Source organism: Balaenoptera ricei, chromosome 10 (assembly GCF_028023285.1).
Source record: "Balaenoptera ricei isolate mBalRic1 chromosome 10, mBalRic1.hap2, whole genome shotgun sequence".
In the NCBI taxonomy this organism is placed as follows: Eukaryota; Metazoa; Chordata; class Mammalia; order Artiodactyla; family Balaenopteridae; genus Balaenoptera; species Balaenoptera ricei.
This window is the reverse complement of record NC_082648.1, coordinates 88,768,889-89,299,344: the sequence shown is the minus strand read 5'-3', so window position 1 is coordinate 89,299,344 and position 530,456 is coordinate 88,768,889. Positions and strand designations below refer to the sequence as shown.

At 44.2% G+C, this 530,456-nt stretch overlaps 5 protein-coding genes, 1 non-coding gene and 1 pseudogene across 11 annotated transcripts; 3 read left to right on the top strand and 4 right to left on the bottom strand.

The window, feature by feature from the left end:
- Positions 1-46,454: 46,454 nt before the first annotated feature.
- CHST11 (carbohydrate sulfotransferase 11) lies at positions 46,455-326,324 on the bottom strand. 5 transcript variants are annotated; one of them, XM_059934806.1, is made up of 4 exons: positions 325,814-326,324; positions 190,215-190,300; positions 104,915-104,944; positions 46,455-47,847 (listed from the first exon to the last, which is right to left on the bottom strand). In XM_059934806.1, the coding sequence occupies exons 1-4, from the start codon at positions 325,929-325,931 to the stop codon at positions 46,993-46,995; spliced, it is 1,089 nt and encodes a 362-aa protein (XP_059790789.1). In that variant the 5' UTR covers positions 325,932-326,324; the 3' UTR covers positions 46,455-46,992. The 5 variants fall into 5 exon arrangements, with proteins under 5 accessions (XP_059790789.1, XP_059790791.1, XP_059790794.1 ...); XM_059934808.1 differs by having other exon boundaries at positions 325,829-326,324; XM_059934811.1 differs by lacking the exon at positions 325,814-326,324 and adding an exon at positions 238,279-238,353.
- On the top strand, positions 181,057-181,227 carry LOC132372680 (cytochrome b-c1 complex subunit 10-like). Its single transcript, XM_059934805.1, has one exon. The coding sequence runs from the start codon at positions 181,057-181,059 to the stop codon at positions 181,225-181,227; it is 171 nt and encodes a 56-aa protein (XP_059790788.1).
- LOC132372801 (prostacyclin synthase-like) lies at positions 212,824-320,168 on the top strand (annotated as a pseudogene).
- A 1,781-nt stretch (positions 326,325-328,105) lies between the features above and the next one.
- Positions 328,106-328,645, bottom strand: LOC132372679 (small ribosomal subunit protein uS10). Its single transcript, XM_059934804.1, has one exon. It carries the CDS (start codon positions 328,509-328,511, stop codon positions 328,152-328,154), a length of 360 nt encoding a protein of 119 aa, XP_059790787.1. The 5' UTR covers positions 328,512-328,645; the 3' UTR covers positions 328,106-328,151.
- An 88,117-nt stretch (positions 328,646-416,762) lies between these two features.
- Positions 416,763-477,782, bottom strand: TXNRD1 (thioredoxin reductase 1). Of its 2 annotated transcripts, XM_059936799.1 has the most exons (15): positions 477,659-477,782; positions 476,064-476,173; positions 456,285-456,407; positions 454,747-454,819; positions 452,752-452,871; positions 449,243-449,385; positions 448,714-448,829; positions 446,903-447,128; positions 444,537-444,629; positions 443,876-443,952; positions 442,421-442,577; positions 435,840-435,947; positions 430,276-430,371; positions 426,858-426,992; positions 416,763-417,567 (listed from the first exon to the last, which is right to left on the bottom strand). In XM_059936799.1, the coding sequence occupies exons 3-15, from the start codon at positions 456,369-456,371 to the stop codon at positions 417,505-417,507; spliced, it is 1,494 nt and encodes a 497-aa protein (XP_059792782.1). In that variant the 5' UTR covers positions 456,372-456,407; positions 476,064-476,173; positions 477,659-477,782; the 3' UTR covers positions 416,763-417,504. The 2 variants fall into 2 exon arrangements, with proteins under 2 accessions (XP_059792782.1, XP_059792783.1); XM_059936800.1 differs by lacking the exon at positions 476,064-476,173.
- Positions 464,543-465,989, bottom strand: EID3 (EP300 interacting inhibitor of differentiation 3). Its single transcript, XM_059934803.1, has one exon. The coding sequence runs from the start codon at positions 465,911-465,913 to the stop codon at positions 464,780-464,782; it is 1,134 nt and encodes a 377-aa protein (XP_059790786.1). The 5' UTR covers positions 465,914-465,989; the 3' UTR covers positions 464,543-464,779.
- Positions 477,783-485,254: 7,472 nt separating the features above from the next.
- Positions 485,255-485,326, top strand: TRNAA-UGC (transfer RNA alanine (anticodon UGC)). Its single transcript has one exon. It is a non-coding gene; the product is annotated as a tRNA-Ala (tRNA).
- The last annotated feature ends 45,130 nt before the right edge of the window (positions 485,327-530,456 follow it).

Genomic DNA, 530,456 nt, shown 5'->3' with positions numbered 1-530,456 from the left:
TATATGTTGTGTTTATGAGCATAATAAATTGGGCTTTGACCATACCTAGATCTCCACTCCATTGCTTTACCACTTTTTCACTGTTAGGGTCTCTCCTCATTATTCAGCTTAGGTTCCTTGGCCCATCAATCTGTACATCCTCAACTGCCTCCTTCATACTTACTGGACAGCTCTGGTTAAATACAGCTCTCTGCCTATCCTTTGCCTACATTTGAACAGCTGAATATGGTTCATGAAGAACCCATGACTGCTAGGACAGATCTTTACATTCATAACCTCAGACATCAAGTTAACCCTCAACTGCCCAGCAACCTCCTCTATTTCTCTAATCACTTCACTCTCTGGGAGATCAGGCTTTTGTCCCCACCACTCTACTGAAAGTACCCCGTCAGGGTCACCAGCAGTCTCCATGTTGCAAATCCAGAGATCAGTTCTCAGTAAAAATCCTCATCTTACTCAGCCTCTAAAGGTATATGACAGAGTCTCCTTCCTCCTTGAAATACTTTCTTCACTTGGCTTACAAAAAAGTCTGCCTTTTGCTTTCTTTTCTGCACCACTGGAAGCCTCCTCTCTGTCTTGCTGGTGGTTCCTCCACCTCTCAGTCTCTAAGTGTTGGAATGCCCTACAGCTCAGTTTTTTATTACCATTTCTCTATTTTTTATCCGTAGGTGACCTCACCTATCTCATTGTTTCAAATGCCATCTATACCTATTATTCCTAAATTTCTCAGTCTGGACTCTCACCCGAGTTCCACATTTGTATTTCCATACTAAACAACCAATGGATCACTGGAGAAATCACAGAGGAAATGCTTAGAGACAAATGAAAATGAAAACACAATGATCCAAAACCTATGGGATGCAGCAAAAGCAGTTCTAAAAGGAAAGTTTATAGCAATACAGTCTTACCTCTGGAAACAAGAAAAACATAACCTTACACCTAAAGCAACTACAGAAAGAAGAACAAACAAAACCCAAAGTTAGTAGAAGGAAAGAAATCATAAATATCAGCAAAAATAAATGAAATAGAAATGAAGAAAACAATAGAAAAGGTCAATGAAACTAAAAGCTGGTTCTTTGAAAAGATAAACTTGATAAACCTTTAGCCAGACTCATGAAAAAAAAAGGAGATGGCTTAAATCAATAAAATTAGAAATGAAAAAAGTTACAACTGAAACCACAGAAATACAAGGGATCATAAGAGACTACTGCAAGCAGCTATGTGCCAATAAAATGGACAACCTGGAAGAAACTGACAAATTCTTAGAAAGGTACAATCCTCCAAGACTGAACCAGGAAGAAATAGAAAACATGAACAGACCAATCACAAGCACTGAAATTGAAACTGATTTTAAAAACTTCCAACAAAAGTCCAGGACCAGATGGCTTCACAGGTGAATTCTATCAAACATTTAGAGAAGAGTTAACACCTATCCTTCTGAAACTATTGCAAAAAATTACAGGGGAACACTCCCAAACTCATTCTATGAGGCCACCATCACCCTGATACCAAAATCAGACAAAGATACCATAAAAAAAGAAAATTACAGGCCAATATCACTGATGAACATAGATGCAAAAATCCTCAACAAAATACTAGCAAACCGAATCCAACAATACATTAAAAGGATCATACACCATGATCAACTGGGATTTTATTTTAAAGACTTCTTTTAATGTGGACAATTTTTAAAGTTTTTATTGAATTTGTTACAATATTGCTTCTGTTTTATGTTTTGGGTTTTTGGCCGTGAGGCATGTGGGATCTTAGCTCACCAACCAGGGATCGAACCCACACCCCCTGCATTGAAAGGTGAAGTCTTAACCACTGGACCACCAAGGAAGTCCTGATGAAGTAGGATCAGTTCAAGTGGGATTTATCCCAGGGATGCAAGTATTCTTCAATATCAGCAAATCAATCAGTGCGATACACCACATTAACAAACTGAAGAATAAAAACCATATGATCATCTCAATAAATGCAGAAAAAGCTTTTGACAAAATTCAACACCCATTTATGATAAAAACTCTCCAGGTTTTATCATACCTCAACATAATAAAGGCCATATATGACAAACCCACAGCTAACATCATATGCAACAGTGAAAAGTTGAAAGCATTTCCTCTAAGAGCAGGAACAAGACAAGGATGTCTACTCTGCAGCACTTTTATTCAACATAGTTTTGGAAGTCCTAGCCACAGCAATCGGAGAAGAAAAAGGAATCCAAATTGAGAAAGAAGAAGTAAAACTGTCACTGTTTGCAGATGACATGATATTATACATAGAGAATCCTAAAGATGCTATCAGAAAACTACTAGAGCTCATCAATGTATTTGGTAAGGTTGCAGGATACAAAATTAACACACAGAAATTTCTTGCATTTCTATACACTAACAATGAAAGATCAGAAAGAGAAATTAAGGAAACACATTTGTATTTCCAAATGCCTGTTGAACAACTCCACTTGACTACTAGGTATCTTAAACATTTAAACAACAGTATCAACCTCTTTGACCTAATTGACATGTATAGACCACTGTTCCAACAACTACAGAATACGCATTAAGGGTTAATCTCCTTAATATATAAAGAACTTCTATAAATCAGGAAGAAAAAGACCAACAACCCGATAGTATAATAGCCAAAGACATAGTAAAACAAAATAGATGCTCAATAATTGCTCAAAATAAAAGAAGTGCTAATTAAAACCACACTGGGAATTCCCTGGCGGTCCAGTGGTTAAGACTGCACTTCCACTACAGGGGGCGTGGGTTCCATCCCTGGTCAGGGAAGATCCTGCATGACATGTAGCATGGCCAAAAAAATAAATAAATAAAATAAATAATAAAATAAATACATTTAAAAAAATTTCTTCAACTGGACAACCTCTTTACTTCCCCAGGGCATTTGCCTGTGCTGCACCCATATCTTTGAAGGCTCTTCCCCTCACTCTTCCCAAGCTAATCCCTTAAAAAGAAAAAAAAGAAAACCACACTGAGATACCACTTCTTACCTATCAAGTTGGCAAAAATACAAAGTCAGAACAGTCTCTTGGCAAAGCTGTAGGGAAACAGACAAAATTGCTAGTGGTAAATGATAATTTTACCATGATAAAATGATAATAACTCTGTACAGGGGAATCTGGCCATATCTACTAAAATTACAGATGCACTTACCATTTGATCCTATAGTCCCACCATCAGACCCAGCCAAGTGAAGCCCCTGCCCTGAGCCCTCTGCCACGTGCAGTGATTATAAAGGTATGGCCAGTGCGCTAAATCCAGTTCACTGCCTATTTTTGTAAATAGTTTTATTAGAATGTTGCCATGCCCATTTGCTTACATACTGTAACCAAATATTTTTGGCTGCTTTTTCTCTATAACAGCAGAATTGAGTAGCTGGCAGAGAGACCAAACAACCTGCAAAACCTAAAGTATTTACTCTCTGGGCCTTACACACAAAAAAGTTCACCCACCCCTGCTTCCTCAGATTTTACTTCTAAGTCCCCCTCCGGTACCTGGGACTAGCCAGGATCAGCAGTGCCATCCGGGTAGGCTGCCCAACCTGAATCTGGTCCTGTATGGGCTCCAGTTGCCAGAAGCAGACAGTCCTTGGACTTGAACCTCAGATCTCTTTCGTCAGCATTCTGATTGCAGCATCATTTCTGGCCTAGAGCATCCAAATGTGGGGAGGTGGTGGCAGGCATCCTTTACTCTCTGCCCCCACTGCTTGCAGCCGGGAGGGTCTCCCCACCCTCCTGCAGGCTCCACGCTGTATGTCAGGCAGTCCTCCAGGGGTGGCCACTGCTTTCTCCCCAGAAGCCTCCACAATTGGCCCTTCCAATGGATGTCCTTTCTTGCCTCCAGTTGATGTGGTAATGCCATGCTCTCCCAGGTCAGTCTTAAATTGTGCTGGACAGCCATTCACTGTGTGGATGGGACCATTCTTCTCAATATGCTCCTGGGCCCTCGCCTAGGCTCCCCACTGGTGACAGTGTGTGGAAGGCAGGGGTTGTTAACAAAATATCCAACGACACTTGTTAAAGATGGTAAGGCACCATCTTGACTCAGGACCATCGTGATAGATATAGGGACAGCTGCAGTGGGATTTTACAGTGTGGCAGAGAGGTGGGGCTCAACTCCAAATACAGCACAAGCAAAAGAGCAGGGTGGGTGTGAGTGGATGGAAAATTACTAAGAGGAAACATCAGGAATAAGAGCAATTCTGGCTAAACTGACATAACGGGATTCTTTGCTGAAGACAGGCCAGGGTGATCAAACATTGCCTGGGAGAAGGTGGAAGATGAAGAACCCATCAGATATCGAGAGTGATCAGATATCAGGGGTAAGGGGTTCTGGTTAAACTGACTTAGGGTTCTTGCTAAAACTGGATTTTACAAGGAAGTGCATAGATGGACCTAGGAGAAGTTTCCAGAGCCTGACTAAAATTTGAATCTTTGTCAGGGTGCAGTCAACACTGAAAGAAATCACACCTAGAAATGCAGTAACCACAGCCTAAGGGTTCAAGAGATGGCATGGTTGGAAAACGTGTTGCTCTGCATTTACACTATAGAATTCCAAATGGCAAATTTTATATGATCAGAAAACAAATTATCGTTCACGGTTTCCTGCACACCTCTGGTAAGACGAGTGTTTGTGGCTGCCATTAACAAAGCACCAGAACGACCTTTGAGAAAGCCGTTGGAAGTCCATATTCACTGGGGTAAGATGGATGATGTGGCAACACGAGTAATGTCGTAAACAGCAGTAAATAATTGGTATTAGGGAACTGCAGAGGCCAGAAAATCTATATTGTTTCCATACAAATAGGTTCTGAAGAGCCAGAGCATTGCAAGTAGTAACAGTTTTACTCTCTTTATCTTCACAGTGGGAGACATTAGCCAGGAATGGCACATTTGACGATAAAGAACACAGAAGATGGTGCCTGGACACTATGAAGAACCTTTGCATTCATTGAACAATCAACAAAGATGTAAGTACCTCTTTTCTACTCATTATACCAAATTTTCATCGATATATCTGTATACTTCACATGGGCCCAAGACTTTTGTAAAATATTTAAAATTCAAATTGCTTATGAGGTCCAGGGCCTTGCAAAGCTTTTCCTGGAGCCCCGCACACCCTAGAGGTCACTCGACATCCAATTTTTGGAATCTAAATACAGATATTCCCAAATATCTATGTAATGGTGTACTTCAAGGTTATTCATTGTAGCTTTGTTTATAATCGCAAAGGAAAACAACTCAGGGTCCTGGTGGAATAAATTGTGGTACAATCACACCATTGAACATAGCACAACTGGGAGACAAGAGGAGTGAGAAATATCTCTACAAACTGGTAGGGGGAGACATCCAGGAGAAAGAATGAGGTGAAAAAGGCAAGGCATGGAAAAGTGTGTAAAATATTCTCCTTTTTTGTAAGAATGAGGGAAATAAGGATAAATATTTGAGAAAGAAACACTGGAAAAAGGGGGGGGGGTGGAATTGTTACCTATGGGGACAAAGAGCAATAGGGTGCCCAGTGACAGGGACAGGAACAAGACTTGTCAGTGAGTACTTTTTACGTCATTTTGATTTTTGAACCGTGTGGGTATTACTTCTGCAAAAAATAATGCAAAATTTTTACCTGAAAAATATATTCTTTGACCTACTGATCCCACTTCTAGAAATCTGTTCTAAGAGAATAATCAGAATGTACATTGCAGCAATTTTCAGCTTGAAATTTCTCATTTGCAAACAGCCTAAAAGTTAAAAAAAAGATTAAATATTTAAAGATTAAATACAATATGTTATACAGTCAATGAATTCATATTTGAAAAATCCTTTGATGAGTTAGAAAAACATTTGTGACAATGTGTGACCAGCACTGTGTACAAAATGACTGATGGAATGATTCCAATTTTTTAAATCATCAAAATATTTTAAATGTTTTTTCCTCTGGATGATATGATTACAGATACTTTTTTCTTTTTAAAACTCTTCTGGATTGTTCAAATTTTCATTATTTTTTGAGTTCCTTCATAATTATTACTTTTCTAGACAATCAATCCCTATCTCTAATTAGCATTTAGTCATTGTTCAGCCTCTTAAAAAGAAAAAAAAGAAAGATCATGGGCTGTCAGGTGCAAAGAGGAAATGGCAAGGAAGAGGAGCAGCCTGCTGTCCAGAGAGTTGGCGATTCTGTCCCCTCTCCTGTCAAATTGCCAGGTCTCTGTACAGTAAGCTGTTCCTGCCCCCTCTTCCTCACCATTTCCTCTCTGCTTTGCACCTGACACCCCATGACCTTTTCTCTTTCCTCATCTTCTTTGACCTCTGGGCTACATCTCAGGTTTGCCAAGATTTTCTTACTTATGACTTTGGTTTCCTAGGTATAATGACAGGCAGGAATAAGCAGAGCTTACATCCCAGCTTTAGCCCTTCCTAGCTGTGTGTCAGTGGGCCACATCCCTCATCCTAGACTTTTAATTTGACAAATATTTGAATCTACCTAGCCGATTGATTCAATTTAACTCAAATATTTATTGAGCACCTCTTTTATGCTAGGCATTATTCTAGGAGCTGGGGCACATTGGTAAACAACTCAGATAATAAAGTCTGTATGGGAGCTATATTCTAGAGTGGAGATTGAAAATCAATCAGATGATGATGATATCAGTAGAGCAGAGGGAAGTAGAGTACCTTACATGAGATGTTCAGAGAAGAAGCCCTCTGTAGCGCTTTGAGCTACAATCTGTGTTTCTAGAAAGGGCCACATGTGAAAACCTATGGAGGCTTAGCATTTCAGACAAAGGAAATGCAAATGTAAAGTCCTTGAGGAGAGAATGAGCTTGATCTACTCTAGAAACTGATGGAAGGCTAGTGTCTAACTAGACACATGCTTCTTTTTTTTTTTTTTTTAAGTATTTTACATTTTATAATTTTTTTTCAAAATATTTCTATAACTTTTTTAAAATTAATTTTTATTGGAGTCTAGTTGCTTTATAATGTGTTAGCGTCTACTGCACAGCAAAATGAATCAGACATACATATACATTTATCCCCTCCCTTTTGGATTTCCCTCCTATTTAGGTCACCACAGTGCATTAAGTAGAGTTCCCTGTGCTACACAGTATGTTCCCCTCAGTTGTCTATTTTGTACATAGTATCAATAGTCTATATGTGTCAATCCCAATCTCCCGATTCCTCCCACCCCACCCCTTAACTCCTTGGTATCCATACATTTGTCCTCTACGTCTGTGTCTCTATTTCTGCTTGGCAAATAAGGTTAGATGACATGCTTCTTAAGAATAGGAACCATGTCGTACTTTTCCTTTATTCTCCAAAGCACAAATTGTGTATGAGTGCATACACAATTACATATTGTTTGGTAATGGTGAGCAATTTTCTAGCATGTTCAGAGCATATATGACTGATTCAGAAGAAATTCTTTTAACTATGGTGGATTTAAATTTCATTTAAATTCAAAGGTTGACTTACAACTAAAGTCTTCCATCACTTAGCTAACCCAGACTGAAAGATGGAGTGCTACATTTACCTGTGGATGTTGTTGACAGGGAGCATGGAAACGCCCTCTGGCCTGGGCTGTGTTGTCATGTTTCTCTTTTCAGTATATATCTGACATCAGAATCTCCATTTTAATAAACATTACACTAACTTTGGAGCCATATTGAGCTACTAATTTGGTATTCTATCCCTCAATAAACCTATTTTCGATGATTCAAATAGTTACCAAAAATGCATTTTTTTCAACAGAGGGGCTCTATCTATGTTGTATTACTTATTGGCCACCTCATTGTTATACAGGAGAATCATTACTCATCATTAAACTTATTTTTAATTTTTTAAATTTGTACACTTTTTTATTGTGGTAAAATATACATAACATAAAATTTAGCATTTTAACCATTTTTAGCGCACAGTTCTGTGGCATTAAGTACATTAAGTTCATTCACATTGTTGTACACCCGTCACCACTATCCATCTCCAGAACTTTTCCGTCATCCCCCATCATCAAATTTAAAAAAATGTTTTAACCCCGTTGTTACCATCCATAGAACATTTACCTAAAGATGCCCATGTAGAGGGAGAAGTTGGACTGTAAATCAATCACTGCAATTTGCCTTTATGACTTTTCACTTAGGATGTATATTTGGAGCCAACATACATTTTATCCATAGATCTTAATACCAGCAACTTCTAAATCTGCAGTCACACAGAGCCTCTGTTTGTCTCTAGTTTCAGCTGCTCTGGATGAAGATATCCTGTCTCTTTGAAGTATATTTTCCGGCATTTCCAAAAGGACTTTTGTGAACACCACATTTTAAGTCAGACCACTCCAAACACACTCTACACATGTGGAAAACTCTTCCAGGCATTTTCATGTAGTGCAGTGGCAAACACACCAGGAACTTCATTACATTCTGATGGATGATAAGGGCTCAGTGTGTCAACACAAATAATCAATAACCAAACAACAATAGAAACAGAAAAGAGTTTTATTTGAGCCAAACTGAGGACTATAGCCTGGGAGACAGCCTCTCAGATAACTCTGAGGAACTGCTCTAGAGAAGCATGGTTTTCAGCACAGTTTTATATCTTGTCAGAACAAAGAACATCAAACAAGTCAAGGATACCTTCCTTCAAGGTTTCAAAAAAAAAAAAAAATCAGCATGTACACAGTGAGTCAGTATGGCCTTGGCACAGGGAGGACCAGAATTGGCATCCCAGGAAGGGAGGCATTTAATCATTATTTTTAACATGGACATTCTTTACTTCTGGTCAATGCACCCTTTTCTTTAGTGATTAAAGCAGATGTACAATGTATGTTTGATAGGCCATAAACAGGCTGTTTTAGTTAGCATAAAATTCAAGTTAGCTCATATATAAGCCAGAATGACTTCCCCAGACTTCAATATGTGAACATTTCTCCCATTAAGTGTCTGGCATATAATTAGACCTCAATAAACAGTCACTATCAGTGAATTCACCAGAAAGCCAGCTGATTTACCAAAAAAGCACAGCTCTGAAACAACATGCACCTGGGTTCTAATCTCAGTTCCACCCTTATGCAACCATGGGCCTGACTTTAGGCAAATCAACCTCTTTGAGGATCAGTTTCCTTCTTCATAAAACAGTGATGATAACTACCTTACAGATTTCACAAAGATGAGGAATAAAGTATGTATATTATAAGGGCTGAATGAAGAGTAATTATTGGGAGACCATGTTTTCCACAATGTTTTCAGTTAAATAGATCCACTTCTGTTTGGTGTGTTCTAGAGATATGAATGCTGGGTTTGAATCCTGCCCCTGAATGAGCAGCTCAACCTCCGGCAGTTCATTTAACTTCCAAGACTCAAGTTTCTCATTCATCAGAAGGGGGTAGAATGTCAATCCCAATTTCCCAATTCATAGAGGAGAAATATTTTGCATTTTGGTTCACAAAAGAAGACTTGTACAACACTGAAGAGAGATATTTGTTATATTTGGATTTCAGTGGCTTTATTAATGCACCATTTTCATAAAAATAAATTGCACCTACTTAAAATATAAAAAAAAAAGAAGGGAGTAGTGATTCCTACCTCACGAGGTGGTAGGGAAAATTTAAAAGATCAAGTGTCTGGAACGAAATAGGCAGGTGGGATGTGCTTGACAAATATTAGTTTTTCTACCTTCCCCTAAACTATTTCTATAAGATTGAAATAATAACAGTAGAATCAAGAATTACAGACTGAAATATCTGTGAGAAAATCAAGTCCACCTGAGTTGTCCACCCAAATGCAGGAGAGTCCCCCCTCTGAAGGGTATGGCATCAACTCCAGGGGTAAGACACACACTGTCCATCCTTCTGAACTCAGGTATCAGTGACGGATATGATAACAGTTCACAACACTGAGTCAAGAGGTGTGGTCTTTAGTGCAGTCATTTGGTAGTTGCCGTTGCTGTTTTAATCGTAAGGTCAAAGAGTCTTTGGGAAACCAGAGACAGAAAAAAAATGGTTTTAAATATGGAAAACCTGCACAGTTACTACTGAATTTTGGGAAACTAAATTGCCAATCCATACACTGTGGTTTTGCAGGGGGCATTTGGCTGGTTATAGGAAGGAAAAATTGCTATTAAGGAGAAAGGAAAGAAACAACTCTATTGTTTCCACATTTTAGAGGGCAGACCAGTTTCAAGATGGCAGAATGGCCAACACTGAAATCTCACCCCTTCTCGCCAAATCCAGAAAAATGATAGATAAAAATGGAAAAAAAATTGTAAAGCCCCCCCAGCAAGAGCTGCCCCCTCCACCTCCACAGCTTCTTCTCACTTCTGCTAACGCGTTTGCAAGTTCTACTCCCTAATGCATGTTTCCTCTGAGAGCTGTGACAGGGGAGCCACAGTAGCTCAGAAAACAGCTGGGAGAATTCTGAGCTCGTGACAAGAATGACAGAGCACAGGAAGAAAGTCGACCTGATAAAAAGAGATTCATCAGATGTGTTCTGGGGGCGGGTGAGAGGTTGCGGGTGGAGGGAGCAGCCTGTTTGAGGTACTCCCTAGTGGGCATTTCTGGTAATGACAGGCAAGGTCGCTGGGCAGAGCTGGAAAGAGAATTTTTCTGCATGAGACTATTTGTCTATTTCTCCCATTTATTCAGTCATTTATTTATGTCAGTATGGACTCATGGACATTTCTTTTATACTTTGGCTTATAATCCAATACTATTTTATTATTTTGTAACATCTTTATTGGAGTATAATTGCTTTACAATGTTGTGTTAATTTCTGCTGTATAACAAAGTGAATCAGCTAGATGCATACATATATCCCCATAGCCCCTCCCTCTTGAGCCTCCCTCCCACCCTCCCTATCCCACCCCTCTAGGTCGTCACAAAGCACTGAGCTGATCTCCCTGTGCTATGCAGCTGCTTCCCACTAGCTATCTGTTTTACATTTGGTAGTGTATATATGTCCATGTCACACTCTCATTCGTTGCAGCTTACCCTTCCCCCTCCCCGTGTCCTCAGGTCCATTCGCTACATCTGCGTCTTTATTCCTGTCCTGTCCCTAGGTTCTTCAGAACCTTTTTTTTTTTTTTTGGATTCGATATATATGTGTTAGCATACGGTATTTGTTTTTCTCTTTCTGACTTACTTCACTCTGTATGACAGACTCTAGGTCCATCCACCTCACTACAAATACCTCAATTTCATTTCTTTTTATAGCTGAGTAATATTCTATTCTATATATGTGTCACATCTTCTTTATCCATTCTTCTGTCGATGGACACTTAGGTTGCTTCCATGTCCTGGCTATTGTAAATAGTGCTGCAGTGAACATTGTGGTACATGACTGTTTTTGAATTATGGTTTTCTCAGGGTATATGCCAATACTACTTTATTGCTCAAATTTTGCCCAGCTCTGGCCATTAGGAGCTCTTTTCTTTTCAGTAGCCTCCTGTATCACTTTGACACACCCCATTCTTGTGGGGTTTGTGTTCTGTTTTTTCTTTTTGTGTGCTTTCTTACGTTCTAGCACTACAAGATGCTCCCAGCTCATCCCTTTTTTTTTTCCTATAGTGCTTTGAATTAATAGAGTTCGATATGGATTTTTAATGTATATGTCCTCAATATTTGTAGTGTGTTATCGCAGGACTCCAGAGAATAGAAAAACTATTTTACTGCAGTTAGATTTTTTTCCAGGACTAATTCTTTCCCATATATTATGCATACATGGTGTCTGGAAAGGAGAACATCGTCCACCCTACCCTTGTATTGTTTCCTCTTGGTCTGAGAAAAGAAGCAATCTCCTGTGATGGATATAAACACTTACTAGCTTTGTGTGTCATAAGAGATGTTAGAATGTCTTTCTATTCCAGAGGCTATATCATGTTTCCTGAAAGTACTGTAGTACCAGCATCTTCAACTTACTGGGCTGTTTGTCTTTTGAGCAGTAAGAGTTCTTCATATATAAATTCTCTGTGAGATATGTGCTTTGCAAATTTTGGAGAACTTGCCTATTCACTTTTTTAAAATAAAATTTAAAATTTTTATTTTTTTACATATACTTGACATATAACATTCTATCAGTTTCAGTTGTACAACATAATAATTCCGTATATGTATATATTGTGAAATGATCACCCCAATAATTCTAGTTACCATCCATACCCACACTTAGTTACAATTTTTTTCCTTAAGACTAGAACTTTTAAGCCTCATCTTTTACATTTCCTGCCCCAGTCCTAGAATCAGCAATTTCTCCAAGGAGCCCTGATTCCTTTTATTGGAGAATTAGAAACCACGATCTGGGCAGTAGGTATATTCATTGCTGCTGGGGAGTTGTTCTTTCGCCTGGAAGAACAACTCCCCAGTAGCAATGCTGGGGACTATGTATGTATACACACATATGTTTCTCATCAAGGAAACATATGTGTGTATACTAACCTATGCATATACATATACCTATGAATATTTCTATATGTAACCATATATATCTATATTAGGATAAACATTAGTTCATACTGATGTCTTCAACTCTAATCCATTACCTCACAGATTATTCTAGCCTCTTTTTGCTTATCTGTAAACTCCCACTCCAACAATGAGAAGTCTGGCTCACCATCTGCCATATATTTATTTAATTGTTCAGTTCCAATACACATGTAACACGGTATCAGAATTGTTAACCTGTACCCCCATGGGATGGCCATAAAACTTTATTATGTCAAATGGTCAATTTGAAATTGTGTTCTGTGCTGTGACATTTTGCTTCATTGTCTCAAAGTTTTCAGTAAAAAGATTGTAACATATAACAGCTTTGTGGTAAAAGAAGAAAAGCCTTTCCGGGGCAGGAGGGAAAGGAATACAAAGCAAGGACAACGGCCCCCGAGGCATCAAGAATTCAAAAGGTACAGGAATTAAGGCAAAGAGGACTAGGAGAAGTCCTTTCTCCTGTCCTTGGAAATTTTCAGAAATATTTCTAAAGGTTTGGGAATTGTCATACTATGTGGGATGAGGCTTTTATTCTTCAAGATAAGCTAGGCTAGGATGGGGTAACAAGTAAACTCTGGAATCTCAGTGGCTTCACACAGTGAACCTTTTAGCCGGGTGTGGGTCATGAGGTTCCTCTCTATCTTAGAGCTACATCATCTTAAACACATGGCCTCTAAGGTAACTTCAGAAGAGAAAGAGAAAGCTGGGGAATTATGCATTTTTAAGGACCAGGTGTGGAAGTGGTGTACATCACTTCTACCTTAACTGAAAGGAGGCTGGGAAATGTGGTCTTCCTGTGTACCCAAGGAGAGAAAAAAGGAAATGAAATTTGGTTGAACACATGACATCTGTCTCCACCACAGCACTCATGACATTTTATTTGGATATTACACAACTCAGGAGGCTGAAGTGCTTGCAGCTATTTGGGGAACACAAGAAAGAGAAACACACAGCAAGCCAACTCAAGTCATGGAGTCACCACATTACCAACTCCTCAGGGCAGAAAACCTAATTGATTCATCTTGGGTCTGGCGTTCAATCAGCTGAGGCCAAGTAAGGTCAGGGGTCACTAGGTAATTGGATTGCCTCTTCTGGCACCGTGAGCTCTCTAAGAGAGAGGGCAGAGGGGAGGACTGGCATCTCTGGGGTGCACACCAAGCCAATCTGCACATCCCAGGCCAGGTGACCTGAAAGGCTCTTTTATCAGCTGCTAAGAATAGACCAGGAAACAACCTTTGCCTTATACATTATGTGTTACTGTAACCAGGCACTTTCAGAAGTAAAAGTTGCAAGGTAAAATTATATAACATAAATAGATCTAAAAGCCTACACACAGAATATGCATAGAAAACACTTGGATTTTTTTTTTTTGAATGGTAAATCTCCAATTTTCCCTAGATTGTTTAGGAAGGAGGACACCCTTAGATTGAATATGGCCAAATTTCTTTTCCTCATATCAAAATGAGTTTCTATCAGGTAAAACCACAGAGTATGGAAGTAGCTCCAAAACTCCTGCAAGAATGAGAGGTAAATGGATTCAGTCTCAATCTTGGTTAAGTTAACCTGTATTCTGTGAGCAACTCTGGGCCCAGGGCTGGGCAGATACTAAAATACCATTTGGGTTCAGTCTACTTTGTGGTGATGGTAAAACTAAAAAGGCTTTAAAGGTGATTTCCAGAAGTGTTTTGGTTTTTGTTATTCTGCTTTTCCCCAAAGGCAATAGTCAAGTAGCTTTGGGATGTAGGTTTCCTCTGTCTTGGTGTTCTACTTCTCTAGGTGAATTAACGGTTGATTGTCCTATCAGTACTGGGGCGTTACTGTTATACACAGAGTGTGAGTGTGTGTGCCTGTCTGCACGTGCATGTGTGTGCTGTTTGTACCTGACTATCAAACCTGGACTTGATGCTATGATTTGCATAAAATGGTATACATCATATATGATGATATACATCATATAAGGCACCAGGAAGGTAACCTAAACCTAGTACTGCCTAAGGTTTGTTAAATAGTTCCTCTTGAAAGGACATCCTTTGAATAGGGTTTTTTTTGCTGTAGCAGATGAATAAATATGCATGATATATACATTCATTGGAAAGTGTTTTATAAAAATTATTACTTGTGCTTTGATTCCCTAGTGCCTTAATGGTTTCTGCTAATAGCATTTCAGAAATTGAATATAACAAGATGTGAGATGCCTAGCTCATATAGATGCTAATTGGATTTGGCACAGTCTAGTGATTTCGTAAAACTTAATATTAAAGAGACAGTTTTTATAGGGATCCAATGCAAGCTGATCTAGACCATGAGTGAAGTTAATGAGTTTTTACTAAGCGCCGTATGTGACACCACTCCTGCTGTTAGTGCCCAGGAGAGTTCCAAGGATGAAATGAGGTACTTGCCGCTCTTAGTAAATACTCTCTGAAGGGGTCAAAGATTTACAGATGAGAAAATTCATAGCAGTTACTGATAAGAGTAAAAATTGTAAACAAACTAGGTGTCCAACAATAGAGGAATGATTAAAAAAACTATGGTACCTAATTTGCAAAATATATGTAAAATATATATCATCATGTACAATCATATTTTCCAAAAACATTTAATGACATGGGGGAAATTCTCACATTATAAGTGAAAAAATCAGGATATATGCAGGGTTTTTTTTAACATCTTTATATGAGTATAATTGCTGTACAATGTTGTGTTAGTTTCTGCTGTATAACAAAGTGAATCAGCTATATGTGTACATATATCCCCATAGTCCCTCCCTCTTGAGCCTCCCTCCCACCCCTCTAGGTGGTTACAAAGCACCGAGCTGATCTCCCTGTGCTATGCAGCTGCTTCCCACTAGCTATCTATTTTACATTTGGTAGTGTATATATGTCCATGCCACTCTCTCACTTCGTTGCAGCTTACCCTTCCCCCTCCCCGTGTCCTCAAGTCCATTTTCTATGTCTGCGTCTTTATTCCTGTCCTACCCCTAGGTTTATCAGAACCATTTTTTTTTTTTAGATTCTATATACATGTATTAGCCTACGGCATCTGTTTTTCTCTTTCTGACTTACTTCACTCTGTATGACAGACTCAAGGTCCATCCACCTCACTACAAATAACTCAATTTCATTAATTTTTATGGCTGAGTAATATTCCATTGTATATATGTGTCACATCTTCTTTATCCATTCATCTGTCAATGGACACTTAGGTTGCTTCCATGTCCTGGCTATCGTAAATAGTGCTGCAATGAACATTGTGGTACATGACTTTCTCTGAATTATGGTTTTCTCAGGGTATATGCCCAATAGTGGGATTGCTGGGTCATATGGTAGTTCTATTTTTAGTTTTTTAAGGAACCTCCATACTGTTCTCCATAGTGGCTGTATCAATTTACATTCCCACCAACAGTGGAAGAGGGTTCCCTTTTCTCCACACCCTCTCCAGCATTTATTGTTTGTAGAATTTTTTGATGATGGCCATTCTGACCGGTATGAGATGATACCTCATTGTAGTTTTGATTTGCAATTCTCTAATGATTAGTGATGTTGAGCATCCTTTCATGTGTTTGTTGGCAATCTGTATATCTTGTTTGGAGAAATGTCTCTTTAGGTCTTCTGCCCATTTTTGGATTGGACTGTTTGTTTTTCTGATATTGAGCTGCACGAGCTGCTTGAAATTTAAGCACACTGACCCTTTAAGCAAAAGTTTCCAACACTAGCTGACCATTGGAGTCACCTGAGAAGCTTTTATAAAATACGGCCACCTGGTTCCACACTCAGAGATTCTGATTTAATTGCTTGAGGTGGGGCCCAGGCACCCAAATGTTTTCAGTTTTCCAGGTGGTTCTAAAGTGCAGTCAGGTTAAGAACTACTCCTTCAGGGCAGGGCTTCACAGACTTCGATGTTTTTATAAATCAGGGGTGTTGGGAGTGGGGAGCTTTTGTTACAGGGAAGATTCTGATTCAGCAGGCTTGGGTGAGGCTTGACATTTTGCACCTCTAAAAGGTTCCCAGGTGATGCGGCTGCTGGTTTGCTGACTGCGCTGTGGATGGCAGGGTCAGACCTGTGAAGTTGGAACGGGACACAGACGACATGTTTTACATCCAAAAAGAAGGTGAGATAAAGCACGCCTGCTGTTATACTGAGTTTCTGGCGAATAGGATGGGGATGATGATGATAATTCGGAAGCTGGGTAAATATAATTCAAGTTTCCCCAGACCTCACCAACCTGTGAGCACAAATAAGGTCTCGTGTTTACAGTATGTTTGCAGTACTTACTCAGGTGTCTGCTTATCACCCTATTTGTACATCCCAGAACCTCCAGCTCCCTCTCTGTGTCTCACCCAGTGACTTCTAAGCGGCCCTGGGGGTCTCTCACTTTATTTCAACAATAATTCTCTCAGGCTTTTCAGCTCAGTTATCTCCTAGTTCATCCTGGAAGCTCAAGACACCACCTGGGGAGGGGTGGTCCTGCCGCTGGGGCCAGCACCTGCCCTGACAGCCCTGGTGTCCCCTTTAAGGGCACTGTCTCCCAGGGGTCCCAAAGCTGCAGAACCCAGAGAGGCCAGAGCAGGGTTCCCTGACAGAGCCGGCGCCCTGCCGTGGCCCCGCACCAGCGGCGTTACTCCTTTACTCCCAGGTGCGTTCAGCGTGGAGTCGGGCCCCGCTTGCTACCCGCTGTGTCAGCCGGAGTCTCTTCAGAAATGGCGTCAGCCGCTACCCGTGGCCCCGCTCCAGGCCCAGTCCACGCACTGGCAAAGACACAGGCATCGCATCTGTGTCGGTACAAGAGGGAAAATGTGAATTGGTTCTGAACCGTGAAATCTGCCACCTGCAATTGAGCTCCTTACCTGAAGACGTATGGCAGTAGGATGGCCAGTGCTCGTGAATGCTGTGGGGCAGTGGTTCCCCATTTCCCCAGCTTTTTGAGTGGGAGCTCACCCTTTTTGGATGTCTTTCAAGATGCATCTGGAAATTAAAATTCCAACAAGATGGAGATAAATTCTTGCTGCCCATGCCCAGCCCTACTGCTCAGAGGTAAGCCCTGTTGACTGTTTTGGTTTCTAAGTCTTTTCACGGCTACCTCCGCTGCTAAACTGTATGGTTTTACCTCTGCTTCGTGATTTCTTGGTTTTAAGCACTGTCTCTGAATTACCAGCGTGAAAAAATGTGAAATTTAATTCACTTATACCATCTCCTTTTCTGACACCCTCCTGATTTTGCTGGTTATATTTTTTAATGACTCGTTCTTATTTTGGTTACTTTTGCAGTTTTAAGTAATGTGCTTAAACTTGTTTCTTGGTCCATACTCTTTAGATATTGTGTCTTTACTTACTAATGTGTATGATAAAGGAATTTACATGCCTGCATATTCGTCCACTCCTCTCTTCTCTCCAAGTCCAGTTAGCTGTGTTGTTACTTTGTCTGTTTATCTAAGTGGAAGACAGAGTTTAGAAAGTTATGTTAAAATAAACATTGTTTCATTAAGAAGCCGGGCAAGTTGGCTGGATGAGCAAAATAGGAAATCTAATTTCATATCTGTGGGGATATCCCAAGAGTCAAAGTCAAATCCATTCTCTTCCCTTAAACTCCGTCAAATAGTCTGAATCGTGCAATGTGTAGTTTGTTTTGCTTTTGGAATTAATACTCTTGTACCGTTTTGTGCCCCTGGTGTTTTAAATTCTTTCTTGTTGAGAAGGTAAGTTTTTTTCCCTAATCACTAATATCTTCCAGCTGTTTAATACATTTTGAGGCCAGGAGTATGCACTGGCTTTTCCTTCTAGGCCGTGTGTGTAGACATTATCCTGGGAGTGCTTTTTGATACACTCTTGAGTTTCGCTGTCCTTAGAGCCCAAGTCATTGTCTTTCTTTGATTTATTTTTCCTTTTGCCACAGTAGATCCTCAAGTTACTTTTCCAGAAAAAAATAGATAGGTGTTTGCATGTCTGAAAATGAGTTTTTGCTTATCTGAGTTTTTGCATGTCTGAAAATGGGTCTTTGGATATCTGAGTTTTTGCATGTGTGAACATGTATTATGTTCCCCTAATACCTGGTTAATATTTTGGTTAATTTTACAATCAAAATCATTTTCCTTCAGAACCTTGAAGGCATTTCTCTACTGCCTTCTAGAATTTAGTGTCACTGAAAAAGTAATGGTTAAGAGCACTAAGCCAAACTACTGGTTTTGTTACCAAATTAAGGTTTAGCTGCTCATTGCTCAGGAATCCAATACTGAGAGACAAGTGTTGGGTAAAAGGAAAAATAGCTTTATAGAGGACGCTGGCAATCCTTGGGAGAAGGTAGACTCACATCCCGAAGAACCAACTCCCCAGGTTTTGTTCAGAGATTATATAGGGAAAAGAGGAAAGGGCTACATTCTGGGGAGGGGATAAACTTCTATTTTCAGAGACGATTGTCTCAATCACATGATTCCAAATAGTGCTCATGTCTCACTTGTGGCTGGAACATTATCTGAGCCACGAATCTCTGGTCAGCTCGTCCTTCTGGTTGCACATAGTCTGGGGTCTACGTGCTTGTGGGCAGCATACAGTTAACTTCTTCCACCTGGTGGGGATTTCAGTATCTGCAAAACAGCTCAAAGGATATGGCTCAGAATATTATCTATAGACCTTGAGGAGGAACTAAAGTCCTTGACTTTGTTTAATGGCTAAGCTATTATTATTTTGTCTTGCTTGACTGTTTTTCTTTCTTTCTTTATTTTCTCACTTCTCTGACTAAATTTATTCTTTGGATAAAGTTTTTCTACAGACAAGAGGCAGGTGGAGGACATGGGGCGGGGGGAGGGTCTGTCCTGGGAAGACCCCATGGGGTTCTGCTCAGTTACAGTTTGAATCCCAGTTCTGCCACCTGCTGGTTCTGTATCCATGGGCAAATTGCTCAGAATTTTCATGTGAAAAAAGATGATAATAATAACGGTGGTAGTAGTAGTAGTAGCTAACTCAGAGGACTATTGTGAGGATTGAATTACCTAATACATATAAAGTTAAAACAGCTGCTCACACACAGCAAGCCCTATAAAAGTGTTAGCTCTGTTTTGGAATCAATTTTATCATCATTATCTTTACCCTGAGTATTTTGAAATTTCATGGTACTAAAGCTCTGTGGGTCCTTTTGCACTCAATGAACTTGGTACTTGGAACACCCTTTCAAGTATCTTCCTTTAGTTCTGGAAATTTAAAAAATTGTTTTAAAGATACTTTCATGGCTTCCATTTCTCTCTTCTTTCTAGGATGTCTTAGTTAAATGTGGGCTGTTTTGGATTGAGATTATGTGTTTCTTCTTTCCTCAGATTTTCCATTTCTTTCTTTTCTATATTCTGGGAGATTTTCTCATCTATTTCTCTTCCACCTAATTTATTACATTTTAAATTTCTGCATCCATATCTTTATCATAAACTATTTCTTGTTCTTTGCTCCTTTTTGGAGTTTTTAATGAACATAATACCTATCCATATCCTGTGGCTTTTAGTTAGATTTGTTTTATAATCTCCAATTTCTGCTAAATTATCTTGGTTCCTTCAGAATGTGATGACAGTGGTCCTTTATAGATGCCTCACCTCTTTTGAACATTCTATATTTTAATATTTCTCCATGACATTAATGCAGATGTATTTTAAAAATCACATTTCCAACTCCCTGTAACTAGAACATAGACTTTGGTTCTGTTGATCAAAATATGTTTCTTTAAGAACTTTGATTCTAAAGTTGGTTATACAAGGAAACTGCTAGGACACCTGGCATCTATTTTGCACTGAGGGGACACAGGAGCAAATTCCTCTGAGATCTGCAGCAGCAGGGACCACAGCAGATCCTTTCAGACTAGTTCTGCAATATGGTTCTGGGAGATGTTCTTGGAGACTCCAGGTTGATTCCTCCTATTCTTTCAAGATTGTCTAAGATGCTGAATACCCAATAACATGCTTGCCTGATGATGACTCTCTAGCTGGATTTATCCCCGAAATTCCAGATTTTTTTCAAACTGCCCACATAACCTTGCCACATGGACACCCGATGAACCCCACTTCCTGGTATTCATGCCCTTGTATAATCCTCTTTCCTTTGAGTGTGGGCAGCCTGAGCATATTGACCTGCTTCTAATGAATAGAATATGGCAGACATGATGGGATGTCACATCTAAGATTAAGCAAATAAAAGACTGTGGCTTCCAACTTGGATGCTCATTCTTTCTAGCTCTCTCTTGGGTCATTCACCCTGGGGAAAGCCAACTGCCATGCCATAAGGCAGCCCTGCATAGAGGCCTATGTGGTCAGAGACCAAGGCCTGCTAAGAACCACATGAGTGAGCTGGGAAACAGATCCCCTCACTCTCAACTGGGCTTTCAAATGAACCCATAGCCCCAGTCAACAGCTTGACTGCAACTTCATGAGAGACCTTGACCTAGAGGCACCCAGCTGAACTACCTGATTTCTGGCTCACAGAAAGTGTGAGATACTAAATGTTTGGTGTTTCTCAGCCACTTCATTTCAGGGTAATTTGTTATGCAGCAATAGCTCACTAATACATATATCACAAATTTAACTTGTCTAAAACCAAGCACTGCCCACAGTGTGCTGCTCCTCTCATAGTCTTCCCCATCTCAATAAATGACTACCCTATCCTTTCAGTTGCTGAGTCCAAAATGTTGGAGTTATCCTTGACTTTTCTTTTTCTCTTGTAACTAATAGCCAAACCATCAGCAAATCCTGTCAGCTCTATCTTCAAAATATTTCTAAAATTTGACCATCTGTCATCACCTTCACTACTAGCACCCTGGACCACTTCTTGTTCCTGGAAACTCACTGAGATGATAAAGGTGGTAAACTTAACTGCTCAGTATGTCATCTTCAATCAGAAGATACTCCATTATATTGTAATTTTTATTTCTTATCATCCCCACTATATGGTAATGCCTTTATTTTTCTACTTGCCTTTATTATTTTTTTACCAGAAGCTTTTGTTTCTGGTGTTATGAAATTTTATAATGATATGTATGCCTCTGGGTGTGGGCATTTTTTATTCACTGTGCTGAACAGAGAAATTTACTTCTCCTTTACTTCTGGAAAATTTTTTACTATTTTTGGATAATTTTCTACTCACTGTCTTATCTCCCTGGAGCTCCTATTAGTTGGAAATTGTACCTTCTGGGTAGATTAACCACCTCTCTCATCTATCTTGTTTTCTATCTTTGTATTTTTTTTTTTAATCTCCTTTCTGTGAAGTTTCTTTATCTCCCTGTCCTTCAATTGAATTTATTTTGGCTCTCCTATTTTTAATTTCCAAGAGTGCTTTTTATTCTCTATTTGTTCCTTGTTCTTGGCATTTCTTGTCTTATGAATACAATATCCTCTCTTATCTCTTGGAAGATACCAGCTCTACTTGGTGGGTTTTGTTTGTTTTTATCTTCTCTATTTCCTCTGGATTTATTTCTTCTCTTTGCTTTGTGTTCTTTTGCTTTGGATGGCTTTTCCAAATATTTGGAGGTTCTTTGCTATATGCTTTGTTAAAAGATTAAATGAGGCATATTAAAAATTTTAAGAGTTTATTTGAGCAAAAGTACATTCGAAGCAGCGCCAAATAGGAAGTGGTTAGGAGTGCTGTACCCACAAGAGCCAGGTAAAGACTTATATGGAGAAAGTGCAGAAGCAAAGAAAGGAAATTATTTGATTGGCTATATTTTAAAGCCTAGTTGGCTGTTTGTGATTGGTTTTCCTTACTGTGTTGATCGCATAACCTTGAAGCAGTTACAGGCTTAGATTTTGCTGGCTCTAATGCCATACGGCTTACGTAAGCAAGCACCAGTCTAACGGTCTCCTTGTTTAATTATTTTAACAGCTTATAGTCAAGAGTAAGACCACGCATGGATTTAATTTGTTGACTAATGGATTTCACTTTAGAATAATTAGGGCAATAATTGGACATTTCTATGGAGGACATTGCTGTGGGATCCCGAGTAACATGTATATTGCAAAAGGGGTTATTCCCACATTGGGAGGCAAGGAATAGTAGCCAATCATAGAATAGCAAACATGAGTGCTAAAGTATTATTGTCTACACATGATTTCCCTGCAAGATATTGAACTAGTCCCTTACTATATTTTATTATTATTATGCTATAATCTGTGGCCAACTTTAGGACAAGGACTGTTATTTATTCATCTTGATGTTACTCAATGTTTCAATAAGTGCATGTGGAATGAATGAATGGATAAGCTAAGTGCGGTGGATATTTACTTAGAGCCTTGCCCAGAAATTCAAATAACACCAAACTAATGATGTTGGCCAGCTAACTGCTGACTGTGTCAGAGGTACCCGGCCAGGCCCTTGTTGATCCACCCCAGGTGAGGCAACTCAGATCTATGTGATGGAGACAAGGGTCTGCATTTGCTTAGCACACAGCAGGAGGGCCATCATATCCGCTGTGCTGTGTTGCTGCTTATGCTTAGCAACGAGGCTAGGTTCATTCTTGGGTCTTTTTGTCAAAACTAAACATGGAGATAATGGCTTCCAACTACAGTTGGCCCTAGAATAACATGGGGTTTGAATTGCCTGGGTCCATTTATATGAGGATTTTTTTCGATAAATATACAGTCAGTCCTTTGTATTTCTGGGTTTTACATCTGCAGATTCAACTAACTGCAGATGGAAATTTCCATCCCTGGTTGGTTGAATTTGCTGATGCAAAACCAGGTATACAGAGGGCCACTGGACTATGCCATTTTATATATGGGACTTGAACATCCATGTATTTTGGTATCTACAGGGGCTCTTGGAACCAGTTTCCTGTAGATACCAAGGGACGACTGTATATAGTGATCCCTTCTGTGTATTTGATTTGGATATTCTTCCCTCTTGTATTTTCCACATTAAAGTGCTATCAGTACTGTCAGCTCTGTTGTTTCGCCATTTCACTAAGCTGAAGAGCCACTTATCTGAAAATGTCCTCTCTTTGAGACCAATGGTGAACATTATATACTTTTCCATCTAGGAAAAGGAACATTATCCCTATTCTTTTTTCCCTCTTTAAGTCAGTCTGTGTCATATTTTCTCCAACATCAAGATAATAAACATTTTTAATAGGCTTTCTTAATACTTTTTGGAAGTATAAATAGATGATGCCTTTCCCACTGAAGCATGTATTATTCACGTACATCATACCAAGTACAATAATGGATAAAGAAAAGAAATTTTCCCTTCAGAATTTTACAATCTAGTGGAGGAAAAATACACAAACATAACTAATACAAGTTTGGCAAATATTATAGTAGTACTAACACCACAGAAACAGTATTTAGGGGATGGAGAATAAAGCAGTGGTCTCTCTGTGATCCTAGCTGGGTTTACACAGAGCTTCTAAATGATTCTCAGATACTTAAGTAAAATTTTAAATTGGTAAAATTACCTTGTGCTTTACTTTTATCACTTCCAATTCAGATTTGTAAATTAACAAATGGAAATCTGAAGTGACAGGCAGGTGTGAAAGAGAACCCACAGAAACAGCTGCTTTAAGGAATAATATTGAACATGTATAAAAGCTGTTAATAAATAAAAAGAAGCCCATATGTGTATTTTAAAAATCCAACACTTCTTTTCTGGCTTGCTTACAATTCCTAAGAATAAAGAGATTAAAAAGAAATTAACCAAATCTGCTCAGATTTGCAAAGACCCTCAAGGAATCATAAAGGATAAGACATGAGTTAATGTGAAAGATTAAGAAATGATGGTTGTTAAAAAGGAAAGAGGAGAGCCTGCGCGTCTGGAGCCTGTGCTCCGCAACAAGAGAGGCCGCAATAGTGAGAGGCCCGCGCACCACGATGAAGAGTGGCCCCCGCTTGCCACAACTAGAGAAAGCCCTCGCACAGAAACGAAGACCCAACACAGCCAATAAATAAATAAATAAATAAATAAAGAATAAAAATAAAATAAAATAAAAGACACGAAAAAGACATAATCAATATCAAAAAATGAACCTTGAATGAATCCAGGTTTGAAAGAGAAGTTATAAAAAAAAAAAAAAAGGAAAGAGGAGCAAGCATGAAAGACAGAACAAAGCCTCATGAATGTGGACAGGAAGTGAAACTGAGGTGAGAAGGTGGGTTTGACAAGCAAGAATGGCTTGAGTACAACTCCTCAAAGGAGCCCTTGGCTTCTCAGAGTTCCCTTGGGAAACCAAGAGGTTGAGAAGGCTCCAGACCTCCTCAGTCCCCTTCTCCCGTCACCAACAAAGACCAAAGCAGCTCTGGGTGTGTCTCTTTTTCAGACTGTTACCGAGTCCAAGCTCATACTGCTCACTGCACGGCAGACCAATAAATCGAGAGACAAGCTGTTGGGACAAGGAATAACAACTTTATTCAAAAAGCCAGCAGACCGAGAAGATGGTGGACTAGTGTTCCAAAGAACCATTGCCCAAGTTAGAATTCAGGCTTCTTTTATACTAAAAGGGAAGGAGGTGTGGCTGGTTGTTGCAGACTTCTTGGTGCCAGAATCCTTTGTTCTTGCAGCTGTCCACATAGGTCTGGACACAATGTTCCTATAAACCTCCAACAAGACAAATGGTATTCTCTGTTCTGCAACTTTTAATCTCTATATGAATGGAAAAGTGTTATACCTTTAAAGGTCAGAGCTGGAGAATGGGCTATCCTGTATATTTCAGGCTATAGGCAACATTCTTAACTTGTAGCAAAAGCAATGGAATACAAAGGTTAAAGTAAAAGAAACAGATCCAATATGGTGTCAGATTTGTTCTTTCCTATTCCAAGATTGGACTACTGCATAAGATTTCATTTGAACCCAGTGTTTGGAAGTTCATGAAAAATTTAAATGAAGGTTACTGCATTGGCACAGAGAGTCATTCAGTAAGGTGGAAGTGGTATCAGTACAGCAACCTGAATCAAGACCAAATCACAAAAGCAGGCAGTATAATGCAAGCCAAACGGACAGACTTCGGAAATCCTGGCAGGTACTCGATAAACTAAGTAGAAAAAGCAGATCCCAGTAGTGTCTAGTGTTCCATAGGAAAGGCCAGGATGAACAGAAATCATTAAAGATCAATATTCTGACCTGAATGGCAACCTCAATTCAGTCATGGGGAGGAAACATTATGGAAATCCACATAGGAGCAAAGCTCAAAGAAAGACAGCTGCCGGTTAAAGCTTGAAACAGACGATTTAAAGACAGGCTCTTCTAAGGATTTAAGAAGAAAAGAAACATTGAGAGATATAAAAACAAAACAAATTTGGAGTTTACCCCTTAAAACACTAGAGAATAAAAAAGGAAGTCTCTGGGGAAAATTTGCACAAAGCTAAGAGAAATGGGGTTGTCAGTATTCACAAAGCGTTGGCCAGGTTGACCTTTGCCTTGACCTTTAACAAAGACCAGGTTAACCTTTCTTTTAGAAGCCAAAGGGCATTTGTAAGACATACTGAAACAAATCCCACAGCTGCAAGAACTTTCATGAGGGGCTCTGCAGATTTGAATTGGATGAAGGCTCTTCTGAAAGGGAAGTTGCCCAGTACCTTCCCAGGAGGCATGGTTAATGAAGGAATGTTAATGTCTATCAATCAGACCACAAAAATATAACCACACGATAGATGCAGAAAAAGCTTTCGACAAAATTCAACACCCATTTATGATAAAAACTCTCCTGAAAGTAGGCATAGAGGGAACTTACCTCAACATAATAAAGGCCATATATGACAAACCCACGGCCAACATCGTTCTCAATGGTGAAAAACTGAAACCATTTCCTCTAAGATCAGGAAGAAGACAAGGTTGCCCATCCTCACCACTGTTATTCAACATAGTTTTGGAAGTTTTAGTCACAGCAATCAGAGATGAAAAAGAAATAAAAGGAATCCAAATAGGAAAAGAAGAAGTAAAGCTGTCACTGTTTGCAGATGACATGATACTATACATAGAGAATCCTAAAGACTCTACCAGAAAACTACTAGAGCTAATCAATGAATTTGGTAAAGTAGCAGGATACAAAATTAATGCACAGAAATCTCTTGCATTCCTATACACTGATGATGAAAAATCTGAAAGAGAAATTAAGGAAACACTCCCAGTTATCATTGCAACAAAAAGAATAAAATACCTAGGAATAAACCTACCTAAAGAGACAAAAGACCTGTATGCAGAAAACTATAAGACACTGATGAAAGAAATAAAGATGATACAACCAGATGGAGAGATATACCATGTTCTTGGATTGGAAGAATCAACATTGTGAAAATGACTCTACTACCCAAAGCAATCTGCACAGATTCAATGCAATCCCTATCAAACTACCCATGGCATTTTCATAGAACTAGAACAAAAAATTTCACAAGTTGTATGGAAACACAAAAGACCCCGAATAGCCAAAGCAATCTTGAGAAAGAAAAACGGAGCTGGAGGAATCAGGCTCCCTGACTTCAGACTATACTACAAAGCTACAGTAATCAAGACAATATGGTACTGGCACAAAAACAGAAATATAGGTCAATGGAACAGGATAGAAATCCCAGAGATAAACCCACGCACATATGATCACCTTATCTTTGATATAGGAGGCAAGAACATACAATGGAGAAAAGACAGGCTCTTCAATAAGTGGTGCTGGGAAAACTGGACAGCTACATGTAAAAGAATGAAATCAGAACACATCCCTAACACCATACACAAAAATAAACTCAAAATGGATTAAAGACCTAAATGTAATGCCAGACACTATAAAACTCTTAGAGGAAAACAGAGGCAGAACATTCTATGACATAAATCACAGCAAGATCCTTTTTGACCTACCTCCTAGAGAAATGGAAATAAAAACAAAAATAAACAAATGGGACCTAATGAAGCTTAAAAGCTTTTGCACAGCAAAGGAAACCATAAACAAGATGAAAAGACAACCCTTAGAATGGGAGAAAATATTTGCAAATGAAGCAATGACAAAGAATTAATCTCCAAAATATACAAGCAGCTCATGCAGCTCATAACAAAAAAACAACCCAATCCAGAAATGGGCAGAAGACCTAAATAGACATTTCTCCAAACAAGATATACAGATTGCCAACAGACACATGAAAGGATGCTCAACATCACTAATCATTAGAGAAATGCAATCAAAACTACAATGAGGTATCACCTCACACCAGTCAGAATGGCGATCATCAAAAAATCTACAAACAATAAATGCTGGAGAGGGTATGGAGGAAAGGGAACCCTCTTGCACTGCTGGTGGGAATGTAAATTGATACAGCCACTATGGAGAACAGTATGGAGGTTCCTTAAAAAACTAAAAATAGAACTACCATACAACCCAGCAATCCCACTTCTGGGCATATACCCTGAGAAAACCATAATTCAAAAAGAGTTATGTACCACAGTGTTCATTGCAACACTATTTACAATAGCCAGGACGTGGAAGTAACCTAAGTGTCCACTAACAGATGAATGGATAAAGAAGATGTGACACATATATACAATGGAATATTACTCAATCATAAAAAGAAACGAAATTGAGTTATTTGTAGTGAAGTGGATGGGCCTAGAGTCTGTCATAGAGAGTGAAGTAAGTGAGAAAGAGAAAAACAAATACCGTAGGCTAACACATATATATGGAATCTAAAAAAAAAAAAAAAAGGTTCTGAAGAACCTAGGGGCAAGACAGGAATAAAGATGCAGACGTAGAGAATGGACTTGAGGACACTGGGAGAGGGAAGTGTAAGCTGGGACGAAGTGAGAGAGTGGTATTGACATATATACACTACCAAATGTAAAATAGATAGCTAGTGTGAAGCAGCTGCATAGCACAGGGAGATCAGCTCGGTGCTTTGTGACCACCTAGAGGGGTGGGATAGGGAGGGTGGGAGGGAGATGCAAGAGGGAGGGGATATGGAGATATATATATATACGTATAGCTGATTCACTTTGTTATACAGCAGAAACTAACACAACAATGTAAAGCAATTATACTCCAATAAAGATCTTTTTAAAAAGTCCAATGCTGGCAATCAGGAGAAATATATATTCATATTACAATGCCTAGTGGCACTGTAAATGGGTTTTATCTTTTTAGGAACAGTAAGGAAATATTGCAACAAGAACTACAAAATTGTTCACATTGTTTGTTCTGATAAGTTCACTAAGTATCAAGGAAATATATTCTGAAGAAAATGCAAGGTTTTTTTTTTTAAACAACAACATTCATACTGGCACTGTTTATAATTTTTTTAAAAATTAAAGAAATAATCCAAATTCTCAATGTTAAAGGAGTAACAAGCTATGGGGTGTAGATTTTGCTATAGCTATTGAAACAACAAGCAGACATTTGTGTAGGACCATGAGGGATTAACACAGTCCAGATTTAAAAAAATAAAATAAAACGGACAAAATATAGGAAACAACTATTTTTGGATGTTGGGGACAACAGGCAGAAATGAATTGTGATCCTCAAGAAAAGGGAACAATTGAGATGAGGTCTCCCATTGTCAAGGCTTTTTGCTTAGAGGTAATTCCCAGACTGTAGCCCACTGAGAAAATTCCCAGACCCAGTCCACCAGTCTCTGATTTGAGGAGACAGATTGGAATTCTGCAAGGCCAAGGTGGCTAGAATTGGCAGAGTAAGGTATCCAAGTGATGAGAGATACATGAGAAAGAGCTTCAGAAATTTGGATTGTGGTCCCTTGAGTTTTGGACTGAATACCAGTGAGTGTATATCTAGAGTAAAATCCCATAAGGTCAGACTAACACAACTTCCAAGGAAAGGACAGTTGCTGGGAAGATCTATTAAAAAATAATTCTCAGAGGTTACACAGTGCCAGGAATGATTTGAGTTGCCTCCAGCCAGAGTTAAAGGTCTTATTGCATATTCGAGGTGCTAAGTAGGATCTTCAGGAAGGTCACACCTTACAAATGGAACTTAATTAACTCTATAATAATACACCTACCCTATATGAGTTTAAAATAGACCACAAAAGGATCAATCTAATCCACAAGTCAGGAAATGTCCAACATCCTGTAAAGGACTACAAAAAAAATCCAGCACTCAACAATGTAAAATTTAAAACATCAAGCATGCCAAAACAACCTGGAGGAAGAAGAACAAAGCTGGAGGTATCACACTTCCTGATTTCAAACTATACTACAAAGCTACAGTAATCAAAACAGTATGGTACTGGAACAAAAACAGATACATAGATCAGTGGAACAGAATAGAGAACCCAGAGATGGACCCACATTTTTATGGGTAATTAATCTCTGACAAAGGAGGCAAGAATACACAATGGGTAAAAGACAGCCTCTTCAATAAATGGAGTTAGGAAAACTGGACAGCTACATGCAAAAGAATTAAACTTGGACTACTCTCTCACACCATGCACAAAAATAAATTCAAAATGGATTAAAGACTTAAATGTAAGACCTGAAACCATAAAACTTCTAGAAGAAAACATAAGCAGTATGTTCTTTGACATCAGTTTTAGTAATAATTTTTTTTGATGTATCTCCTCAGGCAAGGGAAACAAAACAAATAAACAAATGGGACTACATCAGTCTAAAAACTTTTGCACAGAAAAGGAAACTATCAACCAAATGAAAAGGCCTCCTACTGAATGGGAGAAGATATTTGCAAACAATAAGGGGTTAATATCCAAAATATATAAGAACTCATACAACTCATCAAAAAAACAACCTGATTTAAAAAACGGGCAGAGAATCTTAATAGACATTTTCCAAAGAAGGCATACAGGTGGACAACAGGCACATGAAAAGATGCTCAGTGTCACTAATCATCAGGGAAATGCAAATCAAAATCACAATGAGATATCATGCCTGTCAGAATGGCTATTATCCCAAAACAGCAAATAACAAGTATTGGCCAGGATGTGGAAAAAAGGGAACCCTTGTGCATTGTTGGTGGGAATGTAAATTGGTGCAGCCACTATGGAAAACAGTATGGAGGTTCCTTAAAAAAACTAGAAATAGAACTACCACATGATCCAGCAATACCACTCCTAGGTATATACCCAGAGAAAACAAAACCCTAATTTGAAAAGATATATGCACCCCAATGTTTATAGCAGTATTATTTACAATAGCCAAGATATGGAAGCAACCTAAGTGTCCATCAATGGATGAATGGATAAAGCAGATGTGATACACACACACACACACACACATATATATATACACACACACACACATATATACATACACACACATACAGACAGCCACAATGGAATATGACTCAGCCATAAAAAGAATGAAATCTTGCCATTTGCAACAATGTGGATGGACTTAGAGGGTATTATGCTTAGTGAAATAAGTCAAATACTGTATAATTTCATTTATATGTGGAATTTAAAAAAAAAACAAATGAACAAACACTACATAACAGAAACAGAGTCATAGATGCAGAGAACAAACCAGTGGTTGCCAGAGAAGAGAGGAGTAGGGGGAGGAAAGAAATAGGTGAGGGAGATTAAGAGGTACAAACTTCCAGTTGCAAAATAAATGAGTCACAGGTGTGAAATGCACAGTGTAGGGAATATAGTCAATAACTATGTAATCTTTGTATGGTAACATATCATAATTAGACTTATTGTGGTGATCATTTTGAAATGTATAGAAATATCAAATCATTATGTTGTGTATCAGGAGCTAACATACTGTTGTAGGTCAACTATACTTTAAAACAAACAAAGAAGCTCACAGAAAAAAAAGAATCAGATTTGTGATCACCAGAGGCGGGGCATGGAGAAAGGGGAATTGGATGAAAGCAATCAAAAGGTACACACTTCCAGTTATAAGATAAATAAGTACTAGGGATATAATGTATAACATGATAAATATAATTAACACTGCTGTAGGTTATATATGAAAGTTGTTAAGAGTAAATCCCAAAAGTTTTTATCACAAGGCAAAATTTTTTCCTATTACTTTAATTTTGTATCTATATGAGAGGATGGATGTTCACTAAACCTATTGTGATAATCATTTCATGATGTATGTAAGTTAAATCATTGTGCTGTACACCTTAAACATAAACAGTGCTGTATGTTAATCATATCTCAATAAAACTGGAAGAAAAAAAGTAAAGATTATATAGAGAAAAAATATATAGCATCAAATTAAAAATTCATAGATATACAATAAGGCAAGAAAATGTGAAAAATCAGTCAATAGAAACAGACCAAGGACTTCTCTGGTGGTCCAGTCGTTAAGACTCCATGCTTCCAGTGCAGGAGCCGTGGGTTTGATCCCTGTTCGGGAACTAAGATCCCACGTGCTGCACAGTGCAGCCAAAAAAAAAGAGACCACAAAATGACAGATGATGGATTAACAGACAAGAACATTAAAGAGTCTAATATACATATTCCATTCTCAAGATGTAAATATGATCATAGTAAGGAAAAGAAATCGAAGATTTTAAAAGACCTAAGTGGAATTTATAGATATGAAAAATACAATGTCTGAAATGAAAATTTAACTGGGATTAGCATAAGAAAAGACACTGCAGAATTAAGAATTGCAGAACTTGAAGATAAAACAATAGAAACTATCCAACATGAAGCACACGGAGAAAACAAAAACTGAAAAAAAAAAAAAAAGAACAAAGCATTGGTGATGAATGGGACAACACCAAGTGGCCTAATGCACAAGTGGAGTCCTAGAAAGGGGGTGGAGGCCGAAAAGAGTATTTCAAGAAGTAATGGCCAGACTTATTCAAATTTGATCAAGAGTTTTTAGATGAATGAAAGATGAGAGAATTTACTACCAGGAGGTCTACATTACAAGAAATGTTAAGGAAGCTTTTCAGGCTGAAGGAAAATGAGACCAGATATTTACAGTTATGCAAAGGAATAATGAGTGCTAGAAATGGTAGATGTATGGGTAAATATTAAAATTTTTCCCCACTTTTTGTTTCTTTATAGGATAATTGACTGATAAAGCAAAAATAATAAGATATCATACAGTTTCTTACATGCAGAACAAAATGTATGACAAAAATAGCAAAAAGGAAAAGAGGAGTAAATGAAAGTAATCTCTTGTGGGGTTCTCACACAAAATGTACATACAGTATAATATTTTTTGAAGATAGACTGTAGTAGGTTTAAAGGTACATATTGTAAATCCTAAAGCAACCGCTAAAAACAAACAAGCAAAGGAATAGATAATAATTGAAGAGTAGAGAAAAAATGGAATCATTAAAAAAAATAAATCCAAGAAAAGAAAGGGAAAGACAATAAGAGGAAGAAAGAAAGATATGACAATTAAAAGCGAATGACAGATTGGTAGATTTAAACCCAGTAATATCCATATTTACATTAAATGTAAATTGTCTAAATAATTAAAAGGCAGGAGTTGTCAGATTAGATTAAATTAAATACTATTATTAAAAGGCAGGGATTATTAGATTAGATTGAAAAGATCCATTTATAACAAAGAACACTACTTTAAATATAAAGACACAGAGGTTAAAAGTAAAAGAACAGGAAAAGATATACAATGCAAACTGAAAAAAGCAAAGTGGAGTAGCTATATTAGTATCAAGACAAAGTATACTTCAGCACAAGGAATATTAATGGGGAAAAACAGGACTTTTCATGATGACAAAAGGTTAATTCAGCAAGAGAACATAATAATACTAAATGTGTATGCACCTAATTTTGAAAGCCTCAAAATACATGAAGCAAAAATTGATAGAACTTCAAGGAGAAATAGATAAATCCACAATTATAATAGGAGATTTCAACATTTTTCTCAATAATTGATGAAACAATGAAGATATAGAAGACTTGAACGACATTATCAGCCAGCTTGACCTAGTTTATGGTTATGGAATGACCCACCCAATAACAACAGAATACACGTTCTTTTCAAGTGCACAGAGAACATACAGCAAGATTGACCCTATTCAGGGCCATAAAACAAGTCTCAGTAAATTTAAAAGGATAGAAATGATACAATTATATCTTTCTGTCCATAATGGAATTAAACTAGAAATAAAAAACTTAAAAATATATGGAAAACTCCCATCATATATCTAAGTAATCCATGAGTCAAAGAAGAAATTACAAGAAAACTAGAAAGTACTTTGAATTGAATGAAGGTGGAAACACAACTTACCAAAATGTATGGAATGCGGCTAAAGTAGCACCTAGAAGGAATATTATAGTTTTAAGTGCTTATATTAGTAAAGAAGAATGGATGCAAATTAATGTACTGTGAAAGAACAAATTAATCCCAAGGCAAGAAGAAGAAAATAAAATAATAAAGATGAGAGCACAAATCAATGAAATTGAAAACAGAAAAAACAGCAGAGACACATCAATGAAACTAAAGCTTATTTTTAGAAAGAATCAATGAAATTGATAAATTTCTAGCCAGACTATTGAAGCAAAAAGAGAAGACACCAACAACCAACATAGAAGGGGATTTAATTACATATCCAACAAACATTAAAGTAATAAAGGAATATTATGAACAACTTCATGCCAATAAATTCAGCAGTTTAGAGGAAATGGATGTACTCCTTAAAGGACATAAACCACCAAAACTCAGTCAAGAAAAATTAGATAATTTAAGTATCCATATACCTATTAAATAAAATGAATTTGTAATTAAAGGTCTTCCCATAATGAAAATTCCAGGTTCAGATGGCTTCACAGGTGAGTTCTACTTAACATTTGAGGAAGAAATAATACAGTTTCTATACAAATTCATCCAGAAAATAGAAGAAGTCATGTTATGAGGTCAGCATAACACCAAACCACATGAAGACATTACAAGAAAAGAGAACTACAGAACAATATTTCCCATTACCATAAATGAAAAATCCCTAATAAAATAGCAAACTGGCCACCTCAATTTGCTGATAAAGGACATCTACAAAAGACCTACAGCTGGCATTGTACTTTATAGTCAAAATTGAATGCTTTCCTCCTAACCACTTCTATTAAACCTTGTATGAGAGGTCATAGCCAGGGCAAATAAAAAAACAAAAGCATACTGGAGGAAATTATACTTACATGATTTCAAGGCTTATTATGAAACTACAGTAATTAAGACAGTGTGATATCAGCATGAAGAAAGTCATACAGATCAGTGGAACGGAATAGAGAGGCCAGAAAGGTACCCATACATACGTACGTGGTCACTTGATTTTTGACAAAAGCACCAACGTGAGAAAAATACAGTTCTTTCAAAAAATGGTCAGAAAACTGGATATGTATACAGTCTTAACTATGACCCTTACTTCATACCATGTACAAAATTAACTCTAAGTAAATATAGATTTAAATGTATGAGCTAAAATTATAACAGACTCTATAAGAAAACATTGGAGAAAATCTTGGAGACTTTAGGTTGGGCTAAGATTTCCTACATAGGATATAACCTGCAATAAGATAAATATTGGTAAGTGGAACTTCAACAAAATTTAAAACTTTTGCTCTTTGAAAGACACCTTTTAGAAAATGAAAAGGCAAGTTACAGAGTGGGAGAAAATATTTGCAAAACACATTTCTGATAAAGAATTTTGATGCAAATTTTAGAAAGAATTCTTACAACTCAATAGTAAGACAAACAAGCCAATTTTTAAATGGACAATAGAGTTAAATAAACACTTTCCAGAAAAGAGATGTAAATGTGTTTATAAAATAACAAAGTGATAAATACACATACATGTATAATTCGTATATACCCAATGGAAAGAATCAGAAGTGATTTTGAGTTCAATATTCACCGAAATATTTTTAAAGGTTTTTTAAAAAGCAAATATTTTTATAAATATTTGCTTTTGTTTTAGATAGTGGATCATCTTTGCTTTTGGCGACAAGATACCAAATTTCCAATATTCACCTTGTGGCAACACCCAAACGTGCAAGCTCAAAAGTGAAGAATACAGCTGTGGATACATCACACGTATATAATTTTAGAGTTTGCAAAATTTCAGAGACTCTGGTACACTGACTCTTATCTGGTTGATAACTTATAGCTCCAGGCTGACTTCCATTGGAATAAAGTCTATTCTTTGTTGAAGCAGGGGAATGAGCAACCCTCGGTTCTGAAGAGATGACAGGCGCTATGGTCTCCAAAGCACACCAATGTCTTTTGAAGAAGGAACAGGCATTTGGATCCCTCTGCAGCTGCTGGAGACCTCCATCTGCAGAACAAGAATAGCACAACAGAACACCATCCCATGCTGTTTTGCTCTAGTCTGCTTGTCTCAATCACAGATCCAACAAGAATTCACTCGCTTTCATTCTTTTGTAATCTTGCTGGGATTCTGTGTCTGTCAATGAGGCTGAAGTTCATGGCTGCTTCTGGGGTGCATGGCTTTGGGCTAAGTGTTTTCAGAACATCTGGAGGTTTGTTTGGAAGTGTGCCACTCAAGTATGGGGACTGGCATTCTGTTACGGGAGACCCACACAAAAGGCAGGTCCTGGTGCCTCTTACCCATATTTCTGTCTGAAAATAGACTGTGAGTGCCTGTGAGGGAAGGGCCCGGACTGTGTACTGACCAGCGTCTTACTCAATAAGCTTCTTGGAACTAGTGTGATGCAGAAAGAGGAGAGGGTTTGAACCTTGGTTCCCCCGTGTACTTGACCTCTTTGTGTTTCAGTTTCCCCATCTGTAAAACTGGATTAGTACAAGTTCACAGTTCTTATCTGAAACCCTTGAATCAGATGTGTTTTATTTATTTATGTTTGGCTGCATTGGGTCCTCGTTGCTGCGCGTGGGCTTTCTCTAGTTGTGGTGAGCGGGGGCTACTCTCCGTTGCAGTGCGCGGGCTTCTCATTGCAGTGGCTTCTCTTGCTGCGGAGCAGGGGCTCTAGGCACGCGGGCTCAGTAGTTGTGGCACGCAGGCTCTAGAGCGCAGGCTCAGTAGTCGTGGCGCACAGGCTTAGTTGCTCCGCGGCATGTAGGATCTTCCTGTACCAGGGATTGAACGCATGTCCCCTGCATTGGCAGGCGGATTCTTAACCACTGTGCCACCAGGGAAGTCCCCAGATGTGTTTTAGAGCTCAGAATTTTTCAAAGTTCAGAAAAATAATGCTGTGTAAATAGCGTGTATTACCTCATGCTCCAGTAGTGTATGGAGCTGTACCCCATAAGAAAATTAATTTATATTTACATTAATATTTCTGTGGGAAAATGTAGAAATATTCACAGTAAGTGGGATAAATAAAGACTATAATTAGTCTCTTGTTAGTTAAGGTCAGGTTTTGCTGCCAAGTGAGCTTGCTGCAAATCTATGGAAAACCTTTTGGTTTTCAGGGTTCTGTAGATTTAAAAACTGCAGGTAAGGCAATGTGGATCTGTACTATATCTAGGCCACTGCTAGGCCATACGGCTCTTGTGCAAATTAGAACAGTACACCTTCTGGGTGGTCACAGCCCCTGCACAGGTAACTTGGCAATCAGGGTAGGAAAAACGCATCTCTTTCTTCAGGGTAAATGTCAAATATCAGCCCCATCCTCAACCAGGTGACTTTGTGCAGTGTACATCCTGTGCAACCAGACACAGTTGCTCTGATCATACTCATGCCTCAGAATTGCTGGAAGAATAAGCAATAATGTAAGATGACCCCTTCTCCCCCACAGCTACGGTTCTGTCTCAGACGGTCTCTGGTTCTCTAGACCAACGCTTCTCAAATGTGAACATGCATGTGAATCACCTGGCTTCTTAAAACGTAGGAGGGCTGGTGTGGGGCCTGAAACTGTGTTTCTAGCAAGCTCCCAAGTAAAATACAGCTTTTCCAGAAACGTGTTCCTGATCTCCATGAATGGCCCCGGTCTCCAGCGACTGTATGCCAAGCTGGGAACATGCCACTCTTCCTTGCCTCATTTTCCTCTTCCTCACCCACACATCCATTTAGCTACTAAAAACCATAGATTCTACCCCGTCCCCAGCAGTTAATATTTGTCCCATTCAGGGTTCCCCAATCTTGGCATTTTTGAGCCAGGCAGTTCTTTGTTGTGGATGTCTGTCCACTGGGGGACAAAATCACCACTGCTCTAATCCCTCACCTTTCTCTTTCTCCAGCAACGGACTTGGATCACTTCTTTCCCAGGGATAGTTTGATGTGTCATCTTCATGTATGTTTTGGCTATGTTGTAACTATCTGTTAACATTCCTGTGTTCTCCACTTGATTATGAGTTATAAGAATCCCCATATTCTCAGCGTCCTGCTGAGGGTCTCATATAGACAGATGCTTAACACGTTTGAATGAATGAATGAGTGTATCCCTGACAGCTGCAGGCTCTTAGAAGGGGTGGGGAAGCTCAGGACTCGGCTTACAGGAGATCTGCCCCGGGGTTAGAGTAACAGCGGGCACGTCTGCAGGGTGTCTAACCATGCAGACATCCAAAGCTGTTTCTGCCCCAAGACACTCCCACCTGCCCTTCAGCCTTTCTCTCTTGACCTGTTTTTGTCTAGCCTCTTTACGCTGCTCAGAAAGGTCATTCATCCTACTACTGCCCACCCAGGGTGCACTGTGCAGCGTTGCTATACAACATCTTTGTCCTGAATGGCTGCCCTTGAAACTTGACTTGGGGCTTATATTTGAAGCCCACGTTAGTCTGCCCAGACCATCAGAATACTTATGGCTCATGCGTTCCATGCATTAGACTCACAGACTCTTCTGAGACCTCGATTTGAATTTCACTTTTGCCATTTGGCTTTTATTTGAAGTCCAACCTTTCTAAATAGTTTGTCCAAATTTGTCGATACTTGGTCTAGCGTTCTGGTAAGATACTATAATAGACAACTGTGAGACGATAGAGAATATAAACATGGGTCTCTGCCCCGGTTGCTGGCACAGAGCTCCTGAAACATTTGGCATTCCTAAGTGATCAGAGCTCTAGGGGCACCCTTTATTCTAATAGTTGGTCTTTGACCCAGGTTCCTGACACAGAGCTCCTAAATCCCTTGGAATTTCCTGGGCGATAGCAGTGTCCTTCGTTCTAATGAGGTGACTCTTGGTGGGGGCACTGGTCCCCAGAAAGACCACGGTTAGAAGCTTGGGATTTTCAGCCCCATCCCTTGTTTTCCAGAGAGGGGAAAGGAGCTAGAAATGGACTTAATGATTGATCGTGCCTACGTGATGAAGCCTCCATAAAAAACTCCCGAAGTGTGGAGTTTGGAGAGCTTCTGGGTTGGTGAACACCTGGAGGTGGCACCCAGAGAGGCCGTGGAAGCTCCGAGCCCCTTCCCATACCTCGCCCTATGCATCTCCTGAATCTAGATGTTCATCTGTATCTTTTATCATATCCTTTTATGAGAAACTTATAAACAATAAGGAACCTGTTTTCTTGAGTTCTGTGAGCCGCTTTGGCCAATTAATTGAACCTGAGGGAAGGGGTGGTGGGAACCTCTTTTTTATAGCCAATCTGTCAGAAGCACAAGTGACAGCCTGGACTTGGGATTGGACGTGGGGCGGTGGGTGAGCAGTCTTGTAGGAGTGAGGCCTTAACCTGTGGGATCTGATGTTACCTCCAGGCAGATGGTGTCAGAATTGAGTGAAATCGTAGGACACCCCGCTGGTGTCACAGGGAATGGCTTGCTGTGGGGAAACCCACACACATCTGGTGTCAGAAGTGTTGTGAGTGTGACTAGTGGTGCAAGAGGAAAGGCGAAACAGGAGGGGACTGAGCTGTTCCCATCAAGAACACTGGCAGAAACTTAAGTTATCTGGGTAGCTCGTCTAGTTTTCTGTGACTATTTTAGTCTGAAGCTTACCCTTTTAGTCTTCCAGCTCTTTTGTTTTATCCCCTCTTTGCTTGTATTTAATCAGATTTTGCGCTTTGGCCAGAGTTGTAATGTCCCTTCATTAATGGCTGCTTGTAGCAGTATCATCCCCAGAATTTGGCCCCCTCCCCTGCTGGCCCATCGGTGTTACTAATTCCAGTGGGCTAGGTAGTCAACCAGACCTGGGTTTGAATCCTGGCTCTGCCACTTATTAGATGAGTAATTTGGGGCAAGTCATTTAAAGGATCCGTCTGCTTCCTTATCTGTAAAAAGAATAAAAATATCTACCTATGTACACCAGAAACTAACACAAGATTGTAAATCAACTATACTTCAATGAAAAAAAAAAACTATCTTAAAACAAAACAAAACAAAAAAGTATCTACCTTGCTGGTTGTTCTGAGGATTAAATGGAGACATTTAATGCATTACAAGTCATACAGTAAACTATATAAATTAATAAAAGTTCGCCGCTTTTGTGGTCAACTTTGTTTATGAAGCTACATATTTTTGGAAAAGATTACATGAAAAGCCAACAATTCCAAGCCACCCGCAGTTGAGTCTGTGCTCGTTGTACAGAGAAACTCAGCATACAGGCATCATTCCTAGTCAGAGGTCCTTCCTCCTCCTTCATTTCTTATTTAGGCATTTTTCCTTCATCCTGCTGCTAGTTTGGTTCCAGGCACAAAGTTGTGTCTGGCTTAGTCTATCAGGTAAAGTTCCAAGGCTGGATGCAGCCACAAAATAATCTTTCTCTAGCTGCTGGCTTTTCCAAACCAACGTGAAATCTGAAGCCCTTGCTATTCTCCCGTAACGTGACTCTCTATTATTTTTAAAAACAAACATTGAAAAATAAAAAGCAGATTAATAGACTGTTTGTCATTCCAGCATCTTGTATTTCAAATTAGTGGAGATTTGTAGGAATTTGGAGCCAGTGTTTTCTTGGTAGATCATTGAAAAAGAGGAGTGTAAACTTTGGTTCCCCATCTTAAATCTGGGTGTGAGCTATTTCTTTCCTGCAGCTGCTTCTACATTTCTATTTTTCTTTTCCCTTATTTCTTCCATCTTAATCTCATTTCAATGCTGTTGCCTTAACTCCCCTTTTGAAACAGTTTTTACTTCCACGGTACCATCTAATTGCTAACTGACCTCTTTGGCGGAAAGCCACAAAGAGCCACAGAGGAGCATTTGGGTAGATCATTAGAGAATGTCAACACTGGAAAGGATGAGGTCGTCTAACTTTGTGGTTCTCAAATGGTGTTCCTTAGAATCCTAGGGTTCCCTGGAGGTCCAAAGGCATTTTACAGAAAAGAAAAGGCTCAGCTGGGCCTCAAACCATTCAATCACAGTATCTCTGTTTCATCTGTTTTACATACTAGTGTTTAGCACACAACAAAGTTTTGAGGCTCTCTTTTTTTCCCAAAAAAACTGAAAAACCACAGATATAGCTCAATTTTGTCATTTTACAGGTGAGGAAACAGGCCCAAACAGGATGTGATTACCTCTAGATTATAAACAACTCCTTGGTGGATGAACTGGGGGCTAGCAACCTCAGGGGTTCTTATTTATCTCAACTTTGGCATAATTCAGATGTTGCTGTTTTTCTTGTTTCAAAGAGAAAGAGACTGAGGCACTGTGTTTGTGAACAGTTCTCAGCCAGCCACGTGTTCGGAATCAGCAGGCTGCTTCCATTCTGACTGTTCTATCTATGGGTTGTTACGATATGGGGATGAGGCTGGCTCTAGGAGAGGATTGTGGACCAGGGAAAAGGTTGGTTGTTTGGTTGGGTTTTTTTTCTCACGTCAGTCTTGCTAGAATGTCCCTTTTTTGTTTTATACTGGAAATGTCCATCACCCCAGACCCAAGGTATCTGATAAACTCCCTACAGGTGAATGTAGACCAGATCAGTCTTCAACTTCTTGTAAGTCATCCCAGGACCCCCGGGACCCACGGTGTGCCAGCAGGAGTCTGGGAACCAGCTGTGCAAAGCTCAGAATTGTCCCCAGGAAGGATTTCCCCAGAGTGCTGTTCTCCACTAAACTCTCTTGGGTTTCTGCCCCCTCAAATGCATTCTTGGCTAATGGTTCCTGGTCTTTTTGGATATCATGACTTTCTGAGAAAATATCTGAAATGACTTTGGGGGCTGACATGAAATTGCCAGTATTTGTATTTTCTAATGTCACTTAATATCTACCGTTATAAAAGTTATTTGAACACCAAAATGTAGGAAAGACATGACTTGAGAAAGGAGCGCTCTTCCCAGGAAAGGATACTTCGGCATTGGATACTCATGATTCTTCCTGACGCTATTTTTGTTCACTTGGTGGTGGATCCGTAATGACCTCTGGCCCTGGCAGTGTTCTGGGCCACAGGCCCCTTGGTTTCTGTAGCTTCTGCAGCGTCAGCCAGAGGGCACCTGTGGCACCATGAGAAATAATGATTAGCTGACCACTGACAAGAGGGCATTTCAGTCTTACTCCATGGGGAGTAAACTAAGGCTGGGGGTGTCCTCATCCAGCCTTGTTTCCCACTGACGTTTAGTGCATTTAGTGTCCCAAGTGAGACAGGGACAGGCCGTAACAGTCATAGCCACCCACCACATTAAGAAGTAAGAACATTTCCCATCCATTTCAGAAAACTAAGCTCCATGGTCTGGCCGTTTCCCAACCAGAGGGGACCAGAGCAAGGACAGTGATGACACCAGGAATGGGTGGGAGCCAGGCCACTGGTGGTGAGAACCAGCTGGTGAGTGGACATATCAGATACCATATCCGGCATGGTTGAAAAATGAGACATATCTTCGAATTCAGTATTCTCATGTCAAAATGTTTACATAATACATTTTTTAAACTTAGGGTACAATAAAATAGAGGTACAACTTTGAGATGATTTCTTCTTTGACAAATAAATAAATAGTTCTTATCAATAAAGCTAAAAATGTCCATCAGGGGAACTGAAAGAAGCTATATACGACATCAGAAAAAGAATGGATTCGGAATCAGAAAATTGGGGCTTTGAAGGGCAGGTCTACAACTTCGGAACCAAAGACAGGCACTTAAGAGAGGCGTGTCGTCGAGTGCCACAACTCTGAAGGCACATCAACCTAAGTGTGAATACCGCCTCTGCCACCAACGCCCTTTAGCCTTTCAGGGCCTGTTTCCTTATCTTTCACGGGGGTGGTAGCCTACATGATCAGGGTGGGCCTTCTAATGCATCGCTTTACAAAGAATTTACAGACAAAACAGGAATGAAGAAAGCTTCTCTTCATCCACTAAACAGAAAGGGCTCGGGTCTATGGAGGTCTTTGCCACGGCCAAGACTGCAATGGGGTCTGCATGTGCGTCTCTCCCACTCCATCCTCTGATACACGTGAGCAGGGCCCCGCACATGCTAAGGGACACAGCCCAGCCCAGCCCACCCCTGCAGTCTTCTGTCAGTGAGCCATGAACAAACCATACACAGAGAGAAGCTTCTTTTCTTTCTTCAATTTAATTGAAGTTACTTAGAAAAATAATCAGGCTTGAATGGCTTTTCCTGGAGGAAGGTTCATGAACATTTTCACGCTTTTGTTGGCAATGTGGAATTCAGCTTTCTTGAACAGTACAGTAAAATACAGGGAGAGTTTTCTACAACAGGCCCTCTACTGCACACAAATATGTAAAAAAAGAAAATCACACTCCACAAAGATGTTAAATTATATGTCCATATGCCATACTGAGCACGCTCCTAAGAAAATAGTACGGGCAGCCCCTTCTGTACCTGACAAAGGGTAACAGACTGAAATTCGCCCGTTAACGGCCGAAGGTCAAGCTGGTGTAGAAGATCCTGCTGCCTGTTCATAGGGTCCAGTTGGTTGTGATGGAAAAGGCTGGAGGAAATACTGGTTGTGGGAACATTGGGGGAGTGATGAGGTCAGTCCTGCTGACATGAGTGGGCAAGAGATTCTGGTTCCCAGGATCGTACAGAACGGGGCATCTCAGATTGCATGTGTGTGTGTAGGGGACGGTCAGGCTGTGAGAGATCTGCTCTGAGCCCCACCCACCAGGGTCAGAGTCCCTCGGCTTCTGGCCAGGTTGGAACAGGGACTTCTGCAGTCACTACCTCAGCACTGGTCCAGACCCCACCAGCTAAGGGTGCTAGGGACTCGCTTTTGTTCTGGGAATTTTCTACCCGTAGGGAATCAGACCCTGGTGCTTCCACACCTTTGCCACCAGGACACTGGTCCGACCGAAGTTTCCACTGCCCGTTGCTGTCCTGTGCCATACAGGTGGACGGGCAGGACAGTGAAACTCACCTGGTGGATAGGTGGGAAGGAAGGTCCCCTCTGAGACACCAACAGGTCAGCAGACTGCCCCTCTTCCCAGACCAGCTGGGGAGGCAGGCAAGGGGGAGGGTCTGAAGCAGCTGCAGGAATCCAAACCCTGTGGCTAATATTCTAGAGTTTTCCAACCAAAGGGACAGGTTAAGCAGGAATGTCCTTGTAAATACTACTCTGTACCTGGTTTTGAAAACACAGCAGCGCCTCTGAAAAGTGGCTCGGAGATGGGACACCTGCCTGTACTTTTCTCCAGCTAAGCATGCAGTAGAAAGCGTTTTCAAACAGTCTTGTTAAAAAAAAAAAAAAAAGAAAAGGAACGAAAGAACCAGGAAATTTTGTTTCCCAGGCACATTTTCACCCATGGATTCTTTTTAACCAAGGACACAGAGTTCTTTCTACTTTCTGCAAAAACAGTTGAATTGATTTTTTTAAAAAAAGGTTTTATGCCATTAGAAAATAAAATATGAACACAAAACAGGAGAAAGAGCCCCTCATGGCCAAACCATACCGCAGTATCGTCCCCTGAAGGACACCCTTTCCCACTAGAGCGAGAAGACGAATGAAAGAAGGCATCACAGCTGATCAAAGACGGATGAGATGTGGAAATGCAAAACGCGGGAAATCCACATGAATTTCCGCTTAAAGTACAAAAAGAACACTGAACAATTCCAAACTATAGAATCGAAGGAGCATTCAGCAAGGGTTGAGCTCTCTTGGCTTGCACTGAGCAACCTTGGGCTAGAGCACTAGGGGGACCAACTGAGGCTTTGTGCCCCTCCCCCATCCCTCCTTCTGTCAGCACCGCCCAAGACTCTTCAGCACTCCCTTTGGGAGGGAGGGAATCATGGCCCATGTAATATCCAGGATTAGAACCATTGCACTTAAGCAAAAGTTGAATTCATTTGATAAAGTACCTTCGTTGCTATAAACCGGGTGGAGACTGCGGTGCTGTTTTATTGTTGTTTTGTTTTGTTTTTGGAAGCGGAGTGTCAGGGAAGCGGTTTTTTATCCTTGAAGACCTCAGATGTGCTAAAGCAACCTAGCCAAAGAATATTCAGTGGAACGCTAGCTCTCTGAGATGATCTGCAAAAGAGAGTATCCCGCTCACAGAAGGTCAGGAAGTGCCACCGACTCCATCAGTGATGCTCTTGGGAATTCACAATGTACAGCACACATTCAAGGCTCTGAAAAGTCCTGCAGACAGGAAATGGACTTAGCTTTGTTTCCCAAGGATATCTGACTACAAAACCCTTATTTTGCATCACACCAACTTGTGTCTGGGGAGAACCTGTGTTCTCTGAAGCACATTATCAGGAAACGCCAGAAACCTCTTTCGTTAGCAGAAGCTTTGTTTCTGAGGACAGTGTCCCCTGCCTGGAAATAGGGTCCAGGAATAATTCCAAGGACAGATGAAGTCTGTCACTCTACTTGGTAAAACACATTGCATAAATCTCTATTCGTCAAGGGTACAGTTGACGTGCCCTTCGCAAAGGAGAGAGAGCTTGGAAGAAGGTACACAACATCTTATAAATAGCTTCGGCCACCCTCTCCAGTGCACACCTCACTCACATTCAATAAAATAATTTCCTCCGTGAGACATGGCAGCTGCTGCTCACTGAGCTGGCTGGGAGCTTTACAATACAATTTTAATAGTTTCTGTGAATAAGTTACTCATTTTTTGTTCGTTTAGAATATTCTTCTCCCCTCTGTGCTATACACTGCATCAAAAAACAAAAAGCAAAACTTACCCACACCCCATCCCACCCCACCCCCTATTATTAGAACTATTATTATTATTATATACAGTATCTGCTACCAACTCATACACTAGCTGTAAGAGGGATATGGCTCAAACTTCAACGGAGGCATCGGAAATGAGAAGCATGTGCAGACGTTAATTAGCAAGGAACAGGGAATGGAATGTTTCCAGCCTTCCAGAGGAAAAGGGCGTGGGTTACCATCACAGAAGGCTATCCTCGCTGCTCATTGCTGGTGGTTGCAAAGGCGCCGACGGTTTCTTGGCCTTTGGAGGAGCGGATATGCATAAGTGTACAAACAGTCCGCCTCTGACCTTCACAAGGAGTAGAAATGCCAGGCTATTGCAAATCCTCCAATGTCTGAGTCCTGCCACAAAATTTTAATCTTTTATATGGCAAACAGTAGAAAACAACACTTCTAGGTGGAGACCTTAAAGCTGGGCTGGAAATGACAGGAGGAGACGGTTGGCGAATATTTCCTTTCCCTCACCCAAGGCAGACATCACTAATCAATCACAGCACTCTTCCATGCTGTGCCTGGCAAATCTGTTCTGGGGCTTAAAGGCGGATACTACCAATAAATTGGAGTGGGCACATGACAGGAAACATTTTTGTCATCTCTTATGTTGGGCAATGAGCTTGGATTACTCACCAAGTTAAGTGGCCTGTTCCAAGCACGTGGTTTTCAAATTTGGGCCATAGAAAAATGCAAATTTGTAGGGATCCTGAACCTTCTGGGGTTGTTCGTGAATAGTCCAAACCTCATGTTAAGTCCATGAATATCAGGGGTTTGCTAATTGTCAAGCTGGATACTCTGCGTCCACGTAAAGCTTCTTGAGGGCCAAGACTATTGGTTTTGTTCAATGCTCTATCCGCAGGGTCTAGAATTAGGCCTAGCACATAGTAGTTGCTTAATAAATACTTGTTGAATATAAACCACCAGCCACTTCACCTTCATCACAACTGGCACTGCCAGTTAAAAAATTCTGTAGAAAAGCCTATTCTACCAGATTGCTAAGTCTCGTGGGGGGAAAAAAAAAAGCTACAATCAGCTCTCTCCTTGGGTTAAAAAAAAAAAAATCACTTTTCTTTCGTGTGAGGAACGTTTGGGTCGACTGAAATCAGTTTGGAATCAGTCCCTTGCAAAGGTGCCTCTTTCTATTTATTTCTAGCAGAATTTCAAGAATGGTGGTATCAACAGACAGCACAATGGTGGTTATCACAGTGACTCTCTGAGCGGTTAATAAGGAGAACATTCATGCCCCTGCACGAGCTGCTGCAAGCACAAAACGAAACATAGATCTCTTCTGCAAAGACGTCAGAATCTTGCTGCCACAAAAAGAAATCTATACAGAGACCATGTTTAAATAACTATAAATAACATTAATTAGAAGTTATGGGATGCACAATTCATGGAATTCACCAGAACACAAAGAAACCTCTGAAACAGTGTTGGGGGATTCATGTCTAAAAAACAAGGACACCCATCCTAGTCCCCTGCAAAGACAGCCGTCCTTCCCCACTAAGGATTTTAAATAATTCTCACTATGCTGCTCGCAGCATCATCCCCAAAGAAATATTAATTTACAAAATAACCCAATATCCATAGAATTCTTTTGACAAATAAAAATCTTAAATTAAAAAGCACGATTCTCGCCCCTCTCCCCACCTCCACCCTTCATTCCAATTTCAGGTAGCTTGGCACTGAGTAATTGAACATTAAAAAATCGAGTTTGTAGACTTCGTACAGCTGCGTCTGGTGCTCTGAGCTGATGTTCTGGAAGAACTCTGTGGTCATTTCATCAGTAGTTCTCGTGGACTTGGCGTAGGTGGGGAACTTCAGGTAGCTGCCCACGCCCGCCAGCTGCAGGACGTAATTGGAATCCTCCTCCAGCGTCTCGTACTTGCCCACGAGGTCATAGTGGATGTGGCACGGGTGGCAGAGGGAGTAGACGGTCTGCCAGTGCTCGTTGAAGGGTTCCTCGCGCTGGGTGTGCGGGTCTATGAGATAGGCCACGAACTCCTCGAACTTGACGTCGTCGCCCTTGCGCAGGGCCTCCTGCGTGGCGTTCTTGCGCTGCCGCTTGATGATCTTGGTGCCGTAGCGCTTGTGGAAGGAGGTGTTGTACTTCTGCGTGAACTTGTTCCGGTAGGCGGACACCAGCCTCTCGAAGGGCTCCCGCACGAACAGGAACTTCATGTAGCTTTTCAAGCGGTGGTTGATCTCGGGAATGCTGTACTGGTTCAGGGTCTTCAGGTTGGCCGAGACGTGCGCCTCGTTGGCCGGGATCTCCATAGGGTCGCTGTACTTGCCCCGCCCGGTCAGGACCATCATGAGCCGTTTCCAGTTGGTGCACGCCACCTTGGGCACGTAGCAGTAGATGAGCTCATGGTCCTCATCCACCACCAGGTGCTTCAGGTCGTTGGGGGTCAGCACCCGCCGCTTGCGGCTCACGGCGCTGTTGGCCCGGCACGTGTCTGTGACCTGGTCCCGCCGCATCTGGTGCAGGACGGCCGTGTTGGAGAGCTCCAGCTGCAGAGGGGACACAAGAAGGATAAGAACTCAGTACTTGTGTGGGATGTTTACACTGGGCCACATCCACAACACGATGGCCAATGCGGGCCACCAAGGCAGCCACTGACAACCTAAATGGCCTGTCTCCCTTTCCAATTCTCCATCAGCTGTCGGGACTATTTCGGTTCTGTGTTCCACCATGCTTCCTTTGGAGAGTAATGATAATGACCAACTCTATAACTTACCCATCACCCTCTACATGCCCGGCATTTTACTAGAGCTTCATATATACAGTTTTTCTTTTCTCCGTACAACAAACTTGAACCGTTATTGATTTATTTAACAATATCAAATACCTGCCGCTGTGCCAGGTAGCACGCTGCTAGGCACTGGGGGTGCACTAATGAAAAAGCGCAACAAGGTAACTGCCCTTATGGAGCTGAGAGTCCAGCTGGAAAGAAAAGGGAACTGACGTTCAGAGATGTCAAGTTACTAGCTTGAGCTCACACAGTGAGAGAGTCAGTATTCAAACTTAGGTCTGCCTGGCAACCAAAGCTGCCCACTTTCCACTCTAATCTGATGTCCAGTCCTCCAGCCTTCTTGATTAAAGCAGGAAGAAAGCACGGAGTTCCGGCATTTGATTGCTCTATTTGAAAGCAAGGGGATCCAATTTTTCTACAAGCCTGTCACTGTGGACATCTGTTGCTTTTTGCTTCCTGAGTACCAGTGCCTTGATTTTCATCTGGGAACCTGCTTTCCTTCATTTGCAGCTCCCTTTCCTCTCAAGCTGCTGAGCTGAGAGAATGCACCCTGGAGCTTGGGGACGGTTTTTTTTTTTTTTAATTTAATTTTTTCTTTTATACTGGAGTATAGTTGATTTATAATGTTGTATTAGTTTCAGATGTATGGTTCTTCTTTTAAATATCAAAGGTACCAATATTATGATTAAAGTTATAGAGAGACTGGGGCACCAGGGCTATGGAATAGCCACTCTGGGGCTGCAGATGACATGGCTGTGTCCCTGACCCCGGAATGAATGGGGTCCCCATCCTCATAATCGTCTTCTGAGGTCCTTCCCAGTCCAGCACCAACCTACTTCTCCCACCTCATTCCCGTTCCTCCGCCCCCTTTAGAACTGAAGGAAGCTCCAAAGAAACAAATGATTCACTCTTTTCCTGTTGGGCCCAGCCACTCCTATCTGGAATTCTTCCCTCTCCCTTTCTGCTGGTGTAAACTGGATAATCCACGAAGGCCTGACACACGCCCCTGCCACACAAGTGGAAGAACCATTCCCTCCTCTAAACACCCTCCCCACTGAGTATCCTTTACAGCACAGGTACCCCGTCTGTTTCATGCTTGGTTTTCTCAAGTCGGGCGACCCCTTGATTCACAGGGACCCAAAGCCACAGAGCCACTGCCTTCTCCAGGCTGGACTGCGGGTGGTCTAGGGTAGGGAATGCGGAGGGATCAGTGAAATCCCCCCACCCCTAAAACCACCTGCACAGGCAAGTCGGTAGAGCCAAGGGCCCGGGTGGGACCCAAGAAGCTGGCCTTGTGTTTCCAACTCTGAACCACAATCTGTACAATTCATTCTAGAATGTGCACAGGGCAGTTGGGATGGGCTTAAGTTAGGAACACTGATGAGTTTATGGGGGACCTGAGGGATATCCTGGTGGCCACTGGAGAGAAGTCATTACATCCTGCTTTAGGGCTCTGTGTCTGTCTTCTCTCGTGGTTCCCACGACGATGGTGGTGACGGTGATATCAGCCGGTATGAGACAACAGCAGACAGCTGGGGGAGCTACTCTGTGTCAGGCACCTTCACACCTTCAGGTTATTTAAATACATTATCTTTAATCTTCCCAGCAATTTTCTGAAGTAGATGCTATCACCACTGGAAATTTCCACACTCAAGGGAAGGAAGCAAACCAAGACAGAGTGATAATGTTCTGAAAGTTCCATGAGCAAACAGGAGATTCTCTTGCTACTTTAGTCTCATAAGCAACTGGGGGAAATCTGGAAGGAGTTGTCACTGCCCTCTTGATGGTCATTCCCCTTTACAATCCTACACTGTCACTCTTCCCTTCAAGAAGTCGAGTCTATTTCTCCAGCCCCTTGACTCTGGCTGTGACTCGCTCAGACTAGCAGAATGTGCTAGAAGTGAGGAGGAACCAGTTCTGGGGCCTATCATGGAGCCTTGTGGTGCCTGCCCTTGGCGGCCACACCTTCATACCACACCGGCCAAAGGCTCTCCCTGCCGAATGCAAGTACCATGAAGTGTGAACTTTGTCTTTCCAGGGCTGTAGCTCCAGTGCTTGCAAAAGTGCCAGTCATATAGTAGACGGTCACTAAGTATTCGTTGAGTGAATGAATGAATCAGCTAATAATCTCTTCAGGGAAACTGCATAGGAAAGGGGGAAGGCCCCTCTGTAGCTAAAGAAATTTCCCAATTGTTCATAGATGTCAGAGCGTTCTTTAACAGAGGCTGTAATAGTGATCCCCCAAAATTCATGGGGGAACCTCGGAATGTGACCTTATTTGGAAATACGGGGCTGTTTTTTGCAGATGCGATTAGTTAAACTGAAGTCATACTGAGTGAAGGTGGGTCCTAGTCCAATGACTAGTGTCATTATAAGGAGAGAATACAGAGACACAGAGACACACAGAGAGAAGGCCACGTGATGGCAGAGGCAGAGGTTGGAGTGACGCATCTACTAGCTAAGAGATGCCGAGGGTTGTCGGCAACAACCAGAAGCAGGGGAGGACGAGGAAGGGTGTACGCATGGAGCCGTCAGGGAGCGTGTGGCCCTGCTGACACCTTGATTTTAGACTTCCAGCCTCTGGAGCTGTAAGAGAATAAACTCCTGTTATTTTAAGCCACTGAGTTTATGATACTTTGTTATGGCAGTCCTAGGGAACTAATACAGGAACCAAGCCTTCAGCCCATACCTTTGAGCAAATTGTTAGAAAATATAAATGTATAAGAGAGGGTAACATTATATAAGATAATATTTTTACATAAAAGAGTAAGGAAAGGGTATTATTAGAGCACTCAATAGAAAGTGGGTAAGATCTGAAATCAGAAGACCTAGGCTTGGGCAAGACCCTTAACTTTTTAAGCCTCGGTTCTATTATTTGCAAAATGGGAATAGTGCCACCTACCCTGCAGGGGTGTTGATTAAATCAAATAAAAAGTATGGGTTGGCATTTAGACAATAAGATCAAGTCTAGTTCAGAATTTGGACAAGGTATGGTACACTGAAGGGAGTTAACATATATGCATTCTTTTTTTAATTAATTAATCAATCAATCAATCTTTGGCTGCGTTGTCTTGCTGAGAGCGGGCTTTCTCTAGTTGCGGCGAGCGGGGGCTACTCTTTGTTGTGGTGCGTGAGCTTCTCATTGCAGTGGCTTCTCCTGTTGCGGTGCACGGGCTCTAGGCACGCGGGCTTCAGTAGTTGTGGCTCATGGGCTCTAGAGCGCGGGCTCAGTAGCTGTGGTGCATGGGCTTAGTTGCTCCGCAGCATGTGGGATCTTCCCGGACCAGGGCTCGAACCCGTGTCCCCTGCATTGGCAGGAGGATTCTTAACCACTGCGCCACCAGGTAAGTCCCTATGCATTCTTCATGAAAGAAGAAAAAATAAATCCAAGAAAGAAGGCCAGAAAACTCAAAGACAAATTTCACCAGCTCTATAATTTTGTTGCAGGCCAGCCCTAGGTCATGGAGTTCAATTAATATTTAGTTTGAATGGTAAAACTCTGACTTTTGCATTTCCTGATTTCTGAACAGATGTATTCATCACCTTAAGAAGAGCATTCATGCCACTTAAAAAACCAAACCCAAACCAGAACTGTCCTAAAGGAAATAGGACTAGGAAGGAAAAAGGGCCCATCAATTTTGTCCATTTGAATCACTACTGGACAGTTTTGAAGGCAATAAATTGCTAAATGAGCAGAGAAGCAAGGGGTCTTTCTTCTTTCTCCCCAGCTTTTTTCAGTTGGAGACAATTTTCTGGCCGTTTGAATCCCCAGGGAGGTAGCATGTCAGATAATATTGCACTCAGGACCACAGAGCCATGAATAATGGAAACGATACCACAGCGTTGTTTTACATCCAATTGCAGAGACAGAAAATAACTCAAAGGGGCTTTGGAATGTGGTATTGTGGTTTCTTTCTCTTCCATTTCCTCCTTCTCCACGGCAGTTTAGGTGGCAAATGGTGCACCTGCTGCAATAAGGCAGCACAATTTCCCTCAGGAGGACTTTGGGGCACAGATCAAGAGAATAAGCATATTCTCAATCCTGAGACATATTCTCAATTCCTTCTCAGAGGAAGGAATTCACCCAGGCCTCTAGTGTTGATTTTTTTTTAACAAAATATTTTGTTTTTATTTTAACTTTTTATTTTAAAACAATTTCAGGCTAGTGTTGATTTAACTTATTAAAAGTATAATGGTACTAAAATATGCACAAATATAAAACTAGGTAGAGAAGACCAAAACAAATGGAAACATTCAAGTGAACAACATTAACCTGACAGATGATGATGTTTTACTGGAACCAAAGCCCTACTAGAAACGCACAGGGCACTTGCTGTCTGTGCCGGGAGAGGCTCTTTGCAGTGTGGCATTCCTCCTCTATGTGCTGCTCAACTTTCCCACCGCTTTCTCATTTCTAGTTACTATAAAATCCAGCACCCTGTAATATCACTTGACCTTTACTTGGTCCAAATGCATCATTTATATATTTTTTGTCTCTGCCCATTTCTAATGAGCCCAAGACAATAAAAATTGAGTTACACGTTACTACCAAGATGATCAATGAACACACGTGCCATAATTTCACATGGCAGGGCTAGGTGTGGCCCTGATAATCCAGAAATGCTTTATCGTTTCTTCAAAATACAAATAAGAATACAAAATAAAAATATAAAATTAATATAATTCTCAGAACTCAGATCCCTGGGAGCTATATCTGTGGACCCCTTGAACCTTGGTTTAAGAAACCTGGATTAAGGGGAGCCCTGGACCGGTCAGAGGGAAGAGAAGAATGCTTCACCATCATGGCCAGGATGGGGCAGGAAAGATTTCGGATGGCGGCCTGGGCTGTTGCAGATATCTCCATTTTTGATATTAGGACCAACTGCGTGTTAGAAATTGTAATCAGGTAAGCAGTGATTTCTAACCTTAAAGAGAATGCAGATCTGGTTATGTCACTTCCACACTTGTCCCCAGTCAGGGTTCACAGGAGCTTTTGTAATGGTCCCAACTCTTCAGCAACTAACAGGTTCCCTGAGTATCAGTTTGACATCTATCCAGGAAGAGGAGGGAGTGAAGAGCATTTCCTTGGTGAACAGCTTGCTCCCTTGTCACAGAAAGAAAACATCTGTCTTCTCCAACCATGTTGTATCAGTTTTACAAAGAGGGCTTGTTGTTCTGATAATTATCTGAGCTTGAGATCAGTCTCTTTCCTTTTGCACTCCCTTTCTCTCCCCTCTTCTTTCCTTTCTCAAAGGTGTCTGAAGAGACCATAACAAAGGACATATGTGTAGCATAAAACTGAAAGAGGAAAAAACAAATATACTAAAAGGGCTGTGACTGAGGATCTTCTCTGGTGGTGGGCTTCCTCATAGCAGGGACAAAAGGGGAAACGGGATTAAGTCTCCTTGCTTTTGTTCTCAGAAAGAAGTAGCATTCCAATTGCTTGGGACAGAAAATATACGCAGTGTTGGGGACTCAGAAATTTGAGTCGAGGAGGGAGATTCTTGGATTCAGTGTGCCCATGCTGGAATATTCAGAGGGTCGCTTTCTTCGTGGGAGACGAGTAGCACGCGTCATTATCACCTGTGTCCACAGGGCCCTTCAGCATTCACAGGGCACTTTCACACACCGTCCCACTTAAAGATCCCAGTGGGATTTCTCCGGAAACTACTAAAAGAAGTTTATTCAGCAGACCGGCCCGTACTTCCGACCACGTGTCATCTTTTTCTGGGCTGGCTCTGCCAGGTATTACCAATACCTCATGTGAATGGTTCTCAACCTTGAGCTTGCATGGCAATCACCTGGAGGGCTTGTTAAAACGCAGTTTGCTGGATCCACCCCAAGTTGCCAATTCAGTAGGTCTGGGACTGGGCCTGAGAATCTGTATTTTAAGCAAGTTCCCAGGTTGTCAGTTTGTTAGGGCTGCCATAACAAAATACTACAGACTGGGTGGCTTAAGCAGCAGAAACGGATTTTCTCAGAGTCCTGGAGGTGTGGGCAGGGTTGGTTTCCTCTGAGGTCTCTCTCCTTGGCTTGCGTATGTCTGCCTTCTTGCTGCCTTTTCATACAGTCAGCCCTCTGTGCATCTTTACCCCTGGTGTCTCTTCCTCTTCTTCTTTTTTTTAAAAATAAATTTATTTATTTTTTGGCTGTGTTGGGTCTTCGTTGCTGTGCGCGGGCTTTCTCTAGTTGCGGCGAGCAGGGGCTACTCTTTGTTGCGGTGCACGGGCTTCTCATTGTGGTGGCTTCTCATTGCGGAGCACGGGCTCTAGGCGTGCGGGCTTCAGTAGTTGTGGCACGCGGGCTCAGTAGTGGTGGCACACGGGCTTAGCTGCTCCGTGGCATGTGGGATCTTCCCTGGACCAGGGCTTGAACCTGTGTCCCCTGCACTGGCAGGCGGATTCTTAACCACTGCGCCACCAGGGAAGTCCTCTTCCTCTTCTTATAAGGACACCAGTCTTACTGGATTAGGCCCACCCTAATGGCCTCGATTTAATTCAGTCACCTCTTTAAAGGCCCTATCTCCAAAAACGGTTACGTTCTGAGGTACTGGGGGGTTGGGACTCCAATATATGAATACTGGGGGTGGGGCACAATTCAGCCCATTACAGCAGGTGATGCTGATGTGCTGGTCCGAGGACCACACTTTGAGAACCACATCTTTCCACTATGAGGAAAGGACTGTAATCTAACATCTTTCACCAATTCAAGCTATTCTTAATTATAGAACACAGAGCCAAGTTTGTCATCTGCTGCCAGGCAACTCCTAGGTCTACCTCCAGCTGCAACCTCGACTCCCCTCACCTCCCTTTGATCTCCCGAAAGTATAAATTAGGTCAGAGGAAGGCTGATTCTAGGAAACTGTGAACATGGCTACAGGCTCTGGGCTGTGTCCTGCGTTCTCACTTAGATGTCTATTTTTAATTTGGACATTTAAAAAAGGCAACTGTAATTAGCTGAAGTACCAAATTTAGGGACTGTTTGAGTCTTTAAAACTTCACTACGTTTCATCTTAAAAGGAAGGAAAGCACGTTTCCCTTAAATTAAAACGTCTTTTGCGGTGTTTACAGTTTCTTTCAGACACAAGGACCCAAACTGAAGGAGGAGCAGCTGGTCCATTTTACTGTCCCGGGTGGAGGAGATGCAGAGGAATGGAAACCCAGAGAAAAAGGTAAATGTAAAGGCATCAAGAGAGTGGGGTTGGCAGAATCTGTCATTAACAACTGCCTGCTTGGGCCCAGCCTCAGGTTCTCCACTTGCAAATCCTAATACAAGACCCCTTCGAGCATCTTGGCGGCACTGCCATCATCTTGCTGATTTCAGAATTGGGGGAGGGAGAGGAAAACCCGGGGATCTGATTTGCTATGATTCTATTATATTTCCTTCTGGTATAGTAATTCCTAAACTCTCACAAGAAAGGCTAGTCATGAGGAATCCCTGAAGAAACCACATCCACAGCAAAAAAGAGGCCCACGTTTATACTAGCTACCATTTCTTGAGCACTTACTATGTACCAGCCACTTTTAATCCTCCCAGTCTAGGGGATTGGTATCATTAGTGTTCCCAACTTATGAATGAGGAAACTGAGGCGCAGGGAGAATAAGTAACTTGCTCAAGACCAGGGAGCTAGGAACTGGGGCTGGGTTTTGAATCCAGGCAGCCTGTGCTCTGAGCCCCTGCACCGTGCAGCCTCCCAGGATCTGCAGCTCCCCCGGGAGTTACCGTCTCCAGGGCAGCTGCTGGAGCCATGCGTCTCCATCCTGGCAGCTCACAGGGGAGCTTTAAATACCACTGAGGGCTGGGGCCCAACCCCAGAGATCTGAGCCCAGAGTGATTGCTTTGGGTATGGCCAGCTCCCTGGGGATTCGAAAGCTGCCCAGGTGGGAACCATGTCTTAGAGGCTCCAATGTCAGCAGCTATATAAACTAAAGCATGGAGTGGACTTGAGCAATGACCTGTGTGTGATCTTGGGCAAATTTCACCTTCCTGGTCTTCAGATTTGAAATTAGGGGCTTTCCATCCTGTAGGGCCAGAGATCAAAGGTCTAGAAGGCCACAATTCTAACGTCTTTCCTGTATCCTTAGAGAACCACTAGGAATTCTATAATGCTTAAAAACTTTTATGTTTAGAAAAGAAAGGAGAAAAACATTGAGCCTTTAAAGAAAGAATCTAGTCTGAACCTGTTGCAAAACTTAAAAGGTTTAGGAAAGAATTGATTCCACATTAACTGACATTAGCATTGCCAGGGAAATTGGTTTATTTCTTTTTTTGAATTGAAGTATAGTTGATTTACAGTGTTGTGTTAATTACTGTTGTGCAGCAAAGTGATTCAGTTATACATATGTATATATACACATTCTTTTTTAAAATATTCTTTTCTATTATGGTTTATCATAGGATATTGAATATAATACCCTGTGCAATATAGTAGGACCTTGTTGTTTATCCATCCCATATATAAAAACTTACATCTGCCAACCCTAACCTCCCATTCCATGCCTCCCCCAACCCCCTCCCCCTTGGCAACCACCAGTCTGTTCTCTATGTCTGTAATTCTGTTTCATAGATATGTTCATTTGTGTCACATTTTAGAGTCCACATATAAGTGATATCATATGGTATTTGTCTTTCTCTTTCTGACTTATTTCACTTAGTATGATAATCTCTAGTTGCATCCATGTTGCTGCAAATGGCATTATTTCATTCTTTTTTAAGGCTGAATAGTATTCCATTGTACTGTATATATGTACCACACCTTATTTATTCATTCATCTGTCAATGGACATTTAGGTTGTTTCCATGTCTTGGCTATTGTGAATAGTGCCACTATGAACACAGGGGTGCAGGTATCTTTTTGAATTATAGTTTTGTCTGGATATATGCCCAGGAGTGGGATTGCTGGATCATATAGTAGTTCTATTTTTAGTTTTCTGAGGAACCTCCATACTGTTTTCCACAGTGGCTGCACCAACTTACATTCCCACCAACAGTGTATGAGGGTTCCCTTTTCTCCACACTCTTTCCAGGATTTGTTATTTTTAGACTTTTTAATGATGACCATTCTAACCGGTGTGAGGTGGTACCTCATTGTAGTTTTGAGTTGCATTTCTCTAATAATTAGCAATGCTGAGCATCTTTTCATGTGCCTATTGGCCATCTGTATTTCTTCCTTGGAGAAATGTCTCTTTAGGTCTTCTGGCATTTTTGGATTGGGTTGTTTGTTTTTTTGTTGTTGAGTTGTATGAGCTGTTTGTATATTTTGGAAATGAAGGCCTTGGTCACATCGTTGGCAAATATTTTCTCCCTTTCTGTAGGTTGTCTCTTTGTTTTGTTTATGGTTTCCTTTGCTGTGCAAAAGCTTGTAAGTTCGATTAGGTCCCATTTGTTTATTTTTGCTTTTATTTCTTTTGCCTTGGGAGACTGACCTAAGAAAACATTGGTACGATTTATGTCAGAATGTTTTGCCTATGTTCTCTTCTAGGAGTTTTATGGTATCATGTCTTAATGTTTAAGTCTTTAAGTCAGTTTGAGTTTATTTTTGTGCACGGTATGAGGGTGTGTTCTAACTTCATTGATTTACATGCGGCCACCCAACTTTCCCAGCACCACTTGCTGAACAGGCTGTCTTTTTCTCATTGTATATTTTTGCCTCAGAAAATTGGTTTCTTAGGATTTCAACTTGTCACTAGGGAATCAACTGTTTAATAATAAGGACTGAATCTCTACAGGAGCTTTTCCTACCTTTCCAAAGCAAAAAGAAGAAGGAAAAGGTGCAATGGATGGGAAGCATTTTGAGCCCTGGAAGGTGAGGCAGTGGTGTAGGAGACCCTCGGTGATGGAGGGCCCAGAGCTGGCCTCTGGATGCAGCCCCCAAGCCAGGCTCAGCTGACACGGCCACAGGTGAGCTAAGGCTCTGAGCTGCGTTTTAACCTTGGGTACTTTGAGGGCAGAAACAAGCAAGCAGAGGGTTAAGGTACTTCTTTTGTATCAGGGTTTAAATGTGGTGACCTGGGTTAGGGTCACAAACTCAAATGCCCTCTGGAGCCAGCAGGGAGTCCCTGAGCCACTGAAGGCGGGAGATGCCACTTAAATCTTGCTCATGTGGTCGTGAGGGAATGGGGACCTGGTCTTTTGGGATGGTTCAAATTCTCAAGAGAAGCCAGAAAACCCGATTTTACGTGTCATCTGCATTCTCAAATGTTAGCTACAATCAAAAAATAATTTTTGTAATGGTGTTTAAAATTGTTTTTTAACTTGTTTGGGCTGGATTTGCACGGGGGCCACCAGTTGGTGCCCTCCCCCAGGCACTGGACAGTGGGACTAGTAACGAGGTGCCCTCTTGGAAAGGGCTGTTCTGAGCTGTGCCCACCACTGCCTCCCACCCAGCTGCCCTGCTCAGTTAACCGAGCCGTAAGCAGTTGAGGGGGGAAAGAGTCAGGTGGAACAAGCCAGACTGCAGAAGTTCCCGAATGCAGTTAGGAGAGCTCACGATCAGCAGTGGTTACTAGGAGACGCCCCTGGGACCTCAGCTCTGCCCACCCACTCTTCTTTGTAATACCTCCTCCTAACACTGTCATCACAATCTACTTATTTTGCGTGTCTCTCCCTTCTAGAATGTAGACTCCAAGAAGGCAGGTACTTTTTACTTTGTGTTCATCCTCACGTCCTCGGTGCCCGGCACATACTAGACACTCAAAGCTTTGTTGAATGAACGAATGGATGCATGCATACATGAATGAATGACTTGGGGGTGACAGGGATTTTAAAGGCCACAAAATGGCTGAAGAGGCTGCATGGGCTTCCAGGTGCCTAAATCTGCAGCCCCAGCCCATCTTCCCATGGAGGGTTTCTGGCAAAGATCCTGCAGCTGCAAGGCAAGAGCTTAGTATCAGCCCAGAGGCCGGAGGCCAAGAGACAAGCAGCTGGGGTGCTCGGTGCCGGGTGGAAATGGGCTCAGGGTGCCTGCAGTAGCCTTTGACATGGGGGGCGTGGGAAGTGGCACTTTCCACCCGAAGGGTGAGGCCAGGAAGCAGGAGGAGAATCACTCGAGGGTGCTGGTGCCAAGGGCTCCCTTTCAGCCTGACCAGGTGTGGCTGTAGGGGCTCGTTGCCATCTCAGATCAGCTGTTCAGGCTTCCGGAGGCCTGGGCAGGGTGCGGGGGTGGGGGGGGGCGTGCAGGGATGGGGATGCTTGCCAAGCTGGACCGGCATCCGATGAATGGTGGCCCGGAACAGGGACAATGGCAGGGAAGGGATGTGCCTCCCACGTGCTCGGGAGGCTGGGTTTCCTGGGAGAGCAGAAGTCGGAGGGCAGGTGGAACGTGCACTGCTGACTGATGCTTTGGGACCCTCGGAAGTCACTGCTGGCAGGAGGCCGGGGGAGGGTTCCACTGTGCAGCCTCCAACGGCTCACCCCTCTCCCAGCCGAGGTGGCCGACGGCACCCCACCCACGTGGGCCTCCCAGAGGGCGATGCTCTTCTGAGGCAGGGGGTTATGACCCCCCCCCCCCCCCCAGTTTCTCCTTCTGGTCTCTCCCTCCTTGGGACCGACTGACTTCATTGGTTCTCTTCCTAGACTCACCAGAATGTTCTACTACTCATATTTTACCCAAATCACTTGACCTCCTCAGGTCTTAGTTACCCCATCTGTAAAATGGGCACAACAATAGTGTCTCCTCCTCAGGGTTGTTTAGAGGATTCAGTGAGAGCTTACAAGGAAAGCACTTAGCACTTCTCTTTATCACTATAAATATTACAGAGGGTAGCTTCCGAAGTGGCCGACAGTATAGCGAGCACATTACCCTGCCTCTCCCATAGCCTAACAGCACATCTCACTCCTTAGTGTATGTAAGAATCACAGTGTGCGCTTGGTGAAATATGGATTCCTAGACGCCACCTGGAGAAATTCTGACTCAGTGGGTCTGGTTGTTCTAGGTACCTGCTCTTGACGGCTGCCCCAGGATGATTCTACCAGGCCGATTCCAAGGTTGGTGATCCTGTGTCCCATTTTGAAAACTGCTGATCATACGTCACTTTTACATGAACAGGTTCTGCAGTTAACATCCAACACATTTGTCATCTATGCAAAACGCCTGGCTCACGGCGATTCAATATCTCACTGATGTCAGAGACAGAAGCAATTGGAGGCGACTTGGATTGGCAGCTGTTTGTTAAGCAAATTGGAGGTCTAAAGAGCCATTTTCTAGCTACAGAGAGATTAGCTATTAATAAGTATTAACAGACTGTACAGTGTGCCTGGGATTTCAGAGTCAGTGAACTATGGATTAGGAGACACCCCAGAGGTCAATTTATTTCTTAATCAAGTAGCATGTTTCAACAATATCCCATTTCCCTATTGTTCAAAGGGTACATTCTCTTAGGCTTTCAGGTCTGCATGTTGTGTGTTTCCTGGCGAGGGCAAGGCTGGTCTTTTACTAGGAGGGGAGGTGGAGCCAGCTCTGAGACGGGAGCTCAAAGCCCTGCTCCCACCCATGCCTAGGAAGCACCTCCTCCTCCCCCCCATCCACAGACCTGGGGCCCCAAAAGAGCCATTTTCACCACCTTCACCCAGACCCCTTTGTCTCAAGCTGCTCCATCCCAATTACGGTTATAGCGCCGTGAACAATGTGAGTTCAACTTATTTCCCTCCTCCAAGGCCATTAGGACAGGGCCTGGGTATCGCTGTGTCCCAAGGGCCGGGCACTCAGTGCCCAGTACTTGCAGGACTTAGAAAACAGTGATTAGCTTTGTGCCAACGTGTTAATGCCTTTCAAATACTAAAACTTTTTTGTCTGTCTCAGCTGCTTTACTACCTTTTCCCTTGTTCAACGATGGCCCATTTGGGAGGATAATGAAAGTGCCACAGGAAGGCCATCATTGAGTGCTACAGGGACAAGCATGTCTAAATTCACAGCTGTTTAGTGAGAAACTTAAGAACCTGGGCTGCTTCTCAGTCACTTCTGGGGACATACAAATACACATAATGGAGCCATACATGACGTCATGGATTTGGATCAGGGGCCCACAGATGAATAAGACCCTCAAGTTAATGGCATCAGAGGTGGGCATGTCCTGTTTGTAGAGTTGCAGAGTGATTTTACAGCCTTAGAGCCCTTGGAACACAGAGCTTCAGAGTCGGAAAATACCTTTGCAATCATCTGATACCACGTTCTGATTTTCAGATGGCAAAACTGAGGCCCAGAGATATTAACCCATCCACCTACTCCCAGGAAGTGGAAAAGCTGGGACCAGAAACTGAGTCTTCTTCCCCTTTGTGCTGCTGGACTGTATGGTGAAAAGAGGAACCTTCTTGTTCCATCCTCCCAGCAGCCCTTGTCCATGGCACAGGGATGGATCCAGGAACAGAGTGATGGGTGGGCCAGCCCAAGTGCCACCTACATCGTGCTAAAACATCTCTGTGAGATGTAGCAAACAACGCTGCTTCCAGCAACCTAAGGAGTATCATGTGAGTCATGATCAGTGGAATTTCTGAAACTGAACAGGAGCCAGTGACCTTTTTGATTAGCCAGTATAGGGAACATGGCAAAGGTCCCCCTGGGCTGGCTTGATTGAGGAATCCATTAAAGAAAAGTGAAGCAAGAACTGGGAAAAGTCTTGATGATTTTTTTAAAAGAACAGTGACTCTGCTGTTTGCAGATGACAGGATACTATCCATAGAAAATACTAAAGATGATACCAGAAAACTACTACAGCTCATCAATGAATTCAGTGAAGGTGCAGAATACAAAATTAATACGCAGAAGTTTCTTGCATTTCTATACAATAACAACAAAAGATCAGAAATAGAAATTAAGGAAACAATCCCATTTACCATCACATCATAAAGAATAAAATACCTAGGAATAATACCTAAGGAGACAAAAGACCTGGACTCTGAAAACTATAAGACGCTGATGAAAGAAATTAAAGACGACACAAACAGATGGAAAGATATACCATGTTCTTGAGTTGGAAGAATCAATACTGTCACCATGACTATACCATCCAAGGCAATCTACAGATTCAATGTAATCCCTATTAAATTCCCAATGGCATTTTCCACAGAACTAGAACAAAAAAATTTTTTAATTTGTATGGAAACACAAAAGGCCCTGAATAGCCAAAGCAATCCTGAGAAAGAAAAACGGAGCTGGAGGAATCAGGCTCCCTGCCTTCAGACTATACTACAAAGCTACAGTAATCAAAATAGTATGGTACTCAGTACCTCCCATCAGGAAGCTTGCAAAAACCTCTTAGATAGCCTCATCCACCGGAGGGCAGACAGCAGAAGCAAGAAGAACTACAGTCCTGCAGCCTGTGGAAAGAAAACCACATTCACAGAAACATAGACAAAATGAAAAGACAGACAAAATGAAAAGGCAGAGGACTATGTACCAGATGAAGGAACTAAAACCCCAGAAAAACAACTAAATGAAGTGGAGATAGGCAACCTTCCAGAAAAAGAATTCAGAATAATGATAGTGAAGATGATCCAGGACCTCAGAAAAAGAATGGAGGCAAACATCGAGAAGATGCAAGAAATGTTTAACAAAGACCTAGAAGAATTAAAGAACAAACACCTAGAAGAATTAAAGAACAAACAGAGATGAACAATACAATAACTGAAATGAAAAATACACTAGAAGGAATCAATAGCAGAATAACTGAGGCAGAAGAACGGATAAGTGACCTAGAAGACAGAATGATGGAATTCACTGCCATGGAACAGAATAAAGAAAAAAGAATGAAAAGAAATGAAGACAGCCTAAGAGACCTCTGGGACAACATTAAATGCACCAACATTCACATTATAGGGGTCCCAGAAGGAGAAGAGAGAAAGGACCCGAGAAAATATTTGAAGAGATTATAGTAGAAAACTTCCCTAACATGGGAAAGGAAATAGCCACCCAAGTCCAAGAAGTGCAGAGAGTCCCAGGCAGGATAAACCCACAGAGAAACAGGCTGAGACACATAGTAACAAAATTGACAAAAATTAAAGACAAAGAAAAATTATTAAAAGCAACAAGGGAAAAATGACAAATAACATACAAGGGAACTCCCATAAGGTTAACAGCTGATTTCTCAGCAGAAACTCTACAAGCCAGAAGGGAGTGGCATGATATATTTAAAGTGATGAAAGGGAAGAACCTACAACCAAGAATACTCTACCTGGCAAGGAACTCATTCAAATTTGACAGAGAAATCAAAAGCTTTATGGGCAAGAGAATTCAGCACCACCAAACCAGCTCTACAACAAATGCTAAAGGAACTTCTCTAAGTGGGAAACACAAGAGAAGAAAAGGACCTACAAAAACAAACCCAAAACAATTAAGAAAATGGTCATAGGAACATACATATCGATAATTACCTTAAACGTGAATGGATTAAATGCTCCAACCAAAAGACACAGGCTTGCTGAATGGATACAAAAACAAGACCCATATATATGCTGTCTACAAGAGACCCACTTCAGACCTAGGGACACATACAGACTGAAAGTGAGGGGATGGAAAAAGATATTCCATGCAAATAGAAATCAAAAGAAAGCTGGAGTAGCTATACTCATATCAGATAAAATAGACTTTAAAATAAAGAATGTTACAAGAGACAAGGAAGGACACTACATAATGATCAAGGGATCAATCCAAGAAGAAGATGTAACAATTATAAATATATATGCACCCAACATAGGAGCACCTCAATACATAAGGCAACTGCTAACAGCTATAAAAGAGGAAATCGACAGTAACACAATAATAGTGGGGGACTTTAACACCTCACTTACACCAATGGACAGATCATCCAAAATGAAAATAAATAAGGAAACAGAAGCTTTAAATGACACAACAGACCAGATAGATTTAACTGATATTTATAGGACATTCCATCCCAAAACAGCAGATTACACTTTCTTCTCAAGTGCGCACAGAACATTCTCCAGGATAGATCACATCTTGGGTCACAAATCAAGCCTCAGTAAATTTAAGAAAATTGAAATCATATCAAGCATCTTTTCTGACCACAATGCTATGAGATTAGAAATGAATTACAGGGAAAAAAACGTAAAAAGCACAAACACATGGAGGCTAAACAATACATTACTAAATAACCAAGAGATCACTGAAGGACTCAGAGAGGAAATCAAAAAATACCTAGAGACAAATGACAACGAAAACACGACGATCCAAAACCTATGGGATGGAAACGTATGGACACCAAGGGGGGAAAGCGGGGGGTGGTGGTGGGATGAATTGGGAGATTGGGATTGACATATATACACTAATATGTTTAAAATAGATAACTAATAAGAACCTGCTTATAAAAAAATAAAATTAAACAAACAAAAAACCAAAACCTATGTGATGCAAAAGCAGTTCTAAGAGGGAAGTTTATAGCTATACAAGCCTACCTAAAGAAACAAGAAAAATCTCAAATAAACAATCTAACGTTACACCTAAAGGAACTAGAGAGAGAAGAACAAACAAAACCCAAAGTTAGCAGAAGGAAAGAAATCATAAAGATCAGAGCAGAAACAAATGAAATAGAAACAAAGAAAACAATAGCAAAGATCAATAAAACTAAAACCTGGTTCTTTGAGAAGACAAACAAAACTGATAAACCTTTAGCCAGACTCATCAAGAAAAAGAGGGAGAGGCCTCAAATCAATAAAATCAGAAATGAAAAAGGCAAAGTTACAACAGACACCGCAGAAATACAAAGCACCGTAAGAGACTACTACAAGCAACACTAGGCCAATAAAATGGACAACCTGGAAGAAATGGACAAATTCTTAGAAAGGTATAACCTTCCAAGACTGAACCAGGAAGAAACAGAAAATATGAACAGACAAATCACAAGTAATGAAATTGGAACTGTGATTAAAAATCTTCCAACAAGCAGAAGTCCAGGACCAGATGGCTTCACAGGTGAATTCTATGAAACATTTAGAGAAGAGCTAACACCCATCCTTCTCAAACTCTTCCAAAAAATTGCAGAGGAAGGAACACTCCCAAACTCATTCTATGAGGCCACCATCACCCCGATAGCAAAACCAGACAAAGATACTACAAAAAAAGAAAATTACAGACCAATATCACTGATGAATATAGATGCAGAAATCCTCAACAAATTACTAGCAAACAGAATTCAACAACACATTGAAGGGATCATACACCATGACCAAGTGGGATTTATCCCAGGGATGCAAGGATTCTTCAATATACACGAATCAATGTGATACACCATATTAACAAATTGAAGAAGAAAAACCATATGATCATCTCAATAGATGCAGAAAAAGCTTTTGACAAAATTCATCACCCATTTATGATAAAAACTCTCCAGAAAGTGGGCACAGAGGGAACCTACCTCAGCATAATAAAGGCCATATATGACAAACCCACAGCAAACATCATTCTCAATCGTGAAAAACTGAAAGCATTTCCTCTAAGATCAGGAACAAGACAAGGATGTCCACTCTCGCCAGTCTTATTCAACATAGTTTTGGAAGTCCTAGCCACGGCAATCAGGGAAGAAAAAGAAATAAAAGGAATCCAAACTGGAAAAGAAAAAGTAAAACTGTCACTGTTTGCAGATGACATGATACTATACATAGGTAATCCTAAAGCTGCCACCAGAAAACTACTAGAGCTAATCAGTGAATTTGGTAAAGTTGCAGGATACAAAATTAATGCACAGAAATCTCTTCCATTCCTATACACTAACAACGAAAGATCAGAAAGAGAAATTAAGGAAACGATCCCATTTACCATTGCAACAAAAAGAATAAAATACCTAGGAATAAACCTACCTAAGGAGGTAAAAGACCTGTACTCAGAAAACTGTAAGACACTGATGAAAGAAATCAAAGATGACACAAACAGATGGAGAGATATACCATGTTCTTGGACTGGAAGAATCAATATTGTGAAAATGACTATTCTACCCAAAGCAATTACAGATTCAATGCAATCCCTATCAAATTACCAATGGCATTTTTTACAGAACTAGAACAAAAAATCTTAAAATTTGTATGGAGACACAAAAGACCTCAAATAGCCAAAGCAATCTCTAGGGAAAGAAACAGAGCTGGAGGAATCTGATCCCTGACTTCAGCCTATACTACAAAGCTACAGTAATCAAGACAATATGGTACTGGCACAAAAACAGAAATATAGATCAATGGAACAGGATAGAAAGCCCAGGGAAAAACCCACGCACCTATGGTCAACTAATCTATGACAAAGGAGGCAAGGATATATAATGGAGAAAAGACAGTCTCTTCAATAAGTGGTGCTGGGAAAACTGGACAGCTACATGTAAAAGAATGAAATCAGAACACTTCCTAACACCATACACAAAAATAAACTCAAAATGGATTAAAGACCAAAATGTAAGACTGGACACTATAAAACTCTTAGAGGAAAACATAGGGAGAACACTCTGACATAAATCACAGCAAGATTTCTTTTGACCCACCTCCTAGGGTAATGGAAATAAAAACAAAAATAAACAGATGGGACCTAATGAAACTTAAAAGCTTTTGCATAGCAAAGGAAACCATAAACAAGACGAAAAGACAACACTCAGAATGGGAGAAAATATTTGCAAATGCATCAACGGACAAAGGATTAATCTCCAAAATATATAAACAGCTCATGCAGCTCAATATTAGAAAAACAAACAACCCAATCCAAAAATGGGCAGAAGACATAAACAGACGTTTCTCCAAAGAAGATATACAGATGGCCAAGAGGCACATGAAAAGCTGCTCAACATCACTAATTATTAGAGAAATGCAAATCAAAACTACAATGAGGTATCACCTCACACTGGTTAGAATGGGCATCTCAGAAAATCTACAAACAACAAATGCTGGAGAGGGTGTGGAGAAAAGGGAACCCTCTTGCACTGTTGGTGGGAATGTAAATTGATACAGCCACTATGGAGAAAAGTATGGAGGTTCCTTAAAAAACTAAAAATAGAATTACCATATGACCCAGCAATCCCACTACTGGGCATATACCCCGAGAAAACCATAATTCAAAAAGAGTCATGTACCCCAGTGTTCATTGCAGCACTATTTACAATAGCCAGGTCATGGAAGCAACCTAAATGCCCACTGACAGACGAATGGATAAAGAAGATGTGATAGGGCTTCCCTGCTGGCGCAGTGGTTAAGAATCTGCCTGCCAATGCAGGGGACACAGGGTACAAGCCCTGGTCCGGGAAGAGCCACATGCCACTGAGCAACTAAGCCCGTGCGCCACAACTACTGAGCCTGCACTCTAGAGCCCATTAGCCACAACTACTGAAACCCGCGTGCCTAGAGCCCGTGCTCTGCAACAAGAGAAGCCACCACAATGAGAAGCCTGCACACCGCAAGGAAAGAGTAGCCCCGCTTGACACAACTAGATAAAGCCCACGCACAGCAATGAAGACCTAACATAGCCCCCCCCCCCAAAAAAGATGTGGTACATATATACAATGGAATATTACTCAGCCATAAAAAGGAATGAAACTGGGTCATTTGTAGAGACATGGATGGACCTAGAGACTGTCATACAGAGTGAAGTAAGTCAGAAAGAGAAAAACAAATATCATATATTAATGCATATATGTGGAATACAGAAAAATGGTACAGATGAACCAGTTTGCAAGGCAGAAATAGAGACACAGATGTAGAGAACAAATGTATGGACACCAAGGGGGGAAAGCAGGGTGGTGGTGGTGGTGAGATGAATTGGGATATTGGGATTGACATGTATACACTAATAATGTATAAAATGGATAACTAATAAGAACCTGCTGTATAAAAAATAAATAAAATTCAAAAACAAAACAAAACAAAAGACAGTATGGTACTAGCACAAAAACAGGAATATAGACCAATGGAACAGGATAGAAAGCCCAGAAATAAACCCACGCACCTGTGGTCAACTAATCTATGACAAAGGAGGCAAGGATATACAATGCAGAAAAGACAGTCTCTTCAATAAGTGGTGCTGGGAAAACTGGACATGTAAAAGAATGAAACTAGAACACTCTGTAACACCATACACAAAAATAAACTCAAAATGGATTAAAGACCTAAATGTAAGACCGGTTACTATAAAACTCTTAGAGGAAAACATAGGAAGAACACTCTTTGACATAAATCACAGCAATATCTTTTAGGATCCACCTCCTAGAGTAATGAAAATAAAAACAAAAATAAACAAATGGAACCTAATCAAACTTAAAAGCCTTTGCACAGCAAAGGAAACCATAAACAAAAGGAAAAGACAACCCACAGAATGGAAGAAAATATTTGCAAATGAGGTGACCGACAACTGATTAATTTCCAAAATACAGAAATAGCTTGTACAGCTCAATATCAAAACAAACAAATCCAATCGAAAAATGGGCAGAAGACCTAAGTAGACATTTCTCCAAAGAAGACATACAGATGGCCAAAAAGCACATGAAAAGATTCTCAACATTGCTAATTATTAGAGAAATGCAAATCAAAACCACTGTGAGGTATCACCTCACACTGGTCAGAATGGCCATCATCAAAATGTCTGCAAACAATAAATGCTAGAGAGGGTGTGGAGAAAAGGGAACCCTCTGACACTGTTGTGGGAATGTAAATTGGTACAACCACTATGGAGGTTCCTGAAAAAACTAGAAATATCAATAGAACTACTGTATATGATCCAGCAATCCCACTCCTGGGCATGTATCAGGAGAAAACTATAATTCGAACAGATACATGCACCCCCAGTGTTCACTGCAGCACTATTTACAATAGCCAAGACGTGGAAGCAACCTAAATGTCCAATGACAGAGGAATGTATAAAGAAGATGTGGGACATATATACAATGGAATACTACTCAGCCATAAAAAAGAATGAAATAATGCCATTTGCAGCAACATGGATGGATCTAGAGATTATATACTAAGTGAAGTAAGTCAGACAGAGAAAGACAAATATATGATATCACTTATATGTGGAATCTAAAAAGATGATACAAATGAACTTATTTATAAAACAGAAACAGACTCACAGACATAGAAAACAAACTTGCGGTTACCAAAGGGGAAAGGTTGGGGGGAGTGATAAATTAGGAGTTCTGGATTAACAGATACACAGTACTATATATAAAATAGATAAGCAACAAGGACCTGCTGTATAGCACAGGGAACTCCACTCAATAGTCTGTAATGACCTATATGGGAAAAGAATCTGAAAAAGAGTAGATATATGTATAACTGAACCACTTTGCTGTACACCTGAAACTAATACGATATTGCAAATCAACTATACTCCAATATAAAGTAAAAATTAAATTAAAAAATAGAAGAAGTTTTAAGAATGAAGAAAATTAAAAAAAAAAAAAAAGAACAGTGACTATTTGGGCCAGTGGAAGAAAATAAGTGACTCAATTTCAGGATACAATTTTTATAGAAAATCAGTGTCTTCCTGATCCCATTAAATAAATACTGAACAAATATTGAGAGTATTTGCTTTCTTACTCTGCCTAGGAAGTCTAGGATTCTGCTCAGTCAACCTGACACAGAGATCAGACATCAGACTCTGAAGTCAGGCAGACACATCTGGACATGGATCCTGGCAATGCCCCTGACAGTGCCATGACCCAGGGTTGGCATTTCCACCCTCCCAGCCTCAGTTTCCTCATCTGTAAAGTGGAAGTTGATGGCAGCACATACTTTACAGGCTGTCATGAGGTTTGAAGGGATAAAGTCGGCAAAGAACAAAGCATATCACCTGGCCCACGGCTGCTACTAATGAACATGCAATTAATATTCAAAGTTAAAACTGCTTTCCCATGGGGGAAAAAAAAGAGGTCTTCTTTGTAGCTGTTTCCATCAAGGGGCAGAATGGCTCCGAACACAGACTCTGCAGCTAGACAGCCTGGGCTTAAAATCTGGCTCCACCACCTACCAGCTATGGAAGTTGGGCAAGTTACTTGACATGGGCCTCAATATTCTCATCAGTAAAATGGGGCCTAGGACAGCACCGACCTCCTAAGGTTCTATGTGGCGGTGATAACAGCTCGCTGTTTGCCCAACGCACTGCGGGTGCACAGGGGACTATCTCAGAGGCATCACTCATGTTCTATTCAGGCCAATGCAACAACGAAAAGATGCGGAAATTCCCCACATCACCTTCCCCAGCTAGACCTCTGCCCTGAGGTGCCAACAAGGAGGGAAGAGTGGCTGATGTCATCTGTCCTTTCACTTCCCCTGTCTCTTTTGGGTGGAGGCCAAACAGTGGCGAGTCCAGGGCAGAGTGGGAGAGAAAGCTCGAGCTGCATGCGCCCAGACTCCTGGCCCAGGCTCCTGAGCGGGGCAGAAAAGGCTCTGACCCCTGACCTCTGGCAGGCACACTATTGGTACCCTAGCCTCCAAGCTGACCCAGTCTACAACCTGCAGGTCCCCCCACTTTACCCCTCGGTGGGCTTTGGATTGGTTGGCTCGCCCCTCTCCCACTGCCCAGCAGGTCACTGACCTCCCAGCCCTACTCTCCATGCCCAGGAGGGACACCGAACACCTGGCAGCTGCTCCATACTTCGTCTCAATCCCTCAGCTGGCACAGGCTAAGCAACCAAGCCCCAGGCTCAGGCACTGGCGGGTGGCCAGTGCAGAGCCAGATAAGGTATGTCTCTGGGGAGAAATCTCACGTTCTAACAACAGACATGGATGAGGAAAGGAAAACATAATGCAATGTGGCAGTTGACAAGTGCTCACCCAGGGGTTAGGAGTACACTGGTGTCAGACTCCCAGATCTAGTGCCTACGAGCCTAGAAGCGTAGGGCTTTCTTAACCTCCCCAAGCCTCTATCTCCCCATCTGTAAAATGGGCAAAACAACAGCCCCTCCCTCGAAGGTGGTGGAAAAGATCAGACGAGAAGAGCTATGTATGCCCTGGCACATAAGTACTCAATACCTGAGAGCTCTTTATGTCACAAGGTGGGCATGAGGATGAAGCAGGACAAGATAGCACAGGCAATGCCCTTTTTCTGGGGGAGGAAATGATTTCCCCGAGAAAGGAGTGTTCCTGGGAAGCTGGAGAGAGGAGCATTTGTGAGCTGGGCTAAAAGGCCACACAAGCCGGGGCTGGGGTGGGAACTGGAAGCACGAAGACTCAGCAAGAACAGAGAGCGGGGCTGTCCCTGCACAGGCCGTGCGCCCCAAGTGACAGGGACAGGCTGATCCGCCAAAGCTGAATGAGTCTACGGGGCCTATGGGAGGCTGCAGCACACCCCCATCCCAGCCTTCCGGAAAGGAAGCTTCACAGACATAATTACACTGGCGGGGCAAGGTGGGCTGCTGGGAATCTTTCTTTATAGACTAAGTGGCATTCTCTGAGCCAAAGCAATGAACAAGAGGTTCAGAAAAGCAAGTGGGGTCAGGGCCTGGGGGGACTGATTTTCACAACTGAATCTACTTCCTGTGGTTACTGAAGCCTCCAGGGGAGGCCCTTGAGCTCCAGGGACCAAAGGCACATGATGACAGCTGGGGACAGGCTACCACCCTGTTCCCAGGAGACAGAGCCTTGGTACTGCCCTCCCCCAGGGCTCACCTTTCACTTCCCCCTGCTCTGCAAATTCTCCAGGCTGGGCCCTGGGTGCAAAACCACCTCCTGGGGGATTCCTCCTCCCCTGTTTCTGTTTTCTTCTGAAAACCATAAAAACTGCAGTCACTCAAGAGAGGCAGGAATACCTCCACTCTTGTGTCTGCTGGACTGCCCTGAGGAAGGCGCTGGGCAAAGGGTCAGTGTGAGGTCTGGAGTGAAACAGAATGATCTAGAAGATTCTAGATCAACTGACCATTCGTTAACAAGTCTACGACCCCAAGGTGGCCAGACTACAAAAAACTACAAATTCACCTGCAGGCTTAGGTGGAAAAAGGAAGAAAACCAGGTGTTGCATTTACTGAGGTCAACGTTTAGCGAGTACTTGTCATGTGGCAGGTGAGGTTCTGAGTCCAGTCGGGATCAGATATGGTGGAGGGACAGGGATGGACCAGGAAGACCCCGGGTTGGGATGGGGGTTCTGCATGGCAATAGACTCTTGCCCGGGACCAAGAGGACTGAGAAATAAATGGGTCCATGAGGGCTCCTGCCCCTTTACTACCATGGGGAACGCTGCATCCTTAAATGAAGTCATGGGTCATCAGAGCCTGACTGACAGCAGGAGGCCCGTCTGTCAAATATGGAGTCACAATGATGGCCATGGCAGACCCAGACCTACTGTGCTGAGACTTTACCTAATTTCACCTCTGATTCTGATACCTCTGTGAGGTGTAAACTAACACCTCGTTTTATAGATAAGGAACCTGAGGCCCAGAAAGTTAAGCGTTTCTCCAAGATCGTCAACCTTCGCTCTTTGACGGAGAGGTCCACTGTGACCTGGACCTTTGTGCCTGGAGTGCAGTCCACTGTGTGGGAACTGTGCCTGCGTGCCACGAGGATAGTGCTGGCGGTGTCCGTCCAGTAATGGGACGGGAGGGCCAGGCACCTGCCATGTGCCAGGCATCCTACTAAGCACTCGACAGCCACCATCTCAGTCAATCCTCAGGATAACCTAGAAGTGCTATCCCCACTTTACAGATGAGTCAACTGAGGCTCAGGGAGCTTCAACACTTATGTCAAGGCCCACAGCTTGTAAGTCGTAGGGGCCAGATTTAACCCTGGTGACCCAGTTCTGGAGCAGGGGTCTCCGGCCTCGAGCCTAGTCACGCCCACGCTGACCTGTAGCTGATCCACCTTTATTTATGACCCTAAGTCATTCCCATCAGGAAGAGCCTGGAGCACACAGGCTCACCCACTGCCCAGATCTACCTTGGAGGGGCAGGCATGGCTTCTGCGGGCATTGAAAACACCAGGGCAGTGATTACTGAACCAAGCTCTTAGGAAGGAAGCGCTGATTAAATGCCCTTCCTGAAGTTGTTAAGAAGTTTCAACAATTCTCAGAATTTATCGCATAAAGATAATCGATAAATGGTGTTAAAGAGAAAACAGATTTTCTTCCCAAAGATACCACCAGTTTCAGTTCTGTAAGCCACACCATGTGGCTTTTGCCTTGTCTCCTGAAGCCGTGATTTGTTTCTATCGAGCCTGGCAATCAGCACGCCTCACAGGGCACAGGGACGGATGCCTTTCTCCACGGCTTTCATAAACCGGATTTTCTGGGTGGTTTACACACGACTTCTAGCACATCTACAGCTCTGTTCGTGGAACTTAAAGGGGCCCTGACTTCCATGGGCACCCGGGTGGAGAGCAGATCAGAGCCGAACCAGCCTCTATGAGGCCCTCACTCGGCCAGCTCTGGGCACAGCGGAGCGGTCACGTCCCCGGCGCCAGGACCTCGCGCAGGCGCACAGCCGTCCATGCGGCTACGGAGCAGCCCCCGATGAGGGTCCCAGGCCCCTGCCCGCCCTGCTTCTCCGGGCTCTGCTACAGCGCAGTCAGCCTGGGTGCGCTTCAAACAGGCCGGAATCCAGAAGGGCGGGGCATTTTCCTCGAGTTTTATAGGAATGTCTAACCAGAAACATCTGGAAATACAAGGGGCTAATTTGGACGCCTCAGGGGGCAGCTCCAGCTCCGCCAGGCCCGGCGTTCACCCTGCGAGCTTGTGCGTCTCCGGCCTCTTTCCCAGCATCCTCTGCTGCAAGATGGCCTCCCTCCTGCCTGCCTGCCTGCCTGCCTTTCGCCCTTCCTCCTGTTGCAGCAAAAGTAGAAATGAGACTTCTCTGATCAACAAGGAAGATAAACAATGAACAGGCTAGGGAAACAACATAAACAAGCCTGAAACAGTTAAGCAATTTTGGTTATTCTTTAGCTGTTACTACTAACAAACACTTAACAGCTAGACTTGTCCTTCACAAAGCTGATTACGCTCTGACTCCATACAAATTACCCTTTGCACCTGGCATATCTTCTCCCCCCCCCCCCACTCCCTTGTAGCACTCTTCATTTCAGAAAGAAGGTCACGGGGCCCATAACTTCAGGGACACCAGACCCGGTCTGAGCCGCCTGATGCCAGCTTTGGCCATGAATTTGCAGAAGAAAAGAAATGCAAGACCTTCACTACTTTGATCCTTATCACACACCCCGGACTGCGAGCCCCCCATATAAAATCTTCTCTGATTCCCCAAGGAGGGGGGCGCAGTTCTTGAGGAGTTAGCCTACTGTGTCTTCCCTTGGCCTGGCAAAGAAAAGAAAAAGCCTCTCTATTTCTTGTCTTCCAGTTTTCTGTCTCCGTATTTCTATTCGACATCGGTGCACAGGGAGCCAGATTTGGCAACACTCCCTCCCTCCTTCCCGTCCTCCGTCCTCCATCGTCCAGCCCGCTTCCTCCCTCCTTCCACTGAACCGGGTGCACTCATTTCATCTCAGGGTGGTTGAACTTCCCGTCGCTTCCGCGTGGAATGCTCCTTCCCCAGGCCTTTCAGGGACACAAGGGTTGCCGTTTTGTAGGGGCAGACTTCGGGGAAAGGCGGGATTCACGGGGAAGCTGGAAGCATGGTCTCACCTTCCCACGGGTGGTTGGCCCGGGAACGTCCCGCAGGAATCTCAACCTCCAAATATCTGAAGGTGGTTGTCACCTGCCTCTTCCGCGTCCTCGCCTCTGGGAACGGCACTGCTATGTGCCCAGTGCCCTGCCAGACGCCCGGACATCAGCTCCTCGCAGCCCAGCCCCGTCTCCCTACCCTGGCAGCCTTGGCGCAAACCACATCCCCTCTAGCCTGGATGGCTTCCGACGCTCCAAGCCCGGGGCCCATCCTGACCAGATCAGTCCCTCTGAACACAGCTCGGACTCCGCTGTTCCTGCGCTTTAAGCCCCCAACGAGTCTCTACTGCCTTCCTCGGGGAGTTCAGACTCCTGAGCCTGGACTCAGGACCCACGTGTCCCGGCCCTGTCGCCCGGTGGGCACGCCCGCCACTGCGGCTTCTCCGGAAGTGCTGCGTTTCCTTGCGCAGGGATCTGTGCAGACCCAAAGCCTCACTCCTTTCACCTCCTCCGATTTGCCACTCTTCCTGCTAACTGCTGTGGGCTTTCAGACCTCCCTTCCTCCAAAACGATGACCACCCTCACCCCCATCCCAGATCAGTTGGGTACCCCCTCTTCCTGGCGTCCCCCAGGGGCCCGGATTTACCTCTCTTACAGCACATAGGGTTACTATCGTCATCACCGTTGCTCTTGTTAACAGCAGAGCCAACAGCACCACCAGAAGAGCTGAGTTTTTTGAGTGCTGTTCTAACACAAGCACTGTTCTAAGCTCTTGTGTAACATGACACATTCGATCCCATGGGGTGAAGGGTGCAATGAGCCAACACCCTCACCCTTGCTCCTGGCAGAGTAAGAAATATGGGACTAGAGTACTGCAGTCCATCCCACTTTCCACCTACATCTGTACTCACGACCAGGGTAGAGGACCGAGCAGGTGCTTGGGTTGAACTCCCGGGTCTAAACCCTACCCCTTGTCTGCCACGTGACCTTGGACAAGTCAACCTCTCTGAGCCTCAGTTTCTGTTTCTGTCACATGGGTCCTGGGTGAAAGGGAAATGAGCGCCATCCACCACATGCCTACATAGGGCCTGGAATTACTGGCCCCTCAGCAGAGACCTCTCTCCTGGGCAGAACCAACATCAGATCCTGAGACCAACCACCCTCTTTCTGGATTTTGGGGCTGGATTTTCCTCCAGCAGTTAAGTATTTCCAACTGCTTTGAAATTAAAAAAAATTAAAATAATAGGAATAACAGAAAGGCACATCCACTTCTGTAGACAAGTGTGAAGTCATCGACGTCTCTGCCAGCCGGGTCTGAACAAGCACGCCCTGTGTCCCTCCTGACGGCAGCACTCACCAGGTGCCACTCTGCAGACAGGCCCTCCCAGCCCTCCCCTCCGTTTGTCTTGGGAGCTGCTGGCACAGGGAGAGCCCTGCAGCATTCTTCCCAGGAGCTGGGCCCAGCCAAAGGCTGCAGAGAGAGCTGGAGGGGCAGGGAGGGGCCAAGCCTACATTCCCACCCGCGAACATTTACTCAGTCCCTCATCCTCACCAGGGGTGGCGCTGGAGAGCAGCCACCTCGGCATCCCCAGCTCAAATCACCCCAGCTTGCTTTTCAAAGAACCTCCTTCCCCACTCCACCCCCAAGCCGGTCTCTCCTCCCCAAAGCCTGTCTCTCCTCCTAACTTCAAGTCTCAAAATGCAGAGTTCCTCCCCTCAGAGCCAGTGTAGATAAGAGCCAGTCTCCCTGGGTTTGAGTCATAGCTCTGCCACTTGGTTAGCTGTGTGACCCTGGGCAAGTTACTTTACCTCTCTGTGCCTCAGTTTCCTCATCTGTTAGGTGGGAATAGCAGTCGAACCAAGCTCACAGAATAGGTAAAGCGCTCAGAAGAATGCCTGAAACACAGCATGTGCTAATTACCACCTGCTATTACCACCAAGTGACCCCAGCTCAGGCTCAGTCCTGCTTGGTGGGCAGGCTTGGGGTGCAGGAGTGGGCACTGAGGAACTCTCTGGGTTTGAAGATGTCCCCACAGCAGGTAAGGCCCTTTCTTGACATCCACAGTCTGTGACATCCACAAAGGCTTTATAAATGTCCCCTTTCCTCTTTCTTCCATTCCACTAGGCAATCTTGAATCGATGTGGAGATCGTTTCCCTGTGTGATCTGGACATCTTACATCAAGCAAAAATCAAAGTCTGGCCTCGTGCCCTCTATACTTATGTGCAAGATACTTCTCACCTACATCACCTTCTAGTTAAAGAGCCTGATGACAGCACAGCATCGTGGAAGAGGCACACACTTTAGAGGGGCAGGGGTGGGAATCCCAGCTGTGTGACCCGGAACAAGTCACTTAACTGGTCTGGGCCTCAGTTTCCCCACCTCTAACGGGGGTGGAAACACCTACTACACAAGAGTGCACAAGGAGGATTAAACAAGATGGTACATGTCAAGTTCAAAGCACAGGGCTGATGCCCTCTTTGTGGACGATGTGTCCAGAAATAAGGGCTTAAAAAATGCTTAATAAATATTTCATTCTAGAAGGAAAGTTAGTTTCCAATTCTTCATGTCCCTGCAAAATAAATCACCATTTGTTCTGCCATCTGGTCTCGTAAATGATTAGCAAGCTGGGAAGGAGGCAGCCAAAGAGACGCTGGAGACCAAGGGTATTGATAGATGACATCAACCTCCTGGATTCAGCAAATGCCTCGGGGACACCGTGACACCGATATGAATGGGATTTACCTGACCGAGCTCAGGTTTGATCCCAACACCTTGACTTGAGGGACAATGGGACCGGGTGATTTCAGCCGGCACAACACCAAGAGGTGTTTTATTATCTAGTAACACAGGTGCCAGATACTCTTGCCCATCCCCCATCCTGGAGTCTCTCCCATCCCTGACCCCTTGGACGGTGGGTTTGGAGAACGGAAAAGAGATGGGGGGGAACTGAGAGATGGGGTAAGAGGGTTGATTTCAAATGTGAGAGGTGAATTTTTTTAAAGTAAGTGAAAGTCCAGTGATTTGGTTTTCAGGCCGCATACAAATGCCCCTGGGGTTAAAACAGCCATGAAAACATGCCATAGTCTAGATCTCCTTCCGGGACCCGGTCAGGGCTCGAAGGTCCTTAGAATAACAGGTATCATTGCTTTCCATTGTTCCACAGTCTGCACGTGTACAGGAAAAGCCCTGCTGGCTTCCAGCACGTGGGCCAACACAGAACATGCTATAGCCACAGCCTGGTCCACACCAGGAAGTCACTGATCCCAGGAGGCCATACAGGGCATGGATATGACCCAACACTCCCTGACCCCTGATACATGAGGTGCCACCAGAACACAACTTCTGGCCACCAGCAGTTCCATTATCTCCTTGAAGGGATGGAGCATAGCTGGGGAGCTGGCTCTCCCTTCTCCAGCCCTAGGCCAGAGCCAGGATGGAGAGGCAGACCTACAATCACCAAACACTCTAGCAAAGACCGTTGTACCTGCCTGGCTCTCAGACCACGGGGGCAGGCCCCACAGCTGGCTCCTCGTGCCCGCACAGCGCCAGGCCGCGCTCAAAACTACTTGGTGAGTGAACGCTCCTTGGGGAAAGCCACGGTTTCATTCAAAACCACATTCTGGAATCATTACACTCAGGCCGGGACATCATCCTAGAGAAGGGGAGGGGAGGGAACTAACATTTCAGAAATCTTTCCTTAGGGCTAGAAACCTGGTGTATTTCCCGAGTCCCTTCCTCAACCCTGAGAGGTGGGTAAGAGCATCTCTGATTGACAGATGAGAACACTGAAACTCAGAGAGGTCCAGTTCTGGGCCTGAGTCCTGGGGCCGGCAGGGAGGGATACAGGGGTTCACACCAGCTTGCTCGCTCTTCTATAATAAAATGTGGCCTCAGAGTGATAGCTTGAAAGCCCATTTACAGGACAGGAGGTACCAGATTCCCCCCATCCTCTGCTCCCCATCCCGCCCCAAACAAAACCAGGAAAAGCCTCCCTTTAGATCTGTTTTCTTGACACTTCTGACCCAAGCAGGGCTCACCCTCCAAGGTCTGAGTGTGGGAGAGAGCCACCGGCCCACACACACTGGGAAATAATGAAATCTCTTTAGCACACTCCTTCGGGCTTTGGTTTGCTTATGGATTGAACTTCCTGTTTGGTTTACTGGAGGGGGAGTAACTGTTTGGGCTGCACTTGTTTACAGGCGGGGGTCAGCTGAGTCTGGGTGACGGGTATGTCCACACTCCGCTCTTCCAAAGCCCATGAGAGCAGCAAACCAGTCCTCCAAAGAAGGTTCTGGTTAGTTTATGCTCTTTGGCTTGGAATGCTGGAGGAGATGGCCAAAGTCAAGGCACAAACAGGATGAAAGGGGGCAGGCAGCAAAAACTGGCCCCACGAAGACGGCTTGGAAGCGGACAGCAGAGGGCCACGCTCAGAAGGACGCTGAGAGCTGCCGCGGGTCAATGGCAGATGCTCATCCTTGTACTGGCATTAACGTTGGGACGCTGCGGAGGTGCTTCTGAGAGGCTAATTACCCCACGGCTGGGACGGGGTGCCTGCCAGGCTGGGACTCTTCTGGCAGCTATAACCCAGGAGCCAGGAGAGTCCTTCTAGGGAAGTGCTGCATCTTCTGCCTGCTCCAAGGTGGCCTTGGATGCAACTGTTGGCCTCTTGTGAGGCAGAGGGTAAGCGATCAAGAGGTCCTCCTGTCCCATTTCTTTGCAAGCAGAGCAGACAATGAGTGAGGATGTCACACCCTAGACGGGGCTTTTCACAGCTCTTCCCTCTCCGTGGGATGCTGCCCCCGCATTCTGCCCCCTTTTGTTTCAAGGCCAAATCCAAGTGTCTCCTCCTCTGGACCAATTGATGAGGCAGCTGCTTTGTGACACCTGTGTCCTGGACATGCTGCTATTATCTCACCGTGTCACAGGAAGCTGTTTCACACCTGTTCAGGCCCCAGACCATGAGCTCAGCTCCTGGTCCCTCCTCTGTACCTAGTATGGTAGATGCTCCATAAACGGTTATCGGGTGAACAGCTGATAACTCTTGTCAGTAGCTAACAGTCATGGAACCCTCCCTATGTGCCAAGCCCTGTGACAAGGCTTTCGTGAGGGTTATCTCAGTGAAAATCCTTATGACAGCCCTCTGAGACAAGAGGCTGCATGAACAGGGAGGTTACATAACTGGTCTCAGGTCACACAGCGAGCAAGCGAGCGGCAGAGACAGGATTCCAAGCCAGGCACGTGGCTCCTGGTGTGCTGGCCACGGCGCCATGCTGCCTCTCAAAGGAACGAGTGAAGGAACTGTAGGGGGAGCAGAGGAGTTTTCAGAGTCTACTGGGAGCAGACCAGTGCATCCAAGGCCCGAGAGGCAGGCCCTGGTGCTGCCTTTGTTTCTGGACTGGCCCTGCTGTCATCTGACACCAGCCAGCCCAGTGGGTTAGGGAACCAGGTGCCAGCTTGTACAGCCAGCCCAGTGCTACTTAGAGCCCCCAGTCATGGGGGCAGGTGGAGATCAGGGACCAGAGAGTGCAAAATCACCCCAGCAGCCTGATACACATATGCAGAGAGGAAGACCAGGAAAGGAGAGGACATCCCCACCTACCTCTGTGCCCCTGCTCCCCAGGCACCCCCCAGCCAGATGTCCCACGCCGCCTGTCCTCTTAGCCCTTCTGAATCTGACCTACCCTTTGTAGATCTCCCTTCCCCAGCGTCACGAGCTTCCTCTAAACGTACAAGCACACACTTTAATCATGCACACTGTATGGGCCTGCACATCCATTTCTCATGTTCCTGCTACGATGCTGTTTCCCTTAAACGCCTGGATCTCAAACTTCAACGAACACAAGAATCCGCAGGGCAGGTGAAGGGGCACGTACGTGCCTGTTAAAAATGCAAATTCCACCCCCGCCCCACTCCCCGTTCCCAGAGATTCAATCTGTGCCAGGGATCCAATCTTTGCCCAGGAATCTGCATTCTTAACAAATCATTCCAGTAAATCACCTGTGAAGAAACACTGTTTAAATCCTCAGCACCTAATTACTGGATAAAAGCAATCCTCTTCATGTACACAATCTCTCATAATTTACCAGGTCCCCTTTCATCTTCTCCCTTGAGCATCACAACAACTGATAAGATGGTCTAGACAGGAGTCACAGGCACGATTGCACAGAAGAGGAAGCTGAAGTTCAAAGAGCCGCTAGTTCAAGGTGACAGAGGAAGTCGGAGAGGAGGCAAGTTTAGACTGCCCTGGTCTAGTGGTCATTCCAGCCGTGTCTGTGTCTCTGCCACCTTGTCTTGGCCTCCATGTCTCTGTTTCAGTCTCTCTTTTTTTCTTTCTTGCTATAATATTTAAAACAATTCTAGAAACTAAAAGTAATAATTAGAGGTAAATGATAAGAGGAAAATAAAAATCCCCCAAACTCCCATTCACCAGAGATAATTATTTTTCATGTTTTGGTGTATTTTTCCAGCTTCGTCCTTACGTTTTAATTGTGATTCCACTGTTTTGTAAGCCACATTTTCCCTTCCAACAATCAACCAAAAATAAGGATGGTATTGCTTTAACTGGCCCTTGAGGGAGAAAGATGCTGGCTGTCTACCTTGTCCCTTTCTGCCCACCGCCTTCCTCAGTGGCCATTGCCCCTTTATCCTCTCCCCCATCCCCTCCAGCAAGTAGGGCAGGGGAGGGACCAGGAGGGGAGCAAGCTTTCCTGGGCAGGGATGGGGCCTCTGGATGTTCAAGTCACTGGGGACAGAACTTCAGGGGTCTCTAATGTTGAGTTGAACCAGGGGGACAGTAGCACACTGTAGCCAGCACTTGCCACAGGGACACTGCAAAATGCACAGCACTAAGACAGACTAGTTTTAAAGCACAGGTGAGGTGACCCTGAAATCTACGCTAACCTCAGAGGGATGGGTGGCTTGTGTCTGAGATTCCCATTCCAACTCCAACTCCTTGCTTCTTAAAGACAACAAACTCACAGCCGAGGCAAACTAACCTCAGGACTCTTCCCTTTTTTTTTTTTTTTTTTTTTAAAAGGAGTTTGGAGTTGAAGACCGTTTGATTATTCCAGAGGCTTCTGAACCGAGACTAAGAAATGGTGTGTGCTGGTGTGTCTGCTGACTGCAGGCACGTCTGACTTCCTCTTCTCTTTTAGTCTGAAATCCAGCATGGTTTCTCAGGGGCTTTGACTGACATGTCCTCACAGCTTTAGGGAAGTTTTAAGGCCAAGCCTGAAGAGACTTGCAAATGAGTTCCTGCAAGACTTCTGAGTAGTGACTGATTACAATCTCTAATTATTTCTAAAGGAACCACTCACCCACTTAAAGCCACAGCCTGTGAAAGGGAGGTAAAGATTCTCTTGATGGAGAGCAGTGAGAAATTGCAGCCATTATTATTATTGTTGTTGTTTTCTAAAATCATGCTATGTCTAGAGGCCATCATCAGCTCTTTCAATACTGGATTTTACCCGACCACCTGCCAGAAGGCACTGGATCCACTTCTCTCTCCCCTTTGCCAGCTGACCCCTAACTCACCTGTCAGGCAGAGGCTAAAATGTCGCTTCCTGGGAGGACTTTCCTGAGCAGGTGAGGGCCCCTGTGCTCCTCCTCCTTCCCAGCACTTCTCATGATTCTATGACCATCTGCTTGTCCTCTACAAGCTGTATGCGGTCAAGGAACTTGTTTGTGTGTTCACCGCTACACCTACACCCTGCCTGGCACGTAATAGATGCTCAATAAATACCTACTGAATGAGACTGAATGAAGGAGACTGGAGGACAAAAGATTTCCTCCTTGGGTTCTGAGTGTAGATTTCTGTTTAAACATGATTATAAAGGCACATCGGCTTCTTCATTCATTCAACAAGCACTGAGGAACATTGGGAGTGTGTTGGGTGGCGGACTGATCGGTCCAGTCTCATCACCTCCACTCCACCACCATCCAAGACACCACACCAGGGTGTGAGGAACCTGCTTCCTGAGAGCCCTGCGCTCCTGGAGCCCATCCACTCCCACACCAGCCCTCTTGTTGGCTCCAGAGCCCTGCATTGTTGGGCTTGGAGGAGCGAATTTCTGTTTGGATTGATGTAACTTCAGTCACCTGGGCAGAAAGACCATTTCCCCAGCCTTGAGGTCAACTGTCAGCTAGGTTAACCCACCTATTGCTCCTCAATGGGTTGAATGGGATGCACCAGGAGCAAGGTTGACCTTAAAGGGTCTGGAGTGTAGGACCCTGAGGGGTATAACACAAAATTTGATCAATCAAGATATTAGGAACCCCCAGTGATGGGCCAGGAGTAGGTACCATCCCTTTTAGAAGGTTCTGATCATGTAATTTGTCATTGCCATGACTACATCATCACTTGGGGGGAGACCAAATAAATACCTGTTTCCTCCTAGATTCCTAGAGACCTACCAGTTCAAAATTACAGTGGTGACCTACACCTACAGTGGTGGACTGGACAAAACTGCCAAATGGGCAAAATCATCCTTCCTAATTAAACTATCTGACATGTTCTAGACTTGTCCCTAATATCTTCCCTAATCCATCTACCCAGATTTATCTGTCCCATATCCTAGTCTTTCAGGGCCCTGAGTTCTGCTAGACAGCTGTGAGATTGTTCAGCTATCTCCAACCTGGCTCACGGGTTCATTAGGCAGTGGATTCTAATCACACATATCTAAGTCCAGTTAAAACACGTGTCTAGAAACATCTTGAGAGATTACACTCTAATGTCTCAGCCCCACAGCAGGTTTATAGTAGACTTTGAGGCACTTCAAATCCTAGCACACCCCACCCTAGACCATTACACCAGTATACCTGGATTGCCCTTTCCAGAAAAACCCATTCTGGAGCAGGGTTGCTGAACTCCTTTGTCTGGGGGGTGGGGTGGGGTATGTGGACATGGGAAGGCAGATGTATGCGGCCTCTCTTGTTTTCCAACTCCCAGTGACCCATCATCACTGGGATTCTCCCATTTGCTTTGCGGAAAGGGTCCATTTTTAGTTTCACAGCAGGTACCAAACCCTGGCCTCTGGTCTATACCACAGCCTTTTAATTAAAAGCCCCTTAGAATTCCATTTTAATCCAGCTGCCTTGGTTTTCTCCTAGAACACCCGGAGGGGCAGGTCCAGTGTCTACTTCAAGCTTGGATTCTGCACCCAAGGGACGTACAATATGGTCTCTGCTGGTTAGCAGAGACCACCCAAAACCTAACTTCTACATGGTTTGTCAGATAATGAAAAGGACAAAATCTCCTTTGAACTTTGAAGCTGGACCTAGAGCAAAGGATGAAACAGGGTCTGGTTACATATTTTGCTAAGGATTCTAGATGAGACACTAAGAACCCCTTATGAAATATGCAACTATTTCTCTCTGCCACGTGGGAAGGGGGCATATTTGTTTTCTGTCCTGTCCTCTGGGTGACAGAGGCCTCGCTGAGCAATGCCTTTATCACAGGCACTGTTCTCGCCAATCCTACTTCACTGGTTAAGGGATGGACAAAAGGGCTTGATGACTTAAAGGCTGAAGAGATCTCTGTTGGCCAGTTGCATCTTGATTATTCAAGATGGCGGCAGCAAAGCAGTAGGGAAGATAATCCATTCACCGGTTCTATGGGCCTCTGGGGACCACGCAGACTTGCCCCACCACCCTGAGGTGGTGCTCAGAAGACAAAGCCCCACTGGATGGGTGTGTCGGGAAGTCTGTTCGTAGAATTTGGGGGAGAGGATTCACCTAGATTAAAAAGAGGACTGATTTGGCAAAACTAAAGAAAATTTAAAGGGAGAGTCAGACAAACACCTTTGCATTCTCGGGTCAGATGCCCTTGGGCCACCTGCTGAGCCAGTGGGGTGTCTCCATCCCTCCCAGGGGAGCTGGGGCCCTGGAACCGTGCAGGTGCTCTAAGGAGGGAACTGCCCCCAAGCCCAAAGGGTCTGAACCCCACCTTGTTTGGTGGGAGATGAGCATTTCATCGACTAACAACCTTGGGTTTTGTAAACCAAGCACCTGTGTTTCAAACAACTGTAAACCGGTTCCCTCGGAAAGACCAGGCCCCAAGAGGCAGCAGAAATGCTCACCAGCTCACCTCCGCTGCAAAATCAGTCCCTTGCGCAGCCTGCTAAGGCCAAGGCTGGGTTTTTACAGAAGAAAAAAAAAAAAAATGAAGAGCAGAGGGTGGAAGGCAGTCAGAGAAAGAGGAACAAGGGGAGGTATTGACCGCCCTGTCGGCAGGTGTTATTCCACAAGGGAAACAGGCTGCTGGCCTCACGGTCCCTGGGGAAGGGCAGAGAAACCCACTGCATGCCGTGGTCTGAGCTAGTGCCTTCCACTCATCTTGGAGTCCTGCCTCTGCCATGTATTTGCTGTGTGACTCTGGGCAAATTGTTGACCTCTCTGTTTTCGCCTCAGCTGTTGAGACATTAATGAGTTAAAATACACAGAGTGCTTACCACTGCATTTGGGATATGGTGAGCATTCAAGAAGCATTACCTCGTATTCTCACACCCACGGTAAAGTCTTCTCCGAGTGCCAGCTGCCCTTGTTATCAGTGTTATTAACACTGCTGGCTGCTACCACAATTCCTGTGGGAGGTGACACTACCCTCATGTTACAGATGGGGAAACTGAGGTTCAGGGAGGTTGCAGAGGGCCGGAGTCAGGACTCAGGCCAGGTATGTCTGGCTCTTGTCTAGGGGAAGGGGAACTCTGGAAGCAATTAGAATCTTGTGTGAGATGTCCGACTGGGTACCCCAGCATCACCTCCCTTGAGAACTAGGGGACAAAATCCAAGAAAACCATTAGACTCCACCCAGACACACATCAACCCTTCCTGTAATACACTTTAGTTTGTTCGTGGCCAGTTTAAAATCTTTAAGGAGCTGACCCTGATTACAGCTCTGGAAAGATGCTGTCCCCATCTCAGCCTCAGAAAGGTCTCAGCTAACTTTTGACCATGTGTCACTGCCAGGGCCTTTGAGAAAAGCAGCCCCACACCCCCGCACCCCAGGTATCAGAGGGGAGCAGAGAGAGAGAGCCTGGGGAGGAGGAAGGGACCCTTTTTACTTTGGAAAGAGATGGGCAAAGACCCCTGACATGGAGGCTGGAAAAGAGACTCAAATCACAGGAAGGCAGAGGGTCCAGGCTACGTCCACCAGAACCTGTCCTCTCCCACAAACAAAAACCACAGTGTTCTAGAAGTTAAATTCATCCTCATCACTTTTGAATGCATTGGAGGACATGATTTATCTACTTGCAATAGATGCACGTATGCAAAAGCCAATCTACCATATCTAAGTACTGCACTTGATGACAATACAGTATAAGAAATATACTAACAACCATGGTTAGGAGAGTGCTGAATGTGGGCCTCACACTTAGCTTGAGCTTCCTAGCGGCCAAGGTATAAAGGGAAATATGATGTTTATGAAACCTTCCACCTCTGATAAAGTTGAAAACACACAGGATTTAGAGTTGAGACCGGATGTGAATTGAGGCTCTGTCACTCACAGACCACATACCTGCAGACAATACTGTAACCTCTCAACACCTCAGTTTCCTCCCTTACTGAACAGTCTTAACAAAACCACAGAATATTAGGGCAATCAAATGAAATGTGTACGTGGCAGTACTTTGAACGTTATAAAATATCTCACAAAGATCTTACTTATCAAGTACTCATATTAGTTCTTCAAGAGAAACAAACTTTTTCTATGCCGGTTGTTTTCTCTTTGAGACAGTTTGGAAAACATCTGACCACATGACTCTTTACACAAGGACCACTGAATAATAGAAAGGACAGCAGTAACAACCACAAGTTTTGAGCACTAATTATGTACCAGGTACAGAGTTATACTCATCTGAGTTTCAGTTAGGCAACACTAACTCGTTTCATCCTCACGGAAATTCTAGACATGGGTACTATTAGTATCCCTATCTTTACAGAAACTGAGGCACAGAGAGAGACATGGACCAACATATGCTCTGTCTCATGAATGTGGTGCTAAAGATCAGAGGGACCGGGTAAGCTGGTGGTGGGCAGTGGACCATATGGAAATGAAGGCTGTAGGCTGAAGGCACCCTTTTAAGGTGGCTACATGGTCTGTATATGAGAGAGAGAGAAGGAGGGAGGGAGGGAAGGAGGGAGAGTGGGAGGGGGGAGAGAGAGATGTAGAGACAAAGAAATCAGCAGTGGCAGAGACTCAAGGGCCAGAGAGCGCTGGAGAGTCACAGCCTAATCCTTGATCCCTTGATGCCCAGTGGGGTGGGGGCCAGGTGCAAACCTAAATGCCCTTCCTGCCCCAGGGTTTGCCGCTCCAATAAATTCCTTTTTTGTTTTAACAGCACCGGGTGGAGTTCTACCCTTTGCAAGCAAACATTTCCCAAGAAGACATGAGTAGGTGGATGGTACGACCAAGGAAGCAAAAGTGGCAGGAAGAGCAGAGGGCAGAAGATGTCGCCCCGCATCCCTGATGCTCAGCCCTGTTCTTCTGACCCCCGGAAAACTAAGCCTAAGAACCCAGGCTCATGAAGGGAGGCAAGAGGAGATGCACACTGGGTCTAGAACATGCACTGTCGTTTTAAAAAGCCACGAAGCAGCATCCGACCAGCTCACGGACACCCCACTTCCTGTTTGTGGAAACTGGTTCTGTTTTTTTTCCAATTAGATTTCTACTCACTGATCCTCTCCAGTTTTTTTTTCTTTCTTAATTGAATAGCAAATCAAAAGGAAGACGAAGGAGAGCTCGCAGTGTTCTCCTCCCTCAAAGGCCAAGCATCTGCTGGCTTTGTTCAGTCCTGGCGCTGACCATGGCACTTCATACTGTTCGAAATTAGAGGCTGTGACAATTCATCTTCAGGGCAAGTGGGTCCTGGGGAGACCAGGGGCAGACTCGCCCAGCCAATGGGGTGAGCGTAGCTGCTGCCCAGGCCCGGGACCCCGCGTCCTGATGGCTGGGGGAAGTGCAGGGCCGGCGAACCTGGCGAGGGGCCTGCACGACCAGAGTCTGAGTCACAGCCCTCGGGGAGCAATGGGGACAGAACTGAAGACAAACATCTCAAAAACAGGGCAGTGACGGCTGCCCAAGTCCCCAGAAACTTAGCTCAAGTGCTTGTCCTAGTTTGACATCATAAGTCCTGGCTCTGCCTCTCAGAATCGTGAAGCCACGGATGAGCTCACCAACCCTTCCTCGGTTCCGTCTTCCGTAGCAGAGAAAAGGGCAAAGTCATGTCATCCACTACGTAGAAGAGAATCAGATCGTGTGGGTAAAATGCCCGGCACACAGTAGGTCCTCAGGAAATGACAGCTGGTACGGTACTCTGAGTGCCATCCTGCCTGCTCTGGGGGTACGTTTCAGGAGGAAGTGTGTTTCCTGGGGCCCCGGATGCCTCCAGCAATGCTTACGGAACCAGGAAAGTCCACTCACTCAATTTACAAAAAGCGACATGTTTATAAAAACCAGCCTCAGACTCAAAAGCGTAGAAGAGCCTGGAAGGCAGAGGAGGTCTGGAGAGAGGGATTGCTTTCGAGAAGCTACGGAGCAGGGGACCAATTCCTAAACCATTTGCACTTTTACGCCAGGAAATGGGTGCCCGGCAAAGAAAGCTGTGACCGGCATTGCCGTGTAGCAAGTGGCTTGGGTGCCCCCGGTTCCTGGAGCTTCTGGAAAGAGCGGAGCCCGTGGATCAGCCCTGGCCGCCCACCTCCCTGAGCATCTCCCGGTGCCGGCCACTTCTCCGGGCAGCTCACCCTCTGTGCCCCCCGGGCCTGCTGGCCACTCAGTAACTCTTCACTCAGAAGAACACTTCAAAGAAATGAGGAGTCCCAGCTCAAAGGGGGTGTTTACAACTTGAAAAGTGCTGATATGCCAACCAGCCATTTGCCGTGAAGTAGGTATTAGCTAGAGCAGCATTTCTTGGAATTAAAAAAGAAATATGAATAGACTGTTATGCTGCGTCTGTAGTTAGGAGGCTCCAATTAATAGCAGGAAGACTATATTCCTGCCAGACTGCAGCCAGCAGTGTGTGTGTGTGTGTGTGTGTGTGTGTGTGTGTGTGTGTGTGTGTCAGAGAGAGACAGAAAGAGAGAGAGAGAGAATGAATGAATAATGGTGGGCAAGGAGTCACTGGATGAATGTATTTGTACAGCAAAAGTGACAGCTGGCATGTTGATTTCTAGAACAAATGCACTGGGCCACTTTGGATCTCAGGTTGTCATCCAGGGGGCCAAATGGAGGGTCTAGAAGACAGTGCATCGGCGGGGGGGTGGTCTGGCACCGGGGTCCCCCCATTCTGGAACCACGGCAGCCAAGTCAGAGTCCTGGGGCCAGGCCTGCAGCTCACCCTGGTGGAGCCAGAGGACAAGAAGACGAGGAGGCCGCAGGCACAGCTGTGCCCATTTTGTGCCCTCGACCTCAGTGGATGTTGATTCTCCAAGGGAGAAATGCGTTGGCATTCCATGCACCTTGGAAAGTCAGAGAACCTTTCCTGACAGGAGCGTACCTCCCGCAGCTTGTTCTTTCAGCCCGCAGTAACTTCTGCCTTTTTTCTCAAGAGCCTCCCTTGTCTTGTTTAATTTAGACACAGGTAGTAATGATGGCTGTGTCTGCTCCACTCTCGTCCACAGGATTGAAACTTTTCATTAAGGAGATCCTGGGAGACCAGCCGTGCATACTCTTTCAAGCGTCACATCTGCCTGCCTGTTGCAATCTTCAGACCAGCACTAAATGAAAGTCCTGGCTGGCAGGCGGGAAATGCCATCCATTTCTCCCTCTAAATAGCTGTGATTACTTACCTGTAGGGAGGAGGGGCGGGACTAAAAATAGCCAACACTCCTGAAAGGGACTAGGTGGGTGGAGAGTATTGTGAAAACATTCATTTTTCTAAATTAATTCTTTATCAGTAACACATGATGAGGCAGCCTGATGCGGAGAAACAGCCTAAGCAGGGCACTATGCAGCTGAGTAAGGCTGGGCTGGCCAGGCAATCATTCTTGGCCTCGGTTTCCTAATCTTAGCAATGGGGATTAAAAAGAAACCCTCCCCTCACGGGGCGGTTGTGCAACTGAAATGAGATGATGTGTGTGAACGTGAATGGTAGAGAAGCAGGAGAGCAAACCAGGGGAGAGCAGTGTTCTAGAGTCCAACTCTCTGGGTTCAGATCCCAGCTCTGCCACTGATGAGCTGTGTGACCTTGGGCAAATCACTAAACCTCTCTGTGCCATGGTTTCCTCATCTGTCAAGTGGGGATGACAACTACCCACCTACCTTAAGGGCCTGTCATGAGAACTCAGTGAGATAACGGGCATCCCATGCCTGGGAGAGTGCCTTTCCCATAGTAAGTGCTCATAAAGACTGGCTTAGAATAGCAGGAATGCGGCTAAGTGCAACTAATGCTGGCACACGGGAGGGGCTCCCTGAACATTTCCTGATTCTGATTCTGGGCTATGATCCTTTATTAAGGCTGGTTTTACTGGCACCTACCACCAGCTCCAGAGAATCACCACAGCACAGTCTGGAGTCATGAATTTCAGGAGGAGCTACTGTGAAAGAGGTGCTGATTCTAAGACCTTGATCCTCTAAAAATGGTTTCGGGCAGTTAGAGAGTCTCTACCTTAGCTTTCCCAGCCTCCTGAATAAATGAAAGTCCCTGTGGTAGGCAGAAGAATAGTCCCCTAAATGTCCACATCCTAATCCCTGGAACTTGTGACTATGTTTTGTTACCTGGCAAAGGGGGAAGAAATTAAGGTAGCTGGTGGAATTAAAGCTGCTAATCATCTGACTTTAAGGACAGTGTCCTGGATTATCCAGGTGGGCCCAATATAATCACAAGGGTCCTTTAAATGGGGAAGAGGTAAGAGTCAATATCGAGTCAATATCAGAGTTATGCAATGTGGGAAAGGCTTGTTGCTGGCTCTGAAGATGGCAGGGGGCCATGAGCCAAGGAATGCAGGGGGCCCTTAGAAGCTAAAATCCCCTCATTTAGCCAAGTGTAACCCACATCAGACTTCTGACGTCCAGAATTGTAAGATGTAAATTTGTGTTGTTTTAAGTCACTAAGTTTGTAAGTAATCTGCTGTAGCAGCCATAGGAAATTAATACAGTCACAGACATTTCCTTCTAGGCCTGTGAGCCCCTAAAGGGCTCAGGAGCATCCAGAGACCACTCTTACCATCCCACCCCCTATTACACTTGGAGCAGTATTGTTTACATGTATTCACTCACCCTTTTAGCAGGTACCTTCTGAGAACCTGCCGTATGTCAGACCTGGCACTAGGTCCTGGGGACACAGCAGTGAACAGGACAGACAGGCCCCCTGCCCTCATGGAGCTCAAAGACAAGAGTGGACACTGATCTCTAACAGGTATTTACAGAGGATGATCATAGAAACACTTTTATGGAGCCTAATATGTGCATGGCACTATGCCAGCCCTTTCCATATATTAACTCATTCAATCCTCACAAGCACTCATGAGGGAGGTACTGGGGCACTGGTTATCACCCCCATTTTACAGATGAGGGAATTGAGGCACAGAGCTGGGCGGTGGTGGACCAGATTTGGAATCCAAGCAGTTTTATATACTCTTCTAGTTTGCATTTAAAACGACAGGGGATGGGGATCGTCTCAGAGAAGATGTAGGTATGACCGTGGTCCCCAAGATGTCCCTCTGGCCTAGAGAATGACAAGCCCCCATTTAGAGCAGGTGCCGGTGATTTTGAGAAGGTGAGTGTGAAAGTAAATGCTAAATAGTGTCCCAGAGCCCTTGGCACCCCCTGTGCAAAATAAGCACCACCAGATCCACTGGAGCCTGGGGCTGGGGCCGCACCTTTCTCCAGGCTTGGCAGGGACTCCACGCCTGAGCCCGAGCAGGGCAAGCCAGCCGACAGGCAACAGGCCTTTACTGACTGTTCATTCTCAGCGCACACAGGCTGTCCATTTAAACGCTGATCCAATATTACTGTCCATTGGGTAAGCTCATCGAGAATTCATAGGCTGACGCTCACTCAGCAAGAGACAGGCACGACACACATGAGCTCATTTATTCCAGCAACAGCCTGCAATCCCACACCCATTCATCCCTGCGCAATATTCCCCAAGGGGTGGAGGCAGCAAGATGGCGAGGCTTTCTGCTGGGGGGAGGGGGAGGTGAGCCACAGGTGCCGCTGCAGAGTTGGGAGGGGGCTGCTGTGTATGGAGGCTGCCCTGGGAGCCTGGAGGGGCGGCAGCACCCCTCGATGTGCCCCTCCAACACCCCACTCCTTAACCTCTTGGGGCCTGAGTTTCCACATCCATAAAGTAAGGAACAATAATAGTACCTGCCGGGGTGGGGGGGAGGGGCGGGGGAGGGATAAATCGGAAGATTGGGCACTACTATATATAAAATACATAACTAATGGGGACCTGCTATATAGCACAGGGAACTCTTCTCCATACTCTGTAATGACCTATATGGGAAAAAAATCTAAAAAAGAGTGGATATATCTGTATGTAGAGCTGATTCACTTTGCTGTACAGCAGAAAATAACACATTGTAAATCAACTCTATTCCAATAAAAGTTTTAAAAAAATAAAATAAAAATAAAACCATGTTTTGTGGATTCAAAAAAAAAAGTACCTGCCTGATGGGATCAGGGAGGCTTACGTGAGACAATATGAAGTGTTTTGCTGGGCAGCTGGCACCTAATGACCACAGACTCAGCGTGAGCTGTGTTTACGTCAGGAAGAGTCCTATTTAAATCCCCACGATGGCTCTGAGAGAAGCGACCGGTACTGTCTCTATTTTACAGATGAGGACCCTAAGGCTCCCAGACGGCCCAGAACTCGCCCAGGGGCTGGCAAGCCAAGGGCCTGGGCAGGATTCACACCCAGGACTTCAGACTGGGCTCTTCTCACAACTCTGCCTCTAGCTCAGATACTCCGAGCTTATACATGGTCTGGATTTGAACACTAGGTCTCCAGTGCTAGCCCACGGTCTTTGAAACCGAGGACTCTACGAGGGAGGTACTGCCATCATGCCCATTTTACAGATGGAGAAACTCAGGCACAGAGAGAATGAGTGATGTGCCCCAGATCACAGAGCTGGGTGGTAGTGGATTCAGATTTGGAACCCAGGCAGCCTCCCTATCACTCTACTAGGCTGTATCTAAACTATGTGCTGTGCTATCATACAGACTATGTACTAGGTAGCACTCCTCACCACCACCAAAGCTCACTTTTGGATGCCGCTCCAGGTCAAATATCAAACAGTACCATGTCCGGCTGAGCTCAGGATCGTTGTCACCACCATCTGCATTATTATCACCATCATCATCAAAGCAAACCCGATGCCTGACATTTATCAAGCACCTTTTCTATCTTCACGCCCTTTACCATTCATCCCTCGGCCCCTCTGACTTCAGCCCAGCCCAGACAGGGAGCAAAGGCAGGGAAGATAGCCACCGTGTGCAGAGGGTGAAACTGCCCGAGGCCCAGAGTTATCCCGGAGCAGATGAGGCTTTGCACTCGGCTCTGCCACCTCCCAGGCTGGGGCCTTTCACCCGGGGCCCCAAAGTGCTCATCCTCTAGTATTTGTGGGCGAGGCAAGAGGAAGCGCCCCCCAAAAAGGAGGCTGCCTCGCAATGGGGACTTGGGTCAGTTTGCTCACAGGGATGGGGCTCCCCTGAGGGGTCCCTCTTTGAGCTCCTTCTTCGTGTGCTTGGTTTGACCTTTCAGAATGTATATAAACATCAGTGCGTGTGCACAGCCCCACGATACTGGACTGGGGACGGCCAAATCGCAATGTTCCGAGACATCCTTCGGGGGAGGCAGGGGGCCAAGGTGCTGCCCACTAGGCATCTTGTTGGCACATAACAGGTCGGGGAGACTTGGAAGCAGCTCTTTCTGCCCAGCTTCCCCAAACAGCACAGCGTCCTGACCCCAAGGAGAACCCGCTGCCAGAAGGACCACAAAGGGCCCACTCACGGCAGGCTGGCAAAAATGCACCCAACGTGTCTACCGTCCAGCCTCGCCCGCCGTTCCAACTGGGTTCTCCGGGCAGCCTCTGCTGAGGCAGAGGTGAGGGCGTGGAGGAAACCTGTTAGCCATCCCTGCGATGAGAGACCCCACACTGCAGCATCAAGGGGAGGTGGGGAAGAATGGCCTTGAACAGGAAACAAACGCCCCCAGTGAGACTAGTCCTCAGGGAATCAGCCACATGGGACAAACTGAGACGTGGTCCAGAGGATGTCCTTCATCTGCAGGGCTCCCCAGGGAGGAGGTCGCAGAACCAGGGGTCCACTTAGTCACATGCCCTTTACCTGCCATTAGACACCCTTGTAGAGTAAACCGCACAGAGTGTGGGTGCGGTTCTCTTATCCTCACGCACAATTGAACGGAAAAGTCCCTTTGCGTCTGGCCATGTGCACCTGGAGGAGGTGTCTCCTACCTGGGTTTGCAAGTTTACCTGTAGAGCTCAGAGTGGGCAAGAGCAGGTGAACAGCCACGTTCGCAGGATGCTGTCTTAGCCCGGCTGATTTCCACCTGGGAGGGCTCCACCTCACAGATACGCACACATTCACTGTCGTCTTGGGTAAAGAGTATGAGAAAGCCAGGCCGTGTCAAATGCCCAAGCAGAATAAATGCGGCTTGGCCACGTCCTCCAATACCTGCTGGAATTCCGAGGGGGCCTGGGTTGGAAGTAACCACAGTCTGGCCTGTGTTTGAAGAGGCTGAGCGCCCAGAACAGCGCGGCCAGGCTGGTTGACAAGGCACAATTTGAGCTCCGTGGCTCCCGGGAGAACCTAAGAATGCCTTCTCCCTGGGTCCTCACAGCTCAGCCGCAGGAATGAGGGGCTGGGGTCCTCTAGCGAGCGCACTTTCTTATTTATCTTGGGGTCCTATAGCAGGAGGTAGGAAGGGAATCAGGGCGTGCTTGCACAGAACAATAGAAGACTGTCCCCTAAAATAACAAACCCCTGCCCTCAGGGCTGATAAGAAGTACCCGGCCACGCTGCGCAGAGCTCAGATTCGCATCACCCCATAAAATGAGAGAAATGGCCCCCATCCATTCAGCCCAGGGGAAAAGGCCGTTTGTGCTGGTGAGGAGAGAGGAGAGGATTAAAGAATGATGACGTCAGCTTAAAGAATGTACATGCAGTGTCAGAGGGACTGCGGAGGGCACCAGGCTCTGGCTAACCAGGATTCCTCCGGGCCACGAGTTCTGAGGGTTAACAGCGGATCATTGTAGACTTGCCCAGCTATCTTCACACCAAAAACTTTTCCCCAGGCCTCCGGAATTCAGTGGCTCTGAGAGAAGGTGGCTGTGTGGGCTTTAGACCAGACAGACCTGGATTTTTATCTCAGCTCCACTACCTCCTAGCTGTGTGACCTTGGACATGTTACCTAACCTCTCTGGGTCCTAATTTCCTCATCTGTGAAGAGGAAGTAGAGATAAGAGGTGACGTTGGTGTGAGAGGCTTTATATCAGGCACACAGTAAATACACAATCAAAAGATATCATCTGTTCCTTTTGCTTCTTACCTCAACAGGGAAGGTGAGTAAAAGAGGGGCTGTGAAAGCAGCCTCCAAATCCTAGTTTTACCTCTCAGCTGGCTGTGGACCTTGGGGGAAGCTGGGCTCCTCTGTGCCTCAGTTTCCTCAGGTGTAAAATGAGAGTAATAACAGTACTGACCTCAAAGAAACCAGATGAGACCATTTGTGTAAAATGCTCACACAGTGCCTTATACAGAGTGAGCGCTTGATAAATAGAAGCTCTCGGTGTGACTTTTCCATCCTAACAACTCATTCCCGACCCCACCCAGCCCAACCTTCATTTACCCTCACATCCAATCAACACATTTCCAAGGAGACTCAGCTTTCCCTGAGATATTCCTTTCCTACCTACGTCTGGTGCCCACCATCCTGTCCCTCCCATAAAGTTAACTTTTTGGGGTCAGAGAAAGCACCAGGTAGACCTGGTGAAACTTCAGGTAGACCACGCTGAAGTTTCAAGGAAGATTTTTCCATCTATGGTGGCTTCTCATTTTTCCTTGTTGGAGAGAGACGGGTCAAACGGGTCAGATCCTGAGCCTAAGATGAACTCAGAACCAAGCGACGCAAGGTTTTTAACAAGGTTCTGCGTTTTAGTTGTTTCCTTTTAAAGTTGTTTCCAAAAGCATCCCTCATCTGCAAAGAGTCTGGATGCCAACTCGACTTTGCCCTCTGAAGTCCCTTTTAAATTCACCCTTGAAGGCACTGCTTAAAAAATGACACGTGGCTGAGAAGAGAATAAACTTCTTTCCCACTTCCGCCACCGCCCTCCACCCCCAAATTTGGATTCAATTATAAACTGGCTGATGTTGTCCTTGGGTCCTTCCCAAGATTAATTGTAAAATCAACACTAAGGGCGTTAAAAAAAAAATGAGCCTGGCTGTTTATTTACAGAGGAAGAAAAGGGAGGATAATTTCTAATACTGTTTTCTACTGTCTTCTTGTGACATCCTCGCCAGAAGCTTCAGGATAAACATGCCAGCAAACAGATCAAAACTCCAGTGTAATTCCGCAACATCAACTTTCTACTTTTCTTAAAAGCGTTTGCAATTTATTTGGATATATAACCTATTCAAATGGTGTCTCGGTGGGGCAAGAAAATACTGGGACCTCCTACAAAAGAAAGCTCATCCATAAACAAGTGAAAAAAATCAAATCCATTTGGAAACTTCAGGCACCGTTTGACAAGGAACATCTTTAAAAAGCATTTATGGGGCATCTCAGGAAATGTATGCAGTGGACAAGCTCAACTTGGCATGAATACGGTTTTACTGAACACGACACGGCTGCTCCAGGGAAGATGTGAGAATATGATCTCCCTCCCCTGCAAATATTTTATAATTGCATCAGGATATTGAAATGGAAGCTTCCAATGAAGCACGAAGCTACATGATACATAAGGTGGCTCAATACAAAGCACGTACCGGACTATAGGTAGACTTTGCAAAGGAGGCACCAAGTGCTGAGTGGCCCAACTCTTAACCCGACCCACAATCCCACCCAGCCTTGCCCACGTCAACACAAAAGAGTGGAGTTTTAGGAGATGGGAAAGGGATTTTAGAGTGGTTTACCGGAGAGAGCCGTTGAAGAGCCAAAATCCCACCTGCAAACACACCCAAGTGAGAGGGCTGGGAGGTTTCCCCCTTTATCTTAAATTGAGGGAGGGGGTCTTTGAAATCACCAAAGAATTTAATATATGTGCCTCCCCACCATTTATGGGACCACATCTACCCAATGTCTGAGGCTCAAATCTGCCACTTCCTAGCAGCTTTGACAACAAATAACGCTTGCTGAACTGGAGAGCAGCCCGCCCTCTCAGACTTCATCAGGGAAGAGATGGATGTGGCTTCCCAAGGACCAGATGGGGGTCCCACTCAAGGAGGGCCCTCAAGGCTCATCCCTTGCATGGTACCCATACCATGCATGGGCCACCTGCATGGTAACTATGGAATTCCCAATCCTGAGAAACGAGGTGGCAGCAACAAACTGGAATAGAGCCTCGTTATGGAAGATGAAGGTGAGAGATCCTTAGGGACAGAGAAGTCTCCAAACAACCCACGAAAGAGAGACCCTGCTGGAAGCATCTGCTGGGTCTAGAGAGAGACAAGGCCAACTCAAGACTGCGTAATTCGTGCAAGAATCTTCTTGCATCTTTCCCACTCCTCCCGCCCCCCTCACTTAAAAGCTCAAGGCAGAGAGAGAGCAGAACCTGACCCAGCTGTTCCCCAGCTGCAGGAGCAGGCCAGCTGAGTGGGAGGGAGAGGGCTCGACTTTAAATGAAAAATCGAAAACTCGCTCTTTTGAAATAAAATTCGCATGCCATACAACTCGCCCATTTCAAGTGTCCTGTTCAATGGGTTGCAATATTCACAGAGTTGGACATCCATCATCACGATTCATTTTAGGACCTTTTCATTACCTCAAAAGGAAACCCTGTACCTATCAGCGCTCTCCTTAGCTATCACCCCCCAGCCCCTGGCCCCCCCAGCCCTAAGCAATCATTCAACTACTTTCTGCCTCTATGGATTTGCCGATTCTGGACATTTCACACAAATGGAATCATAACAGTATGTGGTTCTCTGTGACTGGCTTCTAAGTGAAAGAACCATACACGCTGACCAGACATCCCAGCCCTGCAACTTCCTGGGTTCTTCGACAGCCCCTTCCTCCGAGGGAAGTGGTAAGGATTAAATGAGATGTGCCCAGTTAACCACTTTGTTTGAAGCAATTCACTCAGCCTCCCCAGCTCTGCCCTGAACTGGCAGAGAAACAAATCTCCCATGCCTGGCAGTGACAGGGCCCCGATTCCGATTCCATCTGAAAACCTCTGTGGGGGCGGTGCCTGTCTCCTTCACTTTCCCGTCCCCAAAGGCGCGTGGCGTGAGCCGGGCGTATCTCAGAGACTCAGCAAACGTTCATTTGTTGGCTGATGACAGAGGGAAGCAGAGAAGAGTATGCCGTGGAGCCCACGGGGGCGCGTGGCCGGTCTGTGGGCAGCGCAGTTCACGGGCTCCCCACACACGGACTTGGGCTTGGGACGGCCAGGAGGCAGTGCCAGGTGGCAGACAAACTCTGCTGCTTTCTGCTTACGTTTTATGCATTTCTTCGTTTTTCAGTTTCTTTGTCACTGACACCTGCTGCTCTGTATTGTTCTGGAGGCAAAATGTAAGGCAGAAAATATCTGGGATGCGTTGTTTCTCCCCATTCCGGCTGCTCTGTTGGGACGTGCCTTGTCCTTGGACCAGGACCGCCATCCCACTCCATCCTGGTGACCTTTCTCTTTCTCTACATTCACGACTCTTGTCATCTCCTCCCCTATGGCCAGAGGCCATGAAACTATGAAGGTGAAAATGACACAATCTTTTCAACTGATGTGCCCCAGGGAGACCCCAGGGGGCCTCGATGCAGGTAACATGGGATCTTCATACCAGAGCCTTCCGGAGATGGGGAAGCTCGTCTTTATGACGCAGGAGTGAGAGTGGATCCATTCCCAAAGTTACAGATGTTATTTCAAAGGAGGATCTTTAAATGGCAGAGAGAGTGGTTTTCCAGGGAGAGCCCAGCCTGGCTTCTGTGTGGTCTCAGAGGACAGCACGGGGTGGTGTGGGCTGGATGGGGGTACGGGGGAAGATGCAGCCTTGGGGGATAGAGTGTGTGACAAGCTTCGTCAGCCACTGTGCCCATATCCTCCTGCGGATCTTAGCTCCTCCTCTCAAGGATTCTGCCGGAGAGGCGATATCCCCTTGTTACAAAAGAAACATGGGCCAGGGAGCTGGTCCAACATCACACAGAGAGAGGGGCACAGCGGGTCCTGATGCTCGTGCTGGGACAGCTGGCGAGTACGCCATGCCCGCTCTCAGCTCGTTCCACTGCCTCCTGACCCCTGGGAAGTAGGTGTGACCTACCCCAGTCCCCAGGTGAGGGATCAAGCTCTGTGAGATGGAGGATTCTGACCCAGGTCACTCAGCCAGTCAGCGGGAGTTCAAATGCAAGTCTGTCCCTGCAAAGCCGGTGGACTCGCCCAGCCTGACTACCCGTGGACGCTGGTCAGGGGCAGGCTGGGCTCTGCGGGTGCCCCTGCCTGAGTGTCCGTCTGAAAATGGCCCGGGAGTCTCCACGGTGAAGGGGGGCACCGTGCACAAAATGGAAAAAGTAAGGATGTTCCTGTGTGGATATAAGTGTATGTGTGTGCACGCATGCGCATATTTATAACGGTGTCTGTTTATGTCGTTTCTGTGTCCGTGGACGCATGAATGGGTCTGTATCTGTGTGTCACTGTGTACATGTGTGTTTGTATCTATAGATATATATTTGTGAGTATTACTGTGTGTTCATGTCTGTGTGTACGAATGTGTGTTTGTGTGTGTATAGAGCGTGTATGTGTCTGGGTGCATGTGTGTATGTGTCGGTGTGTGCTTGTATGTTGTTGGGTGTGTATCTGCGTGACTGTGTATATGGGGTGTGCGAGTGTGTAAATAACCCCATGCATGTCAGGAGAGACTTAGGAGATTGGGTCCCCGCTACAGCAGAAAGTTATTCATTTTTTTCAGTTAATAGGAAACAAAGGAATCTTTTCTTAAAGTCCGACTCTGGGGCCCCAGAATGTAAACTTTATGTAACTACGTTTACAGTCTCTGAGGGAAGAATGTGCCTTTTGAAGATCGAGCCTGAGAAAACTTAGAATTCACTGCTGAGTTTCAAACTTTTCTGACTACTCCACAGTGAGAAATAAAGTATGTCATTGCATATATATGGGATATATGTACATGCATGTATATATTTTTCTTAAAACAATACTGACCCTTACCATGTGTAATGCACTCTGATATTTTAAATTCTTTTCTATTTCATTTTTTTAAACGCCAGCTAAACTGATGTCGCAACCCACTAATGGGACATAACCTGCAGTTTGAAAAACACTGGTCTACAGTGATTCCTCCCCCAGCTCTATATAAAGCAATTTCATCCATCCATTTACCAAACATAGAGCGGTTACTATGTGCCAACTACTTGTCTAGGTTCTTGGGAAACAAGTTTCCTGCCCTCCTGGCACTTTCATTCTAAAGGAGAAAATAAACCACAAACCCCAAAACACTTAAGATAATGTCAGGTGGCGACAATATCTCTGAAGGTAATTCAGTGGCTGCTCAGAGAGGACTTCCCGGAGGAGGTGACCTGAGTGATGAAAAGGAGCTGGCCATGGCAAGAGGCAGGGGAGAAAGGCTATCCTGTATTTTGTCTCCAGTCTCCACTGTCAAAGGTTAGAAACTGACCTTGATTCAGACACCAGTCACGATTCTGTCTGTCGCTCCCCAGCCCTGCTCTCCCCTCGCCTTTCAGCTGCATGTTGCCCCAAGTACTCCACATAAAAATTTGGCAGCCCTACACTGGCTCATAGTCATTCTTTCCCTGGAACATTTCAAAATAACATTTGGATTCCATATATATGTGTTAGCATACGGTATTTGTTTTTCTCTTTCTGACTTACACACAGACGTAGAGAATGGACTTGAGGACATGGGGAGGGGGAAGGGTAACTGGGACGAAGTGAGAGAGTGGCACGGACATATATACACTACCAAATGTAAAACAGATAGCTAGTGGGAAGCAGCTGCATAGCACAGGGAGATCAGCTCTGTGCTTTGTGACCACCTAGAGGGGTGGGATAGGGAGGGTGGGAGGGAGACACAAGAGGGAGGAGATATGGGGATATATGTATATGTATAGCTGATTCACTTTGTTATACAGCAGAAACTAACACACCATTGTAAAGCAACTATACTCCAATAAAGATGTTAAAAAAAAAAACGTTTGGTCTGATTAATTCTGTTATTAAGACAAACTCCCTGAAGACACAGTCAGTCTTGTGGAGGGTGGTTCGATCGCTCAATAAGGCTCAGAAATGAAGGGGCAGAAGGCCAGGCAATGGGGCTCAGAGAACACGTGCAGGAAAGCTCACGTCAAAAGCAGCAAAGATGGTGGGCAAGCCTCCCCCTCGAGGCTGGCATTGCTTCTCCAGGGCTGTCTGCGTGGTCAGCTCCCTCTCTGCCTTAGATTCTTGCTTAAATGCCATCTATTCAGCAAGCCTTCCCTGCCCACACTATTTAAAATGCAACTCTCCCTCCTGACTTACCTATTTGACTTGTTTATCTGGTTATCTGGCTCCTCATCTAGAATGTTAATTCTACAAGGGCCACTTTTATTCCCTAACTAGTACACAACTGGTGCTCAAAATAAATAGCTGTTGCATGGGTCAATGAATAACACTCCCATTTACTGAGCACCTGCTATGCTCTGGGCTCTGTACCAACATGGTCTCTAGTGCTCTCAGAAATTGTGCAAGGTGTGTATTATCATTCCCATTTTAGAGATGATAAGATGAAGGCTCAGAGAGACATAATAAATGCAGTGAGTAAGTGATGGATTTGGAGCTGAAACCTGGGTCTCCCTGACTTCAAACCCACCATGATGCTTTCACTCACAAAAGAAGAATGTTGCATACTAAGCGAAGTAAGTCAGAAAGAGAAAGACAAATACCATAGGATATCACTTATATGTGGAATCTAAACTACAACACAAATGAACATATCTACAAAACAAAAACAGACTCACAGACATAGAGAACAGACTTGTGGTTGCCAAGGGGGAGGTGAGAGGGGGAAGGGAAGGACTGCAAGTTTGGGACTAGCAGAGGCAAACTATTATCTATAGGATGGATAGATACCAAGGTCCTACTGTAGAGCACAGGGAACTATATTCAGTATCCTGTGATAAACCATAATGGAAAAGAATATGAACAAGAATGCATATATGTATAACTAAGTCACTTTGTTCCACAGCGGAAGTTAACACAACATTGTAGACCAACAATACTCCAATAAAATTTTTAAAAAAATAAGAATGTTGCATAAACCAGATGACCCAAACCAAGATCCTTCCAAAAGCAAGCTCCGTGGGCACAGAGCACTGTTCTTTGTTTTGCCTAAAAAGGGCGTGTTGTTCATCAGCAGCAGAGATGCTTCTCTGACAAACAGCTGGGTCAGCCCCTCCGAGTAGGAGGGTAGTTTCATGGTGTAGTTTTATTTATAAGCAGTTTCCATGCGTTTTGTTTTCCAACACACTGGGGCACATGGAACATAAACAGGCAGAAACTCTCATGCACTGAATACCCCCTACCGGGTGCCCCGCGGTTGAAGCTGGGCGTGCAGCTCTGCGTGCCTCTCGGGGTGGTCCTAGGGGACAAGGGGGCCCTGGGAGGGGACACAACAACCTTCCATTTCCCTCTGCACCTCAGGAACAAACAGCCAAGGTCGAATTAACCAGGGGAGACCTCCGAAGGCTGGCGTTCTGGGACACCAACAGAGTGGTTTTGCTTGGGGACAGCAGCTGCTTCAAATTAGAAGCTACTCTAAACAGAGAGCAGATTCACAAGGTTTTTCTGCCCTGGAGAGAGACCAAGAGAGACTCGGGCCACAGCCTTCATCTTCAGACTCTTTGGCGCAAAAGCTTCCAGTGGAGGGGTCAAGAAATGAAAGGCCAGAAGTGGTGACAGCTGAGGCAGAAGGTCCCAACGACCCCCCTTCCCTGACCAGCAGCAATTCCCAGAATGCTTGGGCAGAACCTGAGCGCCCAAGGTGAGGGCAGTGAAGCCCAGCACAAAGGGATCCTCTCTGCAGGGGAAGCCGCCTCCATCTGGTCACCTGCTCCCTCTCCCCACGGTCTCAGGCACCCCATAAGCTTGGTCAGGGGTTCAATTCCTGCCAGGAGAGCTTATCCCTGGCTTTCCTGATGTTTGAGCTTGGAGCCAGGAAGTAAGGGTTAGGCCCTGGGGAAGGGACCCAAGCAGGGGTAGTTCCCCAGGCTGGTGGAGCAGTGAGGGCAGGCAGGAGATTTTGCCTCAGAGGACACAGAAATGATGGGCTCCCAACTGTTTCTCAAACTGTTCAGTTCTCATGGGCTGTACCAGGCGGGGTGTGCACTGCCTCACCTCTACATTTTTAGTTCAACAAACCTTTGAGTTCCCACTTGGTGCCAGGCACTGGGCCAGGCCCTGGACATGTAGCCCATTGACCAACCTGAGCGTCTGCTATGAATTAGGCCCCGAAGATCCACGATAAGAACGCAGCAGTAACTAAAAGCTAATGAGCCAGGCACTGTCCTAAATGCTTTTCACATGTTAACTCATTAATCCTCAAAGCAACACAAGTGATTCCTCAGAAGCTAACCAGTGTATCTGGGGAAGCAAGACAAAGGCCAGTTGGGCGTGTGCCTGGCATGTTTGAGGAAGCACAGGGAGCCTGGAAGGAACGGGGTGGTGAGCGCCAGGCCTCCCAGGCCTCGGGGAGGACCTGGGCCTTCACAGTGAGGCGGAGGTGTGAGTGCAGGAGTGACGTGATCTGACTTACGTTCTAGAACAGCTCTGGCTAGAGCATTAGAATGTTCTTTGGTGGGGAAAAGGTTGGAAGCAAGGATAGTCCAGGCGAGACTGTAGGAAAGAGACAGCGCTGTCTGACAGCCACTGCCTTCCTGGTCTGTTTTGAAGGCAGAGCTGAGAGCAACTGTGTCTTGGCTGAACGTGTGGCATGAAAAAAGAGGGTGTCCACATGGGCTCTGAGGATTCTGCCCTGAGCAGCTGGAAGGAGGGGGCTACCAGGCGCCAAGGTGGGAGGTGTGAGCTGAGCGGCTTTCGGCAGCTCCTGGCATGTTAAATGTGCAATGTCCCATGAAGACATCCAAGAAGCAGATGGGGAGACAAGACTGGAGCCCCGGGGGCCCATGTGTCAGCCAAATAATGCTCTGAACAGGAACTACCGATGCTTCATTCAACAAATACCCTATCGTGCACCTACTATGGGCTGGCACTGTTGCAGTGAATGCAGCCAGGAACAAAAAGACAGCCCCAGCCCTGCGAGTTTCCAAGAACCAGCAGGCACGGGAGGGCACGTTGACAAGGGAAGACGCCGAGAGAGCCTGAGCGGCCAGGAGATCAGCCCTGACCACCCGCCTGCTGAGCCCCCCAGGCGCCCTGGGGCCCAGGCCCCTCCCTGGGGGCAGCGCCCAGCCGCTGCTAGTACACGAGGAGGAGGTGGACACCAGGCTCGCGTTCCATCTGAACGGTGTCCAATCTGCTGGAATCCATTATCGACTCTCACTGACCCGCTGTCTGCCCTTGGAAAGATATCTAAACTGCACTGTCTGAGCCAACGCCAGCGAGGTCGGATAGCAGGGGACCAGTTAATGTTTCCAACATGTTTTAAGACACTGCTGGGGGCAGGGACGATTCGGAGGAGGAGCTGAGGGAGAAGGGGCGGGAGATGACCCGCTGCAGTGGGCTGGAGGGCATTTGACCTCCTGGCACGAAGGGCTGTCTGAGTCCTTCCTGAAGCTTCCTGATGGACCCTGAGGAATCACCTGGGCTCAGTTCTCCAACACCCATCCCATAGGTCTGCAGCTTCGTGTCTGCGTTCAGAGCTCAGGTTCAGGGCCCCCTGGGTTTCTGACCTCGCTAACTGCGTGACTTTGGGCAAAGGACTCAACCTCTGTGTGCCTCAGTTTCCACCTCTATAAATCAGGACTGCTGTGAACTCTCACAGAATTGCTGAGAGGATTCAGTGAAATAGTACAGAGCATGATCTAGAACAATGTCTGTCACAGAGTGAAGCACTCCCCAACTGTTAGCAATTATTATTTATCGAGCGCCTAGAAGGTGCTGGCATTAGGGTGTCTTTGAAGTGGGCCACAGACAACTTGTAAATGGCAGGCAAAGGAGATGCTATCGTGACTTACCCAAGGTGGAGAAACTCTCTCCAAGGATCTCTGAAAATGGAAGAGAGAAGAATTTCTCAGCCTGCTTGTCGAACGAATAAAAGGTGGATGTTTTAGAATCCACGGTGAGCTTGGCACCCACGTGACCATGTGCTTGGTGCAGCACGTGAACCTGTGAGTCCTGCCCGCCCCAGGCCAGCCTGGCTACCAGCAGTGAGGGTCTGCTGAGTCCACCCTGACCCAACCCCGGGAGACGTCGGCCTGGAGAAGCACTGGAGCCCAGGGCTGGGGGAAGGAACCACAGGACAGTCTGTGGCCAGGGTCACATGGCTGTGCCCCTGCCATGTCCCAGCACCGCAGTGGGCGTCAGGCTCCACCTTCCCTGCCCACTCTCACCAGAACTGATCATGCAGACCGGGCCTGGGGCGGCCCAGGTCCCGGCTTCCTGTCTAATTTCCTGCTCCATCCCTGACTTCCCATCCTGAAGTCTCACCTGGAGGGACCTCGCCGGTCTCTCAAAATGCTGACCATTCCTGAATGCTGCACCTTGAGCCTCTGCTAGACTCCTGCATGATAGGGAGCTCCGTTCACCCAGGTAGCTCAGCCCACCATCCCAGCTTTAATCATCACCAGACCCCTCTTATTCTACAAGGACAGCCCACCCACGGAGTGCCTGAGGGGTACGCTTCACAGAAAGTGGCAGTCTTCTGGTTTCAACCTCAGTGATTTGTTTTTGCCTGGTTTTCAAGAATGTTGGGGAGGAAAATGTCTCATTATAGGAAAAGAAGGTTTTCAGACACATCAGAAGAAATGATCCCATCACTTGAATGGAGAGAACTGGAGGTGGTAGAAGCAGCAGAGGACTTGTGGGCAGAAAGACCTGAGTTTGGATTCACTTGGTGGTAGGTCAACCTTGGACTCGGCCTTTGAGACTCAGCTTCTCCATGTGTCAAATGGAGTCGTTATAAAGATGACATGAGACCACACGTGTAACGAACGTGTAATGGGACTAGACTATGGAAGGCATTTAGCATTATTATAACTATTGTTGTTGTTGTTCTTGTTACATTTTGCCTGGCCAGCTCCTCTGACTCTTCCTTTTTGAATCTCATGACTGCTTACCCCCTTAATCTTTTTGCTATGCCATCTTCCCTAAAAGCTGCTATAATGGGGGGAAAACTTTCTCTCTCTGGAATATGGGGCCATATCCCAATAATGTCTGGCCCAGCGTGGGTATGGAATAAAGGTTTTGCAAATGAAATCAACAGCATAATCATATATATATGAATTATGATATATAATTAATTATATACAATAATATATTACCAGGTGCCAGGTACTAATTGTGCTAATTGCTTTGCATACATTATTTTCATGTAACCCTCTCCATCTTACATGAGTTAATTATTAGCATTTTCCCCATTTTACAGATGAGGAAAATTAGGTACTGGGTTAACTTGCCCAAAGTTACATAACCAGTAAGATGCAGGGGGAGGGATTTGAACCTAGATGATCTGACTTTGTTAATTGCCCTTTTGACCACCACATGGCCGCATGAATATATAATTTTCAGTGCAAATGTAGGAGCGGGAAAACAACCTCACTGATGTTTAATCTGATAGTGCTAGAGTTGAGTCATCGATTATGTGTGATGGGATAAAAATGAATAATAAATTCCAGAAGTTATGTGGGGACAGCTGTAAGAAAGATGGGCATTGCAGCAAGACTATTCCTGGTTCTAAGTGAGACCAAGAGGCAATCTGGGAAGGGCTGCAATAGAAGATGAAATTATAGAGGGTTCCCAGTGAGGCTTCTCACCTCACCACTCAGTAAGCTGGGGACACCATTATTTCCTGCCCCCACTGAGCAATGTTTTGCAGTCCCTGGAAGTAGAGAACTAAAATCCTTTTTCCAAATCACTGAAGAGATCTAACTGGAAGCAGATAACAGGGCTCCGGTTACTCTGCTTATTTTACACATGAGAAAACTTGAGGCCCAGGGAAGTGAAACAGCTTGTCTGAGGTCCCACAGTAGATAAGAAGAAGCCACGTGTTAGTGATCAACCTCATTCATTCATTCATTCATCCATCCAACAGACACTTAATGAACACCGACTATCTGAAATTTACCGGGAGGCAAGCACCATGTTCTCCGTGACCCAACAATCCAGACCAGCGCCGTCCCACAGAGACGTAATGCAAGCCACGCTTGTACTTTACAGTGTTCTAGCAGCCACATCAAGAGTAAAAAGGAAACTGATTCACTTTGTTATAAAGCAGAAACTAACACACCATTGTAAAGCAATTATACGCCAATAAAGATGTTAAAAAAAAAAAAAAAAGAGTAAAAAGGAACAGGTGAAATCAACAATTTATTTAACTCAGTAGATCCAAAATATAATTGCTGTAATATGTCATTAATATTTGACAAATATTAACGAGGGATTTTCCTTTTCGAGGGTACCAAGTCTTTGAAATTCAGTGTGTATTTTACACTTACAGCACATCTCACTTTAGACCGACTACTGTGAGCTTCTAAAATGCAGCCTGGTCATTTATGGCGCCTAATAGGGATTGGCCAGATAGCAAGTGAGGACTCTTCTCTAATTCATAAGGACTAGGACGAGCTTGATCTGAATTAGCAAAATCTGAATTAAAGACAACGTTTGATAACATTCAGTAGAATTACTGTGAAAAACAGAGTAAACGCAAAAGAGTGCTTGCTTTAGATAAGATGTCCTGATTAAAAACAGTCATTGGCACACACTACGTTAAACTCTTTAAAAGCTAATTAATTTTCTTAAGATTAAACAAACCTTCAATCATGTCTCCGGCACTAATTTGCTCAACAGAAAACTTCCTTAACAAATAACGGACAGTTGGGTGGCAGTGGTACCTGTGCTGAACTGGTAAGTGCAGCAATGAAGGAGTTGGGAGACATTCATGAAAAGCTTTAATCAAGCACCTTCTGTATGCCAGACATGGCCCTCAGCCCTGAGGCTACAGAGGTGAATGAGGATGGGTCATGCTCTGGAAGAGGGTGCACAGTAGCTGGCAAGATAAGATGGGTAATGATGTGCAAAGCTCTATGGGAACATAGGAGGGAAAAGATCAGTTCTGCCTCAGAGCACTGGGAAAGCTCCTCAGACAGGAATTGAGCTGAGCCTCAAGCGACCACAAAGCGTTTAACAGGTGGAGACCAGGAACCTTGGCAGAGGGAGAGAGAACACTGTCATGAGTGTTCGGAGAACTGTGGGCAAGAGACTGGATGCCTGGGGTGGAGAAGGTGGAAAGGATGCTGGGGAAAGGGGCTGGAGCTGGGATGGAGAAATGCCTTGAAGGCCAGGCTAAGGCATTTGGATTCGGTCCAGCAGGTAACAGGAGCCATAACTGTAGTTACAGGGTTGCACATAGCAGGGCTTCAGTCAATGATGGATGAATAAATGGGTTGATAAATGATTGTAGGAAATGAACGGCAGTCTTAAAAGGGGGTGGGGCGGGTATTGAAGCCGGGAAGCCAGTGAGGTCGAGGGGCAGCTGTCCAGCTGAGAGGCGGGTAATGAGACTTGGACCAAGTGCTGACAGCAGATGGGAGATGAAGCACAGATGTTTTCAAATGACCCAGAGGAAGAAAATCCAGAGTTGGTGAAATTGCTGTAGGGAGTCACACTTCACTTGGCTAAAGCCAATATGCGATGTTGTTGTGCTAGAGGCTGAAAAGTCCCAGGGAAAAGAGAAGAGGCTCACGAAGCCAGAATGTCTAAGAGCCCCGCAGAAGGAAGATGCTGAATCCTGGGATTTACAAAGCATTCCTCTTCGTGGGCAGGCTGATGACACTTCTGCGCCAGCTCCTCAGTTTTTTCCTTATTTTACAATTTTTTCAATAGAGAGGCCATTCATTTGGTAAGAAATGCAACACATCTGCCAAAGCAAGTGGCTGGGAGGATACAGGGAAACAGGAGCCCTCGCCCACTGCTGGTGGGTGTCTTGACACACAGACTGCAGGGAAACTCTTGCACTCGTGCATCTGGAGGTGGACATGCACCAGAATGTCCAAATCAGTGCTGTTTCTAATGACGCAAAATTGGAAGCAACCCATGTTTCTATCTATAGAGAGACGGATAAATAAAATGTGGTATGGTCATATGAAGGATAACGATACAGCAATTAAACTAAGAGACCCATGGGGCTGAACCTCAAAACACAAGGTTGAGTGGAACAGGCAAACTGAAGAATAATATATTCAGGATGATAGTACCTATACGAACTGTGGACACACATAGCTATACTGTATATTGTATATGGCTACACACAGTAGAAGTTAAAGTGTGAAAACACAGACTGGGATTTACATAGTATATTCATAATATGAGGTTGAGAGGAGGGAGATGAAGAGGAAGTTCAAAAGAGATTTCTACGTTGACGACGATTTACTTCTATTATATGGCAGACCTATAAAAGAGCTGAAGCGAAGATGCCAAAATGCTATATTCATTAATTTGGGATGGTGAGTAAAAGAGTGTTTATTATATCATTTGCTTTATCTTCAAAGATTTTCCAAATTGAGAAAAAGAAAAGAAAGAAAGAGAGAGAGAGAGGGAGAGAGGGAAGGAGAAAAAAGGTAGAGTGGGTGGGAACCAAGCAGGAGACTTGAGAAACCGTTCTGTGAGCCCTACCAACTAGGGTCTTCACACAGCAAAGGGGGTGCAGATGGTGATTTAACATACCTAGAGGTGCCCCTGGGGTCTACTGTTTTGTATACACTCAGAATGACTGCTCTGGCAAAGGCAAAATAAACTCCTATCCCACGTGGCCCTTTCTCAGCCCTGCACCACTGCCAAAAGAGGGTGGGGGGGGGTTCACATCATTTATTTACACAAGGCCCTCCGTACATGTACACCTCCGCTAATGTTATTCATCCCGTCAGCTCCTCCCAGGCTCTCCCACTGTTCCCAGCAGTCCAGGAACATGACTGCACAGCCAAGTGTCACATCCAAGTCACCCCTGTATGTGGCAACACCGGGTGTGCACAAGAAAGGAGAACTGTGATGGGACACACGAGGGCTGCTTCTGCACAGTGGATGCCTTCCCCCACTTCTGGCCAAGTGCTCTGGGGGAAAAGAACTTTTAAAATGATTTAATAGTAAGTTAAAGCACAGGAGGGGTAGAATTGAGCGCAAGGAAGCGTTCTTATCACTAGTTCCGAAACAAGACTGAAGTAGCTGCCTGGAGCTCCCTTTTCTGCCAGGAACGGTGCCTTAGTCTCTTTTATGTCTCCAGGGCTTTGCAGAGTAGGTGCTCAGGAAATGCTTGCTCAAGAAGTGGAACTACATGTCCACATACACACACATACACATACGTGTGTTTGAGAACTGTGTTTCCGTTTTCATGAGTTTTCTCTCTCTTAATGGGGCAATGTCACCTAATGATTAAGGATGTTGATTCTGGAACAGAACTGCCTAGGTTCCTGGAGCAGACATGGCACCTCTCTGCTCAGTACCTTCACCTCATAGCACCTTGAAGAGTTGAGCCCTTAGCACAGTAGCTGGCACATAAGAAGCGCTCACTAACCGTTAGCAATTTTCACTAGTTAGTCCTCATGGCAAACCAGGTGGACAGGCCATACCATGTCCCTTTTACAGTTGGGCAAAACTGAGGTTCAAAGCAGTCCTGTTACCTGCTCAAGTTTACACAACTTACTGCTAAGTGACAATGCCAGGATCTGAGGGCAGCTCATCTATCTCCAAAGAACTCCCCATCCCCTTTGCTGTTGCAATTTCCCAAGAGCTGATTCAAGGACCAACAATTTCCAGAATCTTCTCTGGCTGCTTTGTCTCCCACCCAACAAAGGGTCTGGTGGGAACTCTCTCAGCCAAGTGGAAGCTCCCGACTTCTGCGGCGCGGGGGCCTGGAATCTGACTCAGGCCCGGGGAACTCTAATTCCCACATCAAAGCTGAGACCTGAAAAATCGTTCTGACTAAGTGCACATAGAGGGCAGAAAGTTCTGAGGCAAAAGGAAGACACCAGTGGGCTTTAATCACTCCCCACTCACCCCAGGACTGATGCCAGAGATGAAGGCTTTGGTGACATCTCAGTCTTTTTATCCCAGGAGTTCAAAGAACCTCACACCCATTCTGCCACATTCAGGCTTCATTTTATTGAAGTAAACATGAGCCCAGGTAGAATCCTGGCTGGCGACTCTGGTGAAGGCACATCCTACATCACATTCATTCCCTCCATCACGGCGGCCTCAGGACAGGGGCTTGTGCTCCTGACCACAGGTCCAGATTTTGCTCGGAAATGACCACCAAAAACAGACTCACAAAGTACCTGTGAATAGTGTCCTGGTTACCAGGTATAGCTCTGATCTCTCAGAGCCTGGGGCACTGCCTGGCACAGAATAAGTGTGTGATGAGTGCTGAATAAGAGGAAAGGGGATCTAACCAGTGGATTCTCACTGGGTCTTCAAAGCAGCCTTGGGAAGTAGGGGGTTATCATCTGTATTTTACAGGTTTAGGAAACTGAGATTCGGGGAGGGTTAGAGGCTTGTCAGAGCCTCACGGCTGCTGCATGGGTGCAGAGATGAGCTTGAACACAGGGCTGACGGGTCTTTAGATTTTTGTGTGTGTGTGTGTGTGTTTTTAATTTATTTATTTATGGCTGTGTTGGGTCTTCGTTTCTGTGCGAGGGCTTTCTCTAGTTGTGGCAAGCGGGGGCCACTCTTCATTGCGGTGTGCGGGCTGGTCTTTAGATTTTGAGCTGTGTCATGTCCTTGATACTACACCACCGTCTATATAATACACGGCAAAGCTTTCTGACAAATAGATATGCCAGTTAAACCTGGGCAAGACGGTAAATGTGGCATAACCACCCAGGGCCAAATCCAATCAGCTGCCCCTTTTCTTTGGTCCTAGGGCTAAGAATGATTTTCATATTTTAAATGATTACACTTACATGGTTACATAAGTTCCCACACAATATCCTCAATTTTGCCTCTTGGCCCACAGAGCCTACAATGTTTACTATCTGGACCTTTAAGAAAATGTCTCCAGACCCCTGATATAAACCACATCTTATTTTATTTGAGGTCCCAGAGCCTAGGGCTGTGCCTGAGGCCAGAGCCAGAGACGTCCTCTCTAGACCCAGGCCTTGCTATCCCTCCAAGGTCAGCTCTCACCACAACACACTAGGCTCTGCCTGGCGAACTCCTCATCCATCAGTATCAGCGGAGTTGCCCCTTCCTCCAGGAAGCCCTCTTTGATTCCCAGAGACCAAATAAGCGGCCTTACTCTGTGCCACCATTTTTCCCCCAGCCCTCTGTAACCCACACATGCTGGCACGTGGCATACTGCATTAGCGCTGCCACTTTCTCGTCTCCCACGCCCTGAGCCCCAGACTCTACGAGGGCAGGCGCCAGTCTGTCAGGGGCAAGAAACAGTGCCATTTAGGTGATCACACATCCCGGTTTGCCTGGGATGGCCCCAGCTCAGGCCTGTTGACCTGTATAAGTATGAATGATGCCCCTTTCATTCTCACAAGCATCCCAGTTTGGAGGATAAATCACATTGCCATCCTATGTACTGAATAGGAGCTTAAGTGTACAGCTCTGGGGTCAAGTCAGAGTTCTTCCACTTTCTAGCGGTGTGACAATGGATAAATCACTTAACTTCTCTGTGTCTCAATTTCCTCCTCTGTAAAACGGAAATAATAATAGTGTTTACATCATAGGTTTGTTGTGAGGATCCAATGAGCTAATATACATAAAACACTTAGAACAGTCCCTGACAAACTGCAGGTACTACATAAGGATTGAGCTGTTGTCATTGGTCACACTGAATCCCCGATGAGTAACACACGTCTTGTCCTGGTAGACTGCCACACACACTGCCTGGATGAACAACGCCCGACCTCAGAGGCGGGGCAAAGCCAACCCCAAGGTCCAGCTTCACAGAGCTGGTCAGGGAGCGTTCAGGCCAACAGCTTCGTCCTCCGGCTTGCAGCTCCAAGGACCAAGGAGGGTGTACCTCCATACGTCATTCCTGGTCCCCTCTTACCTTTCTAGATGTAGGCACTGCTTTCAGTTTGATTAAAGTCCTCCCAGACTATTTTCTGTACATTCCTATGCCTCTATCATAAGTGTGCCCACAGAAAATATACTGCAATTGTCTTATGGTATATGGTATTGGACTGAAAGAATTTTTTAGCTACTTGCTTTTTTTCTTCAACAGTAGGATATGACTTTTATTAGATTAGATCTACCTTGTTCTTCCCAGTTGTTGCATCGTAGTTCATAGTTTGCATAGAACACAGTTTATTTAGCTATCTGAACAATCCCCTATTATAAACGGTGCCTAGGACCACAATGAATATCTTGGTGAGGCCTCTTTATGCTTGGGGAAATTTTCCAAGATACTCCTCTCTCTTTCAAAGCAGGCTGTTTCTCACTGTTTGCTCCATGACTGGCCAGAAGAAGGCTTTGGATGTTGGTTTTAATACTTCCCTTTTTCACAAGTTAAAGGTCAACTTTTATTCCTACCCAAGAGGAAACAATAGTGAACATAAAGAAAAAAAAAAAAAAAAGTAACAATAGTTTTAGCTAATTGAAAAGAAAACTACAAATAAAGTGATTCAACCCTCAGAATGCACAAAAGATGTGACTAGAAAGGAATGTGTCGATTTTCAAGGCCCCCCATACATAATCTCTGGAATGCCAACTCCCCTTGAATAGAAAGCTATTAACCGATTCTCACCTTATTTATAGGCACCATGTTATTTTAATGAAAACTAAATCTTGCTTGCTCTTTCTTTCCAGTCCTCTCTCTGCTCAATTGATTTCCTGTGGCTACATGGGAATCATTTATATTTAAATCTTCACCTGAGTCCCCCAAGAGTTTGAGCCCACCTGAATGGGGAGGTAATCACTCTTAGCCAAATTAAAAATGCTCTCGAGAACTTCGAGCAGACTCATCCAGCTTCCCACACGGAATCTACCCAGTCGTGACCTAAATTGTGATTTCTGCACAGTGGTATTAAATCAGAAATATACAGTAGGATTTTGTGAAAGTGGTATGTATGGGGGTCGGGGGGGGGGATGGTAAAGAGAGGTGGAGAGAGAGAGACCTTCTCGGGAGAGAGGGCTGGGAAAGCCCGTGCAGGGGCAGAGCTGGGGGCAGGGACACAGCTGGACACAGACGGTGCCTCTGCTGGCCTGTGTCTTCCTGATGATGGTCTTCCTGGGGCTTTGCCTCTCCCAGGGTGGCCCAAACCTCTCCCCCATGTTACAGGCCGGGTGTCTCCCCAGCCCACTCCAGCCTTGGGATGTCTCGGGCACTGATGTTAGACAGCACTTATCACAGTGCCAAGCACAGAGAAGCATATCAAATAAATATAGTTACTGTTATTCATCACGTAATCAGAGCGAGTGCTCCAGAAAAGGTTGTTAAATGAATCATGAACGGACTAGGCCCACTTAGCTTCCTGGGGCTGAGTCTTGCCCCAGTCTTAAGCAGGACACAGCACAGAGACGAGGCTCTCACGGGTCTGCTCGACATGGGCTAGGACAGTCACCGGCCCCGCCTTCAGAAGCAGACGGAGCTTCCGCTGTGATGCTAGTTGAAGGAAGCATGTTTGCTGTAGGGGCAGCAACTGATTTGCGGCCCTGAGTTTGCAGGTTGGGGAGGGAGGAAGTTTGGCTGGGGCCAAATCAAGGACCAGGACGAGAGCGCCAGCAATTTCTCCGAACCCGCTTTTCTAACAGCAAACCGTTTCATCCACAGTTAAAGCCCAGCAGAATGAGTCACGTGAATGCTTGCATCTCATTTGCAAAATGGAAGGATGGGAGCCACGGCTCTCCAAGGTTCTCCTCTGCCGTGACAGCCTTAAAGCCACACAGGGTCCCCAGTTTACAGACACGGAGATAACCACACACCTTTGTGTTTTCCGAGAATTATAAGGCCCGTCAGACGCCATGCTGGGAAATGACACACAGAAAACATGACCACACTGTTGCCAAACTCAAGTGTGAACTCCTACCCCTCCACGTACTGGCTGCGAGCAGGAAATACAGAACGACAACCCCACCCCTATCCACCAGCAATAAACAGGAGGAAATGTGGTTGCGGTGTGATGACAGTGGCTCGTGGACCAGAAGACTGCATCTGAGTTATTTCTCAATCTCAAATCTAAAGCTGCGAAGAAAATTTTTCTTGGGTGCTGTCTGGCATATGACAGTTCTGGGCAGAAAAGTCCATTTCCTTGAAAGGAATTTTGAGCTCAACTGACCTTGGTATCCATCCTCCCATCTCACCTCAGAGCATCTGTCCACTTCCAGAAGTTGTCTAAAGACCACCCTGGGATCAAAGTCTTGCCCCTGCTTTCTAGCTGTGACTGTGGGTGAGTTCTGAAGCCAAAGTTCTCTTTGGCCTCAGCTTCTTCATCTGTAAAATGGGGATCTCACAGCATCTACTTAATGGGATGGTTGGAGGGTAAAATGAGATAATCCAAGTAAAGCATTTGGCATAGTGTGGTACACAGTAAGTGCCCAATAAGTGCAAGCCATTATTATGAGTCATGATTACTGCTGTGCTATCTAGGATTTATATACATTTACTTAGTACCTCTAATGTGCAAGGTGCTTTTGAGAATTCAGTCAGCAACCATTGGCTTGAACACCCAAGTGAGAAGATGACAAGTCATAAAACACTTGGTGTGAAAATGATGGCCCCAGAAGTGCTGGTGACTGGCCTGGGCCCTGCTGGCTTCCCAATGCAACTCCTGAACCCTAGGCTCTATCACAACCCCTCTTGGTACCTGGCAACATCCAGAGAGGTTGCTGCATTAACTGTAGCTTTGTGGCATCCGTATATGAGAAGGACCACGTGCCTTGTAAGTTGGGACCTACACACAAACAAGTCTCAATCCAACCCTACAGACAGACAGAGGGAAACCAATTCACAAAAGAAAGCCTTAAGATGTAGTAGTCTCCACAACTGCAAGCCTTGTCCAGAACCTAAAATTCTAAATCAAGAGCCCATAGAGTCAGACAAAGACAAATATCATATGATATCGCTTATATGTGGAATCTGAAAAAACAGTACAAATGAAATTATTTACAAAACAGAAAGAGAGACACAGATGTAGAAAACAAACTTATGGTTACCAAGGGGGAAAGGGGGGAGGGATAAATTGGGAGACTGGGGTTGACATATACCCACTACTATATATAAAATAGACAACTAATAAGAACCTACTGTATAGCACAGGGAACTCTACTCAGTACTCTGTAATGACCCATATGGGAAAAGAATCTAAAAAAGAGTGCATATATGTATATGTATAACTGATTCACTTTGCTGTACAGCAGAAACTAACACAACAGTGTAAATCAACTATACTCCAATAAAAATTAAAAAAAAAAAAAAAAGAGCCCATAGAGAGTGACATATAGGAAATGAATTTGTGTGGGCCTAGTATGTACCAGAATCAAGTTTCCTATACGTTATGACAGGAATCATCCATCAGCTACCTGGTCTTTAGGGTCTTCTGCCCCTGGGTGAGCTAGGAAATGCAGAGGACTGTCTCTTAGAGGATGGCTGTCCCACAGTCTGGCACCTGGGGAACGGCCAGCCAAGCCCCGGAGCATGGTGAGACAGGTTGAGCTGCTGTTCATTTGACTTTTAGGAAAAGTCAGGTCAACCCTATGGAATCGCTGTGTAGAAATGTTTTGAATGAATTTCTGCAGCCATCAGAAAACACCAGAGCATAAGTCTGAGAAATCCCCAGATAGCACAAGAGTAAGGGCGCAAATCAATTCAGGTTATCAGGGAATGAATACACAGACGGAGAGCAGGGGATTAGCACCAGGAACTGTTATTTTGACCTGACTTTTGCTCTAAAGGGAAGTCTGGGCCTGATCTCTCACCCAAAATCCTGCATCAGCACGACCACAACAATGGTGCTACCTAATAGCATTTACTAAGTGCTATTATATGCCAAGCGCCCCACATACAGTTTCACATTTAATCCTCAAAGTAGTCCTCCAAGCAGGTGTTCAATCGGAGCTCAGCTAGGCTGAGAGACTTGTCTGAGGTCACACAGCAAATTAGTGTTTGAATCCCTGGTAGCTGACTCAACGTAGTATGCCTTAATGATTAATGTTTAAAAATGGAAAAAGGGCATTCAGATTTTATCACTGGATGATAAATCACAGCTTAGTTTTTCTCAATACAAAGCACTCTAAGTGACTTGAGACAAGCCTACATATTAAGAGTCATAAAATAAGTTTTTTTATACCAAACGACCTAATTTGCTTATATATAAATATCAAGGGATAGAAAAGAAGAATTTCAAGCCAAACTGAATAACAAGCAGGCAGATCGCACCTCAGCTCTTTCAGAGACCATATATTAGGATTTTTTTTTTAGGTCTTACACCTGATGCTTCTAGAACAACAAGACAGATGAGGTTTTGCAGATTTATTTCAGCATAAATTAAAGCTAAGCATCTGCATGGATAAGATAGCCAAATAGCCATAAAAGCTTGGCAACCTCCAACATAAGAAAAGTAGCTTGGGAGCTGAGAGGAGGAAAGAAAAATCCACTCAGAGTTCGCTGGAGGGGTTCCAAAGTGATCACAGAGTTTACTAAGATTCTGACTTACTCTTGCATTTTAATCATAATATATTTGCAACGTGGGGGATGACAGGTAGTCTTTGGAGGGGAAGAGGTGACCCGGCTAATAATTCCTTACAGCTGCGGAGCACCAGGACTGAACAAAGGTGTCTGGCTTTTATTTTGAGCTTTCTGATGGCCCTTGGAGCTAGGGAGGGCCAGGGTTTACTGTTCTCTTTTTACAGATGACAGAATTGGGCCTGGGGAGGGAATAGGCTGTTAGCTTTGCCGGTCAAGACCAACGCTCTTTATAATGTCCCATGTTGATGCCCATCTACCCACCCACCCATTCATCCATCCATCCATCCACCCACCCACTCACCGGTCTATTTGTATTTCCTACCAATTCCTATTTATCCTATAATCCTTCAAGAAAGAAAGAAAACGAAGGGCTCCTTTGGAAGGGAGGCACACCCATGGGTCTGGACACAGTTTTGCAGAAAGAGTCCTCTCTTGCCAATAATGCCATCAGCTTGGGGATCTGCAGCCCTGCCCTCCTCTAGCTTCTGCCGCGTCTCCTGGCTTCTCCCTCGTTTCCACTGCTGACTGGTCTTCTGCCAGCAGTGTCCACTTACAGTCAAGTGCCAACCATTGTGGGAACATTCTTCCTCCTCTCTGGCCTTCTGCTAATCCACCAGATTGGCAGGACTCCAGGCCTCTCCAGGCTGCCTCTCCAGCTTGGGTTCCATGGCTAAGAAACACCAGCGTGATGGAACTGAATCCAGGGGTGAATATCCTATAGGAATGCATTTTCCCATAGATGTCAACGCATGCACTCACACATTCATTCATTCACTCACTTCTTCCTTCATTCATCCAACAAATGGCTACTAAGCTTCTACTAACTGTCCACCAATGTGCCAAGGGATACAGCAATGAAAGAGATTCAAATGTCAAATAAAACCATTCAAATAATAATTTAAAAAAATGTTCCCTTGGGGGTGGGGTGGTGATAGTGTGGTGTCAGCAAATCAAGGATGGACCCCACCGAAGTTATAAGGTCTGGGGTAGGTGGCAGAAGAACCTCACAGTATGTTACCACCTCCTGAGGAAAATGAGTCTGGGCCACATGTTCTGAGTGACTTACTTTGACTCCACTGAGTTGCTCCCAGCAGTTCCATGAAAATCGCTCAGTGCAGCCACAGCTGGATTTAGACCTCCAGCAGCCTTGAGTCCTGACAAAACCCACAGGCCCCCTCTCAAATATGACTGGGAGTGAAAACAAGGTTACACCATCACGTCCAACCCATTTCTGATTTTCCGCATGACGACTACACTGATGATTTTTTATAAATATCAAGAATTTCTCTCTCTCTCTCTCTTCTTGGGAAGTGGGGGTGCGGAACGCGTTCTCCGCTTTGCTGAAGCCTCAGTATGGGACCTGCCTGTCTGCTGAGTCATCCCTTGCCGGGCGGGCTCCACTTTGAGCCAGGAGGCGTCAACCCCTGCTCTTGAGGATGCTCTGCTGTCCCCCCTCAAGCCACCTCCATCCCTGCTTCTGCTCATGACCCTCCTCTCTCCCTCTTCCACTCCCTTCTTTCCTGCCAAAGGTCAGCTGCCCTTCCGCGGTACACAGCACATCCTTCAAGCGGATTCACACCTGTCCATGAAGGCAGGGGGCTTATCCCCGTTAGATCAATTTGGAGATGGAGGCACGGGGCGTGCCAGGCACTGGCCTGGTGGCGCTGGCGCAGGGTTGGTACTCAGGGACTGACCGCTGTGGCCCCAGCAGCCAGCTGGTTAGGGTCAGGAGCAGCATTCAAATCCAGAACCCGATTCTCCGCACTTTCGCTACATCACGCTGCTGCCGCTGGGATCACGCATCTAGGCCACGGGTCAGCTTTCGTTCCCTAACGAGGTGGCTTCACGTGAAAAATCAGAGAGCGTAAGGGTTAAACTTTTAGACCATAGAGAGGCCACCATTATTAACTCTAGTCTGTCTCTGTCTCTCCCTTTCTCAAAGTCACTGTGGTGAAAAACAAGACCATAAACTCCAGAGAGATGGCAACCTTTAGTACCAAGATCTGGGCCAAGACATCACTGGGGTTTCCAACATTGGGGTAAGCAGGAGTCTACTGGAATCACTGACCCACTTGTGTCTGGTGGTCAGCGAGGGTTTCTTGTCACCAGGGACAGAACTAAAACATATAACAAATGCTGCTGCCATACCTTTAGGCAGGGAAAAGCCAACAGGATATTATGGACGCTGCTACTTCAACCTAGACATCTCAGTCAGAGAAACACCTGTTTAGTCCTCAACATCCCTCTCAGGTGACATTTCCTTTAGGAAGCTTGTCTGATACTCTTGCTCCTTTACCCAATCCCACCCAGATGGAAACAGGGTTCCTTTCATTGCAGGACTTATCAGGACCTTTGGCATCCAAGGGTGCTCTTTGAATTACCAAGGACTATAGGAGGTAGTACTTCCCAACTCTTCCAGAAACTCTGGAGGGTGGCGGGATGTCTTGCTAGGCTGGTGTGATGATTAATTTTATGTGTCAACTTGACTAGGCCACAGGGTGCCTAGACATTCAGTCAAATGTTTTTCTAGGTGGGTCCATTAGGGTGCTTCTGGATGAGATTAACATTTGAATCAGTAGTCTGACTAAAGCAGCAGATTGCCTTCCCCAATGTGGGTGGGCCTCATTCAATCAGTTGAAGGCCTGAATAGCACAAAAAGGCTGACCCTCCCAGAAAGGATCATCAGATTTTTCTGGCCTTTCAAACTGAAACATCTTGGCTCTCCTGGGTTTCAAGCCTGCGGATCTTGGGCCTTGTCAGCCTTCATAATCACAGGACCCAATTCCTCGTAATAGATCTCTTTCCATATACATACATACAGACATCCTAGTGGTTCTGTTTCTCTGGACAACCCTGAATAGTACAGCTGGTATCCTGAGCGACACTGTTCAGGAAGTGTACCTGTATTTATAGGGCCACAGTGGATATCCTGGAAGAGAGCCACGGCGCCCATAACGAGTTGGCAAGGATTCTGGCTGCACTTCTGGAAGCTACGACTTTCCGCAGGGCGGGGCTCTGTTTCACCTTTTCCCGCGCTCTGTTGTCAATGATGCAAGGGTGGTTTCCATAGAGATGCAAGGTGCCCGCTCCCACTATGGCAGGTGTCAGTGCCGGATGTCCCTGCAGCCGGGCTCGGCTGCCACGCTCTGGCCAAGCCACGAATCCCACTCATCGTCCACGCAGGCCTGGCCTCACCATCCATGGAAAACCCCCAGGCAGGATGGCTTTGCTTTGAGGGCTCCCTCTATTCTCAACCCCTCCTCCCCGAGCCACGCACAGGGCAGAGGCCAGTGCAGAACACAGATCCCAGAGCTCCACTCAAAGGGGACCCAGCAGTGCTCCCGGGTGACTCTGGTCCTGAGTGGGCAGCTTCCCAGGGTGTCACAAGCTACACGTAGACTATCATCCCCCCTTGCCTCTAGACTGCAGAGGAGATGCTGTGGGTCCTGAACCCCATTCACGCAGGCTGCACTGGCTGGGAGTTGGAAATGTCTGGAATTGAATCTTCACTCATTGACTAGCTGGGTGACATTGACCTGAATCTCCCTGAATTTCAGTTTCCTTGTCTGGAAGATGAAGACAGTAATTTCAGTTTCCTCGTCCGCCCTCGCAGGTTGGTTGGTGTCCTTTCCCCCCTTCACTCATTCAGCCAACACTTATGGAGTATCTACCATGTCCGAAGTGCTCTGCTGTGGGGTAGAGACTTTATCTGGAGAATCTCGGGAGAAATAAAAATAGAACAGAGACCCTGTGGGCGTGAGGTATTCAGCCTCCCTCAGGTTTCTGTTTCCCAAACTGGACAAAACAGGGCAATGCTGTACTTCCCAGGACTTTGTGTACTTAAAAATAAAATGCACCCAACAATGGAGACTGAATCCCAGCAAATAAATAAAATAAGATAAAATGTAGCAGAATGCCTGACACAGGGTAGATGCTCAATTAATGTGCGCAGCAACTCTCTGAAAATATAAAATGCAGTCTCTAGCTCCCACTCTGTTCTTTATGTTCCTTGGCGCCCTTGACAATCATCAGGAAGAAATGGGGTGTTCTGTTACACAGAATGACTATCGAAAACTGATAGTTACTAAATTAATTCGGTCATACCTGGAATACGGCTGAAGTCAATTAATTTGACTTATTCCATTTATCAAACTATGTCTCAAGTTTCCTCATCTGTGAAATGGATGAGTTGAGAGGAATCAAATGAATTAGTTTCGAAAGGGATGAGGCATAAAATAAGTGCTACGTGTCAGCGATTATTATCATAAATACCCCTCCGTGTGTGCGGCAATGTCCCAGCACTGGGTGATGGCGGGAGATAACAGCCAAGGTCCCTGCTCCCTTAGAGATTATATTCCAGAGGCGGTGAGAGAGACACCAGACAAACAAATAAATGAGCAAGACCACTTCTGATGGTGATAAGTGCTGTGAAGACAACACAACAAGGCAATGAAACACGGAGTGATTGGAGGATGGAAGGCCTCTTGGGGGAGGTGAAATTTCATTTGAGACTTGACAAAAAGGAGCCAACCACATGGAGGTCCATGGGGATGTGTGCTCCAAGAGTGGAATGGCCACCGCCCGAGTCCCACGGTGGGAATAAGTTTGAGGGACGTGCCTAGTGGGCAGGGTGATATGAGATGAGGTTGGCAGAGAAAGAAGGCTCCTCAGGAAACACAGATTTCACTTTCCCTTTGCCTCCCAACCTCCAACTGCCCATCTTTTGGCAACACGGTACCCAAGGTGGCCACGCCCCATGTCTGAAATTCTGTGACAGCTCAGAGGGCCTGGACTTCCCTTGCTTTCTCTCTGTTTTACCCCCCTCAGATTCCCAGTGGTTCCTCCCACTTTCACATGGACACCTTGAAAGATTTATACCCAATCCCTCCTGGAAACATAATATAACCTGTGAAAGGCTGATCAAACAGGGTTGCTATTTAGGCTCTGGGCCTCGATAGGGGCCGTAAAATATCTTGTGCCTCTTTTAATATAAACGCTGTTACAAAAGACTGCCTTGATCTGCAGACTTCACAATAAAATACTGTTGGACAAGCTAATCCTGGCTCCCCGTCCCCTTCTGGTTCACACCTATCATCTGGTCAGCTGAATAACCCTTTTGTTCCCAACCGAGTCCAGTTCTGGTGAGTGGGAACCAGGCTGGGATTTTTTTCTGCTTTTTGTAGGCCATTATCAGGGACCCCTTGACCTGCATGCTAAGACCCTTGTTCATTTTTACCAGGACACTGGGCTCTGTTTGTTGCTACGAGAGCATTAAAAATAATTTGAAAGTAATCTTCATGAGAATAATGGTTCCCATTTTTGAGAGCCAATTAGGACCAGGCATTTTACACACATTACTTCATTTTGTGCTCTTACTGGCCCCGCAGAACGGGTGCTGAAGCTTTTATTTTTCAGATGAGGAAGGGAGAAGATGGGGCACAAAGAAATGAAACGCTTGGCCTGGGCTCACAGGTCAGTAAAGAGAGGGGCCGGGGATTAGGACTAAATCCACCGTGCCCTAAAGCCAACACCACACAGCAGCTCGAGAAAGGAGAACATGGCCAGGACGGAGGCAAGATGAGGAGCAGCATCTGTGGTAGGCAGAACGATGGCCCCCCAAAGAGTCCACGCCCTCATCCTGGGACCTGTGAGTGTGTGACCTCAGGTGGCAAAAAGAGACTCTGCCGATGTAAGCATCTTGAGTTGGAAAGATTATCCTGGATTATTCAGCTGATGATCACATGGGTCCTTATAAGATGGAGGCAGGAGGCTTAAGAGTCAGAGGAGATGTGACAGCAGAAGCAGAGGTTGGAATGATGCAGCCACCAGCCAAGGGACGCAGGCAGCCTCTAGAAGCTGGGAAACGCAAGGGACAGATTCTCCCCTAGATTCTCCAGAAGGAACTCAGAGTTGCTGACAACTTGATTTTAGCCCCATCAGACCCATTTCAGAATGTAAAATAATACGCCTGTATTGTTTTAAGCCCCTAATTTGTGATAATTTGGGACAGCAAGCTAATACACCATCCACAAACCAAAGCCCGGTCAGTCTCCTGCCCAAGTAAGATAATGGCTCAAAAATCAAACTGATGTAGAAACAGGAATCACTGAGCAGTTTCCCTCTTGTGCAGACAACACCACCCATGATGACAGGCTGAGATGTGTGAGGGTACAGGATGTGAGCCCCACCGCCGGAGGCAGAGCTGGGCTTGAGCCCGCCCCCCAACCCCCACTAATGTACACGTGACCCTGAGCCAGCCCCCAAGCCTCTCTGAGCCCGAGTTCCACAGCCACCTCCACCAGAAAGTTCTTTAAGGCATTAACGGTAATTAACATCACCAAGCGCTTACAGCTTGCCAGATAGCGTGCTACGTACAAAACACATATTATCCCACTTAAACCTCAAAACAACCCTGTCAGAAGTGTGATGTTATGAATGTCACTCTACAGGAGAGGAAGCCGAGGCACAGAGCAGTACCTTGCTCAGTCAAGTACATGGCTTAGGACCAGGAGTCTGATCTCAGAGCTGGCAGTTCTTCAGTCGCTAACGCAGGATGCCTGGCACTTAGTAAGCACTCAGCTCAGAATAAGCAGTTGTTCCCGTTAGTATTATTACTGCTACTATTACTCCTGGTCCCAGTCAACTGCTTGGATCCTGAAGGTAGTAATACATCCTACTGATACTACACAGCAAAGAGAAAAAGAGAGAAGAAAAACAAAGATTGGAAAGCCAGAACTCTTCATCATCCAGGTGGAAAAGGGCCAGGCTCCAAGCGAGGCAATTTGAGACCATGCTTCATGTTACAGAGGAAGCACGTGAACGTTCACAGCGCCCGCCGAGAAGCTGAAATAATTGATGTCTATTATCGTTTCTTAATTAGATCTACCTCAGTGGTAAATGATTCTGTTTCATACATAATGATGATTATCATCAGCCATTTCTCATTCAATTTTAAAAGTATTTCTTCATAAACTTTTTGGCCAGAATGTTCAATATACATAACGTTAGAGTGATCGCCACTAAAAACATATGCTATTATAATAGAGATATCTGTATAAGATTTATCTAAGCAAAGTATAGTTTAAAATACATCTTGAGAGCTATACAACACCTTCCTTCAGAAAAATGCAAAGTATTTTTTATTTTACTTTTCAAGTTACTGTATACTGAGACTTGATGTCGCGCCTGGCACTTTATATACATTAGCATATTTAATGTGTTAAATGTTATTAACCCCCAAAAACTAAGGCTCAGAGAGGTGATGTGGCTTGCCCAGGTCACACAGCATTCGAGACTGAAAAACCATACTTTTCAATATGCATCCTTTCATACCATGCACAAGTATGAAGACGAGGGCATTATAGTGTAGATGGGAAAACCAAAAAGAGAAAAATCTGCGCTACTCTCAAGCCAGGGGGGCAAAGAAAATGTTCTAGTTTGCTAGCAAAGACTGAGGTCCCTCAGTTAACAGGAAAAGCCATTCAACATTCAATTAATTCTATAAAACATTTATGGAACTCTGTGCCTCCTAGAAACTGTTGCAGACATTTAATGAGGGGCTCAAATCCAGCTGCTGAACTCCAAGGGCCTAGGTTCGAATTCCAGAAGTTACTGAAGTTACTGAAACTCTTTGGACCTCATTTCTTTTTTTTTTTTCTTTTAACAGCTTTATTGGAGTATAACTGCTTCACAATGGTGTGTTAGTTTCTGCTTTATAACAAAGTGAATCAGCTATACATATACATACATCCCCATGTCTCCTCCCTCTTGCGTCTCCCTCCCACCCTCCCTATCCCACCCCTTTCTTTCCTCATTTGTAAAATGGGGATCGTAACAGGACTTTCATCATTAGGATGGGAGGATGGAAAGTAAAGTGCTGAGGACAGTGCCTGACAGAGCCAGGGTGATGGAAGAGTGGTTGTACTATAGAAATATTAGCTCTTGTAGGATTTATGATCTGGTTCCTGCCCACTGTGACAGACCACTGAGGGGGACAATGCAGCATTTTCATGAAAGGTTAGGAGTTTCAGGCACACCAAGTTAGAATTTACCTGAAAATCTTTTAACGAATAGAACAGTTCTGATTTGCTTAGATATTGATGAACTTCCTCCCCAAATGTGCCGGCAAGAAACTGCTCAGGGACAGCAGCCTGGAATGCACAGCCTTACCTGTGCTGGAAACTGAAGAAAAATTAGGCTCAGAGGAGGAAACTGACTAAAACTAACTGCAAGCCATTCACTATAGGCTGGGGAGAGCCAACAGCAGAGAAAATCCAAGCAGCAGTAAAGACACAGGCAGGGAAGAAAGAAGCCACCAGTGTTTGTGAAGTAGCCGCAAACTGTACACATGCTGTTTTTTCACTGTTCAGCCAACGTGGATTGATGTAAACCATGTGTCACACGACTGACTGTTTTTAATCTTTTAGCAGCCTCGCCAGGGGGGGACGTTCTAACAGACTCAGAGAGATTAAGGAACTTGTCCAAGGTCACACAGCAACAAATTCCAAGAAGTGAGACATAAAAGGCCAGCACATTAGAAGAATACACTAAATGTAAAATGAGCAGTCTAGGGACTTCCCCGGTGGTCCAGTGGTTAAGACTTCACCTTCCAAGGCAGGGGGTGGGGGTTCGAGCCCTAGTCAGGGAGTTAAGATCCCACATGCCTCGGGGCCAAAAAACCAAAACATAAAACAGAAGCAGTATTGTAACAAACTTAATAAAGACTTTAAAAGTAAAATAAAACAAAATGAGCGGTCTAGGAAAGTCTCATTGTGTGATGTAGGTTCCAATAGTGATTACAATGCCATGATGATAATCACCGTAAAAATGGCTAATATTTAGACAGCACTTGCTATGCACCAGATGGCACTCAAAGCCTTGCACTTGTGTGAATTCATTTAATCCTCACAACAAGCCTATGGGTAGGGGCTATGATTATTATTCCCATTTTACAGGTGAAGAAACAGGTCCAAAGAGGTTAAGTAATCTGTCAAACAGCTGGAAATAGATATCACCAGATGTTTATTCTTGAGAAAATGCTTTAGGCGCATCATAGAAAACCTCAAGTCAGTGTTAATCCATATAACTAACCTTTCCATTAAGAGGTGACCTGCACTGAATGTGCCCCCCTCCAAAATATACCCACATTCAAATTCTTGGAACCTCTGCATGATTTGGAAAAAGGCTCTTTGCGATGTGATAAAGTTAAGGCTCTTGAGATGAGACCATCCTTGATCACCAGCGTGAACCCTAAATCCAATGATAAATGTCTTTGTAAGAGACAGAGCAGGAGGTGGCAACGTGAGGATGGACAGAGATGAGGCCCTAGGCCCCGGAAGCCAGGAACCACCAGCAGTTGGGAAAGGCAAAGTGAATTCTCCCCTAAAGCCTCCAGAGGGAGCATAGTTCTGGCCTCTAGAACTGACAGCGAATAAATTTCGGTTGTTTTAAGCCACCTGGTTTGTGGTCGCTGGTCACGGCAGCCTGAGGCAAGCAGCTGGGAAGGTAAGACTCCGCATCAGGAGTTGAGGCTCTGGTTCAGGCCTGGGTGTCTGGGTGGACGCAGTGGAGGGGACGGCGCCAAGTGAGGGGCATGGGAGAGCGGGGGAGGCTCCCCGTCTGGAAGCTGCAGGGGGAGACGCGCAGTCGATACAACGAGCCAGTTTCCCAGCCAGGAGAGCCGCTGGCAGTGCGTGCGCTCCCAGCCGTGCACGGAGCCGCCCATCACAGGGGGTCGTCTTGCCCGCTCGGGAGGTTATTCCTCCCGAGGTCTATTTGGAGGTAGCACGGGCGGACTAGGGTCTGAAGCCAACCCCACTCACACGTTCTCCTACTGAAGAAGGCCAGGGCCGGGCAGGCGGCCAGGTCGCAGAAACACTTGCTCACAGCATCCATGGACGCAAGTCACATGATAGCTCATAAAGTGTTTTTCCTTTAAAGTTTCTCATTCACCGTGGTATTTTAGCAGAATTTGCCAGGAGGCAGAAAGCAACAACCTTTTTATTCTCCATTTCCGGAGCGAGCTGCTCTTCCCCGCCTTTCTCCACACGGTCACCTGCAACAAGACAGCCGGACAGCGGGGATAGGGCGGAGTTGTACATGTCACTCCTATGAGCTGTTACTCCACGTGCTAGAGCCAACCTTAGAAACTGTTCCACGGCCCCCTTATTTCTGCAGTTTCCATCCCACTGTGTGGACCAGATGGGCCTTGGGGAGCCTGTAGGTACCATGCATGTGCCTTGTTCACCGTCCATCCGGAAACAACTGCCCTTGTACCGCCCTGGCAGTCTCACAGCCAAGATCAAAAACCTGGGCTGCCCTAAATGGTATCAAAATATCTCGAATCAGAGCAGAAATCTGAGCATTCTTTCCTCCAAGGCTGATAATTAAAATACTATTTTCTAACCAGTATGATACGGTCCCTGACCAATCAGAAGAGACGCTGGCAGTGACCCCAGTTACAGGGAGGAAATCGCTGAGTCACTGCCCAGTTGGCCAGCTTCAGGGTTCCCGCTGCCACACAACTATAAGGGACACAGGGGGCATCCTCTGGGCTGTTGAAAAGACTCCGCTTACTTTGTGCAATTTGGAAGAAAGAAAGGAGAGAGAAGAGAACAAAATTGTTTGAGTGAAATGTCTAAATATCAAATCATAAGTTAAAGGGAGGCTTTCTGGAAGTAAAGGAGTCTTCTGGAAACAAATTATCACCTTGCTTGTAACAGTGGCCTTTTCTCCATGACCACTGTTCCCTGGAGTTGAATAGGATACCGTTCTGGCTCTTAATTTGCTGCCAGACCCTCGGGGGAAGGAAGCAGATGAGTAAATCACTGATTACGGTCCAGTCTAATAAGTGCTTCTGTGATGAAAATCATGATAATAATAATAATAGTAATGATAGGTGGCCAGACAGTCTAAATATTTTATATGGATCGCCTCACTGAATATTCCTAACCACCCACGAAATAGGGGCTAATAATGGCTCCATTCTGCAAATGAGGAAGCCAAGGCAGAACAAATCACTTGCAGGGTCAAGATGTCAATCAAGCAGCCTGGCTGTGACCTGCCCCCCGGCCCCCCCTCCCCCCTGCATCCCTTGGTTAGGCTCCCGGCAGGACAAAACTGTAGTACCTGATCAGAGTGGAGATCACAGGAGGCTTCCAGGAGGAGGGGATGCAGAACAACAGACTATATGTAATGAAGCTGCAGAAGAAAGATCACCTGCCCCCACCCCGTGTTAATGAGAAAAGATACGACTCGCCATTTGCCTCTGTTTTAATTCAAACCTTCCAATCTGGTGATTATCTTTTCATCTCCATACATGGTCTTAGGGCTCACATTTGCCCATCACCTTCAGAAGGCAGGTCAGGAAAACCATTGTTGTTTTTTGGGTAATCCACACATGGGAAATCAAAGTAACTGAAAAGGAAGCAGCAGAAACACTAAGCCGGGAGTGTGGTGTGTGTGTGTGTGATCCATGAAGAGGGCTGAGTTGGGGACACGGGGGAGATGGAAGCAGTTCGTGGAGGGACATGAATGGAAAAGGGAGGAAGGAGGAAGGACACTCTGTCCGAGGGAGCAGACGTTCCTTGTAGATGTTGAGCCTTGGTTTTGAGCACCGTTTCTGCTGTGGGTCCCCTAGAGAGGGCCTCCCTTAGCATCTTAAGGACAGAGGGTAGTCAGCAGACCACGGGACTTTCTGTGGACTGTTCCGGCTAGAGTGCACCTGGGGAGGGGACACCCTTCTCCTTCCTCTTCCTATCAGGTGAGTAAGACCTTCAGGAAGCTGAGTGGAGAGTCCAGACTCTTCCAACTTCTTGGCAAACTTCTGCTGCTGTCCAGCTCTTGGCTGGCTCAGGTTTGAGGTAAGGAGGGAAGGAGAGAGTTAGATTTATCAAGTGCCTCTTGCTACGGAAGGGGGTGTGTGTGTGTGTGTGTGTGTGTGTGTGTGTGTGTGTGTTCCCTCTTTCTCTCTCAACCACCATTGGTTTCATCAAGCCCTTTCTAAGTACCAGGCACTAGCACTCTGTGTGCATTAACCCAGTTAGTTCTCGCTCCCTTTTGAGGATTCCCTGTTATTCCGAACTTAAAGTTAACTCACAAAATAGAGAGGCCTAGACCACAGCATGAGGAAGTGGCAGAGCTGGGATTTGAACCCAGGTTGTCCGACTTCCAGAGCAATAAGGCAGGCGCTGTTATCATACTCTTTCTACGCATGAAAAACAAAAGTTCTGGAGAAGCTGAGAACTGTGCCCAGGGTCACAGTGCTCTTTGGCAGAGCATGGCTTGACCTCAGGGTCAACCTGGATGCAAAGGTCAGGCATGCTCCCTGACCTCCAAGGTTGCTGTTGCATGTGCTGGAAACCCTCGAAGTCTGGCATGGAAACGGGGAGCAGTCTGCAAACAGGAGTCTGGCCTGGACCGGGGAGGCGCCTAGTGAATGTTTATGGCCAGCCTGCATGAAGAATGAACAAAACCTCAGCTAATGCACCCAGGTCTGGAGGCTGCATTCAGAATCCAGCCTCGGGGACAGTGGAAGGACCCAGAAGCATCCTTTTCAGAGAGAAAAAAAAAAAAAAAAAATCACTTGCACCATTTCTGAAAGCCAGAGGGGGAAAGGATTCAAAATAAGCAAAGTTCTCCAAATAGCGATAAATACCTTAAATTACCCAGCAAGTTTAAAAGCCTTCATGCTGCTCTTTCTCCCAGAACAGGAACAGGCTCCTGATTGTGGCTGTTTAGAATGGAACATTCAGGAGGGTTTGGAGCGAGAGGGGCAGGAGAAGTGGGAAGTGGGGAGGGGGGAGGGGGAAGGAAAAGGCTCGGGTGCCCAGGAACACTCAGCCCAGCTGGCTGGCAGGAGACAGCGGCAATTGTGCAGGTTTGCTGCTTGCAGAGGGCTGTGCGCCTAAGGCGCGCTGGAGCTGGGGACCCCCCTGGTTCCTGCGGGAAGTCATCCTCGCTCATGAAAATGGAAGAGAGAAATGGCAGGGCTGCCAGGGCTGTTTGAGGATGCCTTCATTTCTGGAACCCAGCGTTGCCTGGGGCTTCTCTGTTCTTACAGGAAGACAACTGTACTGGTTCCAAAAAGGAGGACAGTTCATGGAGGGCTAGAAATCCCCACAATCCACCACCCTCTGAAAAGCACAGGTTTGGGGTGAGCTTCTGCCTCTTCTGCCATGACCCATACTTCTCTGGGGGCTGCTGCCATCAGACTGGTACGAATTACTGCCGACCAACCCAGGCGCACAGTAAATGTTCCCAGGCAAGATACCGGGAAGGACCTGGGAAGCCTCTTCCCGGCTGCACCACACAGCTGATCTCTAGCCCCAGATAAGATAAACATCACTACGGAGAATGTACTGCCCCTACTCGTGTGGTCAGCTGCTGCTCCTGGACCAGGCAATCACAGGCCATCTAGCGGGATCCACTGGCTCGGCTGACAGCACATCACGAGCACGGCATCTTGGGAGTGGGTTCAAACACCTGTGAGCTTAGAGCAGTTACATAAATGCTCCGTGTATCTGTCTCCACATATGTAAAATGTGGGTAATAACAGTACCTACCACCTAGGGTTGTTATGAAGATTAAATGATTTAATATGTATAAAGTGCTTACCATTTACTGGGGTACTTATAAGACTGACATAATATTATCTCATTTAATCCCTATATGACCCTATGAGGGGTGCTAATATTGTCCTCTTTTCTTGAGTAAACTGACTTCCAGCAACGTTAAGTCACTGGCTCAAGGTCAATGGCAAATGGTTCTGGGGGGCAGAAGGAGGTGTGCTGGGGTTGGAACCCAAATATTCTGACTCTAGCTTCTATGAGAAGCTATACTGGCTACACCGCCTCCCGAAGAGAATACCCCATGAATCCAGCTCTTTTAGAATCAGTACTTTCAACTGTGGCTGAACACGCAAATGATCTCTGGGGATTTAAAAAAACACGAACTCCTGGGTTCTCACCTCCAGAGACTCTGATTCAGTAGGTCTGGGCATCTCAAGTGGTGGAAAGGCCCTCCAGGCAATCTGAATGTGTGACAACAATAACCAATATCACCTGGGCCCTCAGGCAGTGCTAAGAAGCTGACATGCCTCCTTCAATCCTCACAACCTTTAAGGGTAGGACCATTACTACCCCTGCTTTACAGATGAGGAAATTGAGGCCCAGGGGAGTTCATGGCTGCCCAAGGTGATAAATGAGTATAGGAAGCAGAGGCTGGCTGAATGCTAGAGTCCCTTCTAGTTTCTACATCCTGCTCTGTATGGAGACATGCATAAAGAGGTCAGGGCCACTGTCCCACGGTGCCCTGTCTCCACTGGGCCCCTTCCCAACAAAGGGCGAAATTCTGTCCTTAATTGAGATGCAAGGTAAGGGCTGGCATGAAACGCCAAGGGCCAGAGTTTTTGAGAGCATATGTGTTATTAACGTATAACATTTATCTAGAGCTAGACCCATGTTCTAGCAAAACCTATGGAAGACACAGCCTAGGCGTGCAACCTGAGAGCTGGAGGACCCATGGGAGATAGAACACCAAGTCGTGGGGGCTGAGGCTGCATGACTCTCACATTTTATTACAAAAATAGTGGCCAGGGAGGTGGACACCTGCAGACCTCCGTGGCACCAAGATGCTGTCAACATTTTATGAGAGAGGCTAGAAGAACCTTAATGTTTGCAGTCAACAGTTCAAGTCAAATGGCTATTAAGAACCGGAGTCTCTGCTGGACCAAATGCACTAAACCGAACGATTCTTGCAGACGAGTCAGGACCACTCACCTCTCAAAATACAGTTGCATCATTCAGTGCAAGTTCTGTAAATGGAAATGGCTATGTTCATTAAGTAGCCGTCAGGTTAATGGAATGTTTCATTCAACAAGTATTTTTAAGGCACCTACTATTTGCCAGGCAGGAGGAATATGACCAAGAGAGTCATATTGTCAGCTACCCTTGGCATAGTTTTGGAGAACAGGATGGGGCAACAACTTATCGTTCTGGCTCTCTCCAGACCCCACCACACATAGGACCGTAGAACTGTGGACACGGGGGTTATCACACCGCTCCCCACCTCTCTGACCCCAACCTACCTCTACACATTGGATGCTCCTATCTGCGCCTCCTTCTCTCCCTTCCCTCTCCTCCTCCTTTTCCTTTCTTTCCTTCTTTGTTTAATCAAGAAACATTTGTTGGCCATCCATTGTATTTCAGAGCAAAATCTGTATTTCAGGCGTGATGAGCCTTGAATACTGAATTTGAATACCAGTGTAGCAAGATGCCCCTATTATTCCATCCCATTTTATTTGTCCGTAATCACACCCTCTAGAATTCAACATGCAGACAGATGCAAATGGTTACAAAAATGCAGAGTCCCAAGAACAACAGAAGGAAATTGGATAGTCTCATCTTAATAAAATCTTGCTTTGGCAAGGCAGAACTCAAGGCAGAGGGGGCTGCAAGAGGCTGCCCATGTTTCACAATAGCCCCTGGTCTTCTGTATTGCCTTTTGGATAAAAGAAACCCCAAACTTCTTTTATTAAATTTCTCGATTCTTGCCTCCATCCAAAGTTCAATTGTTTGGAAAGTCTGAGGAAAATAGTTCAGGTGTTCTTCAGTGAGAGAGAAGCTACACTTGCCACAATTTCATAATACAAAATACATGTTTAACCCCTACTTAAACAGAACTTGAAACTGGTAGCTATTTAAAGTATCCCAATGTCAGTTCTACATATGTTGGTCTAAATATGCTAAGAAAGAAGGGAGGAAGGAAGGCTGGAAGGAAACAACGAAGGGGGGAAAAACACATAAAGTGGATATTTGCTCTGTATCCAGAGAAAAATTATAAATTTTTGTTTCAAATTTACAAGTGGAGATAGGCAGAAAAAAGTTAAAAATTAGGAATGCTACTCCTTACATCTATTGACCATACATGGGCCAGACACTATGCACAGCACTGCAGATTGATTACCTAAGCTAATGGTCAGAATGACTCCGTGAATAGTTACTCTTATTACCCCAAATTTACAGAGAGGAGATGGAGGCACAAAGAGGATACACAACTTGCCCAAAGCCACACACTGATACACTTGCCAAACACCTAGGCAGCATGACCCCAGAACCTGCGCTTGTAACTTCCACGCGCAACTACCTCCACGTTGATGGCACAGTTTGAAATGAGAGTCTTCCGGATGATGATACATTTTTAAATGATGGTAAGGTGGTATTATTTCCTTCTTTTCTTCCTATACTGCTTCTTGCTCCCCTCCCAAAGCTCCATTTTCCCCCAAATCCTGAGATGAATGTTATTATTACAGCCTTTTACAGATGTAAAAATAAGCCCAGTGGAGGACAGTAACTTAACCAAAGCCACACAGCTAACAAATTGGGCGGACAGAGCCAGACCTCAGACTCAGGCTATTCCCATACATCTGCAATCAACTCAAGAGTGGCCAGACTACCTAGAGAAACGACAGCAGGGAGGGGAAAGTGAAGATGAGAGGGCTTGTGGAGGAACTTCCTGCTCTATGCTAAGTGGAAGATATGTCTGCAGCACTCAGGCAGGGCCAGGAGCCACTGTCTGTTTCTTTCTCAATAGCAAGGGTGTCGACCACATTCGTTAATATAATTAACCTCCAAGGTTTGCCTCAGCGTTGGGGTTATTAAAAATATTTGGGTATCTTTAAAAAACCACACACAGTGTAGTTGCATAAATGTAATAAAGGGGCCTAGGTTGGTGACATGGAAATGTTTGCATGGAATGGTTCTAGCAATTTCATAAGTGGCACATGTAAAACTTAAGGATGTCACAAGGCCCACTGGAAGAATTATTTCCCTATAAATCTACGGCGGTCTTAGGAAGTGGAAATGGCATCATAAAAAAAAAAAACAACCCCACTTCCCTGGAAAAAACGCAGCCTACGCTGTCTGACGGGGGGAGTGGAGGCTGTTCACACTTGTACCATTTTACAGGAACTGCCGCCGGCGTCCAGCGAGGTACTTCCTCCTGCTGAATGCTGTTGCTGGGCTCTGAGGTATATTTTACTGGCAAAAATAAATTTTACCTTTTTACAGAAAGCCATGCTTCTCTAGAACACACAATGAGGGAGGGGAATATCGTCTAAATCTAAATAGAATAGCCTTGCTGTGTCTCCAAGACCTAAGAAGGCCACACTTAAAAAAAGAACACATGAAAGAATGCTCAACATCATTAATCATTATAGAAATGCAAATCAAAACTACAATGAGATATCATCTCACACCGGTCAGAATGGCCATCATCAAAAAATCTACAAACAATAAATGCCGGAGAGGGTGTGGAGAAAAGGGAACCCTCTTGCACTGTTGGTGGGAATGTAAATTGATATAGCCACTATGGAGAACAGTATGGAGGTTCCTTAAAAAACTAAAAATAAAACTACCGTACGACCCAGCAATCCCACTACTGGGCATATACCCTAAGAAAACCATAATTCAAAAAGAGTCATGTACCACAATGTTCATTGCAGCTCTATTTACAATAGCCAGGACATGGAAGCAACCTAAGTGTCCATCAACAGATGAATGGATAAAGAAGATGTGGCACATATATACAATGGAATATTACTCAGCCATAAAAAGGAACAAAACTGAGTTATTTGTAGTGAGGTGGATGGACCTAGAGACTGTCATACAGAGTGAAGTAAGTCAGAAAGAGAAAAACAAATACTGTATGCTAACACATATATATGGAATCTAAGAAAAAAAAAATGGTCAGAAGAACCTAGGTGCAAGACGGGAATAAAGATGCAGACCTGCTAGAGAATGGACTTGAGGATACGGGGAGTGGGAAGGGTAAGCTGGGACAAAGTGAGAGAGTGGCATGGACATATATACACTACCAAACGTAAAATAGATAGCTAGTGGGAAGCAGCCGCATAGCAGAGGGAGATCAGCTTGGTGCTTTGTGACCACCTAGAGGGGTGGGATAGGGAGGGTGGGAGGGAGGGAGATGTAAGAGGGAGGAGATATGGGGACATATGTATATGTATAACTGATTCACTTTGTTATAAAGCAGAAACTAACACACCATTGTAAAGCAATTATACTCTGATAAAGATGTTAAAATAAAAAAAGAATCAAAAATCCTCATTCTTCTTTGATATGAGATACATAATAGTCGTAGTGAGAAACGGTTTTTTAAAAATGTTGCTGCCACTTCAGTCTGCTCTAATATTCATCTTGTGGTCCCACTGAGTATTAGGCTATAGGTGTAGTCAGCATTTAGGGGTTTATAGAAAAGAAGCAATACAGAGTGGATACCGATAACTCCTGGTGGGCAGGGGCCTGGATCATACATCTCTGCATCCTTATTACCAAACACAATGCCTGGCACAGCCTAGTTGCTCAATACATTGGATGGATGGATGGATGGATAGAAGGAAGAAAGAAAGGGAACAAAATAAGTCACCCTTATGAACTTGTTAAGAATGGTACCTTAGGGACTTCCCTGGTGGCGCAGTGTATAAGACTCCACGCTCCCAGTGCAGGGGTCCCGGGTTCAATCCCTGGTCAGGGAACTAGATCCCACATGCACGCTGCAACTAAGAGTTTGCGTGCCACAAATAAGGAACCCGCGTGCCGCAACTAAGGAGCTGGAGAGCCACAACTAAGGAGCTTGTGAGCCGCAACTAAGGAGCTTGCCTGCCACAACTGAGGAGCCTGCCCGCCGCAACTAAGACCTCACACAACCAAATAAATAAATATTTAAAAAAAAAAAGAATGGTACCTTAAATGGGCTAAAGAAAGGGGGATGGGCTTCTGTACTATGTCAGTGCCCTCAATATGACACTGAAGCAACCCAAAGAGAAACGCATCGCTGCAGCCAATCTCACATTTCTGCAAGGGCACTTGGGCAAACGATTCCCAGCCAGATACCTGTTTATTAGGGTCAGTGTGAATAAGCTCCTTTGAACAGCAGTCTAAGAGAGGCCGTCACCTATTATGGAGGAAAACTGCTCAAAAAGGACCAAAAAAAAAAAAAAAAAAAAAAAAAAGGACCAGTGAATAAAACAGGTTACCAAGCAATGTAGGCTATGTGTGTCCATTTTTTAAAAATATACAGAGGTATACCAGAGAAAAAAGTGGAAGGGTATTTATCCAAACTGATAACAATGATTATCTCTAGATGATGGATTTGCTGGCAATTTCTAGTTTATTCATTTTGACTTGTATGTATTTTCTAAATTTTCTGTTATAAACAAGTATTTCTTTCATATCATAAAAAATACTCATTTAAAAAACTGCAGGGCTTCCCTGGTGGCGCAGCAGTTGAGAATCTGTCTGTCAATGCAGGGGACACGGGTTTGAGCCCTGGTCTGGGAAGATCCCACATGCCGCGGAGCAACTAGGCCCGTGAGCCACAACTACTGAGCCTGCGCGTCTGGAGCCTGTGCTCCGCAACAAGAGAGGCCGCGATAGTGAGAGGACCGTGCACCGCGATGAAGAGTGGCCCCCGCTTGCCACAACTAGAGAAAGCCCTCGCACAGAGACGAAGACCCAACACAGCCAAAAATAAATAAATAAATAAATAAAAATTAAAAAAAAAAAAAGGAATGTAAGTTACATGGATCAGTGGAAAGAGGTTATGATGTTATTGGTTCAACTGCGTGTTTCCCTTGTGTGTATTTTTCCACATCACATGAAAAAAAAAAAAAAAAAAAACCTGCAAAAAATCTCTGTGCCAGAGAAGAAGTAACAGCAAGACAAACCCACAGAAATCAGCCTCAGAAAAATCGCAGATTCAACAGAGAATCGTGAGGTCGGAAGAAACGCTAGAGGGATTCTACCCCAGCTGACAGAGGAGGGTCAATCTGTTTGTAGAAGTCCCATAGCTGCTCTGATATGATGTAAGGATCACGTGTCCATCTTCCCCTCCATCCATGTAGGTAAACCTCACTGGACTCACACAGAAGTGAGGGCAGAGTGGATTAAGAGAGGGAAGCCCACTCCTGCTGACCTAACCCAGACCAGACTGCCAGCCCCCATCGGATGCTCTCTAGAGGTCTCACCCCAATCCCTTGGGTACCCCCCCCCAACTGCTCTGCTGGCGGAACAGTTGATATTTGTTTTTCCTGTGACTTGGTGAGGAACAGCTGCAGAACACAGATCACGCTAAACAAATCTGTGACTCCAGAGTGGGTTCCACGGCACAATTTCTAATTCATACAATGCCTCCAGTTTTGCTATTTCAACTAAATCATTTATCAATCCCTTCACGGACGTCAGTAAATCCCAGCATCTGGGGACCTGCAAACATTAAAATAAGAAGCTATAAAAAATATTAGTAAACCAGTTGAAAACTCAAGTAGCAATAAACTCTACTTGCATTACACCTAAAAAACAAAACCAGCCACCTCCTCCTCTGAAATTAAATAAACATCCTATATCAGCAGTGTTTTCAAAGAGCTTTTTCTTTCTTTTCAAAAGCACTCCTGATCTCCCATCTGGTACCTTGGTGAGCAGGGGATTGCCTATGGATCAGGCAGAAAGGAATAAAAGATGAAAGACACCTAAGTTTCTGCCGCTAGAAAGCAAACGTGGTTGACAATTGGTTGGGAAATGGTCTAGAAACTGTATCATTTGAAAAAAATCTAGTTTGAATCAGGACTGGGAATTGACAAATATTTACCCAAATCAAATCAAAGAGGTACAAGTATTATCATTAACCACAATAATTAAGGATGGGGAACTAATATTCTGTGTTGCCATTACAGAATACTTTCATTTAGTTACTCAGTCTTCATAACCACTGCATGAAGTAGACAGAGTTGCAGTTATTCCCAGTTTTTAAGATGAAAATTCCCAGGGACTCAGAGATGGAAAGTGGCTTGCTCAAGGGCACACTGCTAATGAGAGTCTGTGCTGCCCCCTGAACCCAGGTCGAGGGCTCCAACCTTTTTCCTTTCCTTTACGACCTGCTTCAGGTACCACACCAAGGACAAGAAATCAACACACACTAAGATCCTACTACGTGCCGGCTGCCATCTAGGCAATGAAAAGCCTTCACTTTAATTAATAACCCCTGGGACCATCTGAGTTTATATTTCATGTAAAAATGACTTCCTGCTCCCCTTCTCCACCCAGATGGAGCTCACTGAGTCATTCCAAAATGGGAAATGAGGCTCAGGATGTTTAATCAAAAGCAACGTCTCCTCTTTGCCAAGATTCCTTGCTCTAATCCTGACACAAAGAGAAGGAACAGGTGGCTTCTGAAAAGCAAGGAGGTAGGAGTACTAATAATCTCCAACTTCCAGAATACCTCCTCCAAGTTTCCGATGTGCCACGGAAGAGAACTCTTCATTAGCGGCCATTCAGTTGGGGTGAAAATCCTGTGTGCGGTAGAGACCAGCCTTCACCGACTCTCACCTGCCCTGGTCAGAGGAAGCTGCCATGAATCAGGAGGCGGAGCAGGGAGAGATGGAAGAGCAAACCCTTAGGAACCAGTAGAGAAGGGTCGCTCATGTCTACCACGTTCTGGGCACTGCCTGCTGCTATTTACATACTATCTCATTTAACCTCAGCAACAAGCTGGGCAGGTGCTACTATTTCCATGTTAACAGAAGAAACCAACTCTCAGAGAAGTTGTCAGTTGCTCCAAAACACACGACTCCAACAAAGCTACATCAGGATTTGGGTACAGGGGAATCAATGTGCATATAAACTCTGTCACATCACCCTCAGAAGAGTGAATGAGAAAAGCCCGGGCTTGTGGCGGGAGGAGAAAGTGGACCAGGTCAAGCTCCGGACGAGGTCATGTGGGTTCACGTCTCCTGTGTGCCAAGCCCGCCCTAGCAGCAGAGATGTCATGGGAAGGATAAGAACCATGGAAATCCAAGATAGAAGAGACTGGACCTGTCCCTCAGACCCCTTCCAGCTCCAGCATTCTTTGACTGAAATTCCTCCCCTGGCTCGTTCACTCAGTAACCTCAAATCTTGGGATCTGTCAGGACCGTGGGTGGAGATAACATCAGTTCCCACAGATGTGAGGTCAGAGGGGAATGTCAGATACACACCCCTTATGAGGGCTGGCTTTGGGGTTCACTTTGTGAAGAAGGGGATGTGGAGGAGGGACAGAGTCAGAAAGACGAAATCTTCTATCTTCATAAGGCTCAATCTGAGATGCCAAGTCCAGGAGAGGACCTCAAACCTGGTGGAAATTTCCTTCAGGCCTTTCTCTCCTGCTCACTGTGTACAGTGACCTCTTTCATGGGCCTCCTTTGGCCGACAAAGTGAGCTTTCATGTCCTCTGTGCAAAATCGGTTTCTCTGAAAATAGAAGAGACTTCCACAGCCGTGTTTTCCCTTGGGCTGAATAGCGAGGCTACCTCACGAGAGGCGGAGGCCTGGCCATCAAACCTAGCCATTCAGTGGGAGGCCAGCTTGGGCAAGTCCAAGGGTGAGCTAGAAACTCCAGGCTACAGGGCTTCTCCAAGCTTTGGGAACTCAGGGTTTTCCCCATTCTGGGCTTGGTACCCTACAGACCTATCTGGTGCTAAGAACAGAACCTCTGTATAATCAAAACTGCATCAACAACCATATTTTTGAGCATCTCCTATAAGGCCAGGATCTGAGCAAGATGCTAGGATACAGCAGTAAACAAAACAGATGTGGCCCCTGGAGATTACAGTCTACGGTCTAGACCAATACTGTCCAACAGAAGTACAATGTGAGTGACACATGCCAGTTTACATTTTCTAGTAGCCGCATTAAAAAAGTAAAATAAAACAAATTATTTTTAATAATGTATTTTAGTTAACCCAATATATCTAAAACTGTATCACTTCAATGTATAATCAATATAGAATTGTTAATGAGATAACTTACATTAGGTGGGAGAGGTGCTGAACCTTCAAATTCTGTTGTGTATTTAACCCTTACAGCACATCTCGGTTCACACTAGCCATATTTCAAGCGCTCAATAACCACCTGGGGCTTGGGGCTACCATACTGCACAGCACTGCTCTGGACTGTAAAGACGGAGAACGAGGTGGGGAAATAATGTTATCATCAATAATAATAGTTATTAAGCAGTTACCATATGCCAGTCACTCACGTGATCTTCCCCAAACAACCCTATGAGAATGTCATCCCCATTTTACAGATGACAAAAGTCAGATACAGAGAGGTTCCATCACTTGCCAAAGTCACACTGCTGGTAAATAATGGCACACAGACGCAGAACCCAGAGCCTGTGCTCTCACCCATCACAATACCCCAATTCTTGAGCATGGAAGCTATGAAGGGCTTCATGTTGAATACTGAGTCTGTTAAGTAAAGTGGAAGTAGTTTATAGTGTACCTTCTGCAACCAAATGGCCTGGGTTCACATCTTGGCTCTACCACTGATTAGCTGTGTGACCTTGGGTAAGTTACTTGGCCTTCCTGTGCCTCAGTTCCCTTGTCTATACAGTGGGGATAACAGAGCCGACCTCAAGGGTCATCATGAGGATTACACGAGTTAATACAAAGTACCCAGCACCTTGCTTGGTACTTGAAGAAGCAATCAGTAAGGAGTAGCTCTAGTTCTTGCGGTATAAACAGGGCTCAGATGCTGGGGGTTTCTGACAGGTACGCCCGGAAGGAGGAAGATGGAAGAAGAAGGCAGAGAAAAAGGGCCAATCATCAATCCACAATGAAATGCCAGAGTAACGGGCCCCACAGCTGCTTCCCTATCTTCAGATAAACAAGATGGAATATAAGGTACATGCTGCTGTGGGTTGAATTGTGTGTGTTTTTCCAAAATTCATATGTTGGAGTCCTAACCCCCAGTACCTCAGAAAGTAATCTTATTTGGAGATAGGGTCTTTATAGAGGTAATCAAGTTAGAATGAGGTCATTAGGAAGTACCCTAATCCAATATGGTCGGTGTCTGTATAAGAAGAGGAAATTTGTGAACAGACAGCTGCACAGGGAGAACGCCGTGTGAACATGAAGAAGGTCATCTATCAACCAAGGAGAGAGCCTGGGACAGCTCCTGCTCTCACAGCCCTGACAAAGAACCAGCCCTGCCCACACCTTGATCTTGGACTTCTGGCCTCCAGAACTGGGAGACAATAATATCCATCATCTAAGCTGCCCCCTCTGGTACTTTGCCATGGCAGCTGCAGGAAACTAAATCACTCGCAGATACACATCTTCCTCATCCCCTTGACCAAGCAATGCTGCAGATGGGGGCGCTGCCAAAGGGCCTCCAGATCAGTGTGCAGCCCCAGTCCACACGGCGTGCTTGTAAAATCTCAGTCTCCTGGGCCAGCTTGCTTCGGTGGGGACGTGGCAGTGGAAAACTACCCAGGAAGGTGGGCTGCGTCCCTGAACACTGCTCACTCTGTTTCCCCTGCTACCTTCAAAATCCCCCTCTGTCAACTGAAAGGGAAATAAAGTGTGTCTTTATTCGGGCCCAGGCTCCCTTGGACACCGCACTCCCGCCTGAGCCAAGGCAGACACAGTGGCTCATTGAGCGACATTCTCCCTCCGCATGTTCCCAGCACACTCCAAAGGGGCCCTCGGACCCTCCAAAATGCACAGACGTCCATCCAAGGCCTGAGCTTGCAGCAACCGAGGGGGAAGGTGGCAGAAGCTGCTCAGGTGGCCAGCGCCACGATGCCCTGGTGATTCAAACATACGAGGCACTGGAATTTTCTCTCCTTCTTTTTCTTCCCAAAGCCCAGCAATTTGAGACAATTATTGCTAATTTTCCAAACTGTGAAATGCGACGTGCATTATTTCTCACATGCTGCTCGCAGACAGAACATGGGGTTGGGCGGCCAGCCTGCAAATGATTCTGAGGGGTTTTTCTCATCTGCCACGCAAGAAAGAAGGCACTGGGACTCCCGGATCAATTCTCCATCCTGAAAACTCCTGCGTGAGGGACGGGTTGCTAAAAGACCTCACGTTGCTCTCCATGAACAGCTTCTTAGTTCCTAATCAATCATGCCTTTCTCCTGGGAGAATTAACCAAACTTAGTGAGTCTTGTATTAGAAGAAAATGCAGATAACTGAAAATAATGTAAAATGTGGACGAATGGTCATTTTAGGTGAAGGATGTGAAACCCTCGAGGTTTACTCTTTTTGTTTCTCTCCCAGAGATGAGAAAGACCTGCAGATTGTGAATTATGGATGCTTCCTAGCACAGGGAACGTGGTCCACTAGATTGTTATGTAACTGGCAAAACAAATCAATGTGGTAGCACAGGGCCGGACTGACTATGCAGAGACCCAGGGCTGGGACTGGGCTCTAGAAGCTTCACAAGCTGTGTGGCCCTATGTAACTCACTTTCCCTGAGCCACACTTGCTTCCTTTCTTCATCAATTAAAAAAAAAAAAAAAGAAGAAGTTTGATTAGGCAATGTCTATAGGTCTTTCCCAGCATGCGGTCCTTTTGCAAAGAATTCCATATATCAGAAACAATGAAACCTTTTGTACGAACTTTTATGAGCAAGAGGCAGGGACTTGGGCTGGGTCACCTCTGTAGCCTCTAGAAAGGGTCAATAAACGCTTGTTGAACAGAAAGACAATAAATAAGGACTTGACCTTCCTTTCTCCTCTACTGTCTCCTCCTCCTCCATCCCCCCAAAACCCCCTGTGAGTATGAAGATGGTTTGTGGGTGTGTGTTACTCTATAACTCACTGGCTGGGGGCAACATTCCAATGCCCCCCGGAGCAAAGCTGGCAGGGACCACTTGTGCATCAGTCAGACTGACTGTAGTGAGCCTGGGGCTGAGGAGGTCCTGGAGTTCAAATTCCATGGAGGCCAAGGACGGGTCACAACGTGCACCCTGACTCTCAATGGTGGAGGTGGATCTAAACAGTGACTGTGGCCACTTGAGACAAACTGTCTGCTGTGATGACGTCAGGGTACATACTATCTTTGGTCTGAAGACAGACCCTGGACCTCAGTCCCAGACTGACCACTTGCGTCTCAGTGCTGGGGAGTCTCAGGCTTGACTTAGACAAAGGATAGGAGAGGAACAGAAAAAATGAGGAAAGTTGGGTGGAGGTTATTAAAAGGGGCAGGATTTGGTTTAATTCAAGAGAAGTACTATAGTAGGAATGCTAATTATTTACCCCTTCTCTGTTCCTTACCAAGGAGAACCTGATTTTTTTTTTTTTTTTGGCTGCATTGGGTCTTAGTTGAGGCATGCGGGACTTTTGTTGAGGCATACAGGATCATTTGTTGCAGCCTGGGCTCTTCGTTGTGGCACGCGGGCTTCTCTCTAGTTGTGGTGTGCGGGTTTTCTCTCTCTAGTTGTGGCGCATGGGCTCTCTAGTTGAGGTGCACGAGTTCAGTAGTTGTGGCGCACGGGCTTAGCTGCCCTGTGGCACGTGGGAATCTTAGTTCCCCGACCAGGGATCAAACCCACATCCCCTGCATTGGAAGGCAGATTCTTTACCACTGGACCACCAGGGAAGTCCCTAAAGAGTACCTGATTTTATTGGGAGTGGACAGTAAATTTCCTGACCTCCCTCGTGATGACCACCTGACATAGTTCTGCCCAATGAACTGTAACCAGAAATCTTCTGGACTTTATTCAGAAAGCTTTGCTTTCTAGCTCTAGGCACTGGTCTTGCATCCCCTCCTCCTTTCTGCTGCCTGGAATTCAGACGTGATAACTGGAGCTACAGCAGCCATCTTGCAACCACAAGGGAAATTTTCTGACCCGAGAGCAACTCTAACTCTGCACCTCTCATGACAAGGGACAAAAAAACCCTCTTAATTTATATAAGCCACTATAGTGAGGTCTCTGTAACTTATATCTGAATGGGCCCACAGTGATTTAACAGGTTTAACAGCATCCCCATTACACTCTGGAATTTTCTAACCCAATTGAGCTTCTAGGGTTCGAGACAATTACATTTCCACTCTTCTTTTTACCCAAATCTCTTATCCACTTCACAGAACAGTTTATCTGTGATGCTGATCCTCCAGTATATTCTATCTGAGCAACAAGAAGTGAGGCAAGGCAGCCTGATGTTTGCTAGTGACCTCTGGCTGTGGAAACTGAGAAGGAGTCCCCTGCCTGCCACACACCTGTCTCAGCCTCGGGAGGGGCTCCTGCTCCCCATGCACATCGTAGAGGAGTCACAAGAAGACAGTTTTCCCTTCTGTCCCGCCACAGGCACGGCCCCTCATCCTCCAGCCTGGGGTTCAGGGTAAAGGCTTGATGGGTCTTCAAGGGAGTGAAAACAGAAGGAATCCATCTTTCAACATCCTGCTGAGGCTGGAGGGGCAGAGCTGCCTCCACACTGACATCCCCTAAATCAATCAGGAAAGAATTAAAAGAAATGCCACAGAGTGGAAAATACCTTCTTGCTGCTCCAGCTCCAAGGGTGGGGGGATCTGTGCTGAGAGCTGGAAGTCTGCTCCAAGCTCTGCAAAGATGCTCACCCCACCACCACCCAAAGCAGGGCACGCAGAAACCTTTCCTGTCGACTCCACAAAGCCCCCTGCCATTTCCGTCAACTGTTAATGGGCATAACTGCAGCCTCCTCCTCGCAACTTCTGAGCATGTCCCAGAATTTCATGAAGGAGTAGACAGAGAGAAAGACCCAAAACACACGTGCTAGTAGGCAAAGGCCAAGAGAAATGAGAGCTAACGGCGGGTTCCTTATTTGCCAGACACTGTGTCAAATATTTCACATAGATTTCACTCAGTCCTCACAGGGGAGGTGCCGTGATCATCTCCATTCTGAAGAAGGAGGGGCTGGTGGTCCGATGATGAGGTCTACATCTGGGGGAAGCTAGCAGTGGAGATTAACAGGAAGTAAGGATGGAGGAGATGCATGGTTATCAAGTTCACCAGCATCCTTCTGGAAGGGACCTGTATCACCCAGTTTGGGCAACGTGCTGGGGTCATCTGGCACCAACTCCTTGCTCCTGGTGCGTGAACAGGCCAAAATCTCTAAAGAGCCTTGGGCTGGGGGCAGGAGGTACACAGGAGGTCTAGCCCCCACAGGAATGGTGAAGGAAGCTTCCCTGCCAGGTAGACCCCTCCTCTGTGCAGGGTGTCATGCCCGTGGGGAACCCGGGAGCCAGGACGCTGTACCCCAGCCGGGAGCGCACTGCGTTATCTCCCACCTTACGCTGCCGCATCCTGGGCCATTTCCCACTGAGCCTACGGGCATCTTGCTGTTGATCTCATCACCATCCTGTTGTGACAAGCAAGCAGCTTCTCTCACACTCCTGGCTTTTTAGAAAACTTGACAGGGAGGAGCCAATGGAAAAGGCTTTGGGTTCCACTAAGCGCCAGGATAAACCCGGAGCATTCTGAAGGCAGAGGGTTAGTTGTCCAATAATTTGTCCAGCGCTGCGGGCAGCCAGAGAGCTTCCTTCCTTTACAATTCCGGTCGCAGTCTTCAAAGAAGCTCCCTCCGTGAAGCCAGGGTCTTTGTCTTCTAGATTATCCTCGCATCCCCAGCCCTTAGCATATATTAGGTGCTCGATAATTATAAAATGAATGTCGCAAACCCGGCACCCCTTACCTTATCATATGAAGACAGCAAAAGGCTAAAGAAGAGGCCCAGCACACTGGGCGCCCCCTGGCCTCACAGGGCACCCCACTGCTTTCTGCCAACTGGGAAACCACCCCTCCGTGATTTGCTCCAGACCATGGGGCAGGGTGAGGGTGTGTTCACTGCCCTGGGAGCAGCACCGTGGCCCCCTGCAAGTGCAAGGGACATTGAGAGGTAAATACAGCACCCTCTTGAGGTTTTTCAGCAGGTCCCTGACACTCTTTTGGGGGAAGAGGGGTGGAGACAAGGGTCTGGGGTGACTGGTCAAGGTTATGCAGGGGAACTGCCCAGGAAGCTTTTTCGGGACACTCCTCACTGCTTGGGCCTGACTCCACAGTAAAACTATGCACCCACCACTTAGGAATTGCAGGTGCAGAGCCGTACGGCCTGGGTCCTAATCCTGTCGCTACCTGCAACATGGCCTTGGGTGTGTCCCCTCATCTCTCTGAGCCTGTTTCCTCCCTGGATATCATGGTAGTACCTAGTTTGTAAGGCTGTTGATATGATCAAAGGAGATGATGTAAAATGATGTCACAAATACAGACCCCAGACCAGGGCCTGGCACATAGTAGGGACTCGATAAACATGGGTCGTTACATTATAGGGCTACTGTGGTTGTGGTCCATATTTAGCTCTCACTTAAAGGGAGATGTAGTTTTCTTTCTTCTCAGGTACTGGACTTAGCTTACATACACTGTGCCTCCCATTTGTATACAGTTTGGCACATGGAAAAGGGGGTGCTGGGGGTGGCAGCTGACAGGGTACCTGCCACAAAGTAGGTGCTCAGGAAATCTTTGTTTAAAAAGTGTTAAATGCAGGTGGAAGCAACCCAAATATCCATTAATGGATGAATGGATAAGGAAAATGTGGCATATACATGTAATGGAATATTATTCAGCCTTCAGAAAGAAAGAAATCCTGTAGCATGCTACAACATGGATGCACCTTGAGGACATGAGGCTAAGTGAAATAAGCCAGTCACCAAAAGATAAATACTGTATGACTCTACTTACACAAGGTTTCTAATGTATTCAAACTCAGAAACAGGAGGCAGAAAGGTGGTTTGCCAGGGGCCGGGGGAGGGGGAAATGGGGAGCTGTTGTTTGAGGGGTACAGAGTGTCTGATGTGCAAGAAAAGAAGTTTGGAGATCTGTTGCACAACGATGTGAATATACTTAACACTACTGAACTGTAAACTTGGAAATGACTAAGAGGGTGAATTTTATGTTATGTGTTTTTTTACCACGATGTTTTGAAAAAGGAGGTAAACAACCTCCCTAGATGGAGTGGGCGGTCATCAGGCCCAGGGTGAAGTGGGTTGGCCCACAGCGTGGGTAGAAATCACCTTCGGAGCAGGGTGGCAGCCCCTGGCCCTTTGCACCTGCTTCCGAAAAGGAATACAGCTCAGGATCAAAACCAACAACAAGACTCACCAACTCACAGCCTCACTTCCACCTGGGAGCCATGTCGGGGCTTCCAAGATGAAGAGGGTAGCTCTTCCTGGACTGGCTTTGTAAATGATGTCTCTGTCTTGGGTCTTAGGAATTTAACAGTTTCCCCACCAGGACTGGGCTTGATTGAGTCAAGAGCAAACACAGCAGTCGTAAAATATTTTCTAAATTATCCTGAATGCTCCCTTCTGTTCTCCGGAGACAACCCAGCAGGGTACACAGCAGTGATCGTTTGCTCGCTACATGGCACCATTTCCTACTGCAGGCAGGCTGCCCCCCTTGCTGTCCCCTCACCTGTTTGGACCTCCCAGGCCTCTTGCAGCCCCCCAGGACGTGGGACCCGGCGGCAGCTGCTGCCTGCAGGCGCTGACAGGCCCCGCTCCCCAGCAGGCTGCTTCCTTTGTGTAAGGAGATCAATCATCCTGCTGTCGACAATTACTGTCATTGCCCAGTGCCATTTTTAGTTTATTTGGTGGTCATTCTTCTCCTCTCAATCAAACTGCAAGTTCGATTGCACCGAAAATGTAAATGACTGTTAAAATAACACTAAAGAAAAAAAAAAAAAACCCACCCCAAAAAACAAAACAAAACAAAAAAACCCACACCAACCTCTGCATTTTTCATGACTCTCTCAGAGTTGGGATAGGCAGGAAGGAGGCGACCTGACATTGTGTTGGGTTCGGCCACACTTCCTTTATGCCTCACAGCCTGGCTAAGCGGGTACGCTTATCCCTCCACTGCAGATAAAGAAACGGAGCCTGAGGGACATTACCGGCCTTGTCTAATGTCACCTAATCATTAAATCCAGAAATCAGTGGCCTTGCTCATGGATTTTAAGAGACAGGGGGATGAAGGATGGGGGGGGGGGGCAGGGGAGGGAGAGAGCGAGAGAGATTAATTTTGTACTGGGTAGAGGGAGCGTGGAGATATCACCCTCACCCCAACCCCCAAACACCTATCGGGAACTTCTGGATGCAAGATCCAATGCATAAGAAACTAGGTCAAGTTAGCAAGAGCTGGAATTGGGAGGAGTCAAGGGCAATAGGAACAACAAGTTTTTTTAAAAAATAAGGAGCAAAGACAAGAGGAAGGGGATATGGGGACATGTGTATGCATATGGCTGATTCGCTTTGTTGTGCAACAGAAACTAACACAGTACTGTGAAGTAATTATACTCCAATAAAGATCTATTAAAAAAAAAAAAAAAGGAGCAAAGAGCAATAAAAGGCTTAAGAAAAAAAAAAGAAGGCCACTGGGCTGGGAGTCATGGCCTCTGGGTTTATCTCATCAAAACCTCCCAGCATGGCCCTGGGTTGGGCACTTCCAGTCACTTTTCCCACCGGCACAAAGAAGCAGTGACCTGGGAGCGGGTGAGGCCGGGGAAGCCTGCACAGGACTGGTTCACAGGAGAAAGGCTGAGCAGGGGCCCAGGCTTCTCCCACCCCACCCCAAACTGGAACCATTCTCTTTATCTGAGGTCCCAAGGTCCCAAGTTAATATTTTTGTTTAAAGTGTTTCCCTTCTCAAAAATATTGGCGGGGGTGGGAGGTGGCCCTGTTGAGATATGTGACGATGAACAGCACAGCGCCCTGAACAGAGGAGATGTTTGATCATATAATTAAATTATATGTACCCGAACATCCTCCAGTTCAAACCGAACAAACCAGGGTGTCACTTTCTTGGCTCACGTTGAACTCTTTTCAGCGTGAACTCACAGACCATTTTCCCATGAACGGATGCCAAATTGTAAATCAGGGCTCTTACATTCAGTATTAATACTTTAGTGCAAATAAGCAATGAGCACAAAGCTTTAAGCCAATTTAGAAATTAATCTGATGGTGTCATGCTGGACAGCTTTGGACCAGGAGGTGAACTGGCAATGGGGCCACAAGTCAGGGGGTCCTGGAAAAATCCAGGTATAAAGGGCCATCTATTTGAAAATGGGGCTAAAAACTAGGAACAGTAATGACTAACACATACTATGTGTTGAGCTCTTCACAAGTACTAAGTCATTTAGCCCTTGTAACAACCCTACCAGCTAGGGCTACGGTGATCTGTGACTCACCCAGGATCACCGCGCGTGGGACGCAGACCAGGTGGTCTCGCTCCCAAGGCCCCCTTCTTATCCACCCTTACACTGTGAGGTTCTCAGCAATGCTGACTGAGGGAGCACCTACTGAGTGCAGGACCCTGGGTCACAGTTCGCCAAGCACTACTATGCTTTCCACATTGTAGGCTCAGATCAAATTCAATTTCATATTCCAGTCCATGAATTGTCCCACTGGCTGGCAAAGACTTGGATGGGAACCTGGTCCCCCTTTTTTGTTGGCCTGGAAACTTCATGAACACATGGGCTTCCCACCCCCATCAGCACCTCCTCCCCACTGCGACCCCCCACCCCATGCTGTGCCTACATCTCCAACGTGAGGAAGCAGAGTGTGCTGGTGACCCTTCCAGAGACCGCCCTGCATGAACTTGGATTCCAACTAGCAAGATTAACCGGGTGTCTCATGACCCCAGGGTTGATTAGGTATTTCAATCATGGCGCCTAGAGTCTGAAGTATAAATAGGAGATTCTCTCCTGGGAAGAGAAGTGCAAACCAAATCCCCCGAACCCACCAGGTTCTGGCTGCAGCCCCAGGACACCCTGACCAAAGTATTGGGCTCCCAAGAGCTCCAGCCCCTCCTCCACCTAGGTGACCTCCCCAGCACAACGTCACCACGGCCACTCTTCCTTTGCGGCAAGAACCCCAAGGATGTGCATGAAGACAAAGCAGGGAAGTTCCTGAATTTTTCTGATCACATGTCCAGCACTGAAGACAGAGTGGGTCATTTTCATTATCGCAAAATGCTGAGCGCGAAGTAATGCCATTACATCCTCTCTCTTCCTCACCGCCACCTCCACCCCTCTTCCCTCCAATTCTCCTCACACCTATCCATCTGCAGCATGGGGAAAATTTTCTTCTAAAACCAAGTAATTGTCGGAGTGCCTCCTGGGTGCCCAGGGACACCCTGGACGTGTCCAGGACGCTGTTTTCAGGGGATGCCAGTGCGCCTGGCCCAGCAGCAGCCTCAGCGCCGTAATGTACTAAGATCGCGAAGGCGACCTCTGTTAGGTCAGCTCCCATGCCGAGTGCTGCACTCCTCACTCCGTTATTCCAAGGGGGATCGTGACTACTCTGTATGCACGGGCGCAAAACTCATAATTTGCTAAACACACGATACTCCAGCTCCTGGGCAGCTGTCCAGATGAGATGGTGTGTTCAAAGGTTTATTCTTTTTTTAAAAAGTACTGCTCTGTTCTAGAAGAAGCCATGGAAGGCTTCTTGCAGAAACCACATCGGTCCACCCTGTGGGGCTGGCCTAGGCTGCTAGAGAGGAAGGCATTTGGAGTTTAGAGTAAAGCAGACTGGAGTCCAATCCCAGCCCTGCTACTCATCTTGTAACCTCAGGCAGGATCTTGAGCCTTTCCAAGCCCATTTTTCCTTGCCTGAAAAAGGCTCATAATAACATGTGCCCTACAGATTGGCTATAAGGATTAGAAATAGCGTGTGTAAAATGCCCTGTAATGTAATACATTGCCCTGGACATGGAAAATACTTAACACATTATGGCTAAACTGCTGTTATGATGATTAATAACAATAAAATTACCCCCGGGGCTTCCCTGGGGGTGCAGTGGTTAAGAATCCGCCTGCCAGTGCAGGAGACACTGGTTCGAGCCCTGGTCCGGGAAGATCCCACGTGCCGTGGGGCAACTAGGCCCGTGCGCCACGACTACTGAGCCTGTGCTCTAGAGCCCATAAGCCACAGCTGCTGAGCCCACGTGCCACAACTACTGAGGCCCGCACACCTAGGGCCCGTGCTCCGCAACAACAGAAGCCAACACAATGAGAAGCCCGCGAACCACAATGCAGAGTAGCAGCCAAAAATAAATTAATAAATAAATAAATTAATTTTAAAAAATTACCCCACATCTACACTATGGCAGGGTTAGCTACCTCTGTTCTGTACCCTACAGATGTTCCAAAAATACTAACAGTGAGTTGGTTATTCTTTGTTCCCTCTTCTCTCCATCCTCCCATCCATTTCCCATGCTTCTTTCTTTACCTGTAGGTTGACCCTATGGACCACATCAACAGGGCTCCATGCTGGCTATTGGTTGACCTCTGTTTCAGTTTGGCCAATAGGAGGAACCAGCAGAAGGAGAGAGAGGAAAGCGGAGGGGGGGGGGGCGGCGGAGCGGGGAGGGAGAGAGAGAGAGAGAGAGAAAAAGAGAAGCAGACGGAGACTGGAGAATGGACAGAGGAGACAGATTAGGGGAAGATATCCTTCCCTGCTTGCACCACAGTTCCGGCAGTTCTGTGGCCCCATCCCTTCAGGCCTCAGGGTGGCAGTGGTTTATCTCTGGTGGCCAGTCTCAGGATGCCTCTAATCTTATTAGTCTCCTTCCCTGCTCACATCTCTGTAAGTGCTTCCTTCATTAGAGCCTGAGTTGGATTCTCTTTCCTGCCAGACCTTGCTAATTCACTGAATTACCATGGCAATCCCCTCAGGGGATCGTCATCATGTCAATGCTTAAAGGGAGTGGTTCAAAGGGGGCCCAGCTTTGGGTAAGGCCCCAAATGACTTTGAAACCCTGACTGGACAAAGTGAAACCAAATGCAGATGAGGCACTTGTAAAATATCAGGTGCCTGAGGCTTTCAGGACTGTATGTTCCATATAATAGCAAAACAGTGGAAATAATATAGACGCCCAGCAACAGGGGATTGGTTAAGTAAGTGGAGGTTAGAGAAATAGGATGGTGTGGTAGTCAGTCAGTCTGATGGTGTCTCCCAGTGATCCTCCCTCCCGGTATTCATGTCCTCCAGTACGACAGGGCTGACCTGTATGACAAAGAGAATACTACCCAAATGACCCTGTGTGACCTCCAAGGCTAGGTCGTAGAAAAAACACGGCTTCTGCCTGGCCCATTCTCACTCTGGGACCATTCACTCTGGGGGGAAGCCAGCCGCCATGTTGTGAGGACACTCAAGCAGTCCAGCGGAAAAGCCATGAGGAAAGCGCCACCTGCCAGCATGAGAGTGACCCACCTTAGAAGCAGGTCCTCCAGCTCTAGTCCAGCCTTCTGATAACTGCAGGCCCAGCCAACACCTGACCGCAACCAAACCAGAGACCCCAAACCACAACTGCCCAGCCCAGCCACTCTCCAATTCCTGGCCCATGGAAATTGTAAGAGATAATGACTGTTATTGTTTTAAGCCACTAAGCTTTGGGGTGATCTCAATAGATAACCCGTAAATGGAAACATCATAGAGTAGGTAAAAATCTTATTTTGGAACAATATTTAGGTAACTAAAAAATGCTCACAATCTACTAAATGAAAAGAACAAGATATAAGATGTAATCCCATTTTTAAAAAAATGTGTGTTTATATATTCATCAAAAAAGACTGAAAGAAAATAATGTAAATGTAAATGTCTACAATGATTATCTTTGGGTAGATAAATTAAAGTCCTTCCAATTTTCTTTTAAGTTTTTCTGTGTTTTCCAAAATGATCACTTTTCATAATCTGTCCAAATAAAGTAAACGTTCAAAAAATAGTTCTCCTGGTATATTTTTTAAATGGAAATTTATTTTACATAAAGTGAAAACGTTTGGCTCCAGCTTTCAAGAGGAGCCTGTTTACTTCCACCAGGAAAACACGATGACAAAGTCTACCTTGCAGGCTGCCCAGGGCCCTTTTCTTGATCTCATTTTGCTTCCTCCCTATAGGTCCAGCCTGGCTGTGGCTTGACGCCTATACAACGGCAGCCAGCCCATGGTGTCCTTCAGAGAATCAAAGAAGTTTGGAGGTGAACGGGACCTTCAGGAGGCTCTACCTGCAGCATCATGACAATCGGTCACCCAGGTTCTTCTTGAATGCTTCCTGTGACAGGGAGCTCACCTCCACCCGAGGCAGCCAGTCCATTGGCTGGTAACTCTCCTTGTTGGAAGCGTCTCAGTGAGAATAAACAGATGTTCCTAACCACGGAATGTGTGGCTGATCAGCAAGCGCTATGACAGTGGGCACTTTGTGTTGTTTATTGCTGTATTCTTTGCACCTAGCATGGCACCCAGTATACAGTAGACACTCAAGGAATGTTTGTTGAATGAATAACTGAATAGGTGAATGGATGAATAGCTAAATAGTAATTGCCAGGCTTAGGGATTTAGGGTTGAGCGGGACCTATCGGCCCTGGCCTTCAAGGAGCTTAGAGTCTGGCAGACGAGATGGGCATGAAAGAAATCCCCAATTACCACTATGATGAGTGCTGTGAAGGAGGATTTCAAGAGGCCATGAGGAACCTAGTTTAGGCAGGTCAGGGAAAGCCTTCCAGAGAAGAGACATTTAAGACAAGGTCTAAAGAAAAAGTAGGAGTTGGGCAAGAAAACAGGTGGCAGGGGAAGAGCACTGTAGGTAGAGAAGAGCACAGGTGGAGGCCTTTAGAAGCTTGAGGTGACAGAGAAATGACAGTGGGGCAGGAGCAGAGAGGACGAACAGTGAGGCTAGAGAGATGCGCGGAGTGGGCCACCCACGGCCTTGGGACGTGGGATACAGAGGAGTAGGAAACGCAGCTTCTCCCCATGGAGGGGGTAAGATGTACAGAAGCCATTACCTGGGTCCATTCCCCAGGGAGACGCTTTCTATACGTGAGACCCAGAAAAGGGCCAAAAGGAGGGACAGACACGAGCAAGGTGCTAGAGACCACGGCCCCACCGCCCAGGCCCCTAGAGAACCACGTCTGCTGAAAGCACCGCACAGCCATCTTGACCACGGCCGACCTGCAGAGCTGGCGAGGGCGGGGAAGACAGGAGGTGGACGGTGCGTGGGGAGGTGTCCAGCCCTGGAGGATAAAGAACTGGGTTCTGTAAACTCATCTGCTCTGCTGCTGTTGCCTTTTCTCGTTGGGGATTTGTTTATCCTTTCATTTCCTAGTTTAATTTCCTTTTAATAAAGCCCTAATCTTGTCTTGGCTCACCTAATGGGACGAGGGATTAGTCTTCAGCTAAGCCAGGAGGAGGGCAGGGTGGAGGGCTGCAGGTCCTTGGAGGCCAGGTCCAGTTCGGGGAAAGCAGGGTCTGGGGACACACCTCCAGAGCTCGAGCAGACAGACAGCAAACTCGGGAGAGGCCAAAGCAAAAACAAGTGTGGTACCCACCCCTACCTGTGGGTCACTCCTCCCCCAGCTCAGGCCAAGTTTCCAAGGCAAATACCTCTTCCAAAGCAGAAGCCAGGAGGCCCTGAGCACTAGTCCTGGCCTAGCCCCTGGCTCTGTGCTGTGCAAGTTCCTTTAACTTTTCTGAGCCTCAGTTTCCTCACCTGTGTAATGGGGATGATAACCAGGGTACGTGCCCCAGAGGGTTACTGCAAGTACCTGGCACACAGTGAGGGCTCTCAAACCACAGTAACTACTATTATTCACTGGAAAGTACGATAAGCCCAGCTTCAATGGATCTGTCCTCGGGTATTCATGCAGATAAGCCAGGCTACTCCAACGCCCAGGCCCCGTCTCTGCAATTACTCCTCTCGGCTCTGACCCGAGACTGTCTCACAGACTCAGGCACCCAGGGGGTGCAGCCTTAACCCCACTTTCAAGGCAGGGACCTGGGTTGGGGTTCCCCAATGTTCTTCCCCACCCAACCCGGCCAGTCCTGCTGCTTCCCTTGGAGACGGAACTACCCTGTCCAGAGCGCCAGTGCCACGGGCAAGGTCCCGCTGCTTGCTGCCGAACGCTTGAACCAGGACTTCAACCCAGACTCCAAGCCTGTTCCCCAGAGCTGCTCCCTGGGCCTCCAAACCACGAAGCAGGAACACTCTTCCGGCAGGAAGGCAGACGCTGGCCGGATCCCCAGGCCGTGCCAGGCCAGCTGCAGGGATACAGGTGTGCCTTTCTGGCAGCTGTGCGAAGTTACTCTGCATTTGAAGGGAGATGACTGGCCACCCATTAGACACTGGAGGCAGGAAATAGAATCTGTCCTTGATGAAGGATGGAACCAAGAAAAAAAACCACTTAAAAGGGGACGGACGGAAAGACCTCAGCGGGAAGGTGATATGGTGATATCTGGGGAGGTCGTTGCATGTAATTTTAAGGGGTGGAGAGTCTAAAGGCAATCTGAGATGAAATACAGCAGGAGGATGCAGGAAATGCCCAGGTGTGTCAGGGACAGGGAGGGAACACCTGGGGATGTCTGGAAACTTCTCTGAACAGATACTCAGGAGCGTGTGCTCTGGTGAGTGTCGAGTGGAGGTTGCAGGACTCATTTCCCACCAGCCTCTCCTCAGCATCAGTAAGGGCTGAGATTAGTGAGAGGAAGCCTTCTCCTCTCAAGATGAAATGGTTCTCCATGCTGTGAGTCATTCCAAATTACACCAGACAACTCCCGTGCAGAAACCGTCCAAGAAAACCAGCCTCCTAGCAGGTGGCAAAGTTGAGGACATTTAAGGGTTCCCTTTCCTTGCTAATTGAGCTCCCAAACCCCAGGGGAAATAAGGAAACTCAAACTGCTTCCTCTCAGTACCAGGGGAATAAGGTATGAGTGTCTTGACTGTGAGATGACAGCCGGGGAACGTTGTGATGTGCTCCCTGCTCGCCGCGGGTTGGAACTGTGAAGTCTTTGCTTCATGGGAGCCAGTAAATACATTCAAGAGACTCAAACCCGACTCCTCGGCACAACTCACATTGCCATCCCTGATCTAGAATGAGCTATTCCAGACAAAGGAACTTTCCAAGAAAGAAAAAGCTCTCCAAGGGTCGTTAGCAAATAAAGAAAACAGTACTGAAAACTTTTTTCTATGTATGAATAGAAATTCTAGGAATGTTCTCTGAATTCTCAAAATGGAAATCCCCTACATGTGTTAGGGATTTTTAAAAACATAAAGAAGAACATCTAACATATTACTGATAATCCAACATCAGCACATTACCATGCACTGTGGCAGAGACCCTACTGTGGTAGAGCAGGAAAGGGATTTGGAAACCACAGGGCATAACCCCATTGCTGCCTACAACAGAGCTGAGGAACAACAACTCAACAGGATCTTTTGAGAAGTAAATGAGATGTATTGAAACCTGGCATGTAGTGGGCTCTTAATCGGTATGGGAGTTCATTCCTTAAAATACTTTCAAATGTAAGTCATAGTTGAAAATAAACCTTAAAACTTCAGCCAACTTGACTACATTTCCAGTTGCATAATTTTTTAATTTCAAAAAAAATGCACTTTTGCTTTATTGTTTTAATTAAAAAATAACTGTTCATTGTAAAAAAACAATCTAAATATCAAAAATAATTTTGGAGGGTCAAAATCACCTATATTGCAACCACCCAGACACAGGCTTGAGATTTTGGTAGGTATCTTCCCAGATGTTTTAAGAAATGCACAGACAGTGTGTCTTCACAATGACAGAATTATTCTCTGCGCGTTGCTCTGTAATCTTTTCTCATTTACAATGTCTCATGAACATTTTTTCATATTAAAATCATAGCTCCGCACTGCCGTTCTAAAGGCTGCACAGGATTCCACAGTATGAATACCACTGTCTTTTATTTAACTAATCTCTGCTGAATCATGTTTTGGGTATTTCTCATTTTTCACTACTGTGAACCACTGAGATGAGTATCTATGTCCCTGCCCACTTTCCCAATTGAGTTTCTCAGCAGCGGCACTAATGATATGTGGACTAGATAACCCTCTGTTGGGGGGTCTGTCCTGCGCAGGGAAGGATGTTTAGCAGCACCACCTGTTAGGTGCCTCTACCTGTTAGATACCAGTGGCAACTCCCCGTGACAACCAAAACTGTGTCCAGACATTAGGCAGCTGAGAACCACTGCTTTAAGACAAACTCCCAGAAGTGGAATAAGCCAGCTCAAGGCATTACATACTTTTCATTTTGTTACCCATTGCTAACATGCCCTCCAGAGGCTGAATGCCCTGGCCAGCACCGAGGAGCATCTATCCACCTTTTCATTTTTGCCAGTGTGAAGGTGAGTAAGGTCAGCCCACTGTTTTGTTTTTTAATTAAGTTAATAGACTTGAGGGGGGTGGGGGAAGCGTTGAGCAGTTTTAGGTTTGCAGGAAAAATGGAGCAAAAAGGACAGAGAGGTCTCATTTACCCCCTCACTCCTCACTCCCAGCTTCTCCTACAATTAACATCTTTCATGAGTGTGATACATTTGCTACAATTGAGAAGCTAATATTGATACATTATTATTAACCAATGTCTAGTTTACATTAGGGCTCACTCTCTGTGTAATGACATGTATCTACCATTACAATATCATACAGGATAGTTTCACTGCCCTGAAAATCCCTGTGCTCTGCCTATTCATCCCTCCCTCCCCCCAACCCCTGGCAACCATTCTTACTACTGTCTCCATAGTTTTGCCTTTTCCAGAAGGTCATATAGTTGGAATCATATAGTATACAGCCTTAGTAATATGCATGTAAGTTTCCTCCATGTGTTTCCATGGCTTGATAGCTTGTTTCTTATTAGCGCTAAATAATATTCCATTGTCTGTCTGTACCACAGTCTGTTTATCCATGCACCTGCTGAAGGACACATTGGTTGCTTCCAACTTTTGGCAATTATGAATAAGGCTGCTATAAACATCAATGTGCAGGTTTTTGTATGGACATAAGTTTTCAGCATATCTGGATAAATAACTAGAAGCACAACAGCTGGATCATACGGTAGGAGTATGTTTAGCTTTGTAAGAAACTTCCAAAGTAGCTGTACCATTCTGCATTCCCACCAGTAATGAATGAGAGGAATGAGAGTTCCTGTTGCTCCACATCCTCACCAGCATTTGGTGGTGTCAGTGTTACTGATCTTAGACATGCTAATAGGTGTGTTGTGCTATCTCTTTATTGTTTTAATCTGCAATTCCCTAATGATAGGATGTTGAGCATCTTTTCACATGCTTATTGAGTTGTATTCTTACTGTTGCATTTTAAGAGTTTTCTGCATATTTTGAAAACTAGTTCTTTATCAGATATGTGTTTTACAAATATTTTCTCCCAGTCTGTGGCTTGTCTTTTCATTCAGTGTCTTTTGAAGAGCAGAAATTTTTAATTTTAATGAGGTCCAACCTATCAATTTTTTCTTTCATGGATTGTGCTTTCGGTATTGTATCTAAAAGGTTATCATCACCAAACCCAAGTTCACCTAGATTTTCTCCAATGTTATCTTCTAGGAGTTATCTTCTATAGTTTTGCATTTAACATTTAGGCCTGTGATCCATTTTGAGTTAATTTTTGTGAAAGGCATAAGGTCTGTGTCCAGATTCATTGTTTAATTTCCCCTTTAAAAAAAATTAGTAGTGAGGTTGGACACCTTCATCTTTTCATTGACGTTTGTATTCTCTCCTGAAATGCCTTCGCGTGTCCTCTGCCCAATTTTTAGGTCATGTTGTTCATTCCAATTATATTTTTTGCCATTTAAAAATCATTTTTACCAATTTATTGAGCTGTAACTTACATACAATAAATTTTACCCATTTTAAGTGTACAGATTGATGTTTCAGTGAATGTAAATTACATTAAAAACTGCAAGGACAACCACATCCAAATTTTAAAATCCTCCCATCACCTCCAAAAACTTCCCCCCTGCCCCTTGCAGTCAATCATTGCCCCACCCCAGCCCCAAGCAACAACTGATCTGCTATCACCATAGCTTTGCTTTTTCTAGAATTTCGTATCAATGGAATTAGACAGTCTGTAGTCTTTTGAGTCCAGCTTCCTTCACTTGGCATAATGTTGTTGAGATTCATCCTTGTTATTGCATATATCAGTACTTGCTCCTTTTTTAATTGCCGAATAGTACTCCATTGCATGGATATACCACATTTTATATATCCATTCACACGTTTGTAGGCATTTGCATTGTGTCCAGTTTAAAGCCTTTATGAATAATGCTATGAACATTCAATCTCTGTGCTGTGACCAGCTGCTTTAAAATATTTTGTCATATTAATTTTCAAACTGTAATATACAAGTATATCCTACTATAGTCCAAACCGTGTCAACTGATACCAAAAATGGCGATATAGGATATGGGACTCCAAACCTGTATCTCAAAGTGCAAAAGTCAGAAGTTACTGCCGCATGTCCCAGTGACCCCAGGATGGCATAAAATTCCTACAAACGTCATGGGAAACCAGATGTAGCTCTGAGAACCCCGGTCCCTGAAAGTCACTGAGCCAAGGTGCATCTAGAGTAACAAGACCAGGAAATGCACTTTACACTGACATTTTCAAGCTTTCCACTCCCAGACTGACATTTCTAGAAAAGACATGCTCAGCTTGAGTGCCAGGAGAAAAGGCATGTACACAGCTCTTTGGATCTGTGCCTGCCGTTGATATTTGAGATTTGCTAAGCTCAAAGCCACCACTCTTTGAAGACTGCTGATACCTTTCTGGTTTTAGAAAAAAAGGGAGGAAAAAAGCTGAAAAATAAAGAAAATAACATTACAGGGAACAAAAGGAATTGCAGGACCTGGACCTGTGCAGATAAAGAAACTCTTCCCTCACATATTCAGTGGAGATTTCCATCACAGCAACACAGGTAAAGGAACTGGAGACAAATTCCCACAGCTCTTTCTCTGCAAACTGGCCAGGCCAATAGAAGGGGATTCCTGGCAGATGTGTCAGCTGGTTTTCTATGTCACCCCAACCCCAACTTCACACCATGCTCCACCCCATTCCAACCACCCCCCGCCCCAAGAGTGTCCCCAGAGTGGTAGGTGCTGGTAACTTGAGCAGCCATTGGGTGCTGATCACCCTTTCCCATCCCACCTCCGTTAGGGAGTATGGTAGTTCAAATCCAGGCATCTGGTTCACCTTCACTCCACACCTACTGCTAATATCACCATCATTCTACAGATGAAGAAAGTGAAGCACAGAGAGGTTAAGTAACTTGCCCAAGGTCACACAGCTGGTAAGTGGCAGAACCAAGATTCAGGTTCAGATTCTTATACAATGCCACTAATTAAATAAATGGCGCGCACACACACAAAACAAGTGTTAGAGAAGGAAAGAGGGTGCTCCTTCTTGCCTCTTTACCTGAATTGGCCATAAAAGGTGCCACAGAGATGGAGAATACTGGAGCATGCCCAAAGGGCCAAGGACTTTTAGAGGAGCACCTCAAGCTGGCAGAGAGAACACAGAGAACAAACGTGCAGAATTGTGCAAAGGGCTAAGACCCGGGATGTTCCTCTGGTTTGGTCTCCACTCTCCAGGCCTCCATTGTCCTCTGGAAAGGACGGGGTGGCCCGTGATGTTTAGTTGAGCCAGAGAGAAACTCAGTCTGGTTAAAGAAGAAGGTGGCAGGATTGGGTGGAGAAGTCAACACTGAGAACACTGAACAGCACAAAAATGAGGATATAGGATGGCCGACGACCTGGATTTGGATACCGACTTCACCAATGCTCTCTTGCACAACCCGAGATCAGTCACCAAGCTCCCTCGACCTCAGTGACTACATCTGTAAAATGGGGGTGATCACGGTTACAATCTGTAATAGAACTTCATGTAAAGCTCTTAGCACATAACCCACCGTCAGCATTAGCTATATTATTATTAGTTATTAAATTATATTTGGTCCAGCCCATCCTGCCTGGAATGAAAACCACCACGGGGCCAAATGGGAATGATGCTTGCCCAGGCCGTGTCACGTGTTAGCCTGGGATCTGTTGAACACAGAGGACTTGACCAGCAGCAGTTGCTTCTCCACTAGCGATTACTGAGCCATGACCCCACATCTGCAACCACTGGGCTCCCTACTTCACTTCTCAGATGAAACCCGCACTGATGAACTCTTCCCTGATTAGAAGTGAGAAATGGGATTCATAACACTCAGATAAGGTCTGCGACAGCAGACGTGGCCATAGACGTTTCCTATGGCTATATCAACCCACCAAATGTCTGGAAACGCGGAGCTGTCAACGCAGTCATTTTTTGTCTGGTTCAAAGACATTATCCAGCTGAATTGGATTTGCCAGGTGTTCGTGCCGTTGTTTGCCTCCTGAACTCTCTTCCCAAACCACCCTGTGATGAGATGATTGCTTGTAAGACAACTGGCAATTACAGTCCTTTTAAGAGTCTAGGCATGTATTAAAAGATGAGAAGCCTTGGACACGTGCCGCCAGGTGACCAAGTAGCATTTGCGATGGAAGGGGCCTGTAAATGATCATTTAAGAGGAAATATGTACTTTTTATTCCTGAAAAGGTGGAGATTCTGGCCCTCTCCCTTCTTTACACTGTCTTTCACAGGCTTTTGCAACATACAAAGCACAGACATGGTGGGGGGGGATCAGGAAAGGCTGTGTTAAGGCCCCTCAATGTGTTACCCTGGGCTCACATCTGGCGTCGGGATCACCTAATGAAAGGCTTTTGTGATCGGTGAAATCTACAAGGGGGTGGAGTTAGCTATAGAGACCAGGCAGGATTTCACTTCCACTGCTGCACCAGAGAGAAGGGCCTTCATGCCTTCATGCCTTCACTCACACCCACATACCCTCCTACTCTCCCTCCCAGGGCCAGATCTGTGCACCTGCACTTGCCCTGCACTTGCCCAGCCCTGACAGTCAACGCTGCCTGACCTTTTGCAACCCAGGAGCCTTGCTTGCCTCTGTCCAGTCCTGGCCCTGCCCCTTCCCTTACGTTATGAATGACTGCATAATGAACACGTGGTCACATAAACCGCCCCATGAGATAAATGGAGCAAACACATCTTGTTGAGGAAGGCGATGATGCATTTTTCAGTGGAAGTTTCCAGGTGGGCTTTTAGGAGGTTAATGCCTGAAGTGAAGACAGATCAGAAGGAAGCAGCCAGTCGTGGGTTCAAACCAAAGTTGCTGAAATAGACGTTGCCCAACCAACTCTAAAACACACCCCTCGTGACACCTGAATGAGGTGGCCTTGGGGCAAGTAAAGGGGCCGTCACAATCACCCAGCAAGTACAGATCTGCCATAAAATTCAGTGACCCCAAGAAGTTGTACAACTACACAGAAGCTAAATAGAGATTTCAAAATGGTGCAAGATTTGTGGGGTGCATCACAGAGGACAGACAGAGGAGACCCCCGGGGTTCTGGAAGACCCATGACTGAGCTGACTCCTCTTCCCTTACATTCCCTCTCATGGGTTGTAATCCACTCCTGAGAAGCTAATTCCACATGATGATGTCTGGATTCCAAGGGAAGACACCACCACCTTGGGGAGCCGAGATGATCAAAGGGCAGGCATCAGATCACAAGCCGCCTCGCGTTCCCCGAGATCCTACTGCATGTCTACATGGCCCTTGGCAGGATGAAGACTCTGGTCAAGGCAGATATGGCTCTGTCCTCATGGAGCTCCCAGGCTAGTGGGGAAGACACGTCAATAAACTAACTGCCAAATAATTATTCATCATCACAATCTCAATGAATTTAGAATACACAAGCTCCATGAGGACAGGGGTTTGTGTCTGTTTTGTTCACTGATCTGTCACTAGTGCCTAGAACAGAGCCTGCCACATAGTAGGTATTCAATAAAGATTTGTTGAATGAATGAAGTGCTATAAAAGAAGAGCAAAGGGCACAGTGAGAGCCTATGATGAGGGGACCTAAGCTAGTTGGGGGCACCAGAGAAAGCTTTCCTGAGGAAGCCACGGTAAGTGGATCTGAGACTGCGGAGGATGCCACAGGCAGAGGGAACAGTCAGATGACAGGAGGCACTGGAGTGTCAGAAGGGCTAGAAGAAACCTCCTGGGAGACAGGACCCTAAGATGTGGCCTGAGGCTGGCAGGGGCCCCACTGTGCACAGCCACGTTCAAGGATGCTTTTGAAGCCTCGGGAAAAAAAATAAATCCAAATTAAGACAGCAGAGGAAGAGAGGAAACCGTCAGGCTCTTCCCCTCACTGTTCTCTCCCTCTCCCAGCACCACTAAGTAATTAAAAACCATCTGATTATATATATCCATAAGAATAATCTGTGCCTTCTTTTAATTGCTTAATAGAAGGCAGTGAAGAAATTGTGAATTACTGCCCCAAATGGGACATTTGCCAAGGAAGAATCATGAGCCGTGATCACTGGATGCTCACATCGGAGCAACTAAATATTTCAAGTATTAGAAAGACAGCACAACATAAAGCAGAAGTCCCCACCTCCGCTTCCTGGCAAAGCCCCGTGGTTTTTATGGCATTTATGCCCTTATTCCCAGTGGGAGAGCTATCATCCGCCTTGCCCGTAGGCATGCTGTGAAAAATGAGGGATGGCCTCAGTCTGACAAAGTCGATGATAAAGAAAAGAGTTTCCCAGGGCCCCACAGAACCACGGGCATTTCAACACCACCTCCCCTTCCCGCCCTCCCTGGGAGGACCACAGCGAGTGCCTGCATTTCCCGGCTTCGGTGGTGGAGACTCCTTCATTTCAACAATTGCTTCAGTGTTCTGGGGAACTGGTAGGGTGTTTGTGGGCTCCCTGGAGAGGAGCAGGAAAGAGTGGGTGTTGTCTGCAGAGCACCAACCCCAGCCCAGGCTGGGATGCAGCTGACGGGCAACTCAGGGACCTGGAATCATTTCAAATAAGAGTTCAACAAACTTGGAAGAGGATTTAACACTTTCATCCGAGCAAACTGATGAGTTAGACTTAGGGAACCAAATTGAGTGGACTAGGCAACCAATTACATGGAGTAGTTTCCAGAGGCTTCCCCTCATCTCCCCCAAAATGAATCCCAACACCTTGTCAATTCCTGAGATTTCACGGTTAGGGAATATTTTCGTTGATGTGAATCTCTAGGACTCATAATGACTAATGGTAATTTCTTGGAAGACCAGACTCCTTCTCATAACTAGTACTTCCTCTCGCCCACTTCAGCTTAGCACTTCCCTTGCACAGAATTCAACTTGAGCTGATTGTAAGCATTTCTCAGGAGCAACCTGGGGGCAGGGATTGGGTCATTTTAAATTCAAACCTTCTGCACTGAGCACACAGACACAGTAGGCCCCTGCTCAATAAACAGAGGTCCTACTTCTACACCGTCGCTCACGCTGTGCCTCCTTTCTGAAGTCACCTCTTATCCCCTCTCCCACACCATCAACCCCAATTCTATCTGTCCAGCATTTGGGGCGCACAGCATGTTTCCAGGGCAGATGAAAGAATCCTGGCCTGGACCCAGGAGCCTTCATGAACTCACAGACAGCATTTTCCTCCCCACATGGCTCACTGTGGGTACCTCCAGGATCAGGCTTCGCCTCATGGTCTGACGTGTGATATAATGATCTGTGCCTTCATCTGTCTTCCCCCGGCTCCTCAAGGGAAGGCTTGGTGCCGTATGCATCTTAGAATCCATCCAGAGCAGAGCACGAGACAAGAATTCATGCGCAAGTGACTTAATAAGCGATGCTCCCAGGAAAGCGGAAGGAACAGGCAGGGCCAGCTACGCAGGTGTGTTACCTGTGAAGTCACACAGGGCCTGCCAATCACAAGGGTCTCATGCTGGGTGTAACGTTCTGCTGTCACCATCTTGAGATCTTGATTTTTTTTTAAATTAATTAATTAATTAATTAATTTTTGGCTGTGTTGGGTCTTCGTTTCTGTGCTAGGGCTTTCTCCAGTTGCGGCAAGCGGGGGCCACTCTTCATCGCGGTGCGCGGGCCTCTCACTATCGCGGCCTCTCTTGTTGCGGAGCACAGGCTCCAGACGCGCAGGCTCAGTAGCTGTGGCTCACGGGCCTAGCTGCTCCGCGGCATGTGGGATCCTCCCAGACCAGGGCTCGAACCCGTGTCCCCTGCATTGGCAGGCAGATTCTCAACCACTGCACCACCAGGGAAGCCCCAAGATCTTGATTTTTAATAATATTTTAACAAGGAGCCCTACAAATTATGTTGCCGGTCCTGGGAGTAGGACAGGGGAGTGAAGAAGCCCAGCAAGGATGTAATTTCAGGCTTAATGCCAGACTTAAACTGGATCCCATGGGGAGCTCAGGAGCATAACTTCACTCTTCTGAGTTTGTCGCACCTTGGGATGATGGAGCGGGGCTCAGGGCTGCCCAGGAAGAGGTAAATCCTGGATTCTTCCCTATCTCTGTGCATAGGAAGAAGCAACTTCAGGAGCCCAAATGCAGCCTCAGAAACAAGTCGCAGGTGCAGCCATTAGAAACAAAGCATGTAGGAACCTCCCTGGTGGTGCAGTGGTTGAGAATCTGCCTGCCAATGCAGGGGACACGGGTTCGAGCCCTGGTCCGGGAAGATCCCACATGCCGTGGATCAAGTAAGCGCGCAAGCCACAACTACTGAGCCTGCGCTCTAGAGCCCGCGAGCCACAACTACTGAGCCCGTGTGCCACAACTACTGAAGCCGGTGTGCCTAGAGCCCATGCTCCGCAGCAAGAGAAGCCACCGCAATGAGAAGCCCGTGCGCCGCAACGAAGAGTAGACCCCACTCGCCGCAACTAGAGAAAGTCCACGCGCAGCAACGAAGACCCAACACAGCCAAAAATAAATAAATAAATAAATTAAAAAAAAAAAAAAAAAAAGGAAACAAAGCACGTAGAAGTTGCAGGATGGGTGCCTGGAAACCATAAGGGGATGCGAGGGGGTCTCGGCAGAGTGCCAGAGGTGCCCACCACCACCGTCAATAGTACTTGAGTTGAATTATCAGATGTAAAGTACACAATCTAAAGAGAGTGAATGACTTGCCCTGCGTGACCCAACTGAGAGGGATTTCAGTGAAGTGACTTCCTTCCAAAGACAGAAGCTGCGTCATCTTCCTCTCCCTGCCCGCCGCTATGCATAAATATGCCACCGTGAACTTGCTTCATTGACTCACCTCGCTGCGTCTGCCCACATTTGGTTAACAGCATCCCAGACGGAGCAACAAATCAATTCTTAACGCTCCCCAGCAAATCGCAGGCATCACGGAGCAGGTTTCCGCAGCAGCCTCCCTCCAGCCCCATCTCACGATACCGGTTCACGTGGTGGTAGGTCTCACCAGGGTGACGAGGAACCCTTATTTTTAAACTGAACCAACTGGGATCCTGTTTCAGGAGAAAGCCTTCCTTTAGGTCAAACCTAAATTTGGGGGTGCAGCTGCTTACAAAAGTTGCCCAAATATCCAGTTATGTTCATCTATTCACATTCGGGGTGTCAGCCTTGATTAAATTCCTGATGTAGGGACTTCCCTGGTGGTCCAGTGGTTAAGACTTCACCTTCCAATGCAGGAGGTGCGTGTTCGATCCCTGGTCGGGGAGCTAAAATCCCATATGCCTCACAGCCAAAAAAAGAAAAAAACCAAAACATAAAACAGAAGCAATATTGTAACAAATTCAATAAAGACTTTAAAAAAAATTTTTTTTTTTTAATTCCTGATGTAAGGGATTTTAAGCTTTCTGGAATGGTAACATTGCTCTTTGTCTTGAGAAGAGATGCTTTAATGAAAGGAACTAAAATGGTGGGCACGTGCACCCACTTATATCCAATTTGCTTCAGTAATTTGATATAGCTTTCCATCTGCTTCACCCGTGTTCGCCCTGTGGCATGGAAGCTGTCAGCTTTCCTTTTAGCATGGCCTATTTACCAAGCTCATTGACAGTCTCCAGTCTCTTCTTTCCCCTTCGGCCTGGCTTCTCAGGTTTCATTTTCCAGCCAGTTGGTGGGTTGGATTTTTAACCTTGGATCCCACTGGCTTGGTTGAGGATTATCATCATCTTTATGGTTGTAACGGCTAACATTTACTGAATACTCACCACCTGCCAGGAATCGTTTTAAGCGTTTAACATAAATTAACTCATTTAATCTTCATAACAGGCCCTATGAAGTGGGTGCTACTATTATTCCTACTTTATAGATGATGCAACAGTGGCACAGAGAGGTTAAGCAACCTACTCAAGGCCACACAGCTAGATTAATAGTCAGAGTTCTAAGATGGTCCCTGTGATTTCTGGCTCCCTGATATAGATGCCCTCTATAATCCACTCCCCTTGAGCGCAGAAAGGACCTGGGAATACGATATCACTTCCATGATTACGTTACATTATAAGGCAAAAGGATTTTGCAGATGTTAAGGTCCTTAATCAGTTGACTGTGTGTTAATCTAAAAGGAAGTGATGCTGGATGGGCCTGACCTTATCGGGCCCCATCCTCTTTGAGCATTCTAAAGAGGGCTTAGACTTTCTCTAAACTCAGAGAGACTCTCCTGCTGGCCTAGAAAAACCAAGCGGCTGTGATTTCTACAGCTAAAAGAAAACGAATTCTGCCAATAACCACGAGAGCTTGGAAGGGGACCTGACCCTCACATGGACTGTAGCCCTGGCCGACACCTGGATTGCAGCCTGGTGAGACCCTGAGCAGAGCATCCAGCCGAGCCTGCCCAGACTCCTGTACCGTGGAAACTGGGATAATAAATGTGTGTTGCTGTAAAATGCTAACTTTGTGGTAATTTGTTACACAGCAATAGAAAAATATAGCTAGTAAGAGGCAAGGCTTGGATACAAACCCAGACAGCCTGAGTCTAGAGTTCTCATTTTAACCACTTCTCTATCGGCCATTCTAGATCTGGGATCTGGGATGGATGGAAAAGGAGTTACGGTATAGACTGACCAGAAGACCCAGATCTTTTGAAGACTGGGGCACCCCATTCTCACCCCATCTACCCAGTAGCCACCATGTTTCAGGAACTACATTAGCCAGAAAGCAGGCACAGAGGCAGCCAGCATGGACCTTAGCATCCAATGGGGAAGACGGCACTTACGTAACAAAAATAAAATAAAATAATTACAATAGGTAAAGGGCTTAAAAGGAGAAGTAAAGGAGCTAAGGGAACATGTAACAGGTCCTAGGGCTGAGCAGGAGTTAACCAAGTAGAGGTGAGGAGAGGAGAAAGCTTTCTAGGCAGTGGGAACAGCATGTGCAAAGGCCCAGTGGCAGGAAGAAGCAAGTACAACAGAGGAACTGAACCAGGTCCTGTAATGATGGGAAGGGAAAGAGGGGCCCAAGTTGAGACTAAAGAGGGAGGGAGAAGCCAGCTCAACTGAAACGGTGCTGCTCATTATAGCTGGTGCTGATCCTCTTCCATCAGAGGAACTCAACACATTACCCTTGATAACAAACTCATTTCACTGAGCACCGGTGGCCCAAAGTCAAATAACTGCTTTCTGAGAAGGAAACCAGAAATGCTTCCAAATTCAGCAAGCTTTGAGAGGCCCATGCTGTGACCCTGGCAGCTGAAAACAGAAATCTTTTGCCCTTTGTCTTTTCCTGAATGCAAAAAACTGAACCCTAAAGAGACTAGGCTCGTGTGGTCAGTTGGCTCTGTGAGGTGAGGGGCCACCTGTCAGCGCTTGTCAACTGAAGATAAGGCCCCCTAAAGGAAACACAGGAGAAATGGGACATTTGGACATTTGGTATTAAGCAAGAGAACTCCTGTCTCCTGTCTCCTGACCTCAGGCTTAATGTCGGGGCCCTGACACACGCTGCTCCCGGGCCTCTGAGTCACCATATGGGAGCAGCGTGTGTCCTGGGACTCGTTAAGAGCCTTGGCAGGTGGAGGCAGAGCACTAGGCCAGGAGGCAGTGAGAGGGCACGAGATGGCCAGGGTTAACTTCTCATTGCTGTCACTTGCCAGCTGTGTGACCTAAGGCGAGTTCTTAACCTCTCTGAGCCTTGTCATCATCATCTGTCAAACCGAGTTTCTACATTACAGGGTTGTGATGATTCAAGTAATGTGTGCAAAGCACCAGAACAGTGCCTGGTACACAGAGTGAGTGTGCAAGAAATGTTAACGACAACTACTACTGCTGCTATTACCACCACCACCGCCGCTATATCATCATCACCATCACCATCACCCTCATCATCCTACCAAGTACAGAACTGGCCTTACGAATAAGGGAATAACCCTTCATCTTCCACAATCTCCAAAATGGAGTTAAAGATGCATTAAATACCCAAGAAGGAGAGATTTAGAAGCCCCCCCAAATACTGGGAGTGCTCCACTCTTGTTGACCATGGCTGTGCAGAGAATTCCTCAAGTCCCAAGGCTAAGGAACACATTGTAATTTTGTCCACCTCACCGGTACTCTGAACCTGGGCTCACTAAATAATCTGTTGATTGCTGTCTGGTGCCCTAATTGGTCTGACTCCAGGGAGAGGACGTGCTGATGTGCTGGTGAGAACATTCCAGGCCTTGTGGCAGTTACAGTTTGATTTAAATTAATAAATAGGCATCTCATTTATTTGTTTAAATCCCATGGAAAAACAGCCCATTCCCTGGGGAATCTCCACAGAAATTCTGCCTTTACATCCACAAACGTATTTCGACCATTCTTTGGGGGGCTGCCCAGACCAGAGACGGCAATAAAGGAAAACATAAAGCATTTGTATATGCTTCCCAAATGTACAGAACCCTTTCACGTGCATTATTTCATTTGCTCTGCCCCAATCCTATAAAGTATTACACTTCTTGTTTCTCAGGGGTTCGGTGAATGCTGCTTTTAAGGTTAACATGAATAGACAAAAGTTCTGGCCTTTTAAAAAGAAGTTGTTAGTGACATAATTGTAAGAGGGAGTGTTGGTTAGAATGAATTGTACAGAAGCTTTTATGAGGTTTTTATAAAGCTTTTTCTTATTAAATAACTATAAAACCTCACCAAATAGCTCAAACTAACTTGGGAGAAGGCCAGTCATAATTAGTGGAAAACTTGAAATGCAGAATATTTTTTTAAATGTACTTTTAATATGTGAAGTCCATATAGTAAAAGGAACCCATAGTGGTAAAGCGCCTGTGTCCTTCACAAACAAACAAGACTCTGTGAATTAGGCTGGGGTCCTAAAGGAAGGGAAACAGTCCCACTGTGTGAGCTTGGAGGAGCCAGGTCTGCCTGCTGGGCCTCAATTCCTTCATCTGAAAAGAAAAAGCCACCAAGGGAAAGGACTAGATCACCTCCAGGTACCTCCCAGCTCTACACGACTCGTCTTTTCTAATTATGTTCACACAATTAATTTGCTTCACGAATTCCTACTTCATGGTGAACTTGGAGGAAATGTAACATATTCTAAATGAACAGGGTTCAAATTAATGAGCTTTCACTGTCTTCCAGGCATATTTGGAGACGAAAACGAAAATAGGAAAAGAAATGAGATCTAGTTAGTGCTCTCTCTAACACAGAATAGTGGGTTCACGAGGTCGATTTCCTCTCCCAGGGCACGTGTTTTACAGAAGCCTTAGAGAGAAAGTTCAGGTATTTCGCTTTTTTTAAGAAAAAAAAAGCATGAGTGAGTTGCCCATTTGTCTAACAGTGGGGAGTAAAAGGATGACTGCTGGGGTCTTTGAAGAGCACGAGACAGACACCCCTATGTGGAAGGACATACACTGTGGGAAATCCACCCAATTTTCCAGAACACTGGGACATTTCCAATTCCTCTTCCCAGGAAAAGATTATTCCAGTGTAGCTGCTTAGTGACAGGGTTAGGCAAAAGCAAGGTTTGATTCTTTACTGAGTGTTATAGAACTGTGCCCTCCCCAAATTCATATGTTGAAGCCCTAACTCCCCCCACCCAGTGTGACTATAATTGGAGACAAGGCTTTTAAGGAGATAATTAAGTTTAAATGAGGTCATAAGGGTGGGGCCCTAATCCAACAGGATTGGTGTCCTTAGAAGAAGAGGAAGAGACCCCAGAGATCTCTCTGAGAAGAGGCCACATGAGGACATAGCATGTAGGCGGCTGTCTGCATGGCAGGAAGAGAGATCTCACCAGACATCAACCTTGCCTGCACCTTAACCTTGGACTTCCAGAACTGAGAAATAAATGTCTGTTGTTTAAGCCACCCAGTCTGTGGCATCTTGTTATGGCTGTCCAAGCAGACTAATACACATGCGGAAACGTAATAACAGTACCAGCCGAAACTGAGTGCCTGCTACTGTCAGGCATTGTGCTGCAGGTTCAGATGCATTCTCCCATTTAATTCTCCCACCAGTCATACAATGGTAGGTACTATTATCATTTCATTTCATATGAAGTATTGGTTTATAAATTTGTTCATTCATTCCTTCCCTCCTTCATTCACTGATTTGACAATCATGTGGCCAGCACCAGTCATTCATTCATTCAATAAACATGCCCCAAGCACACTTGAAACTTTCTACAGAGCAAACCGCTTTGATTCCCAGAAGGCCTATTAAGGGCACCAAATGCATGGTCCACGTGGCCCGAGTGTGACCCTGAGACCACACACACTGAGTCTTGAGTGATCAACGTGCCTCTTCACATCCCTGTCTTCTTTGCTTCAACAGCCATTTAATCCCTATTGTTTCGAACCATCTCCCTTCTTTTTCTTCTCCTGCCAATTATGTGCTGACCGCTTTTCAAACCTCAAAATTGAGGTTTGCACATAATCGCTCTGACAATTCCCGTAGTATTGGGGCCAAAACTGAGGGCATCTTAATGAGATGCATAATTGCTCAGCACAATGCATTTATTCACCAACCGTCCTGTAATTCAGCTCGGCAATTCACTTTCCGCCCATCTTCCCCAGATAATGCCTCCAGGTTTCCCTTCTCCAGCCTGAGACATTGAGCCCGAGCATTGTGTTTCTCCCGAGCCCCCATTCATCACGAGCCCCCATTCATCACGGTCATTTTGCTCATTTGCAATTTCCAGAATGGAGATCAATTGGGGCTAAAATGAAAGCATTGTTTCTTGAGAAATATCTCATGGCAGGAAAGGGAAGCTTTGAGAGGCTGGTGCTCCTCTCATATCCCAAAAGAAGATGAATGTAATTGAAATCAAATAGCCCTTTCCTGATTTCATCATGCATTTGCAGACAGGAGAGCTGGTCGGCCAACACCCAACATTTTCTACCAAGTGCACGTGCATGCTTCATCCACCACAGGTGGCCTGGACCACGACTGTACATCAGCAACAAAATACTAATAACCAAATTAGGCTCAGCCCTCTACAGTTTACAAACGCTCTCATCGGCTCACCATTCTCTTGAAAGAATCACCACTGTGATTCCTATTTTTAGAGGTGAAGGATATGAGTCCTGGGAGTCTTCATGACTTGCTCCAGAACGCCCTTGTACGGTGGGAAGGCTGGGACTTGAACTTGGGATTTCTGGCTCTCAGCATTGTCTAAAGCAGCGGTCGCCCGTGGACCAAATCCAGCCGTGTCCATTCATTTACATATTGTCAACAGCTGCGTTCAGACTACAAGGGCGGAGTTGAGTCACTGCAACAGAGACCTAAAATTCTGACTGTCTGGAAAACGTTCGTGGACCTCTGGTCTAGAGCTTAAGGCACCAACTTAGTTTAGCACTTTGGAATGTTCAAGTAGAACGGGATGGTTTGGGATGCTTTTGGCTTGTAGTATGTGGGCAATCATGGAGTGTGGGCACTGAAATATGTAGTCGGCTGACTCTGGCTATGGTTGTGTAGCTGGTGCTGCGGCCGTTGAGACACAATCACACACCCTACTATGTGCCTGGCATCACTCTAAGCATTTTATGGCTTTATGATCACTTAGACCTCACAACAAACCTATGAGGTATGTACTATGATTATCCCTACACTGACGGATAGGAAACTGAAGCACAGAGAGGTCAAGTAACTTGCCTAAGGTCACCCAGCTAGTGACTGGCAGGACTGTCTGCTCTTAACCAGCATGATCTGCTCCCCTCTCTGGGCTAGATGTTCAAGTTTAGCCTCATCTCAGTCGTGTATTAAGAGCTTGCCTTTGGAGCTTCCTTCTCTTGGCATCTACAACACGGGAGATGATGCCTACCCTGCCGACCCTCAAAGAATTGTGAGTTTCAGTGAAGCTAGCCCCTGTGAAGGTACTTAGAGAACACGGGAAGTATGATATAATTGTGAAGGAAAATCGTGACAAATACAACACAAACTCCCAATATGTATTCAGTTCTTCTTCTTTTTTTTTTTTTTTTAATATATTGACTAAACACAGTGGTAGTAACTCCCACCTATGGGAACCCATCAACACAAATGTGCTCTGATGTGAATTTCAGGTGGTATATATGGTCATAAAAGAGACGCTTACAAACGTAAGGATCTGGGCTCTACCTGCTTGGCCTGTCCCTGAAGGGCCATGAGCCACGATGAGCCAGTGCCTCGGCCAATCAGGGTTGCTGGTTCACAACTTAGATTTACTGGGTATTTTCATGGTAGCTCACTTTATGCTCAAAACAACCTCTGAAGAAGGCAGCATCACAGCACCTTCATCATCACTACTGCCACTTTTCACACTCACACTACTGCTGCTAGATTCTGCTCTCCTGACATCAGCATCTCCCAGGCTTCCCTCGGACCCTGGACGTAGGTGGGAGCTTGTTAGTTTCCTATTGCTGCTGTAACAATCACCACAAAACCAGTGGCTTAAGACAACACCAATGTATTCTCTTACAGTTCTGGAGGTCACAGGTCCTAGAGTTAAGGTGTTGACAGTTTTTTCCAGAGGCTCTAAGGGAGAATCCATTCTCGTGCCTTTCCCAGCTTCTGGAGGCCACATGCATTCCTTGGCACGGAGCCCCATCCTCACAGCACCCTAACCTCTGCTTCTATCAGCATCCCATCTCCATCTGCCACTCTGTCTCTGATCCTCTTACCACCCTTGTGATTACCCTGGACTCACCCAGCTAATCTAGGATAATTTTCCCATCCGAAAATCCTTCACTTAACCACACCAGCAAAGTCCCTTCTGCCCTGTAAGGTAACACAGCCACAGGTTCCAGGGATTGGGATGTGGATGTCTTTTGTGGGGCCATTCTGCCTACCACAGTTTAGGAAGCGAGTGACTACAGACTCTGGGTTTTAAATGACCCTGGGTCAAGGGCAAGGGCAAGGACAGTACCAGAGAGGAAGAACAGATGTCTGCTCTGGTTCCCGTAAGTGGGTGTAGCAGCTCCTGCTGCACACTTCACCTCTGAGTCAGGCTTGGCTTTTATTCCCCAAATGGATCCTTTCCCTAGGCCTTGAGTAAGGTGCCCCCAAACTGTTGGCTGTGGTCTGTGGGGTTCCCCAGGATCCTACTGCATAAAGCTTGAGATCAGAAGCACCACCACCTCCCAAGGTTTGCAGTGGGTTTGGACATTGCTATTTCACAAGTTCAACTGGAACAACGCGCAACCGATAAAGACAAGCAGGGGTTCTTAGGCTCAGGAAAGACTGTACCTTGTGCATTAATCAGATAACAAATGGCAGCAATTGCCAGGGGCTGTTTTTGGCCAGGCTTTGTCTCAACAAGATACTTATCATTCCTTCCCCTCGGATTGAGTTATGCCCTAAAATCCTGGGGAAGGAGACTCAATTATCAATTGCAATTGACCCTCCTTCTCCTGGCTCCTGGTTTTTATTTCAAAGCGTTCTAGGCCTGAATCCCAATAATTTTTTTCTTTTTAGCAAAAAAGAAAATCACTGTGTTATATGCTGTTCTCCGATAAGACAACAATGAACAAACCAACCCACAGAAGAAGCTCATTTTGCCACTTGCTCAAGAAAAACGACACTTTACTCTGAGTGAAAAACAAAAACAGTAATAATAATACATTAAAAAAAAAAAAGAATTTCAGTTCCTCTCGATGCTCCTCGTTAAGAAAGGGGTTGGTAAATTATTTCTTTTGTACTGATCACTCAGGATCTCAGTTCTGAAGAGAGCCATGAATCAGCCCAAGAAGGTTAAAGGCATGGTGGAAGAGCAGGCTATTGATTAACAAGAGGTCTGGGTTACGTGTGGATTTCTATTTCTCATTCAACCCCTTTCCCTCATGACCGTGAATAATTGGGTATCAGCTGCCTCTGAACTCCTGTAGTATCTGCCAATTCCTTTCAAAAGTCACATTTCTTTTCAGGCACCAGCTCGTCTATCCTGTAAAATGAAGGAAAACCTACTGAGAGCGAAGGCCCAGAGGCTAAACTGAGACTAACCATCCTATGAATGAGAGAGACCCAACGTAGCACGTGGGAGAAAGCGGGGGTACCATTTGTGAGCCAGTCTATGTGGTGACAAAATACGTTTGAGGGACAGGTCCCAAGACAGCCTTCTCATTTCTAAATGTAATGCTAGCATGCAATTTCCCTACCAAATGAGATGAAATTTTCAAGTGGCTCCACCAGTCCTAGAATGAAGGTTCTTTGGGAATGATGATTACAGAATTACAAAGCTGCTGTGCTGAGGGGATGGCTGGGCTCACTTGTGAGCTGAGGGACTGGCTTCCTCTGATTCAAATTTGTTCCTCTGAAAGATTACACGTGTCCCTTGTTAATGGACTTCCAGGCTGCTCTTGAAAAGTCGAACCCAGAATGTTCCATCTGCAAAAACCACTGGCTTAGTGTGAGTCTACCTACTTCTTTACTCTTAGTGATCAAGGGGTTTGGGGATGAGTTAACCCTTGCCTATAATTCCCTCTGCCAACTACTGCCATGGTCTGTGCCAGGCTGTGGAACCAACTGACACAACAGAAGCCCAGTGGATCTACCAATCAGTGTGGCCAACCCCTCCCCAAATGGGCAGCCCTCACCCTGGCCTTACCAAGCTGACTGTTTACTTTCACTGGCTCTGTGCTTCCTGCTAATTAGGAAAGAGACCTGGAATCATCCTGATTCCTATTTGAACACTGATTCTTGGTCAGGGCTCTGGCAAGAGGACGGCAAGAGGATGGCAAGAGGCCGCCAAACAGTGTCTCCATTGGGCTCATAACACAGACCCGGGGGGATGAACGCAACAGGCCACTCCTGACAAGAATGAATGGAGGGCTTCCCTGGTGGCGCAGTGGCTAAGAATCCGCCTGCCAATGCAGGGGACACGGGTTCGAGCCCTGGTCTGGGAAGATCCCACATGCCGCGGAGCAACTAAGCCCGTGCGCCACAACTACTGAGCCTGCACTCTAGAGCCCGCGAGCCACAACTACTGAGCCCGCGTGCTACAACTACTGAAGCCCACGCGCCTAGAGCCCGTGCTCCACAACAAGAGAAGCCACCGCAATGAGAAGCCCGTGCACCGCAACGAAGAGTAGCCCCCGCTTGCCGCAACTAGAGAAAGTCCGTGCGCAGCAACGAAGACTCAACTCAGCCAAAGATAAATAAATAAATAAAATAAATTTATTTTAAAAAATAAAAGAAGAAGAATGAATGGAGGAGACAATTACAGATGGTCACTGTGCCTAGGCAGGGAAGAACTCAAAGAAGCAATCTTCCAACTCTTAAACCCTCAGAAGCACTTCCTGTAACTTGCCTATTTCAGGTACCACCTCTGGCCTGAGCAATCTTGCTCCTGGTTTAAAGATGCTCTGTCTGACTCGTGAGGGGTGAGTGAGTTTCTGGGGGAGACTGAGAAGCCAGGAGAGAAGTGGCCAGCACAGGAGGCCCCATCATCCTTGCTCCCCTTCACCACATCCTGCCCGCTGGGATAGAAGGGGCCCCAGGACCAAGCAGCGTCCTTCACCCAGGTGTGCCTGGAGCGCCGTGGTCACCACCTACCAAAGGCAGGCAGGAGCCAGCCCATTTACAAGTTCTCACGGGGAGCAGGGGGTTCCATCACTACTTTAAGGACCAATGAATTGAGAATCAAACGCGTTCGGGTCACCCATGTAGTCAACGAATCTCTATGCCAGCTGAGTTGGTGGAGGTGGCCTGGTCCCAAGAACAACAGGCTGAATTGTGGCTCTGCAACTCCTTGACTGGATCGGATGACCCTGCACGTGTTACTTTAAAAGCCAATAAGGCCTCTCTGTGCCTCAGTTTCCCCACCTGTAAAATGGGGACTGCTGCATTTGAAAAGCAACAACAGGTTGTTTGAATGTGAGGAACTATAAACGTCACTGGGCAAGAGAAGCTTCTCTTAAAAGTCAGTTACTAGAACCCGAACTGTGATAACAATTTTTTTTGAAAAGAACAGTGGAAAGTTTTAAATATGCAAATGTAAAGGTAAAAAAAGAATATTTACTAACATACTTGTCTCTGTGCCTCCAGCTACTGTTATAGGCACTTGACACAAATCAACTCATTAAATCTTCATAACAAGCCAAAGAGGTAGGGACTGCTGTTCTCCCCATTTTACAGATAAAGAAACTGAGGTACCCAGAGATTAGGTAAATGACCCAAGGTTACTCTGCCAGCAAGTATGGATTTGAACCCAGGAAGCCTGATTCCAAGAACCCCAGTTTTAACTGCTATACTATGTGGCCTCTTCAGCTAGAACTAAATAAATTATTTTCCACTCTGAGATACTTGACCAAGATCACACTGCTAGTAAGCAGAAAGAGGCAGAAATTTAAACTTAGGACTTTGGGCTCTGAATTCCATTCTCTTCCCGTTAAACTCCATTGCTTGAGATCTGCTGCGCCTGGCATTTCGAGGCAGTGGAGGGGGGGTGGTGGAATTGGGGTTGGGGGAGGGGAGAGGGTGACACCTCAAAATGTCATTTGGAGGTAAAGGCTGAAGTGGGGTAGGGGAGCACGGAGGGTCTACCTTGGGTGCCTCCTTCCTGTTTCCTGACAACGTGAGGTCAGGAACAGCCCAAACCGTGAGGAGAACAAACTCAGACTGCGGCCACCCAAGGGAGCTCAGCTCCTCACCCAGCAAATCCCCTTCACCCCAGGAACTCAGCACCCAGAAAGGACGAGGCCTTTTAAAGGCATCACAGTGGCCTTCGCTTCCAGGGTCCCCGTTCAAAGTCACGTTTTTTCCTCCAAGTTGAGCCAGTTATGAACATTCAGCGCATCCAGGGGACCCGAGAGGCTGCCCTTCCATCTAGCCCACCACGGGACTCCGGCTCCCTGCCCCTGACAAGCACCCTGTGCAGCATAAACACAGCATGTGTCTTCTAAGTTTCCAGAAAGCAACAGCGCGCCAGGCTCCACGAAAGGTAGGGACCTCTTCTTGGCCTCTGCCTCTGAAATCCATGCAGACTCTGTACCCCCTGTCCTTGGTCATCTAATACACGGACAGCTGCTGCTTCGAGGAGCCCCCAGGGAGTGGACTCTTCTCTCAGGATGCTGGAGACCACCTGGGACCCTGTTAAAATGCAGGTTTCCATTCAGCAGGCTGGGGTGGGAGCCAAGGCATTTCTAACAAGCTCCTAAGTGATGCCAAGGCTGCTGGTCCCCGGACCTGTCTTTGAGTAGGAAAAAAGCCAGAGCAAGTGGTTGTCAAACTGGGCTGCACACTGGAATCAACTGGGAGCTTTTAAAAAAGTACCGACACCCCCAGAAATTCTGATTTAGTGGGTTGAATGTGTGGATGTTTTAAATTTCCTTTTTTGCTTCCGAAGTGCAGCCAAAACAGAGGCCCTCTGCTCTAGAAGACGGAGTTCCCTTTTAACAGGTAGAAGACGAGTCAGCTACGTGGAGCCCTGCCTTCCAAGTGATCTGAACTTCAGCTTGCTCACGTGTCCCCAGGATCATTTCCTCCTTTCTGGCTTTTGTGCCTGAATAACAATAACAGCAAACAGCGAACACCTATGTCGGCCTCATTCTGTGGATTCAAATTCAATCCTCACAAGGACCCTGTGAGATAGATGCTAGTATGTATTATCCTCATTTTACAGGTGAAAAACCTGAGGCACAGAGAAGGTAAGCAGCTTCCCCAAGTCACAGCTGGCAGGCGGTGGCTATGGGGTTCCAGCTGGTTCTAAGGCCCGTGCTCTTAACCACGGCTAGGGAGGGCCTCAGACATGCCCCTTTCTCTCAGAACTTTTCCCCAAATACTGGGACAGGATGTGAGGCCTGGATCCAAGCAAGCAGTGAGCTGGCCGAGCTCTCCACAGCCAAGCCCTGCATCGGCGAGACGCCGTTACAGCTGTGGGCGTATCTGTGGACATCCCGTAGGGCACGGGCTGGAGATGGAACAGGCGGGCAGAGCGGTTTCCCCAAGAGTCCAAATGACTGCCAGAACTGTATGCTGGCCATTTTGTGGCTTTCAACCCCTGACAGAAGACAAAGGGGAGGAAACATTGCAACAGGCCATTTTAGGCAGCAGCGGAGTCGGCCTGGGCGTCCCACCCCTGTGGCCTGTTCCAGCTTCCTTCCAGAGCAGCTCTGCACCTGCCAAGGCTGGAGCAGGGCCAACCTGGCGGTGTCCTCTGGCGTGGTCATGTAGATAGTGAACAGCAGACTATCAGCTGGAGACACTGGAGCTGCAGACCTTTCTAGAAGTCAGGAGCTACGGTCAAACCGGTTTTCACGCGTCCCTGGGCTGCCGGTCCTCACCAGAGGGGCATGGATGGGGTGCCCGCCCAGGAGGGACGGTGCTCCAGTCCCTTGAGAGTCAGGACATCCTCTCCCCTTAGCTGGCGTTTATGCGGGGGAGGGCAGGACCAGATGGTCCTCTGTGTGTCACCTCCCGTGTCTTTGCTCAATCGGGGTGACAAAGGCTACACAAACACAGGAGCACATACTCCCACGTGCACATGCCTCGTCTAACTTCCTGGTCCATCTACGCTCCTCCAGCATCGAGTACCAAACTCAAATAGAACTTTGTTTTGTGATGGTCAGTTTACTGGCCTGAGTTGCCCACTAGAGTATGAACTAACAGAGGGCAAGGACTTGTCTTAAGTGCCCCAGCATCCAGCACAGCGCCATACACACAGCAGGTGTCACTGGTTGCACTGCGCCACCCCTCCCCTGCCCAATCCATATGTTGAAAACCTAGCCCCGGTACCTCAGAAGGTGACCTTATCTGGAAAGAGGGTCACTATAGACGTAATTAGTTAAGATGAACTCCTATTAGAGCAGGTGGGTCCTGATCCACTACGTTTGGAGTCCTTATAAAAGAGAGACTTGGACACAGACACACACACACACACACAGGGAGAACGTCATATGAAAACAAAGGCAGAGACTGGGGTGATACTTCTACGAACAAGGAAAGCCGAAGATCAGCAGCGACCTGCCAGAAGCTAGATAAGGGGCATGTAACAGATTCTTCCTCGGGCTCCCAGAAGGAACCAACCCTGCCAACACCTTGATCTCGGACCCGCAGCTTCCAGAAATGGGAAACGATACATTTTCGTGGTTTAAGCCGCCTAGTTTGTGGTCCTTTGTTAACGGCAGCCGTGGGAAATGAATACGGTAGGTATGTAATAAGGGAGGGAAGGAAAGATGGCATCCAGGAATTTCAGTTCCATTTCATTCAGTGCATTTTTACTGGGTTCCTACTTGTGCCACCTGCTCTGGAAGAAGGAGGGAAGGAGGGAGGAGGGGAGGGAAGGAGGGAGGAGGGGAGGGAAGGAGGAAACAGGGCTGAATGTGGGCTGTGTCCTGAGGAAGGGCGAGGTCTGGATTCAGCAGTCCCCTCCCCGACCCTCCCCCCATTCCTTCTGAGTCCGGGACTCACTTTCTCCAGTTCTTTCAAGCATCCAGTTCCCTGTGCCTGTTCTCTCCACGCTCCCCACACTGTCACACGCCCGTCTCAAGACAGAATCTTATGAAGCCGAAGCTGAGCAGTTAGGACAGCGCCGTGATGCTGAGCAACTTCCTGGGCCGTCACTACCGTGAGCTGGCCGGAAACTGGACGCCCACGGTGGGCGTGTGGGGCGCCATGGGCCCCGTGGGACTGGTGTGGGCCACCGGCTGGCGGCTGATTCTGGACTGGGTGCCCTACAACAATGGCAAGTTTAAGAAGGACAATTAATTAAACCGACGCCCCTCAGACCCCTCTGGAATCTGGTGGTGCTGCCTACTTCCATCCACATCCGAAACAGCCCACGCTCTTGGGATGGACCTCGAGGAAATACACAGTTAGACTTTCTATGCTTGTGAAAACAGCTTTGGTGTGTGAGTGCACACAGCATTAAACCTCTCTCTGAAAAACTAACAAACAAAACCTAAGTTGAGGTGTAAATGACCAGCATCTATCTAAGTGTCAGCCCTTCCATGGTCCTTGCACTTGGACTTTTGGAAGGATGTTTTTTAGGAGAAACATCAGGCCTCAGCCTGGAGTGGAGACGTCCTCTTCAGACCAAGGACCTACTGGGCCCCAGCAAGCCTCCCGCCCTGGTGGTTGGCTGCCTCAGCGTCTCTGGGGGCACGAAGCCCTGGTCGCCTCCTCAGCATGATCTCCACACACCGGGCTTGCTCAAGGCCCAGGGACAGGCGATTCGCTCAGTGCCAAGCACCTACTGAGCTCCTTTTCTGTGGCTGGCTGGAGTAGCCACAGGGTACCAAGATGAATGACGCAGCCCTTGCCCTCAAGAGGCTCAAAGCCTAGTGAGATCATTTCAAACACATAAGTGTCATGAACGAGGGAAACATCGGCATGGGGGTGAGGACAGACTTGCACTGTCCAGTATGACTGTCACCAGCCACGTGTGGCCATTGAGCATGTGACATATGGCCAGCCCCAAGTGAGATGTGCTGTGTCAAATACACAGGACTTCAAAGACTCAATACAAAAACAAGAGTGTAAAATATCTTAATATTTTTATTGATTACACGTAGCAAAGATCATACTTTGGTTATACTGGGTTAAATAAAGTATATTATTAAAATGAATTTCACCTGGTTTTTGTTCTACTTTTTTAAATGTGGTTGCTGGAAAATTTCGAATAGCATATACAAGTCACATTATATTGTGAGTAGGCAGCACCATTCTAGAAGGACATTTAACCTGAGTTTGAGGGGGGCGGGGGGGAATCAGGGGGAGCTTCCTGGAGGAGTTTTCATCTGAGCTAATATGAATTTAAAAAAACAGTATCGACTGAGCAGCTTGCCACATGCCCAGAACTTGCTATATATATTCTAATTTAATCCTTAATAACTGAACAGTTAGTATTTTATTCCTACTTTATAAACAAGGTCTGAAGGGTTTGAAAAGGTTCAGCTGTTGGCCCCAGAGTTCACAGTAATTTGTGGTGGAGGCAGGGTGGAAACCCTGCTCCCCACCAGACCTGCAGGTCAAGAGGGAGGCCGGATGGGGGTAAGCTGACGCCCACCCCACCCCATCCCCCCACCCCGTCTCTCCTACAGAGAATTTGAGAGCAAGCCAGGGCTTTGTCTCAGCTCTACCCATTCCAACAAGGTTAAAATCCAGTTGGCTGAGAAGCTCCCTGAGTTGTATAATTTACAGAAAAATCAAATTATGTAGAGACCTCTTATAATTGAGGGTAATTTAGGAAATAACTTTCCAAAAATGGCAGATTTTACAGCTGTGTTACCATTTGGAAATTGCTGAGGTTGTTTTGTCACTTGAGTGCCCTCCTCTCATTGAAATATGCCAGATTATATCCACACAGCCTGACACAGAAAAACCCCATTAGAGCACCGAGCTATCCAGATTTGAATATACTGGGTCAAATTAGGCTTCCAGAAACAGAAAAACTGCCTATAAAAACAGCCTGAATGAAATGTGGACCTCGCATTAACACGGCCCAGAGATGGTCTTATTTAACAACTATTAATGAGGCACTTAGCTACGTGCTGTGGGTATGACAGACACAACCACAGGAGACCTTTAAAACTTAACAGCTGAATCCGCCCATTTTCCAGGATGTGGGTTGAGTGTACACATACACACACACACACACACACACACACACACAGAGACACTCATGGCCTTAAAAATCAGCACAGCAAGCTTCCCTATAACTGAGTCTACCAGACACATAACATAAATCAAAATTTTTAGGTAGTGCTCATGATGAATAGCTAGTAGCTTCCAGGCAAGAGGAAATCATCTATCTTATTATTATTCAACAAAATAATCTTATTATTATTATTTCAAGTGCACACCTGCCAAATGTCTGAGCCTGCAGGACAGGGACCAAGCATGGTCCCAGACCCCCTAAGAGAAGTCCCAGGTGACCTAACTCAACCCAGATCACTGACAGCTACTGACTATCACCAACTCTGCCCTGGGCACCACCCTAGGTGCTTTTCATACACGATTTTAAATCTCACAAACCTGCAAGACAAGAGTGGTATCATGCTCCTATTTTACAGATAAGGAAATCGAGGCTTGGAGAGGTTAAGTAATTGCCCCACGTCATACACCTGGGCTGGGATCCCTCCCTTCCTTCCAGCATCCAATCATCTCTTCCAACCCGAATTGCGTCCGACTCTAGATTCGCCATCTGTCCAGGCTTGATTGGAAATCTGACCAGGGCACCTTCCCTGGTTCAAGAATAATGAAGCCACTGGCCACAGTGGAAAAGGCGGCCCATTGTCCCCGGGTTTTGCAATGGGCTCTGCTCATCTATTGTAATTTGCAATTAATAATGAAGCATTCTCCCAAGTTCTGTATGTAAGATCAAGTTGATGTAATATTTCATCTTTGCCAGCCAGCTGTCGTTCTGCTAGGCTGACAGTAAGTAATATCTTTGCATAAGGAAGCGGTCCACAACTAAATCAATTAATCCCTCTTCGGCTGGTAGACAGCTGTTGGGTCAATGCAAGATAATTAGAGGGACTCGTCATTTACCAGGTGGTTGGTAATGAAGGGATTAATTGACCAGAGTTGGGGGCTGTACAATGTCTGCTCTCTCTTGCCTTCCCCAGTGGACACGGCCATTCAGCATTGTTCTTCCTGAACGATTCTCAAGGCAGAGAGCCCTTTCTCCCTTTCATGCTTATTTGTGAGACTGAAGCTGATCTTTCAGAAGCGCCCACTTGATGTCTGGCTTGGAACAAGTCTAGGTTCTCCTTCTTATGGGATCAAGAGCTAAGTGGCTCAAGTTTCGTTTACACAGGGCCCCACCCAATATTCTGCCCTCGGGCTCCGCTTTTTGGGTTTGTTCACAGAACGAGTCTCCAACACTCAGGGCACTGACGCAACAACCTTCCGTCCCATGCAGCACAGGAAGGAACATGGTCTCCGTGTCCTGGTGGATGAGGCTGAGTGCAAATGATTCACACGGGCCTTCATATAGAAAGACAGCAGGAAAGATAGAGAGCAACCTCAATGCACATGCTGTGAGTTGCTTTTCATGTTATGGGTTATGCAAGAATCAGAGAATCGAAGGTTTTAAAACTGGAGGCGCCCTTACAGAACCTCCAACCCAGTGCTTCTGAGCTCTGGGTGCCCATCAGAATCACCTAGGGAACTCTGAAAAATACTGACACCCCAGCCCTATCCCAGACCAACAAATAAAATCAGAATTTCTGGGGGTCTGGGCACTGGTCATTTTTTCAAAGCTCCTGAGTGCAGGAGGTGTTGAGAAGCACGGGTCCAGTCCAACCCCTTCATGTTACAGATGAGGAGGCTGCGGCCAGGAGGGGCCAGACCTCCTTAGAGAAGCCCCGGAGCTAACAAGTGGCCAAGTGAGAAGCAACAGCTGGTTTGTAAGGTGCACACCATCTCCAGGGGGCTCCTCGGGACCACCAACCTGCCGGTGGCTGAAGACTAAACCCTCCAGAAGGGCGAATGAGCCTTATCCAGCTGGTACCAACCTGCCTTGCCTGCCTTCTCTCCAATCAGCTTCCAACATGCTCTTTCACGCCAGCTACAAACCCCTCACCATTCTCTGAACGTGCCATGGACCGTCGCACCTGTGCACCTCACTCCTGCTGTTCCTTCGCTCTGGGAGGCTGTCCCCTCTTCTCTGTCCAGTGAAGTCTGATGTGTCCTCAGAGGCCTGGCTCAAATGCCACCTCCTCTAGAAAGCCTCGCACTGTGTCCTGTGCCTCAAAGGGTTAATTGCTCACTCCTGATTCTCCCATAACCTTTCAGAATGCTTCGATCACACAGCACTTGTCATGTTCTATTACCTACATGCCTCTCTTCCTGACGTCTTTTTCCTCTGTTTATCCTATGAACATCTGTAGACAAAACGAATCTTGGCAAGCCTTGCTCAGAAAACTATTTAGATTGGAGCTAGAAGAGTTTCCCACCCTCCCTTGGACAACTCAAGCTTTTTTCAATCTAAAACTTAATCAAAGACCCCAACTTCCAAATGTCACCAAGCTGTGCTATCCTACAGCAGAGTTCTTGGGGGTGACTCCTGCTTAGTCTGGCTCCAGCCAGGAGACAAAGGCCTCTCCAAAAATATCATGTTCAGTGAGAAGAAAAAATCTGCAACTGTTTATTGGACATCTACTGTGCATTCCATACCATTCCATGAGCCTTGGCCCCTGCCTTTGGGAATTTTACAACTATCCTGAGCATGTCCCTGATCTCAGCTTGAGTCACCATGAAAAAGAACCTCAAGGGAGCCTTTTTCCCCCTGGGAAAGATAACGGGATAGGCTCTTTCCCTCCCACTATCTCGCCAGGTCAGATAGACCCGGCACTACCATTTAGGGACTGTGGGATCTTGGCAAATTGCTCAGTCCTTCTGAGCTTCAGTTAACTTACCTGAAAAATGGGGCTATCAGATTTTAGGATTGTTGTGAAGATACCATTAGATACGTGTGGAAAACACCTAGAAGAGTCACACCTAGAAGAGTCACTGACGTGTATTATACATTCACTGAACAGTAACTTTCTTCCTTTCTTTCTCCCTTCCTTCTTTCCTTCCTACCTCCCTTCTCTCCCTCTCTCCATCCTTCCTCCTCGAGCCTACCTTACGGAGAAGTAAATTTACTTTTAACACATTGAAGATTGCACCAATAAAGATCCAATTTTATTATTATAATAAAATGTTGACTGGTCAAAATATTATATTGACTGGTCCTCAGAGGCCCCTAGGAAGGCCCGCACGCCCCTGGTACATGAGTGAAGACCGCCTAGACTCAGCACTTAGAGGAGTTCCTGGTCAGCCCCTGGGCTGAGTATCTGTATTCTCAGAACATGGTAATCACAGAGCAAGTATAAACGCTAAAGAAAGAACCAGGCAGGGCAGGGCTGAACCACATGAGTGATGCTGGGAAGATTTCAGGGAACCCACGGGAGGACCGGGAGGTGGGTGAGGCAGGACTCACCCTCGCTGGCATTTTAGGGGCAATTATGCCCTATTAATGGCTAACGGCACAGCTCTACCCTGCAGTCTGAGCTGAGCCGGGCGGCCCACAGATGTGCTCGGCCCACAAATATGCAGCTGGCAACTCTTGAACTTACGGTGACTTGACGCCAGCTGATCTGATCAGCAATTACGTTTTATTTTGGGGCCAGGAAGACAGCAGAGAACCAGGAAAATTATAAGACATCAGAGTGCAGTTTTTCTAAGAATATCAACTACAAACTTCTTTTTCACCAATTGTTGTTTTAATGGTTAGGGGTTTGTGAGGCACTAAAATAAGAAAACCTTGGACACTAAAATCAGATTATAGCCAATTTTCCTAAGGGAGCTTTTAAGAGTTTGTCCAGTGAAAATCTGGATAAGATTTTTCTCTCTCTCTCTCTTCTGTTTTTTGTATGGGGTAATTCCTGCCAAGAGAACTTTGCTGGTGCCAGTGAATACAGCATGGAGATAAATGCATCTGTAGTTCGTCCTGGATCTGAATCTTTACTCGGCTTCTTACAAGCTGTGTGACAACCTCCTCAGCCTCAGTTCTCCCATACATAAAATGGGGGTGCACTACCTAGCACGGGGCTTAATACAAGCACTCCACGAGATGTTTGTAGGCATCTAGATAGCATCTGGCCTACAGTACCAGTTCCTGGTAACTAAGATGGTGCTTCTCGCCATTGTGTTGGTTTTCTTATCATCTAAAATAAACGGTTCCTATTTTCACCATTATATATCAAACCCAAACCACCAATCAACATAAAATGGGGAAACGGCATCTCCGGGAGCAGTTCAGTTTCTAGCAATTACAGGGCTTGTCATCTGCCTCTGTGATAACATCAATCCAGGCTTAGCGGCTTCCACAGCTTGGCTGGTAGGGGAACACGAGAAACCACAACCAAGCCCCAACGGATGCAATGTTTGCTAACGTCTCAGGGACACAAAACCCTACTCAACTCAACAGAAACTCCTGCTCCCTTCTCTGCTCTGAACTCCCCGGCTCACGGCAGCCCCAAAGATCACCAAGACGGTTTCTCTGAGAAGCGTCACCGACGGAACGTGCGTGGGAAGAGAACATAATTGCAGCTTGTAAAGGAAACCAGCCTAAGAAAAAACATCCCGGGACAACATCCCGAGGAAACGGGGAGATCCTCCTGCAGGGACATTTTCCTGGTTACCAGCAAAAGGGGCCAGACAGCTTGCCCGTGAGTGCTTGACAGAGGCTGATGACTCACCCACCTAGGCTCTCACAAATGGCTCCCAGAGCTGCCTCTCCAGCCCCATCTTCCCTCCCGGGTCCTAGGCTTCTAAGTGAGCATCTGAACCCAACACCACCAGATGGAAGGGATGAGCTCTACCCAGGAAGGTTCTCTCTCCTCTGATTGGTTTACAAATGGACCAAGCAGGGTCCCCCCCCTCACCAGATAACCCACTCAAGCCAGCTCTGGGATAACAAGAAGAACCAGACACGGAAGGCTAACCACACACAGGCCCTTGCTCACCCTTCTGTGGCCAGTGCCTGGCACTGTGCTACACATAGTGGGCACTCGTAAGAGTGCGTGAAGAAATGAACGAGTGAATGCATGAATGAACCTGGGAATGAGCAAACTCCACAAAAGGCACTGAGCAAGGCATATCTTTTCACGGAAGGCTGCAAGGCAGGAATTGTCAGCACCGCGTTATAAAGGAGAGAGGCAGTCTCAGAGGGGTTACATGTCTTGTGCTCACTCACACAGCTGATAAATGAGACCAGGCTTCGAATCCAGGTCTGACTCTAAAATCAAGGTTTCCACGAGTGAAGCCATTCTCATGACCGTGGTGATGACGGATCATGTTTACATAGCCCCTGACACATCAGAATTATTTCATCCTCCCAACGTTCCAGAGAGATGGGAGAGCTGACCCCTACAGAGGACTCATCATGTATGCAAGGTTGCACAACCAGCTGGAGCTGAAGTAGGAATTTAAACCTGGACTTTCGTTCTTTCAGTCACAGATATTTGGGGCCACCCACTACAGGGACACAAGAGTGACAGGCGCAGACCCAGTCCATGGAATTCCTGCCCAGAGGGGCATCTACTTCAGAAATAGCTCCTCCCATGACACCCATATGCTGCCTGTAAAATTTCCTCAGGAAAGCAGGAGCACTTCAATGGTTTGGTTTTGGAATAGATAATGATCTGAGAACAGAGGACGTCAACAGAAGAGAGGGATGCTTTGCATCTCAATAGCGTGTGTTGTTTTCAAAGGCCTTCCAGAAATCCTCTTCCCTAAAACCAATGCGTGAACAGGCTGGGAGACTGGCCTGCAATAATCAGATTATTTGGGCACCAAACAAAACCCAAATAAAAAATAACCAACAAGGAACTACTGTGTATAGCACAGGGAACTATACTCGATATCTTGTAATAATCTATAATGGAAGAGAATGTAAAAAAAAGGATATATATTTTTATATATATATATATATATATATATGTATAACCGAATCACTTTACGGTATTCCTGAAACTAACACAACATTGTAAATCAACTACACGTCAATATAAATTAAAAAAAAAACAAAAGCAAAACAAAATACAAATTCCCTGCTGCGTCACCAGAGAACCCAGTAAAGGAGGCCTCAGGCAATCTGAGTTTGCAATTACCTGGTGAATCTGGCCTCATCCCACTGAGCTCCAAAGCGGTGGGCTGATAGGGGAGTAAACTAACATGGTTAGGCCACCCATTTTGCACAAACTCAGGAGTCCATTTTTCCAGACGGGAGTACGGGTGAAAGACAGGATGGAGATGTGGAATCAGAAAGTTCTCAGGCTCATCCCTTTGCAAGACTTCTGGGAATTCATCACTTTTGGGGAACCAAGCAGTTTCTTCCTCTAACAAGCACCTTGGTCCCCAGAAATACTAAATCAAGAATTTGATACAAAATAAACCTCAAAGATTACAGCCAAAGCAGTACATTTTCCCCCCCTTTCTCACCAGCTGTCAAAGGTCAGCTAATGGGCCACTAGTTGTTCATTCACCAGTTCTTGGCATCACAAGCTAATTCATGTTCCCGCAAAAGGACCAGCCTTGGAGTCTCCACGTCAAGACCCACACACACCAACAAGGCCATCACCGTGGCAACCAGGCCTCCTCCCTTTGCTCCTAGCTTTCCATGGAGGGCACTTTGCCTTGGCTGGAGCTTATTTTGCTCAGAGAGGAACTCTTTTCATAATCAAGTCCAACTTACTGTGACAGTCACTTAAGCAAAAAGTCTCCCCACCCAAGGGAGTCTTGTCAAACTGACGCAGTGAGGTGCAACTCCTGGGGACATCGTTGGGCTCTAATAACCAGACGTGGGAGCTGGGTGGTGAGTTCACCCCCATGTGAGCCTTCTTTGGGGGTGTCAAGGGGGAGACCGCACAGCCTGGCAGGCTCTGCAACTTCAGAGCCCCCTTGCTGGCACCTGCAACTGTATGGCTCTCAGGGATCCAAAACCTGGGCAGGTCTGAAAGCTCAGCCCCGCACTCTACCAAGCTGTTCCTCTCATTCTAAATACCTCTCACTAGAATTTCAGAGCCATACTATAGCAAAAGGGTGACCAAGAAAGCAACCACTGAAGGTAAAATGCCAGGCAGGGGAGGGAAGTTTCAAATACCCAAAGACCAGAATTTGGGAGTCTTTCAATCCCTCTCCACCCCCCAAAAAACTGACACATGGAGACCAAGCTGAGAAGCAAGGACGTTTCCAGGGCTTACCTGGGTCGGGTTGTAGAGTTCCTGCAGGGGGCTTCGGGACCCCTTCCGGCAGCAGATGTCCACACCGAAGGGGTTCCTCCGCATGACTGAGGAGAGAAAGTGAAGGCTCATCAGAAATGAGCAACAAACGTTTGCTGTCTGACCAAGAAAAGGGCACAGAGGAGGGAAGAAGAAACAGTTGGGGAAGGAAGAGAGAGAACAGGCTTCCGGCTGAGCTGATCCTTTGCCTGGTGCCATGGGGGCCCATGGGTCTTCCCTGGCCTTCAGGCTTGTCCACACCCAGAAGGACATAAATAATGCTGAAAATTCTGCCCAGCAAATCCTTCAGAAAACAAGACAGGCATCTAAAACCCTGAACTTTTGCAGACGACATTGTAACGGTTGTCCCAAGAGAGCGAGTTCTACCAACTAGCCAAGTTCTAGCCAGACTTGGTGCTATTTTTAAAATTCGGCAGCCTTCTCCCTCCACAATCAGTTATGACCTCTTATTCCTGGTTCCCGAGCTGGGTGGTGAGTTCACCCCTGTGGGAGCCTTCTTTCGGGGTGTCGAGGGGGAGAATGGCACAGGGCCTTCCCCAGGCGGGCTCTTCCCACTGGGTAAGTCAGAGGGCCAGCCTCCCCAAAGCCTCTTGTACATTAGGTTATTGTTAATGACAATATCAGCTTGAGGCAGAAAGGATGCGGGTTTATGGTTCTGGATGAGATTTACGGTTTATGGTTCTCATTGTAAGGATGAGCACTTACAATGAATAAAAGAGGAGGAATTAAGTGAACTTCTCAAAAACCCAACAGCTTTGAGGATACCAAGAAATGTTTTTCAAAGGAAAAAAGATTCTTTTTTCATTCCTCTTGTTCACAAAACACCCTCACTCGTGAAGCCCCTTGCACAGAGTTTAATACATAGTCACCCGCCTGACAATTATTTGTTGAAGGGAGGGAGGGAGAAGGAGGAGGGAGGGAGGGATGAATTAACGAAGCAACGAGTGCTTCCTTCTCATATAGGAGGCCGTTTTCCTGTGGAATGACATTGTAGGGGCGGGGGGTGGGGGTGGGGACAAGGAAAGCAGATCCTTTCACAGGCCTAAAGAATCCCCCCAGTGTAGTGGCAGTAGGCAGGACACTCCTGAGCAGACAGCCTGGGTTTGGATCCTGGCTCTACCTCACACCTGCTGTATGACCTTAAGCAATACCTAACCTTTCTGTGCCTGTTTCTTCCTCTGTAAAATGGGGGTGAGAAGAAGACCTCACTCCCTGCGTTGGTTGTGAGGATTAAATGAGTTACTACTATATGCAGAATGCTTAAGCCTGGGGCTGGCCAAAAAGTGTCTGTTACAAATTTCTGAAGCTACTGGAGATCATCAACTAGGTCTGCACAGAACTTATGACAAAAAGCGCTTGCCTCCTGGGAGGGAAGGTGGAAACTTCTTTATTCTCGAACCATCAAGGGAGCTGATGAGAAGTTACCAGACCTCAAGCCGGGCTTCGGGAGTCTTACAGGAAAGCCAGGCAGATGGGGAGGGCTGGCCGGAGGGGGATAACTCAGGCCCCTCTGCTCAGAAGCCAACCTGAGGTCAGAATAGCGAGGAGAGCCATCTCCACAAGCAGCCGATTCCTCTGGAAGGTCTCCAGGAGAACTGACTCCTTTTCATGCAATCCTCCTTTGACTCGTCACTTTGAGCCCCATGGAAACCCTGAGAATAAATCATCAATTCCAAGAAACTTGAAGCTGTTTTCTCTCACTTCCTTTGCCTCCTAGAGCAGGGTCAGCCAACCTTTTCCATAAAGGGCAAGGGAGTATTTGGCTTTGCACCACACAGTATATGGAAACTTCTCAGCTCAGCTGGGGCAGGGCAGAAGCAGCTCCAGACAACACACAAACAAACAGGCGGGATTATGTGCCAATACAGCTCCATTTCTGGCACTGAAAGCTGAAGTCCATGTAATTCTTACGTGTCAGGAAATCTTCTTTGGATATTTTTCTTTTCCCAATCATTTCACAAAAACAGGCGGTGGGCTGGATGTGGCCCCTGGGCTGTCGTTCGCTGACCCCTGCCCTGGGGAAGGCAGTTCAAGCCCCAAACAGACCCGACGTGCCCTGCGGCCCTCTCTGGGGAGGAGGGGATCCTGTGGGCAAATGTCTACACATAAAAGCCATTAGAATCTGAGTAAGTGGTCCGGGAAGACACGGGTTCTTTGTTCTTCCACGGGTGTCTCCACAAGAGGGGAAAAATCCACGTTGTGTTTTTTTTTAATTTATTACTTCATTTTTCATTTCCACCCAAAACGAGGTAAACTGTTAACTGCACGCAGGTTGCCCTCAGCGCACAAGGACACAGCAACACTTCAGGGGAGACATAACAGCCGTAAAACTTGTAAAATTATGCCCACACCGTGCAAGATTAAACTCTCCCCATAGAGGCAGACAGTCTCCCCAAGACCTATGGCTACGAGACCGCCACGGAGAAAACCCCACCACAGAACCCATTAAAAGTCAGCTTTTATGGGGGGGCAGTATTATCTAATTGTTTTCTTTCTCTAATACAAGGCCTTTAAAATGCTTTGACCTTGTGGGCCCTTTCCCAAGGCCGGCCGCCCTCGGGGCCTCCTGCAGGCCTAGCCCGTGACTTCAGTGGGTGCCCCACGAACCAGCTCCGGCACCCCAGGCCACAAAAGCCAGGTCCTTGGGTGCTTTTTATGGGGCTGATAACAATCCCTCCATTTATGGAGTACGCCTTGTGTGCCGGGCACTTGGCTCAGCATAATCCTTCACACAGTAAAGGAAGTACCTGTATTTTCCAGATAACCTCTCTGAGCCTCCCTTAACCTCAGGAACTTGACCAAGGTCAAGGTCACGCAGGGAGAAAGTTGCCAAGCTGAGACTCCAACCTGATGACTGAGCTCTTTCATACCCAAATGATAGCAGTGAGGACCTACTTGCTAGGGCCTGGGAGGCAAAGGAAGGGCCAGCGATCACGCACATGGGTTTATTTACCCTGTGTGCCTAATGCATCACAGGAGGTCGAGTGACCACCACACGCACAGGGTGGCAGCTAACATTTGGAGGGCACCCACAGTGCACCAAGCAGAGCACACATTTAATCCACATAACAACCCTATGGGGTGGGCCCACTACTGTACCCACTTTACAGATGGGAACACTGCGGCACAGTAAGGTTAGGGAACTCGCCTAGGTCTCGTGACTAGGAAGAGATGAAGACAGGATTCTGACATAGGCAGCCCATGCTCTCGGCTGCTATGCTGGACCAACGGCAGGTGTCAAGTCCACCATCTCAATAGTTTCCTCCTGGCCCCAGACCTGGTTGGCTGACCGTTTCTAGGACAGGTGATTTAAAATGTAACCCAGTGTTATACAAGTCATCAAAATGATGTGATGTGACAGCCAAACTATTAACTAACAGTTATTGCCCATATTAATTTTCTTACTAAAATTTTTATTAAGCACCTAGGATATGCCAGACATTAAGTAAGGGGGGGGGGGGGTAAAAACCCTCTCCATCTTATCCATGTTGTTTCTCTGATGCTTGGCACACAGTAGGTACTCAAAGAGGTTCATGAATGATCTAGGATTTAAGGCTTCCTTTACACTCATCAGACAGATTGTTTCCTGCTATGTAAAAAGGAAACTGCCAGTATCAACAGGCTGCTGTTATTTTTTTCCTTTGAAAATGAAAGGTCTGATGATCAAAAGCCCTAAGAAAGGAGTCCCTGAGGACATTTAACGGTGGCCTTCCGCTGCCCACCTGCCACCACAAGTATTATTTAGCTACAGCACTTGTTTCCTCCTTTCTAAACTCAAATCAATGAAATGCAAGACCATTTTATAAGAATCTAATAGGTTCAATTCACAGTATGATTTCTTGGACCCAGAAACAGTTGGGTATACAGATCTTCCTTGACTTAGGATGAGATTACGTCTCAATAAACCCATCGTAAGTTGAAAATATTGTCAAGCTGAAAATGCATTTAATACACCTAACCTACCAAACAGCATGGCTTAGCTTAGCGTACTTAAAACATGCTCAGAACACTTACATTAGCCTGCAGTTGGGCAAAATCATCTAACACAAAGCCTATTTTATAGTCAAGTGTTGAATAGCTCATGTAATTTATTGAATACGGTACTGAAAGCGAAAAACGGAGCGGCTGTCTGGGTGCAGGATGGCTATGAGCGTATCGGTTGTTTATCCTGGTGATCGCGTGCTCACCAGAATCTGTGGGCCCCCGCAGCTCCCCAGCAGCCCAAGAGAGGATCAGATCACATATCCTAGCCTGGGGAAAAGATCAAAATTCAAAGTACAGTTTCCACTGAATATGTATCGATTTCACACCATCGTAAAGTTAAAAAATCGTAGGTCAGATCATTGTACGTCAGGAACCGTCACTTTTCCAACATACATGAATGAAGCTAAAATTAAAACCAAGCCACCCACGCTTGCCGCTTCACGCTATGATGAAGAGAATGCTCGTAAGTGGACGCTCCACTCCCAGTCGGCTGAGAACAGGGGCCAGAAGGCTACCGAGTGACAAAGGAGGGAAGCCCATCTCATTCCCTGAGTGGTTTCCTGTGACCCTGCCTGTGCAGTTAATTTGTGTCTAAAGACATAAAACTAAAACGCTGTGGGATCCGGGGTGGAAACTTGCTTTTGCTGCACCGGAATTCTCAGCTGGATTACAGTCCAGCTCCTTCAATTCACAGAAGAAACTCAGAGAGCTGAAGCATTTGCCAAGGTCCCCAGAGCACCCAGCGGCAGAGCCTGGGCTGGAACTCAGGTCTTATAAAATACAGCACTAGCTAATAATAATAATCATGAGAACTAGCATTTATCGAGAATTTACCAAGTATCTGATGCCTGACTTGAGGCGAAGCCTTTTTTTTTACATTGCTTCATTTAATTCTCATCAAAACCCTATAAGTTAGAAATACTGAATAATAGCATTTATTCCCATTTGACTGTTGAGGAAACAGAAGCCCAGAGAGATTAAGTAACTTGCCCGAGGTCACACAGCCGGCAAATGGCAGAGCAGGTAGTAAATTCAAACCTAGGTTGTTTCCGGAACCAGAGGTCTTCATCACCTTATCATGCTATCGCTAAAGGCAGGCAAAGATGTATTTACACTTAGAGCTCCCACCACAAAAATCAGTGCTCTCACTTCCCTCAAGATTCGAGGTGAGGCACTTCTGTACTAAATCACCCAAGTCCAGATGGGTCTCCACTCCTCCCGCTGGCCAAACAGCCCTAACACTCAGCAGACTCCGGACGCTTTTCAAATCCCCTCATTTGCTAACAGCCTGGGCATGCTTCCTCTGTCACTGCACACTCTAAGCGCACAGCAGTGATGCAGTTACAGAGGTGTTTTCTCCCAATGCACCAATTCGTGCTGGTGCCCTGGTCCAGTACGGTCCAGCCCGTCTGTCAAAAGGACGTTGGAATGGGGCAGTGTCTGAGTCAATCTCATCAAGTCAGGAGAAGGGCAAGCGATACCCGACTCCCCGAGAGGGAGCCAATTCCGTCAGGACGGGCTATGCTGCTTTCAGCTGTGGGACCCACAGCTCGCCCTGAAAGGCCCTACATCACAGCTCTCCCCCATCCGCTTCAGACGTCACTGTGCCAAAGGCACACCGGGATGAGATGGTCACCCAGCTGCACCCTGTGGAATGAGAAGGTTCAGGCACTGGAGTCCACTGGAACCGGATTCAAGTTCTAGGTTAGTCTTGGGACACTGGGTCAATGTCCTCATCTCTGAAACTCAGTGTTAAAATGCAGCAATAATGCCTAAATCTTAGGGTGGTTGTGGGAATTAAATGAAAACGTAAAATTACCTGGGACCTGGCACCCAGAACCGTCCATGGGAAAAGTCAGAGGCCTGATCTCCTAGCTCTGCCACTACACGAAGCGTCTCCCTTTGAACACGGTCTCCCTGGGCCTCAGATTTCTCCTTGGTCAGGTGAAGAGGTCAAACCAGAAGATGTCTGAGTCCCTTCTGACTCAAAGTTCCTAATTTCTAAGCACAGGACAGCAGGAGGTCTCCCTGGAGAACCTCAGGTTAAAAAAGCCCTAGAGAAGACCTGGGTATAAGGGGCAAGGGTGGAGGAACAGAGGACCCGAGTGGAGGTTAAGCAGGATTGAGGGAAGGAGGGAGAGAAGAGTATGTGTCCAGGAGAGGCTGGGAAAGGAAAAGCAGTACTTGGCTGTGAAACAGGTGTTCCATCAATTTCTTCCCAGTTTACAACCCACTACCAAAGGTTGGGATGAAGAGGTTTTTCAAGTGGAAAATACCTTCTACAAATAATAGTAATAGTAAAAATAATCATTATTATAAATGGGGACCCCCTCCCCCCAAAAAGCCCTATATGGAAGCAGAGCTGGGTGGTCTCCAGCACGGGCCTCAGGGGCAAGCTCTCAGAACAAAACCCTCTCATTCCAGTCTCCCAAGGGCTCTGGCCTGAAATTCCACTGGGGGGGAATCAGGTTAGGAAATCCCAGAGCGGGAAGAAGCCAACCTTGTACCAGATGCACACGTGAACCTCGCCTTCAGGGATTAACTCACATCCTTCGGAGTTCAGCATCGACCTTGGGACCACCACTCTCCTTTTAAAATGCAAAGGAAGAAACCCCCTTTGAGGCACTCGCTCACACTAGAACTTGAATGTGGTTTGTGGCTGGATCTCTGGAAGGAATACTCAGAACTGGAGAACAGAGGAGGAGAGAGCAAAATAAAGGGAAGGGCGGGGAGGGGTGGGAGAGCAATGAAGCTCCAAGGGCTATTCTACATCACACTCCGGCTCAGAACTGGCTCCAGCCTAAGGAGTTCTCTGAGAGGTAAAGAGAGGTAAGCAAGACCCTGTAAACACTATGGTACGGTCTGCTAAAATTTTTTTAAATGCTCAGGAGGAATCTGCAGGTCTGTGTGATGTAGTTTTATCTCAAGGACTCTGAGCCACTTTGAACCCATGGGCCCAGACCTCAGCATTCATTGTCTGCAAAGAATTAAGAATCAAAACTCTCCAGCAATCCCACTCCTGGGCCTATATCCAGAGAAAACCATAATTCGAAAAGATACATGCACCCCAATGTTCATTGCAGCACTATTTACAACAGCCAGGACACGGAAGCAACCTAAATGTCCATTGACAGAAGAGTGGATAAAGAAGATGTGGTACATAATAAACAATGGAATATTACTCAGCCATAAAAAAGAATGAAATAATGCCATTTGCAGCAACATGGATGGACCTAGAGATTGTCATACTGAGTGAAGTAAGTCAGACACAGAAAGACAAATATCATACAATATCGCTTATATGTGGAATCTAAAAAAAGGGTACAAGTGAACTTATCTACAAAACAGAAATAGAGACACAGATATAGAAAACAAACTTTACATGGTAAGATACATGAATTGTTTTTTGAATGCTTAACTTTCCTTGCATTCTTGGCGTAATGCCATGATGTATATTATTCTTTATATATTTCTTTAGTGCCTATGTGCTAATATTTTATTTAGCATTTTTGCTTTCTTTTGTACTTCTTCTTTCTTGTAATGCCAGTATAAACTTTTGATAAAAAGATTGTGCTACCGTCTTAAAAATAAAATGGAAGCTATTTTCTTTTCAAAAAAAAAAAAAAAAAGAGTGAGGAAACAATTCAATGAGGAAAGAATAGACTTTTCAACAAATTGATATCCACGTGCAAAAGAATGAACTTGGACCTATAATTAACTCAAATGGATCAAAGACCTAAATGTAAGAACTAAAATTTTAAAACTCTTTATTTAAAAAAAAAAAAAAAAAAAGAAAACAAACTTATGGTTACTGGGGGTAAGGGGGAGGGAGAGATAAATTGGAAGACTGGGACTGACATATACACACTACTATGTACAAAATAAAAAACTAATAAGAACCTACTGTATAGCACAGGGAACTTTACTCAATACTCTGTAATGGCCTATATGGGAAAAGAATCTAAAAAAGAGTGGATATATGTATATGTGTAACTGATTCACTTTGTTGTACACCTGAAACTAACACAACATTGTAAACCAACTATACTCCAATAAAAATTAAAAAAAAAAAATCAAAACTCATGTTTAGAGACTGAGGGGTTCTTAGCCCCATCTGACCACCCCTGTTCATTTTCAGAGGAAAAAACTGGGCCCCAGGAGGGCACAGAACGGCCAAGGGTCCCACAGCAGGGCTGGGAGAGCAGGGCCAGGCTTGCCCTCCCCTAGGCTAGCTGGTCCCCTCCAACTCGGGTCCCTGGCGGCCAAGCCCCACGCTACCTCATTTGCCCCTCTCTATTCCCCTCTAAGGGAGTGCTTAGTGCATAGTAGATACTCACACATTTGTGTCAAATGAATGAAAATAAACCAACAGGTCAAGTGACCTGAGGGTTTCACCAAAGAGATTTTTTTCAGCTAAAAGGTATCAGGCCAATCCACTTACTAATAACAGAAGAACAAAGAAAAGAAGTTGGCATGTTCTTTCCTAGCAAACTTCCTCAACATTCTTTCATTGGCCTTCTTAGTCAAAGAGGTTAAAACAAACAAACAAACAAAAACATAAAGCAAAATGAATGATGTGTTCTCGTGGATCTGTCGTGTGCCTGAAATGAGTTCGACAAGCACTCACTCCATAAACGTTAGCCTGTCTTACTGTCTCTCCTTTACTCCTCACAACCACCCTGGAGGTAGGTGGAATCACATCCATTTTGACGACCAGGAAACTGAGGCTCAGAGAGATTGAAGAATCTACCAGATGACACAGCTAGTGAGTAGCTCAGTTGGGATCCAATCCCCGCAGGCTTCCCCTACTCCTCTGAAATGAGACACGTTACAGCTCACAGACGTTCAGGACAGGAAGAGGCCAGGCAAAAAGGCAGTCCTGAATATTGACCCGGTGTTCTCCAGCTAACCAGGACCTTCAGGTGTTTTATAGACACTCAGCACACTTGTGTTCACAGGTGACCTTTCAGGAGCCCCAAACACTGAAGTGGGAGCCGGGTTCAGCCTAAGCTGCCATTAATACCTAATTAATAAACTTCAATTTTCCAGCTTCCTATTCCTTCCTTCTCACAGTCCCTCCAACAGGGACATCCCAGAGCCATTCAAAAACATCTCCAGATCTGCTTCTCCTTATTGGACACCCTACAAGCAGTTAGAATAATGAGGGATCTGGGGTTTTGACTTGGGACTAATCTGAACCCTTACTATAGCTAATTCCCATGTCAATCTTCCCTCCTACTCACTGTAAGCTCCTCAAAGCTCCTGATGTCTAACCTGTGGCTGTAGAACTAAAATGAATTAAACTTTCCGGAGATGAAGGTCAAGGGTATAAATCTAAGAATTAGGTGAATGCGCTTGGTATAACACAAGAAGAGAAAGAACACAGCTTCATCTAAAAGCCAGGAGATTTACTACATAGAAACCTTCCACTGAGGGACTCTGACACTCGGCTTTGAAGAATATACTGTATACATTACAATACTTACCTGCCGGGAGAAGAACTCAGCTATCACATACACTCACCAAAATCCATGGCAATCAAACCACCCCCTCTTTTAGATGATCCTGGCCCTTCTGTGAAAACGTGCCCAGAGCAGAGGGTTGTGCCAACTTCCAAAAAGCACAAGGTCCCTGCCCAAGTGCAGCCAGCTGTCGACCAGATAGGTTAGTACAGACAGAGGCACATCTAGGACAAGCAGGGTCTTTAGAGACCAGCTGGTGCTATGACTCCCACACCAGTGAAGGGCCTGGGTATGTACAGCTGGGGAAAAGCACCCTCAGAATTGGTTCTGACTGAACAACAGACATGGCAGGAAGCAAAGCTCAATAATGACCTTTCTGGCCAGTACGGTTTGTGGTCCGCCTACTGAGAGAGCATGGAAGAGTCGAAGGAGAGAAAAGGGGGGAGGATGGGGTGAATCCAGTGGAGCCCTCCTCACCCCAGCCCCATTTCACAGGTGAGGCAATGGACACAGGGCCATAAGGGACTCGCTCCAGGCCCCATGGCTCATTAGAGGCAGAGGTATGGCCAGAACAAGGGTCTCCTGACTCCTGTTCCTCGTCCCTTTCTCCTTTTGAACCCAGTTTACACGTGATGCTCTGATATTTTCTATTCTCTTCTATTTTTCTTTAATATTAGTACAACTCATTAAATTGATTTTACAACCTACCGATGGGTCGTGAGACACGGTTTAAAACTCCCCAACTTAGACATCTTGAAAGAATCAGGTCAGGGATAAGAGTGCTCGTTTAGGTTCAACTTGGGGTTGCTGAACACAATAAACACTGATAAGGAGAACTCATGACTTCCACCCCTAAAACGTCCCTCTCCCCGATGTTCCCCATTGTGGTAAACACCACCACTATGCACCTAGCTGGGCAGACTCAACAGCCAGGAGTCATTCTTAATTCCTGTGCCTTACCTGCCATCACCCCCTCCCCCCATCAGCTCATCTTGGTCCCTAACACCTGGTCCGAGCCATCATCACCGCCCCTGGGGCTAGGACGAAGTCCTCTTAACTGGTCTCCCTGCTGCCATCTTGGCCTCCCTACCCTACTCCCTATCAGCAGCCAGAATAACCTTCTCAAAATATAAACCAGTTCACAACATCCTCTCTGCTCCAAAGTCTTCCCACCATCTTAGAACAAAATCCAGAGTCCTTTCTATGGCCCAGGAAGCCCCACGTGACCCACCTGCCCGCTTATCACCTCTCCTCTAGCAACCACCATTCTATGGTACCTTCTGTCTTTATGAGTTTGACTCCTCTACGGACTTCATATAAGTGGAATCAAACAGTATTTGTCCTTTATGTGTCTGGCTTATGTCACTTAGCGTAATGTCTTCAAGGTTCTTCCATGGTGTAGCACGTCAGAATCTCCCTCTAAGGCTGAATGAAATTCCACCGTATGTATATCCACATTTTTGTTTAGCCATCCAGCCACTGATGAACACCTGGGTTGCCTCCGCCTTTTGGCTGCTGTGAATAATGCTGCTATGAACGTGGAGGTACAAATATCTGGTTGAGTCCCTGCCGGGGTTTTGCTTTCTAAGCTGTCTCACTGGGACATGGAGCGTGAACCCGAGATAGGCCAAGAGGCTGCTGGGTGAGTGCCTTGACTGGTGGCCTATGAGTGGGATGTGAGGACGTTAGGTGGTCACAGGAGCGTGGCTCGCCGGGCGTGACCTCAGAACCGTGGCCTTGGCATGAGACACCACGGTCTGCAGTCAGCTGCCACTTTCACTGGGTCTTAGAGCAGTGAGCCCAGTGGGCGGGCAGGGAATCAGAATGGAATGAAGCCCCCAGGTGGGGTTTGGTCTTCCGTGGGGAGACATTTGAATCAGGCAGTAAGTGACTTGAGTCTGGGTCATGGGTTACAAGAGCGCCCACTCGGAGGCAGAGCTCAGCTCCCCAGCCGGGGGTCAGCTCACAAAGACACTTCCAGCCACGGAGGCAGTAACCCCAAAAATGGCTGGAGGTGACCCCAAAATTGTTTGAGACATCAAAATTGCTTCCTTAAAAACCCAGCATGATTTCAAATTAAGTACCAAAAAAGTCCAAAACAGGCAAATATAAAGACACAGAAAGTAGGCTAGTGGTTTTGTGTAAGGCCGGGCATAGGGAGGCAAGGAACAGTAAATAGATGCAAAAGTTCTTTTTAGGGTGATGGAAATGTTCTAAAATTAGATTGTGGTGATGGTTGTAGAACTCTGCAAACATACTAAAATTCACTGACTTCTACACTTAAAGTAAGTGAATTTTATATGTAAATTATATCTCAATAAGGCTATTATTTTAAATAAGTACAGAAATGTTTAAGAAGAAAACCCATAAGATTAATATTGTTAAGATTTTGACCTACTCAAGTAGGAGGAGTTACCCTGCCTTACCAATGTGGAGGATTTAATTGAACAATTTATTTGACTTGAGATTTTAAGTTGAAATCTTCTACGTTTACATATAACATTTGGAGCATTTAAGAAACTTAATGTTTATCATTGAGGTATTAGATTTATATTATTTAAGTATTTGTTTGTTAATCAGACATCTGAAGTACTCAAAAAGGACATTAAGTATATGAGATTTTAAGTGCAATTTAAAACGTTAAAAGAAGGTGAAGTTTGTCCAAGGGTCAATGATTAATCAGAGGCTATCCTAAATGTAACTTAAAATTTACTAGATTTATGAGTTGCAGAGTAAGATTCTTAACTTAAAGGCTAGCTTGCTAGATTTATAACTTAAAGTTCTTTAAAAGCTTCTCTTGTACACGACTGTCACACTCAGTGACATGAAAACGCTCACATTAACAGAGGATTAACAGGAATTGGCACCTTCGGGCTGGTCTCAGGGTGGAGACACTGAGCATCTGAGGTGAAGAGAAGCAGCCCCCAACCCAAACCTCACCACACATTCCTGAAAGCCCCTACAGCGGTGGATGAATTTTACTGTTGAGAAACCTAAGAGCCTGTGGAAAAACACAGTCCAAGGAATTAAATTGGCAGTTAACCTAGGAAAGCCCTTATAAATTACCTTTTATGGTCACCTAAATAAAACAAGAGAGACAGCACGGCGGTCCGCATCATATTAATTACATTCTACACACCTGGGAGGAATAATTAATGGGCATGGTACAGTTAATTTTCATTTACCTTTCCTTGCCTGCTGGAGAATTTCTACATTCTCCCCTGCAGTTTTCTTGGAATGGTTATGAATTTATTTTGCAGTGATGCAGATAATATGCCAAAATACTTTCTTCCCTGTGGCTGGTGCTCCAAGTCTGATTTTACGACTGGAGACATTTATGTCTGCCTCTGGGCTTCCCCCACAGCTTCAGAGACACGGTGTAATGAATAACTCGGCTGCTTGAGAAGGGAACTATTCTAGGTAACCTTTCCTCAAGCTCCTCAAGCATGGCAGGGCATTAACCCCAAACCTACTCCTTAAAGCCATCCCCACAAAGCTAGCTGGCTCCGGGCAGGATCATTTCACGCTGATACAGCCGGGCTGTGCCGGGCACCCCCATCTCTTGCACAGGGTTCCTCCACTCGCTCCCAGCCACACAGCCTCTTCAAAGGCCCAAGGGGATTCTCGCCCATCCTGTGTCTCTCTCAGGGCCATCTGGTCAAACCTTGCTCCTGCCTGGGCTCCTGCTTTCTTTCCCTTTTCTCCACCCTGCCCATAGTGTCGTAGGCTGAATACTGTCCCCCTCAGAACCTCAGAATGGAATCTTATTTAGAAATAGGGTCTTTGCAGATGTTATTAAATTAAGAGAGGTTGTCCTGGATTAGAGTGGGTCCTAAATCCAATGACTGGTCCTTATAAGAAGGGAGGACACAGACAGACGCACACAGTGGTCCTTCTGTTATGGCAGCTCTAGGAAACGAATACACGTGGGTTCATGTCCTGTGTGACCCTGACAAGATAACCTCTTGGCCTCAGTTACCCCATCTGTGAAATGGGGATAATGATATGCCTACTTAGTAGGGATGTTTTGAGGACTAAATAAATTCATCCATGTCAAGCGTTTGGAACAGCACCTGGTCTGAGATAAGTCCTCAATAAGCTATAATTAGCTAACCATTCCTGACGTCCAGTACCTTCTTTTTCTCTCTCCCAAAAGAGCACCTCAAAATCCTCGTCTATTCCAACCCAAAATCTCACTGCTGTACACATGATATACACATATTAATCTGTGGACACTAGGTTATTTCACGAATGGGAGAGGAACTCTCGTCACAGTTGGTGACGTATGATGGAGGTCTAACCATTCCGCTCCAAATGAGCGTAAGGCAGGTTCAGGATGCTGAAGCGGGGGTGTTGAACAGACAGCGTGCACACCTTTTCTCCAGAAGCACAAGACAGCTAGAGATCGTCTCCCACAGTGAAAGACACAGTCACAGTAATAAAGAGCTGGAGCCTTCCAAGGCAGCCAGCCACCCATCTACGCAAACCCACATTTTCATTTCCATATGTCTAGATGAGTTGAAGATGGAAATTATCTTTTTAATTGTTCACTTGTATTATTTTCTTCTGACATGTTTCTGGCACAAGACGCTAGCAGAGAGAACACTGATTTTTAAAAATATCCCCATATGCGCTGCATCACTGGAACTGTGAAGATGTTTACTGCCTTCAACTCCAGCAATTTCCCTCTTGGGAAATTACACCAAGGGAACAATTCAACAGAAGCTAACAGGTTTATGCACAAAGATGTTTACTATAATATTTCCCTTCTGATGGGAAAAAACTGTAAACACTCTAAGACGTCCAAGATCAGAGGAATAATTTCATAAATCATAGTTCACTTAGGTACATCATTAACAAATCACAGTATATTCACTACTCAAAAAAACGATACTGTTATTAAAAGCAATAATGAAGATATGGAAAAGAGGTTGAAGTGAAAGCAGCAGAATTCATAATATTATGAGGATCAGGATCTTGGCTAGGTAAATGTACACACATATAAAAATGAAAACAATTGTCAGAGTGCCTCGTGCCTTTCTTCTATGTTGTATATCATTTTTCCCACTTAAAAATGATGGCTTCAATATAATACTAGATCCAGATCAGCTCTCAGTGTTAAAGGTGCTACTGGAAAGCCAGAGACATTCCAAACAAAAAGCTGGAATTTTCTCAAAGAGGACACCAAAATTATCTGCAGCCACTGATGTGGACAGTCTTCCCCAATAGATCTTTGAAAAATGAGAGCACTTAATTTTTGGATGTCTCAGGGCCATAAGTTGCTGAAGTGTAATTTATGTTGCCACCACCAAGTAGTGGAGGGATGAGGCAGGTGCAGGAGAAGATCCAAAAATGAGTGAAGGGGAGGCTCAGGATGGGGGCAGAAAAGGCACATGTGGCCTTTGGGGGAAGCTAGGCTGTGCTTCAAATGTTATTCTTGAAATATGGTCAGAGGGAAAAGACCACTGCAGCTGTATCCTATTACACACTCCCACACTTCCCATCTCCCTCCCTCCCTCCCTCCCTCCCTCTTAGGGAATCCAAGATGCAAGGCTGAACCTCACTCCACAGTCCCTCCGAAGACATGCAATGGGATGGGAATGAACCCAAGGAGGGGCAAGAAAGGACCTGAGCTACCGCAGCGATTTTCCCCACGAAAATGTTCCCCATTTTGAGACTTTTTTTTTTTTTCAAACAAAAAAAAACCTTTCTGACAATATGGAGAGACAGAGTCCCATCTTTCTCCGAAAAGTAAGGAAGTCATGCACGAGATCCTTGCTGGCATGATAAGCAGGAAGGCATGCCCTCCTGGGGTGCAGCACACACGTCCAGGCTGCATTTAGATATTAAAATTCCTTCAAAGTCAGCCAGGCAGGCTCTATTTGTGCAGGCAAATTAAAAAGCTGTAAAACAATAATAAGGTGTTTGCAAATGATTCCAGCTACAAGGGGATGTGAGAGCCACTTGCTTGTCTATATGTATGAGACATGGCCAGGTGTGTTAGAAAGGGTTCTGGTTCAGGGCTTGTGGCCACCTACTATCCAGTGACCCAGGGAGAAGGGGGACAGGAACAAGCTGAACATATTTTGAGTTCCTATTATACACCATGCCGAATGCCAGGTACTTCAGTAAACGTTATTTAACCTTCCCTTCCTCACTACCATCCTGAAACGTTAAGTGTTGTCATTCCTATTTTACAGACGAGGAAGCAAGTGCAGAGAGGTATCTGCAAAGAGTCACACAGCCAGTAACTAACAGATTGTCTAGACTAGTATAGCAGGTAAGTGTTTATTATCTGAATGTTACCAACAGAGATCTACCTGATGTAGGAGAGGGGGAGGAGCAGAGCAGACATGAAACACACCGAAAGCAGCATTTCACAACCCTGGGTCCAGCCCTTATTAAGAATAATAATGTGAAAACATGTCAATGAGATTTAAGTTACTTACTAAAAGTAATGTAACAGAGTTAACATATCTGTCTGACACAGCTGGGTCAAAATGTTGACATCAAAGTGTTCAAACACCACGGACTTCATTGCCAGGGGGTAGAGCAAAGTGGCTAAAGATGTTAGCCCTAAGGGTGGTAGAATACCTCCTTCAATCTCAGCTCCTCCACTAGCCAGCTGAGTGATCTTCTGCAAGTTCTGTGTCCCAGTTTTCTCACCGATAAGATGGGAACGAGAGAACTTGCCTTTTAAGATTAAGAGGATTACGTGAGATGAAAGCACCAACATTGCCAACCATGATTCATGTCATTTTCATGTTTTTTAACTTCTCTGAAATCGAGGGGCATCTTACAATCATAGCCTTTTTCGACTGGATAAGATAGGATAGGATGATGATGATGGTGGTGACAATCCCTGACTCCCTCCACAGACCTGTGGGCCTCCCCTCATCCCTATCCCCATCCCCACGCCTCATCTTAAAGTCTAAACCCCTGGAAGGAATGTGTCCCTCCCTGCCTTTCTCCCTTCCTCTCTCCTCTCTCTCCCGACTGCAAACTTAATGCTTTCTTTTCCAAGCCAAGATAAATATCCTCAAGTCCAAACGACACAGTGCTGCAGCATCAAAATGCCCTGTACCCTCTGAGGGTGACCCCAAAGAGAAGGCTCGCTCAGGTGCAGGCAGGAAGCTCCAGGATAAGCAGCCCCCTGAGATAGCCCGGTACCCGAGCCATTCATCACAACGCCAAGGTCCCTGCACCAGTGGCCTGAATAACACTGGAAGCCACCACACCCTGTGAGTGTCAGGGCAGAGCGGGGTAGTGGTCTTTAGCAGAACCAAGAAAGACCCCCTTATTATAAGACCCAACCCTCCTCCAAATAACTGCCCGGACTTCACGGCCAGAGGGTAGAGCAAAGTGGCTAAAGATGTTAGCCCTAAGGGTGATAGAATTTTTGAGGCCAGAAATCCCAGACAGCGTCTCCAATGTTAAGCCACTAAATCAAATAACAACCAGCTTTCTAAACGTTTGAAAAACCACAACATCAAAAGCAAACAAATAGGGGTCGAATTTTCTCTATTATCAAGCTTTTCTCCCATAAACTTTGACACAGTTATGCTTGACATATACATGACTAGATATATACATACATTGACATATATTAATAGAGCACGGTGATTTCCAGGTGGTCCTCCATCTGACCAAGTCTGAGGTTATTCCTCCAGCAGAAGGTCAAGGAGGTCAGCATCCTGGGAGCAGGACCCAAGTCCATAAGAGTGAGGATGCAGGAAGCACCTGCTTCTAAGAGGTCCTGATGGGAGAAGTAAGCTCCTGGATGTCCAAGGTCACGGGTGAGTGACTTCACGGAGAGGGAAATCAGGACAGACGTGGGAGGGCCATAGAAACAGAAGCACTTTGGCCTTTCACTTCCCTCTGATCTCAATAAACATCAACACATGCTTTTCACGATGAGCATAATTGAGCTTCAGGGTATTTGGAAACAGGCAGCCCAATGTCGAATTTAAACTTAAGTAATTAAACTTTTTTGTAATTAAACTTTTTTGTTTTAACATCCTGACCTTTACTATGCTGGCTCGTGCATGTAGTCAAAGCTTTTGGCTTTACTGTACTGGAAACTTTAGTCAAATCGAGAAACCAATTTTTAGTTTCAATTTTCTTTTATACTCTTGCTTAAGCCTAGACTCTTCCTTCTTGTTAACAGAAATCCCAAAAGATATTTTATCCCCAAAATCTATAATGTATGGGGGAAAAGTCACAAATGATTTCTGGCTTCAGTCCCTTAATGAAATAACTGAAGGGCCGTGACAGCAAAAAGCAAATGGTTTTATTCAATGTTCAAGCCTTTTCTTCAAATGTCTATCGGAAATAAAAGGGACTGGGCTTCCCTGGTGGCGCAGTGGTTAAGAATCCGCCTGCCAATGCAAGGGACACGGGTTCGAGCCCTGGTCCGGGAAGATCCCACATGCCGCGGAGCAACTGGGCCCGTGAGCCACAACTACTGAGCCTGCACTGTAGTGTCCGCAAACCACAACTACTGAGCCCGCGTGCTACAACTACTGAAGCCCACGCACCCTAGAGCCCATACTCCACAACAAGCCAAGTCACTGCAATGAGAAGCCCGCGCACCGCAACGAAGAGTAGCCCCTGCTCGATGCAACTAGAGAAAGCCCGCGCACAGCAATGAAGACCCAACGCAGCCATAAATAAATAAATAAATAAAATTTTAAAAACAGAAGAAATAAAAGGGACTGATTACTTAGGGTTGACCTTATGTGACCATTATCGGTGGTCTATCAATTACAAATAACCATTTGTAAATAACCATTCCATGTGCCTCTCAATTATCACTGCCGGTGATAATTGAGGGTGTGGTGACCCAAGCCATTCAGAAGCAGTAGGTGATCCAAAATGTCGCTTCTGGTCGGTTGGGACTGCTAAGCAGGATCCTTGAACGTTTAGATTTTACCTCCAGTTACATTTGGCCTCAAAAGTTACTCAAACGACCTTGCGTCTTGTGAGCACGGCAGCAGAATCGGGGCTGGGTGGGCAGGGACGCAGCCCAGGGGATTCACCAACACACTGGCAATCGGAAGTTACCTGTGTTGGAATGGAAGTATTCCCTTGAAACTCCATTGGAGATGAAAGAGTAAAACAGCCCATTCCTGACACGGGATGAATAACAATGAATACCTGTTTAGCTGTCTGCCTATTCCAGTGGCCTTCCACACGCATCCTCACTGCCTCTTGTTTTAAAAAGGAGAAATCCCCGATCAGAGAGCTTCAGTGATGCACCCACAGTCCCAAGATGAACCATGGCGTCTCCATTCTATCAATGAGGAAACGGAGGCTCGGGGACGTAAGTGACTTGCTCAGGGGCACAGAGCTCAGTGGTGGAAGAGAGACTCAAACCCAGGTAATACAGGCCCAGGTTCAGTCTTATCCCTCTGCACAAAAGGTGCCTCCTTTATGGAAGTTTGTTTTAAGAAGGCGGGGGAGGGGTTGTGCATGGAAAGAGATATTCTTTGAGCATCCACACACTGTCCTGGGACCACAGAGGCGAAAGAGAATAGATCAGCCCTCACTGAGCTTCAAGGCTCAATAGTGCCCTTTGTTGTTCTTCTAGCAACTTTCTCTGATTCTTTAAGGCTAACAAGAAAACAGAAGCATGTAATAAAGCCCCTTAAGAGATACCGGGGCACCAACTCATGGCTTCTTCCTTATGTCAGAGACCATGTTAAATTCCTTTTTGTACCTCCTACTTTGAGTGGGGTCAGTACAAAATAAGTCCTCCATAAACACAATATTTAGTCAATCAATTCATCTGATTTTGCAGCTGAGACGATTATACATCACAAGAGCCCAGAATCTTCCTAGAAGTTTTTACTGGGGAATGTGAGGGGTCTGGCTCTCGAGCGATGGTCGGTGTCCAAACAATAGAGCCAGCTTTCCACGTCTCCTCGAGAACCCCTATCACAGAGGGCTCTGCTGAGTTCTTTGTGTAGCTTATATCTGAATCATTTCCCAGACTGAAAGGACAGTGACTAAATAACATCAGATGGGACTTCAGAATTCTGGGAAAGGATAAGCCACGCCAGAAAGCTGATGACTCAATATTCCACTTTTCAAACCAGCTGTGCTGCCATCCTGGAAGGAGAGCCACGGCACCCAGGGCTCTCATCAGAACAGAGGCAGGGGGTTCCAAAATGTAATCAGGAAGATAAAGATCTTAGGAAAGAAACTGAAGCGTCTGCCCAGGAGCAAAGATTGATTCTACCCTAGTACAGGAAAAGGCAAATGGAGAAGGCACATGATCTATAAATGATTTTGGAAAGACTTCTCAATTCAGGAAAACTTATCTTCAGGTTTTGTTTTTTTTTTTTAATATTGCAAGCCAACCGGTCAATGGAAGCCAGAGTTCAAGAACTAGAAAGGTCTGATGCAGTGGAAAGTCAGTGGGCTGGGGACCAGGAGGCCCGTGTTGGGCTGGGTTCCTCACCAGCAGGGTGACCTCGGGTAAGCACCCACCCCCTTCTCTGGGTCTCAGTTTCCTCATCTTTAAATCAGGGGGGTTACTCTACAGAAGATCCCTTCCAGCTGCAAAATTCAATCCTTCTGCAACTCAGTCCACGTGCTGATCCAACGCCCTCCCCTCCGCTGCTGTGAGGCTCACCAAATTCCACTGGCACCACGCTCCACCACCGAACAGCCCAGCTTTTGTAGGCCTCCTCAGAGTGGTAACCACAGAAATGAACCCAAATGCACCAAAAAATGTAAATGGGTCGTGAGCGCTCTCATACGTATGAAGTCAGCAGTGTGAAATTTATAACAAGATGATCTACAGATCTTTTGTTGACACACGGTAAAAAAAAAAAAAAAAAAAAAAAAAAAATCTCCTCTTAAATATAAAAAGGCCCATTTGTTTGGTTCTCAACTCAATCAGTCTTGAGTCGGCAGCATTTGAAACCCTAGTCCCAGTCGTGACCGTGGGTTGCCTCTTAGCGACACACACATAGGAGGGAAACTTGGATTCTTTACAGAGATAGCCTCTATTCTGCTGGGGAACTGGGGGAGGCAGGGGAAGTTGCCTTTGGCATCGACCAGCCCTTGGCATTGACCAGACAATGAACTCATCATCCTGCCTGGCCCAGAAATAGAAATTGAACGTTAAACATAGCTCACCAGCATCTCAGACGGAGGTTAAGTGGCTCACAAGAAAGTCTGAAGCGGGGATGCTTACTTAATGCTTAAGAATTTACCCCATCACCCCAATAACCCCCGCTGCTCCACTGTCATCTGAAAGAAATTATTAAGCACCTAATGTGTACACAGCCTTTTCCTCCTAGACTGTTCCAAAAGGAACCCTCTGGATTGGGCTGCATGCCCAACAATGTGAATGTACTTCATGCCATTGAACTGTACACCTAAAGATGGTTAAAATGGTCACTTTTATGATACGTATATTTTACCACAATGTCTTTTAAAGATACCAAAAAAAAAAAAAAAAACTTAGACTGCAGCCCCCAGACACACCTAATCATACTGATGCAAAACAGAAACACTCAGCCAGCGAGCTATTTCCAGCCTGTCCCCAAAATGTCTGGGGCTGATGATAATAGCCTCTCGCCTGGCCAAAGTAACCACGAAATTTGTTTAAGCATCATGCCTAGAGCCTTAGAGTAAATCCACAGCCATTTCCACCCTTCCCAGAGGGCTCAGTACTGAGACCTAGACTAGTGGTTCTCCAACCTGAACGCCCCTCAGGACTGCCTGGGGGAAGGTCAATGCAGATTCCAGGGTCCCATGACCAAGATCCTGATTCAACAGGCCTCTCTCAAAGCCCAGGAATGTGCCCTTTAAAAAATGTCCCAGGTGATTTGGAGGCACTTGGGGTGTATTAAAGGGTTGAGCAGGGGGGTAGGTGGACCAGATGCAGCCCTTACGTGGGCTTTAGAATCAGCCAAAGGGGTGTGGCCACGGGGACTGCTCCCCAGTGGAGGCTGCCAGGGGCTCTTTCCCAACTTCAAGGAGGCCCTTGGCTTTGAATCCTTGAATAAGTCTGGGCAAAGTATAGAGTGTGCGGTTCCCACCTTCCCCACGGCTAGTGGACCTTCCGCCAGAACCAGAACACCCAGATTCCAGGCCCGACTCTCTTCCACACCCTTTTCATGACCATGCCTCAGTCTTCTCCCTCTGTAAAATGGGCCTGATAGTACCTGCCCTGGCTGACTCCTCGGGCTGTTGCATCAGGGGTTCCAGGCCCTGTTCTCCCAACTGTGTGGCCTTGGGCTCTTTACATTTCACCTCTCTAGACCTCAGCTTCCATATCATTCAAACGGGAATAAAAAGAGTACTAAGCTCACAGAGCTCTCATGAGGACTAAAGGGACTAATGCAAGAAAAGCTCTCAACCCACTGGAACACAGACAAGGAGCACTTAAGAAATATTAACTCTTATTGTATTTATTAATACGCTGCACGTGGGGTGCTTGGTAGGGAACAAGTCTAACAGATGACTGTTTTCACACTTCTATTATTTAAGAAAAGACCAGAACTTGTGCGTGCCATCCACCCTGTGATTACAAATCACGGCCCTTTGGCTTAGAGGTGACAAGCATGACTTTGAGAAGCCAACCCTTTTATTTCAAACGTGAGTTTCTCCACTCTATCAGAAAGCCCTCCAACCCTGCTGCTCCCAGCGCGGCCTCCCTCAGAAGGGAGCCACGTGGGGACTCCGTGCCTCAGGCAGGACAGTCTGCAGACTGCATCCCACCTCACCCACTGATGTCACCTTCCAGCCCCACGGAACCACTCAGAGATCTCAGAACACACCCAGGAATTTCTGTTCCTTCCTACGGTCAAGCTGTTCCTGCTTCCAGAACTTTCTATGCTTCAGCCAAGACCCTCTTCACCCAGATTGTCACTCGGGCTGCAGCTCCGTTGCCCCGCCTGAGGGAGGCCTTCTCCAGCATCCCTTTCATCCCATTATCCTGTGTGTCTTCCTCAGAGCACTGACCCCCGACCTGAAGGGACCTCACCACGGTCCCCTCCCTCCTGAACGTCAAGCTCTAAGAGACCCCCTGCCCTGCTCACTGCAACAACAGTGCCTGGCACACTGGAAAATACTTGATGCCTGAATCGTACATCTCAGCCAGGGTGAACATGGAACCCAGGTACCCTGAGACGGTCCCATTCATGCCTGTGGGCCTGGAGCCAAGTTTGAAAGCTCTTCCTTTCATTCTAACAAGTGGCTGGTTTGATGGTGAACCTTGCACTGCTCTAATGAGAGGTGATACCGCCCAGGGGCTAGGAGCCTGGAAGTTCTAGAATCAGACCAACTTTGGTATCAGTCCCAAGCTGCCACTTCCTACCGTGTTGTCCTCAGCAAGTCATGACTGTCTGATAAAACCATCCTCGGAGTATTTCAGAGAGACTGAAAGACAGCACGTATGTAGGCACCTGATACATGGCACGTGGTAGATATTCAGTAAATGTTATTATGAATAATAATAATAATAGCATTTTTTCTCCTCTGAAGACAGAGGACCGAGTCCACCACCTACCAGTCATGTGACCTTGGCCAATTTACCTACTATCCCTGCCATTTCTCATCTCTAAAATGAGAAGACAGTGCTCCGCAGCCGCAGCCTGGTCGCCGGCCCTGCCACGTCCTGGGCCGTGGTCTTCGGTCTTCTGGCCGCGCTGCTGCTGACCCGCCGGCCCACGCGGTGAGGAAGCAGGCGTAGGGAAGCAAAGTCACACGGCCAGCGAGAAGCATGGCTGGGATCTGAAGCCAGGAGGTGTGGTGCTAAAGTCAGGCTCGTAACCATCCTGCCCTCCTGCCTCTTGTGTGAAAACCGCCGCTCCCGTGTCCTGTCTGTGGGCTCAGACCTGGGCTGGGAGAGGGCTGGTGCACAATGGGCTCCTCCAGCCCTGGGCTGTGCCAGCCTTTAAACGGAGCCTTCGGGAGAAGCTGGCTCACAGAGAGGCGACCTGGCGAGCCTCCGCCGGACCTGGGCAGTATCCCCCGGTTGGGCTATGCTTTGGAGTTTGGAAAAGATGCCGCCAGCTTCCTCACTAGGATGAAGGAGAAGCACGGTGATATCTTTACTGTGCTGGTGGGGGGAGGTATGCCACTGTCCTCCTGGACCCACACTCCTATGACATGGTGGTGTGGGAGCCTCGCACCAGGTTGGGACTTCCACGCCTCTGCCGTCTTCCTCATGGAGAGGATTTTCGACGTGCAACTTCTCATTACAGCCCCAGCGATGAAAAGCCCAAAATGAAACTGACTCTCCTCCACAAAGAACTCCAGGCGCGCACGGAAGCCGTGTATACCAACCTCCACCCGGTCCTGCTGGGTGACACCAGGGAAGCAGGCAGTGGCTGGCATGAGACGGGACTCCTCGAATTCTCCTACAGCCGCCCGCTCAGAGCCGGCTGCCTGACTCTGCACCGCGTCGAGGCAGCGCGCACGCCCGGGAGAGCCAGACCCAGGACCGCATCCACTCAGCCGACGGCTTCCACGCCTTCCGCCAGCTCGACCTGCTGCTCCCCAAACTGGCACGTGGCTCCCTGTCACTGGGGGATAAGGACCAGGTGTGCAGGGTCGAAGGTCGCCTGGGGAAGCTGCTGTCCCCAGCCAGGCTGGCCACTCGGGCCCACCAGAGCAAATGGCTGGAGGAGACGGGCGTGTCAGAGGAGATGCAGGCACGGGCTGGTGCTGCAGCTCTGGGCCACGCAGGGGAACGTGGATCCTGCTGCCTTCCGGCTCCCGCTCTTCCTCCTCAAGAACCCCGAGGCCCTGGCTGCTGTCCGTGGAGAGCTGGAGCCTCTTCTCCTGCGAGCAGAGCAGCCCATTTTGCAGATGACCGCCCTCCCACAGAAGGTTTTGGACAGCGTGCCTGTGCTGGACAGCGTGCTGAGTGACAGCCTCAGGCTCACCGCCGCACCCGTCATCACCGCGAGGTCGTGGTGGACCTGGCCTTGCCCGTGGCAGAGGGGCGGGACTTCACCCTGCGATGTGGCGACCGCCTCCCCCTCTTCCCCTTCCTGAGTCCCCAGAAGGACCCGGAGATCTACACAGACCCAGAGGTATTTAAATACGACCGATGCCTGAGCCCTGATGGATCAGAGAAGAAAGACTTTTGCAAGGATGGGAAGCGACTGAAGAACTACAGCATAACGTGGGGAGCAGGGCACAACCAGTGCCTGGGGAGGGGTTACGCCACCAGCAGCACCAAACAACTCGTGCTCTTTGTGCTGGCGCACTTTGACCTGGAGCTGATCAGCCCGGACGTGGAGATGCCCGAGTCTGACCTCAGCAGGTACGGCTTCGGGCTGATGCAGCCGGAACGTGACGTGCCTGTCCATTACCGCATCCGGCCTTGGGCTCCGGGGCGTATGGGACTCCATGCACCCAGCCTGTCCCTAGTCGCCCAACGTTCTGTGCCTACGTTCGGCCTGGGTACAGAGCTTTGCACACCCAACGGTGCCAAGCATTATCCCTTCCCTACTGTTTTTCCTAGAAGGCTGTGTCTGGGGAAGGGGAAAGAAGGGGAGCGAAGAAAAGACACCAAAAGCTCTGCAGATTATCTGCTGCAAAGGTTAAGTTCCAAAATGAGGCTCTTTCCGTCCCCAGCCCCTCTTGCTTCTCTCACCTTAATGATATCCACTCAAGCTCGGGCAGACGGGGCACAACGAGGAGACCCCACTGCTCTGCCCCCAACCCCCATGGGCTGCCGTCCAAGGCCCTGACAATGGTGTGGTCCAGACCCTAACCAGTCAAAGCAGATGCTGGCCATAAAAAGGCCATTTGGGGCCTAGCAGTGCATCTGTTGAAATAAATTCTGTCCCCAAATTTTTATTAAACTACCTAAAGCCAAAAAAACAAAAATAAAAATAAAAAATAAAATAAAATGAGAAGACTTCCTAAGCTCACAAGGTTGTTGTGAGGATCAGATGAGATCATCTGGGTAAAGTACGGTGCGTCGTACATCCTGAGCACTCAATAAACTGCAGCAATTAGTAACACGCATATTGTTGCCTTTCCTCCTAAAAGCATGAGCTCCTTGAGGGCAGAAACCCTGTGTACTCACTTCTCTATCCCTAACACTAAATGCCTGGCACATTTTTCTAGAAGGAAGGAAATGAGTGGGATTTTTTTTGAGGTCATCCCACGCCCATCACCCTCCAGCTTGATCCCTGGTGTGAGAGAGGGGGTAGATGGGACACAGAGAAGGCACGGAGCTTGGGTTGGTTGCACCGCGCCACAAAGGTAGAAAGAGAATTTGCTGGAAGTGTGGAGGATCACAGATGGTAAAGCCCCCAGCTGCTCACACACCTACTAGTGGGAGGGGGAGGCTGGTTTAAATGTTACAAATGAGTCAACTTTCTCTTAGACAATAAGATCAACAAGGAAGACAGTGATGGGGAGAGGAACAAACAGGGTGAGAAGGAGAGAAACAGGCACCTGGGCCCCGCTCTTGTGTAACTTAACCCTTTGGGAGGAAGGGGTGGGGTGGGGGGCACACGGGACTGGAAAGCAGTCGAGTAGGGGGACGGCAGGGGAGCCACAGATTTAATTTAGATCCTCCCCAATGGGCTGCATCACAGCCTGGCTCGCATGCTCATTTCATGCTCCTCTGACACAGATGGGAAGATCAAACCCAGGACATGTCGGTTTTGTAGGTTATCAGATATGTCAAAACTGTTAACCGTTTCTGAATTTAGCAATTTGGCAGAATGTGGAGCGGAGCTGCTGGGATGGCCAAGCGCGCTGACTGCGAAGAGTTTCTTTCGCAATCCTGTCCTCTTCTGCCAACTGTAAACTAAGATTATGAAGCAGAATCAACATGGCTACGTGGAGTGTCGGCCTTCAAGAGGGAAAGCCAGGTGTTGGGGGCTCCCAGCACCGCATGGTCAATGGCACCACCCCAATACTACCTGCACCACCATCACTGACAATGCTGTAATTTATCCCCCAATGGTCCACGAGTGGGAGAATAGATGGATAAGGTATAGCCTGGGTACCCTGGAGGCACCCAAAAAATGTGGTCCCTAAATACCTAGCCTGGAATCTCCCCACTTCATTATCTTCTAATCCCACACATAACACTTCAACTTTCAATCAATCCAGCATGTGCACTCTGCTCCCAAGTGCCTATGATGTGCTCAGCTGCGGGCAACGAGTTAGGAAGATTACAAAATGCAATCAGACATCCTCTGAGTTCTTCTCTAAATTTTAAAAGCAACTTGCTCATAACAGAATATTGAGAACATAAGGGAGACTGGTTTTTAAGTAAACCGCCCACAAATCCTAATGATTGTTCCTTTAAGTAAATTTGACGGGTTGTATTTGTCATGTGCTTTTTTTTTTTTTCTTTCATTCAGAATATAAAACATTCTGAAAAATGAGGGGTCTCATAGACTGAGCTGTAGTAACTAATATGGCAACTCCCGGAGGGTTTTCTATCCCTCTCTATCCCTAGAACTTCTTCCCCCACAATCACCAAGTCAAGAAGTTTGCCTTATTTTGTTTTATAAACTAGTAGTTTTACTTATGTGTGTAGAATATGGAATCAGACTACTGGGTTCCAATTCGGGCTCTGTCACATCCTGGCTCTATGACCTTGGACTGGTTACTGAATCTCCACCTGCCTCAATTTTCTCATCTCTAAAATGGGAATAATAGTAATACTTCTCAGGACTGTTGTGGGGATTAATGAGCTATGATAAGAACACTTAAAAGAGTGCCTAGCACAGTTTTAAGTACTTACTTTATTAACTACTTAATAAATGTAGCTATATACATAAGGCAGCACTGCCTTTAAAAGTAGGTCATTAGCTTTTTAAAATCTCCTAGGGTGGGTTTCAACTTTTATAAGTAGAAAGGCAGTATAGAATACTGGTTAAGAACACAAACTATAAAACCACACTGCCTGGGATTGAATCCCAGTTCTGCTTTTACTTGCTGTGTGATCTTGGCTGTTACTCAACCTCTCTGAGATTTAGTTTCTGTAAAATGGAACTAATATTGCCTTCACGCTTAAGTGAATACAAACACATAGTAAGTAATAACAAAGCATGACAGTGTGCGGCTGTCACTGTATTTCTAGGGGAGGTCCCATCAGCAACAAAGAGTCACATTTGTAAAACGTCAAGATGACATTCAAAGTCCCAGGAAGCAACTAGGCAACCAGCCATTAGCCACTCTCACCCCATCTTAGCTCTGTTCAAAGTTGCTAATGTACAGATCATTAGTGAAGGCGTAGCAAGCAGAATTCAATTAAAATTGGCCCAGCTTGCTGCTCCAGGTCCTTCCATCCCCATCCTGCAGCAGGACTGAGAGCTAAGGGGGACAGACAGCAGGGCTGATGCACAAACAGTGGGAGGGGCCCACTGGCGCGGTACCTTTGGCTGTTGCATGGCAACGGGAGCTGCCAAGACAGAAGAGCATCAGTAAACTGCAATGAGAGAGGAGAGCCTGTCCCCTGCATGCAGTCAGCATCAAAGCATCCATGAGGCTGGAAGGCAAGGAGACCCCAGCCCTAAATAGCAGCCCTGGTGATAGGGCCCAGCCCCAGCCTGTGAATCCTGGTGTGGAAAGGAACAGACACATTGGTCCTTCCCTATAGTGACCTGCCCTGGGGAGCCACAAATGCATGGACCAGCTTAGCCTCTAAACCTTCCACACAGCTCAAGGTGGGCCTGGAACCGCTCTCCATACCTCAGGAAGGGAGGCAGATCCGCAAGAGAGCTCGTGCCCAACTGGAGCTTGGGAATGTCTCACTGAGGACAGAACAACAGAACACAAGACAGTGTATCTCAGCAGGAATGTAACTAGAGGTGCCGTCAAGAGAGGGAAAGTTTCCCGGAGAAGGAAGCTGGATCTTAAGAGACACAAGGAAGTGGAAGAGGCAGGGAAAGAAGGGCAGTGACACAAGTCCCACGCACCCAAGGAACACCTTTCTACCCAAAGAGAAACTCACCATTTAAAACAAACCTTTCTCTGCCTTCTAAAAAAGGATTGAATTTTCTGCCAGATCTGATTGAAGCTCAAAGGTATTTTGTAACTGCACTTCCCTGCCTATCTAAAAATGTCCCGACTTGTCAGTCACCCTCAACCTCAGATGCATTTCGCCTGTTCCACAAAATGTGGTCCGTCTGACCCACGAGGCTCAATTTCCTAAAGATTCTTGCAGCTTTAATGTGGCTGACTGAAGTGGCTATGATATTTTATCGGAGTGACGGTACACTTTATTCTTTAGGGACGTCAGCAAATTTTGCCTCTGGTGAATCGGTCCTCAGATTTAAAGAACTAGGGGGAGAAGTTTTATGTATATATTATTATACACACACACACACACACACACACACACATACATGTGCGTTTATACATTATGAAAGCTGCTTATATAAACTTTATATGCGTATAAACTTTATGTGTGTATGAACATTGTGTGTGTGTATGTTTTAGCCCACCTAACAAGGAGATCTGCCTTGAGCTGGATATGTAAGGCTCTGGGTCTCAATTTCTATAACTGCAAAGGCATAGGATAGGGTTTCTCAGTCTTGGACACTGTGGGGCGAGGATCCCAAGGCTCCATTCTAGTTCAGTGTGGAGAAAAGTGCTAGGATCTACTGGTGATGTCTGCTGTGGTCACACTAAGGAGAGATGGGAGGTGTGTTTGCTGGTACCTGGATTAGCTCAAAGGACCCTCCTGATAGATGATTTTCAGGATCTTAGAACTGAGTCCCAAACAGAGGGTTCTTTTAGAATCTCTAAAGGCCTATTGGTTCGAACACTCTGAGCATTGAGTTATAAAGGCCACACTCATGGGTTCAAAGCCATCCCCTTGCTGCAAATAGAGAAAAAAGTGCTGTTTGTGTTGGGAAGATCCCTCCCAAACCCACTCCTACAAGCTCCCTGTGAGCACAGGCCCCCAAGGTGCGGTCACAAGTTTCTCCTCCACTGGGACCCAGTGGGACAAGGGGAATGGTTTCCCAGCATTTCTGCACAGCTGTTGAGTCACGATAATAACTTCTGTGAGGGTCTAAAATGATTTCCATTATGAGCAGCTTTCACTTTATAGAAAGACCCTCACTCCCCTCAATGCAACTAAGGAAAAAGAGAACGGCGACACAGGTGACAATAATGATGTCTATGGATTTTGAGACAGACCTTGGGAGAGGCAACGGAGAAAGAATAATTTACGGGGACCCTGAAGCCGCATGACCTGTCTGTGCGGGACATTCTAGATTCCCATACAGCAGTGACACCGAGGCCCAGAGTCGTGATGTTTAACTCCATGGGACGGGCACACAGCCAGCGAACGGCTTCCAAGCCCTGTCCTTTCCACGCTGTAGTAACACAGACTAGACACCTCTAGGGGCTGCAGTGGGGCAGGGCCGGAGGATCTGGAATGTTGACAGGCCCTAGGGAGTGAAGACAAAGAGGAGGCACGAGGAAAGGAGAAGGTGGTTTCCACGTGGCCCATCCCATGGCTCAGAGAAACTCAGTAAACATCGTCTGGGTGTCTCCATCCCAACTTCTCAGCCTCCGTTTCCGTTTCCCGCCAGCTTGCCCGGCTGAGAGAGATGCGACGGTTGCTGAAGAAAGAACACTACGCTCTGCTCCTTTATCTCTGAAAAGATCTGGAGACCAGCCCGATCTCAAGGGGCCGCTGACAAGAACAAGAAATCACCAAGTGCAGAATGCCTTCATTAGTCAGGCTTCTAACCGCCGGTAGGTGATGTCAGGACCACACGGTTCCTCCCCTGGGCCCTGGCATCCTCACGCGTTCACATCTCCCCACCCCTGCCACGCTGCCTGCAGACTCCTAGAATACCGAATATCAGTCCAATACAGAAAGCAAGTTACTAATGTCCTAAAAAATATGGGGGCTGCACAAGGTGGTCTCTGGAGTCTCTTCCAGGATGGCAGCTCAGAGACAGCTGTAGCTGGTTCTGACTTTTATCACCATGTGCAGCCAGGAACCTTCAAGTCCCACCATCAGAGGCCCCTGGAGGTAAAAGGCAAATGTCTTATTGGGGGAAAAATAGTACATTGGCAAATGATCATTGAGTCTCATCTTGGACAGACTTGGGGAGAAAAAGAGATATGATGGGGAGTGAATGTGGAAAGGAAACTAGGCTCTGAAAGCCTTGAGCAGTCAGGGACGACGGGAACAACGTCATAAAAATAGCAGTTATGTTTTCTGCACACCTGCTACACACTGGGCACAGCGACTCAGACTCCTATCATAAGCACTGTCTCATTTAATCCTCTGTTATCCCTGCTTTATAGATGAGAAACTGAGACACCAGGAGATTCAGTGACTTGCCCAAAGCAACACGCTGTTCACCCGTTCCTTCAACATCTATGTATTTCACATGTGGCTCCAGGCACTGCACCAGATCGGGAGCTACAGAGTGGCTGGGCTGGGATCCAAGCCTAAGCATCCGGATGCTAGATTTAATACCCAAGATGGACCAATCCGCAAAGGGGAACGTTGTGATGCTGAAACACGCAGACACACGCAGGAGGCCCACCGGGGGAAACCCAGGCCCCAGCCCACTTTGGCGTGTGCCACCCACTGGAGCTGCAGGGAGGAGGGTAGGCTGGAGGGAGGGAGCCTGAGTCCTGCGGGACAGAGCTTCTGGAAGGCAGAGACTCCTTCCTCTGAGTCTGCCTTGTCCTTGATGCCGCCTCAGTGTCTCCCCGTAGTAGTAGGATCTCAAATAACTGTTCTTGAGAACATATGGCCCCCAAGGGGCCACCCCACAAAGCCGTTTCTACCAATGGATTCTATTCTGTGTAGACAACATGGAAGACTGCCAGGAAACCCCCAGGGTCATCCTCTGCGTCAACAGACTTCCTGGAAATGAAGCCAACCTTGACCTTGAAGAGCCTGCATGATCTAGCCCTTGCCTAGCTCTCCCACTCCACTCCAGCCACCATTCCCCTAACCTGCCAAGCTCATCCCCACCTCTGGGCCTTCATCCTCGGTGTTCCCTCTGCCACCAACACTCTTCCCTTAGAATTTCACCTGGCTCACCCCTTCACATCCCTTAAGTGCCTACCCAAAAGTCACCTCTTCAGAGAGGCCTTCCTCAACCATCCCTTCCAAAATAGCTTTCCCACTCTCTGTTCCCTAACCCTGCTTGAATGGCATTCCTCATCACCCCAAATCATGTCATTTGTCCCACGTGTTCATTCATGGATAGTGTGTCTTGCCCACAGGAATGGAGGCTCCGTGAGAGCAGGCTTTGTCTATCTGGTTCACTGCTCTTATCTCTAGAGCCTGGAAGGGAGGCTGGCACATAGCAGGTGCTCAGTAAGTATTTGCAAAATGCCTTGGATACATTAATCTGTATCCACCAACATTTATTGTATACTTACTACATGAGGCTCTGAGCATACAGAGATTTAAAAACAAGCAAGGCAATGTTCCTATCCCTGCGTTCACAGCTGAGAGAGGGAGATGCTAGAGGGAGGTGTCTCAGTCGAGCAGTGCTAGAGGAGAGGGTGCCAACGGTGTTCTGGGAGCACCGCCCCACCCCACTGCGTGACACTGAGGAACCACAAGCCCTGGCTCCCAGTGGGGGGGGGCCCAAACCTGTGTGACATAAGCTCTGCCCTCAGATGCATAGCCTCTTCCGCTTACAGGAGACAAGGGTTCCGCACTGACCCCAGACGGAAAATCGAACCACAGCGTTTCTTTATGCCGTGTAGGTGAGGATTCTGCTTCAAAAGTAGTCACCTACACAGAAGCTTAAAACCATTTTTAAAATTTTTCCATTTTTAAACTGACATGACTAGTTTCTATTTTTTAAACTGAGATATAACATTAGTTTCAGGTGTACAGCATAAGGATTCAATATTTTTCTATGTTGCAAAATGATCACCACAATAAGTCAACATCCGTCCCCACACACAGTCACAGATATTTTTTCTTGTGATGAGAACTTTGAAAATCTACTCTCTCAGCAACTGTCAAATATGCAATACAGTACTGTCAACTACAGTCGCCATGCTATTCACAACATCCCCATGACTTACTTGTTTTTTAATTAGAAGCCTGTAGCTTCGAAGCCCCTCCACTCATTTCACCTACTGCCCACCCCCGCCTCTGACAACCAGTTAAAACCATTTCTGGGGACTTCCCTGGCAGTCCAGTGGTTAAGACTCTGAGCTCCCAATGCAGGGGGCCCGGGGTGGATCCCTGGTCAGGGAACTAGATCCCGCATGCATGCCGCAACTAAGACCCGGAGCAGCCAAAACAAAAGAAAACAAAAACTAGATAATGTCAATTAAATTTTAATTAAAAAAAAAATTTCTGAAAAGTCTCTAAGGTCTCTACTCGAGGTGATCCCAGTGTCTGAGGGCTTGGGATGAAGAGTTTCTGTCTGAAGGGAGAGAAGGAGGATGGCACAACAGAATTAATTTTACACCCGTGGGGAGGGGAGTTGAGGAACGGGGTCGGGGGGGGGACAAGCATGACAGCCTCCAGTTTGCAGGTGAAGGGACCGGGGGCTCAGTTTCCAGAAGTCTCATTTGTCTCCAATCACAAACAAACGCAAAGGCTTCAAGGGCCCGGGAAGCCCCTCTGTTGTCGGGCCCACCGGCTGGGCCGGCGGCGCTTCTTCCTTTTATTTACTGAGGCCGCTGACAAAGGTGAAAGGCAGAGGGAAGAGCTCTGTGAAAGCGGAGACTGAAATATTGATGAGGGACAGTAATTGCACGTCCCGAGACAGGAGGACAGGCCCTGCTGCTGCCCGGGGTCATCAAAGCACTCAGCTCGGCTCTGGGCCTCAGTGTCAGCCGTCCCCACCCCTGAAACGCCCTCCACATCCTCCCCCAAGTCAAGACCCCCTCCCCCACGAAGCCTCCTCTGATAGCCGCAGCCTGCACTGGTTCAGAATCACAGAAACCTCGGAATGTGAGAGCCGGAAGGCACCTTTCAGATGAACCAGGCCAGGTTCCACATTCTCTGGGAGCTGAATCCGAGGCCCACGAGGTGGAGTGGCCAGGCTTCCGTGCCTCTCCTGCGTGCTTTTCCTCCCGTCATGCTCTCTGCTCCTTCTAGGGCAAGTCCACCCTCCTCGACTGACTCCTTCAAATCACTCGACAGACACTCCCTCCTCTCCTGCCCTTTGCCTTCAAGATCGAGCCCTGCCCACTTGGCCACCTCAATTCCCAGTCACCCCCCACCCCTCCTCTCTCACCCTTCCATCCACGCCTGGGTTCAGGCCCTGCTCGTCTCTCCCAGAGGGGTTTTACAGAAGACTCGTGATGGCCCCCAGATCACACCCTTCTTGTCCTCGTCCCATGCACCCTCCTCCCAGCGCTCACCACGCCCACCTGACCATACACACCCACACTCCATGCCCCCCACCCTGCCCAGTGCCTAGTCCGGGACTAAGTCCAAAGTCCTCAGCAGGGTCCAAAAGCCCTTGTGAGCTGGCCTCTCCAGCTTCAGGGGTCCCAGCTACGCGTGAGCCCTACCCCTCGCTTTCTGCCTATTCTCGCCTTAAAGGCATCCCCACAATTGTGGGTTCAGCTGTGTCCCCCAAAAAGATCGGTCCAAATCCTAACCGCCAGGTGCCTGTCTGTGAATGTGACCTGACTTAGAACCCCTTTTTGCATCCCTCTTATGATATTTTCACTGGGGGCAATGGAAAGAGGGGGGGCTTTGAAACCAAACCTGGCTCCCAGTCTCAGCTCCATCACTTCCCAGCTGAGTCACCTGGGCCAGGTCCCTTGAGCTCTCAGAGCCTGTTTCCTTCTGTAAAATGGGGCACCACGTCATCCCCGGTATTATTGATAGTGTACGTAACTATCTTGCACAGACAGAAGACTCAGGAAAGCATCAGCTGATATTACTACAATTCCTATTCCTGGGAGGTCTTTCTTGTCCTTCCAGAGCTCATCCCAGGATTGTCCTCCACCTCTGTCAAGTGTTCCAGGGTCTGCCTCTGGGAGCACTTCCCCCCCTCCCCGGCTCAGTAACCCCTTCTCCCAGAGGGCAGGGCCCCTCTCCCGCCCCTCAGGCTGTGACAGGGCCCAGAGCCCCTGCCCAGGGAGCAGCAGGGAGGCTGGACCTCCCCGGAGACTTCCTTTGTCAGCCAGCCAAGCACCCAACCTGTTGCTTTTAAGGACAGTCCCCCTGCCAGCTCCATCTGCCTCAGGGACGAGCTGTTTAATGGAGCGACAGTTGGCTCCCGGGAAGGCAATGAATTTTAACGCTTCTGGACACAGCAATCAGATAGAAGCCTACCTACCAGGCAAGGTCAGGAGGGGCTTCAAAATCATGCAGCCCAACCTCCACCTGGGCCCAGGGCGGCTGGGCAGCTGGTCCGAGGTCCCACAGCTGGTTAGTAGCAGTTAGTTCCTAAACCAGGACCCACTGTGGCTTAGAAACTGGTCTTCCAATAATTCAGTAACCCACCTCCCCACCCACCCCAGTGCAGCCTCAGGTCCCTCTTTCCCGTAATTCTGGATGGGAGAATGATGCCAATGTCATTAACTGGCTCAGGGTCTACAGTTCTGGTCTTGGCGCAAGCCACTATGAACCCTAAGAGAACCACATGGGGCCAGCAGAAGAGGGCCCTCCGAGGGCAGCTGGTGCAAATGGTTCCAACCTGATTTTAAGTCGTGGAAGTCTCTGTTCAAAGAAAACCTTGGACAGAAGAGCCAATCTCGAACACAGGTGGAAGCCAAGCTGCTCTGATGGGGAGGGAATGTACACCTCCCGACTCCTCTATCCTCCCCAGCAGCCCCTGAGACGCCTCCGTGGAGCCCCAGCTTCCCTGGCACCCAAGTGAAAATGCCTCAGCTCACTGTGTGCTGCAGAGGAAATGGAAGGCTAGAGCAAGGGACAGACCCTCGTTCACTGCCAGGAGCAGCGGCGCCAGCACCAGAGCCCACGCATCCTTGCTCCCAGTCTTGCTCCCTCTTGTTGCCTTTGGTGGAGAGACTCTAAGATGACTACCAATGATCCCCAAATCCTGACAGTCATAGCCTTGTGTAATCTCCCTTCCCCCTTGAGTAGGGCTAGCCTAGCAACTTCCTACTAATTAATAGAATACAGTAAAAATGTCACTTTTGTGATTACATCACACAAAATTACAACTTTTATTTGGCCATCACTCTCTCCCTTGATGGCTTTGATGGAGCAAGTTGCCACACTGTGAGCTGCCCAACGGAGATGCCCGCTGGCAAGGAACTGAGGGAGGCCTCCAACCAACAGATGGAAGGAACTGAGGCCCTGAATCCAACAGGCTGCAAGGGACTGAATCCTGCCTGCAACCATGTGAGCTTGGAAGTGGATCCTTCCCCAGTTGTGCCTTCTGATGACACCACAGCCCTGGCTGGCATCTTCACCATGACCTGAAAGAAACCCTGAAGCAGAAGACCCATCTAAGCCATGCCCATACTCCTGACCCACAGAAGCTAGGAGATAATAAATGTGTGTTGTTTTAAGCTGCTGAATTTGTGACAACTGGTTACATGGCACTGGTATCTAATATACTGCCCTAAAGAATTACTACTTGCCTTTTGAAAGAGAGCTCAAAGGGCACTTTGAAAAGTGAAAAGTCAGGCTTTCCCTCCATAACCACCACCTTCACCATTTTCATCATCACAACTGGTATTGCTTCAGGCTCTACTCTATGCCAGGTACTGGGGTTTCAGTGTTTTATATCTATTATCTCTTTTAATCCTACAACAAATGTATGTGGGAGGTACTGCTACTTAAGCTCATTTTACTGATGAGAAACTGAGGCCCAGAGAGATTTTTTAAAGACACACTACTCTATACCGATAACTCTTTCCCTACACTCTTTCTTAACACCAGAGACACAACTAGTTACTGACTTTTCTGTCTCTCCATCTAGCCGGTGGGATCCTTAAAGACGGCACTTCTGATCTTTCATGCAACAAATTTTACTGAGCATCTACTATCTGCCAGGCATTCTGCTAGCACAGCTGAGGATGGGAGGACGAGACAGGAGTCAACAAAACAGCCAAGTGCACATACTTGGCTCTCCTAGAGCTCATTTTCTCACAGAGACAGACAGAAAAGACATATGAAACAAGATAATCTCAGAGAAATGTAAGAGGTAAATTAGAGATGGGGAGCTACTTTAGATTTGGGCCATCAAGGGAAACAAGTCTCTCCAAGGTGGTGACACTGCTGCTGAGACTTGAATGAAAGGAAGAAGACAGCCAGGCAGAGACCCAGGGAAGGAGCATCTGGGTGGGTGGGTGGGAAAGTAAGACACCGAGGCGGGAAGAAGCTTGTTTTCATCTTGTCATATGTCACCAAAATGACACAGAGCTTTGGCCTCGCGAGTCAGGTGTGGTGCCTGCACCAGCATCAACCAGGAACTTGTTAGAGATGCAGAATCTCAGCCCAACCTCAGACCTACTGAATCAGACCTACTGAGTCAGGATCTGCATTTTAACAAGATCACCCGGTAAGCTGAATGCACATGAAAATTGGAGAAACTGGTCTACAGCACTCGACAAATAATTGTTGACTGAATAAATGCCCTGCAGATCAAGTTTCTGACTCCAGCTGTACCCATAACAGCACCCAGACAGCCTCACCATCCCAAACAACAGGGAGGGTGTCAATTTCACACCCTATAAAGCAGACCAACTGACAACTGTCATCAGAGCGTGGAAGGAGACCACCAACCCACTTCAGGATCAAATCACCCAACGGCTGTCCACATGCAAGTCTTCCACAGCCTCAGTCCCCCTCCACCTCCCACTGCTTCCCCACAGCCTCACATGAAGCTCCAAATTCCATAACTCACCTGCAAATGGTTATCAAACCCACATGGCTGGGTTAAAAATACTCTTCACACTCATGAAGCCTCCCCACTGTTAAATCACCTGTAAATCACTCTGTTAAATCAGCTGTAATTAGCAAAAGATGTTAATCCAGCATTTTCACAGAGAGGGCACCCACCTAAGTTACAATGGCACAGTGTAAGCCAGAAAAGAGGGGGTAAGGTTATGTTATTTCTTCTTGCAAGACCTCAAAGTGATTGAAACTGGATGGTTCCAGCAACATGAGGAGGGCTTTTGTCGCTTGAAGCTGAACTACTCCTAACAATCTATAACCAATACATGCGTACAAAAGCAAGCAGACACAAGGTACAAGACCAGCCAACCTCCCTGCACCCCACCACATGGAACTGTGCTGCCAGCATTTGAACATTTTAACACTGAATGTGTAGGTCTATGAGGCATCAGCCTGACCCCAGTGTACCTCCTCTGGGTCTTCATGTGAAAATAGATTCGTGCAGTGTGCAACTGTGTGTTAATTTTTCCTGTTGGAAGTCTATCAAGGAAATCACATTTATAAAACTGGAAACTGCTTTCCTTTCTTCAGCCATCCCCCATCCGGAAGGAAAAGCCAGTGAATCCCAACCCACACTTCAAGATGGCAGAGTAGGTTGCCTTTGAAATAAGACTAAAGCCTGAAAATTGCAGAGAACTAAACTACCATATGTGTCAAGTCGTCAGCACTCACCTTATTTTCCTCTTTATCTAGACTATTAGAAGGATGAAGGAAATAAGAGAAGGAAGGTCTTAGCAAAGTCCTAGGCAGAAAGTTAAATGGTGGCCAACCAGCCAGCCAACACAAAACACACTAACACCATCGCATTGCAAGCCCTGGCGGCTCACCATCCAGACAAGAGCAGTGACATCATTAAAGTGGCCTGAAGATGTTCTCTGCCTCCACACCCCTTGATTAGCCACATCAGCATCAATGGGACAAGAAGGGAGGGTCTACTGTCCCCTTTTCATTCCCCACTCTCATCTCAAGTGGGGAAGGGTCTTGTAGCATAATAACGCATTGACATTTGCAATGCAGTGTCATCCATATTGGCAAGAGAGAGGCTTCCACTCCATCTAAGACGCCCCATAGAGCAGGGGGAGTAGAGCAGGCAAACAATGGCCCACAGACCAAACCCTTCCTGCTGCCTGTTTTGGTAAATACGCAGTTTTACTGGAAGACGGCCACACCCATTCATTCACTTAGCACCTACAGATGGCTTTTGCTCTATAACTGCACAGTTGAGAAGTTGTGACAGACACCATATGGTTCACAAAGCCTAAGATGATGTTTAATACCTGGACCTTTAAGAAGTTAGCCAGCCTCTGCTTTAGAAGGACGAGGCAATGCGCGTAGCAGGGTAAACGTACAACGTATTTTCCATTCTGCTTAAAGAAAGGTCAAAATAGTTGGCGGATGACCAATTCCCCAGATCCTGATGTCTAATTTATAGGAATTCTGCCTTTATAACACAACAGGATGGACCTCATGAGAGGATGCCAGCCAACCCAGGAAAAACACTATAAATAACAAAGAACCAACACTGCTCCTCTGCTGTGGTTGTAGGTTCAACACTGGAAAAGCCCCAAAAGACTGATACCTCCTCCAAGGTTCCCCTGGAACAAAGGGGTCAGGTAGGGATCAACCCTGACTCCCAGTGTACAGTCTGCAGGCTGCTGAGAAATCACAGCCTCTTTGAACTCTGCTCTTCTAGACGTTTCTTCCAGCTGAAGTTAGTCCTCATTGCAAAGCACAGTCTGGTGATACCTCACTGTAGTTTTGATTTGCATTTCTCTAATAATTAGTAATGTTGAGTATCTTTTCATGTGCCTCTTGGCCATCCATAGGTCTTCCTTGGTGAAATGTCTATTTAGGTCTTTTGCTCATTTTTTTAACAGGACTGTTTGTTTCTTGGATATGAGTTACCTGTAGTGAGGTGGATGGACCTAAAGTCTGTCATACAGAATGAAGTAAGTCAGAAAGAGAAAAACAGATCTACAAGAGGGCATACAAGTAGAAGCAAGAAGAACACCAATTCTGAAGCCTGTTGAATGAAAACCACATTCACAAAAAGATGGACAAAATGAAAAAGGCAGAGGACTATGTACCAGATAAAGGAACAAGACAAAACCCCAGAAAAACAACTAAATGAAGTAGAGATAGGCAACCTTCCAGAAAAAGAATTCAGAATAATGATAGTGAAGATGATCCAGGACCTCAGAAAAAGAATGGAGGCAAAGATCAAGAAGATGCAAGAAATGCTTAACAAAGACCTAGAAGAATTAAAGAACAAACAAACAGAGATGAACAATACAATAACTGAAATGAAAAATACACTAGAAGGAATCAATGGCAGAATAACGGAGGCAGAAGAAGGGATAAGTGACCTGGAAAACAGAACGGTGGAATTCACTGCCGCAGAATAGAATAAAGAAAAAAGAATGAAAAGAAATGAAGACAGCCTAAGAGACGTCTGGGACAACATTAAATGCAACAACATTCGCATTATAGGGGTCCCAGAAGGAGAAGAGAGAGAGAAAGGACTTGAGAAAATATATGAAGAGATTATAGTTGAAAACTTCCCTAATGTGGGAAAGGAAATAGCCACCCAAGTCCAGGAAGCACAGAGAGTCCAAAGCAGGATAACCCAAGGAGAAACACACCGAGACACATAGTAATCAAATTGACAAAAATTAAAGACAAAGAAAAACTACTGAAAGCAACAAGGGAAAAATGACAAATAACATACAAGGGAACTCCCATAAGGTTAACAGCTGATTTCTCAGCAGAAACTCTACAAGCCAGAAGGGAGTGGCATGATATATTTAAAGTGAGGAAAGGGAAGCACCTACAACCAAGAATACTCTACCCGGCAAGGAACTCATTCACATTCGATGGAGAAATCAAAAGCTTTACGGGCAAGAGAATTCAGCACCACCAAACCAGCTTTACAACAGATGCTAAAGGAACTTCTCTAAGTGGGAAACACAAGAGAAGAAAAGGACCTACAAAAACAAACCCATAACAATTAAGAAAATGGTAATAGGAACATACATATCGATAATTACCTTAAATGTGAATGGATTAAATGCTCCAACCAAAAGACACAGGCTTGCTGAATGGATACAAAAACAAGACCCATATATATGCTGTCTACAAGAGACCCACTTCAGACCTAGGGACACATACAGACTGACAGTGAGGGGATGGAAAAAGACATTCCATGCAAATGGAAATCAAAAGAAGGCTGGAGTAGCAATACTCATATCAGATAAAATAGACTTTAAAATAAAGAATGTTACAAGAGACAAGGAAGGACACTACATAATGACCAAGGGATCAAACCAAGAAGAAGATATTACAATTATAAATATATATGCACCCAACATAGGAGCACCTCAATACACAAGGCAAATGCTAACAACTATAAAAGAGCAAATAAAAAGTAACACAATATTAGTGGGGGACTTTAACACCTCACTTACACTAATGGACAGATCATCCAGACAGAAAATTAATAAGGAAACACAAGCTTTAAATGACACAATAGACCAGATAGATCTAATTGATATTTATAGGACATTCCATCCGAAAACAGCAGATTACACTTTCTTCTCAAGTGTACAGGGAACATTCTACAGGGTAGATCACATCTTGGGTCACAAATCAAGCCTTGGTCAATGTAAGAAAATTGAAATCATATCAAGCATCTTTTCCGACCACAGCGCTAATTAGAAATCCATTACAGGGGAAAAAACATGAAAAACACAAACACATGGAGGTTAAACAATACGTTACTAAATAACCAAGAGATCACTGAAGAATCAAAGAGGAAATCAAAAAATACATAGAGACAAATGACAATGAAAACACGATGATCCAAAACCTATGGAATGCAGCAAAAGCAGTTCTAAGAGGGAATTTTATAGCAATATAATCCTACCTCAAGAAACAAGAAAAAGCTCAAATAAACAATCTAACGTTACACCTAAAGGAACAAGAGAAAGAAGAACAAACAAAACCCAAAGTTAGTAGAAGGAAAGAAATCATAAAGACCAGAGCAGAAATAAATGAAATAGAAACAAAGAAAACAATAGTAAAGGTAAATAAAATTAAAAGCTGGTTCTTTGAGAAGATAAACAAAATTGACAAACCTTTAGCCAGACTCATCAAGAAAAAGAGGAAGAGGACTCAAATCAATAGAATTAGAAATGAAAAAAGGAGAAGTTACAACGGACACTGCAGAAATACAAAGCATCCTAAGAGTTTATTACAAGCAACTCTATGCCAATAAAATGGACAACCTGGAAGAAATGGACAAATTCTTAGAAAGGTATAACCTTCCAAGACTGAACCAGGAAGAAATAGAAAATATGAACAGACCAATCACAAGTAATGAAACTGAAAATGTGATTAAAAATCTCCCAACAAACAAAAGCCCAGGACCAGATGGCTTCATAGGTGAATTCTATGAAACATTCAGAGAAGAGCTAACACCCATCCTTCTCAAACTCTTCCAAAAAACTGCAGAGGAAGGAACACTCCCAAACTCATTCTACGAGGCAACCATCACCCTGATACCAAAACCAGACAAAGATATTACAAAAAAAATAAAATTACAGACCACTATCACTGATGAATATAGATGCAAAAATCCTCAACAAAATACCAGCAAACAGAAACCAACAACGTATTAAAAGGATCATACACCATGATCAAGTGGGATTTATCCCAGGGATGCAAGGATTCTTCAATATATGCAAATCAATCAATGTGATACACCATATTAAAAAATTGAAGAATAAAAACCATGTGATCATCTCAATAGATGCAGAAAAAGCTTTCGACAAAATTCATCACCCATTTATGATAAAAACCCTCCAGAAAGTGGGCATAGAGGGAACCTACCTCAACATAATAAAGGCCATATACGACAAACCCACAGCAAACATCATTCTCAATGGTGAAAAACTGAAAGCATTTCCTCTAAGATCAGGAACAAGACAAGGATGTCCACTCTCGCCACTCTTATTCAACATAGTTTTGGAAGTCCTAGCCATGGCAATCAGGGAAGAAAAAGAAATAAAAGGAATCCAAACTGGAAAAGAAAAAGTAAAACTGTCACTGTTTGCAGATGACATGATACCATACATAGGTAATCCTAAAGATGCCACCAGAAAACTACTAGAGCTAATCAATGAATTTGGTAAAGTTGCAGGATACAAAATTAATGCACAGAAATCTCTTGCATTCCTATACACTAACAACAAAAGATCAGAAAGAGAAATTAAGGAAACAATCCCACTCACCACTGCAACAAAAAGAATAAAATACCTAGGAATAAACCTACCTAAGGATGTAAAAGAAAACTGTATTTTCTGTACTCAGAAAACTATAAGGCACTGATGAAAGAAATCAAAGATGACACAAATAGATGGAGAGATATACCATGTTCTTGGATTGGAAGAATCAATATTGTGAAAATGACTATACTACCTAAAGCAATCTACAGATTCAATGCATCCCTATCAAATTACCAATGACATTTTTTACAGAACTAGAACAAAATAATCTTAAAATTTGTAGGGAGACACAAAAGACCCCGAATAGCCAAAGCAGTCTTGAGGGAAAAAAAACAGAGCTGGAGGAATCAGACTCCCTGACTTCAGACTATACTACAAAGCTACAGTAATCAAGACAATATGGTACTGACACAAAAACAAATACAGATAAATGGAACAGGATAGAAAGCCCAGAGATAAACACACGCACCTATGGTCAACTAATCTGTGACAAAGGAGGCAAGGATATACAGTAGAGAAAAGACAGCCTCTTCAGTAAGTGGTGCTGGGAAAACTGGACAGCTACATGTAAAAGAATGAAATTAGAGCACTCCCTAACACCATACACAAAAATAAACTCAAAATGGATTAAAGACCTAAATGTAAGACCGGTTACTATAAAACTCTTAGAGGAAAACACAGAAAGAACACTCTTTGACATAAATCATAGCAAGATCTTTTTTGACCCACCTCCTTGAGTAATGGAAATAAAAAAAATAAACAAATGGGACCTAATGAAACTTAAAAGCTTTTACACAGCAAAGGAAACTATAAACAAAACGAAAAGACAACCCTCAGAATGGGAGAAAATATTTGCAAATGAATCAATGGACAAAGGATTAATCTTCAAAATATATAAACAGCCCATGCAGCTCAATATCAAAAAACAAAGAACCCAATCAAAAAATGGGCAGAAGACCTAAATAGACATCTCTCCAAAGAAGACATACAGATGGCCACGAGGCACATGAAAAGCTGCTCAACATCACTAATTATTAGAGAAATGCAAATCAAAACTACAATGAGGTACCACCTCACACCGGTCAGAATGGGCATCATCAGAAAATCTACAAACAACAAATGCTGGAGAGGGTGTGGAGGAAAAGGAACCCTCTTGCATTGTTGGTGGGAATGTAAATTGATATAGACACTATGGAGAGCAGTATGGAGGTTCTTTAAAAAACTAAAAATAGAATTACCATATGACCCAGCAATCCCACTACTGGGCATATTCCCAGAGAAAACCATAATTCAAAAAGACACATGCACCCCAATGTTCACTGCAGCACTATTTACAATAGCCAGGTCATGGAAGCAACCTAAATGTCCACTGACAGACGAATGGATAAAGAAGATGTGGTACATATATAAAATGGAATATTACTCAGCCGTAAAAAGGAACAAAATTGGGTCATTTGTAGATACGTGGATGGACCTAGAGACTCATCATACAGAGTGAAGTAAGTCAGAAAGAGAAAAACAAATACTGTATGTTTACACATATATGTGGAATCTTAAAAAAAAATGGTACTGATGAACCTGGTTGCAGGGCAGGAATAAAGATGTAGACATAGAGAATGGACTTGAGGACACGGGGTGGGAGGGGGAAGCTGGGGCGAAGTGAGGGTAGCATCGACATATACACACTTCCGAATGTAAAATAGTTAGCTACTGGGAAGCAGCAGCATAGCACAGGGAGATCAGCTTGGTGCTTTGCAATGACCTAGAGGGGTGGGAGAGGGAGAATGGGAAGTAGGCTCAAGAGGGAGGCGATATAGGGACATATGTATGCATATGGCTGACTCACTTTGTTGTACAACAGAAACTAACGCAGTATTGTGAAGCAATTATACTCCAATAAAGATCTATTAAAAAAAAAAAAAAAAAAAAAAAGCACGGTCTGGTCTTTGAGCGCTTCATCATTCTCACGTTCACTAGATACACAGCAGAGCCTAAGCTCACAAGAAGTCCTCCAAGCAGAATCATTCATCTCCTCCCATCTCTTCCCTCCCCGCCTTTGCTCACCCTCTCTGGGCCTCTGATGAGGTGGAACCGATAAATCACTTGTAATTCTTTTTTTTTAAGAAACTGACACCTAGATATAAAATCTGCAAAAATCCTGAAGACAGTACAGGAATATCCTTTAGTTCTTGCCTTTTTCCCCCCCAACAATAACCCCAATGTTGGCATTTTCCTTTATATTTTCTACCTGCCAGAGGACAGTGATAACTCTGGAGTCTGATATGAGCAGTCTGCCCAGAGAATGTATAAAGGAGGAAGCTGATCCCATAGGAAGGAATTCTGCAGTAGGAACCCCAATCATTCTCGTCACTTCGCTCTGGCCATAGCTGGTCCCCACCCCAAACCCACGCAGGACTTCACAGCCCAAATGAAATGCAGCGAGTCAGCACATCAGAAGCACTTGTTTTCTCTTCTGGATGTTTTATTGCAATCGTGTTTTGACGATCCACATGTTATCTTTTTTCTTCCCACCTCATTTATCACTGGTGTTGGTACCTGTTTGGTTGAGAAAACCAACTGTTCTACTGTGAAGGACAAGGTCAGTTTATGATGTCTGGAGTAGTAACCAGAGGTGGAGGAAGGCAGGGGAGAACTTTATAATTCTGATGATAATGGAGCTAGTTAACTTTGCAGAAAAGGCAGTTTTGAAGTTTGAAAAATATCCCATTCTGCTTGGAAAGTCTTGCCTTTTGGACACTCTTGGCTGCCCATCTGAGAGCTGTCCCTTATCACTGACAGATGCCTACCTGCGTTCAGAGAGGCAAGCAGCCCACCTCTAGAGAATGACACATGAATGGTCTAAGCCATTTATAGCAGGGGTCCCCATCCCCGGGGCCTTGGACCAGTACCGGTCCACAGCTTGTTAGGAACTGGGCCGCACAGCAGGAGGTGAGCGGCGGGTGAGCGAGCAAAGCTTCATCTGCCGCTGCCCATCGCTCCCCATCGCTCGCATTACCGCCTGAACCTTCTCCCCCAACCCCGCCTCCCCCGTGGAAAAACTGTCTTCCACGAAACCAGTCCCTGGTGCCAAAAAGGTTGGGGACCGTTGATTTATAGCATTGCCCACTCCCCTGTGTTCTTTCTTCTCTGCCTCTCTTGTAGCTGGAAAAGATCATGTGACTCTGCTCAGGACAAGGAGGAGAAAGAAGACCCCTGGGAGCGACTCAGAGCAGAACCTGGCACAGAGTAAATCCTCAGTCAATTTGAGGTGCTATTATTATTACCATTATTACTATTATCAATTTTAATAAAACCTTTCCTTCCCTTTTCTCTCTCCCTCCTTTTTCCCCTCTGTCCCTCTAGTGGTGAGCTGGGGCTGGTTTGTACCAGCTCACAAGAGCTGATCACACGTGTCTCTCTCCCCATCACTGAGTTCAAGCTACATTGGTAGCTTGAAATCAGCCATGATGGAAATATTTACACCACGGAAACTGACGAATGCTACAAATCAGGACCTTTTTCCCCCAGAGAGCTAACAGTTAAACATTTACCAGCATACCGCTTCAACCAGCCTCCTTCCCCTCTTTCCAACCATCTATCTTCCTCATAAACCACTCAGTACCTACTGTATGCAGGGTATTATGTTAGATTCTCCTTGAGAACTCAAAGGTGATTACGTCATTGCCCTGCCTTCAGTGAATTTCCAGTCTCGTAATACATTTGTATGAATTAAGATACATTTGGCTACAAACAACAGAAACCTCAACCAGCAGTGGTTCATTCTTAAATGGAGAGAGTCCAGAGTCTGGAGGTAGGCATTGGTCTGGTTGCCCAGCAGGGTCATTAATGATCCCAACGTTATCAACTTTCTCCCTCATGCTCATCGCCTCACGTGTACGAGAGAGCTGCTGCAGTTCTAGGTATCGAGCCTGTGTTCAAAAGCAAGAAGCAGGGGTAAGTGGCCTTTTTCTTTTTATCCAGGAAGAAAATCATTTAATCCTCAAAACAACTTCATGAGGTAGCTACTAGAACTATTCTCATTTTATAGATAGGGAAATTGACACCCCCAAAGATGAACTAATTTGCTCAAGGCCACGCAGCCTGGGTAGCCAGAATATAAACCCAAACATTCTGACTCCAGAGCCTGTGCTGTGTCAGGTATACCACTAACTAGAGATGCCAGCACTTGGGAGCAAAGCACGCAATCTACTGCTTAATTATCTGCCTTGGACTGTTCTCCATTGCTGCATGTATTTATCTTTCAGCCCAAGACTTTCTGTTGCTCAGGAACAGAAATCCTGTTTGCTCATTCCTCTATGATCCCCGCTCCCAATCATGAACATAATATCAGGCGCTTGCATTTGTTAACTGATATGCACCCATCTCAGCTCTAAGACTATCCAACCTGAACGGAAAATCTTGCTGTTCCAGGCGCCAGCAGGCCTGCGTTTGGCTCCTTCCTCTGCTAATTACCTACTTGAAAACCTTTAGACTTGGGCTCCAATCCACTTGGCAATCAGACCATCCCCTTGGCCCATCTGCCTGTAACTGCACACCCCCTTTGCTAGGGTTGCATTCCTTTTTACAGATCTTACGATTTGTACTATTCCAATTACTCCCCCATCACAGAAAATTCTAACCCCACTGGCATCCCCACCACAAACTATTCTCCCTAGACACAGCAGGAGAAAAAAACATCAGTATTTGCTAGAGTGGCCAAAAGACTTGAGTCCTTTATTAGCAATAAATTTTTAAATAGAAAATGTAAGTTCTCTACTTGGTTGCTCTGGTGTCTCTATGACATACGCCAGCTTTAGAAATCCTGATCTGCAAAGAAAAGCATCTATCTGGTTTGGAAATCTAAGCACCGCTTAACTAGTGCTTTAGAGGATGTTGTTAGAAAAGGCACAGCCTGGGGCTGTTATTTGTCATGGCAAGTTTGGGCTCAATCCCTGAGCAAGTGCCAACTATCCAAAGGGAACATGGCTAGTCCAATCACCACTTCTCTCTGGACTTTTTGTTTTGCTTTGTTTTGGTTTTGTCCAGGAGAGAAAAGAAGTGCTTGGAGTGAAGCAGCTGTAGGGACTTGACGTGATAGAACTGTTCCCCATCCTGGAAAAAAGGATCTCCAAGTGCTGCACACGCCTCTTTCTTGGGTGGCCTTGCAATTCCTTTTTCAATATGCATTGAAGCAAAACCTGAGCTTTCTAAATGGGCACCCTGGGTGGCTCAGAGTATCCCCATTATGCTAATGCTAGCCAAGAAGACCTTGGGAAGGAAAGCGAAACTTTTCACTACCCCTGATCAATCACAAATAATGAGAAATAAAACAGATCACTTATAGTCCGATGACCTCGGGCAAGTCACATGTGGCTCCTCATCCCTAGGGAAGCGGGTAAGTTCAGGCTTGGGCTCTGGAGCCAGAACACCTGGGTTTGAATCCCGGCTCTGTCACTTACCAAGCGTAATCTTAAACAAGTCACTTAACCTTGATGTGTCTCAGCATCCTGAGTTCTTGCATCTACCCTCAGAACACTGTTGAAAGGAGTAATCTGTAAATTTTACACACAAAATACTTAGAAGAGAGCCTGACACATAGTTTTGTTTGTAATTAATGTTACTCATTATTATCTGCCTCCCTAGATCTTGGGAGAACTATGCAAAAAATTCTGTTTAGAACACTGAGTTTCCACTCAACAAATATTAGTTTCCCTCTCAAAAAAAAAAAAAAATCTTAATATCCATTTGTTCTATATTTAAGCCCAGGTTTCTAGATTTTCAATCAATCAACCAAGCGTGTACCCAGCAGACAGAGACAAGGACTGTTATTCTCAAAAACCTGACTCAGGGTGGTTTTTCTCCCTCTGCCCTTCTTCGGAACACAGTCCGCATTCATTCAGCGAAGGAAACCTGGACCAGCTCCACAAAGCAACACTGACATGATGGATACATTCCAAGGGTCACAACACCAGAGCTCAGGAGAGCCGAGAGACCGCCCCCTACCCTCGAGGGGCCAGTGGCGCATAGTCCTTAAACCTCACATGCATGCACAACACGGCAGAGGAGTTAAGAAGGCAATAAATGGATTTCTTTTTCCAATTTGTAACAAAATCTGCCTTGGTCCCTCTCACCCTGCGGGGTAACAGCAAGGATACTCAGCCAGGATCTGTGCCTCTCTCTAGGGATTTCCGCTTTCCAGACAGACCATCCAGACAAGGACCCTGTACCACTGCCGACACCTCCCGCTTCTCAGAACAAGGATTCTGCATCCGGATCTAACCAAACAGCACTTCCTCATGTTCCAGCCACAGGGCAAACTGACAGTGAACTTCTAAACCGCACGGCTGCTGTGAGAAGGCCAGCATCCACCCCATATAAATTTACTGTAGTGATTCAGATGGGGTTGGAAAGGCCTTTATTATTATTTTGAAAAACCCAAAAGACAGTACCTAATTTGTTATCTCCAGGGAAGGATTCTGACCACCACAGTTCATTGTTTCAGCTCAAACTTCTGATTTCTACAACAGCAGAACAAATTTTCTCCCCTTCCCTCCCCCCAAAAGCTGTCCATTTTTCCATGCTGACATGGGGCACATTCCCAACAGTTTACACTTTTCTCTAATATCCTTAACTCTGCTCATTACTTTCTGAGAAACTAGCCCAGAGAGGCTAGCTGGCCAACACCTTCTTCAGAATCAGGAAAGTTCTTTTCAGAAATCCTACATATGGACATTCTTTTCATACTTCTTAACTGGTGCCTGCAGTAAGCGAAGGGAAGAAGATCAATAATCAGCCCAGGTGAGTGGAATCTGTAGGTTACTAGAGCGGGGGAGGGAGAGGTAGAGGTGGCAGGGGGAAGTATCAGATGACTTTGGTGACTGTCACTGTGCGTCTCAGGAGGCCACACACAGATAAAGGACATCAGGCAGGAGTCAACCAAATGTACTAATTTCTCTCGATTTACACTTCTGGGCTCCTGCAAGACCGGGCCAATTCCAGAGTAGGAAGGAGGGAAGGGAGGGTAGGGGGAAAGACCACATTCCTCTGCAGAAAAAATTTAAAGGCATCCAGGGCTAGAAGAGATCACCACGCCCCTCCCCCCCATCCAGGAACAAATGAAAACACATGAACTATGACATATTGAGAAGAACACCTGTCCCACTCACATAAAAACTGAAACACAGAGCTATCCTCCCCTGCCCAGCCCTCTGTCCCTGACGACCTCTCAGAGGCTGAGTGCCATCGTCAACTGTTCTACAAGGCAATGACCCTTCCATGGCCCCAAAATGTTCTCAGGTGAACTTACATCTCCCTGGACCACCCTCACTGCCACTGGATCTGAGGGGTGAATTTATTTTTTGAATAAGTAATGAAGCCGCACAGTACCCAAAAATTCCAAAAGGCGTGAAAGGATACCTGTGATGAAAATACGTCTTCCCTCCTCCCCTCCACCCGCCCTAGGCAACCACGGTCTGTTCGAAAGAATTCACAGAACATACACTGTGTGCCAGAACACTGTGCTTCTAGGCCCTGGCCTGTTTTATATAATCACTGGACCAGTTTCCAGTGTGTCCTCCCCAAAAGGCAAGTGGGTACATGTGCTGGTATGTGTGGAATATTTTTTTACATACCCTGGTAAAGCAGACCTAATATAAAATGTACCATTTTAATCATTTTAAAGTTCAGGGCATTTAAGTACATCCACATTGTTGTGCAACCACAGCCAGCCATCTGCAGACCCTTCTCAACTTCCCAAAGAGAAACCGTCCCTATTAAACACTAACGCCCTGTTTCCTCTTCCTCCCCCAAGCCCCAGGTAGCCAACATTCTATGTTCTGTCTCTATGAATCTGGCTACTCTAGGTACTTCACATAAGGGGAATCATATGGTATCTGTCCTTTTGTAACCGACATTTCATTTATCGGAATATCTTCAAGGTTCATCCATGCTACAGCATGTGTCAGAATTTCCTTCCTCTTAAAGGGTAAATAATACTCCATTACACACAGATACACCACATTTTGCTTATCCATTCATTTGTCAATGGACATTTGGGTTGTTTCCAGTATTTGGCTATTGTATATAATGCTGCTATAAATATCGGTGTACAAATATCTGTTTGAATCCCTGCTTCCAATTCTTTTGAGTATATACCCAGAAGTGAACTCCACTGGTAATTCTACATCAAAGTTTTGAGGTTCCGCCATACTGTTTTTCATGGCAGCTGCATGTGGATTATCTTAAGACAAATGTTAGTATATTCTCCACGATGTTCTATACTACCATTTTAAAATGCAGTCCTCACTTTTCTCAGTTAAGGAAAAATGAAATTACTTGTTATCCCAACTTGATCCTTCACATCCAAGATCTCGAATGATAGACATGAGAATTGCTAGGAATTAAAATGCATTATTATCCAATGATTAGTTATGGTCTAACAACAGGTTGTCTGATGGTCTTTACTCCTAAGATACTTCTTTCCCTTCAGATTAGCTATCCTGAAATAACTTTCACTGCCCTTTTCTCAGCTGTTTTCCCAATTCCCCCAGGAAATGGAGCAAAGAGGAAGAGTGTCTCCAAAATGTTGAGCACATGCATTCTGAGTAAATACCCCATCCTCAGCAGAGGGATTCAAAAGGAAGAGGCAATGGCCAAAATTCTATTTCAGAACACCCACTGGGCCAGCATGGAAATTTTTTAAATGTTAAAGAGAACTGCCTCATGAATGTCAGACAAGGAGGTTTAAGAAATCAAAGAGAGAACACTACCATTATTTTTGCTTCAGTGAAAGGAAAGAACTGCCCAGAACTTATATGCAAGCTGAACATGGACCACTTCTTTTTTTTTAACATCTTTATTGGAGTATAATTGCTTTGCAATGTTGTGTTAGTTTCTGCTGTATAACAAAGTGAATCAGCTATATGTATACATATATCACCATACCCCTTCCTCTTGCGTCTTTCTCCCACCCTCCTTATCCCACCCCTCTAGGTGGTCACAAAGCACCGAGCTGATCTCCTTGCCATGCAGCTGCTTCCCACTAGCTATCTATTTTACATTTGGTAGCGTATATATGTCCATGCCACTCTCTCACTTCGTCCCAGCTTACCCTTCCCCTCCCCGTGTCCTCAAGTCCATTCTCTACGTCTGTGTCTTTATTCCTGTCCTGCCCCTACGTTCGTCAGAACCTTTTTTTTTTTTTTTTAGATTCCATATATATGTGTTAGCATACGGTATTTGTTTTTCTCTTTCTGACTTACTTCACTCTGTATGACAGACTCTAGGTCCATCCACCTCACTACAAATAACTCAATTTCGTTTCTTTTTATGGCTGAGTAACATTCCATTGTATATATGTGCCACATCTTCTTTATCCGTTCATCTGTCAGTGGACACTTAGGTTGCTTCCATGTCCTGGCTATTGTAAATAGTGCTGCAGTGAACATTGTGGTACATGCTTTTTTTTGAATTATGGTTTTCTCAGGGTATATGCCCAGTAGTGGGATTGCTGGGTCATATGGTAGTTCTATTTTTAGTTTTTTAAGGAACCTCCATACTGTTCTCCAAAGTGGCTGTATCAATTTACATTCCCACCTGAACATGGACCACTTTGAATGGGAAGGGTCTTGCAGACACTGAGAAGAAACTCCCAAAAGGGATGTTAAGACAGATTGTCATTTAAGATGTTAACTTCTCAGTCTTGTGAGGAATCACTCTGTAGGTTGATACCACTCCGTGTACGTCACCTTCAAGAGCTTTGGCGTCTATAGAACAAAGCCAAAGACTCACAATTAATCATCAAATGAGGACAGCATGACCAGGGCAGATGAAAACTTTTTAAGTGTGTGTGTGTGTGTGTGTGTGTGTGTGTGTGTGTGTGTGTGTGTGTGTTTAAAACAAAACAAAACCGAAAAGGGCTGCTGGATATAATCCCAGAGCCTTTTCTTACTCTGAAAACATTCTGTGGAACAAAAATTTGTGTGTCTCATTTTGATCCTTGTTCTTACAAGCTAGTGTATTGGATACTTCAGGGATGCCAGGTCTTCCTTTAAAAGTCATTCAGAAGCTCTGCCACTGACTCTTTGCTTTTGCTCTCAAAACATGGCAGATGAAAAGTATTTTTCTGACCTGATTTCAACCTTAACTCAGGAAGCAGCATCTTAGAGGTACAGTTCAATTTCCATTCCACTGCTTCAATCCAACACACACACGAATAGATAAGACCATGTTTCCAGGATGAAAACATGTGCCATTTTAGGGCATCAAAATTCTTCCTGGCCCACTGCAGGCCATCTGCAGCCCTTGCCTCCAATTCTCATTAGCTTTGTAATTAGAGAGGATGGAGACTTGGCATTCCCAGACCAAACACTGTGGTTTACCCATTTGCAACGTTCCCCAAAGGTCCTTGACATGTCGACATGTCAATTGTTTCTGATTTTCCTGAGGCACGAATCTGAGTCAAGAGCATCCAGGTGACAGTGGAAAAGGCCAGGAGTGTGGCCTCCGGTCACCTGGCGATGGCATGGGGTTTCTTATCTCTGACACATTCTCTCTTCCTTTCATTCTTTCTTTGCAAAAATATGGCTCTCCCCGAAAAGCTGCCTGCCAGAGCTATTGATAGAAGCAAAGTTAAAATTTAAAAGTCTAGGAACTGATGGTCCTTAGCTTAAAAATGGTGACTTTCCCTAAATCTGAGATGCTACCTATCTATATTCCTCTTATGGATCTTAAATTGCAATAACATTTTAAAACATAGGTCACTTTAACGACAAGCTTTACTTATTAATGTTATTTGTGACCTTTACTCCTGTATTTAGATAATTGTTAAGAGTCTGAAAAGATAACTTAAGTTTTTCAGTTTATGCTTTACTATGTATTATGCTATTATGGCTGACAATTTTGGGGTATATGAGATGGTCTTGAGATACGTCCCTCCCAAACGACGCAGGTCCTGCCTTGTCCCAGCTTCTCAGTCGCTTCCACCATTGAGCTCCTCCACCTTCTTTGTGAGTATCTTATAATTCCACTGGGCAGCCATCCTACTTTTAGGAGATGATCCCTATTTTAAATAGTTCATCTATCGTCCCTAAACTGACACAGTTTTTCATCTGTGTTTCCCTACTTTTAATTCAGAAAACATGGCAGTTGTATTTGTAATATATGCTAAATGCTAGGTTTGGTGCTTTACTTGCATTATCTTATCAAAGCTCTCAGGGAGGTACCAATATTATTATTATCTGCATTTTATGAATGCAGAGACAGAGAAGGGAAATAACTTGCCCAAGGTCACACAGCGGGTAGGTGCTGGAGCCAGGAATAAACGCAGGGCTGTTCTGCTCCAAAGCCTGCACTCTCTGCTGTCACAGGAGGAAAGGGATACTGGAGTTATTGGCTAGTGTGGATAGCAGGGAAGGACAGTTAGCAAACACACAGATAACTTTTTGCTCTCCAAATTCCATTGCCCAGCTCTGTAGTTTACTAGCTGTACAACCTGGGGCAATATTTCTCTGACTACAATTCTCTGTGTCTCACTTTTTTCATCTGTAAAATGAGGACATTAATAGCGGCTGCTTTATAGGGTAAAAAAGTTAGCATGTGTTAAAGGCTAAAACTGTGTCTGGCACATAAGAAGTATGTGTAGGTGTGAGCTTTTATTGATATTATTGTGAAATCCTTAGGCCTCAACTATTCAAAAATCAGCATTTCTCAAAATGCAGACGGTAAAGAGTCCCAATGATGGATACCATAATACTGAACTGGGGTAATATTATATAATATATATAATATTATATAAGCTAAAGTTATCAGGACTGCTATCTCTCACTCAAACCGAATTTTCCAAAGACCAAGGATTGGAAATCAGGAAATCCCAAATGTCAAGTAATCTGGCCAACTGACCTATAATGTTTATACAAATCAGCCATGTTTCTTTCCATAAAGGAAATTACAACCTAGTGGCGGAAAGAAATAGGGTGGATTTTAATAAGATGTGGGATGTAGAAAGTGCTGGATAAAGGTATGGGAAAAATTTAAAAAAAAAAAAAAAAAAAACTTCTCTTGAACATACTCCTAAGTATAGGCTACAGATAATGACTCCCTGTCAGAGAACACAGTATGGAAAGGCAGGTGAGCGGAGACAACTCTCTAATGGAGAAACTTGAACTTGACAAACATTAGCTCGGCCAGGTGCTCAAGGTCAACATCCACAGTTATGAGTCATGCTGAGTGTATGTACCCTTGATATGATGTGAGGACAATGGCACTTTACCTCTGGGGTCTTCCTCCCCAAATCCCAAAACCCCAGTCAATTCATGAGAAAAACATCAGACAAATCCCAACTGAGGGATATTCTACAAAATATCAGTAGTCCTCAAAATGGTCAGGATCACCAAAAACAAGGAATGTCTGAGAAACTGTCACAGTCACATGCCTAAGAAGACACGACAACTAAATGTAATGTGATCTCATGAACGGGATCCTGGACCAGGAAAACAACATGAGGCAAAAACTAAGGAAATCGAAATAAAATATGGACTTCAGTTAATGATAATGTACTGATATAGGTTCATTGGTTATAACAAGTGTACCACACTAATATAAGATGTTAATAGGGGAAACTGGGTCAGGGGTATATGGAAACTCTGTACTATCTTCACTATCTGTACTAACTATTCTCTAAATCTAAAGCTACTCCAAAATTAAAAATGCCTTTAAAAGGTTTTTTATTCAAGTATAGTTGATTTACAATATTGTGTTAAGTTCAGGTATACAGCAAAGTGGTTCAGCTATACATATAGATATTTTTTAATAATTCTTTTCCATTATAGTTTATTACAAGGTATTGAATATAGTTCCTTGTGCTATACAGTATATCCTTGTTATCTATTTCATATATGGTAGTGTGCATCTGTTAACCCCATACTGCCAATCTATCCCCCACCCCATCCCCTTTGGAAACCATAAGTTTGTTTTCTATATCTGTGAGTCTATTTCTGTTTTGTAAATAAGTTCATTTGCATTTATTATTTTTTAGATTCCACATATAAGTGGTATCATATGGTATCTTTCTCTGTCTGACTTACTTCACTTAGTATGAAAATCTCTAGGTCCATCCATGTTACCGCAAATGGCATTATTTCATTCTTTTTTATGTCTGAGTAATATTCCATTGTATATATGTACCACATCTTCTTTATCCATTCATCTGTCAATGGATATTTAGGTTGTTTCCATGTCTTGGCTATTGTAAATAGTGCTGCTATGAACATTGGGGTGCATGTATCTTTTCAAATTAGAGCTTTCGTCTTTCCCGTATATATACCCAGGAGTGGGATTGCTGGGTCATACGGTAGCTCTATTTTTAGTTTTTTAAGGAACCTCCATACTGTTCTCCATAGTGGCTGCACCAATTTACATTCCCACCAACAGTGCAAGAGGGTTCCCTTTTCTCCACACCCTCTCCAGCATTTATGGTTTGTAGACTTTTTGATGATAGCCATTCTTAAAGATTTCTTTAAATGTCTATTGATCAGCCAACTCAAAACCTCGGGGACCAGGCAGGGCATAAATTCATCTATTTAGTGAGACTCAGTGATCCGGCTGCTAGAAGACAGAGCTAAGATTTCAAGCCGGGTCATCAGACCTCAGAACCCAACCAGTTAATACTTGACCTCATTATCCCCTAATATGATGAAAAGCCCATGTGACTATTGCAAGACCAGTGCTAATTCAATGCTGGGCCCTCGGGATGCCTGTGATTAAAAGTCCCACCTGATTGGTTGGCTGTGTCCATGGTCAACCCTAGCCCACCATGCTAGGATCTGTTGTTTTAGAGCTTCTGTGTCTCACAACCACACCCCATTCCAAGATGACATTTTCCCAAGTTGATATGCAATTTAAGCCCATTTAAAATGTATTCAGGCTCTTCATTTTCCATCTCATTCCAAAGTGACATGATGATGGAAACTGTGAGCTGGCCTTTTCTCAGCAACGACTCCTTTTCGTTCCACACACCTGTGTGCAATGTGGTATGCACCCAAAGAGCAGTCGTGGACTTGCCCGAACCTGACACCAAAGGAGCTGTCTCATAATAGGTAGCCTTCTAGAATGCTCCCCGTGGAGTTAAAGTTATCAGGACTGCCATCTCTCACTCAAACTGAATTTTCCAAAGACCAAGGATTTTAATGCTAGTGCTAGACAACAACTCCATCATCCATCAAATAGGTTCCAGGTACAGAGAAGGGGCACGGAAGAAAACAAAGATGAAGCAGACGGGAAGCCTCTTTCAAAGGCATGTACGTACCATCAGCAAGGGAAATATGACATGAATATCACCATTGCTGCACTAATAACCACCACGTACTATCTGCCTGGCTCTTGGATGAGTATTTTACAAATATTCTCTTCTTAATGCTTGAAAAATCCCTATGAGGTCGTTGCTGCTCTCTCCGCTTTATAGATGAGGAAAGCAAGGCAGAGAGACGTGACATGACTTTCAAGCAGCAAAGCCAAGATAAGTGCAGTTGTCATGATCCCAAATCTGGACTCCTTGCCATCCAAGGAAGAAAGTGATCCATGGTGGGCTACTGTGGATAACAGGGAAGGACGGCGAAGCAAAGGTGCAGGCAATTTATACAAGGACACGACATGGGCAGGTGAGGCCTGAGATTCTGCATTTCTAATACCTGACAACGGTGATGCTGGTGGTCCTCAGAACACATGTCTGAGTAGGAGCGCTTACCAAGCCACAAAGGCCATAAACTCACAGACCGCTCTGTGTGAAGGAGAGATTGGCCTCATTAGACTTACATCCTGGGTTTATGGACACCAACACCAGACTTAAATTAAATGGTCTTACTCTGGCCCAAAAGGATGTGAGAAAGTACCCACTATCATTTTTCATGAACCCCAAGGCATCATTTCTCAGCCTTTCAGAACCTATGTCCCTAAGATGCCTTCCCAGCCCATCTGGTCCCTACTGCGCCAGAAGACTTGTCCAGCTTTACTCTCTGCATCATATATATATATATATATATATATATATATATATATATATATAAGAAATTTTTTTTTTTTTTTTTTTTAAACAACAAACATTTATTTCTCACAGTTCTGAAAGCTGGTAAGTTCAAGATCAAGACACTGCAGATTCAGCGTTTGGTGAAGGCTCACTTCCTGGTTTATACATGGCCATCTTCTGTTTATGTCCTCAAATAATGAAAAAAAAGGCAAGAGAGCTCTCTGGAGTTCTTTTTATAAGGGCACTAATTCCAATAATGAGAGCTCCACCTTCAAGACATGGTCACCTCTCCAATACCATCACATTGGGGTTAGGATTTCAACATATGGATGGGGGGGACAGAAACATTCATTCCATAACATCCCCAAAGGATACATAGCTAACAGATCCCAGTTTCTCCTGGGAATGAATCCCAGGGCTAGACTTAGGCAAGATAATTATACACAGTCACCTTTAGGCTGAGCCTAGTTCAAAAGCAAAGTCTGGGCTTCCCTGGTGGCGCAGTGGTTGAGAATCTGCCTGCCAATGCAGAGGACACGGGTTCGAGCCCTGGTCCGGGAAGATCCCACATGCCGCGGAGCAACCGGGCCCATGAGCCACAACTACTGAGCCTGCGCGTCTGGAGCCCGCGCTCCGCAACAAGAGAGGCCGCGATAGTGAGAGGCCTGCGCACCGCGATTAAGAGTGGCCCCAGCTTGCCACAACTAGAGAAAGCCCCTGCACAGAAACGAAGACCCAACACAGCCATCAATCAATCAATCAATCAATCAATCAATAAATAAAAGCAAAATCTCCCACAGCAACAGAAGACAGCAGCCAGGCTTTTCCAAATTTTTCATGGTCTTAGTTAAAAGCAAAAGGGAGTTGCAGGGTTGGTTTAACCTCCTTATTAATATAATAAAGTATTAAAAACCACATGATCATTTCAACAGATGCAGAAAAGTATTTGACAAAATCCAATGCCTTTTTATGATAAAATAAATATAAAACTTATTACAAAGTAATCAAGACAGGGTGGTACTGGCATAAGGACAGATATATAGATCAGTGGAACAGAACTGAGAATCCAAAAATAAACTATCACATTTATGGTCAAATGATTTTAGACAAACATGCCAAGACAATTCAATGGAGAAAAAATAGTCTTTCAAGAAATAGTGCTAGGACAACTGGATATCCAACTTGGATCCCTACTTCACACCATCAACAAAAATTGACTCAAAATGCATCATAAACCTATACGTAGGAGCTAAAAATGCAAAACTCCCAGGAGAAAATATAGGAATAAATCTTCATGACCTTGGGTTATACTTAAATACCTTAAATAAGGCACCAAAAACAAAAGCAACGAAAAATGTACAAATAAATTGGACTTCATCAAAATTAAAAACGTTTGTGCTTCAAATGATACAATCAAGAAAGTGAAAAGATATCCCAGAAAATGGGAGAAAATATTTGCAAGAAATATATCTGACAATATATATATGATATATCCAGAACACTTACAACTCACCAATAAAAAGACAATCCAGATTTTAAATGGGTAAAGAATGTGAACAGATACTTCTCCAAAAAAGATATCAATAATCACATAAACAGGAGCTCAACTTCATCAATCGTTAGTGAAACGTAAACCAAAACCACAATGAGATGCCACTTCACATGCACTAGGATGGTTATGATCAAAAAGAGAGATAATAACCGGTGTTGGTGAAGATATGGAGAAACTGGAGCCCTTATACAGTATTGGTAAAATTGGGACTGTAAAATGGTGCAATCATGATGGAAAAAAGGTTGGCAATTCTTCAAAAGGTTAAAGCATATAATTACCATATAACCCAGCAAATCCACTACAAGATACATACACAAGAGAAATACTGACGTCCACACAAAAACTTGTATACAAATGTTCATAGCAGCATTATTCACAATAGTCAAAAAGTGGAAACAAGCCAAACGTCCATCAAATTATAAACAGATAAACAAAATGTGGCATACCCATACAATACAACGTGATTTGGCAATCAAAGAGAATAAAGCGCTGATAGATGCTATGACCCAGAGGAAACCTGAAAACATTATGCTAAATGAAAGAAGCCAGACACACTGAAACCACATACTGTATGATTCCATTTACCTGCAATGTCCAGAATAAGCAAATCCACAGAAACAGAAAGTAGATCAGTGCCTGGAAATGGGTCAGAACAGTGTGGCAAGGGAGCAAGAATAAAGAGCGACTATCAATGCGTATGGAGTTTCTTCTGGGGGCTTGTTGAAAATGCTCTAAAATCAGATTGTGATGACGGTTTTAATGTAAGAAAAATGCAAAACTGAGGATGGAAACCTAAGAAAAGTGATTGAGGATAGCATGCTAAAGTTTAGGTTTCTCCACCAGATTGAAGACTAGGAACTAGATAAAATATGCAAAAAGAAGTCTACCATTTTACATTTAAGCCCCATATAAAGGTATATGGATCCATCCTACATAATCATAGGTTTTCCAAAACCGACAGGATAGCAAACCAACTTGGCTCCATCAGAAATCTGGAATTTAATCTCACCTCTATCAGTAGTTTGCTATGGAATTTGTTCATATCAAACCTGCATATCACTTCCTCACTAGTATTTCATCCCTGTCCTCTGTGCCTGCACAAGTATCAAATAAGTGGATATGGGGAAAAATGTGGAAACCTTTCATGTGTTCTGAATACCCTAGGATAAACCCATCTAAATGTGTCTGAAGAGCTGGTGAAAGAGCCACCAGGGTGTACTTGCCCAAAAGACCTGAGTGCAATGGTGTGCTGGAGCAGGCTCATTCCGCCTCTCAAGAGCCAATCCTGGGGACTTCCCTGGCGGTTCAGTGGTTAAGACTCCGTGCTCCCAATGCAGTGGGCATGGGTTTGATCCCTGGTCGGGGAACCAAGATCCCGCATGCCACCTTGTGCGGCTGCAAAAAAAAAAAACCAAAAAAGAGCCAATCCTGTTCCTCCCTTCCCTACTCTATGTTCAATCACATCACATTGGTAGTTTGAAATCAACCATAGTGGAGGTTAGAATGATACCCATTTTCTTGTCTTACTTAGTCCAAGACGCCTCTTTGCTTGGGCCATTTCCTTTCTGAAGACCTTACAGCTGGGGATCTTGTGAGTTCATGTGAGGGTTTTAGGAGTGAGTGGGGCAGTGCAGTGATTAAAAGCACCTGCTTTGGAATCCAAGTGACAGAGGCTCTAGTCCTGGCTCTGCCATTTGCTACTTAACCTCTTTTCTGGAGAGCTGTGGTTTTTGTTTTTTGGTCTTTTTTTTTACGTTGGAGCATAGTTGATTAACAATGTTGTCTTAGTTTCAGGTGTACAGCAAAGTGATTCAGTTATACATATACATGTATCTATTCTCTTTTCAAATTCTTTTCCAGTTTAGGTTATTACAGAAATTGAGCGAAGTTCCCTGCAGTATATGGTAAGTCCTTGTGGGTTACTTATTTTAAATATAGTAGTGTGTATATGTCAATCCCAAACTCTCAATCTATCCCACCGCATGGCTTGCAGGATCTCAGTTCCCCGACCAGGGATCGAACCTGGGCCCTGGCAGGGAAAGCCCAGAACCCTAACCATCAGGCCACCAGGGAACACCTGGGAGAGCTGGTTTATGGGCACAGTCCTAGCAGCTTCCAGGGAAGCCTCTCATTCTAATGGTATAATGGCTCACAACTTGATTTAAGAACCATGGGTCAAAGGGGCCATCTTGAAAACAAAACAGTGTCTATCACTTAAAATTGTCCTCCAGCAGAAACTGAGTCCTAGAGAAAGAGGGGCTATAATAAGAGCAGGTGAAACCTGAAGGAGATGCTTTATAAGATCTCTGAGCCACATGGGGCAAGAGCCCAGGGGAGCCCTGGGGCTCCTTCACTTGGGGGCAGCTAGCAGGAGCTGGGGGGACTTGAGCACTCCGCACAGGTGAACCCCACCTAAGCTGCATCTGTTCCAGCCCACATTTGGAATAAATGGGAAGAAAAAGGAGACGGCCGTTTGCAGACTTGTGAATTGGTTTGCACACACACAATTAATTACTAACATGAACAACCTGCTTTAAGGGTCTATTGCTAATTCTTATTCTCTGCATCCTCTCCTCCAGAGCCCGGGAGACCCTTAAACCTTTAGGTCAGGTGGTTGACTCTTAATAACAGCTCTATTGGGACATAATTCACATACCATACAATTCAGCCTTTTAAAGTATATAATTTGATGCGCTTTAGTATATTCACAAATACAACCATCACCAATATTTAATTTTAGAACATTTTCATCACCTCGAAAAGAAACCTCGTATACACCGGCAATCACTCCCCACTCCTCCCTCCCCCACGCCCTGGCAACTACTAACCTATTTTCTGTCTCTATCGACCTGCCCAATCTGAACGTTTTATATAAACAGAATTATTCAACATGTGACCTTTTACGACTGGGTTCTCTCACTTAGCACAATGTGTCCAAGGTTCACACTGTAGCATGTTCTGGTACTTCATTCCTTTTTACTGCCAAATGACATTCCACTATATAGATATACCACATGCTGTTCATCTACTCACCAGTTGATGGACACTTGGGTTGTTTCCACCCTCTAGCCACAATGAATAATGCTGCTATGAACATTCATGTTTAAGTTGGTGCCCAACTCTTCAGGCATTTGAATTTCTCTCCTGGCTGTGCTCCTGGCCAGATGAATGGACCTGGAATAACAGGTCTCCCAGGCTCCCCCAGCACTGCTTTCTCCACTCTGTACTTTTTCAAAGAGACAGGCTCACATTCACTCCTAGCTGGTCTCTCTGCCTCCAAGTTCTTTCCAACTCCAGTTCTCCACACATTTTGACACCAGGTTTACTTTTCTTGGCATTGATCTTCATGGTTTCCATTCCATGCTCAAGAGCCTTGGCTAAGGCCTTGCCACTCAGGTGTGGCATCCTCATTATACCCTATATATAAGAAATTGAATTGATATGCTTTATCAAATTACAGTCTCTCCCCCATTTCTAATGTACATCCCCTCTAAATATGCTGACCTACCACTGAAAATAGCTGAACTAATAGATGTCATAAAGGAAAGTTAATGTAATATAATAAAAAGAATTGTCCTTCACCATCTAACTGTATGTGGGATTCTAAAATGAATCTGATTATTAACAGTGAATCCAGAGCTAAGATCTCTTTCATATGTATATGTATAAATTAAATTTTCTATAGCACCATAAATGAAGACATGATCCTGTTTAGGCAATAATGCCCCGGTTTATAACTCTGAGGTTTCCTCTGGGTAAATGAGTGTCATCACAGATACATAAGGCAGTGTACTTTCCAACCCCTCCAAAGCTCCCCATCTGCTCAGCGTACCCATATGGATGTAATTTTAGTGCACATTGAGCCACCTTGGCAATAGGAGAGGAGAAGATATTTTCAAATGCTTCCATCCCACAATGTAAGGTTTATGTTCCTCTAGGTAAGAAACATTCCACATGGTTTCTGGAATGCAGCACAGAGTCAGTGTGAGATCTGGCCCTGAGGTTTAAGGACATGCAGGCCTCGTTGGGATGGGCAGATTAGAACACCCAGACATTAAGATCCTATTGTGCTGAGACAGTTTGCAGTTCAGACCCAGTGCAGGATGACCCATGGAGTGCCAAGGACAGACACTCCCAAAGACAAGCTGCCACCTGAACAGGAGAGAGTGTCACACTCTGACATCGTTAGACTCCTGTCTTCCTACCCCCAATCCACCCCGAAGTCCAGGAGGATGAGGGAGTCTCTATGGGGATGTCAAGGAGAGAGCCCCTGGGCTGTAAGAGCCCACAGACTCCGAAGGGCAGTGAAGTCTCTGAAAAGAGGCTGAAAAGGCATAACGTGCTATCTTTTCACATTTACAAGTTTTCTTACAAAAAGAAATAGCTCCCACCAGAAGTGGTGGGAGCCATTTACAACTCAGTACGGTGTAGTCTTCTCGCTTCTTCTTTGCTGCAGAAAGATGTTTTATGGAAATGCAAAGGCGTCAGGTTTTACCCTAATTAGCTACTCTCTAAAAAGTGTATAATTCACATCTTAAATTGCCTAATGAAGATGGGTGGCTTCTATGAACAAAGAATAATTGAGCTCCTTAATAAAATAAAAATAAAAAATCTTAGGCCTTATGTGCCGGCACTTAATAAGCCAGTATGCAAATAATCAAAACAAAAGCTCCCAAGAAATCAATCGACACATTCATCCCATTCTTTAATCTGGCAGACTGGAGATGAGCACTGCAGAAACCACGCAAAGCCAATACTGGACTACCCCCCCGGAAGCCTTCCTTCCTGGAAGGAAACACAAAGATGACAACAGTTTCTCTCATATCCTCCACGCGATCAGCTGAAATCCACCCACCCCGCAACCCTCAGGTATGTGTTTCTAATGTGATCAAAACGAATTTAAAAGTCACTCCATGCTAAGCAAAAAGTTCAGCGAAATGCAAATTACTAAAGAGAAGCCGTGAGCGCAAACTGACTAATTGCCACTTGGAAAAATATTGTCGGAAATGTGTTCCTGCTCGATTTCCCTGGCTCTGAGGGAAGAAGAGTTAAGAAGCTAAATCTTGAGAATCGCTAGGGAAACCACACACTGTTTCAGGGCCGATGTCTTCGTGTGTGGTGTCTATTATGCCATCAAAGAAAACGGGAATGAAAGGAACAGCCCTGGACCCTCATTTTGCTGTTCTTCCTCCTTAATAAGATACTCTCAACTAAGAAACCCAACTGGTCACAGAAATTTTTAATAACTTGATTGGCTCAATAAGTTTATTTGCCCTTAAAACGTTATATCATAGGACTCCCCTGGTGGCGCAGTGGTTAAGAATCCGGCTGCCAATGCAGGGGACACGGGTTCGAGCCCTGGTCCGGGAAGATCTCACATGCCGTGGAGCAGCTAAGCCCATGCACCACAACTACTGAGCCCGCGCTCTAGAGCCCACGAGCCACAACTACTGAGCCCACGTGCTACAACTACTGAGCCCATGTGCCTAGAGCCCAAGCTCCGCAACAAGAGAAGCCACCGCAATGAGAAGCCCGAGCACCGTAATGATGAGTAGCCCCACTCGCCGCCACTAGAGAAAGCCCGCGTGCAGCAACAAAGACCCAACGCAGCCAAAATAAATAAATAAATAAAATAAATTTATTAACAAAAGAGTTATATCACTATTACATTAATAATTCTGAAGGAAAAGAGAACTCAGCTCTTCAAAATGAACCCTGCCAAATGCCAAGAAAACCACATTTTAGGATTTTGGGGTTTTCGTTTTGTTTTTTTAAAGAGCATTTCTACTAACCCAAGACCTTCCTTTTATTATGGGGTAACTTTAATCCCATTTAAAGGGTTGGGGGGAGAGTACATTTTAGTTTCATTCTAAAGAAATGCCTTGGGCGGGGTGGGGGGGTGTACTGGAGGAAGGTGGTCCAAAGGTACAAACTTGCAGTTATAAGTAAGTACTAGGGATGTAACATGACTATGGCTAACACTGCTGTAGAACACACAGGAAAGTTGTTAAGAGAACAGATCCTAAAAGTTCTCATCACAAGGAGAAATTTTTTTTCTTTTTCTTTATTCTGTCTCTATGGGATGATGGGTGTTAACTAAACCTGTCGTGGTAATCGTTTCACAATATATGTAAATCAAACCATCCTGCTGTACAACTTAAACTTATACAGTAACGTATGTCAATGATTTCTCAATAAAACTAGGAAAAAACTGCTGCACAATTAAAATCAAAAAATAAATAAAAGAAGAAAGCAAGCAAAAGAAATGCCTTCATATTGCCAGCCTTAGGCCAATCCGATGAAGATTTATATAAACAGGACGTGAGCTAGACCCAAAAAAAGGCTTATTCTGGAAAAGCTGCATGTGACTTGCAGGCCATTTCAGAGCACTTTCATGTCACTGCATATTTTTCGGCATTTGCCGCTGGCTCCTGCGTTTCCATTCTCCCCACCAAGCCTTACTGATCCACAAGCCACCACTTCAGTGTCTTAGGGGAGCACACCTGGGAAGGAACCCTGTTAAGAATCCTTTCGTAATGCCAGTAACCCTCCCCCTTGTTTATTTATTCTATTTATTCTGTTTTTGTTGGCCAACCGGATAAAAGAGGGGGCGGGACACACACAACCATCAAAATAAGACTTGATGAAAAGTGCTCTAAATTTTAGCCATCCTTCCTACTCAATGTATTTCCAATGGTCATTACTTCTTCTGAATCAGGGAAAATTAAACTCATGAGACCTACCCCTACTATTTCACAAAATACCGACACTTTTATACTGGACGTCAAGGTGAAGTGTGATTAAGTGCAAAACAATAAATGGGTCTATAATGATGGGAAAGCGCGATCATGTTCACGGGTGAAACTTCTTTCAGTTCTGAACTCAGGGCCCCTAGGCTCCCTTGATTCCTGGTCTGTGATGCATGGCCAACTGGGGCAGGACGCAATGAGTACGGTAACGGAGGCAGGTTCCAAAAATATGATGGGAACTCATAAAAGAGTGATCAAATCTTTTGGGGGTGTAGCGGTTCAAGTGATTTGGGGGCTGATCAAGGAAAAAGATATAAACACGAGAGACCCACGACAAGCTTTACTGGGAAGGGGTGTCCCTCACAGCAGGAGACCAACCAGAGGCTTGGCTCAGGGTCCACCATTCAGAAGGGGAGGGGGACTAGGGAACTCCCGGGGGAGAGGAACTGCAGAGGAGGCTTGTCTAAGGGATGTCATTCAGCAGCAGTGGGGGGAGTCTTAGAGTCACAGAGTTCCAAAGGGCAGTAGCAGCTTGGGGTTTCAGAACCACATAGCTCCGTCTTAAGTAACGACCAACAGATGCTGGGTGCAGTTTCACGGGGTATGCAAAGCAGGCAGACAGACCCTAAATGGCTGAAAATCTGCTTGTCTGGCCTATTTTTAAAGCAATTGGATGTGTAGAAGTTTGCATTTGGCACCAGCAGGTTTTTGAGCTCATGGGTCTCAGCCTGCAGTGGAGAAATAAAAACCTTGGGGCCAATACACAGTGGCCATCTTTGGCTCATTTACATAACAGGAGGGGGAGGGGTGAATCCTCAGAGAGGAGGCTGTGAACTAGACCCTGAAGGAAAACTCTGCTGGTCAAAAAGGCAAGGGAAGGCACTCTTGGCAGAAGGAACTGCAAAGGCAAAGGCAAAGACACGGTGACATGGCCAATATCCAGGGCTTGCTGTTCAAGGCAACAAGACAGGCGTGAAAGGCGATTAGTGGGGCTGGAAGCCAGGGCATGAGGAAAGGAAGTGGCCAGAGAAAGGCCAGAAAGAAATGAGTCCAACACATGATGTGAAGCTTGAGCACCAGTTCTGGAGACCAATTCTGATTTCACTACTTTTTAGCAAGCGTCATGAGATAAGTTACCTAAACTCCCTAGCCTCCATTTCTTCTGCTGTAAAAGAGGATTATGCAGAAATACCTACCGGGCTTTCCTGGTGACGCAGTGGTTAAGAATCCGCCGGCTAATACAGAGGACACAGGTTCGAGCCCTGGTCCGGGAAGATCCCACATGCCACAGATCAAATGAGCCACAACTACTGAGCCTGCGCTCTAGAGCCCACGAGCCACAACTACTGAAGCCCGCATGCCTAGAGCCTGTGCTCTGCAACAAGAGAAGCCACCGCAATGAGAAGCCCACGCACCGCAACGAAGAGTAGCCCCCGCTCGCCGCAACTAGAGAAAGCCCGCACCCAGCAACGAAGACCCAACTCAGCCAAAAATAAATAAATAAATAAATTTATATTAAAAAAAAAAAAGAATACCTACCATCATGCTAACTATTCTGCCTGTTACTGACACGCTAGCAGACAACCATAGTAATGGCCTGGCCTTGGACCCCATGCCAAGGAAGGCTGACTCCCTGCCACTGATTGCAATGGAAAGAAGTGACTATCTATAACCAAGAACGTGACCCAGCCAGATCTATGCTGGGAGAACACACATGGGATGGGGGAGAGGCAGGAAGCAGGGAAACTGGGAGACTATTGCAACAGCCCTGGTAAGGGATGCTGAAGGCCTGACTAGAACAGTAACAGAAGGAATATAATGGAGAGGAATTACCAAGAGATTTCTCAGGGAGCATCAACGGGGGCTGAGAAGAGAAAAGGATGAGCGAGAGTAAAAAAATGATGACGACATCAATTCTTCTGTCCAAAGATATCCCAGTCCCTTGTCTCCATGGCCCATCATCTTTAAAGATAAGTGACTTGGTAGAAAGAAGCAAGGTTATAATCTTGGCACAATTCCTCCTAGGAGAAAAAATGTCACTTTCTGACACAGTACTTTTTAAAGGAGGAGACAAATGATGGAGGTGAGATGTGGCTCATGGAAACCATGAAGGCTAGCTAGAGCTCCATTAAATTAGCCTCACTGGGATTTATAGCAGGAAAGTGGCATCCGTCTTCCTCAAGGCTGTAATGAGTCCAAAGTCCATGTGATTTCTCAATGAACCATCTCTACCAGAAAAGACTATTGCAGAGCATTTAAATCATGAATAAGGGTCTATGGAACAAATCCCCTCATTTATTTCAAGTGCTTCTGAATTAAAAGAAACTCGGCTTCCACATCCTTCCAGGGACAAGGATTTTGAGCTTGTTGCATCTTGAAATCCCCAAAGGAGAGTCAGGAGGCTGGATAGCCAGACTAATGCCATGAGAAGAACTCCGTGGATATTCAAGGCATCTTCAGTACAGGCCCACAAACATGTGAGTGGAAGTGGTTAAAAATAAAACAAATTCTTAACCTACATTTAAAGGTAGCTGGACTTTTTTCTTCGTTTCGTCAACTTTTCCTGCAATATTTTAATTAAGCTGCCAAATGGATTATTAAGATTTTATGCTCTAGTCTCCCCTATTCCTAAATCGTCAATGTCTTCACCAGCTTTAATATCAATTTGTCACACAGATATTGGAGGGCTGTGGTTACATTGCCAACCTCTAGGTATAAAAAGGGGTCAGAAGTACATGCACAGGGAACAAATTGTGCAATGGAACAAAGTACAAGCTAAGATGGTCTAAAATGGAAAATAAGGGGCAAATTAGTACATGAGTTCATGGAGGATGATCTTATAGGCTAAGATCAGAAATGATGACCGTGATGACTGTGGTAATGACGGTGGTGGTGGTGATAATAACTAACATTTATTGAACACCTAACTCTTGAACAGAAACTGCCAGTCGTTCCCTAATATCCAATCTCTCTTTTTTACATAGTAATAGAGCTTTTAGTTAGGTACCAGCTAAAAACTAAAATTTCCCTAGCTCACTTTTGAATAATGTGGTCATATGACTAAGCTCTCACCAATGGGATGAGACAGTGGGCAAACTTCAGACCACACCCTCCACTTCCCTTTTCCCCTTCCTGGCTGGAATGTAGAAAATGATGGCAGGAACTAAAGCAGCCATCTTGGACCATGCGATAGAAGGCACATATTAAGGATAGCAATGCAACAAGGTAAAAGGAGCTTAGTCCCTGATCATTGTGGGACTTCTATAAGCCTCCTGGGCCCCTCTACCCTGGCCATATTTCAGAGAGAAATTAACTTTCATTTTTTTGAAGCAATTATTATTTTGAGCCTCTCAAAATAGCTGAACTGATAAAACACAAATATATAAAACTGAATCACTTTGCTGCACACCTGAAACTAACACAACATTGTAAACTATACTTCAATAAAAAAGAAAAAAAAATACATATATATAACACCTCCCTGCCACAAAACCAGTCAACCTGAACCAAGGAAGGGATCTGACCAACTTCCAAAGATTGAGGCCAGCCTTAAGCTCTCCAGCCACGGGGGAGTGGCCACAACTCCTTGGCTGCCCTTGGCCATTTCAGTCTCTGGGGGAATCAGCCTGCCCTTTGTCTCCTTCCCCAGATTCAAGGAAGCTCAGTTAGAGACTCTGCCACCTCTCCGTTTAAATCTCATTTCCTCTGCAGGGCTGATCTGAGCACTACAGTGAAACAGGAATGCTGCTGAAGTGCTGCAGACACAGCTATTTCTTCACCTAAGTTGGGTCTCTCAATGCTAGACTGAGGTCCTCTAAGCCCAGCGACAGGCTTATTGCATTTCTACACTTCTTTAATCTTCTCACTTCCCTTCCAAAAGGTACGTGCGGTTCTCCTCAGTGGTACAATTCAGAAAGAATTGCAAAGTCGGTCCCGGGGACACAGCAGCACAAGGAAATGCTGTCAAGTGCGCTCAATCGAAAAACAGCTAAGTCGTCATTCTTCTTTCACCAGTTTTCAAAGTCAAGTACAACTAAAAAGTTCCAAGAGTACCAAGAGTGAGGAGTGAATTTAAAATTCTATCTGAAAGGAAAAGCAGCACAGAAGCTGGTTCACTCACTAACTTTTCTTAGGACCTGACAAAGTCTCAGAAATTTCTCCAGGTCTCAGTTTCCACATCCAAAAAGTGGCAGGGGGAAGAAGAGCCAGCTCCCAAGCGGCAGGGCGCCCAGGGAATTAATGACAGTTCTAGTGAACAGAGCTTTCACTGAAAGCAATTCCTCCCTACATTTTCAAATGAAGAGTGAGTTAAAGCAGGTTTCACTTTCTCACCAGTTTCACTGAAATTTTGCTATGCGATTGAGCATTTTCAGAAAATTCTGCTTTGGGTATCAAGGCCTGCCAGGAAGGACCTGGAAGCCTTTAACATTCGGATCTTCTTGCTCACAGCTAAGGCTACACCATCCTCTAGGGAAAGTTGGCTCAAGTTTATCCAAAGATAAGCTTACTTGAAAGGGTGTCAGGATGGTTAGATGAGGTACATGCTCATCTGGCATACAGAACGTGCACGATCAACACGAGCTAAAATCACTGATTTTATCATTGCCACCTGGGGACACACCTGTGGGGAGCCAGCAACACTCCGTAGAGAATCAAGGTTTATCAACTCTTCTAACACAGTACAAAGGCTGGGGAACGAGGGCTTCCTAAGAAAATGGTATGTCTTAACTGATTCAGTAAATGTTGACTAACTACCAGGCTCAGAGCTGCGTGTTAGGGTGAAGAGATAAACAAAATCCGTACCCTCAAGGTTCTCAGAATCTAATGTGGGAAAGAGACAAAACAACAGACAAGTATAGAATGATTGATAAAGCTGTAGCTGAGGTAAGTGCTGGTGCTGCAGGAGTACTGGGGGGAGATCCAAGTGTGCGGGGACAGAGAGGGGTGGGCTAAGAGGGTCTCACAGGGCAGGTAGCCCTTGAATTTAGCTGAAGGATCTATAGTTCATCAGGCAGGGGAGAATGGCGGACAGAAGCCAGAAAACAAAGGACCTCCTGTGACATTCCTTGGGGCTGGAAATTTATCCCCGAGTCAAAGGTAGCCGGTGTGTATGAGTTTGGTAGGGCTGCCATAACAAAATACCAACTGGATGGCTTATACCACAGAATTGTATTGTCTCACAGTTCTGCAGGCTAAAAATCCAAGATCTAGGTCGTGGCAGGGTTGGTTTCTCCTGAGGCCTCTCTCCTTGGCTTGTAGACGGCTGCTTTCTCCCTGTGCGTTCACACGGCCTTACCTCTTCGAGCATGCATGTCTGTGTCCTAATCTCTTATTAGGACACCAGTCAGATTGGATTAGGGCCCACCTGTATGCCCTCCTTTTATCTTAATCACCTTTTTAAAGACTCCATCTCCAAATACAGTCACATTCTGAGGTCCTGCGGGTTAGGACTTCAGCATGTGAATTTCGGGAGGTCCCAATTCAACCCCTAACACCATGAAAGGAGCTGCAAGGGGAGAGTGACATAAACAGGTTTTCACAGGATGAAGAGTACTCTGCTGGTGATGAAGAGAATGGAATTTGGGGAGAGCCTCGAGGCAGGCAGGCCACCAAAGAGACAATGCAGGGACCAACCCCGGGCATGTGTTTAGCTGGAACTTGGCTGTTTTGTTCAAGACACAATCTCTTCTTACCCAGGGTAAATCCCTGCTGTCCTCTGCTGGGAGGAGTTTTCCCATCCATGTGGATTCGATTCTCTTCTTGGACCCACTCTTCCAGCATGTTCCCAGACTGGGCCTGATCACCCAGCACCAATACCTGCCAGGGTCTGGGGGGCCCCAGAAGCTAAACAAACAGTGGTCTGGGGAACAGGAATAAAAACAATGCTGCAGTGTCTTCCAAACACAAGCTGGGAGCCTGGGGACCCAATGCCTGAAAGTGAACCCTTCAGAAGAACAAGAACTCTGGTGTCCCCAGCTGCCCCTCTGAGGCCCCCATAACAAGCGCCCCTTACAAATAAAGCCCTGGCAGGAAACCCATTAACACCTCACAGGGGCAAACATCAGGGCCCATAGGAGAAACTTCAAAAGACATCCCAGCAGCACAAAATGCCAGAAACTCATCAATCAAGTACGCCATCCCAGGAAGTAGCCAGCTGATTTGGGGGAAGAAGTCAAGCACATAAATTAAGGGTCCCTGAGCCGCCATATGGCTCTTGATTTATTACCATGGAGGCCAATTGTGCTCCTTAAAGTTTAAAAAGGATCAAGGCCTCTATAAACAGTATATAGAACTACCTTCCATGGGAAAAAAAACAAAACAAAACAAAACACCAAGAGAAACCCCCCTCCTCTCTCTCTTTTTTTTTTTTTTTAAGAAAACTATCCTTTTGTGAAAACAGTTTCCACTACACCGAACCCTTTGCCTCAAGTGTTACTATAAAATCCAACTTTCTAGTTGGCCCTTTAAAAAATGTCAGCTACAATTACCAATTGCCTTTTGATTTGTTGAAATTAATTTCAGAAATTTCACCTGAGTAGGTGACCCACCTGAATGATACACTAAGAGCTCAGGCCTGTTGGCTGAAAATCTATGACACTGCTCAGAGGCTTAAAGCTCTCTCACCTCCCTGCTCTCTCTACATGCACAAACACTCACCAACCCTTTAGCTGCAAAAAGAGCTAGCTCACCATTCATGCCCGTCACACCAAAGATGCAAAAAGGGGCTATAGGAGAAGCATTACATTAATATTTCTCAGGGGATTGTTAGCTGTGTAAAACCAAAAGGCATCACGTATCTCATTTCCACCGCTAAAACCTCAAGTTGCCCAGATTTATATATACATATTTGGAACGACCCCAATCCCTTTTCTCCTAATAATCATCAAAATAGCTAGACTTTCCAGGGCATTTACTACAGGCCAGGCCTGTGCTAAGCACTTGGCAAATCTCTGCTCTCACTTCAGCCTCATAATAATTCTCTCAGGTGAATACTGTCGCTATTCCCATTTTACAAAGAGGGAAACTGAGGCTCAGAGAGATTAAGAAACTTGCCCAAGGTCACACAGGTAGACAGCAGCAAAATGGAGATCCAAATCCAGGTTGGTCAGATTCCAAATCTATGCTCTGAATCACTAATGGTAATGGTATGTCTCTGTGCTAATTTGAAAGACGGAACTCTCTGCCACCCAACTGGCCTTCTAGTTTAATATATTTAGAAGATGTTTTGCACTTAAGTTTACCCAAGACTGAAAAAGCAATTTTGAATATTATACATGATGAGGCTTTTTAAAAAGCTTTTAAGAATTCCAGTGGGTACCTTAATACATTTTTGCTGTCCTAAGATTTGATCTTTTTTTTCTGGATTATGATTTCTTCCCTCTTTTTGTGTTTAATAATATAAGCACTTACACTATGCTTAGAGTTATGCAAAACATGAAATCCAACCAGAACTTGGGTTTACAAAAACAAGTGAGAATGTCACAATGGTTACATGCCGTTCTTTGTTCAAAAGAGATGAGAACCAAAACAATACAAAAATAGGTATGTGTCGAATAAGAATTTGACTTAAAATTTAGGAAAACATCCTGCACCCAAACTGCTGGTTCCTTGAAGACAGGGATCATGTCTTATGTCACTTCTTATCCCCAGAGTCTAGCACAGACTCGCACAGAGTAATGCTTAAAAACCATTTGCCAAAATGGAGGATGGATGGATGGATGGATCGATGGATGGATGGATGGATGGATGCGTGGGTGGACGGACGAAGAGATGCTTATTCCAATGCTTAAAAATGAAAATTATCTGTAAGGAACTTATTCTCCCTCTGTTTGTATGTTTAAGATTGTTTCTGGCCAAATATATATTTTTCAACCGTCCCCCTGGACTCAGATAAACAAATGACCCAGCTTCAGAGCCCACTAGCACAGTGACAGTAGGACCAAACGTGGGCTGCTTCCGATCTATGACCTTCCCCAAGGACAGGCAGACAGATGCCAGCAACTGCACTCTATAACTGCCCATTAACTAAACACATGCTGAATGCAAATAACTTTTCTGGAAGGCAGCCCCATTTGTCGGCACCAAAGCATATTCGTCATCTTCTCCCTGTGTCCTTCCCATTCATCAGTCACCATAGTGGGAAGCAACAATTAGTAACAAGAAAGACACTTTGGGTCAATAACTACTCCAGAAAACAAGTCCTGCAGTGCCACTTGATTCTGATTGAGGAACAAAGAGAAAGAAACAATCCTCTGGCTTCTGTGAACACCGCAGCTCTGAGGCCGCTGGTCAGAGCCAGGGCTCACAGGCATCTATCCTCTCTCTCCAGCAACACAGCACAGGAGATGGACTTATAAAGATAGCCAGGGTGGGGGTGGGGACCCATGTGAGATTCCCAGAACACCCTTCTTCAAAGTGCCTGGGTGCAGCAGGGTTCCCAGGGCACTAGAAAGCAAAAAAAAAAAAAAAAAAAGAAACATACAAATAATTTGCCATGTTAAACATAGAAATAAGAGGCAAACAATCAGCAAAAATTCTGAGTAAATGCCAGTGTTCTAACAAGCAACGAAACATTCCTTACATTCCTTATACGAGGTGACACGGCTCTGTGGTTTTATAAAACATCTTTACATACTATTTCATTTGGGAAAGCTAAGGACAGGAATGTGAACACCCCTTTTAACCAGGAAGAGAACCATAGCTCACTTGATTAGGTTCAATTTCTTGTCTCAGGTCATAGCACCAGGAAAGGGAAAGGGGCACGTTTTACATCCAACCATGATATATTTCTCATTGCTCAACAGAAACATTTCAAGGTCTCACGATAAGTGCCAGGCCATACTCAGGTTAAGTTCCAAGCTGGGAAGAGTTCCCATCTTTATGAAGTTTCCAGCCATTTAAGGGTTGGAGCCAGAACTTAAGCTGGCTTCCTTGACTCCACAAGCACCAGGGTCCTGCAGGAGGTGATTAAGAGTTCTCCCAGCACCCAGCCAGCCAGAGGAGGAGGGAGAGAAGGAGTGGGGGGTGGGGGGGAGGCGCAAGGGAGACAGAGGAGAAACTCCACCCACACATCTCAACACAGATAGGAAACTGCAAGCTGACTGACCCCATCTTAAAGTTTTTATCTCAGAGACAAACCTCTGTGTCTAGCAAGTGAACCCAGGTGCACCAGAATAGAGACAATCCAGTTGACTTTCATGTTATGAAAAAGGCCTTTTTAGGAGCAAATTATCCATTTCCAATTAGTCAAGCATCACATCTTCTCTTACTAGACAATTTCTTATAATTGTCCCATTTCCCACCCAACGCGTCCCAACCCATCGAAATAACCTGCTATGAAAAACAGAGCCCAAATCTAACACCAATACATGGCCAGAATATTTAAACCCTCATATCATTTATACCACACCACCACATAGCCTTGGTCAAAGATGATTAGAAAAAAACCCACCCTGCAGAGGTTCCCAAACATGGCTGAGGGTCAAAAGAAGCACTAGGGGGCCTTTTTAAATGACGGAATGCAGGGCCCACCTCTAGAAATTTGAATGAGTGGGTGGTCTAGAGGGGCCCAGGTATCTGGTGCTGGGGGTGCTAGTGTCTGAAAGCACCCCGGTAACTGATGACCAGCCTGCTTGAAAACCCCTGCAAGACGCCTACACAGATCACTCTGGAGTGAAGGCTCTCTGGACAGCACCCACCGCAATGTGTAGACCCACCAAGCACCAAACACCGAGGGAGACATATTCCACACAAAGTATAATGTCAAGTCATCTTTACGACATCTTCAAGACTGGCACAAGACACCCATTTACAGATAAGAAAACTGGGCCTCACCGTAATACAGTCGTCTCTCGGTTTCTGAGGCAATTGCTTCCAGAGCACCCCTACCCACGCCCATGGATGTCAAAATCCCCAGATGCTCAAGTGCCTTACAGTCGGCCTATGTATCCGCGGGTTCTGTACCTGCGGATTCACCCACCCGCAGATTCGATCCGGAACCTGCAAATATATACTGATTTGCCCAGGAGGTATGAATTCCCAGGCTTTCCCAAGAAAGCCTGCTCTGTGCTCCTACGATGCAGAGAAAAATCTTCTGAGGAAAAGAGCCAGGGAGAGTATTAGAACATAGAGCCCATAAAAGTATTCGAGAGGCTAGTGCGGAGTCAGGGAACTTCTTGATTTAATTTCCTATTATTGATTAATAAAACTGAGAAAGCAACGCTAGTGGAGACAGACATCCCAATTTTATCAGCTTCAGTAGAGTCAAATTTTCTGGGCGTAGGGAGGGTGTGAAGATCCTATCTGGGATTTTACCACCAAGCAGGAACTGGGCCAAACAAGTCCATTCGCCTGCAGGGCAGCTCTGCAGGCCACAGCCTGGGCGTCCCACGCAGCAGCCAGGAGAGGGATAAAGGCAGAAAATGCCCACCGGCAGGGAAACAGGATACCATTCCCCAGGTTGGGGGAGGGACAGCCGCATCTTAATCAGACGGTAGAGAAGACCCAAGCCCATTTCCCCTCAGTGTCCAAAGGATCAGAGTCACCCAGGTCCCCAAGAGGGGCAGAGTGGGGTACTCTGACACCCCCATGCAGGACATCGCCCTCCAGGATATCATCTCTGCCGGACCTTCCGGGGCAGAAGTCACAGCCTGCTTTCTCGGAATTAGGCCAGGGCTAGGAGGAGTCAGGAGACAAAGGTTTCTATCTGGCCGCCCCACTAACTCAATGTTCTTGGGCAAGTCACTTCACTTTGGGCCTGAGTTTCCAAAATGCAAAGGTGGTATGAGACCATCTTTGAATCCCCTGTCAGCTCTGACAACATATGAAACCCAGACCACAGTAGCCACCAGGCCGGCAGGACAGTCGGGAGGTGGGGGGGTGTTCCCAAGATTCTGAGCACAGGAAAGCTGTAGGAGGGAGAAAACCACCCTGCTTGAAATCGGATTGCGGTGCTCACCGGTGGGAGATATGTACTGCCGTATGCATGTGGATAAGAAGAAAGTGGTTACATAGGAAAAGGAAAGGGTAGAAATCCAGAGAAAAAGAACGTCTGCCTTACAGATGGCCAAGGCCATGAAAAAATGCTCAACATCACTAATTATTAGAGAAATGCAAATCAAAACTACAATGAGTAGTTACCACCTCACACCAGTCAGAATGGCCATCATTAAAAACTACAAACAACAAATGCTGGAAAGGATGTGGAGAAAAGGGAACCCTCCCATGCTGTTGGTGGAAATGTAAGTTGGTGCAGCCACTGTGGAAAACAGTATGGAGGTTCCTCAAAAAACTAAAAATAGAGTTACCATATGATCCAGCAATCTCACTCCTGGGCATATATCCAGACAAAACTCTAATTCAAAAAGACACATGCACCCCAATCTTCATAGCAGTACTATTCACAATAGCCAAGACAGGGAAACAACCTAAATGTCAACTGACAGATGAATGGATAAAGAAGATGTGGTACATATATACAATGGAATACTACTCAGCCATAAAAAGAGAATGAAATAATGCCATTTGCAGCAACATGGATGGACCTAGAGATGATCATACTAAGTGAAGTAAGTCAGAAAGAGAAAGACAAATACCATATGATATCACCTACACGTGGAATCTAAAATATGACACAAATGAACCTATCTACGAAACAGAAACAGACTCACGGACATAGAGAACAGACTGTGGTTGCCAAGGGGGAGGGGGTGGGGGAGGGATGGATTGGGAGCTTGGGATTAGCAGACACAAACTTATAGAATGGATAAACAACAAGGTTCTACTGTATAGCACAGGGAACTATACGCAATATCCAGTGATAAATCATAATGGAAAAGAATATTTAAAAAAAGAATGTATAGGGCTTCCCTGGTGGCACAGTGGTTAAAAATCTGCCTGCCAATGCAGGGGACACAGGTTCGAGCCCTGGCCCAGGAAGATCCCACATGCCGTGGAGCAACTAAGCCCGTGCGCCACAACTACTGAGCCTGAGCTCTAGAGCCTGCGAGCCACAACTACTGAAGCCCGCGCACCTAGAGCCCCTGCTCTGCAACAAGAGAAGTCACTGCAATGAGAAGCCCGTGCACCGGAACAAAGAGTAGCCCCCGCTCACTGCAACTAGAGAAAGCCCGTGCACAGCAACGAAGACCCAACACAGCCAAAAATAAAATTAATTAATTAATTATTTTTTTAAAAAGCCTTTCTTGGAAAGCATCCTGGGGCTTAATAACTTTAAAAAAAAGAAGAAGAATGTACATATATATATGTATATGTATAACTGAATCACTTGGCTGTATACAGCAGAAATTAACACAACATTGTAAAACAACTATACTTCAATTAAAAAAAAAAAAAATGTTTGCCTTAAAGTCTCCCCAGACTTGAAGCTAATGGTAAATCTCCAAATCTTCCTCTGTAGGTCTCCAAGTCCAACTGCTCACTGAATATATGAGCAACTACACTGGGGGTAGGGGACACTGAGATCAACTATGATCAATATTATTATCATTATTATTATTATGACTACTATTATTTAATCAAATCAACTGGGGGGGAAAAGATGTCTAATTAAGTGATGCCAAGATTCCTTTAATAGATGAAAAAAGTCCACCAGCAAGATTCGGAACATGTCCAACTCTTTCCCCCTCGACTCACATATTCCAAAGGAATATCAGGCAGTTGACTTCAAAACAAAAGGCCCACAGCCTCCAAGGCCAGAAAACACAAGGGGAGACGCATGTACCAGGGGCAGTAGATTGTCTGACTTCCTGAGCAGAGACAAGCCAAGGTCAAGGGCTCTCAAGGGAATTCAAAACCTCCCCCTCTGATGCTCAGAGCCCAGGACAGATTTAGCTCCAGCCACAGAAGACTTTGCCACACTGGCTCGATGCATACAGCTGTCCACTGCCAGGGCCATGCCGCGGGAAAAAGATCCTATCTCGGAACAAAACTAGTACACCCTAACTAAGAACCTCCTTCAAGTGCTTTGGAATGTCAGGCGACAGAACCATCTGTCTTACAGTAAACTCAGAGTTTAAAAAAAAAAAAAAAAAAAAAAGCAAAAAACCCCACAATTGGCTAAGTAGTAGCAGCGGTAGTACTCCTCCTAACTACCAGCCATGAACTAACTAGCTCTTCTTATTACTCACAACTACTACAACTACTCTGCTGACGTTATCTCCACTAACCATCAGGCTATACTGCCTCTCACTGAACAGACCCATATCTATTCCTTCTTGGTTTATAAAGCATTTACTTGTTGGTATCTTACAGGATGTTTAAGACCATGTGAGATAAGCAGAGCAGGTATTATTAGACCCACTTAACAGATTAAAGAAACTGATGCTCAGCACTTCAGAGACTACTCTAAGGGCTTACAGCTGATAAGCAATAAGGTTTTTTGGGTTTTTTTGCTACTACATCCCCCTCACTGCCTGTTGCATGGCTGTGCAAAGACAAGTGACTCTGAAGACAAATCCCTTGTCCTGTTCTGATGCCAGCAGCTAGGAAGGACAGAAGGAGCTCCTATACTCTGACAGAGTCCCCTTCTCTCCTAGTGGGGGCCTCTTATACTAAATGCACACACACACACACACACACACACACACACACACACACACACACACACACACACACACTGCAAGTAGTCTCCCAGGAAAACCAGACTATCATCCTTCAGAAGTCAACCCCACACCTGCCGAAGAACCTTCAATGCAACCAACTGGGAAGGCTTTGCCGAAACAGCTCTCAGGACAGCTGTCCTGGTCCGGCTACAGCACAGGAAATGTTCACATCTTGGCAAACCCCACTGCAACCGTGCTTCCACGCCGCAGCCTCACATGAATGGAAATATCAACTTGAGCCAAGCAAATCCAACAGGCTATCACGCAAAATGCTGGTGTCAAACCAAACCTCATAACCAGTAATTATCCATCAAGCCAGGACCGTAACAATGGGCTCCTTGGGGTCACTTCACTGGAGGGCAGGGAGATAGTTACTAAAGAGAGAGTTGCAATTGGACAAGTGTGATGACAGCCTTAAGAGAAAGGCGGTCCACTCACTGTTCTGCATATATCCCCAGCCCTGATCTCCAAAAAAACAATCCTCTCCTCCAAGGTCAAAAACACATCACGTGACTGCCCCCAGGCACGCGTGAATGTGAGCAGGCTAGGGCAGATTTCCATCTATCATGCTGTGCCCTCCTCTAATTTTAAAGGAAGCTGGCTTTAGATAATGGTCTGAAAGGTGCTTCCTTTCGAAACTGCTGTAATTAAACTAGAAAAACATTAATTTGTAACTTCATGGTAAGTGAGTTTCCTGGAAACTCCTTAAAGGAAGTCTGTAATTGATAGACTGGCTAAGCGTCATACACAGGCACAAAAACCCAAATTGAGTACAATTTGTGAAGGCTCAAATCCCCTGGTAGAGACACAGTGCTTTTGTCCACAAAAGGTATCGTGCCACACTTCTCTGTATGGCTGGTACTGTTATGAAGAAAGAAACACACACACACCCCTCAAGATTTGCAGCTCTGGGCCTCAAAGCTCCTACAGTATTAGCTCCAACTCTATGATTTGATTGAAGAGAGAAGAAAGCATTTTAAAAAAAGAAAAGACTTTTAAGAAAACAATAGTTTCTATTAAAATGCATAGCACCATCTTTTAAAAGATGAAAGGACTTAGTAGAAACACCATAAGCCTCAGAATTACACCATAAATTACTTCTTTTGTTTAAGGCAAATTAATATCAGATCACAGATAAAAGAATAAACCCACCCGACCTCTCCAGCTGGATGCTACATTCATGAGGCAGCTTGGCAGACAGCATGTTAACTATTTTGTAGAGAAGGAATGAAGGGTTGGCTATAGTCACCTGCCCACTCAAATCCTCAAGTCCTCAAATCCCGTCTCATTACCTGAAGTGTTTATCCTGCAAGTGACACGTAAATGATTTTCTAGTCTCCCATTTTCTTCACACAAGCCACCATATACAGAGCGAGGGGAAAGCCCGGGGTAGAGTGATAGTGACGGCATCTCTGCCCAGGCTCTCCTAAGTGCTGCCCAGATCACCAGGCACAGACGTTACGGGGTCTGAGAGTGAAGGCCTTTCCAGGGGCTTTATGAGAATCTAAGTGAATCCGGCACAGAGGCAATTGACAAAGCTCCCTAACATTCCTTACTGGGCCTCCAAGAAGCCAGCTCCCTCAGAACCCATATAACGAATGAAGGAAATACAGCATGAAAATGTGCGTAAAACCTAAATCTTACCCACGGGCTCCTGGCGTGCAAATCGATGGCAGGCTTGCTGACTCAAAGCTGGAGCTTATTAGAAATGAGTTGCATTTCTCATTGCCAAAGGGACCTTAGGTCCAGGGATCCAGTGTGCTACTCAGTGGAAAAAAGTAAAAGCACATAGTAGGTATTCAGAAAATGCTAGCTACTCTCTTAAGAGAAGGGACCAATTATAAAATGTCTGGTTTAATTTCACCAGGTTCATCAGTAGTCAACTTAAGTAACACCACATCACGTTGACTCCATGTGCCGCTAAAAGATGGAACTCTTCCTGGAGCCTGGTTCCTGAGTCTCTTCTGGGCCAAAACTCCTAAGAATTTGGCTCAGCCTCTGCAGTAGGGGCAAGAGCACCATCATCTATTGATATATCTGGCTACCCAGTGTGAGCGGTGGACCGCAGCCTCAACATCACCCTGGAGCTTATTTGTAACGCAGACTCAAGCCCCAGGGCAGGCCTACAAAGGAATCACAATCTGCTTTTTAAACCAGATCCCTCGGGGGGGGGGGGGGGGGATTCTCCCACATCCAGGCGTGCTCTATAAAGGATGACGACAGGGACAGGGGTCAGGAAGGCTCCCTCATGCACGCCGGTTCTCCTAACTAACCTTAAATCTGACAAGCTTCAGAAGGAAGAGGATGGGCAGAAGGAAGAAGACACTATGATACTATTAAAAATAACTCCCCAGAAGGATGTCAATCCATTGTGGGTCCATCACCGAGACGGACTTCAAGGGGCTCATCCACATGCATACTGAAAAGTGTATTCAATGACAGGTGAAAGGCTTTGAGGGTGGAGCCCAGGAATCCCACCAGGCACCGAGCTTCGGTGTACAATTTTAATTTCTTTGGAGAATCGTCAACCTCCCCTTCTGTTGCGTCCAAGATTTTGTGAAAGAAAAAAATCATGGGGATCAAATTCCAGCTTCTCCAAATTACTTAACTGCTGAGCCCAGGAAAGTTACTTAACCTCCTGGGAACTCTCTTCCGGGTCTCTGAGTGGAGATAAGAGCCCTGATGGGGAGGAGTAAGAGGGTGAAACAAGATAATGCACAGAGAGCACTTCCCAGCACATCGTAAGTGCTCAAAACATTAGTCATCCTTCCTTGGCCATCTAACAGTCTAGAAGGAAGCACCAACAGGAACTCTGTCCCGTGACCAGCACAGGCACGGGTGAGGAGGTGCAGGGGAGGAAATAAGCCCAAATGAGTCCAACACGGACACGGATTCACAGAGGCACATCCTTCAGGCTCTCCCCACGTGCCCCTTCTAGGTGCCCTGAGCAGACTGGGAGATAAAAATGCCAGGTTGCCTAGTGTCCGCCGATTCCCCTGGCTGCCGTTCCTCTTTACAGCAGGTGTCTCTTTCATTCTATAGGAGGGCCAAGGGTGACATGCGTCAGCCAGCGTGTCCTGGGGGCTCCCTGGTGCAAAGAAGCCCTTTTAAACGGATGTGTTAACAGCAGAGCCACAGAGGAATAGTGCAAAGGCTTCTCCCTTTTCCTAACTGCACAACCGGCCTCCCCTTTCACACCCCATTGGCCAGGCAACCCAGAGCCCGATGACCAATGACCGTGAGCTAGGGCTTCTCGCCCTTCGACTCGGGGACCTCGGGCATGTTCCTTGGCTCGGAGGCCCTCCATTTCTGACCACTGCTAAAAGTGGAAGAAATCGTGTCCACCTCATTGCATCACAGGTCAATTTAGAAGTTGTCAAATGGCAGCCACACAGGAGGGATGGTGATTATTAAAGGAAAAAAAGCACAAAAGATGACATTTTGCTGGCTTGTACTTTAACACAAGGATCTGAGCCAATCACATAAATCATATAAATACACTTCTCACTAGGCCATGGGTAGACAATGTGCTCTCGGCTGAAGAACAAGGTGAATGAGAGAAAAGTGAGAGCCAGGGTCTGTGCTCTCCCAGCTAACATCTGTCAACGGCCTGGGCCACACCAAGCACCACGCTGTGCTGGGTGCATTCCCCTTTTAACCATCTCAACAGCCCTAGGATGGCAGGTGGAGGTATTACCTTCACTCTACAGATGATACAACTGAGGCCCAGAGAGGGTAAGTAACTTGTCAAAAGTCACACAGCTGGTAAGCAACCTAACCCCAGAGCAGTTGTTCTCAATGGGGGTGATTTTGCCCCCAGTGGACGTGTGATATTGTTTGGAGACATTTTTGGTTGTCACGACTGGGGGATTACTACTGGGATCTGGTAGGTAGAGGCCAGGAATACTGCTAACCATCCCACAGTGCACAGGACAGCAAAGAATTATTTGGCTCTCAGTGTCAACAGTGCAGAGGTTAAGAAGCCCCGCCCCAGAACTTCCAATCTTATCCACTGTACTATATCGTCTCCTTTCTTGTTTTCTAATGTGCCTGAAGAGGACAACAGATACTATTTTAACATGACCATAAATCAGATTACCAAGCTCTGTGGCCAATGGTGAAAATAAACACACAACCCCACTGTGCATACCATACTTTGCTTGACTTTCCCCAGTGCTTCCATCCCAAGGCTTTGCAGCTTGCTTTTCCCTCTTTCTGGGCAGTTCGCCCTCATTGCCCCCAACCCATCATGTGTGTTCAGGGCTCACACCTCACCTCTTTCACATTTCCTGACCATCCAAGCCTTCCCCCAGAGCAGTGTTCACCCCCTGACGTGACAGGTACTTTTACCCGTGTAGTATCTAATTCCTCCCATTAGATTGTAAGCTCTATGAGGGCAGGGATCTTTTTCTGTGTCACTTAACTGCTTTTCCCTCACCACCCAAAAGGGTGTCTGGCACATGGCAGGCACTCAAGAGATATTTGGTGAAACAATGAATGAATGAACAAACAAACAAACAAACAAACAATCTAGCTTAGAGTCCTTCCTGAGGAAGTTGGGGGCTTCATCTTTCCCCAAGCTTTAGCATTATCAGGGGAAAAGATCTCTGTGCAGAACCTGGTTCATCCTGCTACGAGAACCATTGTTCTAGGCTGGGGTTGGCACACTTTTTCCTGTAAAGGGCCAGGCAAACATTTTCAGCTTTGCAGACCATTCTGTCTCTGGAGCAACTATTCAACCCTGCCACAGTCATGCAAAATTTTGCAGCCACAGAAGATCCGTAAACAAATGATCAGGACTTAGTTCCAGTGACATTTTATTTAAGAACACTGGCAATTTGAATTTCATGGAATTTTCATGTATCAGGAAATATTATTCTTTGATTTTTTTCCCAACTATTTTAAAATGTGAAAAGGATCTTGGCTCGAGGGCTATGCGAAAAGAGGAGACGGGCTAGATTTGGCATGTGGGCCACAGTTTGCTCATCCTTGTTCTAGGTCTTTGTGAATTTTGGTGATTTATTCATTAAAACATTACACCCTTGAGATGGCCCAGAGTCCTTTCACGATCATCATCTCATTCATCCTCACGACAACCTTGGGAGGGGTGGTTCTTCACATCCTTCTCTACCTCAGTTTACCTTCAGGAAACTGAGGCCTGAAGTCACAGAACGTAGCTTTCTGACTCCACTGCCAGGATTCTTTCCGCATGGAACAGACTGTCACAAATCCTTGCCAATATGGATACAAAAACCTCAACCCATTATTGATTTTTTTTAATTAAAGTATAGTTGATTTACAACATTGTGTTAGTTTCAGGTGTACAGCAAAGTGATTCAGTTATACGTTATATACATATATACATACTTTTTCATTATAGGTTATTACAAGATATTAAATATAGTTCCCTGTGCTATATAGTAGGTCCTTGTTGTTTATCTATTTTATGTATGGTAGTGTGCATCTGTTAATCCCCAACTCCTAATTTATCCCTCCCTCCATGCCCTTTTCCCTTTGGTAACCATGAATTTGTTCTCTGTGTCTGTAAGTCTGCTTCTGTTTTGTAAATATGTTCATTTGTATATATTTTTTTAGATTCCACATATAAGTGATATCATATGATATCTGTCTTTGACTTACTTCACTTAGTATGACCATCTCTAGGTCCATCCATATTGCTGCAAAAGGCATTATTTCATTCTCTTTTATGGCTGAGTAATATTCCACTGTGTATGTGACCACATCTTTATCCAGTCTTCTGTCGATAAACATTTAGGTTGCTCCCATGTCTTGGCTATTGTAAACAGCACTGCAATGAACACTGGGGTACATGTATCTTTTCAAACCAGGGTTATCTCCAGATATATGCCCAGGAGTGGGATTGCTGGATCATACGGTAACTATTTTTAGTTTTTAAGGAACCTCCATACTGTTTTCCATAGTGGCTGCCATTATTGGTTTCAGAGTATTAGCAGGAGCATTCCAATGAAGTAAGCACCAGAATCAGCAAAGATTCGTGTATCAAAACACAAATACCAAATCAAGAGGGCAGCCCATCTCACAGCACTGATGGTTGTTCAACTTGCCTCAGAGAAAGAAAATGTGGATACCAGCAGCCTCCTGCCCTTTGGTGTTACAGGAAAAAGTTAACGACACAGAAAATTGGTTGTGCTGCCCAGGATGGCAAATAGGAATTCTAAAGGTGAAGCCTCCACAAAAAACACATAGTGTTATACTGTAATACCTAAGCCAGCCGTGACTCTATTTCCACCTTAATTTCCTAAAGGTTCCCTGAACAGTAATTAAGACACTCAAACCAAAGGCAAACACTCGGGGGAAAAAAAATTCACATCCAAAATCCAAAAAGTCTGAACTGCATTCCACATGATTATTGCCTTAGAAATAACCTCTGGACAGATGGATATATCACCTTATAATGCTTCTCAAATCTATTGCAACCAATGTTTTCTCAGTGTATGTGAGACGTGGCACAAACAAACCAAAGCCCTCCAATTTCAAACACTGTGTCAAGGAAGGGTTAACTACCTTGCCCCCCCTCCACTCAGGAACCAGGTTATTTTGAATCCCTGGTGGAAATGCAAAACTAACCCTGGGCTTCACCTCTCAAGACCTGAGTACCTACCTAGAATCAGAAAGGAAATGGCCATAAAAACCAGGGCAATAACTCAGCGTAGCTCAGCATCTGAAGGACAGGCAGTAGATGTCCTTCCCTCCTTTTGTTAGGGAATTCTTTAAGCAAAAGTTAAAGCTTAATGGTCAAGGTCTCCACGAAAAAATATGGGGACCTGCTGATGGATGAAACCTAAACAAAAAAAAAGCCTGAGCATCTGAGGCTGGTTCTTCACACTCCGGAATTCGATTCGATTGGGTTTGGCGTCTCCAGTTGGGTTTCTGTTAATCCCACTGGTAGCGCTTAATCTAGCTCCAAAATGCCTTCCCTCTGTCACCTCCTCTCTGGTTCTACCTCTAGCCTGAGTTCAACTCACGGAGGAACAGCTTTCACTGTGCTCCTTCCTGTTCAGTACTTCAATAGTCCTCTTCTCAAGCAACTCCCTCTGTCTCAATAACTGACTATATTAGTGACCATATAATTGACTTCCCAAAACAGGACACTTTTGAAATGAAAGGGGCACTATTAATAATTATGCCAAGACAACCACAGTAAACCAGGACTGTCCATGGCAAACTGGGGCATAGAGTCATTCCAACTATAAGGTCTTAGAGGGAGAGCACTTATCTTACCTTGTTGACTCTGTCCCACCTTTTTAACCGAACAGTTCCCAGCATAGCACTGAAACACCATAGGTGCTAAATAATAAACATTTGTGGAATTGAATCTGTAAATAATAGGTACCAAAGGTACCAGCTACTATGGATTTGTCTCTGCAAAGGATGCTGTAGATTATTACAAAATACAATCATACCAGAAAAATCCCTGCTTCTGATATTCTATTTCATTTCCACCATGGCTAATTTTAAATCTCTCACCAATAGTGATTTTGTGTAAAATAATAATTAATAGTAGTTATCACTGAGTCCTATGTATGTTAATTACAGTTGAGGAACCATAGATACATTCTCCCAACAACCCTAACAAGGAAAGCATTTGTAGACCTAGTCTCTAAATGAAGCAACTGAGGCTCAGTGAGGATAAATAATTCCCATAAGGTCACAGACTCTGGCCAAGCTCATTCCCTTCCATTGACTAGAAGACTTACCAACCATAACATATTAGTTCCAGAGTGTTACTTTTCAAAACCATTTCACCATTGAGACAAGGTGCCATAACATTCAGCAAGCTATGCAAAGCCATGAAATCGATGATGCGTGGCCCAACTATACCACTGACTGTCTACTGTACTTCCTCTAACGTGATGTGGATTCAAACTAACTGAAAAAGAGGAGACCTGGAAGAACGCTGGCAAGACCCTATGATAACATACAGCACAGCCCTTCTTTGAGAAAAAGCAGGAAGGCAGAAACTGGCATCTTGATATTCAAATGTCAAATAAGCTTTGCTGGCCAGTCCCACAAATGGGACCCACAAACAGAATTTCCTAAGCGATAAAAAGAAGTGAGCACCTGCTTTTCTGAGGCGAGGTGAGGGGAACAGTGGGAGGAGGGGAAAGAGATGTTATTACTAAACAGGAGCGATGAAAATTGCTTTTACGGAGGGAAGGGAATTTAAGCTGTAAACTCCATGAGGGTGGAGACTGATGGAATCGAGCGTTCTCTGGCACTTTGTCCAACTTCTTGTCAGTGAAATTCCACACACAAAGCCTAGAAAATTCATCTCCCATAATGCTTTGATTGATGGCAGTTTCACATCTAACACAAGAGGTTCTTCCAAGTGAGATGTCCGTGTTTAACGTTTCCCCTCCACCCCACCTATTTTAAAGTGTGTACAAATTTCCCAAATCCGTAAAACTAGGGACTCGCGTGGGTACATTCCTCAAATTACAAGCTACCAAAATACTTTCCAAGAGCACAATGGGTTGTTGACTTTTCCTTAAAAAAAAAAAAAAATACAGGAACCTCACGTATACACTTGCAAGAATCACAAACCACCTTCTTTCTCATAAATACACTCCCAGGAAATTAGCTGAGCATCTCAATCCCAACAAAGAGAAAGCTTTGTCTGCTGAACAAGAGACTCTCATTAATGCCTCGCTTAGATTGATTATGGAAGACATGCTGTACAAACGATGTTTCCACGACGAGGAGAAAGAAGCTGCAGTCACTAAATTCAATAGTCACCAACTAACTCCCTGCAGACTAAATTCTGCTCCCTAAAGCACATTCAGCTATCACTGATCTCAAAGGTTTTAAACCAAGCAAGTTGGGCACTGTGTCCCTGCAGCTGCCAGCCAGCAATACCACACATATAAACATTTAGCCTAAAAATTAACTGTGTTCTGGGAAAGGCACAGAGCAACAATCATAAATCATAAACAGCAGCTCACATCTCCAACCCCTCCTTCCTGGTTCCAAGATCCTCATTTCGTCACAGGGCTGCAGACCAAGACCCAGTGTTACATGAAATGGAAGTAGGATTTGGTTAAGATTGGCTTAACAGTGAAGAGGTGTTAAAAAAAAAAAAAAAAAGAATGCTGCACATCTCTTACATAAACACTGTCATGGGAGGTCTTGCTAAACAGACAATGAACATATAGCTAGCTACATTTCTCTGCCCCATGGAGACCAAGCTCTGGCCAGCAGAATGGGAGCCAAAGTGATGGGAGCCGATTCCAGGCCTGGTTCAGTAAACTCAATGTCCTTATCCCTCTGCCTGGTTGCCTATAAAAAGGAGATGACCTTCAGAATGACCTTGGGAGCCTTGGGTTGAAAATGGCTGATCAACAAGATGGAAGGAGGCTGGGTCCCTGAAACACCAAATGGAGGAGAGCTGTCCCAGCAGGAACTCCTACTCTAGACTTCTGCGTGAGAAATTTTTCTTGGGTTCATTTACTGAGACTTCGTGATTTCTGTTACAGAAGCTAGTGTTACCTTATATAATACAGGCAGTCATGAAGAGTCCATTTACAAGCATCAAGAGCCCCTACTTGCTCTGGGGCTTCCTAAAATGTGCCTATCCACAGAACCCAGTGTCCTGTGTCACCTGTGAATGCTACTCTTATTATGTGCCTCTGAAACCATAGCAGCATGGGGGCCTTCTCCCACAGTCTTTGGTCTTAGAACAAGGGTATCACAAGAGTGATGTAAAACTCCTCTGTCAATAGTTCCTCAACTGGTATTAACTGATAGCATATGAAAGGTTCTCTTCTAGATACTAAGGCACAGAGACATGTTTTCTACCCTCTTAAAGAGGGGCAAAGAGACACCCATCAACAAATACTGGACTTCAAACACACTATGATAGAATAGAAGCATGTAGAAAACACAAAATAGTAGAGTACTATTACTTGTGTGGGGGAAGCTGGTTAGGAACGTTAGCCAAGAGGAGATGATCTGGCAAAGAGCAGAAAGGATGACAACGATAATTCTGGTTGTGCCTTAGGTGGTGGTGGTGATGATGGTAGGTCAGCTATTCGAAGGACTGTCCCATCAAATGAACAATCACAGGAGATACTTTCCACTGCCACCCTCACATTTTCTCACATGATCATCATATCCACACACACACACACACACACACACACACACAAATCATACATCCTACGTCATAAGAATGATAATTGGGTGAGCGAGGGTTTGCCTGTATCAGAAACTGTGAGGTTAGTAATTGTGGTAAGTCACTAAAATGGCCCCGTTTCTTCACCCCACCCTGAGGTACTCCTTTGGCCATGGAAGTCTGCATGCCATTCTGGGCAGCACATTCTGCCCGACGTTCTGACTCTGAGCTTGGCCAGGGGACTTGCTTTGGTCAATGGGATGTGAGCTAACATTCCACAGTGGATTTAAAAGCACTTGCATGACTGGCTCACCGTCTCTTGCACCTCTGTCACATCCATGAGAACTTGCCTTGGCAACCCTGCCAGGGGATGAGAGACACGTGTGGAGCTGAGTCCAACCACCTCACTCATCCCAGCCAAGGCCATTCTGGATCAGTGACCCTCAGACATGTGAGCAAGGCCAGCTATGATCACAGAGCCCTCTGAACCACCAGATGCGTGAACAATAAACAGTTATTACCGTGTGCTACTGAGGCTTAGTGGTTGTTTGCTAGGCAGCATTATTACAGCAATAACTGGTGGAGTACTACTGTCATCATCCCCATTTTACAGATGGAGAAACAGGGGCAAAAAGAAGTGAAGTAACTTCATCAAGGTTACACAGCTGGTATGTGGCAAAACCGGAATTTGAAGGCAGGCAATGGCTCTATAGTCTTTGCTCTTATCCATTTCATTCACCATAACTTCTCTCCATAAAGCAGTGAGAGTTGAATCTTTATCAGAAGGCAAAGTGCTCTGCCTGGGCTCCAGGTGGGGCCTCCAGGCTGGGAGGAGGGATCCTGGGTATCCTGCTAATTGGTGGCATTCACCTCCCTCTAGTCATTGATTTAGTGCTGGCATGATGGGGACCATCTGCTCTCCCCGGGAGCTCTGCAACACCTGAGCTCTCCCTACCTTTCCCTGCATCGCATTGTCACAGCTCAGATCCTTTTCCTCCAAAGATGCCTCCTCGGGGCCAGTGAAAGCGAGTCCCCCTAAAACCGAGTTCCCCTGCTGAGTTTATGATTAACCTCTCTATCCAAAACTTTATTCCCTTTCTTGTCCATCCCTGTTCCCCTCAGGATTGAGGAGTATCAAAGAAAAGGGGGGAATGAAACCAAGTAGGACCCTGCAGGGCCTTCCTGGGTACAAAAGCCGCTCCATGGCGCCCCGCTTTTTGTTTGGCCATCTGAGTTCCAAAAAGCAGACTCAAGCAGTTAATGATCAGGACAAGAGAGAGTCACAGTTCCTCCTGAAGGGATATAGATAAGAATCTGATGCATATCTTTGAGTTGTTCTGCAGAAACTAAGACCCCTACGTGGTGGAAGATGATGACTACTTGCTGACCGAAAGCATGGAGACCCCAGACTGGTTGGAACCAGAAGGTTGATGATGGAGATTCCCGAAACATCACCCTGTTACCTCACCACCAATCAATCAGAAGAAGGTCCACAAGCTGCAGCCCTCACCCTAAATGTTGCCTTTAAAAACCCTTCCCTGAAAGCCATCAGGGAACTCGAGTCTTGGAGCACAAGCTGCCCATTCTCCTTTCTTGGCACCCTGCCGTAAACACTGTGTTTTCCTTCACCACCACCAGTGTCAGCAGATTGGCTTTGCTGTGTGTCGAGCAAGCAGATCCAAGTTTGAGTTCGGTAACACCCACACCTGGAGCCAACAGGGGCTTCCTCTCCACTCACCCTCCTCCCCATGCTCACCCCCTGCCAGGCTTTCCAGCATCATCTTTTCACCTTTACCAGGAAATCTGCAGAAATGCCTCCAGCACCTGCCTCTGCTCTCACCTCCCTCACCTCCACTTCTTGCTTCTGGAGTGCTTAAGCCTGGCTTTGAGGTTATCCCATTTGGAAGTCAACTGTTCTGACAGCCAGCTGTATTTGTCCCCTCTTCCCTCCCCACTCTGCCTCCTCTTTCCAAGTAATGAATGATGGCTTGGCAAAGAAAGATAACCCTCTGCCAAAATAAAAAGTCTGTCAGAACAACTCGCAAGAGTTACTGTGTCCTCTTACCCCTCCGCCTGGCCAGGTTTCCTGTGTGTTTTCCATCTCTGCCGAACACCATGGTACCAAAGGTGACCACTCTAACCTCAGTACTAGGACTACGTTTCTCAAAGTGGCACACCAGTACAGAATCCTCTGGGCTGCTTATTTGAAATGCAGGTTCCTGAGCTTGGCCCTAATGAATTAGACTACCTGAGGGAGGCCCTAGAAGCTGTATTCATACATAGTAAGTTTCCCACATGATTCTAATGCATTGACTCTTGAAAACAGTCTTCCTAGTGACAACCTTCAGTTGCAGGCCTAGAACAATACTGGTCCACAGTCAGCAGGTAATTTATGCTTCATCTCACATCAGCCTCATTTCAACTCTAGAAGTGGGTACAATTTTTCTCCCATTTTAGAGATGAGGAAACTGAGGCTTTGAGATATTAAATAACTCCCAGGTCACATGGCTAATACATGGTAATGTTGGCTTTGAACAAAGATCAACCCCATGCTCTAAACCTGCTCTGAAATCCTCATACGCTAGATGACTTCGGTATTTCCAAAAGCTGATGATACTGGGTATCTATGTTCACTTGTGATGTTTCCCTATTACCCATAAAACCGTCATTAGAATGAAAACTCAGAAAACAAGCACCTTATTTTTAGGAAATTCTCTCCATACTCACTTTTGATGAGCAAGTGTAGTATAACTGTGTTCCATGGATGTGAAGAACACTGTTGATTTTACATTTATTCCAGCCTCAATTTCCCACCCAGTGCCAGAGGGTGGAGTGACTTACAAGGAAAATTGACACTAGTTGTCTTTATAATTCACCATCACAGACATAATCATTTGTGCCTCCTTCCAACTAATCCTATTTTAGCAAAGCATTAGGCACAAAGTAGGTAAATAATGAAATGCTGGAAAAATAAAGCTGAATTGCTAAGCAAATAATAACAACGGTAATAATGAAAATAACAGCTGCACTTATTGACTGCTTGCCAAGGCCAACTTCTTTACAGATACCATCTCATTTGAGCCCAAGTAATATTTCTCCCCAATTTACAGACGGATAAACCTAAATGTATAGAGGCTAAGTAACTTGCCCAAGGTCACACAGCTAATTAAGTAGCAGAGCTGTGATTCCAACCCACATCAGTGTCACCCTGAAATCAACTGCTGTAAAAACACTTTCTATACAAAGAGTGGTCCCCAGAAGGGCAGCATCAACATCGACCAGGAGCTTATTAGAAATGCACAATCTGGGCTTCCCTGGTGGCGCAGTGGTTGAGAATCCGCCTGCCAATGCAGGGGACACGGGTTCGAGCCCTGGTCTGGGAAGATCCCACGTGCCGCGGAGCGACTGGGCCCGTGAGCCACAACTACTGAGCATGCGCGTCTGGAGCCTGTGCTCCGCAACAAGAGAGGCCGCGACAGTGAGAGGCCCGCGCACCGCAATGAAGAGTGGCCCCCGCTCGCCGCAACTAGAGAAAGCCCTCGCACAGAAACGAAGACCCAACACAGCTATAAATAAATAATTAATTAATTTTAAAAAATAAAAAAATAAAAGAAATGCACAATCTCAGGCCGCTCCCCAGACCTACTAAATCAGGACTGAGTACACAGTTAAGTCAGAGAAGCAGCTGTCTAAACCACGGTTTCTCAGCCTCAGCGCTCCTGACATCTGGGGCTGAATAATTCTTTGCTGTGGGGGTCCGTCCTGTGCAGTGTAGGATGTTTAGCAGCATCCCTGGTTTCTACCCACTAGATGCCAATAATAACCCCCCTTCCTCCCCAAGTCATGATGACCAAAAATATCTACAGCTGTATCCAATGTCCCCTGGGAGAGCAAAAGAGCCCCCAGCTGAGAACCACTGGCTAGATGAGAATGCTTTTCTGCTGGGCTGAATTTCTGGCACGGAGTAGAAGTTTGTATGCACAAATGAGAGGCCTGTCTGTCTCCTAGGGGTCTGTAAGCCAAAAAAGAACCTCTGGGTTCCAAGGACTGGGTTCTAGGTCTGTCACTGCCTGCCCTGTGAAGCTGGGAGTGACAGAATCAGGTCTGCACCTCTGCATACAGCCCCACCACCAAAAAGGCTGACCTAGAGCAGGGCTCCTCCAAACCTCGCTGCGTATGAGAATCACCCGGAAGTTGTTTTGAAAAATACAGATTAGGGTCTTCCCTGGTGGCGCAGTGGTTAAGAATCCGCCTGCCAGTGCAGGGCACATGGGTTCAAGCCCTGGTCGGGGAAGATCCCACATGCCGCGGAGCAACTAAGCCCGTGTGCCACAACTACTGAGCCTGCGCTCTAGAGCCCACGAGCCACAGCTACTGAGCCCGTGAGTCACAGCTACTGAAGCCCACGCGCCTAGAGCCCGTGCTCCGCAACAAGAGAAGCCACCGCAATGAGAAGCCCACGCACCGCAACGAAGAGTAGCCCCCGCTCGCCGCAACTAGAGAAAGCCCGCGCGCAGCAACGAAGACCGAACGCAGCCAAAAATAAATTTATAAAAAAATAAATAAAAATACAGATTAGGTGGTGCCCTCCCCACAAGGCCCCCCACCCCCGCCGGGCCCCGTAATCAGCTTCTCTAATAAGCTTCTCAAGATATTCTTATGCACTTCATCCCTGAACTGGTTTTTAGGAAGCAGTAGACCAGAACATTTCAAAAGGCCCCCAATTCTAGGATTTTACCCTCTTCGTCAGTGACTCAGGCCCCCTCCCCACCCAGAGGTGCTACTGACTCAAAGAAACCAAATCCTACCGAGAGTCCTCAGGCTGTCCCGTGCGATCCAACCAGCATGAACCACACACCGGGCCCCAGCATGGGCTCCGGGCCCACCGCGGCCGCATCCCACCTCCAGCGTGGCACTCGGCAGGAATGAAGGCAGCGCGCGCGGGGCCTGACTGTCTTAAGTGCTGCGGAAACCTGCCGCTAATTACGTTAGCACAGTCAGATGGAGTCGGGTGAGGCGGGGCTGCTCCAGCCAGGGGCAGTCGTGGGAAATGAGACGCACACGTGAGGCTCTTTCCACAGCTGCAGAACTGCATGCGGTGCGAGCGCAGGCCCGTTGGAGAGGTTCCTTCCCAGCCGCGGACTCTCCGGCAGCGAGACACTGATTGCGAGGTCGCTGCCCTGAGTGCATCGGGTATCCCCAGGGAAGACAGCCGGAGGGCCGGAACCGTTTCCTGACGACGGCTCGCTCAGTCGAAGGTACTCAAAAGAGCCAGAAAGACACAGCTGACATTTACGGAGAGCATCCAACACGCGTGCACCACCTCCTTCACCCCAGCACAAGCCACGCTGCAAGGAAGCCTGACGGACTCTATCTTACAGATGAGGAAACTGAGGCTCAGAGCTCAAGAGTAATTTGCTCCAGGACACCCAGCACTTACGGTGGGACGGGAAGTGGGCTCATTTTTAAGAACCCCAGAGGCCCTATCTTGTTGCTTTTTTATTTCCTGTATCTGAAGGGAACTTTCCTGAACCAACTTTAATATTCAGCCAACACCCCCAAGGGTGTAAGTAGAAGCCGGGACTGCTGGGGCACCTGGCCCCAGGAACAGACCTGCAATTCCTAGAGTTAAACACCAAGTTACTATGACCAAGTCTCTGCCCTACAGCAAAGCAACCGAGGGGCTTTCTGAGCTCAAAAACACTAGGTCGAGCCCAAAAGCGTTTTACCACTTTTAATTCATGAATCTGCCCAATGATATTTTTTCTCTCTTCTTACAAGGATTTTCTTTTTCTTCCCATAAATCCTTGTCCATTCAGTCACAGCCCTTCTTTTTGGCTTTTCCCATCAGTACCTGAAACAGAGAAAGGGGTTAGAGGTCCTAACGGGTCCCATGTGCTGATGGTGGCCAGAATCCCCAGGAGGGATCAAGGTAGCCCTGCCATGAACCAGGTGAGAGGAGGCCAGCTTCCCAGTCCTGAAATACGTGCTGGGGACAGAAGGCCACAGGCCGAAAGTCTCACTGGTCGAGTCCAATTAAGTAGAGGTGCTCCCAGATGAGAGGATGGAAAGAACCTTGTTGGCTACTTTGTATGGGCCAGGAGCTGTTGTAAGCATTTACACAGATTTGCTCTTGTATTCCTAAATGCACACACACTTTTAAAGGTGGGTTACTCAGCCATAACAAAGAATGAAATAATGCCATTTGTGGCAACATGGATGGACCTAGAGATTATCATACTAAGTGAAGTGTCAGACAAATATCATTTGATATCACTTATATGTGGAATCTAAAAAAAACAAATGATACAAATGAACTTATTTACAAAACAGAAATAGATCCACAGACATAGAAAACAAATGTATGGTTACCAAAGGGGAAATCGGGGGAGGGGATAAATTAGGAGTTTGGGATTAACAGATACACACTACTATATATAAAATAGATAAAACAACAAGGACCTATTGTATAGCACAGGGAACGACAGTCAATATCTTGTAATAACCTATAATAGAAAAGAATCTGAAAATAATATATATACTTCCATTTTTAAAAATTTAATAGATAAATAAAGGTGGGTACTAATTACCATCCCCAATTTGCAGGTGGGCAATGAGACTCTGAGAGGGTTAATGACTGCCCAAGTTTTATGGTGTGAATGTTTGTTTCCCTCCAAAATTCATTATATTGAAATACTAACTCCCAAAGATGATGGTATTAGGAGGTGGGGCCTTTAGAGGTGCCTAAATCATACGGTGGAACTCTCAGGAATAGAATTAGCGCCCTCATAAAAGGGGCTCCAGAAAGATCCCCAGCCCCTTCCATCAGATGAGAACATCAGGTGAGGAAAGATCCCCAGCCCCTTCCATCAGATGAGGGCCCTCATCTGACCATGCTGGTACCCTGATCTCAGACTTCCAGCCTCCAAAACTATGAGAAATAAAGTTGCTGTGTAAAAGCTACCCAGTCTGTGGTGTTCTGTGAGAGCGGCCCAAACAGACTAAGACACCAAAGTCGCACACCTAGGAAGCGACAGAGGTGGGGTTTGAACACAGCCCATGCAATGCCACTACACCACCGCGGGGAACGTTTGGCAAGGCGTTTGTATTAGTCCCGTGCGCCCACAGCTCCTTCTCCCTTGTAACTAACACCTTTAGTCACATGATACAGATCTGTAGGTAATGCCTAATCTATCATCTAAGACCTGGCCACACCAAGGGTGGTCCTCAGACCAGCAGCAGGAGCACCACCGGGGAGCTTGTTAGAAAGAAAGACTCCTCAGCCCTGCCCCAGACCTCCTGAATCCAGTTTGAGAAGCGCTGATAAGATCCTTATCTTCCTGATTCAATATAAGGAGCTGCTCTCCTGGGGTCTGGGCCTCAGGAGTTTTTGGAGTCTAACAGAAGATTTTTTCATTTGCGTTGCTGTACTCCCTTCAAACTCTTTCCCAATGGCTCCCCTTGCTCTCTCCCTTCTCCACCTCATCGGCGCATGTGATGGTTTGAATTGCACAACGTCTGTCAGCTGCCCAATTTAGCACCGGCCGCTGCCTTCCAGAGAGCTCGCATGTTAATTGTCTCACACACACAGCGGGTGGTGGCTAAAAAGTTCAAAGACTGATTGCAGGGCAGATGGAAATTACCACTCACTAATCAAATGATCTCCATCCAATTAAATGACTAGCAATCTGGGGAGAAGACATGAGCTCTGTTTGGGGGCTCATGTCTTTGTCTGTTTTGCTGCATAGCGATCAACAGGTACAAGTGTATCTCCATTAACTGAATTATCTGGCCAATCCAGTCTGTTGTAAAAACCATGCGTGTAGAAGGAATAGGAAAGAGCAGCTGAGGTCCTGGAGGTGCTGTCAGGGGAAGAGGGGAAGGTCACGTGTTTGCTCACAGCTGTGCCTTACCCAAACCGGCATTAATACATTCCTCAGTGACTGACACCAGGGTTTGGTGGAAGGCACTTAAGACTCGCCCTGGGGACTTCCCTGGCGGTCCAGTGGTTAAGACTCCATGCTCCGTGCTTCCACTGCAGGGGACGTGGGTTCAATCCCTGGTCCAGGGAACTAAGACCCCGCACGGCCAAAAACAAAAGACTTGCCCTGTGTTCTGAGGGGGAGGTTGACTCCTTCCTCCTGCATCTGGGGGCACCTGAAGGAGCTCGACACGTGCAAACTATAACTACAAGTTCACTCCCTCCTGGCTGATGTTACGGCCGGCCCTGAGGCTGAGCGCTTTTCCTGCATGAGCTGATTTAATCCCCACAAATGCCCACGAGGGTGCACCCCAACCCAACCTGAGCCCATTTTGCAGGTCAGTTGAGTATCTGCAAGCTTAAATGACTTGCTCAAGGTCAAGGATCTAGTTGTGGTTGGGCAAGGACTGGAACTGAGGATTTGACCATCAAACGCTAGACCACATTCCCCAAGAGGGAGAAAGGTACTCTGAGCCCAGCACCTTCCATTCGGTGCCTCCACAAGACTACCTAGCAAAATTAGGGTGTTTGCCTCCAGGGACCTGGTGTTTGCCCTTTCGTTACTTCCTGGATCCCAGGGTCCCACTATGTATCCACCCAGGATGCACTCTAACACCTGTCCTTCCCTGGTAACTCCTAGGTGCAGGCTTTACAGTCAAGGACAGGAAACCTGCAAAAGACAGATGGACTCATGGTCCAGCTATGAATGCCAGTGGGAGGGGTCCTATCTCGAGCATCTTTCTACTCCATACCCAGAACCTGGTCCCATCTCTTATTCCAGAATGCTCTGAAAAGCTGCTCCACTTTTCTGCCCCTCTCTCTCTAAGACTGAGAAGCCCAGAGCCCTTGCAATCCTCAAGGACTCCAAGAGGAATGAAGCGTCCTTACCAACAGGCCCTTGTCTGCAATGAATGCCGGCCCTGTGCTAGGGATGGAATCAAAGGGCTCTATTCAACCCCCTTGATCAAACCTACCTTCCCGTCCGGGACCCTACACAGACCAGAACCTGAGGAACCTCCCCCCATTTTATTCCCTAATGTCCCAGACTAGCCAGCCAGCCTGCTGCAATAGTTCAATTCCTCTCCTTCCTTACTGCAGAGAATCACATGCATTGAAACTAAAAGCATGTGGATGAGTGAGTCCCACACCAACCTAGGGTGAAAAATGACTGGCAGCTTTGTCATCCAACTGAAAACTCACAATGCAAGGGATTTGTAATTCTTCTACCAAAGTAGGTCTTGTGGGGAAAAGTATACCTGCAACTTCAATAAATCCAGCGTCATAATCATCATGGCATTTTATTCCTCTACCCCTTTCCTGTTGAACGCTCCTCTCTTAGCTCATGTAATCCTTTCTATCCCTTCACAGAGAAACACCACGCCAAACACAAATGAGTCTTGTATGAGTAAGACAACAAAGGAAGACATCAGAAGTTCATTCACCTTCTTCCTCTCTCATCCATTTCTGGATCCTTGGTTCATTTTGCCCCTGCTAATCATGTGGCTTAAAACAAACATTTAAAATTCTCTGTGCCGCCTATCACTAAGCTAGGACTGATAAATCCAAACCCTTACCTCCCAATGTAAAAAAAAAGAGGCCAATAAACCCTTAGCAAGCACCAGGCCCTCCGAAAGGGAGGCAATATTACACATTAAGGAAATAAAAGGAGAGCTCAGATGTAAACTGCCAGGTATTAATGCAAAGTAATAAACCAGGAAAAGGCCCAACAGCAATGTTTTATGGAGACAAAGCAAGAACTTCTCCCAAGGAGAGGGGAGGTCAAGAACGGAGCTTCTAATCTAATAAATCAAAGCGGAAAAAACAAACTATTAATAAGGCCTGGCAAATGTATCTCAGAAGATAGCTACAGGGAAAAACAGTAGGAGCTTAAGGGTCACCTGGGGTGTTGGATTAAAAGTCCACAATCAAATCCTGCAAAGCCATATGAATCTTACTTAGCTCTATCAAAAAATACTGATGGAGGGCTTCCCCACTGGGCCCCAGGCTGCCTGTACCAGGCACAGGGGGCTCAGAGAATGCCCTAGACCCTACGGTGGCAGCCTCGTGGCCAGGGAGGATGCCCAGAAAATGATAACAAGAGAAAAGGGGGGGTAGAATGAGAGGAGGGGGCCGCTGAGGACCTAGACCATGGCAGGAGGCAGTCGGAGGCCCCGGAGAACCCATGCTTATTTTTGATGATTCCTCTTCCTGTCTTTTTTTTTTTTTTTTTGGTCTGAATTCTCCAATATTGAGCTACCTGCTGTCCAGACTTAAGTGTATATTTGATTTATACAATAACGACTACGTTATACTCACAAAGCTGTCATGACCCACCAGCATGGTTCTGTATCCATTTGTCAGGGCACATTTTCTCCAAATCTTCCCTCTTGACGTTTTCTTGCTGAAGCCAAGGTTAAAGAATGCAGAGTCTGGCCCCAGAGCTGCATAAAGTTAATGACCCAACAAGCAATTGCTGTTCCAGGCTTTGGGGCGGTGCGGGGTCGAAGAACAGTCCAGGCACCTGGACACGGGGTTCCCCCAATTTCTCCCTTCCCACCCCATTCAGGTGAGGAACCGGAAGTAGGCTACAGGTGTTTCTACCTCAACTGTTGAGGCTCCAATGGCTGGTTACAGGCCTCACCCCAGCTCTGATTGAGGCTCAGAGATACCCACCCCCGCCCCTCACCCTCACCCCCACCCCAGTGGCCTCTACAGAAAGCCCCGGTGCAGAGGAATACATCAAAACTGCCTGCTTCTCCATAGGAAACAAACTTACGGTTACCAAAGGTGAAAGGGAGAGGGGGAAGGATAAGTTAGGAGTTAGGGATTAACAGATACAAACTACTATACGTAAAATAGATAAGCAAGAAGGATTTACTATATAACACAAGGAATTATATTAAATATCTTACAATAATCTATAATGAAAAATAATCTGAAAATATATATATAACTGAATCACTTTGCTGTACACCTGAAACTAACATAATATTGTAAATCAACTGCACTTCAATGAAAAAAAGAATGAGAAAAAAAACTGTCTGCTTCTCTAACAGCCTCTAAGAAAAGGATAAAAAACCTAACACTCCTTCCCTCCCCACAGAAAAGATTCACCAATAAGCATTTGTTAAGTGCTTGCTCTATTCTTTGGGATCCAGGTGAATTGAAAAACAAGAACCATGGACCAGACAGAGAGACCTAAATTAAGCTAATCCTGGGGGAAAAAAAAGGATGAGGACTGGCAATAGTGAGCCATTGAAGGCTGCGGAGCAATAGAGTGGCGGCCATGTTGAAAAGGGGTTAAAAAGATAAAGACACCATGAGAAGAAATTCAAAACTCAATCACCTCTTTCTTCTTACTGCTGGTAAAGAATATTAACAAAAATAACCCCTTCCTCCAGCCACCTAAAAACTATTAAAAGTTTTCTCAAAGAAAATTTTCACCATGTTATCAGCTGCAAAAGACTATTAAAATCAATAGCTAACTCAAGCATTCAGCCCTTTGAACTGAATCCTCCCCACATCCGCTTGAATGGGCTCTTGGAAATCATTAAGACTTGCACAAATAACCAAGAAGACCCCTTCCCGACAAGTCAGATAACCCAGAAGTGAAACTTGCTGAAATCTTCAATGAAAAGGGTCTCTTAGGGAAGTTTCCAACAAAAGCATCTTTGAAGGCCTGGCCCTCCTGTGAACTCCGCAGTAGATTACTGCGGTCATGAGACACTAACACTATCCCTATTCTCCATGTGTACATTCCTTTGTTCTTCTGGCTTTTTATTGGGCTGAAGTGAAGCTCACCCTGGCAGTTGAAGATTTCCCTAAAATCTAGTCACTCTTCATTCTATCTGCTTGTCTCCCAGTAATGGTTGGCAGTAAAGCCTTTTAAATAAAAATGGACACATATGCTTAGGGAAACATTTTACATCTTACATCTTACCCATGCACAGACCAGGAGGGAGAGAGGGCACCCCTCCGCCGACAAAGATGGAGACGTTACTAAGGTGAAACGTGATGTCCAACATCCCTGGAGCCACAGGATGGCACGAAGTAGGGGACAGGAAGAATGACCCAGGAAATGCCCACCAGCAGCTCATGCAGGGCAGAGTGGCCGCGGACAAAGTAAACGGCTTGTCAAGGAGCAGCTGGCTTCAGCACGCTTGCTGTCACCTGGCCCTCCTCCTCTCCATGCCATCTTACCCCGTCACTGATCCAGGGCCTCAGAAAGAGTGGGACAAAGAAGACAGAAATCAACATACAGGAGGAAAGGTTAGTGGAGGCCAACAGACTTCGGGCCCTCTTAGAAAAACACAGAAAACAACCAAAGAAGAAAACTCCAAGGAAACTATTTGTAGAAAAAATAGTATGTGAACCTTTTTTTAATTCACAAGGTACTCAAGAAGTTGTGACAACATCAGAGGAATGAACTCATGTAGGAGCTTGCTAGGACTGCCATAAAAAAATACCACTGACTGGGGGGCTTAAACAACAGACATTTATTGTCTCACTGTTCTGGAGGCTAGAAGTCTAAGATCAAGGTGTCAGGGAAGGGTTGATTTCTTCTGAGGCCTCTCTCTTCAGCTTGCAGACGGCCACCTTCTCCCTGTGTCCTTACATGGTCTTTCCTCTATGAGCACGGACCTCTGGCTGACTCTTTGTGTGTCCAAATTTCCTCTTACAAAGACACTAGTCTGACTGGATTAGGGCCCACCCATATGACCTCATTTTAACTCAATCACCTCTTTAAAGATCCTGTCTCAATTCAGCCCGTAACAACTGTTAATGACAGTAACTGTCCTTTAAGGCATATGACAATCGTATTATGCCAGGTCCTTGATGCACCTCGGCTTGTTAAATCTTTGCAGAGGTCCCATGAGGGCAGATATTCTCCTTTATAAGTCATGGATAAGGGTTCCAAGTGTCACACAGTTAGAAGGTGGCTAAATTATCCACAGCATAAGTATAAAGATAGGTCTGAGCCCAGGATGGGGATGAGGAGGCCTGCCTTCCCCAGCTCCAGTGGAAAGGCTGTTTCTAGACGGCAAATTCTCTCAGACTCTCCAGTTCAATGATCTTCAGAACACACCATAAAACTCATCCTTCAAACTCTGTGTAGGATTTTGTGATAGGAAACGACACATTATGGGTTTTTCTGTCTTGTTTAAAACAAAAAAAAAAAGTTTTAGGGGAGGAGTCTGTGAGTTGAGTTCTTAATGGAGACTTGATTTTATGGTGCCAAAATAAGACAACTGTAAACAAAACATCTCAAAGAGTGAGGAGTGGGCCTGCAAATTTCATTGGCCCTGCGCCATTATTTACTGATAGGATTAGCAGATGTGAGGTGGAATTGCTCCCCTGGCTTGAAATAACGTAATGTATTTTTCCTAATGTAATTTGAAGCGTTTGTTAACACAATAATCCAACACAAACATGAGAACTGATATGGGGAATTGTGGCCAGCAGTCACTTCAATAACACCCTAAAGGAAAATTGACTAATATTAGTCCTGATCAAAAAACACAATTAAAGAAGATAAAGATTAACAAAAAATAAACCAAGTACGGTCGGCCCTCTGTATCTGCAGGTTCCACAGCCGCGGATTCAACCAAACACGGAACAAAAAAAAATTTTTTTTAATTTTCTAGTCTCTCACCTTCTGAGAGGGACTACTTTCTGCCTATGGAATACACTCGCTTCCACTTAAAAAAAAAAAAAAACGTCCAGAAAGTTCCAAAAAGCAAAACTTGAATTTGCCATGCACTGGCAACTATTCATACAGCATTCACATTGTATTTACAACTATTTACACACGATTTACATTGTATTAGGTATTATAAGTAATCTAGGGACGATTTAAAGTGTACAGGAGGATGTGCATAGGTTATATGCAAATACTACGCCATTTTATTCAAGGGACTTGAGCATCCGAGGATTCTCGTATCTGCGGGAGATCCTGGAACCAATCCCCCGAGAATATCAAGGGAAGACTGTACTTGACATTTATTTTTAAGTTGGCAGGCATTCCAATGCTTCCATGGCTTTCTAGAAAATCCAGGGGCTCTAAGAATAAACCCTCTAATGCAATAATAGCTCATTAACTCAACATCCCCCTCCCCCTAACACATGCACACACAGAAGAGAAACCAAATTCAGGAGTTGAATAGTGTCATGAAAAAATATTCAAAATTATGTGTCTCTTTCCTCACTTTTTCTATTATTTACTCAAGACTTAGGGGAATTCAGGCCAAAAAAGCACAGAGTCTTTTACAAGCCAAGGGCTTAAAGAGACTTGGCCACTATTTGCAGAGTCCTGGCTTTGGGCTTTACACACTTCCATAACGACTGAGGCATGGGCCTTATTCTGGAATCTTCAACTCCTGAGCCCATGAAGGAACTCTATTCTCAAGGAAGGATCTCATTATCTATTATACCTTTTGTGATATGGGTCAGCTCAGGATGTGAATTTTAAACAGCTTAGTTAGTTAGGAAAAAGGAGGCAGAGAATTCTCTGGAAGCCAGACAGCCAGGTTCAAATCCAGATGTAAGCCTTTACTAGTTGTATGACCTTGGATAAGTTACTCAAAGTCTCCGAGCCTCAATTTCCTCATCTGTAAAATGGGGTAAAATGGAACCTTCCTCAGGGATTTCCCTGGTGGCGCAGTGGTTAAGAATCCTCCTGCCAATGCAGGGGACATGGGTTCGAGCCCTGGTCTGGGAAGATCCCACATGCTGCAGAGCAACTAAGCCCGTGTGCCACAACTACTGAAGCCCACGTGCCTAGAGCCTGTGCTCCGCAACAAGAGAAGCCACCACAATGAGAAGCCTGCGCACTGCAATGAAGAGTGGCCCCCGCTTGCCGCCACTAAAGAAAGCCCAAGCAGGGCAACAAAGACCCAATGCAGCCAAAAATAAATAAATAAATAAATTTATTAAAAAAAAGAAAAATGGAACCTTCCTCATAGAGTGGTAGTGAGAGTTAAGTCATGCAAGGTACAATATTTGGAAGACTTAATCAACAGTTGTTATTAGTTTGGATTAGTACCAATTTATATATTGATTACAACATAAAGTATAAAGTAATAAAACTGCATTGTTCAACTATAATGAGATACCACCTCACATCCACAAGGATGGTTACTATCAAAAAAACAGAAAATAACAAGTGCCAGCGTGGATGTAGAGAAATCGAAACCCTCGTGCACTGTTTGTGAGAATATAAAATGGTGCAGCTGCTACAGAAAACAGTACAGTGGTTCCTCAAAAAATTAAAAATAGAATGACCATATGACCCAGCAATCCCACTTCTGGATATAAATCCAAAAGAAGTGAAAGCAGGATCTCAAAGAGATATTTGCATACCCATGTTTAACACCACTGTTCACAATAGCCAAGAGGTAGAAGCAACCCACATGTCCACTGATGGATGAACGGATAAAGAAAATGTGGTATATACATACAATGGAATATTATCCAGCCTTTAAAAAGGAAGGAACTTCTGACACATACTACAACATGGATGAACGTTCAGGACATTATGTTAAGGGAAATAAGCCAGTCACAAGACTGATACTACTTTATGACACTTAAGTAGTCAAATTCAAAGAGACAGAAAGTAAAAGGGTGGTTGCCAGGGGTTGAGAGGAGGCACAATGGGGGAATTGTTTAATGGATACAGTTTTGCAAGTTGCAAAGAGTTCTCGACATCGGTTGCACAATGATGTGAATACACTTAACATTACTGAACTGCACACCTAAAAATGTTTAAAATGGTAAATTTTATGTTATTTTTACAATCAAATTTTTTAAAAAATCCACCCAGAAAAGCAACTGCATCGTTTACATGCTTTTTAAAAATGACCTCTAGATGCCTCCAAGTCAGTCAGCTAGCCTCCATCCCACCCCACCCCAGAGTTATTATTCAGAATTCATGGCAATTTGCAGAACGCCTATGCTTGCCTACAAGATTGCTCCCAGAAGTGGTAGAGCACTCGTCGTGGGAGTCTGCTGCTAGCAAGAGGCTCAGGAGTGGAGGAGTTTGAGAAGGTAACTTTAAAAGAAGTATTCTGGGGCTTCCCTGGTGGCGCAGTGGTTAGGAATCCGCCTGCCAATGCAGGGGACACGGGTTCGTGCCCCGGTCCGGGAAGATCCCACATGCCGCGGAGCAACTAGGCCCGTGAGCCACAACTACTGAGCCTGCGCGTCCGGAGCCTGTGCTCCGCAACAAGAGAGGTCGCGATAGTGAGAGGCCCGCGCAAAGCGATGAAGAGTGGCCCCCCCTTGCCGCAGCTAGAGAAAGCCCTCGCACAGAAACAAAGATCCAACACGGCCAAAAATAAATTAATTAATTTAAATAGATATATATATATTTTTTTTTTTTTTTTTTTTTCATGCTCTGAGACAAAATCCTTCCCCTGGGAAATTGCCTCGAACTCACTTATCACATCCTCCTAAGTGGAGACCCTACTTTTCACTTTGGAGATGTTATCTCCGAACCATTCAAATAAGAGCCTTGATAAGGAACATTTAACATGTGAAGCGATGGCTCCAAGGCAGTGAGGGCTCAGAGATACCAGTGAGGCCGCAGCCAGAGGGGCCAGCCAGCAGGCTACCAAGTTCCAGGGCTCTGGTTGGTAGTGCAGGCTCTATCTTTCGTCTCCCGGGCATGCCTTCAGAGGGACTCCTGTGGGAGATCGGGGGAAATGAGCCCAATTCTATCCACCGGCCTCTAGCCCCAAATCCTCATACAGCCGCTGGGTCATAAATAACAAAAAGCTCATCTCTGCGCATGTCAGACCCCAGGGAGCATCGCACCAACTGATGAAATGCTTCAGAAGGGACTGCCCTCCACAGACCTTAAACCCATCTTCTTATGTACAAGTCCCTCTTGTCCTTCCCTTCCTCCCAGGGTGAGTCACTGCCAGCGTGAGTCTGAACCAGAGTCAGGGAAGGGAAAAAGACAGCGGGAGGGAGCTTTGCTGGCTGCTCACACCCTCAGGCCTTCAAATGGTCCCTCCATTGCCAACCTGATGTCTGCTTTCCTGGCACAACTCCCACGTAAGTAAAAAAACGCCTTTACCATTTATGAAGCATTTGACATATCTGCATATATTATTTCCACCTCTCTCACACAGGACAGGTCCAAAGCCACCAGATTACAAGCCGGCATGTCTGTATTATTCACCAATGTACACCCTGCACCTCACATCTAATAGGTGGTATTCAATAGCTGTTAAGGGAATGCCTGGGGCCCTCTGAAAATACCTGTGTCTACTAAAGAGCCAATTAAATGTCCCAAGGCCTACCTGGTTCCAGGTAAAAATGTTCTCTTCTACATCCATCATCTGATGAGAAAGCAGTAAAGATCTTGAGACGTCAATAGACACCAGTTCCCAAGTACACACAGATCAGAAACTACCCCCATGCATGTGAATAGCCTGTACGTCGTGTTGCCAGCAAACCACTGAGCTGTAACACACCATTTAGATTACTGTCTTATTTCACTTTCTGATCTTTTTTTTCTGGTCAAGAAAATCTAACTTGGCTGAAAGCAGGAAAGAGAAATATGGGTAAGTGTGGCATAGGATTTCAACTCAAAATTTTCCTCAGCTACATCCTGGGTGCTTGTTAATAAAACCCTAATCAGCGCAACTGATGTCATACCCCATGGTGGTATCTCCAAGCTGAGTCTTGTTCCAGAAGCACCATTCAACAGCCAAAAGTATAATTTTAAACAGGAATTCCATTCTTCATTCACAGCTTCCAAAGGGCATTAACAGGGATTTATTCATTCAGTGAGTCAACAATAATATTTACTGAGCTCTTACTTTGGAGGCGGCAGTTAAGTATATGCCAGGGATACCCAGGGAGGAATGAAAAGACAAAGGCTCTGCCCTCAGGCAGCCTCTGTGCTGACTGGGGGAAAAAGGCAAGAATAAGGAAAAAGAAGAAAGAAACAAATTTCAGAGAGTGATACATGCTTTGAAGGAAATAAAAGAGAGTGATGTAATAAGGGGGAATTCTTTATAACAGATGGTCAGGGAAGGTGTCTCCAAGGGGGGTAACATGTAAGCGGAGACTGATTCATGGAAATCAGGCAGTCTTCGGGAAGAACAGCATTTCGGTAGCGGGAATAGCAAGCACAAAGACCCTGAGGCAGTTTTTGAGATAGGAAGAAGATCCATGGAACTGAAGCACAGCCGGTGAGGCTGTGGGTAGTAGGAAACAGTCAAAAAGGTGGGCAAGGGCTGGGTCTTGAATAGCCTGTAGACCCTAGTAAGTGGTGGTCAGAATTTCATCCTAAGTACAACAGGAAGCTCTGGATTTTTGTTTTTAACTCTCTTTCAGACTACTGTGTAAAGAACAGATCTTGGGGATAAGGGGCGAGTCTTCATTACGCAGATTTTACTTAGATGCTCTTGCTAAATTCTCCTGTCCGTCCTACCCCAGGTCACTCTCAGAAAACTCTGGATCAAATGAAGTGGGTATGGTGGATAGGGCTGGCAATGCCCGGATTCTCTCTGATGGTCACGAGAGGACATATCTGGAGAAAATCTAACAGGATGTGCATTTGCTATGTACCCAGTGAGCGAATACTTGAAAGCTTGGAACCATGCCTAAACGCAACAGGCTCTCAGAAATGCCTGTTGGATAAATGATTCAGTATACTGTCTCCCCTAAGCTGCATGCGAAGACAGAGATCAAAAAGAGTCAGAGACTTCCCCTGACATGCAGCAAAGGACCTGGTCCACAGCAGGGGCTCACAACAAGTTAGAGAAACGAGTGAAATGTAAGCAAAATGACAAGCTTTGCCAAAGATCACCCTGTATGTTTCTCTTTGAACGATGGTCAATATTTTATTATTTCTCAAATCTTGTTCTAGATTTTGGAAACAGTTCAAAAATAGGCACTCCTGAGATCTGTTGTCTCTTCAGACTCATCACACATACTAAAGCATTTTTTTTTGGGGGGGGGGGCTGTGTTGGCTCTTCGTTGCTGCGCGTGGGCTTTCTCTAGCTGCGGTGAGCGGGGGCTACTCTTCACTGCAGTGCGTGGGCTTCTCATTGCGGTGGCTTCTCTTTCTGCAGAGCCCGGGCTCTAGGCACACGGGCTCAGTAGTTGTGGCTCACAGGCTCTAGAGCACAGGATCAGCAGTTGCAGCTCACAGGCTCTAGAGCACAGGCTCAGTAGTTGCGGCTCACGGGCTTAGTTGCTCCGCGGCATGTGGGATCTTCCTGGACCAGGGCTCGAACCCGTGTCCCCTGAGTTACGAGGTGGATTCTTAACCACTGCACCGCCAGGGATATCCCTAAAGCATTTTTTTTTTAAATGTCCGTTCTTCCAATGAATCTATCCTCTCTTTTCAAAGGCTGAGAGAAGGCCCATCTCTACTTCTCCAATTCCCCTAACCAATGTTCAGCAAAAAGTTTCAAGACTTAATAAAAATGCAGCATCAAATCCAATCTCCCTCTTGATTTTGTTGAAATGTTCAAGGAAGGAAATAAATCACTGTGCTTCTGTCTTGATCTGGGAACAGGGCAGGCTCAAGACACCATGTTGATATGGTAAAGTTTTCTGACAAACCCTTATATTGTCTGCAATTTACTTTAAAACACTTTGGCACCAGCTGTGTGACATAGGGTATGTCTATTTTAATCTAGGTGCAGTCAGGTAACATCTAAGGTCCCTAAACAGGAAACACACACTGCTGGGGATGGTCAGTATTTGACAGATGACCATCAGAATCCCACTCCCCATTGTCTGTCTAATAGCACGTCTGCCATCTTTATTCCCCATAGGCACCAGAAGGTAGGAAATGTAGCTTAGTGAATGTTAGAACTAATTCTGCATCCATGAAGTGAGGGGTGTACAAGATGTGTGGTTTGGCTAAACTTATCTACTTTTCCTCAACAAACTGTAGGCCAAGACCCACATATTTCAGAGTACACTCTGGCCCAGAGCATCACCTGCTCTGTGAGCAGATGTTTGCAGAGGATGCTGTTGCCTGATTCAATTAAAAAGTGAGCTGGGGCTTCCCTGGTGGCGCAGTGGTTGGGAATCTGCCTGCCAATGCAGGGGACACGGGTTCGAGCCCTGGCCTGGGAAGATCCCACATGCCGTGGAGCAACTAAGCCCGTGAGCCACAACTACTGAGCCTGCACGTCTGGAGCCTGTGCTCCGCAACGGGAGAGGCCGCGATGGTGAGAGGCCCGCGCACCGCGATGAAGAGTGGCTCCCGCTCACCGCAACTGGAGAAAGCCCTCGCACAGAAACGAAGACCCAACACAGCCAAAAATTAATTAATTAATTAATTAATTAATTTAAAAAAAAAAAAAAAGTGAGCTGAATGCTGCCCCAGAGCTTTCTCACCTGCCCTGAGGGAAACGTCCATGCAGGATGCAGTCAGACAGCCTAAAAGTACAGACAACTGGACTTCACCAGATTCCAAGGACAAGCTGTAAATGAATGTTTATGTGGCTGCTTTCTGGAAATGTACATGAGGCAGAATTTGGTCTAAGACTCAATTTCGTCCTCACACTCCCGCGACAGATTGTATGGGAAGCCCGGTGGCCCTCGGCTCCCTTGAAATGCTGGAGGCACAGATCGCTGCCACAGTATGCCAGTAATGGTTGTTGAGGGTTGAACCGCATCTCTCCAAAAGTCATATGTTGAAGTCCTAACCGCTAGGACCTCAGGATGTGACTGTATTTGGAGACTGGGCCTTTCAAGAGGTAACTGAAGTTTTAAAAAGGCCATTAGGGTGGGTACTAATCCAATCTGACTGGTGTCCTTATAAGAAGAGGAAATTTGCACACAAAAAGAGACTCCAGGGATGCATGTGCACAAAAGGAAAGACCATGTGAGAATACAGGGAGAAGACGGCCATCTACATGCCAAGGAGAAAGGCCTCAGAGGAAACCAAACCTGCCGACACCTTGATCTTGGGCTTCCAGCCTCTAGAACGGTGAGAAAACTTCTGTTGTTGAAGCCACCTAGTCTGTGGTATTTTATTATGGAAGCCCAAGCAGACTAATACAACAGTGAAAAAGCAGCAGGCTTAGGTGTATACACACACACACACACACACACACACACACACACACACACACACTACTCCACTCTGCGGATGCTCTAGCTGGTGCAGCAAATCCTCAGTCTCCCGGGTGTCTTGACCTGGACCTGCCTCTTGGGACAGAACAAGCCTCTTTCTCCTCCTTCCCTCAAGCACTATTCCCACATGCACAGCCTGATTCCTAGAAGTCCTGGCCCCTCCCTAGCTAACTTAACAAAAAAGAAAAAAATCATCCACATCAAAAGTTTAGTTGTCAGATAATACGTCTTTTTTAAACGTTTACCGGTATGCAAAGAATACATACAAGGAGGCAGAAACAATAAAATGACCTACCTTCCACCCAGGAAGATTTACTTACGTTTTTAACAAAAAGAGATACATACTGTTCCATGTGCATTTTTAACAGGTTTCTTAACGCAAAAGGAACCAGCAATCTAAGTTCCACGGGTGACCTTGAAAAAAATTTCCCTACCTCTCCAAGCCCAACTTCCTCATCTGTGAGGACCTCTCCAAAGCTGTGTAAGACAAGGCTGCTTCTAAAGTACCTGGCATCGCGTGTAGAAGGCACTCAAGAAGAGGCGCCACTATTATGAGCCTAGTAACTGTTGGGAACAATGGGTCATTACAAGCAAGAATTTTTGACAAAGTCACGGGATAGGGAGAAGACTATTTTTAGGCAAAGAGAAATGAAAATCACCCAAGGCTGGGTCCTTCGTTTACCTAGTCTAACGCATCCATCAGTGGATTCACCAAAAGCAAGGTGAGACTTGAAAACAGCTCAGACCAGAAATATGGTTGGCTTGTGTTTAGTCTTAACTCCGTCTGGGTCTGCCTCTTTTTAAAAACCTAGCTCTACCAGATTGCTAAATTGGACCATTATTAATTTGTGTAACAAAAGTAGGAAGCTGGCAAGTCCTCTGGTGCTTCTAAACATGTTCCTCCATCAGAAATCCGGGAGTGGAATCGGAGCCCCGAGCCGGGGTCTCCCTGGTCCTGTGGAAGGTCTGTCTCCTCCCTCAGATTTGCTCAGGGGCTCTTTCCAGCTCTGAAATTCCATGATTCGGTTTGTCCTAGGGGCGGCCCTGGCAGTCAGGCCTTTCATGTGTGGTCATTAAATACACACCACAGCGAAGCCTGACTGAAAGTTCCGGGAACACACCCTCTAGACACTCTCACCATCCAGAGGAATGAAGCAGAACAGGCAGCCCACGAACTCGGCCTGGCTCTCCCCAACTCCCCGGCACACACGGCTACGGGGCCCAGGATCAGACTCTGGCCAACCAATCGTAGAGTCCAGCCACACTGTGTCCCCAGCAGGCCAAAATCCAGACCCCCGAAAAGCTGAAGTCATCATCTCCAAAAGCGGGCACGCCCTTCTGAATAGCCATTAGCCACAGAGTGGTCCTCTCATGAATATTCATTTCTGTAACTCTGTTCAATATTCTGTAATAACCTAAATGGGAAAAGAATTTGAAAAAGAACAGATACATGTACATGTACAACGGAATCACTTTGCTGTACACCTGAAACTAACACAACATCGTTAATCAACGATACTCCCATATAAAATAAAAAACTTTTTAAAATGTGCATGGACTTTAAAACACTTTTCTTCCATGGGTGTGAAATGAGGTGGGAAGACGGCCTGTGATTCAAATCCATCTGCTGGGGAATACAGACTAAGGATCATATTTTCCCTAAAGAGAAAAAATCTAAAGGTCAAGCAGGAATGACTAGCGGCGGCACCGTGGCCTGGAAGCAACCCAGCAAATTGAGACTCGTGGGGCAGGAAAAGCACTGAAGCCCCAGCAGAGCAGAGGAGGCAGTGAGGAGTAGAGGGGAGACACACACACACACACACACACACACACACACAGAGCTGCGTGATCATTTATGCTCCAGCTGTAAACCAAGGCAAGCTGTGCAAAGCCCCAATTCACCTTAGATTGCCGCGCCACCTAAAAACGGCGTGTCGGTCATTACAACCCGAGGAGCACCCCGCGTGGAGGAGGAAGGCGGCCAGCAGGAAGTCTGTGGTCAGAGGCCTTTTCATTCTCCCACTGTTTCCATTTTCAGCTCAAGCGCTACGATGAGCCCCGCTGATCAGAAAACCGCTGTGCAACGTTAAAGACCAACCTCTGGACCTGAATTCAAGGCTCCCCGTGACCCGGCTCCCAAGTCTGACAATGGATGGGAACATGAAGAGGAGCCTGTGTCGGTCTGCCCTTTGCAGGGAAAATGGAAACTCAGTCATTTTACTGTTGTCACAGCTGCACAGAAGCCGAACGACCCTGGGTGTTAGATGTGCTGTGTCCACCCTCTGGGGTGAGGTGAAGGCCAGAGAGGGCGGAGTCCCCAGTGGCCATGGAAACCTTCAAGAAGGTTTCAACGGCCAATTCCAAGCCTCCTATTTCTGCTGCAAGATAAGTCTTGGAAGCTCTTACCTGAACTCTTCCATCAGGGCATCATGAAGTTAGAGGATTCCAGGATCCGGCTAGAATTCCTGCTGGCCCGGTTATCAGGCTTATACTCAGTAGTCACCTTGGTTTTGCCTCGTGGCTCCCCCAGTGCTCTCATATGGGCCTGATAGCCTTGGTACAGCTCAACTCAAACGCTGGGTGATTTCTGTCTAGCATCCAATGCCGCATCTTGGGAATCAGCACCCCCAGTTTGCTTTGGGATCCATCCTCCCCCGCTCCCAGCCCAACTCTTGGACTAGACATCTGACCCCAGCAACACCAAAGAGATTTATTCATTGAACACATATTAAGCCGAGCATTGTTCTAGGAGCTGGGGATGTGACAGTAAATAAAATATAAAAATCCCTGGACTTCCCTGGTGGAGCAGTGGTTAAGAATTCGCCTGCCAATGCAGGGGACATGGGATCGAGCCCTGGTCCGGGAAGATCCCACATGCCATGGAACAACTAAGCTCGTGTGCCAAAACTACTGAGCCTGCGCTCTAGAGCCCGAGAGCCACAACTACTGAGCCCGTGTGCCATAACTACTGAAGCCCGCGCACCTAGAGCCCGTGCTCCACAACAAGAGAAGCCACCGCAATGAGAAGCCCACGCACCTCAAGGAAGAGTAGCCCCCGCTCGCCACAACTAGAGAAAGACTGCGTGCAGCAACGAAGACCCAACGCAGCCAAAAATAAATAAACAAATAAATAAATTTATTTTAAAAAAAAATCCTTGCCCTCATGGAGTTTCTATTCCTGGACTTCTGTGGAAACTAGTGGGAAAGAGAAGTACCCTTTCTTTGTACTGGGATTGCTGAGAGGATGGGATGGAGGCTGGAAGTGCAGACAGCTATCCTGCCACCACAAGGAGAGATAAGGCATAAAAGACCAGATCCTAGAGTCCCTGAATCCTGCCCTACTGACGCTCAGTTCCCTGAGCCAAAACAAAGTCCCTTTTTGGCTTGAACCAATTCGACTGGGGTTAGGAGGAAGAAGATTTGCATCTAAAAGACTCCTGGGGCTTCCCTGGTGGCGCAGTGGTTGAGAATCTGCCTGCCAATGCAGGGGACACGGATTCGAGCCCTGGTCTGGGAAGATCCCACATGCCGCGGAGCAACTGGGCCCGTGAGCCACAACTACTGAGCCTGCGTGTCTGGAGCCTGTGCTCCGCAACAAGAGAGGCCGTGACAGTGAGAGGCCCGCGCACTGCGATGAAGAGTGGCCCCCACTCGCCGCAACTAGAGAAAGCCCTCGCACAGAAACGAAGACCCAACACAGCCAAAAATAAATAAATAAATAAATAAATTTTAAAAATAAAAATAAAAAAATAAAAAAAATAAAAGACTCCTGACCCATATATATATACACAATGGAATATTACTCAGTCATAAAAAAAAATCCGCAGCAACATGGATGGACCTAGAGAAGATCATACTCAGTGAAGTAAGTCAGACAAAGAAAGACAAATATCATATGATATTGCTTATGTGGAATCTAAAAAAAACGACATAAATGAACTTATTTACAAAACAGAAATAGACTCACAGACATAGAAAACAAATTTACAGTTACCAAAGAGGAAAGGGCGGGGGGGATAAATTAGGAGTTTGGGATTAAAATATACACGTTACTAAATATAAAATAGATGAACAACAAGGACCTACTGTACAGCATAGGGAACTCTACTCAATATCTTGTAATAACCTATAATGGAAAAGAATGCTAAAAGGAATATATATGTATCATATATATAAAGAATATATATATACATATGCATATGTATAACTGAATCACTTTGCTGTACACCTGAAACTAACACAACACTGTAAATCAACTATATTTCAATAAAAATTAAAAAAAAAAAAAAAAAAGACTCCTGACCAATCCCTTAAGACTTCTTCAGATATCTGAGGCAAGTTTGGAAATGCCATAAAGACAGGTAACTTTTCTGAAACTGGCCCTTGAACATTCCTCACCCCAGGCACTCACCCTCCTCCCTCCATGTGGTCATTTACAGTTTGAAAAAAACCTCCCTCCAATAACCTCCTGGAACAGAGGGTCCAGTTCACGGCCTCTCCCACTGTGCGTTAGGAACCAGACCATGTCAACAGCCCCAAAACGACCAGAGACTAGATGATTCCAGCCACCTCCTGGAGCTCTTGAAATTGCCTGCTACTGCTGACAGCTACAGGGAACATCGCCTTCATTTCCCAAAGAGCTAAATCACAGTGGCTTTTCCAAGGTGGCTACTGGGTCCCTGTGCTGCTTAAATTGCTTTCAGCCCAGGCAGGACGCTCCGGGGCCCTCTGTACACGCACTGTTGCACGAGGGCCTGAACTAGACACACAGATAACCGAAGTTAATTCACCACATCCTATTTAACAGGAAACCTAATAGCCAGCTATTTTAGACTCATCTCACTTCCCCATCATCCACTTCTACCACAGCGCTAGGTTGATGGAGAGTCAGGGTGTGCGTAGAAAGAATATGGGAAGGGGGAAGGTGATGACTCCAGACTTCAGAGATGAAAAGCCTTTGGGGAGACTGTCTCGAGGAAGGGAGGTGCCAGGTACTACGTCTGCATAGCAGACATTGCATTTTTCCCTAGTGTGTATTTTGGGGCGATCCAGTGCAGGCTGGTGGAAATTATGGGGGCGGCTACAGTCTGCCCTAAAACACCCCTTGCTGCTGCCACCAGAGTGGCTTATATCCAGTCTCACTCTAATATCAAGAATAAGTTACTTTCCATTCTTGTTTCAAAGAAATAATACAAAGATGAACGTATAAAAATGATTATTGGGCTTCCCTGGTGGCGCAGTGGTTGAGAGTCCGCCTGCCAATGCAGGGGACACGGGTTCGAGCCCTGGTCCGGGAAGATCCCACATGCCGCGGAGCAACTGGGCCCGTGCGCCACAACTACTGAGCCTGCGCACCGCAACTACTGAAGCCTGTGCACCTAGAGCCTGTGCTCCACAGCAAGAGAAGCCACCACAATGAGAAGCCCGCTCGCCGCAACTAGAGAAAGCCTGTGTGCATCAATGAAGACCCAATGCAGCCAAAAATAAAATAAATAATTAAAAAAAAAAAAAAAAGATTATTGTGGCTTTTTTTTTAAAGGGAAAATCTTGTTTTAAAATACCCAAGAAAAGAGAATGATTAAATATATCCAGGCCTCCCCTTTGAAGGCAGAGGCAATGCAGAGAGCACACAGGAAACCCCCATCTGGTGTGTGTGTGTGTGTGTGTGTGTGTGTGTGTGTGTGTCTCTTTCACTTTTGCAAAAGGAAAGACATAGTCATGAGCTGGGTTTGGTTTTGGTTTTCTCTCCCCACCCCCTCTACTCCTGCTTCCTGTTTAGGGGAGCCTGATCCCCCAACCCTGAGAGCATCAAGGCACAGCTGCCCAGGAAGAGGCTTCCTTCTCAGGGCACTGCTAACTGTCACCCTTCTGGGAATGGCGCAAGGCGTGTAAAGAATGGCTCCATGGTGCCATAATACCTAGGTCCTGGTCACTACACAAACACCCTCTCATCTGAATTCCTTCTTCACGTTGGTTGAGGACCATTGAGTGCACAATGCCTCCTAGAGCTATTATTATGTCTTATCAACCGTTGAGCAGTTGTCCATTCTCCTTCCAGCTCAGGGATCGCCCTGCTATCCATTTTTCCTCCTCAATCACAGAAAGGAGGTTTTCACACAGACACTAGCCCATGTTTGCACACAGAAGTTAAGAGCATCTGAAGTCCAACAGACCTGGGAATCCCAGCTCTACCACTTACCAGCTGTGTGTCTTCGGGCAGCCGCAACAAAATCCCGCAGACTGGGGGGCTCATAAACGACAGAAAATCAATTTTGCACAGTTCTGGAGGCTGGAAATCCAAGATCAGGGTGCCAGCGTGATCTTCCTGCTTCATAGCTGGCACCTTCTCTCTGTGCCCGTACCTGGTGGAAGGGGCTGGGAGCTCCCTGGAGCCTCTTTTATAAGGCACTATTCTCATTCCTGAGGGCTCCATCCTCATGACCAAAGCACCTCCCAAGTTCCCTCCTCCTGATACCATCACCTTTGGGAGTTAGGATTTCAACATACGAATTTTGAGAGGACACAAATATTTAGACCATAGTGCTGTGTTACCTTAAGTTACTTACAGAACTTCTCTGAGTCCCACCTAAAAGTGAGTGCTACCTTCACCAGGCTGTTGAGATGACTAAATGATTTAACAAAGATAAAGGACGCCCAAGGAGTCAGCAGTCAACACATATCTTTTAAGTGAATTTCAACCCTGTGGATGATCAACAGGCCTCTCGGACATGCATGGAGATTGTGGAGGTGGCTTTCAGATAAGCACTTGTGTACTGATGGGTTTCCCTCTTCCTGAAAGTCCATTGATAAGGTGATTTGGGACAAGGACGGGAGTTCTCTTCTCTTCCCAGTTGTCAAGTGAAACTTCCCTCCTACCCTTTGTGGCTCACTCGTTCAGACACAAAAGCATGTATTCAACAAACCTTCATTTTATTGCAAGTCTGTGACAGGGCAGGCACTGGGGACTCACTTGGTGCTCTCTGGAAGCCTGTTATCTAGTATGGACCAAAAACTAAACAAGACCATCCATGCTGAGTTTGAGGGAGGTTCTGTTAGGAATCTGGACAGCAGCCAAATCAAACTGGCTGCCATCAGTACGACCGACACTCTCATACACTGCAGTTGGAACATAAATAGATACAACCACCTAGATAACACTCTGGCCACACCAATCAAGAACCTTCGATAGTTTATAACCTGTGCATTCCCCTTCTGAAAATTTATTTCAAAGAGACATTAAGAAACTCAGACAAAGGTTTAGGTACAGAAAGGTGTACTGTGGCAATTTTTTAAGAGGGAAAATCATTTTCAAAAATGTTCAACAAAAGAGAATGACTAAATTACATCCATATGATGACATATCCATACAATGGAATATTATGACATCCATATGATGGAATATTACAGTGTTTTCAAAGAAAATTGGATGACATGAGAAAAATGCCTATGATTCAGTACAAAGCAGCAAAAGCAAGACACACTGTAATATATGCATGATAACTTCTATGCATCTATACAAATACATATGTTTGTATAGATGCATAAATATATGCATTTGTATGGATGCATAGGAAAACAGACTAGAGGTTAACAGAGATCCTTCCTGGGCGGTAGGATCAGCGGTGACATTTTTGGAAGTGGGTTGCATTTTTTCCAAAATTCTCCATAATATGCCTGAATTAAGTTTATAATCTGAAAAAGAGAAAAAATATATATATATACAAACCATTGCTTTACTTTGATATTGCAGGGCAGGGGTGGGGTGATGATGGAAAGGAGCCAGAGGTGTTGCCAACCTTGCCACTTGATAGATTGTATGCCAAGAAATGTCAGCTCCATTGAGACAGGGATCTTGTCTGCTTCGTCCCCTGCTGTTTCCTTAGCACTTGGTAGGGTCCTGGCACACACTGAAGGCATTCAATAAATGCTTGTTGAATAACTGAATGAATGACTGCAGTCCAGCTCAAATGTTCTTCCTCTGTGAAGTTCCCTGACCTCCCCTAAACTAACTACTCCTCTTTTTCTAGAGGCCCAGAGCCGTTTTTACAAAGTTTTACAGCTCACAATTATGGGTCTGTCACCACTCGCTAAATTGCAAGTTATCTGAATGCAGGAACTAAGTCTTATTTAGATTTGTCTCTGTAGTCAGATGAATGTTTGGTCAATAAATGTTTGAGTGAAGGATGGAGGGGTGTAGAGATGTCAGCCTGTTCATACTGGATTAACAGTAATTATTCACTTCAACTGAGATTTAACTGTAAATGTGTATCAATTTTGAGAATTGCTAACAGAATAAAATCTGAGTGGGGAGAAACAGTCTTAGAAATAGTCTCAGCAGTCAACTGCAAAGTTGTTGATGGTTTTAGCCTTGAAACACTTTCTTCTAACAAAATTTTACTCAGAACCCCAAAATATAAAACAGGCACAGAGCCACTCTGAGATGGGTGGGGTCTGGAACCCTCCTTTACATTAAGTTATCTGCTCTGGACCCTGTGGGATTGAAGCAGCAGTTTAAAAACTGCCAACGTTGACATCCGTTAGTAACAGGTGAGAGGGTCCCCAGAAGGAAGTGGAAGAACCAGGACCAGGACCCTTGTTTCCTGACCCCTCACCCAATGCCCTTTCAACTTAACTGCACCTCCTCTTCCAGTCAGGGTTACCCTTGTTTTAGAACAAATCAAACCCTCAGCTATGGCAGCCAAGGCTTACATGCTGAGAACTCAGTGCTCTGAATTCATGGCTCTTTTATTTCCTATGAAAATATAGGAGGAATGTCGCTGTGACTTTCCAATGACAACATCCTTCACGTTGCTTGAATGCCACTTTCAGGAAGGCACTTGCTATCAGACCTATATTTATTTTTAAATTCTCAATTTGCTTTTACAGACACAGGAAACAAAAGTCGGCACAAGCCTCAAAAGAATTCTTTCCAGAATCCTGTAGAAAAGAACCCTGAACCACTCCCCTCCTGAGTTAAATGGATTATGCTAAAATGAGCAAGGCCACCATTACTAGTTAATATTTTTAAGCACATAATTGTCTTTCATGGGTGGCCCACACTCTCCCAATAAAAGCTGTTTTATTACAGGTGACTAAAAAATTGCCTGTTCAGTTTCTGATTTCAAACCTGTACTTCTATTTTTGAACAGCAAAATTATACAGAGAGCCCTACATACCGTAAAACCTTGGCTCCTAAAAGGATTCACGACCTACCTCTTCCATTTTCAAAATAATCTCCATTCCAGTACTTTGGCATAGACTCCCAATAATAAGTACTGTCTTAAATTAGACCTTCCAATCCCTAATCCCTAAATCCTTACAAGTCTGCAAGTATAAATCCCAAAACCACTGTAGTTTGCACAGCCACACACCCCCTTAAAAAGTGCTGCACGTCTGTAATGACATTGTATTGCTTTTTCTTTCTTCCTTTTTTTTAATTAAGCACTTGGGAGAGTTCTCCCTGTGGGTTGTTATTTTATGGGGAAAAAAAGGAGATCAAAGGTGATGAGATACCCCAATGAGGAAACCAGCTCTGAGGATATTTACCAATGGATGTCAAGTGCCACTGGCTAGCAGAGAAAATGAAGGGGGCCCTCAGTTTCCTACCAAGCACAATGACCCTCAGAAGTGATTCTGAAAGCGAGAGATGGCTTCTTCTGTGGTGCAAGAGCTCTACAGTTAACCCACCCTCTCTCCCACAGCCCAGGAGTGGGGACTCAAAAGAGGCGGCCTTTTGATATGAAGATTACACAGGGCAGCATCTTTCAGGGAGACAAAGAGATCAGACCCCACACACAGCGCACAGGGCGAGTCTCTACGGGGCCTTAAAGCCTGGGGTCTTGGTTCCCAGGAGGAAGGGTCTGACTTCGGTCCAGCCTACACTGCTCACCTCCGGGGCAGCCCACAGCCGCAACCTGACAACCCCAGACAGACCCAAGAGCCCACAATGAAGCAAGAAATTCTCCGCCCTGCAACTATTTACACACTTTCCCTTTCTCCTGTCACTTCTCCCAGGGCCCTCCCAGGGTGAACGGAGGGCACCATTAGCAACTAACTGAGCGACTGAAACGTAACCTCCGTGGCCTCTGATTTCGGCAGGAGCAATGCAAACAGCGGAGTTTTCAATCCCGTCCCAGAGCGCTTTTAAGCTATTACTTACTTTGCACTTTAGACATTCATGAATAATCTTCTTCCACCCCTCCCCCATTAAATAATAATAATAGAAACTCTTTCAAAATGGCTCCAAGTTCATTTTGAGAAAGTGAGTTGAAAACCTCTGCCCTTCTAATGAAACAAGAGAGCTTCATTCAAACAACCCAATCGAAAAACGGGCGGAAGACCTAAATAGACATTTCTTCAAAGACAGTTTCATTCAACTGAACTTAAATTTCATCATCTGAAAAACAGGAGACCCTAAACCTTCTATAGCTCCCGGGTCCCAAGAATAAAATTCAAACTTCAGAGCCTTCAGGGCCCTCCAGGTTGGTGGCCGACCCACCTCTCCAGCCTGGAGCTTCTTGTGTCCCCAGACATCGCTCTCCTTCCCACCCCACCCTGGTTCTGGCAGGTACCCTCACCTGAAGTGTCCATTCTCTCCTCTTAAATCTCCCCAGCAAATCTCCAGTCGTCCTCCAGGGCCCAGTGCAGAAACATCACCTCTCCTCTGAAGTCTTCCTCAACACCCCTCTCTAAATCAATCACCCCTCCCTTCCTTAGCTGTTTCTCTCTCTCTTCGTAACCCCAATCACATTTGGCCCCATCGGACAGTTAATCATGTGTGCTTCTGTCCACCTCGATAGAATGACTCTTCCTTGGACCAGTCTCTGCACGCAAACGTTTGCTTTAGAACCCATTTTAAACCAAATTTAAGCAGTTCCCTGAACCCCTCTGAGTTTCCACTACATCTGTAGAATGAAGTTGACAGACTCTCTAGGTTACAGAGTTTGTTAGGCTCTCATTAGGAGAGTCAAGCTTCAGATGGCGATTGATTAGCTAACAAGACTGAAGATTCCTTAGAGGCCTGAAATTACTTCAGCTATACATATGCGACTCCACAACATATATCTCTTATTTAACACCTAGAGTCCTAAGAGAATCAATAGTCTTCCCAAAGGGTACAGCTTAAACCCAGGAAGGAAAACATCCCCTTAGAAAAGGGGGGAAGGGGCAAAAAAAAAGAGAAAAAAATAAACAAAAAAACTTAAATCCAATGCATTGAAAGTTCTCCAACACTTCAGAGCTGCACTATTCAGTATGCAGCACTTGAAATGTGGTGAATCTGAATTGAGATGTGCTGTAAATGTAAAATATACACTGAGTTTCTGAAGACTTGGTACAAAAAAAGAAATGCAAAATATCTCAATGATTTTTAATATGTATTGCCTCTTAAAATGATACTACTTTGCTTGTTTATGGCTGCGTTGGGTCTTCATTGCTGTGTGCGGGCTTTCTCTAGTTGCAGCGAGCAGGGGCTACTCTTCATTGCGGTGCGTGGGCTTCTCATTGCGGTGGCTTCTCTTGCTGCGGGGCACAGGCTCTAGAGCGCAGGCTCAGTAGTCATGGCGCGCGGGCTTGGTTGCTCCGCGGCACGTGGGATCTTCCCAGACCAGCGATCGATCCAGTGTCCCCTGCATTGGCGGGCGGATTCCTAACCACTGCGCCACCAGGGAAGTCCCAATGCTACTTTAGATATTAATTTCACCTGTTACTTCTTACCTTTTTAATGCAACTACTAGAAAGTTTAGAGTGACATATGCAGCTAACAGCATCTTCTATTGGGCAGCGCTGCCCTAGCAGGGTACTCCGAGCTGCATCTGCAGATCCCGGCACACACTGCTTACAGCATTATAATAACCGTATCTCTGAGAACTGTTCACTTTTTGGCTGTGTCTACATCTAACCAGGGTGTTAAGTGATTTGCTCTTTGCTCTCTTACCTGGCAGCTCATTGTAGAATCACACTCGAAATCAAATCAGCAGTGAAATTGCTGAAAATTCCATACCTGCCATCCCAATAAAGGATTTTCTTCTTGGCCACCAATTACTATCAATGTATTCGTCCTTTCAATCAATATTTACTACGTGACTACTGCTATGGTCTAAATGTTTGTGTCCCCCCAAAATTCATACTGTGAAAACCTAATGCCCAAGGTGATAATATTAGGAGGCGTGGCCTTTAGGAGGTGGTTAGGTCATGAGGGCAGAGCTCTCATGAATGGGATTAGTGCCCTTCAAAAAGAGGCCCCAGGGCTTCCCTGGTGGCACAGCGGTTGAGAATCTGCCTGCCAATGCAGGGGACACGGCTTCGAGCCCTGGTCTGGGAAGATCCCACATGCCGTGGAGCAACTAGGCCCGTGAGCCACAACTACTGAGCCTGCGCGTCTGGAGCCTGTGCTCTGCAACAAGAGAGGCCACGATAGGGAGAGGCCCGCGCACCGCGATGAAGAGTGGCCCCCGCTTGCCACAACTAGAGAAAGCCCTCGTACAGAAACGAAGACCCAACACAGCCAAAAATAAATAAATAAATTAATTAATTAATTAAAAAAAAAAAAAGAGGCCCGAGACTGCTCCCTCACCCCTTCCGCCCTGTGGCGATGCAAATGAGAGGTCAAATGTCTTGTTTATAAGCCACCCGGTCTGTGGGATTTTGTTGCAGCAGCCCAAACAGAGTAAGACAACTACCATTACCAGGCTCTATTCTAGGTGCTGGGATACCGTGGCACACAAGACACGGCCTGCTCGTGATGAGCCAATGCACCAGCGCACGTAATGACAGAGGCGTGCACATAGGAAGTACCCTGGGACACAGGGGAAGGACACCCATCCGCTTACCTGGCCAAGAGGAGATGGATGTTGGTTTCACACAGGAGGTAACATATGAACTGGAATTTTACCTCAAGACGCAACCAAGTTGAAGAGAGGTGAGTGTCATCTGAACACAGGTGATAGCACTGGCCCCAAGAGGGGATGTGCTCACCCAGGATAGAGTGTAGGTAAGAAGAGAAGGGGCTATCACTGAATGCCCCACAGAGAATCTACAGCTGTGCTTAAGGCCCTTATAAAATAATTACTTCTTGACCTAATTAGCTAAAACCAAGAACATGTAGATGCGATACACTGGTGAGGTGAAGAGAACAGTCTCCGGTGTCAGTTAGACCTAAGCCAGGATCTTGTCCCAACTTTCCAGCTCTATGACCTCAGGCAAGCTTCTTAACCTCTCGAAGCCTCAGTTTCCTCATCTGTACAATGGGATTGGTAAACGCCCATCTCACCAGGTTGTGGTGAAGAGTGAATGTGATTATCCAAGTACAGCAGTTGGCATACTGTCTGATACATAGTATCACTAAGTGATCATCTCATTAGTGTTATTTTAGTAAAGCATCAGCAACATATGGAATCTAAATAAGGATTTCCCAACTACTGATATTTTGGGCTGGAGTATTCCTTGTGGAAGGCTGTGCTGTGTGTTATAGGATGTTTAGCAGCATCCCTGGCCTCTACCCACTAGATGCCAGTAGGACCCACCTCCCCAGCTGTGACAACCAAATTGTCTCCAGACACTGCCGAATGTCCCTGCGCTGGGGAGGAGAAGGGAGCAAAACTGTCCCCGGTTGAGAACCACTGGTCTAAATCAGTTAGATGAGGTGGGAAGTTCATCCGGAGCGCCACGTGCTTAAAAAGATAAAGTTCTTGTAAAGAACTGGGAGCACTGACAGACTCCCACCCTCCCTTAAGCACTAAGCCCAGCAGGAACTGTCTGAAGGGCCAGAGGCGGAGTGGAAGAGCATCAGATAGGCCCTCCGTCTCAGGCTGAAGAACCCTGGGCCTCGCGCAAATCAGGATTAGTCTTTCAACTAAACTTCAGTACCTGCTCTGGTGATGACGGGCAGAAATGGGCCTCTGCCCCTGCTAGGAGTGCCAGCCAGCAGAGGAAGCCCCACCAGGCCCGCAGTTAAGAGGCGGGGGGGGGGGGGTGACTGGCCCCAGTGCAAGAAGAACTCAGAAAGTCCTCCTCCGCACACCACAGGCTCGAATGTGGAGACCCAGGCCATTCGGTCCTGGCCTGTGCAATGCACCCAACCACGGCTCCTGTAAGGGCTGCCGTTCCTCAATGGCTATTCTTCTGAAACGACTTGCATCCTCCTCAGAGTTCCGCTGCAGAAATGGCACTGACGGGTGCCCTGTGTTGTATTTTTTCAAGTGTCACTTCTTAAAGCTAACGGGAACCTGAGGGGTAATTTATGTGCATAACTGGGGGGAAAACCCATGTCCTTTGCATTCAGCATGGAACCGCAAGCTGATCTTTCACAGGGTAAACTCAGCTTTTGCAAAACACTACACAGAGGCACAGCTAAGCTTTGGCCTTGGCATGGGAGGTGCGACAGCACAGCAGACAGAGGGTCAGGGCATCCAGAAAGACGATATCATAGGAGTCTAGACAGAGGACCCTTTCGGTAAACCTCACAGGGTAGGTCACACCCACGAAACGGATAAACATGAAAACATTTGCTCAGGATTCCAGCAGAATGAAACACAACAGCGCTGTTGTCAACACAAAGATTAAAATCTTAGAATGAGGAAACACAGTGCATTTATTTTAACAATATGCATACACTGTTTTTGCGTCCATTTTCAATGTATTTTCACATCTCATTTCTCATTTAATCCTCACCACCACCGCGGAAGAGAGATAATATTACTACCTTCCCTTGGCAAACAAGGAGAGTAAATCTCTTGCGTTTGTGACTTGTATTCAATCAATTATTAAGCCCCTACAATGAGCCGGGCACCCTCCCAAGTCATCGAGTATGGCCAGGTACCATACCAGATGTCGCTGAAACGTGTAGGGTCTTGAGGTATTTCTCCAGGACGAGTATCATTGGCCCTTGGTTAGGATGACTATCTGATGGGCACAAAGATCCCACCCCGTGCGAGATGTCTAGCATCCTTGGCCCTGCCCACTAAATTGATGTCCTCAATCCTTGGGACAAACAAGCATGGCGAGACACATTTCCAAATGTGGGGGCCAGGGGGGAGCCCCCAACTGAGAGCCCCTACTAGACATTCAGAGCAACAGTCAGACAGCCATGGTTTAACTCTCGTGTCATCAGTTCCTCTCTGTGTGACCTCAGTCTCCCCACCTCGCCTTGTAAAATGGTGACTGTAATAGGTGAACCTTGTAAGATTCCTGTAAGGAATAACACATGTTAAGCACGTGACCCATGTCAGCCTCCAGGAAATAATACCCAATAAATATCTGAATTTCTTTATCAGCTCATCCCCCTTATACCCGCATCTCCTTCAATCTTAAAACCCCCTTCTCAGGGAGCCTTCCCGGACCCCTCCATTTAAAAGCGTAGTCCCCTCACTGCTTCCATGTCACATCCTCCTTCCCGGCTTTATTTTTTCTCTGCAGCACTTGTCACCATCACACACACACTATGGTTTAAACATGCATTTGTTTATGTCTCCGTCCATTGAAGGTACCATGAGGACATGAACCATGTCTGTTTGGGTCCCTGCTGTATCTCCAGCACCGAGCACAGAGCCTAACTCTTAACAAGTATTCAACAAAAATATCTTGAGTGATGTCGAATGGATACAGTGGACAGCCAGGGCCTGAACGCTGGTCCTGGGCTGCAAATTCTGTGCTTTTTTCCACCATAGTGAACGATCATGAACAACAGTATTGGAAGTAAAATATGTCCACTGTTAAGAAATGTAAAGTGTTAACAACACTACCTTAGAGGGGCCTTTGTGTTTTCCCTCTTCTGGGATCCTGTGAAGTTAACAGTTTCTAACAGAAACCCATCCACCAGCCTATTGCACTGGCGTTGCCTTTGTGGGTTTTTTTTCACAAGGCTTTTAAGATAAGCACTCAAGCCAGAGATTGATTAGGATTTCAACGCTTACATTACCGAGTTTCTTTATTTCTATCCATACCTATCTGAGTGGGACCTGAACTCCAGTGATACTGGAAATATCATTCCTGCCCATACTATGTATCCAAAGCCGAACTCGGACTCACCACTGCCAGAACGAGCTCCAGGTGAACACTGTACTTTTACCCACACTTGACTGTGGCAGGTCTGACAATCAGCAACTATATTCAAGACCAGTTTACACCTGGGGTCCCAAAGTCCAGTGGACATTCGATCTAGCACAAAGGGGCCTGGGAAGGAAACATCAGGCCTTCCATTTTCATTGACTCTAGAAAAAGAAATTTAATGTTAAAAATATGAATTCATGTTAAATATTAATCGAAACAAACACCCCCATCTAAACTGTCATAGCAAGTTACATGCCATTTACGAAACTCAGGCATCCTGAGGAGGGAGACGGAAGAAGGACAAAGGAACTCAGTCACCCCACTGCTCTCAGCATATTTTGATGGATCACCATTTATAACTGAATCGTAAGTAGATTTACAGATTATATTATCTACTTTCACCTAAACTAATCCTCATAAAATGGAATAGAGGCTTAAAGAGATCCCAGTCAAGAAACTACAGCCTGGAGGGCATTCCCTGGCAGTCCAGTGGTTAGGACGTGGTGCTTTCACTGCCGAGGCGCAGGTTCAATCCCTGATCAGGGAACTAAGATCCCGCAAGCCGCTCGGCGTGGCCAAGTTAAAAAAAAAAAGAAAGAAAGAAAGAAACTACAGCTTGGAGATAATACTCACAATGCACGCACACAGGAAAATGGCATTCCTCTCTCTCCCAGAGTCTTGTATGCCATATCACAAGGCAAAAAGGATGAGAGACTTGGAGTTGACTGGGAGTTAGATAACAGAACTTCCCAGATGGTAATGAACATGTGGATTTACGATCACTATTGTTAGAAACTTAGAAATATCCTTATCCTACATATTTAGATAATGGGAGTGATATGTATACACTTGCTATAAACAAAATATGTGGGGGATGGCTGCTCACATATGTTTTACCAACAGGGTGTGGTGAGTACTCTGGATGTCGGCTCACCATCCATTCCACCCCCTTCTAGAAGGTCTTTCTATACCGCAGCGGCTATTGATTTAAAAGCTGTGTTTCCCAGGCTTCCTTGAAGCTAGGGTTCTGAATGTGAGTCTGACTCCCCCAAATAGAAGCACTCACTTCAGATTTAGAAAGAGGACACCTTCCTGCCTTTTGGGTTGTTTTCACCCTCCCGGGGACGGGGATGTGAGGGTTTTTTCTGCAACAGCATGGAAGGGACCACCCTATGGCTTTCTGGGTGTCGAGAGGTGGCTGCAGTGGGGGAAGCACCCCGATTCTGCAACTGAGATTTCTGATCCCAGGTTCTCAGTGTCATTAGTTTGTTCTTGGATTCAGTAGTTCCAGAGACAGTCTCAGAAGTGGTAGCACACTTAGTGGGTCAGTTTTTTTGAGCAGCCGTGCCAATATATGTTTGCCTATATGTTGTTACGTATACTACTACTATTAGCTGAGACTCATTCATGGAGGTCCAGCCGACAGCTCTATGTCTCCAGCCTTCCCAACAATTTGGTAAGGACCAGATTCCCTCCATTAAATACTTTTCTGCTTAAAATACCTAGACCGCTTTCTAGTTCCTGCCCCGAAGCCTGACTGAATCCTAGCAAACCAGGAGCAAAGAGGTTTGGGAGACAAATAAAACAAGACCGCACCAGAAGCTATTTGGATACAGCAAACCAACCTGGCTCTTCCCTCTGGGCCACACGCATATTGGTGAGGTGGGCAACGGGGCAGAAGAGACGTCTTTGCCAATCACTTATTTACTCTTTAAATGCTTCCTAAGCACCTCTGGGCCGACCTTAGAGGCTATAAAGAGGAACCTGGTAGAGGTTCCTCAAAATGTGGAGATGTACAAGTAAACAAATAACTACTACCCATTTCTAAAAGGGCTAGAGAAGAGAAATGACGAAGGCCATGGGCGTTCAGTGGCCTCGAAAGAAAGTAAAAATCCACATCAGTGACATTTTCCTCAAGAAACATCACGAGGTCTATTTCTCTGTGAACTTCCAGGTTTGAGCCCCACATTAAATAACTCACTCCCCCACGTCCCCATTCTGACTCTTACCAACCTCATCAGTTAACCAGAGAGACATGCTAACTGCAAGCCCTGAGGCTCTGAAAATAGGTGCAAATTTCCCAGGCACAGCAGAAAAGACTCAAAGGCCTGCACGCCGGCAAAGCCTGTATGAAGCAGGTGATCAGGGCTAATCAGGTACCTCCAGGCCCTCAGTTGCAGCCTGAGTGCCATTTTTCATCACCTGACTGAGGTTATGGAGTGCACCATGGGTTACAAAAAGTACTTTCACGATTTACAGAGGTGGGTCCGAAGCCATCAACTGTAAGACACTGCCACTTTATGTTCCTCCGAGAAAAAAAAAGGCTCTCCGTTAAAGGTCAGCACAGTGCTAAGATACTATCAATTACAACACATCAAATTTCATAAAAAGGAAAATGTGGGGAAAAAAATGAGTGTTTTAGAATTGATAAAACATAATAATTCATAGGGTTAGGCAGAATGCCCACAGTAGGACCTGGGTCTTTCACTCCCAAATCATCAATCCATTCAATCTCTACTTTTCCTGAGTGCTTCCATAAGTCAGCGGCTGTTGATGGCTGTTCTCATCTATGAATGCCGTAGATCACACCCGGAACATTTTAAGAATTTCCCAACACAAGCTCAGTTAAAATTCCTGTCAAATCTTTTTTTTTTTTTTTCTGATTTGTACTGCTTTAAAAAAATTGACAACGGGGTGGTCTAGTTTGTGGGGGGGTGGTGGAGGGGAAGTGGGATTTACATGGTAACCACTTCACCCAAGTGCACCCAAGGGCTGCTGAAGATAAACACAGAAGCGCAAGCAAGAGGCCTCGGTTCATCCACCCCTGTTGTGCCCCATCCCCCAAGAGTCCTCGGCCCAAACTCTTCCAGGGCTTCCCATCCTGTCCCCAGTCACGGCCAAGGCCCACACAATCTCTCTCCACCTCCTAGTCTCAGCTTCTTCCTCCCTCTGCTCCAGACACTCAGAGCTGCCTGTCAGGCATGGTCCTGCCGCAGGGCACAGACCTGTGCTGCTCTCTGCCCGGAACATTCTGCCTGGGACTGGGCGGACACGTGGTCAGCTCCTTCACTTCCTTCCAGTCTCTGTGGTCCAGTCGTCTTGTCAGCGACATCCCGTAACGTCCTCTATATTAAATTGCAAGCCTGGCCTCTCACATCCCTCATTCATCTCCCCTGCTTTGTTTTTCTCTCTTCACACCATCTGATGTGGCACCTATGTGACTTCTGCATTTCCTTAAAGCCTGCCTATCCCACTAGAATGTAAGTTTCATGAGGGCAAAAATAATATTTCATTGCATCCCCAGTGCCTAGAACAATACCCCACACAGAGTAGAGGAGAGACAGAGAGAAAGAAAAAGCAACTCCACTCTTACTTTCTGATCAATCACATCTGGTGTGAGATGCATCAAATTACAAATTCTAGGAATTTTTAATGGACAGATCAGATTATTCAATGATGTCAGAGGCAGAACTGCCTCCCTCTTCACCAGTGATAAAGATGGGGTCTCAAAAGTCAAGAGAAGAAAAACTAAAAAGTGAAAATGAGTATGTAAAACAACTTCTGTTTTGTCTCAGACTCTGACCTTACAAGCAGCCGTGACTTTCACGAAAGTCTTTCCACTCACCGTCCCCAGATTAAGAAGAGCTTTGTCCTTTTCGTGGGTTTAAGAAGGGAAAGGGTGGTACCCATGCTTGTAAGCCTTTGATTTCCTGTTTTTAAATGGCTGTTGCCCACAGAGCTCGTCATAAGCAAAATGACTTTTCATCCAGATAAATACAAACAGCAGCCTCTGCTGGAGGGTGGATTCTCCCACCCCTCACCCATCGGAAGTACCCCAACCACTCTTTTTCTGGTGCCCAATCACCACTTTTATTTCAGAGGCAACGAAATGAAGACTCCTGGACAGCAGCTATAACTGTGGAAGGAAACTGCCTAAGTGTATCTGTCTTATCTTTGTGCAACTATGAAATTCCCCATTGAGGTGCAAACATTTAAACCACCAAGGGGAGACCCCATGCTAGAAACATCTTATCTTTCAGTCATTTAATGCTGTTTCCAGGATTTAAAACAGTGTCATATTTGAGACCTTCTTGACAACTTTTCAAAGGATAAAGATGTCAGATATAAAAGAACAGTCCCTATGAACTGGTATAACTCCAAATTCATTTCATGTATCAGCAAAAAGATTCTTTAAAATTAAATACATGCAGGGGAAAAAAAAAAAAAAAAAGACATGATACCAAACTGACATCCTGCAAAGGGGTGGGGATGGAAGGTGAGAGGTATATGCAACTCTATAAATTTAAAAGTTTGTGGTTAAATTTTCTGTCTTTAAACTTAATAACTGGTCACCATAATGACCATAATGATGTATTTGTCTAAAATACATATTATCTATCAAACAAGGTACAAAATCCAGGATGTGATCTCAAATTTTTTTTAATATATATATTCCATAATATACAGAAAAAAAGTACCCATTGCCTCTGGGTCGTAGATTAATGGATGATTGTTTTTCTTCTGTACTTCCTAAATTTTCTCAAATGAGCACATATTACGTTTATAATTAAATTAAAATTATAACCCAAGAGCATTTCACATCCAATCTAATCAAGTGAACTACAAAGGGGTAACCCAAGAACTCTTTAAATAAAGGGTATAATCTTTCAATACATTCAAGCAAGGCAAAGAAATCCCAAGCGACAATGAAAGTAAACATATCGCAAAAGGAAAAAAAAAAAGAGAGAGAGGAAGAGCAAGAGAGAAAAAAAGGCTTTCTCCGCAGGCTTCTCTCCTATGAACAGGAGCTTTCAAACAAAACCACAACCCTACGGAGTAACACAAAGGGAAGGTTCAGAGGAGCTGCCTTCACACACTCAGCACAAATGCAGCCTGGCGGCCTCTCAGCTCTGCCTGGCCCAACGCAGCTCCATCAGAGGCCAGCCATCTGGGGCAGGTATGGTCTCGGCAGGTATGCAAGCCACGTCAATGCTCGGGAGGCACTTTCACAGGACATGATCGCTGATGGAGTCAAACCTGTGCAGAAACCACAGGCATGGAGCTCCATTCTCACCGACATCAGGAGCGGTTCACGCCCACAGAAGGTGTCCCCTGCAGATGGGGTTCTATAGGTCAGTGGCTAAATGAGGCCAAGCCTCCCCAGTACCCAGGACACCCAAGCAGTGTCTCACCGCCTCACACTTCAGGGCAGCAAATCTAGGCCATGGGGAATGCTCCTGTCTGGCGCATGATGAGCTTAAACCTGATCCATGACTCGGGGGATCTCAGAGGCCAGGAGGGCAGAGAAGTGTCCAGACCTTGTCCCCGGTGTTCCACATTCCTCCTAGAGAGCCAGACTTACTGACCAGGTATTCTTGGCAAGGTTTAATGTAACCTTCCCAGAAACTGGAGAAGCAGGTCTCCTAGAGTCTAGCCACTTCATGCATTCATCCAGCAAATATTTTATTGAGAAACTATTATGTACCAGGCACTGTGCCAAACACTGGGGTTAGAATGGGGTCTAAAACCCAGTCCCTGCCCTAAGACTATTAACTCAGAGTGTCAAAGCTCTAAAGAAAACTGCCTTTACTGACAAGGCCCACTTCTGCTGAACCCTCCAACCAAATTAAAGATCAATTACTCAAGTTTATATATTAGAAAAGTACAGAAGACAATGAACCCTAGATTAGAATCAGAGGGAGAGACAGCCAGCGCCACGCCCCCCCCACCCTGCCAGCTGTCTCCTTTTATTCTTTCTCTCTCTCCTCACACATTCCAGGTATTCTCTAGCCATCAACGAAGCCAGGAATCCATTTCTTTTTTGAATACTACTTTGCTATTTCAGATAGAAATAGAAATAGCCCTCCTGCCAGAGGGCTCCAAATTTTTAGCAACACAATCTGTGCCATGCTGTGGTCCCTTCTGCCTCTCCCTGAGTGATCTGGAGAAACAGAAACTGCAGAGCCAGGCTAAAGGATCAGCTATCATTACCCTAAATCCTTCGGAGAACCAAAGAGCAGCTAACTTTTAAGGAAATGCAAAGCGGTAGGAAAAAGATATAGCATCAGCTGTCATCAACAGTGTAGTTTAATAAAATGGGGGGGGGGTAAATGTTTAATATGAATTTCAAAGCATATTTTTATGTCCCATTGACACTGACATGGAGTTTTCATGGAACCATATGTAATTCAAAATAAGGAAAACCTTTCGGGACTTCCCTGGCGGTCCCGTGGTTAAGATTCCACGCTTCCACTGCAGGGGGCGCAGGTTCGATCCCTGGTTGGGGAACTAAGATCCCACATGCCTGTCACGTGGCCAAAAAAAAAATAAGGAAGACCTTTCAATTGAATTACCTGCAGTTCTACATTCAATAGCATGTATTGAAAGTAGTCTTTGCTATGGACTGGGGGAAAGTATCAGAAGAACATGTTCATATAGACACAAATAATCAACAAATGCTATTTTTGGGGGAGGAAGTGGGACCCGGAAGGGAAGCCAAGGTTGAGAGCAGAGGATCCTTATCAGCATAGCCTTGGAAAAGGTTCTGTCCCTGGTTCCAAAAGGCCAGACTGAAAGGAGCTAACACCACTGCTTTCAAGTCAACTTAATGTTCCAACTGGAGCTGGAAATTTTCACAAAGTGCAAATTACAAGTTGGGAATTTCTTCCTGGTATCTCTGGCTAGACAGTTATTTCCTAATTCTCACAGAGGATAAGAAAAGCCCAGGATGCATGAAAACCATGGATAGTAGCAGTCTTTCTAGTTAGTATCTCACCGGACAATTAACAGGTACAGAGAAGTTAAAGTACATTCCTGCCGGAGACTAATATTCATCCCTGTTCCAGGCATTTCTGCAGAGAATTACCTGGCATGTTCGGTCCAGGCAAAACTTTAAGTGGCCTAAACACATCTGTAGTGTCTAGACCAAATCATTCGGCCCTTTGTTTAAACTGCTGGAGCACCAGTGTATTTGTACACCACCCAGTCTCCAGCCCCCGCCCCCCCACCCCGCCCCAGGGGAATCTGGCCCGGGATGGCACTGTCTGTCTGGTCCTGCCCATCGCAACCATCGCCTGGCAGCCGGCAGGCAAGCCAGGTCCATTTTTAAATTCCCTTAGAAGTTTCACAACCACCGGTTTGGGTGAGGAGACAAACACCGCTGTAGTTTGCTGACATGAAACTAAAAATACCCAGCTGCAAACAAAAGCCACCCTTTACAAGGCTGGCTTGGTGTCCTGAGGTTACATGTGGTAGTGCCAGGCCATATGACCATATTCTTGGCAAAGTGGCCGCCTTAACAACTGCTCCAGGCCCAGCAGGGCAGAGAGGCCATTCTGCCCTGAGCTGTCAAGGAATCCCGCACCGGGCAGCCCTGCCTGTTTGACGGAAAGAACAGCTTTATGCCGTCGACCCAAATGCAGGTTAGATGAATTCGGGGCTGCGTCTGGGTTAGACACACACTGAAAGGAGAATGCGGGAGGCAAAAAGAAAACACCAACCCTACAGCCCTGGAAGGAAATGTGTTTGCACCTCCCTCCTTGCAATTATAAAAGCAAGTTACTGCTGTGACTATACTGAGAAAGGCAACTCGGAGGCGTGAAAAATGGATCTGGGAGCCGATGTGGCCCAGTGGGGGCCTGCTGGGGTGGAGGACCATGGCTCCACGGGGAGACTCCCGTTGCCCCGGAAGCTTCTTTGTAAGGTTTTACCTGTTGGGCTCCAGAGCGGAGCTGCGAACCCGGGGCCGCCACGGTCGAGGTCGTCCCTCCCTCCCCAGGTCTCAAACTTTCCTTCGCGCCCCTCGGAAGGAGCAAGCCTTGTCCCTTCCCGAGTGCAGATTTCAGGTGTGGAACTTGTCTAAGCCACCGGGGACTGCGGGGAGGGGGCTCATTCCCACACGGCCCGGCGGGCCCGGGGGGGTTCGGAACGCAGGAGGTGGGGGATGCAACCTGACGGTCAGCCCAGGACCCGGCCAAAGTTTCCTCCCAAACTGCGGTGGCGCGCGCGACCCAGGAGCTCTGAGTCCCCCAGCACAGGGTCGGGAGCGGGGTTGCGGGGAGGGAGCAGGCCCCGGGGCACAAGCCGCAAGGTCAATGCGGAGCCGGAGCCGAACCCCGGGGCAAACAGCTGGCGCCGGACCCCATCCGCAGCCTGGTGGAGGGGCAGTGCCGGGCACCCAACCTCTCCCTACACCTGCTCAGCGCGGTGCCGAGCCCCGGACACGTGGGAGCCTAGCTCCGGGCTCCCCAGCTCGCGGAGGGGACTGGCAACCTCGCCGGGGCGCGCACCCTTCGCCCCCGGCCCCCCAACCAGGAAGAGGCAGCGCGCTGGGGCGCCGGGCGGCTGGCTCCCGGCGCCTTTTTCATCCTCGGACCTCGGCAGAAGCCGGGAAGGAGTTTCGTTCTCTTCAAACCCACCCTCCACCCTCAGCAGCTTCCCACAACCTCTACCTTGCCCTGCTACCTCGCAGACAGACGGACAAGAGACACAAAGAAGAAAACAGAACAAAACAAAACTACCGCCCCTCGGGTCTCATCCTCCAGCCTGGAGCCGGGAGGAAGAAGAAGAGAGAGCACATCTTTCCTCCTCCTCCTCCCCATCCCGACTCGGGTTTCCGGGCGGACTCGGTCAGCAAGGAACCCCGAGGTGGCCCACAGAGAAGAGGTAAGGTTGGAAGAGGCAGAAGGCAGGCGGAGCGAGCGAGGGAGCAAAAGCGCGAGAGAGCAGAAAATATCCAACAAAACCACGCTAACGCGCCCCCTACCTGGGTGCAACATACTTTGGAAATAGAAGATAACCAGGATAAAGGATCCCAAGCAAGTGGCCAGCACCATCCGGCAAATTCTGTTCATCCTCATCACTTCCAGCAGCCCCGGCTTCATGGCTTTGTCCTGGCTGCGGGGACCCGGGCGTCCGGGAGGCGCGCCCGGAGCGCAGGAGCGGGAAACCCGCCGCGCGGAGCGGAGCCCGGGAGGCGCAGGGCAGGGCTGGGCAGGGTTCGCAGGGAGGATAGGGTTGGCTTCGCGGCCGCTCTCGGAGCCCCCAGCCCCGGGCAGGGGTGTGGAAGGCGCCGGAGTTGCTCTGGAAGTGCTGAGATGCGTGGACCCGCCGGCTGCGCGCTCTTGCTCCTCCCGCTGCTCCTCCTCGCCTCTCCGCCGCCGCCTCCGCCCCCGCCAGCGGCCGCCGCTGCCTCCTCGCGGGCCGGGCGGCTGGGGGGCGAGCAGTGGTGGTGCCGCCGCCGCTGCCGCTTTTCTGGCCGCTGTGGCTGTCGGACGGGCCCCCTCCCTCCTCTCCAAAGGCTACTTCATTGCGCTCCAAAGATCCACATATTCCGGGGCTGGGTTTTACCAAATGCAACTCACAGCCCCCGGCGAGGGGAGGGCGCCTGCGGAGAGCCGGGCGGAGGGAGGGACCCGAGCGCCGGGGCGGAGCGTCGCGCTCCCCCCGCCCCTACCGGGGATTTGGTCGCGTCCAGCTGTTTCCCGGGGAGCGCGGAGTGCGCGCCGCGCTCCCGCAGGGTCCCAAAAGCCCTGAGTCCCCCGCCGGGCCGGCCGCAGTCTGGTGGTTGTGTGTCAGCGTTTCTATGACAAAACCCGGAGGAAAAAAATACGAATAAAATCGCCTCGGTGCTGCCACCCCCTCCTGCCGGCCTGTGAAGAGGGAGGTGGCGGGGTGCGGGTCGGGCACTGGAAGCGCGAAGGGGTCTGGCGGTACGCGATTATTTAAAATCCCTGGGCAGGGTAGCCGGGAAGTTGTCCCCAGCCCCCAGGGAGCGAGTGCCCTTTTCCCGAGTCTCAGAATAGGGCGGTTTTTGGGGGGGGGGTTTGTTTTGTTTTTTAGGGTTTTGTTTGTTTGTTTGTTTTGTTTTGTTTTTTCTTTCCAACGACAGCCCACCACGAGCGACGTTTTGGAAAGGAATTAAAGACGTCTGACTTCAGGTCAAGGTTAGGAAAACTGCGTAATTCTCAGGGGTCAGGAGACAGCTGAGCTTTCCCCGGGATTTATGCAGTCTGACACTCACCCCACCTCAACAGGGCAAAAGGGGTTTTGTGGATTTTCGAAGCCTGATTTCCCAAAGGGTAGAGCTCCCTCCAAATCCTCCAAAGGGCAGAGTCTTAGAAGGGTGGATGGGAGAGGATGCCCCCACTAAGTCACTCCTCCCAGTACAACCAACTGCTGGAAAAAACCAAGCCCGCCTTAGCGTTGGCAGGTAAATGGAAAGATGGCGTTGCTTTCTTGTGTTGAGTGAGGTGACTTAAAAATTCCAGTTCCATGTGTTTAGATTGTTTAGCAGTCAAACTGGATGCAGGTAAACAGTGCAGAGATCACTGTCTCACCTACCTAGTACTAGCTGGAGAAAATCGGTTCCTATAGTCCACTTATCAAGCTACCTAGAATGGAAGATCTAAAGGGTTATTTAAATTCCAACGATAATATATACCAGGAAAAAAAGTTACTGTAAAGACTACAATAAGTTTTGCACACATTATCAGATCTTTACTACTATTAACGCAATTAGTGATGAAATAAGATAATGGGTCTTTCTATACCTCTCACACAGCAGGCATTTGATACTTATTGAATCTGAATGTAATGGGCCTTATCCTCTCAATACATCAGAGACACAATTTGCAAACAGATACCTGCAGCAAAAACCACCTCAACAACCTCAGTTCCCTTCCACGCAAAGTCTTCCTCCAGCAGTTGCTAAGCAGGGAAAGTAACAAAGTCAGCAGCCTTGCCTTTGATTACAGAAGACAATCAATTATAGCACGATATTTATGTAGCCGGTTTGTACTGTATTAATTTGTGCTCACTTGTGAATGAGCTGCTTACTAAAGCAGCCGAGCTGAACAAGATCCAGTACAAAGTCATTCTCCAGTGATTCCCCCCCACGGGAGATCAGGGATGGGAGCTGCCCTTACCCACCTACCTGTCCATCCTTGACCAAGGCAGGGATTCCCCGCAGGGAGCATGACTAGATGGGCACTTGCAGTGTTTGGCCTAGAACAGCAGGCTCTCATTTAACTCCTAGTTTTTTTTTTTTTTTGTTTTTTTTTTTTTTTTTTTTTGCCGATTATCAATTTATTAGAGCCGCTGGCTCAAGCATCTGCGATGGTGACTTCCACCTCGACTCCCGGCTCAATGCTGATGGAAGTGATCTGCTTGACGATCTCGGAAGGGCTGTGCAGGTCGATGAGGCGCTTGTGGATCCTCATCTGGAAACGGTCCCAAGTCTTAGAACCTTCCCCGCAGGGCGTTTTCCTCGTCGTTATTCTCAGGGTCTTGGTGGGCATCCGCACCGGCCCCTTCACCTTGAGATTCTTCTCCTTCGCGCCTCTGATCAGGTCGGCACACACCTTCTCCAGCGACTTCACGTTGCGACTGGTGAGAGTGATCCTAATCCGGTGGATCGCCACCTCGGGCTCCACGGGAGTCTTTCCGGTGTCCTTAAAAGCCATGGCTGCGGTGCGGCTTCCTGACCGACTTGTTCCTCCGCGAGAGCGAACAGCGGTGAGTCAGGAGCGGGAGCGGGAAGCCCAAGGCTCCGCAGCAACAGCGACCGCGTCTTCCTCCAAGAGCTTAACTCCTAGTTTTATAGAGCAGGCTGGGATTTGCTCCCAGGTCACCCAACTGGTCCCTCGCCTGCCAGGGCAGAGACCACACTGTACCTGGACAAAAGCCTGGACACGCATAAGGCAGTCTGGGAAGTCTCAGGGCCAAGGGAGAGGTCAGAAGCCTAATCCCTGGTGGGTCATGGTGAGTTGAGTTGGCCCACCTGGTGAGGAAGGATGGTGAACCATGCCCAGCATACCTTTCTGCATTCTCACAGTCAGGAATGGGCCCAAACATACAGTGAGGGATAAGGTTCTGACAAGTGAACTACCACCTCTTCCAAGAAGCCTTCCCTGATTTCTCACCAGAAGTGGCCTCTTTCCTCCTCTGTGTTCTGAGCACTAGGTCCAAACCCCTCCTGGGTCACTGTACCTACTAAGCTGAGTTTTATTCATCTCTGTTTCTCTCTAGTGCTCAGCAGAGCGACTGGCACCTGGTAGGTAAAAATAAATCTGAGATGGAGAGGTGATGCCTTCTTGGGCTAGGAAGTTAAATTAGATCCCCTCTAAAATCTACGGTCACCGTCAGTGGTAGTGGTCTGCGATTCTGTTGTTCTGTGCCCCTTAGGGGTGAGAGAAAAGTTCTATTTCTTGTCTCCTCATCACACAGTAATAAACTTCCCAACCACAAGTACAGTCATTGCTTTCTTTCCATTCTTATCCTAACAAAACTTTGTTGTATCTTTTATGCATGCTACATGATAAATATCGACCAGATAAAGGACAGTGTTGACTGATAAGACTGAGGAGAAAGGAGATTTGATATTTTGAATTTTGAAGAGAGGTCAATGGAAGGCTGCCTCTCAAATCAAGTTTTTTGTTTTCCAAGTGTAGCAGTCAGGACAGGTGAGGTTATGCTGCAATAACAAACAAGCCCTAACTTCAGTGTCTTAAAACAACCAGGGATTAGGTCTCGCTCCACCACATGCCTGCCGTGGGTCAGCAGAGGAGCTGAACATGTGGAATACCATGTACAGGATGAGGCCGAAGCAGCCCCCACCTAGAACTTGGCCGGTTGCAGTGCCTGAGGAAAGAGGGTCTCTCGCAGGTCTGACCCCAACAATTCAGTGATCCAACCTAGAAAGAGCACGTGTCACTTCTGCTCATCATGTATCAACCAGAACTACTCACCCACTGTTCCACATCCCATCCAGGCCAGGAAGTCAGAGAGCCCAAAGCATTTGGGAAATAGTCTTCCTGGGGCTTCCCTGGTGGCGCAGTGGTTAAGAATCCACCTGCCAACGCAGGGCACACAGGTTCAAGCCCTGGTCCAGAAAGATCCCACATTCCACAGAGCAACTAAGCCCGTGTGTCACAACTACTGAGCCTGCGCTCTAGAACCCGCGAGCCACAACTACTAAAGCCCATGTGCCACAACTACTGAAGCCCGCGCACCCTAGAGCCCGTGCTCCGCAACAAGAGAAGCCACCGCAATGAGAAGCCCACGCACCACAACCAAGAGTAGCCCCCGCTCACCACAACTAGAGAAAGCTCGCGCGCAGCAACGAAGACCCAAGACAGCCATAAATAAATAAATAAATACATTTATAAAAAAAAAAGAAATAGTCTTCCTGGCTGCAACCCTTCATCCCTCCTCAGACCTTATTTTCCTTCATTTTTCTAAATTCCCTTTTACCCCAAGAGTTTCTGCACATCAACACCAGGCTCATCGTGGGGCCTGGCTAATAAACCTTGGTTGATTGTGAGGCATGAATCTTACTCTCCAAGTGAAACAACATACAAATGAATCTGGGGTCTATTTCAAAACCTGGCGTGGCCCCTGAACACGGTGTTGAGGAGAAAGTTCTATGTGTGTGGATGATCTTGGAAAATTCAGAGGAGAGGAAGAGACTGATGCAAAATCAGAATTCCGGCTTGTGTCTGCCATCAGCAGTGAACCGACAGATATTTACCAAGCCCGCCAATACCTGCAGGCTGAGCTCTACCTCGTTCCTGTAGATGATGCCTTCAATGTACTGTCTTGTTCAGATCTTGCAGAACTGGCGCCAGTTTCTGCACTTTGTTGGAGAGAGATATGGGCCTAGGGCACTGGTAGACAGAGAGCTCTTTTGCATCCTTGGGGAAGGGGGGGCATGTCTTGGGCCAACATCAGCCAGGGGCACCAGACTGACTCCTCCCAGGATGGGCTTTGCCTGTTTGCATCTCTCTGGCACCTCCAGCACAAAGTACACTCAGTTAACCAGAGCACAGTAAATATTTGTGGAGTTGAATCAGAAACCATGTGCCCACAGCATGTGGAGATCTTAGGGTACAACTCTTCTTCAGGTAGGTAAACCACAAGGACACAAGTGGGTTACTCATGACATGGCTCTGAGCGAGGCTCTTCTTCCCTGGCCTTTCAGAACAAGGTGGGGACGAAAGAAAGGACAGAAGAAGCAATAGAGAAAGAGGGAGGAAAGGAGAGAGGGAGGGAAGAAAATAGGGGAGGAAGGAGAGGAAGGAGGGAAGAAAGAGGCGCTATTATTCTGTTTCACTTTCTGATGCTGCCTTTGCCCTTCCACCCAGTTCAGGCCCAAGAGACTCCTCTCCCTCCCTTACTGAGGAAGGAGGTCTGTCAGACCCTCGGACCCTTGGGCACTACCCCAAGCCCCCTCCGACTGCCCTCTAGGTGGCCTCAACCACCCTCCCCGTCTCCACGCGCAGCCCAGAAATCAGCTCCCCAAACTTCTCATCCCTCTCCAGGATTTCTTAACTGGGGGTCCCTGGTCACCACCCAAACTCCTATCCAGATGACCCAAAGCCCTCCAGCCCCAGTCAGATGGTCTCGTCCACCCCCCTGCCCACCCTGCACCCCTGTTCCAGCATGGTCACAGAGGGAGCCATCGTTCACATGGTGTCTAAAATGCTTTATGCATTTCCCCTCACCACAAGCCTCCAGGTGGGGGCCATTCTTATCTTCATTTACAGAGGAGAAAACTGAGGCAGAGAAAAGTGACATACCCAGGGTCACGGGGCTGGTGCTGGCAGATCCAAGGTTGAAAAGCCAGAAGCCAGGCAGTGGCGGTGGGTCCAGGGTCCCCTCTCTTCTCTTCCCAGACTGCCAGTTGGACTGAGGGCTCAGACAGACCCGGTGGACCTGTGTGACCTGCGGCAGGTCACTTCACCCCTCTGAGCCCTACTTTCTCCACCTATAAAATGAAGGCAGCTGCAGCTGCCTCGAAGGACAGAACACCGAAGAGGATGACATGGCACTCAGTGACTGTTGGGTGCCTTCCCTGTTTTCTTCTTCCCTTTTCACCTCTACTAGTCCCTCCTTGTGCCCCTCCTCAGTGACAACAGTAGCATTTCTTAAGCACACTTTGACATTAACGGCATGGTAATTTATTGAAATATTCATTGTGCTTGTTCTGGTATTCTTTACTTCTTCGCTCCTCCATTTCAAGCAGGCTTTGTGCTACCTTGCCTGAGGGATTTAATAAAGACATTCTTGGGGAAAAATTTAAAACTCTGGAAGAAATAATGCTGAGCAGTATTCCATGATAATCAATTTCCTACAATTTATCTATCCATTGGTTGATGGACATTGGCACTCTTTCCAATTTTTAACTAATCTGAATGATGCTGCAATGAATATTTGCATATAAGTCTTTGTATGAACAAATGTTTTCATTTATCTTGGAAAACTACCTAAGACACTCTATGAGACTGTGTCTTCTTCAAAGTGACTGTTCCCTTTTGCATTCCCACCAGCAAAGTAGGAGAGTCCCACATCCTTGTCAGAACTTAGTGCTGTGGGTCTTTTTGATTTTAGCCATTCTACTGAGTGTGCAGTAATATCTCATTGTAGTCTTAATTACATTTCCCTGATGATTAGTGATGTTGAGCATCTTTTCATGCATTTCTTGATCATTCAGAAATTTTCCTTTCTGAAATATCTGATCAAATCTTTTGCTGTTTTTTTTTCATTATTTCTTTTTTTTTTTTTTTTCATTAGTTGTAATACTATTAAATTCTTTATGTATTCTGGATACCAGCCTTTCTTCAGATATATGTTTTTATATATTTTTTCTCAGTCTGCTTGCCTTTTTGTTTCTCTTAACTGTGCCTTTTGAAGAGCAAAAGTTTTGAAAACTGCCGCAGTCCATTTTATTAATTGTTTCTTTGATGGTTCATGTTTTCTGTGTTCTGTTAAAGAAATCTTGGCCTAACTCAGTGCCACAAAGATTTTTTTCTTGTGGCTTCTTGAAGAAAGTGTCATACTTTTGGCACTTAGGTTTAGGTCTTTGATCCATTTTGAGTGGATTTTGGTGTACGGTATGAGGTAAACATGGGGGTCTTTTTTTTTTTTTTTTTAATACAGATATCCAGTTGTTCCAGCACCTTTTAATATTATTATTATTTTATCCCATGTTGTACAATTAAAGTATGCCACCTCAGAATATAAATCCCCATAGGCAGGTGCAGTCCTCAAGACATTAATAATAGGACTCCAAGGATGCTGTAGAAAAGCATGATTGAGTTCATCTTCCTCCCCTGAATCCCTGGGATGTCCTGTACTGTCTCCCTACCATCTGTGTCCTTACGTGAGTTAACAGAGGCAGAAAAGAACAGCCACCTCCTTGGTCCACTGTTAGACATGAGGTTACATCACTGAAAAACCTCACTGGGCACTTATTCAACGTGTCTATTTCCAGTGGTCTCTGAGCTCTGGGACCACTGGGACCATTCCTGTATCATGTCTAACATGACAGCGTAGACGCTAGGCAGTGTAGAAATACATATTAAATGAATGATATCATTTTTACCTATCAGCCTGGCGAAGATTATAAAATATTGACGATAACCACTGCTGGGAAGGGTATGGAGAAAAGAGAAGCCATAAATACTGATGGTGGAAGTGATTTTTTTAAATTAATTAATTTATTTATTTATTCATTTTAATTTTTGGCTATGTTGGGTCTTCGTTTCTGTGCGAGGGCTTTCTCTAGTTGCGGCGAGCGGGGGCCACTCTTTATCGCGGTGCACGGGCCTCTCACTATCGCGGCCTCTCTTGTTGCGGAGCACAGGCTCCAGACGCGCAGGCTCAGTAGTTGTGGCTCACGGACCCAGTTGCTCTGCGGCATGTGGGATCTTCCCGGACCAGGGCTCAAACCCGTGTCCCCTGCATTAGCAGGCAGATTCTCAACCACTGCGACACTAGGGAAGCCCTCTAACTATTTTTTAAAGAGTACATATTATTTTTAAAAAGGAAAACTGTACAGCTATTTTCATTTTCAGAGGGAAAAATATTCTGTCGAAAAAAAGAGAATATGTTTCTTAAATCACCAAAACCCAGGTAAACCCCTACCTCCACCATGATGCTTTCGCTACTTACTTCAGCTTACAGAGATCTCTTCCCGCTTGTAAGAGTTGGACCCTTCCTCTACAATTTAGCATGTCTACACTGTCATACAGGTGCGAGTCATTTGGTGAGCTATGCCCCATCTCCTGGGACACACTGCATAAGCTCAGGGAGGGTGACATTGGGACCTGTTGCCACAGACCTGTTGCAATGCCGGACACATAGCAGATGACCCTCGAGGACTGCCAGTTAATTTCCTGATATGTTACAATGGGCTCCTGTTGCTACCTGCCGCGGGCCAGACACTGCTAACACGTGACACCCACCACCATTAACCCTCATCTCAGTCACACAAGGACAGTGTGAGCATCCCATTACACAGATGACAAAACTGAGCCTCAGAAAGATTAAGGGACTTGCTCACATTTGCGCAGCTGTTATGTGCAGGTGGGAGGTGGGATTTGAACCACGGTTATGTGGCACCAAGACCCATGCTTCAGAGTGAATCAACCACGTCTATCCGTTCTTCAAACATCGAACAGCACCTCGCCTAGACTTCTCATCAAGGTCATGCCTAATCAAGATCAACCCTTTGAGGAGCTTGGGGACAGAGGTCATATAAGCGCACGGGAGTTGGGGGACAGGCAATCAGGAGTTAACAGAGAGATTTTTCCACTAGTCATCTGGATTTTCCCCTTTGCACTCACAGACATGCTCACTTTCAGAGCCTTTCCTAGTGCAGGTCAAACCTCAGTGACTTTTAAACCAGGGTTTAACATTCTCTCTTGCCCCCCTCTCCTCTCTCCCTTCAACAGTTGTTTAGATGGGAGGATAAGATGAGTCTGTCTAAAAGATTGGCTCAAACAATAGTCACCTTCATCTTTTTTTTTTTTTTGCCCTGGGGTGTAGTGAAAAACCATGCCTCTCAGAGTTGTTTATGACCCTCTCTGGAGATGAAAGGGCTCTCTACAAAACGACTGACCCAAACGTGTTGTGAGGTGGCAGGACACAAAAAAAGAATTATCTAAATATTCAGGGTTAGAGATGTTTTTCCATTAAACAATCTCTTGGGTTATGTGGGCAGCCTGAGAAATAGTTGTCAAATATTCATCTCCAAAATATAAAACTCCTATATGTCAGAGGAAAAGGAACAAAGGTAAACAGCAAGTAAAAATGTGATGGAAATATTCATTGAAAAAGAGAGAGAGAGAGAGAGGAAGGGAAGGAGGGAGGAAGGAAGGAAGGAAGGAAGGGAGGAAGGAAGGAGGAAAGAAAAATGAAGTATGAAACTACTATATATAAAAAGCTCATGTGAGCAACTAATAACACCACCAAGACCCCAATAGACACATGAACAAAAAACATGGACGGAATTCTTCATATAGACAGGCAGGAAATATAACTCGATAATAGAACATGGGGAAAGTTACAACCTCAATAATTTAAGCCAAGCAAACCAAAACAGACAACACCATTTTAGTGTATCAAAGTAGCAAAGGTTTGTGTGAAATGATACATTTTCCTTGAAGCAACTGGAACAACCCCTTTGGGAGTACAGGTGTCCTTTATCCCAGCAGTGGGGCTGAGGCACCGAGTGTGGTTACCTATAACCTATAAAGTATGACGGCCACCAGCCATCCGCTACAACCCACTACAGACAGCAACAGGGATGTCTTTACTGGAGCAGACCCTGAGGGGCTTGTTTGCAGCTGAGTGGGCACCTAGTTGTTTCTCTGACCCTCCTGGATTTCTGTGAGCTACTGAACAGCCTTTAAAATATTCACGATCCTCTTAAGCTAGCAGAGTAGTTGCCTTTAACCAAGAACTCTGAGTGATACATACTTGACTTTCCAAAGCTTACTTTCCCCACAGGAAAATGCAAGGAATGATGCATATTTCTAAGTGAAAAAAGCCAATCACTGTATGATTCCAACTATATGACATTCTGAAATTGGCAAAACTACGGAAACAGTAAAATGATCAGCGGTCGCCAGGGGTTGGGGGGAGGGAGGAATGAAGAGTTGGAGCACACAGGATTTTTTAGGGCAGTGAAAATACTCTGTATGATACCATAATGGGAGATACATGTCACTATACATTTGTCTAAACCCATAGAATGTACAACAACAAGAGCGAACCCTAATGGAAACTATAGACTTGGGGTGATTATGATGTATCAGTGCAGCTTCATCAGTGGTGATAAACGTCCTGCTCTGGTGTGGGTGTGGATAATGGGGAGGTGATGCATGAGTGGGGGCAGGTATACGGGACGTCTCTGTACTTTCCACTCAGTTTTGCTGTGAACCTTGAATTGCTCTAAAAAATTGTCTTAATTTTAAAAGGACACCTTTATTTATTTTTTAATTAGTTTGTTTTTTTTTTTTGTTTTTTTGTTTTTGGCTGTGCCACGGCTTGCGGAATTCTCAGTTCCCTGACCGGGGACTGAACCTGGGCCATGGCAGGGAAAGCCCAGAGTCCTAACCACTAGGCCACCAGGGAACTCCCTAAAAGGACGTCTTTAAATCATAGGAAAAAATTATGATTCAGAGAATTGCAAACATGGGACTACGTAAACTTTAAGATGCTGGGGTGATTCTAGAATTGAAAGCTGATAATTCTAGGTTCCTGTAGATGAGTCAGAGCAATGCCATCGATATTAGGAACTCAAACAGAGATCCTTTTGAACATGACCTCTACTGAGAGTGGGGGAGGTGGCGGGCGACTTACCCTCAAAGTGACGTTTCTCAAAAGAGAGCAGGCTGAATGTTGGGGGCTGGTAAACAACAATCACCTTGGAACACAAACCTTATTTTGCGGAGTCAAATTTTTAATATTCAAGATGTGAAATAATCTTATCATGATAATGACAAACCCAGGGCTCTGAAAATGAAATTAAGACTGCTTCTCAGCAAGGGAGAGCAGCAAGGACTAATTGTACACAGTAGGGTGTGAATTTTCAGAGCCGTGGGAGCGGGAGGGATTATGCTCACATGAGATGCTTCAGAGGGAGCGCGGTGCCGGGACTCAGAGGCAGGAGTTCTGATCCGAGGTCGGCCAGCTGCCGATCATGTGGCTTGAAGCAAGTCATTCTCCTTCCCTGGGTCTCAGTAGCCACCTGAGATAAAGCCAGAGAAATGCAATATCCAGATACCTAAGTGTTTGTTAGGCTCTGTTAAGTAAAAGGACTCAGGTAGTAATACTCAGCGGTAACATTCTCTGGGCGGAAAGGATCCATCTCTTCTCCATGGTTTTAATTGCAAGGTCAGTGCCATTTGGACAAGAACACGCCTCCTCTTGAGTAGTACTAGGCTATGCTCAATAGTGTTGAACTTCAACAAAATCAGTCATCCAATGCTACCATTTAGATGACCTCTGACCAAGCAACTCTATTACCCAGCGACATTTGGGTTCAGAAATCCAACTCCAACTCGGGTGAACCAAAAGGGACCTTTACTGGCTCCTGTAATTGGGAGCTTCAAGGGTCAAAGCCGCCTTTAGGCATGACTGGATTCAAGGTTTCAAGCACTGTCTTGAGGACAATGTCTCTTTCCAGAGCTCTGCTCCCCTACGTGTCGTCCTTATTCTCAGGTGGCTGCCACCTGCTCCAGGCTTACCTGCTTCAGCTCTGCACCCACGGTGGCAATTGCCTGCCTCCTTCCCAACGGCTCCAGCAAGAGTCCAGCGCTTCATTCTGCTGGGCCCAGCTGTGGTCATGTGCTCATGCCCTCACCTGTCACTGGGACAGAGCATGTGGTATTCTCATTGGCCAGGCCTGGATAACATGTTCGTCCTGGAGCCAGATGTGGGGTCAGCCCCACCCACATCACAGGAAGCAAGGGTGGGGGCAGGGTGGCTCTCCAGAGGCAACCACCCCAAGAGGCTGAGACGGATTCTGCTACAAGAAGGGATGCTAGATGTATTCGTCTCCTATTGCTTCTGTAACAAATGTCCACAAACTTAGTGGCTCAGAGTAACACAAGTTTGTCATCGTACAGCTCTGGAGGTCAGAAATCCAAAAGCAGTCTCAGTGGGCTAAAATCAAGGTATCATCAGGGCTGTGTCACTTCCGCAGGCTCTGGGAAGAATCTGTCTCCTTGCCTTCTTCTAGCTTCTGGAGGCCACTTGCATTCCTTAGCTTGTAGCCTGTCCTCCATCTTCAAAGCCATTGCACAGCATCTTCCAGTCTCTCTCTCTGACTCTCACTCTTCCGTCTCCCTCTTAATAAGGACCCTAGTGATTAAACTGAATCCACCCAGATAATCAGAATACTCTTCCCATCTCAAAATCCTTAACTCAGTCACACCTGTAAATATGTTACCTTCAATGGCAACATATTTACAGGTTCCATAGATTAGGATTGGACATCTTTGGGGGCCATTACTCAGACTACCGCGCTGGATGGGAAAGAACAGATTTTTTTTTTTTTTTTTTTTTTTTTTTTTTTTTTTTTACCACATCTGTCCATAGAGTACAAAAGTCAATAAAGATTTCTGGCCAGCAATGAATGTCAGAAGTTTCCTGGACATCAAGTCTGATGACATCAATTCAAGTCCAACCTCTGCCATGAACCAGCCCTCTTTTAGTCTCAGTTTATCTGCACGATGAATATGCTTACCTCAACGGCTGAGTTGTTGTGACAATGTTCGTAAAAGCACATTTACATCGTGATGCATCATACAAATGCAAATGATCATTTCTGGAATGAAATGCGGGGATGTTAAATTTCACCCACCTTTGCAGCCAGCCATGCCTTGTGTACCACGAGGCTTCTCTCCCCGTGGAAGGAAAGGCCTCATCTAAAGCAAAAAGGTCATTCATCAGCTTTGAGTCATGAAGTAGTACTGGAAGCCAGGATTTGCCAAGAGAGAAAAGGACTGTCTATATTTCTTTAGCTCCCATTAACCCGTTAGCAACAACCAGGCCAGGTGGCCCAGATGCCAGAGTTTACTCCACATATGATGTTGTGACCCAGAAGACATGGGAAGCCACCTGTTCCCACCGCAGTGGACTGTGGGAAGAAGAGAAAAGAAGGCAGGGGGAGTAGTTCAAATGCCAGGACCTTGTACCGCCTTCCACCTCTGCCTTGGGACCCAGCCAGAGATGAATGATCAGACCCAAGGGGCATATCGGACTCTAGCAGGAGGGGGGTCATGCCATATTTTCCCATAAGTAACTTGGAGCGGAGGGGTGGAAAGGAGTCCAGCACAGGGTGGCAGACACAGTAGAAGGATGTGTCTGACAGGCGAGGTGGCCTGCCACACCACTCCTAGCTTCCTGTGGCCTGTGTGGGATATGCATGGCTTCAGAAAGCAAGTCGCCTCCAACGGAACCTAGAACCTATTGTGATGCAGTGGTCACTGATCCAGAAAAGACACATGTGGATCCGAGGCCTTGTGCAGAAAAGAGTTAATGTAGCTGACCTGAGAGTATCTGCAAGGGTAGCCCTTGGCTGGCATCTGAGAATTTGGATTTGGAGAGGGCTCTCACCATCCCCAGAACAGAAAACAGTGGCTCGCTAGGCCAAAACTCTTTGTATTAACAGTATGGTTTATGCAGACCCCTGCCTTCCTTCTGGAAGTCTGAAAATTTGGTACATGCTAGGCAAAGGGTCCCTACATGACTGGCCTCAGTAAAGTCCCTGGACTCCTAGGCTCAGTGGAGCTTCCCTGATAGACACCGTTTCACACGTGTTGTCACAACTCACTGCTAAAGCAGTTAAGAGTATCCTGTGTGACTCCACCGGGAGAAGGCTCTGGACTCTTTTTTTTTAATAAATATTTATTTTTTATGTATTTATTTTTGACTGCATTGGCTCTTCGTTGCTGCGTGTGGGCTTCCTCTAGTTGCGGTGAGTGGGGGCTACTCTTCGTTGCGGTGCATGGGCTTCTCATTGCGGTGGCTTCTCTTGTTGCGGAGCACGGGATCTAGGCGCGTGGGCTTCAGTAGTTATGGCACGCGGGCTCAGTAGTTGTGGCTCAAGAGCTCTAGAGCGCAGGCTCAGTAGTTGTGGCTCACGGGCTTAGTTGCTCCACGGCATGTGGGATCTTCCCAGACCAGGGCTCGAACCCATGTCCCCTGCATTGGCAGGCAGATTCTTAACCACTGAGCCACCAGGGAAGTCCCAAGTTAGGAATTTTTTATTAAGCTTTCCTTTTTTATTCATTATCCTTAATAAAACCCTACAAATCTTCATAGGGAAATTATATTTACAGATAGGTCCATAAAAAATTCAGTTTTGGCTTGACCATGGAGAGTCAAGTTTGTCTTTATCCATCTGTGTCCAGGTGAGTCAAACGTAAATACCTTCAGATTTTAAAGTTTTATAAGTAGGAAAAAATTCCCTGAAATCCAAGGCCATCCCATAAATCAGTGCCTGAGGAATATTGGCCTAGTAGACCTAAGAAGTCCCTGCCAGCTCTAACGTGCTGTGATTTTTCATATGGAATTCACTCAAGACAGGTGTCTGGATCAGAAAGTTCCTTTCCAATGCTATAATTTCATGTTTCTTAGATTGTATAAATCCCTCTTTAACACTCTCATTTTTACATATATACACACATACACATATATATGCTTTTAAATTTAAATGCTTTTAAATTCTTCTTTCATATTTTAAGGGAAAATGCAAGAATGAAATACTTGAAGAAAAGCCAAAATACCAAAATTTGGACAAACTAAATAAATAAAAGAAGGAAAAGTATGGGAAAAAAAAAAAAACGAAAACTTTTTTTTGTACCTCCCATCTCAAAAACATAAACTCCATCCAGGCAAGGGCCTCAACTGCCTTGTTTAGAATTAGTTCTCCACACTGCCAGAGTAGGTACTCAATAAATATCTGTTAAATAAATGAATGAATTTATCAATTCATTTTATCATCAACACATCTGGAATTGAACTTATGAATTCATTATCATTAGTTTTCCCTGTGCTTCCCATACACACAAGCTGCTACTATGTTAAGGCAGTTGTTTCTTTGTGACAGAGACACAGAGGCAACAATTCATTTTTCCTGAGGCCTCATCAAGAAAGACAGGGGAACAGTTTGGACTTTCAAAGGAAGCTGTGTTTGGCCGCGACTTTACTGCCAGGAACTGGCTCTAGGTGAACAGGGGAAGAGCTTGTGCTAACATGCTCTATGGAAGTTTCTGTAATGAGTCTCTAGGGTGGCAGCCACAGCCCCAGGCAGGGTGGTCTGTAGTGGTCAAGATCACAGTCTCCTTGCCAGGTCTGCTACTTGCTGGCTGTGTCAGTGTAGCCTTAGGAAAATTCTCCAAACCCCTTGTGCCTTGGTTTCCTTGTCTATAAATTGACAATTATCATAGCCCCTCCCTCGAGGGTGTTGAGATGATTAAATGAGTTAAAATAATATAAAGCACCTTTTAAGCTGGTGTGGACAAAAAAAATGTTGCCTGCCAAACCAGTAAACAATGAAGGTTGCCTGCCATCAAGCCATCAACCACTGCAGCTGTCCCCCAATGGTGTGCCCTCAGGGGAACTCAGGGTGGATTAAAACAGGATACTGGTCCTAGATTTTTAAGATGCATGCTTAAGGAATAATTTCAATGAGCCTAGATTCTTGCATCTTCCCATACACAGAGAAGCACTAAAATCATTAACTGGAGATGTCTGTTTTGGGGGATTAGCAGTAATCTTTCAATGTTTGACCACATAGTTTTTTCTTTTTTTTTTTTTTCAGCAGAAACTCCTAAATATCCTGGCTCCTCCCTTACCTCTTCAGAACAGTTCCTTAGAGCTCCCTGAGAGGCTGTCTCCCAGGCTATAGTCCTCGGTAAGGTCCCCAAATAAAACGTAACTTGGAACTTTTATGTTGTGCATTTTTCTTCAGTCGACACTGGATATATGTAAAGGCAGCTCTTGTTCTTCCCATTTAACAGATGAGAGACAGAGGCTTGGAGAAGGCAAGTTCTTGACCCAGACCCCCATAATATGGCTGAATCCCTTGCAACCTACCTGGACTAAATTCTGGTTTCTGAGGGCAGTACTGACGTCCTTGGAGTGCTGATGACTCAACAGATGTGCCCTGAGTGTCCATCACACTGTATTATTTGGCCACCTGTGCAAGAAAAGTTATATTTAACTTATACTGAGATTGTACCATAAGCCAAGCCCTGTAACAGGCACCGAGGATACAAAAGTGCAGGGAATCTGGTCCTTGCCCTGGGGAAGCTCATAGGTGATGGGGAGACAATTGTGGAGACTGAGCTCCCCAGCATTTCAGTAAACAGTGGCCAGTGCTCTGTTGGATGGCTCCTAGGGTAAAGGACATCAGATCTGAGCGTAGAAGCATGAGGAGGCAATAGCTAGGCAAATATGTGGAGGTCGGGGGAGAGGAAGAGGGTAGATTCAGGGGGAGAAAGCTTCTCAGAAAAGGGAACTGAACGGTGTGGGTGAGGGGGAATTGGACGAAGGTGGTCAGAGGTACAAACTCCCAGTTATAAGATAAATAAGTACCAGGGAATATAATATACAACATGATAAATATAATTCACACTGCTGTACGTTGTATGTGAAAGTTATTAAGAAAGTAAATCCCTAGAGTTCTCAACACAGGGGAAAATTTGTTTCTTTTTCTTTAATTTTGTATCTCTCTGAGGATGGATGTTCACGAAACTTATTGTGGTGATCATGGCATGATGTATATAAGTGAAATCATTATGCTGCACACCTTAAGCTTATACAGTGCCGTATGTCAATTATATCTCAGTAAAACTGGAAGAAAAAAGGGGGCAGGACTGAAGAGACAAAGGCACAAAACAACACTGGGATCTTTGTGCTATTGGCTCCTTAATCTCCTAGAACAGTGCCTGGCATGTGGTAGATGCTTGACAAATACGTGTTGATTGAATAGGAAACTGAGGTAAGTTAGGCACTATTCCTTCCAGAGGAGAATGAGGCCCAGAGAGGCTGAGTAATTTTCTCAAGGGTCACAGAGCTAGGAAGTACTGTATCCAGGACTTCTGACTGAGAGTTGAGTATGGAATAGTAACATGTGTTTGGGATTTGGTGAATAGAATATGATCCAATAGCTTTTGGCTTGATGTGAGCCAAAGGGTGGGAGTCTTCACTACTCAGCTATCAGTCTTGATGAGCAGATTATTTTAGTTTAGAATATAAACTGTAGGGGAGCAGAATTTACCACCCCAAAGTGTGTCTTTTTGGAATAAGGATTATTTTAAATTGGTTATTTTTAAGAAACGGCAGACGTGGGAGAAGCTCTGAAAATCAAGTAGAAGTTACCCTTCCTAAGAGATGTTTCCGTGTATAAGGAAATCTCCATTTGTAAGGGTGTCTCTCTGCTGCACCAGGAAAAGGAGGATGACTCAGCTTCTAGAAACTCTTATCAGTGGAGAAAGCAAGGACTTAAATCTGCATCACAACCTTACCCTTGTTCACTGTGCTTTTTCCTGGTCACCTCCCATAACTGACTCTCCACCCCTGACATCTTCTCCCGTCTTTAGCTGAAGATGGTATTTAAGGTGAGGACTTCCACCTTTTCAGAGTAGAACCTAGAAGGGAAGAAGCCCCTTCTCCCCTACAAAATAGGGTCTGGAACAGATGACTCAGTGCAGGAGGTAGTGGTCAGATCACTCTTGCCTCCATGTCTTCAGGAGCCCTGATGGGCCAAGCTCCCTATGACTCAGCTTGACTCTAGGTAATAACAACATGAATAATGCCCCCCATGTGCTTAGCACAAAGACAGGCAGAGACTTAGAGTGGGCCAGAGGTCAAATCCTCTACTTGCCAACTGTAGCCTTGAGCAAGCTACTTCTCTTTGACCCTCAGCTTTCTCATCTATAAAATAGGGATAAATAATACCCACTTTCTGGGACTGTTAGGAAGATCAGATGAGATGATGCCTATGGAAGGAGGAGGAGGGCAGAAAGGGAAATGTTGACCACTGACCTCCCAAAAGCCCAGAAAAACCCATAGGTCACGCAACTTCATCGGACTTACTGCAATAAGGGAGAACATCACCATGACAACATCTGAGTGATGTCTCAGAAGAAGGATGTCTAGGAGGACAGTTACAGGGTTTAGGGCTGGAGATGGTTGGTTTCAAAGTGGGTCTTGCATAGCTGGAGACTGTTGAGATTTGGGGACAAATCTATACTTTGTATACTATACTTTGTATAGTATAGTAATCTATACTTTGCTTCAAATATAGTGATACAATAGCTTTTGATTTGGTGTGAATCACGGGGTGAGATTCTTCACGACCAAGCTGTCAGTCTTGATGAGCAAACTATTTGGTTAGTGTACAGTCTTATATTTGTTAAGAAGCGAAATTCGAGCACGTAAATTTGAAGGTCTCATTGGCTTTATTAGGTAATTCACGAATGGGCCAGCATCCCTGGTGCTCTGAGGGGGTTGAACAAATTGGAAGGTTTATATAGAAGAAGGATGGGGCAAGGGAGCTCTTAGTAAAAGAAACAAAAGGATTATTTTTAGGCCAGGACATCTTTTGTGGGGGAGGGAACTACAAAGGTTTTATCATGCAGATTGCGTCTTCTTGGGGAAAGAGGGGGACAGCAGGAATAGATAGTCCCCTTGAAAATCACTTCATTTGTGCTGACTGGAAAATTTCAGACTGGTTGATTAAGATTACATTTCTGGTGAACGTTGAAACTACAATTAGGTTAGGTATTAAATCTAAGTTTGGTATCATGGGCCTTAGCACAAGTGACACCATTTGGAGTCTGTGGTTTTTCTCTTTAATATAATCCAGGAACAAATACTTCTTTTTTTTCTTTTCCCAGCATTAACACAAGGACAGGGAAATGTGTTGGCACAGTTCTGAGGATGTCACCAAGCACATGAGAGGAATGACCTCATTTAAGTCCACAACAGTCCCAGGAGGAATCAAGGAAAGGCCTTATCTTATCCATCCTTCCCTGTAGTCCTAGGAAGTAGATTTTATTCATTCCTACTGAAAGATGAGGAAACTAAAGTCAGCAGGCATTATTATTCGTTCCAGAGGGGGAAAAAAAATGAGACTCAGACAGGTTAAGGACTTTTCCTGAAGTTCACAGAACTAGTAAGTAGTGTATCCAGGATGTGAATCTAGCACTTTTGACTGTGAGTTGAATATGGACATATCATAATATTTCCTTAAACCAAACAAGGAAAAGTGGAGCTATCTAAGCATTATTTGTAATAGCCCAAGCCAGAAAAAAAAAAAAATCTGTTAACAACAGAGTGGATAAATAAAACGCAATGTAGTCACACAATGGAATGCTATACAGCAAAGAAAACGAAGGAGACACTGCCAGATGCTCCTGCATACATGCATCTCACAGACACACATCAAGGGAAAGAAGCTGGACACAAGAAACTACCTGTGTGGTTCAATTCATAGAAAGTTTATGAACCTAGGGGTTAGAGGAAAGGACAGCAATTCCTTTGGGAAGGAAGCAGGGTAAGCGGTTCCTTCCACTTCTGCGAGGGCCGGGGGAGGGGTCTGGGAAGGAGGCAAAGCTCTATTTCTTTACCTGGAGGCTGGTTACACAGCTGTGCTCACCTGTGCTAACTCATTGAGGTGCACGCTGGTGGACTGTGCATCTTCCTATATGTTATATTTTTATTTAAAACTTTTAAGCAGAGATAATCTATACTTTGCTTTAAATGTTAATTTCAGGATCGCTATTCCAGAAGATGTCTGTGATCTTCCAAGTTGAAATTAAATGAGTAAATGCCCCCAAAGCACTCAACGCAGTGTCTGGAAGGGAGAGCTACGCTCTATAAATTCTAGCAAGTGTTATTATTACTTTTATTATGTCTTTCACTTTCCAAACGGCAGTGAAGAATTTTTGAAAAGCACACCACAACTAATTCCCAGCTCGACTGCCAGGAGTTCGTTTAAAGGGGGCCAGGGGCGGTACCAAACAAGGTGAAATCCCCAGCGTCCAGGCCGTTGACGAGCGTGGCCGCGGGCCACAGAGGGCTGGCAGGGAGCCGTGGGCGCCTCGGGAGGGCCCAGCCGCCTGCCAAGCTCCAGCGCAGCCCAGATCCCCTCCCAGGTCCACGTGGTTTTCTTTGCCCTTTTTCCATCACCCGCACAGGACACCTTTTTATAACGTGAGCTTCTGGACTCAGACGGAGCACAGGAGCATGTGCTTGTAGGAAAAACAGAGCAGCTGCTGGGCGCTGGCGGCCACCAGGACCAGCAGCCACTGCCATCAAGTTAACTGGGTGGGACCCACCCTGCCATCAAGTTAACTGGGTGGGACCCAGACCCACCCCAAAGGTCTTCTCTTCCTCCCGAGGGCACCTACACCCCTTCCCTGGCTTGCCCCTCGCACACGCGGCCGCCCGACCCTGTGTCCTACCCGGGGTCTAGTACCTTCCGCGCACGCTCACGGTGCTGGGTTGACACACACGTTATCACACGTCCCTGCTCACTCACACATGCTCGCCTGCTGACAGTCACACGCTCACACACACACGCGCACACGCACGTGCACACTGTCACTCATCCAGAACAACTCGTGACAGAGAAATGCCCCTTGTCCACCAGGAGAACCTTGGGAACCCAGGGCGGAGTTTCTCAAAACACGGTTCCCATGACAGCCTATACACAATCACCCGCTATGTAAAAATATGCATCCTGAAGCCAAATCTGCAGCATCGTGGGCCAGGAGTCTGCATTTTAACAAGTCACATAGGTGTGTTTTTTCTTGCAACAAACCTGAGAGCCACAGATCTTTCTAGAGAAAAGGCAGAGAGAGGGATGTTGGGGCACGAGGGAAAATACTTCCGAAGCAGGAGTGCCTAGGGGAATATGAGTCCACAGCTCTGACCCACAGACCCCCCTGCTCTGGGCACAGTGGTGGTAGGTCTGGCTGAGCTCGGAGGAGGCTGGGGACCAGCTGCAGAGGCAGAGGTTGAGTTTTGCCCTTCTTCAGTAGTGGAAGCACATTCCCAAAGGCTGGAAGAGAGCAGATGTCATACTCTACAGCAGGGTTATCTTCTCAACCCCGGAAGCTTCACTGGGGACCTTTATACTAGATTGCTTGACTATCTATTGCCAGGTAATATACTATACCAACATTTAATGGCTAAAACAACAACCATTTTAGTAACTCACAAAATTCTCTGCATTGACCAGATGGTTCATTTTGTAACCACAGAACCAGCCCCAAACGGGCCCTATCCTGTTTTTAACAAGATACTGAGTTGTTTTTCAGAGACAATGGAACAAAACTGCAAGTCATGCAGCCGAAGCATGCTCAGAGGAGAAGATTTTGACCTCAAACCACACCTAGAACCAAAGGACAGGGACATGACCGGAATCTGAAGGCCAGAGCCCTTTCAGAAGCACAGGGTCCATTGTCCAGGAAGATCCGGTGCTGAAGCCCCTATACCACACCTTATCATAAAAGGCCAAGTTCCAAGGCCCTCCAATTGAAACCTGCCCACCAGCACTTGCACATCCCAACCTTCCTCCCCTAATTCATAGAAGTTTGACCAAACCCCAGATCGGAGAGACAGATTTGAGCCTTGCCTCCTGTCTCCTTGCTGGTCAGCCTCGTAACACAGCTCTTTCTTTTCTCAAAAACCGGTGCCGTGACATTGGCTTCCATGTAGGCTGGGCACTGAGCTCTTTGCTTGGTAACAGTGTCTGCTGGTCTCACTTGAGGTCTCTCTTGTGGCTTCAGTAAGATGGCAGCTGGGGCTGGAACACTCAAAATGGCTTTGCTCAAACATCTGGCACCGCAGCAGCAGAAGGTTGGACCTCTCTCTTTCTCTCTCCCATGGTCACGTACCCAGCTTGGGTTTCTTTACATGGCAGCTGGATCACAAGAGTGAGTGTTCCAAGAGAAAATAAGTCCTTCTTCCTCACCCCAGATTTTCACACCATTTTTAAACAATCTTGAATGAATTTGTCTTTCTTTAATAAAGTTAACTATTGTTGTAGCATCAACTAGAACTTTTTCAGTTAATCACCAAGAGTTTTTCATACCATCAGGTGTCAAGGAAGAAAGCAGTATGTTTTGACAACATCCAGATTTTCTGTTTTATAAGAGAGGCAAAACCTTTCCTGGAGTCAACCAAGGATGGAGCACCATCCCTACAGATGCCAAATAATTCCTTCAAGACAGACCATTTGTTTTCAAACATGAAAAGACATTAAATATATTAAATTTCTAAACAAAAACATTAGAAAAAAATCTTAGTGACCTTGGGCTTAGCAAAGATTTCTTAAATAGGGCACACAAAAAAACATGAACTATGAAAGGAAAAAAAATCAACGAATTGGACTTCATCAAAATTTAAAATTTTGCTCTTTAAAAGACAGCTCTGAAAATTAAAATGCAAGTCCACCTGGAAAGAAAATATTTGCAAAACATATAGCTGACAAAGGCTTATATCTAGAATATAAAGAGTACTAACAGCTCAATAAGAATAAACAACCTAATAAAAAAAAAAATGGGCAAGACATTTGAACAACACTTCACCAAAGAAGTGATATAGGTGGCAAGTAGACACGTGAAAGCATGCTCAACATATTGGTAATTAAAGAAATGAAAACTAAAACCACAATGAGATAGTACTACCCACTACTAGAATGGCTAAAATTAAAAAGACTGGCCATATCAAATACTGGTGAAGGTGTAGAGCAACTGGAACTCTTACAGTCTTCAGGTAATACATATACTATGGTACAACCACTTTATAAAGCAGTTCGGTAATTTCTTATAAAGTTGAACATATACCTACCATGTGACCCAGCCATTCCGCTTCGAGGTAGGTATTTACTCAAAATAAATGAAAGCATATGTTTACATAAATACTTACATGAATGTTCTTAGCAGCTTTGTCAAAAGAAACAAATCAAATGTCTATCCATACGATGAAATGCAACTCAGCAATAAAAAGGAACAAATTACAGATACACACAACGGGATGATTCTGTGGTGTCTCAAAATAACTGTGCTGAGTGAAAGAAGCCAGACACCAAAGAATACATACCATATGATTGCATTATATTAAATTCTGGACAATGCAAACTATACTAGCAGTGAGATCAATATTTTCACCTGGGCCCAGGAGTAGAGAGAAACGGATTACACACAGAGGCATGAGGAAGCTTTGGGGTTCCTGAGTGCGTTCATTATTTTGATTGTGGTGATGGTTTCACAGGTGTACAAATATGTCAAAACTCATCAAATTAGACAGTTTATCGTATGGCAATTATACCTTAACAATGAACAATCAAATCAAATAATGCAAAAAAAACCTTAATAAAAAATACATGTTGGGGGACTTCCCTGGTGGCGCAGTGGTTAAGAATCCGCCTGTGAAAGCAGGGGACGCGGGATCGAGCCCTGGTCCGGGAAGATCCCACATGCCGCAGAGCAACTAAGCCTGCGTGCCACAACTACTGAAGCCCTCGCGGCTAGAGCCTGTGCTCCGCAACAAGAGAAGCCACCGCAACGAGAAGCCCGTGCATGGCAACGAAGAGTAGCCCCAACTAGAGAAATGTGCAGCAACGAAGACCCAACACAGCCAAAAATAAAAATAAATAAATTAAATGAAAAAAAATACATGTTGGTCTTTATTTATTTGGGGCAACTCCTTCCAGCAGAAAAAGTATTCTGGTTTTTTTAAATAATAATCTTTTATTTATTTATTTATTTTTATATTTATTTTTGGCTGTGTTGGGTCTTCGTTTCTGTGCGAGGGCTTTCTCTAGTTGCCGCAAGCGGGGGCCACTCTTCATCGCGGTGCGCGGGCCTCTTCACTATCCCGGCCTCTCTTGTTGCGGAGCACAGGCTCCAGACACGCAGGCTCAGTAGTTGGGGCTCACGGGCCTAGTTGCTCCACGGAATGTGGGATCTTCCCAGACCAGGGCTCGAACCTGTGTCCCCTGCATTAGCAGGCAGATTCTCAACCACTGCGCCACCAGGGAAGCCCCAGAAAAAGTATTCTTGAATGTCATCATTTATAAATTTTACAAATGCTACACCATGACATGTATTGGTGAAATCTGTTGACATATCAGCTTGGATACAGAAGGTATTGTTTTTCACTTTATTATAGAAACCTCTTCAGCATCATGTGACATGTCATCATTATGTTGATTATACTCTTTGAGAGAAAAACCTTTCCAACTCCTCATCCTGCATCTTGTCCTGGCACTTTACTCGCCACAATTTTACTGGTACTATTAGGTTTTCAGCAACTGTGTGGCCTTTATTTTTCTGGGCACTAAGTTCTGCTGCTGGATAATTTGCTTCCTGTGCCTGAGCATGAGTTTTTCTCCAAAGCTTTACACTGTTTGTTTGAGATTCCAATTGCTGTTTAAAATGACTAGCTCTTTCCTTATCCAATGGCCATGGCCTGTAGCTCAGCATCTTTTCAGTGGGCCAGGCCATGGCTGCACTTTCGAGTTTTTTGTCACACCAACACACGGTGGGACAGGACCTCGTGGGTCACCAGCCTGTGGAAGCACGTTCATGACTTTCATTGTAAAGAACAGCGTCGCTTGTGTCCCTTAATTGAGTAGCACAGCGCAGTGTCTCAGAGGCTGTAATTTCTCATCACTGACTTCTGGTGTCAGATTCCACCTGTTATCCCTCATCGCTAACCATATCAGGACTGTCCGTAGACCTAGCCCTAGAACTCTCCTCTTCCACTTCATTCCTCACCTTCGAAACTCACCACATTACCCTCAGAAGAGTTTGCAAAACACAAAAAAGAAAAGCTACAAAATACAAGGGCACAATAAATAACTAAACAGGAAAATGGAACAAATGCAAGAACTTTACAATACAATTCTCTTCTAACCTACACAATCTATGTTTTGCACTGTTTCCAAGGATAGCAAAGAGGCAGGGTGGGGCAGCTCAGGCACAATGGGCGGACATTCCTCTTTTGGTTTTAATATTTCTCTCTGATTTATATTATACCTATACAGCTTGTTTGCTCCTGTAAGCCAGTCAGCCAGTCAGCAAGTAAGGAAGATTGGGAGAGGTCGTTTGGGAGGAAGAAACTGATGTCATCAACCTACTACTGTCTCCCCTTCATGTAATTCAGAGCTCTCTCGCTTTCTACAGCCTTCCCTGTCCTGAGTCAACAGACTCAAGTGAGAATGAACTCAACGGATGAACATGCTCTATTGTATATTTCCATAGGGGCTGTGATGGTGAATTTCACGTGCCAGCTTGGTTAGGCTGTAGTTCCCAGTTATTCAATCCAACACTCATCTTGGTGTTGCTGGGACAGTATTTTATAAATGTGATTAAAGTCTATAACCTGTTTACTTTAAGGAAGGAAGATTATCCTAGATAATCTGAATGGGCCTGATTCAATCAGTTGAAAGGCTTTCAGAGCAGCACGGAGGCTTTTCTGATGAAGAATAAATTTTGCCTGTGAGCAGCAGCTTCAGCTCAAGGCCAAGAAGTCAGCCTGCCCTTCATCACGGCCGCCCCACTGATTTCAGACTTGCCTAGACTGTCCCCACAGTTGCTTCGGCCAGTTCCTTGCAATCAATCAATCTCTCCATTTATAACCAGTAGGAAATATTATATATATATATATATATATATATATATATATATATATATGAATTTTACTGGTTCAGCTTCTCTGGTAGAACCCTCACTGATATAGGGGCTGAAGGACTTTTAACAAAATTTCAAACAGGGCTGCTCCGTCCTAGCAATACGCTAGCATAGCATTATTGCAAATGCTAGCACAATGCAGACATAAAATTTTAAATATGATGTGGGCTTTTTTTCAGTTATGGCCTCTCACCAACCTGGGTTCAAAGTCTTAGTTCTGAACTACCACCCTAGACTTCCTCCATTCAGATCCAATACTCTTTCTGACACTGTGCACTTGCTCACTTTTAGTTCTATATCTGAGCCATGCTCTGCAGGTTGTCTTAGATAAGCAGCCCCCGCCCCCCAGCTCTACTCCATCCAGGGACCCTTCTACCCCACTGCCCTGTCCCCACCAACTCTTGTAAGCCAATTCCCAAGAAGCTACCCATGGACCCAAGTAGAAAATAAAACTCTCCTTTCCTCATGTGGAAAATGAAGATAATGATACTTTTCCTACCCAACTTCGTAGGACTATCATGAGAATCAAATGTGATAAAGGATTACTTTGAAAACTGAAAATCATAAAGATGGAAGAATCATTATCTTTGTAATTATCTTAATTATTATTATCACTCTGCTAAGCCCACCAATTATTCACTTCCTGCCCCACACCCCTTTCTAAGAGAATTTGCCTTTATCCACAAACCAAGGCAGGACTAAGCCACTAAATTTGTACCAGGTGCCGTGGAGAAGACAGATGACTAAAGAATCTGGATTCCTTCAAGAACTGGCTATATAGTTCCGCACTCAATATCCTTGAAGAAGTTAGTTCATATCAGTTAGGGTTCTTGGATTGTAAATTTCAGAAAACCCAAGCATACTGACTTAAGAAGAATAACTTACCAGCCCATAAACTGAAAATTCGCAGTCGACTATCACCACTAATGATTACATAGTACTACAGATCAGAGCCAAGGCTATAAAGAAAGAAGGAAATGGTGTAAAAATTGGAAGGTAAGAGATAAAACTGTCATCATTTACCTAGAAACACCAAAAGGATCAACAGACAAAATATTAGAATTTATAAGCAGTGTTGCCAGATACAAGATTAGCCCATAAAAATCAATAGCATTTCTCTACACCAGCAATACATCAATAGAAAAAAGTAACTTTAAGACAAATTTTTTCCACATTTTAATGTCTGTGAAATTGGGATGCATCTTACATTGATGGCATCTTAGATTTGAATAAATACAGAACTGAAAATATGACACCATTCATAATAGTCACAGATATTTTAAAGTGTCTCGGGAACAATTTACCAAAGAATACACAAGACCTCTATGGAGAAAACTTTCAAACTCTGGGGAAGGATACAGAAGATGATCCAAATAAGTGAAGTGACTTTCTAAGTTCTTGGTGGGATGATTTAATATTTTAAGGTTGTCAGTTCCCCCCCAGATTCAATGCAGTCACAATAAAAATCCCATATGGATTTCTTTTAGAGGAACTCAGTAAGATTTTACATAGATTAAAAACCTCAATATGAAAGATAGAACCATAAAGTTAAGTTTTTGAACTATAGACTATCATTGTGACATGGGTCAATGTTTCTCAAGCTTTTTCTATTATCACCTCTCAAGGAGCTTTTTTAGACATTTTCCCCCTAATTGTAACCCCTGATCCTCACCCCAGGGAAATTTTAATACCACAGTTATACTGATTTTCTGTTTACATATTGTATGTATCTCTGTGCTTTACACGTAGAAGGAGTTAAGATTCCTTTCACCTCCCCGCAAAAGTAATTTTCACCTTCTGGACGTGATCACCCCACCCACTGGCAATGTTGCACACATATAGGTTAGGAGAGACTTTTTTTTTTTTTTTTTTTAACTCAAAAGCAGGCACAGATCATAAAGCAAAAGACTGATAAATTTGATGACTATTCTAATTCCTATTGTTGCCATAACAAATTACCACAATTTTTTTGATTTCAAACAACATTTATTTATTATCTCACAGTTCTGTAGGTCCCAAGTCCAGTGGACTCAGCTGGGAGCTTGGCCTAGGTTCCCAGCAGGCTGGCCTGGATTCTTGTCTGGAGGCTGTGGAGGAGAATCCATGTCCAGGCTCATTCGGGGTGTCAGCAGAGTTGAGTTCCGTGCAGTTGTGGGTCTGAGCTCCCCGTTTGCCTGCTGGCTGTCAGCCCAGGGATCCTTCTCAGCTTCTAGAGGCCGCACCCATTCCTTGGCTAGTGGCTTCCTTCCTCTCTCTCTCAAGCCAGCAGGATACAGTCAAGTTCTCCTCCGATTCCAGTCTTTCTGACCTCCTTTCTCCTGGATTTCTCCTCTTGCATCTCACTGATGTCAGCCAGACAAATGTCTGCTTTTAAGGACCCAAGTGCTTGGCATGGGCACACCCAGATAATCCAGGATAATCTCCCTATTTTGAGGTGTGAACGTTTGTGTCCTTTAAAATTCGTAAGTTGAAACCTAAGCCCCAAAGTGATGGCATTGGGAGGTAGGGCCACTGCAAGGTGATTAGGTCATGAGGGCAGAGTCTCATGAATGGGATTAGTGCCCTTATGAAAGAGGCCCTACAGAGCTCCCTTGCCTCTTCCTCCATGTGAGGTTACAGCTAGAAGGTGCCATCTATGAATCAGACACTGAATCTGCCAACACCTTGATCTTCAGAACTATGAGAAATAAATTTTTGTTTAAAACAAAACAAATTTATAAGCCACTCAGTCTCTGGTGTTTTGCTATAGCAGCCAGAACGGACTATCACAGCCCATAACTTTAATTACATCTGCAATGTCCCTTCACTGCAGTACCTTGATTAGTGTTTGATTGGATGATCGGGGATCGAGAATCTTGGGGGGACATCTTTAGATTTCTACCTACCACGATGACATTAAAATTAAAGATCTCTGGTCCACAAAGGACGCTATGGGCAAAGTTCATGGACAGATGAAAGACAGAGGGAAATATTTCCATTTCTAAAACCGACAAGGGTTAATCATTATAATATATAAGGAATCCTTGCAAATCAACAAAAGGAACTGGACAAGGGGAATGAACAGGCAGTTGAAAGAAGTTTACAGAAGGCGGTTTGTAGAAGTGGTGACTCAAAATACTTATAGCTATACGAAGAGATGCTCAAAACCATTAGTAATCAGAGAAATGCCAATTTTAAAAACATGAGCTATTACCTTATTTTTACTTGGCTGGCAGAAACAAGAAAGCTGGAAAATGCCAAGTGCTGGGGGAACCCTCAGACATTGTTGTTGGGAGTGTAGACTGGGATACTACCCAGAGAAATCAGGCAACTTAGTCAGATGAAGTGCTCGCAGGACCCAGCAATCCTAATGCGAGTGTTATGATCCTTGGAAATTCTTACACAGCTCTATCAGGGGACACTTACGGTATGTTCATGCAGTGTATTTTGTGGCAGGGGAATGGATATATAAAATATAGTAAATGTACACCGGGGAGAAGTATGAACTAATAAGAATAATGGATAGCATGGTAGTCGTAGTCTCATGTATGGACCTTAAAAACATGGTACTCGGGAATTCCCTGGCAGTCCAGTGGTTAAGACTCCTTGTTCTCACTGCCGAGGGCCTGGGTTCAATCCATGGACGGGGAACTAAGATCTCACAAACCATGCGGTGCGGCCAAAAAATAAACAAACATACAAAACCAAAAAAAACCATGTTACTCAGTGAAAAAAATAAAAGGAAGAATGAGACACGACAAAATAATTTGTGTAAATTAAAAATACATACAACAAAGCATACAAACACAAAGTTACATGTTAGACACATCAGAAAGATTGCCCATAGGAAGGGAGGGGAAAAAGGAGTAAGCACTAAGAGTTATTGGAAATAAAGAAGTAAATAGGAGATTTTGCATAAAGTGCCACGATATGAGGATTATGATTAACTCGGCCTTCTCCACTGCTGTTCAATTTTTTTTAAAAAAAGGCAGTAGGCAGAGATGGCTTCAGGCACAGCTTCATCTAGGCCTCAGGCAATGTCACCAGGATCCACCTCTCTGCTCTGTATCATCTGGGCTTGGCTCTATCCCTAGGCTGGCTTGGACAGAAGTGAAACTTGATTAACTACAATTTTCAAGGCAAATACATATATGTTCTGCTTGATTGCATATTCTTATTTACTAAGCCATACCCAGACCTGCGGTTGAGAATACAGCATTTATTAGTGGCCTTTCCTGCCTGAGTAATCTGAGCCCCGTGGACCCATGCCATTTTGAACAGCTGTGGTCACTGTTCTTGAGACCAACAGTGTACATGTGAATCTGCGGATAAAAACATCTGTGTGTGGTTATGATTACCCTTGGACATGGTTATGGGTTTTTTTTAAGTTTTTTTTTTTTTTTTTTTTTTCCAGCTGCGTTGGGTCTTTGTTGCTGCACGCGGGCTTTCTCTAGTTGCGGCGAGCGGGGGCTACTCTTCGTTGCGGTGCGCGGGCTTCTCATTGCGGTGGCTTCTCGTTGCAGAGCACGGGCTCTAGGCACACGGGCTTCAGTAGTTGCAGCACACGGGCTCAGTAGTTGTGGCTTGCGGGCTCTAGAGCGCAGGCTCAGTAGTTGTGGCTTGCGGGCTCTAGAGCGCAGGCTTAGTAGTTTTGGAGCCCAGGCTTAGTTGCTCTGCAGCATGTGGGATCTTCCCCGACCAGGGATCAAACCTGTGTCCCCTGCATTGGCAGGCGGATTCTTAACCACTGCGCCACCAGGGAAGTCCCTGGTTGTGTTTTGATTTAGTACTTGAGATAAGCTTGTTTATTTTTCTGACAAGTAAAGAGAGAGGAAAAAATGAAAGTTCACCAGGTCAGGGCTCTAGCTGAACGCAAGGCTCAGTTAAGGCTCTGCTCCACTGGGGTGAAGTCTATTGGTGGTGCTGGGAGAGACACTTCTCATCTTGCTTCCAGTCTCCGCGTGAATGAGCACCACTAGGGTCTCACTCCTGGCTCTCCCTCCAACCCCAAATGTGACTTCTTTTCCTGGTGAGTTGGGAGAGAACCAGGGCATTCTCGGCTCTGTCCCTCCTGCATCTTTCACTCTGTACCCTGCCTAGAACATCACTGTGCTGGACCGTTGTGTTAATTTGCTAGGGCTGCCATAGCAAAGTACCACAAACCAGGTGGCTTAAAACAACAGAAATTCATTCTCTCACAGTTCACGAGGCTAAAAGTCTGAAATCAAGGTGTTGTCAGGATTGTTTCCTTCTGGAGGCTCTGAGGGAGAATCTTTTCCCTGCCTCTCTCTTAGCTTCTGGTGGTTGCCAGCAATCCTTGGTGTCCTTGACTTGTAGCTGCATCCCTCTAATCTCTGGCTCTGTCTTCAGAGTGTCTTCTCTCTGTGTGTCTCTCTGTGTCCTCTCCTCTTCTTATAAGGACACCAGTCATTGGATTTGGGGCCCCCTCTAATCCAGTAAGACCTCATCTTAACCAGTTACATCCGCAAAGATCCTATGTCTAATAAGGACACAATTTGAGGTCCTGGGTGGACGTGAATTTTGGGGGGACACTATTCAACCCACTATAGTGGTCTAGCCCTGCACTTGCCACGCCTGGGTAGGTGAATTGGCCTAATGCAGAGTGAGGGAGGGCACGTATGGATCCGTAAGCCACTGCGTCTGACCTAGGCCATGCAATCAATCATAAAGGTCAGAGGGAGTTCTGATAACACCCCACCTTCTGTAGGCAGCAAAACACCTTCCGCTCTGGTGGGAAGAAGTGGCAAAGAGCAGCAGTGGGCTCCGAGGTCCTAGGATTCCTCCCTAGCCATCCATCCGAAGGCAGTCATCTTTCTCCAGCTTCCTTGGGTGGCTCTTTTTCGTTTAATTATGCAGCTACCAACCCCGGCATGTGAGCAGAATTCCTAACCGAAACCATACCCTGCAACTGAGAGGCGTATCCAAGGAGACTGACAGGTAGATGTGAACGTTATAAATCAAGATCTTGGTGTTGCATTCTTAATGCCTTTTTCCTCTGAAAGGGCTTCTGTGCTCTCCCCTCAGCCTTCTTGTTAGGGATGTAATCGAACCTTGGGTTGCCCCTGAATGAGAATGTCACCCTGTGTGATGCCAGAACTGGGTGGGAAATGATCCTCCCACCCTGGAAACCCAATTCCAGCTCCCTGCTCAGGATTTAGCCTGGGGGTAGGGGCGGGGGTGGGAATAGATACTGCAGCAGAGTGAACTCTGAGATCTTCCTTTCCAAGTAGCTTCAACTCACAAAGCCTGTGTCAATACCTCCATCCAGTCCAGCCATTCAGAGTGAAGTGGCCATTCCTGAAGGTTTTTACTTTTCAGTTGGTTGTTACAAGGTGCAAATGCAGCTGGGGCATTAGTCATTTGTAAAGACGTCATCCTTCACGGCCCTTGTGAAGATGCTTCATAAGCTTTAAAATGATCTGTGGGTGAAACGTGCAAGAATCTTTTAAAGAGCAGATTGTTTCCTCTCTTTAAATCCTGATGGTTTATTTACTTAGTCATTCCCTGAATAATTTTTTGAGCCTTTTTTTTTTTTTTACCTGTTGCTGCATAACTAATCACCCCCAACTTAGTGGCTTAAACAACAATAACCATTTCATTTGTTCACACATCTGCAATTTGAGCAGGACTCTGCTGGACAGCGTGTCACATGTCCACTCAGCGTCAGCTGGGGCAGCTCGACTAGGGCTGGACGACCCACTTCTAAGCCGGCTCTCTCCCATGGCTGTCTGCTTGGCATTGGCTGTCAGGTCCTCTCCATGGGGGCCTCTCCATGGGGCCACTTGGGCTTCCTCCCAGCATGGTGGCTGGGCTTTGAGAACCAGTGTCCCAAGAGACAGGAAGTAGAAGCTGTCAGTTTCTTAAGACCTGGGCCTCAAAACTGGCACAGTGTCACTTCCACCGTATTCTATTGGTTGAGCAATCTCATAGCCCAGATTCAAGAGAGGGGACATAGATTCCACATCTCAATGGCAGGAGTAGCTATGACAAGAACCTGCTATGTGCCAGGCACTGAGGAAACAGAGATGATAACCAACATTTATTGAGCACTTGCTATGTACCAGTATACATGTACTATCTCATTTAAACATTAAAACAAATAAACAAACAAAACCCCTTATGATATGGTGTGGAATAATAGATTCCCAAAGATGCCTAGAACCTGTGCATATGTTACATCACTTGTGACTATATTATGTTACATGACAAGGGGCATTCAAGTTGCAGATGGAATGAAGGTTGTTAATTGGCTGAGCTTGGAATAAGGGCAATATTCAGGGAAGCCCAATGGAATACTTTAAATGGGGAAGAGGGAGGCTGAAGAGTCGGTGTCAGAGAAGGAGAACTGACGACGGAAGCAAAGTCAGAGTGATGAGAAGTGAGAAAGACTTGACCCGCCAGTGCTGGCTTTGAAGATGCAAAAAGGGAGTCACAAAGCAAGGAAAGCAAGCTGCCTCTAGAAGCTAGAAAAGACAAGGGAACGATTTCTCCCCTAGAGGCTCCAGGAAGAATGCAGCCCTGCCCACATCTTGATTCTGTCCAGTGAGACCTGTCTCATTTCTGACTTCCAACCTACAGAACTGTAAGGTTAAAATAAAACTGTGGGTTTTTTCTTTTTTTTTGGTCGTGCCCTGAAACTTGCGGCACCTTAGTTCCGTGACCGGGATTGAACCTGGGCCTTGGCAGTGAAAGTGCCAAGTCCTAACCACTGGACCGCCAGGGAACTCCCATGTTGTTTTGTGAATGAAATAATGCCATTTGCAGCAACATGGATGGACCTAGAGATTATCATACTAAGTGAAGTAAGTCAGAAAAAAAAAAACAAATACCATGTGATATCACTTACATGTGGAATCTAAAATATGACACAAATGAATCTATATACGAAACAGAAACAGAATCAGGGACATAGAGAACAGACTGGTGGTTGCCAAGGGGGAGGGGGTTGGGGGAGGGATGGAGTGGGAGGCTGGGGTGAGCAGATGTAAGCTATTATACATGGAATGGATAAACAACAAGGTCCTACTGTATAGTACAGAGAACTATATTCAGTATCCTATGATAAACCATATGGAAAAGAATCTTAAAAAAAAGAATGTGCATATATGTATAACTGAATCACTTTGCTGCACAGCAGAAATTAACACAACATTGTAAATCAACTATACTTCAATTTAAAAAAATATTGATTAAAAAATCTGTGTTGTCAGGACTTCCCTGGCGGTCCAGTGGTTAAGACTCCGTGCTTCCACTGCAGGGGCCATGGGTTCAATCCCTGGTCAGGGAACTAAGATCCCACATGCTGTGCGGCATGGCCAAAAAAAATTGTGTTGTTTTAAGCCACTAAATTTGTGGTAACTTGTTACAGCAGCTAAAGGAAATTAATACATGCAGTGCCAATATCGTCCCCATTTTACAGATGAGAAAGCCGAGGCTTGGAGAAGTTAAACAACTTGACTGGAGCAGTCACACCAGGAAGAGGCAGAGCCAGGATTCAGCCCCTGTGCTCTTAGCTACTATGGTCCATGCCACAAGAAGCTTCACAACCTAGTGGGAGAGACAGGTGCATACATAAAGGAAAAAACAATGCTGGGCACTGAGAGGGTGACCACGGAGCTTAGCTCAGGTCAGTGGGGGCAAAAATGAAAGAGTGAGTCACGCTCCCTCAGGAGGTCAGGTAAGTTTCACTTAGAAGGTAACTGAGGGCTCTTTCTGTGACAATAGACAAACCTCCCACAAACTCGTATAAGCAAAAGGACAATGATGGCTTGTGTGTGCCAAAATCAAGGAGACGAGGCACAGCTGGAATCAGGCGTTCACACAATGTTGGCAGCAACCTCTTTTTCTAATTCCTGTCTTGCTTTCCTCTTGAGATGGCCAAGGCTCACGTCCTACCAGCAGCCCCCAAAGAAACCTAATTGTTTCAAACAGCTACCCAAAATCCCCTAGGACTGAGGCTCATGAACTAGACTGGGCCAGGTGTCCAACCCCGAAACAATCACTGTGGACTGAAGGTGGATGGAGCGGATCAGCCAGGGTCACCGGACCCCTAGGAGTCTCGATCCACTGCACGTGTTCCAGGAGCCCACAAGAGACGACTCACCAAAGGCAAATCAAGGTTTGGTCATTAGAAGAAAGAGGAACTAATGTCGGGCAGACAGAATCAGGTGCCCACTACTCAACCTCAACTTCCTCACAAAGTCAAATTTAACATATGAAGGTCATACATGTGACATTTATTTATTATAGGTGGCATATACTGCTCTACCACCTCCACACCCCCATCTCTTGCTAACAGAACCTAGAACTTGAATTTTGCTCTGGTAGATGATAAAGAGCCCTTGAGCTCAGGGACTGAGGACTCCTCCCAAAGCTCCAGGCAATAAATCATGATTGGGCTAAACCAACATGATGATACCACTGCTCTTTGCCAGATGCTGTCTCTCCTATCCTCCCTTACTGCTAGGCATGGCCATGTGCCTGAGTTCTGGCCAATGAGCTTCGAGGAGAAGTCAGCTTGGGGGCTTCTAAGAAAAGTCATGAGAGGAGAGTTCCCTAAAGCCATCCCCTCCCCTCTTCTTGCTTTGAACATGGTGGTGTAAGGACAAGATGCTTGGAGCTGCAGCAGCCATCTTGCAGCCATGAGGCAACAAGCCTAAGAACAAAGGCAGCGCATGGAGGATGAAGAGAGAAAGTCATCACGGAGCCACTGCACCAACCTGGAACCGCCTATCACTAGACATCTTGTTACGAGAGATAATTAAATGTCTTTATTGCTCCAGTCATCGTTACGTATTCTGTAATGTGTAGCCAGACACATCCTGACACTTTATTATAAAAATGAAAGATTATTACACCCCTAGTCTGTTTTTCTTTAAGGATCAAAAGAGACATTCCAGAAGCTCTCACCAAAACCATTATCTCAGATGCTCCCTCTGCCAGATTTTCAGCAGCTGCCCATTAATACAACTTCTGGAGGCTGGCAGGGCATCTGCGGGTAGTGTTGCTAATCTATAAAGCTGTTTTGACAGCATCATGTACTATATTATTAGCGGCATAGAGCAGGCAAGTTAATTTCCATTCCCTCTGAAATACACTAAGGAATAAGGTATAATTCAGTCTTTTCTAGGTATTAAAGAGAAAATCATAAGGGACACTTTTCATGCTTTCAGCAGTGTTTTTTTGAATCATGAAAAGCCAAAAGATTTGTTTTTTAAGATGACAAAGTCATGAAAGTCCAACAGTACACTAGCAGGATGCTGTTGAAGCAATTGTAGAACTATCTTTTGCTAAATGGAAGTGAATAAAATCCTACCTATTAATAAAAGGCTCATATGCAGCAAAATAACTATACATGACCCACCTCTCTGGCAATCTGTAGAAATCCACAACTTAATAGGAGCTCTAGAGGAAGTATTCTGTTTGTTTGTTTTGGCTTAATTCATTAAATACTAATCAGGTACTTGTAAACTATAACAACAATCACAACAATTATTTGTTGAATGCACATTCTATTATACATATGGGTACCCTGGCCAATGCTGTCAATGTATCAACTTATTTAATATTCATACCCACCCCAGGCAGTAGTTACTATTATTATTCCATTTTGCAGATGAGAAAACAGTCTGAAGACGTTAAGTAAACTGACAAAGGTCACACAGCTCCAGTGGGGTGCCAATCGCTAAATTTTCAGGAATTTTGTGAGCCAGTTGTCAAAAATAGGTAGCTTGAAATTGGTATGATGGGAATATTAACACCATAGTAATTGGCAAACTACAAATTCTCCTCCCCATTAACTAGTACACTACTGCATAGCTAATTACTGGTATAGTTTAAATATTAACATTTAACCAAAACAAATACATGAGTCTATTGATGGGAAATCGTAGACCAGGTATGTTGTTGACGGACTGGAAAATGGATGGGATTAGTGAATATTCCAGAAATAAGAAGCCCCCAGATAGATCTAGGCAGTGAAGTGTATGTGTGTAATGAGAGGATTTTAAGGATACAGCAAGAATCATCTCTGTGCTTCAGTAAGTCTCCAAATAGAAAAATGTAAATTCCTCAAAGCTTAATCAGTGTCATGGCCCCCAGCTCAGACATCTGAGTTATGTAAATATCACAGACTCCAGGGCTGGGTAGTGTAGAATAAATCTGCAAAAATATAACTATTTTAAACATATTTGCAGAGGCCTTAGCTTTTGGGTAGTTGAAAAGATTCCACCCAGCCAAGAACTAGAATTGAATCCACTTATGAACCCAGAAAACAAAAATGATGGCAATATTTTTAGTGTTTAAAATTAGAAAAATGTAGCTGACTGTGTCTATCAGGCAGAGTAAAGTTCACATTTGAACTAATATTAAAAGAAAAAAATATTCCTTGGCCCTCAGCTCTTATGGTAGGTCTTGGATCATTTCCTGATATTTCCTGTACCACACTCTATGGTCTGGTCACTCTGACTGCTTACCTGGCCTTTGCATATGCTTTCCTCTCTGTCCTTCTCTTGGCTTAACAAACTCTTATGCAACCATTGAGACCCAGATCAAATACCACCTCCTCTGGGCAGCCTTCTCTGACTCCTCTAGGCAGTATCAGCCACACTGTTCTCTGAAGGCTTTCAGCTCCCTGGTAGATACCTCTATTTTGCCATAACTCACCCAGTCACACAATGATCTTTCCCACTTGATGGCGAGCCCCAAGGACAGCTGTATCTAATTCTTATCCGTATCCCCAGCACAGTCCCTGCCTCTTCCCCTACCATTCTGCCTTTATGCCCCACCTAAGTCACTCTGCCTTCTTTCTACTTCTTGAACTTGGCCGGGCTACTATCCACCTTAAGGCTTTTGCATGAGTTCTACAAGGAATGCTCTACACATGCACACACACACACACACGGACACACCCTTCACCTGCTAGGAGCCATTCCTGATGTTTGATTCAATCTTCAGGCCTCAACTTAAATGTCACCTCCTCAGGGAAGTTTTCCCTGATCTCCCAGGCTAGGTAAGACGCCACCCCTCCTCCTGTTTTATGTTTTCATGTTATCCTCCTTTTCCTCCTTAACATTTATTATGATTAGAATTACATGCTAATTTGTGTAATTACATCTAGTATGTGTCTGTTGTCTGTCTCTCCCACCAGTCTAAGATCCATGAGACCTTAATTCTCCTGTTCTTTACATACCCCAACACCTAGCACAGGAACTGGGGCACTGTAGGAAGTAAAAATCATGTGTCAAATGAATGAGTGGATGGTTGGATGGATGAGCTTGCTGGTCTACAATTTCTGTTTCGGGATGAGCAAAGTGTTTATTGAGGTGATGTGGACTGGATTCCTACTCATCTCCCTCCTCTTCCCCTTCCCTTATAACTTACAGATGCATCAGTGTATTATTTTCTTTCACCCTAGTCTTGTGATTGCTACTTGGTTTTATACAACAGGATTACTGGTAAAAGGAAAGAATTAGTTTGGACTATGATCCATTCCTGATAAAATCTTGTGTTTTTTCCAAGTAAGACTCAAAGAGATTTTTCTTCATCCCCAGTGAAGCCCAATACAGCAAGGAGGGCAGACACAGCACTCTCACATTCGGCTCTCCCTGACCACCATCGCCCCCTTCTCAGGATTCATTTCCCTCTGGAGGAGCATTTAGGGAAGCCCTGCTGGCTGTTTGCTAAGACTGGAATCATCCCAACAAAGCAAGAATTGTTCACATTAGCTGCGTAGGGAAGCAGCCAAGTCAAATAGACCCTCTCTCTGGGGCCATTAGACCCTGACCTCCTCTCATCCCCTCCAGGCTAATTATCTAAACATCCATCGGGTAATTAACTCAAAGCTCCACCCACTTTGCTCTGACTGGTCTCGCATCTGTATCCTAAATCCGTCTCTTGTAAAGTACTGGTGGTGGTGTAGATGATGTTAGATTGACAGAACTCTTGAAAATTTGTGTCATTGTTGCAAAATGACCTAAGCCAATATGGTCATGCACAATCTCTTGGGTTCTTTTTGGTAGCTGTAAGAATTTTCCAGAACGTTTGAAGTGGGCAAGGGTTAACTTCTCTTGCAACCTCTTGCTACCAGTTAGACTGAAAGTGAGCCTCAGATTAAATTCCACCACACTTCACAGACTTTACCTTTAACAAGCATACAGTTAACAAATGGTTTATACCACACAACTATAAACTTGGTAAAGTTCCAGCTCTCCAACTTTTTACCTGATCTGTTCACACGTTAGAGGGAAAGTTTTCTTGAGGATTAGACAGCAAGGTTTCAGAGGCAGGATCCTGTTATCCCTATGGTTGACGTTAGGCAAACAGCTAACCTCCAACGAGGTGGCCGGACACAGGCACCATCCCTGAGGGTGTAGGACCAGCCTTGTTTGATTCTTCCGCCCCATTCAACCAAGCACGGAGAGTGTCTCAGAAACATTTCAGCCAATCACCTAATCTTGAATACCACTGATTTTACTAACGAGAGCCCATTTCTAACATTTGTTAGCCGCAGATTCCACCAGTAAACCTCCCCCCTTTTTGCTATTCTCTGTACTAATTAGTAAGACACCAGGCATTGATCAGAGATACAGAACACAGAGGAGCTGGCTGCAGATGCCTTGAGGTGGGAGCCTTCTGATCTAATGTTATCTGTCACCCCAGGAGTGTGGATTCCTGCCTGGCTTAACCATCTAGAACTAAACATCTTAAAGTAGATGACAGACATTATAATACCGAGGCTTATTTTTTTTAAACCTGAGGTCCACAGACCCCCTGGGCTTCCATGCAGAGAATTCAGGGGGTCCATGGTTGTGCGTAGGGGAAAATGACATCTTGACTTCTGTTGACCTCGGTATTTGCAAACCCTGTAATTTCTCATCAACAGAAGTCAGATCTTTTCATATCACACTACAGCTGCCATATACATCTTGAGATATCAACACTCACTGTTTTTCTAGATTATTAGACCCACTGATACATCTTTCGTTAACTATATTACGGTATCGTAATACCTTCTATATGGCTGTATCATATATTAATAGGCATAGCCTTATTTTTGTAACAGTTTGATAACTATGTTTCGATAAAATTCGTTTAGTTTGCAATCCTATGTATTTGTTTTACGTGTTTATAAACATTAATCTAAGAAGGGTTCAATAGCACAAAAAAGAATTTCTGACATGCGTGAGAAGCCCCTTGACCCACAGGCCAGGCCTCTTTCTCAGCTTCTGAAGGTTTACAGACTAGTGTCTAAGATTCTGCCCAGCTAGTAACACCCGATATTCTAGTGGTTTAAAATCATTGTGCCAAGATAATACCATCATCCATCGAAAGTTGGGTTCCCCAGGAAGCAGACTCAGAGATGGGGATTTACATACAGGAAGTTTACTGGGGAGTGTACTTGGGAATAAACCCTGTCCTGTGGGGTAAGAAAGGAAGCAGGATTAGACAGAGGGAGAGGCTGGGCTGTGGTGCCGTCACAACAAAGCTTAGCTCATCCCACTGGGAGCTCTGGCGCTAGGCTGGTGCTTCAGACTTGTCCCAGCTTGGCGGGGAGCTGAGCCTTTGGACCCGACATCCACCCGTCCCTGGATGTGGCTGACCTGGGGCGAGTCAGGGCTCTCTGTCACCCATCAGCCACCAACATGCCCAGCAACTGGGGAAATAAATGCTTCTGTCCTGGAGGAGTTCCGGCCGGCACAGCACGACGCGCACTCCCCTGCGTCCTCCCATGAACGCTCACCTACGTGTGCTGTCTCAAAACCTCCCAACGGTTCTACAAGGCATGCTTATCACCCCCATTCTAGATCGCAGACACTGACGTTCAGAACAAGAAGGTGATGCACCCCCCGCTTTGGCTGTCAGTAGCGCAGGTATACACTTTCATTAAGTTCGGAAGTTCATGTTATATAACTCTATCCGTCCTCCAAACTAGAATCAGCGAACCAAGGAATGACTCTAATTTCACTCAGAATCTGCCCCTCCCTTTAACCTCTCCATTTCTAATCGGAGCATCACCCTTGTTGGGCACACGTCCCTGGTCCCTTACCCTGACTCAATCACTAAGTCTTGTGTTTCCCGTCACCCTCCTCACCTGCCTTCTCATCTATTCCATTCCTCCCTTCCAGCGCCACCTCCACTTTCACCTGAACTGCCTTAAGAGCTTTCTGGCAATGACTGGAGCCCCATTCCCAGCCCCCGTTCTCCCTCTCCCCCTTCCCACCGGCCAGAGGGATTGCTGCTTGAGCTGGTCTGTGATCAGATCTGATCACGGTGCCCATCACCTACCGGCTCTGCCTCTGGAGCACTCTCTGCGGAATGGTCCCAGCCCTCCTTCCCATCTCTCGCCTCCTCTACGTGCTCTACCCAGGCTCCAGCTCAACCGGGGGACTCATTTCATTCCCCACTTTTGCCCATGATCCTCCCTTTGCCGCAAGTGTCCTTCCTGCTTCCTGTCTCACTCCACACACACGTGCAATTCATTCGGGGAATATTTGCTGAGCACCTGCCACGTGTCTGAGAGAGCCGTGAGTGAGATGAACAGGTTCTGCCTTTCAGGCAGATGGTGAACTACTCAACTTGATCACTGCAGATTCTAGTAACTGCTAAGAAAGCTTCCAGGCCACGTGCCAAGAACGGACTACCGAGGTGAGAGATACGGAGCCCCTCCACATTTCCCTCATCCATTTAGGCCGGTGAGCCCTGCAAGTATCATTTTCTGCTTTAGCAGCGGGCGATGTGAAACAAGCTTGAAAATAGCGAGTGCTGGGGAAGCACCATGTGAAACAGGCAAGGATGCTGATGGCCTGCTGAGGTGTGGACCTGTGAGGGGAGATTGGAGAGAAGCACGCCCGCCACTGCAGGAAAGAGCAATCAGGCAAAGGTCCAGTGGGTTGCAGGCCTTGAGGCAGGTCAGAGCTGGGTGAGCTCCCAGGACACAAAGGAGCCTTGAAGGCTGAGCAGAGGGGCCACGTAGAGGCTGCTGTGAGGTGAGGCTGGAGGAATGGGCAAGAGCCTTCCCTTCCCTCCTCAAAGAGCAGCCCACCTCACCTGGGAACTCATTATAAACGCAGGAACTTGTCCCCACCCCAGACCTACTGAATTATAATTTGCATTTTAGTAAGATCTCCAGGCCATTCATATGCACATGAATATGTGGTTCAAAACTAGGCCATGGAGGACCTTTTAGATCCTGAAAAGGAATTTTAAGCCCTTTCTCCCTCTCCTTCAAGGTCAATGTCAAATGCTTATCCCTCTGGGAAGCTGTCCTGATACCCATAAACTGTTGGAATTACACCCCTGTAGATGACAAAAACGCACTTGGCCGCAATTACTGGATCACAGGCTCCCTGAGATCAAGGAATACGTCTAAGTCATCTTGCAATCTCCAAATCCCTTTGCAACATCTTTCCCATAGTGGATAAATTATCAGAAAAACCAAAACCAAAAAACATCACACAGTCATGTACTGGTGCATGTCAGGTGGAGTGATACCATATCAGACAGGACTCTGAACTCTTTCAGGGGAAAGTAATAGAATCTAATTCTACTGGCTTAAGCCAAAAAGGAGGAATTTATGATCTCCTATAGCTGAAAAGTAAAGGAGAGTAGCTTTAGGCATGGCTGGATCCAGGTGTTCAAACAATGTACTCATGAGTCTGTTTTTCTTCATTTCTCTATTTTGCTTTCCTCTAGACCAGCTTTGTTCTTAGGATCAAGTCCAAGTACTGAAAAAAATGGCCTCCAGCAGTCCTGAACCTAGACCTATCTTGTGCCAGCCTATAAACCTAAAGAAAAGAAAACCCTCTTTCTTGATATTTACAACTTTTGTCTATCCTTTGGCTCAAGAGGTAGGACTTAGCACCACCTGAGCCAAATGCTGTTATCAGACAAAAAAAGAGAAAGGATGTTGAGCAGGAGGGGAAGCCATTCATTACAGCCATCATGAGACAGACCTCAGTATGGAGAAGAATATTTATTAACCTGGGGAAAAATTCATAGGGTCTTGCTAAAAAAAAAAAAAAAAAGGGTGTTGCCAGACATTACTGTGAAATGACACCATGCAGGGGTATGAAAACACACTGTTATACTGTTTGCATGCCCAGAATGAAGATAGTAAGGAATATCCATCCTAATAGACCCTGGCAGGACTCAGAGTTTTTTCTTTTTTATATTTTTCGCAATTTTCTTACTTCTATGTTGAATATGGCCTACCCTTGCTATCATTAAGAAATGTACTTTAAAATGAACATGTGATGGTTATTTTAGTGTGTCAACTTGGCTGGGCCACGGTGCCCAGATATTTGGTCAAACATTATTCTGGATGTTTCTGTGAAGGTGTTTTTGAATGAGGTTAACATTGAAATCAGTGGACTTTGAGGAAAGCACATTACTCTCCATAAAGTGGGTGGGCCTCATCCAATCATTTGAAGGTCTGAATAGAACAAAGACTGACCTCCCCTCAGTAAGAAGGAATTCTGCCAGCACATGGCCTTTGGACTTAAACTGCAACTCTTCCCTGAGCCTCCAGCCTGCTGGCCTAACCTGCAGGTTTTGGATTTGCCAAGCCTCTATAATTCTGTGAGCCAATTCCTTACAATAAATTCTCTCTCTCTAAATATATACGTATATACATCCTGTTGGTTCTGTTTCTCTGGAGAACCCCGACTGTACAGCATGGTTCCTGCCTTCTATTATGAACTCCCCTGTCAAAAGTCTTAGAGCCAGCTGCCCCTTACCAGAAGGCTGGTCTCAGGTAAATCCATTCACCTTCTTGAGCCTGGTTTCCCGGTTTCTCACACAGAGATGACCATTCCAGCCTTGATCGCAGGGTGTGGGGGACAGAGTCAATGATTACTGCTGTGACAGTCCAACCTGAGCTGCCAGTTACCTATTTCTGAAGATTAGGTCCTGCTGTGAATTTCTTTACTTTAGAAGTCAGTGTGAAAAAAATAAAATAAAATAGTACAACAAAATCTCTTGAGCTGGGAGACTTGTCACCGATAAATAGATAAAAAGAGCCGTCTGTTTTATCTTCACACTTAAAACACCTGCACTGTCAATATATTTCCCAATCTCATTATCAGCATAGAGCACACTGATTTGTGTTTAAACCTGGCAAGACTTTGCTCCCTCAAGAAAGGGACCCTCACTTCTCGGGTCACCTCTCTGACTTTGTACTTTCTTTGTGTGCTGAACATCAAATACGGCTTGAAGTGAGAAACTCACTTCAAGCCCCCACTGTCTGAATCATTGCACAGGTTCTAAAAGCGCTGGAAATGAAACGGTTTTCCCTCTTGATTCCAACTCATGCTCATCGGGGATGCCCAGAAAGGAAGGCCTGCCTTTGTGCCCGATGTGGGTGTCACTGAAGACCCCGGTGAAGTTTCCCAAGGTCCCCAGAGCTGCCCTCGGCCTGCCCAAGTTCTCTTACAGCCTCCGAGATGCTCAAGGTGACCCCCAGGGGCTGTTAGTAACTGGAAAGTAACTGAGGCTCATTCTGTCCAGCCCAGGAATTCTCACACCTGTCAGACCCAACAACCACTTCACAGAACAAAAGATTGTAATGCCTCCTCCACAGCGCTGAAATGAAATTCATAGATAATTTTACCTCCCTTCCCACACAATTGGAGAAAGAAAATAAGTAGAATGCCCTATCTATAATGTATGAAGGAGAAATAAAAATAAATTTAGAATAAAAATAAAAGTCAATTAGAATGAAACAATGTTCATGCTTTCAATCATTCAACAAATGTTTATGAGTGCCTGTTCCCAGGCAATTCTGTAGGTGCTGAACGGTGAGCAAAACCGGCAGAAAGAGGGTTTTAAAATGTTGAGGGTGTGCGTTAACAGCTCAGGCCAGACCTTGCTGGAAGTCTTAATGAACTAATTAGATGCTTGCATCTTCTTGTGTTAATTAACTCAATATTTACTGAATGCTGAACAGGGGGCAGGAGACAAGGCAGTTTTATGGGAGATGGGAAATCAGCAGTGAACAAATTCTTCCCTGCAGAGCGCCATTCCAGGCAGGGGGCATAAGTCTGAACATAAGAGGGACGCAGAGATCAGGAGCCATCTACTTGAGGAAACTGAAGGAGCTGGAGGCACGGTAGACATGAGAATAAAAGCTAGGATATCACACATCCCGAAGGAGAGCCTCTGCACTTGGGTGGGAGAGAGAGAGTTGTGGGTCAACCCCAGTCTCGACCCTTGCCTATATTTAGGGCGAGAATGCTTCACTGGAGCATGAATAGCCAGAAATACATCTGTGTCCTAGAAGATAGCCCCAGGCTTCCCACATCTCAGGCCCTTCGGAAACACAGACCAAACACAACCCCCCAGGCACCGTCCCCACTCCCACGTCATCGACTCTGCCCTTGTTTTTCCCTCTCCCTAGAATGTTCTTTCCCCAGGCATCCTTCTGGACTCACTCCTTCACTTCATTGAACCTGTGCTTGTGACACCCGTCAGAGAGGCCCTCCCCATCCACTGTACACAAAAGCACTCTGTCCCCACTCTGTCACAACCCTCCCTCTTACTCTGCCTCATGTTTCACTCATTGCTCCTCGAAGGTATGTTACATGTTCACTAGTTAGCTTGTTTGGTTTTTTTTGAATTTTATTTTATTTATTTTTTTATACAGCAGGTTCTTATTAGTCATCCATTTTAAACACATCATGTTTAAATGTATACATGTCAATCCCAATCTCCCAATTCATCACACCACCACCACCACCACCCCCTGCCACTTCCCCCCTTGGTGTCCATACGTTTGTTCTCTACATCTGTGTCTCAGTTACTGCCCTGCAAACCGGTTCATCTGTACCATTTTTCTAGGTTCCACATATATGCGTTAATATATGATATTTGTTTTTCTCTTTCTGACTTACTTCACTCTGTATGACAGACTCTAGATCCATCCACGTCTCTACAAATGTAGCTTGTTTGTTGATCATCTGTCTCTTACTCAATCTTAGGGCAGGAACTTTGCCTATTTGGTTCATTGCTGTGACTTCAGCACCTAGGACAGTGCTTCACACATAGTAGGGTCTCAATAAATGTGTCAGATGTGACTTATATCCAGTGATGTGCTGGAGCCAGTCACAGCTTGTGAGAGTCAATTATACACATCTCGACCCAAACGCAAGTTCAATGATATCGTGTTGGTATCTTAAAATCTGCCATGAAGGGAATATTTACACCATAGAAATTGGCCAGTGCTACATATATGGGGACTTCCTCTCCGTGGAAAGCTGGTTGTTGAGCATTTGCCAGTATATCATTAAACATAAGTGAACATGTGCTATTAGAATATGCCTCTGTGGTTAAGAGAGGTAGTTCCCATACAACTCCAAGGAAAACTAACTCATTCGAGGATTCCAGGGGCAGTTTCAACCCCAAGTTACTTTTCTGTCATAGGCCGAACAGCTGGATGCTATGCTGCAAGGCTCAAATGTCATATATATATATGTGTGTGTGTATATATATATATTTTTTCTCTGCACAGTTACTGATATAAATGTGCAAATGTGTTCTTAATGACATTAGAGCCCTCTCATCCAAGGGGTAACATTTTCCTTTTTGCCCTAGTAATTAAAAAATGCCAATTGCTATTCATTAAAATAGGAAAGTAGATAAATAGTTGTGATAATTACCGCATTTTTCTTTTCAGAGAAAACAGCAATACTGTATGCAGTCATTTTCGATAAATATAGAAAATAAGCAATTATTGCTGGAGCTATTCATTATGAATCTCTATTCCCAGCCTCACTTCTGTAAACACCATTCATTGTTTAAAATAATCATTTTGAAAGGGCAGGCCAAACTTGTCATTACTGACTGATGGGCCCCTCAGATGGAGACACACAGGTCAGCCTGGGTAGGTAGTTAGCTGGTTGTCTCAATGCTGATTGTGAAAACAAGTTTGAAAAGATTACCTTTTCCACCATGGAAAAAGCCAAAAAGAGCAAGAAAAATCTAGCATGTCTCTCTGTGTACCAACCAGAGGCAGCTGCAGTTTTGGAGATTTAATTAAGAAATGTGCAGTGGATGAATGTTTGCGGGTTGACTTTGTGTCCATTCAGCCCACAAGTGCTTCTTTCATGTCTAACCTTGATTGAACCACGCTTCTCAGAAAGTCTGGCCCTGATGGAAAATAAATTCCACTGGATTCGAATGGAGCCATTAACATCTCCCTTCTCGGGTCCTGAAACATTTGCTTTAAAACACACACACTCATCTCAGTTCTATCAGGAGGCAGCGCCAGCTTTTATCTCAGAGGGAGATACATCTGCCCCACTCTCCCCACTCCTGCATGCAGGGCTGAGCTGCTGGGAAACAGGAGAAAGGACAAGGGGACAGGGGAGGGGAGTCCCATGGGCTCCGCTCCTCATGAGCTGGTGGCAGGAGCCCTAACACCACCTTGGGGTACTAAGGCATGACTAACCCCAAACCCCTGCTCCCTCCCGGAACTCACTTTTTGATCTGAACTTTCATACTATCAATGATTGGAGAAAGATTACTGGCGCAATATCAGAGATTTGTGTCTAAACCCTGGCTCAGTCATTTGGACAAGTCATTCTCCTTTTCTCAGTCTTCATGCCTCTGGGACCAGTAGTTCCCAGTTGGGGTACTCTTCCTTATGGGGTGTTCTGGAGATCTGTGAGAGCATATTTGATGATCACAATGACGGGGGACACCATTAGCATGAGTGGGCATTGGCAAGGATACTAGATGTCCCGCCATGCTCAGGACAGTCTTATATAATGAAGAATTATTCCACATCCCATGGGACTTTCAAAGGCCCCACTGCATATTCCTGTGTCTGTGTGATCTCTTAGGTTGACTTTGCTTCTCCAGACCTTACTTCCCTCATCTATAGTGAGAAGTACTGTTCTCGAGGTTCAGGCCCGTGTGGACGGTGTAGGAGTCTGCGAGAATGATTAAAATAAGTATGTTCATTTACAACAAATCTTTCCTGAGCACCAACGATGTACCAGCTGCTGTGTTGCGTGCTGGGACCCAGCACTGAGTCAGACATGGGCCTTGTCTGTGTGGGGTTCATAGTCCAGTGTATTCAAATCTGTAATCCTAGTAAGGATGTTATGCCCCCAGATTATCAACATTCAATCTCCATTTATCAGTTTCCCATTAGGTGCTGGGCACTGAGCTAGTACTAGAGATTCTGTGAGAGGGAAGACAGATCCCCATCCCTAAGGCGCTCACCGTTAGCAGGGGTGATAAGCAAGTAAACAATAAGCCAGGCACATGATGCATATGATAAATCCTACGATACAGGCTTCCGAGCTACAAGATAAGAGCTACCATTTATCACACACTTACTATGTGCCAGGCCTAGGAGAGGTACTTTGCATACATTTTGTCCTTTTAGCCACACAACCGCCTCACAAAGTAAGCCCGTGTGTGTGTGCCACCATTACCATTTTTACCATTTTCACCTAACACCTGTTTTGCATTTACTCGATATTTTTAACCTTCTCAATTTATTAAATCAACCTTTGTCTCGAGTAATAATATCTCTGAAATCATAAGACTTGTGAGCTAGTTTTCTGTGCATGTCTATATTTTTTCTAATACCTATAAAATAAATGGGTAACAATTTAAAGTTTATAATCATTTAGGTACCATCTAAATCATCTTGATTATCAGATACTGGGTATGTGAGTCAGGGCAGGGAATGCTGGGTAGGTGAATCAGGGTAGGGAACGCTAGTTGCTATAGAAACAACACGGTCTAGGTTTATTCCTTGTTCATGTCACAGTTTTGTGTAGGTTGGGAGGTGGGGATTCTCCACCAAGTCACTCAGGGACCCAGGCTTCTTCCATCTAAAGGTCCCGTCATTCCCTGGAGCCTCAGGGCCTCCCCTGGATCCTTTGCATCCAGCTGGCAGATGCGGGAAGGGAGAGCATCACATCCCATTGGCCAGAATTCCTCCATATGACCCCACCTAATAGCATGGAACCCTGAGATATGAGGTTTGCCCATGGATCCAGGGGGAAAGGAAAACAGGTTTAGTGAAGATCTAGCATGGTCTCTGCTACAGTACAGTAAGATTCTTTCTTGGGAAGCACTGAGGTAAGCATTTCCACTTTACAAATGAGAAAATGAAACGTTAAGTTCCCTGACCCAGCTTACACAGGTATCAAGAGGTAAAGCGTGGACTCAAGCCCAAGCCAAGGCTGTGATAAAGCCACAACCTCTGTGCTACACGAGGATTCTCACAGCTCTCCTTCGGCTCAGAGCTCGCTCCTGACCTGCAGGACCACACATCGGAACTTCCACAGATGTCCTCACCTTGCTGTCCCACAGGTACCGCTAATAAATGTATCCTGAACCCAGGCCATCATTTCTCTCCACGCCCCCAGCCTTGGCACCTTCTCCTTCTGAATTTCCTGTTTCAGTAAATGAGTCTGCTGACCAAGCCAGAAAACTAGAACTTATCCTAGAATTCTCCTCTCTCAGAATGCTTTCAGCTGCAGGTAACAGAAAACCCAACTCACTGCCTTAAACCATTAGGAAATAGTCCATTTCATATAAAAACAAGCCCCCAAATGCAGCAGCTCTAGGACTGGTTAATGTGGTGGAGCAAACACAGCACCGAGGACCCAAGTTCCTCTGTCTTTCCACTGGGCCACCCTCGGCCTGTTGACTCAGTCTCTTAGCCTGACTCCCCTCATGCTCCCAAGATGGCTTCCCGGGTTCCAGGTCACACGAGCAGACAACAATGTCCACAGGCAGAAAAGGAAAGTTTCCCCTCAGCATTCTCTTCTTTTTTTTTTTTTTTTTAATTTTATTTATTTTTGGCTGCACTGGGTCTTCGTTGCTGCGCGTGGGTTTTCTCTAGTTGTGGCAAGTGGGGGCTACTCTTCATTGCAGTGCGCGGGCTTCTCATTGCAGCAGCTTCTCTTGTTGTGAAGCACAGGCTCTAGGCATGCGGGCTTCAGTAGTTGTGGCTCGCGGGCTCTAGAGCGCAGGCTCAGCAGTTGTGGTGCACAGGCTTAGTTGTTCTGCAACATGTGGGATCTTCCCAGACCAGGGCTCGAACCTGTGTCCCCTGCATCGGCAGGCAGATTCTTAACCACTGTGCCACCAGGGAAGTCCCCAGCATTCTCTTCTAAAGAGCAAAGAAACACTTCACAGAGGTGCCCCAGTGGAGATCTCCTTCACATCCCACTGGTCAGGATTTCGTCGTATGTCCATTCCTAAGCCAGTCATGGGCAAAGGGAATGGAATCATCAGAATGGCTGAGATTAACAACGATTCACCTTCTGGGGTCCTATAGAGACCCAGTCTCTCTGGTCGCACTGGCCACCTATTACCAGAACCAAAATGGTGCTCTTTGGGCAAGAAAGATGAGGGAGTGGATAAGCAGTATACAATGTCTGCACAGTTCCTTTTTCCTAACCCCAGCGCCCTACCAATCACCACCACCTGCCAGTTTTACCTCCTTCATTTCTCTTGGTTCCATGCCTTACTTCTGGTCATCATCTAGGCTGTCATAATTCAAAGCGTCAGTAGGCTGGCAATCTTCTACTGACAGGGAATAACTTCGTTAACATATAAATAAGTACTTCTCAAATGCTAAAAATTAAAGATTCTTTCTGTTAAATGGTTTGTACTGTCAATTTCTTCCAGCAAATCTTTTCCTTATAGAGATAAAAAGATGAAATTATCCCAGTTTTTGCATAAACTTAAAAAAAAAAAACTTCAAAAATGAGACACCAGAATTAATAGGTTGGTACTGGATGTGATGTTCTCAGTTTCTAGAAATAATTGTGACTAAAATTATTATAGAATCCGATTTCTGAAGCTGCATTAACATTTTTTAAAGTGGTTCATGGGAGAGCATTTAGATCATAGATACTGGTAGCTAACTACCATTTGAAACATGATCACAGAAACAGAAATATGGGTGTATTGTACATATCCAAAACCAAATTGACTATTTCCCAACCAGAAAACTCTTCTATCTACACTCATCTTATGATATGATTAGTGATCATTTTTTTCTTCCAGTTGCCCAGACCAAAACCCTTGTGTATTAGTTATACATTGCTGCATAATCAATTATCCCCAAACATGACAATTTAAAACATACATGTAGGGCTTCCCTGGTGGCGCACTGGTTGAGAGTCTGCCTGCCAATGCAGGGGACACGGGTTCGAGCCCTGGTCTGGGAAGATCCCACATGCCGCAGAGCGACTGGGCCCGTGAGCCACAATTGCTGAGCCTGCGCGTCTGGAGCCTGTGCTCCGCAACGGGAGGGGCCGCGATGGTGAGGGGCCCGCGCACGGCGATGAGGAGTGGTCCCCACTTGCCGCAACTGGAGAAAGCCCTCGCACAGAGACGAAGACTCAACACAGTCATAAATAAATAAATAAATAAATAAAAGAACGTGAATTTCTTAAAAAAATAAAAAAATAAAACATACGTGTATTATCTCTCAGTTTCTGTGGGTGAGGAACCTGGACATGGATTAGCTGGGCCCTCAGCTTTAGGGTTTCTCGCAGGATGTAATCACAGTATCAGCAGGCACTGCGGTCTCATCTCAAAGCTCAAAAGGGGAAGGACCCGCCCTGAGCTCACATGGTTGTTGGCAGGATTTGGTTCTTCACGGGTTGCCGGACTAAGGGCTTCAATTCCTTGCTGGCTGTTGGCCAGGGGCTGCCCTCAGATCCTTGCCATGTGGACCTTGCTTCACTGAAGCGCGCAAGCTGAGAGGGCAACAGAGAGAATATGCCAGCAAGAGGAAATCATAATCTTTTGTAGCCTAATCACAGAAGTGCCATTCCATCAACTTTGCCATATTCTAGTCATTAGAAACAAGTCACTAGGTCCAACCCAGACTCAAGAGGAACAGAATTACACAGAGACATGACTACCAAGAGGCGGGGATCGTAAGGAGCCGTGTCAGAAGCTGCCTGTCTCACCTTGCAATACGCCCCAGTTTTTCTCCTTCTCTCACACCCTATATCCAATTCATCAGGCAACCCAACAGGCTGTCCCTTCAAAACAACACACCCAGAATCCCTCAATTGTTTGCTCAAATGTCACCTGTTAAGTGATATTCGATATCTGACTTAATATCGCAACCAACCCATTAATACACACATACTCTCATCCTCTTCCTTTATGTTTCTTTATAGATCACCATCAGATATTCTAGATATCTTAGTGATTTTTAAAATTCTCTCTCTCCCCACCTTAGTACGTAAGCTACCTGAGAGCAGGGATTTTTATCCGTTTTGTTTGCCGCTATATTCCTCATGCCTAAAGCAGTACAAAAATATTGTTGAATGAATGAATATCAGAATACATGGAAATGTGTTATCTTCTTTTAAAAGCTCAGTACCATAAGAAAAACTTATTTAAAGATTTGCAAAGATTCCATCCTCTCTATGCACAGAGATGTGGATTCTGTTGGTTTTCCAAAGTGCTCTGGTTGTTTCACTAGGCTCCCAAATAGAGCCCGTCACAGCTCTGACTCCCTACCAAAGCCAGACGGGACAGAGAGAGGAAAAGGCCTCAGTTCAGCCCCCAAATTCTAGAGTGGTCTCTAATTTAACCTTGAAAACCGCACTACATGGGCTCCTGGGCTAAAACTACAGGGGACATTCTACCGAGAGAGCCTTCAACTCCGAAGACCCTGCCCATCAACGGGCAGACCATGGTCATGCGTGCACAGCAATGGAAAGCAGCCTAGGACCGAAGGAACTGGCTGTACTTTTCTGCCTAACGATCAATGGCCATGAGGCTCAAGGGGACTCTTTGTAAAGTGGAGCTTCTCAAACTTTTCCACATCAGTATCCCTCAGGGGAGCTGAAAATGAATGCTCAACCCTGGGGGCTTCGGGGGCGGGGTTGGGAGGGTGTCTAGTCTGAAGCTGACCAGGAAGCCGGAAATGGATCTAATTTTAATTTTCTCTTTAAAATTCATGTAGATTTCACATTTTCCTCAATAACACAGTCGCATTTAATTTTTTTTTTTTGCATTTGATTCTTAATACAAAACTAATGCTTTAAATTACTTATAAGTTTCCTAAAAATTTCTGCCTTTTTTTTTTTTTTTTTTTTGGTCAATGCTAAATTACCAAGACTGTACATTTCAGAAAATTCAGGCTGAACTGAAGGGAGTGCCTGCTGCATAGCAGATTCAGGACCCAGGCAATTTCTTTTCCTGGTTTTTGAGAATTCAGATGCGCATAAAGATGTGGGTTGTAGAAGTCAGATGGCAGATGGCGGCAGGGAAGTCACAGGAGACAGTGCTGCCGGCGGCGGGCGGCGGGGAGCGAAGAAGCCTCTTGCACCTCTTCGGGGCTCCTGTCCTGAGACAGTCTACGAGTATCCTCTTGCTGAGAGGGCAGGAAGCCTGGGTCAGACAATGGGCTTTAAGGTCTCTGATCCCAGTCTCTTTTTTTGATGGTTGTTTTTACCTTGGAAAAACAACAGGTTTCAAAAGAAATTTTCCATGAACAAAGACGACTGGTTCTTTTGTTCTTGTTTTATCACCGAGGTTGTAACTTTTGTCACCTGTAAATGAACTAATCCTTCAAAGATTCAGTCTTCGTGATCAACTGCAGGTACCCATCTCTCAAATTTCATTGTCATCCTATCAATCTTGTCATGTGTGTAAAAGCAGTAAAATAAAATTTGCCCTAATTCAGGGCAAAAAAATCTGCTAAGTAAAGTAAACTTAGGAGGTAGCCTTTACCATCAGGTCAAATACTGAATCCACATTTTTACTCTTTGTCCTCATGTCTACTTAATCCTTTGCAAAGAAGAATAATTCAACCCCGAATTTGATCCCTGAACACTGGGACTGTCTCTTTCTTTGACAAAGGCAGCAAATATCTGTGCAAAAGTCTTCATTAAAGTCACTCCCGGGGCTTCCGTGGTGGTGCAGTGGTTAAGAATCCGCCTGCCAATGCAGGGGACACGGGTTCGAGCCCTGGTCTGGGAAGATCCCATGTGCTGCGGAGCAACTAAGCCCGTGCTCCACAACTACTGAGCCTGCGCTCTGGAGCCCGCAAGCCACAACTACTGAAGCCCATGCACCTAGAGCCCATGCTCCGCAACAAAGAGAAGTCACTGCAATGAGAAGCCCGTGCACCGCAACGAAGAGTAGCCCCCGCTCGCCGCAACTAGAGAAAGCCCACACACAGCAACAAAGACCCAACACAGCCATAAGTAAAATAAATAAATTTATTTTTAAAAAAAGTCACTCCCCATTTCCATGTCATGTGGAAAAAGATGAGCAGCCAAACAGCTTTTGTTCCTGCTCTTTTCAATGTTCACTGGATGCAAGGAGAAAACCGAGAGAAACTCTCTGATGTGAGGTGCTTGTGGTAAAATGAGGCAGTGCTTGCTGGGGAGTTCAGGGTGAGAAATAACCTTGATGTAGGCTACCTCTACTGCCCTTTTGCCTGTCACACACTTGACCTTGTCTTTGCAACATATTTGCACCTTTTTTCCCTAATTAATTCTATGCTCCCTCAAATGCTAAAAAACCAATCCAGTTGAAAACACTTCACCAGTTACTAACTGACACATTGTATATTTACACCCTTCTACGCGAGATCCTGCGGTGCAGCATCTGAGCCTGGACCCTGGAGCTGACTGCCTGGGTGGGAACCCCACCCAGCTTTACCAATCTCTAGTCGTGTGACCTTATCTCCCAAGTGCCTCAGTTTGCTTATCTGTAAAACAGACTAAAAATCAGGAGGATTTGAATGAGTTAGTGGGTATAAATTTTTTTTTTAAAGATTGGAGCGTTTTATCTATCATCTATCTATCCATCTATTTATTTTTGGCTGCGTTGGGTCTTGTTGCTGTGCGCGGGCTTTCTCTAGTTGCGGAGAGCGGGGGCTACTTTTCGTTGTGGGGCGCATGCTTCGCTTCTCTTGTTGCAGAGCAGGGGCTCTAGGCGCGCGGGCTTCAGTGGTTGTGGCTCGCGGGCTCTAGAGCGCAGGCTCAGTAGTTGTGGCGCACGGGCTTAGTTGCTCCGCGGCATGTGGGATCTTCCCGGACCAGGGCTCGAACCCGTGTCCCCTGCACTGGCAGGCGGATTCTTAACCCCTGCACCACCAGGGAAGCCCGGGTATAAAATGTTAATGTCTGGCAAGCAGGGAGTGCTGTGTGTGAGGTGTTCCTTCATGTCATTGTATCTAAGATGCCATCAGTTGTAAGAAGCACCACTGTTTTATGTACAACTAAGAAAGAAAAAACAATGCTGCCAATTAAGCTATGATGCAATGCTTTAGCTCTTTAACATTTTTATTTCAGGTTTATCAAAAGTACTTGTTTAGGTATATCACATGTCGCCCTTGGGCACACCTAAATAGGAAGGTATAAGTGAAAAAAAATTGGTTAAGTTATTCTCAAAAACTTCTTCACAGAGACCAAATCTTCTTAGTGATTTTCAACCCAAGGCTGTCAGGGCGCATATTTTCAACCTGAAGTAGGCTTCCAGGCAATCAGTGGCATCGATGAGGGAGTGTTTCTTTTAAGGGTGCTACTCTCTGGATATGTCAGGCAATGACAACCATGTTATGACTTGACACATTGATCATAAGACATCTCAATTACACAGCTGCTAAAAGTGTGTGTACAGGGGGGCAGGGGTTGTATCTTAGAATCAATGAGAATATGTTAATAGTATTGCATTCTCATTATAAATAGAACAAAGTGTATAAAAATGGTTGAATCATCAAAGTCCACACCTTCATCTAATTGTAAAGAACTGTTAAACTCCGTCAGAATCTCAACCAGTTGCTTAAATGCATCTTTTGAGCACATGCAATTTGTCATTCCACGAGGGCACAATTTTCAGCTCGGCTGCTTAATTTTGACCCCAGTCAGGTGCATGTACATCTTTACCAAAGTTTCTTCTGGATTTGCAGGTCACAAGTCATTTTTTAAATTGAGATATAATTGACATGTAACATTATATTAGCATCAGGTTACAATATAATGATTCAATATTTGTGAAATATATTGTATTTCATAATACAGTGTATATATTGTGAAATGATCACCACAATAATTCTAGTTAACATAAAATTTTTTTTCTTACGATGAGAACTTTTAAGATTACTCTCATAGCAGCTTTCAAATATACGTACATTACATCCCCATGACTTACTTATTTTACAACTGGAAATTTGTATCTTTTGATCCATTTCACCCATTTCTCCCTCCCATCCCCACACCCACCTCCGGCCTCTGAGCTCCGTGTTTTGTTGTGTTTTTTAGATTCCACGTATAAGTGAGATCATACCATGTTTGTCTTTCTCTGTCGGACTTATTCACTTGGCATGCTGCCCTCCAATCCATCCATGTTATTGCAAATGGGAAAGATTTCATTCTTTTTTATGGCGGAACAATATTTCATTGTGTATATATACAAGAATTTCTTAATCTGTTCATCCATCACTCAGGCTGCTTCCGTGTCTTGGCTATTATAAATAATGCTGCAATGAATGTGGGGATGCATACATCTTTTTGAATTAGTGTTTTCATTTCCTTCAGATAAATATCCAAAAGTGGAATTGTTAGATCATATGGTAGTTCTATTGTTAATTTTTTGAGGAAACTCCATACTGTTTTCCGTAGGGGTTGAACCAATTTACATTCCCACCAACAGTGCACAAGGGTCCTCTACACCTTCTCTAACACATTATCTCTTGTCTTTTTGATAATAGCCACATTCACCTCTAGGTATGAGGTGATATCTCGTTGTGTGTGTTTTTTTTTTTTAAATAACCCATTAACTTTAATTAATTTATTTATTTATTTATTTATTTATGGCTGTGTTGGGTCTTCGTTTCTGTGCGAGGGCTTTCTCTAGTTGCGGCAAGCGGGGGCCACTCTTCATCGCGGTGCGCGGGCCTCTCACTATCGTGGCCTCTCTTGTTGCGGAGCACAGGCTCCAGACGCGCAGGCTCAGTAGTTGTGGCTCACGGGCCTAGTTGCTCCGCGGCATGTGGGATCTTCCCAGAGCTCGAACCCATGTCCCCTGCATTAGCAGGCAGATTCTCAACCACTGCGCCACCAGGGAAGCCCTCATTGTGGTTTTTATTTGCATTTCCCTGATGATTAGTGATGTTGAATACCTTTTCATGTACCTGTTGCCCATTTGTATTCAGATCCTCTGCCCATTTTTTAATAGGATTGTTTGGGTTTTTTCGCTATTGAGTTGTTCGGGTTCTTTATATATTTTGGAAGTTAACCCTGCATCGGATATATAATTTGCAAATATCACTGTCATTTTTCATTTGGATGTTTGATCACGTATCTGAAGGAGAAGGAAGCAAGCATGGTATTGCTTCTCTTCAGATGGTCTCTTCTCTTTATCCCCTCTAGGTCTGCCCACAATTCCAGGGCACACCCCTAAAATGTAGCCAAACACTGGTTCTGAAATCTAGTGCCTATACAGTCACCTGGAGAGCTTGGTAAAAATGTACCTACAAAGACCACACTCGGGAACTGGACTAAAGCAGACTCTGAAAGTGAGATCCAAGAATTTATATTTAAAAAACTGGCTCCTCCCCATGATTCTGACATGACCTAAGTTTGAGGGTCACAGTTCTAGAAAAAAAGACGGTAGGAAAAGATGGGCAAAAGATGGGACAAAGGACATGGGGGGGAGGGGAGCATAAGGAAAGTTGTTTCTACAGAACACAGTTTCCAAAAGTTGCTCTTTTTTTTTTTTTAATTGGAGTGTAGTTGCTTTACAATGTTGTGTTAGTTTCTGCTGTACAGCAAAGTGAATCAGTTATACGTATACATATATCTCCTCTTTTGTAGATTTCCTTCCCATTTAGGTCACCACAGAGCATTAAGTAGAGCTTCCTGTGCTGTACAGCATGTTCCCCTCAGTTGTCTATTTTATACATAGTATCAACAGTGTATATATGTCAATCCCAGTCTCCCGATTCATCCCACCCCCTCTTCCCCCCTCCTCCCACCCATAAGTCTGTTCTCTACATCTGTGTCTCTATTTCTGCTTTGCAAATAAGTTCATCTGTACCATTTTTCTAGAGTCCACATAGAAGTGGTACTATATGATACTTGTTTTTCTCTTTCTGACTTACTTCACTCTGTATGACAGTCTCTAGGTCTATCCACATCTCTGCAAACGGCACTATTTCATTCCTTTTTATGGCTGAGTAATATTCCATTGTATATATGTACCACATCTTCTGTATCCATTCCTCTGCTGATGGACATTTAGGTTGCCTCCATGTCCTGGCTATTGTAAATAGTGCTGCAATGAACACTGAGATGTATCAAAAGTGGCTCTTTTTTTTAAATTGGGGTATAGTTACTTTACAATGTTGTGTTAGTTTCTGCTGTACAATGAAGTGAATCAGCTATATCCCCTCCCTCATGGACCTCCCTCCCACCCCACCCCCCCATCCCACCCATCTAGGTCACCACAGAGCACTGAGCTGAGCTCCCTGTGCTACACAGCAGGTTCCCACTAGCTATCTTTTTTAAACATGGCAGTGCACATACATCAATCCCAATCTCCCAATTCATCCCACCCTCCACTCCCCACCACACTGTGTCCACATGTCTGTTCTCTACGTCTGCGTCTCTATTCCTGCCCTGCAAATAGGTTCATCTGTACCATTTTTCTAGATTCCACATATATGCGTTAATATACAATATTTAAAGTAGTATGTTGACTTTATAGTGTTGTTAAAATGAGATGAAAGCTGTGGAGAAGTCATGGAAAGGGTTGAGGTTAAGATGCTTTCTGTCTCCATCAAAAGCCCAATCCCAGCCGTGTTAAACAATTGGGAAATATGTTGGCCCCCCCAGGAGGAGGGCAGGAGTTCGGGCCAGCACCTCGCTGAGATCCTGAGGGATCTTGTCCCTTTCCGTCCCTCCACTCTGCCATACGTAGCGCCCCTCTGAAGGCTGGGACCCTCGAGAGCGGAGGGTGACTGCCAGGGAAATCGGGATAATGTGCTCACCAAGCATGCCCTGGAAAATGGCAACCAATTGGTTCGCCTGTTCAGAAATTACTGCAGGGGGGTCTTTAGAGAAAATAAAATATATAGAGGCCACTGTAGAATAGTTTAAAGTGTATTTTTAACTACTCAAAATCCCAGCAGCCCTACAAAGTAATTATTTCCATTTATTAATAATGGCCTTCTAATTTTAATTCTTATAAATCCATATAATGTTTACATAGTTATAATCACAGCATATATATATATATATATATACACACACACACACAGAGTTTTGTGCATAATTTTTTTCTCTTAATATTATTCTCTAAACCTTTCTTCATGTTTTATAGTTACCATATAATTTTAAGTAAGAGCAGGGCATTTTTTTATCGATACACCAGCACGTACTTAACCAAATTCTACAGTTTCTTCGAGTTGTTCACTGTTACAGGTAATGCTGTGATGAAAATCTTCCGCATATGGCATTTTTACACACCTACTGCTTAAGTGATTTTCATTTTCATTCCTGTCCTGTGGAAGAGAGAACTTTCCCTGGAGTCTCTCACAAACTGCTCCTCTCCTCACTAGGTGACATCATTAAGGTACAGAGTTTGAGATGGGAAAATTATCCTGGAGTATCTGAATGGGTCCAAGGTAAAAAGGATCCTTAAAAGAGGGAGGAAAGGGACTTCCCTGGCGGTCCCGTGGTTAAGACTCCACGCTTCCATTGCAGGAAGCAGTGGAGTCTGCAGGGCATGAGTTCAATCCCCGGTCGAGGAACTAAGATCCCACAAGCTGTGCAGACAAAAAAAAAAAAAAAAAAAGAGGGAGGAAAGAGGATGGGAGTTAGAAGCAAGAGGTTGGAGGGATGTGAGAATGGGGTCATGAGTCAAGGAATGTGGGTGGCCTCTGGAAGCCAGGGAAACAAATTCTCCACAGAAGTTTCCAGAGAGAATGCTGCCAACACCTTGATCATAGGCTTCTGGCCACTAGAACTGTAAGAGAATAAATCTGCACTGTTTGAAGCCACAAAGTTTGTCGTCATTTGTTACAGCAGCAGCAGAAAACAGATACATCCACTGCTTGGGCTGGGGTGGGAAAGGCACAAAAACTAGTAATAAGAGTGACAATAAAAATAACCGCTAACAGCCGCCGAGGGCTTACACTGTCCTGCACGTCAACCCAGATTAAAGTGCCACAGCACTATGACATGGGTGCCAGCATCTCCACGCGGCAGACGTGAACCTGAGGCTCACGAAGGTTAAGGAGCTGTGCAAGGTGGCACAGCCTGTGAGTGGTAGTCAGGATTTGGACTTAGTCCAGAATCTAGAAAAGATGCTGCAGAAGACTTGCCCAAGGTGCACGGTTAGTGGCCGAGGCAGGAACAACCTCAGCGTCCCGACGGATTCCAGAGGACCAGAGGACTCTTTCCTCAGGGGTTGAAAAAAAAAAAGGGACTTCCCTGTGGTCTAGTGGTTAAGACTCCGCGTTTCCAGTGCAGGGGGCATGGGTTTGATCCCTGGTCGAGGAATTAGGATGGGAGGGGGGACGCTGAGTAGCCAGGCCTGGAAGGAGACCGGGGTAGATTCTTCAGGATTCTGCTCCAGGACTGGCTGGGGGTGGGTCACTGCTTCCTAACCAGATAGAGGCTTCCGGTGGACGTTCTCCTCTCCGCGGCTGCTCTTTGGTGCTTCTGACACCTCAAAGCCAGCTCCACCCTCTCAAGCTTTAGCACCTTTGTCTGCAGGGAAATCTGAGGAAGTGCTGCAAACTCCACCAGCCCAGTGCTCCTGAGGTCTCTGCAGGCTCTGGACTCTAGAGCTCATCTCACTGAAAGAACAAAACACCCCACAGCCCTGTCTTGCTAAGCTGAGCATCTTGGGCGCCACCACTGGCCACTGCAAGCAAGTGTGCATTCTGAGCGCCACCTAGTGGTGCCCAGGGTCCCCAGCGTTTCTTCTGAAACCTGGTCAGAGGAAGGGGCTCCAACTATCTCCCTTCCTCTGAGGTCGCTCTAGGGAGTCTTGGAGGACTTAGAGGATCTCCAGCCCTCTCGGATCCCAGGACACTTTAGAGAAGCCCAAGGTCAGCTGCTTCCCTGAAACTCTGCGAGCTTACATTGGGACTGTCGCATCCTGGGCTCTGCCTGAGGGTCCAGGATGCTGGTTCTGGGTTGACACTCAGGATAATGCTTTTTGTCATTTATCAGCTCTGTGACCTGAATGAGGGTAGGGAAGGTGTGTCGGGGAATCAGCATCTCATTTCAATGTGAGAGGAACTAATAGAGGAAAGTGAATTTTAAAAAGCCATTGAGAATTCACATTATTTAACAACTTAGATAAAATGGGCCAATTCCTTGAAAAACACAAATGACTACAACTCATTCAATATGAACTAGATAATTTGAATATGCCTACAACTGTTAAGGAAATTGAATTTGTAATTTAAAAGCTCCCCCCAAAAGAAGTCTCTAGACCCAGATGCTTTCACTGGAAGGTTCTATCAAATGCTTAAAGAAAAAATAACACTATATATATTCTTTATCAAAAAAAATACAAGGACTTCCCTGGTGGCACAGTGGTTAAGAATCCGCCTGCCAGTGCAGGGGACACAGGTTCAATCCCCAGTCTGGGAAGATCCCACATGCCGCGGGGCAGCTAAGCCCATGTGCCACAACTACTGAGCCTGTGCTCTAGAACCCATGAGCCACAACTACTGAGCCCGTGTGCCACAACTACTGAAGCCCGCGTGCCTAGAGCCTGTGCTCCACAACAAGAGAAGCCATCACAATGAGAAGCCCGCGCACTGCAATGAAGAGTAGCCCCCACTCGCCACAACTAGAAAAAGCCCGTGTGCAGCAACAAATACCCAATGCAGCCAAAAATAAATAAATTAATTAATTCTTAAAAATACAAGAGGAGGGAACACTTTCCAATTCACTTTATGAAGCTAGTATTATCCTAGTATTACCCTGATATCAAAACCAGACAAAGGGAGTACAAAATAAGAAACTACAGATCAATACTCCTCATGAATTTAGATTCAAAAACCCTTAATGAAATATTAGCAAGAGGAACTCAGAAATACATACAAAGAACTGTACACTGTGACCAAGTGTGGTTTATCCCAAGGATGCAAGTCTGATTCAATATTTGAAAATCAATTAGTGGAATCTATTAACAGGCTAAAGGAGAAAAATCACATGATCATATAAGTTGATGCAGAAAAAGCATTTGACAAAATTCAATGCCCATTAATGATTAAAAAAAACTCAGAAAAATGAGAATAGAGGAATATTTTCTTAATAAAGAATATCTACCAAAAAACCCATAAAACTCTACTTAATGGTGAAAGACTGAATGCTTTCCACTTAAGATTGGGAACAAGACAAAGACATCTACTCTTACCACTCTTATAATAGTGCTGTAAGTTCTAGCCAGTGAAGTAAGGCAAGAAAAGGAAATAAAAGGCATGCAGACCAGAAAGAAAGATGTGTTTGCAGATGACATGATTATCCAGGTAGAAAATCGCCAAGGAATCTACAAAAATATCCTCAAACTAATAAGTGGGCTTAGAAAAGACACAGATTACAAGATAAATATATAAAAATCAGTTGTATTTCTATATACTAGTAAGGAACACATGGACATCAAAATTTTAAAAACAATACCATTTACAGTTGTTCACAAAAAGATGGAATACTTAGGTGTAAATCTAACAAAACATGTATAGGGCTCCTCTGCTGAAAACCACAAAATATTTAGGAAAGAAATCAAAGAAGATCTAAATACATGAAGAGACATACTATGTTCATGGATTGGCAAGCTCCATATAGTAAAGGTGTCAATTCTCCCCAATTTGATATACAGGTTTAACCCAATTCCTGTCAAACTCTTAGCAAGATTTTTGTAGATATAGACAAGATTATTCTAAACTTTATATGAGAAAGCAAAGGAACTAGAATACCTAAAACAATTTTGAAAGAGAAGAATAGAGTGTAGGAATCAGTCTACTCAGATTTAAGACTTAAAAAGCAAAAGTAATCAAGAGTGTGTAGTGTTGGTGGAGGAACAGACACATAGATCAATGGAATAGGATAGAGAGCCCCAAAATAGATCCATACGAAGATGCTCAACTGATTTTTGGCAGGTGCAAAAGTAATTCAAGAGAGGAAAGATAGCCTTTTCAATACATAGTGGTAGTGGAATTGGGCTTCCATAGACAAACAAACCTAAAACACAACCAAAAGAAAAAATACCCCTCAACCTAAACTATACACTTAATACAAAAATAACTCTAAATGGATCACGGATTTAAATGCAAAACATAAAACTGTAAAACTTTCAGGAAAAGACAGGAGAAAATCTTCGGGATTGGGTTTAGGCTAATTTAATTTAATTTTTAAAAATACAAAACATGAAAAAAACAAAACAAAACAAAACATGGGACTTCCCTGGTGGCACAGTGGTTAAGAATCTGCCTGCCAATGCAGGGGACACAGGTTAGATCCCTGGTCCAGGAGCAATTTAGTTGCCGTGGAGATACTAAGCCCGTGCGCCACAACTACTACGCTTACGCTCTAGAGCCTGCAAGCCACAACTACTGAAGCCCGCACACCTAGAGCCCGTGCTCCACAACAAGAGAAGCCACCGCAATGAGAAGTCCATGCACCGCAACGAAGAGTAGCCCCCGCTCGCCGCAACTAGAGAAAGCCCACGCACAGCAACGAAGACCCAATGCAGCCAAAAATAAATAAATTTATTTAAAAAAATATAAAACACACCCACACAATAACCTATTTCAAATAAAGTAGAAAGCATTTTATTTTCTTCACCTTCCCATTTGCTGCTCATCCCTACAGTGATGATGAAATCACATGAGAAACTTTTTTAAACTACCAAAGCCCAAGTTCCATTCCCAGAGATTTGATTCACTCAATCCAGGGGAGGGCCTGAGCATCTGTATTTTGGAAAGCTCCCCAGGTGATGCTACGTGCAGCCAGGTTGAGAACCGCTTTGTGAAATGAAGAGCTCTCCCCTTGCTTCTCCAAGGACGGGCCAACCAACCAGCAGTATCAGCCTCATCTGGGAGCTTGTTAGAAATGCACATTCTCAGGCCCCACCCCATACCTGCTGGATCAGAGACAGCCATCTGTGTTTTAAGAAGCCCTCCCTCCATGCGGTTCTGATGTCCACTCAAGTTTGAGAGCCTCTGCCTCAGTAGACAAATTCTGGTAATAGGAGCCACTGATTCACAGACAAGTAGATACAACTGGTTAAAAAGCATCGAAAGCATCGTTCAACCTCCCTGATGATCAAAAGAAAGGCAACATAAAAACAGCAGTCAAGGGAGTTCTCTGGTGGCCTAGTGGTTAGGATTCTGGGCTTTCACTGCCGTGGCCTGGGTTCAATCCCTGGTCAGGGAGCTGAGATCTCGCAAGCCACGTGGCACAGCCAAAAAAAAAAAAAAAAAGTCAAATGAGCAAATTTACAAGTAAATCAAACGGAAGTTAATAATTCATGCTTCCCCTTTCACACAGCTAGGGTAACCAAAATAACCAACCATCCCAGTTTGCCCAGGACTGAGGGGGTTCCCAGAATTGGGGACTTTGTGTGCTAAAGCCAGGACGATTTGATAACCCTACACAAGACTCATGGGATCAGTATAATTATTGCTTACTCTCTGCTTTCCCCATTAGACAGTGATCCACAGGGACAGGACCCTGTATGTCCTGTAGCCTGGTCCGTATCTTTGTATATCATAGATGCTCAATCAATATTTGGAGATGGAAGACAGAAAGGCAGGAACAGAGGGAAAGAGGGAAGGAAGGGGGGAGAGGAAGGAAGATAGACAAGTGTTGGGCAGTCACCCCTCAGCACTTCTCCACCACCAGACACAGACCATGATCACAGTTCAGACTGCATCGCGTTATAGCTACTTATTTATAGGCCTGTCTCCCTTGATAAGCCCTGAGCTCCTCCTGTGTGTGGACTGTATCCTATGCACCGTCATATAATCAAAGGTGTCAGAGCCTAGGGGTTAGGAGAATGGGTGCTGAGTTCAGTCTGCCTGGGTTCATATCCTAACTCTATGGATTATCAGCTGGGACCTTGGACAAGCTATTTCACCTTTCTCTACCTCAGCATCCTCATCTGAAAAACGGATATAAAAAGAATAACACAGGACCTACCTTCATGGAGTTGTGAGAATTTTACATGCGTTACTGCATGTAAACCATCTAGAATGGCGCCTGGTATATCCAGAGCGCTCAATACCATTAGGCGTAATTATTATTAAAGGAAGGGAACCCACAAACCCCGGTTAAGGGATTGAAGTGACCTCACGGTGATCAGGGAGCTGCAGGTGGCTGTATTTTCTGGTTGGTGGACAGACATCAGTCTCTCTGACTGCCTCCGAAAGGTCAAGAGGGAACTTTCCAGGGTTGGGAAGATGATGCAGGAAGGCTCCAGGCTGACACGGGGCTTCCCTTGCCCAACGTCCCCCTTCACGTGTCCCCTACTCATTTCCCCATGAAGGACAGATACCCCAGTGCCTTTGGGTTCTCAGAGCTTCTGGCCTACAATTGCACTTTCACGTGCATTGTCGCTTGAAGGGGCAAGGGGCTCTCTCTGGAAAGTCAGATCTATGTGAGTGGATCCTTCAGTTCATCGCTGAATCCCCAGAACCTGGTTTCTAGCACAGAGCAGGCACTCTGGAACTACTTGTTAAGTGACTGATTTTAATGAGCATAAATACTTATTTTTTAAATTAAGCAGATAACATTTATCAAGTGCCTCCATGCAGTGGCAAAATGGCTATTGCACAAATATAAAACCTCAAGCCTCAGAGTATCATGCTTTACACTTTACCAAGCATTCTTACATCCATTTTTCATTTGACACCCCTCTCCCCCACAATTCTATGAAGTAGGCAATGCTGGTATTATCCTTGATTTACAGACTTTTAAAATTCCCAGTTGTCTATCGGTGCCCAGATCCACCCCACCTCTGGCCCTGCCCTTGACTGTGCATCTCCTAGCCAGGTCCTTCCTGTTGGGTCATGAACCAGGAAGCAGAATGGCCATGAACCAAGTTACTCCATCGGTATTTACCTAAAGGAGTTGAAAACTCACGTCCACATGAAAACGTGCATGCTGATGTTTATAGTGGCTTTGTTCATAACTGCCAGAACTTGGAAGCAACCAAGATGCCCTTCAGCAGGTGAAGGAATAAATAAATTGTGGTACAGCCAGACAATGGAATATTATTCAGCGCTAAAAAGAAACAAGCTATCAAACCATGAAAAGACATGGAGGAACCTTAAATGCATATTATTAAGTGAAGGAAGCCCGTGTGAAAAGGCTACGTCCTGTAGGATTCCAGTTGTATGACATTCTGGAGAAGGCAAAACTATGGAGACGTACAAAGATCAGTGGTTGTCCGTGGTTGGGGGGAGGGAGGGATAAGCAGATCACAAGGCATTTTTAGGGCAGGGAAACTATTCTGAAAAATAAAACAGCTCCACCTGTGAATTCCCCCAGGACTCCACCCCTCCCCATGGCCCCCATGACTTGAGAGATCAAAGAGGAAAAGAGCCCCCTGGGTTAAACAGGCAGGAGCCTGAATTGTCTTCTTTGTCACCATCCTTTATTAGCGATGTAACATGAGGGCCCCTTTGTCCCAGCACCTCGAAGGCATTTACCCTCTTTGCTCCAAGGCACCGAATAAGCTTGTTCATTGCACTGGCGCTGGCGTTAACCATGCGGTTAGGCATAATGAGATCATCCATCCAGAGAGAGTGCTTGTGAAACCAATAAAGGCTGAATTAGCACCAGCCTTCCCCTCCCCCTGTCCCCTCAGAATAAATCTTCCCTCTTGTGTATGTCCCCCCCCACCCCCGCCCGGGACATGCCACCAACCGCACTTTATCAAGCGTATTTCTTCATCTGCTTCCCTTCCCTAGACCATGACAGGGACCCTGTTCATCCGTCATTCGTCTGGCCAGCCCCACCTAGGACATGGCAGGTCCCATGCTAAACATGGCAGACAGAGATGAATAGACACAGCCACAGCCGCTGGGCAGCGTACAGTTCAGGAGCCTCCTGTCTTATTCATTTCCACACCCTTGGCATTGAGCACAGTGCCCAGCAAAGAAAAGACATGTTTGTTGAAGGAATGGGTGAAAAAATCCCTAAATGACCCCACATCAGTTTACAGAAAGTGCCCAATTAAAATCTGTTTTGGCCCTTTGGCCACCTATGCCCAGGTCCCCTCACTCGGGAGAGCAGTGATGAAGACAGGAAGGGTCCTAGTGACATAAGGACAGATGGTGTCCTTTATCATCACAGATCAACAGCCAGTTCAGCCTGCTCAGCGCTCTGATGGCCCAGGGCTGCCCTTTGTCTAAGAGAAATGCAAAGCAGACAATGGTTCTTCCAGGAGTGGAAATGTGCTGACACTGTTCTTTCTTGTCATTTTATCTTTTTTTTTTTTTCCCTTTTCACAAAACTGGGACCATATAGTACGTACCATTTTGTAAATTTGGGTTTCCCGCACCCCAGGCCACTTAACAGCACATAATGAGTATTTTTCCATATTACTAAATTTACAAGTCAAGCAGCGATTTTAATGGTTGCATAGCATTCCACTGTATGAATGTATTAGCCCTTATTTAAACTGTTTCCCTAGTTTGGGATGTTTAGGCTGTTTCCAGATTTTTGCTGGGATGAATATCCTTATTCCTAAATCCTTAGAAGAAATTCCTAGAAGAGGAACTGTTGAGTCAAAGGGCATGTACATGTCAACTTTTGACATTTATGACCAAGTTGCCTACATCTGTCGAGATCCTGCAGGGAATGGGTGAGCAGGGGGGCCCTGTGAGGTGAGTGGGCAGCTTTATACAGGTCCACGGCTCTTATCTGAATCCCCTGGGACCAGATGTATTTCAGAATTCAGAATTTTCCAGGTTCTAGAGAAGTACCATAGTGTACATTCTATGCACCGTATTGTATCTCCAGCAGATTCCAGGACAGACCCACAATCCAAGTCATCATTAAGGTTTCCTCTGTGGCCTAAATGGGAACAGAATCTAAAAAAAAGAGTGGATATATGTATAACTGAGTCACTTTGTTGTGCACCTGAAACTAACACAACGTTGTAAATCAACTATACTCCAATAAAAATTTGAAAAAAAAAAAAAAAGATTTCCTCAGTAAAACACATGAATGTTCACAATAAGTGAGATAAATCAAGATCACAAAGAGCCTTGTGGCAGCTCAGGGCAGGTTTTGCCAGTAGATAAGTTTTGGAGCTAGAAGTATGTTTAAGAAAGAAAAAGCAACTTTCAGAGGTCAGAATTTTTGCAGTGTAGATTTATGGAGAAGGGAACGTGGTCTATATATCATTCTGCCGCTTTGTGAGGGATACTGGCTTAGCGGGACAGGAGGACGGAGCACAGAGTGGGGATGAAGTCATCAGCTTGGGAGGAAAACCCATCTGTGTTTGGATCCTGCCTTCACCAGCTGCAAGCTGGGCATCCCTGGGCCAGTAGCTTGCCCTTTCTGGGCCTCATCTCTGAAGAGTACACATACCCCAGAGCTGTGGAGAGGATTACAGAGGATGGAGCATACAAAACACTGAGCACATCCCTAACTGGCACTGCATAGATGACAGCAGTTATGAAACTTGCCCTAGTAAATGGCAGCACTGGGAAATACAAGAGAAATGAAAGCCTTTACTTGTCCTGTGATGTCAGGTGGGACCAGATAAACACTAAGACGCTTCTAATCTGTCAGCCCCTAAAGCTGACCTTCAGGGTTCTGCTCTAACTCACCCAAGTGGAAGGCCCAGAAATTTGGGTAAGAGGAAGGGGCCACCAGGAGATGCGGTGGAATTTCGTCCAGTGGCCCCGCTTGGCTTGTGCCCACCGTGGTGGTGCTGGGGCCCTCTGTCTTGCTGGCACGCCGGCTGGGGGGGCAGAGCCCAGGCCAGCCCCACCTGGACCTCCTCAGAGACCTACTTCGCTGTCCCAGGGTGCAGTTGTTGGAAATGAAGCCCTGGATAGTTCGAAGCTGCAGTTCCAGAGGCAAGTTACCCCAGTGCTTGGGCAGGACCCCAGCAGGTCCCACACAGAGTCAAGCTGTGGCATTAAGGACACGGGCGGTCCAGCGGGAGGAGGTGCGAGGGCGGGCGCAGGTTGGCTTTCCGTGAGTGCTGGGGTCCTCTGGGAGACCACAGGCGGGTGCCGGGGTGGGAGGGGTGGATGAGGGCAGCCGGAGGAGTGGCTGGGGGGACAGAGGTCTGGGCTGGGCTGCAGGGGCAGAGGCGGGGGGGTGGAGTCAGGACAAGGCATCCTTCCCTGTGTCCCAACCACGTGGACCTGGAGGAACGCAGGACTACACCCCTGGGTTGTTTACCAAAATTGAAAAACAGAAAAGGAGAAGGAACAGACTTGTAAAGAAAAGCCTGAAAAGCCCTCTGTCAAATCCCCGCTCTGGACCAAGTTTTACCAGCACAGATTATAGCACCTTGGTTGCTGGAAGCTCTTTGCGCTGAGGACTCAGACAGATTACATTTGCCAAGAATAACTTTGCCAGGTCCGAACTGCTTTGCACCAGGAGGTGGGGAGATGGAAATTTTCAGAAGCCCCCTATCCACTGGGGCCTTTCACAGCTTACCAAATAGACCCTGGAAAACAGCAAACAACTGGTTCATCTGTTTAGAAAGTACTGCTGGGGTTTCTTTAAAAGATTTTTAGAAAATATTCTAGAATCCACTGTGAGACTTCATCAAAAGTGTTTCTTCATTGTTCATAAGCCCACTAATTTTACACAATAATTTACTTCTAAATGTGCCTTCCTATCTTAATCCGTATAAATTTCATATTGTTCATATTGTTTTAATCACAGTATTATTAAATTTCATTTATATCCTTTTCCTTTCTATTCCATAAACAGTTTTTCATGTTTTTTATAGTCCTCATGTTGATTCTAATAATAGCATCCATTTCATTGTATTCAATACACAGATTTCCTCACCAGACTATAAAAAAATCGTTTTTCGTTATTATAAATAATGCTGCAACAAACATCTTTGTACATTGGGTATATTCACAGACTCACTACTTAAATTGATTTTCAGTTATTTATTCAACAGATGTTTATTGGATTCCTATTATGTTAGGCCCAGGGGATAAGTGAACGAAACAGACACAGCCTCTGCCCCAAAGGCGAAACAGTCTATCCTTTAATAATTTTCAGATCTTCCTGAGTGAGTCTCAAATACAAAAAGGACCCTCTGAATGAAAAATTGTAGCATTTGCAGCCAAGACGCATCAACTGGGGACTGTAGAAGTGACACACAGAGTTGGGGGGAATCGGGATACCCCTCTCTTACCCACCCCTCACCAGAGCCTGCAGGAGTCACAGGATGGAGAGCAAAACAGCAGCCCATTTCATTCGTCTTTTTGTTGAAGTACGATGTTGACTTACGATGTTGTATTAGTGTACAGCAAAGTGATACCTATATATATGTACGTATGTATAGGCACCACTTTTTCACATTCTTTTTCATTATGGTTTTTTTGGCCAGGCCACTCGGCTTGTGGGATCTTAGTTCCCCAACCAGGGATCGAACCCTGGTCCTCAGGAGTGAAAGCGCAGAGTCCTAACCAGTGGACCGCCAGGGAATTCCCTCATTATGGTTTATTACAGGATATTGAATATAATTCCTTGTACTATATAGTAGGACCTTGTTGTTTATCTATTTTATATGTAGTAGTTTGTATCTGCTGATCCAAAACTCCTAATCTATCCCTCCCTCCGTTCCCCTCTAGTAACCATCAGTTTGTTTTCCATTAACAGCAGCTCATTTCTACACGAGCCAGGCTGGAGGCCAGGAGACCAGGGACCATGCACAAGGTGCCTTAAGAGGCCACTGCAGCATGAACTTGCACCCCATCATGGGGGCAGGTCTGGGCCTCTGCAGGCCTCTCCCCACCCCCTGGGCCTGCACCTATAAACTGTTAGGATGTGGGGTGCAGGGTTGGTGGAAAGTATTCTTCCTGAGGACAGGCTGCTCTCAGAGGGGAAAGGATGTGCCGAACATGCTTAGCGCCTTCCCCTGAGCGCCCGGATTGGATAACTCGCTTCTCTCCCGACGGAGGGAAGGATGCGATTGCATCCGGAGCCACTCTCCCCGCTCCCACGCTGCATGGAAACAGGAATGGGGACTCCAGAGGCGGTGGGGAGGTTGTCCAGTCTCTTCTGCTTACAGCCCCCTTCCCCATCCAACACCAGCTCCTGACACCCACCTCCCCTCAAAGCCCAGCCACTGGGACTGGCCCTCCAGGGTTCCGGGACCTTGTCAGCAGGCTGAGGGGTGATTCGAAATGAGCGGAGTGGGAAAATGGCAGCATTCCACCCAGAGCCAGGACCTAAGCAATACTTCCACCTGCACTTGGTCTGGGTCTGCCGTTTGGTGGGATGAAAGATTACGGGGCAGAAAATCGGGAGGCAAATCCCTCGGCCACAGGCTGCTTTTGACTGAATTATCGTTACTAAACTAACCTACGGAACCCTTATTGTGTGCCAGGCATGGTGCCAACCTTTTTACATCATTGTCCTATTGAATCTTCTGAGCAGCCCCCCCTGACCCAGGAGCATTTACCAGCTCTCCTTTACACATGAGGGTAGATAACTTCCCCAGGACCGTGCTAGTGAGTAGCAGCGACTGAGTTCAAACCAAAACGTGTCTGATGGCAAAGCTTGGATTCCTAGCCTTTGGGCTATGCCATTGATCAGCACCTGGTTACCCCTGTCTCTTGTGCCTTCCTTCTTGAAAATGCATGATTGCTTGCAAAATCACTGCTCTGGTTACCAAAGAGGAAAGAAAGAAAAAACGTGTCTTTGGACTGATTACATGCGACATTCATGGGCGTGGCTGGGGAAAAGCCAGTGTCTCCTGACGGCCAGATCTGCCATCTGCCAATGGTTCACATATAATAACAATCACTAACACCAACGGAGCACTTTCTAGGGGCAAGCTCCGTTGTCAGTACCCTACTGACCAAAGTTAACTGATCTAGTCCTCATGACAACCGTGAGAGGGAGGTACTGATGTTTTCACCTCATTTTATAGCTGAGGAGATTGAGGCACAGAGAGGTTAAATGACAAGCCCAAAGTCACACAGTACGTGGTAAGCTAGGTTTGAGCCCAGCTTGTCCAATTTAAGAAGCTACTGGTTCAGCCACCCTCCCCTAAATCCTTTTCGACTGAAGAGGAACAAAGCAGCCAATCCATTTCAGAACACAGGACACTGTGGTGATTCGTAGAGGTGGTTCTCCCCGAGGTCCTTTTGGCATAAACACCTCTAGATTTTTCCACAGAATTGTTCCTGGGAAATGCCCGTTATTTCTTCAAATGGGGACGTGGGGCAGTGGGGAGGGGTAGGTCACAAAGTCTCATTTTATTTCTCAGCCAGTAGACTTGTCTGTGCCTTACTCTTATGCACAAGTACTTAACCCTGCGAGCCTCTGCGTTGACCCTCTCTGATTCTAAAATGTCTCTCTGCACAAAACATTCCATTTCCATAATGTGGCCTTTCTTATTTGTGGAGACTTCTCTTCTCTGCAAATATTGACAGAGTTTTTTTTTCCCGCTGATGAATTAACACACCCCAGCCCAGTCGGCATTCTCTGCGCTATATATGCCTTGAAGCGTACACGGAAGTTTTCTCACTGATTTTATTTGCAGAGAGAACTGACCGGCCCCTGTTGCACCGAGAACAAAGAATGAACAGAACAAGGAGGGATCACAAGAGGGGAGGTTTTCAAGCAAATGCTGAAACTGTTTAATGATGATTTAACTCAAATCCAAACCTTCTAACAAGTAAACGGGGGAAAAGCAGACTGTTTTAGGATGGTTAGTTTTGCTTTCCCTCCTGGCAGCTCTGATATTCTGAGTGATGACTATAACTTTACAAAGCTCTTTCATGCACACAATCTGTTTTGAGTCCTACAACAACTGTGAGGGGGAGTGATGGAGGCTGTAGGAGGAGGATGACATGAAACAAAGATTAGTTTCTGCTCTGCCTCCCTCCACTACCCAAGGTTGTCTCTGCTTTACATGCTAATCCACTCACTAGACTAGAAAAGCTAAAAAAAAAAAACAAAAGAAAACCTCACTTCCCCAGACTCCCTTGCAGCTACGGGTGGCCATGGACACAGCTCTGGCCAAGGAGATAAAAGCAAAAGTCTGCTGGAGAATGTTGGGGCAGCTGAATTAAAAGTAAAGAGGCAGTTCCACCCTTTTTTGCCCCTTCTTCTTACTGCCTTGACTATGGACTTGATGCCTGGAGCTGCAGCAGCCATCCTTTGACCATGAGGGAAAGGACAAGAGAATTGCAAAAAAGCATACTTGGAACCCTGACATCACTGAGCTGCTGCTCCAGTAGCCAAAACCACTTGCCTTGGGACTTCTCTTTATGTGAGAAAAATAAACATTCCTTTAAGCTCCTGTTACTGAGTGCTTGTTACTTGCAGCCAAAACTGCTCCTAAACAATACCCTTGGGTGTTATTATCTCCATTACTCAGATGAGGAAAGCAAGGCCAGAGACACAGAGTGTCTTGTTTACAGTCCCATTGCTAATCAACAGAACATGAACTAAAGTTTTCTCATGCCTTTTCCTAGCCTCTCCCCACTGTTTCACAGCTGCCTCCACAGTGGTGGCAGAAATTCCATGTAGCAGAAAAATCTATTGGCCATGAATGTCTAGTACTTCATTCAAGCAATTGATATGTCTTCCTGGGTCAGTGGTCCAGGTTTGTGTGCAGCAAGAGGGCATTCTCAATTAATTTCAGACATTAACCAGTAGGGACTTTAGTCACAGAAAGGAAAAGTAAACTGTCTTAGCTGTCAGAAGTCTGGTTTAAGTAATACTGAGCAAACTTTCCCTCCCATCTTAGAGGTATGGTTGAATGCAGTCCCTGGTACCCTTGGGTCCTGGCCACCACCTTCTTGGATGATGTCAGGAAAAATGGACACTTGCTATGTGCACAAAGGGACATAATGACCCTCAGCCTCCATCTGCCTGTGTAAACACTCGTGTGGTCCCATCCAGTTCCCATGTCCCCACCCCCCCAGACTATAGTGGTTCACCCTGTTCAAATACTCAGGTTCTCTTCAAATACTCATTGTATGTTGTATCACTTATTGCAATGTAATTAAATAATTATTTATGCAATTATTTGTTTAAGGTCTGTTCCCCCCACTGGACTGGAATCTCCACATGGGCAGGTACCCTGTTGGTCTTACCTACAGATGTGCCCTCAAGTCTAGCACAGAGCCTGGGCATCAGAGGCCCCTGATGATGGTCTCTGAGTGAATAAATGAACAGATAACTAAACGGCTTCAGTGGCTCTTTCTCCTTCCTATAATTCAGAACCCTAGTCTTTCCACCTAGCTCGGGAAGTTTCTCTTGGCAGATGCAATTTTCCCTCCTCTTATAATCTGGCTTCTATCCTAGGCCTTGAAAGTATAGAGGTGACTCAACCCAATACCAAATGCCTGGGTCCCTTTAGAGTCCCGTGGGGTTTTTCGTGTGGAGACTTGGAAACAGCTTGGAAAGATATTCTAAGTAGCCCTGAGCTGGGTTTCTCAACCTTGACAAGGTTGGTCATCTGGACTGGATAATTCTTTGTGGCAGGAACTGTCCTGTGCATGACAGGATGTTTCTCAGCATCCTGGCCTCCTCCCACTAGATGCCTGTAGCACTCCCTCCCTACCTCCTCCCCAAACTGGCTCCAGACTCGGCTGAATGTCCCCTCTTGGGGACATTCAGGAGTTGGGAACTACTGCTCTAGAACTATCGGGTTAGAAATTCCAAAACAGCCAACACATCCGTTAATCAAAGGAAGGATCCTTCAACCTCGCATAAGACCTGAGGCTGTGAACTAACTCGCGGCCAAAACATAGTCCTGCGGCTCCGCTTTCTAGGGGAGAGACAACCTCAAAAATTACGGAGGAATTAGGCCGGATGCACATTCCAGTCTTTGAATCATCTTAACAGTTGGGAAGGAACACAACCTGAACGGCAGAGGTGCCCTGGAGCACACCTCATCAGCGCCTTATCTGTCATCAGCGCCTTCTCAGTTGGTGATGTCAGAAATTCCCATTTTCCCGTGGTCACGGCGGAGCGTCCCACACTCAGGTTGCTTTGCTTTGCATAAGTGTGACATTCGACCACTGTGTAAATGCTGGAGCCATTAGCATCCTCAAAGCTACTTCTCTGGACCTCCATGCCTCCTTTGGAAATTGAGGCTGGGAAGCCCTCACCTGCTCCGAGGCAGAGTGCTGAACAAAATGGGTCCTTGCAGGTTAGAGATCTAGGACCACTCCCCACACCCATGACCTCACTAACGTGTCCCACAAGAGTTTGCTGACAGACGCCAACTGTGGTGGGTCTGATGGGCATGAGCTGCTCGTCCTTGGATGAGTCACTCCTTTCTGAGCTTCAGTTTCTGCTTCTGCAAAGTGAGCAGCTTTGAAGCCACAAACCTCTTTGAGAATCTGACGAAGACCAGGCACCATCTCCCTAGGAAATACACGTGAGCATAAAATGTTGCATAAAGTTTCAGGAGTTCACAGGGCCCCTTTGAGGATGCCTGGACCAGGGCAGGAATATTCGGTTAGAGGCCTCTAGGGCTGCTTTCAGTTCCTACTTCCTGGGGCCTGGAAGCAACACCGGAGCAACGCGCTGACGACCCTAAGTCAGCGCCAGGATGCAGCGACCTGGGGACAGGATGACTGAGGGCGGAAAGGAAGGTGGAGTGAATAACAGCGTGGGAAAGATAGCCTCTTACTATGCTGGGTCCTTTCATCGCATCAAAGAGAAAGTCTCAGCTGGATGCGTACCACATCCTTACCACCTCCCTGAGCTGCTAAACCTCTTTATCAGGGAGAGGCCTCCAGCTTGTCGTCTTTAGGAAGCAACGTATCTAGCCAGAATTTAATGCCAATGTTTTGCTTTCATTGCATTTTTCCAAACCGTTTGTTTTTATTTAATTCCCAAAGCAGAAAGTATCAATGGGAATATACAGGAAGAGTCACTAAACGTTGTCCCCACCTCCATCCCCAGCCACCAGCTCTTCTCTCCATAGGAGATCCATATGCCTTCCTTCCGGAAATATTTTATGTGTATGTAAGCATATGCAAATATGCTTTTGCATGTATTTAAAAAATTAATACCTATTTATGGCAAATAAAGCTGGTTCCCATTTATGATTTTGATATATATTTTCTTTTCAAATAACTGTGTTTACATTTAAAAGAAGGGGAGTCACTTTAAGGAATAGTGCTAAGTAAATACACAGAGGTGACAAAAAGTACGAATCGGGTATGGGATGACACACACAGGAAGTCCACGGGGATCTCTGCAGGGGAGGGGGCTGGGGGGCAGAGTCTTCACCCCCTCCTCCTCCTCCCCCCAGCGAGAGAGGCTGGAAGGTGCTTTGTTGAGGTTCAAGAGAAGCCCTTCCCCAGGACCCGTTCTCCTCTGAAGGAAGGGGAGCCCAGGCGGAGGGCACAGACCCTACTGAGAAGGCTCCCAGCCACAGAGGGCATCTCTTGGTAGGACCTGGGCCTCCTGTCTCTCACAGAACGTCAGACCATTTGGGGTCTCTCTGTTTCTACGGTTACATCCAAGTAATGGAGGTTCCATTAGATCACGCCTGACATGTATTTGCTTCCAGAAGGGATGAGTCCCCTGGACACCGTCCTTCTTCCTGCTGCGCAAGGGGCCTCGGTGCAGACGTGTACACTCGTGCCTGCGTAAGTACCTCTGGGTCCCCGTGTGTCTGAACAAAGGAGCAGGGAAGCTGCAGAAATGCAGCAATAGCTCAAAACTCCTTGTACCCACCACAGTGCTGGCCTGCCTCACAGCCCTTAATCGTTATGAATAAAATATTAATGCACTTTATTTATGCACTAATGAATTTCATTATAAATACAATTAACACTCTCATTCTTCTCAGATACAACACCTCGTGGATCTAATGCACAAAGTTTAGAGAGAGTCAAATACTGTCATTATCCATAACTGAATTCAGATTTCACAAGATATCCGCAGACTCTCAAAATCGGCCCTTATAACTCGAAGCGTGTGCTTCTTAGAAATAGTTTAAGGAGCTGTGTTGAATTCAAAAGAGGTGGGGCATGCTTACCATTGCACAGAACAATGTTAAGATTGATTTCAAAAGGATCAGATGAAAACATGCTCAGAAATGCCTACAACTGTCATAAATAGTCACTTCATGATATGCCACGTGTCATGCCATTATGGTCCCTTACATAGTAACAGGCTTGATTTTCTTGTGATCACTGGATTCTTGCTCATTCACTGGTTGGAGGGATGCTGAGACCCTCAGGCCCAGCTGAGCCTACCTGAGCATCTTACATAGAGAGTTATTCACTGGAACACAAAACCCCAAGTCCCAGGCACTGCCTTCAATAAACATGTGGGCCTCTCAAGTGAGCTGTGGGAAGGCTGAGGCCACACCCCAGAAAAACGTGTGGGTCTTCTATATTTGGTGTACACCTATGTAGCTGGGGTTTTTAAAAACTAGATTTTTTATAGCAGTTTTAGGTTCACAGTAAAATGGAGAAGGTATAGAGATTTCCCACATAACTCCCTGACCCTACACACACGCGCGCACACACACATGCACGCACACACATGCACGCACACACACGCACGCACACGTACATGCACACACGCGCGTGCACGCGCACTGCACACACATGCACACACTCACACACGCACACACACGCAGCCTCCCCATCAACATACCCACCAGAACGCTACATATGTTACAGTTCATGAACCTACATTGATTGACACATCGTGATCACGCAAAGTCCATAGTTTACATTAGGGATCACTCTTGGTGTTGTACATGCTATGGGTTTGGACAAATGTATAATGACATGTATCCACAATTATAGTATCATACAGAGTAGTTTCACTGCCCTAAGCATCTCCTTTAATATACTGACTTTTCCCCCGATCTACAATCTATAAGCTTTTTCTCATATCATTATTTTCTGGAAAAAAAATTTTAATGGCTGCATTAGTTGAAGTACACGCTAAGCTGCTATATCAAAGAGTGGTCCAAATACGACACGTGTCTTTCTCTCTCATCCAGCAGATGGAGGGTCCTTGAAGGAACCCTGGTTCCTTCCATCTTGTTGTTCCCCCTTTTGTACTTTATCTGCTGAAGAAACCATGTGTTACCTTTCTGCGCATGTGTTACCACCCAGAGGTTCTTCTGGAAAGTGAGATGATAATGCCCAGCTCTTGGGTCCATCTGGGAGCTGAATGAGATGATGCATGAAAGTGCCTCAGATGGTGTGCAGAGAGGGGGTGCTTTTCTTAGAGTATCCTTATTTCATAGATTCAGGGGAGAGTAGAGTTTATAACAGTGACAGTGAACTAAGCCCTTGTGAAGCACAGCTCTTGAAATTCTGCATGTGGCAGTGGGGGAGTCCCACCCCAGTCTTCCAGAGCTGCCTGACACCACACCTACCAAGAAATGACCCCTGGCAGGCCCAGCCCTGATCAGCTGCTGATGGCCTTTGCTTCCCTTCCTTTGCTTAATGGCCCTGAATGTGGACTCCGGCAGAATGCCACAAGAATCATAAAAAGAAATTTAGAACAAGGCAGTCATTAAGCTGTGCGAGCCACACAGCAGGCAAGGTAATTGAATTCCTAATCACGTTCCTGTCTCCTCACTTCACCATGAGAAATTCATTTCACCAACTATTAGGCTCAAATTCACTACAGCAGGAAAGGGGCCGGGGAAGGGAGGTGCCTATGACAAAGGCAATCACCACCCCACACCCTAGAGTGGGGACTCGTCCCACAAAATCCCCTTTCCACGCTAGGGCTTTGGGGTAGGGCTGGGGGGTACTGGCTCCTGATAACACCCACCATCAAGTTACCTTGCAGGGTTCCTAAATGGGAAGGCACAATGCAAGGCTGTGCTCTTGTTTAATTTTGTAACTACTCTCAGATGAGGCCTATGTGGGTTCCCGCTGGCTGATGTGGGCCAGAGTGTGGAGGGGCCTTTTCTTCCCTGGCCTCTGTGCTTGTCCCCAAGGCAGAGACAGGCCTTTCCTTCTGGTCTCCCTCCTGCTGGCCCCGCGCTCGCCCTGGGGTCACCCTCACATCGTTGAGCCATCAGTGGAGGCTCTGAGACACACCCCACGTCAACTGGGCTCAGGGTCCCCCGGGAAGGTATTTAAAAATGTGTAGTGCTCTCTCAATTCCCAACAGACTCCCTGGCTTGGGGCCCAGGAATGACAGACATCTGGAGGCTTTAGTCGTAGGTGGGAGTGAGTGGGGCTGGAGTAGAGAGAGACAAGGAATTGTCCTGAACTTGAATCTCAGTGCTGCCCCTTCACATTTTTGGACCTCATCTGCTGAGAGCTGAGTTACTCATAACTCAACTGATAAGAATAATAAATAATAATAACAATGGCATCCACTCACCCAGCACTGCCAGCTTTGTGCCCCCTATTCTAAGCGCTTGATCACGTGCGAAACTAACTTGATCCTCGAGGCAACTCTGGGAGGTGAGGACTGTTATTATCCCCATTTAATGGGGAAGAAAAGAGAGACCCTGAGAGGCTCTCTTTTTCTTCAACTTCCCTGTAGTGCCATAGCTCCACAGTCGGCTGCTCTGATCTGCTCGATGTGTGCTGTCTGCGGGGGTCCTTGCAAGACTCGGGCCATGGCGGTATGTGCCTGCATCTTTAATGTACACAGGCAGTTGTAGGGCTCATTCTCTTTCTTGTTTTGCTTTTTTTCACCCACCGCATGGTACATCCCGCAATATTGTTGCATCCTCCTGCCTCTGCCTCCCCCTGGCCTACTCGTTCATCCCTTAGTAAGAGATATCAGGATTGGCTCCAACTTCCCAACATCACACACGATGCTACAACAGACATCTTTATGGGTGTTCCCTTATGGACACATGTGAGATGTCTGTCCAGTTCTCCGGGGCTGATGGCCAGGAGCAGGACTGCTGGGTCATGGCGTACATGGTGCATGATCTGTCTAAACACCAAGAAGCCAACGGTCTGTTCTCGCACCGGCAGAGCCTGGGAGTCCCCTCACTCGGCGTTAATCAGCTTTCTGTCTCAGGTCTGATGAGTATAAGGCGTTCTCTCGTTATTAACATTCACCTCTTAATCACTCATGAGTGTGCACATCTCTCAACTCTTGTTAGACTTTGGGGTTTCCTCTTCCAGGAATAACCAAGTCAGTGTCCTTTGCCTGCTTTCCTTTGGGGTTCCTGTCTTCTTATTGATGAGCCAGAATTCCTTGTTGTCATCTGGGTCTAAGTCTCTTGTCAGTTTTAGACACTGAAACTATCTTCTCCCAATGTTGTTGCCTCTCTAAGAACTCTTTTCCGTGGTGGTCTTTGTGGGTCAGATCTTTTGATGCAGTCGTTTTGCCTTATGGTTTGTGCTTTTGTTTTTGGCCGCACCTCTCAGCTTGTGGGATCTTAGTTCCCCAACCAGGGACTGAACCCGGCCGGGCCCACGGGAGTGAGAGCGCAGAGTCCTACCACTGGACCGCCAGGGAATTCCCTATGGTTTGTGCCTTGAGGGCACGGTGCATGAAGTCCTTCTCCACCTCTAGATCACAGAGATATTTTCTGTATTTGTCATATAAACTTTATGGTTGTACCATATACATTTAGGTCTTTACTGTTTGAAGCCTAGCTTTGTTATATGGTGCTTGATGAGGATGCAGTTTTATAGTTATACATACAGTGATCGAGTTTCTCCAGTATTATCTGCTAAGGTATTTGTCCTTTTCTTTTGATTTGCAAGCCCTGCAACTTTTTAGCTCTGCGGCTTTATTTATTCAAGAGGGTAGTTTGTGTTCCAAGCAAAATAACGGAGGGCTGCGAAGCAGAAGCGGCAGCCTGCTGTTCACAGAGGTGGACACTAGGGGGCATACCTTCTCTTTCTGCTCCACACAAGCCGTGTGAGCTTGGACAAGACTAGGTAACTCCCAACCTCATTTTGCTCACTTGGAAAATGGGTACCACAGTTCTAAGGGTTCTTACAGAGATGAAAACAGAACCACTCACTGCACAGAAAGTGGCCTGGAGGTGCAGTTCTTTCTCCTTGTCTGCAGCCCCCATTAGTAGTGCATCTTCTCTTCATAGTTCCTCTTGGGGCCAATTTCAAGGCCTTTGTTCCCCCCATGCCCTTGTACTTGCAGAGCTACCCACACGTCATTCCAAACATAGTGAACTGCAGCCCTTCCTGTCTTAAATATAACGTTTACAAATATATGGGCATTGGATCCAACGGCAGTTGATTGGCTGAAATAATATTACGGAGGCATTTAAAGACTCGTCCATTGCAATTTTTGCTGCACCAATTTTTTTTTCCTTCATATTTTGAAGCATTTTGTAAAAGGTCTCAAATGTCTTTATAAACACTAGGTCTTTTGCTCATAGTACTTAGTGGATAAAACAGCCCAGCGTTCTCTGCCTCAGCAGCACTAACTCACCTTGTGGCTGTCGATAGCCCTGCTGTATAGGTACTGGCTCAAACCCGGCACCTCCCCTGCCTCCTGAGCCTGAGACCCACCTACCCATCTTCCACTCAATCGACCCCACTAAGTCCACTCGAGGATGTGCGGTATTTGTTTCTAGTGCAGGAGCCAAGAACGCAGGCCCTGGGCCAGGCCAAGTGCAAATTCTCGTTCTGCCATTTTCTAGCTGTGATCTTGGGCAAGTTCATTAGCCTCTCTATGCTCACTTCCTAATTTGTAAAATGGGATATTAATGACACTGACCTCAGAAAGGCAGTTGTGAGGATTATAGAAAAGGAGTCATGTGTGCAAAGTACCTGGACAAGTACTAAATTCCCTTTTTATTACTACTGCTCTGTTCAGAGAAGTTGTCTTCTCCACAGGATGTACCCTAGTGTCTCCAAGATGGGCTTGCTCATAAAACTCACCTGGAGTACTTGATAAAAATACAGATCCCCAGGTTGGTTGATTCCCTTGAAGATCTGATTCTGTTGGTCTAGGGTGAGACCCTGGAATCTGTATTTTACCAAGTGCTCAAAACCTAGATTCAATCTCGATTTTGTAATGTAAGAATCATACACTGTTAGGCAAATTACAGAATCTCTCTAAGCCTCAGTTTCCTCCTATGAAAGATGGGAATAAGACCTATGTAGATTATTGTGAAAATTAAAAAAATAAAGCCTGTATCATGCTGCATAATGCCTGGTGCATAGCTTCCTTTCCTTTTTCTCATCTTAGTCACTCTGCATAAAAACAATAGCTTCTTGAACTATTTCTTTCTATATTTTCTTTATTTCATTTTTTTGAAAATTGTTTTTATCAACTAATTTTTCTGGGTTTGTTGTTTTTTTTTTTGAAATAAAAAAGCTCTAAATATTCCTCTGAGTACAACTTCAACTGTATCCCATAAGTATTCTTTCTGTTGTTTTCAGTTATCATAGTTTTAATCACCTCTTTGATCCAGTTTTTGAAGAATGTTTCTCAATTTCCAGGTGGGTAAGTTTCCTGAATTTATATTTTTGCTTTTGATTTATGTAATCAGGTATTATACTTGTTATATTACATCTCTGTGAAATGGACTCAGGTTTCTTTTGTGGTTTCTACAAATGTTTCATGGACATAAAAGAAAAATGTGTATTTTCTATTTGTAAGGGCAGAGTTATACAAACTCAATGATCATGTCAGTCAAATAGTCTGTGTTCTCACTTCTATTTTGGTCTTTTTCAGTGTTTTCTAAACTGGAGCCATTAAAAAACTCACCTTTGTGATTTTTCCTGTATCCATGTATCAGCTATACTGCTATTTAATACATTTATTTCAAAGGGAAACCAATGTCATTTGTCCTTTTAGCTCAACATGAATATGGGTCTAGCACAGGGCACTGTAGGCTCTGAAATGTTTGAGAATGAACGTGTTACAGGCTGAACTGTGTCCCTCACCACCTCCAAATCCCTACGTTGAAGCCGTAAGTTCCAAATGTGGCTGTATTTGGAGATGCGGTCTTTAGAGAAGTGATTAAAGTCAAAAGAGGGCATGTGGTGGGGTCCTCAGACAACATGGTTGGTGTCCTAAAAGAAGAGGAAATTTGGACACAGACACGGCGATGCATGCACAGAGAGGAAAGGCCATGTGAAGACACAAGGAGAAGGTGACCGTCTACACGCCAAGGAGAGAGGCCTCAAAAGAAACCAAACCTGCCAACACCTTGCTCTTGGAGTTCTGGCTTCCAGACTCTGTTGTTTAATCTGCACAGTCTGCAGTATTCTGATACGGCAGCCTGGACAAACTAATACACAGTGATGGAATGGGTAGTTCCCTTCTCAGGTGAGACCCGTCACGGAGACCAGAAGTACTACCTATGACCCAACCTCCACTTCAGCCTGCCCATTGTGGGTTTGGGGCCTCGCTTGGGACTCACAGAGCAAGTGGACTTGCCTTGGAGCTCATGGGGCTCAGACCTTGCTCTTTGCTGAGGGACCCATGCATGGGTCAGGCCCCCTTGGGCAGTAGCGGTTAAGTGTTGCCCCAGGCCCTGCTGGAGACTCAAACCTTCCTCCTGTTTCGAGACCCACAGCCCCTAAATCACCTGGGATTCCCTTTAGCCCGTTTTTAGGCTTGTTTTGCTGAACTGCCCAGCTGGAAGTTTGGGGATTGAGCTGAGGCCACTTGTCTCCTTCTGTCCCTCAAGAGTCTTTTTTGGAAGACTAGACTTTCCCTTGCTTTCCAATCAACCAGCTCTCAGAACAACTCCAAGTTCACAGTAGTAACTTTACACATAATTGTGGAATGCAAGCACACCGCTGGGTCCCACTGATTTTACCATTCTTCATAACATCCATCACCTCACCTTTTCAGGACAAGTTCCCTCTTTAGGCTCCCTTTATCTCTTACTCTGACCTGCAATTGCCTACAAATTTATCTCTCCGACCCTCCTTCCATTCTTTATTCTGACCAAACAGTGTGACAATAACAGTCGACTTTACCATATGCTTCCTCTCAGTGCTTTACGTGTATCGACTCATTTAACCCTCGCAGCCACCCTAGGAAGGTACGATTAATGTTCTCGTTTTGAAGATGAGGAAACGAGGCAGAGTGAGGTTAAGCATGGATAACTTGGCCAAGAGGTGGCAGAGCTGTGATTCTAGCCTACGTTGCATTGGTCTGGAGTAGGGTAGGGAGGGCACTGATCTGCCCCAAACCTGGCTACTCATCATCTATGCAGGGCCGGGATTAGGGTGAGGGAGGAGCCGAGGGTGCGGAATCTGATTCTCAGAGCTGTGCAGGGGTCGCTCCTGCTCTTACGTGACCCTGAGTGTGCCTGCCTCACTTTCCTCACCCCAGTCCCGGCCCCGCAGTTGTATACTTTCTTCGCTTCCCAGAGCCCCAGAATGATGCCCCAAAGCGTTGGCCTGCTGTTTGAGGCAACTTACAACTCATCTCTCCATCTTTCTCTCATTTTCTATTTCCATGTCTTGACTGCTTGTCTGTGTGGAACATCCTTTTTCTACCCCTTGAATCTTTTCCCACCCCTTGTGGATCTAAAACCTGCCACCTGGCATTCACAGGAAGGGTCCCCAGGAGATCCCCTTGAAACAGGAGGGAAAGGGGGCAGGGCACGACATTTTAAAGGAATGACATAGCCACAGGACGTGACAAAAACTGGTTAGAACCAACTAGGTCCAAGATGGCAGAAGATTCGACTTCCAGTAGACCTTGAGCCTCATTATATGCTCATTGCAATACATTAGCTAAATGACACACCCACAGGCGCCATGACAGTCCTGACCCTAAAAGGTCAAAGTGGGCATGTCCTGATTCCTGGAAACCCCCGCCCCTTCCCCAAAATAGTTGGAATGATCCTCCCACTCATTAGCCTATGAAATTACCCACCCCGTAAAAACTAACCACCCCATATTTTAGGGCCTCTCGCCTTCTGAGACGGCCCACACTCTGTCTGTGGAGAGTGTTTCCCTCTAAATAAATCCACTTCTTACCTATCACCTTGTCTCTCACTGAATTCTTTCTGCAAGGAGACATCAATAACCTGAGCTTCATTAAGTCCTGAAACCAGGTGTGTGATCTCAATTAAAAGGCCTTGGGTTCAAGTCCCAATCTGGGTTCCGGCTGGGTTTGAGTCCCAGCATGTGGGTTCCAGTGTCAATCTGAGTTGCACAGTCTCACCCTAGTCCTGCTCTGTTCTCCTGGCATGGGGTCCCTTCCTTTGGGGTAGCTGCTGGTTTCTAGCAGAGCTTTTCTCCTTTTCATCTGCACTCATGCCCTTGGGGCCTCATCTTGCTCAGGACTTTAAATATCCTCTCTGGGCTGATGCTCTGACATTTAACTCTCTATCTTGAACTTCTTTCTGGAACTCCAGACTCATGTGTCCAGCTAACCGTCCAAAACCTCTACTCGGATGTCTACAAGGCATCTCAACCTCGGCACCTAAAACTCGAGCTTCTGATATTCCTCTCGAAACCTGCCCCTCCTCCGTAGTTTTCCCATCTCGGTGAAATGGCACCTCCAGCCTCAATCCTTCCAGTGTTGAAGCCCAAAATGTAGGAGTCATCCTTGAACCTCTCTCCCTCATCCCACATCCAATCCAACACTAAGTCCTATTGGTTCTCCTCTCAAATTATGTCAGACTGGGATTTACTCACCATACCTACTGCTACCACCTTGGACTAAGACATCATCTTCTCACCCCTGATCACTGCAGCAGCCTCCAACCGGCCCAAAGCCTCAGGCTGCCCTCAGACCAGCCACCCGAGTGCTCCTGATCACCTGGAAGTGGGGTCACACCCCTCCTCCGTTCAGAGCCCTCCAATGGCTCCCAATGCTGCAGCTTCTTACTACAACCAACAAGACCCTACCTATCTGTTCTCTCTCTGACCTTGACTTTTAATTCTTCCCCCCCTTGCTTGCTGGACTCCACCCACCATGCTGGACTTAGAGTCATTCCCCCAACATCCCAGTCATTCTCTGCCTCAGGGCCTTTACACTTGCTGACCTCCCTGCCTGGAATGTTCCTTCCCCCAGGATCTCCTTCACCTCCTCCAAGTGTTCAGTCAAATGTCACCTTCTCTATGAGGTCTTCCCTGACCGCCTTAATTAAAATTCCACTCCCCACGCCCCACATACCTCTCCCCTTCCCTGCTTAGATTTTTCTCCGTGGCACTTATCACCACTTATTCAATATAATGACTTATTTATGTTATTTTTGCCTATTTCCCTCAACTATAATGTAAACCCCTTGAGGACAAGGATTATGGATGTTTCTGTTCACTGCTGAACTCTCCTGCCTAGAACAGTACCTGGTACATAGTATTTGTTGAAAAAATGAGGGAGTAACTGTGTACATTCACCCACCCTACCTGACTGCACACACCTTCAGAGTGAGGTCTGCGTTTGTTTTGGTCAAAGTTCTCTAGAGAAAGTGGACCAGTAGGAGACAGGTAAGATGACAGATAGATAGATTCATTTATTATAAAGAATTGGCTCATGCAGATACGGAGGCTGGAAGTCCCACTATCTGCCATCTGCCAAGATGGAGACCCAGGAAAGCAGTGGAGTAGTTCAGTCTGAGTCCAAAGGTCTGAGAACCAGGACTGCCGAGGGTCAGTGTTCCAGCTCAAGCAATCAGGTAGAAAGAGCCAAATTCTTCCTTCCTTTTATTAAGGCCCTCAATGGATTGGGTGATACCCACCCACACTGGGGAGGGCAAACCATTTTACTGAGTCCACTGATGAATGCAATTTCATTCAGAAACATCCTCAAGACACACTCAGAAATAATGGTTAACCATCTGTCTGGGCATCCCTGTGATCCAGTCAAGCTGACACATAAATTAACCATCAGTGTTCATTCACTTTGTATCCACTGTGCCTTGATGTACAGCACATGCCATGAAGTTTGTTTCTTGTCTCTTCACTCCTTTAGCAACTGCTCTTCCAAGGTGCTGATTTTGCAATTATGAGGCAGGCTCTACCTCATTTTCCTGACAGACAAGAAGGTGTCCCCATCACACACGCAGGAAAGCCAACACGGAGGGCTCTGATGCCTCCCTTCAGGTCAGTCTGCCTGCATTTCCTGCACACCTACTGTGTGCTGACCACAGGGCCAAGGACCTACCTATTGGCTTTTTCAGAGTCAACACACGCTCCCATGCCCTTCATCTTCACAGCAATCAGAGTGTGCTGACATGGCTGGGTGTTTTTAAGCACGTAGGAGAACTTACAAAGGAGATGGTGGCAGGAACTAAGTAGTATCATGTCATAGAAAAGCACAGAGTTGGAAGCCAGATGGCTTCCGGTCTCAGATCTGTGTTTAGCTGTTTAACCTTGACCTTGATGTTGATCAGTCAGCTTCACCTGTCTAGCCCTCAGTTTCTGCATCTGTAGACGGACTTGGAGAAGCTGACCTCCCTTTCCAATCTCAAAGCCTATGAAATAGCGCCTGAGAAACGAACAGCTGTAGTAAGGTTGTTCAGTGGTGGGATCACGCTCAGAGATAGCCAGGGATCCAGAAAACCCTGTTCTGCTCAGCTCCTCCGGAGATTCTTAGGAGTGCCCAGAGGGCAACGTACCGTATCAGTGATATAGGGCATCCGTAGGAAAGGGTCTGCAGGAAAAACCTTGGTTCCTTAGGAGTGAATTTCAGATTAAAAAAAAAAAAAATTTTAAGCTCTTTTCTTTTTCTAAATAAAATCTTTTGAAATGTTAAAAGTTGAGTGCTCTGATTTAAAGTGGGTTTAAGAAAGAGGACCTGGCCTGCTTGTTGTGCGACCTCTCCAACTCCCATGTATTCATTATCGATTGCTGTGTCACAATTACTCCCAAACCTAGTGCATGTTTAGCCCATTCCCAGACCTCATATCAAGGATGGACTCATAGATGGTCAGGAAAGGCCTTCTGCTGTATTCTCTGTCTTTAGAGTCTGGTCTCCTAGCTCCTGTGTGAGACCTTGATGGACACATTCCTGCTCCTGGCATTCTAATACTCCCAGCTGCCCCCTCCCCACCTTTTAAAGCTATTTGAATGAACTACTGAGTAGATACAAAGGAACATTTGTAACAAACATAAATAATGATGCAACAAATGCACAAGTCCTCCACTTGGGTTAGGAAAGAAGTCTTTAGGTCCTGGGTGCCCCTTCCTGACTCCAGCCTCTGCTCTGACCTTCAGCTTAAACTCCATATTCTTCATTTTGAATTGCTGTTTCCCTTGTGGTTCTACTCCAACTGTCCATCTAAACACACACACATATCGTTTAGTTTTGCCTGTTTATGTATATAATGGAATCACACTGTACATATGCCTTTGACCTTTTCACTCACTGATCCACTGTTTATAATATGTATCTTGCTGTTACTTGCCTTCTGTTTTATGGATACACCACAGTTGACTTCTCCATTCTTCTTCTGATGAATATTTGGGTTGCTTCCATGTTTCGTTTTTTGCTACTGCTAACAGTGTCGTGTCTTTTGGTGCACAGATACACCTGTGCTGGGTACACACCTAGAGTATGCACAGGATTTTGACTTTACTGGGTCATGTCAAATCATTTTCCAAAGTGATTGTACCAATTTACACTCCTCACAGCAATAAATGTGTTCCATTTGCACCACATCTTTGCCAACATTTGATACTGTCAAACTCTCTACACTGTGCCACAGAATGGGTCAGAAATGGTATTTCACAGCAGTTTAATTGTATTTCCTCAATGAGGGAGGCTGGCCATTTTTATGTTTATGCCCTTTCTACTTTCATTAACATTTGGATCAAAGGTTCCTGACACGAGAGATTAACGGTATCCTGAAGTGGTCATCTCTGATGGGTACTGATCCAAGTGGTTAAGGCTCTACCTGCCCACCCAATTACACAGTTTTGTGCGCCTCTGTAGCGCACTTGTAGGCTTCGTGCTGGAAGCTACGCAGCACACAGAGGTAAAGAACCCTAATTATCTAGAAGTGGCTTCGTGCAGGGTAACCTGAAGTGCTCTAGAGAAAGTACAGAGTCCTGTGGAGTACATGCAGAAAGAGTTCTGGCTGGAGGCAATCCAGCGCAGGGGGGTTAGGAGCGGTGTCTTTGGGGCAGAGGTCAGAGGTGCAGGTGACTGGCCCAGAGTCTGACAGAGGGCCCAGAGCCTATTTACAGGGCTTTGGAAGACCCTGGGGACTCGGGGCAAGGGAAGCCTGAGGAATAAGATCCTGGCAGTAGTGTGGAAATACACCGGCAGTGTTAAGACCAGTTAGAAAAAGCACTACAACATCTCAGACAAGGTGTTTGTTAATTGTGCGGACAACACTGCTCGAGGGCATGTGAAAAAAACGATGGGACCCCAGGCTTCGGCTCAGTCGCCCTTCATGAAAGTTCCCATCCGTCAGAGATGAATGAAGGCAGACTGCAAGGTGGTCGAGAGCTCTGGGCCTTTGAAGTCACAGACGTCTCTGGCTTCAAAAATGTGCTATACCACTAACTAGCTGTGTGACCCTGAGCAAGGATTCCTACCTCTGAGCCTGCTCTTCCACCTGTAAGTGGGCACAGGAGCGTCCTGAGAGGGCTGTTATGTGCCTGGTACATGCTGCAGTAACAAGCACGAAGTGGTACTGTTAGCACTCTGCAAATTACTCAGGACACAGAGGAATTCTGGGAAGGTTTTTGGTAAGGATTACCACAAGATAGGAGTTTCTGCTCAACAACTGATGCGTTAAGAAAATTAAGTGCATATGAGTGAATAACCTGAGCATGACAATAAACATCAATGTAAACACTTACTGATCCAGTTCAGAGAGAAAGGAAGGCTCATGCACCCGCACAGTGCTGCTGTCAGGTGGGGCGGTTTTGCCACCTTAAAAACTAAGATTGACAGATCAAGTGGGGATAAGCTGAAAATGGATCTGGAATGCCAACACGGCTAAAATGTGAGCCTCAGCACACCAACCAGCCCCGCAGCACAGCACCGATGAAACTTACTCAGCACCTAGTGCCCACCATCGCCAACAGGAGCCCTGAAGTCCACTGGGCTCTCAGTTGAACAATCCCAAGACCACCATTCAACAAGAAGCCACACAGGGTGGATATTAACAGCTTTTAAGGTTTCACATTGTTTCTTTTCAGAAGATTTATAACAAAAATACATGGAATTTAATATGAGTTCTGATACACTGGGCAATTACACAGACAAGTCTATAAAGTGGAATCCTTCTCGTGGGGGCAGAACATTCTATTCCACAAAGAAGACAGAATCACAACATGATTAGGCATGATCACCCCGTACTGCCTACGTTCTAATTTCAGAGATTGGCAGACTTGGAGAAAAAAACAAATGAGAAAAAAAAAATTTTTAAATAAATAAAGAAAACTGAACACAGTCGGCTGTCTCAATTCCCCTCTCCTCTTTTCCTTTTCCCATTGTCTCCACACAACCAGATGGGACGGAGGGTGAGGCAGGGCTGTGAGGCAGACAGGGTTAGGGGATCTGCTGACTAAATGCTGGGCAGATGCTGAGTTCCCTGAGGTGACCGAGAAACATACTTTCAATCAACCACTCAGTGCTGTAGCCGAGAAACACACACAGAGGGGAGGAAACGAAAAAGGAGCTATAAGAACTGCTGGTGGGAGGTCTGACGTCCACAACATGTTTAAAACCCAACTTCTGTAGTGGGAAAACGGCCTAAATAAGATCCGTCGTCAGTACATTTAGCCAGACATCTGTAACTGTAGGGTTAATACCTCTTTGTGATAATACGAGTTGGAACGCTAATGGAGCAGAAACACTTCTGCCCAAATTCCACCAAGTACAGTCAACAGAAAAAGCCAAAACCATGTGGTTTTTACATGAAAATCCTTCACATCCACCTGTGTTCAAACATAATAAATTATGATATTAACAGCTTTCTTTAAAAAAGTAATTACCACAAGAGTTAAATTGTTAAGTGTGGAAAGACTTATTTTTCCCATGAATATAGTTCTTAGGAAGGGATACATGCATAACACACATGAAAAATAAAGCTGTAGTATTTTGTGATTTTAGCTTAAAACAAAAGCTACCCCCCAAAAAGTCTTAAACAAGTGCTAAATGTTTCCCATTGCAAAAGATCTCAGCTCACTCAGACCAGCACACAACGGACTAAATAAAGACATTTATTGTTTTTCCCCATTTCAGCTGTGCATCTGCCTCCATGATGAAGAACAGTGGAGATCACGCTGTACGACCAAGTTCCCTGCAGTGGAATATTCCTCCAACAGGCTGGCCAGGTAGCCATTTCATCATCGGTGGTATAGTGCCTGGGAGCACACCTGGCCAGTGGTGACCACTTGTTTTGGGGAGACGCTCTCTCCCCGGGACAAGCCTAGGAGCCACAGCGTGCCGTCCCAGCAACGAGCCGCCTTATTTGCACACGGTGGCCACGACTTGCTTTTGGATAACGACTTGCTTTTGGATAAAAATTGTCTGCTATCATCTCTACTTTCACTAACACGGCGGAGAAAAAAAAAAAAATAACCAACATGAGAAAGGTTGACAGTGAGAATAAGAAAACCTACAAAGGAAAGGCCATGCAAAAACTGCTTCGACGGTTCCATCACCACCCACCGCGCGGGCTTGAGGCTGGTGACTTCATGGACGCCCCTCTGCGAAGCTCTGCCGAAAGTCAGTTTCGAGTGCGTCATGCTGACCCCAGTGCGATGCTGCCTGCCACCCACACGTCACCTCCGGCCCATGAGATCCAAGGGGGCCTCGGGGCTATAAGCACAGGACACGTGGCTGCTGAAGCCCGAGAGCCTTCCACAAACTTCGCCTTGGACTTGGGCAAGAAATACGTCAGTGGTTTGGAGTCCTGGCAGCAGCACCCACACTGGGGCTTAACCTCAGCAACCGGTCTGGAGGATGTTTCCCCCCGAGCGCTTGGTCACCGACAGTGTCGTGAATACCTGCAGGGGAGGAGACAGCATGAGACTCGGACACCGGCGCAGAAGTTAACTGGGCGCAGCTCAGGTAACACCACGGGACTAAGAATGACCTGGGTGACTACTTACAACAGAGATGTAATATGACCAAGGTAAGCATTTCAAAACCAAGGTGAAAGAGAAAAAAATGTAGCTTATATCTAATAAAGCACTTATTTGCATGAGGGTGATTAAAATAATACCCTGGTTGTTTATCAGTTCTCTAAAAGAAATATACCATGAAATATTCTGGACACATAGAAAGAAGTGAAGTGTACTATCACAAACACCGTTGTGCCCACCCAACTCAGGGAGCTTCATAACACATGGTTCGAGCCCCATGTGTATCCCCTTCCTGATAACTTTCTCCCTCCCTGCCCCGACTGGTGCTTTTCTTTTGCAGGTTTTTAAAAACTTAATATGCAAATGGCAAGATGGTATATACATCCTCTTCTGCTACCTGCTTTCTTGGCTCAATACTTTATTTCTATTATTCATGCATATGGACACAGATAGCTCTAATTCTTCCACTTCTCACTGAAGAGTATTCAATTACTATAGTATACGACATCATATTAGAGTATAGTATATATACTATAGTAGTGGTCCCCAACCGTTTCGGCACAAGGGACCGGTTTCGTGGAAGACAATTTTTCCATGGATGGAGCGGGGCGGGCAGGAAGGGGGTGATGGTTCAGGGAGTAATGCAAGCGATGGGGAGTGGGAGATGAAGCGTCTCTCGCTCACCTCCTGCTGTGTGGCCTGGTTCCTAACAGGCCATGCCCAGGGGTTGGGGATCCCTGTACTATAATATTCAATTACTCAAATAGTGAGTATATTACAAATTACATACCCAGGCTCCTTTTGCTGGCCACTCAAGCTACAACCAATATGCTATCTGCAATGTGCTGTGACATTCTGGTACATCTCCCTGTGCCTGGAGCTAGAGGTACAATTGCTGGGTGGGAGGGCAGGTGCAACTCTGACTTGGCTAGACTTCCAAAGTGCCTGACCAACTGATGCTCTCATTTGCAGTGACTGACAAGTTCTCCTGGTTTCACATCCTTGAAACATTGGTCCTTGTGGACTTAGAGCCTAAGATCTTTAGGTGGCTTTGATTTGCTACTACTCAGGATTGCCCATACAAAAAAAACAAGGCCTCTCAAACCTTAAAGCCTGTTCACGCTGATTAAAATACACGGAAATTACAGATTCTAATTTGGCAGGTCTAGGGTGGGGCCCAGGAATCTCATTTTTAGCAAGAGTCCCAAGTGATTCTAATGCAGGTTGCCTAAAGACCACAGACTAGAACTTCTTCAGGAACACCAGTGTAGGCAACGCACTGAGAATTTAACGCAAAGTCCAAAGCCTAGAAGCCCACTGCATGGTAAACTAACCATTGGTTGCTTAACTTTGTAAGTTTCCCCAATCAGGAAACCTGCAGCTCTCCTACAGTCTATCTGTAACAGTAACTCTCTAAATTGCCAAATCCAGAGGACATCTTGCCACTTTCATTTCTCAGCCTCTCTGGAGCATTTCTTGTTGTCAATCTCACTGACCTTCTAACAATTCTTTCTTCTTTTTGTTTCCGTGAAAGCACTCTTTCCTGTTTCCTTCTTTTGTGGCTATTCCTCAGCCATGGCTTAGAGGTGTGCTGCTGAAACACTGATTTTTTTTTTTAAATAAATTTATTTATTTATTTATTTTTGGCTGCATTGGGTCTTGGTTGCTGCACGCGGGCTTTCTCTAGTTGTGGCGAGTGGGAGCTACTCTTCGTTGCACAGGCTTCTCATTGCGGTGGCTTCTCTTGTTGCGCAGCACGGGCTCCAGGCACGCAGGCTCAGTAGTTGTGGCTCACGGGCTCTAGAGCACAGGCTCAGTAGTTTCGGCGCATGGGCTTAGTTGCTCCGCCGCATGTGGGATCTTCCCCCCGGACCAGGGCTTGAACCCATGTCCCCTGCAGGCGGATTCTTAACCACCGTGCCACCAGGGACGTCCCTAAAACACTGATTTCCCCCAGCCCTTAGGGTGGTCAGAGCCCCAGGGCAGGTGGGCTGCAGAACCAGGTGCCTGATCTGCTTATTCCAGTGTGCTGCCCAAACAATGCCACCGTCCACACGTGCACGTGCATGAACAAGGCCAGGCAGCATGGCCCTAGGGGTCCTTCCTCAGCTCTCTCCCCTTTAGATGCTTTCGTCATGGTCTCATTCAGGCAACTACTCCCTTTTAGGCAGATGGCTCCCGGTGAATGGCAGCGCCACTACTTGATTGACCAGGCCACGTGCCACGCATCTAGAATTGACCCTTAATTCCTCTATTTCCATTACTGCTGATGTATCATCAATTAATAAGTCTTAGATATTTTGCTTCTTTTCTGTCAAATCTGATCCCTCTTCATGTTAACCCTGACTGAACTGTGAGATTTTTGTTAGTTTCCAAAACATATGGTGCCTTCACCTCCCTGTGATGACACTGTGTGGACCGCACATTATACATTCCCGCCCTACTGGACACGGACATGGGGGGCCGGGGCTTGCTCTGGCCAAGGACACACGTGGAAGTGGGAAGCATCACTCCTGAACAGAAGCCTCGGGCACCAAGGTGCTTTTCCTATGCCTCCTGTCCCTCTGCCATTCAGCCAGCTGTGCCCCCAGGAGAGGCTGCCCCATCAGCTGGGCCCTGGAGTGATGATGGAATTGGAGCTGAGCTGCAGCTGCTCCGTGATGACCTTAGCACCCAACAAGGAATAAACCTCTGTTTTTACAGGCCAAAAAACCCCAAAGAAAATCGCCACCCAAACTGATCATCTCTACTGCCCAGGCATGAAGACATAAAAGGACTTGGTGTAAAATCAATTAAACTTAGAAACTTATTTGGCTACTGAATACAATTAAGATTTCAATCCAAATCTTTTCGGTCACACCAAGTAAGACGAAAGGTAACTCTAGTAAGATTCTGCAGAGTCCATTTGTCCTACTCTAACCCAGACCGACCTTTGAGAACCACTGAGTAAGTGTCATACTGAGACAGGAGGCCATGGCTGATGTGGGAGAGAGCCCAGTGGAAGCGAGACTCATCAAGTGCTTGTACCACTGTCAGCACACCTGGACACGCTTTCTGGTCAGCTGCATTCTCTGATTCCTGAGAAACAACTGGTCTCCTGACTTTTAATACAAAGAGGAAAGAGCACAAGAAATCGAGGCCACTTTGACTTATATAGGTCAAAGCAACAGGAATCAGCATCAAAAATACTTGTGAATAAAAGGGGAAAATACTTTTGTGTAAAGGAGGAACAAGACTGAGAAAAACCCGTGGTCTATTTTAGCCTTAAAAGCAGCAACAAAGCCTTTTGTCTTCCTGTGTATCAGCAGCACCTCAAAAAAGTCAGACCCAAGTAATAATGGCTAGTAAAACATTTAAAGTATGAACCCAGAAGAAAAATGTGTGAACAACTCGCATCCAAAAAAACAGTAATTATAACAACAAAAGGTTCATCCTTATTAATAAAGATATGTGGAAATCCTTGTAATAGTTATCTTTCATACTTACTAAAGAAAAAGTTACACTGAATTTTGCAACATTTTCATTAGCACTCAAATTCAACGCTGATGACACTGTAAACTAGTACAATTCTTTTTTGAAAAGCAATACAACTCCTTTGTTTAAAAAATGTGTGACTAAAAAAACAAAAAAATGTGTGACTGTGGATGAGGACAGAAAGATAATATGCGATAATGAAAATAGCTATGTTCGGATGATGGTATCACGGGCAATTTAAAATACCATCAAACATGCTCTCTTTCCAATTTTTATAAAGGAAGAAAAATAATGAGGCAGGGAATACATTAAAGCAAATTCCAGGCTTGTGAATTTGCAAGCTTATGTTTTATTTCTCAGGAATTCATTTAGAAATAGAACTTGTAGGACATGTGGTTAAAAAACTAAACCCATCAAAAATGGAAACAAATTAAGGGGGGAAAAAAGAGCTCTTACCAATAGCCAGGACATGGAAGCAACCTAAATGTTCATAGACAGATGAATGGATAAAGATGTGGCACATACATACTATGGAATATTACTCAGCCATAAAAAGGAACGAAATTGAGTTATTTGTAATGAGGTGGATGGACCTAGAGTCTGTCATACAGAGTGAAGTAAGTCAGAAAGAGAAAAACAAATAACCGTATGCTAACGCACATATATGGAATCAAGTTACTGATGAACCTAGTGGCAGGGCAGGAATAAAGACACAGACATAGAGAACGGACTCGAGGACACGAGGACACGGGGGCGAGGCGGGGGAAGGGGAAGCTGGGACGAAGTGAGAGAGTGGCGTGGACATACATATGTTACCAAATGTAAAATGGATGGCTAGTGGGAAGCAGCTGCATAGCACAGGGAGATCAGCTCGGTGCTTTGTGACCACCTAGAGGGGTGGGATAGGGAGGGAGGCTCAAGAGGGAGGGGATATGGGGATATATGTATGCATATAGCTGATTCATTTTGTTGCACAGCAGAAACTAACAACATTGTAAAGCAATTATGCGCTAATAAAGATATTTAAAAAAAAAAAGAGTTCTTATCTATTTTTCTTATACTGGAAAACATGCTGACGTTAAAGAGATGGGGGAAGCCGAACTGCTGTTGTTGGTTAGTCTAAACGGAAAAACTGATGGGGTCAGTTCTTACACAGATTTTATACGTGCAGAGCTGCTTTAGAATTTTCATAAAAATACATTTTAAAAAAATGAGCAGAGGCAGCTTTTCGATCCCAGCACAAAGAACACTCACAAAAGGGCAAATGCGGTAGGCATGTACCTCACACATTTCTTATCTGGCCAACACCTCCCAGCCTCACAAGACTCCCTTCACTGAAGACTGTGATTATGCTGACTATTAATAAAACAAAACTTCTGATGTCTGGCACTAAAAGTCATTTTAAGACATTTCACAGGGTCCTCTCTCTGATGCTCCTTCTTCTTGAGCCATTTTTTTTTCTCTACAAATAAACTTAAGTTGAAATTATTACTCAAAATGATGTGTAATCAGTTTCCTATTCAACTATTACTGCTCAGATGTCCAGAATAAATTATCACCACACCGTCCTCACACTGAATAACGCTTGTGCCATCACTGACGCCCCAGGCCTTAAGACCCCCTCTCGTACTGACACCAAGGGGCCTTCAGTCAAAACAAGAGTAGTGTCTCCTCCTCCTCCAGCAATTCCAGAAGGAAACCCTTTGGAAACTATTTTGCTCCAAAAAGCAAAGCCTCCACTGAGGAATTCATCAACTTTTGTAAACAATTACTTCTGAGAGCCAAAGGTTGTGCAACGGCCCAGGTTATTTTATCGAAATGGTACAGAAGAGTTCATTCAATGAATCATTCTGCAAACCACCCACAGCTGGCACGGGAGCCGGGCTAGTTCTAAACACTTGAAAGCAATGCCCAGGAGCAATTTTCAAATTATTACTGTTTCTAATCCATCCAATGGACTGACATTTGTGGAGTTTGATAAAAATTATTAGGAAACAAACTTTTAAAAGGCATATAAAATTACAACCCCAATTTTCTATTATATTAGATACTGTCAAATTACCCTTTAAGTTTCTAAACCTTTTTCTTCATTTCCATCCTGACCTCATTATGGACTAGTAACAAACATTCTGTGGACTGCATTTTGAGTGGCACTCCTCTACAGCACATGGCTGTTTGCTAAAAAACAAACAGAAAAAACAACCAGTGGGTCCAATAGCAAATCCAATTACATACTATGCCAGCCAGAACTCAGCATTTAGCAAGAGTGTCCCTAAAAATCCCCTACTGATCAAATTTTACTTTCCCTCAATCAAGAAGCTTTAAGAAAGATTTCCACAGTCAGGATTTTGTCACAAGTGTTTGGTTTTTCAAAATCTAGTTTCTAAGCAAGTTGCTCAAAACCAGAGGTAAAAGAAATCACCAGAGGAGCTTTCTCGAAATATACCTCCTTCCTCCAACTCCCCTCTCCCCAGAATACAGTAATGATGACTTTTTAGTCAAGCCACATCTTCTGTAATGAAATACCCTGGGGAAAACCAGCTAACACACGCAGTTACTGAGTATCTGCCGAATGCCAGGGACTCCCCTAGACACTTTCCGCACAGCACGGCCCACTGGCCCTGTGAGTTACAGCATCTCCACGTCAAATGCTGTGGGAAGGTGTGCAGAGCATCGTCTGCACTGCGTGGTGCCTCGGAAGCCAGCCAGCCTGAGCTTGGATCTCGGTTCTGCCACTTCCAAGCTGCCAGGTCACTCAACCGCTCTGTCCTCAATTCCCTTGGGTGTCAAATGGAGGCACTCCTGCCACCCACCCCGTGGGGTTCCTGTAAGGACTAATAAGTGAGTCAGCATGCGGAGGGCAGGGTCCTGACAGTCAGTAAGCCCTCAGGAACCTCCGCGCTTCCGCAGTGGGATTCCCCGGGAAGCTGCTCTTTCTACGGCTGCTCCCGACTGCAAGCCGCGACCGCTCCCGACTGCAAGCCGCGACCGCTCCCTACTGCAAGCCGCGACCGCTCCCTACTGCAAGCCGCAAATGTGAACCACCCCCAGTTCTTCCCATTTCCAAACAGTGGGCTAGTGAGATCAACTCCATCTCCTATTCCCTCTCGCCTGGACCGTGTCTTCTGACACACGCTGCCACGACCCCGGTTCAGGGCCCTGCCCCCACCCGCCTCCAGACGTGCCTCGGGGGACCTCTCCCCACAGCGCAGCCGGAGGAATTTCTCTCAGTAAGGTGTCTGATCACGTTCCCCCCACCCCCCAACCCCGACCCAGCTTTAAACCTCTCTCAGCTGAACTGCAATGGCCCCCGGATAAAGTCGAAATATCCTGCCTTGGTTTTTGAGGCCATGACCTTCCTACCTACTTCTCCAGCCTAATTTTATTATTATTTTTTTTACCCCTCTCTGAGCTCTTCAAGCTACAGCAGTACTGAGGGCCTTTCAGGTCCCTGAATAAGCCATGATCTCTCCCACAGAGTTCTCTTATTTGGTGTTCCCTCTTGACTGACTAACACCAATGCATTCTCTTCCTCTTAGGCAAGGACCACCCCGCAACCTGTCCCAAACCCCACTTGACACGAGCCCTGACCCCAGGACTCGTCACACTGGACTGTCACTGGCACTTCCCTCACCCGCCTCCCTGCTCTGACTCACATCCTAAATCCTTGCTGCTCCCCAGTGCCCGGCACAGTGCCAGGCACATGGCTGCACAACAGATGTGCTCAGGGAGTGACAAAATAGCATCCAGGGTTTTCATCTCGTTAATCAGCCGCCAGCTTGGAAAAAAGGAAAAGAAAAAAGCCCTATCAGAGGAGTAGAACATTCACCTCTGAGCTTCAACGTCATAAGAGAACCAACAGGTGGAGAGGCACAGTGGCAAACATCAAGACTTAAAAAGGGTTCCCATGGTGCCAGGTGTACTGCGGGAGCAGGCCTTTGGCTGATCTCCCTGCGGGCCCGGGCTTCAGGAGGACACCTGCGTCTTCACTGCACCTCTCTGCCCAGCTGGCAGTCATCCTGCGAAGATGCTGCCGCACTCTCACTGCTGCTGGGTCACAACACAACACGACACGACACGATACAACACAACCAAGTGAGGCGGCAGGAGGCAAGCACACGTCAGCCTTTTCAACCAGCCCACTGAAAACCGAATTCAGATTAAAAAATTAGACACTCGCATAACCAAGTTGGGAAGTTACGTCTTTATCCCTGTTGGAGATGACTGTTGTTATTTTTAAGTATCTTAGACTTTTAAATATACTCACTGTCGTGGGTTGAATTAAGTCTCCCAGAAAGATGTTCAAGTCCTAAGCCCTGGTACTGTGCACATGACCTTATTTGGAAACAGGGTCTTTGCAGATGTAACCAAGTTAAAATGAAATCATGCTGGATCTGCGTGGGCCCTAATCCAGTGACTAATTATCCTTACAATAGGAGGGAAGTTTGGCCTAGATACACAGGAGATAAGATCACTTGAAAAGCGGAGGCAGAGACGGGAGTGATGCATCTACAAGCCAAGAAATGTCAAGGCTTGTCGGCAACCCCAGAAGCTGAAGCGGCAAAGAAGGCATCCTCTCTAGAGCGCCTTTGAAGGGAGCACAGCCCTGCTGACACCCTCATTTCAGACTCTAGCCTCCAAAACTCTGAGAGAATAGATTTCTGTTGTCTTCAAATGCCAGTTTGTGGTGGTTTGTTACATCAGCCCCAGGAAACTAACACACTAAGTGTTCTTGAAAAAAAAAAAAAAATTAAGTTAATTGGCTCCTTCCCTAGACAGTCTCAGTCATTACACTGAATAAAAGACATACTGCCTGTTCTTTAAGAGCTTTTAAAATCTATTCTCTTTTCAATTTTTATTTATAATTTTTGAAATTTAGTTTTCCTTCACAAGAACAACAGTTTTCAAAAAAAAGAAAAAAAAAAACCACACAGAACAGAAACACAGAACAAAACAACACACACACAAAGTTTTCTATGAATAATACCACTAAACAGGTGCATATTAATACAGAGGAAGACACTATCCCTACTCAGGGAAAAGGCAAAGAAAAAGGAAATGAGAACATTTTTCCAGGCTGCAATTCTCAGCTCCGTACCTAAGCCTCTTTATGAGATAACCTCTCCCCACCTCCAAGTTCTCCAGCTAGACGCTTTTTTGGTTTCCAGGCCCTACTTAGTGGTATCACAATATTCGACTCTTGGAATGAGCACTGACAGGCATGAAGAAACACTGACACCCAGAGGCCCACACTGGTCAATTTCCAGTTCTACTGCCATTTGCTTGATCTTTTACAAGCCTCACTTTCATTCTCATTCTTCGATGTCAAAAGCTCACAAGGTAGACATCATTTAGCCTCCAGGTAGCTCAGGGATAACTAGGATTGATGCTCTTTCTGGGTACGAACGGCATTATTAGCTGACTGCCATGAAAATAATTTAGGACACATGATAAATAAAAGATTTGAGGCACATCTCTAGAAAGCACTCTCACCATTTTTACCATTTAGCATGACGGTACTATCCGGTTACCAGGAATGAAAAACACATGAAAGAGAAAAAATCATTTCTAGAGACAAGGCTTCCTTTTGAGATATTCTCCATCACTAATAAGCTCTAAAGAGGTAAAAGTAGCTCGAGTACATTAGAAAGAACACTAGCTGCAGAGTCCTAGATCTGCCCCCTGTAAGCCAGGTGACGGTCACTTTGAAACAGAGCCTTTAAAACGTAGCGACCCACCTCTGCGCAGACGGGGTGGATTCCGATGGTGCCGTCCAGCTGGTCTTTGGTCAGCCCGCACTTGAGAGCTGCTGCGAAGCCCTGGGTAACTTCTCCAGCATTTGGACCCAGTATGTGGAAGCCCACAACACGTTCCTAAGGTACAAAAAAGTAATACAATTATGCGGCTTTCCCCCCGCTTAACAGACTGGAATATTTCCCCAGTCTAATCTAAAACCCCCATTCAGAAATGGCCAAGGCTTATACTAATGCTTGCTGCTAAAAGCTGTCTAGGCTGAAGATACTCCAACATGGGCCAATACAGAGTGTGTGGTGACATCAAGCAAGAAGGAAAAGACAGGAATCGGCCATGGATGATGATGAGGAAAAACAAGAAAAGCAAAAATGTGTGCAACCCCATAAGCACCAATATGTTCTGGAAAATGTTTTCAAAGGGCTGCTCCATTGTGCCCTCATCTCCTCTATCTGATTGTCTCAAAGCTCCAGATAAATGACCTGTGGTAGCTGAAACATTTAAGAGCAATCATTCAAATTAAAAAATCATTTACACTAAAGTTTTGGGGGTAGATAGCACAGACTTAAGATCCTTCCAATGTGAAAACATTTTTAAAAAAAATTTTTTATTGGAGTATAGTGGTTTACAACGTTATATTAGTTTCACGTGTACAGCAAAGTGAATCAGTTATGCATATACATATATGCACTTTTCTAGATTCTTTTCCCATATAGGCCATTACAGAGTATTGAGTAGAGTTCCCTGTGCTATACAGTAGGTCCTTATTAGTTATCTATTTTACATATAGTAGCGTGTATTACGTCAATCCCAATCTCCCAGTTTATCACCCCCCCCCCTTACCCCCTGGTAACCACAAGTTTGTTTTTTTCTACATCTGTGACTCTATTTCTGTTCTGTAAATAAGTTCATTTGTACCCTTTTTTTTAGCTTCCACATATAAGCAATATCATATGATATTTGTCAATCTCTATGAATGAAAGCAAGGAAAAAAAATATTTGGCAACTCTGGGAATTACTTTGGATAAATTCTAAATCCCAAACTCAGGCTACCTCTGCCAAGAGCAGGGAAGCAAGCCTGTTGCGTTCTACTGCACAGACTTTCCGAGCCAGCTCGGGGCTACTGCATCCAGTCCAGCACCCTCACAACAGACCAGGTAGCTCAGGCGGTGAGGTGCAGAGCCTTATCTAAGGTGCAGTGCTCCTGGAAACAAACAGGAAGGGCATTCTGTATGTGATACATTCCATGTTAGACTCTTACATTATTCATCCCGACAGTCAGGGGCTGTGTATATGGATAAATAAAGCACAAAATATACTAGGCTCTTAAAATATGCTAGATTTACATGTAATAATATGGATAAATCTCAAACTGAGATTCAAAAAAAAAAAAAAAAGTGCAGGCTTCTAGTTAGCTGAGGATACCACTCTTCTTTAAACCACATTGTATAACATTTATGGTAAGTAATAGGCAGCAAACATATAAAAATATGAACAGGTGAGAGAGTCCAACTTGAGGACTGTGCTGCCTCTGGAATAGGGAAGGAGTGAGGGGTAGAGGATCAAGAAAGAATATGAAAGACAGCACCGGCACCAGCTAGTGGTTAACAGCATGGATTCTACGTTGCCTGGGACTGAATTCCAGCTCTGCCATTAACTAGTAAGTACCCTGGCACAACTACTTAACTTCCACGCTTCAGTTTCCTTGTCTATGAATGCGGATAACAATAGCACATACCTCATAGGGTTATGTAAGGATTAAATAAGTTCATACATGTGGACCATTAAGTAGTCCCTGGCACATTTCAAGTGTTCAATTACATATAGGCTATTATAAACTGCCTCTGTGATGGTTTATCTCTGATAAGAGAAAAGCTCTGAAGCAAATACACCAAAATGTTAATATTCATTTGAGTCTGGATGGTAGGTACATTCCCCATCCCTTTCTGTAAATTTTAAATATTTCGTGTAAAAAAAGAGTAGCACACAAAAGGCATAAAAGCCTGGTAAGCAAGTATTATCTAAAACCAAGCACATTTAGGTGGTGTGAAGTGACCGACTCAAAATAAATAAAGCAAGCCCCAAGGATGGTCAAGTTCCAGAAGCAAGCTTTTGTATGAGACGGCTCATGACAAAAGAGCAATGACAAGTATTCGTCTCTTCTAATACTATCTTTTTTAATGAAAATAACTGACAACAATGTCATCCTATTTATCGCCTCAGTCATTTTAATTAAGGTGAGTTTACCGGTAATGAAAATTATTTTTCACATTATATAAAAAATTCCATTATTAAAAAATAATATGCCATTATATAAAAAATGCTATTATTTTTCACATTACATAAAAAAATGCCATTATATAAAAAATGACATGGCAGTTCAAAAAAAAAAAAGGACAAAACAACTGGATACAGTTAAAATTAAAGACTTGCTTGGTGTGAAAGAAACTTTTGAGGTTTCATTGATTGCCTTGTGCAAATGAAGTATCTCTTGCTAGACATGAGGCTGCCAATGAGAACGTCTGACATTTTCTCCTTTTCTCCTTTCTCTTCTACAGTAGCATGGTATCTAATGTATACTCATACAAATGAGTTTTTTAAAACTTATGTCTAAAAAGATAAAACTCTACATGAAATTGTTCTCTATGTCAACTCTGTATAGCTTGTTAGAGGTTATCCTAGTATGTCCATTTTTTAAATGCATCTATGATGATCTTTTTTGTAGAGGATCCAGGTTTTCCTAGAACCTTGGGTTCTACAAAAAGCTATCTGCAACTGTGCTACTGTGTACATTGGCAGTTTCTAAACAGGATATATCAGTTAATTATACTCAAATCCCAAGATAAGAAAATGAGTTTATTAGCCTTTTAACACATGGATTCTTTAGCACTGTTTATAGTTTTACTGGGGACACTTTTTTTAAAAGTAAGATCTCAGCTAAGTTAAAAATACCAATTCTCAAAAAGATTCAATCCACATAGGTGAGGGATATCAGGAGGTACAAACTTCCAGTTACAAAATAAATCAGTCACCAGTATGAAATGTACAGTGTGGGGAATATAGTCAGTAATTATGTAATATCTTTGAATGGTGATACATAGGATACAAACTTGGGTTATTACTGTTCTTTTTTGTTTTGTCATTATTTGTAGACAGTCGATGGCTTCATTGGTCCCCTCTAATAAACACAAGCAGTTCTCAAGTTGTCCCTCTGGTTCCTTCCTCCAGAAAGTTCTGACTGCCTGCCCACTACATCCACTGCAGAGGGGAGTCAAGCAGTGTCATCATGGGCCTCGCCCTGGGATAATGTCCCAACAGGAGACCTACAGGTTGAACACTAAAGGAATGCAATGTGTGTACCATGTGAAAAATTAGTAGAAAGGAGTAAATAAGATTAGCACTTACACTGTCTTTGATATTGCAGACTATTTTTGCATAACATTTGTTGTTATCTCTTGATGGAATCGTCCATTCCAATGGCCAAAAGTAACTATGGAAAACCTAAGAAGAGGGAAGCACAATTTAGACCCATCATCTTAATAAGTATGTCTGTCAAACATGAGTTGTGGTGTGAAGACGGTGGAGGCTCTTTAATGTTTAATTATTAGACTTTCATTAAACAATAAAATTCATGGAATACATAGGAACCTGGTCAGAAGGTAAATAACTTTAAACTCATAGTTGACAAGCCCTTTTGCTATAAGCTCATCCCTTAATTACATTTAATTACATTTCAACCTCATGTAACAACAACAAGAGCAAACAAATGAGAGAAAGAAGCCATGTAATTACTTGCTGTCTTGCATTAGGAAAAAAACAAAACAAAAAAACACCATCTAGCTACCTCATAGGAATGACAACTTTGGGCAAGAAACAAGTAAGGTGCCAGGAACAATTATAGCAATTATCTAGTTCTTACTTAATACCTCCAAAAACATTTTCTCCGCTGAAATTATTCACCAAAAGTACTGAAGGAGAGAAGGAAGGAGGGAGGGAAGATGGTAGATAGAAGGACAAACAGACATCCTTACTGATATTTCATAAACTTAAGTCTTGGATGACTAAAGGGATTTTTTCCTCCTCCAACTGCTAGCCTCAATTCAAAACATATATGGTTGGCAGGACCTTTTAAAAAGTACTGATTATGTAAACATTATATAACATTCTTTCATCTTGTAATATGATGTGATTTTTTTTTAAATGTGGGTTACAATACTGAATGTGTAGTACTGCAACAATTACACCCAGAAAAAATTGATTAAAGCAATTACCCCCAAAGGCTAACAACTGCTGCGTTGTAAACATAAGCCTATGAGTAACTGTTTCCTATTTCCCTTGCATTTCACAAGATTTCAACTCAAATGCATTGTTTTTATAATAAAAAAAAATGCAAATTCTAATAAAACGAATGCCAAAGATTATCTGTGAAGAAATACAGAATATATGTATTAAGAACCTTAAAATTTAAATACCTTCTGATAACAATCTATCCTCAGCAAAAAATCAGAGTAACAGACAATGAGTAGCAAAGAGATTCAAAATTCTATTTATAACAGTGAAAAACTGTAATCTAATAAAAGAAAGGCTTACCAAGTTACCGTACAGTACCCCTAAAAGGAAATATTGCACAAGTCATTTTTAAAAGCGGTGTTTTTAGAGGGAAATTGCTTGTGACTTAACATTAACTATAAAGTACGACAGAAAACTGCACATAACTTAATCATGCTTAAACTAAAATATATATACCTACACAAAATTATACACACGCACAATATATAACATATAAATACTTAGAAATTAGAATATGCAAAAATATTAATAGCAGTTACCTTTTCATGAATTTAAATTTCTGTTTTCATATTTTCCTAATTTTTCAAATTTCCTATGAGGATATACTATTTTTTACAATCAGAAATGAAGTGTGTTTTTGTTTTTTTTATATATAGTTTTAAATTTCACTTGATAACAATACTTTCATTCACTGTACAATCACTAATAGACACAATATCTAGAAATATTACAGACAGGCAAACAAGTGAAAATTTGATATTTTAGGCTGAAAATCAGAAAGAGGTTTGGCTGTCACATGTAGAAAGCTCCTATTTAATACAGTCAACTCATGTTTAGCATTCCTAATGGAAAAGATGAACATAACAAATTATATCATTTTATTATTTTTCAATCCAAAAACTAACTTTCCTAATTTTAGAATGCAACGTGTGATTTTATTAAAAAAAAAAAAAAATGATAAGAAGAAGGATTGCCTTCCAAAGCACGTTGGCTTTAGGATAATATTTTTTTTTTTTTGAATTTTTGAATTTTTTTTGTTTGTTTTTTTATACTTCAGGTTCTTATTAGTCATCAGTTTTATACACATCAGTGTATACATGTCAATCCCAATCGCCCAATTCAGCACACCACCATCCCCACCCCACCGCAGTTTTCTCCCCTTGGTGTCCATATGTCTGTTCTCTACATCTGTGTCTCAACTTCTGTCCTGCAAACCGGCTCATCTGTACCATTTTTCTAGGTTCCACATACATGCGTTAATATACGATATTTGTTTTTCTCTTTCTGACTTACTTCACTCTGTATGACAGTCTCTAGATCCATCCACGTCTCAACAAATGACTCAATTTTGTTCCTTTTTATGGCTGAGTAATATTCCATTGTATATATGTACCACCTCTTCTTTATCCATTTGTCTGTCGATGGGCATTTAGGTTGCTTCCATGACCTGGCTATTGTAAATAGCACAGCAATGAACATTGGGGTGCATGTGTCTTTTTGAATTATGGTTCTCTCTGGGTATACGCCCAGTAGTGGGATTGCTGGATCATATGGTAAATCTATTTTTAGTTTTTTAAGGAACCTCCATACTGTTCTCCATAGTGGCTGTATCAACTTACATTCCCACCAACAGTGCAAGAGGGTTCCCTTTTCTCCACACCCTCTCCAGCATTTGTTGTTTGTAGATTTTCTGATGATGCCCATTCTAACTGGTGTGAGGTGATACCTCACTGTAGTTTTGATTTGCATTTCTCTAATAATTAGTGATGTTGAGCATCTTTTCATGTGCTTCTTGGCCATCTGTATGTCTTCTTTGGAGAAATGTCTATTTAGGTCTTCTGCCCATTTTTGCATTGGGTTGTTTGTTTCTTTAATATTGAGCTGAATGAGCTGTTTATATATTTTGGAGATTAATCCTTTGTCTGTTGATTCGTTTGCAAATATTTTTTCCCATTCTGAGGGTTGTCTTTTCGTCTTGTTTATGGTTTCCTTTGCTGTGCAAAAGCTTTGAAGTTTCATTAGGTCCCATTTGTTTATTTTTGTTTTTATTTCCATTACTCTAGGAGGTGGATCAAAAAAGATCTTGCTGTGATTCATGTCAAAGAGTGTTCTTCCTATGTTTTCCTCTAAGAGTTTTATAGTGTCCGGTCTTACATTTAGGTCTCGAATCCATTTTGAGTTTATTTTTGTGTATGGTGTTAGGGAGTATTCTAATTTCATTCTTTTACATGTAGCTGTCCAGTTTTCCCAGCACCACTTATTGAAGAGACTGTCTTTTCTCCATTGTATATCTTTGCCTCCTTTGTCATAGATTAGTTGGACCATAGGTGCGTGGGTTTATCTCTGGGCTTTCCTATCTTGTTCCATTGATCTGTGTTTCTGTTTTTGTGCCAGTACCATATTGTCTTGATTCTTTGTAGTATAGTCTGAAGTCAGGGAGTCTGATTCCTCCAGCTCCGTTTTTTTTCCCTCAAGACTGCTTTGGCTATTTGGGGTCTTTTGTGTCTCCATACAAATTTTAAGATGATTTGTTCTAGTTCCGTAAAAAATGCCATTGGTAATTTGATAGGGATTGCATTGAATCTGTAGATTGCTTTGGGTAGTATAGTCATTTTCACAATATTAATTCTTCCAATCCAAGAACATGGTATATCTCTCCACTTGTTGGTATCATCTTTGTTTCATCAGTGTCTTACAGTTTTCTGCATACAGGTCTTTTGTCTCCCTAGGTAGGTTTATTCCTAGGTATTTTATTCTTTTTGTTGAGTGGTAAATGGGAGTGTTTCCTTAATTTCTCTTTCAGATTTTTCATCATTATTGTATAGGAATGCAAGAGATTTCTGTGCATTTTTTATCCTGCAACTTTACCAAATTCATTGATTAGCTCTAGTAGTTTTCTGGTGGCATCTTTAGGATTCCCTATGTATAATATCATGTCATCTGCAAACAGTGAGTTTTACTTCTTCTTTTCCAATTTGTATTCCTTTTATTTCTTTTTCTTCTCTGATTGCCATGGCTAGGACTTCCAAAACTATGTTGAATAATAGTGGTGAGAGTGGACATCCTTGTCTCATTCCTGATCTTAGAGGAAATGCTTCCAGTTTTTCACCATTGAGAATAATGTTTGCTGTGGGTTTGTCGTATATGGTCTTTATTATGTTGAGGTAGGTTCCCTCTATGCCCACTTTCTGGAGAGTTTTTATCATAAATGGGTGTTGAGTTTTGCCAAAAGCTTTTTCTGCATCTATTGAGATGATCATATGGTTTTTATTCTTCAATTTGTTAATACGGTGTATCACATTGATTGATTTGCGTATACTGAAGAATCCTTGCATCCCTGGGATATATCCCACTTGATTGTGGTGTATGATCCTTTTAATGTGTTGTTGGATACTGTTTGCTAGTGTTTTGTTGAGGATTTTTGCATCTATGTTCATTTTGCATCTATGTTTTTAATTTTTTTATACAGCAGGTTCTTTTTTTTTTTTTAATGAAAGCTTCTTTATTTATTTATTTATTTTTGGCTGTGTTGGGTGTTTGTTTCTGTGCGAGGGCTTTCTCTAGTTGCGGCGAGCGGGGGCCACTCTTCATCGCAGTGCGTGGGCCTCTCACTGTCGCGGCCTCTCTTGTTGCGGAGCACAAGCTCCAGACGCGCAGGCTCAGTAGTTGTGGCTCACAGGCCTAGTTGCTCCGCGGCATGTGGGATCTTCCCAGACCAGGGCTCGAACCCGTGTCCCCTGCATTGGCAGGCAGATTCTCAACCACTGCGCCATCAGGGAAGCCCTATACAGCAGGTGCTTATTAGTTATCCATTTAATACGTATTAGTGTAATATGTCAATCCCAATCTACCAATTCATCAAGAAAAGAAGTGTTAATAATGTGTTACTGATAGACTGATATTACCTGCTACTACTAAAGCATATAATAAAGAAAAGATTAAGAAATTTAAAATAGACTTTTATATTACAAAATTTACTCTGATTCACAAATCTGGTCTTTTAGAAGTTTTTACTGGAAACTTTTTTCCCAAGTGATTTAAAACAGCAGACCCTTTGTGCAGCATTATTTGTATATATAAAAGTAGTTATTTCGTGTGCATTTTCCTTGACTATATACAGGATAAAAGGTGACTGGCAAAGTTAGTATAAATTAGAGGGTAATGGTAGAAAAAAAAAGTTAGTAAGACAGTAGAAATGTAGGTACTTTTTAGTTTCCTTCCTTGTATTTTTAACCATATAAATAATAAAAAGAAACCAGTAAAAGTGGTTTTAAAAAGTAGAACTAAGTATTACTGGGTCAACTGATAAAACTGATAAATGGAAGGCAGGTCAGATAAAAGTATTGTATCAACATTACATTGTCTAAAAAACAGTAACCACTGTGTGGTTATACAGGAAAATGTCCTAGTTCATAGGAAATACACATTAAAGTATTCAGGGGTAAAGGGGCACTCAACTTACTCTCAAATGGTTCAGGAAAAAGAAATACACACAGATGCACAAAGACAGAGGAAGAGAACATGCAAAAAAGTATAAAACAAATGGGCAAAGTGTTAATAATACATGAATCTGGATAATGGGTATACAGAAATTCTTTGGGCTATTTTTCAATTTCTCGGTATGCTGAAAGTTATTTTAAATTTTGGGGGGAAAAGTAGTAGTAAAGAGTAGAACTTACCTCAATATTTTCTTCCCCGAATTTCTCCACAGCTTTCTCTTCAGAAAGACCACAAGCACCATATTCCAAAGGAGTGAAAATGGTCGTTGGAACATTTTCATAGTCACACTGTTTCAAAATGGAGGTAAAGAGTTATGACAGAAGGAATTATAACTCAAAAGAGCATATACTTCAAAAAGGTTCAAATTTAGGAGAGGAAAGCAGACTAATAAAAACCTACTATGCTGACAACCATTAACTGATGTGATAAAATTTCAGCAGAGGTTTAAAGTCTGTTAATACTAGTCATGAACAAACGATTTGCATGGCTTCTCCACCCATCTACCAACAGATATTACAAGGACATACTTTCTCTCCCTTAAATAAAGCAGCCAAAAACAACACCAGTGCACCCAGTGCTGAAAGTCTCCTATTATTAGTGGCAGAAGTTAACAGACTTTATTGGAAAATCAATCAGGCAATACAAATCAAGAGCCGTAAAAACATTTAATAATTTTTGGCCCAATAACACCACTTTTAGAAATCTATAATAATAATTTAATATATAGCAAAAGCCACATGCATTAATTGAGCAATGCCGCAGTTCTCATCAATAGTGGCAATATTGGAGTGGCTTTAAAATGCAAATAAGGAAGTGATTCTGTAGTACTTATTTTCCATGCAATCTTATGCAGCCATTAAAATGGTAATGAAGACCACAGCAACAAAAAAGTTCATGATTATGACAGTATTTCCAAAGCACATTTTAATAGGCATAGATGACGGAAGGGTTCTGAAGTCAAACAAGTTTGTAAAATGCTTTATTAAGCAAATAAACAGGTTTCTCAACTATCAGATTCCTCAGAGCCTTTGATATGTTGATGTGAATTGTGAAAAATGTAATTATATACGTGCCAAATATGTTTACCAATGTTATTTGGTAAAAACCTACCCAGTCACATTTGGACATAGAGGTCAAGCCTAAATTTAAGGTAAGCACTTAAAATATGAAAAATACAACTCTCCCTCTCTAACAGAGTAGGGTGAAATTTTTTAAATGTGCCTCCCTCTAGAAATAGCATATATAGTCTTTTTTCTCTCAACAGAGCACAAATCCTTGGAATTCCGATTCAAAAGTAAAGGCAGACATCCACTTACAGCCATAATGGACCAGGTTTACTTCCTGTTTTAAACAACTAAAAAACGGGACAAATATGAAATACTTTTTAAGACACTGGCTGGTAGGGTGTGCAGCACTGTGGTCCCTGTGAGAAGGGAAACAAATGAGGTGAGACCAGCGATTGCTCTATTCTCCTGCCCAGAGCAGTTTCCAGGGCTTGGTGCAAAGAGAGGGAACAGAGTGCAGGGTCTTTCTGAGTTATGGAGACAGAGATCCAAGTTCAGGGAAGCCAATGTGGCCCGAAGCTGCAGGGCAGAACACCAAAGTGGGTGGAGCTGCACAAAGAGAACTTAAGATCTGCAGAGAGGGCCTCCTGAGATTTGGGCTGAGTACTGATCTGTAAATGGATGCCAGAGGAAAGCACTCAAGGGTGAGGAAAGAACCACTGGAAATCAGTGAGCCCCCAAATGACCAGAGCTCTTACAGGACGGGAATCAGTTTCTGTTCCCACAGGCCAGAGTAGAGAAAGAGTTCGTAGTAAGACAAACGGGGCAGGGTCCTTGGAAGGGTAACAACTGAGTAGTGGAACTAAATTGGGCCTAAATGAAAGGCTGCTGTTGACAAACCCTAAAAAAGCTGAAAAGCAAGCTACACAAGGATAAAATTAATCCCTTGTAACATAACGGGCCACCAGAACAAAGTCCAACACTATATAAAGGAATTCAACAAAACCCAGCCCCCAACAGTGTAAAATGCACAAAGTGCGCATCCATCCAAAGTAACACGACATGCAAATGAGCAAGAACACACAAACTAATACCAAGAGGAAAATCAATCAAAAGAAACAGACATTGCAAAAGAGATAAGGGGATTAACAGAAGACATTAAAAGAGCTATTATAGGGACTTCCCTGGTGGCGCGGTGGTTGGGAGCCTGCCTGCCAATTCAGGGGACACGGGTTTGATCCCTGGTCCGGGAGGATCCCACATGCCATGGAGCAGCTGAGCCTGTGTGCCACAGCTACTGAGCCTGTGCTCTAGAGTCCGCGAGCCACGGCTACTGAGCGCGCGTGCAGGAATTACTGAAGCCCATGCACCTAGAGCCCGTGCTCCGCAACAACAGAAGCCACCGCAATGAGAAGCCCGCGCGCCGCAACGAAGAGCAGCCCCCGCTCGCTGCACTAGAGGGAGCCTGCGCACAGCGGCGGGGACCCAACACAGCCAAAGATAAATAAATAAATAAATAGTTTATAAAAAAAAAAAAAGGAGCTATATAAAATGTGTTCTGTAGACTCAAGAAACTAGAGAAAAACAGGAATCCGCTGAGGAGAGAAAAGGAAAATATATTTTAAATAAGTAAAACTCGTAGAGATGACAGAAACTGCTGGAAATGCAAACTACACAGAATGGGATTTATATCCCAAGACAGTGCAAAACAAAAGATCAGTGGACTTGAAGACATTGCAATAGGCTCTCTAAAAAAATAAAGCACAGAAACAGGGAGAAAAAACATGAACAGAGCATTAGAGACCCATTGAGGGAACCAACATTCATTAATGTGAGGCTGAGGGGGAAAGCAGAAAAATTAATTGAATGGCTAAAAAATTTCCAAATTTGATGAAAACTACAAACAGATAAACCCCAAATCTCTACATACCACCAGCAGAATGCCAAAACATGCAATGATCAAAATGCTAAAAAACAGTGATAAAAAGAAAATCTTAAGAGGAACAAAGATAAAAATGATGGCATATTCTTTTAGAATCTATGCAACCAGAAGACAATGGGCAAATATTTAAATAAACACTGTACATCTAGAATTCTATATTCAGCAAAAATATCTTCAAAAAAAATAAAGGCAAAATAAACTTAAAAAAAAAAAAAAGCCAAGGAATTCCCCTTGAGCAGACATGCACTAAACAATTGTTAAAGGAAGTTCTTCAGGCAGAAAACAGTGTATCAGACGGAAATCTGGATCCACATAAAAGACATTTTTTCTCCTTGGTCTAAAAACTCAGTTTCCAATTGGCTTAAATAGACTATTGTGGCCTAGCCTGAGAAATGTAATCCTTTTTTTTTTTTTAAAAGATGGATGGTTTTCTTTCTTTTTTTTTTTATTAATTTATTTATTTATGGCTGTGTTGGGTCTTCGTTTCTGTGTGAGGGCTTTCTCTGGTTGCGGCAAGTGGGAGCCAGGAGCCACTCTTCATCGCGGTGCGTGGGCCTCTCACTATTGCGGCCTCTCTTGTTGCGGAGCACAGGCTCCAGACGCGCAGACTCAGTAATTCTGGCTCATGGGCCCAGTTGCTCCGCAGCATGTGGGATCCTCCCAGAACAGGGCTCGAACCCGTGTCCCCTGCACTGGCAGGCAGATTCTCAACCACTGTGCCACCAGGGAAGCCCTAATCCTTCTTTTTAATACTTTATTTGGATAAAACACTTTGCAGTTTTCACAATAAACAACTTAATAAGCTTCTAGAACACAACCCATTCTCAAGTTGCAGATATGTGTACCGTGGTTTCTCTATAGTTTCCACATCAAATAGTTTTACGTTTACTGTAAAATTGAACTAATTTACAAAGCACCACTTTAAGTAATAATAAAGATGCTAACATTTGCTATTTGTGAAAATAAAAGTAATTCAAGTGTTTGAGAGCAATTCTAAAACGATCCAAGAGACAACTACTGGTCCTTGGAGATGACAGCTGGAGTGCCCATCACACTGGGTTCTGAAGCTGGTACATGTGCCTTATCATCTGGCTTTTTAAAGAGCTTAGTGGAATGTCCATCATCTACAGGCTGACTCAGCTTTATGATCTGTTCTGTTTTTGAAATGATAAAAACATTTTTTTTATTCCTTCATTTATGTATGTTCCCAAAATAACAGAATATTTAGTGGCAAATATTTTTAGCAGCTTTGAAAATGACTTTAATCATTGTTGTTAAAAAGACTCATTTAAATTTTTCCAATATATTTTCCACTTCATTTTTTTTTTAATTTATTTTTTATTTATTTTTATGGCTGTGTTGGGTCTTCATTTCTGTGTGAGGGCTTTCTCTAGTTGTGGCAAGCGGGGGCCACTCTTCATCACGGTGCGCGGGCCTCTCACTATCGCGGCCTCTCTTGTTGCGGAGCACAGGCTCCAGACGCGCAGGCTCAGCAATTGTGGCTCACGGGCCTAGTTGCTCCGCGGCATGTGGGATCTTCCCAGACCAGGGCTCAAACCCGTGTCCCCTGCATTGGCAGGCAGATTCTCAACCACTGCGCCACCAGGGAAGCCCTCCACTTCATTTTATTTAGTAGAAGCACCTCTGTACTTGGTGGTGGATTCTTTAAGTCTTGAGACATCTGCTCTATCCTCAGCACGCTTTATAATCCATACTTCCCAAATCTTCCTTATTTCTTAGATGATACATTTTCATCGTTAAGACAGCAGTACCTACAATCAGATGTAGACTGGATTTATGCCTTGGCTGCCTCCAAGCATTGTGACCTTGGACAATTACCTAATTTCCTGTAAGATGGCAGCATTTTCCACAGCTGCCCTAAGGTGGAACGAGGTATGTGTATACAGCAGTTGTTAGCACAGTGCCAAGCACGTCAAACATAGCCGCTCTCTGTCGCCTTTCCTCCCAACACTCTTACGAAGCAATGAATATGTTATCAATTTTGAGGGAAGGCACAAACATCCATGATTCAATTTGGGTTCTCTTAAAATCCCAGAACAGATTTAATTTAGGCAGGTGTTTATGTTAAGCTGAATTTTTCAACAGAGAGCTGCTCCTTTAAAAGGAAGGAAGGAAGGCAGATGTGGATCCTCTGACGTTCTCAGATATGTGGGAATGTTCTAATTAATGCATACTGGGCAAAATTAAAAGGATTAAAAAAAGAATTAAAAGGATTACGCAGTTCTTTAAAAACAAAACAAAAATGTGTAATTTCCCCAAATACAATTAACCTAGATATCTATTAGCATTTCAGCTTTGTTTACTATATTTGAAGGACAGACTGGTGAGATTTCAAACTCAGGGACTTAGCACCACCTGTTTACTTTCCTGTTCGGTAAAGCACTTGTCATATTAGTTAGACTAAAAACGGGGGGAAAAAAACGAACAACAAAAAAAGAGTCCTTTAATTTCAATTTCCATTAAATTCTGATGCTGATAAAAGCCTAAGGCACTTTAAGAAAGAATTTGCTCTACCTGGCCAATGCTAGAATACAGTACTATGCTCACACATAGAAGGATATGTCCAAAGTAAGTGGATTCACTAGGGTTTTTTTTTTTAAGGAATTTTGTGCTACAATAATTTTAAATTTATTTAGTACCAAATTTTTGTATATTTGCCCTCTGGTTATTACTGGTATAAAAAAATCTCTTTCCGTTTTAGGAAATCACAAAGACTCAAGGTCAAAAACAAATTAAATGCACCTCACATTTTATTTCTGAATACCCCTTTCTTGGTTCACCATTACTCAAAAACTCCAACAGTTAAAGAGGTAGTTAAGTTTATTTCAAATAGTGATATGAACCAACTACTATTCCCTGGATGATCAGACAACCTTGGATTAAAAACCCTTTTTTAACCTCAATCCTGTTATCCTCAAAACATATGTTACAATCCAAACCAACTCCAGGTACATTCAAAATGCTTGTCACAAATTCTACTAGCAGTATTCTTTGAAGTCTCAGTTGCTGTAACCAAACTAAATCAACCCATGATAATTTATGCACAAGGAAAATGGGTAGTGACTAAATTCTTTACAATCGATATTTCTAGAATCCTTTTAAAAAAATATTTAGGGAAGGAACGTTGGTAATGGGCAGGGGATATAAGGGAAACCTCTATACCTTCCTCTAAATTTTGCTGTGAACCTAAAACTGTTCTTTAAAAAGTCTTAAAAAACTAATTAGAGCATATTTATTCTTTTCTTGCCATCTAGTCCCATGAGACACACAACCAAGAGTTTCCATTTCCTGCAGTGACTTTTAAAATCACTTACACATTCAACACTCCAAGAGCAGAAGATCTGTTTTTAGAAAGGACAGGGGAATAAAGCCTGAATGTTGGTTTAAATAGCTCTGCACATTGACATTACTACCTAGATCCCCAAATCCTTTTGCAGCCTAGACAGGGGCCATAAAAAGATTTAGAAAATTATAACTCAAATTGGTAATAATGAAATTGATGTAAAATGCAACTATTAGGAGTATATGGAACATAATAGTGCTGAAACTTGATTAACCAGGCTCATTTTATTCTTAGTGTGATTCTAAGAGTGACAATTTCCACGATAAATCACAAAGGTACAGTGGTCTTAACAATGTCTTGTCTGGAATAGAGTTAATAAAGCACATCTAGGATGCCATCATCAAAATAACTAAATTATTCAAGACCTGGAAAACTTCACAACCACCCTACACAGAGCACCGGGAGGTACCATTACAACAGCATGTCCGTGGTGACAGCCCCAACACTCACCTTGACAGCGGAGCCCCCATACAGCCTCTGCACCAGCAACCTTCCTGCCTGGATTGCCACTGGGGTGAGCTCCAGCTTCCCCTCTAACACATCGCCAATGGCATAGATGTAAGGCACGCTGGTCTGCTCTTCATCTGTGACAGGTATTTTTCCAGTCCTGCAAATTCATTCAGTTAAAATCATCATCAATTACCACTATTAAGTAAGTAGATCAAAATCCCCTTTCTCCCAAAGAAGCCCAAAACTGTGGCTCTAACTGAGGGCAATGTTCTCATGTGTTACCAAAACAACAACAAAACTCAGAGGAACCAAAAGCTTAGAGATTCTAGCTATTCTGAAAATCAAAGGAATAAGAAAACTGTAAGAAACCCTGGAATGGGAAAAGTAGAACACAGTGGTTAAGAATGAATGAGGATTCTAAAGTGTGATAACCAGGTCTGTTAGTTATTACCTCTGTGATCTTGGGAGGGCTATTTAACATCTCTAAGCCTCATTTTCCCACCTATCAATGGGAATAATGATAATGGGAATAATTGTGAGAAGAAAAAGAATACCATCATTTACCTTAAGGAGTTGTGAGGACTGAATGAGAATGTGTATAAAACATTAAGCACAATAGTCCATGGACCCCAGTAAGTACAGAATAAATGTTAGCTGTTAACATTATACAAAATCTAAACCTTGGCCCCAGTTGGAAACAGGCGAGTAGGTTATTAAAATGGTGGAACACTTGGTCTGCTAAATCTTATCAGACCTCCTCAACTCCCTTGTCTATCCAACCCAAAGGGGAAAGAAAATAATAAAGCAAAAATGCTCACACTAAGATTAAGAAATCTCTTCTGTATAAATGTTATTCCTGGAAGGAGGTAGAGGGGGCACCCTGTATTTTCAATTTCCAAGGCAGCTAGCCTCTCAGAGCACTTGTTTTTACTTGGATATAAGAAGGGTGATACTGGGAAATACCCCATGCTACTCCTGTAAGCAGACAACAGAGTCTCAATTACCCAGTGCAGTGGTATAGTCCAAAGGGATTTTAACTTATAAAACATCAAAGTTTTCAGACTGGTAGCTGTCACTAGAAATGTAGCGACCACTCTAGTGATCCTAAAACTTGGTAGCTTTGAACATGGTTCAGATCTGCATATTCAATGAAGCTTTCAAAGCACATACCAGCAATTCACTGGGAAGCTGGATCTTTTTCTGTACACATATACATTAAAGAAACAAAATGCAAGCCAGTGTATCTCTCACTTAGATTTTGAAAAGGAAAAAAAAAAAAAAAGACAAACAGGAAATATCATGATTGGCACTGAAAGAAGAGTCTTCTAAGCTTAAAAAGGGAACGTTCCAACTATGGTTAAAAACTAACTTTAAAATCTAAAACTCCAGTATTAATCGATCTTATAAATAACTGAAATAGTACTTAACAAAACATAATAAAGATTTTTTTCTTACTGTTCATTTAACTTTACCCCCACGTTTTCTAAGCCAATTTCCCTTGTGCAAGCATCTCTTCCTATTGCCAGCAATACCTGAAAAATTATTAATATATAGTGACTGTTAATAGAAAGGCCTTGCATGAGTTATTTAATCATATTTTTTTGTTTATTAAGGCGATGTGATTCATTTTCTAGACCTGGAAAGACATATTCTATTAAGATAATAATGCAAGAGTTTAAACAAATCAAAATCATTTAAATTAAATCTTCTAAACATGATATAGTAAAAAGCCTTACCTATTTCTTGTTAAGAAAAAGGGAGTTAACAATTCCTTAATAAATCTAGCCAAGTATAGCGACAAAGACAGCATAGCCTATGACTGAAGTAAGTTATTTTTTTAAAGTGGTGGGCTGGGAAAATGAAAGAACATGGAGCAGAGAAATTCTAGCTCATTTTTAAATGTTGATACCTTTTAATAGCCATCTGATAAACAATATTTAAGTTATAGAGGAGAAAATTTGAATCCATCCCTGTACCAAAACAAATTATAATATCATAAGTAATAAAGCTGTCTTAGAATAGGAACAGAACCAAGGGTTTTGGAACTAGCAACCCAGCAAACATCCAGTGAGCACACTTATTTTCTAATGAAGTAGGACCGAGGTCCATTCCTTACCGTATTATACTCTCCTTCGATGGTTACGTCACTATCAGTGGACTTAGCTACCACCCTGAGTCGGCCTGGTGTCCCTGCTTCAATTTGTTCAACCTACAAAAGTGATAAAATTTTACTCCATGATAAAGACATGTATCAATATCAAGATGGCTAATTATGTCCTCTCCTTCTATCTGGTTAACCCAAACTTAAAACATGAAATTTGGCTTGTAAGGTCTTTTATGTCCCATCTCCCTCGCATTAACATCTTTAGGATGACATGTGGTTCTTTTATGTATTTCCTTCTTTCTCACTGCTTAATGTTTGCTAGAGGGGCTTTCCTTCAAATAGTTCTCAAATGGAATAAAATTCAGACAGAAAGCACAGGAAAGGAGAAAGCCAGAGAAAGTACACTACAATCTCTAAAATTAAACCAATGACTTACTGCTTCTGCCAGGCTCCTATCTTATGACTTACCCAGAACCATTAATCCCATGCTGCTCACATTCGTAGATTCTCTTTTGACTACATATGTTCAGGTTTGTCAACAAAGAATAGGCATGGAAATAGATCAATCACGATACAGATAAGAGCTAGAAAGCCCTAAAAAGCCCTAAAAATCATAGTGGGTGAGGAGGTATGTGGGCTTGTCATAACTAGGGGTTGTCTTCAGGTGAGGATGTAGGAATGGTGAGCAAGCCCTGCTACCTGTGCTCTGGCAAAAGAGTCTGAACATATTAACCTACTACACATAGATGTCAACAGCCAAATCATGGGTTTCTGTACAATACTTACTGAAGAGACCCATAAAATCAACTGCAATTTCTACCCTACCTTTAAAATACAATACACTCTGTATGGGAAAACTGTGAAGCGTCATTTTATTTTCAACATCAACAAATAGTAAAGATTCCCTTCTAATATGCCCTTCCTTTCTTACGTAGTTAAGCCCCTTTGAACATACTGGAAATGTCTTTCCGTTTAAATTAAAATATTCTAATTTTTGGAGAAGAGTTGAATTGGTCCATGGCTTAGATTTGCTTAAAAATATTAAAGGCTTCATCCCTCCCTCAAATTCCTTTCTGCCTCACTCACTTCTGTGTTCCAGTCAGGCCTTTCCTGTAACTAGCACATTTTCTGCCTTTAGAACAATTTCATTCCCCATGGCCTTTTTGCACATGCTATATTCTTGCCTAAAATGCATTCTCTCTCCCTCCTCTCCACAGAAGGCTTCGTCCACTGGGTCACTTTATAATACAGCCAGCATTCACCACCTGCCTACGGGGATCAGGGACACCCTGGTAACCCCAGCAAGATATTATGTACACAGACACAAGCTTATTTCACTAGGGATAGTCCACCACATTCTCAAAGGGCCTACAATGCCCAAAATGTTAAGATATTATAAAGGAAGATGCCACTTTTCTATCAGTATAGCATATACATACAGCTGTCGTTTTCTAATCATCGTCGTAATGCTAACGCAATCTTCATGAGAACTCTAAGATAGGTGCTATCAATTATCATCATTTTACAGAAGAAACTGAGGCCCAGAGAAGTTAAGTAATTCTCCCAGAGTCATAATAGCAAGAAACTGGGAGAACAGCATTTGAACCCAAGTCATTCTGATCCCCATGCTCATCAAGAGATAATCAGCATCAAGAGATTCATGGTCCCACAAAAAACCTAAGTTATTAACCCATGAAGCAATTTTTTAAATGACAGCTAAAATTCCTTAATTTTAACAAAACAGTCCCATCCTTACTTGCCCTAAAGGAAACTGTTACTTTGAGATATGCAAAGTGATCGATTTTGCCACTCTTATGTATCAAAACATTTGTGGTAATGTTAACAAGTCTCAAATATAACTTGGCATATTATTCAGCATTTTCAAAATAAGATTAAATGAGCAAAAAAGACCAGCCCACATAACAAAATTAGATAATCATTTCCAGGGAGGCCAGAATAATATAGTGCATCTGTGGACTATACTGTATACAAAGTAGAAATGTCTTTTGAAAGAAAAAAAAAAAAATCAGTCATCTTAAACTCTTATTTAAATAACTGGTATGTAGAAAGAAACAAGTATAATAGACCAAAGATAATAAAATAATGGAATGCATAAAGGAAAGCATTAAACAGAAGAGAACTAATAAAGGTGGTAAAGTTGAGAAGGGAAGGAAATTATTAATCTGCAAACAAGAACAAAGCTATTTAGGTGGTAGGAAGGTACCAGTTTATACACCTAAATCACACAAGTTGAGGAATTACAGCATTCCCAATGGTTTATAATGCTGAAAGGAGGCTTCTATCACTCACCCCAACTCTCTTCTCTTGCCTTTTAACATGAGTATAGAATCAACAAACATATAGGCAACCCCACTTACTTTTATTGGTACAAACTGTCTTATAAACTTGATACCATGTTCTTCCATATGTTCACCAATTTTGTTGGCCATGTCCTGGTCAAATCCTCTTAGGAGAATGGACCGTACCATAACAGTGACATCTAAACCAATGCCAGCAAGAAATCCAGCACATTCCAAAGCAACGTAGGATGCTCCAACCACCAGGGTCTTACCCGGGCAATAGGGTAAAGAGAACAGATCATCACTGAAAAAAAAAAATTTTTTTTAAAAAGGAAGAAAAGAAAGAAGAGAAAAATATTCATATGTGAATAATGACCATATCAAAGTAGACCTTTTTACTTTCCTAAGAACAAGACACTTTTAAGATTAAAAACATTCAATTAGCTACACACATAATATTTGAGACGTTTTTATAAGGTCTTAGACACTCTCCTGTCTTGCCACTCAGCTGCTCTGGGAGCAGCTCGAGCTACCGTGGCTGAGCACAGTAAACCATACAACTCTGACATTAGCCCAACTCCCAGTCAAACAGATTTATTCTGTACTATCCAGAATAATTCTCCACTTACATGTTTACAACCATACATTTGCAAACCCAAACTCCCACCCTCCTCCCACCACTCAGCTCTCCCTGAGGTGCAAACCCGGTGTTACTTCCCCTCACCTACAACACCAATTATCAAGGGGGAGAGAGAGGGACTTCCCTGCTGGTCCAGCGGTTAAGACTCCGCACTCCCAATGCAGGGGGCCCAGGTTCGATCCCTGGTCACGGAACTAGCTCCCGCATGCCGCATCTAAAAGATCCCACGTGCAGCAACTAAGACCCAGCACAGCCAAATAAATAAAAAGTATTAAAAAAAAAAAAAAAGAGTGGGGAGAGGGGCGGGGAAAAACTTTCAACATATGGGTTTTATAATATAAAAACGTAAAACCTGACAGAATCTTCTAGCAGAGTGAGGAAGATACAAGACATAAGAGATCATAAAAGCATTGTTGGGAGATGAGTTTTTTAAAATATGAGAAGGGAGCCCATCCAAGACAGCAATGACAAGAGTTGTCAGGTGAGCTGCCCCCGATGAGGCTCAAAGGATAAACTCCTATTACAAAAAAAAGAAAAAGAAAAAAAAAAGCCTGAAAACAAATAATTTATAACACCATCAGAAAACCAGAAACTCCTGGGCAAAAAGCATCCAAGAAGACATACTTAACAACAATGTCTTAATGACTTCATAATTCAAAACTCCTGAACAATAATGTCACCAGTATTATCACTTGATGGACAAAAATAAACCACACAGCAAAACCTTCTTGCTTGACTCACTGATTTCAGAAGGTCCCTCTACACTGACAATGCAACCATACAAATGGCAAAGAGTAAGGAAAAACTAGGATTTGAGAAACCTAAATGGCCTGCTATCCTCTAATTTTTTTAGTATCTACATAAAGGTAATATGTGATTCTAGTTTTGAAAAAACAAAAACAAACGTATCTATCAATTATTTTATAAAATGTGAATATCCATATGGTTTTATATAGTATACACGTATAACATATACTCAAATATAAATTTCAAATATAAATATTGTAAGCATGTATCTATATGTTAGCAACGATATTAACTCTTCGTGATAAGATGACCAATGTTTATAGTTCTGAATTTTTTAAATGTTCTCCGGTTTAAAATAGTTTTTCCTTTCTCTTTTTCCTAATTCCCTGTCCCTCTGGACAAAAATGTGGTGGAAAAACTAAGTTTCAGGAAAAGGATTAAATGGGTTTGAAGAAAAAAGAAAAAGCATAAATCCCCTTTTCTCCCTGCAATTTGTCCTTACCTGCTGATGCAGTATTCTTTGTCACCAGGGATACCCAAATAACGTGGCCTTTCACCAGTGGCAATGAGAAATCTCTCTGCAGAATAAATCTTCTCTTTGCCTTTGTTGTTTGTTGCCTACGAAGGAACCAATATATCGATTTTTAATAAATTATTATCCTTTAGAATTGTAAACGTTATAATTAAAAAGGCTGTTTTACCACATTGCCCAATTTGATCCTCATAAAAATTTGCTAATGCAGTAAGAAAGAGATACTAAGACTCTGAGTAGTTAAGGGATCGCTCAAAGTCCCAATGCTAGGAAGTGACAGAGGCAAGACTCAAATCCAGCTAATGTGTCCCCAGATCCAGATTACCCTTTACTACACCACAAGAGAAAGTCCCTAAGAAGTGACTGCAAAATCACCAAACTGGACGGTCTGGGTCACAGTGGCTATCACTTTTATTAGGATAATCACCTTCTCTTTTCCTCCCCCAACAAAAGCTTAAAAACACACCAAAAACAGCTACTTACGCTGTCACATGGTTACCTTAATCCTATGAGGCCCAACAAACTGGCCGTACGCGTTCTCGTAGGTGACCTTTTTCTCCCGCAGAGCCACACGGTAGCCCCAGTTCAGAGAGCCAATGTGATTCTGGATAGCTTCTGTCATTCTCTCCCAGTCATGTTTCACTGCACGGGAAGGTAAGACAAAATGTTTAGCTTTTCTGCTGCCACCTGGTAAATATCATTTCCCGGTAACTATTTAGTCTAAAAGGGCAAGTCCTTCATTTCAAGCACATAAACAACCTTTTCAACTTCAAATATTTTTCCCTTTTAGAAAACTACCATACAATTAAATAGTGCAGAATTCCTGGCAGTTCTTAAGACTAAAATAACCATACCCAAAGTTTTTTCTTCTTTATCTAGAAACGAATGGGAATTGTACCTTGGATTGCGAACACTGACTGCTGGGGTAACAAGGTACTTAGGTAAAGGCCTAAGATTCTGAATGTGTAACAATCTCTAAGAGATTCTGATGTGCCTCGGCACACGCCTATACTTATCTCTTAAAGATTCTAAGTACCCATTATATGTACTTCCCTACATTTCTAACCAAACTAAGTATTCTGTTCCACCTACTTCATTTTTCGTAAGAGTTGACAGTTTAAAGCTAACATCCACTACTTCTACATACCAATTTGAGTACTAGACCTTATATGAATGAATAACATTTTCATGACTCTGAGTTATAGCTCTCCAGAGCTGTTACTGATTGAGATTTAAGGGCCAGTGGCATTCACTATATGGAAATTATTACCGCACAAGTCAAAATTTGCTTGGAACGACCTTACTTTTCCCAACAAATACTAGACTTTTTCAGATTAGTATTCTTGTTACATGTCCTTCTCTTTAAGAGGGAAATAAACTGTTCAAATATACAACTTCCTGTAAGATCCACAAATGTTTTCTACAACCCATTAAACAAAGAGCCAAGAAAAGTGCTTGGCGGAGTCTGCTCCAATTTACTGACGCTCCGAATATGGAAGAGTTACAAGAAGCAAGTCCAGGAGGAAGGGACAGAAACTAACATTCACTGAGTGGCAGGTTATTTTAATCACACTGTTGAATTTAATCCTCACCACACAGTAGTACATAGCAGAGTCAGCACTAGTGCCCAAGTCTGTCTACGCTAACAACCTACACTTTAATGGGGCAAAGGAAGGATCTTAACCCTAGGTGCCCTGGGGAAAGAAGTCTCACTGAGAATACTGGTAAAAAGAGTATGTGTGGAACGATGGGGCTGGGAGGGATCACAGATCTTATAAGAGTGGTTAGAAAATAAAATGAGTGGTTCTTAGGTTTTCCTCCCAAAGACCCAGAGGAGTATGGCCTACAGACCACATATAGAACTTGCCCCTTTTGTGGGGACCATGGTGAGGAGAGGTAAACACAGAGCCATGTCAAAAGCTCTGAAAGTACCTGCCCCTACAACAGCTCCTAAAACTCTGGTCCTACAAAGGAGTTGCCACTGAAGCCACGAGGGCTTAAAGAACACCACTTGTGCACACTCCACCTGCTGTGAAGTCAGAAAGGCTTCAGTCTAAACCTTAGTGCTGCCAATTTCTCAGCTATGACATGGGCGTACTACTCCACCCCCTAGAGCTTCAGTCTCCTTGTCTGCCAAATGGAACAACGGGATCTCCCTCCAGGGACAGCAGGCTTACATATGTACTGGAATAAGATGGAATGGAGAATAAAGAGGAAAATGAGATGATCTGACTTTAATCACGACTGCTGTCCTGCAGGACCTCGATGAATCCATAAGGCTGGCAGGAGGCTGAGGTGGGTAGTGGGGAAAGATGGTAGCTTCCTTCCTGCTACAGCTATGGTCTTTATCTCCTCTTCCCATTTTCTTCCCGCTACTACCCCAACAATCACAAAACATCTGTTCCAACTTGCTCTCAGCACAACTGTGCAGCCCCCTAAGCTGGTCCACGGTCCTCCTCCTACCCTTGTCCCAAACCACCCAGGGTGTTCAGCCCACAGCAAATGTCCTCGCTTATGTTCCCCACATGCTCCCTGCTCTAGAGATGCCAGGGTATTTACTATTCTTCAAATATGTACCTCGTTCCTTCACTGTCTAAATGAACTGACCTTCCCCTCCTCTGCTGGCTGTCAAGGACACAACATCTAAAAAATCAGCTCCAGTCACCCCTTAAATCATTTACCGATCCCACCTCCGGGCTCCCAGGGTACTTAGTTGGTACATCAATGATAACAAAACCTGTGTACCTACAGATTTGTGTTATTTATCTCTGTATTTCCCCAGCACAGACTCAAGTACAAAGCGTGAGCACTCGATAGTAATATTATATAACTTCACTAGTAGGATTTCTAAAAAGTCTACTAAAAAATCTAATACATTAACGGAAGGGAGATTCTGTTGTTAACTGGGTAGTACATTGATAGTAGGCTCCCAGGAAGCGAAAGAGTGGATTAACGGCAGACTCAGTTGGGCATTCAGACATGGGAGTGAATAACTTGGGAGGTGGGGGGGTAGAGGTGAAAAAAACAGAGGTGGACCATCAGCAGATGACGTGTTAAATTCATGTTCCATAGGTCAAGAGTCTGCTCAACTGCCTTATTTGTTGGGCAAGGGAAAAGGACATGGAGCATGGCACCTTAGAACCAAATAACAAAACTCTCAGTACCAGCCTCGGGCCTCCAAAGGTCACAGACAGAAAGCAGCCTTCTAAGGGTCGGAGGAAAGAGATATGACCCCAGCATAAGAAAACTTCAAGTAAAAGCATCAACAAAGGAAGCATGACTAGTTTTGAATAACAGCAAAAATTTTCAAAGCATGTGTTTATACCTTTTACATATGGGTATCTAATAACTGTTAATTAAAACTCAGAAAAAGCCACAATACAATTTACCCTAGCTGCTGGTTAGAAGATTTTCCCTCAAATGTCCCTCAGAACTAAAATCAGATTAAGGGTTGGAGTCTCACTCTTCAAGGACATAGTGACCTACGTAATTAATTAGCCAGGAAGCTGTGCCAGACCTCTTTTTATTCTTCTACAGATAATGTCATCTATACCTTCTAAAGTCAACAGATTCCTCTTCAACTTTTCTAGGGTTTCTGTGGTAGTTTAAATATTTTTAATCCAACAAAACCCCCTTCTCAACAAACAATCCCCCCAAATATCAGCTCATGGAACAGACTTTTTTGGTGAGAGAGAAATGTAATAGCTTCAAAGGAAAGCAAATGTAGTTTGCACTTCCTTAGGAAACTCTATATAATTATGAGAATTTATCTGAAAGAATTCTGGTTTTCTATTATAAAAAGGTACTCCAAGTGCAATATCTGTTCTTACCATACATAATAATAGCTACAGAGCTAACACGACACAGGATAACCACAGTGATTTTATCCATTAAAAAAACAAACAACAGAAACAACTTCCGGGTTACTTGCTAGATGGATGGCGCATTGCAAGATCCCAGCTTGAACCCCTCAGAAGCACAAACGGAAGAGCAGCTTCCCCCACATACCTATCTCCTCGACGTTCCACCCATAGTTTCGGGAGTCTCGGAGAGCTTGTCCTAACAAAGCTGCTTGGTGCATCAGTTTTTTAGGTATGCAACCCACATTCACACATGTTCCTCCGAGACCTGCAACAGCATTGAGAAATCAGTTTACAGCCTGTATTACAATCCTCCAAAGAAAAAGGGCAACGATTATTACTAACATCACAGAGGAGGAGATTTCCCTTCTATCCCTCTTGAGTTCTTGTGGTTGGACTAATAATAAATTTGACATAACAGATCCCCAGGAGAAAAAGAAAGAAATTTTAATTTGTGCACATGAAGGTTTCATAGAAATGGGACCTAAGAAGTAGCCAAAGCAGGCAGCTTTTATACTTTTTAGACAAAGAAACAATACATTTGAGAGAAATTGACAGGACAAAGAAACTTAGGTTTTGGGTGCCCAATTATTTAAGAATCTAAAGAGTTTAGGCTTGGGATTAATTAAAGAGGTGACAGGTTTGTGTACAATAGGCTCCTCAGCCCCAAATTCCCTATCTTTTGTGATAAGGCTGTCTCTCTACCTCCAGATGCAGGAAGTGCACCTTTCACGTGACTTATTTCCTGCTTTCAGAGACAAAAAGGAGAGCCAGAGTGTCCCTCTTGCACTGGCCATTTCTTAAGTAACTTTAATTCAAAATAATCAATATGCCACTGTGCGTATTTTGGGGTGGCCTGCCCCAAGCACCAGTGCTATTCTACTAAACATCATAATTTACTTGCTTAATGTAGCCAATACTGTTTATATGAGTTTATTACTAAGTCTCGTGACTTAGATTTCTAAGTTCAGAGAGCCTTACAGACCAAAGACAGCAACATTACCCTAAAATGAAAATGAGCAGGTTTCCACAACTTCCACATACTTCAAAGATTCAAAATTAATTGACTGCTGATAAAAATGCCAGAAACTGAAGCCTTACTTTGTGCACAACCTTACACTTGCCACCAGCCCTAGGAGTAGAACTGATCAAGGGGTTGTTGAGCTGGGCGTGGCTGGACTGCAGTGGGCCTGGGACCACACAGAAAGTTTGGTGTATACGAGCATCTCTTTACGGAGGCGGTCTACAGCCTTCGCCGATTCTCACCAAAGGATTCATGACACCACCCCCCCACCCCCACCCCAAAAAGGATTTAGTGTCCCTGAGTTTAAAGAACATGGTGATAACTTGTCTCCGTTAGACAGGTGGGGAGGCAGCCAAAATGGCGTAAGACTGCAAGATGGCAGTGGACTCCACAGCGAGGAAATCGAAGCCCTCTCAGGAGAATGCTAGCCGAGTGTCACTACGGAGTGCGAGCTCCACAGGCCAGAGGGACTACACCCAGCACCAGAACAGTGCCCGACACAGAAGTGACACCTTCACAAATATTTGATGAATGAATTAGAAATTGTGACACTGTTTTATCCAGACTTCCTGCTTCTTCTTGCCTCCTTCTAATTTGAAGCAGCTGAGTCATCTTGATAAAACTTACCTATTTCAACATTTAACTGGAGTCCATTTTAACTTAGCACAAGTGAAAGAAGTACATGTTTTGGGTTATTTTTTTTTTAATTAATTAATTAATTAATTAATTAATTTATGGCTGTGTTGGGTCTTCGTTTCTGTGCGAGGGCTTTCTCTAGTTGCGGCAAGCGGTGGCCTCTCTTCATCGCGGTGCGCGGGCCTCTCACTATCGCGGCCTCTCTTGTTGCGGAGCACAGGCTCCAGACGCGCAGGCTCAGTAGCTGTGGCTCACGGGCCCAGCCGCTCCGCGGCATGTGGGATCTTCCCAGACCAGGGCTCGAACCCGTGTCCCCTGCATTAGCAGGCAGATTCTCAACCACTGCGCCACCAGGGAAGCCCCGGTTATTTTTTTTTCTTATTTAATTTTTAATTTTAAAATTGGACTTTAGGGGCCATTTAAACCATGCCAGGGAAAAACCTGCTCCTACAAGGTCACTTTTAAGGTATTTTAAAAGCCTACCCCACGTTGTTCCAAGAGGGGTTGGAGTGACAAAATCCAGGACCATCACTTTCTTGTTATATTTGGCTGCCTCCTGGAAAATAAAATTATTAAAATGAGTTGGAATGGCTAACATGATGGACTGGAAATGGGCTGTTGAAAACCCATGCTATTTTTACTAAGCTATAATGCCTAAAGCATAACCAATCATTAATACCTGAGAATTTCATATACCAAAACGATTAGTTCAACTCCAAGGTAAAAGTTAAGCAATACTTAGTCATAAGGTAGCTTCAAAGAATATGCAGATTACAATTGTAGAACTGTCAGTCAGCTGGAATCTCTAGAATCCTCTTATGTAATTCCAGCCAAACGATAACAAATTAAGCAATAATCTGAAAAATATGTGGCCATTTCTAAGCAAGTGGTAAACAGGCAGTAAAACAGATATACTGATAGTCTACAATCCTTGATTCAACCTGTGTCCAGTAAGACAATATTTTTATAAGTACTTCGAAGTTTTATCTACTTCAGTTTCTAAACAGAATACTGGAAAAGTTTTTCTTCTGAAATTGTCAGATTTCCTAAAATGTTCATGTGAAGAGCCAATGGAGAAGTTGATGATCTCTATAAGGTTTCCGAATCTATTTTAGGGGAGTGACGACAACCATCACAAGTTCATTCTGCAGAGTATCCTTTATCTTTCTCAGAGAATAAGCTTTGTGTATTTGCAACTAGACCTCCAAAGGTTATTTGAAAGGACTGAGTCTATGTGTCCTTCAAAGCCACCACCACTAGAATAAAAAAAATCTGAGATTACTCCTGAATCATTTACAGCAAAGCAATGCTTGCTGCCAGACATTAGCCTGCTCCCAATTTGGACAGCTTCATTTGAATCTACCTTTACTGATTCACAAGATACACCTTAGAGGAGGACAACTACCTCATCTTTTAAAACAAGGTGATGGGGAACAATGACAGGCACAAGGGCCCCTCACACATGGAAAATGTATCTCAATTCAGGGCCAGGAGCCGTACTCCTAATCTCCTGTATTTATACTTCCTGTACTCCATCACCTCCAGGCCACAGAGTGAGTGGATACACTCTTACCTCATTTCATACACAGGGGAGGCAAAAACTTTTAGTGATTAAGCTTAAGAAATCCAACTGCTCTCCATCTTTCTACTGGGGAGGAGGTTCTGTGATTAGGGAAATCATCAAAGTGAAAACAACAAATAATTATCGTATTTATAAAGAATAAAAATATATTTATTTCTTTTCAAGCCATTTGCATACAAACCCCTTATTATCTTAAAAAAAAAAAAAATCAACCAAACTTAAAATGAATGAAAATATGTCCCAAAATACTGGCCCCAGTATTTTTATACAAAGAATATACAGCTGAACCTGGAAAAATGTCCTTAACGTTCCCTGCCCAAGTTAACGTATGAAACGTCACAAGAGTAGCTCCAACAAATTCCACAGGGAACCTGGAGAATGCTGTCGGGGGCGTGACTGTTCTATCCACATCCCAGAACACACAAGAAGCCTTCCTTGCCTTAGCAGCCGCCAGTCCTCCTGAGCCCCCTCCCACGATGATGAGGTCATAGTCATAGGACTCGGGGAGATCCTCGGAGCCATTCATTTTCAGTAGATTTTGAAGTCCGCCCTCCTGATAAGCCTAAAGAAGAAAAACAATGGAAGTAAAAATAACTTAAAAGCAGCAACGTCTGAAAAGTTTTGTGAAAAACCTTTCTTCAAAGAAAAGCAAAGGAAAAATATTGTTTTACATCATAGCATGCAACTGGAAATGTTCAACCTTCCTTCAAGTGGTCATCAGTTACCTGCTTTCTGTTAGGACTGTCCTAATGCATCTCCACATCACAGATAGCTACTCTGAAGTGTCCTCATAGTACACAAAACTAAGGCCCTGATGGTCCGACAAAATCAACTTAGACCTAAATTAAGTTTGATCAGCTCTTTTTTCCTAGAATTTTTAAACTAGGCTTTAAATTAGGTTTTAAGAACATCTGTACTATATGTTTTTAATAGACCCAATACAATTTGGCAATCATTTTCACTTTCTAGTCAAAGGTAGAATAATGAGTAGGCTAAGGTCATAGATTAAGATAGGGACCTGGTAAATAGCAACTGAAACAGGTTAGCCAAATATTTTAAAGTTTTTCTACATTGTTTAGGTAAAGCGTAAAATCTAGAAATTCAGAACAAAATCACTAATTGACACTGTGACCTGAACAAAAAGTTAAAAGTCCCTGCTTTCATAAGACATTTTAAATAAATGGGGAAAAAAGGTTAAATAAATAAACAAGTGACCCTTAAAGCTCATTTCTTTAATCTGCTTATGTATGAAGCCTCCTATATTTAGTAGTTTCCGTGTACTTGGCATTTATAATCTAAACATTAGACTTTTAATTTTAAAATATCCTTTGATTCCACTAGTTTTAAAACACATTAGTTACATTTCGTATTAGCATGGAACACTGTTTCGGTGAATATTTAAAATTATTTCTTATTTAAAAAATCTGCTAACATGAGAGTATGATTGGAAAAGTTGTTAACAAGCACACAAAAATGTTTTTCTTTTTTTTTTTTAAGTCAAGTTTTAACCTTGGTAATCAAAAAAGCCCCCAAATTTACCAGCCCAGACTGCACATTTTTCTCCTGCCTACCATCAGATGTGGGGGACAAAAGGAAGAGCGTAGGATCAGTAGAACTGGATGCTCGGGATGTAGAAGGGGGTGCAGTATGGAAAGGCGGAGGAGGCGCGGCACCGCGGCTGCCCCCGGGCAGCACGGCAGGTACACACCATGGCTCAGGGATTGAAGGGAGAGCACCTGGAAACCAGCAACAGCAGGGGCAAGACTGTATCACCCTGACCGTCTGTACAAAAGGTCTAACATGAGAGGCTGGTAAACAGAGCCAGTATTCATCAACTGGCATTATGGCCGAGGCTCCTCCTCCAGTGCAAGGCACTGTGGGGAGAAAGACAATTTGGTAATGACAGCCCTTCAGAGCAAAGGAGCCATGTAAGCCTCAGGTCACAAGCGTTCCTCTCTCTAGCTATCTCAGAGTGGAAGGGCTGACTTGCTGTTTGAAAAGAATTAACAAATAGATGCAGCTAGATGTTCTTCTGGAAAAATAACCATTTTTAATCTCAGCCTCATTTTATCTGCATGTACTTTAACACAGATGGTGCCAAAACACAATCACTGGCTGCCTAAATAAAAACCACCCGTTCTTATAACCACCTCCCCCAACACATCTACTGAAACAAAAGAAGGAAAATGCGCTGTCATGCTGGAAAGCTACATACTCCCTCTACCAATGTTTATAAAAATCTGTTCTGTACTGAAATTTTGTATCAGACCTGGGTTCTTATGGTTCAAGTTTAAGTCAAATTATATCAACCAGGCACACAGATTTTACAAAGAAAGCTCTGAGTGAGCCTGAACATTTTTAGTTCTGTAAAGTAAAATCAGCAAGACAGGCAACTGAGGCATTCAGCTGACCCCAGAACTAAACATGATGTTTTAAAATTTTAATCCAACTTAAAACTGAAGTTGCTGTCATTTAACTGCAAGGAAGTGGTTGCCCACCTGAGATAAAAGTAAGATAGACAATATAAGACAGCTCTCTCCTCCACAGTGTAAGGAAGGCGCACACAGATGGGGTAAAGAGACACAAGAGAAAAAAATGCCCCCCATTCTCCAATTACGACTGCTAGAAATATTGGTTACTACTGACCAGAGAAGCTGATAAAGAACAGGAGTTCTCAAACTTTTAGTCTCAGGATCCCTTTAGAACCTTAAATTATTTAGAGCTTTGGTTAATGTGGGGCTTAGTATATTGGTAACTAAAACTAAGAAAAAAATTTTAATATCTTAAATATTAAAATATTTTAAGTTCTTAAAATATCTTTAAATTTTAAATATCAAACATCATTGTTAAACATAAACAATTGATTAAAACATTTTTAATTAGTGAGAAGAGTGGCATTATTTTATATCTCTGTAATTCTCTGTGATAACTATCTTGATAAAAGACAGTTCATGCCTTTTCTGTGTTCAGTCTGTTGCACCACTCTGCCTGCCATGTAGCCTCTGGAAAACTCCATGGTAGACGTGCAAGAGAATGAGTGAAAAAGGCAAAGAGTATCTTAGTATTAAGATAATTCTGACCTCAAGGACTTCCTGAAGGGGGTGGGCAGAATGAAGACCACATTTTGAGAACCAAGGACAGCAGTGTAAACATACACACCGCCCCCCCCAGCAGCTGTTTGTGAGGTTTAACAGATTGTATATTCTTCCATCTGCCTCTCAACACCTTTCCTCCACCCCACCCCCAGCAAAAACAGTGCTCCAGACTCCCCCAGAAAGGCACAACGCTGAAAGCAATTCAGATTTCTTTAAAATCTGAGTAAGTCATCTTTATTTTTCCCCCAAACATGACTCCTATCCTTTGGGCACAGGTTTTTGTTTTTTTAACTATTACACATGAGCTCTGGTGTGGAAGTGACCTAGGTGAAAATACTTGCTCTCACTCTCAAGGCTAGGTGACTTGGGCTAATCACCTAATCCTTGGGAGTCTGTTTTTTCCTTTTGTAAAATCAACATTCCCCCCAACCCCACCCCCGCCCCCAACTGCTGAGCGTGAGATAAAGCATATTGGCACTGTGGTTGGTAGGAAAAATCCCTTCAGTCACTAATTCTCTCTTTCCTACAAAAGGGAACCTGCCTGCCCAAGGGGCTAAGTCAAAAAGCTCTGGCATGTTTTACAGATGTCGTCCCCTGCACTTACCTGCACCGCCTCTCACCTGAAATGCCCTCTTCCCATCAAATTCTGATCCAGTATATCAACTGCACGATGTTTTATTATTTTTATTCAATGTACACAAACATGTCACCCTTTCTAAAGCATTCCTTTAGGCTCTTTTACCAACATCCTAAGACACCAACGTAAGGCCCGTTTGTTCCATTGTTTCCCTAAGGTTCCCAAACAACATTCTCCTGTTTCTTGCAACTGCATTAACACAGATTCTCAGAGCACTTAGTGAAGACTGTTCCGCCCCTTCCTGTCCTTCAAGATTTAGCTGGAAGCCTTTACTTGACTGTGCCCAGCAGGCTGGATCCTCCTCTGATGCCCCTGCTGGCATCTTCACACAATCCCATCAACTCTACAAGGACAAGCATCTTGTCTCATTTCTGCATCACCAGTGCCAACTCCACATGCATGTGATGTTCAAAAATATTCTTAGAATAAAACACCTGGGTGCTAGTTCCTACTCTGTTATGTACACTGAGAGGCTGAGCTTCAGTTCAGCTTTCTCATCCCTGAGAATAAAACTGTGGGAAAACACTGAAAATGTACCAGGGGTGTAGCATAATAGGTTAGGAGCTTGGATTTAGTCCAAATCTGAACCTGACTTTGTCACTTATGTGATCCTGGGCAAACTGCTTAAATTCTCCTGCCTGGGTTCCTTGTCTGCAGTGATTATATAAATGATACGAGCTGCTGACTGCTTGTTTCCTTTGAAATCTGACTGCTGTTGCCAGCACGCTGCAGCATCCACTAGGCGATATACCTCAAGCCTCTGCTTTGGAGGATTATGGGCCACGAAAGAAATAAAACTAAATGATGGTTTAAGTGCTACAGGCTTTCTATAAGAGCCTGGGCCCCAGGTCTATAACAGGAACTGGCAGACTACAGCCTGAGGGGCAAACCCAGCAGGCCTGTAGTTTGTTTTCATTTTTTTTTTTTCACAGCCCCTGAGCTAACAATGGTTCTTCTTAACATTTTTAAATGATAAAGGAAAAAAAAAAATCAAGAGCAATACTTATATGAAACCCGAATTTCAGTATCCATAAATAAAATTTTATTGGAAAACAGCCACGCCCACTTGTTTCAATATTGTCTAGAGCTGCTGTTCTTGCAACAAGAGCACAGTTGACTAGTTTCAACAGAGGCCATATGGCTCACAAAGCTTAAAATATTTACTACCTGGCTTTTTGCAGAAAAAACATTGCCAACTCCTGGCCTAGGGAAAATTTCAATCAATGCTGACAGGTGGTGCTGGGTGAAAACTATCAAACAGTAATACTGAGGTGAGTACAAATCAGAGAATTGTCTTTGTGCCCAGTGAAGTAGAGATGCTTGCTACACTACCTTCCTCCTAGGAGAACCAGGGAAGCTGATTCTCCATGACCAATTAACCATCTAGACCTGCCAGCTATCATGTGCCTAAAATGTCTAGAGCCACAGTCATAGTTAACATTCACTCTGTACCAAGTATTCTGGCAAATGGCTTAGAACAAACAGACTCCATTTCAATGCCTCCTCCCAGGGCCCACCCCGACCCAGCCTCTCAGCCACTCTCCAAGCAGTTTTTCTCCAGAGCAGTCATCACTGACAGAATTACCGTGGTCTCCCACTCTGTGACAGGCTCAACAATGGTCCCCTAACACTGAAGTCCAAACCCCAGATCCTGTGAATACATTACCTGTAAAAGAGTTTCTGGAGATGTAATTTAAGAATCCGGGGATGGGGAGATTTTCCAGGATTATCCCACGGGCCCAACTTATTCACAAGTATCCTTATAAGAGGGAGGCAGAGGGAGACTTCATTGCAGTGATCAATGCAAAGACAGAGAGGCTGCACTGGCAGCTTTGAAAACGGAGGACTAGTGCATCAAGGAACACATGTGGCCTCCGAAAAGGCAAAACAGATTTCTCTCCTCAGAGCCTCCACAGGAACCGGCCGTGCTGATACCTTGAGAAACCGATTTCAGACTTCCAACCTCCAGAACCGTAAGAAAATTAATTTGTGTTGTTTCTGAGCCACTAAATGGTAGTTCGTTACAACAGCAATAGGAAACTAATACAGCCATTAGAATATAAACTCCATGAGAGACAGGCAATTTTCAGTTCACCACTTTCCACCCCCCACCCGCCATGCCTAGAGCTGTGCCTGGCACAGTTGTTGAGTGAACTAACAAAGTGCCAATTCTAATCACTTGGTAATGGTTTCCCCACAACAAACGCAAGAATATGAGAAAGTCACGACATCTAGACTTAAAGCAAAGTGTACGAACCGTGACAGAGATGTCACCATGGAAAGAGGCAGCAGCATGGACTTTCTGACTTTGATCTACTACTGAGTGAGGGACTAACATGAGTGCTCACAGCGAGCCCAACCTTGGGCTAGATGTTTGGTATATATCATCCCATTTAATCACATGCCATTCCCATTTCAGAAATGACAATAAGAAAACCCTTAGAGGGCTTCCCTGCTGGCGCAATGGTTAAGAATCCGCCTGCCAATGCAGGGGACACGGGTTCGAGCCCTGGTCCAGGAAGATCCCACATGCCGTGGAGCAACTAAGCCCGTGCGCCACGAATACTGAGCCTGCGTTCTAGAGCCCATGAGCCACAACTACTGAAGCCCTTGCACCTAGAGCCCATGCTCTGCAACAAGAGAAGCCACCGCAACAAAGCGTAGCCCCCGCTCACCACAACTAGAGAAAGCCCGCGTGAAGCAACGAAGACCCAACGCAGCCAAAGATAAAGAAAGACAATAAATTAAAAAAAAAAAAAAGAAACCCTTAGAGATTAAGAAACTTGCCCATGAGTCAATAATTATACCCAGATCTAAATGATTACAAATCTCTTGCTTTTCTCACTATACCACATCCATTAATTCAAAGTACTTGTCACATACATTTTCTCATTTTATCCTTACTGTAAATTTAAGAGAACAGGTAATTATTCCCACTTAGCAAATAAAAAACCTAAAGGTCTGCTGGTTTACTAATTTGCCCAAAGTCTCCAACTAGAACATTACAGAGGATCTGATCCCACGTCCTTTGACCAGAGAGTGGTTCTGTCAAACAACAAAATCCTAGTTTAAAAGATTTCCATAATATTCTCCTGAAGTTCAGCTGATTTTACTGAACCTGCGAAATATAAGGCACTCTAACTATATTAGTGGGAAACCAGCAGACTTGCAGCTTGGTTCACATCTAATCTCTATAAATGAGTTATCTATTGGTCAATTTTCCTTTTTTCTTCAAGGTAAACAATCGCTTTAATTTCCAAGTGATGAGGCAATCTATGTGTCATGACAACCAATTAAAAGTAGAAACAAGTGGTCAACCTGATTTATATGTTAACAGCTATTACTTTAGAGAAGACCCAGAAGATTACTTTCCTCCCAAACCTCCACATTCTCTGTTTAATGCTTTTAGTCATCACTAAGTTTCAAATACTCCTAGTAAAGGCACTTGGCGTTTAAAGACAGAACTGGTGGTGAGTAGACCTGAGGCAAGATCTTTTTGCTATCACTAAGATTATCTTTTCCCCAAACAGCAAAGCTCTGGAAAACCTAAGGAACCCGGTTGGTAGAGGCATGCTAAAGGGAGGATCTGAGACCAAATGATGCTTCCACAATCGCTAGATCAAAGGGTGGTAGACACTGGGAAGGGTGAGCATCCCTTCATATAAAAAAGGGGAAAAATTGACTACTTTAGAAAATAATTGGCCCAGTTTCATGAGAAATTTGTTTTTGCTAAAAACCTCCACTATTACTGAAGAACCTCTCAATCTCAATCTTCTCTTGATCTCAAAGTCATTCATTTAGTCTTTGGATTTCCCTTCCCTGTACTACATTTAGACTTAGTGGGAAAGTTTATCATTACTGCCATGCAAAGCAGATACTTATCCACTTGCCAAATAAGATTTAATGGCAAGACCCCCTGCTACCAAAGATTTAGTTTCTATAGGGATCAAGGAAAGCACAGGCATGCTCACTGCACCTTCAAAACTTGTTTTCTTAAAGACCCAAATTTTCAGCAGTAGCATCCAAATAAGGTGGTAATTTATATTCTTAAAACAATTACAAGCAACAACACTAAAAAGCCTTTATAGCTTTATCCTAAGTGAAGAAAATGAAGAAAACTTAGATTAATTAATCACATATTTCAGTTTAAACAGGAAGTTTCCAGGCATTTAAAGCCCTACTTAAGAAATCAAAATGGAGTTGGGAACAAATATTCAAAGCTGTTACCATGATGAAACATCACTGATTCTGAGGGACACTCTGTATCAGCAGAAATTACAAAGGGAAGCTAGGGGCCAGAGAAGAAATGAAGCCAGTACATAAAGACTATGTAACTGGATGTTAAAAGATTTTGTTTGAAATAATCTGGCAAAGGTTACCTGCTACTCCTGAGGACACTAACAGATGAGGTATGCCAATTTTTGCCCAGGATAACATTCAAATGGAGTAGTCTTCCAAAAAATCTTACAGGTCTCTCTGGAGCCATAACTTCTCACAATTCCACGTATTTGGCCTCCATATTTCTCTGCGAGACTACCTTCCTTACCTTTGACCAATTTACTCGCCTTCCAGCATTTAGTTGATGGCTCACCTACTACAGTAGAGATATTCTACTTTTGTTGAGTCCGATCACATGAGAAATTATTTAGAATATGGATACCCACTCATTAATATAACTGAGTCTTCTTTGCAACGAAGCATGGCATCTGAATTTTTTTTTTTTTTTAACAGTATTAACGTCACTTAGGCTCTGCCCTACAGATAGTCTTCCTTGACCATTTTTTCCACCCACTCTTCCCCCCAACCTGGTCAAGAGCCCCATTTGGGATTCCTGTGGTTCCCTGGAGCAGAGGAAGCAAGGCAGTAAGTATCACAGAGCACCATAACTAATTTTTTTTGGAAAATTATCAAATACCTTTTAATTTATGGAATTCAGAACTTTTATTATTAAAGTCTTAAGGAGCATTCAAAAAAACTTTCCCATGAACATGTCAGTGAATTTTTTTTAGCAACAGAAAATCATGACAACTTTATAAACTACCAAGAAAAATACACTGCACAGTAAAACAATTTCTGATGTTCTTGAAAATACTTTTTCACTTTACAAGAGATACAATATGTGCTTCTGTTTAGATTTTACTCTCCATTTTGAGATGCTTAAGAAAAACCACAAAATGTCTCCTACACTAAGAACAAAAATCTTTAGTACGAGTTTCTGATCATGGCCTCTGAAATTTCAAAAGTTGCCACAATATTTTTCCAGTCCTGTAAACTCAAAGATATAACTCCTTGTTTCCTGCCATGGGAACTGGAATCATTCCCCTCACCCACATGGTTAATATTAATGGGCTCCAATATTGGCAGCCTGTCTTGGTCAAGCCTTATTCTTGCAAAACCATCCCTTACAATGAAAGAAACATAAAATATATTCTCCACAGTACGAGAGAAAGAGTTTGGGTCAATCACAAACTCAAAATAGGACACGGGAGTATCAGGATACTTTCGAAAGTACGTTTGCAACAATCCCAAGATTCTTTCTACTTCTTTTTCTGTCGCTTCTTGATTACTACTCAGGTCCAGCTTCCTCAGCTTTGTAGGCATATCCCCGTTTTCTTCCATTCTGTGAACTTTTTTCCGGTGCTCAAGTCGCGGCTTCCGCGCGGGTGTCTCTGATTTGCATGAACCGAAAATAAAGTGGAATGTTTCAGCTTGCAGCATCCACGACGTTGCTTCCTTTTGTACTGTCTCCCAAAAAGAGCGAGATATATTATCATCACAGTCACTCAGCGCATCACGTCCATCATCTTCCATCCAGTTTAGACCCACAAATATAAGCAGAAAATCACAAAATGCCACATGATTAAAAAGGCTCATGTCAGAGTTTAGCTGCTTTGCTTTTTCTTTACCCAAATCAGAAGCCAAAACAAGAAACTGAGCGTCGAGGGCCGCTTCTCTCGTTCGACTCACTGCATCAAACAGGACATTGGCTTCTTCGAGAGCCTCGGTTAAGGACTCGCTCGCCGTGTTCACTATGTCATCACGGTTCTGCTGGACGTTACAGATGAGCTGCCGGTACTGCTTGCGGATACTCCGGCATTTCTCCTCATCCACCAGCTCCAGCAGGCTTGGGTCGATGTCGGCCTCCCCACAGCTAAGGTCTTCAGAGCAGGCATCAGTCCCCACCGCCGCTTCCACCTTCATCGGCTCCTCCGCCGCCGCCGCCGCCGCCTCCTCCTCCGCCGCCTGCTTCCCAGAGTACGCACCACCGGTAATGGTCACCACCGGCTCCTCGCCCATCTCTACGTCTCCACTCAGGCAATCTTTTTCCTCAGCCATGTCGGCGACCGGTAGCGCTCAGATAACGACCTTCGCAGTGTTTCGGCCAACGGCGGAAACAAGGGGTCAGCCGGCGCGGAGGAGGACGCCTGCGCATGCGCACTAGCGCAGCCCGGCGGTCCCGCGCCCGGCTCGCCCCGCCTCCCGGCGGCCCCGCCCCGCGGAGGCCAGACCCCTCAGTGTTCGTTAACAAGCCCCCGGCCGGCGCAGAAGGCGCGCGAGAATGGGTCCCACCCCCACCCTAGAGTAACACCGCTCGGTTCAAGCGATAGCTACTATTTTGGCGTTTACTGGCAGTGTCATCTAGCTTTCAAAGAAACGCTTGGACAATCTTATGACAAAATTATGGGGGACCAAACGTCCCGTGCTTTAAAACATTTGCTGTCACATGTTGCGGCACCGTTTTTTCGCTCTGTGATTAAAAGACTTTTTAGGGGGGGAAACTAAATCTGGCTAAATTATAAACTGCTCACAAAGCCAAGGATCGTGGCCTGCGGTATCTCCATTACAGACAAACTGAACTCTCAGGGTCCATTTGCAAGGTGGTTGCTTGGAACTCTGTAATTATACTAATGTAAATTGTGCTAATTACCTAGGCGGGCCCTCAAAACCTTCAAAAGCCAAATCCTCTCTAACCTACCCCAGTGGGGGGCGGGGTCATCGGGTAAGCCAGGTCCGGACTGGCGCATGCGGGAAGGTGCGCTACCTTACCCCACTCCCACCCCCGGCGCCCCCCCCCCCCGGCCCCAAGCGTTACGCAAGCGATCTCTGGTGCTGCGCCAGCCAAGGGTACAAGAATAAAGTGGACAGGGTCTCCGCCAAAGAGCTGTTTGGAAGCTTGCCAAAAGTGAGGGTCACAGACTCCGAGTGGATAGTAAATCTGAACCCTAAAAGGTGAGAAATCTGTGAAGATTTTAAACACAATCTGTTATAAGGATATGAACGTGAATGCTGTAAGTCGGGTGACTAATCTATGTTGGAAAAATACACCCCCTAGTTCACTAGGAAATCACGTACAGTTGGAGAAAGGGCTCAGCTCATCAGTTACAAGAGGGGAAGGAGAGAGGGAAAGAGAGAGAGAGAGACCACCACATTGCATCTGAAGCTCCGGTTTCAAGGCACCAGGAAGTATATTGGCCCTACCTTCCTTCCTATGCATCTACACTGGTTCATTTTTCTTTGACATTAGCATAAAGTTTCTTGCAAATACATGAACAGCCAAGCCTCATGTTAAGTTACTTCAAAATAGTTACATTACTATTCGTTCACCATTATTCTTTTTAAGTAGGGGCAAAATTCAGAAAGAAACATGCATTTTTCAAAAACAGCATGCAGTACTGTTACTTGTGCATATACATTACCCTGCCCTATTAGACTGTTAGCTTCCCTAAAGCAAGAATTTGGTTATAATCTTCCAAGCAAAGCTATTTTCACATGGAGGCATTTGAGTATGCACACTTGAACGTGTAAGCGTAGATGAAAACCTTTGTTCCAGCACCTACTGCCAACTTATTTGGAGCAAAATATTTCACAGATTAATGGAAGAAATATATCTTACACATTGACAATAAAAGTTGGGACTTCCCTGGTGGTGCAGTGGTTAAGAATCTGCCTGCCAATGCAGTGGACATGGGTTCGAGCCCTGGTCCAGGAAGATCTCACATGCCGCGGAGCAACTAAGCCCATGCGCCACAACTACTGAGCCTGTGCTCTAGAGCCCGTGGGCCACAACTACCGAGCCCACGTGCCTAGAGCCTGTGCTCCACAAGAGAAGCCACCGCAACAAGAAGCCCGTGCATCGCAACGAAGAGTAGCCTCCGCTCACCACAACTAGAGAAAGCCCTCGCGCAGCAATGAAGACCCAACGCAGCCAAAAATAAATAATTTAAAAAAAAAAAAAAAAAGGTAAAGTTGACTGCTTTTCAGAAAGTCAGCCTTATCGCTTCTCTGAAATGAAGAAAAAGAAAGAGAAAAAGTTGGGGACCAGGATCATCAAAGGGCCATATTTTACCCCCAAGTCTGGCCAATTACAAACTAACACTTACCCATTTTAAATCTTTGATGAAAACACATAGTTCCAAGTTCAAAAAAGTTTGCTTTTATAGTTAACCATATTCTTGGGAGCTTCTGATATCCATTTCAAATTCAATAAAAACGATTTATAAAAGAACTCCAAAAGATAAGCCAACCTTCCCACCCTAAGGTGCCTATTTTCTCCTGGCTCAGAGGATGGAAAACAGACCGACACCAATTTGCTCCATACAGAGCCTTTCATCAAACAATTTTTAAATGCCTTAGAAAAATAAATTAATTCTCCCAACTTACTTATAAAGTATTACTAATATATCATTTATAGGGATGTCACAGGAGATAACAGCCCACACAACTTGCTCGGAGCAACAGCACACATCAAGACCAGCATCATATTACTAAGTTGTGACTTTCAGTGCTGAATTTATTCTCTGCTAGATCCCTGCTCGTAAGAACCTTGGTAACATGTAACTTAGGTCATCCTCAGAAAGTCATACTTGCATTATACTCTGCCTTTTAAAATCTGCCTTTAAAGCGCAAAGTTTAGATGTGGCTACAAAATACAAATCTCAAATCTAATGATTTTCCCTGATCATTTGAAGAACGGGATTTCTACACTTGTGAATCCTTAAGTTACTAAATGGTGATTTTCTAACCCGAGGTCCAATTACTAGTAATAATTATATAAATGCAGCTTAAAAAGAATGCACAGCAATACCTAATTTGTTATACCAGTAAACTTCTCTGTGACTCTTAACAGAAGGCAAAAAGTGCGAGTACTTTAAAGAAATCACTGAAGTCTACCTTCTTCTTGCGGTAAGACTAGTTCAGGTCCCTTAACACACAACTTGGCCTCCAAAATAATTTAGCTTCCCTCTTACCCCTTTTTCTCTTTCAGGAGTTGCTGCTAAAGGCTCCATAGGGCCTCCATTTCCTTTCTTCTTTTCTTCACTTTTTTCCTCCAGTATTATTATTCAGTCCCTTTGCTAGAAGTCCAGATTCATTCATTCCAAGCATTCTTAAGCTCCTTCCCACAACCCCTAGTGTTCAACACAAACATGGTGGTACGGATGAATGTGATAGGTTATAGGTCTCTCTATGGTCAAATTTTAAAAGTCACATAGGACCCACTATCTTTTCCAGTAGGGTTTTATTGCCTGATTAATCTACAACCAACAGATATTTAAGAGACCTCTGAGCCAAAGCCAAGAACCAGTCAGGTTTGAGTCCCGCACTCTAAAAGATATGCTTATCCTGCTGTTAGCTACCTCCTGACACTTTTCTGTTCCTCCTTTCACAGCAGTTTTTCTCCCCTCATCCTGCCAGGGTATTGATTTAATACTGAGCTGTGAAGAGATGTGGTGAAGGCCTAGCTTGATTTGCTGGAGTAGCTGGATGTTAGGTATATGTTCTCTTTCATCTGAATTTCCTTTAAGGTTATGTTTGTGTGTGTATATTTTTGCTTTGTTTAGCTTTTCAGTATTAAAGGTAAACTTTCCAATGATCAAGGCAGATATCTGTGTTTTTTAAATGAGTTTCTGAAAAGACCATGGACAGTGGAAGGAGGCAAACCTGGGTTCCATTCATGACCTATTAGCTATTAGCACTACCTTAGGTTGCTTAACCTGTCAGCCTCCAGTCTCCTCATTTGTAAGATGAGAATACTACTACTTACATCATAAAGTTACTGTAAGTATTGAATGAACGAGAATTACGTGATAGATCTGACAATATTTTCAACTATTGAGCAGGTACTTAAATCTTCAGTTATCCCAAAGATAGCAAGTGTTTAATAAACATTAGACACTAAATAGGAAAAAAAAAAAGTGTATACAAACCAGTAGCTTCACTCCTGGGATGTTGTTTTAGGAACAGAAAAATATTTTAAAGGCTAAATATCCATAAGGAAGACAGGGAAATATATCTCACTGTAATAATACCAGTGAAAAGAAATTTGTCATATAATAAAATTTAAAAACCTACTAAGGCTTCAACTAATGGAACTGTGTATAGCACTTTGAAGGGTAAACCACTCTACTAGAAATTCTGAATCAGGGCCATGAAGAGTCTGAGATTATATGCAAAATTCCTTTTTTTTGGGAAAATTTATTAAATTTAATCAGTGTGGGTTTATTTAAATTCTAATGTCAGTTAAATGGCATATAATTTTTTTTTTTTTTGGGCTGTGCCTCGTGGCACGTGGGATCTTAATTCCTCGACCAGGGATCGAACCTGTGCCCGCTGCAGTGCAAGCCCAGAGTCCTAACTACTGGACTGCCGGGGAATTCCCGCACAATTCTTTATGTATATTTTTCTCATAAATGGCTCCTTGGACTTCAGCAGATTCTTTGAAAAAACCTGGTATCTAAAAGAGGCTTTGAATAACTGTTCTATTCAAATAAGAAGGCTTTACTGTTAGTTGAAGTAGAAGATAAAATGACAATCAAGCCCCACAAAATAATTTGGACCTGCCCACTGAAATACTTTAGAATATATAAAACTTACACCCTTGCTCTGTGGTTGAAAGTCATATATTTAACTGACACTTCAGAAAACCAAGTGCTGGCTGACTTGCCAAGCCTGAAGAACTAACATAAACAAGGGTGTGAGATGAGAATAGAACCTTTCCTGTTGTAAGAGCCACTATCAACTCTCTTGGGACACCTCAGAAGTCAGCAATGACCAGGAGCATCATTCTGATAGACTAAGGGTAGGAAAGCACTGGGTATTTGGCTTCTAAAGGAGGCAGCCTTGAAAAAACTCAGCTCTGGAGCCCTGGGTTAAAATCAAAACTAGTGCTTTCTTTGGAGTTTGAGTTTCCTCTTCTGTAAATGTCTTCTATCCGATGTCTTCTCTGTCATATACAGAGCAGCCACGACTCTTTGTAAAAAATCATATACAAACATCTGTTGACAAAGGTATTTTAAAATATATACATTGCCCTACAGGCTTGAGTTAGAGATAACAAAGACAGAGCCTAGCTCAACATCGAGAACACAGGGGCTCAATAAACAGTAGCTAAATAGACATAATGTGACTTTCTTCTCAACTGACCTGGACACAGCTACATAAACTGAAGATGGACAATGCCGCTATCATACAGCTCTTTTAAAAGTCTGGGGCTTCCCTGGTGGCGCAGTGGTAGAGAGTCTGCCTGCCAATGCAGGGGACACGGGTTCGAGCCCTGGTCTGGGAGGATCCCACATGCTGCGGAGCGACCGGGCCCGTGAGCCGCAACTGCTGAGCCTGCGCATCTGGAGCCTGTGCTCCGCAGCAAGAGAGGCCGCGACAGTGAGAGGCCCACGCACCGCGATGAAGAGTGGCCCCCGCTCGCCGCAATTGGAGAAGGCCCTCGCACAGAAACGAAGACCCAACACACCCAAAAATAAATTAATTAATAAATAAATTTATTTAAAAAAAAAAAAGTCTGAACTGCTTTATATGCTGCCTAGAACCTCTCCTGAACTATTATACTTGGGGCTTAATCACTAACAGAGACAGTCCACTTTCACCAAATCAGACACCTTGTAGCTAAATCCCTCACTGAAGTCAGTCCTCCGGCCCTACCATCAACCATTCATTCCACAGGTTATTTACTGACTGCATACTAGGTGTTAAAATAATACATGGAAGATACAAAGATAAATCATTTTCACCCTAAAGGAGGGTATAATTTAGCAGGCACAGAGGAATGCAGTTCCACTCAGCAAGCATGCTATGCACAAAGGCCAATTTGCCAGAGCTATGCTAGGAATACCAAGATTTGCATGGGCTCAGCCATGAATCATGAGCGCACAATCACACCAGGGAGATCAGGCACGCATCCCAATAGCAGTAACACAGAGCCAAGTGCCAGAAGTGTGAGAACACCAGAGTGAACTTTACAGACAGGCCTGCGCTCCATCCTGGCTCTGCTGCTTTACTAGCTGTGTCATCTGGGCATACTCCTTAAGATCTGAGGGCCTCCATTTGCTCATCTGTAAAAATGGATCACACCACCTCCTTCACAGGACTACTACTGGAAGGATTTCAATCAACTAGGTACCACAGCATTTAGAGGCTAGCACACAGTAGACGTTCAATAAATGGTAGCTGCTATCATTGACAGACATTCATTTAAATATCTGATGAGCTCTAAGGCAGATCTAGCATCATAGGCACAAGGAATAAGTCTAACTCTTCACTTCTGATATTGGCAGGACTCCTCCTTTCCCAGAGACAGAGATTTGTGGGAGTGCTGCGGGAGCAGAGGAGGGAGAGAACAGGCAAATCTGGCCTTGTACTCTGACACAGGTAGGCAGTTGGAAAAGTGGGTCTGAGCAGGAAGAAAAGTCAGGAAAGAAAATGAAGAACAGAACAAAGGAGGGAAATTTTAGGGACCACAGCTCCAACAGTATTCCCACAAGCTTCCAGTAGAGGTAAAAGGGGGCAGAGCACGAGATCACCAGAAAAGCAGGTTGGGGCCAGACCCTGGAGGACATGGAAAACCAAGTTAAGAAATACATACTCATCCTGGATGCAGATCTGGGGGCAGCAAAGAAGCAATCAGGAAGATGGTTCTGCAGCAGATGGACTGCAAGGGCAGGGAGATCAGAAGTGGGCAGCCAGTTAGCAACCGTTCAGGTAGGAGGCAACAGTACCTCAAGTAGCCTGGGCAAAAAGTTAATAGAAGAAGTGGGCACCTGTGTGGGAAACAGGCCCTGGTAAATGAACAGACAGGAAAGGTGAGAGGAAATCTGAAGCCTGGACCAGAACAGTGACACCACTGTACAAGGACTGACAGACAGCAAAGAAGAGGTTTGTGTTGTCACCTGGTTAAAGCGGGAGGAAAAGGCACTGGGTCTCACCATGCATTCACAGCTAGCAAAAATTTTACTATATAATCAGCACCAAATAAATTTATTTGCTGCACTAACAATCTATGCCTCTTGTAAACACTGTTAGTCCTTACTCTTACCTTCTTAAATAAACCAGAGTCAAAGCAGTCCTTCAATTCTCCTTAGGCCTCAACCTTAACTAGGCCAAAAAGCACATACACTACTCATCTCCCCGGAAGGGATTATCTGAGGAGAGAATCAAGTTTTCTGCCTGTTTTGGTAGAGTATTAAGAAAGAAAGGGAATGGTCAGAGAGTTATTAAATTACCACTCATTTCCCGATGTCTATTCAGTTAGGAGTCTGATTTCTGGTAACTTTTAGAAGTTAGGCTTGAGAGGAGACCTGCCTGTTTCAGTGCCTACCCCGGGCCCAGAATGTGGGGGGCCCCCAGCCTGACCACAACACCATCACCTCTGAGCTCCTCCCACACTGGCTCCATAATTCCCTTGGATGTTAATCATGCACCGCTTTGTGTCCCTGTTCTCTCCTATTATTGCCTGGAAGAAATTAAGTCCCATGTTGCAAGTTTTAGTCTTAATCTCCCAAGATTATTATCTCAAACTACTGAAGTCTTAACTATGTCTGGCACTTTGTATTCCAGTAAGCACTTTTTCACTCACTTTGCTTTACCTCTCAATACCACCGACAGGCATTCATTTTATATGAGTGGTTTCAAAACTCTGGAATCCTGGAGACACTGATTTACATATAAGAAAGAGTCCCTGTAGGAAAATTTGCAAGCTTGCTCTTAAGAACTAAAATGTTTATGAAAGCCGTATGTCTTTGTGCAACAGGAACTATATTCATAGTTCTTAGAATTTAGTAGCTAGCTAGTGCTAATTTCACACATGCACATACAGGCCCTGACCACAGATAGCATAGTTCCCCATTTTTCTATTCAGGTAGAAAGTGTTACTTGCCTGTTAAGTTACTCTTTGCCATCTTCAAACACCTTTTAGATATTAAACAGTAATCTTTTGTTTGGTTTTCCTCGATTCTAATTATTTAGCAACTAATCATGACCAAACTACCTTATACATTAAAGTAAGTCTCAAACGTGATAGTTATAAGAATTACCTGAGGAGGCTTGTTTAAAATAAATTAAAAGGCAGAACCTAGTCCCTTACAGAGGGTTTAATGAACAAGATCTCAGGTAAAGCCCAAGCATGTGTGTTTAATTAACAAGCACTCCAGGGGACTCTGTGCAGGTGGTCCATAGTCTACAGTTTTTTGAAAGGCACTTCTTTAAAGCCTTCATCCTGTAGGTAGTCATCTAAATTTATCAGTTCCTAGTAATAGGGCTGTACTCCCTGGTCTTCCATAGTACGCTGTGAAAACAAGGCAGGTTTTGCTGCTGCTGCTATTTATTGAGGAGAAAGGAAGACAAAGGAAAAAACAATAATAAGAGGAGAAAAGAAAAGCACATGTTTTAACGAGCTCCCTCCCTCTCCATTATTTAGGTTGCAACTAAAGCAGGAAATCTTAACCTTTTTTATGGTGTGGACTTCAGGATTATAACACTAATCCTATAAGCACTCAATTCTCCACTAAATAAATGCCTTTCTCCACTCAAACCCAACGTTCCCTAAAGAATTTCAAGACCTACCATTTAGCCCCAAATGTGGGCAACAATTATCTAGAAATTCACAAACATTTCAAAGCAGTAGCCTTACCTTGTTGTGTCTTCTTCCACATCTTAGTACTCATTAAAAACCAAAAATATATCAAATGATACAAAAGAGAGTGGTAAGTTTACTTAAAGGAGATGTACTAAATCATTTTTTAAAATTTAATTATAACTTGGTGGTAGGCTTTTCATTCATGGCATTGCACGTCACTGAATGTCTGAAATTAACTATGATCATAAAGAATTGAGAACATCAGATCTTACCAATAAAGTGGGTGCAAAGCTTATAAAAAAGTGATTTAAAAAAAAAAAAAAAAAAAAAGTGATTTTACTTTTTACTCCCACTGGTGTTAAAACTAGGACCATCTGTAGAATTTATATAAAGATCAAATGCCTATACAGCTTTTTAAGTGCAAATTTATGACACAGGCGGAAAAAAGATCAGACAGGAAAGAATATTAACAGGACTCTGTCTCATTTTACTTGCAAACTAAAGGTCTGAGTAACACAGTGTATTTTATATCAAGCTAAAAGCCTTAATCTCCTTTAATTATTTTCCATTAATTTATTATTTGCCTTTGAAGTCTATCTCCATTTCTTATACCCATTCTTCAAAAAAGGTAATAAATAAGATTCTTTTAAAAGAAAAGGTAGTAAATAAAAATACAAATTGTTATAACCTTCCTAAACACACACACACATCAAAATACATTGTTACATTTAACTGAGGCCTCAGGCTTACTTCTAAGAAGGCAATGTTCAAGTATGAGATCCATTTCTTGAACATTACATTGATACAAACAGACAAGGAGGACAAAAAAATCAGCAAAAGTTAAAGCAGATGTATCAAGGTGATGGGATTCTGAGGCTTTCTAACCTGGTCATCCACGTTGCATATCCCCCCCTAAATGTGCACCCAGCCTCCCAGCATCTTGCCTGTATGGCAGGCCATGACCCATCCAGCCTCCCAGCATCTTGCCCGTATGGCGGGCCATGACCCATCCACCCCTCAGTGGATGATCCTAAGGGAGGGCTGCCACCACGCTCACCACCACCCAAAGGAAAGATTTCTTTCTCTTCTTCCCCTCTACCCAGTTGTTAACTCTGGGCTAGAAAAGAGATACCTGAAGGGAAATGAACTCACTCTAGGAGCTTGCTGGTTGCTCTCCCCTGAGCCTGGGGTTCCGGGGTTTCTGGGTTTCCCTCCCCGAGAATTAAAGAGGAAGACGATAGGGACGGACAAAGATAAAGCATTTCCTGACCCACTTTTCTCAGTACGTCTATAAACGACTCACTTTCAGCAGTTTACACTGCTGCTAAAAAATTTTAAGTTATTTGGATTTACTGGGAAGGAAAGAAAAAGGACACTTTAAAAAACCTATTTTAAAAGATGAAAATAGGTCCGTCTGCCCTTCCAAGCTTCCCACTTCTGAAATGTGTGTCTCATCCACGTCGATTAACACGTGAGCTGGCCCCCACGTTTCTTTGTCGTTTTCTAAGGATGTGCTCCGTTTGGAGGTTCGCTCACGATCACCCTGGCTTTGAGACCACGACCGGATCGATGAGCTCGTTCGCAGTTCAGGCGGCAAAAGAGACGTTAAGGTCCCCCACCTACCTTCAGGGTTGGACCATGGCCGCCTAGATTTCTCCGTTTCACAAACACAACGGGTACGTCGGTTCCCCAGGTCAGTTCGCAGAGCGCTCCCTCGAGGCCCCGCCCATTCTCTGTGGCGCAAAAGCAGAGCGGATCCGGTCAGTCTTTCCGCCCGCGGCCGCGGCGGGAAGTGCGCGGCGGGGGCGGGGCTTCCGCGTCCCAAACTGCACTCGCCCGGGCGACCGCCCAGGCCCCAGCCCCGGCCCTGACCTTGACTAAGACCCGCCGCCGGCTCGGGTCCGGACCTACACGCGGGCTGGAAACATGGCCTCGAGGCCAACTACAAACCCCACGATTCCGGCCGGAATGGAAGAAGAGCAAGTCTCACTAAAATACACGTCCCACTTTCCCAGTATGTCTGGAATTCAGAAAAGCCTCAAAAGCAAGCTTAAGGCACAATTAATTATCTCAGCTTTTATAAAACACCTCCCAACTTAATCTTCCTTTGAACTCTGCATCGTATACACAGAATGCCAAAAAACCAACTTCCAAAGTTTCTCTGAAATTTGAAACCTCGAGGCAAAATTAAGAACACTGCCCACTTGGGGTGATTTGAGAACCTTGAAATAATACAGCGACACCCTAAATGACATGCTGGGTGCAACTGGTCCAATTTTACAAACGGGCGAACTGAGGTAGAGAATGAGTCAGTGAGAATTAAAAATAGACTCTAGTTATACTGACATCAGGTCCATTCATGAGACAAAAACCACACCAGCCCCCAAAAGTATAGTTGTTTGACAATAACAATAGTAATAGCAGCTAACGATTCTGTAGTGCTTTGCATATGTTAATACTTAATCTTCATAACTACCCTGTTGAAGTAGGTCCAATCAGGTCCATTTCACAAATAGGGAAACTTAGGCACAGAAAAGCTTCCCTACCCAAATTCAAGCAGCTAGTCAGTCAACAGCAGAGCCAGGATTCAAACAAGGCAGTGCAGTGTAGCCTTTAACCCCTACCCTGTACTGCCTGATACAGTGAGATAAGCACCGGTTCCTCTTAGTTGTCTCCTTTAACAGCCTAGGGAAAGTCACAGGAGTCTAAGCCTTGGTCTCCGCACTTGAACACACGGAGACACACGTGATTTGCCAATCTCTCACAATTTCTGAGGATTCAGTGGTGTGAAAATTCCTCGAAAGGCATCCTTTAATCGTTACACTCGCTTATTGCTGACAAGGTTCTGTCAATCTATTCATCATATTATCACCTACATTTCAAGACTCGTGCATTAAGAAATGATACAAAAACCATTTTCTCCGATATTCTGCAAACCGTCTCTATAAAGAAGAGCTAGAGACAGGAAACCAACAGCCGACAGGGGGCCGGTCTCACCTATCAACACGCCAAGCTTTCAACCGACCCGGGCGAAACAATGAACCCCGCCAAGAAGCTCACCCGACTTAGAGAAACCTCGGCCCTACTCAGACACGCATTCAAACGTCTCCCCTTCCCCTGCATCCACAAGGCACCCGGCAGGAGGATGCTCTCGGCCCAGAGTGCTCACAGCCCAGGGGCCTGGGGCTTCCTCCGTTTTCAGTAAACCCGAAGCTTACACGAACGCGAGTCCTTGGGCACCAGGCGCTCCTTCAGACGTCCCAGCACCTGCCGCTCCGGTGCAATGCGGGACTGAAGCAAACTGAAGAGAAAGGGCTGCGGGTTCCCAGTAGCTCCGAGAAGCCACGCCCTCCTCTGAATGGGCGGGCAAACCGCCAGAGTCAGAATGACAAAGCAAAAATCCACTCCTCGTGCAGCACTGGCAACTAGGCTGATGGGCTTAGCAAAGTGGGATCTCCTAATTGGGTGACAGCACATCCTCTTCCTGCTCACAGCGCCCCCAAAGCAAGAAAGGAGCAAAAACAATTTAAGGAATGTTGGGAACCGGAACCAAAAGGGTGTGCCTTAATTGAACAAAACTGGACTATGCCCTCGGGCAGTGACTCCAGAACTTTGCTACTGATGGTAATCATGCGAGGATCCTCAAAAATACTGACGCCTGGCTCCCACCCCTAGACATTCTGATGTAATTGGTATTGCGTGCGACCTGGCCATCTGAGGTTTTTAAAACTCCCTGGATGATTCTAGTGAACAGCAGTTTGGGACCCATTGCCCTAAAGTAATGGATTTGTCAGTCTGGCGATTCCCTAAAGGAAGCGATTAGGCTTTAAAAAAAAAAACTTCTAGTCCATCCTGACTAATTCTGAAAAGAAGTGACAAATTTTCACCAACACATAACTTCGCTTTATAGTACTTCCTCCTTATCCCACTCAGATTTTGGTTCGTCATGTTGTTTAAGGAAAACTGAGTATATTTAACTCCAGCCATGCCAGGCACCTGCAGCCAGCTGCCCAAGTGAGCCACACTCTCTCATACTTCCCTGCTCTTACTCATATTCTTACTCAGCACCTTGTGCTAGTAGGTGGCTATGAATATTTGATGAATAAATAAATAAATGAATGTCTTTCCCACTTCTTCGTCTGGATACTGCCAAACTGAAACACGCTCAGGTTGCTGGTTTCTAAAGGCTCCGTGAAGCCACAATTTGCTCCTTTTGAGTCCCCTCCCAGGTGCAAGGCAGAGGCTTGTTGCAGCCTCTCAGTTTCAGAACGCGTGTACACACACACACACTCTACACATTGTGGGGGAGGGAAAAAAACCTTTAGCCTCCTAGGTTCTTCTAGCTGGTCTAAGAATTAAATTGGCATGAGACACATGAACAGGAGAAAATCAAATTTAATTACATACGTAGCGGAGCAAGAGCAGAATATGAGGTCCAAGGACAAGTCAGGCGACTGAAGCTTGTATACCTTCCCAGCAAAGGAGAAGAAAGTAAGCGTTTTGGACTTCAAAGGGAAGGCAACTTACAGGAAGATGAAAATGAGCAAATGTTTGATAAACAAATGTTTGCTGAGTCATGCAGACACAATGGGACCCAGAGAGGACTTTGATCAAACAGGCCTTGCTGAGTGCCCCTAGTCTACCACACCTAGTTCATGGTATACTTTAGTTTTCTATGGTGATAATTGTTCTTCCTGAATAGGCCCTTTAGGTGGTTAAGGGGAGAAGGTAGAAAGTTCTTCCTGAGGTTTTGTTTCTTAAAAATAATCAGCCCCGGGCTTCCCTGGTGGCGCAGTGGTTGAGAATCTGCCTGCTAATGCAGGGGACACGGGTTCGAGCCCTGGTCTGGGAAGATCCCACATGCCACGGAGCAGCTGGGCCCGTGAGCCACAACTACTGAGCCTGCGCATCTGGAGCCTGTGCCCCGCAACGGGAGGGGCCGCGATAGTGAAAGGCCCGCGCACCGCGATGAAGAGCGGTCCCCGCACCGCGATGAAGAGTGGCCCCCACTTGCCGCAACTAGAGAAAGCCCTCGCACGAACCGAAGACCCAGCACAGCCAAAAATAAATAAATAAATAAAAATAAAAGTAGCTATAAAATTAAAAAAAAATAATAATAATAATAATAATCAGCCCCAAATCATCCTCAAACCAAAGAGACACATTTGGGGCTGGAAAGTTTTGTTACCCTACAAGATGCTAAACTGACACTCTCCCTGTTTGGTGGTTATTTATGTGAGTGCCTAACCTGATTCTGGGGTCCTTAGAAGAGAAGATGGGTCTAGCACATAGGTGTTCAGGAAACAAGATGACTTAGGAAGCAAAGAAAGAAAAATGTGAAGGAAAGACAGCTGGGATTAAGGGAGAGAACTTACCATTTACTCCCAGCTGCTGTGCCAAGCTTTGCACTAACCAGTTTACGTGCCTTCTTTCATTTAATCTACACAAAACAACCAATGAGCTGGCATCGTAACTCTACATTCTTAAACATCCATAGAAGCTACAGTTTATTGCAAAAGCACGTCTTAGGATACAGAGGGACTTTAAAATCATTTAACTTAATGTGCTAAAAGCAAGTGATAAGGGTTGACTTCTAAGAGCCTTCAGGGACAGACAGGTCCGAGTTACCATAGTTAACATTTTCTAATGGCATTCCAGAAAAGGCTAGATAAGGCATTTTAACTTCAAACTGTTCTTAAGTGAGCAGATTATAGCACAAATCCCGAGAGTAGCTCCATGTAGTTATTTTTTAAGTTAAAAAAAAAAAAAATCACCGTTAAAAAAAGCTTCACTTTCCTTTCAAACCATTCTTGCTACAGTTCAGGGCCCAGATGCCTTACCCTTGTCAGGAAATAGAACGCCTTAGTTCTATTTAGTTGCTGGTTAATGGAAGAAGAGCCGCTCACTGGCACACACACACCCCTCCCCCATTTCTCATCATGCAGCATTTGTTCTAGTGGTACATCTTGCATCTCTTGACTGGGTTCATGTTATTCCTCCTGCCTAAAATTATCTTTCCCCCCAAGGGCCTACTCCCTCAAAGCTCATCTGAAATGTCATCTCCTGTGGGAGGGCTTGCCTGATTTCTACCCTGTGTTTATCACTCCTTCTCTCTTCTGTGTCCCCAAACACCTAAAAATAATTACAAATCACCTAAATCCAAGAGAGTTTTGAGAAGGCAAAACCTTGCTTGATTTATCATGCCCTCCCAGAACCTGTTATATATAGTAAGTATGCAGAAAATGCTGGAAAAGACCCTCTGTTCCTGAGCTATCATCTAAGGACACTATTAACAGGTCTATGCAGGTGTTCAATGAAGGGTCCTATTGCACTAAACTACCATTCCTCAATAAGCCTTTCTCACACATACACACTGAGCTAGAACCACCTTTCTGACACCCAGGTCTTCTCTGCGCAAACCTCCAGTAGTTCTCTAGGAACCTCTAAATAAAGTCCAAACTCCTCAATTGTACTGACTTGGCAAGGGCCACCCTTGTTAAACCTAGATGTCCACATATACTGTACCCTACTTAACCAGAAAACATTGCTGGAGAAAACACAGAAATTAAAAGTAATTTCACTTTAGGGCTTCCCTGGTGGTGCAGTGGTGAAGAATCCTCCTGCCAATGCAGGGGACACGGGTTCGAGCCCTGGTCCAGGAAGATCCCACATGCTGCGGAGCGACTTAAGCCCGTGCGCCACAACTACTGAGCCTGTGCTCTAGAGCCCGCAAGCCACAACTACTGAAGCCTGCGCCCCTAGAGCCCAAGCTCCTCAGCAAGAGAAGCCACCGCAATGAGAAGCCTGTGCACTGCAAAGAAGAACAGTCCCCGCTCGCCGAAACTAGAGAAAGCCCACACACAGCAACGAAGACCCAACATAGCCAAAAATAAAAATAAATTAAATAAATAAATTAGAAAAGAAAAAAGAAACAGCCAACGCAAGAGGGACACTCTGACTCTCCTTTCTGTCTCACTGAAAATAGGAAATAAGTCACTCACGTGAAATGTGCACTCCTTGCATCTAGAGGTAGAAGGACACCCTTAATGCAAAAGATAGGGAATTTGGGGCCAGGAAGACTATATAAACAAACTCATTACTTCTTTAATATACTACGCCAAGCCCAAACTCTGCTGATATTTGTCACTAGTTGGGCACCCAAAACCTAAGTTTCTTTGTCCTGTCAATTCCTCACAAATGTATTGTTTCTTTGTCTAAAAAAGTATAAAAGCTGCCTGCTTTGGCCACTTCTTGGGTACCATTTCTATGGGATCTCCATGCGCATGAATTAAAATTTGTTTCTCTTTCTCCTGTTAATCGGTCTTGTGTCAATTTTATTATTGGTCCAGGTATAAGAACTCAAGAGGGGTAGACTGGGAAATTTCCCCCTCGCCAACACTCACCACCCAGTTCTACAAGGGTTAAGTCGGAACCCAATTCAGTTGCCCACCAACCTGAGAGGAATTTAGGATGGAAACAGGATGAAGCACTCCATGCTTTAGATAAACAGGCCCTTAAATAGCTAGATGTATATCTCAGGAAGAATTTCAATGACCCCAGATTCTTGCATCTTCTCGTACTTAGATAAGCACTTAACTTGAGATATCTGTTCTTTGTGATTAGCAGTAATCTTTTACCAAGATGTATGCTTGACAGTGTGTATTTCCTAGCCAAAAAAAAAAAAAAAAAAAATCATATATAAACGGGTCTCTCCCCTACTTCTTTGGAGCAACTCCTCAGAGCTAACTGAGCGCTGTCTCTGGGCTATAGTCCTCAATAAGACCCTGAATAAAACTTAAACTCACAACTCCTATGTTGTGTGTTTTTCTTTAAGTCGACAACACCTACACCTTGCCATTGGCTCATAACCTGCTTTCTACTTTAAGAAAAGAGAATCAACCAGACAGAATTCCCCACCTATTTCCCTTTTTTTTTTTTTTTTGGCTGTGCCATACGGCATGCAGGATCTTAGTTCCCCCACCAGGGATCAAACCCATGCCTCCTGTATTGGGATCAAGGAGTCTTAATCACTGGACTGTCCAGGAAGTCCCAAACTCCCACCAACTTCCATCTCAACCACCAAGCTGCCATATACCCTGCCTTCGCTCTTGATTTAATGAAGGCCAGCCTCTCCACTTGTGTGCAGATTTTCATCTTTTCTTGACTTCTCAATCTTCGATAAATTCACTCCTCCCATTAGCCTCCCTCTCTGGCATCATCAGTTTCTTTTTCTCTACCTGATCATTCCCATCATCGTACAAACACACTGTAATGTTCCCACTTTTAAAAGTCTCCCAAGATCCCATATGCCCAATCCCTGTAGTTACCACCCAACTTCATTTCTCCCCTCACAGGGGGAAAAAAAATTTTTTTTGGAAAGAATTCTTTGTACCCTGAGAATAAAGTAGGGTAGGGAAGTCAGGAAAGATCTAAGTACGTGGCACTCGAGCAGAGACCAGAGTGAAATGAAGGAGCAAGACTTAAGAGGGGGAAATCTTTCTAAGCAGAGGTAACAGGAGACAGCTCCCTAAGCTGGGAGCCTGCCCGATTTGTCCACAGATCTGCAAGGGAACCAATGTGTCTACAGCTCAGTGAGTGAGGAAGAAAGTGGTAGGTAGTGAGGTCAGAGGAGTAGCCAGGGGTCAGATCCCAAAGGCCATAGTCAAAACTTTGGATTTCATTCTTAATGTGATAAGAAGCCAAAGTGTCACAAGAGAGGAGAGGGAAATGATCTAGTTTGTATCCTTAAAGGATTGCTCTGCTGTGTGGAGAAGAGACTAAGGTAGGGACTCAGAGTGGAGGAACACAGGCCAGTCAAGAAGTTACCGTGGTGGTCCAAGCTGAGATGATGAAGGTTTGGATTAGTGAGGTGAGAACATATATCTGAAGTTAAACCTAATTAGTTTTACAGATGGATGGAACGAGGGGTGTAAAAGAAAGAAAAGAATCAACGATGACTCCAGGGTTTTGGCCTTGGCAACTGGGTAGATGGGGGCACTCCCTAAGGAAAAGGGGGGATACTCAGGGAGGAGGAGAAAAGATGGGAATGGGAGAGATGGAAAGCAATAGTTTGGGACAAATGCATAGTATGGTTTGAGAAACCTACTGTTTTCCAAATGGAGATTTTGAGTAGGTAGTTGGTATGCAAATCTGGAATTCAGGGGAGAAGTCAGGGATAGAAATAAAAATTGTTAGTCAAATATAAAAGGTATTTAATGCGCATTGTAGATAATGTTGGGGTTCTCCAGAGAAACAGAGAGAGAGAGAGAGAGATTTTTTCTTTCTTTCTTTCTTTTTTTTTTTCTGGCTGCGCAGCATGCGGAACTTCCCCAACCAGGGATCGAACCCGTGCCGCCCCGGCGTTGGAAGCGTGGAGTCTTAACCGCTGGACCACCAAGGAAGTTTGAAAGATTTATTTTGAGAGAATGACTCACAGCATTTGGCGGCTGGCAAGTCTGAAACCTACAGAACAGGTCAGCAGGCTGGAAATTCCAGCGGTCTTAATGTTGCAGTCTTGAGTCTGACGGCAGTCTGGAGGCACAATTCTTTCCTCTGCAGGAGACCTCAATCTTTTCTCTTAAGGCCTTCAACTGATTGCAGGAAGCTCACTCACATTATGGAGAGTAATCTGCTTTACTCAAAGTCTATTGATTTCAGTGTTAATCACATTAAAAAATACCTTCACAGCAACATGTAGACTGGTGTCTGACCAAACAACTGGGTACCATAAACTCAGCCATCACATCATGCGACTGGATGAAATTACCTAGTAAGTTAATGCATTTAGAGAAATGAAGACAGTCCAGGACTGAGCCCTGGCAAAGTACAAAGGAGAAGGGTCCAGCAAAGGAGGCTGAGAAGGGAGGTAGGAGGAAAACCAAGAGAATGTGCTAAATCAAAAGCCAAGGAAGACGTGCTTCGAAAAGGAGGAAGATCAATTATATCAGGTGCTGCTGAGAAATCCTGCAAGATAAGGACTGAATCATGGAAGTTACTGCTGACTTTACTGAAAATGATGGGGGGAAAGAAAGTCTAAGTAGAGGCGGTTCAACAAGAAACAGAAAAAAACGACAAGGAGGTAGTAAGTATAGCCAACTCTTTCAAGGAGTTTTGCTATAAGAGCAGAAAACAATGGGAAAGTAGTTGAAGATGGATGTAGGAAGGGTTTTTTGTTTTGTCTAAGAAGGAAGTTATTATAGCATGTTTTAATGCTGAAGAAATAATCTAGTAGAGGAAATTTGGTGATTTCCACAGAGGAAAGGAGCAAGATGAGATCTGTAAATTACAGGGGCAAAGTACTTTGAATATACATCTATTATGCAGCATAGACTTAAGTCAAATCTAGGTTCCATCACTGATTAGACAGTCAAATTACTAAGCCTCTCAGCTTTCTCATCCTCTTTCTACAAGGTCCTCTGTGGTCCTTCTACCTCTTTATCTCACCCAAACCTTCCCACCGTCTCTATGCCCCAGCCATTAGCCTTTTTTCAATCCCTTTAATTAATCTAACCACAGGCTTTGCTAACTCCCAATCACTCAACACATCTTAGTTCAAACATGTCTTAGTCACATAAGCCAAATTCCCCTATGAAATGCTCTTGTGTTACCATGTATTCTTTCTGATTAGTACTTACCACAATTGCAGTTATATTTTTAAGTATGCTTATTTGATCAATGTCAGCCTCCCCCTCTAGAACAGCTTAGTTCAATAGAACTTTCCAGGATGATGCAAATATTCTATATTAGCATTGTCCAACCCAATAGCCTCTAACCACATGTAGTTATTGAGCAAATAAAACATAACTAGAGCGTATGGGGATGTAGCTCAGTGGTAGAGCGCATGCTTTGCATGTATGAGGTCCTGGGTTCAATCCCCAGCATCTCCATCTGATTTCTCCTTGTTTCATCCTTGGAAAATATGGCTAGTGCAAGTGCTGATCTGAGTTTTAAACTTTATTTATATTTAATTAATTTAAATGTAAATAGCCACATGTGGGCAGGGACCAGGATTATTTATGTTCACCACAGTGTTCCTAGCACTTAATACAGTGCCCACACTTAGTAATTGCTCAAAAAATGTTTGTCAAAAGACTCGATCTGTACAGTGGGGATATTACTAGTTAACCTGTAGATTTCAACTTTTTCTAAGAGGAAAGGAAAAAGAGTCTTTACATGGTAACTGTCAAAGATTCTCAGTCCTCTTATAAAGGTGAATCTGACCTTCAAGAATTTGATCAATCCCAGAGGGTGGCTGAGAACATATTGGGTGATCTGAATAAAGTAACATCTGTAATATGCCTAGGAGTGTGCCTAGAACATGTGGTGGTCCATCAACTTCACAGAGGTCAAGCAAATAATGGTGTAGGGAAATTGGGGAAGCAGGTGATATTTGAACCATATCTGGAGGAATAATAAAGGTAGTAGTAATGGGAGTGGGAGTAATACCTAAGAATTTTTCAGTGCTTACCATATGCCAGGCATAAACTTGGGTCTTTACATGGCTAATTTAATCCTCACAATAATCCAATGAGTGAGATACCATTATTTCCCCCATTTTACAGATATCTGAAAAAAACTGAGATATAAAGAGGAAAATTATCTTCCCGTGGTCACCTAGCTAATAACTGGCAGAGCTGAGACTGATGCCCAGCCTTTGGCTCTTACCACGATGCTGTTCAACTCTTGAACAGAATTTTTCTAGGCAGAGGGAGCAATAGGTACAAAGACACAGTAGTAGGAAAGAAATGGTGTGTTTTTGCATGACATGCAGAAACATAAGGGGAGATGAAACTATAAATATATGCTGGATTCAGTTTGGGGTTCCCAAGGCAGCTAAGTATATGGCTCTTTCCCCTACATTCTCAGTTAATTTTTAAAATCATCCAAGTATTACACCCATATTATAAAATTAGAAACAGAAATTCCAGGAAGTTAAGAATTTTGCCAAAGGTCACAAAGCAGGTGTGTTGGAGTTTGGATATAAATCTAGGTGTGTGTATCTCCAAATCTATTGTTTGTCTTACTACTCAATAATGTATAGTGAGGTACGGGCTAAAAAAAAAGGCAAAAGGAACATGCTCTAGGGACAAAAAAAAAAAAAAAAGGTTAATTTTCTGACAAGAACCAGGTCAGAATTAATCCATGAAGCAACTACCTGAAATCCTGCTTGGGGGACCATGATCTCTGTGAAGCCTTCTCTGATCAAACAGAATTAGTCACTCCTTTATTTCTTATGTCAAGCTACAGTAAAGCTGTCTGTTTACACGTCTGCCGCTCTCAGAACTGTCACTTAGTGAGCACCTCTGTGCCAGGAGCTTTACATGTTCTCATTAATCCTCTTACTAACCCTTTGGGAGGATACATATTATCATCTCCATTTGCAGATGAGTAAACCAAGGATAAGTGAGTGGCCAAAGGTCTGAGAGCTAGTCCAGGACTTATGTCCTCATGCTCTTTTCTCTCCACCACAGTCATTTTCACTCTGGGGGCTGGTTTTTGCAACCCCCGTACTTGGCACAGTGCCTTCCCCATAGTAGGCAGGCATTCACTCAAGGTTTGAATTCAACTGACAGGATAGCAGGCTTTCGACTGTTCATGAAGTAAAGAGAAGAGAGTCTAAGGTGTCCTGGTAAACCAGCTTTGGGTGGCAGTTGCGGGGAGAAGCCCTCACTTGAAGCATCTGCCAGTTTCTGTGGTATAAATACCCCACTTTGGCTGATTTCAAGCTACAAACCTGCCTGCAATATTCCTGAACGTTTAAACATGGCTCTCTTGAGCTGGTAAGAGCCAGCTCCAGCACACCATCTAAAAGCTCAAGGTCATCAGGTACAAACTACTTTCCCTCCTACATGTCCTCTGCACGGCAGCTCTCTACACTTAGACTTCACTGCAACCTCAAAAGGATAAGGATTCTTCTACCTCTGCTAAAGCTCACCTTTATCAGAGCCCCATGACCTATTCTAATTCCAAGTAGTCTTAGGGACTCCACATCCCTTAAACATCCTCTTCTTATCTTGTATCCATGACCATTCAATATTTAAGCCTTCTGTCTTCAAATGTGCCCAGGTCTCCTCTTTTGTGAATATTTCAGCTGATCTCACAGCCTCATCTAGCTTTCTGCTGACAAGCAGTATGGCACAATAGTTATGGGAGCAGAGCCTCCTCTGACATCACATAACCTGGCGTTTCTGCTGACAAGCGGCATGCCCTTAGGCAAGGTTCCATTACCTCTCTGTGCCTCAGTTTGCTTATCTGTAAATGGCCGTAAGAAATAGCACCTGCACTTTATGTGGCAGTTGTGGAAATTAAATGAGTAAGTAGATGTAAAGGGCTCAGAATGTGGTAGGTATTCAATATTTGAGTTGTTATTATCATCATTATGTCCTTAGGCATGGTACAAATCTAGGAAGACCTCAGTGTGGTTAAGAGTTTGGATTTTCCCCTTTGACAAGTTAGTCATTCACAGTAACTGTTAAAAATGTGTTACACTAGACTCTGTTTAAAACTTAATTCAAGGGGCTAACCTATTCATCTTTCTTTTAATTAGCAGTCTATTGTTAAGCATGCCATTTTTCACAGTCATCCACTCTCATTGCTCACAGCTTGTTCTTTCTCTGGTAGAAGAAAAACGTAATTTTCTCAAACAACTTGCTAAAAGAAATGGAAAGACATGAGGAACTTAAAAAAAAGTTCCTCATGTCTTTCATCCATTTTGTATTACATGTACATACGTGCATTTTGTACTACATATACATACATGCATAATGTACAAACACTAGTGCAGAAACATTCCCCTCCTGCATTCCATTTGTTTTAGGTCTCTCAGCGTCCCATTTCAATTCTAGAGGAAAAAAAACCTTTTTAATCTAGAAAACGAACTGGCCAGCAGAACCTCAGGAGGTACAGGCTTTATTGCAGTCAAGCCTCAGACGTCTCATCTTATAAAACTGGAGATCAGCCACCCTCACCATGAGCCAAGGGGTTGTGTGAGTATTAATTAATAGTCATAAACAGCTTGTAGATCTTACAGATGAAAGAAGTGCCATATAGTTTATTATCATTATTAACCTCCAAATTCTTAAACCCTATTAGGTAGTTGACATTGAGAGGAACACCCCCTCTGATTCTCCAAGAGCCCAAATTCCAGAATCCCAAGACAGTTTATGACTACAAATCGTTGGTGGAGGGCTATGGTCACCCATAAAGTAGCCTTGAATCTTCCTGATTGGCAACTAATACTCCAGAGCTGATTTGAACTAAGAGTGACCTATGTCTCATTTATAACTTCAGATGTATTAAGACCAACTTTCCCACTCTAAAGACAGATGAGAACATTGTGGTTCTCCACCAGAATATTTCTGAATTCATTTATCTACAGATTTACAACGCTCACTTAATCTTTCAATAATCTCAGGAACTCTTTTGAGGCCTTGTTGCAATAAAGGAGGCTGGACTACCTCCTACTCATCTTGATAGGGTTCAATGTTACCCATTAAGTGAGTTTACTAGGCCTCTAGTTCAATGTTCAGTCACTGGCCTTTCTTTTTTTTTTTTTAAAACATCTTTATTGGAGTATAATTGCTTTACAATGGTGTGTTAGTTTCTGCTTTATAACAAAGTGAATCAGCTTTGTTATATATATATATATGTATATATATATACATATATCCTCATATCTCCTCCCTCTTGCGTCTCTCTCCCACCCTCCCTATCCCACCTCTCTAGGTGGTCACAAAGCACCAGGCTGATCTCCCTGTGCTATGCGGCTGCTTCCCACTACCTATCTATTTTACATTTGGTAGTGTATATATGTCCATGCCACTCTCTCACTTCGTCCCAGCTTACCCTTCCCCCTCCCTGTGTCCTCAAGTCCATTCTATACGTCTGTGTCTTTATTTCTGTCCTGCTCCTAGGTTCTTCAGAACCATTTTTTTTTCAGATTCCATATATATGTGTTAGCATATGGTATTTGTTTTTGTCTTTCTCACTTACCTCAATCTGTAAAGTCATTGGCCTTTCTAAGAAAACAAAGTATTTTCCAGCTTACTACCATCATGTGATGACCTTAGTATGGTGCCTCTATTCTTATGATTGAAATAGAAGACAAATGTATGGAAATTATCGTACTAATCCCTTCAGACAAACCAACCTCAGCTGTTCCACAGGCAAAACCAAGATGTTACTAGTATCACGAACTGGATTCTTGACTTTTAGCTTCCTAAAATAAATTTCATTTCCCCATATTCTTATACGGCTAAGTGACTAAATTCTGGCCAATAGGATGTAAGCAAAGTGTCATGTGCAACATTCAGAAAATGATCTTAAATGGAAAGAACATGCTGTCCTTCAACTCTTCTTCCAACTGATGGCTGGACTTTGGGCACTCATCTTGGGACATAAGATGGAAGACAAATGCTGAGGACTGTGGAACATGAAAATAGGAGGACTCAACATTGGTTCCAACACTGTAGAGTACCATAAATGCCCTGAACACACTACCCCTATCTAAACTTCTTTTAGGTGAGAGAGAAATAAGCTTACATTTAGTTTAAGCCACTGTTATTTTAGGTTTGCTGCCACATGTGGCAAAACCTAATCCTGACTGAAACATTTACATTACACTATAGGAAACACTTACATTTACACTATAGGAATTTTTTAAATAAATAAATAAAGCAAAGGAAGAAAAAGTTATTCAAAATTTCACCATCTGGATGCAATCAAGATCTAACTCTTGGCTCACTCTGCAGACTTTCCCTGAGTGCTTCTATTTTTTCCCACAGCTTCAAACCTCACCTATAGATTAAACCTTTCCAAATCTGTATCTCCCACTCATCCAGACCTATATACCTACTAGCCTATATATCCACATTGGACAATCACAACATGTCCAAAACCAAATTCATCGCCTTCCCTGGTCCAAACGCTGCCTCCTTTCTCAGTGACTGATACTACCATCCTCCCTCTTCATGGCAGGAACTGAAGCAGCTTGCCTGACTTCTCCCTCTGCTTCAGCCGACACTGGACTGTGATCACCTGTCTATCAAAACCTCCCCCTAAGGAAGAACCAGATCTTATGCACCTGTGTTTCCTCAGTACCTACTGCATGGCAAGATAGATGCACAATATTTGAGTGATTATTTATATTTTGTGCCTTTCTTTCCAGTCTCTTCCTACACTTTTTAGAGCAAGATGTGACTATTCTATAAAAACTATTTTAAACTCTTTGTTTTTTCATTAAACATTATAGTACTGAAAGTTTCCCCATGCTATTAAATATTCTATGTGAATCATTTTTAATGGCTGCATAATATTACACGAATTAGCAGCTACTACTAGCACTGACTATGTGTCAGGAACAGTACTAGGCATTTTACATACAATCTCACTTAATAGATAAGAAAACAAAGGCTCAGAGGAGCAAAGAGTCCTCTACGTGTGGTGACTATGACTAATGACCCACAATAGACAATGAGCCCATGAAAGGCAGAACTCATATCCTTTACGTATAAGAGCAGGCCCTCCAATATTTGTCAAAAGAATTAAAATAATCAATAATTTACTAGAATGTGTATCTGGCAATTAAAAAGATTTATCTTGCCTTATAAAAAGCTTAATCTATCCTTTTCATATCTGAGTACAATGGGAAGAGGACATTAATTAAACGCCATGTTAGATGCATTACAAACACCCTATTTAATCCTAACGACTCAGAGGAGTAACACTATCCCACCTGCATGGATTCAAACCCAGGTCTGCATAATACAAAGATATATTTTCTACTTCCTATTTAAGAGAAATCCTTTTATAAAATGTGTTAAGTTGTTTTCTTAAATGGATAATCAGCTTCCCTACTTGCCTTGCATTCATTCCAAGACAGAAATTTACTTAAATAGAAGTATATATGTATGGATTCTGATGTGACTTCTATATAACCATTGGTCTCCATCCTCTTGATCCATTTATACAAAAGCAAAGCACACATGAGGGGTCCAATCAGTGCAGTGGTTATTTCCGTAAATAACACTAATACAGGTGTAAAAACTGGCCTGGTGTGTGAGGCGTGTGTGTGTGTGTGCATGTGTGTAGAAATTAGTGGGGAGTACCATGACCAAAAAGATCATAAGCACAGCTTAGATCAGAGAACAGTTCAGCATTGATTAAGAGCCTGGCCTTTGGGCCAGATTCCCTAGTTTCAAGTTCTAGCTCTGTCACTTACTGGTTGTACGACCTTGAGCAAGTTCTTTAACCTCTTTGTGCCTTTATTTCCTTTTCTGTGAAATGGAGAAAACAGTAATATCTCGCAGAACTATATGATTAAATTAGTTAACACTTGAAGTGCTTATAGCAGTGGCTCATAGAAATTGCCATATAAGGGTTTCCTGAGAAACATGAACAGACAACAGAGATAACAATAATATAACATATGGAAAACTTTTGCTGCATTAGTAATCAAAGAAATACAAACTGAAATAAAGCTATATTTTTTACCTCTCAAATTGGCAAACAATAATTTTTTAAAACCTACTATTATTTCTAAGACTCACTAAGAAACAGGGAAAACTCATTGAACTTGTGGAGTTATCAATTAGTATACATCATTTAAAAGACTCTAGAACTTTAGAAATGTTCATACTCTGACCCAGAAATTCATTCCAGTAATTATCCTGAGAAATAATTCTAAATACAACAAAAACTTTATGCCCAAAGAAAAATATTTCTAACTTGTTATTCCATAATAGCAAAAAATTGGCAACAGATTATTTGTCCAACCATAGTGGAATGGCTAAATAAAAATATTATATGGAATATTTCATAACTGAGAAAATTATTGAGAACTTGTAATAACATGCAAACTATTTTAATAATAAAACAGAATACAAGATACATAAAAGATACACAAAAATATTAATAGTGGTTATCTCTGGATATAACTATATGTGATTTTTGTATTTTATTATAATGCAGTCTCTACATTTTCTAAAATGAACATTTCTGCAGACAAAACCAAAATGCTTAAGGAATATCTTAAGCTTCATTCATAAAACAAACAGAACAACCTCCATGGATCCCCACTTCCTATAGGATAAAGTCTCTTTACTTTTCCACTTTTATCTCTCATCGTTCTCTCGGTCAGGCCCTCCTTACTACATTTGCTCTAAATGAACAAGCCGTGATGTTTTCTAACTTGTTTTTGTTTACGGCCATGAATTCCTCCCTTACTACTTTTTTCCACTGGGAGAACACCTATCAACACCCTATCACAGCTACTCTGTGATCCCACAGCCTTTAGAAGAGAGATAGATACAAATAAGCAGAATGACCTTAAAGAACGAGACTGCCTTATTCATCTTTTTCTCTCCAGCCAGTGCTTGGCACAAAAATAGGTGCCCAAAACACATCTGCTGAACGAATAAGCATCAGTACCAAAGTGGCGAGACCTGAGCTAGCCTGGGCTCCTCTGCCTGTAGCGGCTTTTATTTGTTTAAGGCAAGCACTCTCTGAAGAGGCGACTGGGGAACCAGACAGGCCTGGGCTTGACACAGCGACACTGAGCAAGCTACTAAAATGCGGAGTATCTGCTTCCTCACTTGTGAAACAGAATTAAATCCAGCAACCCCGCAAGGTCATTGTGAGGACTGAGTGAGAGAGGTGTGAAACACTAGCATAAAAAAGGAATGTTAGTTCATCAATATATCTCAAATGTTAGTTCCTCTCCCTCTTGCTGAAGGCGTTAAAGCCGTGCCTTCTATAAGCAGCCAGGGGACAAGGATGACACACCTCAGAACCCCTGGGCTAGTAACATACGGCATCCAAGTCCATACTTTCAGCAAACCGTCACACATGTCCTCTCAAACCTTATATCTGCTTTCCACATCTATAGCTGAAGAATGGTAGCAGTGCCAGACCAAATTAAGATGACTACCTTGATGCTGTTACTCAGATCAAAGTCACTGGGCAGACACTCGAAACCAAGATACAAGCTTTCGTGTATCAGCCAGCCCTGTGAGTGGCAGCCAAGGTACAGCTGTCACGGTGGCAGGTGGCACAACCTCTGGTTACAACAGCCATCCTCACATCTAGGAACACCTACCATAGTATCAGTGCCATGAAAACCATACACAAAGGCAGGCAGCTTGAGTCACAAAACGTTCTGAGGACGGAGGCAATGGAAGTAGAGGGGAGGGCCCAGGAATTACCAGTGGGTTCACTGGCAAGCCAACTATCCTATTCATACTTTTCCATGCTTTGTTTCCTCATCATATGAAGGTGATATTACCTACCTCACTGATGGTATTTTGAAGATTAAATAGGGGAGCATGCATAAGCCTCTGGCACAGGGAGGATAGGATTTGTGACCATTACCATGGCCCACACACAGATACTAATGCCATGCCTTCTGGTGCTGAGTGCCCCTCTCCAATACCAATCGCAATAGATCTGAGTTCACCTTGACAGTTCTTCTCAAATAATAACCTTAATTCATGTACACAGGCTCAAAATATGGCCCAAAAGAAGGAAGAAGAAAACCCAGTCTCACAAAGACAAGTAGTTGGAAAAAAGAGAAATACTTAATAGATTTTTCAGATAATTGTGGATATTCTTTTTTGACACTACACCAAAACTCAACAAGTGGTGGTTGATTAAAGGTTAGGTGCAGTGTGGAAACTGAAACCATGTGGATAAGGTTTTCATACTCTATCACATTAAAATGCATTGGTCTATCTTACACTTTGAATGACTCTTTTACCCATGAATGACTGTAAGATCATACATTGATCATTAAGAAAATATTCATTCACTAAGCTATGCAGCTCTTCCAAATATTGACATATTTCAACACAGAATATTTTTTAAAAATTATATTCATAAATAGTACCACCAACCTCATCAGAAAAGTCTTTAAGTATTAAAAAGCTATTGAGCTCACATGGCAGATACAACTTCCCAAATTCTAATTTTCATGTGAAAGGTCAAATGTTATCATTAGCAACAAACACTGTCAGTTGTTTTCTTTGAAGTGACAGACTCGTTTTGTTCATTTTGGGGGAAATGTCTGCCAAGTACTCAAGTTTGAATAACCATAGTTTGACTGTCAGTTATTTTTTCAAGTATATATGGTGTTCCATGAAAAAAGCAGCTAGTTCAGTTTGCAACACAAACTATTAATTGCACAAGTGCTTCTTCTTGAGAAAATCATCACACTCCTTGCAGCAAAACACTTTATGCATTCTTTTCTCATCACACAGAATATTAAAAAGATGTATACTCAAAGGGTTGAGATTTAATAAAGTTAATAATGTTTATGACTTCATCGAGAATAGCCTTAAGTAAAATAGACATTTTCTTTTACTGTGTGTGTGTGGTGGTGAAGAATATAATATAAACTAGTATAGTTTGGTACCCCTAGTTTGATTCATGCTAAGCCATCAGCAGTTTTACCCACCACTGCATTGCACCATCAATGAAAATGTCAAAACTGTAATGGTAAATAACATCTCAACATTATTATGAAAGAAGTTTTGACCTTGAGTATCCCCAAAGGTCACAGGCACCCCCAGAGGTCTGCAGACCACATTTTGAGAACTGCTGGCTTACTTTATAAATCCTGATCTGTCCCTGCAAGCTGCCCAGACTGTGAGCATGAAAAGGAAGAAAGCTTCTTATGTGTGGTGAAGCAACAAGTGAGGACACAGAGGACCATCCACTCCCTCATCTAGTAAGAGGCTCCCACTCTTCAACCACAGACAGCTTCAACCTATCCCAATTCACATACTTTTTAAGCAGGACTTTAGCAAGGGGGAAGTGGGAGCTCCCAGCAGTGATCTATATATCTATGGCCCATAGGGCGAGAGCTTCCTGTCTGATTAGTGTTGCCAGAATCAAAATTTCAGAGAAGTCGATGCTTGCCTTAATTGACCTCCCATCCACCTTTTGGCACCCTTGCCAACCTCCTTGCCTTCTGACTCATGCCCCTCAAGCACTTGGCACATCCATCCTGCCCATCCTCTTCCAATGTTACCTCCCTTACTTTTCCCATCCTTAACGGACATGTTCATTTGCTTTATCTTGTTAGTTTAATTACCTTTTTTTTTTTTTTTCTAATTCACACCAAGTTGCAAGTGACTTAACTTTCCCAGGAAAACTTTTATTTTTAAAAGGCTACTTTTTGGCCCAAATGAAATTTTAATTATTGGGATTTCCTTTCAAATACTATGGAGTGTTTAGGAGCAAGAGTCTTCCTTGATGGAATAATAGAAAGGTCATGCTAGGAGAGACAGACAACATGGTACTATGGAAAGAACAAAGACTTTGGAATTAGGCCTGGGTCCAAATTACAGATATATTAGTTATATGACTTTAGGGAAGTTTTTTGACCTCTCTGGGACTCAATTTCCTCATCTGTAAAATATAGATAATCTCTTCTTGTAAGGATTAGTGACTTTGTATATAAACCCAGCAGAGTCCCTATGAAACAGTAGGCATTCAATAAGATGCAGCTATAATCTGCTCTGTGTTAGGGCATCTGTCTTTAGAAGCATCAAATAATAGTTTTCTGCCCCACCACTACCTCCTTTCTTCTGAGCCTAGAAATGAGCTTTCTATCCTAGCTACCATGTCTCTCTCTAGCTGAGTCTCTTCTCTATTGTTTTATTCCTTTGGAGACTGGGCTGAGACTATAAATGCTTAGGACTCTGCTTCCCCAAGCTACTAGGCCTGAAGATTACCTATACTTCCTGATCTGGAAGGACCCACTTTCTCAAAGAGAAATGATGATGCTGGGCACTTGATCAGATTCTTAATAATGTTCGACTGCTGAGTCTTTGGGATTTCCTGACCCACGAACAAAAAGCATGATTGCCCTGGTCCTAGGAAGAGGCTATCCACTTTCCTCTACCTACCTTTCTTTCCCCGGGATTTCTAACCATATGCAACTATTTCACAATGGCTCCTTTCATGGATCCTTATCTTTACTGGTCTTTATATGTTCTTGCCACAGTTTCTGAATACATCTCAATTTATATTTAATTAAAATATTATTTGATATGACTTTCCAGAGAGGAGGCAAATTTGCAAAAATAATAAAGTTACCATAAAACTAGCAAATACTGTACCTGTAACTAGACTCAAGGTTAATAGAAATAATGATTTCAACAATAGGAAACTCAGAGTAATACCAAGGCTATACACTAAAGACTAAAGGTAAATATGATTAGTGCTAGGGGAAAGCCCTGCCTAAACAGTCAAAAAGAGGAATCAACTGGTAAGAGCTTATTAAACAATAAAAACCTCAAGGAAGAAAAATAAAAACCAGACAGAACAGATTAAATAAAATATACAGTCAGCAGATATAATTTACATATTAAACAGAATCTTACTTGCTTGATCAAGTTCGAGCAAAAAATAAGGAACAGATATAGATTTAAATAACTTCTTTACCTGGAAGAAGTTGAAAAACAAGGGGGAGAATGTAAAAACAAAAAAGGTTATAACCAACAGTAGAGTCTCTTGCCCACCTTTGTTACTTTCCTCCTCAATCAGCCTTCTCCTCTGAATACTTTCTAGTTCATTTTTATGTAACCCACAAGATACACCCTGTTGACAGAAAGATATTTAAGAGGGTATTTGAAATCTGTTGATTCTACTCTGTTTTCAGTGATTCACCTGTATGGCTTCATAAAATATATTTTACATGTTTAGTGACTCAGTCTACCCCACTATAAAATGGGTTTAATACTAACCATGTTTAAAAAGGCACTGGAATACTTAATGTTTCCAAAACATCATGTGGTAACCCTGAGAAAAAACACATCCTACTATAGTCAAAGTATTATTTCTTTTTGGGCAAGTAACTTTTAACCAACAAATCAGTTACAAAAGTCATATGAGCAAGATTACATAAATTTTAATGGCAAAAACCAAAATTTTAAAGATAAGAATCCTTTCTAAGAATGATGGGGTATATGAAAAGGAACTTGAAGGAAAGGGCAAGGAAAGCTATAGCTGGAGGACTGCATGGACAAAAGTCAATTCATATTCCAATGCTTATTTTCTAAGACTAAAAATAAAAAGTTCATAACATGAAAGCATGGACTCTTAAGACTTCCTTATCTGCTTAGTTTTAGAAATAAAGCATTTGCAGTTTGTTACCAAGAAAAAAAGTTTTCCAGATTTAGAGAGTAAATCCTACAAGTAAATTATCAAAATTTCAAAATTATCAAAATATGATAATATGTGAAATTTTAGAAAATATACTCCCTAAATTCCAGAGGACACATGACCTCACTTCGACAAACTATTTTGTAGGTTATTTTAACTCTGATTAAACTTAAGCATTGTTCATCAGTATAAGATTAAAGATCTGTACTGAATATCAGAAGTGCCAGTTTCTAGTGCATTTTTATTCGTAAAAGTAGAGAATGGTAAATTTTGTCTGTAAAGTAGACACACTATGGAGAAATGGCAGTGGATCTGGATATCAAGCAGTGGATAAGCTGTAATGAGACATCATTTGCTAATTCCAAATGCATACTTCTTACTTCCCACTGAAACAAAAATCACATTTTCTGAAAAGGTCGGGGGGGGGGTGTATATTTGCCCTTTTTTTTTTTAATTTTTATTTTATTTATTTTTTTATACAGCAGGTTCTTATTAGTCATCCATTTTATACACATCAGTGTATACATGTCAATCCCAATCGCCCAATTCATCACACCCTCCCCATTCCCCCCACTGCTTTAACCCCTTGGTGTCCATACGTTTGCTCTCTACATGTGTCTCAATTTCTGCCCTGCAAACCGCTTCATCTGTACCATTTTTCTAGGTTCCACATATATGCATTAATATATATTTGTTTTTCTCTTTCTGACTTACTTCACTCTGTATGACAGTCTCTAGATCCATCCACGTCTCAACAAATGACCCAATTTCATTCCTTTTTATGGCCGAGTAATATTCCACTGTATATATGTATCACATCTTCTTTATCCATTCGTCTGTTGATGGGCATTTAGGTTGCTTCCATGACCTGGCTATTGTAAATAGTGCTGCAAAGAACATTGGGGTGCATGTGTCTTTTTGAATTATGGTTTTCTCTGTGTATATGCCCAGTAGTGGGATTGCTGGATCATATGGTAATTTTATTTTTAGTTTTTTAAGGAACCTCCATACTGTTCTCCATAGTGGCTGTATCAATTTACATTCCCACCAACAGTGCAAGAGGGTTCCCTTTTCTCCACACCCTCTCCAGCATTTGTTGTTTGTAGATTTTCTGATGATGCCCATTCTAACTGGTGTGAGGTGATACCTCATTGTAGTTTTGATTTGCATTTCTCTAATAATTAGTGATGTTGAGCAGCTTTTCATGTGCTTCTTGGCCATGTGTATGGCTTCTTTGGAGAAATGTCTATTTAGGTCTTCTGCCCATTTTTTTTTTTTTAATGTCTGAAACATTTATATTAACATATTTCCATACATATTTCCATACAAATATAAGATTTTTAGAAATTTCATGTAATGTCTGAAACATTTATATTAACATATTTCCATACAAATAACCCAATGAAAGTTTAATATTAGTTGTTTTGTTTGTTTGTTTGTTTATACTGCAGGTTCTTATTAGGCATCAATTTTATACACATCAGTGTATACATGTCAATCCCAATCGCCCAATTCAGCACACCAGCATCCCCACCCCACCGCAGTTTTCCCCCCTTGGTGTCCATATGTCCGTTCTCTACATCTGTGTCTCAACTTCTGCCCTGCAAACCGGCTCATCTGTACCATTTTTCTAGGTTCCACATACATGCATTACTATACGATATTTGTTTTTCTCTTTCTGACTTACTTCACTCTGTATGACAGTCTCTAGATCCATCCACTTCTCCACAAATGACTCAATTTCGTTCCTTTTTATGGCTGAGTAATATTCCATTGTATATATGTACCACTTCTTCTTTATCCATTCGTCTGTTGATGGGCATTTAGGTTGCTTCCATGACTTGGCTATTGTAAATAGTGCTGCAATGAACATTCGGGTGCATGTGTCTTTTTGAATTACGGTTTTCTCTGGGTATACGCCCATTAGTGGGATTGCTGGGTCATATGGTAATTCTATTTTTAGTTTTTTAAGGAACCTCCATATTGTTCTCCATAGTGGCTGTATCAATTTACATTCCCACCAACAGTGCAAGAGGGTTCCCTTTTCTCCACACCCTCTCCAGCATTTGTTGTTTGTAGATTTTCTGATGATGCCCATTCTAACAGGAGTGAGGTGATACCTCATTGTAGTTTTGATTTGCATTTCCCTAATAATTAGTGATGTTGAGCATCTTTTCATGTGCTTCGTGGCCGTCTGTATGTCTTCTTTGGAGAAATGTCTATTTAGGTATTCTGCCCATTTTTGGATTGAGGTGTTTGTTTCTTTAATATTGAGCTGAATGAGCTGTTTATATATTTTGGAGATTAATCCTTTGTCCGTTGATTCGTTTGCAAATATTTTCTCCCATTCTGAGGGTTGTCTTTTCGTCTTGTTTATGGTTTCCTTTGCTGTGCAAAAGCTTTGAAGTTTCATTAGGTCCCAATTGTTTATTTTTGTTTTTATTTCCATTACTCTAGGAGGTGGATCAAAAAAGATCTTGCTGTGATTTATGTCAAAGAGTGTTCTTCCCATGTTTTCCTCTAAGAGTTTTATAGTGTCCAGTCATATTTAGGTCTCTAATCCATTTTGAGTATATTTTTGTGTATGGTGTTAGGGAGTATTCTAATTTCATTCTTTTACATGTAGCTGTCCAGTTTTCCGAGCACCACTTATTGAAGATACTGTCTTTTCTCCATTGTATATCTTTGCCTCCTTTGTCATAGATTAGTTGACCATAGGTGTGTGGGTTTATCTCTGTGCTTTCTATCTTGTTCCATTGATCTATGTTTCTGTTTTTGTGCCAGTACCATATTGTCTTGATTACTGTAGCTTTGTAGTATAGTCTGAAGTCAGGGAGTCTGATTCCTCCAGCTCCATTTTTTTGCCTCAAGACTGCTTTGGCTATTCGGGGTCTTTTGTGTCTCCATACAAACTTTAAGATTTTCTGTTCTAGTTCGGTAAAAATTCCATTAGTAATTTGATAGGGATTGCACTGAATCTGTAGATTGCTTTGGGTAGTATAGTCATTTTCACAATGTTGATTCTTCCAATCCAAGAACATGGTATATCTCTCCATCTGTTGGTATCATCTTTAATTTCTTTCATCAGTGTCTTATAGTTTTCTGCATACAGGTCTTTTGTCTCCCTAGGTAGGTTTATTCCTAGGTATTTTATTCTTTTTGTTGCAATGGTAAATGGGAGTGTTTCCATAATTTCTCTTTCAGATTTTTCATCATTAGTGTATAGGAATGCAAGAGATTTCTGTGCATTAATTTTGTATCCTGCAACTTTACCATATTCATTAATTAGCTCTAGCAGTTTTCTGGTGGCAGTTTTAGGATTCTCTATGTATAGTATCATGCCATCCGAAAACAGTGACAGTTTTACTTCTTTTCCAATTTGTATTCCTTTTATTTCTTTTTCTTCTCTGATTGCCGTGGCTAGGACTTCCAGAACTATGTTGAATAATAGTGGTGAGAGTGGACATCCTTGTCTCGTTCCTGATCTTAGAGGAAATGCTTTCAGTTTTTCACCATTGAGAATGATGTTTGCTGTGGGTTTGTCATATATGGCCTTTATTATGTTGAGGTAGGTTCCCTCTATGCCCACTTTCTGGAGAGTTTTTATCAGAAATGGGTGTTGAATTTTGTCAAAAGCTTTTTCTGCATCTATTGAGATGATCATATGGTTTTTCTTCTTCAATTTGTGAATATGGTGTATCACATTGATTGATTTGCGTATATTGAAGAATCCTTGCATCCCTGGGATAAATCCCACTTGATCGTGGTGTATGATCCTTTTAATGTGTTGTTGGATTGTTTGCTAGTATTTTGTTGAGGATTTTTGCATCTATATTCATCAGTGATATTGGTCTGTAATTTTCTTTTTTTGTAGTGTCTTTGTCTGGTTTTGGTATCAGGGTGATGGTGGCCTCATAGAATGAGTTTGGGAGTGTTCCTTCCTCTGCAATTTTTTGGAAGAGTTTGAGAAGGATAGGTGTTAGCTCTTCTCTAAATGTTTGATAGAATTCACCTGTGAAGCCATTTGGTCCTGGACTTTTGTTTGTTGGAAGATTTTTAATCACAGTTTCAATTTCATTACTTGTGATTGGTCTGTTCATATTTTCTGTTTCTTCCTAGTTCAGTCTTGGAAGGGTATACCTTTCTAAAAATTTGTCCATTTCTTCCAGGTTGTCCATTTTATTGGCATAAAGTTGCTTGTAGTAGTCTCTTAGGATGCTTTGTATTTCTGCGGTGTCTGTTGTAACTTCTCCTTTTTCATTTCTAATTTTATTGATTTGAGGCCTCTCCCTCTTTTTCTTGATGAGTCTGGCTAATGGCTTATCAATTTTGTTTATCTTCTCAAAGAACCAACTTTTAGTTTTATTGATCTTTGCTATTGTTTTCTTTGTTTCTATTTCATTTATTTCTGCTCTGATCTTTATGATTTCTTTCCTTCTGCTAACTTTGGGTTTTGTTTGTTCTTCTTTCTCTAGTTTCTTTAGGTGTAAGGTTAGATTGTTTACTTGAGATTTTTCTTGTTTCTTTAGGTAGGCTTGTATAGCTATAAACTTCCCTCTTAAAACTGCTTTCGCTGCATCCCATAGGTTTTGGGTCGTCGTGTTTTCATTGTCATTTGTCTCTAGGTATTTTTTGATTTCCTCTTTGATTTCTTCAGTGATCTCTTGGTTATTTAGTAACATATTGTTTAGCCTCCATGTGTTTGTGTTTTTTACATTTTTTTCCCTGTAATTGATTTCTAATCTCATAGCATTGTGGTCAGAAAAGATGCTTGATGTGATTTCAATTTTCTTAAATTTACTGAGGCTTGATTTGTGACCCAAGATGTGATCTATCCTGGAGAATGTTCCGTGCACACTTGAGAAGAACGTGTAATCTGCTGTTTTTGGATGGAATGTCCTATATATATCAATTAAATCTATCTGGTCTATTGTGTCATTTAAAGCTTCTGTTTCCTTATTTATTTTCATTTTGGATGATCTGTCCATTGGTGTAAGTGAGGTGTTAAAGTCCCCCACTATGATTGTGTTACTGTCAATTTCCTCCTTTATAGCTGTTAGCAGTTGCCTTATGTATTGAGGTGCTCCTATGTTGGGTGCATATATATTTATAATTGTTATATCTTCTCCTTGGATTGATTCCTTGATCATTATGTAGTGTCCTTCCCTGTCTCTTGTAACATTCTTTATTTTAAAGTCTATTTTATCTGATATGAGTATAGCTACTCCAGCTTTCTTTTGATTTCCATTTGCATGGAATATCTTTTTCCATCCCCTCACTTTCAGTCTGTATGTGTCCCTAGGTCTAAAGTGGGTCTCTTGTAGACAGCATATATATGGGTCTTGTTTTTGTATCCATTCAGCCAGTCTATGTCTTTTGGTTGGGGCATTTAATCCATTCACTTTTAAGGTAATTATCGATATGTATGTTCCTATGACCAGTTTCTTAATTGTTTTGGGTTTGTTTTTGTAGGTCCTTTTCTTCTCTTGTGTTTCCCACTTAGAGAAGTTCCTTTACCATTTGTTGTAGAGCTGGTTTGGTAGTGCTGAATTCTCTTAGTTTTTACTTGTCTGTAAAGCTGTTGATTTCTCCATCAAATCTAAATGAGATCCTTGCCAGGTAGAGTAATCTTGGTTGTAGGTTCTTCCCTTTCATCACTTTAAGTATATCATGCCACTCCCTTCTGGCTTGCAGAGTTTCTGCTGAGAAATCAGCTGTTAACCTTATGGGAGTTCCCTTGTATGTTATTTGTCGTTTTTCCCTTGCTGCTTTCAATAATTTTTCTTTGTCTTTAATTTTTGCCAATTTGATTACTATGTGTCTCGGCGTGTTTCTCCTTGGGTTTATCCTGTATGGGACTCTCTGCGCTTCCTGGACTTGGGTGGCTATTTCCTTTCCCATGTTAGGGAAGTTTTCAACTATAATCTCTTCAAATATTTTCTCTGGTCCTTTCTCTCTCTCTTCACCTTCTGGGACCCCTATAATGCGAATGTTGTTGCGTTTAATGTTGTCCCAGAGGTCTCTTAGGCTGTCTTCATTTCTTTTCATTCTTTTTTCTTTAGTCTGTTCCGCAGCAGTGAATTCCACCATTCTGTCTTCCAGGTCACTTATCCGTTCTTCTGCCTCAGTTATTCTGCTGTTGATTCCTTCTAGCGTAGTTTTCATTTCAGTTATTGTATTGGTCATCTCTGTTTGTTTGTTCTTTAATTCTTCTAGGTCTTTGTTAATCATTTCTTGCATCTTCTCAATCTTTGCCTCCATTCTTATTCCGAGGTCCTGGATCATCTTCACTATCATTATTCTGAATTCTTTTTCTGGAAGGTTGCCTATCTCCACTTCATTTAGTTGTTTTTCTGGGGTTTTTTCTTGTTCCTTCATCTGGTACATAGCCCTCTGCCTTTTCATCTTGTCTATCTTTCTGTAACTGTGGTTTTTGGTCCACAGGCTGCAGGATTGTAGTTTTTCTTGCTTCTGCTGTCTGCCCTCTGGTGTTTGAGGCTATCTAAGAGGCTTGATGGGAGGCTCTCTCTGCCCATTTTTTGATTGGGTTGTTTGTTTTTTTAATATTGAGCTGCATGAGCTGCTTATATATTTTGGAGATTAATCCTTTCTCCGTTGATTCGTTTGCAAATACTTTCTCCCATTCTGAGGGTTGTCTTTTCATCTTGCTTGTAGTTTCCTTTGCTTTGCAAAAGCTTTTAAGTTTCAGTAGGTCCCATTTGTTTATTTTTGTTATTATTTCCATTACTCTAGGAGGTGTATCAAAAAAGATCTTGCTGTGATTTATGTCATAGGAAGAGTGTTTAAACATAGGAAGAGTGTTCTTCCTATGTTTTCCCCTAAGAGTTTTATAGTGTCCAAGCTTACATTTAGGTCTCTAGTCCATTTTATTTTTGTGTATGGTGTTAAGGAGTGTTCTAATTTCCTTCTTTTACATGTAGCTGTCCAGTATTCCCAGCACCACTTATTGAAGAGACTGTCTTTTCTCCATTGTATATCCTTGCCTCCTTTGTCATAGATTAGTTGACCATAGGTGCCTGAGTTTATCTCTGGGCTTTCTATCCTGTTCCATTGATCTATATTTCTGTTTTTGTGCCAGTACCATATTGTCTTGATTACTGTAGCTTTGTAGTATAGTCTGAAGTCAGGGAGTCTGATTCCTCCAGCTCCGTTTTTTTCCCTCAAGACTGCTTTGGCTATTCGGGGTCTTTTGTGTCTCCATACAAACTTTAAGATTTTTTGTTCTAGTTCGGTAAAAATTCCATTAGTAATTTGATAGGGATTGCATTGAATCTGTAGATTGCTTTGGGTAGTATAGTCATTTTCACAATGTTGATTCTTCCAATCCAAGAACATGGTATATCTCTCCATCTGTTGGTATCATCTTTAATTTCTTTCATCAGTGTCTTATAGTTTTCTGCATACAGGTCTTTTGTCTCCCTAGGTAGGTTTATTCCTAGGTATTTTTTTCTTTTTGTTGCAGTGGTAAATGGGAGTGTTTCCTTAATTTCTCTTTCAGATTTTTCATCATTAGTGTATAGGAATGCAAGAGATTTCTGTGCATTAATTTTGTATCCTGCAACTTTACCAAATTCACTGATTAGCTCTAGTAGTTTTCTGGTGGCATCTTTAGGATTCTCTATGTATAGTATCATGTCATCTGCAAACAGCTATAGTTTCACTTCTTCTTTTCCAATTTGTATTGCTTTTATTTCTTTTTCTTCTCTGATTGCTGTGGCTAGGACTTCCAAAACTATGTTGAATAACACTGGTAAGAATGGACATCCTTGTCTCATTCCTGATCTTAGAGGAAATGCTTTCAGTTTTTCACCATTGAGAATGAGTTTCAATTTCATTACTTGTGATTGGTGTGTTCATATTTTCTATTTCTTCCTGCTTCAGTCTTGGAAGTTTATACCTTTATAAGAATTTGTCCATTTCTTCCAGGTTGTCCATTTTATTGGCATAGAGTTGCTTGCAGTAGTTGCTTAGGATGCTTTGTATTTTTGTGGTGTCTGTTGTAACTTCTCCTTTTTCATTTCTAATTTTATTGATTTGAGTCCTCTCCCTCTTTTTCTTGATGAGTCTGGCTAATGGTTTATGAATTTTGTTTATCTTCTCAAAGAACCATCTTTTAGTTGTATTGATCTTTGCTATTGTTTTATTCATTTCTATTTCATTTATTTCGGCTCTGATCTTTATGATTTCTTTCCTTCTACTAACTTTGGGTTTTCTTTGTTCTTCTTTCTCTAGTTCCTTTAGGTGTAAGGTTAGATTGTTTATTTGAGATTTTTCTTGTTTCTTGAGGTAGGTTTGTATAGCTATAAACTTCCCTCTTACAACTGCTTTTGCTGCATCCCATAGGTTTTGAATCATCGTATTTTCATTGTCATTTGTCTCTAGGTATTTTTTGATTTCCTCTTTGACTTCTTCAGTGCTCTCTTGGTTACTTAGTAACGTATTGTTTAACCTCCATGTGTTTGTGATTTTTACGTTTTTTCCCCTGTAATTCATTTCTAATCTCATACCGTTGTGGTCAGAAAAGATGCTTGATATGATTTCAATTTTCTTAAATTTACTGAGGCTTGACTTGTGACCCAAGATGTGATCTATCCTGGAGAATGTTCCGTGCACACTTGAGAAGAAAGTGTAATCTGCTGGTTTTGGATGGAATGTCCTGTAAATATCAATTAAATCTATCTGGTCTATTGTGTCATTTAAAGCTTGTGTTTTCCTGTTAATTTTCTGTTTGGATGATCTGTCCATTGGTGTAAGTGAGGTGTTAAGGTCTCCCACTATTATTATGTTACTGTTTATTTCCTCTTTTATAGCTGTTAGCAGTTGCCTTATGTATTGAGGTGCTCCTATGTTGGGTGCATATATATTTATAATTGTTATATCTTCTTCTTGGGTTGATCCCTTGATCATCATGTAGTGTCCTTCCTTGTCTCTTGTAACATTCTTTATTTTAAAGTCTATTTTATCTGATATGAGTATTGCTACTCCAGCTTTCTTTTGATTGCCATTTGCATGGAATATCTTTTTCCATCCCCTCACTTTCAGTCTGAATGTGTCCCTAGGTCGGAAGTGGGTCTGTTGTAGACAGCATATATATGGGTCTTGTTTTTGTATCCGTTCAGCAAGCCTGTTTCTTTTGGTTGGAGCATTTAATCCATTCACGTTTAAGGTAATTATCGATATGTATGTTCCTATGACCATTTTCTTAATTGTTTTGGGTTTGTTTTTGTAGGTCCTTTTCTTCTCTTGTGTTTCCCACTTAAAGAAGTTCCTTTAGCATTTGTTGTAGAGCTGGTTTGGTGTTGCTGAATTCTCTTAGCTTTTGCTTGTCTGTAAAGCTTTTGATTTCTCCATCGAATCTGAATGAGATCCTTGCTGGGTAGAGTAATCTTGGTTGTAGCTTCTTCCCTTTCATCACTTTAAGTATATCATGCCACTCCCTTCTGGCTTGTAGAGTTTCTGCTGAGAAATCACCTGTAACCTTATGGGAGTTCCCTTGTATGTTATTTGTTGTTTTTCCCTTGCTGCTTTCAATAATTTTTCTTTGTCTTTAATCTTTGCCAATTTGATTACTATGTGTCTCAGCGTGTTTCTCCATGGGTTTATCCTGCCTGCGACTCTCTGTGCTTCGTGCACTTGGGTGGCTATTTCCTTTCCCGTGTTAGGGAAGTTTTCGACTATAATCTCTTCAAATATTTTCTTGGGTCCTTTCTCTCTCTCTTCTCCTTCTGGGATCCGTATAATGCAAATGTTGTTGCATTTAATGTTGTCCCCGAGATCTCTTAGGCTGTCTTCATTTCTTTTCATTCTTTTTTCTTTATTCTGTTCCGCAGCAGTGAATTCCACCATTCTGTCTTCCAGGTCACTTATCCGTTCTTCTGCCTCAGTTATTCTGCTATTGATTCCTTCTAGTGTAGTTTTCATTTCAGTTATTGTGTTGTTCATGTCTGTTTGTTTGTTCTTTAATTCTTCTAGGTCTTTGTTAAACATTTCTTGCCTCTTCTCGACCTTTGCCTCCATTCTTTTTCCGAGGTCCTGGATCATCTTCACTATCATTATTCTGAATTCTTTTTCTGGAAGGTTGCCTATCTCCACTTCATTTAGTTGTTTTTCTCGGGTTTTGTCTTGTTCCTTCATGGGGTACATAGCCCTCTGCCTTTTCATCTTGTCTATCTTTCTGTGAATGTGGTTTTTGATCCACAGCCTGCAGGATTGTAGTTCTTCTTGCTTCTGCTGTCTGCCCTTTGGTGGATGAGGCTCTCTCAGAGGCTTGTGCAAGTTTAGGGAGGGACTAAACTCACTGGGAGGGACTGGTGGTGGGTAGAGCTGGGTGTTGCTCTGGTGGGCAGAGCTCAGTAAAACTTTAATCCACTCGTCTGCTGATGGGTGGGGCTGGGTTCCCTCCCTGTTGATTGTTTGGCCTGAGGCGCCCCAACACTGGAGGCTACCTGGGCTCTTTGGTGGGGCTAATGGTGGACTCTGGGAGGGCTCACGCCAAGGAGTACTTCCCAGAACTTCTGCTGCCAGTCTCCTTGTCCTCATGGTGAGACACAGCCACCCCCCGCCTCTGCAGGAGACCCTCCAACACTAGCAGGTAGGTCTGGTTCAGTCTCCTGTGGGGTCACTGCTCCTTCCCCTGGGTCGGTCCCGATGCGCACACTACTTTGTGTGTGCCCTCCAACAGTGGAGTCTCTGTTTCCCCCAGTCCTGTCAAAGTCCTGCAATCAAATCCTGCTAGCCTTCAAAGTCTGATTCTCTAGGAACTCCTCCTCCTGTTACCGGATCCCCAGTTTGGGAAGCCTGACGTGGGGCTCAGAACCTTCACTCCAGTAGGTGGACTTCTGTGGTATAAGTGTTCTCCAGTTTGTGAGTCACCCACCCAGCAGTTATGGGATTTGATTTTATTGTGATTGCGCCCCTCCTACCATCTCACTGTGGCTTCTTCTTTGTCTTTGGATGTGGGGTATCTTTTTTGGTGAGTTCCAGTGTCTTCCTGTCGATGACTGTTCAGCAGTTAGTTGTGATTCCAGTGCTCTCGCAACGGGGAGTGAGAGCACGTCCTTCTCCTCCGCCATCTTGAACCAATCTCCTATCTTTGCCCTTTAAAACCCAGACTTCGGGGCTTCCCTGGTGGCATGGTGGTTGAGAATCTGCCTGCCAATGCAGGGGACACGGGTTCGAGCCCTGGGCTGGGAAGATCCCACATGCCACGGAGCAATTGGGCCCGTGAGACAAAACTAGTGAGCCTACGCGTCTGGAGCCTATGCTCCGCAACAAGAGAGGCCGTGATAGTGAGAGGCCCGCGCACCGCAATGAAGAGTGGCCCCTGCTTGCCACAACTAGAGAAAGCCCTCGCACAGAAACGAAGACCCAACACAGCCATAAATATAAATAAATAAATAAATAAATTTTATAAAGACTTAAAAAAAAAAAAAAAAACCCAGACTTCACAGTAGTATCACAGTAGGAAGTGTTATGCAACAAGCAGGAAACTAACTTTATGTAGAAGTTAATTTCCTTGTGGGCAATTCCCAATTTGAATTAATGCGTTACTCATCCTAGAGAGAAATATGAATTAATCAGGCCAAGTACAAATATAAAAACAAAGTTTTGCCACTCTGACTCACTCACATCACAAGTGCTAAATGAGATGATAAAAATCAAAACTGAAGGAAATAACCTGGGGGAAATTCTATTCCAAGGTAATTTTTTTTTTAATGAATATGAACAGCCAAGTATATAAGTTGTACCCCCCTCAGAAGAAAATCACTGCTTTTACCAGGAGAGGCACCTAACCATCCTTCATGGCCAAGACATGGAAAATTCATTTCCATATTAATTGGCACAAATCTGAAAACAGCTTATATATTTTATATTCTGAAAAGCTAAGGAACTGTTATGTGCCAAGGTAAAACCAGAGGATATTTGCCCAGAAGGCCTGGCATATCCAGAAATTATTCAGATAGTGGCTTTAAATTATTCAGATAATGACATTAAAGTTGCCAGAATAATTATACATTTTAATAAGTGTGCAAATACCTACCACACTGTGTAGGAAAAGTTCATCATTCCCAGAGTACAGTTAATTAAGTAAAACTGCTAAATAAATGGCAAGGCTTTACCTTTTCAGACACAGGGCAGAGAGCTGAGAAATGAGGAAGTCAGGAGAATTCAGGGATAAGATAGTAGGAATGAGAGTAATTACAGGTCAAGGAGATCTGCGATTGTCGGGAACACACAATCTGACTGCCTATCACTAGCAGCAACCCTGACCACACTAGCCCAACACTTCATTGCAGAACTAGAGCAGAGTCAAAATTGGAACTTTCTAATTCTTTACTAGTGTTTTAAAATATAAAACTAGAGTGACCAAATAGTGCCTGGCACATGGTAGGCACTCAATGGTGGTTGTTATTAATAAAAGCGTACACTGTAGGCTTCCAAGTGCTTTCACATAGACTTGAAACCATCTGGGCCTCATAATAAAGCTGTGTATTTTACAGATATAGTAGATAAGGTGGCATTGTCATCCTCATTCTGTTGTTGAGGAAACTGAGATTTACGGAAAGAGAACTGAGGTCTTTTCAGTCCAGGTGTTCCTTCTGCTGTACCACCGTGAGCATGGAGCTATGAAAGGAGAGGCTAGACTAGAATAAGGAACCTCTTTTTAACAGGATCAGTTGTGCTTGGAATAGAGACAGATATTTGTTGACTGCCATTTAACCAAGGCTCAGAATTGATGAAAGGAAGATCACCATCCCAGGTCTTAAGTCTTGATAGGAAAACAGGAAGTGCAAGTAGTTCTCTTATTTAATCAACACTTTAATAGCATTTACTATGTACCAGGCATGTTCTATGGCTTTTTACAAATATTTACTAATTTTATCCTCACAACAAAGTTCTGAGATAGGTACTATTATTATCCATATTTTACAGATGAGGAAACTGAGGCACAATAGGCAAATAACTTAACCAAGGTCACATGGCTAATAGGACACAGAACCAAGATCCAAACTCTGACTTCAGAGTTCAGGTTCTTAACCTTATTTGGTAACAGAGAAGATTAGACAACCACATAATTTCAGAACTAAAAGGAATCTCAATCATCAACTAGTCTCAGCCCTTCATTTTAAGGATTAAACAAGCGAGAGGAATCTCAAAAGATCACCAGAGCTAGATAATTGAGCCCCCAGAGGGCCAGAATCATACAACAGGTTTCTAATACCCAGCCCTCTTTTAAATTCTCTACCATTTACTGCTTATACTAATCATTTAGTAGTTAGCATGGGTTATCTTAGATCATTTTTCTTTCTAAACATATGTTCTGCCTTCTCAGTTTGAATAAACTCCCTAGGGATGGGACCTATACCTCCTACCTCTTGGCAACCCTACTCCCAATATGATGTCCCACACAAAAGGCATCATGATGACATTAATAGGGATGAAGTCTCAGGTGACAATGAAGCAGACTATGTTCAGGTGAAAAACAAAGATGAAAGGTTCTGCCTACTTTAAGTGTTTCCACTGCTTGCCCGCCTTCCCTTTGTTCTTATTTGGAAAAAGAGAAACACACACACAGACACACACACACACACACACACACACACACATGCAGAGTCAAAAAAACCTGTCTCTACATAAGGTTTCCAGAATAAAAAGGCTTCTGAATTCAACCTCTCTGAGAACTGGAAAGTAAGTCAAGAGATAGACAAGCTGAGGGAAAACTGAACTTAATAAATTACCTGGACAGATAGCCAGTTATGTTTACTTAAGAGTCCATCGTGTCTAGTCCTAGAGCTACCCAGAGTATAATTTAAAGCTAAACTTCAGTGATATTTAAATGCCCTCAACCTTCCTGTTAAGCACCTGATCAAGTTTGTCTTTAAATCCTCAACTTCAATCTGTGGTTAAATCGAGGTGGATTAAACCAGTCCTCCCCATGGCTGTGATCACTGACCTTTTCTCTCAATAATCTAAGATCATGAACCAAGTAGGAAACACAGTTCATTCTCTGCCCATAATAAACCAGAGCATAAAGAGATATTTATCCAAATTCGGAGTACCTTAAGTAACAGCTCCTTAGGATATAGTCTCTATAGACGTGCCTAAAAGGGAAGCAAATCACCTGGTTTGGTAACTCCCCTACCTAATCTTCCCTGACCTTGACTACCTGACGACATCTAGCATTTTGCAAAAGCTCAGAAAAAGATTACTCAAGCAATATTTTGTTCTCATATCAACACTCTCCAAGTACTCTGAAGCAAGTTACACCTACACACACCCCCTTCCTAGGGTGAAATCCAATTGTTTACACCTGAGCTCGAAAAGTCTGTCAAATTTCTATCATTCAACAATTTGTCACCACCTGCCGAGGTTAAAGCCTTACCTCAGTACAGCGCTTGCACGTGGACTTGCTGAGGGTGACCGCATGGTGGCTGTCGATCCAGGCCTGCAGCTGGGCGCTGGGCCCTGTGAGGGCTGTGCTGGTGGACCCTGAGTGACCACTCACCCCGGTGGTTGAGCTTTCTGGAGAAGCTGGACTAAAGAGATGATCCTTAGCTACAATAGAAGCAAAGACGGTAATTATCAGAAGGAAAAGCACGATGATGCATTTTCTAATATCAGGTTCGCTCAAAAAGCCTTACAACTTCAGCCCCAGCAGCCAAACTAAGGGATCTGAGGAAGGACTCCAGCGCGGACTACACATTTAGCTCTGTCATCTGACTGGAGACTTCTGGCAACTCATTCGATATTCCCAACTCTCTTTTTTTAAATTTTTTAAAATTTACTTATTTTAAAATTTATTTTTGGCTGCATTGGGTCCTCGTTGCTGCACGCGGTCTTTCTCTAGTTGTGGCGAGCGGGGGCTACTCTTCGTTGCAGTGCGTGGGCTTCTCATTGCGGTGGCTTCTCTTGTTATGGACCATGGGCTCTAGGCGCGTGGGCTTCAGTAGTTGCGGCGCATGGGCTCCGTAGTTGTGGCTCGCGGGCTCTAGAGCACATGCTCAGTAGTTGTGGAGCATGGGCTTAGCTGCTCCACGGCATGTAGGATCTTCTCGGACCAGGGATTGAACCCATGTCCCTTGCACTGGCAGGCGGATTCTTAACCACTGCACCACCAGGGAATTCCCAGAAGCTTTAAATTTTGATAAAGTCCAATTTATCTATTTTTTCTTGTACTTTTGATGTAATATCTAAGAAATCATTGTCTAATCCGAAGTCACAAAGGTTTTACTCCTATAATTTTCCCCTAAGAGTTTTATAGTTTTAGCTCTTACATTTGGTACTATGATTCATTTTGAGTTAATCTTTGTGTATGGTGTGAGGAAGGGGTCCAACTTCATTCTTTTGCATGTAGATATCCAGTTTCCCAGTACCATTTGTTGAAAAGATTATTCTTTCCCTATTGAAATGCCTTGGCACCTCTGTCGAAAATCCACTGACTATAAATGTAAGGGTAGAGCCCATGATTTTAACTAGTATGCTATACTGTTACCACACCTAGACTGATATTTAAACAAAGTGTTAACAAAATCAGCTAATCCCAAGAAAAGTTAACAATAGTTCTCTCTACTAAGCTGGACTTGCACTTTTCATCATATACTCTTTTACACTATGTGTTTTAAAACATGAATATGTATTATTTTCATAAAAAGTTTTTTAAAAGCTCGTCAATTATAAATTTTAAAAGCTAACCCCTCTTATATACTGTCAAAACAGGGTCAACAACTAAGAGACTTTTTTAATGTACTAGACATTCAAATATTACTAACACCTGAAATATAGATAGAAAGGTGAAAAGGGATCTAGAAATCCTCTTATCTCTGAAATATGAAGAATGGATGCTTCTTAAAGAAAAACTAAAATCCAGCCAATTAGTTACAGGATCACAAAAGAGCAACTGGGTTTTGTATTCGTGGCAGAATATTCCAGATCAGACTATATACCCTTAGTATCTGTCCTCCATAAGCTTGTAGTCTAAGATAGGCTTCTCAACCCTTATTTGCGTCAGAATCACCTGGGTTCTCTAGGTCTCACTCTTGACCTACTGAATCAGAATCGCAAGCCATGGGGCCCAAGCATGTATATTTATGTATGTGTATGTATATATGTATGTATGCGCACACAAATAAATATACATATATTTTAAATGTTCACTGGTTATGTACACTCCTAATTAAGAACTACTGAACTAAGGCAACGTGACACATGACTACAGACTAACAAATGATACTTGGAAAATTTTTAATTAAGCTCTGGTTTTCATTTTGCTTATTTTAGAAGGCAAAGTGGAAATAAGGATTCTTAGTAGTAACATCTCATAGAAAGAGAATCACAGGATATGAGCATGGGAAAGACATTTGGAGTGACTAGGCTAACCGATTCGTTCTACTGATGAGGAAACTTAAGTCCAGACAGGTAATTAATTGGCGTTAGAGTCAGGGCTAGCACACAAGCCTCGTGATTCCATTATGCCTTACTGAATCCTTTGATTTCACAGATGACTGACTCTAAAAGAAGATGACAATTCCTTACAAAACATCTATGCTAAGGGCCCCACCCTCCTATTAAGCTCAGATATTTGCCAATACACAGAACACAGTACTAAGCACCATTACAAGGAAAGGAATATCTTCCGTAATCAAAAAGAGCTGCAATCTTGCTGGGGAGAGACTATTTACCAAAAATAAAAATAAACCAACAGATGGATAAATAAAGAATAAGAGATTGCACAACTAATCAAAATCATCAGAATTTTTCCCTAAATACCACCTCTAACAAAAAAGGCAAATAAAATTTAGTTAACAATTTTATCATTTGTTTCCAAATTCCCCCCCTCAATTTTGAAATAAAATTTGAAACAGCACTGAAAGAAATATATTAAATGTTGCAAGAACTACACAGGACCAGTTGGTCAGAAAAACTCAGGTAAAATTGTAATTATAAGTTTCTTTTATTTTGCCCCAACTCTTCTGCCTAATATCAATTCCTAATGTTAAGATCCATCAAGTACCTACTATCCACTTATAAAAAGTCTAAAGGGTAATAATATAAAATATGCTCCATACTTAAACATTTATAAGAATTATGTACATCAGCAAAAGAGACTGGATAGCACAGAAATAGACAAATATAGAATAATTTATGATAAAAGATATCATAAAACAATAAAGAGAGAATGTATTTTTTTAAATAGTATAGTAATGATGGCTTGATAATTTGGAAAAAAGTTTTTTCCCTTATCTCTTGCTACATAACAAAGCATGTTAAATGGAACTTTTACCAGATCTCTGAGGCAATAACTTCCTAAGCTTAGAAGTAAATACAAAGGAAAAGAGCAACAGATTACACTGCAAAATAATAATAATAATAAGGTTTTTAAGGCAAAAGAGTAGCTTATGGAAAATATTTACATTTAAAAAAAAGAACAAAACAACAACAACAAAAAAAACCTCAAGCAAATTGGTGAGGAAACAGCAGTACCACAAATGATAAAATGAATAAGAACAGGAATTCTTTAATTCATTAGAAATTTAATTCATTAGAAAGAAAAGAGCAAACCTAGAATAAAAAGGTGTATTCATTTTATTTTTATTTCATAATCAGAAATGCAGATTAAAGCAATGAAGTATAATTTCTTACATATTAAAAATGGAATTCCCATTGGTGGTAAATGTACATTGAGAAGAGTCCATGGATATAAGGGGGTATGTAAATAAGCTATTACTATTCTTTTGGAAAACAATTTGACAATGTGGATCAAAAACCACTAAAATGGCCATATCTTTTAACCCAGCATTCTCACTTGTGGGAATTTATCTTAAAAAAAAATCTAAAAAAATGAAAACATTATATTCACAAAAATGATCCCCACCTCCTAGTCTTCTCACAAAAGCTTTCAGTACTTTTTATTAATATACCTAGTATCACCTAGTTAATGGAAAACTTCCAAATTCCTTTTCGATACAAGTTCTACAACTTTAGGAGTAATCATGTTAACTTCCTGTAAAATCCAATGGAACAAAATAGGCCACTGACCTAACACTCTCCACTCCCTATCTCCTGAACGTGTGTATCACCTTTCTAGAGACAGGGACAAAGTTATATCTTGTTTTAGCTGCCTTTCTCCCTCCAAAGGCTATATCACAAACAGATTCTATCCCTACTCTCTAGCCTACTTCACCTCTTTCTATTCCCAGTCCTCAATCCCCTCTTTTTCTCTAATTAGTCCCAACAGTTTAATCACAGTATAAACTGTATATTGTACAGTTTAGTAAAAAATTAGAAATAACAGATGTCCCACACTAGGAGAATGGCTAAATTATAGCAGCTGTCTTTTTCAATAATTTTAATGGCTGCATACTATTCAAGATTCAAAACAATATAGAAATGGTTTGACATAATGATAATTAAAAGGGAACAGAATACCAAATCCTATGTACTGTAGTTTTGCAATTATGTGAAACTCTGCATGTAGGAATCCTGAAAAAGAATCTGCAAAATGGTTATACGAGTTGTACTGACATGACAGGATTGCAAGTGGCTTTTCCTTTCTTGTATTTCTCAAACTTGAGAACAATTTTTTTTGCGAAACCTACTAACTGGCCACAAATTGCTACATATGATCCTTAAATAGCTCTTGGAGCCAAAAAAATTGGGAGACAAGGGAGTAAATTTTAATATAGACTTGTGTTGGATGATATTATATATCAACATTAAGTCCAGTGGGTTTATGTGGAAGAGTAATTGTTCTTAGGAGGCACATCCTGAAATACTTAAGGTGAAAGTCATGATGCCTGCAACTTATTCCAAATGTTTCAGGCAAAAAGTGTGTGTGTGTGTAGAGGGAGAGAGAGATTGGGAGGGAGAGAGAAAAGAGGGTGTAAAGAAGGAAAATAAAACAAATGACGGGAAATGTGAATCTTATGAAGGGAATGTGGGTATTCATTATATTATTCTTTCATCTTTTCTGTTGACCTGGGTGAACTGCTAGACTGCTGGGTTAGCAGCTTTTAAAACTTTTCTACAGAGCCCATAGTAGAATATTCCTGCTTGGATTTGTGGGGAAAGTCTGGTTCATTCACCTTCATCACCTTCAGTCATGTCCCTGCACTGAGGCTGGTTTGTGTTTGAAAAACCCAGGAAGTTGTATGTCAGCTAACCCTAGAGACACTAAGAAGCTCAGAACCAATCCCTGGGACTCATTTCTTGATTTCCATTGTTCAGGCAAATCCCAACGATTTCTCTGATGCAGCATAAACATCTCTAAAAACAGTGGCTCTCAAAATGTGGTAGGCACACCTTTAGAGGTCCCTTTACCTCTTTAGAGGTAAAACTATTTTCATAATAAGATACATTTGTCTTTTTCACTGCTGGGGTTCTTAATAATGTTTAAGAGTAAAGGACAAATTTTTGAAAACCACCAACCTTGACATTTTGAAAAGTTTGAAAGAAAGAATATGTGAAAAGTGGGGTTTCATGAGGACCCCAAATTTTTATCTAGGTTTGCAAAAAAAACAAGTTCTTCCCTTAAACCTAAGTGAAGTGAACACAAGTTGACTTCTCTTTCAAAGCCCCTAAAACTCATTGGAACAGGGCAGTCCTCTAGGCCTCGTTTTAAAAAACTTGTTGTTCTTTTGTTATGAGTTCTAATTCCAGGACACTTAAAATGAAGGAGAAGGAGAAGAATAAGCAGGAGGAGGAGGACAAGGAGAAAGGAGGAGGAGAAGCAGAAGCAGCAGCAGAAACAGCCTGACTGTAAGGAAGAGACCCATCAACACTCCCTCCTTTCTGGATCCTCACGCATTGCATGAAGCTGCAAAGGCCTGTGTTTCTATTTCGCGGTCATGGCAACTAACAAAAAACCAGCAGATCATCATGAGGATTGACTGATTAGACTTCTGAAAGGACCAGGTCAAGGTCAAGAGGTTTACACCAATCAAAGGATGAGAGAAAGAACCTAAGAACTTCAAAGCCGGGAAACAGGGGGGAAGGCAAAGAGGAGCCCAGCAAAGAAAGCAAAATGGCAAGGTTAAACACAGACTGGAGCTGCCACTTGTTAGAACTTGAATTTTTGCCATTAATTAGCAACATGATCACTTCAAATGTGATGATAAAAATTTTACAGCACTCCACTCAAGGACTTCTGCAGATCCCACAGTTCTTAACAAAACTTTTTATTCAGTTCAAATGCAAAGAGTTTTGCAAACACATCACCACTCTCGGATTTTTAAAAAATAAATTAATAATTTTTAATAGTATTTTATTCAAACCACAAGAAACACGTAATACTATTATTACAGTTGAGTGTAACAAGATGCCATCAAATAAGAAGTTATTCCATAAAAAAACCTAAGAGTAGGGAAGCTTAAGTGGGGAAGCATATATGATCTATAAAGTGAAGAAGACAAGATAAATATACGTGTTTTTTAAAGTCTGCAGGGTATGAGACATGCTAGAAAAATAAAACACAAGTATTTGTGGAAACACAAGGAAGACTAGAAACTTAATGTGACAGGCTGATGACCCTCTGACACTGAATATAGTAAATACATCTTAGTTTTTAGTACTATTTATTTACCAAATTGAAATAAAACACTGGGATGGTTTTCAGTTTTGTTTTTTGTTGTTTTTTTTTAATCTATTCATGGCTGTGATGGGTCTTCGTTTCTGTGCGAGGGCTTTCTCTAGTTGCGGCAAGCGGGGGCCACTCTTCATCGCGGTGCGCGGGCCTCTCACTATCGCGGCCTCTCTTGTTGCGGAGCACAGACTCCAGACACGCAGGCTCAGCAATTGTGGCTCACGGGCCCAGCCACTCCACGGCATGTGGGATCTTCCCAGACCAGGGCTCGAACCCGCATCCCCTGCATTGGCAGGCAGATTCTCAACCACTGTGCCACCAGGGAAGCCCCGGTTTTTAGTTTTGAAAGGGGTTTTTAGTTCTTACAAAGAATATGCCATATAAAGTACTAGTTATGTTAGAAGCAAGCTGCTACAAAAGGGCCTACAACATCCTGGTTATAGCTCTTCTTCTATCTCCTTCAAAGGAGTCTTATTAGAAGATTAAAATTAAACCTGGGTTGTGGTGGGGGTCCTAGCCTAGAAGGAACTTCCCACTTGCCTCACTCCACAACTGTATTCTTTTTTTTAAATAAATTTATTTATTTTATTTATTTTTTGGCTGTGTTGGGTCCTCATTGCTGCACGCAGGCTTTCTCTAGTTGTGGTGAGCAGGGACTACTCTTCGTTGTGGTGCGCAGGCTTCTTATTGCTGTGGCTTCTCTTGTTGCAGAGCACAGGCTCTAGGCACACGGGCTTCAGTAGTTGTGGCATGCAAGCTCAGTAGTTGTGGCGCACGGGCTTAGTTGCTCTACGGCATGTGGGATGTTCCCAGGCCAGGGCTCAAACCCGTGTCCCCTGCATTGGCAGGAGGATTCTTAACCACTGCACCAACAGGGAAGTCCCACAACTGTATTCTAATACGATTATATGCCATGTCCAGGATTCAATGGCTATACGAACCTGAGAACACACATTGTGAAAGGAAATATCTCTTCCCCGAAGGACTGGTTTATGATGGGAAGAACTATGCCAGAAGATCAAGTGTGTTATTACTGCAGCAGACTCTTTGGAGGTGGGAGTAAGGTTGGTCTTAGTTTACTGGATCACTCGGCCCAAAGATCATTCTGTCAGGGTGAGGATTTACCACAGGGAATTTGGAAGGGTTATTTAAGGACCAAATGGTGGGACTTCCCTGGTGTCACAGTGGTTAAGACTCCGTGCATCCAATGCAGGGGGCCTGGGTTTGGTCCCTGGTCGGGGAACTAGATCCCACATGCATGACGCAACTAAGAGTTCTCATGCCACAACTAAGGAGCCCATGTGCCCGCCTGCTACAACTAAGACCCGGCACAACCAAATTAATTAATTAATTAATTAATTAAAACTATTACAAAAAAAAAAAGAACCAAATGGTACAAGAAAAAAATATCCAATTTTCTCCTACTGTTAAATTTCATATTGATGCTGTTAATAAGATAATAACATCATTTTAGGGACTTCCCTGGTGGCGCAGTGGTTAAGAATCTGTCTGTCAATGCAGGGGACATGGGTTCAAGCCCTGGTCTGGGAAGATTCCACATGCCGCAGAGCAACTAAGCCCATATGCCACAACTACTGAGCCTGTGCTCTAGAGCCGCGAGCCACAACTACTGAGCCCACGTGCCACAACTACTGAAGCCCGCGCGCCTAGAGCCCATGCTCCGCAACAAAAGAAGCCACTGCAATGAGAAACCCACGCACCACAACAAAGAGTAGCCCCTGCCTGCCGCAACTAGAGAAAGCCCGTGCGCAACAACGAAGAACCAATGCAACCAAAAATAAATAAATAAATAAATAAATAAATAAATAAATAAATAAGAAAATAAAAAATAAAAAAAAAAATCATTTTAAAGGCAATACTACAGAACTTTTTAAAAATCAGAAATATAAACACTTAAAAAATATTACATGAAAGAATAAAATGTTAAAGTCTTCCTTAGTATATTATATTTTTAAAATGATTTAAGAAATCAAATTTTTCTCATCTATGATGGATATATTCTTGACTTGATAATGCCCTCTAGATTTCGATTTCTTCATCTATGAGATAAGAGTTGGTCTGGATATGTACAAAATTTCTGCAAAGATGTCTTTTCTGTACATAAAGCATACACATGGAAGAAAGTGTAGGTGCTATCTTTGATTGTACAACATACCCACTATCGAATCTGAATTACAGTCATTAAAATACAAAAGGAATCTGTGGAAATGACTAAGCTGATCCCTCACACTCACACACTCACACTCACACTCACACACTCACACACCCCTACCAAATACCACTTAAAAGCTAACTAAAAGAAGTTCTCTCACCTACGCTAGACCATTAATTCTCATGATTTCACTAAACATGCTTCAAATATATATACATGCAGAAAATATTTTGTATTTCTCTTATTCTTTATGTTACCTGAGTGTTAAAAATAGCCAAAAAATGGAAAAGTCATAGTACACTAAAATGTTCAGCCAATATGACCAACATTAGACTTTTAAAGAAACTGTCTCAATCTTTCCAGTTTTCTCATAAAAGGTTTAGAAATAAGAGATGAGGTTGCATTGTGTTTGAACAGATTTTCTTTTAAGGACTTAAAAGAAAACTATAGAGCGCTCTTGCCTTCTGAGATGGCCCACACTCTGTCTGTGGAGTGTGTTTCTCTCTAGATAAATCCACATCTTACCTATCACTTTGTCTTTCACTGAATTCTTTCCGTGATGAGACATCAAGAACCTGAGCTTCTTTAAGTCATGAGACCAGGTGTGTGATCTCACTAAAAGGACTGTGGGTTCAAGTCCCAATCTGGATTTTGGCTGGGTTCAAGTTCCGGCTCGTGGGTTCAAGTCCCAATCTGACATGCATGGTTTCAGCTGGTGACCATGAAGGGACAGTGACAAGACTACAACAAATAGGGAGGAAAGTTTTGCAAAACAGTGAGACGGACCTTAAGATCTTGGCACCAAATATTGTTGACTCTATCATTGTATAGAAAATTTCATCTCTAAAAGGAAGAAGTACAATCCTGCAGCCTGTGGAACAAAAACCACATTCACAGAAAGACAGACAAGATGAAAAGGCAGAGGGCTATGTACCAGATGAAGCAACAAGATAAAACCCTAGAAAAACAACTAAATGAAGTGGAGATAGGCAATCTTCCAGAAAAAGAATTCAGAATAATGATAGTGAAGATGATCCAGGACCTCGGAAAAAGAATGGAGGCAAAGATCGAGAATACACAAGAAATGTTTAACAAAGATCGAGAAGAATTAAAGAACAAACAAACAGACATGAACAACACAATAACTGAAATGAAAAATACACTAGAAGGAGTCAATAGCAGAATAACTGAGGCAGAAGAACGGATAAGTGACCTGGAAGACAGAATGGTGGAATTCACTGCTGTGGAACAGAATAAAGATAAAAGAATGAAAAGAAATGAAGACAGCCTAAGAGACCTCTGGGACAACATTAAATGCAACAACATTCGCATTATACGGGTCCCAGAAGGAGAAGAGAGAGAGAAAGGGCCCAAGAAAATATTTGAAGAGATTATAGTCGAAAACTTCCCTAACATGGGAAAGGAAATAGCCACCCAAGTGCAGGAAGCACAGAGAGTCCCATACAGCATAAACCCAAGGAGAAACACGCCGAGACACATAGTAATCAAACTGGCAAAAATTAAAGACAAAGAAAAATTATTGAAAGCAGCAAGGGAAAAACAACAAATAACATACAAGGGAACTCCCATAAGGTTACAGGTGATTTCTCAGCAGAAACTCTACAAGCCAGAAGGGAGTGGCATGATATACTTAAAGTGATGAAAGGGAAGAAGCTACAACCAAAATTACTCTACCCAGCAAGGACCTCATTCAGATTCGATGGAGAAATCAAAAGCTTTACAGACAAGCAAAAGCTAAGAGAATTCAGCAACACCAAACCAGCTCTACAACAAATGCTAAAGGAACTTCTTTAAGTGGGAAACACAAGAGAAGAAAAGGACCTACAAAAACAAACCCAAAACAATTAAGAAAATGGTCATAGGAACATACATATCGATAATTACCTTAAAAGTGAATGGATTAAATGCCCCAACCAAAAGACACAGGCTTGCTGAATGGATACAAAAACAAGACCCATATATATGCTGTCTACAACAGACCCACTTCCGACCTAGGGACACATTCAGACTGAAAGTGAGGGGATGGAAAAAGATATTTCATGCAAATGGCAATCAAAAGAAAGCTGGAGTAGTAATACTCATATCAGATAAAATAGACTTTAAAATAAAGAATGTTACAAGAGACAAGGAAGGACACTACATGATGATCAAGGGATCAACCCAAGAAGAAGATATAACAATTATAAATATATATGCACCCAACATAGGAGCACCTCAATACATAAGGCAACTGCTAACAGCTATAAAAGAGGAAATAAACAGTAACATAATAATAGTGGGAGACCTTAACACCTCACTTACACCAATGCACAGATCATCCAAACAGAAAATTAACAAGAAAACACAAGCTTTAAATGACACAATAGACCAGATAGATTTAATTGATATTTACAGGACATTCCATCCAAAAACAGCAGATTACACTTTCTTCTCAAGTGTGCACGGAACATTCTCCAGGATAGATCACATCTTGGGTCACAAGTCAAGCCTCAGTAAATTTAAGAAAACTGAAATCATATCAAGCATCTTTTCTGACCACAACGGTATGAGATTAGAAATGAATTACAGGGGAAAAAACGTAAAAAACACAAACACATGGAGGTTAAACAATACGTTACTAAGTAACCAAGAGAGCACTGAAGAAGTCAAAGAGGAAATCAAAAAATACCTAGAGACAAATGACAATGAAAATACAATGATTCAAAACCTATGGGATGCAGCAAAAGCAGTTCTAAGAGGGAAGTTTATAGCTATACAAGCCTACCTCAAGAAACAAGAAAAATCTCAAATAAACAATCTAACCTTACACCTAAAGGAACTAGACAAAGAAGAACAAACAAAACCCAAAGTTAGTAGAAGGAAAGAAATCATAAAGATCAGAGCAGAAATAAATGAAATAGAAATGAATAAAACAATAGCAAAGATCAATACAACTAAAAGATGGTTCTTTGAGAAGATAAACAAAATTCATAAACCATTAGCCAGACTCATCAAGAAAAAGAGGGAGAGGACTCAAATCAATAAAATTAGAAATGAAAAAAGAGAAGTTACAACAGACACCACAGAAATACAAAGCATCCTAAGCGACTACTGCAAGCAACTCTATGCCAGTAAAATGGACAACCTGGAAGAAATGGACAAATTCTTAGAAAGGTATAAGCTTCCAAGACTGAACCAGGAAGAAATAGAAAATATGAACAGACCAATCACAAGTAATGAAATTGAAACTCATTCTCAATGGTGAAAAACTGAAAGCATTTCCTCTAAGATCAGGAACAAGACAATGTTCCACTTTCACCACTATTATTCAACATAGTTTTGGAAGTCCTAGCCATGGCAAGTAAAAGAAATAAAAGGAATACAAATTGGAAAAGAAGAAGTAAAACTGTCACTGTTTGCAGATGACATGATACTATACATAGAGAATCCTAAAGATGCCACCAGAAAACTACTAGAGCTAATCAATGAATTTTGTAAAGTTGCAGGATACAAAATTAATGCACAGAAATCTCTTGCATTCCTATACACTAATGATGAAAAATCTGAAAGAGAAATTAAGGAAACATTCCCATTTACCACTGGAACAAAAAGAATAAAATACCTAGGAATAAACCTACCTAGGGAGACAAAAGACCTGTATGCAGAAAACTATAAGACACTGTTGAAAGAAATTAAAGATGATACAAACAGATGGAGAGATATACCATGTTCTCGGATTGGAAGAATCAATACTGTGAAAATGACTATACTACCCAAAGCAATCTACATATTTAATGCATCCCTGTGAAATTACCAATGGAATTTTTTAGAGAACTAGAAAAAAAAATCTTAAAATTTGTATGGAGACACAAAAGACCCCGAATAGCCAAAGAAGCAGTCTTGAAGAAAAAAACGGAGTTGGAGGAATCAGACTCCCTGACTTCAGACTACACTACGAAGCTACAGTAATCAAGACAATATGGTACTGGCACAAAAACAGAAACATAGATCAATGGAACAGGATAGAAAGCCCAGAGATAAACCCACTCACCTGTGGTCAACTAATCTATGACAAATGTGGCAAGGATATACAATGGAGAAAAGACAGTCTCTTCAATAAGTGGTGCTGGGAAAACTGGACAGCTACATGTAAAATAATGAAATTAGAACACTCCCTAACACCATACACAAAAATAAACTCAAAATGGATTAGAGACCTAAATGTAAGACTGGACACTATAAAACTCTTAGAGGAAAACATAGGAAGAACACTCTTTGACATAAATCACAGCAAGATCTTTTTTGATCCACCTCCTAGAGTAATGGAAATAATAACAAAAATAAACAAATGGGACCTACTGAAACTTAAAAGCTTTTGCAAAGCAAAGGAAACTACAAGCAAGATGAAAAGACAACCCTCAGAATGGGAAAAAATATTTGCAAATGAATCAACAGACAAAGGATTAATCTCCAAAATATATAAACAGCTCATGCAGCTCAATATTAAAAAAATAAACAACCCAATCAAAAAATGGGCAGAAGACCTAAACAGACATTTCTCCAAGGAGAACATACAGATGGCCAAGAAGCAGATGAAAAGCTGCTCAACATCACTAATTATTAGAGAAATGAAAATCAAAACTACAATGAGGTATCACCTTACACCAGTTAGAATGGGCATCATCAGAAAATCTACAAACAACAAATGCTGGAGAGGGTGTGGAGAAAAGGGAACCCTCTTGCACTGTTGGTGGGAATGTAAATTGATATAGCCTCTATGGAGAGCAGTATGGAGGTTCTTTAAAAAACTAAAAATAGAATTACCATATGACCCAGCAATCCCACTACTGGGCATATACCCAGAGAAAACCATAATTCAAAAAGACACATGCACTGCAATGTTCATTGCTGTGCTATTTACAATAGTGAGGTCATGGAAGCAACCTAAATGCCCATCAACAGACGAATGGATAAAGAAGAGGTGGAATATATATATATACAATGGAATATTACTCAGCCATAAAAAGGAACGAAATTGGGTCATTTGTAGAGATGTGGATGGATCTAGAGACTGCCATACAGAGTGAAGTAAGTCAGAAAGAGAAAAACAAATATCATATATTAATGCATATATGTGGGACCTAGAAAAATGGTACAGATGAACTGGTTTGCAGGGCAGAAATTGAGACACAGATGTAGAGAACAAACGTATGGACACCAAGAGGGGAAAGCGGCGGGGGGTGGGGGTGGGGGTGTGATGAATTGGGAGATTGGGATTGACATGTATACACTGATGTGTATAAAATGGATAACTAATAAGAACCTGCTGTATAAAAAAATAAATAAAATAAAATTCAAAAAAAAAAAAAAAGAGAAAACTATAGAAAATAGGGGTATTTAGAAGTCCCTCTGATCTGGCAATATTTTCCCATGTACAGAATACCAGGAGAAAAAATATTTAATAAATATACCAATCTACCAATCTACACAATCTTGTCAAGAAAATATGAGGGACCATTTTCCAACTCATTTTATGACACCAGTATTACCCTGATACCCAAACTAGACAAAGCCAGTACAAGAAAAGAAAACTGTAGATCAACCAACATCCCTCATAAAAAAGACATAAAACTCCTCAACAAAATAATGGCAAATTAAATCCAGCATTATATAAAAATAATAATAATAATATACCATGAGCTAGTGGGGTTTATCCTGGGAATGCAAGGTTGGTTCAACTTTAAAAAAAAAAATCAATCAATGTAATCTGCCACATTAACAGTCTAAAAAGAAAAACCACATAATCAATTGTATGCCAACAAATTAGATACCCAATATGAAACTAAAAAATTCCCAGAAAGACGTGACTACCCAAACTGACTTTTTTTTTAAATTTATTTATTTATTTATTTATTTTTGGCTGCATTGTGTCTTCGTTGCTGTGCGCAGGCTTTCTCTAGTTGCAGCATGCGGGGGCTACTCTTTGCTGAGGTGTGCGGGCTTCTCATTGTGGTGGCTTCTCTTGTTGTGGAGCACGCTCTAGGTGCAAGGGTTCAGTAGTTGTGGCATGTGGGCTCAGTAGTTGTGGCTTGCGGGCTCTAGAGCACAGGCTCAGTAGTTGTGGCGCATGGGATTAGTTGCTCCACAGCATGTGGGATCTTCCCAGATCAGGGCTCGAACCCGTGGCCCCTGCATTGGCAGGCTGATTCTTAACCACTGCACCACCAGGGAAGTCCCCCAAACTGACTTTTGAAGAAATGAAAATCTGAATAGACCTATACTAAATAAAAAGATTGAATTAGTAGTTAAAAACTTCCCACAAAGAAAAGCCCAGGCTCAGGTGCCTTCACTAGTGAATTCTACCAAACATCTACAGCAGAATTAACACCAATTCTTCACAAACTCTTCAATAAAATAGAAGAGGGAACAGTTCCCAACTCATTTTATGAGACCATTATTGCCCTGATACCAAAACCAGGCAAGGACATCACATGAAAAGAAAACCACAATCCAGGGAATCTCCTGGTTATCCAGTGGTTAGGACTCCACGCTTTCACTGCCGAGGGCCCGAGTTCAATCCCTGGTCGGGGAAGTAAGATCCCACAAGCCATGCGGTGTGGCCAAAAAAGAAAAAAGTAAACCACAGACCAATATCTCCTATAAATAGAAACATAAAAATCCCAAAATCCTCCACAAAATGTTAGTGAACCAAATCCAGCAACATACACAAAGGATTATATACCACAATGAAGTGGAATTTATCCCAGGATAAACTTTGCACAGGTTGATTTAACATATGAAAAATAAATCGATGCAATATCCCATGTTAATTGAATAGGGACAAAAACTACATGATCATCTCAATAGATGCAGAAAAAACACTTGACAAAACCCAACACCCTGTTATGATAAAAACACTCAACAAACTAGGAATAGAAGGGAACTCTCCTAACTTGATAAAGTCCATCTATGGAAAACCCACAACTAATATCATACTTAATGGCGAAGGACTGAATGCTTTCCCCCTAAGATCAGGAACAAGTTAAAGATGTCTGCTCTTGCCACTTCTATTCAACATTGAACTAGAGGGTTTAGCCAGGACAGTTAGGCAGTAAATAAAATTAAAGTTATCCAAGTTTGAAAGGAAGTAGTAAGACTATCTGTGTTCACAGATAACATGATATTGTATGTAGAAAAATCTTCCGGAATACACACACACACATAAACACACATCTCTTAGAATGAATGAGCAAGTTCAGCAAGTTGTAAGATAGAAGATTAATATAAAAATCTTCTTCAGTTACATTTCACTAGCAATGAGCAATGTGAAAATGAAATTAGGCAAGCATTTCCATTAACAATAGCTTCAAAAAGAATAAAACACTTAGGAAAAGGTTTAACAAAAGCAGTGCAAGGCCTATACGTTGAAAACTACAAAACATCATTGAAAGAAAGAACTAAATAAATGGAAAGACATCTCAAGCTCATTGACTGGAAGACTTTGTTAAGATGGCAATATTCCCCAAATTAATCTACAGATTCAATACAATCCCTATCAAAATCCTAGTTGTCTTTTTTGCAGAAATTGATGAGCTGACCCTAAAATTCACATGGAAATGCAAAGGACCCAGAATTGCCAAAACCTTGAAAAAGAGGAACAAAGTAGGAGGACTCACACTTCCTAATTTCAAAACTCACTACAAATCAACAGTAATCAAGACAGTGCAGTACAGGCACATGAATAGACAATAGATCAATGCAACAGAATTGAGACTCCAGAAATAAACCAGTATGTTGATTTTTGACAAGGGTTTCAAGACAATTCAATGGGGGAAAAATAGTCTTTTCAACAAGTTGCTGACAACTGTATATCCACATGCCAAAGAATGAAGTTGGACCCCTTCCTCATACCCTACACAAAGATTAAATCAAAATAGATCATGGAACTAAATGGAAGAATAAAAACTATACAACTCTTAGCAAAAAACATAGGAATGGACTTTCCTGGTGGCACAGTGGTTAAGAATCCACCTGCCAATGCAGAGGACACAGGTTCGATCCCTGGTCTAGGAAGATCCCACATGCCGCGGAGCAACTAAGCCTGTACACCACAACTACTGAGCCTGCAATCTAGAGCCCGCGAGCCACAACTACTGAGCCCATGCGCCACAACTACTGAAGCCCATGCACCCTAGAGCCCAAGCGCCGCAACTACTGAAGTCCAGGCACTCTAGGGCCCATGTGCCACAACTACTGAAGCCCGCACGCCTAGAGCCCGTGCTCAGCAACAAGAGAAGCCACTCCAATGAGGAGTCCGCACAACACAATGAAGAGTAGCCCCTGCTCGCAACAACTAGAGAAAGCCCAACAAAGACCCAACGCAGTCAGAAAAAAAAAAAAAAATATATATATATATAGGAATAAATCTTTGTGACCTTGTATCGTTTCCTGGATATGACACCAAAAGCACAAGAAACAAAAGAAAGCAAAAGATTAAGTGGACTTCATCAAACTTTAAAGGTTTTATGCTTCAAAGGGTACCATCAAGTAAAGTTAAAAAACAACCTACAGGATGGGAGAAAATATTTACAAATCGTATATCTGATAGGTGACTTGTATGCAGAATACATAAAAAACTCTTACAACTCAACAATAAAGAGACAAATAGCTCAATTATTAAGTGGGGAAAGATTTTGAACAGACCTCTTCCCAAAGAAGACATACAAATAGTCAATAATCACACAAAAAGATGCTCAACATCATCAGTCATTAGGGAAATGTAAATCAAAACCACCATGAGATACCACTTCACACCAACTAGGTTGGCTAAAATTTAAAAGATAGTAACAAGTGTTGACAAAGATGTAGAGAAATTAGAACGCTTATACATTACTGGTGGGAATGTAAAATGGCATGGATCTTTAAAAAGCAGTTTGGCCATTCCTTAAAAAGTTAAACATGTAATTATATGGTCCAGCAGTTCTAATTCTAAGTATATACCCAAGAGAAAAGAAAATGTGACCACACAAACTTGTACACTTATGTTCATAGCAGTATTATAGATAACAGCCAAATAGTAGAAACAAACAAAAAAAAGTAGAAACAACCCAAATGTCCATCACCTGATGAATAAATAAAATGTGGTATATCCATACAATGGCATATTTTTTTGTTGTTTTCATTTTGTTTACTCAGTCGTAAAATTATTTATTTTTCATAATTTATATATATATATAAGCATAAATATAAATAATATGATCCTTAGAAAAATGATCCTAACATCTTTCTATATGATTACTTCAAACAGAGGCAACAGACTATACTTCTTTTTTGATTGGACCTCAGAGTTTCAGACACAAACAGTGGCATATTATTCAGCAATAAAAAGAAATGAATTACTGATAATATGCTACAGTGTGGATTAACCTTGAAAATGTGCTTAGTGAAAGAAGCTAGTCACAAAAGACCACATAGTGTATGATTTCTTTTCTATGAAATGCCCGGAATAGGCAAATCTACACAGATGGGAAGTAGATTAATGGTTGCCAGGGTCTCCTGGGAGAGAGGAGTGGAGAGGATATCTACTGCTAATGGGGATGAGGGTTCTATTTAAGGAAGTGAAAAGATTCTAAAGTTGTATAGTAGTGTTGGTTGCACACTTAACTGTGCACTTTTAAATGGTGAGTTTTATAGTATGTTAGTTATATCTCAATTTTTTTAAAAACCTGGACACAAATGTTTATAGCAGTTCTACTTTTAATCACCAAAAAATGAAAACAATCCAAATGTCTTTCAATAAGCGAAAGCTTATATTATGGTACATTCATACAATGTAATAAATGCAATAAAATAGAATACAACATATTGTATGAATCTCAAAGGCATTATGCATGTGAAAGGTTACATTTTGTGTGATTCCATGTATATGGCATTCCTGAAAAGACAAAATTATATTGATGGAGAACAGATCAGTGGCTGCCAGAAGTTAGGAGAGGGGATAGGTTGTGACCACAGAGGGAGAGCAGGAGGGAGTTTTTTGGGGGGTGATGGAACTGTAATATATCCTAACTGTGTATACGTGTGT

Coding starts and splice junctions, on each gene's coding strand:
- LOC132372680 (XM_059934805.1), top strand. CDS start 181,057: ATGCTGAGCAACTTCCTGGGCCGTCACTACCGTGAGCTGGCCGGAAAC.
- CHST11 (XM_059934806.1), bottom strand. CDS start 325,931: ATGAAGCCGGGGCTGCTGGAAGTGATGAGGATGAACAGAATTTGCCGG. Junction 190,301..325,813: donor CCAAAGTATGTTGCACCCAG/GTAGGGGGCGCG, acceptor TTCTCTCCTCAG/TCATGCGGAGGAACCCCTTC. Junction 47,848..104,914: donor AGAGAGTTTCTCCACCTTGG/GTAAGTCACGAT, acceptor TCCCCTCTGCAG/CTGGAGCTCTCCAACACGGC.
- LOC132372679 (XM_059934804.1), bottom strand. CDS start 328,511: ATGGCTTTTAAGGACACCGGAAAGACTCCCGTGGAGCCCGAGGTGGCG.
- TXNRD1 (XM_059936799.1), bottom strand. CDS start 456,371: ATGAATGGCTCCGAGGATCTCCCCGAGTCCTATGACTATGACCTCATC. Junction 449,386..452,751: donor GTGGAACGTCGAGGAGATAG/GTATGTGGGGGA, acceptor CTTCCCGTGCAG/TGAAACATGACTGGGAGAGA. Junction 444,630..446,902: donor GACAGTTTGTACCAATAAAA/GTAAGTGGGGTT, acceptor TCACTTTTGTAG/GTTGAACAAATTGAAGCAGG.
- EID3 (XM_059934803.1), bottom strand. CDS start 465,913: ATGGCTGAGGAAAAAGATTGCCTGAGTGGAGACGTAGAGATGGGCGAG.